Genomic DNA, 576,716 nt, shown 5'->3' with positions numbered 1-576,716 from the left:
CTACAATATTCAGATTACACAAGCACGGAATAAGAGTGCGAGCTTTGTTACCGTATTTTAGCTTACCTGTGACTGCAGCTCAGCTTGGTACGTACTAATTTTACTATTGTTAATTGTTCAGAATCATTTAATTCAAGATCAAAGTTAAATATCTTATTTCTAAATTGCGTAGATTCAAGTAGCTTTTGAAACGATTGTTGAGGTAGTCCAAGACTAACTGTATTTTACTGAATTTCGATGTGCTTCAGAAAGAAAGCTCACTATTAACTTCAGTCACTAAATTAACTTTCGATTTTCCGGTTTTATTAATTCTTTTGCTAAATTAAGTCAGGGTGTAGCGAAATTTATTACTTCTGACAAACTTTCAGTTTTCACACTACACGTGTCAACCTTCAGTTGCCACGCTTCTAGTGTTAATTATATGTGTAATAACCTCTCTTTTTCAGTTACTATAGTAATTGTCCTTAGGACTGGCGACCGTGATTTCCCCCAAATCTCAAATACCTAATTACCGCTAGTTAATTGTTAATGTAACGGCTGCACATTTACTTTCTTTATTAACTTTACCCCTTTTCAAAATTAATTTCCACCAGTTTCATTAGCACATTTCCTTTCATTAAGATGTAACCCTTTCCTCCCTCTTTACCGACTGGTTAACTTCGGTGACGATTGCTTTTCCCAAATTTCCATTAGGTACACGCGGTTTAATTTTTCACTGTCATTAAGGTCGATAAGTGAGGGGGGAGGTTACACCCTGACTTAATTTAGCAAAAGAATTAATAAAACCGGAAAATCGAAAGTTAATTTAGTGACTGAAGTTAATAGTGAGCTTTCTTTCTGAAGCACATCGAAATTCAGTAACATACAGTTAGTCTTGGACTACCTCAACAATCATTTCAAAAGCTACTTGAATCTACGCAATTTAGAAATAAGAGATTTAACTTTGATCTTGAATTAAATGATTCTGAACAATTAACAATAGTAAAATGTAGTACGTACCAAGCTGAGCTGCAGTCACAGGTAAGCTAAAATACGGTAACAAAGCTCGCACTCTAAATTTGTGCTCGTGTAACCTAAATATTGTAGCCAGCTACTGACCTTTGAAATTAAAGCAGTGAAATCTAATTATATTATTTTAATGCTGGCGTTTGAATTTCAACGACACTCGGGTTCATTTCGGAAAAGGAAGGGACCCTGCTTGGCAATGCAATTGGGACAATGAGCAACAAAGGTTCATGCTAAGTTGCTGTAATTTTGCGAGGCAAATGGAACAATTTGAAAAGCTGAGGTCTGCCATACAGTTCTGAAACTTTACGTGCTTTTAGTCTTCCTTATTGGTTGATTGAAGGTTTGAAGCCGTCGATCGAGGAGGTGGCGACAGTCACTCATTGTCGGCCGTCGCTGTTGCAGAAGCTGGATGTTGGCGCGCCTTCTTCTCGACACGGTCACCAGGCGAAACGGGCTCTTGATGTGCGCCAGCTAATGCTTCCCGTCCGCGACACCATGTCAGAAACTATCATCGCGAGTCGAGCGCAATTACATGCTGCCAAACCCCGAAAGCGCGGCAACTCGCGGGAGCGTCCCACAACACCTGCTCCACTCGCTACTCCCGCCAGACCCTGACTGCTCAGCCCGCGCTCCACGCGGCAGAGTTAACACTCCCAAAGATCCTACACACTTTGATTCTTCACACGACCCATCGATGTAATCGTTCGATAGCAGTTTTCCCTAGGCAAGACCCAGCGTAAAAATACAAATAATATTTACGAAATAAACCAATTATACATCGACATAAGTGCATAAATATATATATACAAACAGTAAAACAATTACAATATATAAAGAGACAGAAATGTCATATCTTGAGATAACAAAACAAGAAAAAAAATAATAGTACAATAGATGAAAATAGGAGGATATGCATTTCCGGCGTTACACGTGCCCCACATTGTCTGAGGATGTTCGTGTAACGTAAACAGACTCAGAAAATGTCCCAAAAAAGAAACAGCGGAAATGCATATGCTCAAAACATCAACAAAAGTTAGCATTCGTCTAATTAACCATAAATCAATTTTTAGACCATAATAATTGAGTGGAGACACTCCTAATCGTATTCCACTCTGTCATCTTGCACAAAATAAAACAGGTTGACAACATATTAAAATTCATAGAAAACATAGAAAATGGTTTAGCTATTCTAAAATTGTCAAAATTCCCAACAGTATCAAGAAATGGAATACTATTTACAAAATTAATCAGAGTACATGGTCATAAAAACAGGTAGATCAAAATACGCAAATTAATAATTAATTACATAGAATACACATTTTTACATAACCCTTTCATAATTAATATTCTCGTCATGGAAGTCCATTAAACGCTAAACAAGAAAATAACACACATCAGATCGAAAAAACCATAAATATTGACAGTAGAATTCTTTCAGCTGTCCAGGAAGAAAAACAATTCCGCCTTCCGTACTCGCAAGTACAAAGAATGCCGACAGCGGCCCAAGAGCCAACAGCGGCACAAGAGCCGACAGCGGCTCGCCTCGCCAGTATTGTTGCGCCCGCGTGTGCGGCACGCTTGATCTCACTCGCCCTTGTGACGGCGTTTCCAGAACGTCCGTTTCACTGAATTCTTTAGGAAAAACTCACTCCCGAGTAATCTCAAGGAGTCCATAAACACTATCACAGTGGATAACTCAACACTGTCCATCATCACACACATGTACTAGCCTGAAACTTAAAGCAGCGTCTAAGTACATCGGCAATGACTAGTAAATCTCATATTTATGAAATCTTACAGTTATTTACAAAATCATATTTACATTCCTTAATCTACTGTGACTCAGCTGAAAACTTAAACTAGCAGCTTGGACTTTTCAGTTGATTAGATCATGATTAAATTGATTAAAATTAAATTGATTAATCAAAATTAATTACTTATTAATTACAACTTCTTTAATGACCTTGGTCAGTCAAAAGCATGGCAATCTAGCAAACCTTAAATCTTACACTCTATATTTACATATTGTACAAATTACCCATTGTGTGGTATTAATCGATCCTAGGTTGGTACAATTTCAAGTCTACAATATTCCGTAAGCATTTGTGTGAGGCATACCAATGACTTTATATGGTCCATTATAAACAAACTTAAATTTAGAGTTTTCATGGTCTATCTCGCTCGATTTCTCATGAGCTTTTACAAGTACTAAGTCTCCGATTGCAAACTTAGCAAAACGCGCTTTAGCGTCATGACGACGTATGCGAGCATCGGCTTTTAGCTTCATTACTTCTCGCAAACGATCTTTTTTCACACCAATACTAATGTTAATCCGTGGAGGGAATTTGATTATCTCTTCCAATTCACTTTCTACACTTTTGTCAATGCCGAAATTCCTCATGGTATGGCAGTTCAAACTCATTCCTACGTCAATGTCATCCGGCCAGTTAACAATGTGTATAGGGTGGTATTGCCTATGCACACCGTCTCCTGCCTCGTCAAAACCAACTACCATTGTTTTATCTAGTGACATACATGTCAAAGTTTTGCTTTCGCAGTTAATCACTGCACGGTACTTTAATAGCATATCTAACCCGATAATTACTTCCGTAGTTAAGTCTGGCACGACGACAAACTCTTGTTCAAATCGTGCCCCACATATCTCGAAGTTGACAAAAATCTGTTTTGTGACCGGTTTACTGGCCTTCCCAGTAGCACCGATAATTTTCACTCCTGTTACTGGCATAACTACGATGCCAGGTCTGTCTTTCAGTAACTCAAATATTTTCCCAGATACAGCACTCAATTCTGCACCGGTGTCAATCAACACGTTTAGTTGTAGGTCGTGCATATTAACGGACACTACTATCTGTCTACACTTGTCCTCGACTGTTTCTTTATTTTCCCACAGTAAATCCTCGTCTGTATCCAGGTCATTCCAGAAAAAACCATCCGGCTTTGATCCTAAATCCGATTTATCTGGCGGCTTTTTCAGCCTCTGTTTACATACAGTTTTAATTTTAACACGTTTGTCCTGAGGCTTAGTCTGTAGCTTCGCCTCCAATACCGAAACCTTTTCCTGTAACTCGTCAACTAGTGAGTGTTGCTTTGCTATCAATTCATTAATTGTCACCTTCGTTGATTCCACTTTGGTCAGATTGATCTCATCTGCCAATCTACCTGGAGGAATGTGCCCAGTAGCATCTGAAATTACTTCCTCTGGATCTGCGCAACCCACACTGCTGCCGTCTGACTGTATAATGTCAGCTCCAACCTCATACAAGCTGTAATCTATGTGCTTTTCTACCAATCGTGTCCGGCTATCACTAAAATTTTCGTAATCTTTCTCCTTAATACTCTCGCAATGTTTAAACTGGAGGTTTGCGTCGGATGGGTCGGCTACTTCTACCACTATAACTTTCGGTAAAGTCTGCCGGTTAGGGCCAGAACTTTCCGTTACTACTTCAACATCTAACTCCTGCGGGACGAAACACGACGAATCTTGCTCGTGCTCCCCATTAACATCAACTATTTCTAGTAAAGTCTGCCGGTTAGGGCCAGAACTTTCCATCACTTCACAAATACTATCTTCCTGTGGGACGAGACGCGGCAAATCCTGCCCGCGCTCCCTATAAACACTCCTCCCGTACAGGCCCCTATAATCTCTTAGTTCGTCGTATAAGCGACCGAACTGCCTTAACCAGACCTCATCCCTCTCTGCATCCCCTCGCTCGATGACGGACGTTTTATCGGACATCTGATCTTCTCTCAACAATTGCGAATCATTCTTAAACTCAATCTCCAGTTCCGCTGTGGGTATTACAGCTGCCACTTTATAATCGATTTCCGGAACACTACTTAAATTGTTCTCACTGACAGTGAATGTATTTTCTGCTGCCATGTATACAGCTGATTTACTACTTGTGGGCGCACTCCTTTCTCCTAACACTGGCACACACTCCCGCCGTTGATTATTCCACACGGAATTTTCATAATGACGATACCTGGGTTTTCTCCTGTTATTGGGCCGCCAAAATTTCTCCACGCCCGCTCGGCCCCTCACCGGCGCGGCTAATGGTTTCCCTGTCTCGTCCCAGCAGATACGCTCCCCGGATGCTGCTGAGGCGGCTGATCACACCCTCTGGCGTTATTACTATTCTGTGAAGCCCGTATCACGTTAGTATGATACTGGTTTCTGTCATTCCTGTTATCATTTGCATTGTACCGATTGTTATTACGGCCCGAACCATTATTGTTATTGCTGCGGTATGCATTATTCCCATGGTTATCGTTGTTATGGTTGGGGTGGTACCCGTTGTTGTTACCACGGTCTCTACCACTGTCGCGATTATTGCGCCAATTGTCCTCGTCCTCAACTCTTTCCAGGAAATCATTGATTGTCCTGTAATTGCTTCCTACGTAGCGTTTTGTATCATCTGGAAGCTTCTTGTAGAGTTCCCAGACTATTTCGGATTCCGTGCGGCGATCACGCAAATATTCCAACTTGCGGATCCAGCCCTCACAAAACTCCCTCATCGAACTTTGCTCTGACCAGTATTCAGCCAGAAACAAATTTTTAAACTCGTCAAAAGTCAGGTTCGTAATGTCGAGGTTTAAGCCCCAACGCTTGGCATCACCAGCCAGCACATCAATAACCGCATTAATTTTTCTCTCATTAGTCCATGATCTGGGTAAAACTCTTTCACAATTTTTAATGAAATCCGTCGCGTGTATACCGCCTTTTTTCAAGGGGTCGAACCGCTCCTCTTTCGTCAACAATTCCGAACTATGTGCACAGATTGTTACATAGCTCTGTTTTTCATCAAGTTTCTTTTCTAATTCCGAAACTCTCGTAATTACTTGGCAAGTGGTTGTCGCAAGCGTTTCCACTTCCCTCTTTTTCTCTTCGCAGGTATTAGCCTGCTCCCTCACTTTAGTGTCTACTTCGGACACTAAAGCCTTTAAAGTTTCCACCTTCTGTTGATCCTCTTTTTTCACTAATTGAATTTGTTCCGTCACCTTATTCTCGATGATCGGAGCAAGTGCTTCTCCTACAATTTTCTCGATTCTGCTAATTTCGGAATCAAAACGAGTATTTATGCTCGCAATTTCCGCCTGAACGCCTATCATTTCCTGTTTAAGATTACCGATTTCGGTATTAATTACAACAATATCTTCTTTGATTTTATCAACTTTTGTATTAACAACTCCAACATTGTTGTTAACAACATTAATAGCTTTGTTCTGATTGTCTAGCTTTCGTTCAATCTTTTCAGACTGAGCTTCTTGCTTGGCAGACAGAGCTATAATTTCTGCCGATTGACTCTTGATTTCATTAATCAAAACATTCAATAAATCAGTTAAATTCCCGGAGACTACCGGTTTTACTTCCGTAGCTGGTTCCTCTATACATGTTCCCCCGTATTCATCATCAAGGGGTACAGATTTGATTTTCGCTTCCGATTCCGAAACATTTTCTAAAGTTTGGAATTCCATTTCTGCTCTTTGTTGCGTTTCGGCGGTCGCGTCTTTCATGCTAGCCGCCTGCCCCTGAACAATGGGAACCACCGTGCGCGTTTCCCACTGTTCGACCGATTGTTCCGTATCCAAGTCTACCAAATTTTGGTAATTGTTGCCTTCACTCATTTTAATAATTTTCAATATAAATGCCAAATCTCAAATCTAATTAGGATTCCTCACACTAATATTCTCGCTCACGTATCGACCATTTCGTAACCAGTACTTTGTTACGAGATTTGTACAATGCAAAATTCGTGTCCAGAACAACCTCAAATTTGAAGATTGTCCTGTCACCAGGTCGCCACGTGTAACCTCCCCCTCACTTACCGACCTTAATGACAGTGAAAAATGAAACCGCGTGTACCTAATGGGAGTTTTGGAAAAGCAATCGTCACCGAAGTTAACCTGTCGGTAAAGAGGGAGGAAAGGGTTACATCTAAATGAAAGGAAATGTGCTAATGAAACTGGTGGAAAATAATTTTGAAAAGGGGTAAAGTTAATAAAGAAGGTAAATGTGCAGCCGTTACGTTAACAATTAACTAGCGGTAATTAGGTATTTGAGATTTGGGGAAATCACGGTCGCCAGTCCTAAGGACAATTACTATAGTAACTGAAAAAGAAAGGTTATTACACATATAATTAGCACTAGAAGCGTGGCAATTGAAGGTTGACACGTGTAGTGTGAAAACTGAAAGTTTGTCAGAAGTAATAAATTTCGCTACACCCTGACTTAATTTAGCAAAAGAATTAATAAAACCGGAAAATCGAAAGTTAATTTAGTGACTGAAGTTAATAGTGAGCTTTCTTTCTGAAGCACATCGAAATTCAGTAACATACAGTTAGTCTTGGACTACCTCAACAATCATTTCAAAAGCTACTTGAATCTACGCAATTTAGAAATAAGAGATTTAACTTTGATCTTGAATTAAATGATTCTGAACAATTAACAATAGTAAAATGTAGTACGTACCAAGCTGAGCTGCAGTCACAGGTAAGCTAAAATACGGTAACAAAGCTCGCACTCTAAATTTGTGCTCGTGTAACCTAAATATTGTAGCCAGCTACTGAACTTTGAAATTAAAGCAGTGAAATCTAATTATATTATTTTAATGCTGGCGTTTGAATTTCAAGATTGGTGGCCTTGTTCTCCGAGTAGTGCGTAGTCTTGATACCCAGAATTTATAATGTGTGCGCAATTCATATTCAGTGCAATGGCCACGTGTTGGTCAAAGCCGTTGGGTAAGAAAGAAAATGTGGTATTGGCAGAGCGTAGTGAACAATCACAGTTGTGTAAATTACTAATAGTCAGATGTGCGTTAACCGTTTCCGTTGCGTAATATTCAAACAGGTGAATAATATGTAACTTAATTGTGAGTACTAGAGCTCATGTTACTCGATAAATAAGAATGAATCCACTCGCTTGGCAGACCACTCATCTTGCAGGCCTGACTGCTTGATGCCACAGTATGAGCAAGGCATGTGGTAGCCTCTCAATATTACTTGCAGGAAAACTTTCAAAAGATGCATTGTTTACTGTTTGATACGCCTAATCTGAGGATCAGTCCTGCCTCACAAAAAGAGTGGAGATGAAGACTGACAGCCACGTGAAGAAAAGTACCTTATCTCGGGGGACTATCAAAAGTCTTCATTATTATTGTGCTGTTCTTCCTAGTTTACGTGGCCATCCGAAGATCTTCTTATGCCCACTGTGAGATCATTTACCAAACATCTGAACTGACGAACCTACTTAGATATATGTTGACTTCCACATACATTTTATTCCATGATCGATATCATCGAAGCATTTAAGGTACGGAGAATGTTCTGTGAAGCATTCCAAACATCGAAAGGACTTAGACAGTGCTGCAATATGTCACCGACCCTGTTTCAAATATACATGCCGTAAATATTGGAACGGTGACATTAATCTTGTAAAGGTACGAGGATTCCTTTCTAACATGGTACTATCTACTCATTATTATTTACCGATGACCAAGTACTGATAGCACAAAGTAGAGAGGATGTCAAATTCATGATAAATAACTTAATGGAAGCATCTGAACGAGACGGGCTCGGAATAACCATGAGTAAAACAGTGGTAGTTTATGGAGATGGAAGGGATGTAGTACTGACGCAAGGAACTATTAAAACAGTTAAGCAGTTTAAATACTCAAGGCCAACTATCCATTCCTCGGGAAACTACAAAACAGGTGCGGAAACCAGGATCCAGCAACCAAGAGGAGCAATTAAAATTCTAAATGGAGTTCTTTGGGGCCGGGCAATATCAAAAGAAAGAAAGAAGAAGATCCTGAAAACAGTAGTGGAAAGTATACTGAAGTGCGGTGCTGAAGTATTGACCCTCGGGGAGTGGCAGAGAAGCAGAATACAAGCAGCAGGGATGGATGGAATAAGGAAGGAGGCGAGGATATCCAGAACCAACATAGAAGAAATGAGGAAATTTGGAAGGTAATGGATATGGAACAACCAGTCATGAAAAGAACTGAGAACAGAGCTGTTCACTTGTATGGCCGTGCACGGCGAAAGAATCAAGGACGATGGCCAAAAGCACTCCTGGAATGGTCGTCGACAGGAAGGAGGAAGCGTGAATGGCGAGTTTAACATGGTGAGTGGGAAGAATTGCAAGGATGATAAATGGAGATCTGAAAGAGGAATACTGCTATGATCCTGCAAGTTGGCGAATGGAAATACTGGAGAACTGCTGAAGAGTGGAGAAGCTCTGAAAGTAAACCAAAATACAGTACTACGAGCAAACCGAAGAAGTTTTGATGGGAAGCCCTTTCTCACCTCTTAGTGTCAATTTGTTTACGGATGACCTCGAGGAATGTGCCTCGGTGTCGGTGGCTTTGAAACCTGCGTGTTATTCCATATGTAGACAATAGAAAATGTGTGTGAATCCCTAAGGGATCAAACTCCGGAAGTCATCGGTCCCTAGGCTTACACACTATTTAAACTAACTTACGCTAAGGACAACAGACACACCCATGCTCGAGGGAGGAGTCGAACGTTCGGCGGGAGGGGCCGCGCAATCTGTGACATGGCGCCTCAAACCGCGTGGCCACTCTGCGCGGCTGTAGACAATCTTTCTGTCGTTTGGCCAAATAAAAAAAAAAAAATGGAAATGTCGTGTGGCTAGGGCCTCCCGTCGGGTAGACCGTTTGCCTGGTGCAGGTCTTTCGATTTGACGCCACTTCGGGGACCTGCGCGTCGAGTTTGGCCAAATGACGGTATGAACATGAACAACGTTTTAGAGCATCTAAATTCAGCCAACCTCAATATTTTCTTCACAACCGAGGTTGGAAAGGATGGCGGTGATGATAATACCGAGTTGGCTCCGTGGTCTACGGCATTTCTACATTAGGCAGAGGGCATTTCAAACAGGACTTACCGATCTGGCGGAAATATGAAGTGAATGTGTTAGTCGACCACCTTCTAAGATTATGGTCTTTATAGGTCCAATAATTGGTGATCTTGGTTCTACCTTATTCCTTGCGGCTGTTGCTTCTCATATATTGGTCAGATTATCAGGAATGTGGCATTCATTTCCAGCTATTGGGGCAGTGTTGTTAAGGAAGCAGTTAAAATAAAATAAGAAAGTAACTTTATAAATAGAGATGCAGGTTTTTGTTTAAATTTTGCGTGGAAAACTGAAGGACTTAGTTAATGCTACCTCACCCGTTGATAATCAGTTTTCACTATCTATAACTTCTGACGATGGTGACTTTTGGTTGCGTGATGGCACTAATGTTTACAGTGGTGTGTTTCATACCTTTCTGGAATCGCCATACAAACAGAGGTTTAATTTTCCAGTGCTTACTTGCTGCAGTACTGCCTTGAAAATGGCAAGGTATGCTCCCGTTGTAATATCGGCGTTTGTCTATGATGTTATCCGTCTGCCTTCCCGTAAGTTATTTGAGGAGTTAATGTTCATTGCAAAGTGCTGAGAGAAGTCATATTTAGTTTAATATTTAACTTCACTCATGAACGCTCTGAGCTGAATGAATTGTAGAACCCACGTGTTACACTTTAAAGTCCATACAGACGGCAACAGATTGTGTGACTTAAACGTACTACAAAGGGAGTTGTATACTGTCTTTGGCAGGTTCTAGTCACACGCTTTCTAACCCAAGCAGGTGGAAAGGCGGCAGATGCTATTGGTCACCAGCTAGTCGCTTTGCGACGAAACGGGCAAGTAACGGTTAGATACTGCAAGGTGGCGAGGCGCTTCTAAATCATTTTGAAAGGGGTTCCAAAGGGTCATTGTCTCCATAAACGATCCACATGATCGCACGCTTTCAAATCCCAAGAGTGGAAGGTAGCCACTGTGTATTAGATACCTGGGCTACTGTTGACGCATTTGTTAAGCACCGCGGAAGAGACAGCCGCCAGTGGTTCAGTCTGCCTACAATCGCTTTCAGCAGATCGATTGTGTATGCTGCTGGCTCTGGTCGAGACTGAACACGCATTTTACTTTAAGAACAGCGTTAGACTGGCTGCGCACCCCCCCCCCCCCCCCTCAAACTGTCTTCTCTAATCAAAACGTGAATGGTATTACCATCAGCGAAATGTGGAGAAGAATTATATACTGAAATTCCATGACAAAATTTGCACATGGTAATGAAATGATCCAAGTTACGTAAGTTTTATGAGAGATGACACATAGTAAACATGTAGTGTTTGATGTCATTAAAATCAGCATTTAAGTATGATTTAAAGCGTAACTAATGTTTAATTATAGTATTAGGATGGTCAATTGGTTACATAACTTTGTATCTTAATGCACGACACTGTCAGGAAATGTGATGTCAGCCAGTCGTAGACGAACTGAGGCGTATGGACGGTATATTAAAAGTTGAGCTGGTATCTGATGTTGAGGAGACGTGAAATTCAGTCTGGAACTCCAGAGAGCATTGACATTTCAGTTTATGATTGTTGGTGGACTTCGGTTTGGAGCGTCACGAAGTCCAGACGTTTCAGTGACTATTCCATTTCGGTTGTATCCGAGGACTTCAATCTTGGACTCGAAAGAGTGCACATGGTGTTTAATCTCTATTTCCATTCGAGTGACCTAGAGATTTCAATCCGGGATTCGAGGTTTCAGACGTATCAGTTTATAAAGAGTCGTCTCTCCTGATCTGTATTGATTCCGAACCATGCTTTTATCGAAAGTATACCACGATTACAAATGTGTATTTGAACTGTTAGACCTTCGAGCATTTATGGGATTTATCTCGTCTTGGAATACTTATGTTAGTAGCATTATCTTAGAGCAGTAAACTCGCGCGGGAATTGTGGTCAAGCTTAGGAAGAGTTACAACAGTTTTTCGCCTCTTAGTGTGTATGGTAAACTGGCTACCGCGGTGTGACAATGACAGCTAGTGTCATTGATCAGCTTATGCTATCAAATAACCAAGAGTAATTTAAACAAGATTTTTCGTCACCCAGTTTCAGAGGTAAAATCCAACTCATGCTACTTAAATTTAATTAGAACATAATTATCAGGTCTGCTAGGCGACTACGAACTTTAGTTTAACATAAAGGGAACTGTTTTTGAGCAGTGTGTGTTTAGTTTCTAGACAATACCTGACGAGCCAAATTTCAGATAAAATCCAATCATAAATTTAAGTTCCCCTCCCTAGGATAAATTGTAGTACTCAATCGGGAGTCGTAGCTTGTAATGGGGGCTCTGCTACGAAGACACGTGGATGGTAGTTTGGAGTGCTCTGAGGACAGTACAAAAGAATTTAGTAAGACAGTAAACGACGATCGACGTCCGAGACATCGCAACGATTCTGGTAAGATGATAGCTGCTCGAGACATCCCAAATCTCCAGTCATCAAGTTTTCAGCACGAGACAAAGAGTCTACGCAGTTATCGCTACGAGAATCTATTCAGGGTACTAATTGGCGGTCTAGGAAACGTCGCGCCTCACGGACCTATCGCCGTGACCTCTACAGCGTGTGAGTCCTATGGGTTGCATCGGCGAACACCGCAGGCGACCTCGGGAATACTAAACAGAGCTAAGTACATGCAGCCAGTGCAATTTTTGTGTATTGTCAGATTCTATTGCCAGCTGTGGCAGAGCAGATTAAAAATCGGTAAGTGACTGTGGATTAGATCAGGAAGCTAGCGATCCGGCAAGCCCTCCGTCGGCTGTAGATGTTCCAATAAAAACCAGTCCATGGGAGCTCATTTGAATTAAATTGTGAGAGTCAGGGGTCACAATTTTAAGTTTGGGGATCGAGAATTAGAAGCACTATGAACACGATATTCGATGGACTGGAAGCTAGATTTGCAGCCTAAGAACGCGAAATTCGACGGACTGGTAGCTAGATTTGCAGAGACTGAAAAGAAGTTTTCTGACCAGATGGTCGTAGTCAAAGAGAATTTGAGGGATGGTACGACGAAAACAGGTTGCAGTGCGACAACGGAAAGGAAGTCCTTTTGTATTCGGCGGTTTTGGGACAGTGAGATTTCACCCAACTAGCGTACTCTACTAACTAGATGGGCTACAAATGCCTATCCCAGTATACTGATATATTTTCAACCTAGATCCTTTAAAAAGGAGTGCCTCTAAGAGGTGGAAGATGTTTTAGAAGCGAGCCAGGAACAATAATTTCACTGGGCTCACCCCTTCCGCAAAATGCAAATGACTGGTTTATAGGCTGCACTCAAGGCACAGGCACGCCGTAGAGTGTCTTTTCATGCCGGGTGTCAGGGGCATTACCCACAGAAAAGGACACCTAGCGTCGTTTGAAAGTGTCAGTGAACATTTTCCGTAACAAAAGTTCTTCCCCATGACATGACGTATCAACCCTAGATAGGCATAAAAACATATGGAAAGACGGGTAACATATACTGATCAGCCAGAACATATGACCATCTCCCTAATATCGGGTAGGTCCGCCTTTCGTACAGATAACAGCAAGACATGTATTCGATCGGCTTCAGATCTGGCGAGTTGTGGTGGTGGTGGTAGGGGAGGGGGGGAGGAGGAGGGGGCGGTCGGGGGGGGGGGGGGTGCAGCACATCAATTGAAACTCACCATTGTGTCCGTTAAACCACTCCATCACACTCTTGGCTTTGTTGGTTGGCGCATTACATGGTGCATTACTTTGCTGAAAAATGCCACTGCCGTCGGGAAACATGAATGCCATGAAGGGGTGTACGTGGTCTGCAACAAGTGTACGATACTCCTTGGCCGTCGCAGTGCCTTGCAAGAGCTCTCCTGGACCCATGGGTGCCCACGTGAATATTCCCAAGAGCATAGTGGAGCCGCCACCAGCTTGTTCCTATCCCGCAGCACAGGTGTCACGGAGCTGTTTGCCTAGAAGACAACGGATTCGCGCCCTGCCATCGCGCATGATAAAGAAGGTTTCGACACTTGTTGAAGACACTCACCATAGCACTTCTCTAGCACCCGATAAGTCTTGTAGTTTCCGAAATGCTCGTGCCGAGCCTCCGGGCTACAACTAAGGGCCCTCAGTGAGACTCAGATACATCGCGTTCCTTGCCCATTCTACACACGGACAGCACGCTCACTAATAATACATGCACCGTGCGTGTGTCTGACTAGCAGTCATTCCTAGGCAGGCCTCGACAGGTTTATATCGATAGTTGATCGGTGGTCTTAATGTTCTGGCTGATCAGTGTACGATATACACAAGATAAAGAGACAAATGCTCGTATTAAAAGAGGGGTAAGGCAGATATGCAGCATTCGTGCTTTATTGTCCACCCTGTACATCGCAGTAGTAACGACATAATTAAAAGGAAAGTACGGAAAAGTGATTAAAATTCAGGGCCAAAGGATAAGGTGTACTTACGACTTCTGTCCTCATAGAAAGTGATGAGTAATTACTGGGCCTATTGAAGGAAATAAACACTTATTGAGCACAGAAAATGGGTTGAGAGTAAACCAAAGGAAGATGAAAGGTATGAGAAGCATCCCAAATGAAATTAGACGGTCCACTCACATTAGTGTGACTACCGCCTGCCTTCGACGTAAACGTGCAATAACCAAACGTCAGGTAGCAGCACTAGCAGCGGATGAATTTCCAACTTGGCTAGTTTCGTAAACCTTTCACCTGGCGCCATGCTTAAAGAATGCCGTGCATGGCTGCTATACCAAACTGGCGTCGAGGTAACTGTGGTGCAAAACGGGCCTAGGTAACAAGGGCGAACGACGACTGCGGAGATGTATAAAGACGAATGGCCGTGCAACTGTTCAGCAAATGTCCGACCAGATGAACTAAGGGGCTACCAACGGTGCCTCGTTAACAACCGTTCAGCGAACTTTGAGTGTATTAGCCTCCACACCACCTCCCTGGTTCATGCACCCATGCCGACTACTGTTCAGCGGCGGTGATGGGTGGAATTTTTACACAAAAACCGCAACTGGACGTCCACTGAGTGTGAGTGGTGACAACTGGCCATCTCAAAAGACTCACGTTTTATGCTCCAGCCGACAGATGGCCATTGGCGTATGCGATGTGAAACGCTGAAAGCAAGAAGGAGGAAATTTTGCGTTCTGGGAAATTTTGTGGCATTGCCTGGGTGATCCCGTCATTCTGGAAGACGAAGTGGATCAACACAAATATGCTTCTACCTCGTAAGTAGGCTGTTTGTTTTCTTATTGGCAACGTTACGTAGCGCTCTGTATGAAAATCACTGGCTGTGCCGTGTGCAGTCTGTGGCTGGTTTGCATTGTTGACTGCCATTCTAGTGTTGGGCAGCTGGATGTTAACAGCGCGTAGCGTTGCGCAATTGGAGGTGAGCCGCCAGCAGTGGTGGATGTGGGGAGAGAGATGGCGGAGTTTTGAAATTTGTAAGACTGGATGTCATGAACTGCTATATATATTATGACTATTAAGGTAAATACATTGTTTGTTCTCTACTAAAATCTTTCATTTGCTAACTATGCCTATCAGTAGTTAGTGCCTTCCGTAGTTTGAATCTTTTATTTAGCTGGCAGTAGTGGCGCTCGCTGTATTGCAGTAGTTCGAGTAACGAAGATTTTTGTGAGGTAAGTGATTTGTGAAAGATATAGGTTAATGTTAGTCGGGGCCATTCTTTTGTAGGGATTATTGAAAGTCAGATTGCGTTGCGCTAAAAAAATATCGTGTGTCAGTTTAAGCACAGTCTTGTATAAATTTTTCTAAGGGTACGTTTCAACCTTTGGGGAAGATGACCATCCCTACATGCATCCTCTTTCTTCCCGGCATGGTAGGATCTATCAGCAGGACAATGCAATGTGTCACACAGCTCGCAGTGTACGTGGGTGGTTGGAAGAGCACTGAGATAGGTTTACCATGCTACCATGACCACCAATTCCACGGAACTAAACCCAATCGAGTACCTATGGGACCACCTCTATCGGACGGTTCGCGCTATGGATACTCATCCGTGAAACCTAGCCCTGACCACAGAACTGGAGTTGGCATGGCTCTACTTCCTTGTCGGCGCGTTCCAGACCCTCAGTGACTCTCTTCCTGCTCGTCCGCACCGCAAACGTTGGTTGTTCAGGCCATAAGAATGCGTGTTGTCTGTTCCATCGGACCTTCATTGAGGATGCACATTTAGGTTCTACAACCTGTGTGAATCTAAAAGTAGCCACCAAGAGGACAACGACGGGGACGGCGTATAGGTAGAATCGCTTGGGTGTGTGTGTCACCGGGGGATGTGGCGAGATAACCCACACATTTGGGATGAACACTGTGGCGCACTAGTTAAACAGGAGATCCCGGGTTCGAGCCCCGATCGGGTATGCATTTTCAGCCAACGCCGCTGATTCTGCACGAAGTCCCGATTCAGCTGATATCAATAGTTCCTTTCCTTTCCTTTCCTTCCCTTTCCTTCCCTTTCCTTTCCTCTTCAGTTTACATAGTAGTTATTCAGACTTTCGGCTGGCGATCTCATTAATGATTGGCGACCGCATATTATCAGAAGTGGACGAATTCTGTAACATTGAAACAAAAGTAAAGCCTGGCAGACAAAACAAAGAAGACAAAAGAAGAAGATTAAGAAAGTAAATGAGAGCATTCTCCTCTAGAAGATGTATGAAAAATTGGCCTGAATCTGAGGACTAAATTTCCGTGATGGCTCTTTGCAGTCTGGAGCACATCATTACACGGCAGTGAATCACGCATAACGGGAAAGCGATCCATGACGCAGCCATAAGGTCGTTTCTTAATTACGTGTCGATGTTGATCGCCCTTCGAGAATCTGTGAAATCGGGCCCTACCTCTTCACTTGAATCTTCTTTCGTAAAGAAGAACAGTGAGTGATAGGGCCGAGTAGAGTCCTGACATGACACCTGGCCATAGAGAATGTTAAACACCCCAAAAAAATCTCAGTAGAAAGGGGGAGGGCATGAAATTGCAGGACATCTGGACCCCAGTGCTGAAGATGATATGTACGAGTCTTGCACCACGGCACGATAGCGGACGACAGACACAAACAGTCGCTGTTTGGATCCGGGTTTTCAAAGCATGTGACGTCACCCCACTGGCGGGAGCACAAGCAAACAGATTTTTTGTTGCGATCTGTAGCAAGTTTGGGTGTGGATATCACATTCAAAGAAGCTACGATCCCCCTTGAAAATGTCATCCGCAGGTGGGAACGAAATGTTGGTTCTTAATGGAAAATCAATCCGAGCACGGCATAATAGCCCAGAATATTTTATAAACTGTCCCCACCATAATGTCAGTAACCTTAGGCCTTGTCTTGTCTTGCAGAAAATTAGAAAATGCATGTTCAACATCGTAAGTCGATCATTTAGTCTACTACATTTTAAAGTATTTATGAGGTGATGACTAAATATTTCCTCTTTGTTAGTTTCCTTGGAGAGGGCTAAATGGTTGTGTACAACATACCACATGCAAAATATTATTGTACGCAAGAGTGACAGATATAGGTATTCGGAACACTCGCATGGGTTCCACAGCAGACACTGAGAGCCTAGTCCTTAAAAACGCGAAGCGGAATGTAAGGACATACGTGGAAAAGTCGCGAGTTGGTTTGATACGTTTTTCGTGTTCGTACACGGATTCTGAAGTACAGAGGACACGCAATGTATTCACTTGACTCGAATGTACGTTCTTGGTAAACGTCTGTCATTCCAAAAACCACACACATATGCATTACATTCTCTTATTTTCGCAGTTCGTTTTTAATTTCCTTTCTAATAGCTGTTGGTTATGTTTCACAGCACAGGCCTTAGTATAATTTGAATTCTGTAGGAAAAGAAAAAGCCGTTCCCTGTCCTACATTTGAAAAAGTACGAGGGTTGACTGAAAAGTAATGCCTCCACCTTCATAACTCTTCAGCAGTTGGCAGCATTGGTATGTGGCAGGTACTGGCTTGTTCCGTAACCTCTTCTCTACAGCTCCAGTTGGCGGGAAGCCTTAGGATTGTACGGTTGTATTGTTACAGTGTAAAGTATGAAACCTTGCGCAGACGGTTGGTCAATGCGATTTGAGCAACGTAGACTCATTGAATTCTCGACAGCAGAAGGTGTCACTCCAAAGCAGATTAATTAGGGAATGAAAGTAGTTTGTGGTGATAGAGTTGGCGTGAGTACTGTGCGTCGTTGGGCGAGTAAGTTTAAGGAACTTGAGGCGGGAACATCCGGCCTGCGTGACAAACAAAGAGTTGGACGTCCTGTGACAGCAACCACCGAGTTTTACAAGCAAATTGTTGAGAGATTGATTCAGGATGATCGTCGTATCATTCAGAGAGAAACTGCAAGCACAACCGGCATTTCACAAGAGCGTGTAGATCACATGTTTTCCTGCAGCAAGACAATGCCAAACCACACACTTCACGTGCCACCACAACAACTTCTGAGACTGAATCTCACTACCGTATGGCATCCTTCATACAGTCCAGATTTAGCACTGTCTGACTTCCATCTGTTCCCGATAGTGGAAGTCGCTCTGCGGAGACATCATTATGCTTCTGATGAAGACATTGAGAGAAGTGTGAGACTGTAGTTGCGGGAATAGTGTTGACTTCTTCCGTGACGGCTTCAGGAAACTTGTTCTTCGTTGGCATAGATTTATCCAATTGGCTGGTGATCATGTGGAAAAGTCATTATTGGTAATTCAAGATCACATTCTAAGGATTAATTCTGCGTTTGATTTATTAAAATATAAACATCCAAGCTCAATTAACGAAGGTGGAGGCACTACTTTTCACTCAAACCTCGCAATAATAACATCGAAAAATCGCATTAAAAATCATATTTACTCTTATCAAATTATTGTTTAGAAGTAGCTGATTGGCCAATACATGTATTGGTTTCATGTTAACAATTCACGTTGCTGCATTAACCTTAATAATACAATCTACAACGCTTGTGTTCTTTGAAAATTCTTATTGTTTGGTAAAGTCTCATTCTATTCAATGGAGTCCTATGTCTATACTGGGACACAACTTGAAGCACACATTTCTTTTTTTTTTTTTTTTTTGTAAATCCTGTGCTCCATGAGTTTGACGCCTCTTTCAGTTGGATCACTTGTAACTTTCAGTTTTAAACCTAGGTGTAGAGCATCAAATACTTCTTTCTCTTGATGTAACTACGAAGAATCATTTTTAATCGGCTTTTCACTCAGATCAAATGTTTAAAGATGCTGTTTATTAGAAACGAATAGTTCACTCCCATTATTTTTGATTTCCAAGATTTTATTTAGTTTATATGTCGGTCTGGTTGTTCTGCTTCACGGTTCATTGCACTGACCATTTCCATTCTTGATTCGTAAGACTAATTACGATCAAGTGGAGCCATTCTCTACTTGCGGTCGTAATTCAGCTTCATCACAGAAAAAATATTTTCAAACAATAATGAGCTTTTGCAATCAACCTCACACGATGTGACAGATATACTCAATGTGCTGGTGCTTCAATTTAAAAACTTCATTACAACCCTCTCTAGGTTGCTGTACCTTGAATAGAATCGACGATTCGAGATATACGTACTTCATCCGAATCCAATTTTTTCTTACCCTCTCCATGCTTAGTCTCAGTTTGGAATTCGACAGTACATTCCAGGTGGAGCATTTTTAATTTCCATCAAGATTGATATCCACTGTATATTATTTCCTCAAAGATGCTTACGTTAATGATTTCATATATCTGATGACCTGAACTTAGATACCACAGGACACTTTCTGAAAAGCTTTCCACAATAAGTCTTCACTTTCTGCACAGCTAGTGTGACACTACTAGACATAGTTTATTTTTCAACCCACAAGATGTACAAGAAAACTATAAGCATATCTTTCACAAAGCACAATTTACTTCCAGTTATTTGTTATGAATTTTAATCATAACGATACGTATTAGGTAACTAGTAAATGAAGAAGGAGTACGTGTGAATAATAGTTAATGATGAAATGTATAAAGTAAGGTGCGAATGATGCTCATAGGAAGATAAAATAATAAGAAATAGGAAAGAGGACAATAAGAGAAAAAGTATAGAGTGTTCTAGGTGACAGAGGATTGAATAGAATTCGTTAAAAGGTGTGTGTAACGGGATAACATGTTTTATTGGATTAGCAAACAATGTGGGAAGTGATGAATAATATAAAGGTGTGCATCATTAAACACTGAAAGTGTGTTAGTTATAATGGATCTGGAAAAGATTCACAGCAATAGTAAATTTCAACTGAATAGAAACTGGTGTATCCAAATTAGGCAGGGATTTGTAAATTTGCCCATAAATAGAAGTATTTGCCGCTAACTGCATTCGGAAGAAATAATCTGAGGCGTAGAGGGTGTGTAATTTTGTTTTTGAAATACAAATGTGCAAATCTTATTTCTTCGAGTTTGCAAGGCCGTTTAAGGGAGATAATACAGTATGTCATAGTGCAATGAGTGATAATGTATTCCTACTTAAAATATTTTCTGTAAATTTGTCTACAACGTGATAACTGCGGATTAGCAAGGAACGGGGTGCAAACAAAAAAGAGTTATGTTAGGCTGTAAATAGAATTTGAATTTGTAGAAGTCTGTAAATTTCAGTCCATTGTGTAGGCTAGTAACAGTGAATAGGTTGAGAGACTACTTGTATCATAACAAAGTAACAAGCTAAATACCACAACACTTGCAGCTAAATGTCTGAATTGTTCTTTCACATATAGTTTCATGTTATTTGTTTTATAGGTAGAATAATTTACGAATTTAAGAGAAATGGAAGGATCGTTCTTGTGCCTGTTTGCTGTAATGATAATTTGTACGTAAATTTGTATATGCTCAAATGATGACAGCAGTATTTTAAGTTATGTTATAAATGAACAACAACAACATACATTTGTGTTTGAGACATTTTATATTGAGATGTTCGGGAGAACACCACGTGATCAATAGAGGCCACAATTACTACACTGTAGAACTATGTAGATTTTCCCCCCTGTTTCCTGTGCTTTCCTTTTATTTTTCTCTTGATACATTCACCGAGTTATTTCGGGATGACCTTTGTAAATTATTTCTTTGTAAGACTATATTTTGATGTTGCATGTTTTCACACTTGTTGAAATTTTATTTAAATTAAGTTTCCGTAAACAGAGTAATGCGATGTTCTAATTCCGTACGAAACTGTAAATCGACGTACTGGAAATTTTTGGAAGTGTAATGTGAAGCGAGATGAGAAGCCGTCTAGAACCATACCGATAGGTCGACAGAGAAAAGCATGAACAAAGAATCTGGAGCGAGGAGAACAACAAGGTGATTGCAGTACCGCATATGTGCTGGTGTGTACTGTGTCTGTGGTTGAGGAAAGTAATTGTTGGGACGGTGTTTTTATGATTTCGGTATGAATCGCGGACGAGGAATTTATAGCCACACGTGTCGCGTTGATTATTAGCCGGAACGGCTACTCGGCACATTAAGCCTAAATACGATGACGTACACACCACAAAGCTGCGTGAACGCAGTAAATTGCACTATTTCGTTTGTAGACTCACGGATTGTTCGGTATATACCGCGGACTGTGAAATTAAACTAAAATATCGTAACGTATTTCCGTCTCATGAACTGATATCAAGAAGTTTAATCTTGAATGTACGGCGTACCAATCGCCGTACGATTGAAGTGGCAACGATGGCTTTTGTGTACGGTATTGATTTTTTTATGTTTACACCAGACTCTTTATTCGATTTACAAATAACTTAATGTGCATATAGCGGACTGTTGTCCTGTGAAATGCGCGAACTGTGATCGAACAGAAACCCATAAATCTGAAACTGTGACTAACATCAACTAACAGGCACTATGACGACGGGATACGTCACGAATTAACTGAATTACGATAATTCTATGAACATCGCGTGTTCGTCCTACATTCCAAACGGGCGACTACGGGCTGGAGAAATGGCAGGACTGCACGGTCAAGAATTATTGACGACGCTGACCTCGCCAACTCGCCGACTGTGATAGGTAAGTTTAGCTTGAGACTGAAAAACACTGATAAAAAACTTTAGCTTTATTTAGCTTTAGCCACTGCTGTAAAGACTTTTTGCAAAAGCAGTGGTAGTTTCTCTTTGTCACTGAGTTTATGTGGCTGCAAGTTATCACATTGAACTAGATTTCTTTATAACCTTCACAACCATAAATAAAACTTGTTTAGTTCATTAAATCATTTTTATTATAGACGTTATAGTTCTAAAAACCCATTAACTTCCGACATTGTGCTTATTTCAGCAAATAACTTACTAATGAGACCAAAGTTATTCAGACTTTACTTTTCATCCTCTTTTTAATCATTTATGCAAATTTATTTGTGCTATTTGCATTTTATTGTTTTTGAGTTCGTGTTAATTCTCTAGTGGTTCATTGTCCTGTGTAGATCAAATACGAGTGCTATGTAATGTCTGCCATTACGTGAGCGGACCGTAGCCCACAGAGACTTGTTTAGCGCGTTTGGTGAATTATTTTCTTAGGGTAAACCATTATGATGATGACGGATGTGTGAATATTCATCATGTTATGGTTTTAAGCCTTTCCTACGTACGTGAATGTAACATTCAGGTAATCCTGGGAAAAGATAAATATTCTTAGCTTCAGTTACCTCAGAACATACGATCGTGAGAAAGTAGGGAAAACATGTCGTGGTTCCTACACTTGTATTAGATAAACACGGTCATTTCTAGTTTGATTAATATTCGAGAAAGGTCTTATTGCGTCACATGATCTCTGCGGTTTCCTCGGTGTGACTGATGAATGGTGTGTTGCCATGTGCTCAGCCTAGATGTTATCTGCACAGTATTTCGGCAGCATACCGAATCGTCTTCCTCAGGTTCTTAGAGCACTTAACCAAGGCGTCAATTGTGAGATCTAATACGTCATAATAAAAGTACCACAGAGTCATCTGCGGTACAAGGAAACTAATTCTGTCAGCGACACGGTTAACACACTAGTCCGAACTTCATTATGGACTACAGTAAGAACACTTTTGAGCTTTTCTCTGACATTTCCTACACCGAGGCGGTTGTGATTGTTTCAAATAGAACCGAGTGAAATATGGTGACTTTTTTCAGTAAGTTAGGTTACCATGTAAGTATCTTAGAACCCGAGCGTTTGTATAATCCCGACTGTAAGGGCCTCCTAAGACACATAAGGAACGCATTCCTCTGAGATGTGTTGTTTAGCTCACCTACTAAATATCAGCTGGCAAAACGCAAAAATCTGAAACGGATTCGCGTCCAATGTGTGGGAACTGTGAACATCCCTTTCGCAAACACTACTCACTTTGTACAGCACCTCAGTCAATTATGGGTCTGGGACACGGATATTATAGTTAGTTTCGATTGAGTATCTCTCTTTACGAGGGTACTATTTTCTGAATCCTTGGAACTAATCGCAGTAAGATTCGACGATTGTTTCGCTGAACTTTTTAGGCACTTTTTACCATAAATTTATTTCGTGGCAGGGCTATTTTTGAAAGAGTTTGAAGCAAAAGCAACAATTTCCGCGAAGTTCAAACCCACGTATTTCTATCGATACGTGGACGTGATGTTTGTGATGCGGCCAAATGGAACGAAAATGCTTGAAGAGTTCTTGGAATATTTAAGCTCTGTCTATTATAACATTCACAGTGCATCTCCAAAACGCGCACCAGATACTTTTCCTCGATACGTTAATTACGAGAAGACCGGGCGGATCCGTTAGCCAGTGTGTTTATAGAAAACACACGATAACTGATCTCTGTTTCTACGCCTCGAGCGGTCACCATCCGCCGAGAAGAAATTAATTGCTAAAGATTCTGGTGCATACAGTTCGAACACTTTCAGACAAGATTTACAACACCAACTAGCACTGTTCCCAGAGAATGTGCACTCAGGTCGTCTAATTGAGCGTATTTTGTAGTCCGAATTAACGTTGCCTCAGAAAGAGGTTCAGACTAAAGTAGAGAGCAAGAAGCCAAAAATCGCTTACTTACATTACGCAGGCTTCAAATCGGAGAAACATGATATCCGTAATGTGGAAGGATAATCTGTGTCTTTACTCTGAAACTTTTGATAAGCCTACCGGCAGAAGTTTTCTTCCACTGCCTTTAATCTAATCGACTAGCATAGTGTCGAACAGCTTGTATCCGGAGTGCGTTGACAACATAGATCACGGAAACGAGTAAAGTATTCATGCGAAATTATAAAAACATCGCTAGGGCAAATTATTCTCGTCCTAAACAGCTATTTCAGTCGCGCCGTAGTCACCCCTTCAATCAAGCATAACACAACAGGGTCCTGTGGTTTAGGTTGCCTGCTTGCAGGTGATGGCCTGTCGTCTACCAGCATTTATAAACAATATCAGCCCACCTGGAAATGTAACAGATTTTTTATGATAACAGATAGTGCTAAGACAGGTTTAGATTAGGTTATCCTTCAAGAAGACGAGGGAGAATGGGAGACTAGATGAAAGATGCTCACGAAGGAAGGCTAGAAGTATTATGTGACGGAAGAGGAGGTACTCATTATTCTGTGGGAACTTAACAAAGTTCAGATATTTTCCGTGTGGAAGGAATCCATGGTTTTTGATGTTGGGGATGGTGATGTATGGGAGATTACAGGTACACTGCCGGCAGCAATTTCAATGCACTATGATCTGCGTGCCTTGGATGAAGAATTTTGTGGCCCTTTCACTGTTGTTTGCACTGACGGGTCTAATTGCAGATAAGGACAACGACTTACAAGGCGATCAATACAGTATATACTAAATGAAACGCATCCGATTTGAAAATTTTATTTGACAATCTCTGAGGAACATTGTAAAAGAGCAAGGCCACAACCCCACGTTGAGAGGAATAGAAGAGAAGATGAGATACAGAGAGCAGGTTCCTACACATCAGATCTACCTCCTAAAGAAAGGCATATTATTTTGCTGTCGGTGTGTAGAGGGATCGCAGTGCCCGTTATACATCACAGAAGTAATCATAAATAATTTAATACCGTATAAACGTATGAGCCAAGCAGACAACACAGCAAGGAAATGGTATGTGAAATTGCAAGTGACTTGCTACTATAAGATCATGGAGAGGAGAACCCGAAGGGTATTAGCGGTCCTGCCAGAAAACCAACAATGACCTGGAACCAAGTTCATCTGTTATATTAATGTATCACACAGATTACGGAAACTGGCAGCTACTGATTTAATGGGACTCCTACCAAATACGAGAAGGGGCTACAATTAAACACTGAAGCACCAAAGAAACTGGATGGGCATGCTTATTCAAATATAGAGATATGTAAACAGGCAAAATACGGCGCTGCGGACGGCAACGCCTATACAAGACAACAAGTGTCTGGAGCAGTTGTCAGATCGGTTACTGCCGCTATAACGATTAGTTATCAAGATTTAAGTGAGCTTGAACGTGGTGTTGTCGTCGGTACACGAGCGATGGGACCCAGCATATCTGAAAAGCAATGAAGTGGGGATTTTCCCTTACGACCATTCTAGGAGTGTACCGTGAATATCAAATATCCGACATCGCGCAAAAAGATCCTGCACAAACAAGATCAACCACGACTGTAGAGAATTATTAAGCGTGAGAGAAGTGCAACACTTCAGCAAATTGCTGCAGATTTCAATGCTGGGCTATCAACAAGTATCAGCACGCAAACCATCTAAAGAAACATCATCGATATGGGCTTTCGGAGTCGATGGCCCACTCGTGTACCCTTGATGACTGTACGACGTGAAGCTTTACGCCTCGCCTGACCCCATCAAAACCGACACTGGGCTGTTGATGACCGGAAATATGTTGCCTACTCGCACGACCCTCGTTTCAAATTGTATAGAGCGGATGGACGTTTACAGGTATGGAGACAACTTCATGAATCCATGGACCCTGTATGTCAGCAGGGACTGTTCAAGCTGGTGGAGGCTCTGTAATGGTGTTGGACATGTGTAGTTGGAGTGATATGGGACCTCCGATACGTCTATATAGGACTTTGATGTGTGACACGTGCATAAGCACCCTGTCTGGTCACTTTTTTTCCCCTCACCAGTTCAGTTCTGAGCTGCTATTCTCCCACTTGGGATATCCCCCAACCTCCCACACTTCCCCTCCCCTACCTCACCTGAAAATTAGTAGAAAAAGACTCCGTCGGTGCAAATTACTGGACTGGGTGGATCTCTTGGCACAAAATGGGTCATATATTCTCTCTTTATTTGGGCGGAGAAAAACAGCACTTCCTTAAGATGTCACAACTGAGATATAAAAAAATGGTAGGAAACAGTGGGTCTCTTAAAACACTCATAACCATCTTAAGATAACCCTCCTCCATAGTAAAACATATTTTCAGTGTTCCAGAATCAGAAATATACATTTTGGAAATCAAGTAGTTAAATTCGCAACAGAAATAGGTCAACAGATTGTAGTGCAATACGTCGGCTGGGGTGGATGCAATTAAGTCGGAACTCATCAAATACAGTGGAATGTCAGGTCTTAAATGGCTACACAGGATAATTGAAATGGCCTGGGAGTCGGGACAGGTTCCATCAGACTGGACGAAAGCAGTAATCACACCAATCTTTAAACATGGAAACAGAAAAGCTTGTAACAACTACATAGGTATCTCTTTAATCAGCGTTGTGGCTAAAATCTTCTCAGGTATTATTGAAAGGAAAGTCCGAGTATTAGTTGAGGACACATTGGATGAAAATCAGTGTAGGTTTAGGCCTCTTAGAGGCTGTCAGAACCAGATCTTTAGCTTACAGCAAATAATGGAGACGTGTTACGAGTGGGACAGGGAATTGTATCTATGCTTTATAGATCTAAAAAAGGCATATGCCCAAATTCCTAGGAGGACGTTATTGTCTGTTCTACGAGATTATGGAATAGGAGGCAAACTTTTGTGAGCAATTAAAGGTCTTTACATAGACAGTCAGGCAGCAGCTAGAGTTGACGGTAAATTGAGTTCATGGTTCAGAGTAGTTTCAGCGGTAAGACAAGGCTGCAACCTGTCTCCACTGTTGTTCATATTATTTATGGATCATATGTTGAAAACAATAGGCTGGCTGGGTGAAATTAAGATATGTGAACGCAAAATAAGCAGTCTCGCATATGCGGATGACTTAGTTGTGATGGCAGATTCGATTGAAAGTTTGCAGAGTAATATTTCAGAGCTAGATCAGAAATGTAAGGACTATGGTGTCAAGATTAGCATCTCCAAAACGAAAATAATGTCAGTGGGAAAGAGATATAAACGGATTGAGTGACAAATAGGAGGAACAAAGTTAGAACAGGTAGGCGGTTTCAAGTACTTAGGATGCATATTCTCACAGGATGGCAACATACTGAAAGAACTGGAAGCGAGGTGTAGCAAAGCTAATGCAGTGAGCGCTCAGCTACGATCTACTCTCTTCAGCAAGAAGGAAGTCAGTACCAGCACTAAGTTATCTGTGCACCATTCAATCTTTCGACCAACTTTGTTGTATGGGAGCGAAAGCTGGGTGGATTCAGGTTACCTTATAAATAAGGTTGAGGTTACGGATATGAAAGTAGCTAGGATGATTGCAGGTGCTAGTAGATGGGAACAATGGCAGGAGGGTGTCCACAATGAGGAAATCAAAGAAAAACAGGGAATGAACTCTATAGATGTAGCAGTCAGGGCGAACAGTCTTAGATGGTGGGGTCATGTTACACGCATGGGAGAAGCAAGGTTACTCAAGAGGCTCATGGGTTCAGCAGTAGAGGGTAGGAGGAGTCGGGGTAGACCAAGGAGAAGGTACCTGGATTCGGTTAAGAATGATTTTGAAGTAATAGGCTTAACATTAGAAGAGGCACCAATGTTAGCACTGAATAGGGGATCATGGAGGAATTTTATAATGGGGACTATGCTCCAGACTGAACGCTGAAAGGCATAGTCAGTCTTAAATGATGATGATGATGATGATGATGATGATGACAGAAGTAGGTTGTAGTGCTAAACATATCTGAGGTCTAGTATGTACTGACGTCTGGGAAAACAAGCACCTTTCCACACGACAACATGTCCACTAAACACATGGGGCTAAACAAAAAGGAAAAATAAGGAAAAACCACACTCAGAATCGTTAAGCGTGCACTGTCAACTGAGCGCAGGAATGCTGGAAGCCATGGCCGCATGGGCGCAGCAGAGTGCTGGCGACCCTTACCTGCGTCAGCCACACAAGCGGTTGCGCAACCATCTCCTGACATCCACACGCCAGCCGTACCAGATGCACATAGGCTGGGAACACTGTCACCCTGACCGCTCAACTGTCAATCGATCAATTTACATGTGCGAATAATCGGCCAGTGCTACCACTCACCATATTGAATCTTGTCAAATTCTCTTGTAAGAATCGGACAATACACACAACATACATATCTGCTTCTGTCGCCACTCAAGCAGCATACTGGTTAGTTCACTATTCACCCTCCAGATGGCACTGTGAACATATCGGGAGGACTTGTCCTCATTGCTGTGGGCAAGATCCGAGTAGCTGGAGCCTTTCTTTGTAACTAAGCAGTCAGCACAGGCTAAGGCAAGTCTTCAGGTCCGTCTTCTAGCCGACCCTGCAGCTGGCTGCAGAACACTGCTAGACCAACAGGTGTAGCTTGGATGTATAATTCTAGCTGAAATTCTACTCTCGACATAGGCTGTCCCCAGTTTATAAAATCTTTTCACACAATTCCAGACAGAAATTTTGACGTCCATATCTCTCACGCGAAATGTAAATTCTTCCCTTATGTATGAGTTATTTCCGAAGACACAAGAAGTCAGACCAAATATGCGTTTTCACGTCACTATAGTACCATTACCTGTTGCGAAAATCCTTTACAACAGTGTGGGATAGGCTATATTTCCTCTAAATATTCTTTCATCAGGGATCAGCTAAAAAATCTGTTCTTACTAGCTTAATATCTTTTATGTTCTTCATCACAGAACTAGAACATTAAACTCATTTTTGGCTCACGACGGAGTGCTAAGAGCATACTCTTCTGCGTCACAGGATTTCTTCTCACTTTTGAACTCTCTTAAGGTAGCTGCATGCTTCATTACCTATATAATCTCTTAAGATGGGCAAACAGCAGTAGAGTGGAGTTGTAAATATTAGTTTAATATTACATGCCACTTTATAAGTTCCGTAATGAAGCTGATTTTATTATAATGCCTATCGCTCCCTGTGTAGGTGGGAGACTGAAATTTCGCTGACAGATCTCACCACAACAAAAAATGCTTGATTACCACCCCAACTTACAAATCATGTTCGTTGTAACCCTGCTCTCGCTTCCACACTCCCGATGGCACGTCATTGACATCAAATTGATTGACTAATTAATTAAATCGATCATGAGAATCACAGCCATATGATACTTTTGCCTTGCAGATCAGCCATGTAACATCAACAGGTGTGCGCTCGCAGGATTTGTAGACAGTGATTATGTAGTGTTGAGCTGTCAAATCGACGTATGTATCGTTTTAACCACAAATGGGTCTATGTGCGTTGTTGTCAGGATTGCAACTGACAATAGCAAAGTCATACAGGAAATTAAGACTGTATAGTGAGGTACGAAGATGGGGCTCTTCAAATTAAGTGGAGGAAGCTGTGCAGAAAACTGACACATACAGGGTGAAGCGAAATTCGAGCACTCGTGCTCCGCAGCGCGATTCCTCACATGCCAGCGATAGAAAAAAAAAAGTCTCTCTCAAAATTTCGTCCGGCGAGTGGCAATCTGGCAACACTGTAACCACATCTATTCTAACTACCTCTGTCAGCACATATCGGTTGTGCTGTGCAGTTGGTGCAGTGGGCAGAGTTTTGGGTTAGCATGCAGGAGGTCGATGGTTTGATCCTGTATAGGGCATATGTTTTTTATATGCTAAATTTAGTCCAGGTGGTACGGTATTCGGCATCTTAATCGTCAGCAGTGATTGCAGCGGGTCCTCTAGAAAACATTTGCACTTACATACTACAATCGTAAAAATGGCAGATTGATCAGCTTTGAAAGAAGCCCTTTCCACATCGTGGGCGTGAATTTATTCGCGCCACTTCATCTACTAGACGCGAAACCTGACTTCTTTGCACCCTCCTCCAATGGTCCCATGGATCTTTGGTGTGACGCCATAAGCGAGTGACTGCGTGTGAGATCGCTCTCTAAGTTTTCATATATTTTTAGGTTTCAGATTCATATTTTAACGGTTTTTATGATAATATTTACTATATAAGTGACGTATTAGTGGTTTCTTCATTCAACTCTGCCTTTCTTGTGTTGTGACCTGATATTTGTGAGTGTTTCGTATCGAGCAACTTAACCTCTTGCCTGTGTTTACATTCCGCGCTGACCAGTTGCAGCTGTAGCGGCGCATCAAAAGCTAAGTACTAATTAATTGTTTGTGTATAGTGGTTTATTTAGGAACTTTAGTAGTCTTCAACCGGTGTTCTTGGTGTTTTCTGGTGAAACAATTTCAGAAGAACCTTTTGGGAACTGTTTTCAGCTGCGTTACTGTGTCATTAGACGTTTGATTCTCTTTCTGTATTAGTCTTTTGTTATATCCACATTTGTTGTTTATTAATACTGTTAATAATAGTAGTTACTTCCCTTGTAGAGTAAGTTTGTGATTATTGTAGTCAGGTTTTAAACATCTTCTTATTGTAGTAGCGGAACTTAGAAAAAGTAAAATTTTACCATGAGTGAGAAGTGTGGGCTTTGCCGTAGGTTCGTGAGTAGTGGATTGCGGTGTGAGACTTGTTCGAAGTATTTTCACTGGGGGGGGGGAATGCAGTGGGGAAGCCAGTGGGCATTCTGGTGAGATCCTCTCCTGGAACTGCAGGTTATGTAGCAAGAGTAAGTTGATAGAGAAGCAGGAGCGTAAGATCTGTGCCCTTCAGGTGCAGTTGAAAAACGCACAGGAGGGGCTAGACAGGATGAGGAGGGAGAAGGGGGTTGGGGAATGGGAGCTGGCTGTTGGCAAGAGATCTGCTAGGAGAAGAAGATTTTCAGATAGTTTTACTATTGGTGTTTACAATAGATATGACCAACTGTCAGAGTCTAGTGGAGAGAAATCTCTAGTAGCTGTAGATCTAGAAAGTATGCAGCAGACCTCAGTAGTTTAGAACAGTTGCAAAGTCGAAGAGGAAGAAGAAGGTTCTGCTGTTAGGTAGTTCTCATGGCAGAGGTGTAGGCCAGCAGTTGCAGGAAGTGCTTGGGAGTGAGTACCAGGTCACCAGCATTGTGAAGCCTAATGCAGGGTTGGCTCAGGTGACTGTTAACATAGGGGGGTTACGTAGGGATTTTACTAAAGAGAATCAGGTAGTGATTGTGGGTGGGGCTGGTAATAGTACTGATAGGGATGGGGAGTATAACATAGATGGTGACCTGGAAAAGATAGCCACTCAGACTGGCAACACGAATGTGCATTTCGTGGAACTGTTTCAGCGTCACGATCGGCCTCATCTTAATACAGCCGTCAGGCGTAATAACATGAGACTTGGGGGTGCGCTGATGACAGAAAGCATGGGTCACATTTCAGTGGTGTCGGTGGAGTCTATCAGCAGGACGGATTTCACTAGACGTGGCCTGCACCTCAACAGCTATGGGAAGGGAACGTTGGCAAAGCTTATAGGTGACAGCATAGTTGGGGTTGGTGAGATCACTCATGAGAAAATTCCTGCAGTAGTGGGTGTTAGAGCTGCACCTTTTTTAGATTGAAGTCAGCTGATAGGTGTTCCTGCCTGAGGGAAGTCTGTCTAACAAGGGAATCACTTTTGACAAAGCTTAGGTATCCGAGTAATGAGGGAATTAGTACATTTCATCAAAATATACAAGGTATTAGAGATAAAGTTAGTGAACTGCTTATAGATGTTGACTCTGAAATTATTGGTATATCTGAACACTTCTTAAAGAAGGAGATAATTCAGAGGCTTCCTTTACCAGGATACAGGTTTGCTGGCAGCTTTTCGAGGAGCTCTTTGCGGTGTGTGGGAGTAGCCATGTATGTGAAAAACGGCATCCCATTTGAGTCAATTGATGTTTCAAAGTACTGCACTGGAAAGGTGTTTGAATGTTGTGCAGGTGTGGTTAAATATAACGGAGCTAAACAGAAGTTGTTATTTATAGATCCCCAGACTCCGATTTCACAACATTTTTGCTAAAGCTAGAGGAGGTTCTTTATAGGAAATACAAAAAGTTAGTTATATGTGGTGACTTCAATATTAATTGTATAAGTGATTGTACAAGGAAGAGGATGCTGGTAGACCTCTTTAATTCATATAATCTTATGCAAACCGTATTCTTTCCAACGAGAGTGCAAGGGAACAGTAGAACAACTATAGACAACATTTTTGTTCATTCCTCATTACTAGAAGGGCATTCTGTTAGCAAAAAGGTGAATGGCCTTTCAGATCGTGATGCACAAATTTTAACTTTAAAAGATTTTTGTGCTGTAACACGTGTTAAATATAGTCATCAGCTGTTCAGGAAAGCTGATCCAGTTGCTGTAGAGACCTTTGTAAACCTTATCAAGGAACAAGAGTGGCAAGATGTTTTTAGCGCTGATACAGTAGATGATAAATATAATCCTTTTCTCAAGACTTTTCTCATGCTCTTTGAAAGTTGCTTTCCGTTAGAACGTTTAAAACAGGGCACTAGCACAAACAGGCAGCCTGGGTGGCTGACTAGAGGGATAAGAATATCTTGTAGAACAAAGTGGCAATTATATCAAAACGTTAGAAACAGTCAAAATCTAAATGCAGCAGTCCATTACAAACAGTACTGTAAGGTGCTTAAAAATGTTATTAGGAAGGCGAAAAGTATGTGGTATGCAGATAGAATAGCTAAGTCTCAGTATAAAATTAAAACCATATGGTCAGTCGTAAAGGAAGTTGCTGGTCTGCAGAGACAGGTCGAGGATATAGAATCAGTGCGTAGTGGGAATGTCTGTGTTACTGATAAGTCGCATATACGTACAGTATTTAATAATCACTTTCTGAATACAGTAGGTGAACTAAATAGAAACCTAGTCCCAACAGGGAATCATATAGCGCTCTTAGAAAAAAGTGTTCCGAGACTGTTACCTGAAATGCTCCTCCATGATTCTGACAAGAGGGAGATTGAGTTAATAATTAAATCACTAAAAACCAAGATCTCTCATGGATATGACGGGGTATCTAGCAGAATACTGAAGTATTGTTCTATGTATGTTAGCCCAGTACTCAGCCATATCTGTAACTTTCCTGACCGATTAAAGTACTCGGTAGTGATGCCACTTTATAAAAAGGGAGACATTGATAATGTTGACAATTTTAGACCTATTTCTATGCCATCGGTGTTTGCTAAACTTATCGAGAAGGTTGTATATACAAGGTTACTGGAGCATTTAAATTCACATAAATTGCTGTCAAATGTTCAGTTTGGTTTTAGAAATGGTTTAACAACTGAAAATGCTAATTTCTCTTTTCTCTGTGAGGTTTTGGACGGATTAAATAAAAGGTTGCGAACGCTAGGTGTTTTCTTTGATTTAACGAAGGCTTTTGACTGTGTTGACCACAAAATATTACTGCAGAAGTTGAACCATTATGGAGTAAGGGGAGTAGCTTACAATTGGTTCGCCTCTTACTTTAAGCACAGAAAGCAGAGGGTAATTCTCCGCAATATTGAGAGTGGTAGTGATGTTCAGTCCCAATGGGGCACTGTTAAGTGGGGCGTTCCCCAAGGGTCGGTGCTGGGGCCACTGCTGTTTCTTATTTATATAAATGATATGCCTTCTATTATTACAGGTGATTCAAAAATATTTCTGTTTGCTGATGACACCAGCTTTATAGTGAAGGATCTTGTGTGTAATATTGAAACAGTAACAAATAATGTAGTTCATGAAATAAGTTTGTGGCTTGTGGAAAATAATTTGATGCTAAATCACAGTAAGACTCAGTTTTTACAGTTTCTAACTCACAGTTCAACAAGAGCCGATATTTTGATCAGACAGAATGGGCATATTATAAGCGAGACGGAACAGTTAAAGTTCCTAGGCGTTCGGATAGATAGTAAGCTGTTGTGGAAAGCCCATGTCCAGGATCTTGTTCAGAAACTAAATGATGCTTTATTTACCATTAGAACAGTATCTGAAGTACGTGACACTTCAACACGAAAAGTAGTCTACTTCGCATATTTTCATACGCTTATGTCGTATGGTATTATTTTTTGGGGTAATTCTTCTGATTCAAAATGGGTGTTTTTGGCTCAAAAACGGGCTGTTCGAGCTATATGTGGTGTAAGTTCGAGAACCTCTTGTCGACCCCTATTCAAAAATCTGGGAATTCTGACATTGCCCTCACAGTATATATTTTCTATAATGTCGTTTGTTGTTAGCAATATTAGCCTATTCCCAAGAGTTAGCAGCTTTCACTCAGTTAATACTAGGCAGAAATCAAATCTGCATGTAGAATGCACTTCCTTGACTCTTGTGCAGAAAGGAGTGCAGTATTCTGCTGCATCCATTTTCAATAAGCTACCACAAGAACTCAAAAATCTTAGCAGTAGCCCAAACTCTTTTAAGTTTAAACTGAAGAGTTTCCTCATGACTCACTCCTTCTATTCTGTCGAGAAGCTACTGGAAGAGCTAAAAAATTAAGCAAATTCCAGTGTTACATTGTTGATTTTCTTCATTTAAACTTACGACTTGTCACCTGAATATGATTTTTTTAATATTTCATTTTATGTGTTTCTAATATCGTGTTATAATTTCATGTATTGACTCGTTCCATGACCATGGAGACTTCTCCTCAATTTGGTCCCACGGAACAATAAATAAATCAGTAGCAACTATTATTCTTGCCTCGTTCAGGTCCATTACATCTCGTTAGGGCCTTACGTTAGCTGTAGGACTAGCAACGTGCATTGCGAATGATGTCCAAACTCGGTTACTAATTGTATATGTTATCACAATGGTCCCACTAATTATGGCTTTCAACATTGAGTCTGGTAACGACATGCTGTTTAGTACGTATCTCAATGCATTATTATTAATATTATTATTGTTAATGTTACTGTGGATGCAGCTTAGCTGTGAAGGATCCTGAGAAGTATGATCTACATCTACATCCATACTCCGCAAGCCACCTGACGGTGTGTGGCGGAGGGTACCTTGAGTACCTCTATCGGTTCTCCCTTCTATTCCAGTCTCGTATTGTTCGTGGAAAGAAGGATTGTCGGTATGCCTCTGTGTGGGCTCTAATCTCTCTGATTTTATCTTCATGGTCTCTTCGCAAGATATACGTAGGAGGGAGCAATATACTGCTTGACTCCTCGGTGAAGGTATGTTCTCAAAACTTCAACAAAAGCCCGTACCGAGCTACTGAGCGTCTCTCCTGCACAGTCTTCCATTGGAATTTACCTCCGTAACGCTTTCGCGATTACTAAATGATCCTGTAACGAAGCGCGGTGCTCTGCGTTGAATCTTCTCTATCTCTTCTATCAACCCTATCTGGTACGGATCCCACACTGCTGAGCAGTATTCAAGCAATGGGAGAACAAGCGTACTGTAACCTACTTCCTTTGTTTTCGGATTGTATTTCTTTAGGATTCTTCCAATGAATCTCAGTCTGGCATCTGTCTTACCGACGATCAACTTTATATGATCATTCCATTTTAAATCCCAGAAAATTTATGGAATTAACTGCTTCCAGTTGCTGACCTGCTATATTGTGGCTGAATGATATGGGATCTTTCTTTCTATGTATTCGCAGCACATTACACTTGTCTACATTGAGATTCAATTGCCATTCCCTGCACCATGCGTCAATTCTCTGCAGATCCTCCTGCATTTCAGTTCAATTTTCCACTGTTACAACCACTCGATATACCACAGCATCATCCGCAAAAAGTATCAGTGAACTTCCGATGTCATCCACAAGGTCATTTACGTATATTGTGAATAGCAACGGTCCTACGACACTCCCCTGCGGCACACCTGAAATCACTCTTACTTCGGCAGAGTTCTCTCCATTGAGAATGACATGCTGCGTTCTGTTATCTAGGAACTCTTCAATCCAATCACATAATTGGTCTGATAGTCCATATGCTCTTACTTTGTTCATTAAACGACTGTGGGGAACTGTATCGAACGCTTTGCAGAAGTAAAGAAACACGGCATCTACCTGGGAAACCGTGTCTATGGCCCTCTCAGTCTCGTGGACGAATAGCGCGAGCTGGGTTTCACACGATCGTCTTTTTCGAAACCCATGCTGATTCCTACGGAGTAAATTTCTAGTCTCCAGAAAATTCATTATACTCGAACATAATACGTGTTCCAAAATTCTACAACTGATCGACGTTAGAGATATAGGTCTATAGTTCTGCACATCTGTTCGACGTCCCTTCTTGAAAACGGGGATGACCTGTGCCCTTTTCCAATCCTTTGGAACGCTACGCTCTTCTAGAGACCTACGGTACACCGCTACAAGAAGTGGGGCAAGTTCCTTCGCGTACTCTGTGTAAAATCGAACTGATATCCCATCAGGTCCAGCGGCCTTTCCTCTTTTGAGCAATTCTAATTGTTTCTCTATCCCTCTGTCGTCTATTTCTATATCTACCATTTTGTCATCTGTGCGACAATCTAGAGAAGGAACTACAGTGCAGTCTTCCTCTGTGAAACAGCTTTGGAAAAAGACATTTAGTATTTCGGCCTTCAGTCTGTCATCCTCTGTTTCAGTATCATTTTGGTCACAGAGTGTCTGGACATTTTATTTTGATCCACCTACCGCTTTGACATCAGACCAAAATTTCTTAGGATTTCCTGCCAAGTCAGTACATAGAAATTTGCTTTCGAATTCATTGAACGCCTCTCGCATAGCCCTCTTCATACTACATTTCGCTTCGCGTAGTTTTTGTTTGTCTGCGAGGCTTTGGCTACGTTTATGTTTGCTGTGAAGTTCCCTTTGCTTCCGCAGCTGTTTTCTAACTCGGTTGTTGTACTACGGTGGCTCTTTTCCATCTCTTACGGTCTTGCTTGGCACATACTCATCTAATGCATATTGTACGATGGTTATGAACTTTGTCCACTGATCCTCAACACTATCTGTACTTGAGGCAAAACTTTTGTGCTGGGCCGTCAGGTACTCTGAAATCTGCTTTTCGTCACTTTAGCTAAACAGAAAAATCTTCCAAACTTTTTTAATATTTCTATTTACGGCTGAAATCATCGATGCAGTAACCGCTTTATGATCGCTAATTACCTGTTCTGCGTTAACTGTTTCAAATAGTTCGGATCTGTTTGTCACCAGAAAGTCTAATATATTATCACCACGAGTCGGTTCTCTGTTTAACTGAACTATAACATGGAACTATAACATGGTGGGGAAATCTACTCGAAATATTTTAGAAATTATCCTTCACGTGCTCAGCCACAACAGCTGCTAAGCCAAGGGGCCTATACAGGGTGTTACAAAAAGGTACGGCCTAACTTTCAGGAAACATTCCTCACACGCAAAGAAATTATGTTACGTGGACATGTGTGAGGAAACGCTTACTTTCCATGTTAGAGCTCATTTTATTACTTCTCTTCAAATCACATTAATCATGGAATGGAAACACACAGCAACAGAACGTACCAGCGTGACTTCAAACACTTTGTTACAGGATATGTTCAAAATGTCCTCCGTTAGCGACGATACATGCATCCACCCTCCGTCGCATGGAATCCCTGATGCGCTGATGCAGCCCTGGAGAATCCGTCCACAATACGAGCACCAAGAGTCTCTACATTTGGTACAGGGGTTGCGTAGACTAGAGCTTTCAAATGCCCCCATAAATGAAAGTCAATAGGGTTGAGGTCAGGAGAGCGTGGAGGCCATGGAATTGCTCTGCCTCTACCAATTCATCGGTCACCGAATCTGTTGTTGAGAAGCGTACGAACACTTGAACTGAAATGTGCAGGAGCTCCATCGTGCATGAACCACATGTTGTGTCGTACTTGTAAAGGCACATGTTCTAGCAGCAAAGAGAACATTTGCACTGAAATGAGGCTTGACACATTGTTGGATGAACCATTCGCAGAAGTGTACCCGTCGAGGCCAATCAGCTGCTGATAGTGCCTGCACACGCTGCACATGGTACGGAAATAACTGGTTCTCCCATAGCACTCTCCATACAGTGGTCAACGTTACCTTGTACAGCACCAACTTCACTGACGCTGACATTAGGATTATCGTCAACTGCACGAAGAATTGCCTCGTCCATTGCAGGTGTCCTCGTCGTTCTAGGTCTTCCCCAGTCGCGAGTCATAGGTTGGAATGTTCCATGCTCCCTAAGACGCCGATCAATTGGTTCGAACGTCTTCCTGTCGGGACACCTTTGTTCTGGAAATCTGTCTTCGATACAAACGTACTGCGCCACGGCTATTGCCCCGTGCTAATCCATACATCAAATGGGCATCTGCCAACTCTGCATTTGCAACCATTGCACTTACTGCAAAACCACGTTCGTGATGAACTCTAACCTGTTGATGCTACGTACTGATGTGCTTGATGCTAGTAGTGTAGAGCAATGAGTCGCATGTCAACACAAGCACCGAAGTCAACATTACCTTCCTCCAATTGGGCCAACTGGCGGTGAATCGAGGAAGTACAGTACATACTGACGAAACTGAAATGAGCTCTAACATGGAAATTAAGCGTTTCCCGAGGCATGTCCACATAACATCTTTTCTTTATTTGTGTGTGAGGAATGTTTCCTGAAAGTTTGGCCGAACGTTTTTGTAACACCCTGTAGAGACATCCAATTAGCATGTCTGAGCCTGTTTTAACCGTGACCTTCACCCAAATTGTTTCACATTTCGGATCTCCGTCAATTTCCTTCGATACTATTGCAAAAAATGGTTCAAATGGCTCTGAGCACTATGGGACTTAACAGCTATGGTCATCAGTCCTCTAGAACTTAGAACTACTTAAACCTAACTAACCTAAGGACATCACACAACACCCAGTCATGACGAGGCAGAGAAAATCTCTGACCCCGCCGAGAATCGAACCCGGGAACCCAGGCGCTGGAAGCGAGAACGCTACCGCACGACCACGAGCTGCGGACATACTATTGCACTTCTTATCGCTATAAACACGCCTCCCCCTTCATTGTCCAGCCAGTCTCTGCGGTATACATTCCAATCTGAGTTTAGAATGTCATCACTGTTTACATCTGGTTTCAGTCAACTGTCTGTCCCTAGTACTATGTGGGCATTGTGACCGTTTATTAATGAGAGCAGTTCTGGGACCTGTCGATAGACGCTCCTGCAGTTTTCTATCAGCACATTAATATTGTTATTCCCTGTTGCATTTTGCCTACTCCTACCTTGCCGCGTCTCAGGAGGCGTCTTGTCGGGCCTAGGGAGGGAATTCTCTGCGGGTTGCGCAGTGTACAGCATCTAAGGACAACATATTCTGTTATTATTGTCACTGGTTGATAATGTGCGACATCTGAGCGCTCATATTACATGTAATGTAAATGACAAGCAGATGTTGTGTTGTTGTTCTGTGCTATCATCTTTAGCATCTCGAAACTGATATTGTTTTTGAAGTTATGCTGCGCTATGACAGGACATTTGTTTCAGCTGTCTGTTTATTATTTGCCTAATCAAATATTTGTTATGTTCAGCGTTACAAAATGTTGTAAATTTATGATACATATAACATAAGAAATGGTATATATTACAGTATGAAATGTCAGAATGAAATTTGCAAATAAAAAACTGCGCCTTAACAAGGATCGAACCCTCGACCTCATGAATGCTAACCCAAAACTCTATTCACTGCACCATCTATACAGAACAATTCCAATCTGCTGACAGAGGCAGTGCCCATACATGTGGTTACAGTGTTGCCAGATTACTACTCTTTACCGTCCTTTTTCTGCGGGATGTACTCGCCGGACGGAATTTTGAGAGAGAATTTTTTTTTTTTTTTTTTAATCGCTGGCATGTGAGCAGTCGTGCTGCGAAGCCCGAGTGCACTAATTTCGCTTCATCCTGTTTGTCGAGGAGCAGTTGAGGGCTAAGAACGACATGTTCTATCTCAGCATTCACGTCTTCGACAACAACAGTGTTAGTGCACCAATAGTCATTGCACTTGGTGTTGTCACATTGAAATTAACTGCTCGAGAGTCATCATAGGACTATTTCTAAGTCAAGGAAGTGCCATGGACACACTTGATCTGGAGAAAGTGGTATGTTTTGCAGTGGAGCGAGAGTAGTTCTGTGGTATTGTTTTGCTTGAGATGTTGGGAGCATTGAGATCCAGATGTGATGTTAGTGATTTCAGTCGCTCAATCACTCTACAGTCAAAGAAAGTTCATTGAAAAATGATAGTATACCTACTCCAGCAAGTTTTACATGCAATAAATGTGGACTTCAAAGTGTACAAAAAACAGTTATTAGCGAAATACTGTCTCATAGATTCCAAACGTCAGCCAGTGTTATGTAAGTACAGTGATGCTGTGCATGATAGTCCCTCCCACCATAAACAAATGTTCCATTACAACTAGTGTCTTCCATGCCATATATGTGCATATGGATACCATCCTGGTTACTAAATATAATCTGCCTACAATGAAGATAAAGCCCATCACGCGAAGCAATGGAATCAGATGTCTGTAACATAGTTACCAAATGTTTTTCACACCTATTTCAGTAAAGTAATACTGTGTGTGGTATTCCATTCCACCACTAACAAATGTGCTACTAAAACTTCAGTCTTCCATACCATATGTGTGCATATAGGTCCCCTTCTGATTTGGAAATGTAATTTGCTCAGGAAGAAAAAAAATATCCAGTAATTCAGAGCTGCAATGGAATGAGATCCAAGTAACTTAATGTCCAAACGTCTGTCAGGAGTATTTAAATACAGTGATGCTATTTATTACATCGTTAACAAATTTTCCTTTAAAACTAGAGCCTTCAATTTCATTTATTTATTTATTTATTTATTTTTTTTTATTTTTTTTTTTTTATTTTTTTTTTTTTTTTTTTTTTTTTTTGTCGTCTGTCTACTGATTGGTTTGATGCGGCCCGCCACGAATTCCTTTCCTGTGCTAACCTCTTCATCTCAGAGTGGCACTAGCAACCTACGTCCTCAATTATTTGCTTGACGTATTCCAATCTCTGTCTTCCTCTACAGTTTTTGCCCTCTACAGCTCCCTCTAGTACCATGGAAGTCATTCCCTCATGTCTTAGCATATGTCCTATCATCCTGTCCCTTCTCCTTATCAGTGTTTTCCACGTATTCCTTTCCTCTCCGATTCTGCGTAGAACCTCCTCATTCCTTATCTTATCAGTCCACCTAATTTTCAACATTCGTCTATAGCACCACATCTCAAATGCTTCTATTCTCTTCTGTTCCGGTTTTCCCACAGTCCATGTTTCACTACCATACAATGCTGTACTCCAGACGTACATCCTCAGAAATTTCTTCCTCAAATTAAGGCCGGTATTTGATATTAGTAGACTTCTCTTAGGCAGAAATGCCTTTTTTGCCATAGCGAATCTGCTTTTGATGTCCTCCTTGCTCCGTCCGTCACTGGTTATTTTACTGCCTAGGTAGCAGAATTCCTTAACTTCACTGACTTCGTGACCATCAATCCTGATGTTAAGTTTCTCGCTGTTCTCATTTCTACTACTTCTCAATTTCATATACACGTATATAAACTCCATTCTTATTTCGAAACGTAATTTAATAGGAAAAAATAAATAACAGCCAGTAAAACTATCGTGCATTGCAATCAGATCGGTGTAACATAGGTCCCAAACGACTGTCAGAGCTATTTAAGAACAGTAACGCTGTGTAGGGTACTCCCTTCCACAATTAACGAATGTTCCATTACAAATGCAGTCTTCCACGCCATTACATACTGATTTCTGAAATCAATTTCTGTATCACTGGCATTTAGGGAGGGTTAAACTCGAACAGTCCATTTCCTCAGTGTTAAATAACAGCTTAAAAATCGAGTTATTTTTAGCACAGGGATCTGCCTATCAATTCCTGCAGAAGCGGGAAGCGCCTGTGACACAGTCACTGCCAGAAAGGTAAATTTCTGATGAGATGGTGACTACATGTTTGAAATGCTAAGAAAATAAGAATAAGCTATAGGGCAAAACAATTCGAAATTGGTATCTACTGCAATATTCCAGACAGCTAATCTATCAGAATACCAATTTTAGTGTCAGCCATTTCCAACCTATCTGCCTTGTGCACGGATCTTTAGATACATTCCTGTGACCATTATCAAGGATTTTTCTATCGCATTCCTACAGAAGTAGGAACAATGTTTGACGCACTCGCTGCCAGGAAGGTGGCTTTCTGATGTGGTGGTGAAGAGATGTATGAAATTCTAAGAAACTAAGCATAAAGTATAGGAAAAGAATTGTAGGAACTGGAAGCTACTTTGATATTCCAGACAGTTGCTCCAACAAAACAGTAGTTTTTAACACCCCCCATTTCCAACTTATATTGTCTTTACGTGCTTTCTTGCTGTTTTTACCCAGTATTCCTACTGCCATCATATTCTTATCCCCACATAGGAGACATTGTTTCTCAGCACTGACAGAGATGAACTTGGGAAATTTACCAAGCAGGCAGCCGCTTACGCCACCACATTCACTTGAAAGTTTCATCAGTTGGACTCCTCCTTCTGCCAAGAAGTTCAAGGCTGCTAGACGCTATAGAGGAGAAAAAGCAGCCATGAAAAATCACAGACATGTATATATACTGAATAAACGGACCCCTCTCTCTCTCTCTCTCTCTCTCTCTCTCTCTCTCTCACACACACACACACACACATACACATGGTGTCTATGGCAGGGAGCAATGGAGGGACCGTCCCTGCTCTGATTTCTTCTGTCTTCGAAAATAACTCATATAAAAGGGCAGAAACTAAATTTTGGATGAGAAATTAAGGTTTTTTGGACAACAACACCCCTGTCTCAGATTAGCTGAAGTGAATTTTTAAACTGGGGAGAGTCCATATTGAAGGTGGAACCGCAGTTGGAACTATAAAACCAAGCCATGCCTGCTTGTTTCACAGTGTGTGGCAGCTACCTACAGAGATGGCCACTGGGGCTTGGCTGACTGGAAGCCGCAGCTTAGCCTGTGCCTGCTGGTTAGTCACAAAGAGAGGCTCCAGTTAGTCAGTTCTTGCCTGCAGCCATGGGGACAAGTCCTGGTGGCAGCGTTTGTGGAGCCCTCTGAGCGGATGAATAGTGAATTAACCAGTATGCTGGCTGAGCGGTCACGGAAATTGACATGTGTGTTGTGTGCATTCTGTCATTTTCACTAAATTTTGAGAAAATTAAATGTGGAGAGAGTTTGCACTGATCAAATATTCCTCCAAGTAAATTGATCTATTGATGGGCGGCCAGTCACAGTGCAGTATTCCCAGCCTCTGAGCAATTGATATGGCTGGCATGTGGATGCCAGGAGAGGGATGCACAACTCCCATTGTAGTGGACATGGAAGTGGGTGTGGGTCTCTAATCCTTTCCCTTCTTGCACAGCCATGGCTCCTGGCACTTGCACCCAGTGGATGGCCCACACTTTGCGCTCGCAAATGTAGTTTAGTTTTTGCCAGATATATTTAGTGGACACATTGAGGTGGAGGAGGCTGCTTGTGTTCTCGAACGTTGGTGCATACAAGATTTCGGATATATTTACCAGTATGATATATTTATGGCGTAAATTCAATTACTTGATCTACAAGATGAATGTGTGTGAGTCACAAATGTTGAAAATATTTTTAATTACGATGCAGCATCATTGTAAAGTGGAGTGAGTGTTTTAAGCGTTCTATTTGGAGTACACCTGGCTCAGCTTTTTTCCCTACTTTGTATCCTGTAAATTATTAAACAATTAATTTGATAGACTAGTGCAAATTGATTATTTCCAGCCTTTTTTGATACCTCAATTGTGACATCCAAATAACGAGAGCCATAGCTCACCGTTTCCAACCAATTTAATTAATTTACTTAATCAAATTTTACATTGTTAAATTAAAATAAATAAACAATTTATTGCTAGAATTTACTGCCCATTTCGTGTCATGAGAATGTCCAAGTTTTGCAGCTCACCAGGACTGAGTCTTTTTTTGTTAATTTCCAGATGGGGAATGGGAGGTATAAAGTGGGGAAGGGAGGTTAGGAGCCATGTGTCCCACAAACTGATTAAATAAAGAACATTCAAATTGGATTGAAGAATATATTATTAGGTGAACAGTCACTGATTTGAATTTCATAAGATCACTCCATGCCAAGAGCTCAGTAGAGACTGAGATTTTTACTGCAAATTTCCAGATGGGTGTGGGATGGCTGGAAGTTGGATAGGGGTGGGAGGAGCTTTGTTCCCTGCAAACTAATTAAAACGAGGATATGCAGAGTGAATTTCAGTTAACATTGATTTGTATTTTGTGTTGTGAGACCCTTCCACATCAACAGCTCAGCACAGACTGAGCCTATTTCCCGCCAATTTCCCAGTGGGGAGGGAAGGGAGAGATGTTGTAGGTTAGGGAAAGGCTGTTGAATTTTCCAGGAAGGGGAAAAGTGGCTCAGAACTGAAGTGGGTAGGGTAAGAAACAACACTGTCCATTTTCCCATAGGGATGGTGGAGGAGGGGGAGATGTTCTGGGTTCTCACAGGGACAGATTATCCCCAGAGGGTGATAAATCAAACTCCAGAGGATCAAAAACCACTTAGCAGAGCAATACGTAAAGGGTAGGGGTAGGGATGGTTTAATTGATCAATTTAATTAATTAGGATATCAATTTGATATCACAAAGACAGAACCCCCTTTGCCCCACTACTAACCTTAATGTTACTGCACAGAGCAGCAACCAAGACAGTGATGGACACATTCCAGAGAATATCCCTGAATCAAATTGTCCGAGTACCAGTCCCAATCAAAGGGCTGCAGTTCATGCAAAAGTTAGTCTCGCCACAATAGGACACTTAAGAAAGGAACGCGAAAATAAGCCGCATGGGTTACTGGAATCGCCACGAAAGAAAACTAATACTTTCGGGAGGAAACCCATCGTTATAGACAATTTCACAAAGTCGGTCATACGACAAACGATGGAGGACTTTTACATAAACCAAAAACTAGTGCCGACATTACGGCAATTACTTACTGCTTGACAGAAAGATGTTTTACACAAGACACTGCGTGAAATGGGATTTACCTGGAAAATATCTGTAAGTAAACGAAAGATTCTGGTAGAGAGAACGGATATAATTGACTGGAGATGTAACTACCTGATCCAAGTGAGGAAATTAAGGGAGTTAGGCAGAAAATTCTTTTATATTGAGAAACTTGAGTGGAAAACAACATTACTTACAGAAAATGTTGGCAGAGCTCTGGCGAAGATATCATTATGGACAATGTTAGCTGATGCAATAGGATTAGATTGGTCAATATTGGATCAAAAGATGGGTTATTACCCAACGCACAGTTGATTTATAAACCGAGATGTGCAACAGGAGACTGCCATGGGCAAATGAACGACGAAAATTTATCAGATTGGATATCGACTAAAGTAATTCTGAATCTGGCACCGAGCTGTGTTATTGTTATGGACAACGCTTAACATTGCAGCAAGGAGCATAACAAAGCTCCAACTAAGTCTTCGAATAAGAGGGAAATGATTGCTTTGTTATTAAAAAATAAGGTGGAAGCTGATTAGTCAATGAGAAAAACAAAATTATTTGATTTAATTAAACAACATAAGCTGGAGGAAACAGTATTTGAAATCAATAAAATACTTGAAACTCATGGAAACATTGTGCTGCGACTTGCACCATACAACTGAGACTTAAATTCAATTGAAATGCCGTGGGCTAAAAACTCAAAAATTTCGTTAGAGGAAGAAATATTCTTTGAGATATTTACATGACGAAGTTGCTACACTCGGTGAAAGACAGTATGTAGCCATTTTCTGAGCTCACATTCGAAACTAAATTTTACAGTAAAATAGCACATACAAACACATGTCCCAATTGTTACAGGTTTTGAAACGATAACTCAAGATGACTGGAGTGCATACTGCCTCCAAGTGGAGAAACTTGAAAGACAGTACTGGTTTAAGGATGGAATTATTGGAGACGTGATTATCTCTAAAATACGAAGTCGTTAACAGGCAATGAATAATTTCTTAAAAAATACGTTGTGAGTCCTTTCAAGCGTGACTCTGCTCATACACTATAAAGTTTCCTTTCATAGAAACGTACTACATGGTAATAAAAGTGTTAAACCGTTTTCCAAGATAAATACAGCCAAATGTGGTCCAATGCAATAAATACCTTTATCACTAGTTGTAAAACATCAGTAATAATATAAGAACTTCATGGTAAATTTAATTAACTCTTCGCTAGTAGAATGTGACTCAATACCCAAAATCTTTGATGCATATGGAACAGCAGCATTTCAATGTATTCTGTCACTGAATCTCTGTTAATGTTCACCTGATTCTAAGACATATTGCTTAAAACATGTGCGCAATAGCTACTCTAAACACTGCTGACATTTCCTTCGAAACATTTACACCGATTCAGGACTTCCATGTAAACAGCTTGACATACGAGATGCGTTCACATATTACTTTTAATTTTTGGCAAGAACTTTATTTGTTAATCTACAGCAGTGTTATCCTCTTCGAAATATTCCCCTTTGCAAACTATAACCTTATGCAAGTGCTTTTTTACAATTCCCAAAACATTTTATGAACTTTTTCCTTGGGATAATTTATGGGACTCTTAACTATACATTTTGAATCTCATCAATGCTTGTAAAACCGATGTCCTTTAAGGCGTGCTTTGAAATGTCTATACCACTTGTATGCCCTTGGTGTACTCAGACTCACCAAAAGCAATATAAAACATTTCTAAAAATTTTATAAACTTTATTCCATTCTTATAACAAAATTTAATACAGATTCTCTAATCTATTTTTATACAAAAAAAATAAATAATCGTTGCTGCTACCAGAATACATAAACCTTTTTGACAACTGACAACAGAGTAAGTACCCAATATACATAACATTGTACAGATACTATTCAGACTTGTTTACGAAGACAGGCAAAATCAGTAATACAACACACGAAATTATAAATTTCTGGTTACATTTTAAGCGTTCTTCGTATTACAAGAATTGATAAGTTTCAATGCAGTCCTTCAAAGGAAACTTCTTAACTTTTAGTAGAAACACAAAGTAGGAACAAACCTTATATTCTATAGATGGGATTCGTTTTACGAATAGCAATAGAACATACATTGACATGAACAGGCATTCCGTTCTGTGTTTGTAGCAGAATCCTGACTTCTGTTCTTATGTTAATATTACTTACTCTATAATGTTGTGTTTCGGAAGAAGCCTGTAGAAGCGCCCTGTGACGTAGCAGGGAGGGCAGAGTGGGGACTCGCTCGCGCGCTCTTCAGTTTACCGACAGACTATATCAGACAGACAAAAGGCGGTGTGTCATAAGATCTTTCTGCTATATTATGGGCCACCGAAGATCCGGCGGATAATACATGCCAAATTCGCTGCCGTAGAGACCATAAAGACAGTGAGATACGGGACCTGTGGGGGATGAACAGAGTGACATCATGAGCCAAACACAGGCATAAGTGGAAGCTGATAAATGCTCGAAAGATGACGTGAAGAATGAGAAGACTAACCATATGATACAATATCTCTTCGTAAATCAAATAAAATATGTGTCAGATCGTAGGGAGACTGACTTGAATCGAAAGGGTGTACATGGTACGTAAGATAAAGAACCACTAAGAGGAATACTGTGGCTGAATAGAGAAGGAATAATCGTATTAAATAGGAAGGCACACTGTTGTAAGTACTCATGGAACTGGTCTGACGCTTTGCGAAGCCGGAAAAGAGGAGTAACAGTTGTGTAGTAAGGAGTAAGTGATGACGAGTGTCAACACTGTTGGACCGTAAGAACCTGATAAATGTAGGTAAATGCAGACTCACTTCTAGAGTATGTGTAGTGAGTTACTGAGATTAAAAGAGAGGAAGCGTACATGTATAGTGCGACCATAGTAATCATACACTGACAAGCCAAAATAATTATGACCACCTTCTGAAAATGGTGTTGTTCCAGTGCTGGAACGCCATTCAGCTGTGATTCTGGATGCCATGGATTCGACGGTACTTATGAGGTTTCCAGAGGTTTGAGGCACCCAATGCCCACACACAGGTCACACACATCCTGTAATTTACGGACGGTTGGTTCGTAGACACGGAGCTGGCACCCGCCAGCATCCCAGTTCGGTTTCATCGGATTCAGACAAGCGGAATTTGATGGCCAAGACATCAACATGAATTCACTGACACGCTCTTCAAACCACAGTAGTGCGATTCTAACCTTGTGACACGGAGAGTTATCCTGGTGGAAGATGCTATATTACGGACCACTGAAGATCCGACGGATAATACATGCCAAACTCGTGGACGTAGAAACCATAAAGACAGGGAGATACGGGATGTAAACACTTCATCAGCAATGTGAAACCTCTGAGGGAGTATCGTTAGAATAGGAGACGACCTTTGGGGGATGAACAGAGTGACATCATGAGCCAAACACAGGCAATCATATACAACCGCTCGCTCACCGATAGATCTGTACCTGCAGATTGGAAAATTGCGCAGGTTGCACCAGTGTTTAAGAAGGGTAGTAGGAGTAATCCATCGAACTACAGACCTATATCATTGACGTCGGTTTGCAGTAGAGTTTTGGAGCATATACTGTATTCAAACATTATGAATCACCTCGAAGGGAACGATCTATTAATACGTAATCAGCATGGTTGCAGAAAACATCGTTCTTGTGCAAGCAGCTAGCTCTTTATTCGCACGAAGTAATGGCCGCTATCGACAGGGGATCTCAAGTTGATTCCGTATTTCTAGATTTCCGGAAAGCTTTTGACACCGTTCCTCACAAGCGACTTCTAATCAAGCTGCGGGCCTAAGGGGTATCGTCTCAGTTGTGCGACTGGATTCGTGATTTCCTGTCAGGAAGGTCACAGTTCGTAGTAACAGACGGCAAATCATCGAGTAAAACTGAAGTGATATCAGGTGTTCCCCAGGGAGGCGTCCTGGGACCTCTGCTGTTCGTGATTTATATAAATGACCTGGGTGACAATCTAAGCAGTTCTCTTAGGTTGTTCGCAGATGATGCTGTAATTTACCATCTAGTAAGGTCATCCGGAGACCAGTATCAGTTGCAAATCGATTTAGAAAAGATTCCTGTATGGCGTGGCAGGTCGGAGTTGACGCTAATAACGAAAAGTGTGAGGTGATCCACATGAGTTCCAAAAGAAATCCGTTGGAATTCGATTACTCGATAAATAGTACAATTCTCAAGGCTGTCAATTCAACTAAATACCTGGGTGTAAAAATTACGAACAACTTCAGTTGGAAAGACCACATAGATAATATTATGGCGAAGGCGAGACAAAGGTTGCGTTTCATTGGCAGGACACTTAGAAGATGCAACAAGTCCACTAAAGAGACAGCTTACACTACACTCGTTCGTCCTCTGTTAGAATATTGCGGCGCGGTGTGGGATCCTTACCAGGTGGGATTGACGGAGGACATCGAAAGGGTGCAAAAAAGGGCAGCTCGTTTTGTATTATCACGTAATAGGGGAGAGAGTGTGGCAGATAAGATACGCGAGTTGGGATGGAAGGCATTAAAGCAAAGACGTTTTTCGTCGCGGCGAGATCTATTTACGAAGTTTCAGTCACCAACTTCCTCTTGCGAATGCGAAAATGTTTTGTTGAGTCCAACCTACATAGGTAGGAATGATCATGAAAATGAAATAAGAGAAATCAGAGCTCGAACAGAAAGGTTAGGTGTTAGTTTTTCCCGCGCGCTGTTCGGGAGTGGAATGGTAGGGAGATAGTATGATTGTGGTTCGATGAACCCTCTGCCAAGCACTTAAATGTGAATTGCAGAGTAATCATGTTGAAGTAGAAGTAGAAGATGCTATGGCTGTTGTGGAAGACATCAAGCATGAGGAGTTAAAGGGTTAAAGGTGGTCCCTAATAATGTTCAACTCGCCCACTGCTGTCATGATGCCTTCTATTACTACCGCAGTTTCCACAGTAGCCCAGGTGACTGTCCCCCATAACCTAATATTGCTCCAAACAGCCTTAGACCGTGGAGCGTTCCATCTTGCGAGCAGTCTTTTGCCTGGGTGAAGCAGTATCTGGACAAGACCAACGACCTAGTTTAACAGTGAACAGGGTCCATCAGACCAGCAAACACGAATCCATCGATCGGCGGAACAATCTCGATGATCCTGTGCACACTGTAATCGTAACTGCAGGGCCGGCCGGAGTGGCCGAGCGGTTCTAGGCGCTACAGTCTGGAACCACGCGACCGCTAAGGTCGCAGGTTCGAATACTGATTCGGGCATGGATGTGTGTGCTGTCCTTAGGTTAGTTAGGCTTAAGTAGTTCTAGGTTCTAGGGGACTGATGACCTCAGCAGTTAAATCCCGTAGTTCTCAGAGCCATTTGAACCATTTTTTGTAACTGCAGTTGTTGTGTCAACATGGGAACAAGTAAGGGCCCTCTGTTTTGGAACACCCGGTCCAACACTGTGCGATGAACGGTGCGCTCCAAAACACTTGTTCGAATCCTGCCTCGGGCATGGATGTGTGTGATGTCCTTAGGTTAGTTAGGTTTAAGTAGTTCTAAGTTCTAGGGGACTGATGACCTCAGATGTTAAGTCCCATAGTGCTCAGAGCCATTTGAACCATTTGAACCAAAACACTTGTGCCTGCGCGAGCGCTGCACTCTGTCGTCAATTCTGCCACAAATCGCCGCCTATCCTGCTTTAGAGAGAGAAAGAGAGAGAGAGAGAGAGAGAGAGAGAGAGAGAGAGAAAGAGAGAGCAAGCCTTTGATCTCTACGGTCTATAATGAGGTATGGACGTCGAACTTCTTGTCACCTACTCGTGGTTTCAGCGTTCTTCAGCCACTTTCCACGGTTGCTCACGACAGTAGCACGCGAACAGCCGACCAGCTTCGCCGTTTCCGAGATGCTCGCTCCCAGGCCCTGGGCCACAACAATCTGCCTTTTGCCATATCCGCTTAAGTCGGCGGATTTCCGCATTTGTCGTCGGATTTCCGCATTTGCGTCATTTATCGTTGCTAGGACGATTCCCCGTTGGTCTCTGCGCCTCTCAATAATTCTCTTTTCGCAAGTGCCCTCAGCGTGCCGTGAAGTATACATCCTGGCGGCGGGCATTGGTTCAAATGGCTCTGAGCACTGTGCGACTTAACTTCTGAGGTCATCAGTCGCCTAGAACTTAGAAATAATTAAACCTAACTAACCTAAGGACATCACACACATCCATGCCCGAGGCAGGACTCGAACCTCCGACTGTAGCGGGCGCTCGGCTCCAGACTGTACCGCCTAGAACCGCACGGCCACTCCGGCTGGCGCGGGCATTGGTGATAATGTTTGTCTCACCAGTGTATGAGGTAGGGGAGAGATGCTCGTCTGAAAAGTAGGCGAGGGAAATGCAAGATGAGTGTTCATAAATGGACGTCCGGATAAAAGGAATGGAGGCTGGATCTGTTAAAAACGTGATTGTTTGTTCGGTTATATGAGTAGGATAACCCTGTATGCATTGACCAGGAAAAAAGGAGCAGAGAAGGATGGGGGAGCCTGAGACACTACTCCAGAATTCACCGATGGCCACAAAGATATTTAAAGAGGACTTCCATAAACCACCCCACTGGGAGTACTTTCCATTATATGGCTAAACACTAAATCACAGGAGGAACTCTCACAATCCCGGGACGTCGACACTGAAAGAAGGAGGAGGCCTATTAAACATATGTGGGATAGACGTGAAAGAATGGGGTAGATGACGTGAAAGTGTAATGGAGGGGTGATGCGAGTGACTAGTGAAAGAGGAAAGGGAAAGCTTGACAAGGAAGGGTAGTTTTATCAGGTGACGGTAGAATATTGTCATAGAGTTACTACTAGTAGGAATAATAACAAAAAGTAGATAAAGACTGGACCACAACATTATGTGCATGAGAAGGGCATTGCATACAAATCAATATGATGTGATACTAACGCATGACCTAAGAAAACGTAATTAAACTACTAACATGTAACTCAAGAGTATATGAGATGTATGAATGAATGCAGATACATATTAAATTGCAAATGGTAGTGTAGGTAGCACAAAGAACAGGGATGGGAAAATAGCAATTCACCTGCGGCCCACTAAAGGTTGCTGTGTGGTCAGCCAAGACGTTCAGAAACATCCGCCTTGAACCGAGATTCCCGTTCTGTGCTCAACCGAAGTTTTCTACCAGGACGGCCATATCATTACCTATACACAGTGTAGATACTAATCACGCAAACCAAGTTGACATTCGGCGCGGCGGCTGACGGTAGCTACCAGAAAGATATTTCCCTTTTACGATCGCTGCCGACAGCCAGGGCGTCGAATGTCCATTTATGCATGTACAACTATACAAACTGTTTTTTTCAGTTCATCTGGTTTATACTTCGTCTGTGCAATAGTAAATATATAAATCTCCAACTTTATTGAAACTATAACCGCTCTGAAAAAACCTAAAAACAGTCATAAATGTCGTGTTTTTAATGAAGAATGGAGAAACACATATTTCTTCGTTAACGCAGAGAGTGAAACTGTGCTGACTGTGTCATCAAAACGGTAGCAGTATACAAGGAGTATAATCTAAAAAGGTATTACGAAACAAAATGTAGGAAATTTGGTTGCAGACTCTCCAAGAACAGCACAAAACAAAAGCTGCGGTTTTTGTGAAAAGACTGAAGAAGCAACAACAATTATTTACAAAGTAATTAATGCTTCAAAACAGTATATCGTATAATCTAACTAAACGCAAGAAGCCCTTTTGCCGATGGAGATTTTATTGAGCAGTGTGGCAGAATGTGCAGGCATATTGTGCCATGGCGTCAGAAGCAAATTTGAAAACACTTCATTGTCAAGCAGTACTATTGTTAGGGAAGAAAGGACTCAAAGATGAGCTCACAGAACAGCTGAATACTGCTAGCAAAGTTTTTGTTAGGTTTTCTTTGGCAACAGGCGAGAGGACAAATGCAGAAGACACTGTACAACTGCTTATCTTTATCCATGAAATTAATGGAAATTTCGTCATTACAGAAGAGTTACTTGGACTAAAGTAATTAAAGACAGAACAACTGGTCGCGTCTTGTTAGATTGTGCTGTGAATTGTGTGGAGAAAAGTGACTTGTCCTGGAAGAAAACGGCAAGCATTACAACAGATAGGGTCAGATCGTTATGTGGAAAAGTGTAGGTACGGTTAATACACCGGCACCAATATTCTGTCTTCTGACTACATTTTGCGTCAGGAGAGCGTTTGTAAAGCTGCGCAGCAGCTGGTAGAGGTGCGGTGCACGGTGCACGCAATCTGAGCAAGGGTGCTTCATCATCGGCAGTTCAAATGGATGTGGAGGCAGAGAGGGAAGACCTAATTTACTACAACAGCGTAAGTTTGTTGAGGCTTAGTAAAGTATTAAAAGGGTCTGGGCATAGCAGAATGAAATCCTCTTATTTATAGACACGAAGGAGGTATACACTCCTGGAAATTGAAATAAGAACACCGTGAATTCATTGTCCCAGGAAGGGGAAACTTTATTGGCACATTCCTGGGGTCAGATACATCACACGATCACACTGACAGAACCACAGGCACATAGACACAGGCAACAGAGCATGCACAATGTCGGCACTAGTACAGTGTATATCCACCTTTCGCAGCAATGCAGGCTGCTATTCTCCCATGGAGACAATCGTAGAGATGCTGGATGTAGTCCTGTGGAACGGCTTGCCATGCCATTTCCACCTGGCGCCTCAGTTGGACCAGCGTTCGTGCTGGACGTGCAGACCGCGTGAGACGACGCTTCATCCAGTCCCAAACATGCTCAATGGGGGACAGATCCGGAGATCTTGCTGGCCAGGGTAGTTGACTTACACCTTCTAGAGCACGTTGGGTGGCACGGGATACATGCGGACGTGCATTGTCCTGTTGGAACAGAAAGTTCCCTTGCCGGTCTAGGAATGGTAGAACGATGGGTTCGATGACGGTTTGGATGTACCGTGCACTATTCAGTGTCCCCTCGACGATCACCAGTGGTGTACGGCCAGTGTAGGAGATCGCTCCCCACACCATGATGCCGGGTGTTGGCCCTGTGTGCCTCGGTCGTATGCAGTCCTGATTGTGGCGCTCACCTGCACGGCGCCAAACACGCATACGACCATCATTGGCACCAAGGCAGAAGCGACTCTCATCGCTGAAGACGACACGTCTCCATTCGTCCCTGCATTCACGCCTGTCGCGACACCACTGGAGGCGGGCTGCACGATGTTGGGGCGTGAGCGGAAGACGGCCTAACGGTGTGCGGGACCGTAGTCCAGCTTCATGGAGAGGGTTGCGAATGGTCCTCGCCGATACCCCAGGAGCAACTGTGTCCCTAATTTGCTGGGAAGTGGCGGTGCGGTCCCCTACGGCACTGCGTAGGATCCTACGGTCTTGGCGGGCATCCGTGCGTCGCTGCGGTCCGGTCCCAGGTCGACGGGCACGTGCACCTTCCGCCGACCACTGGCCACAACATCGATGTACTGTGGAGACCTCACGCCCCACGTGTTGAGCAATTCGGCGGTACGTCCACCCGGCCTCCCGCATGCCCACTATACGCCCTCGCTCAAACTCCGTCAACTGCACATACGGTTCACGTCCACGCTGTCGCGGCATGCTACCAGTGTTAAAGACTGCGATGGAGCTCCGTATGCCACGGCAAACTGGCTGACACTGACGGCGGCGGTGCACAAATGCTGCGCAGCTAGCGCCATTCGACGGCCAACACCGCGGTTCCTGGTGTGTCCGCTGTGCCGTGCGTGTGATCATTGCTTGTACAGCCCTCTCGCAGTGTCCGGAGCAAGTATGGTGGGTGTGACACACCGGCGTCAATGTGTTCTTTTTTCCATTTCCAGGAGTGTATAATTATTTCGTGGGACATGGAGGTATGAGATAATGTTTCTAGCCTGAATGAATTGAATGTGGCATTGCAGGCAAGTAGTTGTTTGCATTTGAAAAGTTGAAGCTTGTAAAATCTATCAAAGCAAAACTTGGTCAAGTGGCAAGGCATGCAGGTGGAGAAATTTTTTTTCATTTCCTTTCTTAATGAAACAGAAAATGCCTGAAAGTGTTTATGATAAGGTTATAATCGTTTCAGTGTTTGAACGAGTAGGTGGCAAAAGGATTTGAGGACTGTAAGAAAACTGAGACTAAATTCAATTTGTTCTCTCATCCCATCACCGCTGATGTTGGCACAGTAGCGGAGAAGCTACAGCATGAACTTAATGACATGTAGTCGCCGGCCGTGGTGGCCAAGCGGTTAAAGGCGCTACAGTCTGGAACCCCGTGGCCACTACGGTCGCAGGTTCGAATCCTGCCTCGGGCATGGATGTGTGTGATGTCCTTAGGTTAGTTAGGTTTAAGTAGTTCTAAGTTCTAGGGGACTGATGACCTTAGAAGTTAAGTCCCATAGTACTCAGAGCCATGTGAACCATGTGACATGCAGTCAAATCACACGGTGAAAGATATGTTTAATGCTTTGACATTTCTGGACTTTTACAAATGTTCGTTTGCTGAATAATTTCCATGCATGAAGAAGTTTTCTGGAAATATATTCCTTGTATTTGGCTCTACGTACATTCATGAGCAATGTTTTTCTTGCTTGAAGATCAACATAAGCAAATATCTAAGCTGCTTGACTGACATTATCTATCAGGCTGTGATGAATATCGCAACAAGGAATCTAACGCCTGATTTCAAAAAAATTGTTGAATAGTATGGTACGATGTATTTGTCTCATTAAACAGATTCAAAAATTAAATAAGCTTCCAGCTATAAATAATATGAAATAAATATATAACTGTTAACATTTACTTTATATATATTTATTGACTTTTATGGTACTATGTACACATTTCCTGAAATGCTAAATTAACTAACGAATTCAATCTTTTTAAAAGGTGCATCTCTCCGCTAGTGACCATTTCACAAAGTGGAACCCGAGCCAGAATAATTGTCCATCTCAGACATAGAGAATTGTGTAAAAACTAGCCTTTTAACGGCATACACTCTAGGTACTATTTAGATTTAGTAAGATGATTGTGTTGATAATGAGCATTAAAACTACATGAAATTGATAATGAGCATTAAAACTACATGAAAGCGTATTATAATACTAATTAATATAGTTTTTGTAAAATGAAATCATATAAATGTAACATAATTGTGTAAGTTTCCGTGGCTAGAGTCAGATGACATAAAAGTTTTCTGAGTACTGTAACCCGACTTAATGTAAATAATGATACTGCAGAAAGCAACCTTTTGGCCACTATTAAGGTGCGTCTACACATGTGCGCCTTGCGTCTAGTCGCCGTGCGGCTGCAGCCTGCTTCCACAACACGCATAACAGGCACCCATGGTAGTGCATGGCCCGTCCTCAACATGTGAGTGCGAGTGACTCCATTTACACCTGTGTTCACACTGGTGCGCCTTTACCTCCGTGTGGGACAAGCTACAGCCGCAAGGCGCGCATGTGTAAACGCACCTTTACAGTGGTCGTCTTCGAGATCCAGAAGGAATGTGGGCTACGAGGGCAGATAATATCTTAGAAAGCTGACCAAAAAAACACTGCGAGCTGGGACTGTATATAATAGTGTGAGTTACTCACCCAGGCAATGCGGGAAGAACATAACTTACTTTTTCTTTCGTATCCCACAGCCGCGAAATCGCGTCGCGGGGATTAAACGTATTGTCATTGGTATATGGGTCGTGACGCACCTTTCGTCCCACTTTTTGAACTGGTGAGTACTGGCAGCAAAGCGGGAGACTGCACAGAATTAGGAACAGGCGCGAAATAACAGGGAAAGGCGCGGTTCGTGGATGTAAAAGAAAGGCTGTCAGCACTCTTGAGTTTAGGGTTTCAGGTTTCGCTTCGAGAGCTAGGAACGATGAACGGTAGCAGTACCGGGTGCAGCCAACTGCAGGGGGTGGCTCATGACAGTACCAATGACGTGTGTCGCTTTGGATCGGAGGAGATTCTCTCTGGTTTCGGGAGGCTAGCGGAAATGGTAAAGACTTCCAGTCTTGCTTGCGAGATTAAGGCGGAGCTCACCACCTGCAGTATCGTCGATAGATCCGACTGTGATCCTTCGGTGTAGAGCCGAGTGAAGGGTCTGAACCAGAGGCTCAGCCGGTTCTGTGACCGTGTATACTGCAGATTCCTTGACTTGCTCCATGTAGCGGGACTGTGTGGAAGGAACTGGGCGGTTTTTCAGGTTAGAGGGTCTCTGGAAACCACAGAAAGGGGGTCCATCTAAAAGGCGGCTGGTTAAACAAAGTAAGGTAGTTGTAGATAGATCGGTATTGCAGTTATAAATTGTCGTAGCTGTGTTGGAAAGGAAGCAGAGCTCCAAGCCCTAATAGAAAGCACAGAAGCTCAGATAGTTATAGATACGGAAAGCTGACTAAAGCTGGAAAATATGTTCAGCCGAAATTTTTGCAAACGACTTAACAGTGTTCAGAAAGGATAGATTAAATACAGTTGGTGGAGAAGTATTTATTGCTGTCAGAAGTAGTTTACCTTGTAGCGAAATTGAAATAGATATTTCCTGCGAAATAGTATGGGTAGAGGCTATACTTCACAATCGGAATAAACTGTTAATTGGATCGTTTTACCGACCCTCCAACTCATACTGCACTCCATCCGTTTAGCAACAGTTCAAAGAACACTTGAGTCTCATTTCAAATAGGTACTCCAATCACACAATTATAGTCGGTGGTCGATATGCTGGAAAAATTATACGTTTAAAGCCTGCGGCAGGCATAAAACGTTATGCGAAACTACACCTAATGCTTTCTCAGAAAATAATTTTGAACAATTAGTACACGAGCCCACTCGAAACTTAAATGGTTGCGAAAGCATACTTGACCTCAACTACAAGGCACTTGCTACTAGGTTGAATACCGTAACACCCTCAACAATCAGAAGGAAACGCGAAGTACATCTACTTAAAAAAGCTGATGAAAATGCTCTTACCGCCTTTTTAAGAGACAATCTCCACGACCTCCGTTCTGATCATGTAAACGTTGAAAAGATGTGGAATGATTCCAAAGAGATAGTATCGACGGCAATTGTGAGATATATATCACATAATTGATGGTACTAAGTACATAAGTGCATAAGTGATGGTACTGATTCCCCATGGTACACAAAACGGGTCAGATCGCTGTTGCAGAAGCAACGAAAAAAGCATGCCAAATTTAAAAGAACGCAAAATCCCCAAGATTGGTAAAGTTTTGCAGAAGTTCGAAAGATAGCACGTACTTCAGTTCAGGTTGCTTATAATAATTTACACAACGAAAATCTGTCTCAGAATCTGGCAGAAAACCCAAAGAGATTCTGGTCATACATAAAGCACACCAGTGGCTAGACGCAATCAATACCTTCACTACGCGATAACAACGGTGAAGTCACTGATGACAGTGCCACAAAAAACGAGTTATTAAACACTGCTTCCAGAAACTCTTTCACCAAAGAAGACGAAGTAAATACTCCTAAATTCCAATCAAGAACAACTGCCAAGATGAAAAACATAGAAGTAGATATCCTCGGTGTAAGAAAGCAGCTTAAATCACTTAATAAAGGCAAGGTCTCCTGTCCAGACTGTATACCAGTCAGGTTCCTCTCAGAGCATGGCGATAAAATAGCTCCATATTTAGCAATTATTTACAACCACTGGCTCACAGAAAGATACATACCCAAAGACTGGAAAATTGCTCAGGTCACACCAATACGCAAAAATGGAAGTAGGGGTAACCCGCTGAATTACAGGCCCATATCACTAACGTCTATTTGCAGCAGGGTTTTCGAACATACACTGTGTTCAAACATTATGAATTACCTCGAACGAAACGATTTATTGACACATAGCACGGATTCAGAAAATATCGTCTTGTGAAACACAATTAGCTCTTTTCTCTCATGAAGTAATGAGTGCTACCGACAGGTGATGTCAAATTGATTCCATATTTTCAGATTTCCAGAAGTCTTTCGACACCGTTCATCACTGGCGTCTTCTAACCACCTACGTGCATATGGAATATCGTCTCAGTTGTGCGACTGGTTTCGTGATTTCATGACAGAGAGGTCACAGTTCGTAGTAATAGACGGAAAGTCATCGAGTAAAACAGAGGTAATATCCGACGTTCCCGAAGGAAGTGTTATAGGCCCTCAATTGTTCCTGATCAATATTAACGACATAGGAGACAATCTGAATAGCCCTCTTAGACTTTGCAAATGATGCTGTCATTTAACGTCTTGCAAAGTCATCAGAAGACCAAAGTCCGCAGCTCGTGGTCGTGCGGTAGCGTTCTCGCTTCCCACGCCCGGGTTACCGGGTTCGATTCCCGGCGGGGTCAGGGATTTTCTCTGCCTCGTGATGACTGGGTGTTGTGTGATGTCCTTAGGTTAGTTAGGTTTAAGTAGTTCTAAGTTCTAGGGGACTGATGACCATAGATGTTAAGTCCCATAGTGCTCAGAGCCATTTGAACCAGATGACCAAAACGAGTTATAAAATGATTTAGATAAGATATCTGTGTGTTGCGAAAAGTGACAATTGACCCTGGATAAAGAAAAGAGTGAATTTATATTCATATGAGTACTAAAAGAAATCCGCTAAATTTCGACTACGCGATAAGTCACACAAAACTGAAGGCTGTAAAATTCAACTAAATACTTAAGGATTACAATTACAAATAACCTAAATTGGAACGAATACATAGATAATGTTGTGGGTAGAGCCAACCAAAGACTACTATTCATTGGCAGAATACTTAGAAGGTGCAACAGGTCCACTAAAGAGACTGCTTACACCACGCTTGTCCGCCTTATTCTGGAGTACTGTTGTGAGGTGTGGAATCCGCATCAGGTTGGACTGACGGATGACATCGAATAAGTTCAAAGAAGGGCAGCTCGTTTTGTACTATCGCGAAATAGATGAGATATTGCGACAGATATGGTACGTGAATTGGAGTAGCAATCATTAAAACAAAGGTGTTTTTCGTTGCGAAGGGATCTTCTCATGAAACTTCAATCACCAGTTTTCTCCTCCGATTGCGAAAACATCTATATAGGGAGAAATGATCGTCACAATAAAATAAGAGAAAACAGGGTTCGCACAGAAAAATTTGTGTGCTCGTTTCTCCCGAGTGCCGTTCGAGAGTGGACCGGTAGAGAGAAAGCTTGAAGGTAGTTCATTGAACCATCTGCCAGGCTCTTTATTGTGAATAGCAGAGTAATCATAGGCGTAGATTATTCGTGCAGGGACAGCGAGTAGCGTGTTGCGAGATTAACATTCAGGACTAAGAAACACATATCTGACGGCAGTGGCCTTGGGCCACCACGAGATCCATGACTCTACGGCATAGGACGCAGCTCATGGCAAGAACACATTGCAGCGTCATAGATAGGTTGGATAGGCGGTGCGAAGCAGCGACCTATATTCTGGTCGTTCTTCCCCAATTACAACATTATCTTCATTCACTGTCGGTTCAACGCCTTGCTACTATACCTTGCCTATCATTCAGCTTACAGTGTCTCCTTAACATGTTTATCCGTTTCCAACACGTAATGATGAATATTTATGTGAACTTTTGTCTAGTACTTTACATCGATTGTGAACCAAATTGTTAACCGCTTCAAACTATTACGTAATTGCCGGAATAAATTCTAGATCTTGTAACGGATGACTTTGAATACGTACATGTTTGTTCCTCGTTAATAGTAAAGAGTAATGAAAGAGTTAAAGAGACTACACTCAGGGTACATTGCACGAGGTCGTTAGTATCCAATAACGTTATCGAAATATCCACTGCACGATTTTATTAATTATCATTGTACCCTGAGGATAGATCTGAATCTGGCAACCCGTTGTAACATCATAGATTAAGGGTCGACCTGCGACAGCAATTGCACAACTTTCGTACGGGCCGCTAGACGCCGCCGCGAGCGCTATGAGTGCACTGCGCGCGTGTTGCGTATGGGCCGCGAGGCGCCGCCACGAGCACAACCGTATATAAGTGCCGACGAATTTCGGCCAGCTCTCATTTGGTTGGCATCTCATTTTTGCCTATTCTATTATCTGCTTACTTGCTTAGCTCTTATTCGTTTATGGCTCATCTTATTGTGCTCTCTTTCAGCCATTCTGATTGTTTTGATTTACTCCCAATTGAGAAGTGCTCATTTTGCCATTTCACTTTTGCATATTTCTCATTTTGCTAATAATATGCTCCTTAGCTTTTTACAGTTGAATTAACATAGTCTCATGTACTGTTTGTTGATTTCTACCTGTTCATATGCTGATATTCTTTAAATACTATAATAATTATCGGAAGCATTTCTTCCCTTAAACTTGTGTAAACTATCCTCGATGTAGGATTTGTTGTGTGACACAGGTGTAAGGTTTTGAATATAAACTATATCGAAACTGTGCTTTAAAAGGAATTTATTTTTTAGTTATTACTACATCAGATGACAATTTTGTAATATGAGGGAGAAATTTGAAGGACGAACCCATGGATATAGTCTTAAGTGATCCCCTTTAAAAATAAAAATTTGTGTGACACTAAAAGACGTCACACTGTAGGCATCGAAAATTTATATATATAAAGTTATACGTCACACTGTCTAGGATAGATGTTTATCAATGGGTGGGGTCTCGCAACGTAACTACAGATATAAAAAAGGTTAAACATTACGGAACAATTTTTGATAGCAGTACCGACCAAATGAGTCAAATAATTACATCCTTCCATATAGAAAATAATATTGTGCAAGTTCGAGAAACCTTCTTTTTTATGTCGGGAAGAATGCAGAGGGAATGTCAAAAGATGTACAAAAGGAGGTGGAACAAAATGGGCTGGATATTGCGTTGTGCTGGTCTCATGATTATGACAACGCCGCGTCAGTGTCAGGTTTACATGGAGGAGCACAACAAAAAATTCTAGAGGTCAATCCACAAGCTCTATTCAGTCAATGTGCTAATCATTCTCCTGACATCCTTGTGGATTTCATGCATTCTCATGAGTTCCCTCTAACATCACATATTCGAGAAGTTATATACACTCTTCTCGCCTCCTGAATGTAAATGGGAATTGCATTGCAGTAAACATTTGAAACTATTGTCTTTCACTAGCTGGAGTGTTCATTACAATTAACTGAAAGCCATAAACCAAAAGTGCAAACAATTGTGAGCATTTTGGGAGATACGCAAAATCCATCCACTGAAAATCTTGATACTATATCTGCAGCAAGCTCTCTCCTTTCAGCGACGTTATTTTACCTTTTTGACCTACATCAACTTTCGGTGCACGATACTGGATGAAGAACATTGTCTCTAACAATATGTATACTCTCCAAACACGACTTTCCGTAAAATAATTGCCAAATTCAAAACTTAATATGAGTTTTTGGTGTCAGAATGAACTACAATAATTGCAGATAATGCTGTTAATTTTGGCACTAAAAATGCAGTAATATGGACTTCAACATTGATCAACCAGCACGAAGGGGGGTACATAAAACAATCCCAGGTGAACTAGCTCATGACGCTGGATCATCGATTCAAGAAGAAGTTCGTCGTTCAAAGTTTGAATGCGTAGCTTCATTTGTACAGGAATTGTCACAACAATACACGACCCTGAATAAAATCAATAAAATGTTCAAAATTCTTGAAACAGAAATTATGCTTGATGCCTCCAGTGACGCTCTGGCTGTAGCACAGGAGAATGTGATATTAATTTATGATGAGTTTAATAAGGAGCAGATGCTGGAAGAAATAAAAATGTGCCGTAGACATCTCCGTGCGTCCGATACGAGTGTGGACGTTGCTGCTGGACGGACAACCCAAGAAATCCTTACATTTATAATTAAGTGGGGCTTCAGTGAATCATTAGTCTGTATATCACTTGTAATCCAACACTTCTTGGTGATTTGTGTCTCAGTCGCTACAAGCGAAAGACATTTTCTATAACTGAAACTAATAAAAATTATCTTAGCTCTACGATGAAACAAGAACGACAACCCAATATGTCAACTACTCTCTCGTACTAAGATTAGGAAAGTAACTAATATTATAATTACAGAATTTCTGTAATTCCCATATTCTATTCTTTATTATTTCTTTGCACTCAACCTGACGGTTCCTGTGCTAAAAGTTGATTCGTATTCTGCGTTTCTCATCCATATCTTTAAGTATGTTTTTTACAATAATTAGAGCGCAGAGTAAGGGCATCATAGATGCTTGATTTTTATTTTTTGGCAGTCATCTTGTCATTTCATATTCTTGGGAGTGCCGCCACCATAGCACTAGAACTGTTTGCGTGTCGGACGTGTTTAGGCTCTAATGTCCGTTAACACTACGAACAGTAGCCGCGTAGCCAAGTTGGTACCCGCGCGTTTGCATTTAGTACGTAGATTTCCGCTTCCTGCTTTGTGCTCATATTAACTTATTCTGTTTAATGCTTCTACAGAGCAGTTATTACGACCTGTGTCGGGTATGTCGCTCGATGGTACTTATTTATTAAAATTTGACTAGTAAAATCTGCTTCATTTGGTTTTTATCTTTTTTATAGGTTATTTAAATTATGTGAGTGCAAGGGTATTAACGAAGTTATTATGTTACAGGCAACATTTAGAATCAAGGGCGCCAGTACGACGGTTTGTAAAGGGTAGGGGGGCTACACCTAGGAGTATGAACCATTTTTAATATTTTGGAAGGTGAATGGCGGCTTGTAAGTTGCCATAAAGAAGTTTCACTTACGATCACCTTTTAAAATATTTTCTTGGAAGAAAAACTTCGAACTACACTGTATTTTTTTTTTCCTTTCGCTAAGAGCTAGGGGTGGGAGCGGTGCGTTTCCTTTTCGGATCCGGCTGTGGGCACCATTGCTTAGAATCATTATCATAAATGGTTAGTAAATCTATGATGCGGTGTCATTTCTATGCCCTGTCAGTCCTGTTTGATGGGCTTGTTGGTAATCATCGTTGAGTATATTTGTTGATTGATTTGTATAGCTAGCCAGCTGATTGAATCGATATGTCTTATTAGAGGATGAGACAAATAAAAGAGGCCCGTATGAGTGGCTACTATTGGATGTGGATGTATGCATATAACCACATCCCGTGACATCATGGAAACAGTCTGGTCACTTGTTTACTGAGAAGCTTAATGGTGTCAATGTGCCAGCAAAGACTGCCTTGAAACGCTTAGCTCGAAAATGTCGTCAGAAAGGATCTGTTTTGCACAAATCAGCAAATATTCCGAGATGTGCCCCCACACCAGAAAATGTGTCTACAGTTCACTATAAAATGCTCCAGAGTCCTACCAAATCCACCCGATGCCTGTTGCCAAAGACCGGCATCTCACGTCGATCATCAGACAAATCTACTCCACCTGGACCTGCACATGCATCCCTATCGAGGTCTTGTTTACGCATTAAAACCAGCAGATGCTCCTCAGCGCCTTCACTTTTGCGAGAGGCTTTTCAATGAGATAACAATGAATGGCTTGGACATGGATCTGTTATTTACGTCTGGTGAAGCCTCCTGATTACACCTGAGTGGTTACGTCAACTTACAGAGTCACAGATTTTGTGCAGTGGAGAATCCGCATGACTTCCACGAAACAGCATTGCATGATCAGAAGGTTGGAGATTAGTGTACAGTGTCTGCACGCCGCATTATTGCTCCCATTTTCTTTCATCAGACGCTGACTTTGGCGCGTTACATTGCCGACATGTTGAACCGATTTGTGACAGCATTAACGGAGGAGGAAAAGACCTACAGTTACTTCCAACAGAATAAAGCAACTGCCCATACAGCTGGCCGAACCTTGGAGCACATATACACAATCTTCACACCTGACAGAGTAGTTAGCCTGATCAGTCAATGGCTCTGAGCACTATGGGACTTAACATCTGAGGTCATCAGTCCCCCCATGGTCAGTCAGATAGGTCGTGTCCTCGGTTAGCTACCCAGGTCAGCTGATCCATCAGTAAGCGATTACTTTGTGTGGAGAGCACTAAAATCTAAGGTGTATCGCAATAACTCTTGTACTCTTCAAGACCTGCTGCAGAACATTTCTGATGAGGCTGCAGCAATGCCAGCACTCCAGCATCGATCCGCCTTCAGCAACTTTCTGACAAGGGTCTAAAAATGTCAAGCGATGAATAGTGGTCACTTTCAACATCTCCTATAGTCAGATTAGTACTGTAATTCCTTTCCTCTGCTGTGTTTGTTTGTACTCTGGAACTCTTATTGCCAGGCCAATTTCATTTGTCCCACACTGTATAATTTTGAGAGTACTTGATATACTTTATCTATTTTGAGTAAGTTGGTATTTGTGTAGTGAATTTGACTACATTTATCTTTTCTTTTAGTTTTTGGTTTAAGCTTTCTGGCGTTCTCATGTTTAATGTTACTTGTAATCCGTCTTGATTGCAAAATATTTATTCACATGATCGGTTTAGGTTTCTCTAGAACCATCTTCAGATCTACAATTTTGGTTACAGGAGTAACACGTCCACACTCAGCAACATTCACATGATGCTGAGTGTGGAGGGGTTACTCATGTAACCGAAATTGCAGATCTGAAGAGGGTTCTAGAGGAACCTAAACCGATCATGTGAATAAATATTTTGCAATCAAGACGGATTGTAAGTACCATTGCATAATAAAGTGATTGCCGTATCTCTGCAGACATTATGTCTGTTTTTGCAAAGTTCTCATATTTGGTACCCTAACTTGCTCGCCGTTGAAGATTTAGCTTAATATTTTACTTGTTAATTGACTAGAGGCTCCTGCTAGCGAGGACCATGCAATTCTTTAATTAAATTGTTACGAAAAGTCTCGCCTTCACCAAGTCTAATTCTGTTGTCTGGGTTTCATGAATTTCACTATTCAAAAAATGGTTCAAATGGCTCTAAACACTATGGGACTTAACATCTGAGGTCATCAGTCCCCTAGAACCCAGAACTACTTAAACCTAACTAACTCCTAAGGACATCACACACGTCCATGCCCGAGGCAGGATTCTAGCCTGCGACCGTAGCAGCAACGCGGTTCCGGACTGAAGCGCCTAAAACTACGCAGCCACAGCAGCCGGCATTGTCATTATTCACGCTTCTTAAATAGTTCTCCAGCATTTCATTTTGCTTCTAAAATCTTGCATTCAAACTGGCCTCTTTTGATGTAAAGATTTTATATTTGGGGTTCGTCATGGTTAATCCATTATAACAATGGCGATAAAACTGTGAATTATGCAAATGCGTAATCTGAGGAGTGGTGGGTCATACGTACATCCAGGGAATCTATGTTGGAAGCATTTCATTTTAATCTCGTCGTGCACGTTAGTTCTGATGCCTAGTACTTTACAATTCAAGTCAAAACCGCAAATCAGAAAAATGTTAATCATTTCCGTTAGGAGGCACAGATAGTTCTTAAATGTTGGTTGCCTCATCTCACTTGTTTAAGTTACGTATTTGGAGGTTAATAAGGTCATCAAACGGTATTGCCATTTATTGGATTGCCACTCATGTGCATATTCAAGGGTTAAGAGTACGGTAACGCGTTTTCTTCTTAATATGTAACATTAAGTAATTGTTCTTACCTACATATGCCTCTGAATGTCTCACTCGTTACCTGTATAGCATTTGTATTCCTTTCCACTTACTGTATCGTGATGTAATACAGTTTGTAGTTTTATATCCTCTATATTTCCTAGCCTACCCCCCCCCCCCCCCAACCCCCCCCCCCCCCCCCCCCCCATGAACCATAGACCTTGCCGTTGGTGGGGAGCCTTGCGTGCCTCAGCGATGCAGATAGTCGTACCGTAGGTGCAACCACCACGGAGGGATATCTGTTGAGAGGCCTGACAAACGTGTGGTTCCTGAAGAGGGGCAGCAGTCTTTTCACAATTGCAGGGGCAACCGTCTCGATGATTGACTGATCTGCCCTTGTAACGCTAACCAAAATGGCCTTGCTGTACTGGTACTGCGAGCGGCCGAAAGCAAGGGGAAACTAAAGCATTAATTTTTCCCGAGGGCATGGAGTTTTACTGTATGGTTAAATGATGATGAGGTCCTCTTGGGTAAAATATTCCGGAGGTAAAATAGTCCCCCATTCGGATCTCCGGGAGCGGACTACTCAGGAGAACGTTGTACTCAGGAGAAGGAAAACTAACGTTCTGCGGATCGGAGGGTGGAATGTCAGATCCCTTAATCTGGCAGGTAGGTTAGAAAATTTAAAAAGGGAAATGTATAGGTTAAAGATAGATGTAATTGGAATTAGTGATGTTCGGTGGTGGGAGGAACAAGATTCCTGGTCAAGTGAATACGGGGTTATAAATACAACATCAAGAAGGGGTAATGCAGGAGTAGGTTTAATAATGGATTTAAAAAAATAGGAGTGAGGGTAAACCACTACAAACAGCGTAGTCATCGCATCATTGTGGCCAATATAGACTCGAAGCCGACGCCTACCACAGTAGTACAAGTTTATATGCCAACTAGCTCCGCAGATGACGAAGAGATTGATGAAATATATGATGAGATAAAAGAAATTATTCAGGTACTGAAGGGAGATGAAAATTTAACAGTCATTGGTGACTGGAATTCGATGGTAGGAAAAGGAAGAGAAGGAAACGTAGTAGGTGAATATGGAAAGCGGCTAAGGAATGAAAGAGGAAGCCGCCTGGTAGAATTTTGCACAGAGCATAACTCAATCATAGCTAACACTTGGTTCAAGAATCATGAAAGAAAGTTGTACACATAGAAGAGGCCTGGAGATACTAGAAGGATTCAGATAGATTATACACTCCTGGAAATTGAAATAAGAACACCGTGAATTCATTGTCCCAGGAAGGGGAAACTTTATTGACACATTCCTGGGGTCAGATACATCACATGATCACACTGACAGAACCACAGGCACATAGACACAGGCAACAGAGCATGCACAATGTCGGCACTAGTACAGTGTATATCCACCTTTCGCAGCAATGCAGGCTGCTATTCTCCCATGGAGACGATCGTAGAGATGCTGGATGTAGTCCTGTGGAACGGCTTGCCATGCCATTTCCACCTGGCGCCTCAGTTGGACCAGCGTTCGTGCTGGACGTGCAGACCGCGTGAGACGACGCTTCATCCAGTCCCAAACATGCTCAATGGGGGACAGATCCGGAGATCTTGCTGGCCAGGGTAGTTGACTTACACCTTCTAGAGCACGTTGGGTGGCACGGGATACATGCGGACCAGCATTGTCCTGTTGGAACAGCAAGTTCCCTTGCCGGTCTAGGAATGGTAGAACGATGGGTTCGATGACGGTTTGGATGTACCGTGCACTATTCAGTGTACCCTCGACGATCACCAGTGGTGTACGGCCAGTGTAGGACATCGCTCCCCACACCATGATGCCGGGTGTTGGCCCTGTGTGCCTCAGTCGTATGCAGCCCTGATTGTGGCGCTCACCTGCACGGCGCCAAACACGCATACGACCATCATTGGCACCAAGGCAGAAGCGACTCTCATCGCTGAAGACGACACGTCTCCATTCGTCCCTCCATTCACGCCTGTCGCGACACCACTGGAGGCGGGCTGCACGATGTTGGGACGTGAGCGGAAGACGGCCTAACGGCGTGCGGGACCGTAGCCCAGCTTCATGGAGACGGTTGCGAATTGTCCTCGCCGATACCCCAGGAGCAACAGCGTCCCTAATTTGCTGGGAAGTGGCGGTGCGGTCCCCTACGGCACTGCGTAGGATCCTACGGTCTTGGCGTGCATCCGTGCGTCGCTGCGGTCCGGTCCCAGGTCGACGGGCACGTGCACCTTCCGCCGACCACTGGCGACAACATCGATGTACTGTGGAGACCTCACGCCCCACGTGTTGAGCAATTCGGCGGTACGTCCACCCGGCCTCCCGCATGCCCACTATACGCCCTCGCTCAAAGTCCGTCAACTGCACATACGGTTCACGTCCACGCTGTCGCGGCATGCTACCAGTGTTAAAGACTGCGATGGAGCTCCGTATCCCACGGCAAATTGGCTGACACTGACGGCGGCGGTGCACAAATGCTGCGCAGCTAGCGCCATTCGACGGCCAACACCGCGGTTCCTGGTTTGTCCGCTGTGCCGTGCGTGTGATCATTGCTTGTACAGCCCTCTCGCAGTGTCCGGAGCAAGTATGGTAGGTCCGACACACTGGTGTCAATGTGTTCTTTTTTCCATATCCAGGAGTGTATAATGGTAAGAGAGATTTAGGAACCAGGTTTTAAATTGTAAGACATTTCCAGGGGCAGACGTGGACTCTGACCACTATCTATTGGTTATGAACTGTAGATTAAAACTGAAGAAATTGCAAGAATTGGGGAATTTAAGGAGATGGGACCTGGATAAACTGCAGAAACCAGAGGGCGTAGAGAGTTTTAGGCAGAGCATTAGGCCACGATTGACTAGAATGGGGGAAAGAAATACAGTAGAAGATGAATGGGTAGCTATGAGAGATGAAATAGTGAAGGCAACAGAGGATCAAGTAGGTAAAAGGACGAGGGCTAGGATAAATCCTTGGGCAACAGAAGATATATTGCATTTAATTGATGAAAGGAGAAAAGGAATACAAACGTCTTAAAAATGAGATCGACAGGAAGTGCAAAATGGCGATGCAGGGATGGCTAGAGGACAAATTTAAGGATTTAGAGGCATATATCAGTAGGGGTAAGGTAGATACTACCTACAGGAAAATTAAAGATACCTTTGGAGGAAAGAGAACCACTTGTATGAATATCAAGAGCTCAGATGGAAACCCAGTTCTAAGCAAAGAAGGGAAAGCAGAAAGGTGGAAGGAGTAAATATAGAGCCCATACAAGGGCGATGTACTTGAGGACAACATATTGGAAGTGGAAGAGGATGTAGATGAAGATGAAATGGGAGATATGATACTGCGTGAAGAGGTTGACAGATCTCTGAAAGACCTAAGTTGAAGCAAGACCCCTGGAATAGGCAACATTCCATCAGAACTACTGATAGCCTTGGGGGAGCCAGCCCTGACAAAGCTCTGCCATCTGGTGAGCAAGATGTATGAGACAAGCGAAATACCCTCAGACTAAGGAAAGACAAACCTACGTTGCTATCATTTGTAGACTTAGAAAAAGCTTTTGACAATGTTGACTGGAATACTCTCTTTTAAATTCTGAAGGTGTCAGGGGTTAAATACAGGGAGCGAAAGGCTATTTCCAACTTATACAGAAACCAAATGGCAGTTATAAGAGTCGAGGGACATGAAAGGGAGCAGTGGTTGGGAAGGGAGTGAGACACGGTTGTAGCGTATGCCCGATATTATTCAATCTGCTTATTGAGCAAGCAGTGAAAGAAACAAAAGAAAAATTCCGAGTAGGACTTAAAATCCATGGAGAAGAAATCAAAGCTTTGAGCTTCGCCGATGACTTTGTAATTCTTTGAGAGACAGCAAAGGACCAGCAAGAGCAGTAGAACGGAATGGACAGTGACTTGAAAGGAGGATGTAAGATGAACATCAACAAAAGCAAAACGAGGATAATGGAATGTAGCCGAATTAAATCGGGTGATGCTGAGGGAATTAGATTAGGAAATGTGTTGTTGTTGTTGTCTTCAGTCCTGAGACTGGTTTGATGCAGCTCTCCATGCTACTCTATCCTGTGCAAGCTTCTTCATCTCCCAGTACTTTCAGCAACCTACATCCTTCTGAATCTGCTTAGTGTATTCATCTCTTGGTCTCCCTCTACGATTTTTACCTTCCACGCTGCCCTCCAATGCTAAATTTGTGATCCCTTGATGCCTGAGAACATGTCCTACCAACCGGTCCCCCCTTCTTGTCAAGTTGTGCCACAAACTCCTCCTCTCCCCAATTCTATTCAATACTTCCACATTAGTTATATGACCTACCCATCTAATCTTCAGCATTCTTCTGTAGCCCCACATTTCGAAAGCTTCTATTTTCTTCTTGTCTCAACTATTTATCGTCCATGTTTCACTTCCATACATGGCTACACTCCACACAAATATTTTCGGAACGACTTCCTGACACTTAAATCTATACTCGATGTTAACAAATTTCTCTTCTTCAGAAACGTTTTCCTTGCCATTGCCAGTCTACATTTTATATCCTCTCTACTTCGACCATCATCAGTTATTTTGCTCCCCAAATAGGAAAACCCCTTTACTAATGTAAGTGTCTCATTTCCTAATACAATTCCGTCAGCATCACCAGACTTAATTCGACTACATTCCATTGTCTTCGTTTTGCTTTTGTTGATGTTCATCTTATACCCTCCTTTCAAGACACTGTCCATTCCGTTCAACTGCTCTTCCAAGTCCTTTGCTGTCTCTGAAGGAATTACAATGTCATTGGCGAACCTCAACGTTTTTATTTCTTCTCCATGGGCTTTAATATCTACTCCGAAATTTTCTTTTGTTTCCTTCACTGCTTGCCCAATATACAGATTGAATAACATCGGGGACAGACTACAACCCTGTCTCACTCCCTTCCCAACCGCTGGTTCCCTTTCATGCCCCTCGACTCTTATAACTGCCATCTGGTTTCTGTACAAATTGCAAATAGCCTTTCGCTCCCTGTATTTTACCCCTGCCACCTTTAGAATTTGGAAGAAAGTATTCCAGTCAACATTGTCAAAAGCTTTCTCTAAATCTACAAATGCTAGAAATGTAGGTTTGCCTTTCCGTAATCTATTTTCTAAGGTAAATCGTAGGGTCAGTATTGCCTCACGTGTTCCAACATTTCTGCGGAATCCAAACTGATCTTCGCCGAGGTCGGCTTCTACCAGTTTTTCCATTCGTCTGTAAAGATTTCGCGTTAGTATTTTGCAGCTCTGACTTATTAAACTGATAGTTCGGTAATTTTCACATCTGTCAACACCTGCTTTGTTTGGGATTGGAATTATTATATTCTTCTTGAAGTCTGAGGGAATTTTGCCTGTCTCATACATCTTGCTCACCACATGGTAGAGTTTTGTCAGGACTGGCTCTCCCAAGGCCGTCAGTAGTTCCAACGGAATGTTGTCTACTCCCGGGGCCTTGTTTCGACTCAGGTCTTTCAGTGCTCTGTCAAACTCTTCACGCAGTATCTCATCTCCCATTTCGTCTTCATCTACATCCTCTTCCATTTCCATAATATTGTCCTCAAGTACATCGCCCTTGTATAGACCCTCTATATACTCCTTCCACCTTTCTGCTTTCCCTTCTTTGCTTAGAACTGGGTTTCCATCCGAGCTCTTGATATTCATACTGGTGGCTCTCTTTTCTCCAAAGGTCTCTTTAATTTTCCTGTAGGTAGTATGTTACCCCTAGTGAGATAAGCCTCTACATCCTTACATTTGTCCTCAAGCCATCTCTGCTTAGCCATTTTGCACTTCCTGTCGATCTCAATTTTGAGACGCTTGTATTCCTTTTTGCCTGCTTCATTTACTGCGTTTTTATATTTTCTCCTTTCATCAATTAAATTCAATATTTCTTCTGTTACCCAAGGATTTCTACTAGTCCTGGTCGTTTTACCTACTTGATCCTCTGCTGCCTTCACTACTTCATCCCTCAGAGCTACCCATTCTTCTTCTATTGTATTTCTTTCCCCCATTCCTGTCAATTGTTCCCTTATGCTCTCCCTGAAACTCGGTACAGCCTCTGGTTTAGTCAGTTTATCCAGGTCCCATCTCCTTAAATTAGGAAATGAGAAAGTAGTAAATGAGTGTTGCTATTTTGGGAGCAAAATAACTGATGATGGTCGAAGTAGAGAATATACAAAATGTAGACTGGCAATGGCAAGGAAAGCTTTTCTGAAGAAGAGAAATTTGTTAACATCGAGTATAGATTTAAGTGTCAGGAAGTCGTTTCTCAATGTATTTGTATGGAGTGTAGCCATGTATGAATGTGAAACATGGTCGATAAATAGTTTAGACAAGAAGTGAATAGAAGCTTTCGAAATGTGGTGCTACAGAAGAATGCTGAAGAATAGATTGGTAGATCGCAAAACTAGTGAGGAGGTATCGAATAGAACTGGGGGGAAGAGAAATTTGTGGTTCAACTTGACTAGAGGAAGGGTTCGCTTCTTAGGACATGTTCTGGGGCATCAAGGGATCACAAATTTAGTATTGGAGGGCAGTGTAGAAGGTGAAAATCGTAGAGGGAGACGAAGAGATGAATACATTGAGCAGATTCAGAAGGATGTAGGTCGCAGTAGGTACTGGGAGATGAAGAAGATTGCACAGGATAGAGTAGCATGGAGAGCAGCATCAAACCAGTCTCTGGACTAAATACCACAACAACAACCACATGTTTTCTAGCCCCAGTAACTTATCAATTCCACAACACATTCCCTCCCTTTTCTCCTCTATTACAAGGGAAAATAATATTTAGAAGCAACCTGGACAATTGGTGTGTCTGTTCCGTTTACCTCGACTATAGGAATTTGGAACGAAACATAAGGTCTAAATATTGCTGTCATTTTTGCAGCTATCATTAAGTCTGAAAATGAAACATTTTGTAGCCGATAATACACTAATTTTTGGAATACACTGTTATAGCTTTAGATGGCAGAAGCTATTAAACGTTCTGCATTTCACAGGTTTAGATACTGTTTATCTGAAAGTCTATGTGTCTGATGTGAGTGCAGTTTTTCCACCAAAGTAGTAAAAGTAGTGGGAAAACTGTAAGGAAGTAAAACTAAAGTCGATAAGTTTCTAGCCTCTCTTCTTTTTCTTAGCCTGGTGTCATATTCATCTTTCTAATTTTATAAACCATTGCGAACTGTGTAATCTACGTGAAGCCACAGATTTTGTTGCTGGATCACCTCAGAACATGCGGGGTTCATCGTCTCACGCAACGATACAGCTTTTGTTATAGTATTCACTATATCACTGTTTGCGTAACTGGCAGCGACTTGACCAATACGATGACGGCAGGATACTCAGGACGAGGAGAAGTGTTGATGATGTGTGTGCTGAGCAATGTCGTATACTAGGAGGTAGATCAGTTCGGCAGTTGCCGGTGTCGGCGCCACTAAGCAATTCCTAAGTGTGCTGTAATGTGTTGGCGCTCAGTTGCGGCGGGTGTCGAGTGTAAACCTGAGACTCCATGAATATGGATGTGCGGGGGAGCGAGCGGCTGATAGCCATCCAGGGAGGCTGGCGCTCGGTGCCTCAAGACCGAGCTGCTTGTCTAACAGAGGTCGGCTAATCGAGGGGTACGTGATCGTGCGTACGAGCTGCCCATTACACGTGTAACGTAGCTCCACGTTAATTATTACTACTTTAACGGACCGTCAATACGACAGCAGCTTTAAAGATTTTCCTAAGGCGATTTAAAGAACACTATTACGAAGATGATTCAAATGAAGACCTTAAAAGAGCAATACAGTTCCTAAAAGTTATACTATCAATTTAGCATTTGACAGCAGGAGCTATAGCACATGGAGTCGTATCTGTAGATCTAGCCATTTTTTCATTACACTTCGCAGGTGTCTCATCAATTTTTGGTGCAGTAAACCATACTACAACTGCAATTAATATATGATCAGAAAGTATAACTTTAGTTCAAACACCCTTATTTGTTGGGTCTGTAGCCATCACGGCCCTTCTTCTGCTTCTTTCACTTCCACGTTATCCTTGTCGTTCGAAAAATTACCAACAGCTGCAGCTTTTTTGCACCACAAAATAGGAAACTGTCAGTTCAAATGTGGCCTCCCCATCGCCGATGTGCACCGCTCTGGGACAACAGTGCGTGAGTAGTGAAAGTATGTCACAGGATGAAGGTACACTATATTCGTCAACGTCCCTGCAGAAAGTGTACAAGCGGTACAGAAAGTTTAAAACAGTCGTATTTTTGTGGTAGACGCAGCGTGCCCTGGCCACGCACATTGAATAGTGACTAACGAAACCACTGCCCCAGGGGAAGAGCTTGTGAAGGACAAAACAGCCACTACTTTTGACATTAGATTTGGTTCAGCTCACACCATTGTCTATTGTTGACTACTGAATTGAGAGATTATACCGCCGATGCCTGTGAGGGACTTCTGCAAAGTTTGCAGGTCGAAGGTAATGGATTTCTTGCGAAAACTGTTATAGAAGATGAAACCTTAGTGCACTGTCACGAACTTGATTCCAAAAGTTCAACTTGGAATGAGGCAATAGCTTTTCGAAAACGAAAATTATAAGAAAGAAACGGACTCAATCGTCGGGAGGAAAAACCACTATCACTGACTTTGGGTGGAAAAGAGGGTGATTTTAAAGCATTACATGTAGAGGGAATTAACAGAGTCCAGTAATTCATACAAAAATCTGCGACCAAATCACCTTCGCTCGGGAAGCAGCAATGAACGACGGGAACATATGACTGCAGACGTTTAGTCGCAATGCGATGATTTTCGGCCCTATACTTCCCGTTCAACTGTACGAACAATACAGAATATGAAATCTGAATCCGTCGAACGCCCACCTTGCTAACTAGTCTGTCCAAAGCGACTTCCATTTGCTAGGGGCGGTTCAAAGACGCACTGGGAGGCAAATATTTCAGAAACGACGAAGACGTGAGAACCGAGATACATGAGTGGTAACATTCACAACCAAAATAATTCTTCTCGCGAGATAACCACCCACCTTCGAAGCGGTTGAATGCTTTCGTTACACGTCATAAGGACTGCATCGTAAAACGATATGTCCGTAATTTTTTTTGTGTTAGGGGAGAGTATTATACCTCGGAACATTTTTTAGACTTCTGCCTCTGGTCAACCCTGTAACAGATGTTTAATATATTCTCTTATTCCATTTTTAAATAATAACATTATCTTTTATGTGCTGAAGCCTTTTCCTGAAATTATAAAAATTACTCCGAGAAATTACTGTTTTCATAAAAGTGAACACACGTGCTAACGCACAGCATGCTCATGTACACGGTCCAGTCACATTAGTGTGCCCATCGCCATCGTCTATGTTCAAAGTCAAATTGCAATAATATTTCTCAGACGGAAGGTGGTAGCACTAGCAGTGGTGGGCATGTAAAAGGTCATCGTAATGCGGAAACAAAGTGATTCATTCATTTGACGTCTAAAAGGGCATGCTCGTTGGCTTTTGGGCCAAGGATGCAAGCATTTCCAAAATGGCTAAGTCTGCAACTGTGTGGTTAAAGTTTACTGTGGTTTAAGTTTACCGTTCATGGCAAAATGGCGCTATCTAAAAGCAGCCCTGAGGCAGCTGTGTTGCACCCTGAACATCAGATGACAGTGATGAACGACAGCTGCGGAGATGCGTGCGGGTGAATAGACGTGCAACTATTCACGAACTGACCGCCCAGATGTACCAAGGGACCACCAACAGTGTCTCCTGAATGGCCGTTCAGTGACCTTTGTTGCGTATGGCCATCGGATAGATGATCTTTGGCGTGTACGGCGTGTAACGTCTGAATTGAAACACTCTACAAGCATGAGGGAGCGTTATGGTCTGGGCCATGTTTCCAAGGCGTTCTCTATGTCATATCATTCCGGAAGCCGCAATGGATCAACTCAAGTATGCATCTACCCTCGTGGTCATATCCACCCCATTATGCAGTTCGTTTCTCCTCTGCACGATGGTATCTACGAGCAGGACAATGCAACGTGTAACACAGCTGGCAGTGTACGTGCGTGATTCGAAAAGCATCAGGGTGGGTTTGCAGCACTCCTCTCGAACCATCTCGATCGGCTGTTCGCCCCTGGATCCTCGACAGAGAAACTTAAAACGACTGGACACGTCGTTGGAGTCGGTATGGCCCGATATCCCAGTCGGCACCTTCAAGAACCCTATTGATTCTCTTCCTATGCGTCTGCGTACCGAAAGGCGGTTTATCACGCTTTTGACAGGTGGTAACATTAATGTGATTGGATCATGTACAACTAGTTTTAAAAACTGAAGAATTAACACCATATTCCACATAGCCTTCATGTAGTACTTCAACGGAGAGAACCAGAAATATTTACAAATGCTCCTCGAAACATAAACTCACGTCTAACAACAACGAAAACTGAAGAAAACGGCGAAAAATGCTTATAGTGGTCTCCAGTGAGCATTCCTTCATGTGTCTCTTAAATTGGCTGGTTCAAATGGCTCTGAGCACTATGGGACTCAACATCTGAGGTCATAAGTCCCCTAGAACTTAGAACTACTTAAACCTAATTAACCTAAGGACACCACACACATCCATGCCCCAGGCAGGATTCGAACGGGTGACCGTAGCGGTCACGCGGTTCCAGACTGAAGCGCCTAGAACCGCACGGCCACACTGGCCGTCTGTCTCTTAAATTAATCACTTACCGAATGAAACCCCTCGTTTGTTCCTACGTAGTCCTACACTACCCTCGCCCTTCTCCCACTCAATAATAATAAATAAATAAATTTTTTTATTTGAATCACTATTGTATTATTCTGTCAGTGCCAGATATTATTGAACTCCATGTCCGATATTCAGGTAACGGTTGCTTATGGAGGATGCAGCGATCCACAAATAGTTTTTAAAAGGCTTCATTTTACAGCCATGACCGGTTTCTGGCCATTACGTCAATCCTCAGATGCTTACCGTGTCAGCAGTATGTCGTCTGCTCCCGTTCATCATAAGACTATTAAATACATAGCAACCTATCATATGCTGCATGTATGACATGTAGAAAAATGTAGAAAAATATGCTGACGTCCATGAAATTGCAAACATAAGAGGCTTCTGAGTTTCGTTGACTGTTTAAGGAACAACATGAGGTAATAAATCACGTAAAGTTCCGTTTAAATTTTGAATGTGTTCTTTCCGAAGAGACTTGAGCCCATGCTGCAGCAAACTGAGAAGGAAGAGCAGGAGAAGATGAAGGCTGTTACAGACTACTCAACAACTTATCTTGGGTCTAAAGTATCAAAATACTTCGGTGGTCTCGGTGATACAGTATTTGGCTTATGGTTTGACCATGGAAGGCACTACTAGGTGATTCCATAGTAACGTTTCACAATGATACTGTGTCTGTAAAGGTAACGCTTTCACTGCCAGCGATGGATTGATGAAATTGCTAACGCGAAAAAACGTATCATTCGAACACTACACGCCTGATGACCTTGAAGAATATGCAACTACTTTGAAGGAAAAGAAAGCAGTATTTCACCGCAATGATTGAAATACGAATAAACCTAAGTCAGACAGCAGCAAAAAGTACAACAGCATCAATAAGCCGGTATGGCAGCCGTTAAGGAAAGTACATAGTAATTCGACGTCAAAGTCACCAGGCAGCAGCAGCAGCAAAGGAGGAATGGGCTTTGTTAAAAAATATACAGCAAAATCTGTCGAGTATGACTGGATTAACGACCTCAGAGATTTAATCGATAGGCTCATTTTGATTCACGGTGAAGAGAATCCAGGAAATAATAGTTATCATAACGAAAAAGTAGGTATAACGAAAACGCTTACTAGTAAATGTTACGACTTTATAGTGAACAGTCCAAAGGGAATTCCGTATTTGATTAGATTTGCGAATAATCTCCGTTACACATTCTGGAAGTAAAAAAAGCATCATAAAGGCCTAGTCAATTGGGCATTAAATAATCTGCCAATGCACGAGATGCATCTGCTTGGCATGAGATTTTGTGGACGTTTTACTAAACTAGAAGGAAGATTTGCACGTGGAGATGTAGGAATTAATCCTTTAGATGAAGATTGCAAGAGGCATGGCATTTCATAGAGAGATCATAAAGATCTGGAGTACAGGCATCAAGCAGATAAAGAATTGTAGAAGGCGGCAAAGGAGGGAATTTTCAGCAATGATGCATCGCTAGGCGAAAGATTAGCTTCTACTACTGTTATGGGGATAATGTATGGAAAGATAATATTAGGCATGGGTTTAACGATAATGGATGGAATTTATAATTTTTTCTTTCCTGTTAATAAATGAAGGGATTTAGTATTGATTTTAATGTATCATCTAGCGGCAAGCCAAGAGCCAAAGTTATTAAGCTAAAGCTCTCCAACGACGAACTAAAAAGTCACGGTTTACTTGATAATTTTCTTACTGAAACACAGATGAAACAGAAATCCAGTAAAGTTAAGAAAGGCATTAGTTTACTCCTAACTATCTATTCCTGTTGTGAAAAAGTTGCTTGAATATATTCAGCAAAATTAAGGTTCAGGTCTGAGCAAACCCGAAGGCAGCTTCTTGCCGTTGATTCAAGCTGCATTAGGCGCAATTTGATAGTTGGCAAGTGATGCTGCAGCAATTACGAGCGTTGTCCGTAAAAAAACAGAAGCAAGGTGCTGAATTGGCAGACCAGAAGAGACATAACCAGAAATGGAGAAAAGAAAAGAGGGGACAAGTTTGCCTCTGAAATCATGTCTTAAAAAAAAAGTAGTCAAAGAAATGATGCAAAAGTATAGCCATCCGCTAACAAGCTTTGATGTAGAAAAATTAGTAAAGCAACTGATAACTGCAAATTTTAAAGGCGTTTTTATGATCGATGAACTACCGCAAAAAGCAGCAAAAGTTGAAGCAGGAATTTTCAACCTAGACATGTCTGTTCACGTAGACACTCACTGGATATGTTACTTAAAGAGCGCCAGTGAAAGATTTGTGTTTGACTCGTTTGGTGGCGATATTCCAGAAGCGTTAGTGAACTATCTAGGCCGAGCCGACTTGTTTTACAACGAAGAGATGGTTCAAAATATTGATCAGTTTATATGTGGCCACCTATGTTTGCTAGCCTTGAAGCTTGTAACCTTCCAACAGAAAAAATATAATAATAGTATATAACATTCGCGTTTAGTGTAACCTCCCAACAGAGAAATTCCAAAACCTCCCAACAGAAAAATTCCTAAACCTCCCAACAGTAAAAATTATAATTATATAATTCACATTCAGTGTAACTGCCCAACAGATAAATTCCGTAACCTATCAATAATACAATGTGACTAATCTCTCAATAAAATTGTGGCTCACTTACATAACCTTTCATTAATTAACTGACTGTGAATTTAAACTGGTAAATTTTGGACGTCAGCAGTGCTGCGTCATAGCCCTGAAACTGCAGTCTCCCAACAGTTTATTATTCCGTAACCTACTAATAATAAAATGTGACTAATCTCCTAACACAAATTGTGGCTCACTTATAACCTTTCAATAATTTACTATGAATTTAAACTGGTAAATTTTAGACGTCAGCAGTGCTGCGTCATGGCCCTGAAAATGCATTCTGAATAAATTGAAAATTCTTATAACAATAAGGTCACCGGATAACGCATATATATCTGCTCCTATAAGAAATTTTTCTGGCACAGCTCAGTGCAATGCTGGGCGATAGATTTGTCATGTATAAAAGGAATCAACTGATTTTTGTTTACAATAATCGGGATGGCCATGGATTGGAGAAAATTCTTTAACTTGAGCTGAATGATTGTCAAAAGTTACTTTTATGATAAAGATTATTATTAAGAGATTTTTTTAAAACATTTACATGGGACTTGATGTAACAATACTACATATGTGCGATTTTGGTTTCACCTTATACTACAATGCTCAGGGACCGCCATCGCTCCCCCACGACCAGCCCAGCCAACTCCATACACACGACACTAGCTACTACTTACTCCTACTGCCACACAGTTCCTACTGCATACAAAACTGCTCTCTAGTCTGAGATTCTCTTACAGCTTACTTATCGCAGGCAGCCCGTGAGCAATCCATCGAAATTACATCTGCTCGAGTGCGCTAGCAGCAAATTCCTTAATCATGAACCTCTTACATAACCCTACACTGGGGGGAGGCAAAAATTTGGCAACGATGTTGAGTCAATTGGACTTGCGATTACTAACAAATTTTTCTATAATCTATTTAGTTACTAAGTCTACAGTCACAGAGTATATACATATATATATATAACATTATTGATAAATAATACAGGTACAGGATGTGTTAAGAAATGAAATAGAGTGCACACGCACTGAGTACAGAACATATTAAGAAATTACAAAGTGTATACGCAATGAGTACAAAATATATTAACAAATGACATAAAGTGCACACGCACTGTATAAGACTTTACCATTTTTACATGAACTGATCACATTAAGAGATGAAATAAAGTGCATAGACACTATAAAAGTCTTTAGCAATTTATAAGAACTAGGAAAGGATTGGGAAGGATAGCATCATGGTTGTAGCACAGTGAGTTGCACATAGCTGCACTAAAAGTCCATATCTTTCAACAGATGCACAACACCAAGTGAGACAATCTGAAGTTCTCTTCCCTGAAGTGTTCATCAGTGTAGCCAAGACACTGAAATCTTGTATTAATATCGTTGTTGTTGTTGTTGTTGTTGTGGTCTTCAGTTCTGAGACTGGTTTGATGCAGCTCTCCATGCTACTCTATCCTGTGCAAGCTTCTTCATCTCCCAGTACCTACTGCAACCTACATCCTTCTGAATCTGCTTAGTGTATTCATCTCTTGGTCTCCCTCTACGATTTTTACCCTCCACGCTGCCCTCCAATGCTAAATTTGTGATCCCTTGATGCCTCAAAACATGTCCTACCAACCGATCCCTTCTTCTAGTCAAGTTGTGCCACAAACTTCTCTTCTCCCCAATCCTATTCAATAACTCCTCATTAGTTACGTGATCTACCCACCCTATCTTCAGCATTCTTCTGTAGCACCACATTTCGAAAGTTTCGATTCTCTTCTTGTCCAAACGGGTTATCGTCCATGTTTCACTTCCATACATGGCTACACTCCGTACAAATACTTTCAGAAACGACTTCCTGACACTTAAATCTATACTCGATGTTAACAAATTTCTCTTCTTCAGAAACGATTTCCTTGCCATTGCCAGTCTACATTTTATATCCTCTCTACTTCGACCATCATCAGTTATTTTACTCCTTAAATAGCATAACTCCTTTACTACTTTCAGTGTCTCATTTCCTAATCTAATCCCCTCAGCATCACCCGATTTAATTTGACCACATTCCATTATCCTCGTTTTGCTTTTGTTGATGTTCATCTTATATCCTCCATTCAAGACACTGTGCATTCCGTTCAACTGCTCTTCCAAGTCCTTTTCTGTCTCTGACAGAATTACAATGTCATCGGCGAACCTCATAGTTTTTACTTCTTCTCCATGAATTTTAATACCTACTCCAAATTTTTCTTTTGTTTCCTTTACTGCTTGCTCAATATACAGATTGAATAACATCTGGGAGAGGCTACCACCCTGTCTCACTCCTTTCCCAACTACTGCTTCCCTTTCATGCCCCTCGACTCTTATAACTGCCATCTGGTTTATGTACAAATTGTAAATAGCCTTTCGCTCCCTGTATTTGACCCCTGCCACCTTCAGAATTTGAAAGAGAGTATTCCAGTTAACATTGTCAAAAGCTTTCTCTAAGTCTACAAATGCTAGGAATGTAGGTTTGCCTTTTCTTAATCTTTCTTCTAAGATAAGTCGTAAGGTTAGTATTGCCTCACGTGTTCCAACTTTTCTACGGAATCCAAACTGATCTTCCCCGAGGTCCGCTTCTACCAGTTTTTCCATTCGTCTGTAAAGAATTCGCGTTAGTATTTTGCAGCTGTGACTTATTAAACTGATAGTTCGGTAATTTTCACATCTGTTGACACCTGCTTTCTTTGGGATTGGAATTATTATATTCTTCTTGAAGTCTGTGGTTATTTCGCCTGTCTCATACATCTTGCTCACCAGATGGTAGAGTTTTGTCATTAATGTCGTATGTTATCACTTTGTTAGTACATTAGGTACACCAAACAGTAGGACCACAATGACATCTCCATCGTTCACGGTGGTGGATAGCTTGATATGTCAACACCACATTCTTGTAGAATCCATACTCTTATGTCAACGTAGAATGAGTGCACAAACCAAATATAGTACAGTTATTGCAGTAATTGCTGGTAATTAGGTCAGAAGGTGAAGGATACATTAAGTCTTATGCTAGTCATCATTCAGAATTACACTTGTGTATCAACCGATCTGTATAATTATTGGCACACATAGGCCATTTACTAAATAAACATTTATGTACTAGGTATGGAATATTATAGAACATTATTCATAAGTCATCTTACTACAGTAATTATTGGCACCATAAGTCAACTTACTAAACATTTATGTAGAATGTATGGAGTATTACCGAACATTATTCATAAGTCATCTTATTACAGTAATTATTGGCCTAGTATTTACGCATAAGTCATCCCATTACAGTAATCATTGGCATAGCATTTATATAGTATTACAAAACGTCATTCATAACTCATCTCATTACAGTAATTATGGGCATCATGTCATCTCATTACAGTAATCATTGGCATTCAGTTATGCATAATTCATTTCATTACAATTGCTGGTAATTAGGTCAGAAGGTGAAGGATACATTAAGTCTTATGCTAGTCATCATTCAGAATTACACTTGTGTATCAACCGATCTGTATAATTATTGGCACACATAGGCCATTTACTAAATAAACATTTATGTACTAGGTATGGAATATTATAGAACATTATTCATAAGTCATCTTACTACAGTAATTATTGGCACCATAAGTCAACTTACTAAACATTTATGTAGAATGTATGGAGTATTACCGAACATTATTCATAAGTCATCTTATTACAGTAATTATTGGCCTAGTATTTACGCATAAGTCATCCCATTACAGTAATCATTGGCATAGCATTTATATAGTATTACAAAACGTCATTCATAACTCATCTCATTACAGTAATTATGGGCATCATGTCATCTCATTACAGTAATCATTGGCATTCAGTTATGCATAATTCATTTCATTACAGTAATCATCAGTATTATTCAGAAGTCATCGTTCAAAACAAGAGTTATTGCATGTACACTCCTGGAAGTGGAAAAAAGAACACATTGACACCGGTGTGTCAGACCCACCATACTTGCTCCGGACACTGCGAGAGGGCTGTACAAGCAATGATCACACGCACGGCACAGCGGACACACCAGGAACCGCGGTGTTGGCCGTCGAGTGGCGCTAGCTGCGCAGCATTTGTGCACCGCCGCCGTCAGTGTCAGCCAGTTTGCCGTGGCATACGGAGCTCCATCGCAGTCTTTAACACTGGTAGCATGCCGCGACAGCGTGGACGTGAACCGTATGTGCAGTTGACGGACTTTGAGCGAGGGCGTATAGTGGGCATGCGGGAGGCCGAGTGGACGTACCGCCGAATTGCTCAACACGTGGGGCGTGAGGTCTCCACAGTACATCGATGTTGTCGCCAGTGGTCGGCGGAAGGTGCACGTGCCCGTCGACCTGGGACCAGACCGCAGCGACGCACGGGTGCACGCCAAGACCGTAGGATCCTACGCAGTGCCGTAGGGGACCGCACCGCCACTTCCCAGCAAATTAGGGACACTGTTGCTCCTGGGGTATCGGCGAGGACCATTCGCAACCGTCTCCATGAAGCTGGGCTACGGTCCCGCACACCGTTAGGCCGTCTTCCGCTCACGCCCCAACATCGTGCAGCCCGCCTCCAGTGGTGTCGCGACAGGCGTGAATGGAGGGACGAATGGAGACGTGTCGTCTTCAGCGATGAGAGTCGCTTCTGCCTTGGTGCCAATGATGGTCGTATGCGTGTTTGGCGCCGTGCAGGTGAGCGCCACAATCAGGACTGCATACGACCGAGGCACACAGGGCCAACACCCGGCATCATGGTATGGGGAGCGATCTCCTACACTGGCCGTACACCACTGGTGATCGTCGAGGGGACACTGAATAGTGCACGGTACATCCAAACCGTCATCGAACCCATCGTTCTACCATTCCTAGACCGGCAAGGGAACTTGCTGTTCCAACAGGACAATGCGCGTCCGCATGTATCCCGTGCCACCCAACGTGCTCTAGAAGGTGTAAGTCAACTACCTGGCCAGCAAGATCTCCGTATCTGTCCCCCATTGAGCATGTTTGGGACTGGATGAAGCGTCGTCTCACGCGGTCTGCACGTCCAGCACGAACGCTTGTCCAACTGAGGCGCCAGGTGGAAATGGCATGGCAAGCCGTTCCACAGGACTACATCCAGCATCTCTACGATCGTCTCCATGGGAGAATAGCAGCCTTCATTGCTGCGAAAGGTGGATATACACTGTACTAGTGCCGACATTGTGCGTGCTCTGTTGCCTGTGTCTATGTGCCTGTGGTTCTGTCAGTGTGATCATGTGATGTATCTGACCCCAGGAATTTGTCAATAAAGTTTCCCCTTCCTGGGACAATGAATTCGCGGTGTTGTTATTTCAATTTACCAGGAGTGTAGCATCAAGCTGCTAGTGTTTATATATGATATCATGCAACTGACATAAGACATATTTAAAATGTAAGACATTGTATCTATTACTCAAGGTCTGTAGTTCAATAATTCATAGACATAAGTGAATCAATACATCAGAAAAATTTGCATTATATTTAGGACTAGAAATATATCTTAAACTGGTGGCATTATTTAGTTGTACACAGGTAATAGTTGGGACTGGTAATAAAAAAAAAGTGCTAGCAATGCAGTCCATTGGGATCGATAATCAATTGCTGGGGCATGAAAATATTTGTTTTTGACTTACTGCTGGAAATAAGGATTATTAACGTCATTCGTCATGAGTCAGCTGTATCAGGTTATGAAACAAGTAGAGTATATGTGATCACATTCATGAATGATACACACAACTGGGTACAAAAAAATGCAAGTACTAAAACAGGTTTAGTAACTAACTGCTTAAAGCATATTAATATCATGAAAAGCTTCCCCTGGAAAATTACAAAATGGATTATTGACCTGAAAGAAAAAAATGTATATTACGCTGCAATGTAGTAAACTTCGAATTAACAGGTAATGAAATGTGTAATTAATATGTATGTACTCTAGCTGTCTTTCCTAAAACTTTTAGTCATTATACTATGCGACATAAGACATACTGTCAAAAGGAACTGCAACAAATACTTAAATAACTACATAGCATTTCTTAACTAATAGAAAATATATAAACTTCATCATTATCATCATCTGCAAAGAAAAACTTCGTTATTCATATTATCAAATTCTTCACATATGTATTCATTATCATTCATTACTTCATACAGTATACAGTTTCTTACTTCTAGCATATTTCATCACTAAAATTAACATATGTAGTTCTGTCTGAGAGCTTGCATCAATCGCCTCGTATTCTGAAAGAAAAATAACTAGTTAAGACTGCTATTATACAATGTGTATAGTATATTCTTGTTAATGCTTGTTAATTTTTATCCATTTACTCTTCATGAACTAGTTAAGACTGCTATTATACAATGTGTATAGTATATTCTCGTTAATGCTTGTTAATTTTTATCCATTTACTATTCATGACAAGGTATTGCATTTCATTTCGATGGTAAAATTTCCATTTCATAGTAAACCACTGTGGTTGTATAATTTAATTCTTTTACATGATATTGCTTTCTGAAAATTACGAATATGGATTAATATTTTGCATCAAAATCATATACCCTTTAAATAAAAACTTATTTCTAGTGATATAACTAAGCATACAGCATAGCATGACAGAAAACGTATTAAGTCAAAAACACAGTTTTCAAGTGCGAAAATGTACACAGTATCATAATGTAGTAGCAAAAAATGTAGAATAGTCACGATAATGAGATATCATAGGGCATAAATGTCAAAGTCAACTGGTGTTTCTTACATCTTAAAGATTCCATAGTGCATACAGAGAAAAATTCTACTTTCGATAGGAAAACAATCATACAGACACAAAAAATAGAAAATGTGCACGGTCTGATACATAACGACAAGAAAAGCGACCTGCTAACCTTACCTTGTCGGCCATTTGCCAAGATAAAATAAGATCATCATCAGTAAGTAGTCACATAGATATAATCGCGTAAGTGGTCATATAAATATCAAGAAATGGTATTACAGTGTGATAAATCATAAAGTATGCTCATTCAATAAAGGGTTTAATATTGGTAATATGGTGATTGCCCTTGCTTTTTCTGGTCTGAGATTCTCTTACAGCTTACATATCACAGCCAGCGCGTGAGCAATCCATCGATATCACATCTGCTCGAGTGCGCTAGCAACAAATTCCTTAATTATGGACCTCTTACCAGCTGTTTACAGAGGGGTGGTAGTTTGATAAAATTCTCGGTATAATAAATGGATATATTTGGGAACAAGACAAAGCAAGATGAAGATGACTTGATTAAGCAACTAGAATTGACTGCTAGTAAAGTTGACTTGGGGGAATCAGCTTCAAAAATCAAGCAATTTTATAAGCACTAAAATCAACTGCTTGTAAAGCTGACTTGTGAGATTTAACTTAGAAAATCGAAGGTGAGGCTGTACAATTTCGAAAGGAATTAAACAGAGTTTTTAAAATAACGAAAGGTTATATTGAATTCAAAGGTAACAGATGTAAATGTACAAGACGCTATAGACGGCCATGATGTAGTTACCGAAAGATATCTAGAAAAGCAATCAAATAATCTTGTTACCAAGCCTTAATACACAAGTATTCTCACAGTATTGAATAATTATGTGAGCAAAGCTGACCTTACTGAATACTACAGCAAAAAAGACTTTGAGAAATTTTTCGATGATTATATGAGTAAAGAGATAAATAACAAGAAAGGCAGGATTGATGCGCTAGAGAGGAAGATGCAAAGTTAATTATAAATGAATGATGACGAGAAAAATTTGGTGCTTGAGGTGCAAAATTTTACAGCTACCGTTCACCCTCAGACAGCTATTACAAAAAATGGTCGAGCCAGAATCGAGGGCAATTGTGCAGAATGCAAGGGTAAGAAGAGCAAGTTTGTAAAAAAAAAAAGGTGAAGTGTTAGACTGTGAATATTCGAGAAGAAATTAGGAACGAGCTGCTCAAACCAGTGAGAAAGAACTTCCCAAGAAAAGATGTTATAGCATTTGGTATAGACGATTCGTGGCAAGCAGACTTGGGTGAGCTGAAATCTGGTAACCTAATGAACACATCCAAAATCAATAAAAATTTGCGTTATTTGTTGGCTGTGATAGACGTGTTTTCAAAATTTCCTGTTAAAGATTAATCTGGTGAAAACGTTACTAGCGCTTTCAAACGTGTATTGGCAGAAAGGAAGCCGAAAAAGTTGTAGACAGATAACGGTAAAGAATTCTACAACATCTCTTTAGAGAGATGATGAAGCATGAAAACATAAATCACTACTCTACGTTTTCAGAGATTAAGGCGTCAGTCGTCGAACGGTTTAACAGAACACTCAAGGAAAAAATGTGGAAATGGTTTGCACGTCAAGGTAATAACAGGCGGCTCGACCTACTGCCAAAGTTGATATACAATTACAACAATAGTGTGCGTAGCTCAATAGGCATGAAACCTGTAGATGTAACTGATTCGCTACAGCAAAAAATGTTTGAACTCAGAGGTGAATCACCCAAGTACGCGCCAGGTGATAAAGTGAGAATCAGCAAAATGAAGGGCTTGTTCGAGAAAGGTTGTACAGCAAATTGGTCTACTGAATTATTTGAAGTCACTGATGTCAGCAACACAAATTCTACATATAAGCTGAAGGATATGAGTGGTAGCGAAATTAAAGGAAGCTTCTATGAGCAGGAATTACAGTAGACGAAACACCCAAACGTTTATCTCGTGGAAAAAGTGTTCAAAAAGAAAGATGATAAAGTTGATGTGAAGTGGCTAGGTCTTGATAACCCACACAATAGCAAGGGGGAATAAAATCGGTGTAATTTTTTAATGGATCTTGTACCATTAAAATCTGAAAAACGGTTTAATTTTATCTCTCTATTTGCCTGAATGCCCTTTCCGAGTCATATCGATAGTTATGAGGACAAAATCCTTGTTCGAAGATTTACTGCAAAATTCTCTAAAGTCGTTCCACTTCAAATCTCCACAAATTCGTCGTAGATGTTCTTTAAATTTGTTTCATCTTGCCTAAAAATGTTCAGCAAATTAAAGTTATCTCTCAGCAACTGCTTGGGAATATTTGAGTACGATTGCGCTAGATAGAAGCAGTAAATGTTCTTATGCCGTCCTCTGGTAAAGTATTCTCTGCCTATATCTTGATTTTCAAGAATGAAATCCTCAAAAACAACAATGGATTTATCTTTGCATTCATGTAGTGGAGTAATTTCATCAGTGGTGCTAATAAAAGTAGTAATTTTTTCTTTGTGTTTATCTTCACTTCCATAAATTCTAGAGGAAACATATAGGTGGTTAATTTATTTACAGTTCAACAATCCTGTAGCTAAGATATAATTGTCAATCATTAACATTGTTTTCCATCGTCACTTGGGCCTATTGTTGCACATCGAATAGAATTAGGCGAAAGTTCACCATGTTCCTTTTTCAGTTTCTTTTCACGAATTCTGATTTTTGCCTCCAATTGAGTCGTCATTTATTATTATAAATGAATACAGTTTTTGAACTCAGTGGTAAGTCTTCGATCTTAGAAAAAAGATTGAACGTACCTATACGAAGTGTGTTAACAAAAGTAGGACTCATTGGTTTTCACTCGACATTTTTAACTCCAATTGTTACATGTGAAAGCAACAGACGGTACTTTGAGAAAAACCGTGTCATTAACACTTTGACTATTCCCATAGGCCAACACAGTCTAGATAATTTAGAGAACTATAGACAGAGTCAACAGCCATTCAATGCTGATAATTTCAAGATTAAGCCAAATACAGAGCACACGCCATAAGCTGTATTTTGATAGAGAGCTCAGTATCGGGCGGATGTGTTTTACGGAGAATCAAAGTGTGGAGCTCGCAATAAACGCTGTTGCAGCACAGCTGCCGAAAACGATTCCTTTCGATAAAATCGAAGTCCATTTTAATTTAGCAGACCTCATGTTTGTAAAGGACTCTGATCATTTTCATAGGTAAACGAACATTATCGCCTCATTTAAGCCAAATCTCTTTGAACTAGGTGGTCATTTGAACTTTGGCAGTCCTATCATATATGAACCAAGCTATCCGTTATTTTTCCCAGAGCATGATAAAGTTTAAAATCTGCAAGTCACTATGAGGGATTTATAACGGATGCAAACCATTTTGTGATAGATTTTGGTGGTGCGAATGTAACTGTGCTTCTAGCAATGCTGTAATAAAGATGAACAAGATGGAAAGTTGACGGTGGCAGTCTTTCCCTCTAAACGAGAAGACTAAAAATAATTTGAAGTTGCCAAACAAAGATGTAGAAATAGACGTCAGAGTTGGTGATGGCTGGTTTAATAATAACGCGACACATTAAGACGGTTCAGATTACACTTCCTATGAAGCCAAATCAAGTGTGAAACCAGTTGACAATTTTCCAAGTCAAGTATGGAGTGCAGCAATTGTCAAGAAAAGAGGACAGATTATCTACAGGCTAGACCATCCAGGTGTTTCTTCAACAGTTTTGTATCACCTAACGTCTTCTCTGGACGATGACACAAGATTCGAGGGAAATTTCATTATCAACGGGAAGTTGGAAAGAAAAGAGAATGAAGTACTTTACCCGCTTAAAATGGCTGGCCGCTTTTTAAGGATGATAGAGAAATCACGTGGGAGGAGGATTTAACGGTAACGTTGTAGGAAGTCCATATACTGGCGACGCTTCATGTTGTTGTTGTTGTTGTGGTCTTCAGTCCAGAGACTGGTTTGATGCAGCTCTCCATGCTACTCTATCCCGTGCAAGCTTCTTCATCTCTCAGTACTTATTGCAACCTACATCCTTCTGAATCTGCTTAGTGTATTCATCTCTTGGTCACCCTCTACGATTTTTACCCTCCACGCTGCCCTCCAATGCTAAATTGATCCCTTGATGCCTCAGAACATGTCCTACCAACCGGTCCCTACTTCCTGCCAAGTTGTGCCACAAACTCCTCCTCTCCCCAATTCTATTCAATACCTCCTCATTAGTTATGTGATCTACCCATCTAATCTTCAGCATTCTTCTGTAGTACCACATTTCGAGAGCTTCTATTCCCTTCTTGTCCAAACTATTTGTCGTCCATGTTTCACTTCCATACATGGCTACACTCCATACAAATACTTTCAGATACGACTTCCTGACACTTAAATCTATACTCGATGTTAACAATTTCTCTTCTTCAGAAACGCTTTCCTTGCCATTGCCAGCCTACATTTTATATCCCCTCTACTTCGACCATCATCAGTTATTTTGCTCCCCAAATAGCAAAACTCCTTTACTATTTTAAGTGTCTCATCTCCTAATATAATTCCCTCAGCATCACCAGACATAATTCGACTACATTCCATTATCCTCGTTTTGCTTTTGTTGATGTTCATCTTATATCCTCCTTTCAAGACACTGTCCATTCCGTTCAACTGCTCTTTCAAGTCCTTTGCTGTCTCTGACAGAATTACAGTGAATCGGCGAACCTGAACGTTTTTATTTCTTCTCCATGCACTTTAATACCTACAACGAATTTTTCTTTTGTTTCCCTTACTTCTTGCTCAATTTACAGATTGAATAACATCGGGGACAGGCTACAACCCTGTCTCACTTCCTTCCCAACTGCTGCTTCCCTTTCATGCCCCTCGTCGCTTATAACTGCCATCTGGTTTCTGTACAAATTGTAAATAGCCTTTCGCTCCCTGTATTTTACCCCTGCCACCTTTAGAATTTGGAAGAGAGTATTCCAGTCAACATTGTCAAAAGCTTTCTCTAAATCTACAAATGCTAGGAATGTAGGTTTGCCTTTCCTTAATCTATTTTCTAAGATAAGTCGTGGTGTCAGTATTGCTTCACGTGTTCCAACATTTCTACGGAATCCAACTGATCTTCCCCGAGGTCTGCTTCTACCAGTTTTTCCATTCGTCTGCTAAGAATTCGCGTTAGTATTTTGCAGCTCTGACTCATTAAACTGATAGTTCAGTAATTTTCACATCTGTCAACACCTGCTTTCTTTGGGATAGGAATTATTATATTCTTCTTGAAGTCTGAGGGAATTTCGCCTGTCTCATATATCATGCTCACCACATGGTAGAGTTTTGTCAGAGTTGGCTCTCCCAAGGCCGTCAGTAGTTCCAATGGAATGTTGTCTACTCCCGGGGCCTTGTTTCGACTCAGGTCTTTCAGTGCTCTGTCAAACTCTTCACGCAGTATTGTATCTCCCATTTCATCTTCATCTACATCGTCATCCATTTCCATAATATTGTCTTCAAGTACATTGCCCTTGTCTAGACCCTCTATATACTCCTTCCATCTTTCTGCTTTCCCTTCTTTGCATAGAACTGGGTTTCCATCTGAGCTCTTGATATTCATACTAGTGGCTCTCTTTTCTCCTAAGGTCTCTTTAATTTACCTGTAGGCAGTATCTATCTTACCCCTAGTGAGATAAGCCTCTACATCCTTACATTTGTCCTCTAGCCATCCCTGCTTACCCATTTTGCACTTCCTGTCGATCTCACTTTTGAGACGATTGTATTCCTTTTTGCCTGCTTGATTTACTGCATTTTTATATTTTCTCCTTTCGTCAATTAAATTCAATATTTCTTGTGTTACCCAAGGATTTCTACTAGCCCTCGTCTTTTTACCTACTTGATCCTCTGCTGCTTTCACTACTACATCCCTCAGAGCTACCAATTCTTCTTCTACCGTATTTCCTTCCCCCATTCATGTCAATTGTTCCCTTACGCTCTCCCTGAAACTCTGTACAACATCTGGTTCTTTCAGTTTATGCAGGTCCCATCTCCTTAAATTCCCACCTTTTTGCAGTTTCTTCAGTTTTAATCTACAGTTCATAACCAATAGATTGTGGTCAGAGTCCACATCTGCCCCTGGAAATGTTTTACACTTTAAAGCCTGGTTCTTAAATCTCTGTCTTACAATTATATAATCTATCTGATACCTTGTAGTATTTCCAGGATTCTTCCATGTATACAACCTTCTTTTATGATTCTTGTACCAAGTGTTAGCTATGATTAAGTTATGCTCTGTGCAAAATTCTACCAGACGGCTTCCTCTTTCACTTCTCTCCCCCAATCCGTATTGATCCACTATGTTTCCTTCTCTCCATTCTCCTACTCTCGAATTCCAGTCACCCATGACCATTAAATTATCGTCTCCCTTCACTACCTGAATAATTTCTTTCATTTCATCATACATTTCATCAATTTCTTCATCATCTGCAGAGCTAGTTGGCATATAAATTTGTACTACTGTGGTAGGCATGGGCTCCGTAACTATCTTGGCCATAATAATGCGTTCACTGTGCTATTTGTAGTAGCTTACCCGCACTCCTATTTCTTATTCATTATTAAACCTACTCCTGCATTACCCCTATTTGATTTTGTATTTACAACCCTGTATTCACTTGACCAAAAGTCTTGTTCCTCCTGCCACCGAACTTCACTAATTCCCACTATATCTAGCTTCAACCTATCCATTTCCCTTTTTAAATTTTCTAACTTACCTGCCCGATTAAGGGATCTGACATTCCACGCACCGATCCGTAGAACTCCAGTTTTATTTCTCCTGATAACGACGTCCTTTTGAGGAGTCCCCGCCCGGAGATCGGAATGGGGGACTATTTTACCTCCGGAATATTTTACTCAAGAGGACGCCATCATCATTTAACCATAAACTAATGCTGCATGCCCTCGGGAAAAATTACGGCTGTAGTTTCCCCTTGCTTTCAGCCGTTCGCAGTACCAGCACAGGAAGGCCGTTTTGGTTAGTATTGCAAGGCCACATCAGTCAATCATCCAGACAGTTGCACCTGCAACTACTGAAAAGGCTGCTGCCCCTCTTCAGGAACCACACGTTTGTCTGGCCTCTCAACAGATACCCCTCCGATGTGGTTGCACCTACGGTACGGCCATCTGTATCGCTGAGGCACACAAGCCTCCCCAACAACGGCAAGGTCCATGGTTCATCGGGGTAGGACGCTTCATATAGATGGTTTTAAAAGAAGGATGATGGATTTGACATTTGCAGATTCTCGGCCGCACCATGGTTAAGTGTCAATTACGAATATGGAAATTCGAGTGCCTGTTGTGAAGTACGAACCGAACTATGAAATGGAATTGAGAGAAAGATGCTTAAGTAGCCTAAAATACCTATTTCATTTTTTGACCAACAAACGCAGGAAATAGGGCGAATCAGAGGCAAAAGATATTTTGAACTTACCTAACAAACTACTATAATTCTATGGAGTTTCACATGTAGTATTTCAAACCAGCAGAAATAGAATCCAAGATGAAGACAAAAAGTGCTCTCAAAAAGCGGCCGTAGAAAAAGTGGCAGCCAAAAAGTGCTCGCCATCTTTTCGTAAAAAATATGCGGGTTTGTCGTCAAACGCCGCACTTACTTTAAGTCGCCAAGATTTCGCAAAAAACGGCCGCCAAAAAGTGACTGCCATCTTTTGGCCGAGAAGATACGGGTTCAAAAAGGCATCGCCCTTACGGAAAGTCGGCAACATTTCCCAGAATAGTGCTCACCGAAACGTGTCCGCCAAAAAGTGCCGGCCAAAAAGTGCTCACCATCTTTTGACCAAAAAGATGCGGCTTTGTCCTCATCCACCGCCCTTCCTTCAAACCGCCAAGATTTCGCAAAAAAGTGAGCGCAACAAAGTGGCTGCAGCTTTTCGCGCAAAAAGATACGGTTTTAAGGAGGCTGTAACTTTTGCGCAAAATGTTGGGTGTTTTGTCCTATACCATCGCATATACTACTAATATCAGCAAGTACAGTCCTCTTCGTGGAAATTACATTCTTCATTTAAGACGTCTTCATTCAAATACTGTCGATGTACATTACTGTGGAGAGAGTAGCATCCATCATCTCAAGGCGAGTAAAGCAAACGTGTTTGGCTTACTTCACTGTTACTACATCGCCATGACGACCACAATACAATATTTCATACATCTGTACCTCAGTATGGCTTATCCACGCCACACGGACAACTACTGCTGATGGACATCACCGTGGAAACCGTGGAGTCCAGCCTCTCCTAGTCCACCATGACGACCACTGGACGACATTCTCTCTCTTTCTGGCTTACGTTAAGTTATGCCCACCGTGTCAGCAATGTAGGTAGTATTTTCATACTTTTTCGATGTTATACCAGTATCATCTAATTGTTACTTACATTTTATATTTTATTAGTGGTTTATTCCGTTTTAAGCTTACTGCAGTTACATCTTAAACTTACTGCAATTAGACTATTTTACAACAGACGTGTTTCGGTTTTATTTACAAAGCATCTTCTGTGGTCATTCTGGAAAAATGGATACATAAAATGACTGAATACTTTGGTCTTATAGTTGAAGACTGTATTTTCTTATGAAGTTGGCGCGAAATTTACTTACAATGCTTTCCGTCTCTTTTTCAGATATTCTGCAAACCACTGCTTTTCCCTTCGTTTTTAACGGAAGCTGAACTCGAAGGAAATTTTGTTTGACATTCAATCTTGGCAATTTTTCACATGTTTTGATACCACTCTTCTCACACTATGTTGGCGGTATTTCTTCCTCACCTCACATCATAAAATTTCACAGCAGATTTAATTTAATTTGTGTTAAGTTCCTATAGGGCCAAATTGCTGAGGTCATCGGTCCCTTGGCTTACATACTACTTAATCTAACTTAAACTAACTTATGCTAAGGAGAACACACACATTCATGCCCGATCACAACCGCAGCAGAACTGTGGTTTCATGTGTTTCGCGCTCATCACGGTGTTCATGTTTATTGATTTGTTTCTGTGTAGTTTGTGAGCGTCGCCAACCTGTTTGTGTGTGGTGTGCGTGTGTGTGTGTGTTTGTGTTCCGCAGCGATGTGAGTGGTGTGGGGGCCGACGGGGGAGGAGGGAAATAGTAGTTCGAGCTTGACGGCCACGGGAGAGTCAGTGATTATAAGAAAAGCAACAGGCAGAAGATGGTGGTGATGAAGGGAAACTGAGCGATGTGGTGGCTGGTACTGAGTGGCTGACATATTTAGAGATGAGGTCTTATGTCTACATTTAATATTATACTGAGTAGTTTCTTAGTTTAAAAAGTGTGGAGTTCGCCAAGTTAGTAATATTATTTATGAGCTTTTTTCGTTTCCCGTTATTGTTATCTAAATTTGAGACCGATGTGGTAAATAGCCATACTAACAAACATCTTACTGTTAAACACCTTTACTTCTAAAACTGTAGAACATTCCTGGATTCTCTTTTATTGTTTTACTTGTAACGCACACGTGTCATTATATTCAGTTACATTCCACATGAATAAGCGTGGCTTAGCCTTTGTAACTATCACACCTCTGTTCTTCACTCACTAGGCCTTTACTCAGCATTGGATATCACCTCTATGCCCACTACTGTAGCCGCAAATGTCAGATACATTCAAACTCATTTTCCACATTTTACTATTTTGTGCCGTTATTAGCTATTATTTTTTGCCTTATGATCCCTTTTACCTACAACAGCTGTCTGATGAAGGTCTACTAACCGAGAGCGCTATCAACAGTGAATAAATGCGATTGAGATTGTTCTTTACAGTCAAATAAATTGGTGGACCAGATGTCAACTTACACGATTCGTGTAAATACTCATTGTCAGCATGAGCAGCAGCATACGAAATAATTTACACGTGATCTTACTGTATTTGTTGCTGGTAAGCCTTTCGGGATGTGAGGTCGTGGTCCAACAAACTTTACCATTCCTGACGTTTCGTCTAGGACTGTGTTGGACATCTGCAGAGGCGCTAGCGATTCTGCAGAGCTACTGTCCATATGTCGCTAAGTTTCATTGCCTCCTCTTTTCTATTAAAATAATCTGATGCTTATAAATTTCAATGGCTTCTCTACATAGTCGTGGATAATAATTTGACGTTGTAGATAAAATTGACTATGCAGAGAAGCCATTGAAATCTATAATCATCAGGATAATTTTAATAGAAACGAAGAGGCAATGAACCTTGCGACATATGGACAGTAGCTCTGCAGAATCGCTAGTATATTTTATCTTTGACAAGACGACAATCGATAGTTTTATCTTTGACAAGGATATTCTCTGCTCATCACGTGTTACTTCGACCACGCCCCCTTTCCTGCAGTATATATGTCGCTCTCGGACGTCCGACCAGTCAGTCGGCAAGATTCAGCGCAGGAGCGTCTCTGAAGATATCCAGCACAGTTCTAGACGAAACGTCATGGACGGAAAAGTTTCTTGGACCACGACCTCACATCCCGAAGGGTATGGTTCAAATGGCTCTGAGCACTATGGGACTCAACTGCTGAGCTCATTAGTCCCCTAGAACTTACAACTAGTTAAACCTAACTAACCTAAGGACATCACAAACATCCATGCCCGAGGCAGGATTCGAACCTGTGACCGTAGCGGTCTTGCGGTTCCAGACTGCAGCGCCTTTAACCGCACGGCCACTTCGGCCGGCCCCGAAGGGTATACCAGCAGCTTTGTCATCCGGTCGTGAAAGCCGTCTTACTATATTTGTATTCTCAGTAATACCGAACAAACGTGACTGAAGTGTGGCTTCTTTGGAACATACTTATTTTGACTTGTTAGTTATGTCACACTGGATGAAGACCATTTGGTTAGATGCTTTCTCTTGGTTGAAGATTAATAAACCAGATTAATAGAAGTTGTCATTTGTTGCAGAAGATGCTTGTCAACAACAGTTACTAATTTTCTGTGGCAATTAATTTCAGGCAGGTTTCGGGCGATAGGCACACGGTTTCACCCTCTGCCGGGCGTGACCTGTTTGCAAGTTGTCTCCCTCCGATAGATCCGATTGTCTGGAAACTAAATGAACTGTAGTATTTCGAAAAAAAGGATTGGTAGCTTACAAGATGTTAGACAGTGTTTTCTCAATTACTTCGCAAAACTGCACGTCGCTATCACCGGTAATGTATGCAGAGTTTTAGCAGTCGATAATCGGTAGTTCAAAGTCACCAGCTAGTTCTACCGTATGCTTTCGAGATATTGCTCTACGACTCTTCGACCAAAGTTTCCAAACCTGATAGTCGTTAGAAACTGACATCTATCAACAATTTACTCTTTACTTTACAAAGGTGAGTCCCCATCAGCAGAGTCTCAAACGACCAACCCCTGTAGACATATTTATCTTCATAAATAAGAAAAGCTGTATAAGAAAACGAAACTGTGAGTAATGTTTGTTTAGCCGGCCGAAGTGGCCGTGCGGTTAAAGGCGCTGCAGTCTGGAACCGCAAGACCGCTACGGTCGCAGGTTCGAATCCTGGCTCGGGCATGGATGTTTGTGATGTCCTTAGGTTGGTTAGGTTTAACTAGTTCTAAGTTCTAGGGGACTAATGACCTCAGCAGTTGAGTCCCATAGTGCTCAAAAAAAAAAAAAAAAAAAAAAAAAAAATGTTTGTTTACTAACGTTCATCATGGCTCTCATACCTGGGCGCTGCGGAGGGGAGGTGGTAATCCACGCCACTGCTCCCTAGCTCTCAGAGAAAGGAAAAGGTAAAACGCATCAGGTATTTCTCTTTCAAGAAAATGATTTAAAAGTGGGTATTACTCAGGTTTTTAATAGGATCGGATTCGAAACTTTTTCACGGCTACTTACAAGTCGTCATTCGTCTTCCTAAATATTAAAAATGCTCCAGGCCCTCAGATCTAGCCCCTTCCCTCCTCCTGTTACAATCTATTGTACGGGCTCTCTTGACGGTGAATATACAAAGATAACAGGAGTTCGACGCGATGAAGTATTTTGCTGTTTCAGGGTTGCCACCTTCAACCCAGTTCGAAACAATACAGGTCCATACTGAAAAAAGCATGTTATCTGTGTCAAAGCGTTTTTTAGCTACTCTCATAGTTATCGTAGGAAGACTGTGTAAGCTTCTCCTTCTCTTTGAACTCCGGATAGTATGCAAATTTTTATTGTGGAACATGAGAGATGGGTGGCAATAGCTCACTTTGCGCAACGTAATAATAAACGAACATTTGACTGAATTCTGTGGAGGTACTAACTAGTAATATCCTCATAGCGTGACCTTTACCAGATGTATGTAACTAATAAATAGTTAAGATACGTTCCGTGAGTATGCTTGGATCGGTCGGTTCGTCTAATCTTTCTATTTAGAAATATTTAATTTAAAGACATAACGAATTCACGTCGTACATAAAGTGATGAACAGCATCTCCAGCTGATAAGTCACCTTCCGGCGTGAGAAGCACGCAAAGAAATAATGGAAGTGTACTGCTGATTGCAGCTTTGAGAAACGTGTACACTGACTGTATTATTTAGTTAGGGAGATTTGTATCTCGAATGATGGCAGGAGATCTACCATAACAGTACGCATGCACAAACGTAACCCAATGCACATACTCTATCGAAAATATATCAGCACCGTTGTACAGAGAGAACAGATCAAGACTAAACCACGTAAAACTGAATTATTGACAGTACGAATTAATTTAATGGATAATTCTGGACGTCTTGATAGTTCGGCGCAGAAAACATATTTGCAAGGCATTTGCGATTTAGCGTAAGCGGACGAAGTTGCAGCTGTGACGGAAGATTTTCAACCGTCACCTCAACTAAAAAATGTTTAAATGTGTGTGAAATCTTATTGGACTTAACTGCTAAGGTTATCACTTAAATATAACAATTTTTGGCCAATGTGTGGTGCGTCGTTTTCCTGGTGATAGAGTCTATTAAGTAATTAACTATGTGTCTGTCGATGTTTTAATTAAGAGTAATCAAAAATCTGTTTTGAAGGAAACTAGTTACCAGAATGGAGGTAGCTTGATGTCATGCTTCGACTGAAGTACATCACTTACGTGAAAAGACGTTTCTATAAAAGGCTCAAAACCAGGATGAAATTTGCTCTCCTACGAAGCTTTCCAAGATTAGTTTGTGGCAGCTATCACCCACAAAACGTATTACTTCACTGCAAGAAAGAGGTGATCCTGACTTTCAGTATACATTATTAAACCTGGGGATATTTTCTAAAAGCCGAACCAAGTACGAAAACTTGAACTGCGTTAAGAAAGCTAATAAAGTAAACACAAGTAAAAGGGTCGATATGGAAAGAGATAGTTGGTTTGAAGCAATTTTATGTAGCGGCCGAAAGTGTCTTTGTTGTTACGTAAGAACCAAATTTTATTACGTAGAATTTAAATTTAGATAATCATGAACGAAGAAGTTTTGATTTAAAACAATAGGTTTGGATTTATAAAAAGGGCGGGGACTTCGATAGAATTATATCACAGTACCAATCCTGCTACTACTTGTCACTTTGAGCGCTAGTGCGCAGTCGGCTCCCAGGCTATTGTCGAAGAGACCACTGCTGGCGCGACCTTGCCGCTTGTCCGCTTAATTCGTGATATCAGCTCTCCGTGCCCTATTGCCCCCCCCCCCCTTCCCTACCCCCCTACCCCCCACCCCCTACTGAAAGCAGACACGTCTGAGTGGTGGGGATAGCTGGCTGCACAACTCGCCGCATCCTCTCCCACTCAACAGTGGTCAGCTGCAGTCCGCTAGAGGCGCTACGGCGAGCACAAGGTCCTTCTACGATCAGGTACTTGCGCTGCGCGCAGCGTAGGCCTACACAGACTGACTATCGAAAGTTCGGTACACTTTAAGCCACCGACACGCGGATCGTGCTTTCGAAAGTCAAAGTTGAGCATGCCGAGTTCATCGTACTGCTGAACTATCAAAAACGATGCAGCTACTGGACACGGTACGTGTGCCTCTCGTGGTATAGGCGATCGCAGTGCGCTTCAGAGGCAGTTAATTGTAACTGACTGGCAAATCACATTATTTTAAAAAATGAATAGGCGTAAAATTCCTACGTTAGCTCCATTGAAACGGCATGTCCTGCTAGACAATCAGGAAAGGAGCTGACGCTGTCTCCAGTTGTAAAGCGGCTCGTCAAGTACATTGACCTGTTGCCCGAGAATACAACCTGGAATATTTTCAGTTAAGGAAACTCGGCGGGAAAAAGGACGAGGAACTCTGAATAATAACAGAGACCGAACAACGAAGTACCACTGGAAACTACTGTCGAATTCTACGAGGCACTAACGCACTGACGATGTTGTGCAATCCTGCATGTACTCTGTGCAGCTAAGTGCCACTAGAAACGAAGTCCCGTCCCGATATGATGATGATGTTTGGTTTGTAAGGCTCTCAAATGAGCAGTCATCGGCACCCGTACAAAGTCCCAATTTATTCACAGTCCAATTTTTATACAGTCAAATATAGCCACTGTCACGAATGATGATGATGATGAAATGATGAGGACAACACAAACAGCCATACCCCGGGCAGAGAAAATCCCCCAATCCGGCCGGGAATCGAACCCGACCCGTCCCGGGAGCACAGTAACGCAAGTTCAGCGTCTGAGGCAGACTGAGATCGGAATCGGAATCCCCAGCAGCGCCGGCGATGCCGCTTATATAGGCTCGCATGACGCGCGTCGAACATGATCGCGCGATGACCTCCTGATCTCGGCCCTTTCCAGAAGCTTCTGTACTACTGCTCACGAAGTCGACACTACCTTTATCACAAAAACGCAGTTCCTCCTGCTTCCTAGCATACTTCACTGGCACACCATGTGCAACATTATACCATTAGCTATGCACTCTCAATACTTCACGCTATTCATTCGTGAAACATACGCGACGAAACATATTTCCACCCTTGTCCATATATTAGATGTTATTCCGTCCGTAGGACACAAATAAAAATTTCAATATTCATGAATGCGGTATAAGAGAAAAACGAAAGCAATGGTCCGTCTTGTCCAGTCAATAAGAACATCGATTGATAAAGGTTCCATTACAAGTAGCGAAGTGTAAATTTGTAGTAGTTCCTCATATGAGATAAAAATTAGTTCATCATTCTCACATTTTTGCAAAATCCTAACGTCATTCTCATATGTTCACTGTTCCTATTCAGTAAAAGAGTCTTTATAACGTGTGAAATACAAAAGTTGGAACAAGAAAGTGTAAGTTATCTTATTGTAATTAATGCAAGCTTTCTTCTGCTGTAATATATATATATGTGTGTGTGTGTGTGTGGGTGGGTGGGTGGGTGGGTGGAGAAAATGGCTCTGAGCACTATGGTACTTAACGTCTGAGGTCGGCAGTCCCCTAGAACTTAGAACTACTTAAACCTAACTAACCCAAGGACATCAGACACATCCACGCCCGAGGCAGGATTCGAACCTGTGAGCGTAGTAGTCGCGCGATTCCGGACTGAAGCGCCTAGAACCGCTCGGCCACCATGGCCGGCATATATGGAGACAGTGGGATGCGAACCAGCAACACATAATTTATTATACTATTAAACTGTGTCACTTCTTACGTTACACCTACCACAGATGAAGTAGAACTATACTTTCTATCTCACCCCCGCCTGAAAGCTTTAATCGCTCTTAACTGATATTTAATTTCAACTAATTGTATCAAGAACAATACGGTTTTGATGGATCCTCAATATTCGGTTGCCTTTCACAGTATGCAAGTTACAGTTTCTCGTCGTTTTATTAGAACAAATCGTACAATTAACGACGGCTTTTCAAAAGACCCACAATCTGCTGGTGCCTAGAAGCAGCATAGGTACACATAAGCTTCAGTTGAAACAAAATAGCGTCTCGCGAGTCTGTGCTGAAGAGAGATGGCGTCATCTGAAGTAAGTGGCCTTCTTCATCTCATTTACCTGTTTTAACCGCACATCCAAAATGTCTGACATGCTAGGTACTGCCCTGCGCGTTCGGAGAACCTCCCCAGTGTGCTTTTTCAACGCTATGACGTCATGAGTCGAAACGCTCAACGTTCAAAGGCACGGTCTGTCTCCGACGGCTTCAACTACGTGCGAGTGATAAACAGGGAGTAGTGCAGTACTTCTACACACAAACTAGGGGGTCCATTAAACATCACGTGGTGGAGAGTTCGAAAAAAATGGCTCTGAGCACTATGGGACTCAACATCTTAGGTCATAAGTCCCCTAGAACTTAGAACTACTTAAACCTAACTAACCTAAGGACATCACACACACCCATGCCCGAGGCAGGATTCGAACCTGCGACCGTAGCAGTCCCGCGGTTCCGGACTGCAGCGCCAGAACCGCTAGACCACCGCGGCCGGCGTGGAGAGTTCGTTATTACCAGTATCATCGATGTCCTATTCTTTTCCTTCGACCTTCCGATCGCGGAAAAAGAGACTATCTATATGGCTCTGCATGTCCCAACCTCTCTTATTATGGTCACATGACCTCTGCGTGAGATGTACGACGTTCGCAGTAGAATGATCGTACTTTTTTTTACTGATATTTCCCTTAATCACATAGACAATAAATGCAGCAATAGTTAAAACTGTTCATAAATTACCTAAAACTTAGGATTATACACTGACGGAAAAAATAGCAACACCAAAAAATAATGAATGTAGAGTAATGAAATTTCGGGAATACGTTTCCCTAGGTAACATACTTAAGTGATCAGCACTACAAAATCACAGGCTGAAGTAAGCGCGAGATAAGCCATTGGAATTGTTGTGCTAGTACAATGCATTAATAATCAGTGTAACCACCAGAATGTTGAATACATGCACTCAAACGTGCATGCATGGTGTAGTACAGTTGCCGGATATCGTTTTGTGGGATGGAGTTTCATGTCGGTTGCACTTGGTCGGTCAATGCAGGGACGGTTAATGCTGTTTGGGGACGACGATGGAGTTGTCACCCGATGCCGTCCCATATGTGCTCGAATGAAGACAGATCTCTTGATCGAACAGGTCAAGACAACATGTCGACACTCTACATAGATCGTTGGGCTACAAAAGCGGTATGTAGGCGAGCTTTATGCAAGGTGCATAGGATAACCACGATAGTCGTACAAAATCTCACCCCAGACCATAATTTCCAGATGGTCCAGTGTGACTTGCACGCAGACAGGTTGGTTGCAGTCTCTCAACTGCCCTGCTGTCTTACGAACTTTCACTCCAGACCGTAACTCCAGGTGTAGGTCCAGTGTATCCAACAGGCAGACAGGTTGGCTGCAGGCCCTCAACTGCGCTAACAACATACGACTATCATTTGTCTAGCACACAGACAGGTTTGTTACGAGCTCTCAACTAACCTATACCTAACCGAAACACGACCCTGACTAGCGCCGAGGCAGAACCAGATTTCATCACCAAACATAACAGACTTCCACCCTGCCCGCAAATGAGTTCGCGCTTGATACCACTGAAGTCGCAAATGGCGATGGTTTAGGGTCAATGGAATGCACGCTACAGGCCGTCTGGCTCGTAGCTGTCCTCGTAGTAAACGATGTGTAGCATTTCGTTGTGTCACTTTGATGCCAACTGATGCTGAAACTGCTGCTGTAGATGCAGTACGATGCTTCACAGCCGTATGCTGAGTACAATGTTCATCCCTCTCGCTAATGCCACGTGGTCGTCCGGAGCCCAGTCTTCTAGCGATCGTACAGCCTGCTTCCCGTAGTCTTATTACACAACCTCTTTCAAATGCAGTGAACTGTTGATAATGACGTCTTTGTTACCTCAAAGGCATTCCTAATATCGACACACAACTACGTATCTCAAAAGTGACTAACGCTCACCTCCAGTACTACGTGTATTTAAAGCAAACCTAATTTGCATTTTCGTAATGGCGCTATTAGCGCCACTCTTGCGCGGCTGGCGAGAAATGCGAACAGACCTCATCTTTCAGAAACACGTCTACCAACATTCATTTAGGTCGCACAGCCCATTCTCGGTGTTGCAATTTCTTCCGTCACTTTAGTAATCAGCACGGTGGATAGATCAATCAGTTTAATTGAATCAGTTATTATGAAAATGTCATGAGTCCAATTCTTCACAAATTCAGATTTCAGTTCTTTTGCAGTCTTCATCTGTAGAAGCATGCATCTGTGTCGAGAACGTCATGAGTTTCTGCCTTTAAAGCCAAGCAAATCGTTGCCAAAAATTTTAGTTGGTATGAAAACGTCATGAGTCTAGGACTCATGACGTTTTCATACTACATCTTCTCATTAGTATTATGTAATATCTTTTTAAATCACCGGAAGTAACCTACGGTTTATGTCATTACATTAACAACAATCAAATTTTACCAATACCGATTTCATGGTCTATTGTTGGCACCACATTGTAATACACTCCTGGAAATTGAAATAAGAACACCGTGAATTCATTGTCCCAGGAAGGGGAAACTTTATTGACACATTCCTGGGGTCAGATACATCACATGATCACACTGACAGAACCACAGGCACATAGACACAGGCAACAGAGCATGCACAATGTCGGCACTAGTACAGTGTATATCCACATTTCGCAGCAATGCAGGTTGCTATTCTCCCATGGAGACGATCGTAGAGATGCTGGATGTAGTCCTGTGGAACGGCTTGCCATGCCAATTCCACCTGGCGCCTCAGTTGGACCAGCGTTCGTGCTGGACGTGCAGACCGCGTGAGACGACGCTTCATCCAGTCCCAAACATGCTCAATGGGGGACAGATCCGGAGATCTTGCTGGCCAAGGTAGTTGACGTACACCTTCTAGAGCACGTTGGGTGGCACGGGATACATGCGGACGTGCATTGTCCTGTTGGAACAGCAAGTTCCCTTGCCGGTCTAGGATTGGTAGAACGATGGGTTCGATGACGGTTTGGATGTACCGTGCACTATTCAGTGTCCCCTCGATGATCACCAGTGGTGTACGGCCAGTGTAGGAGATCGCTCCCCACACCATGATGCCGGGTGTTGGCCCTGTGTGCCTCGGTCGTATGCAGTCCTGATTGTGGCGCTCACCTGCACGGCGCCAAACACGCATACGACCATCATTGGCACCAAGGCAGAGGCGACTCTCATCGCTGAAGACGACACGTCTCCATTCGTCCCTCCATTCACGCCTGTCGCGACACCACTGGAGGCGGGCTGCACGATGTTGGGGCGTGAGCGGAAGACGGCCTAACGGTGTGCGGGACCGTAGCCCAGCTTCATGGAGACGGTTGCGAATGGTCCTCGCCGATACCCCAGGAGCAACAGAGTCCCTAATTTGCTGGGAATTGGCGGTGCGGTCCCCTACGGCACTGCGTAGGATCCTACGGTGTTGGCGTGCATCTGTGCGTCGCTGCGGTCCGGTCCCAGGTCGACGGGCACGTGCACCTTCCGCCGACCACTGGCGACAACATCGATGTACTGTGGAGACCTCACGCCCCACGTGTTGAGCAATTCGGCGGTACGTCCACCCGGCCTCCCGCATGCCCACTATACGCCCTCGCTCAAAGTCCGTCAACTGCACATACGGCTCACGTCCACGCTGTCGCGGCATGCTACCAGTGTTAAAGACAGCGATGGAGCTCCGTATGCCACGGCAAACTGGCTGACAGTGACGGCGGCGGTGCACAAATGCTGCGCAGCTAGCGCCATTCGACGGCCAACACCGCGGTTCCTGGTGTGTCCGCTGTGCCGTGCGTGTGATCATTGCTTGTACAGCCCTCTCGCAGTGTCCGGAGCAAGTATGGTGGGTCTGACACACCCGTGTCAATGTGTTCTTTTTTCCATTTCCAGGAGTGTACAAACCTTGTGCGATTGTTGTCTAATCTTTCAATAGTAGTGACAATTTCATCAGAAAAAAGAGCATGGACTCAAGTGAATAACAGCCATAACCCCATAACAAGACGAAAAGCATACAGCATTCTGATAAATTCAAACCCATCATAATAAAGAAGGATAGATTATGAGGAGAAGCGTACATTAACTACAAAGGACAAAAAAATACTGCAAGTGGTATGTTTGAAAAATCTTTCAATGTTTTCCTATGTGGGGGCACTCTTTCCTACGTTGTGATAGGGTGTTTGGGCGTATAGTAAGAAAGTTACGACAAAACAAAGGAAGTTACGACAAGCTGATAGAGTTTACACTGTGAAAGAATATATTGTACTTACTCTTCATTCTGCGAATAAAAAGAATTCATTCATTGTCAACTACCTTGAGGATAACAAGAACTATAAGGACAGGTGGCCAGATCTTTCTAAATGCAATTCCCAGAATTTAGAAACAATGGGAAAAAACAATTCAATGAAAGTCAACGTCAGTGTTTCACAGAACAATATGTTTGAGTATGATAGCCACAACCCAGGGGTATTAGTAGCCCGGTCATTCATTGATGGACTGACACAAATCTCTTTCAGACTTTTAAAACCCCTAGGAAATGTCAGACTGCGAACAACCTTAGCACACGGAGTGAAATGTCCTATAACCAAAGTTAAGATAAACGATACAAAAATAAACTGTAACAGTACCTCCCAGAGGATCACAAAACCTTTGTATTGGTTTATTCACTTGGCCTACAACAGCTGAAGAAGATTAAAATGTATGAAACCTACAGAAAATGTTGCAACAATGCTTATCTGTAATGATTATGTTAAAATGCTATTTGTAATTTGTGTTTATTAATTAAGTCTCAAAATTCTTTAGCTGTACTATTATTAATTTTAATTTGGTTCAAAAAAGTCATGAGTCCAAGATAAAAAAAATTAATTTGGAGAAGTGAAAACAAAAATTGATGATTTGAAGATGTAGATTTAATGGTTTACAGGTACACCAGAGTATAAAAGTCCAAGTACTTCATATCTTCTACCATTGAAGTATAAAAAAGCTTTCTTTGAATATCTCAAAATCATCTTTTATGGATTTAATGGTCTTTTCATAATAACCGATTCAATTATAGTCATTACTTCATTGGCTACAAATCTATTTTTAAAATGGTTGCGTTTGAAGCATCATATTCAAAGCACTCTGAGACTTCATTTTTAATAAAACTTCTTAATTTAAAAAAGTGTACAAAGATATCGTTGCTTGAATCTTCACATACAAATTTAAGTTTCAATTTAAAAAAAAAAGAAAATTGCAAAGGTACAGCGCATTATTCGAAAGACTGGTCTTTCTTCATGTGATAACTTGAACCAACAGAACTATAGTACACAGTTGAAATTTATATTTCACTTCCTTTTAAGATTCGGCTGTCAAAGTGTGCTTATTTACATCCAATTGGCAGAGTAAGGAGGTAACACTTGTAGGTGGAGGAAAACTTCTTGCAACCACTTTCTTGTACAGTACTTCTCATACTTCTCTGTGCACGCCAGTTTTAAATGATTCATATCGGCATTCGACGGTTTGTTTCTGTTCACAGCTTCCAGAAAGTAGTATTTTGAATCTGTGCACATGTGCATTGTAACATCTGTGTACCAGCATCACACGAATGACAGACGTTACACAAGGTTCAAGAATACTTTGTTTCACATAGACGGACCAGAATCGAGGAGAGATGCCAGTATGTATAGGCGAAAGTGTTTGGCTACCTTTCTGCAGTATCACAGAAGGAACATGCCGCTTCTAGTAGCGCTATTACACGACCTTCTTCAAATGCAGTGAGGTTTTGACAGTGGCATCTTTGACGCCTTTAAAGCATTCTTGACTAACACCAACTTACCACTTCCAATCTCAAAGTTACTGGGTGACAACTGTTGGTCTCAACGTTACAGGGTGACAATTGTTGAACTATATGAAACAAAATCGTCATAATTTCTGAACGGTTTGCGTTAGGACTTTCAAACTGCACAGTTGGCCGCTGGGCCGATGGGAATTCCATGGTCTGATTTAGTGACAAAGTCCCCTTTCATTTGGATGGATTCCTCAATAAGCATTTGGTGAACTGAGAATCAGAATTTCGCGATCGAAAAATCTCTTCACCCTCAACAGGTGACTGTGTGCTGTTACAATGTCCAGTCAGGGAATAATCGATGCGATATTCCTTGATGGTACAGTGACTGCCAAACGGTAGTTGAAGGTGATTCGATTCCTATCATCCAAGGTGACCCTGATTTCGACAAGATGTGGTTCTTGCAAGACGAATCTCGACCCGATCGAAGCAGGAAAGTGTTAGATATCGTGGAGGAGCACTTCGGGGACCGCATTCTGGCTCTGCAGTAGGTAGAGGCCATTTGCATGGGCGTCGATTGGCCGCCATATTCTCCGGATCTGAACACTTGCGACTCCTTTTTGTGGGGCTATATCAGGGTCAAGGTGTATAGGAATAACCCCAAAATCATTGCTGAGCTGAAAACAGGCAATCAGGAGATCATCGACAGCATCGAAGTTGCTACATTCCAGCGGGTCATGCAGAACTTCGCTATTCGTCTGCGCACACATCATCGGCAAAGATGGCAGGCATATCGCACATAAGTAAATCCGAAAATCTGAAGTGACTCTTACATGTTAAATGAAGTGTTTGTGTACGCCGTAGTTTTGTAGGTAATTAACGTTTTTTTCATATAGTTCAATAATTGTTACCCTGTAACTATGTTCAAGACATCTACAGCCGACATTTAAAGCAAACTTTATTTCCATCTTCATATAATGATGTAGGTTGAAGAAATGAATTAAAGTTTATGCGACAGCCGGGACTTGAACCCAGGTCTCATTGTTTACTAGGCAGGAATGCTGACAGTTACACCACCTCAGCACTGTGGGTAACATTGCTCCAAGGTCTACCTAAGTCCAGTGCCCTCTCCAACAAAAAACTTCAATTCATATCTCTGGCCTACTTTTCCCTTCTCAGATCGTCACTATTCCCGAAGCTCTCCAGCACTGGAATAGCACTCCAGCATAATGGGGAAATCCTGTACCTCAGGTGTAGGTGATCTTATATATCTTATAATTAAATTTTCCTCGAGACATTTGAGTCATCTACAATAATGATGGAAGCTGAAGAAATGAATTAAAATTTATGCCAAGGCCTGGACTTTAACCCGTGTCTCCTTGCTTACTAGGCAGTAGTGTTGATCATGTCTGCTGGAGATATGAAGGTTGTCATGGCACTGGACTTCGTAAACCGTGCAGCAGTGTCAGCCATAGTGCTGCAGTGGTGTGAGACTCAGTATTCCTGACTAGTCAGCAAAGAAGTGTGGCTTCAAGTCCCGGCTGTGGCACAAATTTTAAATCATTTCTTCAGCTCCCATCATTATTTTATATAAAATGAGACTCAAAATGTCTCAAGGGAAATTTAGTATAAAATCTGTAAGATGCATCCTCATAGTTGTGCTATTCTTAGGCCACTGGCGCGATGTTTTAAAAGACTTCATCTTTCAGCTGTAAATATATGCCTACCAACTTTCAGTTACGTCGCACAGCTCCAGCTTAGTGTTGCGATTTTTCTCCCACAGTGCAGATATTATCTTCCATTAGTTCATCTTTAAAGAGAGCTTTCATTCCATCAGGCGGAAATTTTGTGTAGTTTCCGTAGTTCCTAGCAATCGTCCAAATACTTTCATCTTACTGAGAAACTAGCAGCCGGTCGCTGTGGCCGAGCGGTTCTAGGCGCTTCAGTCCGGAACCGCCCTGCTGCTGCTGTCGCAGGTTCGAATCCTGCGTCGGGCATGGATGTGTGTGATGTCCTTAGGTTAGTTAGGTGTAAGTAGTTCTAAGTCTAGGGGACTGATGACCTTAGATGTTAAGTCCCATTGTGCTTGGAGCCATTTGAACCATCTGAAGACAGTAGCATCGTTAGCGAACAACCTAATAGTAAAAATATTTTACATATATCGGTCTGCCTTGGGGCAAACGCGAAGTTTATTTCGTTTCCGCTGAATGTAGCGGGTTGCATCAATCAGTAATTCATCGATCAAATAACCTACCTGTGAAAATAACAAGTAGCGTCGTACATCGTCTACCAGTTGCAGTGTTGAACGCCTTTCGGTAGCAAGACAAGGCGGAATGTTAGTGTTCTTCTGCATTTACTATATGAAACGTGTTACATGTTTATCCGCAAAGCGAATTTTGTTCCGTAAAACTCGTTTACTTTTTGAGAGGAGATTTATTTCGTCGGAGAATGTCATTACGTTTGAGCTTAAGTTATACTATAGCATTATCAACTAGATTTAAATCAACATCTACATCGGTACTCTGCAAAACATTGTGTGGATGGCAGAGGGTACTACCCATTGTACCACTTATTAGGACTTCTTTTTCCCATTCACGTTTTGGTTTCGGGATAAATTATAGTTTAAACGCATCTGTGCGTGCCATTTCCTGCGAGAGCGATACATAGCGGGCTGAAGCATATTCCTAGATTCATTGCTTAAATCTGGATACGGAAATCTTGGGATAGTTCACCCCCGTCTTCAAGTGTCTGGTACTTCAGTTTCTTCAGTATTTCGCTCATATTCTTCTATGAGTGACAAAAAACCTCTGACAGTTCGTCCTGTTCCAGTTAGTATATTTCAAATATCTCCCTTTAGCTCCGTTAGGTAAGGATCCAACACACTTGAGTAACAGCGGCACTCTAGGAGGGATCGCACGAGTATTTTGTAATCTGCCTCCTTGTATGCTGACTGCATTTTCCTGATGATTTACTTACGACTGAAACTTTATGGACATTCAATTTCATGTCCCTACAAACTGCTACACCCGGTTATTTGTATGAGTTCACTGATACCAACTGTTATTCATTGATTAGAAGTCACGGGATATTACCTATTTTCGTTTTGTGAACTGCACAATTCAAACACTAAAGAGTTCGTTACCAGTCTTTGTACCTCATTGAAATCTCATAAAGATTCAACTGAATATATTCGAAGACACTACTTCACTATGGATAAACGCATCATATGCGAAATGTCCGAGGTTGCTGTTAATATTGTCTGCAAGATCATTGCTAAATAGCATGAATAGCAAGGGTACTAACACAATTCCCTGGGACACATTTGAAGTTACTTGTACATGTATCGATGTCTCTCCATCGAAGATAACATGCTTCATCCTCCCTACGAAGAAATACCTAATCCAGTCACAAATTTCACTTAACCAGTGATATAACTCTGTAAATATGTGTATTAGTTCTCACTTCGCACTACTCCAAAATTGTTCATTTAACAATCTTCGTATATTCTGTACCAAATCTTAAAGTAGAGTATTATTTTGGTTGTGAGGACATCGAACGGAAGATTTTAATTTGTCGGGAAGGTTGTAAGAAAGTGTTTTACATTTCTAAAGTAAATCGCGCTGATGATTTTAGATTACTGCGCCAGTTTTAGGACTTGTTAGACTTGACACAGATATTGAACGAATTAACAGAGGCACTGCTGGTCTAGTGAAATTCCTGTGGGAACTTAAATGAGGAGCTTTGGATGAAAGGTGACTTAGTCCTCACGAAACCTTGTTGAATGAATTAATAGATCTTGAATTCGATGAATACAGTGTGTTACCTCTGTTTCAGCATCCGTTTGACGTCTTTTACTGTACAGCCACTGTGTCATACTTACATACGATTTCAGACATGGGAAGGACATCATTTGCAGAGTAGACCGATTTATCTAACGACGCTGGCCACAGTATGCTTGTATTTACACAGATGGCCTGCAGCCCCTCTAATGGCACCTGTCCAATGATTGCACTTCCACCTGAAACCTCTATCTACACAGCGGAGCTACTGCCGTAGGAAGGCCACATGTTAACGCATACAGACATTTAAGCTTTTACGCATATCCGACAAAAATATTAACAAATATATTCCGGATTTATTAGAGGCCATCACAGAAGTGAAGAAAAATGACACAGACGTCCATTTTCCATGGATAAAGGGACAACATCATGGAATTTTCCATAATGAAATAGCAAAGATGAGCGCTACAGATGGCGAATTCCGTCTAACACCAATCTCTGATATTGATTAAAAATCTACGATCAAGAAAACCGCTTACCATGACTGGAACCGTGAATGATATGTATCACAGTGTATCACTGAACAGTGTTTTCCACTGACCCCAAACCATCACCATTTGCGATTTCAGCCGTATCAAACAAGAGCTCATTGGAGGCAGGGAGGAGGTCTTGTTGTGTTTTCTGATGAAAGCTGGTTCTCTCTCGGTGCCCGTGATGACCACTTTCAGGTTAGAAGCAGGCCAGCTGAGGGCCTGCAACCAATCGGTCTGCGTTCTAGACACACTGGAACTACACTCCTAATTATGATCCGGGATGCGATGTCTTTTGACAACAGGAGCACTCTCGTGGTTTTCCCACGCATTCTGATTGCAAACTTGTACATCGAACTGGTGATTCGATCTGTTGTGCTGCCATTGATGAACGCCAAAGCAGAGGGTAATTCCCACCAGGATAAAATTCGCCCACATACCGCTGTTGTAACCCAATATACTCTACACATTGTCTTCATGTTGTCTTGGCCTTGCTAAATCATCAGATCTATCTCCAGTGGAGCTCATGTGGAACAACTTCGTAAGACAACTCCAGCGTCAGGCTCAATCAGCATTAACTGTCCCTGTATTAACGTACCAAGTGCAACAGCCATGGAACTCCATCCAACAAACTGACGTACAACACGTTTCCAACACAGTGCACTCATGTTTGGATGTTTACATTCAACATTTTGGCGGTTATATCAGTTCTTAATACACCAGCATTTCACATTTGCAATGGCGTATCTCGCGCTAACGTTAATATATGGTCTTGTATTCTTAATCACTTAAATATGTTGCCTAGACAAATATATTCCCGAAATTTCATTACTCTACATTAATTACTTTTTGCTGCTGTAATTTTTTTCGTCAGACTATGCAGTGTGGATTATGTTAGCACGTTATACACTTTGGACAACGAATACCTTCTCTATGTAAATCAGAATGATTTCCCAAATCAGAGATGTTGTCAAACTCAGCTCGTTCTGTTCGTCCATGACATCAGTACCGCTGTAGACATTGGCGCCCAGCTGGCTTCAGTGTTTTTTGACTTCTGTAAGGTTCTCGAAACTGTTCCACACTGTCGTTCAGTGAACATCATACGAACTTACCAAGTAAAGGGTCAGATTTTTAACTGGGTTCATGGCATCCTATCGGGTGAGACGAAACCGTCAGATGTAAAGGTAACATCCATCATATCCATCGGCCGATATATCGCGTTGTTATAGTGCCTGACGAAAAGTTAAGCACCAAGCAGACAAGCGGAAACAAATGGAATTTCTCGTATTGGAGGTTATGAGATATTATTTCGGTGGTTACAAAATCGAATCAAATTAGAAAGAACTTGACGGCATGAGTCATATTATAAGTATGACGTTGCATCCCCTCTGACCCGGATGCATGCACTTATTCGGTTGGGAAGGTTACAAAAAGGCCGTTGTATCGTCTCCTGGGCTGGCCCACGGTTGCTGTAAGCGATCATTGATATCCTGGATACTGGCACTAGGACAGAGCTGACTTCCGAGTTAGTCCCACAAATGTTCTGACGAGGATAGATCTCGAGATTTTGTTGGCCACTAGATTACCTCAGCATCACGCAGATGATAGATACATGGAACATATGTGGAAGAGCATTGGCCTGTTGAAACATGCCACCGCGAAACTGTAGCATAGGAGATAAAACATGAGACAAGTACGTCCGTGATTTACGGTTGTGCCGTCAGAGTTGCCTCCATCGCAACCAGCCCAATGGCTCCCTACAACACGACGCCAGGAGCAACACTGCTGTACCACTAAAAACCACTGGAACAATGATACCTCTGCCCATCTCGCCGCCATAATCGGCGACTGTGGTCCTCTGGGGTTGTGCAGAACAGCGACTCATCGCTGAACACAATTCGATGCCATTCATTCACGGTCATCGTACCACTGCAAACGCAACCGTCTGTGTGGAGGTGTTAATTGTCAACAGGAGTCCACCCATGAGACAGTGGTTGCCCAGTTCGTCTGCTGCGAGGGTCTGACCAATGGTGTGGAATGACACAGAATGTTTCAAGGAGTCCATTACTTTTTCTCGGTTGCAGGCATGAATGTGGACGGGTGATGATGTACTTGGTGTGAAATATGGCGAATCACCCTTGAAGTAGACATTATCGACCAGGAGGTAAGTGACAAGTACACCTGCGCTCACTTTCCCACGCAGTTCATATATTGGGTCACTGTCACATCCAGATGTCCCAAAAATCTAGGTCTGAACGACTCTTTCAACCGGCCAAATGAAGGCCCACGATGTGATCAAGCTCTGGCATGTTGTAATAACGCTGTCTCACCTGAGTACTCGGTATCTCCGTGTCCATCAGTGATAACTCAACATCCGACGCTTTTACGTCCCTTATATACCCTGCCACGCTGTTCATGGACGTTGTTGTCTGTAGGAAAGTTGCAGCACTAGGTGTGTTTAGCCAAATCCACGAATCTGTGCAGAGTAATGACGGTGAGTGCAGGGTCTGACAGAAGATTCTGAACGTAATTAAAGGTAACGCATTGCACAAAATTTGACGATGGAATCCAATACTATACGACAATACTGTCAGTGAATCAACAGAAACGTAACAACCGTAAAATATCAAGTGGTAGCTCTCCAAAACACCTAAGTAGAAAGAATATAAAAAACTTTCTTTACGAGAATCGTAAGTCATCCACGAGAGAGGTGGCTGAAAAACCACTCCTACGACCGCTTCTTGGTCATTGTCCGCACACTTAGTAAGTGGTATTAATAAAATAATAAAGAGCCAATGAAAAGCAGCCCTCTTCTCCACAGTATCGTTTAATAAGTGTGAGAGCGTTACAGAAACGCTCAACGAATTACAGTGCCACTGTTACAAGAGAGACGTTGCACATCTCGGAGAAGCTTACTGTTAAAATTTCGAGAGCGTACGTTCCAAGCAGAGGAGTCGGAACATACGACTTCCTCTCACATACGTCTCGCGAAGTGACCACGGTGGGAAAATCAGAGAAACTGGAGTTCATATGAAGTCTTACCGGCAGTCTTTCTTTCTATGCACCATTTGCAAATGGAACAGGAATGGGGGATATGATACTGGTACCAGAAGTACACTGGAAGTTGTCCTGCAGTGTACAGTTGTTGATGTAGATGAACATGCATTTAGTTTGTATTCCGTAATTCCATATTTCGTTAGATCTACATCTAGGATGTATTGTGTATGCCAACGCGCCTGATGAAAAATAAATGAAGCTCTCAGTGCGTCACGATACATCCAATTAAACTCTAACATTTGTAGAAAGTGGCTGGTACCAGTAAATAAAGATAATTATTTCATAATTGTTATGGTATGTACATTTAAGCCTTCGGCACGCAGGATGCGGCAGCTAACGTTGACAAGCAGGCAGATGGATATCCATCATCACGTGACATAGCGTCGTGGACACATGCCACGAGCTGGTTAACGTGATTTTATGCTCTCAGTGCCCTCCAGCGGCAGTTGCATTTGTTTGGCACGCACACCATACAGTTTATTCACGAAAATGGACGCGCGGAGAATTCCTATTTTATTTCTATTAAAACGTTCATTCTTTGATCATATGATAGTGATGTTGTTCCGTCTGTGGTATACATACAGTGAACAGCCAGAACTTTATGACCACCGATCTATTATCGATGTAAGCCCCTATATGCGATAGGAGCGTCACCTGGTCAGGATTGATTGCTAGTCAGACGCACGCTTGGTGCATGTAATATCAGTGAGTGTGCGATCTATCTTTGTTGTGATAGCCCAGAGGCTCTGCACGAGGATTTCCGAAACTGCACGACTTCTCGGATGTTCGGGGAGTGCTGTAGTGAGCGTCATGTGGCGAATCCAAAGTGAAAACACGTTCAGAGATCATGGGGGTTAGGTGACCACTCCTCGTTACAGATGTTGAGGCGCCTTGCCATGGTTCGCGCGGCTCTCCCCGTTGGAGGTTCTAGTCCTCCCTTGGGCGTGGATGTGTGTGTGTTGTCCTTAGCGTAAGTTAGTTTAAGTTAGATCAAGTAGTGTGTAAGCCTAGGAACCGATGACCTGAGCACTTTGGTCCCATAGGAACTTACCACCACCACCACCGCCGCAGACTGGTAAAACAGATCGGGCGGCAAATTGTGGTGTAACTGACATCACACTTTAATGCTGCACATGTGCCTGAACACATAGTTCGCCGAACATGCTAACAATGGGCCTGTGCAGCCGACGATCCATGCATGTGCTGATGTTAACACCAGGCTCACCCTCGGTTCCGTACTGTGGCGCCTCAGCCAACTACGCTACACATAAATTCTGCTGCTAGAGACTTTGTATTTCATGTTACAGTTTTCCGGAGACTTTAATAGGGGAAATGTTATTGAAATTTAATTATAACAAATCTTTAAACGGATAACACGCTTTCATAAATCTCCAATGGGTCGTTGATTTAAAACAGCTTATTCTCAACACGCGAGTTAAAACGCGAAAATAAATAAATACAGAACTTCTTCGACCGCCAATATGATACTTCCCGTCATTTTGTTACAACAGATCGTGCCAATAACGATTCGTTCTCTTGACCTTCAATGTCTTTGCCCTTAGAGATAGCATATATTCGTAGGTTGTAATGTAGAACATAAGATCCATCGGATATGAGCTTCTACTGAACACCCCAAATAAAGCATGGCGTCTCAATTTCTGCTTTCGACTTAGAGAACGTTCTAGTTCACGTTGTATATTGCTGAACTATCGCAGAACTTATTTTGTGTTTCAAGTGAGGAAACGACTCCTCAACGTGAAATAGCAGGAAATGACTTCACAGAATTCGTACAGCACCACGTAAACATTAGCTCAAATGTTGTTTGTAGCAACGGTCTTAGTCACTGCCTGTAAAAGAAAGGAGAAACCTCTGGCGTCAGACTGGCCATTATGGACTGACCGACCCCCGTGCCGTCCTCTGCGAAGACATCATTTGGCTGACATGCAGAGTGGCGCCGAGTGGGCACAGCGCTTTCCAGGCCGTACATCTAATTGAATTAGCTCTTTAATAAGCATCACGAGGTTAACTGGTCTCCATTCCAGGTCTCTCACCAAAAAAACGTACCTGGCAATACCGGTAATCGAACACAGGTCCTCCGAATGTCAGTCAGCCACGCTGATCACACTGCTACGGAAGCTGACACTGCCTCCACAATTCATTGCTAATCAGTTGTATGTCTGACAGTAGCCACATTGCTTGTTGCTAGTAAAACTGCGACAGCGCTCTTCGAAGCCACAGCTTCATAATCAGGGCTTCACCTGTTACGTGAGGGCCTTCATTGCGATGTCAATAAGCCAGAATTGGGTATCTGTGTATTTTGCTCATTTTTTTTTTTTTTTGCATGCGATATCCCAACCGCCACCTGTTGTACACAGTGTTACACAAGGGGCGATCAATAAGTAAAGAAGCTAATTTTTTCTGAAAGCAAATTGGTTTCATTCAGGATTCCCAAACCTCATATTATTTCCCACTCTTTTAGCTGCAAAGCCCTATTTTTCAACATAGCCGCCGTTCAGTGCGACATCGTTACGCCACCTTACTCGGAGAGCCTGTATGCCCGCGTGATATCACTCTGCGGGTCGATGTCGGAGCAAACGTCTTGTTGCCTCAATAAGCTCCCCATTATCCACGTACTGCTTCTCGTAGGGTGCATCCTTCATTGAGGCAAACAGATGGAAGTCAGAAGGTGCGAGTTCCGGGCTGTAGGGTGGCTGAGGAAGAACAGCCCAGTGAAGTTTTGTGGGCTTCTCTCGGGTGCGCAAACTTATATGAGGCCTTGCGTTGTCCTACAGAGGAAGAAGTTCGTTTGCTGAGAGCAGCACAGTGCAATTGAGGGAGGACATCAAAGAGAATAACCGCTGCAGAGTCCCAGAAGACCGTCGCCATGACTTGACCGGCTGAGGGTGTGGCTTTGAATGTTTTTTCGGGGAAGGAAGAGGTAGCGTGGCACCACTCGATGGATTGCCGTTTTGGTGAATCCACGTTTCAAAGCCTGTGGCGATGTTTGAGAAAACACTGTCTCGATCAGTCTCGTAACGCGCAAGCAGTTCCACACACATGGTTCCGCTTTATGGTACGAGATGCGCTTGGAAAGTCAGTGCAAAGTCCGAGAGATGGCACAACCGGCGCGTATCGAAGTCATGTTTAGTTATTAGCATCTTTGGAAAGAATTCACACTAAGTTTCAGCCACATTGGTCTATTTCTTAGTGTTTGGCATTCGTGTAAATCAAGGAAGTCGAGCGATTGCCAAAAAACGGACGAAAATTAATTTCGTGTGCTGATTACTTTATGAAAGGCAAGACGCCTCAGGAGACTAAAGAGAAGCTTGATGAACATTACGGTGACTCTGCACTTTCGATTAGAACAGTTTATAAGTGGTTTAAAAATTTTTGGAGTGGCCATATGGGCACAAGTGATGCTCAACGTTCTGGACGCCCTGGGGAGGTTACGATTCAAGAAATCATTGATAAAATCCATGATATGGTGATGGATGACCGAAGAGTTAAGGTGCGTGAGATTGCTAGTGCTGTGGGGATCCCGAATGAACGGGTACATAATATTTTGCATAAACGTTTGGACATAAGAAACCTATCCGCAAGATGGGTTCCGCGATTGCTCACGCTTGAACAAAATTGGAATCGTGTGAAGTGTTGCAATGATGGTTTGCAGCTGTTCAGAGAGAATCTGTATGACTTTAAGCACCGTTTCGTCACTGTGGATGAATCATGGATACATTACTATACTCCTGAGACCAAACAACAATCTAAACAATGGGTTACCAAGGGACACTCTGCACTAAAAAATGCGAAGACCATTCCTTCGGACGGAAAAGTTGTGGCGGCTGTCTTTTGGGATTCGCAAGGGGTAATCCTCATCGACTATCTGGGAAAAGCTAAAACTATTAGGCTTGCAAATTATTCGTCGTTATTGGACCGCTTGAAAACCGAGCTGCAAGAAAACCTCCGGCGATTGGACGGCAATAAAGTCCTTTCCCATCACGACAATGCACCAGCACACACCTCAGCAGTTGTGGTCGCTAATTTAGTGGAAATATGATTCCAGCTCGTTTCACATCCCCCCTGTTCTCCAGACTTGGCTCCTTCGAACTATTATTTGTTCCCCAATTTGAAGAAATGGCTGGTGGAACAAAGATTTTATTCAAACGAGGAGGTGATTGCAGCAAGTAACAGCTATTTTGCAGACTTGGACAATTCCTATTATTCGGAAGGGGTCAATAAATTAGAACAGCATTGGACGAAGTGTGTAAGTCTAAAAGGAGACTATGTCGAAAAATAAAAAAGGTTTACCCCAAATATGAAGTAGTTTTTATTTTTGCACGGACTTTTCAAACGCCTCTCGTATTCTGTTAAGTGGCGAGGAACCGAGCGGGCATACATCTTCGAGTACCCGAACTGGTGGACGAGTATATCGGGACTAAGAAAGGAGGCGTCCAGTTGTGGAGAGAGGTATTTCAGTGTGATCGGTCGATCACCTCTACTGAATGTGTCCGCTCGTTCCAACACTGTAGAGCGTGTGCTACCAAACGCCACATGGTACATCGGAAACGTTTGCTGACCTTGTTGCGAAAACAAGAGACGCCTCGCCCAACAACTCAGTGGTTTTGTTCACTGTCAGGTTTCCTTAGACGTTCTGTAAGCGCCTTTGAGTATCTGCTATGTTCTGATTTTCTGAACTCAATGACAGCTCTCTGCTTGCAAAGCACCTCCGTTACAGACGCCATTTTGAAGGCTACGTATAGTGCCGCGATCTACTGGTACTTATGAAACTATAGAGGCTGAGGCGAGAGAATTTCACGATGTCCCATAACAAATTCCCCGTTTTTCAAAGAAAACTATCTGAGAAAAAATGTGCTCTATCACTTACGGTACGCCCTTCCTCTGAACATACACAAAGTATCTTTGAAAGGTAGAATTTACTTCATTTGAGCTGTCTTATACAGCAGAAATCAGCGGAATTCTCAGATATACCTTTGTGATATGTTCACATTGCAGTGAAGGTCGTCACATAACTGAAGCCCTGCTGATGAAGCTGTGACTTCGAAATGTACATTGTCAAACTAAAAACGATACTGAAAAGATAGTACACGAATTTTATTATAAAGTCTTCCAGAGTTTTCTATTTACTTCATGAAGAAGTTTTCCACGAGAGAGCAATTTTGTCAGAAACTGTGCTGAAGTACTGTATTACAGAAGTGGCTGCTAAAAACCCGGAATGTACCCACGAGACGGAGTCTGCCGCTGTTTGCTGTTTCAGCCACGTTTTGCTCGTACAGCAGGCAGACCTACCCCCGCAACTCCTAAAAAGCTTCCGCCACTGACAGCTGCTTCTTTTTGAGACCGCCAGAGCGCTTTCAAACAGCGAGTCAAGAGAGACGCCACAGCGACACACAGAAATGAGGAATTCGTTATCGGGTTGTTTACTCTGCGAGATGGGCTCCTGCCTGAGGAAACGCGGCCACGAGGATTCCGCAGTCATGTGCCGCCAGAAATGGACAAAACCATCGCAGCGATGAGTCATTGAAAAACCCTCGTCGTCACCCAAACGTTCACACTTGGTTTCTTTCGTAATAAATAGCTTATGTCAGACAAATACCAGTATCATCGTGGACAGTGGACACTGGAAAGCAGTTATTGTCTCGCACAAAACATAAACTGTACAGCTGGGCAGGAATGCAGTCCGTCTCCATCGCCATTCTGCATCATCCGCATCCACATTCCAGGAGCAGTCTTCTTGCATTCGAATTTTGCTATTCCATTCGCGAATGATTTATGGGAAGATTATACAGGGGGAGTCACAAACTATGTTCACCAAGAATAACTCCGAAAGTGTGATAGGAGCTGAAAAGTTTGTAGGACAAAGGTTGCAAGGGACTACGGGGGCCATAATATGACGCTTGTTTTTTGTTGCTAGGTGGTGTCGCTTCAGAGATATGAAGGTCAACTTTGGTTTTTTAAACGGGATGCTATAGTTTGCTACTTATTTTCTGATAGCGGCTATCGAGACGAATCCAGTGATGTGTTACAGTAAGGTCTTTGAAGGGCAACGGAGGTCATAAAGGTGGCATGAACGTTTATTTACAGAAGGTGTTCGAAGTGATGGCCATTGGTATCAATGCAGAGCTGCATTCTTCTTATCATGGATTGACTGGTATCTCTTATCACATCGGCACTTATCGAAGCACATGCTCTGGCAATTCTCTCTCGCATATCTTCAGGTGTAGTTGGAACGTCTTTATAAATAATGTCTTTTACGAATGGCCACAAGAAAAACTCCAGAGGCGTCAAGTCTGGCGAACGAGCCGGCCACGAACATCTCCTCCGCGTCCAACCCGATGATTTGGGAATGTGCCGGACACCCATCGTGTTGATACCATATTCTGTTCCTTGTTCCTAAAGGTATTTCTTCCAATAACAGACATAATCGTGTAGGAATGAGATGTACTTCCAGCCATTAAGATTTCCTTCAATGAAATAGGGGCCTATAATTCTGTCCTACAGGTTCGCATACCATACATTCACCGACCACGGTTTTTGGTGCGCAACTTGCCGCAGCGAACATGGATTTGCAGTTGCCCAATAACGCATGTTATGCAAATTAAAACTTCCATGGTACGTGAATGTAGCCTCGTCAGTAAATAAAATCAAATTAACAAGTGTGTCATACCTCTGAATCTCAAGTTGAGCCCATAAGCAGAATTCAATGCTACACATAAAATCCGTACCAGTTAATTCTTGGTGTAGATTGATATAGTAAGGATGATATTTATGGTGATGCAGAACACGAACAACACTACTCTGGCTCATGCCAGATTCTCTTGCGATTTGGCGCGAACTAATACAAGGATCTCGAGCCACAGTGGCAACTTTCCTCTGCCGAATGTGTTTCCGATGCGTTGAAGATCTAGTTATTCTCGATTAATCATACACATCTTTAAATGTACGACGTGTAGGGTGAGTACGTTGAGGATATCTTTCAGCGTGTAAGTCTCTAACTCTAACTGAATTTCGTTGGCATTCTCCGTAAATGAGAAGCATATCGACTTGTTCTTCGAAGGAATACATCATCCACATTCCCTTGAGTCGACCATACTAGTCTTACCGTTCCTATTAGTGTTGTATTGCGAAACCGTCGAATGGTGTTTACATGTCAATGGCACGTTAGATGGATACCCCGTATTCGGCAAACATTTACTATTTGCACAATATACGAGAGAGAATTGTCAGAGCATATGCTTCGATAAGTGCCGCAGTGATAAGGAATACCACTCACTCCATGATAAGAAGATTGCATCACTGCACTGATACCAATTCTCATCACTTCGAACACCTTCTGTAAATGGACGTCCGTGACACCTTTGTGACCTTCGTTGACCCTCAAAGACCTTACTTCTACACATCATTGGATTCACCTCGATGGCCGCTGTCAGAAAATAAGTGTCAAACTATAGCATCCCATTTAAAAACAAAACAAAGTTGACCTTCATATCTCTGACGCAATCCCATACAGCAACAAAAAACCAACGTCATAATGTGTCCCCCCGTTGTCCCATGGTACATTTGTCCCATACGCTTTTCAGCTACTATCATACTTTCGGAGTTATTCTAGGTGGCAATAGTTAGTGACTTACCTTGTATATCACTAAGCTTCGTTATGAGCTTAAATTTCCCCTAGTGTCCGTCGTGGTCATGAGGTGTGCGTGGGAGGAAGTAATTACTTCCCGAATAACACCTTCCCGACTCATCTAGAAAGACAAGCTCTCGAAATTTTAATAATAAATCTGTCTGTGATTCACATCTCCTGTGTAGTAACGCCAGCCACTGTAGTGTGTTGTGAGTCTATGTAAGTCATTCCGTCTTTTTAAACGATACAGGGACGAAACGCATCGTTCTTCGTTGGGTCATCTCTACCGCTACCATTAATCCAACAAAATAATGCTACCGTAATGAGAACAAATTCAAGAATTACACGAGTACTTTTTAAGCAACTCCTTTAGTGGAGGAATTATATTTCCTATGGATTCTACCACTGAATCTCAGCGTGTCACCTGCTATTCTCACGAACTGTCCCATGCTGTCATTCAACAAATAATCAAATACGTATGTCCAGTCATTTTATTCCACATATTTTGAAGGTGAAGGGAGAGAGAGGGAGAAGGAAGAGAAGGGATGACTGATGTCAGCTGCATCATCTATTTACATTCAGCACGTTAGATTTATTTACGTTCCGAGTGAACCAGTTCCTGCACAAATATTCGATTCTCTGTGGGTCTTTTTGCATGTCGTTATAGCCTACTGGCGTTACAGATTCCTGTGTTCAACAGCGTCGTTCGCAAACAGCGTCAACCATTAGACGCTTAATGTGCATCGTGAACAACAACGCCCCCCCCCCCCCTCCCAATAATACACTGTCCAGTCGCATTAATATTGCCACCTCCCAAAAGCGTGAAAAACGCTCTTTTGCGAAGCGGACTGCTGAGAGACGAGCAGGAAGGGACTAAGTGATGTCCTGGAAGGTGTCGACAGGGACGTGGAGCCGACAGAAGTGCTGTGAGCAGCTGTGCTAGAGTTCTCGTTTGAGGGTCCATGACGCCAACAGCCCGATCGAAGTGGTCCCACAGAATCCCCAGGAAGTTTAGTGTCCAGGAGAGTATGGCAAACGCATCCTGGTGCTCTTCTAAACACGGACGTACACTGCGAGCTGTGTGACGCATTGCATTGTCCTGCTGGTAGATAGTGCCAAGGAAAGCCAAACTGCGTGTAGTGGTGGACATGATCCCGCAGGAATAGATGCATACTGCACCTTCCCGAATACGAGACCATCCAGGGAATGCCACGCGAAAACATTTCCCAGACCAAAACGCTCCCTTGATTGCTGCAGGGTGTTTTCTTTCAGACGTTTCACGCCGTATACCCCAATAGCCATCTATCCAATGAAACATAAATGGTGATTCATCTCAAAAAGCCACCTGTCGCCACTCAGTGGACATCCAAGAGCAACATTCGCTGAACGGTCGTTGAGGACACACTGTTCATAGCCCCATTGATCCTCTGGCCGGTCAGTTGCTCAACAGCTGCAAGTCTGTTTGCCCGTACACATCGTTCACCCCTGTTATCTATTGCCCGTGGTGCAGCGCAGTTGCCTTTATGCCAGCTTTGGATAGCCCCATTTTGCCATATACGGAATACTTTGACCACGGTGGCACACGGTTTGTTTATAAACATAGCCATTTCGGAAATGCTTCAACACCTTGCCCGGAAATCGAGGATCGTGCCCTTTTCGACCTCAGATGAATCGGTCTGTTTTCGCATTGTGACAATGACTGCACTGTTTTCCACATCCCCACTACACGCTTAATACAGGGTGTTACAAAAAGGTACAGCCAAACTTTCAGGAAACATTCCTCACACACAAAGAAATAAAATATGTTATGTGGACATGTGACCGGAAACGCTTACTTTGCATGTTAGAGCTCATTTTATTACTTCTCTTCAAATCACATTAATCATGGAATGGAAACACACAGCAACGGAACGTACCAGCGTGACTTCAAACACTTTGTTACAGGATATGTGCAAAATGTCCTCCGTTAGCGAGGATACATGCATCCACCCTCCGTCGCATGGAATCCCTGATGCGCTGATGCAACCCTGGAGAATGGCGTATTGTATCACAGCCGTTCACAATACGAGCACGAAGAGTCTCTACATTTGGTACCGGGGTTGCGTAGACAATAGCTTTCAAATGCCCCCATAAATGAAAGTCTAAGAGGGTTGAGGTCAGGAGAGCGTGGAGGCCATGGAATTGGTCCGCCTCTACCAATCCATCGATCACCGAATCTGTTGTTGAGAAACGTACGAACACTTTGACTGAAATGTGCAGGAGCTCCATCGTGCATGAACCACATGTTGTGTCGTACTTGTAAAGGCACATGTTATAGCAGCACAGTTAGAGTATCCCGTATGAAACCAAGAGAACGTGCTCCATTGAGCGTAGGAGGAAGAACATGGGGCCCAATCAAGACATCACCAACAATGCCTGCCCAAACGTTCACAGAAAATCTGTGTTGATGACGTTATTGCACAATTGCGTGCGGATTCTCGTCAGCCCACACATGTTGATTGTGAAAATTTACAATTTGATCACGTTGGAATGAAGCTTCATCCGTAAAGAGAACATTTGCACTGAAATGAGGATTGACACATTGTTGGATGAACCATTCGCAGAAGTGTATCCGTGGAGGCCAATCAGCTGCTGACAGTGCCTGCACACGCTGCACATGGTACGGAAACAACTGGTTCTCCCGTAGCACTCTCCATACAGTGACGTGACCAACGTTACCTTGTACAGCAGCAACTTCTCTGACGCTGACATTAGGGTTATCGTCAACTGCACGAAGAATTGCCTCTTCCATTGCAGGTGTCCTCGTCGTTCTAGGCCTTCCGCAGTCGCGAGTCATAGGCTGGAATGTTCTGTGCTCCCTAAGACGCCGATCAATTGCTTCGAACGCCTTCCTGCCGGATACCTTCGTTCTGGAAATCTGTCTCGATACAAACGTACCGCGCCACGGCTATTGCCCCGTGCTAATCCATACATCAAATGGGCATCTACCATCTCCGCATTTGTAAACATTGCACTGACTGCAAAACCACGTTCGTGATGAACACTAGCCTGTTGTGCTTGATGCTAGTACTGTAGAGCAATGAGTCGCATGTCAACACAAGCACCGAAGTCAACATTACCTTCCTTCAATTGGGCCAACTGGCGGTGAATCGAGGAAGTACAGTACATCCTGACGAAACTAAAATGAGCTCTAACATGGAAATTAAGCGTTTCCGGACACATGTCCACATAACATCTTTTCTTTATTTGTGTTGAGGAATGTTTCCCGAAAGTTTGGCCGTACCTTTTTGTAACATCCTGTATACCCTTCACTGCTAGTAATCAATAGTCATTCTTACGGTGCAACGTTGACATCTAAATTTTGTAAAATTTAACACCTTCTTCTTTGTTTTAAATTATTACAGAGTTTATAAATCTCAACAGCCTCTCTCTACATGCGCGCATGATTATGCTATGTTTTCGTTATGACGCTCGTCTCACCGAATTTTATTTCATGTTCACCCTTTTGGTAAACATGTTCCGGGCCGGCCGAAGTGGCCGTGCGGTTAAAGGCGCTGCAGTCTGGAACCGCAAGACCGCTACGGTCGCAGGTTCGAATCCTGCCTCGGGCATGGATGTTTGTGATGTCCTTAGGTTAGTTAGGTTTAACTAGTTCTAAGTTCTAGGGGAATAATGACCTCAGCAGTTGAGTCCCATAGTGCTCAGAGCCATTTGAACCATTTTTTGAAACATGTTCCGCTACGTCCGCTATACGGTGCCTTCCTGATACATCCCAACAGCATTAGTCCGAAAATCCAATATCCCAGAAATGGAGAACTATGGGCAACTGAATTTTCTGGATGTTTCTGTCACCAAGCAAGGGGACAGGATGTTGGGCCATGGATGCATAGGGTGAATGTAAATGACGCGCATACTGACCGTGACCTTAATAACGTTTTTAACCGTAATTCGAGACAAAAAAAGAGAGGTTCGATAAAAGCCTTGGTAGAGAAGGCGTACAAAATTTGTGAACCGACTTATTTAAAAGATGAGATTGAACATTACAATAAGTGACATTTCAAATGTTATGGGACAACTAATTTTGTCACATAAATCGTTGAGTAATCCTTAGACACAATTAAATATTTGAGACAGTATATGGATTTATAAAGTTGTACTGCAATTGGAAACAAGTTCTTTGCCGTCTAAAAGGTTTACCCAACACATGCTGAACGTCGTTCAGCGTTCAACGGTGAGTGGTATCGCATCAATTTTATGTAATACTAAACAGTTACAAGAAAACGTGATTAACGGCGGCATACACACTACGGAAATCCTAACATTAACAGCGAATCACAAGTAATATCATTGTTCACATTACTCATCAACAGATACTTGTACACAAAGCTGTACTTAAAATGACATGGTCAACGTCTTCGTTCTGGATCCGGATGCAAACCCAGAACGTAAAGCCATTGTTACCCAAGAAAAGCTTTGTGTCTTATCGAGACTCGATCACTAGGCAGATGGAGACGTCAAATATTGACGTTTGCATCAGTATCAGTTATCAATTATCAACTTGAACGTAAATGACGATAATGTTTGTACGAAACCAGGAACCCTAACAAGACAATTACCTTCTTGGTTATTAACCTCGAAAGTCGTTGTATATTGTTGCATTGTCAAGGAACAAAGGATGCACATGTTTAAAATTGAAATGCCATCATGTAATGCTGGTGACAAGGAAGCGAACCCAGCACCTAATCGCATGGTTGAATAAGTACGTAAAATCAGAATGTAGATATCACAGTTTGTCACCAGTAGTGAGGTTGGAACCTTAAATGTCGACTGAAGTTATATTGCCTGACCGGGATTCGAATCCGGAGCCTACCGCGGTCGTTGTCTAACCATGAACAGACGAAAAATTTACAATGTTGGTCCATCATTTGCGAGATGTGCGCACGTTTAACTAGAAATAAGGCGACGAAAACGTCTATGCTGACTGAGAGTCGAACGCCGCACGCATGGATATGAAGACACGTTAATAATCAAATTCCTATTCTGTAGTAGCTAGGAGTAGCATCTTTAGTTGCAAACCTTAAGGCCTTTCTCATCCCTAGTAACGTGTAGCCTAATATCTGCGATATCATGGTGTTAATTTACAAGTGGATTGGCTGCTGTAAAGAGCAATGTTCTCTTCTAGTCGTGTATCATTGAGATGTAAATGAAGTGCCTCAGCAGAAAGTAATTTCCGTCGTGCAGCACGTATTGGTTCAAATGGCTCTGAGCACTATGGGACTTAACATCTGAGGTCATCAGTCCCCTAGAAAACCTAAGGACATCACACACATCCATGCCTGAGGCAGGATTCAAACATGCGACCGTAGCGGTCGCGCGGTTCCAGACTGAAGTGCCTAGAACCGCTCGGCCACCCCGGCGGGCTACTTTTACATTCCGCTTAGTTGTCGTGGTTGAATACACGTTTTCTTAAGGCTACATCTAATGCAGAGCGCTTACAAGAAAGAATAGTTTCCTGCGTCATGCTATTGTTAGCTAGTTGAAATATTTTGTGGTAGATATGTTTAAAATTATTGTATTTTTGAACCTATTGTTCGTCAAATATTTGAATGAATCGTCAACTGTAGGTGTGCCTGCACATGTTATAGCATAAAAGGTGTAGCTGCGATAGTTTCTACTACAGACTTCGTTAGGTTAGGTGTAACTTTTGATCCTTCAAGGGGTGATCGTGCCATGCGGCCCGGGTCTGAATTAGCCGCGGCTCGCGAGCTACGGGCCAGCCAGGCTGGTCGAGGCGAGACGGAAGTGAGCGAGCTGGAGTTGGCGTTGGTGGGCCAACAGCCCGGGACGAGCCAGCACGGCTGCGCCCCACGCCTCTGCCTCTGCCGCTCCGTTTGACGTAAATATGTTTACCTCCTCTCCTGGCATCAGTGTAAGAGCGGCAAGCAGAAATACACATCAGGCAGTCTGTCGTAATGGCTCACTTGGAGAGGTCTATTCGAGATAAAGTCGTCGCTCTCATTGACGAGGGAGGATGTTCCATCGGAGAAGCTGGTAGACGGTATGGCGTACCACATACCACTGCAGCGAGATGGTGGAGGATCTGCCTTCAAAGAGGCGCCACCAACAGGGCTCCCGGCTCAGGCAGGAAGAGAGTGAGCTCACAGCAGGAAGACAGGGACCTAGTGTCTAGGAGCAGAGAAAATCCCTTTCTGAACGCGAAGCAGTTGCGGCGAGAGACCAACTTCCCCGGCTCCAGTGACGCGATTCGCCGAAGGTTGAGGGACGATGGACTGCATGCACGACGATCCGCCGTGAAACAACAGCTCAGCGAAGACAACGTTTCATACCGGCTAGCATTTGCGGAGCTCCATCTGAGGGCGTCGTGGGACAACGTCATTTTCAGTGATGAGGTGTTTTCCACCAGTAACGACGGTCCACGAATCGTTTACAGGCCGCAAGGGAATCGCCATCGCCGCGAATATATAATCACGACGAGAAGAAGTGGCCGGATATCTGTTACCTGCTGGGGTTGGATTTCTGCGAGAGGACCGGGAATTCTTCACAGGATAGAAGGAACTCTGGGCAGCGTGCAGTATGCCCACATATTGGAAAATATGAGGCTTCCGTCAGTGCGAATGCTGTACGCAAAAGGGGACGTCGCATTGCAAGGGGACCATTCTCCCATTCACAAGTCTGTATTTGCTCAGCAGCGGCTCTCCACGATTGGAGTCAACGCCATGGACCGGCCGCCACGGGCTGATATGAACCCCATGGAAAACGTGTGGGCTGAGGTCGCCAGAACATTAACAGAGAACTGGCCACGAAACCAACCAACTACTGCGGACGCTCTTTGAGACTGCGTCCTGGAAGCCTGGGAGGAAGTTGCTTCTTCCAGCTGTTACGTCCGACGGCTTATACATTCTATTCCAAAACGCATGTTGGAAGTACAAAATAATGAAGGATTCTGGATAAAATATTAGAGTCCTTAAAATGTTTTGTTATGTCTTATTTTTCGCCATTTTTTCTCATTGGGAGCTAGTGGAAGATCGCGTGGCAACATAAAAAATAAAATATGGGTTAGTTTTCCTTTGAGTTGCCTTTTTAATTCAAGTGGGTTTCTTTTGAATATACAGTTTGTTAAATATTCTATTTTGATTTCATTTATACCCTGTCTAGATACTTACAAGCTAATCAGCGTAGATGGACTCTGTCACACTAGTTTTTGATATTTCAAATACATCTCTCTCTTCCCCTCCATCCATGAATACACCCTCCATCCTCCACACAATACGCAAACGATTTCATATTATGTTTACTCGTTGTTAATATCTCCTCTACTCTCTCTCACACTCTATGACACTATCGTCACAAGTGCCCTTCTATTCCATTCCCCCAAAACTTTATAAACAAATCTAGCGGTTTCCATTGACGCTACATTTTCTCTTTTAATTGCTGCTGTCTTTACTCTCTATCATTCCTCTCAACACCTATGAAACCGTATTCTTTGATCTCCCCTTCCCTATAACCCATTCTTCGTTCTGAAAACAGTCCTTGCTTATCTCTCGGTCCTAAAATAAAACGAACTGTGACACACATCTAAGTAAGCAATACTTTGCAAGCATTTCACACTTACATTTTGCACTTCTGTCCATTCCCAGATCCCGCCCTCCTTCCTGTTACCCGTCGCTTGACATCTGCATCTACATCTAAATGAATACTCTGCAATTCATAATTATATGCTTGGCAGGGGGTTCTGTGGTCTGGTGGATTAATCTAGTATTGGTGTGTAAAACGTGTAGGTTCACATCTCACGTCCGGCGTAGATTTTTAACACACACAAGTAACTCTCCTTCACCCCTAGTAACGCCAAGTGCAGAACGCCAGTAAGCTCCGTAGTTCAATATCCGCAGTAAAGATAACATCTCTTCGCTGCCGACTGGGGCAGAGCGGCATTCGTTTCAGCTGTGACAGTTGGAGAAACCCCGGAAGACAGAGACTCTGTCACCAGCAAGCCGTCGTAAACTAGAAAACGTATTTCATTTAATGGACCAATGGTCATGTAATTTCACAGGGCTCTTACTTTATTTGAAACTGAGATGATGAAAATTGTGGTACTGGACTGGGATTCGAATTCGATTTCACTGTGTTCCCCAAGATTGCAAACTCTTCTGCGCCTCCTCGAAAGGCATCTATCTGGCTTCGAATCCTGATCAGCACAAAATATTCATTATTTCATTTCAAGCCCTAGCATGTGCACTCCGAACTACTAGTGAAAAATAGTGGCATTTTCGACGTCTCTTCGTGCGTTGTCAGCTGTAACTTGTTCGTTTCAACTCACAGCTGCATGATGAGCTTTTTATCACAACATTACAAGATCAAAAGTTTCCTTACATCTTTCAAAGTTTAAACATTCCTCTCCATCCTACTGGCGAAAACGGATTTCGGTTTGACGTTGTGTTCGATGTGATCACCAACGACGATATGTTGTGGATTCAACTTCTAGCCAGCAGAGTATTTTCCATCACATCATTGAAAGTACAAACATGCCACTCCTGGCTATTACTGGAAATGAACTTGATAGTTCATGTGTCTTCATGACCACGTGTGCGGGGTTTGAATTCCATTCAGCACAGAACTTTTCGTCGCCTGTTGTCTAGCTAAACATGCGCACATCTCGCTACTAGTGAACCATCAATAGCTATTTATCGTCTGTTCCTGGCTAGAAAACGACGGCGCTAGATGCTAGGTTCGAATCCCAGTAAGGCAAAAAGAATTCTATCGTCATTTAAGCCTCACATCTCGCTATTGGTGAAAATATTTGATATTTAACTTCTGATTTTACGTACTTCGTTAACAATCCGATTAGGTGCTGGGTTCGCATCCCTGTCACAAGCTTTAGATGATGTCATTTCGATTTTAGACATACCTTGTTCCTTGTGAATGACACGATATTAAACGTCGTTGGGGGTAGTTCCCAGCAAGGTAACTGTTATGACAGGATTCCCAGCACAGTACAAACATTTTCGTCATTTATTTTCAGGATCTGCATTGATTACTGATACTGGTGCAAACGTCTATACTTCACGTCTCTTTATGCCTAGTGAACGGGTCTCAATAAGGCACAAACAAAGCTTAGCTTAGTTACCAATGGCTATAGGTGCTGGGTTTGAATCCAGGTCCAGAACGACGACGTTGGTCTTGTCATAATTAACGTTCGAATTTGTGTACACGTAGCTGTTGATGTGTTATGAGAACAATGATATTATTGGTGATTTGCTGTTAATGTTGAGATTTCCGTAGAGTGCTTGTTGCCGTTAATCGCGTTTTTTTACTGGTTCGTCCAATATCCAGTTTCCAGACCACTCGCCGTTGAGCGACGTTCAGCATGTTGATGGAAAACCTTTTCGAGAGCGAAAAACTTTTTTTCCAATCGCTGTACAGCTTTTTAGCCCCATATATTGTCTCAAGTATTTAATTTTGACTAAGGATTACTGTACTATATATGTAAAATAATCCGTTTTCTCATAACTTTTGGAATGTCACTTGTTGTAATTAAGTTTAGTTTATGAGTGTTATTGGGTGTCTCATCACTAAGAACGTGTTTTCTAATATGTTTTATATGACGATATTAGTTGACGATTAGACTGACTGGCATGAAGAACTTTGGTCTCTAGTAGTCTCTTGCGGTACCCATTGTGTGTAGTCAAATGACTGTACCCCACAGGGCTTTGGTGTTTAGAAAAATGGTTGAAATGGCTCTGAGCACTATGGGACTCAACTTCTGAGGTCATTAGTCTCCTAGAACTTAGAACTAGTGAAACCTAACTAACCTAAGGACATCACACAAATCCATGCCCGAGGCAGGATTCGAACCTGCGACCGTAGTGGTCTCGCAGTTCCAGACTGCAGTGCCTAGAATCGCACGGCCACTTCGGCCGGCGGTTTTTAGAGGACCTACTACACAGCTACGTTATGTTGGTTGTATTCGGAACTGACCCACTTTTTTTGCTGTCAATTGTACGTTCACAGAAGACGGGAAGGTGTTAAATTAGACAAAATTTGTATGTCAGTGTTGCACCGTAAGAGTAACGATCGATTACTTTCAATCAAGAAAGTTCGCATTACCAGAGATAATCTCGTAGCCAACGTTCGGTGATGGATTGTGGTGCCCTCTACACTGCCTATATATTCGGCGCTCCCTCGAGTTCTGGTTGCAGTGCAAGCTTGCTACTCTCCTTTAGAATCTCGACTTAAAAAAATGGCAAGATAATGTTAATCAGAACACAGGGAGAAGTTGTGATCTAAGTGACAATAGATTTATTCATCCTTAACATCACAAGACAGCAAAAATGACTTAAGAGATTGGAATAATAGAGAATTGTGAAGGTGGTTCAATGGACCCTCTGCCAGGCACTTAAATGTGATTTGCAGAGTATCCATGTAGATGTAGATGTAGACTAAAGAAGCGTCACACAAACATTTTTATTTGACAAACGCTTTCACTAACGTGGGGTCTATGGCGAACAAAGTGATCAGCTGGGGATCGACACACGAAACTAACTGGAACACTAATTGCTTTATCTGACTTCATACACGTGAGTACGGCTTATGGCACAAAAACTAGGCCACCATCAACCATCTATATTCTACTGTTCCAAAGAAAGAAAAATATGGATCGAAATAACAAGGTGCTGAGAAACATATATTGGATCCCTACGCCATAGCAGCGAATACTTTACCCTTCTGCTGGTCGGGGTGCCACACCACAATGCGTTCGGTGACTGAAGTCATGGACGGCCGCAATCTGTTATTAATTGCGGCTCCCTAAAAATGCAAGTACGCGGTCTCGCGTTTGGGTAATTCGGAACGCAGGAACTTCCCTATGAGCCTGTGGAGCCCTGATGGGTTCCAGTGTGCGGTTGGACCCGTTTCCTGGTCTGCCAAACCAATTTGATTCCGTGCCACGACTATGCGTGACAGAATATGTCAAATGTTTGCACGGCCGATTCAAGACCAATAAGTACAGCCAAGCATCACTCACATCACAGGCTCTAAGTGGCACACTACCAAAGGACACAAGTATCTCCATTCAGGTAGAGACCTGCAGTTCCTTACTAGCGAAGTGATCTTCTGTTTCCGTCTGCTTTCCTCCTCTGCTCAGTAGCAAAAGCCTATTTACATCTTAGACTTCCCCCATTTTAGCACAAGCCAATCACGAGCTGGAGCATGGCATTAGAAGCTCCAAGAGCGCCCATTGCTCTGCATACACCGATTTGACCAATCAGAGACTTTAAAGTTAATTAGGAGACATGGATAAAAGATTCAGCTTCGTGGCCCTCTTTCCCATGCACTTACGCCATGTCTTTTGCTAACAACATGACCAGGGTGGAACCACACCCCTCCATAGAAAGCTTGTTATCTCCCTGTTGCGTCCATTTCGAAGTTTCCAAAGAATGGCCATAAACTCTATAAAAGCCTCGTGCTTTCAAAAATATGTTTTGTAACAGTGTCTGGACATCTGGGCGCCAGTGACGTGTCCCACAGAAATGTGCAGAATGCTCACAGTTGTCTTGTAGGCTTCCTGCCTAACAAGGGCCCATCCTCTACTTTATTGCTGGTCTACAATGCGCTGGCCATTGCAGCTTCTTGGCGCTAGTCAGTCTACCTGGACATAGATGTCGACCGACTGGCGCCGACCAACGTGTCTGCACAATGAGACTGCAGAACTCTGCCATCCGGAAATGTTTCCAGCAGAAAAAATGCGCTTCCCTCGGCCCACCGTCTCTGTGCTTTTACTGCAGTCGTTTAAATCGTCGCCCTATTCCTTTGAGTGCACGTAAAGCTTACCGTTATTCCTTCCTTAGAGCACGCAAGCAAAAGCATTAACTAGTCCCCACCATTTCATCATGATTTATGAAGTCAAATTGCAATAAAGATCATATTCCCTAAGAACATGAAGCAGCGTAACACTGAATCAGAGAGTGCACTGCATCTCTCAGCAGTTCGCCGCTTTATATATGAAAATGTTTCCTGCAGTCGTAGATGAAACGTTAGAGTAAAATTAAATGCATGAACCACAGCCTGTCATATCAGAAATTTTTAGTGAAACCCCTGAGCTTGCTTTGTTGTATCACGAACTGAAAAGTTCCGGTGACGTCAGGCACACCCTGTAGCCATCATGTTGTAACGAGAAATTATGTTAAAACAGTAACATACACCGAAAAGCCACTCAACTGCGAAACATAAAATCACAGTAAAAAGTTTATTTGTTAGTTTATTATTACAGTTTGCAATACCATCTGGAATATTTCAAGGTGTATGCCACTGTTCTGAGACTGTAACGAGCAACGACATCTGTTAGTATCAAAAGGAATTGTTCATATAAATATGGCCATTTCAGTCTGAACCCTTTAGTATTTATTCCTCTCAGTCACGAAATTAAAACAACAATGAAAGTCCAATGAAGCTTTGTGCAGATGTTAGTGCAGCCAGTGGTGACAGCTCTGTGTACAAAGTTCCACGCACTGTAGACCCTCAAATGAAATAAAATTTTTAATCGTGGTTATTCCTGTTATACAATGTACGCACATTACCTAAAACTTCTTTATTTTCTGTACATTTAGGTGTCATAATTTTAATGATCATATGTGTTAATTGATGAAAACTTAAACACAGAGACACGTATTAGTGAACTTCTAAAACAGTTAAGTAGAGCTAGTTTTGCCCTTCCCATAATTGCTAATCTTGTAAGCAAACGTACCAACCATCTGACATATTTTCCGTATTTCCACTCAATAGTGTCCTACGAAATCACTTATTGACTGCAAAAAAGCGAACAGTAAGAAAAATATGGGGTTTTGACCTACGTACATCGAGTAGGTAACTTTTCAAGGAGCTAGGCATTTTAACTGCGCCGTCATATATAATCAACCACTATCTCAGAAGAACGGTAATGATCACACAAAGAGGGAGAAAGGCATGAGCTAGCTTCGAGTTTTGTGTCGGGCCTCGTTGTGCCCGACATATTGCAGCAACTCGTCGTTGCATAAACTCAACAACCCGTTAAAAGCAGAAATATTGAGAGCCGCGCGGGATTAGCCGAGCGGTCTCTGGCGCTGCAGTCATGGACTGTGCAGCTGGTCCCGACGGACGTTCGAATCCTCCCTCGGGCATGGGTGTGTGTGTTTGTCCTTAGGGTAATTTAGGTTAAGTAGTGTGTAAGATTAGGGACTGATGACCTTAGCAGTTAAGTCCCATAAGATTTCACACACGTTTGAACATTTTTTTTTTTAACAGAAATATTGAGCCATGGTGCCCCTATAGCCATCAATAATTGGGAAAGTGTTGCCAGTGCAGGATTTTTTGCGCGGATTGTACTCTCGACTATGTCCCGTAAATGTTCCATGGGATTCAGTTGGGCGATCTGGGTGGTCAAATCATTCGCTCGGCCTGTCTAGAAAGCTCTTCAAACCAGTCACTAACAACTGTGGTCTAGTGACATGTGGCGTTGTCGTCCACAAAAATCAGATCGTTGTTTGGGAACATGAGGACCATGAATGGCTGCAAATGATCTCCAACAAACCGAACATAACCATTTCCAGTTAATGATAGGTGCAGTTGGACAAGAGGACCAAGTCCAAGCCATAAAGACGCAGCCTATGCCATTATGGAGCCACCACCAGCTTGCACAGTGTCTTGTTTACAACTTCGGCCCATGGATTCGTGGGGTCTGCGGCACACTCTAACCCTACCATAAGCTCCTACCAACTCAGATCGGGACTCATCTGACCAGGCCATGGTTTTCCAGTCCTCTAACGTCCAACCGATATGTTCACCAGCCCGGGAGAGGCGCTGAAGGCGATGTCGTGCTGTTGGCTTTCGTGTCGGTCGTCTGCTGCCATAGCCCATTAACGCCAAATTTTGCCACACTGTCGTAACGGATACGTTAGTCGTACTTCCCACATTGATTTCAGTGGTTGTCTGACGCAGTGTTGACCCACTGGACCCGGCATTCGGGAGGGGAACGGTTCAAGCCCGCATCCGGCCATCCTGATTTAGGTTTCCCGTGATTTCCCTAAATCGCTTCATGCAAATGCCAGGATGGTTCCTTTGAAAGGGCGTGGCCGATTTCTTTCCCCCATCCTTCCCTAATCTGATGACCTCGCTGTTTAGTTCCCTCCCCCAAAACAACCATCTACGCAAAAGCCTTTGCTCTCGCTCATTAAGTACGGCCGTCAGTCACTGCGTTGCCCATGGTGAGAAGTATTGCCTAAAATTTGGGATTCTCTGCACACTCTTGACACTGTGGATCTCGGAACGTTGAATTCTCTAATCCGAAATGGAACGTCGCACGAGTCTAGCTGCGACTATCATTCCTCGTTCAAAGTTTCTTAATTCCTGTCATAACCACATCGGAAACCTTTTCACATGAAACGCTGTCCCAATACTTTAAGTACAATACTACAGCGAAAACCGACCTTTATTACCCGTTGCTAAAGCTGTTAGTGCCTCAGAAAGGAGCTCCATACGCAGCACAAAAATATTTTGTTCGTTTGACGAGTAATATAGCATGTCCGTCAGATAGCGAAACAAGTTTTAAATATAATTTAAAAATTTAAATTATTATCTCCTGGACACTACTTCATAAATTTTAACGTTAATGATGTATACACATCCTGTAAACTCGCTCCACATCATTTCTATAAAGGAGTTGTTCAAATGACCTACGGAATATGTAACTAATTAACCGTATAAAGGACTGTCTCTCTCCGTCTGTAGTCTCTTTCTCTTGGCATTGTTGCAAAGGGTGTGTGTTGACCTTCTTATAGTTCTTAAATATATTCCTAGTTCAGCATAGGTAGAGTACTGTGCACGCAGCCAGTGCGTCACTTGGCAGGCCCCCACCATGGCCGGCGCCGTCCTCGCCGTGGCCGGATGCTCCGCCAGCTGTCACTGCCGCCTCCTGCCAGTGCTGCCCCCAGCCGCCTTCGCCGCCGGCAGGTGGCTGTCCACCGTCGCAGCCCCCACAGAGGTGCCGCCCCGCTCTCCGTCTCAAGAATGGCTAAGCGCGAGGCCCTTCGAGGAGATACCCGGCCCGAAAAAGCTGCCCATCGTCGGTGGCCTCTTGAACTTCCTCCCCAAGTTTGGTAAGTTTTGTTTTGTTTTAAGACACAAAGACAACAAGGTCATACGCTAAGGTGACCACATTTTCTAGACTCAAATTCGGGACATAAACATATTTCCTAGGCCCAAATCCGGGACACATTAAAAATTTTGCAAAATATGCTATATTTATTTATTTATTCATTATATGAGAAGAAGGTTTCAATTAAATGTAATAAATACAAAATATCATTTAAATTTGTTACAAAGAAAAGCACATTTAAATTTTATTAATACCTTCTAAGATGAATGAGTGTGATCAGGGTAACTGTATTTATCTGTGCTGTGAATTTTCTTTATCAAATGTGTATTTTTCAACAACACATGAAGAAACTCGACACAAGTTTCATCATAATTTATTCCACTTACTAACATTGTTTTCATGGTTTCTACAGCCAACTGTGTTTTCTCACTTGTCCACATGTGTTGCACACCACTTTTCCTTTTGAGTCCGAAGAACTAATGTCACTGATAAATGGAAATTCTTTATGCAATTGTTCATTGAAGGAGCACTTGCGCTTCTTTGAACTCATTCTTGCGAAGAAGTATTGTTATTGTTATTGACTAGGAAAAACAACTAAAGTTATCAAACGTAATATACCATAACACGACGTAACACAAAATTCAATCTGATATAATATGGCGCACACCGTTTCTAGAGACCAGCATACACTGCGTTGGCGACGCCAAAGTCAACGAGAGCGTATATTATTGTTCGTCTGATCGACTTACTTTCTATTCCGTCTGCATGTTTGCTATAAAACCTCCTCTGCCTCTTCCATGGCTATCAGATAATATGCAGATTTCTTCCTTCTTCTGTTCGAGTTACGGTTAGAACCGTTTCGACCGCGCGAATGCGTTCGAGTAAGACTTTTTGCCAGTTGCCGTGGTCTCTGACTGCCCATTAACTGTTCGAGCTGCGGCCAACACGTGTTTGCACAGTAGAAACAGTTTGATAACGGTTTCGACAATTTGTCGTACCCTCTTGTCAAATAATTTCCCACCGTAACTAAAACTAATAATAAAATATACCGATACAGGTGAAATGAATGTCTAATTCGGGAGGCTGAGCGCAATGAGTACAAAAGTGGTGAAGGAGCACCGCTTAACAAATGGCGATGGCTAAAAATATCTCCTTAAGGCGAGAGGGCCGAGAGGTGGTCTTCTAAGTCTCCGGGAGAGGCGTAATAACCCAGAGCTTGTTCCCATGAAGAGAGGACCAGTTGTGATGCCAAAGTGACACCACCTGCTGACAGACGGCAACACAGAGATCATCGGAGGGAATGTAAAAAATAGTGGTCTGAGATATGAGTATTGTATCCTTGGCAGCAGCGTCAGCAACCCCGTTTCCTGTCAAACCGACCTGACACGGGACCCACATAAACATCACAGTGGCTCCATCGGGAGTTAGCAAGTGACAGCTTTCCTGGAAGCCCATAGCGAAAAACGTCAGTGCTAATGACGGAGGCACACCCGACAATACGGTCAGTCTGATAATCATCAGTATACACAAAGGTACTATCACGAACTTCCGTGCGAAGGTCTTGAAACTGAGGGGATAGAGCGAGGCTAGTTCGGTAAGTGCAGCCACTGCCAACACCTCTCGTAAGCGACTCAGCTATCGGGACTCAAGCTCCTTGAAAAAGGGACATTCTTTAGGCATTCTGCTGCTGAAGATGCGAAATTCTGCGATTCCAGCATGCACGCTTTCTCGTGTGGTCAATGTGAATCAGTGAGTTGTTCTGCCGACGGAGGCAGATAGAAATCTGAGGTACATGAATATCAGTGATTATTAAAATTGAAATAAATGTCTACGATAGACAAGCAGTGGATACGAAATGAGGAGACGAATATTAAACACAGAATTCAGATAAAAAGAAGGGAACTCTGAGTTATTAAGCAAGTTGCGTTAGAGTATGAAGCTGTTCGACTGGTAAGAGTAACAGTCACACGCCAATGATAAGAAACGTTAATTGTCTTTTTCGATGTCTCATCTAAACTCTAGTAGTGGAGAAATTTCCAGGCTGACTATCAGCAGCGTGCAACTAGCGACGACAGCAGTTGTGAACTGGAACTAGTTAGAGTTGAATTTTTATATAATAATCAGGGACTAAAATTACGTGGTCCATGTTAGTTACTGAATATATAACATTTCCACACCGCCATTTATTAAGGTGCAATTAATAATAATCAAAGTGTGCTAAAAAAAGTCGAAACAGGAAGATGACACTGGTTCACTGTAAAAGTTCACAGCTATAAAACTTCCCCTGTTTACTTGTATGTGAGTTTGTTTCTAATTAAATTTGAGTTTGCTAATAACAGTTGAAATGTAGGTCGAAGACAGAGTAGAAACTTATACAGACGTCTATAAGACAAATCACATCTTTCGAACACGCGAAAGGGAAGGCGACTATTCCACCGCGACAGCTCTGGTTTGAGTCACAGCAATATCCTCGTTATGATGTAATACCTGCACTTAATTCATGAGACGTTTTGACAGCACCTTCATCTGTTGTCAGTTTCACCATTGCGTCAGCGATTGCAGGGAAGGAGGGCACTAAACACGTAATCTATTGTCCTCTGTAACCACAAGAAATGACCAGTCTACCACCGAGGCTTCTGAAGTGCGGTTTATAGTTAGTGTGAAGCTTTTGCTAGCAACAAAACGATGTGGTGCAACACAAACATGTATTCAACTTTTTAGCCACCAGACAAACAGTGATCTTAAAAGTTTTTTATCCTAGATTTAAGATTCCTACACATACGTTGCATAGTACAGGTACGGTGTTTTATAATTATAGGTACAAAGGGGTGACAACAGGACAATGAAATCCTAATCCTAATAAAAGTAGGGCTGGAAGCCAGAGGTTTCCCGATCCGGCCCCGTTTCCTACCTGGCAGTCTTGATGGTCGTTTGTAGCTTCATTTTCTGTAACACTTGGTAATACACTATTTGAATAATATTCCTTATGGTGCAACGATGCGTATATGTAACATGCGCAACGGTCCACTGACGAACTTTCATTGGACTGTTCGGGAATATGTAGCACGAATCTTCTACAACAAGCATATCGGTCGTGGCATATCAATTCTATGGCCTCCCAGATCGCCGTTTTCAACCTGTCACATTTCGTGTGAGGATCTATTTAAAAGCTTTCCTGTATTCTAGCCCATTTAGCAGTGAAGCTGAACTGTGGAAACTCATTGTGGATAGTATCAGCGCATTCGGAAGGCACCTGCTGTTTCTGATTTCAACAGCACGCCACAACGAATTAGCGGGTAGCGCGCCACACTTACGCAGGTTCGTGTTGCTATGCAATCGAGTCTGCGTTTAACAGGTGAGTATACTGATCAATGTACTGTAATTAAATCATAGGGGCCGGCCGCAGTGGCCATGCGGTTCTAGGCGCTACAGTCTGGAGCCGCGCGACCGCTACGGTCGCAGGTTCGAATCCTGCCTCGGGCATGGATGTGTGTGATGTCCTTAGGTTAGTTAGGTTTAAGTAGTTCTAAGTTCTAGGGAACTGATGACCAAAGAAGTTAAGTCCCATAGTGCTCAGAGCCATTTCAACCATTTGAAATCATAGGGGTTGGTAAGTGGGTCAGTTTATTAATTATGATAATACAGCCGGCCGTGGTGGCCGAGGGGTTCTAGGCGCTTCAGCCCCGAACCGCGCGACTGCTACGGAGGCAGGTTCGAATCCTGCCTCGGGCATGGGTGTGTGTGATATCCTTAGGTTAGTTAGTTTTAAGTAGTTCTAAGTTCTAGGGGACTTATGACATCAGATGTCAAGTCACATAGCGCTCAGAGCCATTTGAACCAATGATAACACAATGTTACGTCTTCAATTAGTCTAAAATCTTCTGTTGTACCATGTCCATTCATCCATAGATACACGCCATCTCTTGGACCCACTTTTCTGCTGTCGCCGTAGACAAGGTTAATGGCATATCGCTAGTATAACAGACAACTCCGACAAATGAAATTTTTTATACACTATAACATCTCTTTCGCTAAAACCCTCAAGAAATACATCTCAATACAGCCACAGTAGTACATCTGTTACCACGGCCAAATTACCAGTACTATCAATACTGAAAGACATCCTGCAAAAAGAACTACACAAGGACCACCAAGAAGATTGGTTCGGGCAGTTCCTTTGTAAGTTTTATTGTTTATTCTCGAAGAGCTAAATGTCAAATCCAACACTCTCGATCACTGGAGTTGAGGGTTGTTCTTCGTTATCTTCCTCGTCGTCATCCTGACTGGTCAATAGTTCAGCATCAAAAAAATGGTTCAAATGGCTCTGAGCACTATGCGACTCAACTGCTGAGGTCATCAGTCGCCTAGAACTTAGAACTAATTAAACCTAACTAACCTAAGGACATCACACACATCCACGCCCGAGGCAGGATTCGAACCTGCGACCGTAGCGGTCACGCGGTTCCAGACTGAAGCGCCTTTAACCGCACGGCCACACCGGCCGGCTAGTTCAGCATCGGTGAGAACATTATGGACACCGATGTCATCGGGAACGTAAATAAAAACCTTAAAGATTAGTTCGCTACAACTCGATAGAAGTTCCCTCCGTGAGTCTGGTGAGACTGAACTTGTTAATTCTCGTTATTTTGTTGGTTGCTGCTCGTTCTCTCTTTGCATTACAAACTCCCGCTTTTCAGGCATGGTTATAGGCTGTCAAAATTGCTATGTTCACCTTCTCACCTCCCTCAGTGCTACCCAGCGCAACTAAAACAATTACCCAGCGGTAGAGAGTTTTAAAATTTCGTGTTATGCCCTGGTCCAATTGTTGCAATGTTGATGTTCTGCGTGAGAAAAAATTAACTTTCTTCCTGCAGTGAGTGTTTTCAGATTCTGACATCCGTCCATGTTGCAGGCTAGGGCAGTGTTGCTCAGTTTTCCTCCGTCACACTTGCCGAAAATTCTTCAAACGAGAGAGACTGAGCTAAAGCCCTGGCTTTTTTCCTCCAACATCAAAGCACTCACGGAACGTTCTGACCTCTACGCCAATGTTTCCACTTGAGAAAGCACCCTTCAAGACAGGGAAATCCACCCTGACGTGATGTTCTACTTCCTGTGCCTGAGACACTCCCGGTGAAATCGTCCTTATTTTTTAAAATCATCGACAGTATAAATGGTTAAACGGCGTACTGGTGACGAACATCGTTTGTCGAAAGTCCACTCTCCATAGCTTCAGTAAAAACCTTGTTCCTCATAGCACTCACAATGTTTAAAAGTGTCGAGAAATTAGGCCGGTGTTCAACACAGTATGAATGCAGACTGCAGACTGGATGGAACATAGGTCACAGAAAAAAAACTATGGACGGTCCGAGACTGTACTAGCAATGTCAAAGGTAAGGTGACTTCAATTGAAATCGCAGAAATAGATAACTTCATATTACAGAGAATTGTGAGAGCGCGACTTCAAATTAAAAAGTGTTGGCGAGATGCCCTCGACACTACAACTTGAGATTACCTAGAGGGCTTGAACACTTCGATATTTTCCAATTTATCGAGTATTTTTCAAGGGGCTGAGTTTCAAATTATTGAGTGTCAAAAGTATTGAGCGTCGACTATATATAAGGTGCAGTTAAATTAAAATTGAACATCCGCCATACCTCACCATTGAATGGTTCCATTCAAAAGTAATCGCCACACAGTTTCTAACTTCTGGCCGAGACTACGTCTGTAGAGTGAAACATGGCGAAGGTTCGGTTATCATTTGGATAGCCATACCGTGGTACCCCATGGGCAACGTGGTGCCTATGCAGGGTCGATTTACTGCCAACGATTTCATGACCATGTTGACTGATCAGGTCTGTCCCAGAGTACAGTGTTAGTTCCCCAAAGCTGATGCCGCGTTGCAGGATAACAGGGCCCCTGTCTGCACAGCTCACACTGGCCATGACTGATTTTGTGATTACGACGATTAGCTGTCACATCTCTCCTGGGCACCACGGTCATCAGATCTCAATATTATCAAAATTTTGTGATCTATTTTGGAAAGGAGAGTGCGTAAATGCTGTACACTTCCATCAGCATTACCTTAATTTGCCACTATATTACAGGAAGAATGGCATCAGAATCCATTGAAAACCATACATGATCAGTATTTATCCATTCCGACTGCAAGCTGTTTTGAAGTCCAACCGTTTTCCTACACCGTATTTCGAACGGTAATATGTTGTGCTTTTGGTGTTTCCATTTTTGTCCATGCCCTGTATCTCTTCTGCTGCAAGCTCTTTGCTTTCCATATTTTGAGATATCATAGTATGTACCAAAGCAAGATAAAAATTTTCAATAAACATGGACCCTAAAATACATACCTCAAGGGCTTTGAGCCCTTGTTGAACTTCGCTGTTGTTGGAACACGTCTCTTTTAATGAACAAGTTCAAAAATGTTTCAAATGACTCTAAGCACTACGGGCCTTAACATCTGGGGTCATCAGTCCCATAGACTTGGAACTACCTAAACCTAACGAACCATAGGACATCACACACATCCATGCGCGAGGCAGGATTCGAACCTGCGCGGTTCCGGACTGAAGTGCCTAGAACCGCTCGGCCACAGGGGCCGGCTAGTGAACAAGTGCTCGTAAGACTTAACGTACACATTTTAAACCCCAAGTTTTATTGGGCATTTTATTCAGTTCCATACTACCACCTCAGAATATAGAATACTTTTATTTCAACACTCTGTATATACACAAAAGTCTCTCCTAATATTAATATTTTAGCTTGCAGTCGTAAGGCGCATTTTCTCTGGTTTTCTTAGTAGATATTTCCAAACTCATTTTTGCAGTGTGTAGATGGAATCGACCGAGAGAGCTACTGATCAACATGTGTCTCATACGACTCATACGAGATCCAGTTTCAACGGAAACCGTCGGTTGGTTACTGGTTACGAACGACATCATTTTAAAAGCGGAATTTTGCGTGCCCGGTCGATTGAGTGGTCCCAAATTAGTCTAGCTCGATATTCGGTTTAGCGATATCTGCTAGCAGGAACGGTAAAAGACGAAGAATAACCAGTACTTCAGCACCGACTTAGTAGCACTGCTGCATGGCGGTAGCACCCGGTACGGGGCAAGTTAAGGACCGCAGCTGGAGTACTCTTTACGCTTCGTGTTTTAAAGCCCCTGTTAAATGTAAATGTCGTGTGACTGGGGCCTCCCGTCGGGTAGACCGTTCGCCGGGTGCAAGACTTCCGATTTGACGCCACTTCGGTGACTTGCGCGTCGATGGGGATGAAATGATGAAGATTAGGACACCACAACACCCAGTCCCTGAGCGGAGAAAATCTCCGACCCAGCCGGGAATCGAGTCCAGGCCCTTAGGATTGACATCCTGTCGCGCTGACCACTCAGATACCGGGGGCGGACACAGCCCCTCTTAATAAATATAGATAAAACGAATTTGGGACCGTTTTATCCAATGGGCTCATAAACGTCTGCTTCAAAAACCATTTTTTTTTCATGGGAAACAAACCGAAGCTGTACGTTGATGCTAGGATGACTCCAGCTATATATTACAATAACCAAATTTCAAATATATACCGAAAAATCAGAGAAAATGTGCTTAAGGGGGAAACCAGACTGCGCTAAGGTTGGCCCGCTAGATGGCGCTGCCGTAGGTCAAACGGATATCAACAGCGCTTTTCTAAATAGGAACCCCCATTTTTTATTACATATTCGTGTATTACGTAAAGAAATATGAATGTTTTAGTTGGACCACTTTTTTCGCTTTGTGTTAGATGGCGCTTAATAATCACTAACGTATGACTCAGAATTTTAAACGAATAGTTGGTAACAGGTAGGTTTTTTAAATTAAAATACAGAACGTAGGTACGTTTGATCATTATATTTCGGTTGTTCCAATGTGATACATATACTTTTGTGAACTTATCATTTCTGAGAACGCATGCTGTTACAGCGTGATTGCCTGTAAATACGACATTAATGCAATAAATGCTCAAAATGATGTCCGTCAACCTCAATGCATTTGGCAATACGTGTAACGACATTCCTCTCAACAGCGAGTAGTTCGCCTTCTGTAATGTTGGCACAGGCATTCACAATGCGCTGACGCATGTTGTCAGGCGTTGTCGGTGGATCACGATAGCAAATATCCTTCAACTTTCCCCACAGAAAGAAATCCGGAGACGTCAGATCCGGTGAACGTGAAGGCCATGGTATGGTGCTTCGACGACCAATCCACCTGTCACGAAATATGCTATTCAATACCGCTTCAACCGCACGCGAGGTATGTGCCGGACATCCAACATTTTGGAAGTACATCGCCATTCTGTCACGCAGTGAAACATCTTGTAGTAACATCGGTAGAGCACTACGTAGGAAATCAACATACGTTGCACCATTTAGACTGCCATCGATAAAATGGGGGCCAATTATCCTTCCTCCCATAATGCCACACCATACATTAACCTGCCAAGGTCGACTTGTCGCAGCCATCGTGGATTTTCCCTTGCCCAATAATGCATATTATGCCGGTTTACGTTACCGCTGTTGCTGAATGACGCTTCGTCCTTTAAATAGAACGCGTGCAAAAAATTCTGTCATCGTCCCGTAATTTCTCTTGTGTCCAGTGGCAGAACTGTACACTACGTTGAAAGTTGTCGCCATGCAATTCCTGGTGCATAGAAATATGGTACGGGTGAAATCGATGTTGATGTAGCATTCTCAACACCGACGTTTTTGAGATTCCCGATTCTCGCGCAATTTGTCTGCTATGATGTGCGGATTAGCCGCGACAGCAGCTAAACCATCTACTTGGGCATCATAATTTGTTGCAGGTCGTGGTTGACGTTTCACATGTGGCTGAACAATTCCTGTTTCCTTAAATAACGTAACTATTCGGCGAACGGCCCGAACACTTGGATGATGTCGTCCAGGATACCGAGCAGCATAGATAGCACACGCCCGTTGGGCATTTTGTTCACAATAGCCATACATAAACACGATATAGACCTTGTCCGCAATTGGTAAACTGTCCATTTTAACACGGGTAGTGTATCACGAAGCAAATACCGTCCGCACTGGCGGAATGTTACGTGATACCACGTACTTACACGTTTGTGAATATTACAGCGCCATCTATCACAAAGCGAAAAAAGTGGTCCAACTAAAACATTCATATTTCTTTACATACTACACGAATGTGTAACGAAAAACTCGGGGTTCCTATTTTTAAAAAACGCAGTTGATATCCGTTTGCCCAATGGCAGCGCCATCTAGCGGGCCAACTATAGCGCCATCTGATTTTCCCCCTTCAAGGTAGACGAGTTTCGTTCTTTGTAGCTTTTTCGTTTGACGCTTATTTCATGACATATTTGGCCCGGTCACTATCAATAGACCACCCCATATATATATATATATATATATATATATATATATATATATATATATATAATATATGTGTGTGTGTGTATGACATAGTTACGTAATTCAAGTAGAATGTGTAATTGAGGTACAGCGTCTCTTAAGAATGAAAACGAGTATGTTTTTTTACGCCTGAAAATGATTGTGTGTATCATGTTATGATTAAATACAGTTTTATTATTTTTTGTCATTAGCTCTAACAAAATATCTTCTTAACATGTAACGAGTTGAAGAGAAAATAAAAATTATGTTCGAAAAGTCTTCCAAATAATAAACAAAATCTTTACTCACAATCATTATCATAGAAAATTTTAACGGAAATCATCGGTTTCGGCAGGCAATGGCCGTCTTCAAATATACAGAAAAGTAGCTCTTCATTCATGTAAAAAGGAAAGAGTGTTAACTTTACAGAAATTTCGTAAACTATGCTTATTAAGTGAAGCAGTTTGTAGATAACTGTGTAGCATTCATAATTTAATCGTTCTGCACTTGTCTTTTTTACGAGTGGAGAACGGTTGTTGTTGATGAACCTGTTTGATATAGAGAATTGTCTAGTAGATGTTTTATTTGTATCAATGCTGATCAGTAAAGGAATTTTTCTAACTAGAACTACTTTTTCCACTTACAGGTGAAACGGCAAAAAAAGATTCTATTGAAGTAGTTCAGGCGATCAGGGACTACTACGGAGACATAGTGAAATTGGATGGTTTTCCTGGAAAACCGACAGTGGTGATGTTGTTTAATGCAGATGATATCGAGAAAGTAAGTATACAGATTACACTTATCATAGCTGTCACAATTAAATGATTCTGCTTTTTCCCAAAAGTCAAGTGTCCTTCAAACTTAATTCGTACTGTCAGTCAGCTGGTCTTCGTTGAAAATACCTTATATAAATATAAAGCTACTACTTTTTAAAGCTACGCGAAGTGCATCTCACGGCCTGGGCTTTGAAATATCCCGTTTAGAAATTTAAGCGAGTCATTGTGGCATCAGTCTTACACTCAGAAGAGGAGTATGGGCTATTTTTTGAAACTTACCACGGATTAAAACTGTGTACTGAACTCGGACCGAAACCCAATCTTTCCTCTAGCAATCATGATAGATTTTCACCTATCAAGACATGTCTTCCATGCTGCTCTCAAGGCTCCAGTCAACATATACATCAATAATAGGCACATCACTTCACAGAGGGTACTACTGGTGCATCATTCCCCCTCTTCCTCTTCAATTCGTGAATGTAGTGTGGGAGGAACTACTGTTGATAACCTCCCATACCAGCTCTAGTTTATCTGATTTTTCAGTCGTGGTAATTTCATGAGATGTGTGTACCACAGAAATCTACTGTATCCTTTAGGGAAGGACGGGTAATATACAGTATTACTGAAATCAAAACTGAACAACGTGATAAGAAGAACACGAGAGACGTGGTCGGACTGAAAAGTAAGTAAGGCAGGCATTAGACGGTCTTGGGTAGTTAAGCCATGTCTCCTGGCTCCTAGCTCTGATGCCAACAGCTTCTTTGATCAGTCATAGCGGCTAGAGGCTTCCGATATAAGAAGTCATCTTAAGTCTGTCAAAAGCCTTCTTAAAATACGACGAAGAATCTTATAGACGCTGAGTGAACCCTTTCGTCATTGAGGAGACAAGTTTTCCCTAAACGTGGAGCAAACAGCGAAGGTAATCATCAAAAGTAAGCTCCAAGCAATAGACACCAATGAATTAAAAGACAGGCAAAGTGAATCCACAGGACACGCGGAACTCTAACAAAAAATTGTGATGATCAATTTCAGAAGTAACTTAGATCTCTGGGTGGAGCTTGCTCCCTTTGGGCATATCAGGAGGACGAAGAATAAAGCTGTCATTCTGAGCATCGGTACATCTAAAGCTATGTGGAAACTGGAGAATCTAAACGGAGTGGTACATAGGGAAACTTGATATAGGTTACTGAGTCGATGAGAGAATGACCACACTTTCTCCTTTCTTTAGTAAATTGCTCTACATCATTTAATGAATTTACATTAGAAGCTCTGAAAAGCGGTAGGTCAGTGAATGGTGTATCAGATGTTCGTATCGGAATAAGTAGTAAGTAAGGAAATAGGGCGGGTTACTAACAAGGAAACCAGCGACGAAACTATTCATCTGAGGATTGAAACTAAGGCAATGGAAAAGACCATTGTAGATGTTTATATGTCCAGATGATGAGAAAATGGAGAAAAAACAGTGGAAATAAAAAAATTGATAAAATATATTGATATGGAGAAAGAAGTGCAAATCTGACAGTCCCAGGAGATTGGGGCGCTATTATAGGGGAGACAATGCAAGTTAAATGACTTATTGAGCATTGTACATCAATTACCAGGTAATACTGATAGAAATGATACAAAATATCCAAGGACGAGCGGCGCGCTTCGTCACGGGATCCTTTAGTCGGTGCAAGAGCGTTACTGAGATGCTCAACAAACTTCATAGGTAACCGTTATAAGAGGGGTGATGTGTATCACGGAAAGGTTTACTATTGAAATTTCGAGGGAGGACTTTCCTAGAAGAGTCGGATAACATATTAATTCCTCTCACAAACATATCGCCTAATGACCACGACGAGAAAATTCGGAAAATTAGGTCCATTACAGAGGCTTACCGATGACCATCCTTCCCAAGCGCCATTCGCGAGTGAAACAAGGTACAGGGATCAATTAGTGGTATCAGAGCCAGCCTTTGTGACACACAATCAGGTGGATTGCAGAGTGTGATGTAGAAGTAGATGTAAGTTTACTAGAAAATATGCCTTAATGGGAAGGAAGTGACAGGGTGGGAGACTTCCAGCGTTCTGTATTGGTTCCAAGTGATAGTAGCGAATGCTCTCATCTGAAGAGAGGAAGAGATACGATGCACTCACTAGTAGGGGAAAAATGTGGCGGAATGGGGTTCTTAATTTTCAACACTCATTTTGCGGTTCAAAAACTAGTAAGTCGTTATTAAATTTGTTCAGACCTATTCAGAATAGTATTATTTTTATATAATCACACCATACCAATGCTTAATTATACAACTTTACATTTTTATTGAGAAAATTATAAAACGGCAATGTGCTCTGCTTTGCTAGATGGGTTGGGCAAAAATGTGGAATAATATTTCACATACAAAATTAGCCATAAATGAAAATCTAACGGTTTACATATATTTCACATATAAACACGTATTTACAAGTGGCTTATAAAATATAAGATTTTATGCTTCACATAAAACATCGTCCTCACCACTTTCGACTCCCCCCCCCCCCTCCCCCTCCTCACGGATTGTGAGCCTACGTGAAGCATACGCTACATTTTATCAAACTCTCTTCAGAGCCGTCAAGACAATAAGACATTCATTGGCTTCTTCTAATATACCGCTATTATTGAATGAAGACAGCTTCCGTAGTTTTGATGGTGTTTTCGAGCATGTCTTCTCTTCCTGCGTATTTTTAATGCAGTTTTTCCTTAACTCAGACTTTCCTGGATTCCTTGGACTAATTCAAGTCACCCTTTTGCAGACTTATGTTTGTTTGGTTTGGATCTGTTTCCCATTTTTTCAGTCTCTGCGTTATTAGCTCCACCTCAAAAGGAGAAGAGGTCAAAATAAGTGTTTTGGCTCTTTTCTTTGACACTATTTTGGTTTTCTGTCTTACTTTTGGTGTCGTTAATTGGCACATGAACTGGAAATGTGGAGGTTAGGTTCTGGAGACATTGATATTCGTCAAGGAAACATGTTCGATGATTGTGTTGTAGGAGTAGCCTATGATAGAACCTCCAATCTTGCTGTGCTAGACGAGTATGGCGGCCTTGTTTAAGTTTTCTTGGTAGTTCGCAGTGGCTGTTGATGGTATGAAATAATCTACTCTAAAGACGCTCCTTTTAATAAACAAGTTTCCAGATTTTCGAAAACCTTTAACAGCAAGTGACATCATTGAATACTGCGAAGTGCCGGCCGGAGTGGCCGAGCGGTTCTAGGCGCTACGGTCGCAGGTTCGAATCCTGCCTCGGGCATGGATGTGTGCGTTGTCCTTAGGTTAGTAGGTTTAAGTACTTCTAAGTTCTAGGAGACTGATAACCTCAGAAGTTAAGTCCCATAGTACTCAGAGCCATTTGAATCATTTTTGAATACTGCGAATATGCACTGTCAAACAAGGCCGCAGTTTGGAATAATGTGCTCGCTTTTCCAGGACTGATCTCAGCCATTTAAGAAATTCGTCGTCATAGTATTTGCTAAAAGGTTTCATGTAGGCTAAGCCCAATGGCTGGAGCCTGTGAGAGATGTGTGGTGGCTAACAGAGAAGTAAGGGCCCATTATCCCTTGCTACACTAGTTAATTCCTAACTTCTTGTGTGAGTCAAATTTCTGTCTACCATGAGCAGAACTGAATTTCATTTATTCACCCGGGTCGACGATGCAAAATGTTGAACCATTCTAAAGCTAGCCCTTTCTTTAGTCATCCACCCTGTTTCGTGAACTACTGATACCGTACAAGGTGGAGACTAGTCTGGAATTTCTGTCTTATCAGTTCCCTAGGGAAAATTAACATTGCGTGGACGTACACGCCACATGCAGTAAAGCATATCTTCACTGTCACAGTGTCATCTCCGTCAGCCTAGGTGACAGTCTGCACCACAAAAAGAGTCCCTGATATTCCAGTGGCATCGTTATTAAATATGTTATCCCTTATAAGATTGCACTCATGTATAACACTACGCAGCAAGTCAAAAATCTGTCAAGTGTTAGTTTATTAAGTCCAGTAGCTTCTGGCTTTTGTAAACTTTTTGACGCCGCCTGAAAAGTCCTCTCACACGTTCTAATCATGCTTTTCTATCGTTGTCAGATAGATGAAGCAAATGGTTAGCATCAGCCAGTTCATTGTCTGAATGTCGAAATTTATTAATTCTCAGTACAAAAAGTTCAGTTTCACTTTAGGCAATGTATGACTAATTGAACTTCTTGTTGCAAAGTAAAGGTACAATTCTATCGGCCAATACCTTTTAACACGATAGTCTTTGTTTTCAAGCTTTTGCTTGATAAGTCGCTCTAATGCGATTTGCGGGATGTTCAACCGAGGTGTCGTATCTGTATAGCCCATTCGTCCAGTTTTTACAGTGTCTACATTTCTTCCATGGATATAATGAATTAACTTTGGTTCGATGAGATAAAAATGAAGAACATATGATGTATGTTTTACTGCATTACATGTGTATTCGTTTTGCCACCAAGTGAATCACACCATAACATCGGCGGAATTTAACTTGGCGATTCATTAACAGGGACTTTCAAAAGTCCGTATTTCTCTTCACTAAAGAAAGAGAATTAGCCAACATAATGCATTTATAGCCACCTTTGACAAACAATATAAATCGTACCCCAATACACGATGTGAAAGCCGAAAAGTCATGCTACAAATGTGGATGTTCACTACAAGCCTAAAATCAAAGTAAATCATTTTTCTTTCTTTTTTGTGAGTACTGTCTTGTGATAAGTTTGATGTGGCCCGCCAACCTTTTCATCTCAGAGTAACATTTGCGTTATTCGTTAAATATATTTTTGTCAATTCTTTCCACGTTTTTCTCTCCTCGCCGTACCTGCAGAGAACTTCTTCATTCTTTATTTTATCATTCAAACTAATTTTCAGCCTCCTTCTACAGAACCACACCTCAAACGCCTCGATTATTTTCTTTTCCTGTCTGACGGTAGAGTGCCCCTGCTGGATAGTGCTATGAACTGGAAGAGGAAAGGTTCAACACTGAGATTAGGTCGGCTTTTGTTGGAGGGATTGTTGATACTCCCTCGTCACCTTCCGGGAATTCCTTACCTTCAACATGGGCTCACCATCCTTGTTCAGATCCGTTCCCAATAATACTAAAATTCCAGCAAAAGAAAGAATATCCACGGACATCCTGAAATTAGTTCCTGTCCTAGTCATCCTCCTGGCAGACAAAGGCTACACCACTGTCGTAATGAGTCACAGTCACTATCTGACAGAAGGCCTCCACCAACTGCCTGACCACCTACGAGCTCGGCTATAGTGATCCCATCACAGAAGACCAGCATAATCTTCGATGCATGAAAAATACATAGGCCATTTGCAGAACATCTCCCCCATCTCCCTCAGTATCCTATCACCACCTTGCACACTCACCTTCCACACGCTCTCCAAAATCCACAGATCCAATGATCACTGATGCCTCGTTGTAGCTGGTTGTTTTTCTCCCACTGAAAGAATTTCCACTCTTGTTGACCAACACCTGCAACAAGTTATCTGAAACCTAGCCTCCTAAACCTTAGATAATAACGCCTTTCTCCACCATCCCAGGCTCTTAATCGCCTGGATCCCTACTCATTACTATTGAAGGAACCTACCTATACACCAGTATCCCTCATGCCAATGGACTTGCAGCAATCGAACTGAGACGCCCTGCTCAACCCGCAGGACAGGACAGGTAGTTTAAATTGTGGAAAGTGGCCAAAGTAAGCGGCTGTCAGTTACACTCGAACATACAATTTTATTTATTTGACCAAACATTACAAGAGCCAAGAAAATTAAAAGAAAAACAGACAGCATTAATTTTTGGAACTTAATAACCGTCGGAATACGCCATACAATCTCATGCCTTAACGGCAAGACCACCTTAATTTAAAATCGGCTGAAAGCCAATAACTTAAAACTCAAACAAAATCATAAATTTAAAAGGCAGAAAGCCTTACCGTAAATCAATTTCTTCAATTAGGCTGAAGGCCCAAACGATCTGACACCTTAAGAGCAAAACAACTTTAATTCAAATTCAGATGAAGGCCCATCACTTAAGACTCAACAAATTAAATTTTTAAAAAGGTCAAAGGCCTTACTTAAAACAGATCTTTAAATTGGGCTGAAGGCCCAAACAATTTTACGTCTTTAGGGCAAAACAACCTTAATTTAAAATCGGCTAGAAGTCGTACAAATACAAACAACAAGAACAAATAAGAAAAGGCAGTACACCCAACGGCGTTCAGAAGTTTCCGAGGGTCGGCCTGGGATTAAAACACTAATGCTCGCTTAGGTGAGACGGACAGTCGGCCCAATCATTCTCGATCCGACGACAATCCAACCAACAGACAGTCAACGGACCGACCAACAAGATAACTTCCGCTCCACCCCGACCAGCACGCAACAGGGAGTTCAATGGAAAAACGTAGAAGGTATTGCCGCCAAAAACCAATTATACATTGAGCTATCAAGTACACACTGTGCTGTACAGCGACAGCACGATGAGGAAAATACACTGCCTGAATTTACGTCAATGGCCAGGGCAGGTAACCTGAACGTTAACGGCCAGAAGGCAGAACACTTCGCTGGTGCACTTCATTTCAAAATAACCAAGTACAGTTAAACTCCACTGGAGGAAGGCTAAAATTTGCCAACTTGAAAACACACGTTGTTGCTTGCTGGAATGTCGCAACAGCCGACAACGAAATCCAAACTACACAATGCGAACAGTCATGACTTGCTGGTAGATTATGTCAAAACTCAACTTTCGTGTCAAGAATCAGTGAGCCACAGACCTCGTAGCAATGGGAAGAGCCCTACACACTCCGACCGCGCGTAGAGGCCGCCAGTGGCCCCGACTAAACTACGCGCCGTGGAGATTTTGTCACTGCTCCACGCCAACTGACCAACTCCCAGGCATGGAAGTAGTGAAAGGACCAAATATACGCCGGCCGATGAGACGACCAACCGAAAGACCAACCAACAGTAGTCCCACTCCAATCTCCCTTTGTTGGACAGTTCATGTGGGTCGCCAGCGACCGGTGAGCACTGGCTGTCCGCACCTCACCGGCGTTCCGTTCTCGACTTCACTGCTGCTGCATCCCGACTGCACTGCTGGTCCATCTCCAACTGACTAGTCAGACACACGACGACCCGGAAATACTATCGGTCGCTCCAGAGAGCGATACGTGCTGCTGCTGCCGCTCACAGGCAAGTAAGGCAGGACGTTCGTCAGCACTACAGTAATAGAAGATGACAAACAATAAATGGCACGAACACGAGCTGTGCACGCCTCATGAACATTACCTTTGTCAACATCTTTTACATTGCAGACCCACCACTCATTTGCTATAACGTCTTTTAAATTCGAAACAGAACACTCATTCCTTATATAATTTACCAATCCTGGCTTACAACAACTTTTTCTTTGAAGAGAAGATACGCAAACTAATCCGTGGCACAGCCGTCAATATCCACATGCCACCATCCTACGCCAGTCTGTTTATGGATCATCTAGAGGAAAACGTTCTTGGCCTCCCTAACTCCCAACTTCTTGTGTGGTTTAGGTTGATTGACTGATGAAATCTTCATGATCTGGACTCTGGCTCAAGGCACCCAATCCTCATTCCTCTGCAGTCTCAATATCTTCTCTCCTATCTGCTTCACATGGTCCTCCTCTACCAAATACGCTGCTCTCCAGGACTTGACCTAGACCTGATGGGTGGCTCCATAAATGCCTCCATCCACGTTAATCCTACTTACCAACAGCACCTGCATTTCGACAACTGCCATCCCTACCAGCCAAAAAATCCCTCCAAAACAAATTAGCCATGGAGAGATGACGTATCTGCAGTGAAACGAATTTCCTTGCCAAGTATGCCTAAGGTCTCACGAAGGCCTTCACAGACAGGCAGTACCCCCATACCTAGTCCACAAACAGATTTCGAGTGAGATATGCTCATACGTCACGAATCCTCCCGCTAACGCCAAGAATTCAATAATTAAATACAAATGTGGGCCAATCTCGTCACCAAATATCACCCTGGACAGAACCAATTAGGCTGTATACACTGTCAAGACTTCTTCTCTCATAGTGCCTTGAAATGATGGACACCCTACCAAAGTTCTTTTCAACCCCTCCTAAAGTGTTGTTCCGCCATTTACCCAATAATACAACATCCTATTTCATCAGTATGTCACTCCCTCTCTCAACTCCTTGCCACAGGAGCCATTCGTTGGGGTAGACCAAGGTGCAAGATCTGGCCAGTCCACCCACCCAGCGCTTCCTGCTTCAGTTCTGTCACAGGCTTACCCCACCCAATCAGAGGCCAGGCTTCTGTTAAATCAGCCATGTCATACACGAACTGTACTGCAAACACTGTACAGCTCTCAAATAGAATGAATGGCCGCCGCCAAACTGATGCCAAGAACAGTTTTATCAATCAGGTGGTACAACATACAGCTGAGCACATCGCATTCAGTTTCAACGGATACTTCTCAATTCAGGCAATCTGGATCCTTCCCTCCACCACCAGCTTCTCTGATGTATGCAGATGGGAGTTATCCTGAGAACAACTCATCCGCTCTCCAAATTGTCCTGGCCTCAGTCTCCGATGGCCCACTGTCCCACACCCTTCAGCCAACTGTTCGCTCCCTCCTCTGTTCTGTCACTCCCTGCCAATTCACGTTCCCACATCACTTTCAGAGTGCACTGCTCCCCACCGGTTCTGACAACCGTGAATCACATGACTAGCTCATGTGACTGCCACCCCTCCATCTCTGCATTCCTACATGCAAACCCTCCAAGCCACTAGGCACTAGCCACTAAGACCCAGTACCTTTCCCTGGCTTCTACCTTCCCACCCCCCTCTCTACCCACCCCACCTGACACAACAACCACCATAAGCTAGTCCACTTGCTGAAAGTCATACACCACTGGCACTGCTCGTTCAGCCAGCACCGTACAGGCGCATAGGCGTGGTTGTGTGTATGTGTGTGTGTGTGTGTGTGTATGTGTGTGTTTTACTCTAATTTGAAAAAGGATCTGCATTTACATACATATCCACAATCCACTGTATGCTGGAGGGCGATGGCGGAGGCCACTACGTAGCATTTCCTTTCCTGTTCCACTCTCAAACAGAGCGAATCACTTGCTGAATCAGCAAGTGGTGTAGACGGAATTCTTCAGAATTACTTACCTCGTGCAAAACGCATGTCCTGTTGTGGGGCAACCGGCTATGGTTTTGGGACAAGTTATACTGTCCCAGAGGCAAGATGATCAGTTTCCCCACAACATTCAAAAATTGTGTACAATATTTCTACAGCTGCCTCATCTACTATGCTGCCTCAGCATTAATTTCAGCTGACATGTTTGCAAGCAATATTAATAAACTACACAAAATTTTCCCACGTGTGTCTCACCTGCATCATTACAATCCATTAATCCGTAAATTTCTTTTTTCTAATAAATAAACTATAGTAAATTTTAACTCTCTCTTGACATGTGTGCAAGCAATATCAATAAACTTCACACAATTTTCCCACGTGTGTCTCACCTGCATCATTATAATCCGTTAATCCGTAAATTTCTTTTCTCTACTAAATAAACTATAGTAAATTTTAACTCTCTCTCTCTCTCTCTCTCTCTCTCTCTCTCTCTCTCTCTCTCTCTCTCTCTCTCTCTCTCTCCCAACTGGCTGACTCCTCAGTACCTGGTTTATAAATTGCAGTAAATTTCCTCTCTTTTACTCGCACTCATGTTCAGTTTAAGGAGGAAACAACATTAAAACATATTACAAAGGAAATGAAATGAATGCAGTTTTATCCATTAGCTGATACTTCCCTAAGTAGCCGGAAACCTCAGTAGCTGACAATCCCAGTTGCAGACATCATCTCCCTGATATATACGCCAGTAAAATTACTCTCTCGAACTCCCTCTCATGCTCACTTTAATGAGGCAACAATATCATATTTTACAGCAAATGAAACGAATACAGTTTTTCTCTGTAGTTGACTTCACTCGGTAGGTTACATCCCCACACACCCAGCAGCTGAGAACTCCAGTAGCTGAAGTTTCCCAGTTGGTTGACACACGATGTAGCTGACATCTCCTCAGTAGCTAAAATTGTCTCACTGGTTTATACATGACACTAAAACTCCTATCTGTAATGCTTATTTCAAGGAGGGAAGAACATTAGAACATAGTACAGGGGGAGTAAAAGGAATACAGTTTTCCCTTCTAAACGACACCCCAACAGCTAACATCATCTCTCTGATTTATATCAACAGTAAAATTCCTCTCTCTATAACGTTTACTGTAAGTAAGCAACAACATAATATATTTCAGAGATAATGAAAGGAACATAGTTGTCTCCTGTAGCTGACATCCCCACAAGTCCAGCAGTTGATACCCCAGTAGCTGATGTCTCACCAGTGGCTGGCACCTGCAGTATTTGACGGTTCTCCAGCAGCTGATACCCCTCTGATTTAGCCGGGACGTCCACTGGAGCGGTATTTGTCTGACTTAGAGGTTGTCCGAGGGACTGTACAACTACGACTGACCAATGGAGCTCGTCAACTGTAGCCGAGTAACAGTAGAGACACGGCTGGCAACCAAAAGGCGTGAGGCATGTGAGTCCAAGACTCACCTGGTGAGACCATTCGTACTGTCAAAACTTCGGTCACTGCGAAATGCTTTCAACAGGGGTCTTTCTAAGAATAATGACAATGGAAGTTGCAGCAAACTGGTGATTAAATTGATGAGTCTGATAATCTGGACATTGTAGTCGAATGTATATGCTGGCTACACAACGTCACATTTCACACGAAGGGTTGAGACAAATATCTGCATTCATTTGTCATCTAACACAATCGACATAACCTTCTCTCGGCGGCAGTTGTTGTGTCAGTGCCGCGTAAACCACACGAGATAAATTTGTGACATTATTTCGCTCAGGGGAAGTGCATGGATGAAAGTAGTTTGTGTACTTTAGAAAATACTAGTTACATAGGGTGAATGTATGGTTGTAGGTGCTCTTCTCATTTTGATTTTAAATAGAGTCTCTAGAATTTTTGAAACAGCCTTACTGAATGGAGTGCTTTGAATCTGACTTTGATGTACAAAGAGAGCAGAGAATTCAGGAGAAAAATACAACAAAATATGCTTTTTCCAAGATCGACACTTTTTCTGTCACCAAGCCACACTAACATGGTATGACAGACGTTGGAAAGACGGGATTATAGAACTGTGGAGTATTTTAGTTTCTTCTCAATTCTGTTTTTAAATACAGTTTCCAGAATTTTCTAAACAGTCTTTTTGATTGTACGTTGTGCACCACTTATCACATATTCAATATAGGATGGCACAGTATTATATTTTTGCTACATTATGTTTAGTGTTTTCTTTTAGCTTCCACACTCATGTCCTCTGCAACTTCCAACCATAGTTTCCTCTGTAGGCCGCAGTGGTGATATCTCTAAACTCGCTGTTCGAAGGGTGGCGTGTTCTCCTTCAAAAAACTTCTAAGCTTCTTTTCGTCCATCGTTGCTAGTTACGTGCGAAACTTACCCACACACAAGCGACGACAGCCACTCGCCTGCAACAGCTACATCCGGTCAATCCCTTTTCACTACGATCCGCCGGCCGGTGTGGCCGTGCGGTTCTAAGCGCGTCAGTTTGGAACCGCGTGACCGCTACGGTCGCAGGTTCGAATTCTGCCTCGGGCATGGAAGTGTGTGATGTCCTTAGGTTAGTTAGGTTTAAGTAGTTCTGAGTTCTAGGGGACTGATGACCTCAGTAGTTAAGTCTCATAGTGCTCAGAGCCACTACGATCCGACCGTCAGCAGTGGACGCGTTCCTACGCCGCTATATGTCTTGTCATTAATTGGCCGCGTGCTGTCGTACAAGGCCGTCCAACTAATCGGACGAATACGGTTCCAGTGGACGCTCAGCCTTATATACACAGTAAAATTCCTCTCTCTACGTCTCTGTAATGCCGACTTTTATGAGGCAACAATATTATGATATACCTTAGATGGAATGAGAGGAAAACAGTTTTCACTGCTAGCTGAAACTAATGGCTAAATGACAACGCAGCAGCAAATACCAGCAGTGGCTGAAATCTCCCCTGAGCTAACATCTTCCCAGTAACTGGCACCACCTCTCTGTTTTATGCACTACAGTAAATTTCCTGTCCCATTGCAATCCTTACTTTAATGTGTCAACATCAACAATACATTACTGAGGGATTGAAAGGAATAGAGTCTTCCCCAGCAGCTGACACCACCCCTAGTAACTGGCATTCCCTATAGCTCACATCATATCTCTATTTTAAACAGCTCTCTAAATTAAACGGCTTCGTCTCGGTCTCTTCTCCCTCTAATTCTTATTTTAATGAGAGAAAAGCTTCATAATAAATTATGGAACAATGAAAGAAATACTAGATTCCCCAATAGCCGACCTCCCCCCCCCCCTTCCCCCCCCCCTCACGTATCTGAGATACACCGGAGTAAATTTCATTTCTTTCAGTAATGTTCACTTTAATGAGGCAAAAATGTAATCATATTGAACACAAGAAATGGAACGAATACAGTTTTCCCAAAGTGCTCCACTGCGTAACAGTAAAAAGTGACCACTTTTTTAACAACCTGGATGTAGCTAACACCCTACTTTGGTATCACTTTAATATCTCACAGATTTTGACATCGGAAGTGTTTCTGATGTCATTAGACGTTAGAATAACATTCTTTATGTTGGTAATTCTTGACGACAGGCGCAAATTAGATCATCAGCAGTGCCCGTAAGTGTTCTGTAATGTCACAAAACCAACAAATATGTATGTAGGAGACTTTACAAATAACCAACTAGGCTCATGCACTAACATTTCATTTATCTCAGTAGTGCGAATAAGTCAGGAGCGTGTATTTTAATAAACTAACCTGACAATGTGCAAGTGTAAATGTTAAATCTGGATGTCAATTGCGCTTCGAAATTGTGGTCCTCAACAAATGCTGATAGAGGTGTAATTTATGTCAATAGTATTAATATGCAAGTCATGCTATTTTTCATGTACAGGTACGTCTTAAGCAGTTGAAGAAGAATTCTAGGGTTTGTTGTTATTGTGGTCTTCAGTCCGAAGACTGGTTTGATGCAGCTCTGCATGCTACCCTATCCTGTGTAAGCCCCTTCGTATCCGAGTAACTACTACAACCTACATTCTTCTGAAACTGCTGCTGACTGAATTCATCTCTTGGTCTCCCTCTATGATTCCCCCCCCCCCCCCCCCCTACGTTTTCCTCTACTACCAAACTGATGATACCTTGATATCTCAGAATGTGTCCTACCAACCAATCTCTTCTTATAGCTACGTTGTGCCACACATTTCTTTTCTCCCAGTTCTGTTCAGTACCTTCTCATTATTTACCTGATCTACCCATCTAGTCTTTATTCACTGTCTAGTCGAAAGGTTTTTTGTGCAGTGGACATGGCTCCAGGAGTAAGAGGACCAGACCCATTTAAGGATACAATACAATACGCTTTTTACTTCCTTTATTTACCACAACACAATAACACAACTCACAGGTATCAGCACAGGCAGCACCCGGTAAACTTTGTTCAAACAAAATGTAAGAATAAAATGAAAAACTAAAAATGACAGTATATTGAAATTATAACTCGGAGCCGCCGGCGACTAGCCCGTGAAATATAACACACAATAATTAAAAGCGTAAATTCGTACGAAAAATAGAATATTTACATATGAATGCCTCAATGTAAAACAAAATCACTCTTGTAACGTGAACAAATGGGAACGGCTAGTGAAGTTATACTTCAACATAATTTAAACTCCATGTCAAAATAAAAACTCAGTTCCGTAAGAAAATTAATTATCGCAAGGATATAACCAATTCCATGTCAAGGGGACTAAGTATGACCGATTTCACAGCACTTAAACAAACTTATCTTCGAGAAAAATAGAAAAATCAAAATCTTTCAAACAGCTATTAAAGGTTGTCTGCTCTGCAGCCTTATGTGTCCTGCGAAATCAGTACCCTCTACTTCCTGTTACTTAAAATAGCTTGATTTACAACTAAAATGTTTTTTTCTCAGGGAAGGCGCTTTCTCAACAACATTGAGTCATAGCCCCTTGAGAGAGCATGCGTCTAAAGGCATCAATACCTAAGGCAGCCTCCGACACGACACAGACAAAGAAGTTGCACTGTACAGAACAAGGGAAACCCAAAATATGACTCTTGTGAAGTCGTCATCCTTTTTCTCACCAAAAATCTAAGGTAGCAAATATTAAATTAACTGATCAGAGGAACCAACTGTTTCGGTAAATACCACATAGCTCATACTGTGGCTCATATAGACCGACTTTCAGACAAGGAAGTTAATTTAATTATGAGTCAGTTTCTACTTTTCCTCTTCAAATAACCATAGCGCAAGTGGGCAACATATCAGTATTTCACCACAGAATTCATGTTATAGAAACACTGGGCGATTAACAGGCCTAACTAACCTAAGTAACACCAAATACCAGTAACGTGCAGCAAATAGATTTGAAATTTACAGAGTATAGAACGACACCTCCTGGGCTAAATGTAGTTTAAGAATCACTAACTGAACTACTGGAGCTTTGAGTTTTTCACTGGCTTCATGTTAAAACATGTTAAATGTTACGTGCCTAGCACGACCACAGAATACTTATTTTAAAGGCACAAGGAACTGATTTAAATATGCATAGCAGCATTGAAGGGGCAGCACTCGGGCACTGCTGAGCCAGAAAGTAAGGCTGTGCAGTCACAACATGGCATCGTTTCCAACAGAAAAATATCTGCCAACAACTTGGTATTTCGGACCACAGAACGTACAACGGCGAACCCGCTACGAAGGACGCCATCTGTAACAGCAGCATGAAAGTTGGAGTTACTGCGTCATGCCGCAGGACAGGACACAGCCACACACAAGCCTAAAAGCCCAAGGACAGCAACGGCTTCCATGGTGGATGCTGACAACCCTAGCTCAGCTACGCCAACGTGGCTTCACCGCAACGACCCACTCAGCGGTGTTACTCCCTCCAAAGTCGCTGAAAACCGACCTCCTAGCCCTTCTGAGCCCGCTCCTTTTAAGCACCGCGTGGCCATTCACACCACAGTAAAGCACGCTAAGGCGAAGAGCCAACACACGGCTGGCGACAGAGATAAAGAGATGGCGCCACTGCTCAGTACTGGGTGCAGAATACGGAATGAGAGTAAACTGAAGAAACACGATAGTAATGAGACGTAGCACAAATGAGAATAGCGAGAAACAACATCAAAATCGGTGATCACATAATAGACGAAGTTAAGAAATTCTTTTGCATTGGAAGCAAAATAACCCATGACAGATGAAGTGAGGAGGAAATAAAAGACAGACTAGCACAGGCAAAAAGGACATTCCTCGCCGAGAGACGTCTTCTAGTATCAGATATAGGCCTTAATTTGAGGAATTTCTGATAATGTACATTTGGAGCACGGCGTTGTATGGTAGTGAATTATAAATTGTAGGAAAAGTGGAACAGAGGAGAATCGAAGCATCTGAAATGTAATGCTAGAGAAGAATGTTGAAAATTTTTGGATAGATAACGTAATAAATGAGGAGTATCTGCGAAGAATCGGCGAAGACAAGGATGTATGGAATGTACTGTCAAGATAAACGGATATGTTAAGACATCAGATAACAACTTCCGTGGTACTAGTGGGAGCTCTAGAGAGTAAAATCTGCAGGGGAAGACGGGGACTGGAATACCAACAACAGGTAAGTGAGTGCATATGTTGGAAGTGCTACTCTCAGATGAATTGATTAGCACAAAGAGGAATTCGTGGGGGACACATAAACTAGGCAGGTGACTCATGACTCAAAAGGGAATTAAATTATGGTAGTAGTGCCAAATGTGCTTTGTGCTTGATGTCTTCCATTTTATGAGAAGTAATACAAATTTATTTTGCTGTGAAGTTTGAATTTTCGTTAGTGGTCAGAGATATGTAATTATACCTAGATATTATGACAAGCATTCTGTGGTGTACATGTGGGCGCTATTCTGTCACTCTGCGCAACGGATTAATCTGAGATGTATCCTTTACCCTGTGATTCCTGCAAGATGCAATTTCCACCCCCACACTACTACAGAAGTCAGACTGACGCTCCTAACGTTCTAAAGAGAAATGTCTGAAAAACTTTCAGCAATAAATACCTTCTGGAGTCGTCCGCTGTAAGAAAATTATACAAAAAATTCACAAAATTTCTTACGTAACTAGTGGGATACTTGGCTACTGGAGTAGTGCTAGTTAGTGTAAGAAAAACATGAAACTAACGAAAGTTATTTTTTTTTTTGCAAAAATTCTGAGAAATCACAATTGCACTTTTAGTTATGGACTGCACAAGTTATTTCCGGGTTCTTTTCAGAATGTGAAGTTACCTCTTAAGGATAGGATTCGCTAGCGAAATTTCTATACAAAGTTTAAGATTGTTATTGACTTGGCAGAATGGCTGAGAGCCGCACCTACTCAATTTGAATAATTATCCATTAGAATGTTGCTAGGTACGGTCGAGGCTGTTGCATGTGAAATGGATGAAGTGTACTGTTGTGGAGGAAATATGGGGCTCGCAAGAGCTGTAGCACACAATACCGTAAGCTGTGATGACTGCTTTCTGCGCCGCTCACTGCTGATAAATAAGATAACTCTCGTACTGTCTGGATTGACCTTTGCCAATAAAACTCTCCCTACACCTTGATGAAGTCAACGACAGCTATCAAGGACTCCTATTCTCCCCTAGTCCAACTATTGGCGTGGTACACTGGTCAGATAACCAGTCCACCACGATGGCACTCAAAAATTCGCTCGCAGGCGTTTAACTATAACTCTGTCTGATCACACCACACAATAAGTGTGGCGGCCAACACAGTGAACAACGATTAATCGCAAGGACTCAATATAGAGTCGCACTTTGATTTGCTCTCAACAGAGGTGCTCTCCCAGTGAAGTACTGAGGAGAGACTTCTTCCTCGCTCTTTAAGTACACGTACGAGCGCACACGCTCTCGTTACGTGTTCTCACTCCAAGAGCGACAACATAATGGCCCCTCTCCATGCCAGACGTGAAGGGGTACATCTTTCGGTCTCTTCCATTACTCCTTCATCTCAAGGCGTTATGAATGTCGTCTACCAATCAGCATTGCTCTTCTAAAATGGGAGAATGACATTTCGTTTAAGGCGACCAATCCGGAAATCTGTAGCATCGGCATTTGTCGTTTGCTGTCTCCCTGTGAAAACCTTTGAAACTGTGTGCAATGTTTGTAAAGAATGTGTAGGCTGGGTGCTCCCACACAATGTAGCGGAATTTGCTTTTAAGCTGAACACAGAGTTGTTCTCCCTTTCACTCAGGCAAACGCTGTCTGCTCTACGGGCGGTTGCTGGCCGACATAGGTAGGTTGACTCGTCCTTTGAAGGGACCGGCCTCCTGGCGTGTGGTTTACCTCTCCCAAACTAAAAGCTTTTGTGACCGTCGTGTCTTGAATGTGTGTGTGTATGCCAGCCTAGAGTATTTCAACCTTGGTGCGCACTTGCGATTTATTTGTTATTTGCATATCATTTACATGAATTCCCAACACTGACTTTATCTTATCGAGTTTGGGTTGGAATGAAGAGTCTTGATGTGCGGAATATGATTGTGAGGGAGGAATATGTAAGCAATGAATGTCAGGAGACCACGATGTCTTACATACTTCCCTCCTTCTGACTAAATTTTTGTCTGGGGTTTGTCAATGCCGAGGAAACCATTGACAAAGTCAAGCAAAAATTGTTCTTTTAGATTAGCCAATAAACTTAACAATTTTTCTAGTGACTTCTTTATAGCTGTTGTTTCAATTTTTTAATTCTACAATTTATGTTTTGTTGTTAGGCAAATACAGACTTTACAAAGGTTGTTATTCTTTGTTGTTGCCAGTATGTGTCTCTGTTTTTCCTTTTCATTTCCAAAAATTGTTTTTACTATATTAATTTTTCTAAACTTGTTAGTGTACAGTGTATTATGTTTTAGTGTGGTTATATCTTTTCTTTAGTTAAGCTTCGCGTGAATGTTCGCAAAAGCTCTGTTGTGTGACATGTAGTAACACAGCATAATATGGTAAATTTTAGAACCAGAAAATCTATTGAACTGATAATTTCACTTTCTGTACTGATAGGGATAAACCATAAATACATAACACTACACTATAATGTTTACTACAAAACTTCGTACTGTCTATTGATCTGATTACAATTGGGCATAGGTTACCCTAGAAATAGCACTTTCGAATCACACACACAATGTCAATTTTGATAAAGGTAAAACACTGATAAATTTTGGTTTTTTATATTGACTTTAACTTTGCTGATCAAATCAGTCTAGAACACTTCAGAATTCAAATGAATAAAAGAGAGGGCGGGGGGGGGGGGGGGGGGGGGGGGGGGACCCTGAAACTGTTATGATCACTGTATTAAAAAATTCGATTACTGAAATCATTATGTGCTCAAGATTTGCAATATATTAGTTACTACTCTTTTCATTTTATTTCCTGCTCATACCTTTATATCTGTCTCGAAACGATTAAACTTCACTACTAAATCAATATCAAAATTATCTTCCAATTTTGTCAGACCTTTGTAATTCGTCTATTAGTTCATTAACAAAAAAGTTCTTTAAACATCATTCTAACATAGCTAGGTCTGCAGGTAATTATTATTAACATAAACTTTAATTCTTCATTTCGGGACACTAGGATTGCACAACATTTGGAAAGGACCTTGGCTAGGTTAGTTGTGAGGATAATTAAATGATAGGACAGTTCTGGTAAAATTTAAGTTGTTATTGAGCAGTATGGAACAAAAGTAGCACTGGTCCACACGAATACAGTACTAAAAGTTTCAACCCGTTCGTATCGATGCGGCGGTTGGCGGGCGGCGAGATGGCGAGGCACGGAGCACACATACGGGGTGCGGCTAGAAAAAAACCGGACTGATGCTGGAAAAAACATTTATTTACAATTATTTACAATTTCATGTTATCTCCTTCAATGTACTCTCCTCCTCGGTCTCTACACCGCTCCATACGAATGTTCCACTGTTCATAGCAATGCTGCAGATCATTTTCGGTAAGTTCATACATTACTTCCGTCGCTTTTTCTTTTACTGCTTCAACAGTCTCAAATCAAGTTCCTTTCAAAACTGACTTGACTTTAGGGAAAAGAAGAAAGTCACAGGGGCCAAATCAGGTGAGTAGGGTGGATGATCTAAGATGGGAATGTTGTGTTTTGCCAAAAACGTCTTCACTGACAACGCACTGTGAGCTGGGGCATTGTCTTGGTGAAGGATCCATGACTTTTTTCTCCACAAATCGTTCCGTTTTCTCCGTACTCGCTCACGTAGGGTAGCCAGGACGCTAATGTAGTAATGCTGATTCACTGTTTGTCCCTCTGGTACCCAATCAATGTGCACAATCCCTTTGATGTCAAAAAAAAACAATCATCATTGCCTTGAATTTCAATTTTGACATTCGTGCTTTTTTTGTCGTGGAGAACCAGGAGTTTTCCAATGCATCGTTTGGCGTTTAGTTTCGGGATCGTAAGTAAAAAACCACGATTCATCGCAAGTAATAACATTTTGTAAGAAGGTGGGATCACTTTCAATGTTTTCCAGGATGTCAGAACAAATCATTCTTCGGCGTTCCTTCTGTTCAATTGTGAGACACTTTGGAACCATTTTTGAACACACTTTGTTCATGTTGAAACTTTCATGAAGAATCTGCCTAACACTTTCCTTGTCAACTCCTGTTAACTCAGACACTGCTCTGATTGTTAAACGGCGATCTTGTCGAACAAGTTTACCGATTTTTTCAATGTTTGCATCAGTTTTTGCTGACAATGGTCTGCCAGTGCGAGTGTCATCACTGGTGTCTTCGCGGCCGTCTTTAAATCGTTTAAACCACTCAAACACTTGTGTTCGCGATAAACAATCATCGCCGTACACTTGTTGTAACATTACAAACGTTTCACTTGCAGATTTTCCTAGTTTGAAACAAAATTTGTTGTTAACACGCTGTTCTTTCTGTACACTCAACATTTTCCGACGCACAGACAAAACGTCAACTACTTAAAACAGACGCCACGGGCAGACTGAGTGCAGGAGGCAGATGAAACTCGAGCAGTAGGCGGAGCGAGAGTCACGTGACAGGCCACGCGACTTTCAGCCTTATTGCATTCGTTTTATTGTTTCACCAGTACTAGTCCGGTTTTTTTCTAGCCACACCTCGTACAACCACAGCAATGGCTCTTGATGTATCGGCACTTTACTTCTTCATGGCGTCGCAATAGTTTTCCATTTAGTGCCTATGGAGTTTAGCCATGCTGTATAGGCGTCGGAACGGCATATCCGAGGCTCAATGAAACTACGTCTTCCAGGAGAGCCTCCTCGATCCAGAACGTGTTGCTCAGACCAATGCCCAACTCCGACTACTACTGCTGAGCCCGTTATGCCGTGCAGCGCCCGTGCGCATTTTCCCGCGCTCGCCTGCCATCCACCTTTTACCGCTCCCCTTCAGACAGGGTATTCACCCGAGGTTTTGCATTCTACGTATTCTAACACATTGCCTACGTATGGACCAGACGCACAGTTACAATTTTAAACAACTTACAACAGTCTCAACATTTGTTACATTTCAATTCTATTACAATATTGCTTGACATTTGACATAAACATTAATATTCACATTGAAATTTGTTTACAGTTTCCTTAACATAATGGCATGAAACAAAAAAGAATTGAAATCAGAACATCGATTACACTAATTTATCGAAGAATCAGATGGAAAAAAAAATTACTTATATGTACAATAGTACAGCGTTGTTTTTGTTACACGTTATTGACTTGGCAGAATGGCTGAGAGCCACACCTATTCAACTTGAATAATTATTCGTTAGAATGTTGCTAGGTATGGTCGAGGCTGTCGCGTGTGAAATGCATGAAGTGTACTGTTGTGGAGGAAATATGGGGCTCGCAAGAGCTGTAGCACACAATACCGTAAGCTGCGATGACTGCTGTCGGCGCTGCACGCTGCTGACAAATACGATAACTCTCGTTCTGTCTGGATTGACCTTTGCCAATCAAACTCTCCCTACGCCTTGATGAAGTCAAGGACTCCTATCAAGGACTCCTATTCTCCCCTAGTCTAACTATTGGCGTGGTACACCGGTCAGATAACCAGTCCACCGCGATGGCACTCAAAAATTCGCTCGCAGGCGTTTAATTATAACTCTGTCCGTTCACACCGCATAATAAGTGTAACGGCCAACACAGTGAACAACACTTAATCACAAGGACTCAATATAGAGTTGCACTCCGATTCGCTCTCGACAGAGGTGCTCTCCCCGTGAAGTACTGAGGAGAGGCTAGTTCCTCGCCCTTTGAGTACACGTATGAGCGCACACGCTATCGTTACGTGTGCTCGCTCCAACAGCGACAACGGAACGGCCCCTCGCCACACCAGACGTGAAGGGGTATATCTTTCGGTCTCTTCCATTACTCTTTTAGCTCAAGGCGTCAGGAATATCGTCTGACAATCAGCATTGCTCTTCTAAAACGGGAGAATAACGTTTCGTTTAAGGCGACCAATCCGGAAATCTGTAGCTTCGGCGTTTGTCGTTTGCTGTCTCCCTGTGAAAACCTCTGAAACTGCGTGCTATGTTTGTAAAGAATGCGTTGGCTGGGCGCTCCCACACAATGTAGCGGAATTTGCTTTTGAGCCAGAGACAGGGTTGTTCTCCTTTTCACGTGGGCAAACGCTGTCTGCTCTACGGGCAGTCACCGACCGACGTAGATAGGTTGACTTGTCTTCCCAAGGGACCGGCCTCCTGGCATGTGGTTTGCCTCTCCCAAACTAAAAGCTTTTGTGACCGTCGTGCCTTGAATGTGTGTGTGTACGCCAGCCTCGAGAATTTCAACCCTGGTGCGCACTTGCGATATATTTGTTATTTGCATATCGTTTACATGAATTCATACAACACTGACTTTATCTTATCTAGTTTGGGTTCGAATGAAGCGCCTTGATGTGTGGAATATGTGCGGAACACGTAAGCATGAATGTCAGGAGACCATGACGTCTTACAGCTCGTTGGATCTGTTTTGTACTCGGAATAATTATTTATTGTTATGAATAATTTTCTTGTCATAGCGAAGTTGTATTTTCTAGATATCGGTTTTTTATCTCCATGTTTTTGTAGTGTCGTCTTTGACCAAGGTTCATGTCTGTCTTGTTTCAGCACTTTCCTTGGTTATGTTGTGATGACTGTAAATGCAGCCCAATTTCCCCTAGTGTATAAAAAAAAATTTCTTCGGATCACCGTCTTCATTCCTTCATAAGATCGTGCAGCTGGTTTTTTAACTTCTGGCTATGATGTCTGTGTTTTTTTCTCTACATTACATAGCTTGATTAGACGTTGGTGTTATGCAGTAGTTGGTTATAAGAAATATAGTTTCAGTGAGTCGTAGCACACAGTTTCGATTGGTGAAAACTGCCGCATTCCTTGAAAGGCCATTTTATGCTTAACCCACAGTACATTTAGGTCAAATGAAAATAAAAAGCAATACTAGGCTGCTAATAACACTGATTCTATTTTATAGTGTGGATCACGAAACATTATCTTCGTCAACCCCAAGCTGATACTTGCTAACATGAATCATTACAGAAAATCCTGTAAGAACGATAGATGAAATCTGTTTGTACTATGAACCATCAATAACGTATTCTCACATTGAAATGACATCAACTTTTATCTACAAGTGGAGATACCATTGTAATAGTTGAGAAGAAACAGACACATTCAATTTGAGAGTGCACTGTATCTACACCAATTATAGGACTACGTAATGGATACCTAATTGATTGACTGTTAATATAGTATAACAGAGATGTTTACATACAGGGGTTAAAATTTTTAAAATATGAAACAATGAAATTCCAGTAGTTTGCAGTAGTTGCATTTATTGAAGTTGGTTAGAGATTCTCACAACCAGTTTCGCAACTTTAAAGTTGCACCTAGAGACTCTCACAACCAGTTTCGGAACTTTAAAGTTGCACCTTTTGGCATACATACTGCAGTGTCATATGGTATAAGGAGTTATAACAGAACGTCGCAGAGTAACATATGACATGGTTTAGCAAAGTTCTCAGCTTTCTTCTGTTGGTAGAACCATCGTCAATGACGGTTGTCCTGTCTGTGTTAAAACCAGGATGAATTGTCATCATTTGACTGATTAAAATATGTTCCTGTGGGCCTATGACAAGCAACGGACGGTGCCCCTCGTAAATGTTATCTGGGAAAATACAAGGTCCGGAAGCCGACACGCTTATATGTATTTGCCACCAACAAACAGTAATTCTAGCGGCTGACAACACAAGCTACGAGATGTGCACAGTATTTTGCCGGAGCGTGTCCGGTGTCGATTGCATGATCTTCAAGAAGGCCATTGGTGCAAGCACGTTAAAAGCAACGATTATTGCATCCATTTTAAAAGGAGAGTAGTGACTGACGTAAGGGCAGCAACCATCGTGCTTATCGCGAATCTCATGGGCAACCAGTAGCCCCTCCTCCTTATTTACAAAAAAGATAAAAGGTGCACGGAAGTACTGTCTTGTATCTCGTACATTGTTCTCTTACAGGAGTTTAGGTTTCGGGAAATATGTCACCACGATGGGCTCACTAGGAGTGTCTGTTAGTAAGGGTGCCCATTCATGGGGGCAAAAAATATAGTGCAGTCAAATGATTTTCTATAAAAATGATTTAAAAGTCAGTATTGCGGTGGTTTTCAACATGGTTTGAACTGGAACTTAATTATGGTTACTTACAAGTCGCATTTCGTCTTCCAAAGCATAAAAAATTCTTCATACCCCCGGTGTGCCCCCACCCCCAAAAACAATCGTATGGGCGCTCGTGTCTGTTGGGAATGTGCAACTGAACTTCTCAGACATTGTTTATACGTTTGCAGTCTTTCTTAGGTGTTAAGGAGGCTTATGGTAACATTGAAATTTCTATATGATGCCAAAACCTGTGTATTCTGGTTATACACCTAACATAGTCACCTAGTTACCGCTTTTTCTCCGCCACATTATCATAAATTTAAGTACGACAGACGGACCACTAATTTCGAAAATCATCTGTAATGGTTTACCGCAAGTGACAGACCACTACTTGTAACACACATGCCAGAGAGATCTGTAAACCATTATGCTTTCCTGTCACCTTTCTAGAGCAGGCGGAAAAACTCTGTCACGTACACTACGTGACAAAAGCGCGAAGCACCTACAAGGGGAAGCATAAATGTGAGACTTGACGGGTTGAGAGGGTATGTGATGTTATTTCAGTGATTACATAACCGAGTCAAACTTACAAAGAACTTGAGAGTAGGAGCGCAGCTGTCAGTATGACGTTGTGCCGCTTCTGTCCTGGATGCACCACTCATATGATTGGCAAGGATGTCACAAATCAGTCATATCCTCTCCTGAGGCAAGCTGACAAAGAACTGTTGTAAACGGTGCTTTACATCCTGGACACTGACACTAGGACAATTGACATCTGACCTACTTGCACACAAGCTATATCGGCGGTGGATCTGGCGATCTTGGGGAGTAATTCTACGTTATGCAGACGTCATAGGGTCACGTGCCACGTCTGCACGAGCCTTGTCCTGTTGAAATATTGCAACACTTCACTGTCGCATGAGAGGTAATAAAAGAGGACGCAGGACGCCGCGGCGTAACGTGGGCGTTTGAGTTCTCTCAATCACTGACAGTAGTCACGGGAAGTCATATCTGATGGATCCCCCCCTTATGACTCCAGCAGTAACCGTACTGTGCCTCTCGAAAACATCGGAAGAAAGGGATCTAAACCCCCCTCCCCTCCCTCTCCCCGGGGTCACCATACTCCATACTCGCCGACGATAGTCCTCCGGGATAGTGGAAAGACCGCTATTCACGGTTGAACGCTATATGGTGTCATTCATGAGCAGCTATGCTTCGCCGTTACAGCACCAGTTCAAACGTAGCCACCTGTGTTGTGTTAACGTCAGCCTAGGCAACGGAGGGTAATTCCCTTGTCTGGCTGCTGCTGGTCTCCGACGAATGATGCGGGACGACATAGAACGTTGCAGAAAGTTCAGTACTTGTCCTGGATTGCAGGTTTAGATGGTTCTGGCTCTGAGCACTATGGGACCCAACATCTGAGGTCATCAGTCCCCTATAACTTAGAACTACTCAAACCTAACCAACCTAAGGACATCACACACATCCATGCCCGAGGCAGGATTCGAACCTGCGACCGCAGCAGTCGCGTGGTTCCGGACTGAGGCGCCCAGAACCGCTCGGCCACCGCTGCCGGCAGGTTTAGATGAAAACCACACTTGTGAATCACAGTTTCCTTCATTCATACACGATATCTTGCAACCCATAGATGCACCTGAAAAGGTAGGTTGCGTCTCTCTAAATCCACGAAAGGTGTTTGGCGCAAACGCGTCTGACGCATACGTGTGATTAGTTCGATGTACGTTTAACTAATAGAACCCAGTACTTCAGATTGGATCGAGAATTCTGAACATAAACGAAAGTTGCTTATGGTGTTCCTAAACGAAATGTAATAGGAACTCAGGTGTTGACAATACGCGTAAAAGATAGGATTAGAAGCACAGTGGGGTAGGATTTCATCACCATTGGAGGATCGTAGGGGAATTCTGGGCCTCAGGGAACATTTCCGTTTAGCCCAATGAAAGGCAGCTGTATTTTAAGGAGGAAAAACGCAATGTAAGGCCCCTGCACTGCACTGGGGCGTGCCGCGTGATTAGGCCATGGGTGATGAGGTGAGCGTGTGAATGTTTACGGGATATGTATGTACCCATGGTAGTTGCGCCTCTCACTATCATTTCATAGATATTATACTTTATTACAATGGTTGTGGATTTTATTCCGCCGCTAGCCACAAATCGAGCAACGCTAGATTTACGGCGGTTGGGTGGAAACACACACCGTGATCAGTCGCCCTGATGGCGGGGTTCGAGGACAACCACCGAAATCAGACATTCGAAGGATTTGGGGACTAATCACAATCAACCCCGCAAGAACAGAAAACTACGTTACCATACAAGTAGCTTATTCGCCAGAAATATCAATGTCTAGCCATATCATTCGTGCTCTAGAATCACATTTTCAATACTCAAGTAACGTTTCATGGTCAGTATCAATCTTTAGAAGACAAAGGTTTACAACAAAATGGAAATAAGCGTATGGCATCATAGGCCGGGAGGCCTCAATCTGGAAAGGTCGGCCGCCAAGTGCAAGTCTTTTTTCAGTCGTCGCCACATTGAGCGACTTGCGCGCCGATGACGATGATGAAGTGATGATGTGGACAACACAACACCCAGCCCACGAGCAGAGAAAATCTCCAACCCGGCCGGGAATCGAACCCGGGCCCGCTTGCATGGGAGGCGAGCACGTTACCATCCAACTAAGCAAGCGTACAAAGGTTTGCAGTTACATCTTAAATGAAATGTACAAGCCAATGCATCGGTTCTTAATTGCAAAAACAGACACATTTCATATTTGTCAATTACGGAGCTAACTATCGCGAATGGGAGACAATGGTTTGAGTAAACCGTACGTATTTTTTGTATAGATTCCCAATAAAAAATAAACATTGCCGGGGGTGGGGGCGGGGGGGTGACGTGCGATTACCGTTTGAAAATACAAAGTTGACCCGGTCCACGCACAATGGGAGGGCAGTAGGTGGCTGTTGTAGTACAGAAAACTATCTCATTTATCGTACGATGCGACGATGCGTCGCTTTCGAGACATTTGGCTGACTGAAGTGAAAACAAGTAACTATATAAGCGGAGTAGAGGAGAATGAACAATCATTCCATTGATTATACGGGCCGCAAATGCGTAACTTCCACTATGGGCAGATTGCTATGGCCCGGCGTTCGGAAACGAGAATCTAGTAAACGGCGAACCTGCTTGCCTGTTAACGTTCTATTATCGTGAGCATCTTATGGAAAGTAGTTGCTGTGGAACCGCGAGTAGGTGACAAGTTTCAGCACCTCGAAGCGTCGTCGCTGAAGGTGGAGTTCTGTGGTGTTCCCGGCCTGTAAAGCAGGAAAGGCGGCGATCGTACCTCAGAGTACAATGCTGGTGAAAGAACGAGTGTTAAAACAGCGCACCGTTCAGCGCACATTTTTTAATATGGAACTCCGCAGCAGCCAACGCCTACGAGTTCAAACGTTGAACCAACGACATAGTCAGTTACGATTGCAGCGGGCATAGGACCGCTGGGTAGGATCTTATATCAATGGAAATGGATCGCCTAGTCGTAAGAATCACGTGTTCTATCACAACTGCTCGATGGCCGTGTCCGGATGCTCCATCATTCAGACAGCCTTTTGCTCGAAACGTGCATCACTCCACGAACACAAGCCAGAGGAAGCAGCACTGTGCTACGCGGGAGATACTTCTGGGTTTTCATTTGAATTGTTATTAGTCATTGGAGGCATCATGACAGTTGCGAACCACGTTAACATTATTGCAGACCATCTGCAGCCCTTCATGTTCGTTGATTTCTTCACGGTGTGTAACAGTCTGTGATACAAGAAACGTCTTACGGTGATCGAAGAGAATAATAGTGGTTCAAATGGCTCTGAGCCCTATGGGACTTAACATCTGTGGTTATCAGTCCCCTAGAACTTAGAACTACTTAAACCTAACTAACCTAAGGACATCACACACATACATGCCAGAGGCAGGATTCGAACCTGCGACCGTAGCAGTCGCGCGGTTCCTGACTGAGCGCCTAGAACCGCTAGACCACCGCGGCCGGCCAGAATAATAGTGAACTCTTGATGTACGTCATGGCGACCTAAGACTGAGGGCCCATTGGAACGGTATCCGTCCGACGAGTTGGACGTCCGTATACGACCGCAAGCGACCGAGTACTCCCAAGGCTTATAGTGCCATATACAGGCGTCCACTGCAAACATACGGCCGTACACGGACGACTGACTGACGGATGTCAGTAAAGTTGCACTGTCCCGAAGTAATCGTTGCAGGCGACTGCTTGTTGTTCCTTGTGTCTGTGTAAGTTTAGCACTTCATTACCAGCTTTGTGCGTAGAGAAGGTGCTAAGTGTTGTGAATGAGAGCAGGTCACCCTTGGAATAGCAAGATAAGAGAGACCACCATCGCGATTTACAGACGAAGCTGTGGTTGAAAGTTGCAGAAGACATGAGTGTGCAAGTAAGGGCAATGGTAATCATAAGATAGCAGAAAATATAATACTGTGTGTCCCGATTTATTGAACATACGGTACGTTATGCACAGCCTACAGTGAATAAGACTCTTTAAGATATTCTAGAAATTTTATTTAAAAGCACACTGAGAATTATATAGGACTTTCCACAGTCCCGTAATTCCACCTTGTCTACGTCTGTCAGATCGATTTAGTGCGGCTTGGCGACGGAAACAGTACGGAAAAGATACATTTTGTTATATTTTTCTGTAGAATTCTCTGCTCTCTTCGTACATCACAGATCGATTGCAAGCTCTCCATTCAGTAAAACTGTTTAAAATATTGTGGAAGGTTATTTAAAATCAAAATTGGGAAAAACATCTTCAATCAAACGTTCACCCTATGTAACTAGTATTCTCTGAAGTCAAAATTATAGACATGGGTGAAGAAGCAACTGTTGAAAATCTTCAGCATAAATAATAACAGCCAAACAGTTGCAGGATAAAGATTTATTGAAATCCTTGACCACGATTTCGGTATATCTAAGCATACCTTCATCAGAAGCAAAAATACACTACAATCACATCCTACAGTGGAGGTGCATAAAACGATCGTCGTCAGGCTAAGTACTAATAGTATGCCGTGTTCGCATCGACCATCTCTTCATAAACATGCTGTACAGATGGAGATGATATTTTAACTTTCACTACTGACGACGATTGTTTTATGTACCTTCACTGCAGGATGTGATTGTAGTGTATCTTTGCTTCTGATGAAGGTATATTTAGATATACCGAAACCGTAGTCAAGGCTTTCAGTAAATCTTTATCCTGCAACTGTTTGGCTGTTATTATTTACCGTGAAGATTCTCTGAAGTACTCAAACCGTTTTCATTCATGTACTTACCCTGAGCAAAATATCATAAATTTGACTAGAATGGATTACACAGCAGTGACACTGCGATTCTCGCCGAGAGATGCATAACTTCTTGTCGACTGTGTCAGATGGCAAGTAATGCAGTTCTTTGTCAATTGCGATGTTGTGAAACAAGTATATACATTTGAGTATAATTGCTACATTATCAGGCTTATCAGATTCAGCACTATTTTGTTGCAGTTTCCATTATTCCAAACTCAAATTCAATCACTTGTCGTATCTTAGAAAGACATACGTTGAAAGTAGTTTGCATTGGTCCAAGTTTTGACGCTGGTAATGATCTGGTCAGGTAAGTCCTCAGTTCAATTTCCTCGCGTCTATTGGTTGTTGGCCGAATGACGGATGTTACTCATCTGAAGTGGACGAACTTCATCGATCGACGGTAGTCGTATGACCTTACGGACAACGTGTTAGTCCGACGAATACGACCCCAGTGGAAGTCCAGGCAACCGTCTGAACTGAACCGAACGGAACACATCTAGGAAGCTATTGGGCACCAGTGCTGCGTCTACAAACCGCTGGCCCATAATTTACGGGAACTGCGTGACATGTGCATAGATTCATGGTGACACGTACCTCCGGAAACGACAAAGGACTAGTCGGGTACACGACATGCAGAACTGCTACTGTACTGCGTGCCAAACATACACCAACACGCTGTAAAGTCAGCAATCATGTTTCGGCTTACCAGTGTGTACAGGGTGTATCATAATTAATAGCGTAAAAGCAAACACTTCTAAGTACACGAGCCGGCAGGTGTAGTCGAGTGGTTCTAGGCGCTTCAGTCTGGAACCGCTAGACCACTACGGTCGCTGGTTCGAATCCTGCCTCTGGCATGGATGTGTGTGATGACCATGGGTTAGTTAGGTTTAAATAGTTCGAAGTTGTAGGGGACTGAAGACCTCAGATGTTAAGTCCCATAGTGCTCAGAGCCATTTGAACCATTTGTTAAGTACACGACAGTATACTGTTTGCATCACAAGAATAAATCAGATGTAAACATTACATCATGTATTCTGCCGCGTTTGCTTGAATCTCATTGGATTCGTTCCACATGGAGCGGTAATCAAGCTCTGTCCATTACACTCAAATACAATCATCAGAATACGATGTATGCTGTGTTACACGCACATAGATTAAGCGATAATGCTGGACAACTGCAGTACCAGTGCATTGAAATTGCACAGCACTGGCCGGCCAGCTGGTCCACCTAATCTGCAATGATGTGAGCAGTTGCAGTTCATACGAAAACAGAGACGACCAGTGAAACAATATAGCTTTGAATGACATTTAATTTTTAAGGAGAATGAAATAATATTCGGCAGAACTCCGTAACCGCACGTGGCGAGACGGGAAGCATAAAATTATCTCATTCTCACCTAACATAGTACTCTAATTACAAATAAGGGTGATGAATATTCCTAATTTAAACACAGGGTGATTTTTCTGAGCGAGCTATGTGTGATGCAAAAGAATACTGGAGGTACGTCACTGTACTGCTGAATACTGAAACCACTGAAGGTATTAATTACAGTCGGTCGCCTGGTAATCTCTTAGCGCCTTCCTTATCACAGTCCTAGAAATGCGTTTCAGTTCTGGAATTGTCATCTACTACGTTTACAACGAGTCGATGAACAATAGAATCCGCGAAGCCACGGGGGCCCCCGCATTTTCTCCTTTTATTTTCTGACGTGCCGTTCTCCATCCCTCCAGCGTTCTGCAGTGACATGTACGTCTGGTAGCTTAACAGACTTCTTATTTCCCTCGGCAAATCTCTTAAGTTGGCTCCAGATCCGTTCTGTTGGGTTCATATTGTAATAGTACAATGGCAAATGTAAAAATTCAGCATTTATATGGCGTGCTCGATGCTGCGAAAACGATTGTTTCTCATGTTTCTACGACACTTATCACCGTTGTACATGTCAGGCTACGATTGCGCTATAAAACAATGGACATAGTCCAAATAAAGAGTATTTGACTTATCAGTTTTTCCTAAAAATATAAACTGTCAGGTGTTCTTAATTTTAGCAACCTTTATTAATAATCTTTCATAAAATATTGATAATTAAGGATTTGTACTGGAAATGAAAACAGTTTCGCGTGCAGTATGTAATTAGAAACAAAAATGTGTCTATTATTAAAAAAAATTATGAATTTTATATTGCAAGATGTTGTTGTTGTTGTGGTCTTCAGTCCTGAGACTGGTTTCATGCAGCTCTCCATGCTACTCTATCCTGTGCAAGCTTCTTCATCTCCCAGTACCTACTGCAGCCTACACTGCTTAGTGTATTCATCTCTTGGTCTCCCTCTACGATTTTTACCCTCCACGCTGCCCTCCAATGCTAAATTTGTGATCCCTTGATGCCTCAAAACATGTCCTACCAACCGGTCCCTTCTTTCTGTCACGTTGTGCCACAAACTCCTGTTCTCCCCAATTCTATTCAATACCTCCTCATTAGTTATGTGATCTACCCATCTAATCTTCAGCATTCTTCTGTAGCACCACATTTCGAAAGCTTCTATTCTCTTCTTGTCCAAACTATTTATCGTCCATGTTACACTACCATACACGGCTACACTCCAAACAAATACTTTCATAAACGACTTCCTGACACTTAAATCAATACTCGATGTTAACAAATTTCTCTTCTTCTGAAACGCTTTCCTTCCCATTGCCAGTCTACATTTTATATCCTCTCTACTTCGACCATCATTTTACTCCCCAAATAGCAAAACTCCTTTACTACTTTATGTGTCTCATTTCCTAATCTAATTCCCTCAGCATCACCCGATTTAATTTGACTACATTCCATTATCCTCGTTTTGCGAGATGTAGGTATTCCAAATTGAACGAAAAAAAGGATGACCCAGGCGAGACTTGAACCAGCGATCAATGAACTGCGCCAGTACGCTACCGATTCCGCTATACATCCAATATGTAAATGGGTCTCAGCTGTATTAAATACAGTTCCTCGGTAAACTTCAGAGCCGATTTTTGATGTAAAGTCATGAAAAACATTAAGAACAACCTGTTTCTCGGCACTCTTGAATCGTGTTCCACATGCATTTTGCTCTACGGAACAAGAAGCAGCCTCAGCCATTTTCATACTGTGTATTGACAGCGCGACGGTCAGAGTACAAGAGTACAGAGACTGTGACTGTACACGACTTGTGAAATAAAAACTACATAGCTAAAGTTGATTAAGAAACAGGTTGATGGTTGTTAATACATTAGAATATTTTAAAGTTTCGTTTGACGTAACTTAGTAATAATACGTCTAATACACTAGTAGAACCTAATTCTAAGAGCGTAACAACGCCAGTGTACGTGTTTTGCGGCTTCTCACCAATTATAGCGTTTCTTTGTTTACATCAGGTTTACTCTTATGATGAACAGCGTATAAGAGTAAAAATAGCTCAGTAAACACAGTTCCGCAAACGAACCGTTGACGAGATGATTGTTGCTCTGTGGTTACCAGCCACCAGTGATTCGATTCTATGTAAACGCTATCCCAGAAGGTCGTTCTGTTCATTTTTTGGTGCTGTAAGACCATCACCTGGTAAGTAAACACACGTTCAGTAAGAAAGGTAGCTGATGTAGAGACTTGGGCACAGCACGCGGATTGGTGCCTAGATGACCAGGGTTTAAGTCACAGTCGCTTTTGTCGCTTTTCGCTACCCGAGATCGAAGAATGACACGAATTTTAAAATAGATTTCGCAAAACTGTGACAACGTTGTGCCACAGAAACAAACTTTTTTTCCACCCACCTTTCTTTCCGCCTCCAAGAGGAGAGAGCGGGTGCGTGTAGAACTTCGTTCTTTTGAGCATTGCGAAAGCTGGCACTGGTGCAGGAGAATCCCAATTAGGCTACAAACACAAAGAAGCCATAACCATCTGTCATGAAAACAAACGAACTGCCGCCTTCCGCCCCAGAAAGCAACAACAATCACACACAGAACCAAACAACTGAGACTGAAAACACAACAAAGTTAGGGGTATGAACACGCCTTAACAGCGTGTCACTCAGGCAAACGATATGCGCTTTCCCTCCCAGCTAGTTGACCTCATTATTGATTGGGTATCCGTGGTAATACACTTACTCTCATCAAATGCACACTGCGTGTGACTGTACATTTTAAGAAGTGATTGATGAATTTGTTTTAAGCAAAAAAAAAATAAAATGGAACGAAGTCCTAGTCCTAGTGAAAGTAAAAACGGACATAAAAAGGAACAAAATCTGGTACTACAATAGACGTACCAAATAAACAATTGGTGGAAATGTTATATGAATGGTGCAAAGTGCATTAAACTGGAGAAATTCAATCATTTGCGTGTAGTATGAATTCGAAAAGCATTAAAAGTTACAGAAGAAATACTTAATGAGCCAAGGAAAAAATTTGTTAAGACTTTTGCCATTCACTTGCTCTCATTGGGACATGCGGTAAATTCAATCTGTAAATTGGAATTCCTTGGTACCTGTGCTGGGAAAAGATAACTGCTAAAAAATTTAAACTGCTTATCATTTCTGACAGTATTTTGTTTTACTAAAGATGTGGTGTTTCTTGTTAATAAATTCTATCTGAATTTTCAAAAGTCAATTTATATTTTGACTGCATGCAAATTTCCATGAACTATGCCCTAGAAGAGCTCTAGGACCCTAAATTGAAACATGGTCCAAATGACAGTCCTTTTATTGATAAAGCACCTCCAGAATTTCAAGAAGTTACAGCTTCGTGGAAGCACAATACAACATTCGTTGCAGCATAGAAGAGATATTAAATACGCGACCTGCAAATCTTAGGTATCTTGCTTATAAATATAAACGGGTGATTAGCAGATTTAGATAAGACAGGAGAATTTAAAATACTGTATCCTTAATACTATAAAAATGATGACCACTGTGGCAATGAGCAAGTCATAGATATGTATACACACCAATGGCGGATATCGAAAAACCTCAAGGAGGGGGAGCTAAAGATATATTGAGCTACCTTTCCTTTTACTGTAATAAAAAATAATGAAGTCACACGGAAAATTTAAGAAAGTTTTACTTAAACTGATTATATACATCTACAAGACAATGCCATTTTATGATATAAAAAAGTTACATTTGTGATTCTCTTCCTTAAATGATGAATTCTGTGCGCCTATTCTTCTTCGCAAATTGGTTAACTACATCTTCAATAGGACAATCAATGTTAGGGTGAGTGTTTAACAGAGCTGAGCCATTAAGTCGATCCTCCTTCACTGTAGACCTCAGCCATGTCTTTGTATGCCGCAGTGATAAAAAACTTTTTACTACTGTAGTAGTCGATGCAGGTAGACAAGCAAATATTTTGTACAGCATGTGCAAACTATGATAGTCAGATCTACGACCAACAGACAACGTTTACATAACAAAAACATGATCATTAAGGGCGTGCTACATAGGAAAGTACAGTTACTCTATAACTCGTTTCAGTCGATTCGACTGACGAAAGAAACGAACGAATAGCGTACAGGCTGAATAGCGGGGGCGGTGCGGGTGGCAATGCGGACAGCCCTGCAGTGAGGGGGGAGGGGGGGCATTATTTAAGTAGCCACTGAACAGTAGATGCAATGGAATGAATTTCGAAGAGCTAATAGAGTTCATTTGTGTTAATAAGATGACTTAAGAATTTCCTCTTATGGATTTGATTATAGAGTACGCCGCTATCATTCCCCAGAAAACACTTGACTGTGAGTGTCGCTTTAGTTGCATGAACAATATAAAAACAGAAATCAGAAATAGTCTTCCTGTGGAAAGAGTAAACTGATGATTAATACTGATGGGCCATCTCAAAATTATTTTGATTTCGAAAAGGCTTCTGTGTGGGGTATGCATAAAAACCGACGTATTCTAAAGTGATACAATGTAATTCCAAATATGCAAATCTATACTGACAGTTTCTGTAGTCTAGAAGTGATATGGAACGTGTAGATCTAGAGGTGTAAAAGTTAATAGAAAAAAATAATAACATATAATTTAGCAGATTACTGTTAGGTTCAATTCAGTATGCATGTATTTCACTTTTAGAACCCTCATTAATAGTATATTTTACAAAAATTTCTACTCCCAGAATTTTTCACAAACTTCATATTTGCACAAATGTAAATTTTGATTACTTAATTATCTAGGTTAAGGCCTTGGATGTAATCACACCATCACGAGTGAATCCTCCTTCCTCTGCCAATAAAATGTTATTGTCAAAATTGTCAAACATAGGGTTGCCTATAGCTTTTTGCTGCATCCACTGACAGAACATTGGTCTAGGATCAAAGTCAGGCTGCCTAATACACTGAACTCGCTGAAGGTTTTACGCGTACAGTGCACTGCGATGCATTATTCATTCCAGGAACTTGTGTGGCAAGTCCCCTCGTCCAATTCTTGGAGTGTTCGATTATTTCCAGTATCTCATCTTCAAGTACACGTGTAATTCGTACGGGCCCATCCGTTCTGACAGCATGTTGAAAGCTCCCAATTTCTGGGAGGCGGTGACGTAAGCTTGTAAACGTTAGACATTCGAGTAGATTTCGGGCACATTAAGCTTCGTGATACAATCATGCAACCTTCCGTGCGTAGCCGTTAGCCCTAGCACACATGAAATGTATATCCACATACCCCTCGTTATTGTAACGTTCCATGCTACCATGAACGCTCGTGCAGCTTGACGCTCCACAAACAACTGACATGAGAGGCACCCTGACTGTGAACTGTACCATTGTATCGATTCCATTTGCAAATACACGTCTCGAATATGTAAACGAAGACCATACCAAGAACCAGCATCACGCCAATAGTGGCTAGTAACCTAAAAGTCGCAAGTATCTTGCAAGTACTTCATTTGCAGATCTTGGTTTACTGAGCCATTTTTGCTGCGTGTTTTGCGTACTTTCAGCTGTATGCATTTACGTCATTATTTATGATAACACGGAGTATACAGGTGTGAGTTTGTACGTACTTGTATTGGTGAAGTTCAGCCCAGTATTCATGTATGGCTCTCTAATGATTAATCGTTTCCTTGGTTTCTGCATTATAACGCTCCATCACTACGAAAATATTAATTTGTTAACATTCCAGATGACGCATTAGTGTTCATATAGAATGCTCACAATCGTACAATACAGTCGCACAGTCGTGAGTCTAAATGAGAGTTGTCTGTTGTGTTAGGCATTCGGCAACGAAGGTCAGTTTCCAATGAGGTCCGGCAACGATTCAACCATGTACTACCGGAAACACGTGAGGCCCGACTGGTTCCGCGGCCGCTACGGCCTCGTCGCCACGTAAGTACCACTTCATGTTCACAAAGTACCAGGCTAACATGCTTTTACATATAAGGAAACAAAATTCCGTTATCACTCACAAATCATAGTTTTTACTAAAAATAATTAATAATTAACACCACTTGCAGCTTGGTTCCTACGGATTAAAGTACTGGCCTTGCGCTTCTTCGAGGAGTGACATATATGGTCAGAGATAAGGCACACGCGAGCATGGTGTAGTGACAGTGATGATGATGTAGGCACGAGGGCTGACGTAATTATGCCATTGCTTCACATACGGGTCACAGGCGTAGTACGTCACATTACTGGTTACCACTAGGATAGACCCCGTAGCGAATGAAGTTTAACACGACGATTTCCGCACAGGCGGAGTAGTTATTACAACAGTGTTGATGATACACGGGGCAATGAAACCCCGAAGCACAAATGTTTGTTCTTAGTGCGTTTGCATGTTTTTATAAGTGCAACTTAAGGTTTAGTTTCCGTAAATAGTAAAATGGAAATGAGCCTCTGGCATCGTTGGCCGGAAGGCCCCATTCGGGGAAGCTCGGTAGCCAAGTGGAAGTCTTATTTCATTCGACGCCACTTAGGGCGACTTGTGCGCCGGTGATGAGGGTGAAATGATGACGAGGGCAACACAACACCCAGTCCACCAGCGGAGGAAATCTACAACCCGGCCGGGAATCGAAGCAGGTGTCGCTTGCACGGGAGGCAAGCACCTTACCACCAACCTAAGCAGACTGACTCCGTAAATATCATTTTAGATAAACAAGGTACGTACAGCTATACAATGGCTGAATTCTAACAGTGTTAAACCGATAACGTTATACATTTTTTATAGTTGCGTTCCCCAAAAGTACATTGGGAGTTGGACAAGAAACTGTTCGCTACAATAAGGATAGTGATTTTATGAGTGGATATGTTGGTTGACCAAACAGCGCTTCTCATCGTATAATCACGCACCCCAAATTGATTTGCGGGTAGTAGTGTCTTCTTTTTTTGGTTATTTCTTAAACTGATTAATAACACGCACATTGAAAAGATCACTGAAATGTAAGCACTCCGTACCCACCCATCTATTTATAACACTTGGACATCTCATTGATCGCCCACTCAATGTCACCACTGTCTTTATCACGCGTTCTGGAACGCCAGGATTAAATGGATTTTAACTACTGTCTGCAGATGACACGAAAATGTTCATACACGAACGTCGTACACAGTGACCTGATTTTTTGAATTTCTTTTCCTAACTTTTTAGGTTTATTAATTTTAATTTTATTTTATCAGTTTCTAGTTAAGGGTATATACACACATCAAAAAAAGTTTTACATCACCCCGGTTCCCAGAACTCCTAACGATAGACGCTGACTGTGCTTGCTGTATCACAAACACAGTCCCTTTGACTGTTCAGAGCTGTCACTAAACCAGCCCAAAGATGCAAACAACCATGCATGAGCAGCACCTATCAGACGGAGAGGGTCCGACAGCCGATCATTTCCAGTCATTTCACCACGAAGGAGGTACACGGCTCGTGTTATCTGTAATTCAACCATGCCTAGACAGTCAACACCGCGGTTTGGGCAAGGAAGGGCTCTCAACAAGGTAAGTGTTCAGATGTCTCAGAGTGAACCAAAGCGATCTCGCTCGGACATGGCGGAGATACAGAGAGACAGGATTTGTCGATGACATGCCTCGCTCAGGCCGCCCAAGAGCTACTCCTGCTGTGGATGACCGCTACCTACGGATTATGGCTCGGAAGAACCCTGACAGCAACGTCACGTGTTGAATAATGTTTTTCGTACATCCACAGAACACCGTGTTACGACTCAAACTGTGCTCAATAGGCTGAATGATGTGCAGCTTCACTCTCGACGTCCATGGCGAGGTCCATCTTTGCAACCACGACACAATGCAGCGCGCTACAGATGGGCCCAACAACATGCCGAATGGACCGCTCAGGACTGGCACCACGTTCTCTTCACCGATGAGTGTCGCGCATGCCTTCAACCAGACAATCGTCGGATGCGTGTTTGGAGCAACCCGGTCAGGCTGACCGCCTCAGACACACTGTCCAGCGAGTGCAGCAGGGTGAAGGTACCCTGGTGTTATTGGGGTGGCATTATGGGGGGCCGACATACGCCGCTGGTGTTCCGCTTAATAGGTCAGGAGTCCACTACACACCGGAGGCGGCTAGACGGGTAGCAGGGGCTGTGTGGAAGGGACTGGGCGGCTTTTTAGGTTAGAGGGTCTGAGGGAACGACAGAAGGGGCGTCCGTCGGAAAGTGGGCAGGTAAACACAGTAAGGAAGTTGTAGAAACGATTGGTATTGTAAATTGTCGTAGCTGTGTTGGGAAAGAACCAGAGCTCCAAGCCCTAATAGAATGCATTGAAGCTGAAATAGCAGTAGGTACAGAGAGCTGGTTAAAGCCGGAAATAAGTTCAGCCGAAATTTTTTCAAACGATCTAACAGTGTTCTGAAAGGATAGATTAAATACAGTTGGTGGTGGAGTATTTATTACTGTCAGAGGTAGTTTGCCTTGTAGCGAAATTGAAGTAGATAGTTCATGTGAAATACACTCCTGGAAATGGAAAAAAGAACACATTGACACCGGTGTGTCAGACCCACCATACTTGCTCCGGACACTGCGAGAGGGCTGTACAAGCAATGATCACACGCACGGCACAGTGGACACACCAGGAACTGCGGTGTTGGCCGTCGAATGGCGCTAGCTGCGCAGCATTTGTGCACCGCCGCCGTCAGTGTCAGCCAGTTTGCCGTGCCATACGGAGCTCCATTGCAGTCTTTAACACTGGTAGCATGCCGCGACAGCGTGAACGTGAACCGTATGTGCAGTTGACGGACTTTGAGCGAGGGCGTATAGTGGGCATGCGGGAGGCCGGGTGGACGTACCGCCGAATTGCTCAACACGTGGGGCGTGAGGTCTCCACAGTACATCAATGTTGTCGCCAGTGGTCGGCGGAAGGTGCACGTGCCCATCAACCTGGGACCGGACCGCAGCGACGCACGGATGCACGCCAAGACCGTAGGATCCTACGCAGTGCCGTAGGGGACCACACTGCCACTTCCCAGCAAATTAGGGACACTGTTGCTCCTGGGGTATCGGCGAGGACCATTCGCAACCGTCTCCATGAAGCTGGGCTACGGTCCCGCACACCGTTAAGCCGTCTTCCGCTGACGCCCCAACATCGTGCAGCCCGCCTCCAGTGGTGTCGCGACAGGCGTGAATGGAGGGACGAATGGAGACGTGTCGTCTTCAGCGATGAGAGTCGCTTCTGCCATGGTGCCAATGATGGTCGTATGCGTGTTTGGCGCCGTGCAGGTGAGCGCCACAATCAGGACTGCATACGACCGAGGCACACAGGGCCAACACCCGGCATCATGGTGTGGGGAGCGATCTCCTACACTGGCCGTACACCACTGGTGATCGTCGAGGGGACACTGAATAGTGCATGGTACATCCAAACCGTCATCGAACCCATCGTTCTACCATTCCTAGACCGGCAAGGGAACTTACTGTTCCAACAGGACAATGCACGTCCGCATGTATCCCGTGCCACCCAACGTGCTCTAGAAGGTGTAAGTCAACTACCCTGGCCAGCAAGATCTCCAGATCTGTCCCCCATTGAGCATGTTTGGGACTGGATGAAGCGTCGTCTCACGTTGTCTGCACGTCCAGCACGAACGCTGGTCCAACTGAGGCGCCAGGTGGAAATGGCATGGCAAGCCGTTCCACAGGACTACATCCAGCATCTCTACGATCGTCTCCATGGGAGAATAGCAGCCTGCATTGCTGCGAAAGGTGGATATACACTGTACTAGTGCCGACATTGTGCATGCTCTGTTGCCTGTGTCTATGTACCTGTGGTTCTGTCAGTGTGATCATGTGATGTATCTGACCCCAGGAATGTGTCAATAAAGTTTCCCCTTCCTGGGACAATGAATTCACGGTGTTCTTATTTCAATTTCCAGGAGTGTAGTATGGGTAGAGGTTATACCTGACAATCGGACAAAAACTATTAACTGGATGTTTTACCGACCCCCCCCCCCCCCCCCCCGACTCAGAAGACATAGTTGCTGAACAGTTCAAAGAAAACTTGAGTCTCATTTCAAATAAGTACCCCGCTCATATAATTGTAGTCGGTGGTGACTTCAATCTACCCTCGATATGCTGGAAAAATTATACGAGTACTTTTAAAGCCGGCGGGAGGCATAAAACATCATCCGAAATTGTACTGAATGCTTTCTCAGAAAATTATTTTCAACAATTAGCGTAAATGGTTGCGAAAGCATACTTGACCTTTTAGCAACAAATAATCCTGGACAAATAATGAGTGTTGGGACGAATACAGGGATTAGCGACCACAATGCAGTTGCTGCTAGGCTGAGTACCGTAACACCTACAACCATCAAAAAGAAACGCAAAGTGTATCTATTTGAAAAAGCTGATAAAAATGCTCTTAACGCCTTTTTAAGAGACAGTCTTCACTCCTTCCGATCTGATTATGTAAGTGTAGAAAAGTTGTGGAATGTTTTCAAAGAGATAGTATCAACAGTAATTGAGAGATATATACCACATAATCTAATAAGTGGTGGTACTGATCCCCCATGGCACACAAAACGAATCAGATCGTTATTGCAGCAGCAACGAAAAAGGTATGCCAAATTTAAAAGAACGCAAAATCTCCAAGATTGGCAAAGTTTTCCGGAAGTTCGAAATATGGCGCGTACTTCAATGCGAGATGCTTTTAATAATTTCCACAACGAAATTCTGTCTCGAAATCTGGCAGAAAATCCAAAGAGATTCTGGCAATACATAAAGCACACCAGTGGCAAGACACATCAATGCCCTCACTGCTCGACAACAACGGTGAAGTCACTGATGACAGTGGCACTAAAGCAGAGTTATTAAACACGGTTTTCCGAAACTCCTTCACCATAGAAGACGAAGTAAATATTCCCGAATTCCAATCAGGAACAACTGCCAAGATGAGAAACATAGAAGTAGATATCCTTGGTGTAACAAAGCAACTTAAACCACTTAATACGGACAAGGTCTCCGGTCCAGGTTGTATACCAGTCATGTTCCTCTCAGAGTATGCTGATAAAATAGCTCCATATTTAGCAATTATATGCAACCAATCGCTCACAGAAATATACGTACCTAAAGACTGGAAAATTGCTCAAGTCACACCAATACCCAAAAAGGGAAGTAGGGGTAATCCGCAGAATTACAGACCTATGTCACTAACGTCGATTTGCAGTAGGGCTTTGTAACATATACTGTATTCGAACATTATGAAGTACCTCGAAGAAAACGATTTATTGACATTTAGTCAGCACGGATTCAGAAAATATCGTTCTTGTGAAACACAACTAGTTCTTTATACTCATGAAGTAATAAGTGCTATCGACAGGGCATGTCAAATTGATTCCATATTTTTCGATTTCCAGAAGGTTTTCGACACCGTTCCTCACAAGCGTCTTCTAATCAAACTGCGTGCTTGCGGAGTATCGCCTCAGTTGTGCGACTGGATTCGTGATTTCCTGTCAGAAAGGTCAAAGTTCGTAGTAATAGACGAAACGTCGTCGATTAAACAGAAGTAATATTCGGCGTTCCCCAAGGAAGTTTTATAGGCCCTCTATTGATCCTGATCTATATTAACGACATAGGAGATAATCTGTGTAGACGTCTTTGACTGTTTGCAGGTGGTGCTGTCATTTACGGTCTTATAAAGTCATCAGATGATCAAAACGACTTGCAAAATGATTTAGATAAGATATCTGTATGGTGCGAAAAGTGGTAATTGACCCGGAATAAGGAAAAGTGTGAAGTTATTCACATAGGTACTAAAAGAAATCAGATAAATTTCGATTACGCGATAAGTCACACAAATCTGAAGGCTGTAAATTCAACTAAATACTTAGGGATTACAATTACACATAACCTGCATTGGAACGATCACATAGATAATATTGTGGGTAGAGCAAACCACAAACTGCGATTCACTGGCAGAACGCTTAAAGGTGCAACAGGTCTACTAAAGAGACTGCTTACACTACGCTTGTCCGTCCTATTCTGGAGTATTGCTGTGCGGTGTGGGATCCGCATCAGGTGGGACTGATGGATGACATCGAAAAAGTACAAAGAAGAGCAGCTCGTTTTGTAATATCGCGAAATAGGGGAGATTGTGTCACAGACATGATACGTGAATTGGATTGGCAATCATTAAAACTAAGGCGTTTTTCGTTGTGACGGGATCTTCTTATGAAATTTCAATCACCAGTTTTCTCCTCCGACTGCGAAAACATTCTGTTGGCACCCAGCTAAATAGGGCGAAATGATCGTCACGATAAAATAAGAAAAATCAGGGCTCGCACGGAAAAAATTAAGTGCTCGTTTTTCCTTCGTGCCGTTCGAGAGTGGAATGGTAGAGAGACAGCATGAAGGTGGTTCATTGAAGCCTCTGCCAGGCATTTTATTGTGAGTAGCAGAGTAATCACGTAGATGTAGATGTGGTCATGGAAAGCGCCATAACGGCTGCACGATACGTGAATGCCATCCTCCGACCGATAGTGCATCCATATCGGCAGCATAGTGGCGACGCATTCGTCTTCATGGACGACAATTCGTGCCCCATCTCGCACATCTTGTGAATGACTTCCTTCAGGATAAGGAAATCGCTCGACTATAGTGGCCAGTATGCTCTCCAGACATGAACCCTATCGAACATGCCCAGGATAGATTGAAAAGGGCTGTTTATGGACGACATGACCCACCAACCACTCTGAGGGATCTACGCCGATTAGCCGTTGGGGAGTGGGACAATCTGGACAACAGTGTCTTGATGAACTTGTGGATAGTATGCCACGACGAATATAGGCATGCATCAATGCAAGAGGACGTGCTACTGGATATTAGAGGTACCAGTGTGTACAGCAATCTGGACTACCACCTCTGAAGGTCTCGCTGTATAGTGCTACAACATGAAATTTGTGGTTTCCATGAGCAATAAAAAGGGCAGAAATGATGTTTATGTTTATCTCTATTCCAATTTTCTGTACAGGTTCCGGAACTCTCGGAACTGAGGTGATGCAAAACTTTTTTGATGTCTGTAGATTTTCGCATGCAGGTTACATATAATGGGCTCTTCCAATTTAATTGCTGGATTAGGTGCCGAAAATAATGGATGAGAATCTCACAGTGAATAAAATGGTAAGTACTAAGACGTAGCAGCCGCGCGGGATCTGAGGCGTCTTGTCATGGTCCTCGAGGCTTTTCCCGTAGGAGGCTCGAGTCCTCTCTCGGGCATGGGCGTGTGTGTTGTCCTTAGTGTAAGATTAAGTAGTGAGTAAGCTTAGGGACCGATGACCTCAGCAGTTTGGTCCCATAAGAATTAACCACAAATTAAAAACCCGTAGCACAATGTTTCGCATGAGAGGGCTATATAGTGGATATCATTTGAGTGTAATCAGCAATTAGACGTATATGCCAAGCTACCAAAACTGTTATATCAGGACGTTTGAGTCTGAAACAATGTTTCGTATGAGAGCATTTAAGTGCATCTGTAGCTGGATTAGAATGCCTAATTAGTAACTTGTTAAAGTGTCAGGATTTGCGAGGAAGCGAAAACAGTAGGCACCCATTGAGGTGATGTAGTTAAACATTTTATAAGAGGCATGATGATTTACTTCAGTAAAAAGTGGTTGAAGGCAGTCCTAGAGAAGCCGCCGAAACTGAACGGGCAGCTGCCCAAGAGAGCAGGAGAGGAGAGCGTCTATCCGTGTCGGAAGCCGCCAGCACAAGTGGGCGGACGGCGTGTCCGCTCCCGGAGGCTGGCCGCGGATCCACCCCCACCTCCTCCAAACCTCCCTATTGGACAGCCAAATTGTAGACGCGCGGCTCGGTAGCGTTACCTCGTGAGCAACACGTGAGTTTAGTTGCTCATGGTTGAACACGTGAGTTTCGAAGTGGTTCTGTCCGGTATAACGCAACGTGACTTACGAACTGAAACTAGCCGCAAGACAGAAGGCATTGGCGAACATCAATTGAAATACAAAAAATTAAATTTTTGTAATATTACATTCATTTAGAAGCAGTCCCCACTGTACAATATTATTTCACTGCATCATGTGCGTATGTGACAGGTGGTTTGATCATAGGGGCACAATATGACAAACGTTGCTGATGTAGCATGCATGACCAGTAATGCTAAATTGTTTGGAATTACGCAAAATGCTTCAGAATCTGTATTTCAATATTTGTTCTCTGTAAGTTACAACAGGACTCGCATGAACTGATACGCACTTTGAGTACAGGACAAGGCAATTTCAATGTGGTCACGCATGACATTATGTACGAGGGCAGTTCAATAAGTAATGCAACACATTTTTTTCAGAAACAGGGGTTGTTTTATTCAGCATTGAAATACACCAGGTTATTCCCCAATCTTTTAGCTACACAACACTATTTTTCAACGTAATCTCCATTCAATGCTACGGCCTTACGTCACCTTGAAATGAGGGCCTGTATGCCTGCACGGTACCATTCCACTGGTCGATGTCGGAGCCAACGTCGTACTGCATCAATAACTTCTTCATCATCCGCGTAGTGCCTCCCACGGATTGCGTCCTTCATTGGGCCAAACATATGGAAATCCGACGGTGCGAGATCGGGACTGTAAGGTGCATGAGGAAGAACAGTCCACTGAAGTTTTGTGAGCTCCTCTCGGGTGCGAAGACTTGTGTGAGGTCTTGCGTTGTCATGAAGAAGGAGAAGTTCGTTCAGATTTTTGTGCCTACGAACACGCTGAAGTCGTTTCTTCAATTTCTGAAGAGTAGCACAATACACTTCAGAGTTGATCGTTTGACCATGGGGAAGGACATCGAACAGAATAACCCCTTCAGCGTCCCAGAAGACTGTAACCATGACTTTACCGGCTGAGGGTATGGCTTTAAACTTTTTCTTGGTAGGGGAGTGGGTGTGGCGCCACTCCATTGATTGCCGTTTTGTTTCAGGTTCGAAGTGATGAACCCATGTTTCATCGCCTGTAACAATCTTTGACAAGAAATTGTCACCCTCAGCCACATGACGAGCAAGCAATTCCGCACAGATGGTTCTCCTTTGCTCTTTATGGTGTTCGGTTAGACAAGGAGGGACCCAGCGGGAACAAACCTTTGAATATCCCAACTGGTGAACAATTGTGACAGCACTACCAAAAGAGATGTCAAGTTGAGCACTGAGTTGTTTGATGGTGATCCGTCGATCATCTCGAACGACTGTGTTCGCACGCTCCGCCATTGCAGGAGTCACAGCTGTGCACGGCCGGCCCGCACGCGGGAGATCAGACAGTCTTGCTTGACCTTGCGGCGATGATGACACACGCTTTGCCCAACGACTCACTGTGCTTTTGTCCACTGCCAGATCACCGTAGACGTTCTGCAAGCGCCTATGAGTATCTGAGATGCCCTGGTTTTCCGCCAAAAGAAACTCTATCACTGCCCGTTGTTTGCAACGCACATCCGTTACAGACGCCATTTTAACAGCTCCGTACAGCGCTGCCACCTGTCAGAAGTCAATGAAACTATACGAGACGAAGCGGGAATGTTTGAAAATATTCCACAAGAAATTTCCGGTTTTTTCAACCAAAATTGGCCGAGAAAAAAAAAGTGTTGCATTACTTATTGGACTGCCCTCGTAGTAATGACTCTGTTTTAGTTGGTCTGTGTAACTGATCTTTACAAAACTATTGCCTAAACAAACGATACGTACCGTTTTAAATGTTTTATGTATGTAAACTATATGTATGTAATGAAGTAATAAACGTGATTTCTTTCATCGTACTTTATATTAAATGTGACTGTTTAATAAAAGCGCTTTTATTACTGCTATTTTAATTCGATGTGACCGTTGGCCGTGGACGCGCAGTTGTACATCAAATGCTTGTCTTATGTTCAAATATGTAGCGGGTACACGCGACACTGGTATTTATATTTGTGTAACAGTTGTACAATTTGTTGTCGTCATTCACTGTATTGATATCAGATTTAATAAAGGTGATTAGACGCAACCCCATTTTAAAAGGCGACACGCCCACTGGCTGCGGACGTGCGCTTGTAAGTGAGGCGCGACGCTAGCACCACCGAAGGTTTGCTGCTGCTGTTGGCTCTGTTGACATCCAGTTTGATTATGACTTGGTAAGAGGCAGGTGTGGATTGCGTTCATTCTGAAAACATCTACAGAACATGTCTTGCCACTCAGTTCAAAAAAATGGTTCAAATGGCTCTGAGCACTATGGGACTTAACATCTATGTTCATCAGTCCCCTAGAACTTAGAACTACTTAAACCTAACTAACCTAAGGACATCACACACATCCACGCCCGAGGCAGGATTCGAACCTGCGACCGTAGCAGTCGCGCGGCTCCGGACTCAGCGCCTAGAACCGCTAGACCACCGCGGCCGGCTTGCCACTCAGTGTTTATTATTAATATCAGCAATGTCAGTACAGATATGTTTGTAGTCAGATAATTAATTTCTGTTCCATTTGAATTTTTTTTTTTTTTTTTTTTTGTATTCACTGTTCACAGAGGACTGTGTACTGTTTTTTTTAGCCCCAGTAGGCAAGGCTTGAAAACAAAATGTTGAAACTGAAGTAGAAAGTCTTGCCGTGTGCAGAAGGAGGGGGGAAAGATGGTTGCCATTAAGGGCAACAAAACGGCGCGTAGAATGTCGTTGGCTTACTGCTGTAGTGTAATCGTGCCACAGAGGAAAGAAGTGCCATCCGAGATCAGCACTACGGGTTATCGGGTCATCGGGTCATATGGCGGACGATATTCAGGATAATCCGGGGCGTCTCCAGACTTGTCTTCGGTGGTCAGTGGGGTTCAGTACGAAGCGGTATCACTGACCGACAATTCTACTCCAATAAATTAGATTCCAGGCCGATGACGTGTCTCGAGACGCCCGCACAGCAGTGTGATACCAAATTGACTGTCTCCCGCCGTACAGCCCCGACAGCCAGGAGTGAGGGGCTGGGGAGCCATTTGTTTTCTAGCCAGGAGCCCTTTGGTTGCCACCTGTGGCACCCTTACAGCACAGCGGTACGCCGAGGATATTCTACGACCCGTTTCATTGCTCTTCCCGGCAAACCATACTGGGCTTACATTTCGGCAAAATAATTGCCGCCCGCACACGGCTAGAGTTTCTATTGATTGTTTTCGTACCTGTCAAACCGTCTCTTGGCTAGCAAAGTCGATGGATGCCTCCCCAGTTGAGAACGTTTGTAGAATTATGGGCAGCACTCTCCAACCAGCTGGTGATTTTGACGATATTACGCACGAATTGGACAGAATTTGGCACGGTATCCGCCAGGAGAACACCTAACAACTCTGTCAATCAATCCCAAGCCGAATAACCGCTTGCATAACGGCCATAGGTGGACCAACGCGTTTTTGACTTGTTCAGAAGCTCTTTCCCTTGAATAAATTTGAATGAATTTCACATTTTCACGTTTACCGCCTTTCGTGCCATTTGGATAATTCCTACGTTATGCGCTGTCTTTTATTTTTGTCTCAGCACAAAGAACCTAGCTATGGTATTTGTGTGATTCCATGGCCACACGATGTTAATCGTGACCGAAAACAATTTTTAACTGGTACGGACTGTAGACGAATGTCGCCTTTTGGCAATAAAAGTCGCTTTCAACACCAACAGGAATTTTTACTGCTAGCGAATACAGATCTATTTCAACCAGTTTGGAGGCGAACAATGCTTAGAGAACTGCATGCTGTACTGTCTGGAGTCGATTATATACCAAAATGCCACTGCTGACAGCGTAATATAAAGGTGCACAAACTGGACATGTATTGTGTCACCCGACGAATCGCAATTTTGCATTTTTTCCAGCTGATGCGAGGCGTCCTTGCCTCAAAGAGGCGTTTAATCGGCAATGTATGGAGTGTGTAGTTCGGGCTGGATACTGTTCCGCTGTTTTGGTGATGGTTTTTGTGTAGTAACTTGGTTCGACTTACCCAGATCACCATTAACATGAACCAGGACTTTTATTTCATCATCCTCAGATATTAGGTGTTGCCCATTATTCTATGTATTCACGGTGACTTTTATGGACACTTCCAACTTACGAGATAGCTCCAGCCATGTTTAGAGATCTGGACGCATGCGTTCCTGGTTTGTCGATCATTCAGGCACCCAGTCACAACTCGACTGGCCGCCTAAATGACCGGTTTTAATTCCCTAGGAAGCGTCTGTGACTATTAAGATCAGCGGATGAAACGCAGCAGTTAATGTATACAGTATGGAATCTCTGCGGGATCTAATCATGAACAACTGGCTTCAACTGGATATGGCACATCCGAAGACACTTGCGAACTCTCTTCCTCATAGAATACTAGTCAACGTCAGACGGTTTTAACTGCTTTTGCGTAATGTCTCCTACATGTGCCCACTCTTTCGTCCAGTTTGTTACGCACCTGGAGATGGGATATCGGGGTTTAAAATTCACCGTACCTTTTAATATAAAAAAAGCAGTTTTTTCGACGGAAGGAGAATGTTTTCCTTTTTCCTTTGGGTTTTACGAATATAATTCTCTCCCTACTAAAACAATAGCTCACTGTTTTTTCTGTGTACGATACCCACCAGCTACTCATGTTCAGAGGAAACAGAGCACATTGAACAACTAGAGATAGGACGTTCACATTCACAGGACTTGTACATTAGTATGTTCTGCAGAAATAGTTAGCATTCCAGTCAACTAACTTCAACATGTGTCCTGATGCCTATTAGGCACAGAGTCCGCCATGGGCGCTGATACCTAGTTCCATGTGTGATGGCATCGACGGGTATAAACCGTGAATGACGTCCTGTGGTATAGCCATCTATGCTGCATTCACCCATGTTCATCTGTGCTGATAGGCGCTGGATCACAGCGCTGCACCCGTCGTTACGCAATATTCCACAGACTGGCGACAAGTTTGGTGATCTGGTAGGCCAGGGCAAATGGCTTACGTCCTGTGATACCAAGGAGGCATGTGTTTGTGCAGCGACATTGTCTAGCTGATAAATAGCGTCTCGGGCGTTGTGCGGGAAGGAAATGGCTGCGGGTCAGATGATGTCATTCACCTAGGTCACACTGGTCACAATGCCCTGGACACGTAGCAACTGTGATTTGTGGTTGTACCTTACAGCACCCCACAACATAAGGCCTTGAGCTGGCGCTGTACTTCGTAGGTCTTGTGCGAATGCTATCGCTGTGATGCCGCTCTCCACAAAACACGACCATAATTTTCAAACAAACAACCTGGATTCGTCCGGAAACGCTATCTGATGCCATTCTCGTCCCCCAATCATTTCTGCAGAACATACTAATATACATGTCCTGTTAATATGAACGTCCTATCTTCAGTCGATCAAGGTGTTCTGCTTTTTCTGAACATGGGTGTACTTATACCATGAGGTCTGTGTGTACACTCTGTTAATTATGACCTTTTTTACATCTCGAATTGGATAACTGGTTTTTCCTTAAACATGTCCACATACCGATAACCCAAAAGAATATTGCTGCAGATATGTGGTGTTTGTGAAAATGATTTATTTCGACATTAGTTTTCTTGACATATAGCGACACTCTTACCTACTGCGAAAAACAGTCTCCAGTCTCTTTGTTGATCTAACCTGGTGCCCTAATTTCTTTCTGAGTATTTTAACCTGTCAACATCTTGTGATTGAGGTTCTTTGTGAGATGGTCTGTTGCATCAAAATGTTAAAAGTACTCTCTGCTTAACCCGAAATTCGGAGGCTAGCGCATCTGCTCAACATTTGCTCCTAGCATCTGAACTCTTGGCCCATCCACAGGCGTAATTTTACCTTTTTTTAGTGACTGTAGCACTGAATACAAGAGTATATGTAAGGGAAGTGCTCCCGAGATACAATAAAGTCAGTAAAGTCTGTGGAACTCAACATATTAACGAGCTTTTGTAGAGTGAAGACATTCGTTCGTCGTATCACTAGGAGAAGGACGGTGGCAAGCTGGTCGTCCCATCCGCCTTTCATCATCAGGAAATATCCCCTTTACTCAATTTCTTAGCAGACTGAGTAGGTCTGGGCCCGTCTTGGAAGCAATTTAACGAGGAAAATCCCCGCTCCGACCTGGGATTGAACCCGAGACCTCCAAGGAGAGAGTTTAACGCTTCACCTACTAGACCATCGCGGCCTATGAGAACTACAAATAATTTTCATTTCTATCTACTGGATCTGTCATTGTCAGTGAAACGAATGAAGTACACAGCTATGAAAATCTACTCATCTAAATATCTGGCATGAAGCAGACGTATTTTTAAATGTGGGTTAAAATATTTTCTCTTTAATAATTTCCACCCCCACAGCTAAGTGGTCAGCCCGTGTGAATGCCATGCTCTGTGCGTGGGTTCGTTTCGCGGCTGTAACGCAGATTTTCTCCGCTCGGGGGCATGGTGTTCTATTGTCCTCATCATCGTTTCATCAATATCGAGGCGCAAGTCCCCCAGAGCTGTGTCACCTATAAAGATTTGCAACTCGGTGGCCGCACTTCCCCAGCTGGTGACTCCTGGACATCAATGCCATACGATCATAATCATCATCATCATTAACAATTTTTGTATTATAAAGGACTTCTTGGACAGAAATTAGTGTTTACATACTACAATATATACATATTTGTATTTCAGAAGCCACCAGACAAAGTGTGGACTAAGCTACACAATGTGTCAGTTTTGTATTCTCCCATTCCCGCTCCATTTAGAGATTATACGACGAACTCAAGAGGATCGTTTAGCACCCTGTGTATGAACCCGAATATCTGTATTTTAGTCATCTGTACCCTAGGTGCATGTATGAGAAAACAGCTGGTTTCTTCACCTGAACGTGTGTTCTTAGAAATATTCCCCGTGATGCACAGCAGTTCCATTGTAACCTGTGTGTGTGTGTGTGTGTGTGTGTGTGTGTGTGTGTCACAGCTCCTTGAGAGTTTTCGTGACACTCTCACGGTTAACCAAAACCGTGACGTATCGTGCGGCTCTAATTTAAATCTGTTCTAGTTCTTTTGTAAATCGTAGTTGCTAAGGGTACCACACTTACGGACAGTGCTCGACAGCTGACAGAGCAGTATCTCTCAAATGAGAATTTTAGCTCTGCCCGCCGCTTTGGACGAGCGGTTCTAAGCGCTTCAGTCCGGAACCACGCGGCTGCTGCGGTCGCAGGTCCGAATTCTGCCTCGCGCAGGGATGTGGGTGATGTCCTCAGGTTAGTTAGGTTTAAGTAGTTCTAAGTCTAGGGGATTGATGACCTCAGATGTTAAGCCCCATAGTGCTTAGAGCCATTTTTGAATTTTAGTTCCTTTCAAGTATTCTACTGAATCAGAGACTGACATCTGCCTTCGTCGCGGCTACATTTATTTGGTCGTTCCAACTTAACTGTATGCAGGTGGAAACTCCGAGATACTTGCAGGTCATGATTGATTGTGTTTCCAGTGGCCGATGGCGTGTTCAAGCGAATTGTGAACTTTTAGTGTTTTTACGATCAGTACGTCACACGTACTTATGAATAGCACAGTTTTCTGCAGCCAAGATTATTTGGTATTTTTGTTCTATTTAACCATCGCTTCCCTCACTCCTGTTACTGTTAGGTCTTCATAATCTTTATTTTACTATTTGCTGTTTTCGTGTCACATTGCGGGGGTTACATGAGGGATTGATATTTCTCTCTCGAGTGCCGTCTCACACAGTAATCCAAATGTATGAAATTAAAAAATTATCTAGATGGACAAAGAAGAGGTTACTCAGTGCATAAATAAGAAGTTCAATAGATGAGAAAATCTTTTATTGGAAACAGGTTTCCACATTGGAGAAGTTACCTTTATTGAGGGAGAAAAGTTTTGAATAGCAGGACATTAAGCAAAAAAGATAAGAGACACGCACTGCCTTTTAAATATTGTTTTATGTGTTTATATTCAAATATTTTCTCGGTAGTATGAAATTTCGAAATGTTTGAGTACACTTTTCCTGTTCTTTCAGTTCTCAAGAGTATAGAGCATTTGCAATACGAATGTCCACCGTGAATTTAACTTTTGGCCATTAACAGACTATATATTATTATTGCTAGTTCCTTCATTCTGTTACCACTTTTAGACATTATTTAGAGTGGCAGTACCTCATAAAATCATTTTCGCCGTTCAGGTAGCCAACTAACAGTAGACAATATTCACAATACACTCACGTTTCGAGCCGACGTGTAGAAAGAAACCACCACTTGGAAGAGGCTAATCTCAGTATAGGAATAAAATCCCAGGGGCTATGTGGTAGAACCCTTTGCTACGAGTAGTCGACGGAGCGGTCTCGTCCTCACTTCGCGGGTCACTCCACATATCCGTTGGCAACGCCTTGAAAGACCAACGCCGGAAGGAACGCGCTCTCCAGCAGCCACAATATCGTTACCTACCACGGCGCGAGTATCGCAGCGTGTGCGGTTGTTGGACACGCGTTACGAGAATTGACCATGGAACGATTACAATGCTCATAGATGTCGAACATCTTTGGATAAACCAATGTGCATGTACTAACATGCTGTTGGCAGCTATTGGTAAAAAATGTAATAAATGCATGTCACTGTGAACTAGTTATGGATACCTACTGAGACATGAAAATAGCTGTTGTAAAAGGATTTTGAAAGGCAGAGCCGGCCGCTGTGGCCGAGCGGTTCTAGGCGCTTCAGTCCGGAAACGAGCTGCTGCTACGGTCGCAGGTTCGAATCCTGCCTCGGGCATGGATGTGTGTGATCTCCTTAGGTTAGTTAGGTTTATGTAGTTCTAAGTTCTAGGGGACTGACGCCTCAGATGTTAAGTCCCACAGTGCTCAGAGCCATTTGAACCATTTTTGAAGTTATAATTTTCATCTCAACAACCAGCAGACCTCCAACTCAGGAGGCAACACAACAAGTCCTCACATCAACAGTCATGTTCAGTCACACACATAAACACAGACACGCACACAATAAAAACTCAGGAAATAGTTAAATACAGAGGAATAGCTGGTGACGATGCCTCTCAATCATGAATGACAGTGAGCTCTTGTCAATAGAAAGTGTTCAATCCAGTAGCATATTTGTTCGGATATTTGGTATTCGTGTACTTTGTGTTGGAAGTGATGCATCGAAAGCTTTCTCGAAGTCAAGAAACACTGCATCACCCTGATATCAGGTCTCTACTTGCTTTTTGGACCATGCGATGATATAGTTTGCTTGGTTGCTTATGCCGTTGCTTATGCCGTTTCCAAACGCTGTTGTTGTGCTGTGCTTGCGAGTGCAGGTTCTTAACATGCGGAATCCAGTGGATGGTTCATATGGTTCGAATGGCTCTGAGCACTATGGGACTTAACTTCTGAGGTCATCAGTCCCCTAGAACTTAGAACTACTTAAACCTAACTAACCTAAGGACATCACACACATCCATGCCCGAGGCAGGATTCGGACCTGCGACCGCAGCGGTCGCGAGGTTCCAGACTGTAGCGCCTAGAACCACTCGGCCACTCCGGCCGGTGCAGTGGACCGAGAACTGCTTTGTACAGCTCGAACACAATTAACCGCCACCTGTATCTTCACCTCTATACCATATCGCACAACGGATACACCGAACACTCCACACGTAACATTTGCAACATCAACAGAAATTAATGAAAGCATCAACAGCAGCATCATGTTCCCAACTCGGATTAAACAAAGCTAAGTAAAAATACATTGTTCACACAGCAGCTATAATATATATTTCTAATCTACTTTAGCTTATTATTTGGGCTAATCTAATTGTTCTGCAAAAGGGAAAACCAACGAACGGTTCAAATGGCTCTGAGCACTATGGGACTTACCTTCTGTGGTTATGTCCCCTAGAACTTAGAACTACTTAAACCTAACTAACCTAAGGACATCATACACATCCATGCCCGGGGCAGGATTCGAACCTGCGACCGTAGCAGTCGCGCGGTTCCAGACTGTAGCGCCTAGAACCGATCGTCCACCCCGGCCGGCGGAAAACCAACACCGATGGAGTCCGACAACTGATACACATCACACCCATGTTGTGCATTACTAGGCTCTTACTATCAGGTCATTTCATAAGTGTCGACGAAAAAATATTGCGAATCCGCCGCTCACGGGTGCTGCTTTCGGTCTTAAAGTGTCAGCGAACGAAGTACTATCGCCATCTTACACTTACAGCATTCTTTTTATAGCATAGCTATGTTCTCTTCAAAAAGTGAAATTTGTCACTATTTCCTTCTGCAGTCAGGAAGAAGAGTGGTACGACTTTCGGCGCAAAGTGAACCAGGCAATGTTGCAGCCGAGGTCCGCCAAGCTCTACGTGGGGCCCATAGACCAGGTGGCCGAAGACTTCGTCAACAGGTGAGTGATGGGGCTTCCATAGGCCTGAGCGGCTAGCGTCAGTATGAAGTCTGACTACTTGCTATTGCAGTAATTTTGATTCTCGTAACCGACACAGTACAAGCTCCCTTTTTATTTAAATTTTTGTATTTGACCCAGACACCATCCAACCAGTAAGTAATTTGATTATTACAACAAAAAAGTGTTAGTACTTTCATAGTATACAGGCTGTATCACCTAAAGTTTGCACCGCAAATATTTCGGAAATGGAAAGTGCTATTGACAAGTAATTTTCACAGAATGGATTGGTAGTCGGGGTCTCGTGTTGTCACCCAATAAACATATTGTAATAATGCTAGGAAATTGTATTTTTTGTGCAAACATACACCTTTTTAAATGGAACAGTACCTACTGACATTAACAAACTAAAAGAAGCTAAATTAAAATGTCAGTGATGTTTGTTTTAGAATTCTAGTGCGAGTTGTTTATGAGAAACCGAGTTTTCAAAAGTTTCCACACTGACATTTGCATGTGCGCTTCGCCTGCGTGGTTGCTAGGTACGTTGTTATTGTGTTTGCCTACAGTGTGCTTGTATGTTCCTTGAGTGCACTGCGACTTGCTAGTCAGTTAATGTGTAACAGTGCAAGCAGCAAGTCGTGAATGGACGATAGCATTAACCAATGCAGAAACAGCCAACATGCTCGTGGTGTACGGAGAGTGTAGGAAGAATGCAGTTAGTTCTTGTACACTTCAACCATTTCGACAATTATTTATCAACCTCTTCATTGATTTATGTGAAAGTTATAGTGTTACACCTAGACAACGTAACGGAAGAAAACAAGTAACGACAGAAGAGGGGTAAATTAATGTTCTTGCTGCTGTTACAGTTGATCCGAACGTTAGCTCATGCACAATCGAACGACGAAGTGGCATGTGTGAGGCAAGTATCCTATACATTCTCCATCGGTTCATCCCTTTCACATCTCACTCCATGAAAAGCTGCGTGGAATCGATTATGAGAATCGTGTTAACTTCTGTACATGGGTATTAAGACAGGGTACTCAAGATGTATCATTTACCTTGTTTACTGATGGAGACACTTTACCAATCACATGGCCAGGTAAACCGCCGCACAAGCACCACTAATGCCGCCCCCCCTCTATAGAAAAACATTTTAGTGCTAGAGTATATATACATTAAATTAGAAATTTCGCATTCAGCTTTCGGAGAATACATTCGTATAAAAACTAGGTCTCTATAATGGGACGGAAATTCATAAATTACAAACTTTTTTAACAGAGGGTAATTTTTCATTTTCTTGCTTGAGGTCCTTCCCTGGCAGAGGCGCACATTCACAACTTGCCTGCACCTGCTGCCATCAACAAGTCAGACACGATTCGCGACTTCAAAGACAGAACCGACAAACCACAGGACGTTGAGTAAGAGAAGACAGAGGGAAAGACTTCCCACTAAAAAAAAGAAAAGAAAAAGTAATAGGACGACTTTTTTGAAAGATTTCGTAATGCCTTCAGCTGCCATTCTCTTCATTTCATTTGCGATTGTACAATTTCGACCTTGCGCTATTTTCAAGTATCTAAAACGGAATCATTATACAATCGATACATTAGTGATACTTAAGTCCGATGTAGGAACAAGTCATATCTGCAGATACACTAGGCGCATTATAACTTACTTTATGGATGGTTTTTTAGTAGTAAATTATGCCATGTATGTCATTTCTCCTGTGACTCCACGTTATCCTCATAAAATAAACCCAAGTTCTTTTACCCTATTTTAGGAGAGCGTTATTTTTGAACAGTTGTTGCAAAGGTCTTATATATAATGTCACTAGTATTAAGTACGTTAAAAATGAGCCTTACACAGTGTATAAAGTAATTGTACCTAGCAGCGATGTAAAGAAACGATTATTATAAAAAGTTTTATTTTTATTATTCTAACTGAACCATTTGTTAAATCAAACGACTTATAAATTCTGTTGTTATTCTTATTGCAATGTTTCGCATCTCTAGAACTTTATTTTTGAATAGTTGTTCCAAAGCTCTTATATATAATCTTACTAGTGTTACGTACATTAAAACATGGGCCTTATACAGAGTATAAAGTAATTGTATCTAGCAGTGATGTAAACAAATTATTATTATAAAACATTTTATTTTTATAATTCTAACTGAACGATTTGTTATATCAAAAGACTTATATATTCTGTTGTTATACTTATTGAACCCCCATGAACCATGGACCTTGCCGTTGGTGGGGAGGCTTGCGTGCCTCAGCGATACAGATGGCCGTACCGTAGGTGCAACCACAACGGAGGGGTATCTGTTGAGAGGTCAGACAAACATGTGGTTCCTGAAGAGGGGCAGCAGCCTTTTCAGTAGTTGCAGGGGCAACAGTCTGGATGATTGACTGATCTGGCCTTGTAACATTAACCAAAACGGCCTTACTGTGCTGGTACTGCGAACGGCTGAAAGCAAGGGGAAACTACAGCCGTAATTTTTCCCGAGGAAATGCAGCTTTACTGTATGATTAAATGATGATGGCGTCCTCTTGGGTGAAATATTCCGGAGGTAAAATAGTCCCCCATTCGGATCTCCGGGTGGGGACTACTCAAGAGGACCTCGTTATCAGGAAAAAGAAAGCTGGCGTTCTATGGATCGGAGCGTGGAATGTCAGATCCCTTAATCGGGCAGGTAGGTTAGAAAATTTAAAAGGGAAATGGATAGGTTAAAGTTAGATATAGTGGGAATTAGTGAAGTTCAGTGGCAGGAGGAACAAGACTTTTGGTCAGGTGATTACAGGGTTATAAATACAAAATCAAATAGGGGTAATGCAGGAGTAGGTTTAATAATGAATAAAAAAATAGCGGTGCGGGTTAGCTACTACAAACAGCATAGTGAACGCATTATTGTGGCCAAGATAGACACAAAGCCCATGCCTACTACAGTAGTACAAGTTCATATGCCAACTAGCTCTGCAGATGATGAAGAAATAGATGAAATGTATGACGAGATAAAAGAAATTATTCAAGTAGTGAAGGGAGACGAAAATTTAATAGTCATGGGTGACTGGATTTCGTCAGTAGGAAAAGGGAGAGAAGGAAACATAGTAGGTGAATATGGATTGGGGGGAAGAAATGAAAGAGGAAGCCGCCTTGAAGAATTTTGCACAGAGCATTACTTAATCATAGCTAACACTTGGTTCAAGAATCATAAAAGAAGGTTGTATACCTGGAAGAATCCTGTAGATACTAAAAGGTATCAGATAGATTATATAAAGGTAAGACAGAGATTTAGGAACCAGGTTTTAAATTGTAAGACATTTCCAGGTGCAGATGTGGATTCTGACCACAATCTATTGGTTATGAGCTGCAGATTGATACTGAAGAAACTGCAAAAAGGTGGGAATTTAAGGAGATGGGACCTGGATACACTGAAAGAACCAGAGGTTGTAGAGAGTTTCAGGGAGAGCATAAGGGAACAATTGACAGGAATGGGGGAAAGAAATACAGTAGAAGAAGAATTGGTAGCTCTGAGGGATTAAGTAGTGAAGGCAGCAGAGGAGCAAGTAGGTAAAAAGACGAGGGCTAATAGAAATCCTTGGGTAACAGAATAAATATTGAATTTAATTGATGAAAGGAGAAAATATAAAAATGCAGTAAATGAAGCAGCCAAAAAGGAATAAAAACGTCTCAAAAATGAGATCGACAGGAAGTGCAAAATGGCTAAGCAGGGATGGCTAGAGGACAAATGTAAGGATGTAGAGGATTATCTCACTAGGGGTAAGATAGATACTGCCTACAGGAAAATTAAAGAGACCTTTGGAGAGAAGAGAACCACTTGTATGAATATCAAGAGCTCAGAGGGCAACCCAGTTCTAAGCAAAGAAGGGAAGGCAGAAAGGTGGAAGGAGTATATAGAGGGTTTATACAAGGGCGATGTGCTTGAGGACAATATTATGGAAATGGAAGAGGATGTAGATGAAGACGAAATGGGAGATAAGATACTGCGTGAAGAGTTTGACAGAGCACTGAAAGACCTGAGTCGAAACAAGGCCCCGGGAGTAGACAACATTCCAATAGAACTACTGATAGCCTTGGGAGAGCCAGTCATGACAAAACTCTACCATCTGGTGAGCAAGATGCATGAGACAGGCGAAATACCATCACACTTCAAGAAGAATATAATAATTCCAATCCCAAAGAAAGCAGGTGTTGACAGATGTGAAAATTACCGAACTATCAGTTTAATAAGTCACAGCTGCAAAATACTAACGCGAATTCTTTACAGACGAATGGAAAAACTGGTAGAAGCCGACCTCGGGGAAGATTAGTTTGGATTCCGTAGAAATGTTGGAACACGTGAGGCAATACTGACCTTACGACTTGTCTTAGAAGAAAGATTAAGGAAAGGCAAACCTACGTTTCTAGCATTTGTAGACTTAGAGAAAGCTTTTGACAATGTTAACTGGAATACTCTCTTTCAAATTCTGAAGGTGGCAGGGGTAAAATACAGGGAGCGTAAGGCTATTTACAATTTGTACAGAAACCAGATGGCAGTAATAAGAGTCGAGGGGCATGTAAGGGAAGCAGTGGTTGGGAAGGGAGTGAGACAGGGTTGTAGCCTCTCCCCGATGTTATTCAATCTGTATATTGAGCAAGCAGCAAAGGAAACAAAAGAAAAATTCGGAGTAGGTATTAAAATTCATGGAGAAGAAGTAAAAACTTTGAGGTTCGCCGATGACATTGTAATTCTGTCAGAGACAGCAATGGACTTGGAAGAGCAGTTGAACGGAATGGATAGTGTCTCGAAAGGAGGATATAAGATGAACATCAACAAAAGCAAAACGAGGATAATGGAATGTAGTCAAATTAAATCGGGTGATGCTGAGGGAATTAGATTAGGAAATGAGACACTTAAAGTAGTAAAGGAGTTTTGCTATTTAGGGAGCAGAATAACTGATGATGGTCGAAATAGAGAGGATATAAAATGTAGACTGGCAATGGCAAGGAAATCGTCGAGTATAGATTTAATTGTCAGGAAGCCGTTTCTGAAAGTATTTGTATGGAGTGTAGCCATGTATGGAAGTGAAACATGGACGATAACTAGTTTGGACAAGAAGAGAATAGAAGCTTTCGAAATGTGGTGCTACAGAAGAATGCTGAAGATAAGGTGGGTAGATCACGTAACTAATGAGGAGGTATTGAATAGGATTGGGGAGAAGAGAAGTTTGTGGCACAACTTGACGAGAAGAAGGGACCGGTTGGTAGGACATGTTCTGAGGCATCAAGGGATCACAAATTTAGCATTGGAGGGCAGCGTGGAGGGTAAAAATCGTAGAGGGAGACCAAGAGATGAATACACTAAGCAGATTCAGAAGAATGTAGGCTGCAGTAGGTACTGGGAGATGAAGAAGCTTGCACAGGATAGAGTAGCATGGAGAGCTGCATCAAACCAGCCTCAGGACTGAAGACCACATCAACAACAACAACATTCTTATTGAAATGTTTCGCATATCTAGAACATTAAAAAGGGGGATGAAGACAATTTGTATTTCGGTGGTGTGAGATAGAGGATAGAGATTGTAACAAGCTGGACCCCACCCCCACCCCCCTACCCGAAAAGGAACCACGATCAGCGCCTGTACTAAAGAGGCGTTGTGCATCACGGAGAAGTTTTCTGTTAAAATTTCGAGAGAGTAAATTACAAGATCGGGAGGGCAGCATACTACCTCCTCGCATATTCTTCTCCCTGACTGACCACGACGAGGAAAGCAGAGAACTTAGAACTGGTTCAATAGGTTACAAACTCTGACGCTTACAACGTATAATGCGCAATGAATCAGGATAGATGTTTTATAAGAGCAGGACACGAAGAACACTCCACTATGTGCCGTAAGATTTAGTGTATAGAGTAGACGGACGTGTTGCCGTATTTGCAAATGCAAAATAAATTCTGTGCTGGTGTTAACATTTCAAGTGTTCATATATTTATTCTTTTGTGCAGTGGTACCTTGATTCGTGTTCCCGTAGTCTTTCCCGGCAGCATGTGCGAATAAAATGTTCTCGGTTTACAAGCAGCGTCAGTCCAAATAAAATACTAGATCTTTCGACTGCTATCTCCGTCGCCGTCCTCAGGAGTAAAAGCCACTGATTGCCTGGGCTGGTACAGTTTTCCGCGTACATAGGCAGGATTCCAGCCTGTGGCATCAGAGAGGGCCGAAACGACGCTTGCGCGGAAGGTGCCCAAGCTCACAATAGGTCCGGCCCGCCGGAGGACCGACGCCCTCGAGAACGAGCTTTGCAACGAACTTATGACGTCACAGTAATCGGCTTGTCCACCGTGTTTCGCGAGTGCTCAGCCTCTTGTATGGTCCAAGGGAAATCTGTATGTAATTGAAAATGTACCCAGTAAAGGTCTTACCTTTGTCTTGTGCTATCGTGATCATGCATTTAAACACGCAGTCAAGAATTATTGAACTCGTTGAAATAGTTACGGGTTACCCGCCGGAGACAGCCGTTTGCACTCGTAAAACGTGCAGCTTCACGTGCTGCGAAGTACGCGCCAAGGCGTGTCTTTCTCGTGAGCCTTGACACGTGATCGAGTGACGTCAATTGGGGCGAGGGGCCGGCGCCACGTTTGAAACCGCCCCCCTACAAGCTGTAACATCCGTATTTCCATTCTTTCGATATCCAGTGCCCATTTTCACACCCTACTAAGTGCGTACCTCTAGACTGTTGCTGCTTAGTCTGATCTCAATTGCCTCCTTTATACTGGAATCCCAATATGTTGATCCATGAGCCAAGAGCCTCCCGTTTTCAGACTATATTTTGCGCTCTTTTTCTAGTAAATGTTGACCTGTGGCCGATTTGACAACACCCTTTGCTTCATATGTCGCTTGTGCTCTGTACAGCGCTCTGCAGCTGTCTGAATACCTTGACTTATACGAGGTGCTACAGTAAAGTAATGAGACTGATTTTCCTTGCAAGATGTGGCACCCCTGCAGGCTTGCATAAGCACTATATCTATGACCTTCGTCTATATGTTGCTTCTAGTCCAAGCAGCACATCGATGCAACTACTCAGTCGTTAGTTGTGCTGTAATAAGTTAACACGTGTTTGTGTCTCTCGTCACGGAAATGGAACGACATAATATTGCGCAACGGTATGCCATTTCTTTTTGAGTCAAATTGGGTGAAAACGCGACGAAAACTTACGGTAACCTTCAGAAGGCTTTAGGAGCGGAGGTCACATCAAGAGCTGAAGTTTTCCATTGGCATAAAATGTTTAGTGAAGCCAGAACGAATGTTGAAGATGAAGAATGCAGTGGACGACCATGAATCTCACGGACGGATGTCAACTTGGCCAGGGTGCGTGAACTCGTACGATCTGATCGAAGATTATCTATGAAAAATGATTGGAGGAGAACCGAACATCAATCGAGAAATGGTTCGTCTAATAATAACTGAAGATCTTGGTATGAGAAAGATTTGTGCAAAAATGGTCCCCAAAAATTTCGCACCACAACAGCGAGAAACACGGAAAAATGCGGCAGCCGATCTATTAGCGCAAACGGAAATCAATCCAAAATTGTTGAGGCGTGTAATCACTGGTGATGAAAGTTGGTTTTTATCAGTACGATCCAGAGAAAAAACACCGTTGTTCGCAACGGTGCTCAAAGGGATCACCCAGACCAAAAAAATGCTCTCATGTCAAAGTCAAAAGTGAAATGCATGCTTGTGTGCTTCTTTGATTCCAAGGGAATCGTTCATAAAGAGTGGGTGCCTCGTGGACAAACAGTTAACCAACATTACTAAAAAGAAATTTTATAAAGACTTCATAAAAGAGTTCTTCGCGTCCGTGTCAACATTGCTGATAATTTGATTCTGCATCACGATAATGCGCTATTCCATACTGCTCTGTAAGTAGCCTCAAAACAAATTTCATTACTACCACAGCCAGCTTATTCACCAGATACCGCTCCATGCGACTTTTGTTCTATTTCCAAGAGTCATAACGGCCGCCAAGGGACACCGTTTTCAAACAGCACAAGATGTCCAAAAAGCTGTGACGAGGGTCTTGGAGGATATTACAGAAGATGAGTTCCAGAAATGTTACCATCAATGGCAGAAGCGCTGGAAAAAATGTGTGCAATTTGAAGGGAACTACTTTCAAGGAGACAACACTAAACTTGACTAAAACGGTAAGCAAAATTTTTTTTCACATCAGTCTCATTAATTTATTGTCGCACCTAGTATTGTTGCTGCCACAAACGCAAGGATCACTATGCACACTGGGCACCTGAAGAGCTCTGTTAGAGAGCAGCATAACTCGTGAACACGCTACCGCACATAGTAAAGATGATATCTGACGACGACCTCTCACATTCTGAATTGCAGCATTGGAAACACGTGTTCAGAGAGAATACTTATAGCGAGCGATACCTTCAAAGCACTTTAAGATGTCATCGACGGAGTACAGCTTGTCAATCGGCTGAAGAGGCCAAGCCGGCTGCTTTTCTACGAACTGTGAGCCATCAGCAGCAAATTAGGACATGGGCTGCAGAGACACGGACCGAGACCACTGTTGTGGCCCGTCCCCGTGATAGGAGGTATGCCGCGCCCTGTTGAAGACGAGATAGCTCTTCGTATACCCTGCGTCGCTTGCGAATGCGGCAACATTTATATACGTCAATCTATTCGCTCAGCTCCAAAGCGTTGCGCATGACCCCAAGCGACTGTTAAACAAAGGAGTTGGCCAAGTTGGCCATAGATGGGCGTTGTCTGGAAAACGGGCACAAAATGCAGTTTGAAAACACGAGGGTCTTGGTTCGTGGATCAACATATTGGGATTCCGGTAGAAAGGAGGCTACTGAGATCAGAATAAATAGCAACAATATTCACAGGGACCAGCAGCGCTCACTTAGAATACATGGGGCGGTTGTTGGATACCGACAGAAAGCAAAGACGGATGCCTGACGCTTGTAGCGAAGCGGTAGTGGCAGTTTCAAATGTGCCACTTCACTCGGTTTCGCGGCGGACCAGAGCTGCTAAGAGCTGCCCAACTCGCGCTCTACAAACACGTCCTTCTCTTATTCTAGCCAGAGGCTGCACTCGTGCCTACATAAGCAGGAAGCCTTACCGGCACCGGTGGTCAGTGGTTTTTACTCGTAACGGCGTTAGCGGTGATAGCCAACGAAGGCTGGAGTATTTTATTCGAAATGGCGGGGCCTGAAAACCGAGAAAATTTTTTTCAATATTTTGGTTGACGCTAGTCATTTGTTGCTAGATGACCGCTTGATAAGCAGACCACCGCTTAGCAGTAAACAGATTTTAGTGAAGCAAGTCGCAAATCGTTTGCAGTTCATTTTTAAAAATTACTACAGGACCGCTCTCAAGGCAATAGTTACCATCTCCACCGGCAGGAACTGAAATTTTCCGTGACGTCAGCCCTGTAGAATTAAGGGAGGTCATCACTATATACGAGCCACAGATCAATCTCAGCAGTTCCTGACGATGAAAGTGACTAATACCTTCGAGTACTTAAGTTTCTACTCAAAATAGACGGGGCTTGTTCACTGAGAAAACCTTATACCTGGATTCCGTTGCTGAAAACTCCGAAGTCGGTTCTTAGCACGTATTACGACGTCTATAAAATTCTATAAAATAAGTCTATAAACCTGATTACTGATTGTACATAAACAGTAACAGACTAATACCAATTAATTACTGTTTCACAGAATGGTGCAGCTGAGAGACGAAAAGCAGCAGATGCCAGACGATTTCCAAAATGAACTCTGCAAGTGGTCCCTTGAGTGTAAGTAGTTTCTGAAACACAAATATTCCAGACCTTCCCGTCCAATTGGCAACTTTTCATGAGACAGCTTCAAACCACATCATTCTATACATTTCACATAGATTACTCGATCTTATTTTTCGGCTGTATCAATGAAGGTAAAACATGTGGTAAATTTTCATTGACGCAACGCAACTTATAAGTTTACTTAGGCAGCAGTTGTGAGACGTTGTTACTCGATGTGCGTCCTACCGAGACGGCGAGAACACATCAATTAAAAGAGTTTTGCATTCTCAGTTTTGGTGGGTGCAGCTCAGTTACAACCGTGCGGCGAGATATTTGTTGAGATTACGACACTGTACCTCTTACAGTAGCAGGGGCGTACGGATCTTGCATTTCACCACGGCCTAACAGGTCACCTGATCTCACGCTATGCGTGCGTTCTTTTTCTTATGAGATTGGGGGGGGGGGGGAGGCGGAGGAGAGAGTGAGGTTCCCCTTCCAAAAACTTTGGTTGAAGTGCGACACCACACAGCACCAGCGGTAGCTGCAGCGATTTCAGTAACTCCCGAGAGGATCGCAAAAATCTGAGACAAGTTTCACTGACTTCTGTACGTTTGTATAGTGGGAACACAATTTCTTTTATGAATGGTAAGCGAATACCTTGATCCTAAAACACCCTCTAATGCTTCAGAGCACTCTGCCACGGTATTTCTTCCCACTTTCCTATCACCTTTCAGTTAGTTCAGGGATATGCTGCGATGTACTGAAATCGTTGAGATCAAAGCGCTCATTGTGCGTTGCGTTCCTTGCGAGGAGGTCCGCGCACCCTGTATATCTGGACTGTTGGTAGCTGACGGTGCACTTGCCAAGTCAGATAAGATCAAGATGTCATTCAACAAATAGACTGGTGATATTTCGGTGGACTGTCATCTGGCCATCTTTTGGGTGACTGGTAAGGTTTTTGGGTACGAAAACAGACAGAGTAGATATAGATGAAAAAATGATACTTCATTATTAACTGTGTGACTAGAATTCAGAGGCTGCTAAATCTGTAGTATGGTTAGGACGTTACGGTAACTTCTACTGCAGATCCGCCCCCTTTTCGAGATGCAGTGCATTTTTGGCTATAATCGCAATGTCGTGTTGGAAGATGATACTTCTACAATCCAAGCCTCTTTGTTTTTCGTGAACTTAATCCAGAAGACTTGCGTAAGCTTCCGCAGACATTGCCTCCATGAATCAAGAGCATTAATGGGAAGCAACATCTTACTTTCAAGGCATAATGTTATTTTGCAAAAACAGACATAATGTCTTACGAGATAACAACAATCAGTGATTTTATAATGTTACTTAAAATCCGTCTTGATTGCAAATTTTTTTATTATTCATATGACCGGTTTCGGTTCATTCAGAACCATCTTCAGATCTGATATTTCAGTTACAGGAGTAACCCGTCCAAATCCAGCAACTTTCACATGTCATGTGGAAATATTTAGAGCTGTGGTTACTATCTATGTGTCTGAATAGATGTTACTCTGCAGAGCAGTGACACACATTAAACCCTAATTTGCTTCAATCATTTATTTTCGTTCCTAATCAACCCTAGTTGGGAATGATTATCTCCTAGAGTGTCACTGATAGTTACTCATCACGTAAGAATACAATCACACGCAAAATATCATGTAAAAATTAATTACAGAACAAATACAAACAAAGTAAGCCGCTTCAGCACTTGTGCAGAAAATAAAATGTAAAATACTCATCACTACACGCATTTACTCGTACTTGCGACGCCACTTTAAAGCGCTGTAAGTTACGCAACGCAGTGACATTTTAGAACACGAAACACAAAAGCTAAGAGGAAAGAAAGAAAGAAACACACACATTCACACATTCGTGTCAGGACGAACGTACATCTGTTAAGTCACAACGATCACACAAACTGAAGTACATGGCACAGCAATTTCAACGAACAATGTCAACTACCTATGTCCAAAGAAATGTCCAAAAACAGTTCGTAATTCAAATAAAACCTGTCCATATTTATTGCAACGTCTTTCTGTTTAATATGTGGATCGATTCAGAGCCAATAAACAAGTGGACAGATCTTTAGTAAGTGGCTTTAAACAAATACGTACGGAGTAGGCTTACAATATTTTTTGGGCCCATCCCAGGACATATTTCCGTATCATTCTGGGTCTAGCCAGGAATTATCTTTGAAATCACATAAAATTCTTAAAAGAGTACTTAAACGTTAATCTATTTATTCAGTTGTATGTTTCACATGATTTTTATAAAAGACAGTTTGTTTGTCTTAATTACATAATACAGTTCACAACAAGAAATTTCTGAATTAATTTTAACATTTAGCGAATTTTGGACACTAGATAGTGAAAGCCTACTCTTTCCTGCAGACCAAATGCTCCAATACCTGAGAAAACTCACTCAACTTGAGTAGAGATCTCAAGCGAAGGCGTCGCAAACTGAACCATTGTAGGAATATTGCAACATGAAATATCAGCCTTTTGAGACATCTTAAAAATTTTCTTCTTCGTGCTTTACCGCTGCTGTTGATATCTCGAAGTGTCGGGTGTTCCGCCGGGTACCAGTGTTGGACGCACCGACCACAAGGATATCCAGAAGTGCACCCGACTTTCAAGGCATAATGTTGTAGCAGCTATGGGTGATAAATCAAAGGAACGGATAGATTAGTCAACGATCGACACATTGTGCAAGGCAATGGAAATGTTAAATTCAGTGTGTGTTCTTGCATTATCCTCTTTGGAACTGTAATTAAGAGGTGTTATGACAAAACGATTTATCATTATTTCACAATTCTGGCAAACATTCAAACTCCCTTCAGTAATCACCAAATCAGCCGAATGCAGTAACTCCCGACACCACGATTCCATCAGATGGAGAAGTATCAGTCTCGAGAACAGCAACTTCTTGTGACCTTTCACAACGTCGTCTATGGAAACGCCAGGACCCAAACTGAGACTCATCGCTAAAAACCACGCAATGGCACTCAGCGTCATAGTTCACTGTGACCCTATACCATATTGTCTACGGTACGAGGTCGGTGGGAAGCGGAAAATGGCATAATGAGATCTCAGAGAAGCTTTCAGTCATTTGTTCCCTTTGATTCGTGTTGACACACTGCCTGTAACCTCTGGGAGGGTTTTATTTGTTTTCTTCCGTCTATTTATAAGAGTGAGTCGACAAATATAACATCTTTTGGGGTGTAATCCTTCTGAAAGCAACCAACTCTACATTCCTTGCAACTCTGTTGTCCGGAGTCAACCTCGCTAGTACTCGTTCTACAGTCATTACGATACAGCCAACATTCTGTGCGCTCTGTCGGTATGATGTTCCCGTCTTCCGCGTGCCAATGACAACAATTTTCTCAAAGTTAGAAACATGCCGATAAGCTGCACTTGCACGTTCTTTAGGATTACTACGTTGCGATATTCACCTGAACCATTATTTTTTTGTATGTCCATGCTTTTGCCTGGAGGTCTTGGGGATCACGGCCTTTCACTACCAACTACCTAGAGAAACTTTCTTGCAACTCCAATCAGTTTGCAGTTGATGATTGGCGTGTTGGCATCACGGTTACAGATAGTCTGCGTAAACCAGTTATGTTGGCCACTGATGCAGCGTATATATGGTCCATGATAACCCCTCCAGCATCAAGTAAGGAGCACTGAAGCGGCGAAACTGATAGCTACGCAATAAATAAGATCATAAGGATGGCTGTAGGCGCTTCATTTTCTTACAGTAACCATTATGTACTCTCACTGTTCTTCATCTGCATGGATGCCTTTTCATGTGCCGAAGATGCTGAAAGTAAGCTAGTATAAGCAACAAATACTGATCACGGCAAACATGGTGTATATTATACTTTGTTTGATAAAAATGTTCATGTTTTAACCTTTACCTTTCCGTCGGTGTATTAATTGCTTACAAAGCTTTTCGGACAAATACTCTATCTTTGATTCAACATTCTTATGATATACAACTTGTAAGATTACAGTTATTAAATAGAAAGATTTACGCAGCAGACTTTGAAGTCAGCGCATCCACAGCATGGACGTATCATTCTGAAAAGACAAGACCGCTTTAGATGTAAGTCCTTTATTTACAGGTACGGATGGTTTCACAGCATTTTAGCTTCATCATCAAAATGAGATCTGTACCAAGTGATAGGCAAAGACTGATGTAAGCAAGAAAATATAACTAAATTGAAAATGAATATACTCACAAAATCAAGTCATGTACCGATCGAGAGAAGAGAATGGCATGACCAAGCGTTTATCGTTGGCAAATTTTTAGATAAATAGCGGACGTCAAGTATAAAATAACACCTAACGCCCCCGTGATACCTAGAAAGGACGAAAGCTACTAAAAGGATTTCGTAATAGGACAGTGTCAGGTAGGAAAAATTAGCATAAAATCCGCCCACCATGAGTAACAGTATCTGGTGAGGTAGCGCGGTCCCCGTATGCCGAAACTGTGATCACATCATTGACCGTAAATAATCATCTACGGTATAATGTGAAATTTGAGCAGCTACTGCTCCCTCATTTGCCTAAAATGGATTGAAAAACATACTGGAAAAGACGCAGTTATTCAATCTTGAATTGCAGTAATCCCCAAAATATTCAGTATAAAACTATTTAAGAGCTTAGCACGAGACTGGCATGAAGTGAAACGGGGCTGAATATCGTGTCGTACATGAACAGTTCAATTGGCAGAAAGTAACATTGCGAAACCAGATGTCAAGAGGCTGAAGAAGGCAAAAAGGCATTATTCTTAAAAATTCCTTGCAGGGTGATATACAACACACCATAAAACTTAAAAATGCAAATCAGGATACGTGAGGCAAGCATGAGTATCACAGAATACCTTACCTTGGCAGAATTTCCGAACACTTCGGTAGACGACTGCACCCCAGTAACATCAAACCAGCTTACCTTATTCTCACAAGCGTGGTCCAGGTGTGGAAGCCAAGATTAAAACAACTCTCCTACATTGTAACTGGCGCCATGGCTGTCCAATGAGACATACCGACGAGAAGGGTAGAAGTTTTGAAGTAAAATCCAAAGAGAACCATAATGTGGGCAATTAGAAATCGCCCTTAAGTTCGCACCTGACAACACACTCATACTGTTAGTAGCAATGAGTTTTTCGTCCTTTTTACTGAATTTTAAATCAAGCACGATTTCTGTAAACCGCATCACGTTAGTCTAGATCCTGGCTTTTATTAAGTCTTTTTGTAAATTATCATTGTATGTCATATTTAAGAACTTTTAATTCCTGCTGTCTTGAATCTACTTTGGAACCATGCTTTGCTTTTCGGTGGAGAACTTTGGCACCAATAACAGTTTTTACGAACTCACATTCGTTTTAATACATCGTAATTCATTCTCCAGCCTTCCCATCAGCTCAGGTACTATTCTATTTGTTCAGTTATCTGCGGGTGCGCATGTGCCCTCCACATTAAACTTCTCTCCAAGTCTCTATCTGGCATTTTCGCAGTTGCGGTTTGACGCACTGCCTATTAGTACACCATCAAGCATGCGCTTGCTGTGGGTAAGTTCAGCCTCCTGTCATCTGGCTTCTCAGTGCGTTGCTTTCTGCAGATTGAGCTGTTTAGGTAAGAAACGATATTCAGCCCCATTTCATTTCATGTCAGTTTCGTACTAAGCTTTAAAATAATTTGTACTAGTCTTTCTGAGGAACTGACTGACTGGGCCTCTATCAGTATGTTTTTGAATCCATCTCAGGCAGATGAGGCACCGATAGTTGTTAAAATTTCAGATTATCCCGTAGATGATCATTTACGGTCTGTGCTACGATCGTTGTTTCGGTATATGGGGACCCCACTTGGTCACCAGATACTGTTACTCATTGTGAGTGGGATTTATTAGTATGTTACCTACGTGGCAGTCTCTCATTAGGAATTGCTTTGATCAGCTTTGTCCTCTATAGGTATCAACGGAGCGTTTCATTTTATTTTGTGTCTGACATCCGCTACTTAGTGAAAGAACTGTTGACGGTGACAGCTGGATCATTCCATTCTCTTATCTCTATGACTTGGTTTTGTACGGTCATCCTTTATACACTTTTCATTCTAGATATGTTTTCTTGCCTTATATGAGTCTTTGTCTATCACTCTGTACAGATTGCACCTGATGATGTAGCTAAAACGCTGTGAAACTGGTCATGGAGATAAATAAAGGACTTAACAGGAAAACTAGTCTTATCTTTTCAAAATGAAATATTGAAATTAAACTATTTCGGAATGCCGCTAAATTATTAGTTATGCTGAGGCCAGTGTCAGTAGTAACTGAAGCCACTGAAATCTCCACATTACTAATCGAAACTCGCGGCCCCGGATATCCTCGGCGAAAGAAGAGCACCGGCAGTTAATGTGGTTTTAGCGCCGTTGAGTCTGTCTTCTATAGCAAACTATCACACAAAGTGAATTTATGTGCATCTCAAGCCAATGCCTCATTTACCGTCATTGTAGAAGACTTATATTTAGATTCATGTCAATTCGGTACCTCCGCAGGTGAAGGCTGGCAATAGTGCAGTCAGCGTTCGCAGTACGAACTGTAGCAGATGATTTTATACCCAGTATGTAAAAAGTCTGGCGACGGCAGAAAGTGCGGTAGCGATGTGATGCCATCACTGTGTTGTGACGCTGGTCCTCCTCCACTGTGCAGCTGTGTCGTTGGTGGCTCTGGATTCACGCCTAGGCTGTCTAGAGCCCAACCTACCGGCGGATTCCGAGCCCCAGAAGATGATCGACGCGGTCCAGTTCATCTTGGACGCCACATTCAAGCTGGAGTTCCGGCTGTCGCCCTGGAAATTCATCAGCACGCCTACGTGGCGGCGTTACGTCAAGGCCCTCGACTTCTTCTACGTGTGAGTGCATCTCTACTGTGAGGCCATCAATACTTTTAAAAAATTATCATCAACTGTGCTGACAAAATTGCCGCTGAACAATACATGTAATTCACAAACTTAATTTCTTGACAAACGTGGAACTCCCACTCATTTATTTACATTTATGTTGAAACTGTAATGGCAACTTTGAGATATTCACCCCACACTAGAAATTAATTATCTGGTGACAGAGGTTTTAATAAATTCTGGTATGTGTCTCAACGAGTAAGTATCGGACTGCAAAATAGAAAATCTAGTATCCTGGAAGGCAAAGGTCCTGAGTTTGAGTCTCGGTCCGGCACACAGTTTTAATCTGCCAGGAAGTTGCGTCTGGTATCCTATAATCATGTGGTCCTTAATCAGACCTTCCACCTCCGGAAATTACTTGCGATAGTGAAAAACGCCAAGTTTCAGTGTGGTTCAGAGCCCATGATATGACAGCTCAAAGTTCAAGACAAGACAATGTCATACCAGTTACAATTGTGGCGCTGAAACCAAACACCAGGTTGACGACAGCCTTAAGTTTCTTTATTAATTTTAAACATTTGTACATGAGTGCAATTCTTAAAATTAATCTCAAAAGGAAGTATTGGAAGCACCAGATAAAAGAATGTCATGAAGAACATAAAAATTACTTTTGTTTCCTGAAAATACTTTTTCCAACAACTGCTAGAATGGTTACAGTTACACTTCTGAAATAATTAACATCTATCCCTGAGAACAAAGTATTAAAAAATGAAACAATAATATGTCAGTTTCATCAATAATAAAATCAGGGTCACTTTCCAGGTTGCTGATTATTACTTCGAAAAAATGGAACACTGACAAATAGTTATACAGATAGGTTTATTGATAGATGGGATCTCCAATGTTAGGCGGGTTAGTGCGGCACCTGTTGGACATGGCTGTCAAGTAGGGGAAGAAAGCCAATGTGCACTCCATATGCATTCCGAGTGGAGTCATTCAGACGTGGATCGGGTCCTTCTGGATGACATGAAGAGAACCGGGTGCAGTCAACTGCAGATGGTGTCACACGTCGGTACCAATGATGTGTGTCGCTTTTGATCCGAAGAGATTGTCTCTCATTTCGAGCGGCTATCAGAAGTCGTAAAGGCTGCCAGTCTGTCAGTGGAGCTCACCATTTGCCGCTTAGTCGACAAAACCGATTGAGGCCCTCTGTTACGAAGCCGAGTGGAGCGTCGAATCAGAGGTTCAGACGGTTCTGCGACCGTGTAGGCTGCAGATTCCTTGATTTGGGCCATAGGGTGGCTGGGTTTCGTGTTCCGCTAAATAGGTCAGGAGTCCTCTACACGCAGGAGGTGGCTGTCCGGGTAGCAGGGGTTGTGTGACGTGGACTGGGTGGTTTCATAGGTTGCGGGGTCTCTGAGAAACATAAAAACAGCTTCAGTTCAAACTATGCATGTCGAACACAGGAAGAAAGTAAATCCAGGGACCATGGATAGAGTAGTTGTAAATTTCGCAGCTGTGTTGGGAAGATACCAGAGTTCCAAGTGCTAATAGAAAGCACTGAAAGGTGGCTCAAGCCAGAGATAAGACCAGTCGAAATTTTTGCGAAAGACCAAAATGTGTTAAGAAAAGATAGGTTAAACACGGTTGGCGACGGCGTATTTGTTACAATTAAAAGTAGTTTATCTTGTAGCGAAACAGAAGTAGATAGTTCCGGTGAGTTAATACGAGTAGAGGTCATTTTTGGCAAACGGAATAAAATAATAATTGGATCCTTTCACCGATCTTCCAACTCAGACTGTACAATTGCTGAAAGGTTCAAACAAAACCTGAGTCAAATTTCAAACTCGCACCCGACACATACAGTTACTCTTGGTGGTGATTGTCATGTTTAAATCCGGAGTTACGTGTAAAACGTTGTCCGAAATTGCGCTAAACGAATTCTCTGAAAATTATCTCTAGCAGTTTGTTCATGGGCCCACTCGAATAGTAAACGGTTCTGTAAACACACTTGACCTCTTAGCAACAAATGATCCTGAGCTAATAACGAGCATCAAAACGGATACAAGGATTAGTAAAGCCAAGGATGTCGTAGCGAGACTGAACATTGTAACTCTCAAATCCTCCAAAAATATAAGAAAAATATATCTATTCAGAAGAGCAGGTAAAAATTCGCTTGATGTCTTCCTGAGAGGCAATCTCCACTCCTTCCAAATTAATAACAGAAGTGCAGATCAGATGTGGCTTGAATTCAGAGACAGGTTTATACCAAATAAATTAACAAACAATTAAACAATGTAGATGATCCCCCTTAGTACACAAAACAGGTCAGAACACTGTTGTACAAACAGCGAAAAAAGCATGCCAAATTTAAACGATCGGAACATCTCCAAGATTGGTGATCTTTTACAGAAACTCGAAATTTATCATGGATTTCAATGCGAGATGCTTATAATAGCTTCCACAACGAAACTTTGTCTCGAAACCTGGCAGAAAATCCAAAGGGATTCTGGTCGTATGTAAAGTATGTCAGCGGCATGACACAATCACTGTAGTGAAATTGCGTTCTGCGTGATAGGAATGGAAATATCTCTCGATGACAGTGCTGCTAAAGCAGAGCTACTGAACAGAGTCTATCCAAATTGCTTCAGCAAAGAAAACGACGTAAACATTCCAGAATCCGAATCAAGTACAACTGCCAACATGAGTAACTTAGAAGTAGATATCTTCGAAACAGTGAAGCAACATAAATCACTTAATCAAAGCAAGGCCTCCGGTCCAGACTGTATATCAGGTTCCTTTCAGCGTATGGTGATGCAATAGCTCCATACTTAACGACAACAGCTCGCTCGACGAGAGATCCGTATCCAAAAACTAGAAAAACTAGAAAGCTGCATAGGCCGCACCAACGTTCAAGAAAGGCAGTAGGCGTAATCCATTAGATTACGTGTCAGTATCATTAACGTCGATATGCAGCAGGATTTTGGAACTTATATTGTGTTCAAAGATTATGAATTACCTCGAAGAGAACGGTCAATTGACACACAGTCAACACGGATTTAGAAAACATCGCTGTTGTGAAACGCAAGTAGCTCTTTACTCACAGTGGTATTGACAAGGGATTTCAAATTGATTCTGTATTTCTAGATTTGCAGAAGGCTTTTGACAATGTACCTTACAAGCGGCTTGCAGTGAAATTGCGTTCTTATGAAAAATCGTCTCAATAATGTGACTGGATTCATGATTTCCAGTCAGAGAGGTCACAGTTCGTAGTAATTGACGGGAAGTCCTAGAGTAATCTATGGTGTTCCCCAAGGTAGTGTTATGGGCCCTCTGCTGCTCCCTATCCATATAAACGATTTAGTAGAGAGTCTGAGCAACCGTCTTAGGTTGTTTGTAGATGATTGTGTCGTTTATCGCCTATTAAAGTCATCTCTACGGTGCGATAATTGTCAATTGACTCTGAATAATGAAAAGAGTGAGGTCATCCACATGAGTGTCAAAAGGAATCTACTAAACGTCGATTAAAAGATAAATCATTCACATCTGAGGGCCGTAAATTGAACTAAATACCTAGGAAATACATTTACGAATAGCTGAATTGGAAAGAACACATAGAAATTATTCTGGGGAAGGCGAATCGGAGACCACGTTACTGGCAGAAGATGCAACAGATATACTAAAGAGAATCTGCATTATGTTTGTCCGTCCTATCTTGGAGCCCTGCTGCATGGTGTGGGATCCTTACTCCTTACCAGATAGGATTAACCGAGGAGGTCAACAAATTTCAAGGAAGAGCAGCACGTTTTACTATCGAGAAATACGGGAGAGATTGCCGCAATAATTGGGGCGAACGTCATTGAAACAGAGGCCTTTTTCCTTGCCGCCGGATCTCACGAAATTTCAGTCACCATCTTTATTCTCGAAATTCGAAAACATTTTGTAGGCGCCGACATCATAAAATAAGAGAAACCAGAGCTCGCATCATTGTGAAGGTGGTTAGATGAACACTTAGATGTGAATTGTAGAGTATCAACGTAGATTCAGATGAGTACAGGTGGGGATCAGTCATTAGGCAGCGCCGTCTTGGTGCGGGAGTCGTCAGCAAGCATTATAGAATGCAGCGGCTGCTGTGAGCGAGGCTCCAGTCTCGGCAAGCATCTGTCAACTGTGACTGACAAATGACTGCTCAGATCGGAAGTACCGAGCGACAGTCCATCATACGCGGAAGGGAACATCAGACATACCATTAAAGTGCCTGATGGTTCCAACGAAACTCAAGATGACAGAGAGAAAGCTGAAATGCTGGATTCGGTCAACTGGAATTGTTTCACACACACTACGAATATCTAGACCTTGAGATAGGTGATCGCTGACTCGACAATGAACTAAAACCGCTTAATACTAGTAAAGAATCTTTGCCGGAGATACGTGTAAGATTCTACACCATGTGACGTAAGATAGTGGAGAAACAAAGGGTACCAAGTGATAAGAAAAAAAGCACAGGTCTTTCCCGCTTACTAAAAGGACCGACGGGAAGATGCACATAATTACCGGTCAGCATCGCTGATGTCAAGACAGCGTTTTTAAAGTACGGAAATCTCGTCTTTAAAAATTAGTTTGGGTTCATCAAACAAATCTTGTGGAACTCAGCTTGCTCTGTTCGTCCAAGAGATGAAGATCGATGAAGAAAACTATTCGACCAGGTGGGTATCGTGTTTCTTGACTTTCAGAAGTCGTTCGATAGAGTTCCGCAGTGTCACTTAAAGAACGAAAAATGAGCTTATCGAGTACTAAAATTACCAAATTTTTGACTGTATCCAATGTTTTCTAATACACAGAGCTCGACATGTCATTCGTAAAGCAACTAAATCGATAGATGTGAAGCTATCTCGGGAATACGTCAAAGAAATCTTATAATGCCTTTATCATTTACGAGGATGCTATGTGGGTGGAGGATGAAATTTGTAATAATATAGTTGCCTGGTTGTTGCCGTCTGTAAAGTTCAGTCACTAATCCATTTTGTGGTTGAAGTTTACTTTTCGTCCGTGTTTGTTTTAAAATATTTTATTATCGGAACAGGCTTCTGTCCGACAATAGTAATGCTGCACCAAAATTTGTGTGGGTGTTAAAAAAGTATTTGTGTTTGCTCAAGGGAGAACCCCATTTTTAGAATTAAATATATCATCATTAAAGTGGAGTTCATCAACTAGCTAAAACAGTCAAAATCATTTCACCGCATGCAAAACACTTCAATTGTGTCGGATTTAGCACGGTCGGGATTACGCATAGAACACAGTATTATATGGTAAAGAAGTAAATGGAAACTGAAGCTGGGATGAAATGATACTTGCACTGCAGAGAAGTTTGCGTCCTCTGGAGCTGAATATTTATCAAAAGTGGATGTCAGGCTGCATGTGGCTGGGTGACTCAATTCTGCTAAGCTTTAAAAGCTGTAACCGATCATTAACACCCAATATCAAACTTCGCCAAATCACAAAAATTATACGTGATGTTGTACGCTGGAAATGGACAAGAGTATAAACAGTAGACCAAGGTACTCACAAGCAATGCTAAACTATTGAAATCTTTCAGGACATCGATGAGACATATAAACGCCGCCATGGACCGCATCAAGGCAAAGGGCGAGAACTGCACGGGCGAGTCGAGCGTGCTGGAAAGACTGTTGCTGCAGAACGATGACCCTGGAGTCGCATGCGTCATGGCACTGGACATGATGTTCGCCGGCGTCGACACGGTGGGTGGTTGGTGTGCATGTGTGCGTGATTGCTAGTTGTAATTTATGTGAGTCAGGATAGGGGTGTGAGCGTGGAGAGGATATCAAGTACAGGTGCCGTCCAAAGGCTTTGTCTCCTGACACCGAAAATTGGTGGGCTCGTTCATACTTACTCCCATCTCGATGCTATTCTCTTTATGGTTCAAATGGCTCTGAGCACTATGAGGTCATCAGTCCCCTAGAACCTAGAACTACTCAAACCTAACTAACCTAAGGACATCACACACATCCTTGCCCCAGGCAGGATTCAAACCTGCGACCGTAGCGGTCGCGCGGTTCCAGACTGAAGCGCCTATAACCGCTCGGCCACTGTGGCCGGCAGTCTCTTTATGTTCTCGTATTTTATGCCAGCTTGACTCGCTCGTCGTCTCTGGCTTCTTCCCTCCACCACTCCTTTCGGTCAGAGTAGTTAACAGAGAAAGAGAGTTACAAAATTCGAAAAGGGAAATGCAAAGGCTCATTATAGATGTAATTGAGATCAGTGAAATGGAAAGAAGACAGGGATTTCTGGTCAGACGAATATACCTTAATTTCAACAACAGTAGAAAGTGGTATAACTGTGGTAGGATTCATTAAGAAAGTGAGCTCCTGTGAACACTTCAGTGATAGGGTTGTTATTAGATTCGACAGCAAACAAACACCAACAACGATAGTTCAGGTATATAAGCCGACGTCGTAATCAGCAGCTGAAGTGCTAAAGTATATGAAGATACTGAACTGGTAATTAAGTATGTAAAGGGGAATGAAAATCAAATAGTCATGGAGGAGGAACGAGATTGCAGGGGAAGGAATAAAAGAAAGAGTTACTGGAGAATATGGCTTCGCAGTAGGAATGAGAGAGTAGAAAGACTAACCGAATTCACTTGGTAATAGCGAATACTCTGCTCAAGAATCCCAAGAGTAGGAGGCGCACTTGGCAGTGAACGAGAAACACGGGGAGGTTCCAGCTAGATTGCATAATTGACCAACAGAGATTCCGAAAACAGATATTGGGTTGTAAGGGGTACCGAAATGCGTATATAGACACAGATCACAATTTATTAATGATGAAGAGTAGACAGAAGTTAAGACAATCGTCCGAAAGAATCAGTATGGAAGGAAATGGGATGCTGTTGCACAGAGGAGTGACGAGACGCATTTGCAGTTCGATAATGATGTAGACATCGCGATAAGTAACACCTGACTAAGTAACTCATGTAAAGAGGAGTGGACATCTCCAAAAAGAGCAATAACAGATGTTGGACAGACAGTAATGGGTACAAGGAACGTAACTTCGAAGAAACCTTGGGTAGCAGATGAAATACTTCAATTAATAGACGAAAGAAGGAAGTACAGAAATGTTCAGGGAAACACACGGAATACGGAAATATATACACGGTGTTACAAAAAGGTGCGGCCAAACTTTCAGGAAACATGCCTCACACACAAATAAAGAAAAGATGTTATGTGGACATGTGTCCGGAAACGCTTAATTTCCATGTTAGAGCTCATTTTAGTGTCGTCAGTATGTACTGTACTTCCTCGATTCATCGCCAGTTGGCCCAATTGAAGGAAGGTAATGTTGACTTCGGTGCTTGTGTTGACATGCGACTCATTGCTCTACAGTACTAGCATCAAGCACATCAGTACGTAGCATCAACAGGTCAGTGTTCATCACGAACGTGGTTTTGCAGTCAGTGCAATGTTTACAAATGCGGAGTTGGCAGATGCCCATTTGATGTATGGATAGCAAGGGGCAATAGCCGTGGTGCGGTACGTTTGTATCGAGACAGATTTCCAGAACGAAGGTGTCCCGACAGGAAGATGTTCGAAGCAATTGATCGGCGTCTTAGGGAACACGGAACATTCCAGCCTATGACTCGCGACTGGGGAAGACCTAGAACGACGAGGACACCTGCAATGGACGAGGCAATTCTTCGTGCAGCTGACAATATCCCTAATGTCAGCGTCAGAGATGTTGCTGCTGTACAAGGTAACGTTGACCACGTCACTGTATGGAGAGTGCTACGGGAGAAACAGTTGTTTCTGTACCATGTGCAGCGTGTGCAGGCACTACCAGCAGCTGATTGGCCTCCACTGATACACTTCTGCGAATGGTTCATCCAACAATGTGTCAATCCTCATTTCAGTGCAAATTTTCTCTTTACGGATGAGGCTTCATTCCAACATGATCAAATTGTAAATTTTCACAATCAATATGTGTGAATTCGCACGAAATTGTGCAATCACCTCATCAACACAGATTTTCTGTGAACGTTTGGGCAGGCATTGTTGGTGACGTCTTGATTGGGCCTCATGTTATTTCTCCTACGCTCAATGGAGCACGTTATCATGATTTCATACGGGATATTCTACCTGTGCTGCTAGAACATGTGCCTTTACAAATACGACACAACATGTGGTTCATGCACGATGGAGCTCCTGCACATTTCAGTCGAAGTGTTCGTACGCTTCTCAACAACAGATTCGGTGACCGATGAATTGGTAGAGGCGGAGCAATTCCATGGCCTCCACGCTCTCCTGACCTCAACCCTCTTGACTTTCATTTATGGGGGCATTTGAAAGCTCTAGTCTACGCAACCCCTGTACCAAATGTAGAGACTCTTGGTGCTCGTATTGTGGACGGCTGTGATACAATACGCCATTCTCCAGGGCTGCATCAGCTCATCAGGGATTCCATGCGACGGAGGGTGGATGCATGTATCCTCGCTAACGGAGGACATTTTGAACATTTCCTGCAACAAAGTGTTTGAAGTCACGCTGGTACGTTCTGTTGCTGTGTGTTTCCATTCCATAATTATTGTGATCTGAAGAGAAGTAATAATATGAGGTCTAACATGGAAAGGAAGCGTTCCCGGACACATGTCCACATAACATACTGTATTTTTTTTCTTTGTGTGTGAGGAATGTTTCCTGAAAGTTTGGCCGTACCTTTTTTGTAACACCCTGTATATATAAGAAACCAGCTAGAACTTAATGACTACCAACCTAATAGCCGGTGTGTCCACCTTTGACACCGATAACAGCTGCGACGGGTCGCGCCATGGAAGCAGTGAGGCCTTGGTAGGTCGGTAGAGGGCGCTGGCACCTTATCTGTACACACAACTCACCTAATTCCCGGAAATTCCGAGGAGGGGGACAATGAGCTCTGACGCCACGTTAAATCACATCCCAGATGTGTTCCACCTGGTTCAGCCTGGCGAGATGAGGGCCCAGAATATCAATTGGAACTCGCCACTGTGTTCCTCAAACCACTCCATCACACTCCTGGAATTGTGACATGGCGCATTATTGTTGAATAATGTCACTTCTGGGAAACATGATCTTCATGAAGGGATGAAAATGGTCTGCAACCCGTCTACGATACTGATTGGCTGCCAAGGTGCCTTGCACGAGCTCCACTGTACCCATGGATGCCCCAGTGAATGTTCCCCAGAGGTCCGCATCTCGTGGTCGTGCGGGAGAGTTCTCGCTTCCCACGCCCGGGTTCCCGGGTTCGATTCCCGGCGGGGTCAGGGATTTTCTCTGCCTCGTGATGACTGCGTGTTGTGTGCTGTCCTTAGGTTAGTTAGGTTTAAGTAGTTCTAAGTTCTAGGGGACTGATCACCATAGATGTTAAGTCCTATAGTGTTCAGAGCCATTTGAACTATTTGTTCCCCAGAGCATAACGGAGCCACCGCCAGCTTGTTTCCGTCACACAGTACAGGTGTTCCCCTGGAAGACGATGGATTCGAGTCCTCACATCGACTTTATGAAGAAGGTATCTGTATTGATCAGATCATTTAAATCCGCCAACGTTCATTGTCGACGGTCAGTCGTAGTTCCAGCTGTTGTGGTGTTAACATCGGCACACGCATGGGTCGTCGGCTGCTGGGTCCTATCGTTAGGAGTGTTCAGACACACTTTTACTCTGCCCAGCATTAAAGTCTGATATTGGTTCCGCCACAGTTCGCCGTCTGTCCTGTTTTACCAGTTTGCCCAGCTTACGACGTCCGACACCTGTAATGAAGTGTGGCCGCCCAGACCATGACATCTGGACGTGGTTTCGCCTTGGTTTCACCGTGTGTTAAAGACGCTCACCACAGTACTTCTCGAATACCCGACAAGTCGTATAGTTTCCGAATTGCTCGTGTTGAGCCTCCGGGCCATCACAATTTGCACTCGGTCAAACACACAAGACAAGTGCATGACGTTGGGATTTGCTTCAAACCTTGTACACCTTTAGCAGGCCATTAAAACAACGTAGTGTGCAAGTAGCAAGGTGCACTACTCTGACAATGCCGAGAAACTCGCAAGAGAAGTTTTGCGCGTCTATTGTGTAACTGATGTATCGGTGCATAGCTGCCGGATGGTAGAGTTCATGTTGGTTAAACATCCCGCTTCGTAAGATGAACGTGTATGAGGTTACGGTTCGGCTCCTGCTCGAACCTTGATTTTTGAAGTATAAGTGTAAATTCTTTGATATTCAAAACATTTGTACTTGTACTAATCCTTGTTACTACATTAGCAAAACCTCACCGGAAGGCAGGTTAACTGCCAATAGTACCTGCATCTGTGTCTGCAGCTCGACCGGCCGCTGTGGCCGAGCCGTTCTAGGCGCTTCAGTCCGGAACTGCGCTGCTGCTACGGTCGCAGGTTCGAATCCGGCCTCGGGCATGGATGTATGTGATGTTCTTAGGTTAGTAAGGTTTAAGTAGTACTAAGTTTAGGGGACTGATGACCTCAGATGTTACGTCTCACACTGCTTAGAGCCATTTGCACCATCTGAATCTGGAGTTCTAAGCGTCGAGGTGCAAAATAGTTTCGGGTACCTTACCAGATTGCTTGTGTAAAGGATTTCCCAAAATCGCGACAGGCATACGCTTTCAGGGAATCTATGCGTTTCTTCATTTACTTGTCGATTATTATAAATGTGTATGTTCTAATGATTAAATTTAATTAAAACAGTAAGCAGTCAAATAACATGAAATTCATTAAAAGTTATGCAAGTACACATGGTTTTTCTAATTTATATTATCTATCAAATGTCATATAAATTAAAATATATGACCAGTCGATGAAAACAATGCAGATTAATAATTAAGTTAGAGCAGGAGTCTAACTGCCGCTTCATAAGCGTTTGTCTTATGAAGCTGGAACGCTAACCACATTTTTTGTTTTCGTTACTGATCGTTGTGTTTGGACGTTGCGGACATTACATGACATCCATTACAATTCATTAGTTGATCCTTCCACTCAGTTATTTATTGCAGAGGCCAACCAGCTCTGACTGAACTCGCTAAGCTACCGTGCCGGCATCACTTGACCACCAAGAACTCTTACAACTGTCACCTACACACAGACACATCAGTACATAATGGACGGGTGATACTTCTCGTGTGATTTCCTCAGAATTTCCAGAGTAGTGCACACTACTACGTGCACAGTAAGTTGTTTAAATGGCATACTAAGGGTGTATAAAGTCTGAAGTAAATCTATGATCTCTGCGTCGTGGCCTCCCATTGTCAGATAGATTGCGCGCCTTCCCCGTTCTACACACGGACAGACCGTGCTTGTGCCTGACTAGTAGTAGTTCTTCTCCAGGTGACACTGCTATCTCATGGATGGGTGTATATCGGTGGTCATAATGTTCTGGACCATCAGTGTATAAATATATGTAAATTTCTTAGAAATGAAATAAATAGGAAATTCTGGACAGCCGAGGCGAAATGGCTACATGAAAGGTGTGGTTCAAATGGTTCAAATGGCTCTGAGCACTATGGGACTAAACATCTGAGGTCATCAGTCCCCTAGAACTTAGAACTACTTAAACCTAACTAACCTAGGGGCATCACACACATCCATGCCCGAGGCAGGATTCGAACCTGCGACCGTAGCAGTCGCGCGGTTCCAGACTGAAGCGCGTAGAACCGCTCGGCCACAACGGCCGGCAAAGGTGTGAAGAAATTGAAAAAGGAATGGTCATTACGTGGGAGTGACTCAGCATATAAAAAAGCCAAACAGCCGTTGGTGAAATTAGAAGCAAGGGTGGTAACATGTAATGCGCAAGGGGGATTCTACGGTTAAAAGAAGAAACAAGAGCAGAGAGTGGGAAGAAAACGGCGAAGGTCTCTATGATTGGGAGGACTTGTCTGATGTGTTAGGAGAAGAAATTGGAGTCGATAGCGATGACATAGACGATCCTGTATTTGAGTCAAAATTTAAATATTTTCAACATTGCAGCCCAGACAGCAATTGTGATAATCTAATGTATAAGAAATTATTAGCCTCGATTGTGGTAATGAAACGAACCTTTACCTAGGTTTAAGCCCAAGTAATTCAGCCTTCTTCAGAAGATAAACCTGATTCTATAACATGTCGACGAGGTAATGGTCTAGAAATAAAACTAAAACAGCCTGAATAGGCCTATTCAGGCTGTTTTAGTTTTATTTCTAGACCATGCCCTCGTAGACATCTTCTGAAGAAGGCTCAATTACTTGGACTGCAACCTAGGTAAAGGTTGGTTTCATTACCGCAATCGAGGCTGATGGTTTCTTATATATTCAAAACTTAAAACTGCTCCGTAAGACTCTATCAAATAAGGCAGAAGACAGACGTCGCGTGGACTTCCCTGTATCCTCGCGGCTCACAAAAGGTTGAGTACCATTCCACCGGAAACCCAACGCCTAATGTGTTAAGTGTTTGAGAGATCTCAAGTACCTGCTGACCTTGATATCCGATGAACACGTACTGTACTGAGATGGACTGGGAGAGGATGGAAATAATTTCGTGTTGCATTACCTTGTTTAAAACAATGTCACGCATGACACTAAATAGACCATAGACACGGGCGTTAAGACACGGGTGTTAAGTGTTTGAGAGATCTCAAGTACCTGCTGACCTTGATATCCGATGAACACGTACTGTACTGAGATGGACTGGGAGAGGATGGAAATAATTTCGTGTTGCATTACCTTGTTTAAAACAATGTCACGCATGACACTAAATAGACCATAGACACGGGCGTTACCAGGTTGAGAATGTAATAGTCTGCTGCACCGATTACACAGTGTTGCGTGCTCTGTGGCAGTCTACACGATGACGTCACGCGCTGAGCTAATAGAATAATAAATAATGCTCTCAGAAAATGTACGCTCTCCTCGGCTGCTCTACGCGCGAATACGTTCATCGTGATGCTGGACGCCAAATCGCAATTCGCCTGAAAGAGAGACTCCTGTGCCCAGTGTTGTCATTTAGTAGACCACTTTCGATGTGCCTGTCTTCGCTGCATCATCAAGTGAAACCATAGCAGTGCCACTACGATTTTGAAACATACGCTGCGGTGACATAAGTCGTGCGACAGCGACATGCATATACACATACGACAGTAGTATCCCATACACAACGTATAAAAATGCAGTGCATTGGTAGAGCTGTTATTTGTACTCAAGTGGTTCATATCGAAAGGTTTCTGACATGATTATGGGCGCACGACGGGAATTACCAGACTCTGAATGCGGAATGGTAGGTGTAGCTAGACACATGAGACATTCCACTTCTGAAATCCGTAGAGAATTCAATATTCCGAGATTTGCAGTGCCTTGAATACCAATTTGAAACATTTTCTCACACCACTGACAACACAGTGGCCGACAGCCTTCACTTAATGATGGAGATCAGCGGCGTTTGCGTAGAGTTGTGAGTCCTAACAGACAAGCGACGGTGCGTGAAATAGCCGCAGAAATCAATGTGGGACGTACGACGAACGTATCCCTTAGGACGTTAATGGACTATGGCGTTAGACGACCGACACGAGTGCCTTTGCTAACAGCACAACAACTGCAGCGCCTCTTTTTTACTCGTGACCATATTGGTTGGACGCTAGACTACTAGAAAACCGTAGCCTGGTCACATGAGTCCCAATATCAGTTGCTAAGAGCTTAAGGTAGGATTCAAGTGTGGTGCAGAAAGCACGAAGCCATGGAACCAAGTTCTCAACAAAGAACTGTGCAAGCTGGTGGTGGCTCCACAATGGTGTGGGCTGTGTTCACATGGAATATACTGGACCCTCTAGTCAAACTGGACCCATCATTGACCGATAATGGTTATGTTCGGCTACTTGGAGACCCGTTCAACGATGGAACTTTTTGGACGAGACTGTACCATGTCACCGGGCCACAATTTTTCGCGACTGGTTTGAAGAACATTTTGGACAATTCAAGCAAATTACTTGGCCACCGAGATCGCCCTACATGAAGCCCACTGAACATTTATGGGGCGTAATCGGAAGGTCAGTTCCTGCTTAAAATCCTGCACCAGCAACATATTCGCAATTATGGACACCTATAGAGGCAGGATGCCTCAGTAGTTCTGGAGGTCACTTCAAGGAGTTGTCCAGTCCGTGACACGCCGAGCTGCTGCACTCCACTGGGCAAAAGAAGGTCCGACACGATGTTAGGAGGTATCCCATGACTTCTGTTACCGCATGGTATATCGCTAACACTACGCTTCTCTGCTTCTTTTGGAGTACTGCTGCGTGGTAAGGGATACTGGTATTACTAGTACGGGATACTGGTATTGCCATACGAGGTAGAATTGACAGAAAGCATTGCAGAAGTTCAGAAAGAGAGTGGCTCGTTTCATATTATCGCGGAATAAGCTAGAAACTGTGAGACCTGAGTTTCTCCTGGCGTATACAACTTTCAAATAACTTCCGGGAATTCAGCCAGCTAACACTTTCAGCGACCGCCGATATTTCGGCGGGAGAACACCCCGCCATTTTCAAGCCAATCTGCCTTTAAAATGGCGGGGTGTTCTCCCGCCGAAATTTCAGCGATCGCTGAAAGCGTTACCTGGCTGAATTCCCGGAAATTATTTGAAAGGGAGAAACTGTCTCAGAGACGATATGCAATTTGAGGCGCCAGTCATTCTGATGCTGACGCTGAAAAGACGAACCTGTCCTTTGCTCCTTCCCAACCACTGCTTCCCTTTCATGTCCATCGACTCTTATAACTGCCATCTGGTTTCTGTATAATTTGTAAATAGCATTTTGCTCCCTGTGTTTTACCCCTGCCACCCTCAGAATTTGAAAGAGAGTGTTCCAGTTTACATTGTCAAAAGCTTTCTCTAAGTCTACAAATGCTTGAAACGTAGGTTTGTCTTTCCTTAATCTAGCACCTAATCTAGCCGTAGGGTCAATTTTGCCTCACGTGTTCCAATATTTCTACGGAATCCAAACTTATCTCCCCCGAGGTCGGCTTCTACCAGTTTTTCCATTCGTCTGTAAAGAATTCGCGTTAGTATTTTGCACCCGTGACTTATTAAACTGATTGTTCAGTAATTTTCACATCTGTCAGCACCTGCTTTCTTTGGGATTGGAATTATTATGTTCTTCTTGAAGTCTGCGGGTATTTCGCCTCTCTCATACATCTTGCTCATCAGATGGCAGAGTTTTGTCATGACTGGCTCTCCCAAGGCTGTCAGTGGATCTAATGGAATGTTGTCTACTCCCGGGGCCTTGTTCCGACTTAGGTGTTTCACTGCTCTATCAAACTCTTCACGCAGTATCATATCTCCCATTTCATATTCATCTACATCCTCTTCCATTTCCATAATATTGTCCTCAAGTACATCACCCTTGTATAGACCTTCTGTATACTCCTTCCACCTTTCTGCTTTCCCTTCTTTGCTTAGAACTGGGTTTCCATCTGAGCTCTTGATATTCATCCAAGTGGTTCTCTTTTCTCCAAAGGTCTCTAATTTTCCTGTAGGCACTATCTATCTTACCCCTAGTGATATAAGCCTCTACATCCTTACATTTGTCCTATAGCCATCCCTGTTTAGCCATTTTGCTCATCCTGACGATCTCATTTTTGAGACGTTTGTATTCCTTTTTGCCTGTTTCTTTTACTGCATTTTTATATTTCCTCCTTTCATTAATTAAATTCAATATTTCTTCCGTTACCCAAGGACTTCTACTAGCCGTTGTCTTTTTACCTACTTGATCCTCTGCTGCCTTCACTACTTCGTCTCTCAAAGCTACCAATTCTTCTTCTACTGTATTTCTTTCCCCCATTCCTGTCAATTGTTCCCGCATGCTCTCCCTGAAACTCTGTGCAACCTCTGGTTTAGTCAGTTTATCCATGTCCCATCTCCTTAAATTCCCACCTTTTTGCAGTTTCTTCAGTTTTAATCTACAGTTCATAACCAACAGATTGTGGTCAGATTCCACATCTGCCCCTGGAAATGTCTTATTATTTAAAACCTGGTTCCTAAATCTCTGTCTTACCATTATATAATCTATCTGAAACCTGTCAGTATCTCCAGGCTTGTTCCACGTATACAATCTTCTTTTATGATTCTTGAACCAAGTGTTAGCTATGATTAAGTTGTGCTCTGTGCAAAATTCTACCAGGTGGCTTCCTCTTTCATTTCTTAGCCCCAGTCCATATTCACCTACTACATTTCCGTCTCTCCGTTTTCCTACTACCGAATTCCAGTCACCCATGACTATTAAATTTTCGTTTCCCTTCACTATCTGAATAATTTCTTTTATTTCATGATACATTTCTTCAATTTCTTCGTCATCTGCAGAGCTGGTTGGCATATCAACTTGTGCTACTGTAGTAGGTGTGGGCTTAGTGTCTATCTTGGCCACAATAAGACGTTCACTATGCTGTTTGCAGTAGCTTACCCGCCCTCCAATTTTTTTATTCATTATTAAACCGATTCCTGTATTACCCCTATTTGATTTTGTATTTATAACTCTGTATTCGCCTGACCAAATGTCTTGTTCCTCCTGACACCGAACTTCACTAATTCCCACTATATCTAACTTTAACCTACCCATTTCCCTTTTTAAATTTTCTAACCTACCTGCCCGATTAAGGGATCTGACATTCCACGCTCCGATCCGTAGAACGCCAGCTTTCTTTTTCCTGATAACGAGGTCCTCTTGGGTAGTCCCCAACCGGAGATCCGAATGGGGGACTATTTTACCTCCGGAATATTTTACCCAAGAGGATGCCATCATTATTTAACCATACAGTAAAGCTGCATGCCCTCGGGAAAAATTACGGCTGAAGTTTCCCCTTGCTTTTAGCCGTTCGCAGTACCAGCACACCAAGGCCGTTTGTTAGTGTTACAAGGCCAGGTCAGTCAATCATCCAGACTGTTGCCCTGAAACTACTGAAAAGGCTGCTGCCCCTCTTCAGGAACCACACGTTTGTCAGGCCTCTCAACAGATACCCCTCCGTTGTGGTGGCACCTACGGTACGGCTATCTATATCGCTGAGGCACGCAAGCCTCCACCAACGGGAAGGTCCATGGTTCTTGGGGAGGTGATGGGGGTTAATAAAACTTAATCCCTCAGCAGGTCAGGCCAACGCGTGGTTGTCCTGTGGAGCTAGTCATTAATACAAAAAGGTTTTTCATTGCTGCAAGATTTTTTCACGAAGTTACAATCAGCAACTTTCTCCTCCGAATGTGATGATACTTTGTTGATTGCAACTTGCCTAAAATTAGAGAAATTAGACCTAAAACAGATAGATTTAAGTGTTAATTTGCACCACATACTATTCAAGAGTGTAACAATCGAGAAATAGTGATTGGTAATATGAGCAGCATTTCAAACACAGAGCAGACGTGTAGATTTAGATGTTGATGTAGGTATAGATGTAGAAGTTCGCCGTTCTTACAGTCTGTGGCGCTACAGACTAGGTCGCACTGTCGTTTTGTCGCAGCACTGCGGTGCTGCGACTTTGATTGCCTGCATTATGTGAACAGTGATAGAAGCTAACAGTCGCAGCATGAATTAGATTTGATATGTGGGACATCCGCTACCGAGAGGTATGATTAATTATGTTCCAGTTGTACTAAAGATTTATTCAACGGGTTTCGGGATATTAAAATCTCACCATCAGGTGTATAAAAGTTTAATATACGAAGGAGAGGAGTGAAAAACCAGAGGATGAGGCAATGGAACAAGGCGGTCCACGTTTTGTATTTCGTCGTGTGTAGTATGAGGTCAGGCCGCTCAGTGCAAGTCCTCCAAATCACTGTAGCGTGATCGGAGCTGGAAAAATAGAGGAGAGGGCCTAATAATCATACTTAACTAAACATGGACCGTCCGGGCGGGTGGGACAAAGGAGAAGAAACAAAAAACACTGTACTTAACATCGCCCACCGTTGGGCAGCCGCAGTGTGTGAATGCCAACCATGACTGAATGGGGTGACAACACGCAAGTCTGGATGTGCGGTGCGTCTCAGTGCCAGTGGTGTACAGGCAAGTAAACGGACATCGCTATTAGCGAAGATGTGGAAAATCGGGACTCACTGGTACAAACGCTTACAATACTGTATTTGAAAGAACAATAGAATATAAGCTAGCTGTGGCAGGCCGTTAGGGTAAATAATCCTCAGACCTGTAACAATACATTACGTTTCTGGCAACAAGGCAGTGGTCCATGGGCACAATGAATAAACAAAGCATAGGAAACAGGAGAAACAGTCTTAAAAATTACTATCAGAATTTGTACAATGTAGGGCGTTCAGCGTTTTCAACTTGTTTTGTCAATTAGCTGTTCACGTAGCTGTAATCACTTTTTAGATCTTTAATGTTCTTTTATTCTATTTTAAGTCACCTGAGCGCATAATGTATCATTCACATGACGATTTACATAGCATGGTCTATGTTACCATTATTTTTCACCACTGTTTTTACTGTTACTTTGCTCATTCATTTTGCCAATGTACCATTGCCTTGTCACATGTAATTACACTACAGGCCATGAAAATTGCTACACCAAGAAGAAATGCAGGTGATAAACGGGTATTCATTGGACATATATATTATACTAGAACTGACATGTGATTACATTGTCACGCAATTTGAGTGCATAGATCCTGACAAACCAGTGCCCAGAACAACCACCTCTGGCCGTAATAACGGCCTTGATACGCCTGGGCATTGAGTCAAACGGAGCTTGGATGGCGTGTACAGGTACAGCTGCCCATGCAGCTTCAACACGATACCACAGTTCATCAAGAGTAGTGACTGGCATATTGGGACGAGCCAGTTGCTCGACCACCATTGACCAGGCGTTTTCAATTGGTGAGAGATCTGGAGAATGTGCTGGCCAGGGCAGCAATCGAACATTTTCTGTATCCAGAAAGCCCTGCAACATTCGGTCGTGCATTATCCTGCTGAAATGTAGGGTTTCGCAGAGATCGAATGAAGGGTAGTGTCATGGGTCGTAACACATCTGAAATGTGACGTCCACTGTTCAAAGTCCCGTCAGTGCGAACAAGAGGTCTGACATGTAACCAATGGCACTCCATACCATCACGCCGGATGATACGCCAGTATGGCGATGACGAATACACGCTTCCAATGTGCGCTCCAATGTGCGATGTCGCCAAACACGGATGCGACCATCATGAGGCTGTAAACAGAACCTGGATTCATCCGAAAAAATGACGTTTTGCAATTCGTGCACACAGGTTTGTCGTTGAGTACACTATCGCAGGCTCTCCTGTCTGTGATGCAGCGTCAAGGGTAACCATAGCCATGGTCTCCGAGCTGATAGTCCATGCTGCTGCAAACGTCGTCGAACTGTTCACGCAGATGGTTTTTGCCTTGCAAACGTCCCCATCTGTTGACTCAGGGATCGAGACGTCGATGCACGATCCGTTACAGCCATGCGGATAAGATGCCTGTCATCTCGACTGCTAGTGATATGACGCCGTTGGGATCCAGCACGGCGTTCCGTATTACCCTCCTGAACCCACCGACTCCATATTCAGCTAACAGTCATTGGATCTCGACTAACGCGAGCAGCAATGTCACGATACGATCAATCGCAATCGCGATAGGCTACAATCCTCCTTACACGAGGCATCACAACAACGTTTCACCAGGCAACGCCGGTCAACTGCTGTTTGTGTATGAGAAATTGGTTGGAAACTTTCCTCATGTCAGCACGTTGTAGGTGTCGCCACCGGCGCCAACGTTTTGTGAATGCTCTGAAAAGCTAATCATTTGCATATCACAGCATCTTCTTCCTGTCGGTTAAATTTCGCGTCTGTAGCACGTCATCTTCGTGGTGTAGCAATTTTAATGGCCAATAGTGTACGTGTCACAGCTATCTAGCTTGATGATCTGCCACTGCTGGACTATTCTATTATCCTTTTAAATGAAGTATTGTAAGCACTTGGACGAATCAGCTCAGATTTACCTAATCTTAGCTAATAACGACGTTAAGTTTTCTTGCTTGTACATCGTTGGTGTCTGCGCCGGACAGCGCATCCATACCTCTGGTGTGGCCTTCCACTCAATCGTGGCTGGCGTTCGTACCGTGAAGCTGCCCGACGACGGATACGGTGAGCACAGTGTTGGGTTTTGGTTTCTTTTTCTTTCGCCTTACCCGTGCGCACGTCACATTTTTATGTCCGTTCGATGATTAGCCCCTCTCCTCTTTTTTTCCTAATCCCGCCTACGATGCAGTCATTTGGAGTCCTTGCAATGATCAACCCAATCGCATATTGTGCATGAACAAGTACTACAAGAGAGTCGACTTGTTTCATTAGTCTCCTCTTCTGCTTCTTTAGATACGTTGTATTACATTTCTTCTCTCTTTTTCTTTTTATGCCACAGTTTAGTACACCTGAAGATGGGATTTCAGCAATCTGAAAGCAGTCGTGGATGGAATAAATCATTAGTACTCCTGCAACTGAAGGGGGTCTCTCTAAATTAATTAGTCTCAGAATGCTTTAGCGAGCAGTAATTTCCTCTGCTAGTGTTTGGTCTGGAGTTCTCACGTCTTGATACTCTTCCAGACTTCCAACGCGGCGGCGGCCTGCCTGTACTACCTGTCCAAGAACCCGGAGGCGCAGCAGCGCCTGTTTGAGGAGGTGTACGCCCAGCTGCCAGAGTCGCAGAGTCAGCCGCTGACGGCCAGCAAGCTGGAGGAGTGCCGCTACCTCAGGGCGTGCTTCAGGGAGGCCATGAGGTGCGTGCCCAGCATTAGTGTCCTCACCACAAAAAGCTGTGTACGGCTAACACTGTCACTGGAAAGATGCAATCTGGCGCAGTATCTTCAAGTGAACATGTCAAGTGGCATCACCATCGCTACACAGTCAGCCTGAATACAGAACTACTGTTTACATCAATAATTTTATCCGGCTCACATTTCCTAGATTACAGTTATTATAACGAGACAAACGAAACTTTGGCAAGTGGACTATTAAGCTGGAACTCTTCAAATGATTTTATTACGAGGCATTCGACTATTGTGTAGCTGCACGGTTAGCGTGACAGCTCTGTTGTGTTACGAGTGTCAAATTCAAAATTTCTCACCTAACTTTTGGATCATAAAGTACCACAAAAAAACGGCCTCGAAAATGATCAGGAATTCTAGAAATTAGATGTGAAAGCAACTTTGAGTTTGTCCCAAGGGATTTTTATAGGACCATAACCTTTCATACTATATACAGGGTGTTACAAAAAGGTACGGCCAAACTTTCAGGAAACATTCCTCACACACAAAGAAAGAAAATACGTTATGTGGACATGTGTCCGGAAACGCTTGCTTTCCATGTTAGAGCTCATTTTATTACTTCTCTTCAAATCACAATAATTATGGAATGGAAACACACAGCAACAGAACGTACCAGCGTGACTTCAAACACTTTGTTACAGGAAATGTTCAAACTGTCCTCCGTTTGCGAGGGTACATGCATCCAACCTCCGTCGCATGGAATCCCTGATGCGCTGATGCAGCCCTGGAGAATGGCGTATTGTATCACAGCCGTCCTTAATACGAGCACGAAGAGTCTCTACATTTGGTACCGGGGTTGAGTAGACAAGAGCTTTCAAATTCCCCCATAAATGAAAATCAAGAGGGTTGAGATCAAGAGAGCGTGGAGGCCATGGGATTGGTCCGCCTCTTCCAATCCATCGGTCACCGAATCTGTTGTTGAGAATCGTACGAACACTTGGGCTGAAATGTGCAGGAGCTCCATCGTGCATGAACCACATGTTGTGTCGTACTTGTAAAGGCACATGTTCTAGCAGCACAGGTAGAGTATCCCGTATGAAATGATGATAACGTGCTCCATTGAGCGTAGTGGAAGAACGAAACTAAAATGAGCTATAACATGGAAATTAAGCGTTTCCGGACACATGTCCACATAACATCTTTTCTTTATTTGTGTGTGAGGAATGTTTCCTGAAAGTTTGGCCGTACCTTTTTGTAACACCCTGTATACAGAGGGGTCCAAAAAAATGTACCCACGGTTTAAAAGTCCATAACTGGCAAACTAATTGACGGAGTTGTCTCATCTTTGGTAGTGTAATAGTTTGTAGTTCCGGCAATCGCCAGACAAGCGTTGTATTCGGCTGTTTTGTTTTGTCAGATGACAGTCGCCAGATAGTCAGCGATTTGTTCTTAGTTGCACCTGGTCACTCGAGTAAACATGGCTGGCGCAAGCCTTACCTTCGATGAAAGGAAGTCAGTTTTAAAGCGGAATTTTAAGTACGAAAACATTAATGAGGTTCAACGGCAATGGCGAAATGAGTATCAAATAAAGCCACCGACACATTTAACGATTCCAGTCCACCTAACTCCCGTCGTGTGTTACAATAATTCACTCGCTCACCACAAGAAGTCTGTGAGACAGTGTGCCCGTGATACTGGAGTCAGTTGCTAAAGTGTTCGGCGAATTTTGAAGACAGCAAAGTGGAAGTGATACATCCCACGATTTCTACACGCAATGAACGAGGACGACCCAGATCGTAGAATGGACTACTGCGAGTGGTTTATTAACATGGTGCGCAACGATGAAGAGTTTGCAGAGATGATTGTATGGTCTGATGAGGCATAGATCAAACTCAGTGGTACAGTAAATCGCCACAATTGCATCTACTTGGCAGCGGAAAATCCGAAAGTCCACGTAGACATAGCCGTGAACTTGCCAAGAGTAAATGTGTAGTGTGGGTTGTTTTACCGTGGCTTCATTGGACCTTTCTTCTTTGACGGCACAGTTACCGGTGAGGTGTACCATCAGAAGCTTCAGACATCCATTTCACCTGCCATCCGAGACTTTTATGGAGACGGAAGAGTTTACTTTCAACAAGATGGTACCCCAGTCCACTACCAAAATCGTGTTAGGGCGTATCTCGACGAAAATCTACCAGGAAGATGGATAGGTCGTAGAGGTGCTGTGGAGTATCCACCACGTTCCCCAGACCTAACTCCTCTGGACTTTTACATGTGGGGAACACTAAAGGACGTCGTTTATCTACAAAAGCCAGGCACATTAGATGAACGTCGAGAATACATCGTACATTCATGTGCGAACATCCAACTGAACACGTTGCAGTCAGTAGTTCGTGCTGCAGTTCGGCGGTATCGTTTGTGTGTGGATGTTATTGGTGACCATTTCGAACACCTACAGTGATATCTTTAAGTTGGCCTTTAAGCTACACTTCACCAAAAATGAGACAACTCCGTCGATTAGTTTGCAAGTTATGGACTTTTAAACAGTGGATACATTCTTTGGAGCCCTCTGTATACAGGGTGAGTCACCTTACATTACCGCTGGATATATTTCGTAAACCTCATCAAATACGTACGAATCGATTCCACAGACCGAACGTGAGGAGAGGGGCTAGTGTAACTGGTTAATACAAATCATAAAAAAATGCATGGAAGTATGTTTTTTAACACAAATCTACGGTTTGTTAAATGGAACCCCGTTAGTTTTGTTAGCACATCTGAACATATAAACAGCCTGCGGCGACATTACACCAGATGTACTGCGGCGTGTACGGCATTCATTACGCCAGAGATTGCAATTGTCTCTTCTGTACCTAAGGTCCATCACCGTTCCATTTGGATCCCTACGTAATTCGGTGCTCTCCGATACACACGATCGAACAGCGGAGGAGTGGTACTCAAGCGTCAACTTTAGGTTACAATATCTCCGGATGTAATTAACATTTTACAATGCAATAAACGGCACTGATTACGTATTTGTTTTATTTTCAGATGTGCTAACAAAACTAAAGGGGTTCGATTTAAAAAAACGTAGGTTTGTGTTAAAAAATATACTTCCGTGCATTTTTTTTTTTTTTTTTTTGTCTTGTATTAACCAGTTGCAGTAGCCCCTCTCCTCACGTTCGGTCTGTGGAATCGATTCGTCAGTATTTGATGTGGTTTACGAAATATATCCAGCGGTAACGTTAGGTGACTCACCCTGTGTATGATCTAGCCGATAGCGTCGCAAGTTTCAAAAGATTTTTCGCGGGTAATAGTGTTGTGTAGACAGACGTGGCAACGCTAGAAAACTGTAGCTGAATGCTGGAAGACGTGCAGTGGACCAATGCTTGGGGCAGGGAGTGGTAATTGATCCTCAACATAAATTTACCTTTTGTGAAGACATAGGAAGTGCCTTTGTTGAATGAATACACGATAGAACAATGTAAGAGTATCTGCACAGAGCCATTTCAAATAGGATAAACACATAAAATTAGTCGCATTAAGGTAGATTCCACACTGCTCCTTTGGAAGAATCCTCAGGAATTGTAGTATATCCAAATAAGAAGTAGCTTACAAAACACTCGTTCGACCAATACCTAAATACTGTTCGTAGTCAGCATGGGATCCGTACCAAAAATAAAGAAGATCCAAAGAAGTGCAACATGTTTCGTTCCGGGTTCATTTTGTAAGTGCGAAAACTATAATGGGTGACACTCCAAGACAGGCGTTCTGCGCCACGGTATTGTCTATTGTTTAAATTCCGAGAACGGGACGGTCCTAGAAGAGTAAACCAATATATTGCTTCCTTCTACGTGTATCCTGTGAAAAGACCATGAAGATAAATTCGGAGAGATTCGAGCGCTCACGGAGGCTTATCAGGAATCGTTCTTCCCGCGAACCACACGCGGCTGAATTAGGAAAAGAGGGAACTAACACTGGTGCACAAAGTACCATCCACCACTCATCGTAAAGTAGCTTGTGGGAGATAGATGTAGCTGCTTGCCAACCTGCATAGTCTTCCGGTCTGACGAGATGTAGAAAGCATTCCACCGAAGTAGACTCTCATTCACACACTGTGTGGACCTGTTGTCGACAACAAATCATACATTGGAGTCCACTGGCAGAGACGACAAACCACAGGAAGTTGAGGAAGGCAAGCCACACGGAGTAAATCCCTCCTTCTACCAAGAAAAAACTAACAAAGACTGAGCTCCGCATCATAGCCAAAAACGGCTGAAGGAAACACACTTTAGTATAGTAATTATACGCAACTTGTATTCACAATCGTAATTCTAAGCTGAACACTGGTAATGAAGAGAGCACACTTGGTTTTTTTCGCATATAGTGTAAATTGTGATGTCAAAGTTGTGGGCGTTTGTTACTCTTACATTTTTAACATCAGTTACGTGACACAGGTATTTTTAAAATTGCGGACTAAATTTTTAGCATGGTGTTTTTCTTCTAACTGCAGTTTCTTGGAAGTTGTAACGAAACCGATTGTTAAGATATTAAACTGCTGAATTTTGACCTTGAATTAGCCTAGATGTTTAAAGCAGAACTACGATTACGTTACATTTAGTCACATTGGATCCGGAAAGAATTCGTTCCGATACCATACTAACTGTGAAAGTCTCATTCCCAATTAGTAAACAAAACCCCTCTATATATAAATTACGAAAAGCCCTTGAATCCGTACATGTGATAGAAATGCACGAGGGTGTACTCAAAAGTGACTCCGCCGAATTTTTAATATGAAAACTTTTGAAGCTTTTTCAAATAAAATCATTATTAACATTCGACATCTTCATGCTTAATTTCTCCACATTTATTTCTTAACACAGTCAACCCGGGGGCGTGCACATTTTTCCCGTCAAGAAACCAGTTCTTTGATACCGCCCCTGAATAATATTTGACTTTGTTGACGAAGCCACAACCTCACTTCTACTTGTACTGCTTCATCACTGTCAAAGCGAAATCCTAGAAGGTGTGCTTTAAGTTATGCAAACAGACGATAATCGGATGTGGCCATGCCGGGACTGTTTAGAGGATGATCGATGACAGTTAACCGAAGGCATCGCATTGTTGCAGATGTAGTAGCTAGCGCTCATGTGTGGTCTGGCTCTGTCAGGCTGCAAAACACGGTGCTGCACGTCAGGAGGAACGCTTGGAATTCGAAGCTTGATTACAGCAAGCTGTTTCTTACGCACCGACATAGCTACATAACACGTCGCCATGTTACACGCTACAATTAAGAACCTGCTAGCGGCAGAAGGCTGCAAATATGCAGGCATGAAGAATATAGACGTAGAATGTTTATAATGTTTGTTTTATTTACAAAACCTTAAGAATTTTCGAATGAAAAATTCGGACTCATTAATTTTCAGTATGTCCTTGTGTGTGGTGGGTCGTTATAAATAGAGGCAGCTGCTCATATTTGTCCACCGTCTGTACTAATTGTCGTATAGCAAGGAAAGTCGGTAGATATTCTAGCGCGTTAATGTGAAACCGATTTACGGCGGAAAAAAATAGTTCCAGTTTTGGCCGCCCGGTGCAATTCTGGCGCCGTGAATGCAAGAAAGATGTGTGTAAATGTTTCCGTATGTAATGTATTAGTAACTGTACATGGACAGAAAAGGTCAAGCAAGTGCGAAAGGCATAATGCTGATTTTATTATTAACCTCCGCTTACACAATGTGTTCGATGTGAGCACCGGAGACATAGACAAGATACTGCATACGTGAAACGACGTGATCAATAACGACTCCCAGCAGTCCCGATGGAATCTGCGCAACATGTACTTGTATACTGACCTTCAGATCATGTACAGACCCAACGTCTCCCTGGTAAACGCCTTCTTTTAGATATTTCCAGGGCCAAAAGTCACATGGATGCAAATAGGTAACGTTGGAGGCCAAGGATCTGGAAGCCTCTGGAGATAACACGCTCGTGGAAGGTTACATGAAGCAGATCTTTCATTTGCGAGTGACATGAGGTGTTGCCCAACGTGCATGAAAACAGCGTTTAGCATACGGCTGTGATCTTAGAAAACAGGAATCACATGCGGTACAAGGAGGTGTCGGTAACCTGCAGATGTCACGGTGCACCTGACAGCCCCTCCGAGCGTATTCCCTTCGAAAAAGAACAGATCGAGAATAAGAGTCCTTTGAATATACACCACAAAGTGACATACAGGGAGTGAAAAGGCTCTTTGTGCACAACGCGCTGTTTAGTAGTACCCCAAATTGGGTAGTTATGTGTCTTCACTGCACCCTGTAGCGTAAAATGTGCCTCTTCACTCCGTAGAATGTTGCTCGCCCACATGTCATCAACTTCGATCCGTGCCAGAGACCGAAGAGCAAATTCAGAAAGTTGTTGCTGATCATGAGGTTTCAGCTGCTTCACCGTCTGCATCTTGTATTGGTACCACTATAAAATACACCGCGAAACTTTCCATACTGTTTATCATGGTCTGGAAAGTTCTCGTGACACTGCACTAGCATTTGCGCTACACAGGGAACGTGTTGAGTGGTCAGTAAAAGGAACAGCAACCTCGCCTCTCTGAGATAGGACGCTTTCCTCTTCCAGGTGCCACACCACGCTCACCCATGTTTCCGAATTCCATTGTCATCTTCTTTAAGTCATTATGTGACATCGGGCTTCTCCTTAGACCTTTCAGTCGGCGATAGTCTCTCAGTGAAGCACTGTAACTGCTGCCGTTCACGTAAAACACTTTCGCTAACAGCGCACGGTCTCCCTTCTTGATAGCCATACTGGTCACTCACATTATGGCATGTTACACAACAGCGTGGATGTCCAAACAGTTTACAGAGCCAAATTTGCACCTTGCGGCCACAGTTGGAACTAATGTTTTTCCAGCTTATATCGGTTCCACATTTTGAGATTAGCACGTTTACCAAGTTTCGCTGCCATACGATAATTATAGCCCACATTGGACCTCCGTGAGTAGCTGAACTGTAATTATAACCACCCAGAATGTGTATGTGTATGTATGTATGTTTGTATGTGTGTATGTGTGTACGTACGTTCCGCATCTCCTTCTTAATCACTTGACCGATTTCAATCAAATTTGGTACATATATCACTTACTGCCTACAAAGAATCGCCGTGTAGTTAAGAACCGCCTATCTGTCAAAGGAGTGGGCGTGCTGGGAGAGAAAGAAGTCTACTTCTACATATGCATCTACATGGATACTTTGCAAATCACACTTCAGTGCCTGGCAGACGTTTCATTGAGCCACCTTCCCATCAATTCACTATTATTCCGCTCTCTAACAGCGCGAGAGAAAAATGATCACCTATATCTTCCCGTGCGAGCCCTGGTTTCCATTATTTTATTGTTATTATCGTTTTTCCCTCTGTAGGTCGGCATAAACAAAATATTTTCGCATTCGGAGGAGAAAGTTGGTGAATGAAATTTTGTGAGAAGATTTCGCCACAGGGCTTTTGTTTTAATGATGTCCACATCGAACCCTGTATCAGGTCCGTGACAATCTCTCCCTTTATTTCTCGATAATGCGAAACATGCTGCTCTTCTTTGAGTATTCTCAATTTACTTCGTTACCCCACCTAGTAAAGATCCTACACCGCCCAGCAGTACTCCAGAAGAGAACGGAGAAGCGTAATGTATACTTTCTTTAGAATATCTGTTGCATCTTCTAAGTGTTCTGCCAATGAAACGTGGTCTTTGATTCGCCTTCCCCATAGCATTTTCTATATGTTCTTTCCAACTAAGTTGTTCGTAATTATTATTCATAGGTATTTAATTGAATTTACGGCCTTTAAATTTGACTGATTTATCGTGTAACTGAAGTTTCCTTTTAGCACACATGTAGATGACCTCAAACTTTTCATTATCTATGATCAACTGCCAATTTTCGCAACATGCCGATATCTTATCTAAATAATTTTTTAATTTATTTTGATCTTCTGATGACTTTACTAGATGATAAATGGCAGCATCATCTGCAAACAACCTAAGTGGGTTTCTCAGATTTTCTCCCAAATCGTTTATATAGATAAGGAACAGCAGAGGACCTGAACACTATCTTGGAGTACCCCGGGAATCACTTCTCCTTTACTCAGTGACTTACCGTCAACCACTACCAACTGTGACCTCTGTGACAGGAAATCACGAGTCCAGTCACATATTTGAGACGATATTCCATAAGCACGCAGTTTGCTTACAAGCCGCTTGTGAGGTACGGTGTCAAAAGCTTTCTGGAAATCTAGAAATACGGAAACAATTTGAAATCTCTTGTCAGTAACACTCAACACTTCGTGTGAGTAAAGAGCTAGTTGCGTTTTACAAGAACGCTATTTTATAAATCCGTGTTGAGTGTGTGACAATAGAGGGGGAGCTTCCAGGTAATTCATACTGTTCGAACACAATACATATTCAATAATCCTGCTACTTATCAGTGTTATTGATGTGGGTTTCTAATTTAGTGGTCAACTCCTATTACCTCTCTTGAATACTGGTGTGACTTGTGCACTTTTGTCTTTGAATACGGATCTTCCGTCGAGCGAGCGGTTGTATACGGTTGTTCAGTATGCCTCCTCTGAAAGGAACATAATTGGTATACAGTCTGAACCAGAACAACTGCTTTTATTAACTGAATTAAATTGCTTCACTGAGGATATTTATTTCTAAGTTACTCATGTTGGCAGCTGTTTTTGATTCGAATTCTGAAATATTTACGTCGTCTTTTTTGGTAAAGGAATTTCGAAAGTCTGTGTTCATTAACTCTGCTTTCGCAGCACTGTCCTCGATAGTATTTTCATTGTTATCACGCGGAAAAGGCAATTATTGTGGCATACTTCACGTACGACCAGAATCTCTTTGGATTTTCCACGAAGTTTCGATACGGAACTTCACTGTGTAAACTATTATAAGCATCTCACATTGAAGTCCGCGCTAAATTTCGACCGTCTGTAAAAGATCGCGATTCTTGGGGATTCTGCGTTCATTTAAACTTGGCATGTTTGTTTCGTTGTTTCTGCTACAGTGTTCTGACCTTTCTTTTGTACCACGGGGGATCAGATCCGTTGTTTGCTAATTTATTTGCTATAAACTTCTAAATTGGTGTCGATATTATTTCTTTTAATTCAAGACACATCTGTTTAATTTGAAAGGAGTAGAGATTGTATCTCAGGAAGGCGTCAAGCGAATTTTTATCTGCTTTTTTGAATAGATATATTTTTGGTTTATTTTTGTAGGATTTGGGAGTTACTGTATTGAGTCCCGCTACCACAACCCTGCGTTCAGACCCTCCACTCGACTCTGTACAAGAGGTCCGGAATCTGTCCTGTTCACTATGCTGCAAATAGTGAGCTCTGATTTTGTCTCCTAATCAAGACTGGCAGCCTTTACCACTTCTAATAGCTGCTCGAAACCAAAGAGAATATCTTCCTGTCCAAGCGACACGTATCACTGGTACCGACGTAAGCAGCCATCTGCAAAGTTGGCTGCACCGTCTTCTCTTCAGGGCATCCGAAAGAACCCATTCCTAGTCTGGAATGACTCCAGTATATACAGCTCAGAACACGGATATGCCAGACTTGATTCATCTAGTACTGAGCGACTTTTAACAAAATTTACACAGAATTTCAAACCTTTACGAAACTTTTTCTCTCTGACAGCCCTCACAAAATGATGAAACGAAAAAATTTAATCGCTTGCTACGTTTCCACTTTTTATGCAGTAAAATTGCCACATCAGGCATGACGTTTTAATTTATTAATTCTCTGGCATCGGGCGCCACGATGGGTGAACTCCCGTCAAAGGAGATGGACTTATTAGCCGTTAGGGGGCGCCGCGGCCGCGCGCCGCTGGGTACGACGGCCATAGCGTTCCATGAGGCCAGAAACTACTAAAACTTCTAACAGGCCGCATCTGGGGTCCACATCCTTCTACCATTATCCTCACCTATAAATCCCTCATCGGCCCCATCCTAAACTACGCCAACGTTGCTTGGATCTAGTCCCTTGAAATCCCGGAAAGACAAACACTCTGCCTCGCCATCCGCATCCACACTGCTTCTACAACTCATCTTGTACCAACTCATCCGCTTCCCACTCTTCCTCTCTTCCCAGATCCGATACATTAATCGCATAACCAGTAACAGCACCCAGTTTCCCACCCAATAATAACCAATACAGGTATCCTGCTGCTCATCACTGCATCTTCATTTAATTTTCATCTTTTTACATATTTTAAACATCTTTTAAATGCAGTTTCTGTAATCTTTGGCTGTAAAGCTGGTTTTATCCGCTGTCAGCCCGCCCCCTTTGTGAGGAATTGAAATAACAATACAGAAAAAAGTAAGGCAAAGCCAGTCAGTTCGAACTTGATATTTTCCGATCTATCTTCGCTTACCAGGACTGCTTTATAATTGCCTTTCTTGTCTCCCGTTACTCTCTTCGCTCATGTCTGGGATTTTTCTCTCTACTGCTCTTGGCCTTGTTGTCACCATTGCGGCGACGTCTTTGCAAAGCGCCTCGTTGTCGTCTAGGTTGTTTGTCCTGATCTGTTGTCATGTCTGCAGTCTATCTGTCACATTTCATTCACCTACCATTACTTAGGGTTACTTTTCCGCATAGACTCTCCAGCCTGGCAGCTTCCTCAGTTCCTCCATTTACTCCGCAGCTTCGACGTGTGCACCGATATTGAGCCACCCGCGGATATACCTAGTCCTTTACTACTAATTGCATTCGCGACACGTTCTGAATACAGTATTGACTGCAGACAGTATTGACATATACCAGTGAATATACCTGCAAAATTATGTCAGTGTTGACACACAGTTCAGAAGACATGACGTTATAAACATTGAACTAGGTGAAAATAACATTGCAGGACGAAATTCACTGAATATACAGATATGTGTGAAATATGTCAACATCTGCATATGCGGTCTAAGCCGTGGGCAAAGGCACCTCCTTAATCCGTGGATCATTTTTAACAAGACTTGGTACACATCTGGAAAGGAAAACATTGGGGTTAAGAACCAGGAAACTTCCAATGTGATGGCAGTGATATCGTGGATAGAGAAGGGGGAGGAGGAGCTTCATAGACAGCGAGGGGGAAGGACATATGTAGGGTGAGAGGAGGAAATAGAAAGAGGAAAGAGGGAAGAGGAGGAGATAGACAGGAAAGGAAAGAGGAGGAGGTAGCAGTGACTGGAGAGATTAGAAGATGTACAGAGAGATGGACTGGAGATGTTAGTGTAGGAGGAGATAGATAGGAGACAAGGAGGTGAGCTTTCCGGTCGTTGTGGCCGAGCGGTTCTAGGCGCTTCAGTCTGGAACCGCGCGACCGCTACGGTCACAGGTTCCAATCCTGCCTCGGCATAGATGTGTGTGATGTCCTTAGGTTAGTTAGGTTTAAGTAGCTTTAAGTTCTAGGGGACTGATGACCTCAGATGTTAAGTCCCATAGTGATCAGAGCCATTTGAACCATTTTTTTGAGGTTAGCTTAGAGGGGGCAGAGGAGCAGATGGATAAAAAAAGAAAAGAAGAGGGGGAGGAAGAGATCCAGAGTTGGCAGAGGAGATGAACACACAGGGCGGGGGAGGATTGGAAAGAGAGGGGGAGGAGCAAATGGATAGGGAAAGGGAACAGGAGGACATCGAGAGAGAGACTGAGGAGAGAAGCAGATGGATAGAGAACGCAAAGAGGAGGATATAACTATGTAGGCTACCACGGCCAGAGTCAGTCGACATAAAACTTTTCTGGGTATTGTACTGTGTCATAATGTATAAAACTACTGGTGCTGGAGATAAACCAACGTTTTGGTCACGGTTGCAGCGGCCTTCTTCTGGGTCTAGAACCAAAAAAAGGCCACTGCAACCGTGACCAAAACGTTGGTTTATCTCCAACAGCAGTAGTTCTATACATTATGACGTGGTACCATACCCAGAAAACTTTTATGACAAAAGAGGAGGATATGGACAGAGAGAGGGGCAGGAGGTAATGGACAGAGGGAGAAGAAGAGATGGACAACGAGAGAGAGGAGGAGGAGTAGATTCACTTGGAGGAGAAGGTAGAGAGGGAGGAGGAAATAGAGGTGTAAGGATCAGATAGATAGAGGAGGGAAGAACAAAAGGATAGAGAAACGAAAGAGCAGGTGAGGACAGAGACAAGAGGAGAAAGAGATGGACAGAGCTAGGGGGTGGAGGAGATGCAAAGACAGAGGAGGAGGAGAAAATGGACAGGGAAGGGAAAGTGGAGGAGGTTGAAAAAGAGAGGTGAGAAGTAGGTGCATAGATAGAGAAAAGAGGATGGATGGATAGGAAGAAGGGGGAGAGATGGAGAGGAGGAAATGGATACGAGGTGGTTAAGAAGGAGTTGTACAAAGAGAGAGAGGAAGAGAAGATGGACAAAGGGCGAAGGATCAGATGGACAGAAGAATGAGGCAGGAGGACATGGATAAAGAGGGAAGGAAAAGGAAATGAGCAGAGAGTGGGGAAGGTGGAGATGTATTAATAGAAGATTAGAATAAATACGCCGGGTACTCAGCTATGAAATTATAAAACAAAAAGTCTGAACAAATCATATTATCCGATGATAACCCAGAAAATAAGTAATCTCACTTACGACTTCGGGAATTTTGCAATAGGACGAATCTTAAAACGTAACTTAAGTTTCTGTCATCGTCCAGTTATCAGATTTAAAATTCCACTTTATTTAGGAGTAGATTTTGTACCAATGAGAAATAATCTACTTTACTGTGGCTTGTCGGAGCCAAAATGGTGGGTACCACAGCTCGCCCACATTTTACCAGACAACACAAAGATACTGCCACGTAAAATTATCAAACAACATCACTGAACACACATTACCAAAATTTTAGTACGGTTTTGTATAATAACGGCATACAAGTGCAAGAAAAAGACATATTCAACACACAGTGGTGTTAGGGAAATTATTGGCTAACAATGAAAACATAGACACTTGAATTTAGTTACTATGCTGCTATATTTACTGAAAAATCAGAGGAAGTAAAATTATATTATAAATTATTTGAACTACGTTCTGAATCTTCCCGGGGAGAGAGTTTTATGGCCTTGCGAAAATACTGTGTAATATTACTTATCTGTGCTTGATCAATAATACCGTTCGAGAGCAGTGAAGGATCCGTACATTTCTCATAACATTTTATGATGTTAATGGCGTTACCGAGTGTTACATTTTCCCGCTCTGATATTGCACCATGATACTGGCCGTCAATAGTATGAGAACACGGTTTACGAATCCACTAGTTAACAACTTTAAACTTTTTCTGCATATGGTTTGTAAATAGGTGGATTTACCTAATTTTGGGGTGCTGAATACAATGGTAAAATCAGTTTTTGTCTATAACGGCACATTTCCTAGACACACAGCAGAATAAAAAATGGTAATAGCGAAAATAGACACAATTAAGTCAAACAAAGATACGCATTCAGAACGTTTGAAATCAATAATATTTTGCATGCGTATATGGCCATGATGCCAATAGAATGTCCAAATTAGTTCGTGATATTTTTACCTTTAGTCGTCTTTGGCTTTTGAAAAATTCGACGACGGAGCTCTTCTTTTGTTTGCCGTTTCATCACTCTCCCTAACAAGATCCCAGCAGTAGTCACCCATTATCGAAAGGTTCCAATGACCTTGGTAACTATGTCGTCGTGAAAGCGTCACCATGCTCATCGTTTACGGCTCCCAAATTTTCCGGGAAGAAATCAAGGTAAGAATGTAAAAAGTGAATTTTAAGCGATATACTATACCCTATGTTCTGATAGTTATCCAACAGATCATTAACAATGGTAACATAGTTTTTGTCTTTCCTGTTACCTAATATCTGTGATTTTGTTATCAAAGGTTGTATCTTTCAGCAGTTTTTCTTATACCCTCTTTCAGCTTTGCCTCACTTAATTCGGGAAACTTTTATTTTAGTGATTAAAGGCCCAGCCTTCTTTATCCAGAGCTTTTACAATGTTCTTGATAACGCCCAACTTGATATGAAGGGGAGGCAAAATGATATTATCGGGCTCAAGCCATGGGGTATTGTTCACATTTTCGTTTCTAGGAACATATGACATCCTTATAGGCCATACTTTGACTGCATAGTCGTCCTTGGTGTCACGGCTGTCACAAAGGCACAAATAGCAGCAGTATTTCGTGAGTCCAGGCTGTAAACCTGTAAGGAGTGCAACAACTTTTAAATCGCAGCAAAGTTGCCACTCATGATCCTTATATTTGATTGACTCTAGCGGTAAAGCTATGGTTTTATAAGTTTCTTTCATGTCTACTGCGTAAACCAAAGGTTCCGTTGGAAATTATGCAGTAGTACTGCTTCCAAGCTGGGTTTACTGGAGTCAATAAATAGTCGCCACTCCTGTGGATTATGTTGTGCTCCTAGCTGCATCATCACACCATTGACAGCTCTACATACACACACTGAATTCGGCATATCGAAACGCTGAGCGAAGAAAGCACCCCTTGATTGAAACAGCAAATTTTTGTCCCTGGAGCTTGAAGATTTTATTGTTGCAGTCTCGACCCGAAGAGTTCAGCTTGCTGTTTCGAAAGTTTTAGTCCGCGAACCAAATAGTTCTATTCCTTTTGATTAAAGAGCTGAGGCCAAGTGTCATGATATTGATGGCATTACTCTTCTACATGTTCACTACTTTCTGGCTCACTTGACATGATCTCTGGTTCCGTGGTTTTCAAGTTACAGACAGGAACAGGCAATCCCTCATCACCGGGCACAGGCAAGTGCACTGAAGATACACTTGGATTCTTTATTTTATGTCTAGTTTTGCTTGAATGTCCCTAAATACACTACTCGCCATTAAAATTGCTACACTACGAATATGACGTGCTACACACGCGAAATTTAACCGACAGGAAGAAGATGCTGTGATATGCAAATGATTAGCTTTTCAGAGCATTCACACAAGGCTGGTATCGGTGACGACACCTATAACGTGCTGACATGAGGAAAGTTTCCAAACGATTTCTCATACACAAACAGCAGTTGACCGGCGTTGCCTGGTGAAACGTTGTTGTGATGCCTCGTGTAAAGAGGACAAATGCGTACCATCACGTTTCCGACTTTGATAAAGGTCGGATTGTAGCCTATCGCGATTGCGTTTTATCGTATCGCGACATTGTTGCTCGCGTTGATCGAGATCTAATGACTGTTAGCAGAATATGGAATCGGTGGGTTCAGGAGGGTAATACGGAACGCCGTGCTGGATCCCAACGGCCTCCTATCACCAGCAGTCAAGATGACAGGTATCTTATCCGCATGAATGTAACGGATCGTGCAGCCACGTCTCGATCCCTGAGTCAAGAGATGGGGACGTTTGAAAGACAACAACCATCTGCACGAACAGTTAGACGACGTTTGCAAGCAGCATGGACTATCTGCTCGGAGACCATGGCTGCGGTTACCGTTGACGCTGTATCACAGACAGGAGCGCCTACGATGGTATACTCAACGACGAACCTGGGTGCACGAATGGCAAAACGTCATTATCTCGGACGAATCCAGGTTCTGTTTACAGCTTCATGACGATCGCATCCGTGTTTGGTGACATCGCGTTGAACGCACATTGGAAGCGTGTATTCGTCATCGCCATACTGGCGTATCACCCAGCTTGATGGTATGGGCTGCCATTTGGTTACATGTCTCAGTCACCTCTTGTTCACACTGACGGCACTTTGAACAGTGGACGCTACATTTCAGATGTGTTACGACCCGTGGCTCTACCTTTCATTCGATCCATTCGAAACGCTACATTTCAGCAGGATAATGCACAACCGCATATTGCAGGTCCTGTACGGGCGTTTCTGGATACAGAAAATGTTCGACTGCTGCCCTGGCCAGCACATTCTGCAGATCTCTCACCAATTGAAAACGTCTGGTCAATGGTGGCTGAGCAACTGGCTCGTCACAATACGCCAGTCACTACTCTTGATGAACTGTGGTATCGTGTTGAAGCTACATGGGCAGCTGTACCTGTACACGCCATCCAGGCTCTGTTTGACTCAATGCCCAGACGTATCAAGGCCGTTATTACGGCCAGAGGTGGTTGTTCTGGTTACTGATTTCTCAGGATCTATGCACCAAAAGTGCGTGACAATGTAATCACAAGTCAGTTCTAGTATAGTATATTTGTCCAATGAATAACCGTTTATCATCTGCATTTCTTCTTGGTGTAGCAATTTTAATGGCCAGTAGTGTACTTGTAAGACAGAAGTAACAGTCTAAATAATGGTCATTAGGCTCGCACCACGCCATCAGAACAGCGAATGGCAGGTCTCAGCGTTTTCCTTTCAAGCACTCGGTTAAGGTTGTGGTACAGTTTATGCAGTCAATATGAGGTGCAAAATATTTATGTTGATCGCCAACAGGAAAATCAAAATACAATTTCTATACCTTCTTAACCAAATCATTGATCGGTTTTTCTAGGGCATTTTGAGTGAATTTCCCACACACATAAGAAAAGATATCGAGATGGTTTGGGCTGCAGTGAGATTTACTAGTTGCCATTTTTCTTAGTGTAAGTTTTAAACACAAAACATTTGCACTATCTTTCACAGGAAACACTCACTGAGGATCTCTTTAACACCACTGTATTACCACACCAACCATTTACTGATGATTTGTAGATCTTCTAGCTCTCTTCTGAAAATCAAAAAACAGTTCAAAATCAAAACAGAAGAACAGCACAAAGCGAAATAATGAATACGAAAAATAAAAAAACCCTTAAAAACGCAAAGGTATATTCGGATTCTATACACCACATCCCAAATGCAAAATGGTTGTTGACTAGTGTTATTGGCTCACACTGGCGAGCTTTCAGCATTCCTTCAATAATTACCAAATTAGTACTCATGTCGTACGTAATACCCCCCCACACCATGATACCAGGAGTTGGAGAAAGATGGGCCTCCATAACCGTTGTTTTCAGTGATTATCCCCCATATCATCTATGGACCGGTTGGTATTAAACTTAACCGCCACGCAAGTCTCGTCGATCTGTTCACTCCTGTTCCTGCTCGAAGTACATCTGTTGCCATCCGTCTATACGTCGTACATAGTCGAACAATCGTCTTGTGGCGTACTCTTCCTGGAAGGAACTACGCCTCTTCTTCTTGCTACACTGTTGTCCCGAGACCATGCTTTCATCACTCTTTCCAGTATCACTGACAAATGTCTGTGCAACCAATCAGTTTGTTGTTTGTCGTACCAGTGATACGACCTTTCTCAGCGTCCGAAACATGGGGATTAGTTGCACTTGCACGTTCTCTTGTTACGCTGTCTGCAATCTCCATTTGGCAAACCTCTAGTAAGTGAACAGCGCAGAGTTGTGACTGGGAATTTGGACTGAAGGGAGAGGTGCGCTAGGGTGATCCACGTAGTTGTGGAAAGCTGCAGTGCCAGTGTCGTGTTGCTGTTAGTAAGAGACCCAGGTTAGAATCCCTGGCTTTGGTACAAATTTTCATTTGCGGCTTCAGTCTGCATAAATACAGACTTGAAAAGGTCTCATGATCCAAAATAGTTTAACTTCTAGCAATGGTAAACACACCAAATAACCATCATGTGCCTGCAACATTCTTTATTCCTAAAATGGGCTTCTTTTTCCGTAATGTAAACACTGAACGTATGCTCCCATAAGGACGAAATTTTGCTGATCAGATTGGTAGCGTTCCTTGCATCAGTGATTGCATCTGAGAGCCACACACATCTGGCAAATTACACGAGTGCTTGCTGTGTCTTGCACTGTTGTGATACACTGCCTTGTTTACGTTCCAGGCTGAAGCCCATCGCGCCGTTCAACGTTCGGCGGTGCGTGGTTGACAACCTGGTGCTGAGTGGCTACCGCATCGCCAAAGGGGTAAGTGTGTGCCAACTGGTGTCCCATACAGGTTATTGCTCAATGAGCAGAAGAGTGCACAGTCCACATTGAAGAGTCAAATTCATTTTCCCGAAGTATTTCTATGAAGTTAGACGATTTAAAACTGACATGGTTCTGTTTCTAACCTTTACGTAGTGGCTGCTTTTGTTAGCTGCGCAGTCCGCAGCCCGTGGTCGTGCGGTAGCGTTCTCGCTTCCCGCGCCCGGGTTCCCGGGCTCGATTCCCGGCGGGGTCAGGGATTTTCTCTGCCTCGTGATGACTGGGTGTTGTGTGATGTTCTTAGGTTAGTTAGGTTTAAGTAGTTCTACGTTCTAGGGGACTGATGACCATAGCTGTTAAGTCCCATAGTGCTCACAAGGGAACCTCGCTATCGTACCCCCCTCAGATTTAGTTATAAGTTGGCACAGTGGGTAGGTCTTGAAAAACTGAACACAGATCAATCGAGAAAGCAGGAAGAAGTTGTGTAGAATTATGAAAAAAATTAGTAAAATATACAAACTGAGTAGTCCATGTGAAAGATAGGCAACATCAAGGAAAATGCGAGGTGAGGAGCGCCGTGGTCCCGTGGTTAGCGTGAGTAGCTGCGGAACGAGAGGTTCTTGGTTCATGTCTTCCCTCGGCTGAAAATTTTACTTTCTTTATTTTCGCAAAGTTATGATCTGTCCGTTCGTTCATTGACGTCTCTGTTCACTGTGATAAGTTTAGTGTCTGTGTTTTGCGACCGCACCGCAAAACCGTGCGATTAGTAGACGAAAGGACGTGCCTCTCCAATGGGAACCGAAAACATTCGATCGCAACCGATTCCTCCGATTCCTCCACACGAAAAGACATCTGATATATTCTATACGACACTGGTGACGGCATGTGCATCACATGACAGGAATATGTTGTCGACCCACCTAACTTGTACACGTAGCGAATGGGTAAAAAGATTCTTCTACCTTGCCCGATTTAGGTTTTCTTTTGGATGTGATAATCACTCCCAAAAAAGTGTTGAAAACATAAGAGTTTGTCACATAAACTGAAAGTAAAAAATTAAAATTATCGCTGGAGGGAATACTTGAACCTAGGACCTTTCGTTCCGTAGCTGCTCTCGCTAACCACGAGACCACGGCGCTCCTTGACTCTCATAGTCATTTATGTGGCCTATCACTGGATGGACTACTCAGTTTGTGTATTTTACTAATTTTTTTCATAGTTCCACACAACTTCTTCCTGTTTTCTCGATTGATCTGTGTTCAGTTTTTCAAGGCCTATCCACTGTGCCAACTTATAACTAAATCTGAGGGGGGTGCGATGGGGAGGTTCCCTTGTCAGAGCCATTTGAACCATTTTTTTTGTTAGCTGCGCACACAAGAAAACTTATGCATTGACCCTCGTGTTACATTAGTCATTTTAATTATTACTAGGCTCCACGCTGAAGTATTTCAGTAACTGTCAGAGCTACACGGAGGAAAAGAGGTTAATAGGGAGCTACATACCCGTGCTTTAAAAAAAATATATATTATTAGCTTCCGTTTTCCATGAAACACATAAATCAAATAATTGCCCTTTACATCACAGAGCCCTTGATCCGATTGGAAGATTATCGGTGGATTAATTATTCCACATGAAGCTCTGAATGCTGATACATGCACCTCGTGTTAGAGTCACTGGCGACAGGAGAAGATGGGAGTTTCTCGTACGTAATGTCAGTAGGTAAGTTTCGTTGTTCACTCACTTGGTAGGGTCTGTTGGTACTTCGTAAAGCTGTTGGGCAGTGCGTCGGTAGCCAGTCAGCACCTCGACACTCCATGTATGGCCATGAGTCATTGAATGTGAGTGATGTATATATCCCTCTCAGAAGACTGCTCACATCATCATTGAGCGACATCGAACGGATAATAATCAGGCCTACCTAACTATTTGGTCTCCCATCGTCTGTGCCTTCTGAGACACCAGTTTTTGTCCAATTTAAGCCATTGGTCACAAGTAATATGCGCTTTCGCCAGTGATGGAAACTGTTTCGGCTACTTCAGCCCTTCTCTGAAACTACCGGTGATTTCGTTTAGTCTTCACTGTTCGTCGTTTTTCATCTGAGTGATTAAAAATAATGCTATACGGTTTCTAACGGCTCCCATGCGTCATGTCTTTTATAATCCAGCGAAAATCGAGACTCTACGTAGACGTGCACTGTCTCTAAATATCCTTAGCCCAAGCGTTGCGTACGCGACACTAGTGCACCAGCTGTATGGTGAAGTAATATAAATGACACCCACATGTTATTCACGCCTTAATTATTATGCAGGTGAAACTTTCGGCTATATTTTAACGCATCTCGGCCACAACATACAACCCAATAAGTTCGAAGAATCTTTTTGTGTTCGTAACGAGATATTTTTCTACAATTAATATGTTTTTACTGTTGACGTGTTTGGGTTTTTACTATTCCCTTCCGAATAAGTAGTTTTTATAAACGTTGAAACCAAGGTGAAGCGGTTTAAATAAATTTTTAAATAAATCTTTCTATTTTGCAGGTGATTGGCTCTTTCTTATTTCTTCTTACGTTCTTTCTTAGCTGCCAAGTAAGTTGTCAGGTAGACTAAAACAAGATACTAAACAAGCATATTGACATTCTCTTGTACAATAAATATAGCTGTTTGAATTTTTTTCCTTCTTTAGGGTTCCATATCTCTATTATAATAATAGAGGTCTTATGGGATCATTATGTTATCCGCCCGTCCGTCTTTCTGCCCGTCAAGATCCCTTTTTGGCAGGAACGAATAGACGTATCAAGTTGGAACATACTGAGACTTATGGCCCCATGGTGGTGTAAAAAACGTAAAGTTACACGTCATTTCAATGAAAAGATCAAAATTATGTTATTTATGTTATTTTGATACACGCAAACCCACTTTTTAAACCCTACAGGATATTTCCCATTGACCTAAAATCAGGAAATTGGGCAATAAGCAACGCTTCACAGTACAAGGCAGGAAGAAAATACGAAAAATTTGTAATTATACCACACGAAAGTAAAATATTTTTCGGAGGACTCTGTCTCTCCGTCTGTAAAAACTTAATAATTATCATTCTCGAAAGTCTTGGTATTCTCGGCACCGATATCTTGCCAGTATTGATATCGACAACAGGCAAAAATCGTCCAGATTCTCGATGGCTGGGATGAATGTTCCACTGTGGTCTGCGTTTTAACTATGCTGTTGCCCCATCCTGAATCCTGATTAAAAATTACTAGAGTGCTACCTCCACATCAAGTCTGTTAAAAGAAACGCAGGAAAGATCTCAGCCACTTCAGGCGTTGGCACTTCACTGAACAGAATATTCCCAAAATAAACTTGTTACAGCAGTCTGTAGAAACTCAAGCAAGCTCTACTCCTAAGAATGTTAGCGATAGTTGTCGAAAATGTGTAATTTATTTACTATAAAATGTTTACGTACAAGAGAATGGTTTAACAATGGGTTGTAAACCAGCTGGGAAAATGGTGGACCTCTTCTTGTAAGATTATGAAACAGCTTTTTCTTAAAGAAAAATGTTAAGTACAGTCAGAAACTACGTGTATGTAAACATATTAAGTTTTTACAGACGGAGAGACAGAGTCCTCCGAAAAATATTTTACTTTCGTGTGGTATAATTACAAATTAACAATTTTTCGTATTTTCTTCCTGCCTTGTACTGTGAAGCGTTGCTTATTGCCCAATTTCCTGATTTTAGGTCAATGGGAAATATCCTGTAGGGTTTGAAAAGTGGGTTTGCGTGTATCAAAATAACATAAATAACATAATTTTGATCTTTTCATTGAAATGACGTGTAACTTTACGTTTTTTACACCACGAAGAGGCCAAAGCCTCAGTATGTGACAAACATTCCAACTTGACACGTCTATTCGTTCCTGACAAAAAGGGATCTTGACGGGCAGACAGACGGACGGGCGGATAAGATAATGATCCCATAAGACCTAGATACCGGCTCCCAGGTTGATGCCATATTTTTCGACTTTCGAAAGGCGTTCGACTCAGTTCCGCACTGTCGCTTGCTGCAAAAAGTGCGCGTAAGGTCCATCCGGTGATTTATGCGGTTGGATAGAAAGTTTTGTAACAGACAGAAAGCAGTATTTCGTCCTGAATGGGGTGACTTCAACAGAAACAAGCGTAACTTCAGGTGTGCCCGAGGGCAGCGTAATAGGTCCGCTGCTTTTTACGATTTACGTAAACTATCTGGTTGATGGTATTGACAGCGGCATTAGACTGTTTGCCGATGATGCTGTTGTCTACAGGAAAGTAGTATCACACGAAAGTTGTGACCACATCAATGAGGATTTTCAGAAAATAAACGTGGTGCAATGACTGGCAGTTATCTCTCAATATTAGTAAGTGTAGCCTACTGCATTTAACAAGGCGAAAATCCCCATTAATGTACGAGTACAAAGTAAATGCCTAGTCTTTGGAAGTGGTACCATCCACCAAGAACATGGGTGCGACTCTTCGAAATGATCTCACATGTAATGATCAGATTACGTAAGTAGTGGGCAAGTCGAACTCTATTAGTAGAATATTGAAGCGATGCAGTTCTTCAGAAATGGAAATAGATTACAATACGTTAGTTCGTCCAGTCTTAGAGTATTGTTCGTCTGTATGGGCCCTTAAGTTGGATCTGATCCAAGAGATTGAGAAGGTCCAAAGAAGAGCGGCAAGATTCGTGACTGGTACATTTTACCATCGCGAGAGCGTTACAAATCTCATAGAAAGTTTGAAATTGGACACACTTGGAAATAGACGACGCGCCAAACGGAAGGGGTTGCTCACTAAATTCCGAAATCTGATCTTCGCCGAGGATGAGAACATATATTATTACCACCAACTTTCAAACCGCATAATGATCACCATTCAAAGATGGAAATAGAGCTCGTACTGAGGCGTTCAGACAGTCGTTTTTCCCTCGCTCGATCTACGAGTGGAACAGAGGGGGAATATGACCGGCGCAAATTGTGCCCTCCACCACACACCGATTGGTGGCTAGTGGAGTATATATGTAGATGTAGATGTAGAATCTATGACCTCATATCATTTTCTTTCAGTATGGTGATCATACCTGTGTATGTAGTTGGTTCAATATGTATTCTGCATTCAGAGGAGGAAGTTGATGACTGAAATTTCGTGAGAAGTTCTTGGCGCAACGAAAAACTCCTTTGTTTTAGCGGTTACCACTCCAACTCGCTTACCATATCCATACCACTCCCTTTGTTGTTTCACAATAATATAAAACGATCTGTCGTTGTTTGGGCTTTTTCGGTGTAATCTGTTAATTCTATCTGGTAAGGTGGCAAGATGCATAAGAGTATAGTATTTACGGTAGAGCAAGAAGGATTTTTGAATTTATTTGAGGACAGAAGAATAACAAACGATTAGATTACAAGTATACAGGAAACCCACGTTCAGAGGTTCTGTTGTAAGTTTTCTAATGTGTAGGTTTTCTATGATGGCACTCAGATGTAACTTTTCAGCTTTGTCAGTGTCAAAGTGGAATTCTTCGAATGAAGATTAATAGTTTGACATCTTAGCAAAATATTTAAACTTTAATCTGACTGTGTACGTAGTGCAACTTTATGCTCTCTTGTTGATGTATGAAACTATTACTTCGGTGCGTGTGAAGCTTTTGCGTTTGAAGTACCTACGTGCATTATTACGAACATTACATGCAATCATGTACAAAACACATCTAACCTATCACGTGCAATAACTAAATTACTGAGTAAACTTTATACGTGATCTCAGTACTTACATTTCCAGTGAAAAACAATTACACAATCTTTATGCTAAACAACTTCAGAATGTGAAAGTAACCTGTATGGATAGCCACTGTTCCCCTACGTGCTCAACACACCATTCAGTTCTGGCGCTAATAATCACGTTGACTTACCTCTGCAACAAAGGATGAACAGCTATGCCTTGCAACTGTTGTCTGATGTAAATCAGGCTGCTTTATCATCCTTTCAAATAACTTTCTCATGTGCAATACAAGATACTGCGCAAGCTTAACATGCAGTTAGTAGTCAGATCTCGCGATCTGTAATGAGAGCCCAAAATATTTCTCTCTTAAATCTCTTGAATAGAAATTGGGATGCGGAGGCTTAATGTCTAATAATTAAAAAAAACGAATTCCGCTTCAGGTTTGTGTTTTAATCAGCGAAATTAAAAAGGTTTGAACAAGACTGCATTACAGAGCTCTTTAAGTTAATAGTTTTGGCCAAACTTAGAACATCCGTACAATTCACTCTTCAAACAAAATTTACATTCATTATTTAAAGATGAAAAGAGGTAAAGAGTGATGTATTCCTTCCCTTAGTTCATGCATTTACGAGGTAATGAGACAAAGGCATCGTTATTGTCAATAAATGCAAGTTACGAAAATTCACAAAACTGAAAATGTTCCAAAACGCGACCTCGCCCGTTCTGCAATTAGAGCAAGCGACTGGATATTACCTTCTTTAATAGCTTCCAGGTTACAGCAACAGCATTCCGAAACTAGACCTCCACACGCCTGCTTCTGACAACGCACAACCAAGACCCCCCTCTCCCTCAACTGTGTACTTGACAACAACATAAACTTTGAAATCCAGAGTGTCTCCTTTGTGCATGTTCTCAGGAAAAGTGTTTGCTGTGGCCGATGTCTTGCCACCTCCGTAAACACAATATAGCATACCATTCCGGTAAGCCCCAACAACAAGAAATGAAAATACATAGACAAATAGCGACAGGAAACAGTTTTGACACTGATTTAATAGATAGTGTCGATATAGCGGTAGCTTATACAAACCAAAAAAGTTAGATAAATCCGAAGAAATGTAGATCATATTGGTGAATTACTTCACATAAACTGGCGAGAGTATTCAACAACGGATTGGTTAAAATTACTTTCAGGATGGACAACATACTGGAGCAGAGGCGGAAGAATATGATTGGTACTGGTGAGAACTGGTTGGAGAAAGTGGGAGCTTATGAATGACGAGGTATGTGGGCCAAACGGAAAGAAATTTTACAGTAAGATTTAAAGAGCGTAACGTAAAGAGAATGATTCATCGGCGGTGGCAAAGCACCTAAGAAAGGAAAAGCATTTGTTGGGAAGCATCACAGACAGCGTGAAGATATTGAATTTTGAAGGAAAAGGGTGGTTGCTGTCAAATACAGAGGAAATAGCGATGTCTTGCGCTCTAAGAAACGAACGCGTCAAAGCGTTAAATGAAAAGATAGAAGGGTCCTAGGAACATTTCTGGGCTCATTTTTGAGATGTCCTCGTTGAGAAGCAGCCACCAACCTGATCTAATTAGTGGTCGTAAAGTGTCAATATTTTCTGTTGATTATTCTGTATGGATGCTAACATTGCAACATTGGTGTAATTTTGGGTTTTATTATTTTCTAGGACTTGGCATATAAACGTCCAAGACGTTGTAGACAGTAGCATTGTTTGGAACTGGGATGTATACGTTGTGTCACAGCACAATCTTTAGTAAATGAGCTTAGTTGCCTTTAGTTAACAACCATACTTCGTGAGAGTGTTATCAGTCAACAAGAGATGTTCAGCACAGTATTTTATATGTTTGACGATGCTTGTTTGCTGATGAGATCTCTGTTTTTGATAGTGCGTAAGGGCATGTTAACTTTAAAGTATGTAAGAGATTCATACGATTTAAATGGTTGTCAGTATGTATGTTAATCCAACGTAATGACTTTTCTTTTCTTACATAGCTTGATACTGAGATACTGAAGTCACGAAAACTGTTGCAGTAAATAGGTCACACATTTAAAACAGCTGGTGAATAACATTCAAGTACTGATTCATTATACTGTTGTACTGCGGTTTCACGACAGAAAATCAAGTCAGTACGGATTTAAGTTGAAAATAATGCTGTTCCTGTTACACACAGTTTCAACAACTATCGTACCTCTTACTGGCAGTGCTGCTAACATTTCGAATTATCGGAAATATTTTCAGTATCATCCATTTCACTTCAGCTACATTTCTAAGCCCAAAATTAAAATATCGCCACAGTACAGCAGCTACGTTCTTACTAGGTACGGCACTGCTCGTGGATAAATATCTTTTCAGAAAACAATCGGTACAATTACCTTTCAAAATTTTTCTTCGGATTTAACGTTCTATTCACTTAGTCCGATGCGCACTTCCCTAAATGACCAGCTAATGATCATTCATTCATCACAACATATTACTCAGAATTCGCATTATAATTTACTTCCATGTGTAATAATTTTTTTTCTAATTGCACTGGAAAACTACACTCCTGGAAATGGAAAAAAGAACACATTGACACCGGTGTGTCAGACCCACCATACTTGCTCCGGACACTGCGAGAGGGCTGTACAAGCAATGATCACACGCACGGCACAGCGGACACACCAGGAACCGCGGTGTTGGCCGTCGAATGGCGCTAGCTGTGCAGCATTTGTGCACCGCCGCCGTCAGTGTCAGCCAGTTTGCCGTGGCATACGGAGCTCCATCGCAGTCTTTAACACTGGTAGCATGCCGCGACAGCGTGGACGTGAACCGTATGTGCAGTTGACGGACTTTGAGCGAGGGCGTATAGTGGGCATGCGGGAGGCCGGGTGGACGTACCGCCGAATTGCTCAACACGTGGGGCGTGAGGTCTCCACAGTACATCGATGTTGTCGCCAGTGGTCGGCGGTAGGTGCACGTGCCCGTCGACCTGGGACCGGACCGTAGCGACGCACGGATGCACGCCAAGACCGTAGGATCCTACGCAGTGCCGTAGGGGACCGCACCGCCACTTCCCAGCAAATTAGGGACACTGTTGCTCCTGGGGTATCGGCGAGGACCATTCGCAACCGTCTCCATGAAGCTGGGCTACGGTCCCGCACACTGTTAGGCCGTCTTCCGCTCACGCCCCAACATCGTGCAGCCCGCCTCCAGTGGTGTCGCGACAGGCGTGAATGGAGGGACGAATGGAGACGTGTCGTCTTCAGCGATGAGAGTCGCTTCTGCCTTGGTGCCAATGATGGTCGTATGCGTGTTTGGCGCCGTGCAGGTGAGCGCCACAATCAGGACTGCATACGACCGAGGCACACAGGGCCAACACCCGGCATCATGGTGTGGGGAGCGATCTCCTACACTGGCCGTACACCACTGGTGATCGTCGAGGGGACACTGAATAGTGCACGGTCCATCCAAACCGTCATCGAACCCATCGTTCTACCATTCCTAGACCGGCAAGGGAACTTGCTGTTCCAACAGGACAATGCACGTCCGCATGTATCCCGTGCCACCCAACGTGCTCTAGAAGGTGTAAGTCAACTACCCTGGCCAGCAAGATCTCCGGATCTGTCCCCCATTGAGCATGTTTGGGACTGGATGAAGCGTCGTCTCACGCGGTCTGCACGTCCAGCACGAACGCTGGTCCAACTGAGGCGCCAGGTGGAAATGGCATGGCAAGCCGTTCCACAGGATTACATCCAGCATCGTCTCCATGGGAGAATAGCAGCCTGCATTGCTGCGAAAGGTGGATATACACTGTAATAGTGCCGACATTGTCCATGCTCTGTTGCCTGTGTCTATGTGCCTGTGGTTCTGTCAGTGTGATCATGTGATGTATCTGACCCCAGGAATGTGTCAATAAAGTTTCCCCTTCCTGGGACAATGAATTCACGGTGTTTTTATTTCAATTTCCAGGAGTGTATATGCTAAATCCGAGCATGACCGAGATTTGAGCTGCACAGATAAAGGGGGAGCCTCCATGCAATTTTACGCCAAGCGAAAATCTTCCCTACAACAGTTACCTGACAGCTACAAAGAAACTCTAAATCAACCGCACTACGACGATGCCTTCTTGTAAAGGACTGTAGAGAAGCAAAAGAACAGCGTTAGCAAAGGACCACTGAAACGAAAAGTCTGTCATGTAGCCCTCGTTGCAACTAGCTGCACTGAACTATACAATCTCTCCCTTGCATATTTCTGCATTCAGCTGTTCCTCGCTCTGGTGTCTACGAGCGTACTCCCCTTTACACTCTTTTCCTTTCGCTCTTGCAAACCTTGCAACATTATGATGAAATTTACATACGTATTAATACTCGGCACACATAGTATCACAATGAACATAATCCAACAGAAAATGAGATAATCTGTCTCCAAATAAATCTTTATGTAAGGTGATGCGTCACTTTTGTTCTGTGACGTCTCTGTATTCATTCTGGAACGTCACAACATGGACTGTTTCCGGTATTGTTTCAGAAACCACAGGTTTCAAACAGGTATTGCTTCGAAACTACAAACGATAGAAACACAATCCCAGCCTTACTGGAAAGAGAAAAGTGCTCATTTTTATGCATTCAACGTGAACACCATGTGTTACAAGACAAATATCAAAACGGTGGTTCATTTCCTGCCATACATGGAGCAGTTAGTCTCTCGTTATCGGATTCACAGCTTCAAAAATGCGAAGTCGCAGACTTGCAAGAATGTCAGGCGTAGGGAGGGGGGAATAAAAACGCGGTCTTTTTCGTAACCCCACAGATAAAAGTCACAAGGGGTGAGTCCAGGGCGATTTTAATTATATGCGATCTCCCAAGGACCAAAGGCGTCACCATTCACTATGTCCAGCACTCAGCACTGTCATTGGCGAGCTCAGTTTGATAGACACCTGAGACGTTATCCTTACTGGTACACCGGGTTTCACGCACTTGTATTAATATTTGTCTAGCAGAATTGATAGGATGTATACCTCCCACTCTCTCAGTGATGCGGTCTTGGCAACGGAGTTGCTGCCAGCACCATCTACTGACCCCACTCATTGGTGGTTGGACTGTGCCAATCCGAGTCTTCGATGCACCTTGAAGTCGTTTAGTGGGGCAGCTGCGACGTGGAGGCGCAGCACTACAGAGTTCTACTACGCTATCCTCAGGGAGTGTTCTGTTATGCCCCTATCACCAGACCGCCAGATGACTGTCAATAGAACAAAGCGAAGATTGTGACATGGACAAGTCAACATCTGGAAAGTACCATCATTCGTACACGTCCAACGGTCGGGATCGCCCACGAACGCCATGTCCCATATAGTCAAGGAACGAAGCGCATGGCGTTGATCCATGAGGTAACGACAGAAAATGTCATCCATCAGATCACGCAAAGAGACATAAGCAGTGCTTGCTTTAAGAATTATTCTCACCTGCACGCGGAGATTAATCCAGAGATCATTGTTACTCTGGCTGGCTTGACGCGCGCCCCGGTAACTCTGGAACTCCAAGAGGAACTGCTGAAACGGATGACAGAAGAAGAAATTTTGGATGCCATAGCAAGTGTGGCAGCCAATAAGAATCTGAACTGGATAGGTTACACTTGGAGTCTTATGGGACGTTCTAGGGGCTGTTGGTACCTTACTGGACTACCTGTCAAGAGCTCATGACGCCAGAGGTGCATCTTGTGGCTGCCTTCGTGGAATATGTTATCATCCTAATCCATAAACCTCGCGGAGGGTCATGTATTACGGACTACCAAACATTGTTGAATTGTGATACGAAAATCTTTTCCAACATCTCATGTCGTACCAATGGATCAGGTACCGATGAGTGGGACGCATAATACCCAGGCCGCCTGTGCCGCTACAGGGACTTGATAGCTCTCGCTAAGATGCTTTGTGTACCGGGAGCTCTGGCTACGATAGACTTTAGTCAATCATTTGATCGCGTCAATCAAATGTGTTTAACTGTTGTTTTCAAGAAAATGCATTAGCGGGGTGTTTACGTCGACATAGTGCTCCATCTTCTACGTGGCGCTACATCGAAAGTGCTTGTCAACGGTAGCATGTTGAGCACCTTTCAGATTCGCCGTTCTGTTAGACAGAAATGACCCTTATCGTTATTGTACGCTTTAGCATTATAATCTTGGTTGCGTTTTCTGCTACGCCGTCTCATGGGAATCTCTCCTGGTGGCACCGCTTCTAGGTACACAGCTTATGCAGATGATCTGATGAAGATGATGCCCGCAGAACTATGGATTAGTTAGCCACTTATGGTGATGCTTTGGTGAGCAGTGTAAATGTATACAAATTGGTGGCCTTGAATATTGCCACTCGGATGACACTTAACAAGCGCCGAGCCACTCAGACTGTGCAACAACATCCGCTGTCTTTGTATCGCCTTCGCGGACAACATCTCACGCACGACGACTACTAATTATCGAAGCCTCTTGCAAAATATCCGTGCTGGACTTCTGGATCACTGTCTCCGCGCTTTGGACCCTCATCAACGGACCGAATTTATTAATGTGTATCAGGCATCACGAATCCCGCTTGTAGCGCAAACGCTACCGATGCCTTAACACACAGCTCGGTGCCTCATGGTGGCATTCGTTTCATTTGTCAGCGCTAGAATGATATTTAAGGTTGAGTCCCTCACTCTTCATAAGAATGCGGCGGACTTGGCCTTGTCAATGTTCATGATCGAGCAATGTCTTTATACTGTGGAATGCACCTCAAGCTTTGGCGAAGATGCGCGACCAGCCTCACTGGCTTACTGATGCAGACCGTCTTCCATTGACCCTCCGCTGGCGCTTGCCGAAATAACTGTGCCATTTTCCTGCTTTGGGAGGTTCTATCTGCATTAGGGCTTATAGCTACTTATAGGACGTTCTCCCTGTCTCTAGCTCAACGGATAATGACTACCATCGCAACCTACTTAGCTGCCGGTCACCTAATGACGTGGAATTGACATATCTTACCGTGCATTGCAAGGTAGTATGAAGCACTGTCAATGCGGTAACGCTACATTCAGACGTGCGTTCGACCTATCACGTGACGGTGCACAGAAAACAGATTAGTTGAGAGAGACTCCGTAAGATCCATTTTGCCGATTCGCCTTATGTGTAAACTGCAACGTTCAGGATACAGACGAACACCGGCTATATTGTGGGCCGGCGAAAGGGATATAGTTATGTGTATGTAAAATCTTAGCCCTCTTTTTACAGACGTTGCCGATTACGTCGATTTACACACTCTACTTTACACCGACGCTGTTTATCATCCGAGGACGAAAAACAACATTGTCGTGGGCATCAGAGGCCACACGATTCATTATTTGTTTGGAGGTGGTGGCATAGGACTCATGGATTTTGGGAACTATTTAAACGATCGTCATCGTGCTGTTGGGGGGAACCCTAAGTATCGTCAATACTTTTCAAACTTCTCGTGGAGCATCTTCCACGATCCACCCCATACTTAGTTCATGCAGGGCACGAGATAAATTTGATGCATTCACACGTAGGAGATTTAACAAACCATGGTACCTACACATTACGAGAAGATATGCCATTAAGATGGGGCAGCGGCGTCCATGGCGTGTCGACGCTGCTTATGCGTGTTTCAGAAGACTTACTTCGTGCTCTCATTCTTTTTTTTCATGCAAGAACTGCATAACGCTTCTTCTTTTAGAGTCGTTGATCAGATATCAAAATGTCCTCGGTCCTGGCTTCGAACCACGCCACTGGTTAAATTCTGAATAAAAATCATCAGCAATGGCTGCCGAAGACTTCCGGAAATGATCTCACCCTCATTCAGCCAACGGTCTGAGGCTCAATATAGATACAGTGGAGACCAGTGAAGTGAAGAGACTAGTTATGAAGAAACGGTGCTTTTGAAGTTCTCTGCGGCTGTAGATACTGCGACAGTGAATATCTTATTAGGTACTTCAGTTTAAGAGAAAAAGACATATCTAAAAAGGGCAGTATCAGTAGTAGGTGAGAAAAAAGGTACGTACACGGAAGGTAACTGAAGAAACCATTGATATTGGAAGAAATTAGTTAATCGACGAAAGAGGGAAGTCCAATACTGATCAGGGAAATTCAGGAATACGGAAACACAAGTCACTCAAGAATGAAATAAACAGGAAGTGAAAGAAAGATAAGGCGGAAAAGCAAAGTGAAAAATATGGAGAGTTCGAAAAAGAAATGATTGTGGGAAGGACTGACTCATCATATAGAAAAATCAAAACAACCTTCCGCGTAATTAAAATCAAGGGCTTTAAGGTTATGAAATCAATGAGGTCCACTTGTAAACATAAGGGTGAGGGAGAATAGATGGAAGTAGTACACTGAGGGGTCTCTGTGAGGGGGAGGACTTATTTCATAGATCTGACGAGATAGAAAAAGAAAACGGCAGTCGATAGGGAAGAGAGATGGGATTCAGTATGAGAATAAGAATTTAGAAGAGCTGTGCAAGGCCTACAATCAGATAACGTAGAAGGGATAGATAACATTCCATCGGCATTTCTAAAATCATCGGGGAAAGTGGCAACAAAGCGATTATTCATTCTGGAGTCTAGAACGTATGAGACTGGCGATGTACCATGAGATTTTCAGAAAAACGTCATCCACAGAATTCCTAAATTAGCAACAGCCGATAACAAACAGAATTATCGCACACTGAGCTTAACAGGTAATGCATCCGTACTGCTGACAAGAATGATATGCAGAAGAATGGAAAAGACAATTGACAGTCTCTTAGATGACAATCAGTTCGGCTTTAGGAAAGGCAAAGGCACCAAAGAAGCAGTTCTGGCAGTGCGGTTGATAATGAAAGCAAGACTGAAGAAAACTCCAACATTCATAGGACTTGTCGACCTGGAAAAAGCATTTGACTGTGTAAAATGGTAAAAGATGTCGAAATTCCGAGAAAAATAGGAGTAAGCTATAGTGAGAGTTGGGTAATATAAGATATGTACAAGAGCCAAGTGGGAGTAATAAGAGTAGACGACCAAGAACGAAGTGCACGGATTCAAAAGGGTATAAGACAGGGATGTAGCCTTTCACCCCTACTGTTTGATCTGTACGTCGAAGAAGGAATGATGGAAATAAAACTAAGGTTCAAAAGTGGATTTAAAATTCAAGGCGAAAGGATATCAGTGCTAAGATTCGCTGATGACATTGTTATCCTCAGTAAAAGTGAAGAAAAGTTACTCGATCTGTTGAATGGAGTGAACAGTCTAATAAGTACAGGATATGGATCGAGAGAAAATCGAAGAAAGACAAGAGAAATGAGAAGTACCTGAAATTAGAACAACTAGAAACTTTGGTCATCACAAAGTATAAGAATCTGAGGAATTCTGCTAGCAAGGCAGCAAGATAATGGGTGACGGATGGAGCAATGGGGACATAAAAAGCTGACTAGTACTGGCAAAATGGGCATTCCTGGTCAAGAGAAGTCTACTACTGTCAAATCATAGGCCTTAATTTGAGGAATTAATTTCAAAGTACGTTCATTTGGAGCTCAGCGTTGTATGTTAGTGAGACATGGACTGTGGGAAACCGGAACAGAAGATGTGAGATTTGGTGCTGCAGAAGAATGTTCAGAATGAGGAAGTTCTCCACAGAACTCTTGAGGAAAGGAATATACAGAAGACACTGACAAGAAGAATTAACAGGATGGCAGGAGATGTGTTAAGACATCAGGGAATAACTCCCATGGTACTAGAGGGAGCTGAAGAGTTTAAAAACTGTTTATGAAGACAGAGATTGGAATACATTCAGCATGTAATTGAGGCGATAGGTTGCAACTGCAACTCTGAGATGAAAATATTGGCAGTTTGCTGTATTCACACTCGACATCTTGCAAATGGTAGGTGCAGCTTAACAGATGGATTCTGTCTTCCTAGATTTGCAAAAGACGTTCAGCAAGGTACAGCTTCGTCCATGTATAACTGTGATACGAACGTCTTGATACACCTGCCATTCGCTGGATGAAAGCGTGTCGAATTCAGCTCAGCAAATTAATGGTGTAAAATGAGACGGAAATGTAAAATTAGCTGAATGGAAGACAGTTTTGTTTGACGGAATCTAACAAAGTGCGGGATATCCGTCAAATAATGCGCATGCAAGACACTAGAAACCTTATAAACAGAACATGAGAGGAAGCAGACACGAATGTAGAGACGCGCAGATAGATTCTTGAGTGGTCAGTGCAATCCATGCGAAACTGTAACGGAGGTCTGAGGTGTAACAGACAGGTTTCAATTAAAGCTACATGTTCTACCTTGATCTTTCAATCCGACGAATGATGTCCAAAAAGAAGGGAAAAAAAAGAATTTTCTTGTTAGTTCAATATATGTTTCCAACACACCTTCTATGCGTGTAATTTTTGGTATTATTTGCTCGTGTATTGCGTGCTGAGGTGGCGGACAGGCATATTGACGGTGCGTTGCGCACATGATGCTGCGAGCGATTCCTCCATGCTGCTGATGTTTCGCTTAGGAGATACGCTGCGGTTCATGGAACCCCCAGGAGTTTGGAGACGGTGCAACTGATGTCTCAGGGAAGTGTCTGTCGCTGTTTGACAGCTGTTGCGTAACTGCTAATGCTGTATAGCTCGAGTTGTAAGCACCTGTTGAATGCAATGTATAGGGAGTTTAATACGAGTATATTGCGTTGGTACCTAAGTTCGTAGAGTTTTCTTAATAAGTTTAATAAACACAACAGATACACATAACTGAGACTTTAATCATCAATAATATGTTCTCCTTTACTATTTGCAACAGTTTTCCAACGCTAGGATAACTTTTCAATTACGCGAATGTAGAAGTCACGTGGTTTTGAGGCGAACAACTCGTCGAACCATGTTCGGACCGCAATGTCATCCAGATAGGAAGTGTCCTGAAGGTTGTTCGATAAAGAGCGGAAAGAGTGCAACTCTGAAGGCGCAAGATCCGGTGAATAAGGTGAGTGCGAAATGGCTTCCCTACCCAGCTCCCGTGTAGTGATCATAGTGAGTCTAGCAGAATGCGAGCGGCAGTTATCGTGGATTAGCACCACTTCACGTAGTCATCTTGGTTGCTGTTCATAGACTGCGGCTGCAAGACGTCTTAGTTGTTAACAATAAATATCTGTAGTGATGATTATTCCTCGGGGAAGCAATTCGTAGTACACCACACCGTCGCTGCTTTACCAGACAGGTAATATTGTCTTTAGTGGATGCGTGCAGGTCATTGCATGTGGAGTTGCTGATTTGTTTGGGATCAACAATTCCTTTATTTTCCTTACGTTAGCACAAAGACCATTTCTCGTGACCAGTAACGAATAGGACTGGTCGGTGCTGTTCACGACCCTGCTGATGAACAAGCAGAGACGCTCATAAGGCAACCCGCTGTTTTTTGTGATTTTAGCTTAGGGCATGCGGTACCCACACACCTGATTTTTGAACCTTCCCCATTGTACGGAATTGTCGTACGAGGGTAGGATGATTGCAATTCATTACATCTGCTAGTTCTCGAGTACAAAGACATGGGTCTTTCTGGACGTACTCTGTTCATGGCCCTATCCCCGTACACGGCGTAAATGTTTGTGTCTGCCTCCGCTGCTGTCACCCCTTTATTGAACTCTAACATAAGAATATAAGAATATGTCGGAAACGTTCGGATTTCTTCACTTGGCATTCTAGTTTCTAGGGTTCACAGTTCCACTACCTATCTACAAATGACAAGCTGACAATATGTAAACTCAAACAGCAACGTTGAACTATAAATTAAAAATTACAGTCGATAAATAAATCCATAGCAACAGGATTACCAACTTTCAAAAGAGAGATTCTACGAATTTATGCAGCAGCTTAATACGTATTGCAAAGAAGGAAATTTCAATAGCATTCAGTAATAGCTGGCTTTCTAAGTAACTCTTCAGGCTGAACCAGCCATCGCAATTGAGGAAAAGGAGTCTTGGAGCTAAGACAGCAGGGCAATGGTTACTTCTCCAACTGGTTTGAAGTGAAAGAAGGTGAAATTGATAATCCACGGCGACCCCCGTGAACTATACAAGCAAAAGACCGCAGAGACATAAGGCACATTCACATGCTCGGGCGAATTAAGTGAGAAACTTCGGAAGATAAATTCCATTATTGTAGAGAAAACTTGCTATGTAAATTTACAGAACAGTCCTCGTATCATGGCCCTGGGTTAGTGCAGGAAGATAACAATAGTGGTACAAAGGGTCCTGCGGCCCACAACGCCCAGTGGCTTGCAGAGTGTGCAAGTAAGTTTAGGCGTGAAATAAATGAAACATCTAGTTTTCTTTCAATTTCAACATCTCTAAAATTGGTATTGTCCGTGTAGGATCAAAAGGTATGCACATTATTTCCGCTACAAAGTGAGGTCTGAATGATTCTACATCTACAAAGCGTGGAAAAAATTGGAAATTTATGGTAAGATCTTGTGGGACCTAACTGCTGAGATCCTCGGTCCCTAACCTTACACACTACTTAATCTAATGTAAACTATCTTACGCTACAGAAAACACACACACCAACGCCCGAGGTAGGGGTCGAACCTCCGACGGGAGGAGCCGCGTGAACCGTGACAGGACGCAATAGACCGCGCCGTGCGCGACAAAAATGTGCAGCAATCCACAGAAGAGGACGAAACGAAATGAAACTTCATCGGATAAGAGGATATGTGAAATCATTACAGTAATTAAAAAAGCTAGTCAAATTTACGATGACTGAACCGGCTTGTCACTATGACGTTGCATCAGCCCTGGCCTGGATGCATGCACTAAATCGATTGGGAAGGGTGCCATGACGCTGCTGTATGCTCTCCGAAGACAACAACTGACTCACAATTGTAGTAACTGGTGCTTGATGTGCAAGATACTGGCACTGGGACGGACTTGACGTCCAAGCACGACCCACACGTGAACTGTTGGAGACAGATTTCGGGATCTTGCCGTTCACTGGAGTATCTCAATTTCACGCAGATAGTTCATGGTGACACGTACCATGTGTCTTGTAACAAACTGGCCCCGCGATACAGTCACGTAAGAGGTAACATATTGTGATGCAGGATGTACGTGATGTACCGTGGTGGCACCGGACTCCTCTCAATCGCTACCTGCTGTGCTGTGAAGTCAAACACGATGGTGCCTCACACCATGACGCTAGAAGTAACATCGCCTTGCAGCTGCAAAACATGGGAAGAATGAAATCTGTCTCCAGGTGATCGTCATTCTCACCAACGATGGTCACCCGGGGTCACCCTCTGCCAGGCATTTAGGTGCGATTTGCAGAGCAAGCATGCAGATGTAGCGTAAAACTGGAATTCATCGCTGAACGCAATGTGACGCCATTCATCAGCGGTCCCTGGCTCCCGGTCACGACAAACTATACAAAAGCCGTCTGAGATATCAACCATCGAAGATAACTACATAGGTCGTAACTTTCCTACATCATATACAATGAAATAATCTACGGTAACATATGGAAATTACGTGTCTTCTTGTCGTCGCTATGACGGAATTCACCTAACTACATCATGTGAAAGTACCACAGAGAGTACTACACTGAAGTGCCAAAGAAACTGGTATAGGCAGGCGTATTCAAATACAGAGATGTGTATGTTGTTGTTGTTGTGGTCTTCAGTCCTGAGACTGGTTTGATGCAGCTCTCCATGCTACTCTATCCTGTGCAAGCTTTTTCACCTCCCAGTACCTACTGCAACCTACATCCTTCTGAATCTGCTTAGTGTATTCATCTCTTGGTCTCCCTCTACGATTTTTACCCTCCACGCTCCCCTCCAATACTAAATTGGTGATCCCTTGATGCCTCAGAACATGTCCTACCAACCGATCCCTTCTTCTGGTCAAGTTGTGCCACAAACTTCTCTTCTCCCCAATCCTATTCAATACTTCCTCATTAGTTATGTGATCTACCCATCTAACCTTCAACACTCTTCTGTAGCACCACATTTCGAAAGCTTCTATTCTCTTCTTGTCCAAACTATTTATCGTCCATGTTTCACTTCCATACATGGCTACACTCCATACGAATACTTTCAGAAATGACTTCCTGACACTTAAATCAATACTGGATGTTAACAAATTTCTCTTCTTCAGAAACGCTTTCCTTGCCATTGCCAGCCTACATTTTATATCCTCTCTACTTCGACCATCATCAGTTATTTTGCTCCCCAAATAGCAAAACTCCTTTACTACTTTAAGTGCCTCATTTCCTAATCTAATTCCCTCAGCATCACCCGACTTAATTAGACTACATTCCATTATCCTTGTTTTGCTTTTGTTGATGTTCATCTTATATCCTCCTTTCAAGACACTGTCCATTCCATTCAACTGCTCTTCCAAGTCCTTTGCTGTCTCTGAGAGAATTACAATGTCATCGGCGAACCTCAAAGTTTTTATTTCTACTCCATGAATTTTAATACCTACTCCGAATTTTTCTTTTGTTTCCTTTACTGCTTGCTCAATATACAGATTGAACAACATCGGGGAGAGGCTACAACCCTGTCTTACTCCCTTCCCAACCACTGCTTCCCTTTCATGTCCATCGACTCTTATAACTGCCATCTGGTTTCTGTACAAATTGTAAATAGCCTTTCGCTCCCTGTATTTTACCCCTGCCATCTTTAGAATTTGAAAGAGAGTATTCCAGTCAACATTGTCAAAAGCTTTCTCTAAGTCTACAAATGCTAGAAACGTAGGTTTGCCTTTCCTTAATCTTTCTTCTAAGATAAGTCGTAAGGTCAGTATTGCCTCACGTGTTCCAGTGCTTCTACGGAATCCAAACTGATCTTCCCCGAGGTTGGCTTCTACTAGTTTTTCCATTCGTCTGTAAAGAATTCGTGTTAGTATTTTGCAGCTGTGACTTATTAAGCTGATAGTTCGGTAATTTTCACATCTGTCAACACCTGCTTTCTTTGGGATTGGAATTATTATATTCTTCTTGAAGTCTGTGGGTATTTCGCCTGTTTCATACATCTTGCTCACCAGATGGTAGAGTTTTGTCAGGACTGGCTCTCCCACGGCCGTCAGTAGTTCCAATCGAATATTGTCTGCTCCGGGGGCCTTGTTTCGACTCAGGTCTTTCAGTGCTCTGTCAAACTCTTCACGCAGTATCATATCTCCCATTTCATCTTCATCTACATCCTCTTCCATTTCCATAATATTGTCCTCAAGTACATCGCCCTGGTATAGACCCTCTATATACTCCTTCCACCTTTCTGCTTTCCCTTCTTTGCTTAGAACTGGATTTCCATCTGAGCTCTTGATATTCATACAAGTCGTTCTCTTATCTCCAAAGGTCTCTTTAATTTTCCTGTAGGCGGTATCTATGTTACCCCTAGTGAGATAGGCCTCTACATCCTTACATTTGTCCTCTAGCCATCCCTGCTTAGCCATTTTGCACTTCCTGTCGATCTCATTTTTGAGACGTTTGTATTCCTTTTTGCCTGTTTGTGTATATAGGCAGAATACGGCGCTGCGGTCGGTAACGCCTATCTAAGAGAACAAATGTCTGGCGCAGTCGTTAGATCGGTTACTGCTGCTACAATGGCAAATTATCAAGATTTAAATCACTTTAAACGTGGTGTTATAGTCGGCGCACGAGCGATGGGACACAGCATCTCCGAGGTAGCGATGAAGTGAAGATTTTCCCGTTCGACCGTTTCATGAGTGTACCGTGAATATCAAGAACCCGGTAAAACTTCAAATCTCTGACATCGCTGAGGCCGGAAGAAGATCCTGCAAGAACGGAACGAACGACGACTGAAGAGACTCGTTCAACGTTACAGAATTGCACTCCTGCGATAACAGCTGCGGATTTCAATGCTGGGCCATCAACAAGTGTCTGCGTGCAAACCATTCAACGAAACATCATCGCTACCGGCTTTCGGAGCCGAGAGCCTACTGGTGAACCCTTGATGACTGCACGACACAAAGCTTTACGCCTCGCCTGGGCCCGTCAACACCGTCATTGGACTGTTTATGACTGGAAACATGTTGTCTGGTCAGACGAGTACCGTTTCAAATTGTATCGAGTGCATGAAGGTGTCCGGGTATGGAGAACACCTCATGAATCCATGGATCCTGCATATCAGCATAGGAGGGTTCAAGCTGGTGGAGGTTCTGTAATGGTGTGGGGTGTGTGCAGGTGGAGTGATATGGGACGCCTGGTACGACTCTGACAGGCGACACGTACGTAAGCATCCTGTGTGATTACCTGCATCCATTCATGTCTATTGTGCGTTCCGACGTACTTGGGCAAACCCAGAAGAACAATGCGACACCCCACACATCCGGAATTGCTGCATAGTAACTCTAGGAACACTCGTCTGAGTTTAAACACGTCCGCTGGTCACCAAACACCCCAGGCATGAACATTATTGAGCATATCTCGGATGCCTTGCAACGTGCTGTTCAAAAGAGATCTCCTCCCCCTCGTACTCTTACGGATTTGTGGGCAGCCCTGTAGGATTCATGGCGTCATTTCACTCCAGCACTACTTCAAACATTAGTCGAGCCCATGCCGCGTCGTGTTGCAGCACTTCTGCGTGCTCGCTTGGGCCCTACGCGACATTAGGCAGGTCTACCAGTTTTTTTTTCTCTTCAGTGTAGTGTGACTGTTAAATAATGAGAGTTACGACACAGAAAGTCGTTGGAATCGCGCATATTCAAATCTGACGCGACATGAAAACCGTGAAACATTTATCCAACAACGTCGCCACTGAAGCGTCCGTGCTCACACAATCTTCAATCGGCTTAAGTATTCGATCTTTTACGGTCTGTAAAATATCTACATGTATATGACTGTTCTTCAGTAACACCTCTTTGGCACAGGACTCATTGAAACACTTCTATACTAGTAATGTACCATTCCATCAGCACATGGGAAAACGAATACCTAAATGTTTCCAAGCGAGGGGCAATGAAAAACGCCTGTGCTTCTATGATTGCCACTCCAGCTCGCGTGTCACAGTGACACGGCAGTCATCTGTTGTTGTTTGGAGATAAAAGTTTGTCGCGGATCGCACTACTCTGTACCAGAACTGGTTCAAAAGTTTTAAATTATTTAGTAACTTGCACTTGTTGCAGATTTGTTTATTTACTATCTTTTTATATAAAATTCGTATAAGTCGTATCAGTGTCTCGGGTGATTCATCTCAACTCATTTTTCAGTTGCCGTACTGTAGTTTGTCGTACTAATTTACATTTACGTGTAATCAACACAAAGATGGATAAAGCGCGGTCATCTGTTGTTGTTTGGAGAGAAAAGGGAAGAAAAACAAGGGCGGACGCACGGTCGTTGAGGCCGGCGGGGGAGACGGCGGCGAGCAAGTGATCAGCGGCAGATCGCTCTCCGTGGACGTGTCAGTTTCAAGCGGCTGGCGGTTACGTGACGCCATGAGGGTTTATCCCGTTCCTGCACAAGGCTTTAAGACCGCGCTTTATCCACGTTTGTGTTGATTACACGTGAATGTAAGTTAGTACGACAAACTACAGTACGGCAACTGAAAAATGAGTTGAGATGAATCAGCCGAGACACTGATACGACTTATACGAATTTTACATAAAAAGATAATAAATAAACAAACCTGCAACAAGTGCGAGTTACTAAATAATTTAAAACTTTTGAACCAGTTCTGGTACAGAGTAGAGCAAGTGCTCATTATAAAATTCTCACCTAAACTCAGTAACTAACATAATTGTATAATTTGCAACGTTAATATTTGATTCGTAAAACGCCAATTTTATTAATTTGTTGCTAATAATTAATTAAAATAAATAATACAAGACAGGTACACAAATAGCAAGGCGGTGCGTGATAGCGTGTGTCGTTACACACATTTCAACATGTTTAGTTTGTGATATTTGTAATTATTATGATATGTTGTCCTTGTTTATTAATAATTTTTGCATAGTTTTGCCCAAATTTGTTTAACCTATGTATATACATAAATCCTCATTAGTGCATCAGAAAGAGCGCTTCAAATTCATATGGAAAGTGGTGCCTCATAAAGAAGTGCAATGTTATTTAGTGGCACAAATATACAAAAACTATTTTCACACTCTGCAAAGACAATCGCAAAAATATTCAAACATTAATTCTGAGCCAACTATTGCAGCTACAAATTTGTGTAATGTGTGTGTTTTGATGAAAATTTGAGTGCGCATGTAATGGTACAAACAGAATTAAGATTTATCTTCTTTGTAAAAACTTATGCAAAGAAGTGGTGGTCAATGGAAAGCAGTTACGTGACGTGGCTTGGGGCATTTCGGATCGAAAGTATTTTAGCAGAACTGACACAAAGCTCCAGCGCCGCCGTCACCCCCCGTCCACCTTCTCCAGTTTGCCGATGACACCGCCTTCCTTGCCCTTGCCCCCACCCTGCAGCGCTCCCAACACCTTCTCCAATCCCATCTTGACTGGTTCACCGCTTGGTGCAACCAGTGGTTGCTCAAGGTCAATCCCTCCAAAACCCAGGCGATCATTGTAGGCAAAACCACCCCTTCCTTCCGCCTCCTTGATTTCTATCTCACCATCTATGGCCGTCCTATCGCCCTCACCCCCACCCTTAAGTACCTTGTTGTCACCCTCGACCGTCGCCTCTCCTGGACCCCCCATCTCCGGACAATCCAAGCCAAGGCATGCTCCCGACTCCATCTCCTCAAGCTCCTCTCCGGCCGTACATTGGGTCTGGACCCCTCCACCATCCTCCACACCTATAAATCCCTCATCCGCCCTATCCTTTGTTACGCCCATCCGGCCTGGATCTCCGCCCCCCCCCCCCCCCTACCTTTTATAAATCCCTTCAAATCCTTGAACGCCATGCTCTCCGCCTCACCTATCACATCTGTCTCCCCTCCCCCATGCGGATCCTATACGATCTCATTCCGTTCCCCCACCTCCTCCTTTTCCTTGAAAGGATACGGATCCTGTACAACTTCCGCAAACTCGATCCTCCTCACCCGCTTGTGTCGCCCATCCTATCCCACCCCCGCCTGCTGCCGCGCCTGTGTTCCCACGTCCCACCCGGTCTCATCACTCCACCCTCCTTACCCTCTCCCAAGGTGGCTTCCTGATGATGTCCTCCTCCCCTCCATCTACCCCTTGTATCATCTTTGATCCTCCCCCCCCCCACTTCCTGCGTCCTTTCCTTTAGGCACCCTCCCTCCCTTTCCTTTTCCCCCCATCCCCCTTCCTCCACCCCTTCCCCCGGGCTTCCCCTCCCCCTTCCTCCCTTCCCCTTATCTCCCCTGCCCGTGGCATCTCTGCTCTCCCCTCTCCCTCTCCCACCCACCCTCCTCCTCTCTTGGCAGGTCCCCAGACTCGTACACACTCGGTGGACTTTCGCGCGCCGGAATTCATCGCCATCAGTGTCTCGTGTGTGTGCCTTCGTTTTGTGTTTAGTGTTCTTTCGCCGTCACGCCACCACTGTTCACGTGTGCCGTCGCAGTCATCCGTGTTATGTGCGCCGTGTCAACAAGTGTTAGTGTTTTTTCTCGTCCAGCGTGAACAGCTTCATGTTTATTGCTTTTTGTATCTACATTTTTGCCCGCCGTTTTTATTGTATTGTCTGTGCCACCTATATGTCATATTATTGTACCACTAAAGGCTGAAGAGCAGCGTAACATGCTGCTGATAGCCCGCCTTGTATGAGGTGATTAAAATTATAATAAAGAAAAAAAAAAAAAGCTCCAGGTCCGAGTTCGGCGCGCCTTTGCTGACGCCGGACCCGTGTTGCTCGACGCGACACTTTGGTGACAGTTTTGCGGTTCCAGAAGTGTTGAACTTAGCCGAATTTCACGTGTGAGTGCAAACGGAATATGATTAGGACTTGAGATATTTTCAGTGAGGAACACAGTAGTGACTTGTGTCTTTCGCGCGTTGTGTATTTGGTTGAAATGGCTCTACGCACTATGGGACTTAACATCTGAGGTCATCAGTCCCCTAGAACTTAGAACTACTTAAACCTAACTATGGTAAGTACATTACACACATCCACGCCCGAGGCAGGATTGGATCCAGCGACCGTTGCGGTCGCGCGGTTCCAGACTGAAGCGCCTACAACCGCTCGGCCACACCGGCCGGCTGTGTATTTGGTGACCGTTTTTGTAAGCAAACGGCACTTTGCTGCAAGAATCGTAGCTGTGGGACTCTGTTTCCATTCGAGTGTCGTCACACTTAGCCGCCGAAACGCTGATGTGGGACACTTTATTTTTGATGATTCTAAACTACGTTTTGGGGTGTAAACGGGACTTAATTTCTGATACGGTCAGATTGGACTATTATTTTACCACATTTAGGTGACTGATTCTGAAGCAGTGCCACTGCACTTCAACTGTGCTTAAACCAGTCTGGACGAATATTTTTTGTCATCCGACACTAACGAATTCGCACTAATGTCAAGTGAACTTTAAACCCTCGGGATTAGGCCGTGTTTTATGGAACTGATCAATTTGCTAAATTTCAATCGATGTTGTTCAGCATTCAAGACCTTCAATTAAAATTTGTAGCGTGTTCATCATGGCTTTTAGGGGTCAAACCAATAAATAAACCGGCACCTAACTGTTTGGAAGATACCACCAGTGAACTTTATTTAGTTATGAGTAAAAGCTTGTGCATTTCAAGGAACTTAACACACACCTTCGATTCGTCATTCCACTTCAGCCTCTTAGAGTGCACCCTAGTTAACATTTGTACTTGTCCGTCAGCAGCATCGAGAGTATTTTATTTTTGCACGATAACAGGTGTTAAGCACACGTGACTGGCGACAGGAAGGATAGGAGATCATCCCCGAGCTAGACAACGAGAGCCAGCCCCATTCCCATTCCGCCGACCGTCGGAGTTGTGGGCTCCTCCGGGGTTTAAGCATTTGCATCCCCATTCCCATTCCGCCGACCGTCGCAACTCTCTGCCCTATTTCACAATAATACAAAACGTGCTGTCCTTCATTGAACGTTTCCTATGTTCTCCGTTAATCCTATCTCGTAAGTATCCTATATCGCACAGCAACATTCTGGCAGAGGACGAACAAGTGTAATGTAGGCAATGTACTTAAAGTATTTGGTGCATCTTGTAAGTGATCTGCCAGTAAAACGCCTACCCCACATCGTCTTTTATGTGATGGAAAAGAAGTATGTTGTTCGTAATGGTAATCCCTAGATATTTATTTGAATCTACGACCTTTAAAACTGTATAATGTATCGTGTTACTGAAATTTAGCGGAATTATTTTAGTATGTTACTCAAGTTGAAACAGTCAACTTTATTTTATTGTTTAAGAGCAATAGCTACTTTTTGCACCATGCAGCTATCTTCTCTAAATCACTTTGCAGTTCGTTTTGATCGTCTGATGACTTTTCAAGATGATAAACACAGGTATCATCTGCAGACAAAGTAAGAGGCCTGCAGACAATTTCTCCTAAACCATTTATGTAAGACTATTAACAGCAGATGGTCGGTAATGCTCCACTGGAGAACCCCAAATATCGATTATCGCTAGACGACCTCCCGTCAGTCAGAACTAACGGTGTGCGGCCTCTCTAACAGGAATTCACTTCTCTGTTCGCGACACCGGACAATATTACACAGGCCAGCAATTTGATTACAGGCTGCTAGAAAGGAAGTGTGTCAAACTTTATCTGGAAATCTAAACTTATGAGATCAACTTGAGATCTCCTTTCGGTAGCACTCATTAATTTGTGTGAATAAAGACATTACACAGGAAATATTTTGCCGTAAACCGTGCTGGTTATTTGCCATTGGATCGCCTTCGCCGGCCGTTGTGGCCGAGAGGTTCTAGGCGCTACAGTCGGGAACCACGCGACCGCTACGGTCACCGGTTCGAATCCTGCCTCGAGCATGGATGTGTGTGATGTCCTTAGGTTAGTGAGGTTTTAGTAGTTCTAAGTTCTAGGGGACTGATGACCTCAGAAGTTAAATCCCATAGTGCTCAGAGCCATTTGAACCATTTTTTTGATCGCCTTCTTCAAGGTACAGTCTAAGACTAAATTTAAAAAAAATACACACTACGACGGAATTACTGAAATACGACGGAAATCGATAGACTTGATGTAATTTACAGATAAACAAATGATTACAGTTTCAGAAAAATTCGATGATTTATTCAAAAAAGAGCTTTACAAGTTCATTAGTTTAATAAGACATTGTTCTACTTTTGGCCCTTACGCAAGCAGTCTTCGTCTTGACACTGATTTATAGAATTGTTGGATGTACTGCCGAGGGATATCGTGCCAAATATTGTCCAATTGGCGCGTTATATTGTCAGACTCCCGAGCTAGTTGTAGGGGCATGCTGCGGATGAAAACTAAATGGTCGTAGTGGGAAATGAATTGGCTCTCTAGATCCTCACTCCTTGGATTGTATGGCGGGTGACAGTCATGTTCGTATTCCACTGCTGTCCGGGGCGTCTCCAGAAACGGTTTCGCTGGTTATCGGGGCTCATTTCGAAGTGGGATTCATCTCTGAAACAATTCTGCTTCAGCCAATGAGATTCCAGGTCGAACGTGGTCGAGAACACTGCAAAGGGGTTTGATGGTATACAGAGGTAAATGGTGGTTCCCGCAAGGGGTGCCGTGGGCTCAGCCCTCTTTCTAGGAGCCGCTGTGGTCACTGAAGTACCAGTTGCACTCCGGATCGATGCTCATCATGAACCCAGGACTCTGAGTGTCTCTCTGACGATTGATCAGTCTTCGAGTTTTGTCGTCGCTGTAGATCGACCTCGTTCTTCTTAGCGCTGTGTTCGGTCATGGTTCACTCATTTCTGCGAACAGCGTCGGATCGTGTCATCGTTCGTATTCAAATGTCGAGTGATTCGCCGATTACTCCAACCGGCTTCATTAAGCTTAAATGCTGACATTTGCGTATATTGTTCACGCGCCAGTCTGTGAGGCATAGCGACTATCCATCTGAATAAACGGAATAAAATTCGTAAAGACTTTATGTCCTGGTCTTCATATGTCCCTTTCCCTCCCAGAAAAACGGTGAAACGGCGCTTCAGCGTTACACGTTTCCCCATTGGCCGCCTAATTTTACAATTTTGCATTTTGCGTCAATATTTACACTACTGGCCATTAAAATGGCTACAACACGAAGATGACGTGCTACAGACGCGAAATTTAACCGACAGGAAGAAGATACTGTGATATGCAAATGATTAGCTCTTCAGAGCATTCACACAAGGTTGGCGCCGGTGGCAACACCTACAACGTCCTGACATGAGGAAAGTTTCCAACCGATTTCTCATACACAAACAGCAGTTGACCGGTGTTGCCTGGTGAAACATTATTGTGATACCTCGTGTAAGGATGACAAATGCGTACCATCACGTTTCCGACTTTGATAAAGGTCGGATTGTAGCCTATCGCGATTGCGGTTTATCGTATCGCGATATTACTGCTCGCGTTGGTCGAGATCCAATGACTGTTAGCAGAATATGGAATCGGTGGGTTCAAGAGGGTTATACGGAACGCCATGCTCGATCCCAACGGCGTCGTATCAATAGCAGTCGAGATGACAGGCATGTTATCCGCATGGGTGTAACGGATCGTGCAGTCACGCCTCGATCCCTGAGTCAACAGATGGGGCCGTTTGCAAGACAACAACCATCTGCACGAACAGTTCGACGACATTTGCAGCAGCATGGACTATCAGCTCGGAGGCCATGGCTGCTGTTACCCTTGACGCTGCATCATAGGCAGGAGCGCCTGCGATGGTGTACTCAACGACGAACCTGGGTGCACGAATAGCAAAACGTAATTTTTTCGGATGAATTCAGGTTCTGTTTACAGCATCATGATGGTTGCATCCGTGTTTGGCGACATCGCGGTAAACGCACATTGGAAGCGAGTATTCGTCATCGCCATACTGGCGTATCACCTGGCGTGATGGTATGGGATGACATTGGTTACACGTCTCGGTCACCTCTTGTACGCATTGACGGCACTTTGAACAGTGGACGTTACATTTCAGATGTGTTTCGACCCGTGGCTCTACCCTTCATTCGATCCCTGCGAAACCCTACATTTCAGCAGGACAATGCACGACCAAATGTTGCTTGTCGTGTACGGGTCTTTCTGGATACACAAAATGTGCGACTGCTGCCCTGGCCAGCACATTCTCCAGATTTGTCACCAATGGTCAATGGTGGCCAAGCAACTGGCTCGTCACAATACTCCAGTCACTACTCTTGATGAACTGTGGTATCGTGTTGAAGCTGCATGAGCAGCTGTACCTGTACACGCCATCCAAGCTCTATTTGACTCAATGCCCAGGCGTATAAAGGCCGTTATTACGGCCAGAGGTGGTTGTGCTGGTTACTGGTTTCTCAGGATCTATGCACCGAAATTGCGTGAAAATATAATCACATGTCAGTTCTAGTATAATATATTTGTCGAATGAATACCCGTTTACAATCTGCATTTCATCTTGGTGTAGCAATTTTAATGGCCAGTAGTGTATTTCTATTATTTCATCAGCATACTCTGAAAAGAGACGACTTGCGCAAAGGCAATGTCTGATATCCTGGAGAATGGTCCGATAATGAGTACCGCGATAAGGCAGCGCCTCTGAGATCGTACTGAGCTGTGCGTGTATGCCGGCAGGTGGACCTGATGATGGGCCACGCACGGTTGTCGCTATCGGAGCAGTACTTCCCTCAGGCGGACCAGTTCCGCCCCGAGCGCTGGCTGAAGGGCCCGGACGGCCGGTCGGAGGCGCAGGACGCGCACCCCTTCGCCTCGATGCCCTTCGGCTTCGGCCCCCGGATGTGCATCGGCAGGCGCTTCGCAGAGCTGGAGGTCTACACGCTGGTGGCCAGGGTACGTATCTGTCGCAGCGTAGCAGCTGGCACTGTCTGGGGTGGACTACGTTCACTGTTAAGATTGTCACAAGCCTCCGGTGGAACATGAAAAAAGTCCATATGTGGCTATTTTTCAATAGACTCTACCGTTGTATCATAAAAACAGAGTGTTTCAGTGAAGTGTCGAACCAAGTCCGTAGTTAAAGTTTCATCCAGCAGATCTACATCTACATTCCATGCTCAACATACCACAGGGTACGTCCCATTGTAACAGTTATGAGGTTTATTCCGTTCCATTCATGTATGGAGCACGGGAAGAATGATTATTCAAATAGCTCTGTGTTTGCTGCACTTAATCTAATCTTGTACTCACGATTCCTCTTGGAGCGATTAGAGATTATAGTATATTCCTAGAGTTACCGTTTAAAACCGATTCTTGAAATTTCGTAAGTAGCGATGCTCGGAATACTCTACGTTTGTCTTCAAGAAACTGCTATTTTAGTTCTTTCAAGATATCTGTGACACTCTCCCACGCGTCAAACAAACCTGTGACAATCCGCCTTGTCTTTCCCTGTATATGCTTAATACCCCCGGCTAGTCGTATTTGGTACAGTACAGGTCCCAAACACTTGAAAAATATTGTAGGATGAGTGGCACGAGTGATTTGTAAGCAAACTCCCTTGTAAAGTGGTTGTATTTCCGTAGTGTTCTGCCAACAAATCTAAGTGTCCTACCTGAGTTACTCACAGCTTAGCCTATATTATAGATCCATTTAACGTTCCTATAAAGTGTTACTCCGGGGTTTTTGTATGACTTTACAGAAGTGTTCTGAACTATAATCCCTGACTGAAAATAGAATCTGAAGACTTGAAGTTCCAAGACTCTAGGCATTCGTTCTTGCCTCTTGCGGCTTGCTTTGGTAAAATCGAAGCAGGCTAGCAAAAAAAAAAAAAAAAAAAAAAAAAGAACACCACCTTTACTTGCTTGGCAATTCAATCAGTATGATAAACTCAGCGAAGAGGAATAAACCTAATTTCACAGAACTTTCTTAGCACAAAAACTTTGGAAAACTCCATAACTAACAGGAAAGGGAACACACAAGGAGAACCTCTCAATTGGTATCATGTGCTGACTGAAGTTTGAAAAAGCTAAAGGACTAAGTTGCGAGAAGCAATCAGCTAACTTTGTGCTTCCTGTCGAGATATTATTCTGCAGAAAAAGGGGTTGGTTCAAATGGCTCTGAGCGCTATGGGACTTAACAGCGGAGGTCGTCAGTCCCCTAGAACTTAGAACTACTTAAACCTAACTAACCTAAGGACATCACACTCATCCATGCCCGAGGCAGGATTCGAACCTGCGACCGTAGCGGTCGCGCGGTTCCAGACTGTAGCGCCTAGAACCGCTCGACCACTCCGGCCGGGAAAAAGGTGGGTGGGAAGGCACCTGTAGACACGATCCAACAAATATCAACATGCAATAGTGACAATTGTAAAACTATTAGAGGCTTTAAAAGCGCAGCTACTACGAAAACCGAGTACTTTGAAGGCCTGTAAGTTAATATAGTGGGAAAAAGATTTGTATATCTTATAATACGGTATTAATAACAAATCGTATGTCAAATATTTTACTGGATGTTTCATACGAGTAGTGAGGCAATAATTGCTTTCAATGAGTGGACATAATAAAGCAAAACGGTCCTTTTAAGCCTTATCAGACATACATAAAGCTTGATCTATTAAATCAAGTGGTTTATCTTTTTAGTCCTTCCTCTCAAAATATTATTTAACAGACTTTTTAATCGCGAACACTCCCCATGTGCAAATTACCTACTAAATAGTCTCGGGAGCTTCAGGAGGCTGTTCACGATGACACTGTTATTTCTAGAGAAATCACAACGCTAGAAAATTGCTTTGAAGTCCAGAAAGACCAGTAGAGGATCGACGCTTGGTGTATGGACTGGCAGTTGACCTTCAGCAAAAACAAATTGAAACGTCTCCTTTGAAAAATTATGAATGACTGTGCTAGGAAACCTCTAACGTTATTTGATTTCCAAACAGCTGAGCAAAACTGAACGTACTCAGACATTTCTCTCTTTACTTATTCTGATCATCACTAAACTGACACACAATATTTTTAAACCAAAGCAATCTGACTTTCAATAATCCCTACAAAAGAATGGTCCTGACTAACAATAACCTATACCTTTCATGAATCACTTACCTCACAAAAACCTTCGTTACTCGAACTACTGCAATACAGCGAGCGCCAATACTGCCAGCTAAATAAAAGATTCAAACTACTGAAGACACTAACTACTTATAGGGAAAGGTAGAAAATGAAAGATTTTGATAGAGAACTAACAATATATTTACCTTAATAATGTACAAAAGTCATATATATATATATATATATATATATATATATATATATATATATATATATATATATGTGTGTGTGTGTGTGTGTGTGTGTGTGTGTGTGTGGGTGTGTGTGTGTGTGTGTGTGTGTGTGTGTGTGTGTGTCAATTCATGACATCCATCGTTACAAACTTCCTTTTTCTGGCGGACACACGTCCAGATCGTCCGATTACAGTAACCTTTCAAAACTTTGGCATTTCTCTCTCCACATCCACCACTGCTGGCGGCTCACCTCCAACAGCCCAACGCCACGCGCTGTTCACATCCAACTGCCCAACACTACAATAGCGAATATTCCAACAATGTCAAGCAGCCACAGACTTCACACAGCACACTCAGCGATTTTCATACAGAGCACTACGTGGCGTTACCAACATAAAAACCTAAACAGCCTACTTACAATATGTCACGGATTGACCACAAATACGTTGAGAGGCTCGTCGTCGCGCGGCGAAGTGGGTCCTTTCTACAAACGATTCAGTCCAAAAGAAGAGCAGCGAGTTCCGCCATAAGTTCGGTTAGTGAGCGTAAAACGTCAGAGGCTCGGGCTCCATGACAGTTGCTCAACATTTGAATGTCTTTTCGCCCGTATACATTGCAGTCGTCGTTCACCCTTGTCAACTAAGAGCTGTGGCGCATCACAGTTGCTTCGGCGCCACTTTTAAATAGCGCCATTTTGTCATCCATAGTACACTTTAACCACCGCATCAAGCGAACAGTCTACAAAGTCAGCCATTTCAAAAATGTTTCCACCCTTGCCATTTTGAACGTCAGATAAATTCTTCCGTTTCCGTATTACGACAGCATTATTCTCTGCGTCCCCCCGACACGCTTTATGTACCCTTCACTGCAAGTGTTGCCATCTGCCGTCTGAGAATGAGTGTCGGACACTGACTTCGACGAAGGTGGTGGTCAAATTAATGTGACTGGATCGTCTATTAAAACAAGTTTCATTAGTTCGCAGATTAGGTGCAAAAAAATGTTCTAATGTGTGTGAAATCTTATGGGACTTAACTGCTAAGGTCATCAATCCCTAAGTTTACACACTGCTTAACCTAAATTATCCTAAGGACAAACACACACACCCATGCCCGAGGGAGGACTCGAACCTCCGCCGGGACCAGCCGTAGGCGCAAAACGATTAGATAATATGTACATAAGATTTGGTTAAAAGGGCATCCGTAACTGATCAACATGACAGAGCCTGGTAATTAACTGCTCCAGTTGTAAAGAGTTTTACTGGTTGAAAATCACTACTGTTGTTGGGCGATTATAAGCCCGAGAATAGTATCTCGGCTTCACATGCGGCTTTCACTTGCCCGAAGCCTTGTGTTCAGTCTATTGCTACCATGCGCTTGACGTTTTTTGTTCACCTGAATGTGGGCCTACAATCGGCCGAAACCGGTCGTGATTTTTGACCAATAAAACTATTTACGACCGTTTCCTGGTTCGTCATTTATTTTATTGTCTTGCATTTGCCGCCGGCCGGGGTAGCCGAGCGGTTCTTGGCGCTACAGTCTGGAACCGCGCGACCTCTACGGTCGCAGGTTAGAATCCTGCTTCGGGCATGGATGTGTGTGATGTCCTTAGGTTAGTTAGGTTTAAGTAGTTCTAAGTTGTAGGGGACTGATGACCTTAGAAGTTAAGTCCCATAGCGCTCACAGCCATTTGAATCTTGCATTTGCCTGTCAGATATGTTTGCATGTACAGCAAGCTCCTGTTATACAGGTTAACGCAAATCCGCACAGGAAACCGGAAACTACTATTTACTGTTCATACGAAACATATTAGACCTCACGTTCGAAACCCTAGTGCATTACTTGCGCGTTGGAAATTATCGATTTTTAGTTTCTAGGGCAGACGAATGGACAGAGGTAATTGGCGACGAATATGCCTCAAGGATGGACACCTCGCATATATCTGAAGATAAAATCGGACACAACGGAAAAAAAATTTCAGGGATGTGCGACAAAGAGATAAACTCCGACTGGCGTTATCTTCCGGAAGTAAAATATGAGTCATCTGCGTAATAGTGCATTTTAAGTTAAAATACTTATTATAACCATGAAACTATATTTCAGGTTTCTCTTTTATTATTCCAAAGATCGCCAACCTTCTGCATCCGGGTCATCGGGAGTTTGATGTAGTTATAACATCTTGTTTTGAGAATTGAAATACTATTTTTTTTTTCATGGACGCGAATCTCAACTTGCTGAAGAACTTGATAATTTTAAAAGTTTTTTAACCACATCTGATTCACTAAATCATGAACTACAGAGTAACATCGTATTCAACTAAGTAATACACCTTCAGTTCTGCCTTAGAGTTTTTCAATGCGCAAACTGCTTTAAAACGCTGATTTGGAGTTAACTATGACAACATTTCCCCTAGTATGACCCTCATCACATGATCAGCCTAAGGATCTATAGATTCAAAATACGGCCTTGTTAGATGTAACCTACAACACCCTTCTTGTAATAAATGTAATGTAAAATACTTGGAACGCCTGGTTAGATGTAAGAGAGGGTCTGATCTTCATAATTGACCAAGATAAACAAATAATATTTGAAGAAAAGTTCTGCTTCCGTGCAGGAGCCATTCTATGGGGATACTGCCAGAAGTGGAGCTGTAAGAGCATGGTGCCTGCGTAGCACGCTCGTCTTAGGCACACAGCTCACCAAAGTGTACAGGGTGATTAGAAGCCTGAGAAGCTTGTAAGGGCGTTTCAGGGAAGGTTGTGCTGAAGAATAATTGCTAAGAAAAAAAATTCGATACCTTGCATCGTTTCCGAGTTAATTAGCATAGACATTAACCAGTTAGGTGTTTGACGCGCAAATCCAAGCGACACACCAGAAACGGTGTCGCCAAACGTGTTCTTCGTTTGGTTTTCCTAAAACCAATCGGGAGAACGATACAAAAATTGTGCATGAGACCGTAGTAAGAATCGAAATCAATCAAAAGACTGAGCAGCCTCGTGTGTTATCATCTACGCTGTGAGAACAACTCACAGTAATTGTATCTGGCAGGCCCCTTAAGTCAGCGCGCGCAAAGGCCTTATTGGCTAACCTCGATGCTAATTAACTCGGAAACGTCACAACATATCAAATTTTTGTCTTCACAAATCTTTCTCGGTATAAGCTACTCTGAAATACCACCACAATGTTCTCTGACTGTTTGTGACCAACCTGTATAATGAACTCTTGTCTGGCGTTGATCTAGCAGCAGTATTTAAGTAGTGGATGGCAGTACTCATTCCTATGACTCAGCAACGAAAATCAATTAAAATCTACAGACTCTTAGCTTCGTTTAATGCTGCTTTCAAGTTTTCCACACGGGCATTCAACATTCAACTCAGAAGAGTACCCATAATATTCTATGTGGCTACAAGATCAGTGCAGTTCGCTTTTGGTCAAAATTATATGCGTAGTACAGCTAATGAGATCTGACATTCGTGTCTGCGACTTCACTAGATTTTCAAGAAAGCATATGGTACAGTTAAGCTTTCACATGTCATAGAGTCTTTGAATGTCCTGCTTTTCCAACTGTGCCGAGGTACATTCAGGGCACTCACACTTACATTGAGATTAATCAGACCGTGATTACACATGAGCCAATCCGAAACGTTTTGAGTCAAATTTGCTCCGTCTCAGAAAATTTGTATTCGATCGAAGCGGAGCTACTAGACAGACGAAATTACTATCATCTACTCTAGTTCTGATGTGGTTATCGCCCGTTGGCACTAGTCAGTCAGTCAGCAGCCACCGACCAAGACAGAGCAACCGATTTTGTGACATTTTACGAGTGCCTAACGGGGAGACGATTATATAGTTTCATCTGTATGCTTTGGAAGATTAGTTTTTGAATTTCTGTGGTTTAATTTGATATCTACTAGAAACAGTTATCGCGTTTTCGTTTCTGTCGTTGAGTAAACGATTTTGTGACATTTTACAAGTTACTAACCATTAGAAAATTACTTAGTCTCAGCTGAGCGCTTTGGTAGTTTAGTTTTGGAATTTTCACGTGTTAATCTGTTTTATTACACACAGTCCTTGCGTTTTCGTCAGAATCTACAGTAGTGTTTCGTAGCGCGTGTTGATAGTCCTTTGTTTGTCTGTGTAGTTTAGTCTTCAGTATGGACAGGCACTGTGATTTCTGAATACGGAGGCGAGATCAGTAAAGGACACTTCGCTCTTGGTTGCATGCTGTGCCAGCTATGGTTACACAACCTGAGGCTGCAGTGGATGGGCATCACTGCTGTGGACTGGCTGGCGGGTTCAACGGACGTCCAGCATGATCCATGAGTCCACCAATCGACTCACGCCGGTGGCCATCCCATTCACTGTTAGCATTGAGGTTACCCCTCACCCCTGATCGACTAGAAGGTCGCCTAGGGATGTGGCAGTCCGTGAAAGACTTCCCAGAGGAAAGGGGGGGGGGGGGGCAATCTGTATGACAGTTCCGGGTGCTATCTGTGGGTGACAATGTCCCTCAGACAGAAGCAATCACTTGTTCTGTTTCAGGGGAAACCTCTCAGCCTCGAAGATCTGGGAAATCACAAAGGGTGGGATTATTGGTGATTGGGATGTCTTAGGCACGTTTTGGGGTCCCTAAAGGACATGACTGACAAGGAGGTGAAGAAAGCCAACGTGCAATTCTTGTACGTACCAGGTAAAGTCATTCCAGACGTGGAAAGGGTCTTTCTGGATGCAATGAAAAGCACAGGATACAGCCAGCTGCCGATGGTGGCTCGTGTTGGTATCTGTGATGTGTGTCGCCTTGGACCAGAAGAGATTTTCTCTAGATTCGAGCGGCTCTTAGAAGTGGTAAAGTTTGGCAGTCTTGCTTGCGACATGAAAACTCAACTCACAATTTGTAGCACAGTAGACAGGACCGATTGGGAATCTCTGATACAGAGCTGAGTGGAGAGTCTGAATCAGAGGCTCAGTCGGTTATGTAGGCTGCAGATTCCTCGACTTGTGCAATGGAGTGGCGAGGTTTTGGGTTCCTGGAAATTGCTCAGGAGCCCATTAGACGCAGGAGGCGGCTACATGTGTAGCGGATGCTGTGGGGGATGGACTGGGCGGCTTTTTAGGTTAGAGGGCCTCGGGGAAATGGCTGCAGGTCGACCACAGGAAGATCCTAGGTCTAGGAACCATAGGTATCAGTGTTGTGAGCTGTCATAGTTGTATTGGGAAAGTACCGAAGGAAATTTGGTAATTTGTGGTAAGGTCTTATAGGACCAAACATCTGAGGTCATCGGTCACTAAGCTTATACACTATTTAATCTAACTCAAACTAACTTACACTAAGGACGACACACACACCCATGTCCGAGAGAGGACTCGTACCTCCGACGGGGGGAGCCGGGCGGACTGTGACAAGACGCCTGAGACGGAACGGCTACCCCGTGCGGTAAAGTACCGAAGTTCTAAGCCATAATACACTCCTGGAAATTGAAATAAGAACACCGTGAATTCATTGTCCCAGGAAGGGGAAACTTTATTGACACATTCCTGGGGTCAGATACATCACATGATCACACTGACAGAACCACAGGCACATAGACACAGGCAACAGAGCATGCACAATGTCGGCACTAGTACAGTGTATATCCACCTTTCGCAGCAATGCAGGCTGCTATTCTCCCATGGAGACGATCGTAGAGATGCTGGATGTAGTCCTGTGGAACGGCTTGCCATGCCATTTCCACCTGGCGCCTCAGTTGGACCAGCGTTCGTGCTGGACGTGCAGACCGCGTGAGACGACGCTTCATCCAGTCCCAAACATGCTCAATGGGGGACAGATCCGGAGATCTTGCTGGCCAGGGTAGTTGACGTACACCTTCTAGAGCACGTTGGGTGGTACGGAATACATGCGGACGTGCATTGTCCTGTTGGAACAGCAAGTTCCCTTGCCGGTCTAGGAATGGTGGAACGATGGGTTCGATGATGGTTTGGATGTACCGTGCACTATTCAGTGTCCCCTCGACGATCACCAGTAGTGTACGGCCAGTGTAGGAGATCGCTCCCCACACCATGATGCCGAGTGTTGGCCCTGTGTGCCTCGGTCGTATGCAGTTCTGATTGTGGCGCTCACCTGCACGGCGCCAAACACGCATACGACCATCATTGGCACCAAGGCAGAAGCGACTCTCTTCGCTGAAGACGACACGTCTCCTTTCGTCCCTCCATTCACGCCTGTCGCGACACCACTGGAGGCGGGCTGCACGATGTTGGGGCGTGAGCGGAAGACGGCCTAACGGTGTGCGGGACCGTAGCCCAGCTTCATGGAGACGGTTGCGAATGGTCCTCGCCGATACCCCAGGAGCAACAGTGTCCCTAATTTGCTGGGAAGTGGCGGTGCGGTCCCCTACGGCACTGCGTAGGATCCTACGGTCTTGGCGTGCATCCGTGCGTCGCTGCGGTCCGGTCTCAGGTCGACGGGCACGTGCACCTTCCGCCGACCACTGGCGACAACATCGATGTACTGTGGAGACCTCACGCCCCACGTGTTGAGCAATTCGGCGGTACGTCCACCCGGCCTCCCGCATGCCCACTATACGCCCTCGCTCAAAGTCCGTCAACTGCACATACGGTTCACGTCCACGCTGTCGCGGCATGCTACCAGTGTTAAAGACTGCGATGGAGCTCCGTATGCCACGGCAAAGTGGCTGACACTGACGGCGGCGGTGCACAAATGCTGCGCAGCTAGCGCCATTCGACGGCCAACACCGCGGTTCCTGGTGTGTCCGCTGTGCCGTGCGTGTGATCATTGCTTGTACAGCCCTCTCGCAGTGTCCGGAGCAAGTATGGTGGGTCTGACACACCGGTGTCAATGTGTTCTTTTTTCCATTTCCAGGAGTGTAGAAGGCACTGATATTCAAATCGTTATAGGCACTGAAAGCGGGCTGAAGCTGGAAATAAGTTCAGACGAAATTTTTGCGTACGATCTATCCGAGTTCAGAAAGGATAGGCGAAACACAGGTGGTAATGGCGTTTTTGTTGCCGTTAGACGTAGTTTATCTTCTTGCGAAATTGAAGTAGAGAGTTCCTGTTAGTTGGTATGGGTAGAGGTCATTCTTGGCCACCAGAATAATATAATCATTGGACCCTTTTACCGACCTCCCAACACGGATGATACAATCGCTGAAAAGTTCAAAGAACTCTTAAGTCTAATTTCAAACAAATACCCGAATCTTATAATTATAGTTAGTGATGATTTTAATTTACCCTCGGTGTGCCGGCGAAAATACTTGTTTAATTCCGAAGGTATGCATATAACATCAACCGAAATTGTGCTGAACTCATTATCTGGAAATTATTCCGAGCAGTTAGTTCATGAGTCCATGTGAATAGTAAACGGTTGAGAAAACAAGCTTCATCTCTTAGCAACAAATAAGCCTCAGCTACTAACGAGCATCAAATATACGAAAAATATATCTATTCAATTTATCTTATAAAAATTCGATTGACGCCTTCCTGAGAGACAATCTCCACTTCTCCAACGTTAACAATGTAAGTGTAGACATGATGTGGCTTAAATTCAAGTAAATAATATCAACAGCGATTGAGAGATTTAAGCCCAATAAATTAACAAACAACGGGGTTGATCCTCCTCGGTACACAAAACACCTCCTACCACTGTAACAGACCCTGCGTAAAAAGCAAACCAAATTGAACGAGCGCAAGACTCCCATGATTGGCGATCTTTAACAGACGCTCGAAACTTAGTGTGGACTCCAATGTGAGATGCTTGTAGTAGTTACCACAACGAAACTTTGTCTCGGTACCTGGCAGAAACTCAAAAGATATTCTGGTCGTCTGTATAGTATGCTCTCGGCAAGGAACAATCAATGTCTTCTCTGCGCGATAGCAATGTAAATACTACCGGTGACAGTGATGAAAATGCGGAGTTATTAAACACAGCCTTCTGAAATTCCTTCATCAAAGAAGACGAAGAAAATATTCCAGAATTACAATCGAAAACAGCTGCTAGCATGCTTAACTTATTAGATATCGTCGCAGCAGTGAAGCAACTTAAATCACTTAAAACAGCAAGTCTTCCGGTCCCGTATAACAATTAGGTTCCTTTCAGTGTATACTGATACAACAGCTCCCAGCTCCCTATTTAACAATTATATATAACCGCTCATTCGAAGAAAGATCCGTATGTGAAGACTGGAAAGTTGCTTAGGTCACACCAGTATTCATGAAAGGCAATAGGAATAATCCACCAAATTACAGGCCCACATCATTAACGTCGATATGCAGCAGGAATTTGGAACCTATATTGTGTTCAAACATTACCTCGAAGAGAACGGTCTATTGACACACAGCCAACACGAATTTAGAAAACATTGTTCTTGTGAAACACAACTAGTTCTTTGCTTACACGAAATGTTGTGTGTTATCGACATAGAATTTCAAATTGATTCCGTATTTCTAGACTTCCACAAAGCTTTTGACACCGCACCTCACAAGCGGCTTGTAATCAAACTGCATGGTTATCAAATAACGTCTCTGCTATGTGAATGGACTCACGATTTCCTGACTGTTCGAGAGTATGTACAGGTCGGAGGCCCTATACCGAGCACGGATAAATCAGTAGTAAATCGGCCGGAAATCCTGTCTAACTAACAAATCTTGAGTAAAAGGGGAGGAACGACGGTGGTAATTGGGTTTATGGATCGTAGTAAATCCTAGAGGTATGGAATCCACAACTGGGACAAAAAATGTTGCGCTACCCATTCGACCTTAAGATCGAAAAATATGAGTCCTCCACAGGCTGAAAAAGGAGTTCTTCATCAATAGGTAGATATTTACTACACTCGAGTATAATGCTGCGGTCTTCCCATTATCCAGATACCTAGCGAGGGGAACCGTTGGTCGTAGCACTGCGGCGTATTTTGCGTAACGTTTCTATGATAACATTTTTTGTCACCGCTACATCTCTGAACAATGGTGGGCTGGGATACACGCCCCGAGCGTGCATTGGAAGAGATCTACCTAAGAAGAAGCTATAACGTATTATAAAGCACAGAACGTCCAGAAACTAACCAACTGCTGAAGATGCTTCGTCCCCGTTGCTTAACTTCGTCTATCGACTTGAGCTTAACAATTGTTGGTATAGAACACGTATACTACTTCTAGGGCTCGAGTCCCGGTCTGGCACACAGTTCTAATCTGCCAGGAAATACCAGCGCACATTCCGCTACAGAGTGAAGATCAATACTGGAAATGGGTCGTATAGGAAAATAAATACTTCTTTCCCAAAGTCTTAAACTTATAAACACTCCACGGAACAACCCACTCCACATCCAGTACTGCACAGACGGCGGACACGGAATTGGCCACGCAACTGGGAGAATGTGCGTAACAAACCATTGCTCACTGCTGTCCACTCCAGTTGGTGGGAAGTGGTCACAGACGCATTTCCTACTAAGGATAAAAATCTGGAGCTCTGCATAGCGATGCTCCCAAATTGTAAATATATCATGTAGCGGCATCCTTACCCCACCGTTGTACTGGTACCTAGCGATACAAGTTCTAGAATGCTACCCAGTCAGCTCCAAACATAAAACCTACACATAGATGCTTAAGCATTGTATTACTTACCCATATTAATTACCCACAATAACTGGACACACAGAGGCAGAGGATTACAGATACTGCATGCCTGATTAGCACTGGAACCTGCAAACCTGACTTGATTACAGCTACAAGATATCATACCAGAACTTTTTAATAAATACCTTTTAATATTAGAAGAAGAGGATGTTCTTAGCTGTGTTTAGATCACTGTAGGTTATTCGTCAGTATTGTTGCCACTTATTTTTACTTTTATCTTATTTTTCCTACGATTTGTCATTTTTCCTAATAATTAATTCAGTTCACTGTGCCCAACGAACTATATTACCTTTGTGTTCCTCGGAGGAATTGGCGCTTAATTTTAACAGGTTTCACATTTAAAAGGACGAGATTCATAAGCTTACACATAAAGTAAGACTTCTTCTTTGGCATTCGAAGTAGTCAAGAAATAAGCAAAATTCAATAAATCTTTTTGAGCATAATGCTGAAATGCGCGATTTTGGCGATTTTAAGATTGTATAAAAAAGGGGGAAACTTAAATCGAAAAGACAGTTCCCTTCTAAAGACAAGTTTCCGCTTTCGAGACCCACTCCGGCACAGAGAGTTAACCTGACTGAAAGTTTCAACACAGTACACACTCCGATGCAGAGTTAAATAATGAGTATGCGAATCATGCATACCATCCACTAGTCACCGATGCACTTGTGTTAAATGAACACTGACGGCCCTGCTACACTGTTCTCCTTTTTTACTGATATCAAAAGAAACCCTCAGAGACCGGGCTATGAACGTTTTAAAAACATTTGTATATTGGGCCAGCTTTTAAATGACTATTCGTTTAATGTACCGAAAGTTTGAAGATTACTTTGAATCCAGCAAGAAAACTATGCCCCTCTACAAAACTAGGCTACACAAATGTCTTCTAAATTTTATACAAGACAGCACAGTAGAACATGTTGCTTCTTCGCGACAACCTAAACTAAACTTTTGTTTAACAAGGAATAGTATAAACATCAGTGTCCGTAAGCCGAACTGCCCATCAGATTCGACACTCATTCGGACAGTAAACAGTTGCAGGTACTTTCTGGGAGAACTCGGCCGTTGTACACAATTACGTGACACGACTAGGAAGGACGCAGTGAAGTCTGCATGTCGTGTGGTTTCAGGCCTGGCTGAAGCGTTCTGGAGGCCTCAGCCATAGTTTGCAAATAGCGGTCGCAGGAAGGTCGCCGTCTGAACTCTGGCCCGAGCCAAGTGGCTGTGATTGGTTAATCACAGCGGCATGAGCCGCATCTGTGGGATGCTTTGCAGGGTGCGTGAAGTGTATATTGAAGCGTCTGCAGTATCTTTTTCCTCTGTCACCCTATAACAAACGTTCACAACACATTTCGTACTTTTATCACGATTAGAACTGAGTAGTTTACTGTTGTAAGCAGAATGACTGATGTGAAATTTCCACTTAGTGTAACGAAAAGCAGTTCTCAATAAATGTGATGTAGAACACACAACAAAAAGAAATATTTCGATAATATCTTATTACAAGATTAGTGGAGTACGTCATACCATTTGGACGTTATACTACTGTATAGATACTATATTAAGAAACGAAAACATAGAATTTTCAATGTCTGTCAAAAAAGTGAAGCATCCGCAAGTGGTGGAGCACACGAAACAAAACTTCACCGATTATAAAATAGAGTCAAATACAAAAATAGCTTGGGAGTACGACCCTACTTATTAGTATGACGTTGCGCCGTCTCTAGCCTTGATGCATCCACTGGTTCGTTTGGAAAATTTGGCACAAAACTACTGTGTACCCTCCTGAGGTAAGACGACCCACAGGTTCAAAATGGTCCTTGATTTGATGGACACTAGCGCTGGAACGAAGGTAACGTCCGAAGTGGTCCAACACACGGGCTCGTAGGGACACATCTGGATAACCAGCAAGGGGAATACCTCAGTATCACGCAGACAGTTCACAGAAGCGTGCCATGTGTAGAAGAGCACTGTCAGCTTCCAAAATGGCATCATTGTGTCGTCACATAGTAAGTACCACACGAGGACAAAGGATGTCTGTGACACGGTGTGTGCCGCCAGTGTTCCCTCGATTAGTATCAGCTGTGACTTGAGGTAATAACCACTGGCTTCCTCACAGTGATACGAGGAGCAACACCGCTGTGCCTCTCCAAAACACTTTAAGAATGGAACCTCGCTGACGATGGTGATCTAGAACAGAGCAGAGCCGCAGTTCACCGCCGAACACAGTGAGAATCCATTCATCAGCAGCCCAGGTTCCCAGCCACGGTAAGGGTGCCCAGGGGCAAGGGGCCCGCGGCCTGCCGTGGCTCTCAGGGAAAAGAAAAGAAAAAGTGAACTAGTCAGGTGTTTTTCTTTCAACAAAATAATTTAAAATTCAGTACTAGGCCGGTTTTTAACAGGGTCAGAACAGAAACTTCTTTATGGTTACGTACAAGTCGCCATTTGTCTTCCAGAATACTAAAAGGCACTTCCTACCCCACTCCCCCTCGGTATGCCCTTCCCCTCCCCTCTACAAACTTTCGTATCGGCGCTCTGAGTGAGAGATTTCAGGCCACTCTCACTTTTGATATAGTCTCATACTGCTTAATGTTCTTAAGGAAGATGATCTTTATTACTTGGTTGCTATACTTGATATGATCTGACTTCATTCATATGATGAAATGCTTGGCAGTAGTTCATGCTCTTGCTTGTGTGCTCTAGTGGAGGAATAGCAGTAAGCTTTACCTGCGTTCGAAGGAAGAGGGTGCGGAGTTAACTGACTGCAGTATAAGCGTATGGCGGCTGAGGGCCGAGGAGAGCGTTTTTTTCTGTGGAGCCTGAGTGAAAACGTTTGCAGACTGCCATGTCCCTCGGTCTCATTGTGCAGACACATTGGGTGGCGCCGGTCGGTCTGCGGCCATGTCGAGGTAGGCTGACTAGCACCGAGCAGTCGCTGGAGCTGTCAGCAGAGCATTGATGACCGGCAATAAAGCAGAGGATGGGCCCTTGTTAGGTTGAAAGACGATGAGACTGCTGTGAGTTTCTGCGAATTTCTGTGGGACAGGGCAGAGGTGCCCAGGCCCCCCTACTCTGCTACAAAAGATATTTGTGAAGGCATGAGGCTTTTAGCGACTTTATGGCCATTCTTTGGAAAGTTCGAAATGTATGCAATAGGGGAGATAAATATCTTTTTATGGAGGGCTGTGTTCCATCCAGGTCATACGTTTAGTAAAGTGTGCGAAAGAGGCCGCAAAGCTCAATCTTTTTTTCCTTCCTCCCAATTAATTTTTAAAGTTTTTTGGTCAGTCAAGTCTGTGAATGCAGAGCAAGGAGCGGTCTCTCAGCTTCGAATGCCGTGCTCCAGCTCGTGATTGGCTTGTGTTAAAGTGGCTTTACCTAAATGGTCGCCGGCCGAAGTGGCCGTGCGGTACTAGGCGCTACAGTCTGGAACCGCGCGAGACCGCTACGGTCGCAGGTTCGAATCCTGCCTCGGGCATGGATGAGTGTGATGTCCTTAGGTTAGTCAGGTTTAACTAGTTCTAAGTTCTATGGGACTAATGACCTCATAAGTTGAGTCCCATAGTGCTCAGAGCCATTTGAAACATTTTGAACCTAAATGGTGAGACTTGTGTCCTTTGCTAGTGTGCCACTTAGAGCCCGTGCCAGTCACCATCTGAACTATCAGAGGTACTGCATCTTGCATCATGCACACAATAAGTGACGAGTGGGTGTACTTATTTATTTTGTGTCAGCTGTCTAAACATTTGACATATTCCATCATAACTAGCCATGTCACGGAGTCAAATTGGTTTGGCATACCAGCAAATGGGTCCACCAGCACACTGGAATTCATTGGGGTTTCAGAGGCTTATAGGGAGGTACCTGCATTCTGAATCAGCCGAACGCGAGACCGCATATTTGCATACTTCCGGACGCGCGCTTTTAATAACATTTATCGCTGTCCGTGAGTCCAGTCGGCGACCGCGTCGTGCTGTGCCGGTCTCACCTGCAGACGGGTAAAGTATTCGCTGCTACGGCGTAGGGCTCCAATATATACAACAGTACTTCTCAGCACCCTGTTTTTTGGAACCATATTTTTCTTAATGGAATAGTAGAGTGTAGATGCTTGATAATAGCTTAGTTTTGGGCCATACCACGGAGTCACATTTATGAAGTCAGATACAGCGATTAGTTCTGGTTAGTGTGGTGTGTTGATCCCCAGCTGATCACTTCGTTAACCATAGACCCTATATTATTGAAAATAAAAATGTTTAAGTGGCGTTTCTTTAGCCATCTTTTGTGATATGATGTTAAGAATGAATAAATCTACTGTTATTTAGACCACAACTCCTCCCAGTGTTCTGATTAACATTACCTTCTCCACTGTTATTAAAGTCTTGATTGCAATAGAAAGAGCAGAAGTTTGCACGGATCACATCACGACACACCAACCTACGCGTGGTAGAATAATTCCCTAGCCCGGCGGCTGCTAGTGTCAAACCAATTGTGTGGAATGACCCAGAAAGTTTCAGAGTGTCCATTACTTGTTCTCAGATGGGTAACAGATGTGGAAGGGTTACAGTGCACTTGGTTCTCAACACGACGATACTCCCTTTGGTGGTCAGGTGTGCTAAAATAGAACGTTGACAACGTGTATGGCTACCCTCACGGTCCTGTGAAGTTCAGTATCGAGCCACTGTCACATCCAAGTACCTACAGATATGGATATTGGGCGATTCGACCTGTAGGCCAAATGAAGACCCACAAGAAGGCCTATTTCAAACTCAGTCAGGTGCTGATAACGGTGTCTCACACTTATACGCAGCATCTTCGAGTCCTCCGGAGTAATCGCTCAACATCTGAAGTCGTTCATGGCGCTTATATAACGTACCAGACCTGGTAACAAAACTACAAATGAACAGCTATAGAGAACTCTGGTTGCCGTTCTACAAGTCACAGAGAACTGCAACCTTAATCATTTTATAATCTTTATCAGTAAATACCAGGGTGCCCAGAAAGTAACGCACAGCATTTTCTTCTTCAATAATTCTTTGTTAAACATAATGAGGATTACAGGCATGAAATAATGGTGTTTTATCTACACGCCCTATTTTTCCACATAATCTCCATCCCGTTCTGTGGCCTTCCTCCAGCACGAAACAAGGGCGTGTATGCCCTGTCGGTACCAATCCTTGTCCTGGTGGCGGGGCCTGTGCTTCACTGTGTGAATCATCTCCTCCTCGTCCTCAAAATGTCTTCCACGAATGACGAATGACAACATCAGCTCGTTGCAACTTGTCAGGTTTGACAGCTGTGGACATTCCCCGATCGCCGCAAATCGTGGAGCTCCTTCGACCTGCCTTCTAATAACCTCACCCTCCGTGCCCAGCGACCAACTGTACGTCTGTCGAAGACTTAACACAATATTCCCCACAGTTTCTTTCTCTGCAGTGAGAAATTCAATGACGGAACGTTGCTTGTAACGTACGTCACCTACAGACTCCATTTTGAAACTGTCGTGCAGCTTCACTATTTGTCGGAAGTGACAGAAACTTGGCGCGCTTACTCAGGAGACTTCAAATAATACAAACGTACCGTTTCGCATTCATAGCGTTGTTTTCGGCTGAGAAAAAAAGTGTGACGCATTACTTTCTGGGCAACACTCATATCCATAGCCATACGATATTTAAAGAAAAGCATTTTTTTTTTTTACCATCAGATGTACATACTTAAATTTATTTTTGACCGGTGTCGGTTATTTCGGTCATCATCATTGGAATTCTGAACAACCAGAAAAAAATGTGTGTTGGATACACGGGCGAAAATATTGAAAATATAGGAACTGTGCCTCTATACATCAACACTATAGACAATAGATATAAAATTATATATCTCTTGGATCGAATAAGGCATGTTCCTTACGGAAAATACGTAAGCATACCAGGTATAACGATGAAAAACTGTCGTACGAAAATAACCATAATTTATCAATATCATGAAGCACACAGGCAGATTGCATATCCAACACTGATAGTTGACACGTGAATGACATCTCAGGCCTACGTAACCTCAGGTACCAAAGAGTACCATAGCAAAGAGTAAAGACTTGTAACACAGTCGTTGGATAAGTCAGAGGGAACATTTAGTAACAAGACTCGTTTAGTGTTTTCGCTGTGGGGTTAGCATTAACAAAGATGTTCATTAAGTTTTGGAAACAGATGAAAATCTGATGGTACCAAGTGGGGATTGTGTGTAGGATCACTGAGCATAGTGAAGCCTAGGCGTCGGATTTTTGCACCTGTTGCAGGCTCGTGTTTGGTCAGGCATTATATTGCTGAAAGAGTGGTTCTCCATGTGCGAATGAAGTTTTCTGGTGTTAGAAGCTCGATTACAGCACGCTGTTTCTCATGCGCCGACATACAATGAGGTGACAAAGGTCCTGGGGCACCTCCTAATATCGAGTCGGACCTCCTTTTGCACATCATAGTGCAGCAATTCGATGTGGTGTGGACTCAACAAGTCGTTGGAAGTCCCTTGCAGTAATATTGTGCCACGATGCACCTATAGCCGTCCACAATTGTCCCATAAATGATCGACTGGATTCATGTCGGGTGATCTGGACGGCCAAATCATTGCTCGAATTGTCCAGAATGTTCTGACATGGCGTATTGTCGTCCATAAAATTGTATCGTTGTTTGGGAACGCGAAGACCATAAAAGGCTGCAAATGTTCTGCAAGCAACGGAAAATAACCATTTCCAGACAATAATCGGATGAGTTCGACCAGAGGACCCAGTTTGTTCCTTGTAAACACAACCCATACCCTTATGGAGCCACCACAGGCTTGCACAGTATCATGTCGACAACTTGGGTCCATGGCTTCGTGGGGTCTGCGCCACACTCGAACCCTACCATCAGCTCTTACCAACGCAGATCGGAACCATCCGACCAGGGCACGGTTTTCCAGTCACCTAGCGTCAAACCGATATGGCCATCAGCCCAGGAGACGCGGTGCAGTCGATGTGGTGGTGTTAGCAAAGGTATTCCCATCGGCCGTCTGCTGCCATAGCCCATCAACGCCAATTCACCGCACTGTCCTAAAAGATACGTTCGTCGTACGTCCCACATTGATTTCTGCGGTGCTGCTTGTCTGTTAGCACCGGAAACTATAAGCAAAAATGGCTGCACACAGTCGTTAAGTGAAGGCCGTCGGCAACTGCGTTGTCCTTGGTGAGAGGTAATGCCTGAAATTTGGTATCCTCGGCACACTCTTGATACTGTAAACCTCGGAATATTGAATTCCCTACAGATTTCCGAAATCGTGTGCCCCACGCCTCTAGCTCCAATCACCATCCCGCGTTCAGCATCGGTTGATGCCTGACGTGCTACCACAATCACTTCGGCAACCAGTTCAAGTGAATCACTTGAGTACGAATGACTGTCCCGTCAGTGCACTACCCTTTAATACCTTGTGTATGTGGTACTACCGCCATCTGTATACGTCCACATCGCAATCCCATGACTTTTTCACCTCAGCGTAATTGTTACAGGCCACCACGTTACACGCCACAATTCGGAGCCCTCTAGCGAGAGAGGGCTGCAAATATGTAGACATGAAGAATAATGACGTAGAATGACCATAACGTTTGTTTGATATATGAAATTTAAAAACCCATCAACAGTTTCTACATAAAAATTTCTGGAGGGATTACTTTTCAGCACGCTCTCTTATTTCTGCATGCCGGTGAGTGGCCAAAAAAGTATAATTTTACAGAACATTAGGAACGTGTTTCCTTTTAAATATTGCTGATATGTTCTGACAAGCGGCGACAGAAAATATTTGTCTTCTTTTTATATTAATTTGTTTGTTATTTCACCTTTATCTTTATTTGTGTTATATATAAATTCCCCTTATTTATCTGTTCACATTTCGCGCTTTCCCTTTTTCTCCTTCTTCTCTACTTCTGAATAACGTTTCCACCAGTTAGAATTCAGTATAGATTTTTTTCGCCTGATGTGAGTCGCATTTTCAGATACAGACATACAAATAAGCAGTATGATAAAAATCGAGTATCACGTTCTACGGGCTATGGCCAACGTAGTGACATCGTTTTTGTTATCATGCAGTTATCAAAATAAGGTTTAAATACCTGTTGTTCTCAACTTTGTGATGCAACTGGAAGGTTTACTTCCTTTGCCGACAACGAAGGATGGAAAACACAGTAAGGAGTTGATAAATATTACCTTCCTCCTTGTTGTGGTCTTTAGTTGAAAGAGTTGTTGGACGCAGTTCTCTGTGCAACTGTAACCTGTACAAGCTTCATTTCTGCGCAACTTCTGCAGCTTCAACCATTTTACCCTGCTTACTGTATTCAAATCATGGATTCCCTCTGCAATTTTAAGCCTCCCGCCACTACCCTCCGCCACCAAATTGATGACTAATTGATGTCTCAAGCTATGTCGAATCAACCGATTCCTTTACTCAAGTTTTGCCACAAGTTTCTGTCTCCTCCAGTTCGAATCAATGCAGCCTGGTTAGTTATTCGAACCATTCATCTAATTTTCAAAATTCTTCTGTAGTACCACATTCCAAAGCTTCTATTCCCTTATTTTCTGAACGCCCTGTAGTCCATGTCTCACTACTGCACAAGCACCCTACATGCAAATGTTTTCAGGAAGACTTCCTAACGCTTAAATTTATCAACAACATAGGACCGTGGGTCCACCCTTATGCAAAACACGTTTTGTTTTATTTGTTTGTTCCCAAACTAGTTTCAGTGAAAATATCGCCATCATCGCTAGGTTCTTTGGTTCTAAAACATGTAAAAATAGTTATAAACACTATATAACATTATTACATGTGTACAAATATTGTGTTCTATGAAGAGTTTCATAATACCATATTTACTTTAAGCCACAGCTTGGCATTTTAGTTTGGTCACTGTTTCGGCGTATTTTCTGTGTTTTTGTTGTCGTTTCTTCAGCATAGAGTATGTCATCTGTGGCTGCTAGTAAGCAAATATGGAAACGTGAGCTTACGCTGAAGAGTCAAAGAAACTGGTACACCTGCCTAATATCGTGCAGGGCCCTGCGAACAAGCAGATGTGCCGGAATACGACGTGACATGGATTATACTAAGTCTGAACTAGTGCTGGAGCGAACTGACACCATGAATCCTCAGGGCTGTCCGTAAATCAGCAAGAGTACGAGGGGGTGGACATGTCTTCTGAACAGCATGTTGAAAGGTATCCCAGACATGCACAATAATGGTCTTGTCTGGGAAGTTTTGTGGCCAGCGGAAGTGTTTAAAATCAGAAGAGTGTTGCTGGAACCACTCTGCAGCAATTCTGAACGTGTGGTGTGTAGCATTGTCCTGCTGAAAATATCCAAGTCCGTCGGAATGCGCAATGAACATGATTGGATGCAAGTGATCTAAAAGATCAAGTGTGCAATATCACTGCAACTGCACATGCCCCACACCATTACAGAGACTCCACCAGCTTGAATAGTCCCCTGCTGGCATGCAGGGTCTATAGATTCATGAGGTTGTCTCCATACCCATACACGTCCATGAACTCGATACAATTTGAAACGAAACTCGTCCGACCAAGCAATGTGTTTCCAGTCATCAATAGTCCAATGTCAGTGTTGACAGGATCAAGGCAGGCATAAAGCTTTGCACTGTGCATCTCATCAAGAGTGCACGAGTGGGGCTTCAGCTCTGCAATCATATGTCAGAGATGTTTCGTTGAATGGCTTGCATGCTGACAATTGAAATCTGCAGCAATTTGCAGAATGGTTGCACTTCTGTCATGTTGAACGATTCTCTTCAGTCATCATTGGTCCCGTTCTTGCAGGAACTTTTTCCGGCCAGAGGGATGTAAGATATTTGATGTTTTGCTGGATTCTTGATATTCACAATACATTCGTGAAATGGGTGTACAGGAAAATCCCCACTTCATCTCTACCTCAGATATGCTGTGTCCCATTGCCCATGTGCCAGCTATAACACTATGTTCAAACTGACTTAAATCTTAATGACATGCCATTGTAGCAGCAATAACCAATCTAATAACTGTGCCAGACACTTGCTGTCATATACAGGTATTGCTGACCACAGCACCATATTCTGCCTCTTTTTTTTTTCTTTATTGCCATTTCACTCCCCAAAAAGGGGCGGGCTGGCAGCGGCACAATACGCCACTCTTCAGCCAAGAGAGATACAGCGAAAACATAGGCTAATGAGAAAATAACACATAACATGGAATGGTATATAATGATGAATTAACAAGAACAAAAAGAGATGAGTAGAAATGGTAGATTCAAAAACAACATAGACTAGAGCCGACACACATGAGGAGAATGAACACTGAGTCAACACAAAAACAAAGAACCACCACAGTGGGAACACAAATGAATGATGCTGGCGACATGCTGGTGCTGGTGGAACATAGCACTGCACACGGCACTGGAGTAACACTGACATCACAATGAAAATGTTAAAAATCACTGCCCCGAAGGGGACCTACCACCGGGTGAAGGGAAGGGAGCCCAAAAGGGGGAGAGAGATGGTAGGGGGAGTGGGGGCAGTGGAATGGAGAAGGAAAGGACCTGGAAGCTTGGGGGTCAGCGGTGAAAAGGAAAAAGAAAGTGTTCAGCAGGGGAAAAGGAGGAAGAAGGGAGAGAGGGAGCCCTGAGGAGCGGTGGAGAAGCAGGGATTAGATCTGGTACGAGGGGTAGATGGAAGGCACGAGGACATCATCTGGGAGGGGGAGTTGGCGGAAGCCAGCTTGGGAGAGGGTAAGGAGCATGTGGAGATGGAGACCAGGCAGGATACTGTGGTACAGGCACAGAAGCGGGCTTGGATGGGAGAGCATGGGGGAAACCAATAGATGGGGGGGATGGGATAGGAATCATATTCTTTCTAGGAACAGGAGTAGATGGGGAAAGGGAATCAGATCACCTACCTCTTTACATATCTCCATATTTGAATACGCATACCTATACCAGTTTGTTTGGCGCTTCAGCATATAAACGCCGAGTTGTACTATTGGGATTGTGGTAGTGTGGGTAGAGTTTTGGTGTGCATGTTACGTAGTCCTTCACGTACTCAGGTTCGTTGGTAGGCTTGCAGCTGCTTTTAAACACAGAAAACGATACTACTGAAACTTGTTCGTAATCTAACACATTATGCCATCTAGGTGTTCGCATGTGTCGCGAGAATGTATCACATGTTGCGAGTAGGTTTCGGATATTGCAGCAGGGATTCTGACGACTTCTGTTTCTTATTTATGTCTCTATGCGTGATGGGTGAGTGGTGTGTGTGTGTGTGTGTGTGTGTGTTGCAAATTTGATAATACAGGCTGCTGTTATAAACAGATATAAAATAGTTGTAAATGTTGTCATTTAGGGTGTACTCAGGTTGTTTACCTTGATGTTTACACATTTGGAGTGGATGGCTCATTTTCTGCGTTTAGATTGGATGTGTAAGATGCTGATACTTGAGTTATGAAGATGGTGTTTTCTTTCCTGCAGTTGGGTGGCTATTGCTGATGTGTAGCAGTTTTTGTGTTTCAGTGCTGTGATTTGTTCCTTGGTCCTGTTATCAAATGATCTCCCTGTCTGGCCTATGTAGAAACTGTCACAGTCCAAACATTAAATTCTGAATACACGTGTACCACGGCGTGGGCTGCTTCTGTTACTGTTATGAGGCAGCTCCTGCCAAATCTTGTTGACAGTGATGAAAGACTTACTTATGCCTTGTGTTTGAAGGCACTGGAAATCTGGTATGAAATACTACCCAGAAGTGGTATTGTTTGGAAGATCTTATTTTATGTTTGTATTTTTGTGCTGTGATTGTTTCGCCATCATTGAGTGTTACAGGGTGTCTACTATGGAGTTGTTATAGCCATTTGCAGTAGCTTTTTGTTTTATTATTTTAATTCCTTGTTTACAATTACCTTCAAAGAGTGGTAGTTGGATTGCTCTGTTTATCATAAGTTAGAGTGCTGCTTTTTGTGAACTATGAGGTGATAAAAGACTTGTGGATGACAGGTGTGTGTTGTTGTAGGTTTCTGATGAATTTGAAATCGTATCTGTTATTCATTAGTCTAATGATCAGGTCTAGAAATCTTTTCTGCCACTGATTAAAATGATTATGTCACCTATATATATATATGTAATAGTAGATAATATTTCTGAGGGTGTCATAGTTGTAATTCGGAAAATTTGTCTTACAAGTTGTTTGTGAATATTCCAGCTAACGGTCCAAAAAGTTTGACGACATTGCTAGGCCATCTTTTTGTCTGTAGTGCTTATTGTCGAATTTGAGATAAATGTGTGACAGTTTGGATTTTAAAAAGCCCATTAGTTCAATAATGTGACTGGAAGAGACTTTTTAATATTTCTCTTAGGTTGGAGTCAGTTGTCTGTATTGTGGGATCTATTGGTAAAGATTAAGAAATGTTTTCTATGCCAAATGAGGTAACTGTGGCACCACCAAGAACTTTTATGATTTTGACATGTTTTGTAAATTCTACTGTATTTCTAAGTGGTGCATTATTATTAAATGTATATGTTAATTTAAGAATTCTGAAGAGTTTTTGTTGAGTTTGAATGTTGGACTGTTTCCACAATTCACTATAGGCAATGTAGGCAATGTTTCTTGCTTCTTGGATGGTGACCAAAAACTTTATGTTATTTAGATGGCTTTACTGTCTTTTTGTATTCTGGCAGTTGGAGCTTTACGTATTCCTCTTATGTTGTTAGGTAGGAAGAAGTCTCAAGTTTTCCTCTATGTATGTTGCTCTGTTTGGCACCACATCTACATGTCCCTTGTCATTTCTTACAGTTATTGCGTTATCTGTACTCAGTTTAATTCTGATTTTACATTTGAGCACTTATCCCCTTCCCCGTGTGCTATGAATGGTTTTGCGGCGTCCTTCTCAATAATTTCATAAATTTTTTAGCAGGCTACTATTCTGTCCTTTTGCTTGTCAAAGACAATGGCTGAAATCTGTGTGATGAGTTTCTCTCACCCATTTTGGTCCAGTGAACTGTGAATTTTGTGTTTCACTCCTTAAACCTGTAATGCCTCTTCTACTGCAGTGAATGTAGATGTTGTTTAGGAAGGGTGTGTGAAAGGTATGCCGGCCGCGGTGGTCTCGCCGTTCTAGGCGCGCAGTCCGGAACTGCGCGACTACTACGGTCGCAGGTTCGATTCCTGCCTCGTGAATGGATGTGTGTGATGTCCCTTAGGTTAGTTAGGTTTAACTAGTTCTAATTTCTAGGGGACTGATGACCTAAGATGTTAAGTCCCATAGTTCTCAGAGCCATTTGAACCATTTTTTTGTAAAAGGTTTGTTTCTTTCAGTGGTTTTCGTTCAGTTTGGGAGGTAACTCATTTGAAGAGGTTTGCTAATTTTTTCTTCCTGTACTTAGCTTCCTTACCCGCACAATGTATTCGGTGTAACTTTTGACATTTTCAACAATGGAGTCATATTCTAGTTAATGAACCAACTTTCCTAACAGTAACTGTGCATTATAAAACTGTGCACTGAATTTTTCTTACTATGAAGTTCTTTCAGATCATTTTTCCTCCATAGTTTTCACGCCTTTTCCAAAGTTTTCTTTGCAGTTGTTGTGTCTTCTTTGGCATCAGTGTTGACGTAACGTGGAATGATTTTACCCCTGTGGAAATTTCTGTTGAATTGAACGCGCTGTATCTTCAGTGGAAGCTTTTCTATGGTGTTTATGTATTCTAAAAGAGCCTTGATTGCCTGACTAAGCAGATTAACTTTCCACAACGCGTTTCAAGGCTTAAACCTTCTACATCAGGTGTATTTACATATTTGTATTACTAAGTTTTGTGTGTGTTGTGTTACGACTTTACGGTAGTCTGTGGCACGGTCTTGCAGAAAAAGAAAACTGTTTCAGGACATGATTCTGATAATGTCTTTGAGTGAAAACTGAACTTTAATATGTATGTGAAAATGTAAAAAAGCTAAAATAGAATGCAGGCTCTTTTCACCGTCTACCCAGTCAGGCAGTCAACCCTGTGCTCGTATACCTTTCTCTAGTTTTGCCAACTTTCGCGACATGTTCTAACCATCGTCTTCTTTGGTATGTGGTGGCTGAGGACGTTTCATTTTTCGTTTTATTGTTTTCGTCGGTGTCTGTGCCTGCAGATGGTAGACATTGGGATATGAAGAATAATTTACGTGGGGGAAAATTGCTAACATTAACGTTTTGTCTATTTTCCTTTAACAAGGAAGAAAAGTGGTACAGGCGGATAGATGAATTACAGTTTATTACGTCTCTGCTCTAGTTTCAGTACACCGAGAGAAACTTTGTGGGCTGTGGCGGCAAGAACGTTTAGAACGAAAGCCGTTTCCCATCTTCACAGTTCCACTTGCGGTCAGTGTGTGGAAACAAGTTGCTGAGTCTCCGTATCAGGTGAAAATTCTGTGATTAAATTGTTGTGCTCGTTTCGTGATACAAATGTAGGGGCTGGTAACATGCTTTCTGTCTAGTATTAGAAGTACGCTCTCGGAATGGCTCTGAGCACTATGGGACTTAACATCTATGGTCATCAGTCCCCTAGAACTTAGAATTACTTAAACCTAACAAACCTAAGGACATCACACAACACCCAGTCATCACGAGGCAGAGAAAATCCCTGACCCCGCCGGGAATCGAACCCGGGAACCCGGGCGTGGGAAGCGAGAACGCTACCGCACGACCACGAGCTGCGGACCGCTCTCGGAATTACTAACGGTAAAACCGCTCAGCGATGTGCAGTGTCTGCTAGTTGGATGACCACATCCGTGACGCCCCTGCACTAAACAAATCCGTGACGAAGTAGGCCACTCTTCTATGGATCTTCTATGCCCTCAGTTAATGTCCAGTTTTGTGTTCCGTTTTATATAAATGTTCTGAGTTTTTTTCTTGACACCCGTCTCACTATGTTACTGAACGGGCGCTGAAGACCTTGCTGTCGTGCGCCCAAAAAACCCCTCTACTACTACTACTACTACTACTACTGAAACGTCCACTTTGAACAATTATACAGGACTGTGCTTAACCTGACACACAATATTTTTAGCGCAACGCAATCTGACTTTCAAAATTCCCTACTAAAGAATGGCCCTGACAAACATTAAACTATACCTTTCACAAATCACTTACCTCACAAAAATCTTCGCTGCTCAAGCTACTGCAATACAGCGAGCGCCACTACTGCCAGCTAAATAAAAGATTCAAACTACTGAAGGCACTAACTACTGATAGGGGTAGTTAGCAAATGAAAGATATTAATAGAGAGCAAACAATGTATTTACCTTAATATCATCACAAGTCATAATATATATATCAGTTCATGACAAATTACAAACCTCCGCCATCTCTCTCCCCACATCCACCACTGCTGGCGGCTCACCTCCAACTGCCCAACGCTACGCGCTGTTCACAGCCAGCTGCCTAACACTACAATGGCGAGTATTACAACAATGCAAAGCAGCCACAGACTGCACACAGCACAGCCAGTGATTTTCATACAGAGGTGGCGTTACCAATAAAAAAACCTAAACAGCCTACTTACGTAGAGAAAACATAAACAGCCTACTTACATAGAGAAAACATAAACAGCCTACTTACATAGAGAAAACATAAACAGCCTACTTACATAGAGAAAACATAAACAGCCTACTTACATAGAGAAAACATAAACAGCCTACTTACATAGCCCCCATGCTCCCCACAAAAATTTTTACAAATTGGGTTGGGCAGTGGCCAATACAGATTTGAAAAAAATTTTTCATAATTACAATAACAAAGAAATCAAATGCACACACTTATTGATACAATGTTGGTCAAAAGCTAAAATTTTCTCACAGTCTATAAAGACAGTCCTGATTCATCCATTACGGTAAAATATAGTGTTTTTCTCAAAGTCTGAGCAGTAGAAGAAAATGCACACGGAAGTAGTGGATTTCCATGCAGTCTTGAAGAAGTAGTGTTGTCCTTCCAATGGAAAGACAGTGCTGACTCTCGACATGCAGACAGGTAATGGGCCACAACAGAGCAAACCCACAGCAGAGTCAGTCGAAATTTTGAAGAGTATTGGTAGGTAGGTCATCACAGAGCAGACCCACTGTAGTCCTGGTAGAGATTACGGTATTGGTGAGCCACCAGAGGTGCAGACCCACTGCAGTCCTTGTAGAAATAATGGCATGGTGGGTCATCATAGATGCAGACCCACTGTAGTCCTTGTAGAGATAATGGTACTGGTGGGTCACCAAAGGTGCAGACCCACTGTAGTCCTTGTAGAGATTATGGTATTGGTGGATCATCAAAGATGTAGACCCACTGTAGTCCTTGAAGAGATGGCCAGCAGCCATCTGTTGTGACTGTGCTGGTGCACAATCACCACTGAAGAGTCTTGCGGACAATATAGCAAGTCCATAAACCACCACTTGTGCACTCACAACGTTTTTGGAATTGTCCTTAGAACCAGCAATGCTGTTATCCAGTCCCTTGCTGAATTATTAACACACGTGCAAACACTATCAGTCCCTACTTCTCACATATTGTCCATATACTATGACCAACAGAAACGTGTGCAGTGAAATGTAACTTAATTTGAAGAACTAGTGTCTGTACAATTATAAATTTACAACATGAAAATACAATTACAAAGGTACAAAATACATCATTAAAGAACATAATAATACAGATAACATTTGTAGTACAGGCTTTACAAAAGAATAGAAATAAACATATACATCAGTGGAATTATGACATGAGTACATACATAAAAGATCACAATAACTTTTGAAACATCACCTTCACATGTGAGCATTTAAACAGAATGAATAATGTCTAACATCTTTACAAAGTAAATAACATATTATTAATGCCAATTATATTCGAGGATAACAGTATTCCTCATCATAGTGAATGTAGCTTAATATTAAAAGAAGAAGAAAATTCTATGAAATTACACAGAGACAGGAAGAAAACAAATACACAAGGGTACACACACACATAGTGGGATAACACCAATAGGAAAGGACAGGGTTCGTTTTCAGTGTAACATTTGGTACTGCAGTCCAACCCAAAACTTCATATATCTTTCCTCTTATTTCATCCTTTGTTTCCACCAAAAAAAATTCTAACTAAGCATGCTTTCTGTGTTTATATGTTCACACATTTCTTACCTCATTTTTATTTTCCATTATCTTACCTCATCATTTATTTCCAAGAAAATCCTACCTAAACCTGTTTTCTCAATGCATTTCTTCCAATTCATCGCAACTCATTCTCTTAGAGGCTACCCCCTCTTAAGCTAACTTAAATTTACTGAGCTCAGATGCTAAACTAAGGGACGAGGCAATGCAGCATCACATAACAAATCAACACAAACAGCAATGCAAAAAATGCAAATTGGCAAAGCTAGCAGCATAAATGAGCAAAAGTCAAATTCAATAACACTATGCCTGGCAAACAGCAGCAACTTATATCTAAACATGACATAGCTCAAGCAGAAAAAATAGTGCACTAAAGATAACAATGCAGATAAGGGAAATGTATATTCACATCTTAATGTCTATGTAATTAAAGTGGTGCACCACAACAACTTATTGTAAAAGAAATATTACCATGTACTTGAAAAGAAAATTATGTGTTACTGTTACTAGTTCCTTCTTATTGTTCTTTCCTTTCCAAGTGCTCCTTTTTTAAAGAATGTGGATCATAAAATAATTATTTAATAGATCTGTTGACAGAAAGTGTTATGAAACGTCCCCTTTGAACAATTTTACGGGACTGTGCTTAACCTGACACACAATATTTTTAGCGCAACGCAATCTGACTTTCAAAATTCCCTACTAAAGAATGGCCCTGACAAACATTAAACTATACCTTTCACAAATCACTTACCTCACAAAAATCTTCGCTGCTCAAGCTACTGCAATACAGCGAGCGCCACTACTGCCAGCTAAATAAAAGATTCAAACTACTGAAGGCACTAACTACTGATAGGGGTAGTTAGCAAATGAAAGATATTAATAGAGAGCAAACAATGTATTTACCTTAATATCATCACAAGTCATAATATATATATCAGTTCATGACAAATTACAAACCTCCGCCATCTCTCTCCCCACATCCACCACTGCTGGCGGCTCACCTCCAACTGCCCAACGCTACGCGCTGTTCACAGCCAGCTGCCTAACACTACAATGGCGAGTATTACAACAATGCAAAGCAGCCACAGACTGCACACAGCACAGCCAGTGATTTTCATACAGAGGTGGCGTTACCAATAAAAAAACCTAAACAGCCTACTTACGTAGAGAAAACATAAACAGCCTACTTACATAGAGAAAACATAAACAGCCTACTTACATAGAGAAAACATAAACAGCCTACTTACATAGAGAAAACATAAACAGCCTACTTACATAGAGAAAACATAAACAGCCTACTTACACTACTACTACTAATTCTAAATGATAAAGTAACCAGACTAATGAGGTACACTCAAGAAATTGTTCGACGATATTTTGCAATCGAGTTCTGTCGTGGAAATTTAGTCGGAAATCTTGTTTTGCTTAGGTGCTCGGGGTGTAGACACCTAGATATGATACTGCTACTTTCCAGATGTTCATCATCTGGTCAAATGTATCCAGACACAACTTAATAGGCATTAACATGCGTCCATCCTTCGCAACTACCATTTCTTTAAGGTCATCAGTCTTCTGATTGGTTTGATGCGGTAAGCCACGAACCACTCTCAGTGCCTATCTCTTCATGTCAGAGTAGAGAGTAGCACTGCAACATACATCCTCAATTATTTGCTGGATGTATTCCTGCATCTGTCTTCTTCTATAGTCTTTGCCCTTTATAGCTCCCTCTAGTGCCACAGAAGTCATTCACTGATATCTTAACAGATGTCCTATCATCCTCTCCCTTCTCCTTGTTAGTGTTTTCCACAAATTCCTTTCCTCTCCGATTCTGCGCAGAACTTCCTGATTCCTTACCTTATCAGTCCACCTAATTTTCAACGTTCGTCTGTAGCACCACATCTCAAATGCTTCGATTTTCTTCTGTTCTAGCTTTCCCACAGCCATGTCTCATTATCATACAATGTTGTGCTCGAGACATACATTCGCAGAAATTTCTTCCTCAAATTAAGGCCCACGTTTGATAATAGTAGACCTCTCGTGGCAATGAATGCCCTTTTTGCCAGTGCTAGTCTGCTTTTGATATCGTCCTTGCTCCGTCCATCATAGGTTATTTTTGGATATTTTGCTGGCTAGGTAACAATACCTTAACATCATCTACTTCGTGACCACCAATCCTCATGTTAAGTTTCTCGTTGCTATGATTTCTGCTACTTCTCATTACTTTCGTCTTCCTTTGATTTGCTCTCAATCCATATTCTGTACTCATTAGATTGTTCATTCCATAGAGCATATCATATAGTTCTTCTTCAATTTCACTCAGAAAAGCAATGTCATCAGCGAATCCTATAATCCTTTCAGCTTGGATTTTAATTCCATTTCTGAACTTTCTTTTACTTCCACCATTGCTTCTTCGATGTAAACACTGAACAGTAGGGGGAAAGACTGCATCTCTGTCTTACACCCTCTTTAATCCGAGCCCTTCGTCCTTGGTCGTCCACTCTTATTATTCCCCCTTGGCTCTTGTACGTATTGTATATTACCCGTCTCTCCCTATAGCTTACCCCAATTTTTCCCAGAATTTCGAAAATCTTGCACCATTTTGTATTGTCGAACACTTATTCCAGGTCGATAAATCCTATGAACTTGTCTTGATTTTTCTTTAGTCTTGCTTCCATTATCAACTGCAAAGTCAGAATTGCCTCTCGGATACCTTTACCTTTTCTAAAGCCAAACTGATCGTTATTTAGCACATCCTCAATTTTCTTTTCCATTCTTCTGTATATTATCCTTGTGAGCAACTTGGGTGTATGAACTGTAAAGCTGATTGTGCCATAATTCTCGCACTTGTCCGCTCTTGCAATCTTCGGAATTGTCTGGATCATATTTTTCCTAGAGTCAGATGGTATGTCACCAAATTCATACATTCTACACACCAATGAGAATAATCGCTTTGTTGCCACTTCCCCCAATGATGTTTGAAATTCTGATGGAATGTTATTAACCCCTCCAGCCTTATTTGATCATAAGTCCTTCAAAGCTCTTTAAAATTCCGATTCTTATACAGGATCCCATATCTCTTCTAAATCTACTCCTGTTTCATTTTCTATCACATCAAACAAATCTTCCCAATGTACTTTCCAACTATCCGCCCATTCCTCTGCATTTAAGAATTGAATTCCCAATGCACTCTTTATGCTACCGCCCTGATCTTAATGTCACCGAAGGTAGTTTTGACTTTCCTATATTTTTTCTTTCCAATTTCTGTGATCGTCCTTTTTAGATATGTCCATTTCTCTTAAACTGTACTGCCCACTGGGCTGTTCCTTATTGACGTATCTATAGCCTTACTACTTCCGTTTTCCACTTCTTCGCGTATAGTTTCTTGCTGACTAATCTACTGAACTTCAGCCTACTCTTCATCACTACTACACTGTGATCTGCTACTGAGCACGCCTTGCAGTCCAGTATCTGATTTCGGAATCTCTGTTTGGCCGTGGTGTAATCTGTATGAAATCTTCCAGTATCACCCGGCCTTTTCCAAATATACTTCCTCCTCTTGTGATTCTTGAGATGAATATATGCTATTACTAGCTGAAATTTATGACAGAAAAATCAGTCTTTCCTCTCTCTCTTTCCATGTCCCAATCCCATCATCATCAGCATCATCATCATTTAAGACTGATTATGCCTTTCAGCGTTCAGTCTGGAGCATAGCCCCCTTATAAAATTCCTCCATGATCCCCTGTTCAGTGCTAACACTGGTGCCTCTTCTGATGTTACACCTATTACTTCAAAATCATTCTTAACCGAATCCAGGTACCTTCTCCTCGGTCTGCCCCGACTCCTCCTACCCTCTGTTGCTGAACCCATGAGTCTCTTGGGTAACCTTGCTTCTCCCATGCGTGTAACATGACCCCACCGTCTAAGCCTGTTCGCCCTGACTGCTGCATCTATAGAGTTCATTCCCAGTTTTTCTTTGATTTCCTCATTGTGGACACCCTCCTGCCATTGTTCGCATCTACTAGTACCTGCAATCATCCTAGCTACTTTCATATCCGTAACCTCAACTTTGTTGATAAGGTAACCTGAATCCACCCAGCTTTCGCTCCCATACAACAAAGTTGGTCGAAAGATTGAACGGTGCACAGATAACTTAGTCTTGGTACTGACTTCCTTCTTGCAAAAGAGAGTAGATCGTAGCTGAGCGCTCACTGCATTAGCTTTGCTACACCTCGCTTCCAGTTCTTTCACTATGTTGCCATCCTGTGAGAATATGCATCCTAAGTACTTGAAACCATCCACCTGTTCTAACTTTGTTCCTCCTATTTGGCACTCAATCCGTTTATATTTCTTTCCCACTGACATTACTTTCGTTTTTGAGATGCTAATCTTCATACCATAGTCCTTACATTTCTGATCTAGCTCTGAAATATTACTTTACAAATTTTCAATCGAATCTGCCATCACAACTAAGTCATCCGCATATGCAAGACTGCTTATTTTGTGTTCACATATCTTAATCTCACCCAGCCAGCCTATTGTTTTCAACATATGATCCATAAATAATATGAACAACAGTGGAGACAGGTTGCAGCCTTGTCTTACCCCTGAAACTACTCTGAACCATGAACTCAATTTACCGTCAACTGCAACTGCTGCCTGACTATCCATGTAAAGACCTTTAATTGCTTGCAAAAGTTTGCCTCCTATTCCATAATCTCGTAGAACAGACAATAACTTCCTCCTTGGAACCCGGTCATATGCATTTTCTAGATCTATAAAGCATAGATACTATTCCCTGTTCCACTCATAACACTTCTCCATTATTTGCCGTAAGCTTAAGATCTGGTCCTGACAACCTGTAAGAGGCCTAAACCCACACTGATTTTCATCCAATTGGTCCTCAACTAATACTCGCACTTTCCTTTCAACAATACCTGAGAAGATTTTACCCACAACGCTGATTAATGAGATACCTCTGTAGTTGTTACAATCTTTTCTGTTTCCATGTTTAAAGATTGGTGTGATTACTGCTTTTGTCCAGTCTGATGGAACCTGTCCCGACTCCCAGGCCATTTCAATTATCCTGTGTAGCCATTTAAGACCTGACATTCCACTGTATTTGATTAGTTCCGACTTAATTTCATCCACCCCAGCTGCTTTATTGCACTGCAATCTATTGACCATTTTCTCCACTTCCTCAAATGTGATCCTATTTCCATCATCATTCCTTTCCCATTCTACCTCGAAATCTGAAACATTGCTGATCGTATTTTCACCTACATTGAGCAACTCTTCAAAATATTCCCTCCATCTGCCCAAGGCATCCACAGGATTCACCAGCAGTTTTCCTGACCTGTCCAAAATACTTGTCATTTCCTTCTTACCTCCCTTTCGAAGACTGCTAATTATACTCCAGAATGGTTTTCCAGCAGCTTGACCCACAGTCTCCAACCTGTTTCCAAAGTCTTCCCAAGATTTCTTCTTGGATGCTGCAATTATCTGTTTGGCTTTGTTTCTTTCTTCAACATAACTTTCTCTGTCTACCTGAGTTTTAGTATGTAGCCATTCTTGATACGCCTTCTTTTTCCTTTTACAGGCTGCCTTGACTGTGTCATTCCACCAAGCTGTTTGCTTCATCCTACTTTTACACACTACTGTTCCAAGACATTCTTTAGCCACTTCTAGTACTGTGTCCCTGTACCTTGTCCATTCCTTTTCCAATGACTGTAATTGACTACATTCAACTAACTGGTACCTTTCGGAGATCGCTGTTATGTACTTGTGTCTGATTTCCTTATCCTGAAGTTTCTCCACTCTTATCCTCCTACATATGGACCTGACCTCTTGCACTTTCGGCCTCACAATCCCAATTTCACTGCAGATTAAATAATGATCAGTGTCATCAAAGAATCCCCTGAATACACGTGTGTCCCTCACCGCCACCCAGAATTCCTAATCTGTTATTATATAGTCAATGACAGATCTGGTTCCCCTGCCTTCCCAAGTATACCGGTGAATATTCTTATGTTTAAAAAAGGAGTTTGTGATTACTAAGCCCATACTGGCACAGAAATCCAAGAGTTGTTTCCCGTTCCTGTTGGCCTCCATATCCTCTCCAAATTTACCCATAACCTTTTCATACCCTTCTGTTCGATTTCCAATCCTGGCATTAAAATCACCCATGAGCAGAACACTGTCCTTGTCCTTTACTCTAACAACTACATCACTGAGTGCCTCATAAAAACTATCCATCTTATCTTGATCTGTCCCTTGCTAGACACTGTCAAATCTATCCACATCAGTCGTTCGTTTACATACCTTATTGCAACTACGCTGGGTTCCATTTCTTTCCTGATGTAAAGCCCTACACCCCATTGTGATATTCCTGCTTTGACTCCTGCCAGGTAGACCTTGTATTCTCCTACTTCCTCTTCTTTCTCACCCCTTAACCGAATGTCACTAACAGCTAAAACGTCCAGCCCCATCTTACTTGCAGCCTCTGCCAGCTCTACTTTCTTCCCAGAGTAGCCCCCATTGATATTAATAGCTCCCCATCTCATTACCATTTGTTTGCCAAGTCGTATCTTAGGAGTCCCTGGTTTGTCAGTTAGAGGTGGGACCCCGTCACCTCCAAAGGTCCGAGGCATTTTGCTCTGATTGTTGCCAGCATCATATTTAAAGTACCAGGGAAGCAGGTTGCTAGCCTTACTTGCCCTGAGTCCCATTGAGTTTTACCTCTAACGGTTGAGGGACTAACCGGTGGATTTGGTAGCCTTTGCCGTATGAGCACAAAGGTGACCACGACTCAGAATATGTCCGAGATGCTCAGCCTTATTCCAAAGTAAATGGTATTCCGACTGTCGGGACCACTTACTTGGCCACTCATACGTTGCCCGTGGTTCATGAACTAGGACATGACTACAGGAACCCACACCATGAACCACTAATCCCATGTTCTCCTGAAATGTTTTCTTCTACCTCTTCCCATACAACTGCATTCCAGTCCCCCACGACTATTAGATTTTCGTCTCGCTTTACTTACTGTATTGCCCTTTTAGTATTCTCATATACCTTCTCTATCTCTTCATGTCCAGCTTGCGACTTCGGCATGTATTCGTGAACTATCGTTGTCGGTGTTGGTTTGCTGTCGATTCTGATAAGAACAATCCTATCACTAAATTGTTCACAGTAACACAGTTTCTGCCATACCTTCCTGCCCTTAACGAAGCCTACTCCCGTTATACCATTTTTTGCTGCTGTTGATTTTATCCTACACTCATCTGACCAGAAATCCTTGTCCTCTGTCATTATTTGATATTTAATATGAAAATTCTAGCAAAAAAGGCCTTGCTTTTGCATTGAAAACAAGTGGCCGGCATTTTGTGAGCAGGTAGTTTCGACTACGCTGTAGAAGTTTCTCTGGGAAGCCCTTACATATCCTCCACGCAATCCCGATCTCTTCTCATGCGATTTCCAAATTTTTGGAGCCCTGAAGAAAGATATTCGTGGACGTCAATTTGCTTCTGACAATCATCGTTCCGCAAACAGCCGCAAATATTTTTCCGTGAAGACATTGAACTTCTTATCTCAAAAAGAGAAAAATTTATTAACAGTTATGGAGATCACCTTTGAAATAATAAACAGTTTACTTACTTTTCGATCTGTTTCATTTCCATTTGGCTGCCCCTTATACAACTTATTTTTACATTTTTTTTCTGGAGACTTCCTGATTCGTGACATTTATTGGTGAATTCCATATTAAATATAGTATCCGGATACTTTTGATCAGATTTCGTCACCACTAATAATTTCGTGTAGCTCAGTGGTCAGGTGAAAGCCTTTCAATTGGACGCCACTTCTGTGACTTGAGTGTCTCTAATCTACCTCAGTTATCCTACCGGAGAAAAGGGTACTAACAGTTTAACGTGAAATCTTTCTTACGGCGGGAATCCAGAGCATCACCGAAATTCGTAGGCGCTTGCACTGTGTCTACGGAGACCTGGCAGTGAACAAAAGCACGCTAAGTCGTAGGGCGAGGCGTCTGTCTCTATCGCAACAAGGTCACGCAAACTTATGCTCTCTCCCGCGTGCCGGCAGGATGCACACAGCTGTATTTCATACAATGTTTCAACGTTGGGACACTCTCATTTGTGGTGATCAACGGTTCACAACAGTACTGACACATTCGACCACCAGTTGGGGTACTAAAAAATGTGTGCCCACTCGGTTCCTCACCGCCTAACAAAGAGCATAAGAGCGACGAAGGACCATCTGAGCGGAAATGCTTGCGCGGTACGAGGCTGATTGTGACAATTTTTTGTCTAACATCGTCGCATGCGATGAAACATAGGTTTATCAAAAATGGTTCAAATGGCTGTAAGCACTATGGGACTTAACATCTGAGGTCATCAGTCCCCTAGACTTAGACCTACTTAAACCTAAATAACCTATGGACATCACACACATGCATGTCCGAGACAGGATTCGAACCTGCGACCATAGCAGCAGCGCGGTTCCTGACTGAAGCGCCTAGAACCGCTCGGCCACAGGGGCCGGCACAGGTTTATCACTTCGAACCGTACGCAAAACGGCAATCGATGGAGTAATGCCACACTACCTCTCCTTCAAAGAAAAAGTTCAGAGCGGAGCTCTCCACCGGTAAAGTCATGGTGACGGTCTTTTAGGACTCTCAATGGGCTATTTTGTTTAATGTCCTCCGTCATGCTGCGATGATCAACTCTAAAGTGTTCTGTGCTACCGTCAGGAGCTCGAAGGAATGACTTCAGCGTGTTCGTCGCCACAAAAGTGCAAACGAACTTCTCCTTCTCCATGACTGCGCAAGGCCTCACGCAAGTCAGCGCACCAGAGAGATCACAAAATTTCATCGAACTGGCCTTCCTCATCCACCGCAGGAGAGACCAGATCTCTCACCCTCCGCCTTCTGTCTGCGTAGTCCAATGCATGATGCACTCTGCGGGAAGCAGTATGTGTATGACGGGCGGGTTATTGATGTAGCAGGACGTCTGCTCCGACATCGACCAGTAGACTGGTAACATGTGCCCATACAGGTCTTTCCAGTAAGGTGGTGTAAAGCAATCGCACTGAACGGAAATTACGTTGAGAAATAGGGTTTTGATGCCAAAAGAATGGGGAATAATATCGTGTATTGGAATCCTGAATAAAACCAAGTTGTGTTGAGAAAAACGTGTGTTGCACTACTTACTGAACGCCTCCCCTGATGTTTCGTGACCAATATATAACAGTTATTGCGGTAACCTAGAAATTACTTTGAAATCTCCACATCATTATTCAAATTTCTTCATATTCTTTCATTTGCTCCTCTTTCTTGCAGAACTGAAGGCGTGTCACCTGAAAACGGTCTCTTTGTTCACAGATTATCCGACGCTTCCGTGTGGAGTTACACAATGATGTTGCGTGGAGGACTGCCCTAATACATCAAGCCGCTTCGCCACTCAAGTTCAAAGTCATCGACAGGAACGTCTGATTCTCCTGTTGTGTTTCCTCTCTATTCCCACGGATAAAGTGTATTTCGGACCCCTGAACCATGTGTCAAATGTAACTGCAATAGGCTAATTAATTGCTTTTGAGAGACAAGTGTTTCGCTCTAATTCGCTTTAAGTTTTGACGAATGACACATATACACAAATATTGTTCGTTTTTATAAGCATTGATATACATCTCCTCATTATTTCACTTTCTATCAAACGACGGAGAAACAGGCAGAAACTATCTAGATATTTCTTAATATCTTATTTGTTTTTAAGTTCCAACCCTGTGACTAAAGAAAAGTCTGTTTGTTTGACTGCGTCCTTTATTTTTGAACCATTCTCAGTACATATTTCCTTCACTGTATCTATGTATGTAATAAATACAGGACGAAACAGCTCTAAACATGTTTCTAACTACAATTCTCGTTGTTAGTTTTTTACAGTTGAGTAAAAATGTATATTTTACCACAGAAGTTACTCAAGACTCTGAGGTTTTTTTGCTTCGTTTTAGATTTTGTGTAATCCTTTCTGCGCATCTCTGCCGCGCTACAACTGTAGTTAATTTTCTTTATGAGTCCTGGTTCTCCTAATCTGAACATTTGCTTGCACATTTGATTATACAAACTTCAAGTTCCCAGTGTGTGTTGTGACATGGTGGCCGTAGACAGTCCATTTTTCTTTATATATGGGGTATATCTTAATTAATGGCGTAAACGCATACATTTGAAAGGTCACTATACTCGACGCAAAAAAGTCTCAGTAAACATAGGGGCGAAAATGCATGCCTTAAGAGCTACGAGCAATTTTTCATCTTCGATACTGAGAAACAAATCTCTTCTACTGCAAGTTTTTTGCTTTCCATATTTTGGGAAGTGGTAGTATGGAAGAAAATAAGAAAAAAAATTGTCAGCAAACATGTGCTCTAAACCGCATACCTTAAAGGTTATGAGCACATGAACATTAGAAGAGTTGTGTTTCGAAGTATCAAAACAACTTTCGCTCATCGTGTCCATCATACGATGCCGTTTGTCGACGGTAAGTATTGCTTCCCATCACAAGCAAAATGGTTGTCAAACCGGAATTCCACAAGCCTATTGGACAGAACGGTCGCAAGTTTTTCTAAAACGCAACACTTTGAGAATCCTGGTACTTCGATGGAATACCTTACCTATTTTGAAGGTAAATAATTTTTTTATTAAAAAATAATAAAAATTCGTTTGCTCAGTGAATACTTCAATTTTAAATCATAACTAATAACACAGAAATCGTTACAACGTCGAAAACCAATGTTCCTCGGAAATCTGGGAAAACCTAGTCTAGTGGGACATTCGTTTTATCGACATGTATTAAGAGGAATAATAGCCAGTATTCCAGCAACTATTGACAGTAACCTGGCAAGCGTTGACTGCTGCCACCAAGCAGCAGTGCTGCTCAGTCGCTGCTGGTGTATTGTCCCTCTTGATGTGCTGTATATCGATAAAATTAATGTCGTGCTAGACTAATATGGAACCGCTCCACCAAATGGATAGGTAAAATTCCGTTTTAAAAATCACTTTGTTCACAACGGGAAACAGACGCTTTCCAACGACATAGAACACCTGATGAACAGTATTTGTTGGGTTGACTCCAGCTACACATTGCAAAAATTAAATTTCAAATATCTGCCGAAACACCAGAGAAATTGCGCCTGACACTCTTAGGAGAGATACCCTGTGCAGTATATGCAGTGTTAACCAGAACCCCATTGACAAACCTTTGCATGTGGCAATATGGAGAAAAATAAGAAAAAATATCTAATAAACGTAGTCTTCTTTCCATACCTTAAGAGATATGAGCACTTGTTTATCGTCGATACTGTGAAACATCTCTTGTACTGCAAGCTCTTTCCTTTCCATATTTCATGGGAGGTGGTGAAGAACAAAATAAAAGAAAATACTTCAACAAAGATGTTTTTTCTGTCACTTTGTTCTGGAATTTCTTCCTGTCATCCTCATATATAGTTGACAACGAACTACGGACTGTGGATCGACCGAAGACATAAAAAATGCTACCCAGTTGTGTTTGTTAATCTTGTCAACAGCAGCATACCGGGCTAAAGGCAAGCTGGATAAGCTCATGTGTAAAGAAATAAACTGTGCTTTGGAAAGCATACGTGAGTAGTGTAAATTTGTCACTCTGCACAAGACTAGATGCTATGACTACTGTTGATGCTCCCAATATTAGTCGTACAGCAGTATGGAACAGACTGTCCCTGAAATTTCGTCCCCCCCCCCCACCCCCCCCCCCCCCCCTCAGATTAGCTATCGTCTCAGAACTACCTTACACTAAAAAAGAAGCAGACTACTGCTGTACAATGCCGTTCTTTTGGTATAATAATTTTCTTGTATCACGGTAGTTCGATAGCAGCGTCACTGTATTCCGCCGACACGGGTCATAACTACGGCATGGCAGCCAACCCACGTGGATGCTATTGCTGGGTCTATAGCTCCTTTGCCGTTAACATAAAAAGCTACCTAGACGGTTCACGTAACTAAGAAGCTGATGCAGTATATGAACAGCAGCCAGGAAATAGGACACTGTTCCATACCGATGAAAACTTGAACCAGAAGATACGTATTACTCAGCTGCTCAAACAACCAACTTCAGAAGCTTCCACTACTAGTCTTGCATATTTAAGTCAACATTAAGTATTGTATGACACGTAAGAAACTAAGGTGCCAAAACGACTTTTTGTACAGTGCCAAAGACGATCCACGTAGAACGAAACTAGTGGCACATACCAATGAAAATTGTGCAGCAGCTAGAGATTCAAATGGTTCAAATGGCTCTGAGCACTATGGGACTTAACATCTGAGGTCATCAGTCCCCTAGACTCATAACTACTTAAACCTAACTAACCTAAGGACATCACACACATCCATGTCCGAGGCGGGATTAGAACCTGCGACTGTAGCAGCAGCACGGTTCCGGACTGAAGCGCCTAGAACCGCTCGACCACAACGGCCGGCAGCGAGAGGTGTATATACGAAATAGTATCAAAAGTATCCGGACACTGCTGTGTAATGCGGAACTGACCATTAAATGTCACGATAAGCGCTCTAGCCAGAATAAATTAAAACCACTCCACTTAACAAATACCGCTGGGACACAGGTACAGCAACCGTAATGTATCTCTAGAACAGAAAAAAAAACAGTCTTGGTTGCACAAGATAGGTTTACTTGAACTTCACATGTGGCGCTTTCGCGTTTTAGGCATCATCAGACAATTTGGAGGAATTAGAAACTGGCATAAATATAAATTATTATTAAAAACAATAGTACATGAATAAATTGAGAATAACAAAAGGAAGACATGCACCGATGGGAGCACTGGGCCACATTTGTGCTTCAGGGAGTGGTCAGGGGTATAAAGTTCAACTCAAAATACTGTACCATAACTGAACTTACCGATAGAAAGTATTTCTAATCGTTACCAATGTGCCAAGCAGAGTTAAGAATTCCAAAGAACTGGAGGGTAACAGCCAGACATCCACAATATATCACCAATACAATTTTTTCTACCCGTAACCGAAACGTCTAATGTGATTCAGAGCCCCAAAGAAATGTCAGGTAACAGTCAGATTGCCACTGGCATAACATCATATAGAAGCAATACGTAAAAAGGTAATGGCAATAGGAAACAAAGCTGCTGCAGCGTACAAGGGGTACCTAACTTACGCAAACTGGTTTATTCAGTTAGCAGGAAAATCTCACGAATGCAAAATACAGGCATATAATGGATAGGCTAATACACCTTTGGCTAATGACTGGGCAGTAATGAGAATAAAGGGACAGTTAAAATATTAACTAAAATTATGAAGCAACACTAGACCGGAAAACAAACTATAACGATGCTAACTCGCCCATGAAGAAACCGTCCCATGAACACAAATAATATTTTTCTTTTAACAATTTACTTCATAAACCAGAAGACGGCCTTGCAATGGCCATTGCCCCTCCGATTTATTGGCCGATGCGTTTATCAGTCACGTTCAAACTGAATATTTTAAACGAAAATCCCCATTAGTGAAAAAATCATCCTGTACAATAGATATGTGAATGATGTTTTGATTCTTTCCAAAGCTACTCGTGAACAGATTGAGTCACAGAGGAGTTTAATCGGTTGCGTCTTAAGTTAATGTTCACCCGTGAAATAATTGACCAATATAGAATCTTACATTATGTTGACCTCTATCTACGGCTGAATGACGGTAAAGTTGCTTTCGATATTTGCAGAAAGCCTTCTACTAGTGTGTCAACACTCCACTCATCCTCTAATCACCCGAGTCCCTATGAATTCAACTATTTTAGAGCTGTTATAACACGGATGAACTCCCTCTCTCTGAGGGCGATATAAATAAAGAATTAGACAGTCTTAGCATTGTAGCACATAAAAATGGTTGCAGCCCATCTCTGGTGAACAGTTTGTGCTGAAAGAAAAAACCTTATAGTCTTCACTATTAATTGTTCGCTTACATCCGCGGTGTACGACATCACACGTTTGGCTATCCAATCCCTTGGGTCGTTTTCATACAGTTTGGCTAAGCCATTTCGGCATACTAACGTCCAAGTTGATTTTTCGAAGGGCTCTCCCATGGAATAAACGCTCACCCATAACGAGCAACCCATTTATTCTCTAAGTCAGGTGTCTATAAAATTACGTGTAGTGGATGTTCCTCCTAGCATATCGGTCAGACAGGGAGATCTTTCGCTGTTAGGTTTGGCGGGCGTCTATTAATAAATAAAGGTCAGGTGAAAAAATTTTCCCTCTTTAAGCAGCACCTCAAATCTCCTTGTCATCGGCCCACTGATCTAGGAAACCTTAAAATTCTTCACGTGACTAACACAGACTTCCTTTTGTTATTCTTAATTTACTCATTTATTATTGCCTTTAATAGCAATTTACGTGGCAACGGCCTTGCCGCAGTGGATACACCGGTTCCCGTCAGATCACAGAAGTTAAGCGCTGTCGGGCGTTGCCGGCACTTGTGTAAGTAGGCTGTTTAGGTTTTTATGTTGGTAACGCCACGTAGCGCTCTGTATGAAAACCACTGACTGTGCTGTGTGCAGTCTGTGTCTGCTTGGCATTGTTGGAATATTCGCTTGTGTAGTGTTGGGCAGTTCGATGTGAACAGTGCGTAGCGTTGCGCAGTTGGAGGTGAGCCGCCAGCAGTGGTAAATGTGGAGAGAGAGATGCAAGAGTTTTGAGAGATTACTATAAGCGGACGATCTGGACGTGTGTCTGCCAGAAAAAGGAAATTTGTAAAGATGGATGTCATGAAATGATAGATATATATATATACAGGAAGAGTCACCTAACGTTACCGCTGGATATATTTCGTAAGCCACATCAAGTACTGACGAATCGATTCCACAGACCGAACTTGAGGAGAGGGGCTTGTGTAATTGGTTAATACAAACCATAAAAAAATGCACGGAAGCATGTTTTTTAACACAAACCTACGTTTTTTTAAATGGCACCCTGTTACTTTTGTTAGCACATCTGAACATATAAACAAATACGTAATCAGTGCCGTTTGTTGCATTGTAAAATGTTAATTACATCCGGAGATATTGTAAACTAAAGTTGACGCTTGTGTACCACTCCTCCGCTGTTCGATCGTGTGTATCGAAGAGCACTTAATTACGTTGGGATCCAAAGGGAACGGTGATGGACCTTAGGTACAGAAGAGACTGGAACAGCACATTACGTCCACATGCTAACACCTTTATATTAGTCTTTTCACTGACGCACATGTACATTACCATGAGGGGTGAGGTAAACGTACACACGTGGTTTCTGTTTTCAATTACGAAGTGGAATAGAGTGTGTTCCGCAATTAACACTAGGCTGACCCATGACAGGATGTTCGACGGGCGTTTCATAGGACGTGGAGGACGCATAAATTGGCCAGCCCGTTCTCCTGATCTTACACCTCTGGACTTCTTTCTGTGGGGTACGTTACAGGAGGATGTGTACCGTGATGTGCCTACAACCCCAGAGGATATGAAACAACGTATTGTGGCAGCCTGCGGCGACATTACACCAGATGTACTGCGGCGTGTACGACATTCATTACGCCAGTGATTGAAATTGTGTGCAGCAAATGATGGCCACCTCATTGAACATATATTGGCCTGACATGTCGGGACACACTCTATTCCACTCCCTAATTGAAAACGGAAACCACGTGTGTACGTGTACCTGACCCCTCATGGTAATGTACATGTGCGCCAGTGAAAAAAACCAATAAAAAGGTGTTGGTATGTGGACGTAATGTGCTGTTCCAGTCTCTTCTGTACCTAAGGTCCATCACCGTTCCCTTTGGATCCCTAAGTAATTCGGTGCTCTCCGATACACACGATCGAACAGCGGAGGGGTGGTACTCAAGCGTCAACTTTAGGTTACAATATCTCCGGATGTAATTAACATTTTACAATGCAACAAACGGCACTGATTACGTATTTGTTTATATGTTCAGATGTGCTGACAAAACTAACGGGGTTCCATTTAAAAAACGTAGGTTTGTGTTAAAAAACATATTTCCGTGCATTTTTGTATGGTTTGTATTAACCAGTTACACTAGCCCCTCTCCTCACGTTCGGTCTGTGGAATCGATTCGTCAGTATTTGATGTGGTTTACGAAATATATCCAGCGGTAACGTTAGGTGACTCACCCTGTATATGATGACTTTTGAACATTATTAAGGTAAATACATTGTTTGTTCTCTATAAAAATTTTTCATTTGCTATCAATGTCTATTAGAAGTTAGTGCCTTCAGTAGTTAGAATCTTTTGTTTGGTGACAGTATTGGCGCTCGCTGTATTGCAGTAAACGGAGATTTATGTGAGGTAAGTGATTCATGAAAGGTATACGTTATTGTTAGTCAGTGCCATTCTTTTGTAGGAATTATTGAAAGTCAGATTGCGTTGCGCTAAAAAAAATATTGTGTGTCAGTTTAGCGATCATCAGAATAAGTGAAGAGGGAAGTGTCAGAGTATGTTCAGTTCTGCTCAGCTGTTTGAAAATCAAATAACTTTAGAGATTTATCAGCACAGTCATTCATAATTTTTCTAAGGGGACGTTACACTTGGATGGGTGACCATTCGGGCTGCCATGCGCTGTTGCCATTTTTAGGGGTGTACTCCACCTCGTGATGCTAACTGAGGGGCTACTCGACCGAATAGTAGCGGCTTCAGTCAAAGAAAACCATCGTATCGGCCGGGAGAACGGTGTGCTGACCACACGCCCCTCCTATCCACATCCTTAGCTGAGGATGACACGGCGGTCGGATGGTCCCGTTTGCCACTTGAGACCTGAGGACGGAGTGCTTAGTGCTTAATAGCAATTTATAATGATACCAGCTCGTAATTCCTCCAGGTTGTCTGATGATGCCTAGAATAGGTGAAACCCGCCACATGTGAAGAGTAAATAAACTTATTTTGTGCAACCAAAACTGTTTTTTCTGTTCTCTCCAGAATAACAGGAGGCACGGGAATTGCGTTGTCAATACAGAAGCGGTAACAGCAGAATGGCTCGGTCACGAGCGCTCGGTGACTTAGAACGTGGACTGATCATTGGATGTCACCTTAGTAACTAATCCATCAGGCACATTTCAACAATTCTAAAGCTGCCCAAGTGGATAACGCGAAGGAACAACCACATCCAAACCTAGACCAAGCAGATCTCGTGTACGCACGGGTATGGATTGTGCGCATTGTGGAGCGTGGTTTAAAAAATTTTGGATAAAAACAGCGAAAGTTGCTACTTGCGAGTTCCAAAGTTTAAAAGAATGCGGTAGAGTTGTAGAGGTGCTCCTCAAAAGAAACAGTCTTTGGTATTCGCTACTGAGGGCAACGCATCCTGTTACAAAGCAGCCTCTGGGAGGCAATGCTTTGTGGACGACAACATTCCTGAAAGATACTGGCGTGCCCAGAGTCCCGACCTGAACCCAACGCAATACGTATGGGATGATTTAGAATGTTAACTTTCCTCAATACCCCAGCTTCCATCATCAGTACCCGAATGTGTCCCATGCAGAAATCAAGCTGCCATAAAGGCGAAGGGGATGGGGGAGGCACACCCCATGTTTTATCCACTAATAGTTGTTCGGATATTGGATCAGACAGTGCAAACATATCTATCGTTAAACACACTACAGCTGTGGAGTAGGATCACGGAAAAATAACTTACGCTGAGGTGACAAAAGTTCATGGAATAGTATACACGTATACAGATTGCGCTAGTATCACGTAAACAAATTTTAAAAGGGAGTGTATTTGCAGACCTGTCATTTGTACTCAGACAGTTCATGTGAAAAGGTTTCCTACGTGATTATGGCAGCAAGACGCGAATGAAAAGTCTTTCAAAGCGGAATGGTAGTTGGAGCTAGATGGGAAATTACATTTCGCAAATCGTTCGGGAATTTCGAGATCCACAGTGTCAAGAGAGTGCCGAGAACACTACATTTGTGGCATTATCTCTCGTCACGGACAACGCATTGGCCGACAGTCTTCATTTAACGACCTAGAGTAGAGGAGTTTCCTAGAGTTGTCATTGCTAACAGACAAGCACCATTGCGTGAAATAACCGCACAAATCAGTGTGGTACATGTGACGAATTTATCCGGTAGGACACTGCGCCGAAATTGGTGTTAATGCGCTATGCCTGCAGGCGACCGCTCCTCTCCTTGACTTGTGACTATATCGGTTGGATCTTAGACGACTGGAAAACAGTGGCCAGGTCAGATGAATCCCGATTTCAGTTGGTAAGAGACAATGGTAGAGTTCGAGCGTGGCCCAGATCCCACGAAGCCATGGACCCAAGTTGTCAACATAAAATGGATTGGGTCCTCTGGGCCAACTGAACAGATCACAGACTGGAAATGGCTATGTTCGGCTACTTGGATACCACTTGTGCCATTCATGGACTTCATGTTCCCAAACAATGATTGACCTCTTATGGATGCCAACGCCTCATGCCACCAGGCCACAATTGTTCGCGATTGGTTTGAAGAACATCCAGATCACCCGATACGAGTCCCTTCGAACTTCTGTGGAACATAATGGAGAGGTCAGATCCTGCATGTGCCACACTTTCGCGACCGTGAACAGGTATAGAAGGAGAATGGTTCATTGTTTCCGCAGGATTTCTAACGACTTGTTGCTGCATTACACAGCACAAAAGGAGGTCCTACACGTTGTCAGTGTACTACTGAAACCGTTAGACGCTTTGAAGGCAGTTTAATGTTGTTGTTTTGGTTTGGACTTGAGTTGGAACACGGATCTGACGTAGCTCCCCACGCCAGTTCATCCTATCAGAGCCTGTTCATATGTGAACAGCTACCGCAGCGGTCACCCGTTTGAACCCGGTTGCTGAAATCGAGCTTTGGTGTTCCTCATTATTGTATGTCATATTTACCTGTCTGATTCGTGTTGCATGCAGAAATTACACCATGTACATCGATTGTTATTGTGTTAATAAAATTGTTGACTGAAGCTAATACGTAATTTAAGTTTTAGCAAGCCCCTTGAGATCGAAAGACAACTAACGACTCCAAAGCCATCGGCAGCACCAGCCGTTTGCTCTAGGTTTTATATGGCCGTTTAAAGGCCCCCTCAGGATTTTCTGTGCGTTATAGACTTCAGCTATTCGCATACACGTGGCTCCTGAATCTTTCCTGCTGATGTCTACTGTTCATCTTACGAGAACGGTAAGTCACTGTCTCGGAATTTTATTATCTATAGGAATCCAGTAAAGACCTTTCTTCGGTCATCAGCCATCATTTCGCCTGCCTATGTGTCTCACTAATTTACATTTTTTATTACTGAAGCCACAATTATGTCTTCCATTCTAGACCATTCCCGAATTATTTGCTTCCTCTTCGTAATTATTCCCACCATCAACTTTCCATTGCTCGCTGAGTAGTCATCAGTTTTCGAATGATTTTCGCATGAAATTTGCATATCTAATTGCCAACAGTCAAACGCGATAACACACACCGCGTGTAAATTTTGTTTCCAGACAGAATAGAAACTTAGTCCCAAAAAACTATTTAGATTATAATTAGCACTCGAAGCCATTTTTACTCTCCTCTTACTTTCTTTTTGTTTCCATCCAACCGTTGTCTTCGTCTGTCGTAAACACTAAAATATATCAGCTGCTTCTAAGGCTTCATGTTAATCGGGAGTCTTTTGCTTTCGTGGTGATCGAACGATTCATTTCCATTCTTCACTACTCCGAGCTTGTTCTCCGTCTCTAATGGTCTCGATGTCGACAGGACTGTAAATACTGTTGTGGTTGGCAGGAGAGCCAACACCGTGTTACTAGAGGAGGCCGAAAGGCACGCGGTTTAGCTCACGCAGGCTGGCGTGAGGTCTGGAACAGGACAAGGAAATGAGACTTTAGAAAAACGGACGTAGCTGGTGGAATACTTAACTTTAATCCATTAATGATGAACGTCGGTCTGGACGGTACATGATTCACAATATTAATAGTAACTGATAATGGCGCCTTGCTAGGTCGTAGCTAATGACTTAGCTGAAGGCTATGCTAAACTATCGTCTCGGCAAATGAGAGCGTATTTTGTCAATGAACCATCGCTAGCAAAGTCGGCTGTACAACTGGGGCGAGTGCTGGGAAGTCTCTCTAGACCTGCCGTGTGGCGGCGCTCGGTCTGCAATCACTGATAGTGGCGACACGCGGGTCCGACGTATACTAACGGACCGCGGCCGATTTAAAGGCTACCACCTAGCAAGTGTAGTGTCTGGCGGTGACACCACATTCCTCCTCCGCAAATCGACGTACGGTTGTGGTGTAAGGCTTCCTCCCGCCATGGGGAGGACCCCATGTTGACGTATACGACGAGGTGGGGAGCCTAACCAACAGGCGAGGCTGTGCCACCCGCACCCTGCCATTCGGACCGCGGGGAGCTAGGAAACACCTGAAAACCTGCTCCAGGGTGCACGCCAACATGCAGTGTATGCGCCCGCAGAGAGACAGTAGGGGCCGAAGGGTCGACCTCCATCGGGCCGGGGCACCCGACGGGCGAAGACGACATATGGTCCGGAGCGGGCAAGAGTTCCATGTCGGAGGACAACTGGTCACGGGAAGCGATCGGCGGCGCGTGACCCAGAGAGGCGCCCGGCGGTTGCAGCGATGCGTCCACTGCGGGTGTCGCCGGCGGGAGAACAGGCGGCGGCGGCGGTGGCGGCGGCGCGTCGCCATGGGACAAAATGGAAGGCAGCGTCGGTAACACCTGGGGCTGAGGCGAGCCAGTAGATGGGTCCCCAGGGCGCTGACCGGACGGCACCGTCGCTGAAAGCAGACGGCGAGCGGCAGATCCCGTGCGACGACAGAGGCGCAGCTGGTTGAGATGCTGGCGCACATCAGAGGTCGCCAAAACCAGATACATAGCGCGTCCGAGGCAGCGAAGAATGCGCCCTTGGAGCCAACGCCGTGAACCTCGGTAGTGGCGGTAGTAGACGACGTCGCCTGGGGCCAAATCAGGTGCCTGCCGCTGCACAGGAACCTGATGCGGCGGATGTAGCAAAGACATCAAGGTTCGATGAGGGCGACCGTGGAGCAACTCAGCTGGCGAGCGACCATCTCGGGGCTGAGAGCGATACGAGGACAAAAAGAGCAATAATGCGTCCTCCCGAGAATGCGACTCTTTCAACTTCAACATCTGTGACTTGAAAGTCCTGACCAATTGTTCAGCGGCACCGTTTGACTGTGGCGAAAACGGCGCGACGTCAGATGTTGAATACCATTGGCCTCGCAGAATGACTGAAATTCTGTAGACATGAATTGTGGGCCATTGTCGGAAACAATAGTCTGTGGAAGACCTTCAATGCAAAAGATAGCAGATAACGCTTCGATGGTGGAAGATGACGTCGTGGAAGACATCCGGACAACAAAAGGAAAATTACTGAATGAATCTACCACAACCAACCATCGACCATTACAGAATGGACCAGCAAAATCGATGTGTAAGCGTTTCCAAGGGGAAGTGGCTTTTGGCCATGCAAAGAATTTCCGTGGTGGTGCTGATTGTTGTTCGGCACGCACCATGCAAGAAGAGCATATATTTGTAATCGTGGCATCGATTCCGAACCAAGTCCAGTGCTGACGAGCAAGTTGTTTCGTTCTCACTATACCCCAATGTAACTGGTGGAGAAGCTGTAAGACAGAGGACTGTAACGAACGCGGTACCACGGCCCCAACAGCAAAACACCACGTCGTACAAAAAGTCTCTCCTGGTGAGCAAAAACTCGGCGAACCAACAGATCCCCGATCTGTGACTTTGACAAGGGCCATTGCGTAGCAACAAAACGCAGAACGGTAGCAAGGACAGGGTCGGCAGCTTTGGCTGTAGCTACACGACGAAAATCAATCGGAAACGATTCGACCACGTCATCAGTTTCCGCATCAATGAACATTTAAGCAAGTTCGGATGAATCGAATGCTCTATCCTCAGCAACAGGCAAACGGGACAACGCATCGGCGTTTCCGTGCTTAGCAGTGGACAGATACAAGATATCGTAGGGGTACTGCGAACGGAAAATAGACCAGCGAATGAATTTCTGCGCTGTACGTGGAGGTACAGGCTTGTTCGGATGAAAAAGCGATGTCAAAGATTTGATGCCTGTGATTATGGTAAAGGAACGACCACACAAGAAGTCATGAAACTTTGTAACACCAAATACGAGAGCCAATGCTTCTTTCTCGATCTGTGAATAGTTTCTTTGCGCAGACGAGAGCAATTTGGACGCAAAGGCAATAGGGCGATCGTGCGAGCCATCTTTGTGCGCAAGCACAGCACCGATCCCGAAATCTGATGCATCCACCATCAACAAATGGGGCTTCTGGGGATCGAATGGCGTAAGGCAAGTATTGGAAAGCAACGCCGATTTCAGCTGGCGAAAGGCGCGTTCGCATTCCGTCGTTCAGACGAACGGAACACCTTTACGGCGTAAGCGATGAAGCGGAGCTGAAATGGAAGAGGCGTGTGGAACATATCGGTGGTAATAGTAGATTTTTCCCAGCACACTCTGTAGCTGCTTCAAATTCTGCGGCGAAAGCAAGTCGTGTATGGCACTGAGGTGCTCGGAACTGCGATGTATGCCTTGGGCATTGAGTACATGTCCCAGGTATGGCAAGTGACGAACAAAAAACACACATTTGTCCTTCCATAAGCGAAGACCATTTTGCCGCAAGACCTGAAATAATGTTCTGAGATTGGCTAAATGTTCTTCTTCCGTCTTTCCGGAGATCACAATATTGTCCAGACAGATTGCTGCAGTAGGGACCGACGCACAAAAAGTTTGTAGATATTGCTGAAACAATGCAGGGGCGGATGCACACCCGAATGCCAGTCGTTTGAATTGATACAACCCAAGATGCGTGTTAACCACCAAAACACGCTGGGATTCTTCGTCCACCGGTATTTGCAAGTACGCATCTGCGAGGTCCAACTTCGAAAAATATTTACCCGGGCACAGTTTGTCAAAAAGATCTTCCGGGTGGGGTAAAGGAAAAGTTGCAATCACTAGTTGTTGATTCACTGTTGCCTTGAAGTCCACACAAAGTCTCAATTTTCCGGAAGGTTTTGGCAAAATTACTAAGTGTGATGCCCAGAGAAAAGCCCGCACATGTTCAATTACACTTTGAAATTCCAAATCGTGTAATGTTTTTGCGACCTCATCACGCAATTTGTGGGGAACACTGCGCGCTCTGAAAAATTTTGGTTGCGCGTTTACTTTCAGTTCCAAATGTGCTTTATAGTTCTTAGCGCAACTGAGGCCTGGTGCAAAAATGTCTGCATATTCTTCACGTAGACGAGAAACACTGTCTGAAGGCACAGTCTCGTTCACTGATAGGACCTGATTTACTATAGACAAGTTAAACAACTGAAATAAATCGAAACCAAACAAGTTCACTGCAGAAGAACGAAGGACGTAAAATGACACAAGTTTTGTTTGTCCTCTGTATGTTGCAAGAAGGCTGCACTGTCCTAACACAGGGATCTCTTGACCTGAATAGGCACGCAATGGAGGTGTGCCCAGCAGTTTGTACGTGTCTTGATTGATCAGTGAAACTGCAGCCTCGGTATCAAGCTGGAATGGTATCACTTTGCCGTTAATGTCCAAGTCCACAAAAAGTTTGTTGTCCTGCTGACGACAAGAGCGACTGTCTCGTGCAACGTGAACTGACACTGGTACGAAATCACTTGCGACTTGACGGGAGTTCCGGCGTTTTAGACGACACTATTTGTGGGACGAACACAGTCACTCTTAAAGAGAGTGGCACTGGGCAGAGTGGAATGAACTACATGAATTTCCATGGGCAAAGTTTCGCGAGCCCGAGTATCCTTGGCTCGATTCCGATTCCGGCGCGAAGCAAAAGGCCTGGAATGGTTTTGAGCTTTCGATCTGAGCTTTTTCTGGCAAACGCTTTGAACATGTCCTTTTTTATTACAGTAAAAGCAAATAGCATGGAGTGACGGGCAATTCTCACGCGAATGTCTAGTAGCACACCGCGGGCATGATTTGCGCACTGCATTTGCTTGCTGGCGCGGTACACGTGGCTGAGAGCCTGGCGGCAGCAGTGCGGCTGGGCGCGAGGGCTGTTTACTGCTCCGTGCAGTTCGCCCGGAGGGGCCGGTTAACCTGACACACGGCTGGCAAAGTTTCAAAGGATTCCTGAGCAAAGTCAAGTGTGTCCTGCCGATCCAATATGTCCATCACTTGTTGAAGGGAGGGACTGACTAGTTTCAAAATCTGTTCCCTTATACAAACATCAGAAACGTTCCGTGCAATTGCATCAAGTACCATAGTGTCCGAATCAGGGAGTCCACATTGACACTCAAAAGCACAATCCCTAGTAAGGCCTTGCAACGTTGCAACCCACTCCAGATTAGTCTGATCTGCCGTACGTTTTGAATGAAAGAAGTTATACCTTTTCACAATTACACTTACTGATTATTTGAAATATGCATCTGTTGTTGTTGTTGTTGTGGTCTTCAGTCCTGAGACTGGTTTGATGCAGCTCTCCATGCTACTCTATCCTGTGCAAGCTTTTTCATCTCCCAGTACCTATTGCAACCTACATCCTTCTGAATCTGCTTAGTGTATTCATCTCTTGGTCTCCCTCTACGATTTTTACCCTCCACGCTGCCCTCCAATACTAAATTGGTGATCCCTTGATGCCTCAGAACATGTCCTACCAACCGATCCCTTCTTCTGGTCAAGTTGTGCCACAAACTTCTCTTCTCCCCAATCCTATTCAATACTTCCTCATTAGTTATGTGATCTACCCATCTAATCTTCAGCATTCTTCTGTAGCACCACATTTCGAAAGCTTCTATTCTCTTCTTGTCCAAACTATTTATCGTCCATGTTTCACTTCCATACATGGCTACACTCCATACAAATACTTTCAGAAATGACTTCCTGACACTTAAATCAATACTGGATGTTAACAAATTTCTCTTCTTCAGAAACGCTTTCCTTGCCATTGCCAGCCTACATTTTATATCCTCTCTACTTCGACCATCATCAGTTATTTTGCTCCCCAAATAGCAAAACTCCTTTACTACTTTAAGTGGCTCATTTCCTAATCTAATTCCCTCAGCATCACCCGACTTAATTAGACTACATTCCATTATCCTTGTTTTGCTTTTGTTGATGTTCATCTTATATCCTCCTTTCAAGACACTGTCCATTCCATTCAACTGCTCTTCCAAGTCCTTTGCTGTCTCTGACAGAATTACAATGTCATCGGCGAACCTCAAAGTTTTTATTTCTTCTCCATGAATTTTAATACCTACCCCGAATTTTTCTTTTGTTTCCTTTACTGCTTGCTCAATATACAGATTGAACAACATTGGGGAGAGGCTACAACCCTGTCTTACTCCCTTCCCAACCACTGCTTCCCTTTCATGTCCCTCGACTCTTATAACTGCCATCTGGTTTCTGTACAAATTGTAAATAGCCTTTCGCTCCCTGTATTTTACCCCTGTCACCTTCAGAATTTGAAAGAGAGTATTCCAGTCAACATTGTCAAAAGCTTTCTCTAAGTCTACAAATGCTAGAAACGTAGGTTTGCCTTTCCTTAATCTTTCTTCTAAGATAAGTCGTAAGGTCAGTATTGCCTCACGTGTTCCAGTGTTTCTACGGAATCCAAACTGATCTTCCCCGAGGTTGGCTTCTACTAGTTTTTCAATATGCATCTAATGCAGACAAAATTTCTTCATTGGACAGAGTTGCTACGTCACGTCGGGGAAATAATTTGACTATCAGACAGTATGTTTATACGCCGACTGAAGATAAGAGACAAGGCTGCCACTCGTTACCTTGAATTCTGTAGGCGGAAAGATGGAATCCAAATTGGCGTGACCACTCCGTCCAGCTTTCCAGTGCAGCATCAAAAGGTCGAAAAGTTGGTGCAACAGCGTGTCGTGGCTGCGTTAGCGGTGGAGCGGCGGCTGCCGCATCGTTTTGCATTGCACATTGACCCTTGGATGAGCTGCCCAAGGGCATCCAGTAATGTCTGCTTCTGCTGATTCTGTAAGCGATAAAATTCGGACAGTGCAACTGGAGATTGTGGCGAAGCCATTACACAAGTAAATCAGGGCACTTTAGAGAAGAACGCGGTATCCCATCCTCGTCGCCAATGTTGTGATTGGCAGGAGAGCCAACACCGTGTTACTAGAGGAGGCCGAAAGGCACGCGTTTTAGCTCACGCAGGCTGGCGTGAGGTCTGGAACAGGACAAGGAAATTAGACTTTAGAAAAACGGACGTAGCTGGTGGAATACTTAACTTTAATCCAGTAATGATGAATGTCGGTCTGGACGGTACATGATTCACAATATCAATAGTAACTGATAATGGCGCCTTGCTAGGTCGTAGCAAATGACGTAGCTGAAGGCTATGCTAAACTATCGTCTCGGCAAATGAGAACGTAAGTAGGCAGTGAACCATCGCTAGCAAAGTCGGCTGTACAACTGGGGCGAGTGCTAGGAAGTCTCTCTAGACCTGCCGTGTGGCGGCGCTCGGTCTGCAATCACTGATAGCGGTGACACGCGGGTCCTACGTATACTAACGGACCGCGGCCGACTTAAAGGCTACCACCTAGCAAGTGTGGTGTCTGGCGGTGACACCACAAATACCTTGCCGAGGCGTTACAGTAGATTTTCAAGCGTACGTTCAAATTTTCTGTACTACATTCTTCCAATCGTTTATCGTCACTAGAGGCTAACAAAGCGAAGATGGTTCTGATTTTTTCCTGATGCTGAGTAATTAATAGACGCATTCTCAACTTGTCATCAGTTGAAGTAAATCTTTGTTGAAATAGTTACGACTAATACTACCTGCTAACAAGTAAGTGTGTCAAGTTAGGCTAGTGTATGAACCCTTAATCAATGTGTAGGCTGATGTCAGTTTGTCTCATGTTACTGTTCTACCTCCTGCACTTTGTCATGTAGCTTATTCTCTTAATAGTTTGCACAACGAAACTGTCTCGAAATATGACAGGAAACCCAAAGACATTCTGGTCGTATGTAAAGTACTCAAGCGGCACGATGCAATTCATCCCTTCACTTCGCGGCAACAATGGCAATATCACTGATGACAGAGACACTAAAGCAGAGTTACTAAACACGGTTTCCCGAAACTCCTTCACCAAATAATATAATGTAAGTATTCCAGTACTCGAATCAAGTTCTCAATTGCCAACTTGAGTAACTCAGAAACAGATGTGCTCCGTGTAGCGATGCAGCTTAATCACTTAATAATGGCAAGGCTTCCAGTCCAGAGTGTATATCCATCAGGTTCCTTTCAGAGTACGCTGACACAATAAATCCATATATATATACATATACATATACAACCGCTCCCACGTCGAAATATTCGTATTTAAAGACTGGGAAGTTTCACAAGCTACACCAATATCCGAGAAAGGAACAGGAGTAATCCGCTGAATTATAGACCCATATCACCAACGTCGATATCCGGTCGGATTTTGGAACATATACTGTGTTCGAACACTATGAATTTCCTGGAAGAAAAAGATTTATTGGCAAATAGTCATCACGGATCCAGAAGATATGGCCCTTCTAAAAAAACTAGCTCTTTATTGTCACGAAGCACCGAGTGCTATCGACGTGTAATGTCAAACTGATTCCATATATTTAGATTTCTAGAAGGCTCTTGACAACGTTCCTCGCAAGCGACTAATAATCAAATTGCGTGCGTATGGAGTGTAACCTCAGTTGTGTGACTGCATTCGTGAGTTCCTGTCAGAAAGGGCCCAGTTCGCAGTAACTGGCGGAAATTCATCTACGAAAACAGTACTAATATCTAGCGTTTCTTTAAGGAAGTTTTACAGGCCCTCTGCTGTTTCTCATCTGCTTAAACGTCATCGGTGACAGTCCGAGTAACAGACTGATGATGATGATTATGATATTTACCGTCTTGTAAAGTCATCAGACGATCAAAACAAATTGAAAAATGGTTTAGACAAGTTATCTATATGGTACTGACTCTACATAATGACGTGGTCCACATGAGTAGGAAAATAAATTCGTTAAATTTCAGTTACACGATAAATCACACAAATTTAAAGGCTGTCAGTTCGACTAAATACCTAGGAACTACATTACGCCGGCCGTAGTGGCCGAGCGGTTCTAGGAGCTACAGTCTGGAACCGCGCGACCGCTACGGTCGCAGATTAGAATCCTGCCTCGGGCATGGATGTGTGTGATGTCCTTAGGTTAATTAGGTTTAAGTAGGGGACTGGGGACTGATGACCTCAGATGTTACGTCCCATAGTGCTCAGAGCCATTTGAACCATTTTTGTACTACATTACAAATAAATTAAATTGGAACGATCACATAGTTAATGTTGCAGGGAAGGCAAACCAAAGACTGTGATTTATTGGCGGAACAGAAGATAGTTGTTCAGGACTGTTGCTGAGCGGTGTGGAATCCGCATCAGATGATGGTGATGGAGGACGTCGAAAAATTTCACAGAAGGCCAGTTCGTTTTGTATTAACGCGTACCAGCGGAGAGAGTGCTACGGGCATGATATGTGAGTTAGGGTGGCAATAATTAGAACAAAAGCGTTTTTCGTTGCGGCAGGATCTTCTCGTGAAAACTCCAAAACCAGATTTCTCCCCCGACTGTGAAAATATTCTGTTGGCGCCCACCTACATAGAGAGAAATGATCATAATGAAAAAATAAGAGAAATCAGAGCTCGCACAGAAGGATTTAAGTGCTAGATTTTCCCACGCGCCGTTCGAGAGTGGAACGGCAGAAAGATAGATTGAAGGTGGTTCGATGAACCTTCTTCCAGGCACGTAATTATGAATTGCAGAGTAATCATGTAGATGCAGCTTACCATAGCAAAACGCAAATTTAGCCACAAGCGTTGTTATGCATGCAGTATTAAGGTGCAATAGAATGTTGCACATACCATTTTCACTCTTTCAGTTAAATGTGAAATTTATGAGGGGTAGTTTTTATGTGTATTCCCTTGATAAACGGAGACTTTTGCCTGAATTTTTGTGCTGGCTTACACAGCATGTGGGGACAGTCGTTACGTCTGACGTGTTGTTGAGGCAGCGTCAGTCTCACCGCCGCATGCAGTTTCTCGTTACGCTTGGCCTGTTCACAACACAAAGTCACGAGGGGCACTAACGAGTTTCCACATTACACAACAACGCTCGAATAACATTGACTCTCATTGGCCAGCAGCATACAATAGTGACTTTAGTCAAAAACACACTGACGCATCGGTACGGCATTTTTGTCAGTCCCATCGTCATTACCGATCGGAAACCTAATCCTAAATGACAGAACTGAATATTTCTGAGATTCTTGTCTTACACGTAAATGGATTGCTTTATTCAAACACGATATCTTGTTATCAGTAAGTACTTGTCAACGGGTAGACTCGCTTTTCCTAGATTTCAGAAAGGCGCTCGACATTACCACGTCGGTGACTACTAACCAACACACAATCATATGGAGCAGCATCTTCACAAATCCGAGACTGGTTCGTACACTCTATGCGCGTGTAGCGCCGATGACCTGTTACAGTAGGAGCTGTCCGAATGGAGAGGCCTGTTGGGGTGTATCAATGTAGATGACATAACCATGTTGTCTTCTAGACGACCGAATAGCGAACTAATACTTAGTACGTGTTGGATAGCTTTTGTGATCGTGTGAAGGTTTGAGAAGATTGAATATGGAGGTGCGTTTGCACTGGACCATTATTCCCTCCTATGTCAATTGTTCAGTTGACTGCTTCTGCAGCCGGCCATTGTGGCCGAGGTGTTCTAGGTTCTTTAGTCCGGAACCGTACTATTGCTACGGTCGCAGGTTCGCATCCTGCCTCGGGCATGTATGTGTGTGATGTCCTTAGGTTAGTTAGGTTTAAGTAGTTCTAAGTTCTAGGAGACTGATGACCTCAGAAGATAAGTCCCAGAGTGATCAGAGACATTTGAACCAGAACGTCCGCTCTTAAAATTCTGCCATCTCTCTCCCCACATCCACCACTGCTGGCGGCTCACCTCCAACTGCGCAACGCCACGCGCTGTTCACATCCAACTGCCCAACACTACAATAGCAAATATTCCAACAATGGAAACCAGCCACAGACTGCACACAGTACAGTCAGTGATTTTCATACAGAGCGCTACGTGGCGTTACCAACATAAAAACCTAAGCAGCCTACTTACACGCTTAAACAATTTTTGAACATGTGGTACAACAAAACCAACATTTGTTATAACTGCACAGCCCATTAGCGTTAATCCAACTTAGCATTTCGCAAATTACAAGATCATTACACATTTCTCTACTGACAGGACACCAGAAAGACAATATTCACGCATTCGGAGACGTTTTACACTTACTAGAGATTGAGTAGTAATACGTTCAGTACAGGAATAATGATTTTTCACACAAAAACTACTATTACCAGGACAGAAACAATGCGGTCAGACAGGGTCATTTAATGACAACAGATGAAACCATTTTGGCAACGTCAGACGATGTCAGAACCAAACTTATAACAATTAGAACTTCAATGGATCATATCAAAACTGTTACCAGCAGAGTTATAATTTTCATCTCAACAACTAGCGGACCTTCAACTCAGGAGGCAACACAACAAGTCCTCACATCAACAGTCATGTTCACAGTCACACACATAAACACAGGCACACACATAATAATAATTCGGAAAATAGTTAAGTACAGAGGAATAGCAATTTACATAATCACAGACAACAACCATACCATCAGAACTCACACGACAACCGACAACACTATCAGAATCAAAGTAACAGTTCTGGGAACAGGATAACGAAAACTGGAGAAGAAACTTCAAAATATCCAACAAAATTTCTCTTTAAATGGACCAGACAGCAGTTTCCATCCACAACAGCATTGTCTGAATAATCCTAAACAACAAAGAACATCAAAGAAAGTTAACAAACACAAATCAATACTAGATTTCAACAATTCTTGCATCCCGCTATACTAAACGACGCTCATATTTCCTTAAACGTCGAACAAAGCTTGTCGAGAGTGGACCAGGACATAAGCAGACTACATTTCTTAACCTCAAACAAAAATAAGCATTGCTACTCGACACAGTTAAATAACACAGACTTGTCTTAAGCAAATAAAGATGATGAATCCTCAAAAAACTTTTTAGAGGTAATACAGACTAAGACAGACCCTTGCACAGCCACATCTGACCACGACAAACAACAATTACAGCAGATGCTTAAAACCCATGCTCAACATTCCGGGAACCATCAGCGAATTTCCTTAAGAATTTCAAGTGAAACCGCACAATACTTTTGTAGGAAGACATTACACTATTTCATTCATTTATGGAGATAAAGTACAACAGGATATTCATCTATGCTTCAGCAAGGCATCACTGAAACAGTAGTTAGCCATTACAACAGTCCATTACACATCGTACCGAAGAAAGACGTGTCTCTCATACGTGTTCTGGATTCGAGATAAATAAGTGAGATCATTGTATGAGATCATTGTATCAGAAACAGACACACCACACACCTTAGACGAATTGTTATAGAAATTTCATGGCGTGACCGTATTTTCCACTCTCGATTTGAAGTCTCGTTTTTGGCAAATTGAGCTGCATCCAAACTGACGCTAATGCTCAGCGTTTCTTTGCTTTTTGGCAAATTGGGCTGCATCCAACCTGTCGAAAATGCTCAGTGTTTCTTTGCTTTGGAATGTATTACCAATTTTGCAATGTCCTTTTCGGCTTGAATATTTACTCAGCAGCATTTATCAGAGGATTAAACTAATTTATCTGAAGACTTAAAGTACGGCATCAATACGTATGTCGATAAAATACTCACTGCAGCACAATAGCTCTTTAAACTCACTGTTAGAAATGTTTTCAAAATATGGGATTACTGTTACTCTGAATAAACCAGTAATTGGATAGAATTCAACTAAATGTTTAGGATATACGATTTCAGCTTCTGGGATTAAACACATTCGGACAAGCTTCAGGCCATTCGACATATTGTTACTCCAACAACTAAACGCCGAGTGAGATCTTTTCTTATCCTCATAAATTTATTTCGTCGCTTTATTCATTACAAGGCTCTTGACACTCCACGGTTATGTCAGCTTAGTGGTAAAAATACAGACTGGTGCTGGGACGAACAAGCTCACAAAGAATTTGACACTTTAAAACAGGCTTTGCTAGTTGCACCATTACTTTAACATCCCTATATTTCTCACGACTTTTGTTTGGCTATTGAAAGTTCAAAGACGGAAATTGGAGTATATCTATACCAAGAGATTGAAGAAAATGGGGTTATTCTTCAAAAAACTATCGCATTTGCAAGTCGCTTATTATCGCCTTCTGAACGTAATTATTCCATCACTGAACTCGAGGGATTTACAATAATTGGGGCTTTCACTAAATTTCAACATTTCTTATATGGAAGACACACTAAAGTTTACACAGACCACCGAGCCTAGCAATTTCTCATGACACCCAAACGTTCTCATGATCGATTAATAAGATGAGCAGTACACTCTTGGTGTAGAAAATGTTGTAACACATACTTTATCACGATCTATTGGAGGAACACAAACTGGTTCATCTACTGATTTTTATCAATCCAGTTTCAGCTTACTGCTCATAAACAAGTGGCATTAGAAAATTACGTTTCATCAGCTTTAAGAGACATTGCAACAGAACAAGATATGGGAAAACATTAAACCACAGTGTCGTGAGAAAACCAACTCTTCAGTTAGACTCCTGTACATCGTAAAAAACAACATTCTTTTCAAATGTCTGAAACCTGGGTACATGGCTTATTTCTATTCCAGAAGATTTAGTTAGAAAACATACATGGTACATTCATTTAAGATACGCTCAGTATGGAGCACGAAAATATTTTTACATACTTCGACAAACTTCTTACAATTTCAGTATGGAAAAGCGGATTAGACGAGTTCTAGCGAAATGCAAATTATGTCAAAAGGTTGAAACATCAACTACTTCATTCTCTGTTCAGTTCTACCTTATAATTTCTGCAAAACTACGTCACTTAGCAGCCATTGACGGTTGTATGGACCTGTTACGACTAATAGACAAGGTTATTCGCACATTTTTGTAGCTTTAGAGTTTGAAACACGCACGTTTGAAATATGACTGAAATTATGTAACTGACAGTAGTCTAAGACACAACTTTTAGAATGGGAATGGCTTGTGAACGCGTATTTTATCTCGTCCCTTATGCACTTTACCCTGTATTGAGCTTTTCTGACTGCAAGAATGTAAATTTAATTTAGCTGCGAGAATGTAAACTGTCAATAACTTCAAACCAAACCAAAACTGAATGAATTTACGTAATACGGAAACTGAATCTGATGCAATAGTATTGATTTCAAATTGACCCTCGTAATAAAACAAAACTTGACAAATTTGAAAATAATGGTCCCTATGCTTAATGAATACTACTCCTGAAATAATAAAATTTCTTACATTTATATGCGCAATGGTAACGCTCTTCGCACTGCTCTCTGTTAGTACTTTAAATTGTATAGTCAGCAAAACAGCTATTGTGCAAGGCTGTTGCTTAGCAAACATTTTAATGAAATCGAATATGACTGAGAAAAATATTTTATAAAAAATGAAATGGATCTGGGAACTCGCATTGACTTGTGGTAAGTAACAATATGGCACTAACTTTAAGACATGTATTTTGATTCCTTGAAAATTAATAATATTTACAATTAACACACTCAACAAAATGATTGTACATTAACAACGAGCTTTACAAAATCGTTATATGTGAGTGCTATACATTGTCTCAGTCATCATTTCTGAATACATGCATTGCATTAGTAACAAAACAACTTTCTTTACCTTAATTATTTCCAACTTTTGTGAGACTCCCTTTACAATTAGCAAATATCATATCATCTTGCAAATAAAAAATCATTACTGCCCTTATATAGTAAGTATGTATCCAGCACACATCAGATACAACACGTCTTTACTCTTAAGAGTCCTCCATACATCACTCGATCTGAAGTTATTCTAGTACATTACCCATAGCACCTTGAATCACCGATCGCTGTTGAGCAGCTATGCTACTACACAGTCGATACTACATTTGACCATCTCTGGTTCAATTTAATATTTTCTAACAAAACTTTAAACAATTTACCCTGTGTGTATTTCTTTGAAGGTCACTTAAAAACTCTTTTCGTTCACACCAGTGAGGAAAGCAACTGTAAAAACTTTCTCAGCGGCATTTGTTAAGAACTTCTTGGGAGAAGTGGGGTATGTTGATAAAGCTATCTCTGACAATGGACCACAATTTAGATCAAGCTCTTGGGTTGGTACTTTGAACAATAGAAAGATTAAGCCAAATTTTACATACCACTATCGTGGGTGATTCAATCCAACAGAAAGAATCAGAAAGTAGATGGGGGAACTAAGCAGACTTTACTGTCAAAAAACGAAACAAAAAAAACCACAGAATGGGACAAATACAGCAACATTTTTCAGGATATTGTTAATTCTTTACCAAACGATATTACGTTACTTTCTCCTTATTTAGTGTTCAAAAGTAACATACCACCAGACGTATTTAGAGAAGTTGTACCAATTCCTAAGCAACGATGCCTACGACATAGCCAAATAGTAGACATTGGACTAGCAAACATCAAGGAAGCAGCAGAGAAGAGAAAACGACTTCAAAAGACAAAACACAGAGACAGAAATTTCTGGGTAGGTGAAAAGTCTTGGTTCCTTCACACCGAATATCACACAAACGTAAACTCTCCACCAAATTCATCTTAAGTTACCGCGATCCTTACTGCATTCGTAGAATTTGTCGTCCCAACGTATTTGAAGTGGAATCGTTACGGACTAAACGCAGCCATGGCATACGCCTAATTTCCACTTTTTATGCTGTCTAAACACATTGCTGGAGAGAGAATGCAGCCACAACGAGCATTTTCCTATGGCATTATTGGACATTTGTACACATTCAGAATAAGACAAACTTTTATTTGAACCTGTATATATGCACCTTATCATTTATCTTGTTAGATGTAAGTGGACGCCTTCGGAGCAGATTTTGAATTTTTTAATGATGCAAAGTGAACAATTCTACTTCTGCTTCACATGCATGTGTTGATACAATTTGCTTTACTGTTGCGGATTATATTTCACGCATTATGCGATTTATTTTTAGAGATATGACTAGGTGAACCAAATAAAATGAAATGAAGGTGAAACAAGTGATGAACACATTAAAAAATGGTTTCACAGCTACGAGAAATAGCTAATAATTTTTCTTGCAGAGAGACAGTGCTATACAGTGGAATTTACAAGTAAAGGTAAATAAGGTTGGACGATTGGGCAGATGAGGCAACATTTCTTCGAAGGAGTTGTAAAATGTTGGAAGAATTCTCTGTTTTCACTAAGAACTACTGAGTCGAATTATGGCAAAGGCAACATTTCTGGGCTAAATCATGAAATGTTTTAGGTACATTTATATTGGTTTGAAGATGAATCATGACGTATTGGAGGAATTTTAGTGGTGGCTATGGAAAAGGCAGAGTAATACGGGAAGATTTCAGTTAAATTACATCATAGTCAGACAGAGATTCCGAAATCAGATAATAGATTGTAAGGCGTACCAAGGAGAAAATATAGACTCATATCACAACGTAGTAGTGATGAAGAGTAGGCAGAAGCTTAAGAGATTAGTTAGAAAGAATCAATAGGCAAAGGAGTGGTATACGGAAGCACTAAGGAACTACGTGATACGCTTGAAGTTCTCTAAGGATATGGATACAGCAATAAAGAATAGCTCAGTGGGCAGTACAGTTGAAGAAGAATGGTCATCTGTAAAAAGGACAATCACAGAAATTGAAAAAAACATAGGTAGAAAGCAATACTTCAGTTGATCGATGAAAGAAGGAAGCACAAAAATGTTCAGGGAAATTCAGGAATGCAGAAATACAAGTCGCTGAGGAATGAAATCAATAGGAAGTACAGGGAAGCTAAGACGAAATGGCTGCATCAAAAATGTGAAGAAATCCAAAAGAATTGGTTGTCGGTAGGAGTGACTCAGCATACAGAAAGTCAAAACAATCTTCGGTGTAATTAGAAGCAAGACTGCAACGGGAATTCCACAAATGCAGAGGAGAGAACAAATAGGTGGAAAAAGTACATTGAAGGTCTCCATGAAAGGGGAAGATTTGTCTAATATGCTAGAAGAGGGAACAGCAGTCGATTTAGAAGAGGTAGGGGATCCAGTATTAGAATCAGAATTTAAGAGAGCTTTGGAGGACTTAAGATCAAATAAGGCAGAAAGGGTAGATAACATTTCATCAGAATTTCTAAAATCATTGGAGAAAGTGGCAACAAAACGGCTATGCACGTTAGTGTGTAGAACGTGTGAGTCTGGTGACATACCACCTGACTTTTGGAAAAAAATCATCCACAAAATTCCGAAGACTGCAAGAGCTGAGAAGTGCGAGAACACCGCACAGACAGATTAATAGCTAGTGCATACAAGTTGCTGACAAGAATAATATACAGAAGAATGGAAAAAAATAATGATTTGTTAGATGACGAACAGTTTTTGATTTAGGGAAGATAAAGGCATCATAGAGACAATTCTAAAGTTGCGGCTGATAATGGAAGAAAGACTATAGAAAAAAGCAAGACACGTTCATAGTATTTGTTGACCTGGAAAAAGCGTTCGACAGCGTAATATAGTGCAACATGTTAGAAATTCTGTGAAAAATGGGGTTAGTTACAGGGAGAGACGGGTAATATATAGTATGTACTAGAGCTTAGGCGTAATAATAAGAGTGCACGACCAAGAGCGAAGTGCTCGGATTAAAAAGGGTGTAAGATAGGGATGTATTCTTACGCCCCTACTGTTCAATCTATATATCGAAGAATGGAAATAAAAGAAATGTTCAGGAGCGATATTAAAATTCAAGAGTATATCGAAGAAAGACGAAAGTAATGAGTAGTAGCAGAAATGAGAACAGCGAAAAACTTAACATCAGGACTGATGGTCACTATGGATTACTTAGGCAGCAAATAACCAGTAACGGATGGAACAAGAACAGCAAAAGCAGACTAGCACTGGCTAAGAGGGCATTTCTGGCCAAGAGAAGTCTACTAGTATCAAACATGGGCCATAATTTGAGGAATAAATTTCAGAGAATGTACATGTGGGGCACAGCATTGTATGGTATTGAAACGTTGACTGCGGGAAACCGGAATCGAAGAGAATCGAAGCATTTGAGGTGTGAACGAATGTTGAAAATTAGGTAGACTGAGGTAAGGAATGATGAGGTTTTGGGCAGAATCGGAGAGGAAAGAGTATGCGGAAAACGTTGAGAAGGATAAGAGACAGAATGATGGGACATCTGTTAAGACATCAGGGAATGGCTTCCATGGTGCCAGAGGGAGCTGTAGAGGGCAAAAACTGTAGAGGAAGACACTTACTGGAATATATCTAGCAAATAGTTGAGGACGTAAGTTGCAAGTGCTACTCTGAGGCGAAGAGGTTGCCTCAGAAGAGGAATTCGTGACGGTCCGCTTCAAACCAGTCAGAAGATGAAGGCTTGAAAAAAAAAAAAAAAAAAAAAAAGATTATATGAGGTTACGCAGATTTGATTTTGATACAGTTAAGTGGCCTTATGTGATATGTTTTAAGTGATGTATTGCTGATTTATTGGAAGATGCGAATATTGTTAAGGAACTTGTGGATTGCATACTTTACAATTTTTCAGCTTTATTAATTATTTGCCTGTAACTGGGATTTCGTATGCATTGAGAAAACATTTGTTTATGAGATTGTGAAAAGGATACTACATTTAATTTGTCATGATGTTCTAAACGATTTTTTTGCCTATAGGTAACTCTTTGTTCATTCTGGTTATGACGGATTCTACCTGTGTTCATGTTCCTAATTTTACAGTTATTTTGTGAGCAGGTCAACACCACTTCGTTTCACATGATTTCGGCTTATTCCATGATGTACATTAACTCTTTGTTGTTTTCACTCTACCTGACATATATTTGGAGTACATTAAGCAGATACCTCTTAAACAATACGTATCCTTGTGGGCACAAATTTAAGTTGTATTTGACAGAATGACTCGGCAGTAACATATTTCTTTCCAAAGGCATAAACGGCATAACAAATTGAACTCTTTCTCTTTTTTTTCATCCAATTTCACAGACTTAAGGCGAGCTCGTAAAATTCTGCAGAAAGTAGCATTTTGTAGATGCAATTGTTGTAGATGTGTTCCACAGTATGTTGGATAGTTTTAAGCAGGAAAATATTAATTCATGACTCTATAAGACAGATACATTCTTTTGTAACTGAGATCTGTCATACGGTTTTTCATTACGGTTTTATGTATGTCAGTGCCTATGTACTGAGAATATTTTGTTTTACTGATAAGGAATGAGCTTACTCATATTTTTACTGCATGTTTCATATGAGATTATGTTACCTGTTTAGCATTAGAGTTTGTAAAACTCTGACTAAGCATTATTGACTGATTCTGCAATGTTTATGTTTGCCCACGTATGAAATGTGTTACAGTAGTTAGCTGTACACAATTCTTTGATTGACATATGATTAATATTTACGCTTGGACATTTGCACTTTGATAGGATTAAGCAAAAAATGTGCGATTTAAAACAGAGACAGCATAGCTGTCATCAACTGCACTGAAAAAATACGTTCGTCAGAAGATTTTAACTTCGTTAACGAATTTTACGGATTAACCTTTTTCAGCTTCATATCTCACTCTGCGAAATTCTGGCCGGAAGGCCTAAGGGTTGTGATATGGAGCTGTGGATAATTTCATGGGCATTTCTCTACTATCTGGACGTCATGAAAGCGTAATCGCATTTGTCCTGTTGCAAATTATAAGCGCACAGCGTCATCAGAGATCCTGTGTCGCTTGGAGGCTTTTCTGGACGATCTCTGCTTTGCAAGATGTGCGGGAGATGAGGCGCACTGTCAATCGTGAGATAAGAAAAACAGTAGTCGGCATTGGTGTGTCATGAGTAGTACTGTGCCACTGTACGGCACAGGCCGAGTGGTACGGTTGCAGCTATATTCTGAGAAAGTAGATCATTTTGATTAACTGATTAATGATTGGAGATTAAGATATAGATTGAAGCATTTTGAGAAGAATATTTTACTATGATTATTTTAGTGGAAGAGGATTTAATTTACGGTAAGTGGTTTCAGATTTTTTACGTTATTGCAGCAGTTTGTAGTTAAGCATTCTTGGTTCAGACATCCTGCGACTTGAGTACAGGGAAAGATGAGCAGCCATGCACAATTTTCAATTTGAATTTGGAAGTAGGAATAAGTGTTGAATATTTAATGTCACTTTTACGAGATGCATTTTTGAAAAGATCTCATTTGATGTTGAAGACTACTTCCGTTTGTCCACTCAAGAACTGAAATTTTGTTTTGTGCGTTAATGCTTTTGAAGCAAAGAAGGAGGAAATTTTTCAATATAGAACTTTTCTGATCAGAAAACTAATTGTTGACATTACTGTTTATCCCATCTAATCGTCTGCATCCAAGGTCCCGGCCAAAATATGAGTTATAGTTTTTATTTATTCAGATCTGTTATAAACCAAGTATGATTTGCCCCTTTTTTTCAAGAAAAAAGAAAGAAAAGAAAAGAGAGCACATTGCACCAGGTGAATCTCTGTTGTTAGTGGTAGCTCAGTAAATGCAACGTGTTTTCAAAACAAGAGCAGTATCATGGTGTTTCCACTGTGTAACATGTAAGCCAAAATTAAATAATTAAAAAAAATAAAACTGAGTTTTTCCAGGACCAATTTATCAGTTTATAAGTTTAATGATTCACAGTGTTGAATCAGACAGTATTCTTGCCAGTACGAATGTACCAGATAGGCACTGTCAAATTACTTTCTCACAGTCAGATTTTGCAGCTTATTCTTGTGGTCGAATTCTTAATTTAAAGGCGCTCTGGCAGCTTAAGACACTAAGCTATCTGTTGATGGACGACGTTGAAGCCATTATTAGTACACCCACTATCGCCCAGGTGGCATATGGCATCGTTGGATGGAAATCGCCTTTGCAGGTGTACAATCCTTTTCCTGCAGTGTATTAACTGAATTTGCTTTTTAAAAATAAGATCTGTAGGCCACGGCATACGCATAGACCACGTAACGTAAAAACAGCTGTAAAATATTATGAATAATTTCTGGAGTACCGTACGTCCGTTGTGCGTCAAAATAATATATTTCTGCAGAGCAGCGACGCACACTAACTTCATTCGCAACGTTCCAAAGACCTGCAGTTCGTAACAATTACGGACTGATAGTGTGCAGGAATAATTTACAGGCAATATTATGCAACGCAATCTATACGTATAGTCCACACCATTCCTCCCCACTTCCTCCCCCCCCCCCCACACACACACATACATAAGAGTAGCGCTGAAGTACCGGGGGTGCCACAGGAAATCTTTCATGGGCAAGAATTAACAGTGCAACCAAGTCGTCGAACGTAGTCACAACGCAGTGTATCCCAGCAACGTTGTCGAAGTCACTAAGATCTGAGCACCAGTTCCAAGAAACAGAAAACAGTAATGAAACAGTACTCATACACTACTTGCCATTAAAATTGCTGCACCAAGAAGAAATAAAGATCATAAACGGGTATTCATTGGACAAATATATTATACTAGAACTGACATGTGATTACATTTTCACGCAATTTGGGTGCATAGATCCTGAGAAATCAGTACCCAGAACAACCACCTCTGGCCGTAATAACGGCCTTGATACACCTGGCCATTGAGTCAAACAGAGCCTGGATAGCATGTACAGGTACAGATGCCCATGCAGCTTCAGCACGATACCACAGTAGTGACTGGCGTATTGTAACGAGCCAGTTACTCAGTCACTATTGACCAGACGTTTACAATTGCTGAGAGATCAGGAGAATGTGCTGGCCAGGGCAGCAGTCGAACATTTTCTGTATCCAGAAAGGCCCATACAGGACCTGCAACATGCGGTCGTGCATTATCCTGCTGAAATGTATGGTTTCGTAGGGATCGAATGAAGGGTAGCGCCACGCGTAGTAACACATTTGAAATGTAACGTCCACTGCTCAAAGTGCCGTCAATGCGAACTAGAGGTGACCGAGACGTGTGACCAATGGCACCCCATACCATCACGCCAGGTGATACGCCAGTATGGCGATGACGAATACACGCTTCCAATGTGCGTTCACAGCGATGTGGACAAACACGGATGTGACCATCATGATGCTGTAAACAGAACGTGGATTCATCTGAAAAAATGACGTTTTGCCATCCGTGCACCCAGGTTCGTCGTTGAGTACGCCATCGCAGGCGCTCCTGTCTGTGATGCAGCGTCAAGGGTAACCGCAGCCATGGTCTCCGAGCTGATAGGCCATGCTGCTGCAAACGTCGTCGAACTGTTCGTGCAGATGGTTGTTGTCTTGCAAACGTTCCCAACTGTTGACTTAGGGATCGAGACGTGGCTGCACGATCCGTTACACCCTAGCGGGTAAGATGTCTGTCATCTCGACTGCTAGTGATACGAGGCCGTTGGAATCCAGCACGGCGTTCCGTATTACCCTCCTGAACCCACCGATTCCATATTCTGCTAACAGTCATTGGATCTCGACCAACACGAGCAGCGTTATCAGAGGCGGAAACATGATGGTACACGTTTCTCCTCCTTAACACGAGGCATCACAACAAAGTTTCACCAGGCAACGCCTGTCAACTGCTGTTTGTGTATGAGAAATCGGTTGGAAACTTTCCTCATGTCAGCACGTTGTAGGTGTCGCCACCGGCGCAAACCTTGTGTGAATGCTCTGAAAAGCTAATCATTTGCATATCACAGCATCTTCTTCCTGTCGGTTACATTTCGCGTCTGTAGCACGTCATCTTCGTGGTGTAGCAGTTTCAATGGCCAGTAGTGTATAATCCAAGACACTTACCAGTAAACGTGTTAATTTCATGTAATGCCTGTTACAAAATTTCACCGCAGTATCTTCAAAATTGTGGATTTGGTGCGTCTATTAAGTAGTATGAGTTTTTCATGACCGTGCCCCCTTTAAGTTGTTACAACCGTCAATAATGTGATTTGTTATAAGACTGAGGGAACTTTGTATGGGCGTATGTCTGTGAAAGTGTTCAAATATTGTCGTTCTGATAGGAGCTGCAACAATCAAACAATCACACCTAACAGCTCAGTGGTTTATAGGAGGGGCCCAGCCGGGTGTAGTGGGAGGTGCAAATGGGCAGAGGTAAGACTAACAGTCGTATGGTTGACGGCGCAAACTGGAATCTCGTCATGGTAATGCCGCGCCTCCTTACTGTTCCCAGGACAATGGTTAGATAAACATATAAACTTCTCAGTCATTTCATTAAAAAAACTAAAATTACATATGAGAAACAACTTCAAAAAGTGCTATAAAATCATTCCTGAAGAGATGTTTTCTTTTTAACTCGCGAATTAGATCTACATCTGTTCCGACTGCTACCAATAGGGTAGTACTTGGAGTGATCTATGACTGTGGGGCATGTGATTACCATGTCAACAGTACCTACAACCGTTATTCCCCGTAGAAGAATTCTCCTTCTTTATTCGAGCAGCTCGTCAGCTAGCCCCACGAGGCTTAGTGGAGTCCGTTCCAAACCTCCCTACCTCAGGAAAAAATCTCAGGAGACAGAGGGAATCGAAGGCCTATTATTCGGCACCAATCGGAGCTACGCTAGAAATTTGGCTGTGTCTAGTTATTAAATTCATTGACAAATTATACGACACTTCTGAAGTTACTTTGTACTGAATAGTACTGAGCAGCAGTTTGAATACCATTGGTAGCTGAATCGTTACTGTGCACGTACATATATTCACATTATTGTGTTTTCTAACAGCTATACGCGTGTACATAAATCACAAATACCCACGCTGATATCAAAAAAACACTACTGGCCATTAAAATTGCTACACCACGAAGATTACGTGCTACAGACGCGAAATGTAACCGACAGGAAGAAGATGCTGTGATATGCAAATGATTAGCTTTTCAGAGGATTCACACAAGGTTTGCGCCGGTGGCGACACCTACAACGTGCTGACATGAGGAAAGCTTCCAACCGATTTGTCATACACAAACAGCAGTTGACCGGCGTTGCCTGGTGAAACGTTGTTGTGATGCCTCGTGTAAGGAGGAGAAATGCGTACTATCACGTTTCCGACTTTGATAAAGGTCGGATTGTAGCCTATCGCGATTGCGTTTTATCGTATCGCGACATTGTTGCTCGCGTTGATCGAGATCTAATGACTGTTAGCAGAATATGGAATCGGTGGGTTCAGGAGGGTAATACGGAACGCCGTGCTGGATCCCAACGGCCTCGTATCAATAGCAGTCGAGATGACAGGCATCTTATCCGCATGGCTGTAACGGATATTGCAGCCACGTCTCGATCTCTGAGTCAACAGATGGGGACGTTTGCAAGATAACAACCATCTGCACGAACAGTTCGACGACGTTTGCAGCAACATGGATTATCAGCTCGGAGACCATGGCTACGGTTACCCTTGACGCTGCATCACAGACAGGAGCGCCTGCGATGGTGTACTAACGACGAACCTGGGTGCACGGATGGCAAAACGTCATTTGTTCGGATGAATCCTAGTTCTGTTTACAGCAGCATGATGGTCGCATCCGTGTTTGGCGACATCGCGGTAAACGCAAATTGGAAGCGTGTATTCGTCATCGCCATACTGTCGTATCACCTGGCGTGATGGTATGGGGTGCCATTGGGTACACGTCTCGGTCATCTCTTGTTCGCATTGACGGCACTGTGAGCAGTGGACGTTACGTTTCAGATGTGTTTTGACCCATGGCTCTACCCTTCATTCGATCCCTGCGAAACCCTACACTTCAGCAGGTTAACGCACGACCGCATATTGCAGGTCCTGTACGGGCCTTTCTGGATACAGAAAATGTTAGACTGCTGCTCTAACCGGTACATTCTCCAGATCTCCTACCAATTGAAAACGTTTGGTCAGTGGTGGCCGAGCAACTGGCTCGTCACAATACGCCAGTCACTACTCTTGATGAACTGTGGTATCGTGTTGAAGCTGCATGTACACGCCATCCAAGCTCTGTTTGACTCAATGCCCTGACGTATCAAGGCAGTTATTACGGCCAGAGGTGGTTGTTTTGGGTACTGATTTCTCAGGATCTATGCACCCAAATTGCGTGAAAATGTAAACACATGTCAGTTCTAGTATAATATATTTGTCCAATGAATACCAGTTTATCATCTGCATTTCATCTTGGTGTAGCAATTTAAAGGCCAGTAGTGTATATGTGAAGCTGTGCCTCCCGTAGTTCCGAGGCGCCACCGCCGCCCCTCTGTCCTGAAATAGCGCCGCCAGAGGCCAGGAGGCCAGGTCAGTTCGAGGTCGGATCCCTGTGCCTGCACGCCAACGCTCTCGAAACTGTGTCAACAAGCGCCTATAACTTTTATATTCTAGTCACTATAGTGAAGTCACAGTATGGCCATTCTGAAAGTGTATCAATTCGCTACTCAGTGTTCGAGACTCATTTAGTGTGTTCTGAAGGGCAAGTCCACGTGCGCTGTTTGATAGCTGTGCCCGAGGAATGAAATGTTGTGTTGCAATTAGTAAAGAATTACTAATTCAGAGCCTTCCACTTAATTCCATTATTACTAGCAACCTTAGTGTCCAAGAAGCCAAACACAACAATTAAAGTAATCCTCTCTTGCAACAGTGCTATTTTTCCGTTTGTGTGTTGTTATATTGAGTGTCCACGAGGTCTTTTCCAGATGTGTCTTTGATGAAAGCCATACGACTGCAGGGACAAAGTACTGAACAATTCTTACGAGAACTGAAAGGAATTGTGGCAGCAACAAAAAAACTCACCAAAGGTTCAAGCACCTAAATTCAGACTTTATTGGACAAAGCGAAGACTGGGCTAACTATGCTGCGCAGTTAACTACGCATTTCAAAGCCTACCGCATAGCAGGTTGTTACGCCTGCCACAGACGGCCCTTGCCAGGCAGACTACACTCAAGACACCCCTGTGTACCATATAACATACACAAGCACTTGCAGGTGCAACCAAGAGGAAAACAATTCTTCAAAAATAAACAGAACTTGCTAGAGACTAATGCGAACCTTTTTCTGCAGAGGTCGCGTCACAGACACAGGGAAAGTTGGAGTACTCCGCCGACCTCCGCCGGCTTTATAAGGCCAGCGCAGCAGCAGTACAGCCAGTTCGTCGGCGAGCTAGAACCAGCTCCGACGGACCTCACCGACGCTGTTGATGAATAGTCGTCTACTTGTTATTCATTTTCTTTGTGTGTATATAGTGATTGTTCGAGAAGTGTAGTTCAGTTTCAATAAACGACATTATACTGAGTGTTCTACAATACTGAGCATTCTTCACAGGAAACCAAAAATTGTGCGAGTGATGGGCATCTCAATATACGAGGCCTGTTCGGAAAGTAAGGTCCGATCGGTCGTAAAATGAAAACCACTGTGAAAATCAAAAACATTTTATTTGCAAGTTAGCTACACCTTTCAGCTGCTTCTCCACATAGTCGCCGCTCCGACACCCCCAATAGAAGCAAGCCGCCTGTGCTTCCTGCCAATTCTCTACGCTGGTCTACAGCTCGTTGTCCGTGCCAGAACAGACAGCGGTTGATGCGAGCGGAAATGAAACTCAGGGAGAGTGAGGTACAGGCTCTACTGTGGGTGATCGAACACTTCCCATCCAAAACGCTGCAGGAGCATCCTCATTGCCCCTTCAGAGTGCGGCCGAGAAGTGTCATGCAGAAGGAAACGCATGACAGTTATGTTATGTGGACTGCATTATATCAGGTGCAATCTCATACCAGGCCCTCATACTTGACGGGAGACACTATTGTCTAAGTATCTTTATGTACGCTCAGAACTGAAAATAGCGACGTGACGCGATCGGTAGGCATAATACAAACTGCCCAATACATCTGTGCAAAGGTTCGTGCGATTTGCACTGTAGTTTCCATTTCGCACCCCGTCGAACCTTACTTTCTGTATAGCCCTCGTAGATATGCCGAGGTCCAGCGCTTTATCCAGAGAGCTGCCCGAGACCTTGTGGCGGGAAAATATTCCACCGTGGGGTAAAGAAAGGACTCTGGGTCAATAAAATGCGGCGCCACTCGCAGAAAACACGCGAACATTTGTCGCCCCAATAACCATACATCCGCAACGGCTACACAATTGTAGCGGTGATGATCATCGTCGACACTTTGACAGACGGCGCAGAGGGAGAGTCCGCCAGTCCTATCACATGGAGCCGCTGATTAGTTGGGTACTTCCCACAGGTCGCAAAATACCAAGCCGACCTGATACGTTCCGGAAAGAAACTATGATGAATGTGCAGCCAAATCAAATCAACCGTAACAATTGGAACTTGAGTTCTAAGACGTAGCAGGCGACACTACGCAATAAAAGAATGTAGAATTCCTTTGCCCGTTGCCGGCAGCTTCGTGGGAGTTCGGCGTGAGCATAACTGAATTTCACAATTAACGCCATGATGTGTGCAAAGGCGAACTTTATGCTAGCGACAGGGACTGATAAGGAATGGGACACAGGCACAAGAACGGCAAGTAAATGACGCGTAATGGAGGCCCCGACACTGGTCCGTTGTTTATACATCGAGGCCGTGAAAAAACGCAGCCGCATGATAGCGTACGTTCGTAAGACCAAGCTCTTTTGCACCTATGGGGGTGATCCAAAATAGCGGAGACGTTGTGTGACGGTATGTCACATAAATCGACATTTGAAGAAAGGGAAAATAAGTTTTTTGTTATGAGACTTGTTAATTGTAAATTATTTCAAGACTATGTACGTGTGCGCGATGTATAACAAATAGTAAAGATCGTAAGTTGATATTATCAAAACACAAACATCGATGTAAGTAACAAAACACATTTTTTTTTTTGGTATAATCTCTGGGTAACATAGGCCATGAAGATCAGAGACAATGCTTTGATTGAACGAGCTCTCCTGTTTTTGTTTCGTGTAGCGGTAGGCCGCCATTGTAGCGCTGGGTAATATTTAATGTAAGTTTGGTTGTAATTTAGTAAAATATGCTCATATTTTTTATTAGAAAGTGTGTATTATTGACTTAGTTGTCACCTCTCATGATCGCAACCATTAATTAAGATTAACAAGATTTTTACAGAACTTCTTAGTCCAGGGAGCTCATCTCCCCTAGCAGGATTTAATCGGCCATTACGCTGACAATTCATGTTATTAAATGTAAATGCTAGAGACTTCCCAATTTTGGTCTTTCATTAATTTCAAAGTTAAAAAGCGTAGTAATAAATTTCAGTTACTAAAATCCACAGCACTGAATGAGTTCAGTATGTTTCAATTTGGCCGCCTAATGGCCGATGAGATTCTCTCTAGTTTTGCCTTGCAAATAATGAACAAGAAATATTGAAAATCATTACATTCCGCAATATCTCAGTTAATTTTTGTGTAGTTTGGTACATAAATAAACAATAGCCCCTGAGACCCATATTAATAATTACAGTTTGCGTAAGAATATGCATATTTTCTTTTCTAAAAAGCAGCGCTCACGCAAACTATTTATGAGAAGGCGATGAGTCGCGCGTTGTTTTTAAAAATATTATATCGTACCTACTTCGGGGCAGCCGATGTCCGTACGAGTGTTATCGCGGTATAAGTTAATTAAAAGTCTCATGCTAGCCCACAATATTTAAAGCCACCCCAACCAAAATCATATAATATATAATTATAAAAATAAAAATATATAATTATTCCAGGATAAGTGGTCACACACACACATGCATATACACTTATACCGTGATAGTTGGACACCGGGTAGGGGCGCCAGATCTACAGGAGGTGGCCCGCGACCATAGACAGCACCACGGTTTGCGCACATTCATCACAAATCCAGCCGCCCTTCCATGAGCCGAAATTGTGTCGGAGAACAGTGCGACATAGTTCCGAGGAAAAACCAGCAGCAGTGATCTGTGTAGTCGCGAAATCGGAAGGTGTAACCGCGTTAGCAGAATCCAGGCAAGAGCGCCGTCAGCAGGCCTACGAGCGTCACCAGCGCCACTGCATAAACGTACATGAATAGGGGATGGACAAACGAACGAGAGCTGCTAGAGAACTACCGAATGACACTAATGAACTTGACAGGGAAGCTCATCCGCTCTACAGGGCGCACCCTGTCAAACGCGTTATCAAAATCTACGGCTACGATTGCCGCACGAAGTCTACACGCCTCTGCCAGCGCAATCACGTCATGACAATCTCCTGTGGCTGTCTGGACGTTAACTGTGCCACCTGGTGTCGTTCGGTCGGCGGAGAGGACACGTGGTAAGAGGGGTCTGCAGCACGTTGCCTGCACAAAAATCTGGCAATCAGTGTTAAATAAGGTGATAGGGCAACAGTGGACCGTCGTAATTCCACGTGTCGGTTTGTAGAAGGGAACGATAATGCCCCCCACAAAATTTCGCGCAATCGTAGCTGCAGACGTGATCAGTTCATTTTGCATCTCCGTCCTTCGTGTAAACTACAAAACGTACGATAAAATTCAGTAGGGAACCCACCGATGTCTGTCGACTTGCACAGTACACCCCTGAAGACAGCGGCAGTGACTTCCTTGAAGGTGAAAGATTCCATTAACGTAACCGCTCCTCGGTTGTGAGGATACGTGGAATGTCCACGACGACGGTATCGTATTCCAGGACGGCCCCATCATCGGCACGGTAGACTCGACGATTATGTTCGACAAAGCTATCAACTATGGCCACGAAGCTGGTAACCTGCTTTGCACCGTCATCGACGAGTTCGGTGACTCGGTTTTGTTTGCGGTGTTTGCAACCGTGCACAATATGATGCGTGGAGGCATTCTGCAGCCACGCCAAATCAGGTTTGCGGGCATACAACGCAGCCCCCTGAAGTTTCCGGCGAGTATTCGCTACTATCTTCGCCTTAACCATGCTGCATTAAGTTTGCACTTCGGTGAAAGATGGCCCGCCATCAAAGTGGTGGAGGGCGTTGAAGTAGAAGTCTGCAGTGTGCGTGTGCCAAGCGGCCACCTCCGTGCCGTAAGTGACGAATGTGCGAGGGAGCATCAGTCTGGTACATTCCAGCCACAAGCCCACCACTGAAGCGTAGGATCGGAGACGCTGTTCGCACCTTGTGCACGTCTCAGTGAATCGCTGGAAAAGATCAGGGTCCCACAGATGCAGAGTGTTAAGACCCGATAGTGCCGTATTCCTCAAAACCTCCTGGTGGAGAAGAAGCAGTGTACACATGTACGCACAGTGGTTAGTGAACACCAAAGGCCACAGCTCTACATCCAGCACTGCATCAATCAGTCCATGGGAAACATAAATGTGGCCTAACCGACTTTTCGAATGGCTAGATCACGAACAAGGAGACGCAACTCCAGGCACGTTGTAAAATTCGGGTATTCATCCTTTTCAAAAAATGATTTTCGTTTCGGCCTAAGTAAGCGGGACAGTCTCCTCCGTATATAATCGTGCCCTTTCAAGCCGACGCCCCGTACCAGGAGGTGCATAGACATAATGACACGTGTGGAGCAGATCATACCCCTGGCAGACAGGAGATGCATGATGTCGTCAGTCACCTCCACTCCATGACAAGGTGAACCCCATGTGAGGCGTTGAAGCGATATACTGATATCCGTGATAGCACTGCTGAATGCACAAACTTGTAACAGTGCAATGTTTAGTTGCAAAGTTCATATCATTTATTTTTGGAGAGGTGGATCTTGCTGTGCGCCCCACATGGATGAAGGGCTACAGGTTACTGCTGTAAAAATACGGGGACAGCCCGCGGCGCCCATCGCACAGCGCATACGTTGACGTTTGCCGGTCGCCAACCCCAGCGGCGCAGGCTCCAGAACGGGATCTGATGTTTCTTCAGAGTCCTAGCTTCACGACAGTGGTGACTTTATCGCCTTGGTATCCATATGTTCAACGCCTGCCGGCGCCGCCTGATCGGCTGGTATCGTTCCTTCTTCGGTAGGGTCTTCAGCGGCAGGAACATTCCGCTCCAAGGATGCGAGAGCCATTGAGGGTCACCGTTCCACAGACGCACTGACGACGCTGTCATCCACGTTCTCAGACGGTTTGGTCAACAGACAGTATGTCATTTGGACAGGGAGAAGAGTCCCGTTCCGACATCTTAGGCGCCTCATTTTGCTTCGTTCAGGGGAGCGTTGTTTACTTAATCGTCCTTCCGTGTCCGAAGAGGGGAAGGAGTCACACCGGTCAGAAAGGAAGGCCACCGTCGGGACAACCAGAGAGTCGACCGACCAAGGAATCACATCGGGCATCAGCGTCGGCTACGTCCACCGAAACTGAGAACGTGGGTTCAGTCATATCGTCAGTCACCCCCTCCATTGCTGGTTCAGAGACGATCGGAACTATCCATCAGGTAATCATATGATTCCGAGAGCCATCGGGGGGCTGGTGGCGACTTAAGTTCCGTCACACATTTGATCGGAAGTATCGTAGACGACGAAAGAGGTACCGTTCTTCCGGTCGGTGGTAGTATTATCCATCGCTGCAGACATTCAGATCTGACGTGTCCCTCTTTTCCACACCCAGAACAAGTACGCAACCATCCGTCGTAAGGCCACACATCCGCTGGTATTCAGATAACACTGAATATGGCTGCCCGAACAGTGGTAATCTGAACCCATGGTATATGAGTTAGAGGACCCAGCGTTCTGCCTTATCGGCGTGTACAAAGAAGTATGCCCGAAAGCCGCTGCAGGTACCTCTAATGGTACTTCGAACATGAGAATAGTTCTAGTGCCTAATCCCGTGTGTTGGACATAGAGCGCTCCGATTTTACAGTCAACGTCTGGTAGCGTCTGAAACCCGCTCGCACGCAGCGTCATTGATCATTTTGACGCAAACGGTGTTACTGAGAATAGAGAGACGGATACTCAGTAGTTCAGATGGTGAGATTTTCGTCACCTCATGGAGGAAACGTTCCACATCTAAGGCTTTCGGACGTGCATATTCCCGACAAAAATTGTCGATTTTCTGAACTTATTCACCATGATCGCTGTGCAGGAAGCCTGTGTGCACGCTAAGTGCAATGTAAACAAACACGGGCGTACACGCTCTGGATGTGGAAGAATGGCACGTCCTCTCCGGGCGGCCGCTGAAGCCATACTGTACCATTGAGACATCCGGACACAGTGGTCATCGCAACTACAGGGGCTTCCCTAGAATGCCTCCCGTCATAATTAAGACGAGGACGGCCAGGCATTTCAGTGCAGATGGGCACCATCCTCTCTTACGGGAATCGGTGAAATGCTACGAGTAATGAGGATGATGGGCAAGAGAAATTACATTCGTAATACGTGATAAGGTGAGAATTTGGGTCTAACGGGAGACGTTCAAGGGTAGGCCGTGTTTGGGCGATGAGAATTGCGTCAAGATGGCTCAGTGATCACAGCGTCTGCCTAGTAAACGGGAGAACCGGGCTCGAATCTTGGTCTGACCCAAACCGACAACTTTCTGCATTGATTTAAATTAATACCCGCTCGCAAACAATTTTTACAATTCCTTTGGGTCTTAATTCATAATGGCTGCTAGGTCACAAAGGTGTCTGTTCGTTCGGACATGTCCGAAAGAACGGATACCACATATACAGTTTGTTATTGTTTCTAAGATACGGAACAGAGTCACAGATGATCTATAAAACTATAGTTTATATATATCACGGCCTTCTCGACGTATCCCGCGCAAATGTGGCTCAAAGTTGTTGTGACCTCGCCAATGGACGCTACCGGAGCCGGCACGCTGAGAAAAGATTCCGACTGGTGTCATGGGCGCCGGTGCTCTACAACCCACGGTCGTGTTAAGCCTCGTTTACGCCAGAGTGATTGGAAGCGAATACAAGCGAAGGAAAATTCACAGACAGTTCGCCAGTGTTCACTAAAACTCGTTTGTAATTGTCAGCAAGCGTTTACACTGAAGCGAAGGGAAGAGAACGCGAGATAATGAGCAGAGTCCATACTGCTGCGGTATCGTTTTTTGGCGCTAATAACCGGCACACAGCATACAACGGTACATAATTAGAGCCAAACATTGATATTCGAAGAAGATAATTTTTATGACAAACGCTGTGTTTTTGATGAGGTAAGCAAATTGGCTTTGGAAAAGAAGAATTTAGGCATCTGAAATACATTCACAGTTGCGAATATGAACAACCATCACTTGTATAAGTGAACGACCACAGTGAAAATTTGTGTCGGACCGGGATTCCAACCCGGATTTCTCGCTTTAAGGGAGTGGTCGCCTTAGGCAATTTCGTTATCCTTGCAAGATTCAGGGCCAAACCGAAACTCCCATCTTCCGTCATCTTCCTTCACACACGCATAATGTCCGAAGGAACATTGCATCGTATTTCTTAACAACAGAGGTACTGCAATATCTTAGGAATTTAGGTATCTGAACTTGTACGTTATCATCATCATAATCTCTTTCAAGGATTAGGTGTTGTAGTCATCTGTTCCGGTCTCTATCATTCATCCACCCAACTCTTACGGGTTTACCTAGTTCACTCTTCCGAGTCGCCTGATAATTCATCATTTCTTCCCAGTCTGTTTTCTGTCGTTCTGTCATCATGATCTATCATTTTATTCCCTTCTGTCTTGTCTTTAATTGAAAAGATTTTTAAAACTGATCTTATTATTTCCTTCCTTAGTTTACTCATTTTATTACAGCCTCCTAAACATCTCATTAAATTCATCTCTGCTGTTAGTCTGCTAGTATACGTGATTTTTTTTTTTTTTTTACTGTCTATGATTCGGACTCATATACGTAGGTCCAGCCAAAACTTAATAAAATTTCATTTACGCTAAGTTTCTTGTTTTTCTTCCTGAAGTTCTTCCACTTGTTCCACAGATATCTTGCTATTTATTGACCTTAGTCTCAGTCTCTTTACCATAGTTGAAATTGATATCACATCCTAGATAATGGAAGTGGGACACTTGTTCTAAAAATTTCTCATTTATTAATATCTTCGATCTGATTAGATTCTTATTTTCAAATATAGTTAATCTTGACACCTTCTCCAAAAATGCTATAAACATATGCTCTTTCGGATTATAAAGATTGAGTATAGTATTTAAAAGATATGATGATTACAAAATGTTAAAAATTAGTATAATTTTAATTATAGGTTTATTTTGTGCAATATAAACAAATTTTACACTATTATGACCCAACAATCTCAACAATGATCTAAGCTCTGGTCCTCAATGATCCATTCCGCAATAGAGTTTTATTTAGTGTACAAACTGTCAACCATGGGAAAAATTAGAATAGAGTTTTCACTTTAATTCCACAATTTTGGCAGTGGTACATAACGTGACCATTACAGACATGTTTGTTACTCTTTGAACACTTCATTATGTCTTGTCACAATTTAATAGGCAGAATTTGCATTTGGCGCATTTGCAGTTTTGGTTTCCGTCGCTGCAGTTTGGTGTTGATAGACAGCCTCTTTGTATAATTCTAACAGTGGCGGCCGATTATTCATTTCGTGGCAGCATTTTTCTGGCTTCTATGTAAGGAAGAACTAGAAATCTTCCCAGTTCATCGAGAAATATTCTTCTCTTGTAAAGAATATTTTTTAGAGCGTGGCTTTATTTCTCTCCATCCTTTTAGTCTGGCCCCTTCAATCCCACAAACCAACCAACCACCTCTCAATACCACAAAAGCATCATAGTCAGACGTACCACTAATATTATTGATGACGATCTTTGACCAGCAATTTGTTTTCCTCTTGTATGCATAGGTGCCAATAACTTGATCCAGTGTGTCAACTGCTCCGTTACTTGCAGTATAGTCCAATATCCATTTTCTTTCTTGTCTCCCCTGTTGATCTTTTCTTCACTGTTGCGCAGTGTGCTCATCAGGACAACTTGTTTGTTCCTCCTTGGAAAGTAAGATACAACACTGACATCCTTCGTAAAAAAAAAAAAAAAAAAAAAAAAAAAAAAAAAAAAAAAATCTTTGTTTGTTATACACTATGCGATCAAAAGTGACCGGACACCTGGCTGAAAGTGACATACAAGTTCGTGGCACCCTCTATCGGTAATTCTGGAATTCAGTATGGTGTTGGCCCACCCTTAGCCTTGATGACAGCTTCTGCTCTCGCAGGCATACGTTCAATCAGGTGCTGGAAGCTTTCTTAGAGGAATGGCAGCTCATTCTTCACGAACTGCTGCACTGAGGAGAGGTATCGATGTCGGTCGGTGAGGCCTGACACAAAGTCGGCGTTCCAAAACATCCCAAAGGTGTTCTATAGGATTCAGGTTACACCTCTGTGCAGGACAGTCCACTACAGGGATCTTATTGTCGTGCAAACACTCCGCCACAAGCCGTGCATTGTGAACAGGCGCTCGATCGTGTTGAAAGATGCAATCGCCGTCCCCGAATTGCTCTTCAACAGTGGTAAGCTAAAAGGTGCTTAAAACATCAATATAGGCCAGTGCTGTGATAGTGCCACGCAAAACAATAAGGAGTGGAAGCCCCCTCCATGAAGAACACGACCACACCATAATACCACCGCCTCCGAATTTAACTTTTGGCACTACACAGGCTGTCAGATGACGTTAACCGGGCATTTGCCATACCCACACGCTGCCATTGTATCGACACATTGTGTGCCGTGATTGGTCACTCCACACTATGTTTCTTCACTGTTCAATCGTCCAATGTTTACGCTTCTTACACCAAGTGAGGCGTCGTTTGGCATTTACTAGCGTGATATGTGGCTTATGAGCAGCCCCTTGACCATGAAATCCAAGTTTTCTCACCTCCCGCCTAACTGTCATAGTATTTGCAGTGGATCCTGATGCAGTTTTGAATTCTTGTGTGATGGTCTAGATGGATGTCTGCCTATTACACATTACGACCCTCTTCAACTGTCGGCGGTCTCTGTCAGTCAACAGACGAGGTCGGCCTGTATACTTTTGTGCTGTACGTGTCCCTTCACTTTTCCACTTCACTATCACACCGGAAACTGTGGACCTAGGGATGTTTAGGAGTGTTAAAATTTCGCGTACAGACGTATGACACAAGTGACACTCAATCAGCTGACCACGTTGGATGTCCGTGAGTTCCTCAGAGCGCCCTGTTCTCCTCTCTCAAGATGTCTACTGACTATTGAGGTCGCTGATATGGAGTACCTGGCAGTAGGTGGCAGCACAATGCACCTCAAATGAAAAACGTAAGTTCTTGGAGGTGTCTGGACACTTTTGATCACGTAGTGTATTATTAATGACTTTAGGTTAACTTTTTTCTCACCGACCCTTGCATTGTAAGATGTCTATTGAGAAGTCCTTAGCCTAATGCGTATGATGTGAAGAAACTGTCATATGTGATATTTTGTTGTTTTAGGTCATGGCAGATCTATGACAACCCTCATGTCTTAATTTTTCTCAGGTACTTGTCTAGGTAATTTTCCTCTATCGATTTGTTTCTACAAAACATAAGAAGTAGCGCTGTCACACAATGATCATATTTTTATCTCATATTTTGGAGGTTTGCTCGGAGTATGTTGTTCGAATGTACGACGTCCTCGGAAAGCCAACAGGTGTTCATCCACAGTTACGTCTGTTCCAGGATTATATAGCTCTGAAAAGTTTGACTCACTCATTCCACAGAGCTCTTGTCATTTGCTCTTCGTGCTCTTGGATCAGACTTGTCATCAAAACGTAACACACGTGAGATGCAACAAAACCGTTTCAGGAACATTACGGCAGGAAAAATGGCTCTCTCTGTTTCTGGATCTGACAGACTATGTTAATTAGTGTAACAGTATTAATGCCATCTAGGCCAGCAGTTTTTCTATTTTTTTACACATTCAAGGCTATTTTTAATTATTTTATGTCTATTTGGTCTACAGAGTTATTATCAGTTCTTATACAATATGTTTTCCGTTGATTTTCTGTTATCATGCTAATGTTTGCAGTATCTTTGTCCGTTTTTTCATGTGTTTCATAAGTTTAATCGCTACATTCCGTCTTCCGTGAATATTATGTTCGACATTAGCAATGAATATTTCCTAGGATTCGCTATTGTTTCTTTTTATTAGACTGTTTCTTTTCTTTATTTTCTGCTTATATATTTCCCAGGCTCCATTTGTTCGTGTTTGTAAATAGGCGTTATAAGCATTTTTAAAATGTTGTTAGCTATTTCTGTATTTCAAGTTTTCTGACCTCTTTTCCGGTTTGATGCTTTACTTTTCCCTAGAACCTGATTAGCTATATTCAATATTCCTGTTTTTAATCTTTCAACTACAATACTGTCTTCAGTTTCAACCATTTGGAATTCTCGTATGAATCGTTGTTGACAAGTTCAAAATGGCTCTGAGCACTATGGGACCTAACTTCTGAGGTCATCAGTCCCCTAGAACGTAGAACTACTTAAACCTAACGAACCTAAGGTCATCACACACATCCATGCCCGAGGCAGGATTAGAACCTGCGTTGACAAGTTCCTTTTGCTTTCCCTGTCGAAGCTGAACTTCATATTTCAAGTTTTGGCTTTAGATTTTGTGCGTAAGCGTGAAATGCGTGGCGGTAGTGAACTTAACGCTGAATAGCATCTCTCGCTTTCCTTTGTATTCAACCAACACTTTACACATATGCGGTTGATGCTTTCCGCTGGTTTCTCATTACAGCTGAGGAGGACATTTAAAACCAAAACACTAATGAGTGACGCGAATGTAATCTGAAGGAAAGCTACTATTTACACTAGCAACTGAAGACATTTCTCTTAGTAGTTGTTTAGTATTTCAGTAGTTTCTGCGTACATTATATCACACTTCCTGGGATCTGCAGTGGCATATACCAAACAGTTCAGTGATTTTATTGAAGTACATACCAGGAAGATAATGTAAATAAAAAATGGAAATGAGCGTATGGCATCGTTAGCTGGGAGGCCAAATTTGGGGAAGTTCAGCCGCCAAGTGCAAGCCTTATTTCAGTTGACGCCACATTGGGCAACTTGCGTGCCGGTGATGCGGGTGAAATGATGGTGACGACAACACCCAGTCCTCGCACGGAGGAAATCTCCAACCCGGGCCCACTTGCATGGGAGGTGAGCACGTTACCACCCAGCTAAACAGGCGAACATAATGTAAATAACATCTAATTAAAGAAATGTGAACTGTATATGCGACCTATCAATTATGCTACTTGAGAAAATCTTCTGTAGTATGTTAGAAGGCAGATACCGTGATCCTAGATAAAACATTTTTATTTATCATAAAATATCTCTAGCATAACAGTGGAACAGCAGCCAAGTAATTAGAGCTATCAAGAAAGTAAGTAAAGCCAATGATCGGGTCTTTCGTATATTCGTAGTATTAACCAGCAAACGTTCAAACAAATTTATTGTGCTCTTCGTATTTAATAAAAAGGAATGCAGTTGTTTCTAATTGTAATCCCTAAGTATTTAGTTGAATTTACAGCCTTCAGATTGTAATCGAAATTTAGCGGATTTCTTTTAGTACGCATGTGAATAACTTCACCCTTTTCTTTATTCAGGGTCAATTGTCACTTTTCGCACCATACAGATATCTTCTCTAAATCATTTTGTAATTCGTTTTGGTCATGTGATGACTTTATAAGACGGTAAAAGAGAGCATCATCTGCAAACAATCTAAGACGGCTACTGAGATTGTCTCCCATGTTGTTAACATAGATCAGGAACAACAGATGGCATACAACACTTCCTTGGGGAACGCCGGGTATTATTTCTGTTTTACTTGATGACTTTCCGTCTACTACTATGATTGTGAGCTTTCTGACAGAAAATCATGATTCCAGTCGCACAACTGAGGCCCCCAGACCGCAGAAGTACCTATGGTACTTTTATTCTTAGATTAACAGCTCTAAATCTCCTCGTTCCACTCCATCGCTCGCGCAATACGTGTCAGCAACAAAAGCAGACAAGATAGAGCACGAAAGCTTTTAATGTCGCTAGCACAGAATCCAAGAGGGCGCGAACTTGTTTTGACAGTTCGCTAAAAGACCGACAACTAATGGAACCCTAGTGAACACGAAGGGGGTGTGTAGGTGGAGGGGGGAGGGGGGAAGGCGCTAAATGATATGTCACTTGTGGTGAAAAATGGTCTCCCGGTCCTGGTAACACGACGAATTTTAGTTTCAGCTAGAGGAGCTCCTAAAATGCATCGCATCATAATTTGTTTTGAAGTTCTTAAGCATCATGAAAACTTTTTACGACAACACAGAACGTTTGGAGAAAATTTGAAACTGTAAAGAAACTTTCTAATCATACGGTCGAAATCTCCACAGAGTGCGACTTACAATTCGTGTCATTGGACTACACACGCACGAAAAAAAAAAAAAAAAAAGCTATGCACTCAACATGCGCTACGTGGGAAGAATTTCTTCTGATCCGCGACAAATACGAAACGGCTTGCGTTTTTGTCTATTTTAATATGTCCTCTGAAAAGCTAACATCATAAAGTCGGCCAGATGGTATGTAGCACCTGCTCTTACATATACAGTATGAAATGGACTTATTGGCAAACAGGAGGGAGATACAGACAGAACTGAAGCTGTGAGTGTGCATCCGGAATCATTTATGGATACCCTAACCGAGTGACCAGCAAACTGATTAGTCAACAGAGTCCAGTATCAACTACATAACGGCTGAAATTTCTTCTGAGAGCCAAATATTTCAGACGTTAACTACATAGGTCAGTACACGGTTTTAACTTAATTAGGGTCCTAATGAGCTGACCTTTTCTGAAACTGTTTGAAATCTGAGCTCGTTCCCATCCAAACTCGTTTCGTGGCTCAGAACCCGCGGTTTTCCGTCCTCTGCCCCAACCATTAAGAAAACTGCTGCGAAAAGCAAGATTCCTTTTTCGAGTAACTGTGGAATCAAAAGTTTAAATCTCTAAACAAAATTTGCATACATAATTAGTTTAGTTTAAAGCTCTTGTGAAAGTTTACACATTGTAACTTTCCTTATAATAATGAAATAAGAAACTTTATCATTGCGTTGAATATAGTCTGAACTGTGGAATGGATGCAGAACTCGAATTGCCGCTTTGAGTGTTGTAAGCGCAAGTGGTGTGCTTACTCTGTGTTATTGTTAGCAAAACTTTACACGAATCGATTGGGCAATGCAGCTTCCAATACCAATAACGAAATACAGTGATTGCAAAAACACATTCAGCCACTTAGGCACTGAATCATGTGGCCCTGTTCACATAACAAATAAATTGTCTTACCTCTTATGCAGCAACGGAGCAATGCGATATGTTCTGGTCTCTCATAAAAAATATGAATATGCTAGCAGTGTGCAATGCTGGCCATGATACTTGAGATGCAAACGAAATTTATTTTACTGATAAACGAGAACATTTAAGAAAATTCAACTTCTTTAAACAAATTATGACCTGGACTAGGAGGCGGTACAGATTATGGTGAATTACCAACACTCAGTTTTTTTTTTACCAAAATTATATTGCAAGTTAAGTTTGTCCTTTCAAAAATATCTGACAATTGCAATTACCTTATTCACAATTGGTCAAAACAGTGAGATTTAAACAGCAAGTATTATCTAACTTCATTAATCCAACATAAATGCAAATCATCAAATTACACATAGCTCTGTTAACAAATCTTAAAAGCATTACAAAAACGAAATATGTAACTAATCTTTTTCTCAAAACAGTTTACGTACATTCTGGGACTACTCAACAATTCGAATTCATCAGTCAACTTATCTTCACTAACGCGCTGGAAAAAACGAAATAAACTACTGGCGATTAAGATTGCTACACCACGATCATGACGAGCTACAGACGCGAAATTTAACCGACAGGAAGAAGATGCTGTGATATGCAAATGTTTAGCTTTTCAGAGCATTTACACAAGGTCGGCGCCGGTGCCGACACCTACAACGTGCTGACATGAAGAAAGTTTCCAATCGATAACTCATACACAAACAGCAGTTGACCGGCGTTGCCTGGTGAAACGTTGTTGTGATGCCTCGTGTAAGGAGGAGAAATACGTACCATCACGTTTCCGACTTCGATAAAGGTCGGATTCTAGCCTATCGCGATTGCGGTTTATCGTATCGCGACATTGCTGCTCGCGTTGGTCGAGATCCAATGACTGTTAGCAGAATATGGAATCGGGGTAGCAGTCGAGATGACAGGCATCTTATCTCCATGGCTGTAACGGATCGTGCAGCCACGTCTCGATCCCTGAGTCAACAGATTGGGACGTTTGCAAGACAACAACCATCTGCACGAACAGTTCGACAACGTTTGCAGCTTCATAGACTATCAGCAAAGAAGTGGGATACGGAAGTACTAAGGAATGACGAGATACGTTTGAAGTTCTCTAACGCTATAGATACAGCAATAAGGAATAGCGCAGTAGGCAGTACAGTTGAAGAGGAATGGACATCTCTAAAAAGGGCCATCACAATAGTTGGGAAGGAAAACATAGGTACAAAGAAGGTAGCTGCGAAGAAACCATGGGTAACAGAAGAAATACTTCAGTTGCCTGATGAAAGGAGGAAGTACAAACATGTTCCGGGAAAATCAGGAATACAGAAGTAAAAGTCGCTGAAGAATGAAATAAATAGGAAGTGCAGGGAAGCTAAGGCGACATGGCTGCAGGGAAAATGTGAAGGCATCGAAAAAGATATGAATGTCGGAAGGACAGACTCAGCATACAGGAAAGTCAAAACAACCTTTGGTGACATTAAAAGCAACGGTGGCAACATTAAGAGTGCAACGGGAATTCCACTGTTAAATGCAGAGGAGAGAGCAGATAGGTGGAAAGAATACATTGAAAGCCTCTATGAGGGTGAACATTTGTCTGATGTGATAGAAGAAGAAACAGGAGTCGATTTAGAAGAGATAGGGGATCCAGTATTAGAATCGGAATTTAAAAGATCTTTGGAGGACTTACGGTCAAATAAGGCAGAAGGGATAGATAACATTCCATCAGAATTTCTAAAATCATTGGGGGAAGTGGCAACAAAACGACTATTCACGTTGGTGTGTAGAATATATGAGTCTGGCGATATACCATCTGACTTTCGGAAAAGCATCATCCGCACAATTCCGAAAACGGCAAGAGCTGACAAGTGCGAGAATTATCGCACAATCAGCCTAACAGCTCATGCATCGAAGCTGCTTACAAGAATAATATACAGAATAATGGAAAAGAAAATTGAGAATGCGCTAGGTGACGATCAGTTTGGCTTTAGGAAAAGTAAAGGGACGAGAGAGGCAATTCTGACGTTACGGCTAATAATGGAAGCAAGGCTAAAGAAAAATCAAGACACTTTCATAGGATCTGTCGACCTGGAAAAAGCGTTCGACAGTATAAAATGGTGCAAGCTGTTCGAGATTCTGAAAAAAAGTAGGGGTAAGCTATAGGGAGAGACGGGTCATATACAATATGTACAACAACCAAGAGGGAATAATAAGAGTGGACGATCAAGAACGAAGTGCTCGTATTAAGAAGGGTGTAAGACAAGGCTGTAGCCTTTCGCCCCTACTCTTCAATCTGTACATCGAGGAAGCAATGATGGAAATAAAAGAAAGGTTCAGGAGTGGAATTAAAATACAAGGTGAAAGGATATCAATGATACGATTTGCAGATGACATTGCTATCCTGAGTGAAAGTGAAGAAGAATTAGATGGTCTGCTGAACGGAATGAACAGTCTAACGAGTACACAGTACGGTTTGAGAGTAAATCGGAGAAAGACGAAGGTAATGAGAAGTAGTAGAAATGAGAACAGTGAGAAACTTAACATCAGGATTGATGGTCACGAAGTCAATGAAGTTAAGGAATTCTGGTACCTAGGCAGTAAAATAGCCAATGACGGACGGAGCAAGGAGGACATCAAAAGCAGACTCGCTATGGCAAAAAAGGCATTTCTGGCCAAGAGAAGTCTACTAATATCAAATACCGGCCTTAATTTGAGGAAGAAATTTCTGAGGATGTACGTCTGGAGTACAGCATTGTTTGGTAGTGAAACATGGACTGTGGGAAAACCGGAACAGAAGAGAATCGAAGCATTTGAGATGTGGTGCTATCAGACTATCAGCTCGGAGACCATGGCTACAGTTACCCTTGACGCTGCATCACAGACAGGAGCGCCTACGATGGTGTACTCAACGACGAACCTGGGTGCACGAATGGCGAAACGTCAGTTTTCGTATGAATCCAGGTTCTGTTTACAGCATCGTGATGGTCGCATCCGTGTTTGGCGACACCGCGGTGCACGCACATTGGAAGCGTGTATTCGTCATCGCCATACTGACGTATCACCCGGCGTGATGGTACGAGGTGCCATTGGGTACACGTCTCGGTCACCTCTTGTTCGCATTGACGGCACTTTGAACAGTGGACGTTATATTTCAGGCGTGTTATAACCCCTGGCTCTACCCTTCATTCGATCCCTGCGAAACCCTACATTTCAGCAGGATAATGCACGACCGCATGTTGCAGGTCCTTCACGGGCCGTTCTGGATACAGAAAATGTTCGACTGCTACCCTGGGCAGCACATTCTCCAGATCTCTCACCAATTGAAAATGTCTGGTTAATGGTGGCCGAGCAACTGGCTCGTCACAATACGCCAGTCGCTACTCTTGATGAACTGTGGTATCATGTTGAAGCTGCATGGGCAGCTGTACCTGTACACGCCATCCAAGCTCTGTTTGACTCAATGCCCAGGCGTATCAAGGCCGTTATTACGGCCAGAGGTGGTTGTTCTGGGTACTGATTTCTCAGGATGTATGCATCCAAATTGCGTGAAAATGTAATCACATGTCAGTTCTAGTATAATATATTTGCCCAATGAATACCCGTTTATCATCTGCATTTCTTCTTGATGTAGCAATTTTAATGGGCAGTAGTGTAAATAATTAGTTAAATCATTACCTTATTTGCCTGGAGACGTCTGCTTCCATGTTCAACAATATTAACATACCTACATTAATCTAATCTTGGTGGCTTCACACTGCACACCACAGAAACTGCCTACTCCATCGCCTTTCCCTCACAGACAGATACCTACAACTGCATGTCAAGCGCACTCTTACTCCAACACTTGGGCTCTGCGGTCGCGCACAGTCAGCGATCCACGTTATCGAGCCTATCAGAACATTCATCATTTATAGTAAACTAGTTTCCTTTTAATTTATTAGTATTCTTATCTTATTCTGGTGTCACATACAAGTGTGCCCCAGTATACTCCTTTAACAACACTCCATCGGGGTTTAACAAATTTGACACACATTTGGACCTACCTCGTACAACAAATGTTTGGTAAATTATCTAACTCTTTAACGTTATTAAACTCGAAAGAATTGATAGTGCTCATATGCACTACTATAAATCATAATCTAATTATAATCTGAGTAAATTGTCTCGTAAACAAGATTGTTGGCAGATAAATCATGTAACGCAAAATAAGCATACAATCCTAATCGTCAAGATAACGGTATAGGATTGGGCAAGGTAAACGACGAGTCTTGGCTGAAGCCTATGAGCATGTTGAAGTGACTGCCGGTAATACCTTCCAAGTGCTAATACAAGAGACAAAGAGGATTTCGAAAAATTGAGCTATTTCTTGGAAGAAATTGGTCTACTTGAATGTTTAACAGTACATCGATGTCGAGGTCTTTAGAGAAGACCGGTGTCACATCTGTACAAGAGTAAGCAACAAAATTTGTTTCGGCCTCGGAAAAAATCATAGGCGACAAGTGATTAAGAGACATCCGAAATCTGGTTATAAACTCCATTAATTTGCCTCAAATGGTACACTATAGTACACACAGAGATGATATCCCTACCTGTTTCTCAATTTTAATTTTAAAACACTATTACCTCATAGGAACTTCAGCATTTTGCTTATTGTCGTCCAACTACTTTGACTAATGAAGAAATAATGGTACAAAATTTTCTCCTTGCAGTCAAAAATGCACTGCCAACAAAAATTTATGAAATTTAAAGTAAATCCATTGTGATCCGTATGAATGGACGAACTTTTTTTTATCGCTAATTTTCAAGATCCGCTCCGCTCCGTTGACAGAACGTTTATTATAACTATACAGGTTTTCCTCAATTTGCATTCTGATTAATGTTCTCCGTCTACCTTACTTTCGTTTCAAAGGAGCGTTCAAAATACACATATAAACATGCTGAAAGCAGGGGGAAACTACAGCCGTAATTTTTCCCGAGGGCATGCAGCTTCAATGTATGATTAAATGGTGATGGCGTCCTCTTGGGTAAAATATTCCCGAGGTAAAATAGTCCCCCATTCGGATCTCCGGGCGGGGACTACTCAAGAGGACGTCGTTATCAGGAGAAAGAAAACTGGCGTTCTGCGGATCGGAGCGTAAATTGTCAGATCCCTTAATCAGGCAGGTAGGTTAGAAATTGGATGGTGAAGTTCGGTGGCAGGAGGAACAAGACTTCTTGTCAGGTGAATACAGGGTTATAAATACAAAATCAAATTGGGGGTAATGCAGGAGTAGGTTTAATAATGAATAAAAAAATAAGAGTGCGGGTAAGCTACTACAAACAGCATAGTGAACGCATTATTGTGGCCAAGATAGACACGAAGCCCACACCTATTACAATAGTGCAAGTTTATATGCCAACTAGCTCTGCAGATGATGAAGAAATTGATGAAATGTATGATGAGATAAAAGAAATTATTCAGGTAGTGAAGGGAGACGAAAATTTAATAGTCATGGGTGACTGGAATTCGAGAGTAGGAAAAGGGAGAGAAGGAACCATAGTAGGTGAATATGGACTGGGGTAAAAAAATGAAAGAGGAAGCCCTCTGGTAGAATTTTGCACAGAGCATAACTTAATCATAGCTAACACTTGGTTCAAGAATCATAAAAGAAGATTGTATACATGGAAGAATCCTGGAGATACTAGAAGGTATCAGATAGATTGTATAATGGTAAGACAGAGATTTAGGAACCAGGTATTAAATTGTAAGACATTTCCATGGGCAGATGTGGACTCTGACCACAATCTATTGGTTATGAGCTGTAGATCAAAACTGAGGAAACCGCAAAAACGTGGGAATGTAAGGAGATGGGATCTGGACAAACTGATTAAACCAGAGGTTGTACAGAGTTTCAGGGAGAGCATAAGGGAACAATTATCACAAATGGGGGAAAGAAATGTAGTAGAAGAAGAATGGGTAGCTCTGAGGGATGAAGTAGTGAAGGCAGCAGAGGATGAAGTAGGTAAAAAGACGAGGGCTAGTAGAAATCCTTGGGTAACAAAAGAAATATTGATTTTCATTGATGAAAGGATAAAATATAAAAATGCAGTAAATGAAGCAGGCAAAAAGGAATACAAACGTCTCAAAAACGAGATCGACAGGAAGTGCAAAATGGCTAAGCAGGGATGGCTAGAGGACAAATTTAAGGATGTAGAGGCTTATCTCACTAGGGGTAAGATAAATACTGCCTACAGGAAAACTAAAGAGACCTTTGGAGAAAAGAGAACCACTTGTATGATTATAAAGAGCTCAGATGGAAACCCAGTACTAAGCAAAGAATGGAAAGCAGAAAGGTGGGAGGAGTATATAGAGGGTCTATACAAGGGCGATGTACTTGAGGACAATATTCTGGAAATGGAAGAGAATGTAGAAGAATACGAAATGGGAGATACAATACTGCGAGAAGAGTTTGACAGAGCACTGAAAGACCGCCGGCCGGTGTGGCCAAGCGGTTCTAGGCGCTTCAGTCTGAAACCGCGCGGCCGCTACGGTCGCAGGTTCGAATCCTGCCTCGGGCATGGATGTGTGTGATGTCCTTATGTTAGTTATAATTAAGTAGTTCTAAGTTCTAGGGGACTGATGACCTCAGATGTTAAGTCCCATAGTGCTCAGAGCCATTTGAACAATTTGAACCAACTGAAAGACCTGAGTCGAAACAAGGCCCTTGGAGTAGACAACATTCCATTAGAACTACTGACGGCCTTGGGAGAGCCAGTCCTGACAAAACTCTACCATCTGGTGAGCAAGATGTATGAGGCAGGTGAAATACCCTCAGACTTCAAGAAGAATATAGTAATTCCAATCCCAAAGAAATCAGGTGTTGACAGATGTGAAAATTACCGAATAATCAGTTTAATAAGTCACAGCTGCAAAATACTAACGCGAATTCGTTACAGACGAATGGAAAAACTAGTAGGAGCCAACCTTGGAGAAGATCAGTTTGGATTCCGTAGGAATATTGGAACACGTGAGGCAATACTGACCTTACGACTTATCTTAGAAGAAAGGTTAAGGAAAGGCAAACCTACGTTTCTAGCATTTGTAGACTTAGAGAAAGCTTTTGACAATGTTGAATGGAATACTCTCAGATTCTAAAGGTGGCAGGGGTAAAATACAGGGAGCGAAAGGCTATTTACAATTTCTACAGAAACCAGATGGCATTTATAAGAGTCGAGGGACATGAAAGGGAAGCAGCGGTTGGGAAGGGGTGAGACAGGGTTGTAGTCTCTCCCCGATGTTATTCAATCTGTATATTGAGCAAGCAGTAAAGGAAACAAAAGAAAAATTCGGAGTAGGTATTAAAATCCATGGGGAAGAAAAAGAACATTGAGGTTCGCCGATGACATTGTAATTCTGTCACAGACAGCAAAGGACTTGGAAGAGCTGTTGAATGAAATGGACAGTGTCTTGAAAGGAGGATATAAGATGAACATCAACAAAAGCAAAACGAGGATAATGGAATGTAGTCGAATCAAGTGAGGTGATGCTTAGGAAATGAGACACTTAAAGTAGTAAAGGAGTTTTGCTATTTGGGGAGCAAAATAACTGATGATGATCGAAGTAGAGGGGATATAAAATGTAGACTGGCAATGGTGAGAAAAGCGTTTCAGAAGAAGAGAAATTAGCTAACATTGAGTACAGATTTAAGTGTCCGAAAGTCGTTTCTGAAAGTATTTGTATGGAGTGTAGCCATGTATGGAAGTGAAACATGGACGATAAATGGTTTGGACAAGAAGAGAATAGATGCTTTCGAAATGTGGTGCTACAGAAGAATGCTGAAGATTAGATGAGTAGATCACATAACTAATGAGGAGGTATTGAATAGAATTGGGGAGAAGAGGAGTTTGTGGCACAACTTGACAAGAAGAAGAGACCGGTTGGTAGGACATGTTCTGAGGCATCAAGTGATCACAAATTTAGCATTGGAGGGCACTGTGGAGGGTAAAAATCATAGAGGGAGACCAAGAGATGAACACACTAAACAGATTCAGAAGGACGTAGTCTGCAGTACGTACTGGGAGATGAAGAAGCTTGCACAGGATAGAGTAGCATGGAGAGTTGCATCAAACCAGTCTCAGGACTGAAGACTACAACAACAAATTATAAACACTGCTGTAGAATTTTCGTAATTTCAAATAGATTTTGCCAAAGTACACTTGACATACTGCACGCCGTAAACAAGCTTGTTAGAGATTTGCAAAGGATGTATCATTAGCTACAAGGTGTCGTTTACCACTGAGGGAAGAACCTCTCGGTCCGTAAAACTCCAGCTGAGATTGGTTGCCTGTCGTTCGGATTATATATCTTCATGTTATCTCAGTGGACTTTATAATGTTATATTATGATCTCCTAATTCTGTTGATGTAAAAAAATTCCGTCTAATATTGTTGAAGATGAAAAACTTGAAAACCTAGTCCATGTGGAGAATACTGGCTTTTTTCACAGGGTTGAAGTAATTTTGCTCAATAAGCTGTTCTTTCTGTATCAGGCTGCTACATCATCCCAAATCATTATGGGTGTTCTTGTTTTGTTAACAGTTTCATTGATTTCTTCGTTTTCCAAAGGAGTTACCCATTATTTTACTCTTTTAGGAGGGAAGTTGTATTTTAGAATTTTGTGAAGAGGGGCAGGCAACTGGATGAGGACACGTTCTTGTGTCTTACGAGAGGACTCAACTTTGCACCAACTTCTAAATCCGCACCTATCACGGATGTCATCAGTGCAGTGGAACAGGAGCTGCACGACTTTTACCTGAAGCACCTGAAGAAGTGCGTCGCGGACGCTGTCGTACTCTCATGCAAACTAAATCTGTGTCATTGTACATCTTTATCAGTGAGAGAACGACCATCGGGAGCTACGAGGAGATCCAGATATAGTAGCCTTACCAGCCGACAAAGATAACGCAAGTCTGATCTTATCTCATCAGGATTACATTGAGAAAATGCAGAGCTTGCTAGAAGACAGCGCATATTGGAAAATCAACACTGATCCTACTAAGAGAGTGGAGAGGAAGACCATGGCTCTTCTCAAATAATCCGGCTTACCAGACGATGTTGCGAAGAAACTACGACCGAGAGTATATGTTCCACCTATAATTTACGGATTCCCGAAGGTACACAAAGAGGGAGTGCGCTTACGCCCGATTGTCAACAACATTGCCGTTCCGACGTACTCACTTGCAAAATACCTGAAAGATATACTTAGCCCTTACGTCGGAAAATCGCATTCACAGCTCACAAGATTTTGTCGGTCGTCTTAACAACTTCAGTCTTCGTCATTCGGACATTCTTGCGAGTCTCTAATCTGTTTCTCTCTTCACGAGGGTTCCTTTGCAGGAATCCTTGGAACTTAATGGTCAGAAATTTGACATAGAGACGACCAACATTTTTGGCCCGTCTGACGTTGACATACTTTCTCTTCGACGGTGGATACTACGAGCAGACGGAGGAAATTACCACAGTGGCTCCACTTTCACGAGTCGTCACCAACTCGTTAATGGAACATTTCGAGGAGAAATCACTGGATTCAGCGCAGTGAAAACCTATCTGTCTCTTCCGCTATGTTTACGACATAGCGTAAGAGTCCTTTCTCATATGGCCACATGGTAGAGACAAGCTGAATAGTTTCCTCATACATTTCAGTTCCATACACCACAACCTCAAGTCGAAGTGGATGGAGTGCTCCCCTTTCTGTATGTCCCTGTTAAAAGAAGAGCAAACGGCACATTGGGCCACAGGGTGTACCGCAAGAAGACGTACGCCGACCTTTACTTGCACACAAACAGTTGACACCATCCAGCGCAGAGGAACCGCGTCCTCAGAACATTGGTTCACAGGGCCCGTACCCCGTCTGACAGTGAGAGCCTTAACCAAGAACTTGAATATGTGATGTCGATTTTCCGGGAAAATGGCTACACAGAGAAGCAAATTCGGAAATCTCTACGTTCCATCCCGACTGTACAGTCGGAGGAAGCAGAAGAGGAACCTCAGCAGGATGGGGCCATAGCATTTATTCCGTTCTGTGACGCTTTATCGGGAACGATAGGGCGAATTCTTCAAACACATCAAGTGAACACCGTCTCCCGCTCACCAATTAAGACACAGGCACTGCTTGGTGATGTCAAGGACGATCTAGGTCTACGGAAATCCGGAGTCTACCAGAACCGCTGCGAATGTAGCATGACTTACATAGGTCAAACGTATGTATTACTGAAGACCATTGCTAAGAACATCCATGGCACACCAGACTGCAGCAACCTAACAAGTCGTAGGTTGCTGAACATTGAGTCTCGGAATTACACAGAATTACCAGATCAAGGTTCTGACACGGACGTCCAAATACTGGGGCTGTATCATTAAAGAATCTATCGAGGTTCGAGTACGGTTAAATCCTTAGTAAGGCTCGGGAACCAGCTTTGAATCTGATTAAACGGAGAACGGAGATATCCCACCACGAACTCACTTCGACAACATGCAGAGATACTAAGAAGACGCCGCCGGGCGCGGACCGCATTGGATCACCTGTAGGGGGAGGGGGGGGGGGGGGAGGGAGGAGATAGAGACCCGGAGCCGGCGCCTCGGTGGTCAGTTCGTCAGCGCACCTGATGATGGCAACGTGGTCACATGCAGAAATACTGTGCTCGTTGGAGATTAGCACACGGCTGAACAATTTTGTCAATAAATACGCCGGGGGAAATTGAAGAATCACATCCTTGTACATACTGTATTACCATTTCAGTATCCACATATACTTTATCTCTTCATCTTCAGCCTGTGTCTTAACCACGTATACCTGGTCTATCGTTGTCGGTGTTGGTTTGCTATCGATTCTGAAAAGAACCACCCTGTCACCGATCTGTTCGCAGTGATACATTCTCTGCCCTTCCTTGCTATTCATAACGAATCCTACTGTCGATATACAATTTTCTGTTGCTGTTGATAATACCCTATACTCATCTGACCAGGAATCCTTCACCTCAGTGATCCTTATTGTATCTAGATTGAGCCTTGGCACTTCTCTTTTCAGATTTTCTAGCTTCCCTACCCGTTCAAGTTTCTGACATTCCACGCCCCGACTCGTAGAACGTTATTCTTCCGTTGGTTATTCAGTATTTGTCTCATGGTCAACTCCCTCTTGGTCATCCCCTTTCATAATCCGAATGGGGGACTGTTCTGGAATCTTTTGCCAATGGAGAGATCATCATCACACTGTTTCAATTACAGGCCACATGTCCTATGGAAATACATTGTGTGTCTTTAAAGCAGTGGTTTCGATTGCTTTCTGCATCCTCATGCCGTTGATCATTGTTGACTCTTCCGCCTTTAAGGGCAGTTTCCCACACCGAGGTCAAGAGAGTGTCCCAAACCTCTGACCACTCCTCCGACAACTCTTCCGCCCTCTTTGACAACGCCGCTGGCTGAATGAAGGTGTCTTCGTTGAAGGATTAATCAAATTTAAGTGATGGCTGGCTTCGAACCTCAGGGCCGAGAACGTTATGATTACTAATCATCCGAAGGTGGATCGGATGGCGGGAGGGGCGGAGGGGGAGGGGGTGAGGGTGGTAGGTCGCGGATCGGGATGCGATCGTCAATTGTCGGTGCTTCTCATGTTGATTGTTCTCAGTGCAAATGTGTCTTCGCTGGACCGCAGGTAGCAGTGCCTAGGTGATCACGGACTTCGAAAGGAATTTCTCAGGTGTCAAGTACGAAAGGAATGTCACCACCCCATGCTTGTGGGCACCTGTGCGTGGTTTGACAGCTGCTGGTGGACTTCTGGGAGCGTGTGTGGTAGCCTTCTATGCGACCTAGTGGACAGGGGGTGACGGGAGGGCCTGCACGTTTCTGTTGCATTATTTTGCGAGCATGTCTGCATGCTGTGCTATGCATTATTTGGACAGTTTACGAGTACTGAGCGTGTCTACAATCAGTGTACTGCTTCATTTAGGAGGAGTTTGCATGTCTGTACCGAAATTATTTCAGTAATTTAGGAGTTGTTTGGGTGTCTGCAGAGCATTATTTAGGAGTAGTTTACAGGTCTGTGGGCTGTGTGGCATGACCCCGAGCATGTCAGTGTGTGTGTTCTGGATCAGTGTGATAAATATACTATCTTTCAAAATCCATTCCTAAATAAATTGTTTCAAAATAAATAACGCACACTCCTTCCTTACTTTCTCCAACAGCCCAGCACAGCACCATTTTTTCCCTCCACACCACCATGTTGGATTATGTTACAGGAGGGATGACAGCACCCTATGGTGGCAGTACTGTGTACTAGGTCAGTTGATCTCATGGCGGAGACACTGCCTGCAAAATAAAGACTTATATCCAGCACAGACAGAGTCCTTTTCCCACCATTTCCCCCACCCTGGACCATCATCTAGGATTACGTCACAGAACAGATGACGGCGCTCTCTGGTGGTGATAGTATGTACTAGACCCGGACCTCGTGGTGAACACAGTTTCCCTCCATCTTGGATAACGGTACTTGCATCATCAGCTGATGTCATAGTGGCCATCTTGGATTATGTCTTGGATAAGAGCGCCCTCTGCCCATGGTACTGTGTACTAGGCCAGTTGGAGTCTGGACCCCATGGCGACCACGCTGTTTCCTGACATTTCCCCCACTGTCTTGGATTATGTCACAGGAGGGATGACAGCACCCTCTGGTGATGTGACTATGTACTGGGTCAGTTGGAGTCCAGACCCCTTGGTGACCACATTGGATCGTGGCAGTGCCTCTAATTTTTTAAATAAAATAGTGCATGCAAAATAATAAAGACTTACGTCCAATATGGAACCAGTCCTCTCCCCACCAATCCCTAGGAAGAGGTGGCGGTCGGATGACTTATGTTAGTGGAGGTAGACCAAGTGCCCTTTCTTCCCTGACACTTTCTTACATTGGTAGAGGTAGCCCAATTGACCTATCTTCCCTCCAAAATTCAAACTTCCCACCAATTCCTAGGAAGAGGTGGCGGTCAGGTGACTTAGGTTAGTGGATGTCTATTGATCTATTTTCCCACCATTTTCTTAGGTTGGTAAACTGTCTATTGTGTTGTCCTGAAGGAATTTGAACTACCCACCAATCCCTAGGACGAGGTGGCGGCTGTATGACTTAGTTTAGTGGAGGTTGTCCATGTAACCTATGTTCCTGCCATTTTCTTACGTTAGTAGAGGTAACCATGGTGTGATGCATTATCCTGATGGAATTTGAACTTCGCGCCGTTTTCTGTGGGAGGGGAGAGGAGGGGTTAGGTTAGTGGATGTAGCCCAATTGACCGATCTTCCCACCAAAATTCAAACTTCCCACCAAAATCAGCCATCTTGAATGACGTCATGGCCGCCAATTGGGAACATTTGGGGCACCCTATGGCGTAGAACTCTCCTGGGGTGTGGGTGACGTCATCACCACCCTCTTGGATGACTGTATCGTGACGTAACGTTTGGGACACCCTGTGATGTAGAACTCTCCTGGGCTGAGGGTGATGTCATCGCCACCATCTTGGATGATGTCATCATGAAAGAACTTTTGGGTCACCCTGTCGGGTAGAATTCTCCTAGGGTGAGAGTGACTTCATCGCTGTCATCTTGGATGACGTCATCATGACGGAGCTTTTGGGACTCCCAGTGGGGTAGAGCTCTCTTTGCCACAAAACTAATGAAGTTTTCATTTTGGAAGCTTTTTTGAACTGATATAGAGATCGCTCCCCTTCCGAAAAGTCAGGAAATTATAGAAATGAATAAATGCAGGAAAATGAAGGAATATGAAATTATGAAAAACTGAAAGTATTATGTGAAACCTAGCAGAGGGGCAGTTTTAAACTGTGGATGGTAATTTAAGATTAAATCAGGACTGTGGTCTTGCTGTTTCTCGATGTCCAGCGTTTCTAACAGGTTGAGTTTTAAGGCCTCTGCTTTTTAAGTAAAGGACATGGGACTGTGGCTGGTTACTGCGGCCTTATCTCAGCACGTCCTCAGAAAATTTGGAGTCATAATGTATGTATGCATTGAAATGGGGACCTAGAAACGATGGATAGGCTTCGTCCCTGCTGTAGCCCTCAATGGTTCACAACCGTACAACAGGCTATGACAGTCCACTCACCCCACCGCCACCCACACCAAACCTTGGGTTATTGTGCGGTTCGACCTCCAGTGGAACGACATCGCGTGCAGAGCCTCTCCTGCGTTCATGATCAAATCAAGTTGGACTCTAAACAACAGGAAAACCAAGGCCATGGCAGACAATTCCCGGTTTCAGCTGGTAACAGCTGATGGTAGGGCTGGAGTTTGGCGTAGACGCCATGAATACATGGACCCAAGTTATCAACGAGATACTGTGTCAGTTGGTGGTGGCTCCATAATTGAATCGTCAGTTGTTGAAACCAAATAAGTCATTTTTTACAATTTTCATGAGAAACAAAAAACTTAATACTACCGTATGTACTATTGCTACATAACAGGAATTATTTAGAACTGAAAGTGACTTCATTCTGCTTTTATTGAGAGAGAAATAATTAACTCAGAGTAGATCATTTCGATATTTAATGATTTCAAAGGTTTTTAACGTTTTGATTTCAACAATTTACAAATGTATTTTTTGCTTTTTTAGGATTTAATTGTATGAATACTTCATAATGCATTAGCATGGCCTGACAAAACAGAACAAACTGAATTGTTTTAACAGCAATAATGTTCTTCATAGAATGATCTCTTTGCAGCAGGCACATATTCAATGACTTTCTTCACATCTTCCATCTTCTTTCTGGAAATAGGTACTGGGTATGATGGGTAGGCCATTGGAATGCTGTCCGTTAATCGTGGAATGATGGGATCATGTCTTTTTCTTAAGTGAAAAGTATGTGTTACTAATCCATCGACATATGGAAGGCCAACCACCTCTCCTGCCTCAAGGTATTGCATTTCTTTGAAGCTACTCGAAGCGAAGAAGATTTTTTTTATTGCGTTGTTCTGTCACTGTCTCACACGGAACAACACTTTTTCTAAAATATTTTGCCCACCAGGTGTCGAAATCTAGTATTTCCTCTCCATTACTGCTTACTACCAGTTCCATGTATTCATAAGGGGTCTATATGCAGTCGTAGATTTTTATTTCCTTCTTATACTGTCCAAAGTCGCGATCACACGGGAGGAATGAGTGGCCTCTCTCTCTCGAAATTTGAGTATTATGCTCTTGAGTATTCCTGCTTGAACCATGCCCACACACATTCATATAAAGGTGTGATTTTTGTTCTGGCCGACACAGCCATCAGAAAACAAAAGGAGATCAGTCATGTTTTTACTGAGAAAGGTTTCTATGTAATCATAAACGAAATATGCCACATCGTTTGCACTTTTCTTTCCTAAGCCTTCATGGTACAAGTTCACAGTGGAGAGTTCAGTTTTCAAATCATGTATGCTGAAACAGTACACCCCACACTTGGCGCAGATTGAATATCTGTTGGATCAGGTTATGTGGAAGTGGAAAGTTTTGCATATAATCAAAAACTATGGCTGTGGAGTCATAGCATTTCATTCTGCACCTGAAAGGAAATTAGTAATGTAAGATTGACATTGCTGGTAATATTGATACTATTTTCGTCTATACAGTTTCCTACGGTTGTTCCAAGTAAAATAGATATTTACCTCCAAGATTCTCTAACTGCTTTCCCTGGAACATAATCTCCTCTGTCTCGATAAGGCAGTCCTTTAGTACGAGCTGTCTTTACCGTATTCCTATCACAATCTGCACTACTATTCTTCCTTTTTGGAGCCATAGTAACACAACCATCCACCGCTCAATGAACATTAACTGTGAATCTTAGTGCCACAACAGAGGAAATGGATAATTTTATCAATAATGTGTAGTACTGGAGGAAAACAGATTCTGCGCGGGAACGAGCAGCACTGTTGAAACGAAATACGAGGGGCGTTTGAAAAGTCTGTGCGAAGCCCGAGAGATGGAACTACCAGCGTGTATCGAGGTTATGTTTAGTTAGTAGCATCTTTGGAAAGAAAGCACACCAAGTTTCAGCCAGATTGGTCTATTTTTTTGTGTTTGGCATTAGTGTGAATCAAGGAAGTCGAGTGATTGTCAAAATACGGACGAGAAAGAATTTCGTGTGGTGATTAAACATTACTTTATGAAAGGCAAAACACCTTAGGAGACTAAAGAGAAGGTTGCTAAACATTACGGTGGCTCTGCACCATCGTTTAGAACCGTTTATAAGTGGTTTCAATATTTTTGGAGTGGCCCATGGGCACAAGTGATGCTGATGTTCTGGACGCCCTGTGGAGGTTACGACTCCAGAAACCATTGATAAAATCCATGATATAGTGATGGATGACAGAAGAGTGAGATTGCTAGTTCCATAGGCATCTCTAATTAACGGGTACATAATATTTTGCATGAACATTTGTACATGAGAAAGCTATCCGCAAGATGGATTTCGCGATTGCTCACGGTTGACCAAAAACGGAGTCGTGTGAGGTGTTGCAAGGATGGTTTGCAGCTGTTCAGGAAGAAGCGCCGTTTCGTCAGTGTGGATGAAATATGGATACACTACTATACTCCTGAGACCAAAGAACAATCCAAACAATTGGTTACCAAGGGAGAATCTGCACCAAAAGAGGCGAAGACCATTCCTTCGGCCAGAAAGGTTATGGCGACTGTCTTTCGGGATTCGCAAGGGATAATCCTCATCGACTATCTGGAAAAGGGGAAGACTACTACAGGTGCATATTATTCATCGTTATTGGACCTTTTGAAAACCGAGCTGCAAGAAAAACGCCGGCGAATGGACCGCAAAAAAGCCTTTTTCCATCACGACAATGCACTAGCACACAGCTCAGCAGTTGTGGTCGCAAAATTCATGGAAATAGGATTCCAGCTCGTTTCACATCCCCGCTATTCTCCAGACCTGGCTCCCTTGGACTACTATTTGTTCCCCAATTCAAAGAAATGGCTGGCGGGACAAAGATTTTATTCAAACGAGGAGGTGATTGCAGCAACTAATAGCTATTTTGCAGACTTGGTCAATTCCTATTATTCGGAAGGGATCAACAAATTAGAACAGCGTTGGACGAAGTGTATAAGTCTAAAAGGAGACTACGTCGAAAAATAAAAAATATTTACCCCAAACACGTAAGTAGTTTTTATTTTCGCACGGACTTTTCAAACGCCCCTCGTAAGTCAGTGACTTGTTTGGTTTCAACAACAAACAGCGTAAAGTGCATCACCTTTTCACCATTTGCACGAGCATGAAGTGTTTCATTTCAACACCAAACGATAGGCTATTCTCTTAAATGTACTATTCAGTGAAAAAACTACAACTGAAAATTTTGACTCATTTGGTTTCAACAGTTTACGATTCAATTGTGTGGGCTGTGTTTACATGGAATGGAATGGGTCCTCCGATCCAGCTGAACCATCTGAGATCATGGACTTCATGTTCCCAAACACGATGGAATTTTTATGGATGGCAATGCGTAATGTCACTGAGCCACAGTTGTTAGCGATTGGTTTGAAGAACATTCTGGACAGTTCGACGGAATGATATGGACACCCAGGTCGCTCCACATGAATCCCATCTAACATTTAAAGGACATAATCGAGAGGTCAGTTCGTCCACAAAATCCTGCATCGACGACACTTTCTCGGTTAAAGACATGTGTCAATATTTTTGCACAGAACTTCCTACAACTTGTTGAGACCACGCCATTGGATTTGCTCCACCACATCGGGCAAAAGGAGGTCTGACACAATATTAGGAGGCACTCGATGACTTCCGTCGCCTCAGTGTATTTCATTGAGTTAAGCTTCATATTTGAAGGGTCTCATTTATCATAGAGCACGTGGTACGAATATAAGCTCCTTCAAAGCATCTGCAAATTCATGATCTGTCGAAAACGTGTAATTCTATCTACGATTTTTTATAATAAAAGGATAGGAAATGACATATGGGTAAGCAAAAGCTTCCTGCATTTGACATTTCTCGTGTTATAACTCGTGCGATACTAAAATATACCGTTCCAATGCTACGGCACAATGATCATCTATCAAAAGCATCTATCTTTTTTGGTAGAATTTTCTTACTAAATATCAAATAATGACAGAAGACGAGGATTTCTGGTCAGATGAGTATAGGGTAATATCAACAGCAGTAGAAAATGGTACACAGGGAGTAGGTTTCGTTATGAATAGGAAGGTAGGGCAGAGAATGAGTTACTTTGAACAGTTCAGCGATAGGATTGTTCTTATCAGAATCGACAGCAAACCAAAACAGACAACGATAGTTCAGGTATACATGCCGACGTCGCAAGCTGAAGATCAAGAGATAGAGAAGATATACAAGGATATTGCAAGAGTAATACAGTACGTAAAGGGAGATGAAAATCTAATAGTCATGGGGGACAGGGATGCAGTTGTAAGGGAGAAGTAGAAGAAGAGGTTACAGGATAAAATGGGCTTGGGACAAGGAATGAAAGAGGAGAAAGAGTAATTGAGTTCTGTAATAAATTTCAGCTACTAATAGCGAATACTCTGTTCAAGAACCCCCTGAGGAGGAGGTATACTTGGAAAAGGGCTGGGTGATACGGGAAGATTTCACTTAGATTACATCATGGTCAGACAGACATTCCGAAATCAGATTCTGGATTGTAGGGCGTACCCAGCAGCAGATACAGGCTCAGATAACTATGTAGTAGTGATGGAGAGTAGGTATAAGTTTAAGAGATTAGTCAGGAAGAATCAATACGCAAGAAAGTGGGATACGGAAGTACTAAACAATGACGGAATACACTTGAAGTTCTCTAACACTATAGATAAAGCAATGAGGTATAGCTCAGTAGGTAGTACAGTTGGAGAGAAATGGACAACTTTAGAAAGGGCCTTCACAGAAGTTGGAAAGAAAAACATAAGTACAAAGATGGTAACTGCGAAGAAATCACAGGTAACAGAAGAAATACTTCAGTTGGTCGATGAAACGAGGAAGTACAAAAATGTTCAGGGAATTTCAGGAATACGTAAACACAAGTCGCTGAGGGATGAAATAAATAGGAAGTGCAGGGAAGCTAAGATGAAATGGCTACATGGAAAATGTGAAGAAATAGGAAAAGAAATGATCGTCGGGAGGACAGACTCAGCATACAGGAAAGTCAAAACAACGGGAATTCCACTGTTAAATGCATAGGGAAGAGCGGATAGGTGGACAGAATACATTGAAAGCATATGTGAGAGGGAAGATGTGCTGATGTGATAGAAGAAGAAAGAGGAGTCGACTTAGAAGAGGTTGCAAGTGCTACCTTGAGACGAAGAGGTTAGCACAGGAGGCGAATTCGTGGCGGGCCGCATCAAACCAGTAAGAAGATTGATGTCCAAAAAAAAAAAAAAAAAAAAAAAAGTGAGAGTTGTAGATACAGTCTTTATACAGTGTATATCTTATAGAAAGCCTCGACTGCTATGTGGAATCTGTAGAAGAGTTGATAGCGACGTGCATTGTGAGCTGTGCAGTGATACGTTGCAGGTTCGTATCCATGTCCCGCGAAATACACTCCTGGAAATTGAAATAAGAACACCATGAATTCATTGTCCCAGGAAGGGGAAACTTTATTGACACATTCCTGAGGTCAGATACATCACATGATCACACTGACAGAACCACAGGCACATAGACACAGGCAACAGAGCATGCACAATGTCGGCACTAGTACAGTGTATATCCACCTTTCGCAGCAATGCAGGCTGCTATTCTCCCATGGAGACGATCGTAGAGATGCTGGATGTAGTCCTGTGGAACGGCTTGCCATGCCATTTCCACCTGGCGCCACAGTTGGACCAGCGTTCGTGCTGGACGTGCAGACCGCGTGAGACGACGCTTCATCCAGTCCCAAACATGCTCAATGGGGGACAGATCCGGAGATCTTGCTGGCCAGGGTAGTTGACTTACACCTTCTAGAGCACGTTGGGTGGCACGGGATACATGCGGACGTGCATTGTCCTGTTGGAACAGCAAGTTCCCTTGCCGGTCTAGGAGTGGTAGAACGATGGGTTCGATGACGGTTTGGATGTACCGTGCACTATTCAGTGTCCCCTCGACGATCACCAGTTATGTACGGCCAGTGTAGGAGATCGCTCCCCACACCATGATGCCGGGTGTTGGCCCTGTGTGCCTCGGTCGTATGCAGTCCTGATTGTGGCACTCACCTGCACGGCGCCAAACACGCATACGACCATCATTGGCACCAAGGCAGAAGCGACTCTCATCGCTGAAGACGACACGTCTCCATTCGTCCCTCCATTCACGCCTGTCGCGACACCACTGGAGGCGGGCTGCACGATGTTGGGGCGTGAGCGGAAGACGGCCTAACGGTGTGCGGGACCGTAGCCCAGCTTCATGGAGACGGTTGCGAATGGTCCTCGGCGATACCCCAGGAGCAACAGTGTCCCTAATTTGCTGGGAAGTGGCGGTGCGGTCCCCTACGGCACTGCGTAGGATCCTACGGTCTTGGCGTGCATCAGTGCGTCGCTGCGGTCCGGTCCCAGGTCGACGGGCACGTGCACCTTCCGCCGACCACTGGCGACAACATCGATGTACTGTGGAGACCTCACGCCCCACGTGTTGAGCAGTTCGGCGGTACGTCCACCCGGCCTCCCGCTTGCCCACTATACGCCCTCGCTCAAAGTCCGTCAACTGCACATACGGTTCACGTCCACGCTGTCGCGCCATGCTACCAGTGTTAAAGACTGCGATGGAGCTCCGCATGCCACGACAAACTGGCTGACACTGACGGCGGCGGTGCACAAATGCTGCGCAGCTAGCGCCATTCGACGGCCAACACCGCGGTTCCTGGTGTGTCCGCTGTGCCGTGCGTGTGATCATTGCTTGTACAGCCCTCTCGCACTGTCCGGAGCAAGTATGGTGGGTCTGACACACCGGTGTCAATGTGTTCTTTTTTCCATTTCCAGGAGTGTATCTTGTTTCTTTCACTTTGTGTTTTCTACAAGATTCTGGGTCTTTACTGTTCATTTAACAGAAGTATTATCTCAAGAGTTGATGTTATTTGTATTAACAATGTACTTGCTTCAATTCTTGTCGCATGAACCAACGTGTGGAACATTACGCCAGTGGCTAGAAATCAAAACGCGTCAGAAAGTAAACACAAGTTGCAATCTGGAAGCTTTTGCTAGTATGAAACTTTCTGTAAAATATGTATACTTGTCTCAGGGTTAATGAACTGGCTCATGTTTGTAGCTTGCCGGTAAAATATCTTTTCTAATGATGGTGAGCAGCCTTAAAAAAAATCGCAAACTGCCACTAGGCAATATATCTTAATTACATTCGTTTTAAAACCGAAATCGGATGAAAATTCAGCTGAGTTAAAGGAAACTTCTACTATGTAAATCAGATCGTTTTACAGCATTATGTAGTGTTCTTCTACCAGCCGTCCGCTGTTCAAGCCATTTACGAGTCAAAAATCTTCGCAATTTTCTCCGCTCATCTTCGACAATCGCCAACAGAATTAATTCAGCTATTTTAAGCTCGTTCATTTTCGTAAAGAGACTGTGTGGTTTGCGAGCCAAATAAAGCCAAAAACTGCCGCTGGAGAGCGGAAATCACGTTAGCCAGCTCTTTCTGTGTGCCGCCTGTGCTGTGTCTCGTGAGGTCGGATGTCCCGTCAGCGTCCACGACAACGTTAGCTGTCTCGTCCCGTGTGCTTTAGTCTACCCCGTCGTTTAGTCGCTGTGTTCCTCTTTCACAGCAGGCAGTTCGTTAGCAGTGTGACGGCGCCTTGCTCCTGGTCACCTTAGCTCCTGGTCACCTTAGCTGTTCGTCGTGCGCTCAGTGTTTGTGACCTCCCACGCGGTGCATTGTCAACAGGCGGCTCCGGTGCTAGCGCACCGACCTCGGCAGCAGCCGCTCGCTGTGACGTCACGCTGGTGGCAACAGCAGAGCGACGCTCGTAAGTGGGGATGGGCGGCTGTAGTAACACAGCCTAGCTGGCGTCCTATCCGGTCAGCCAGTCGCCAGCTGGCGTGCGTCAGCAGTAGACGCCGTTGTGTCAGTGTCTGAACAAGAGAGGCAAGAGCGAACCACCCCTTCAGCCGGCCAAGGTAATTTTTTTTAAAACTTCAATATATCAGTGTCATATGGATCTGGATGAGGTGAGCGACTACGTCACGAATTTTAAAAACAAAACAAAGTGCTGCTTCCGTCATGCATAATAACGATACTTGCTTTAGCACGACGTGTTTCAGCAGCAAGCTATTACCAGTTGCAGATCTGTTAATGAGACACTATTGTGTATGACTTAATACCTCACAGGTGCGATGTTTGTTGTTGATGTTGTTGTTGATGTTTTGTGTGCCAGCACGCTGTACCGATCTCCCACTCATTGAAGACAACTTGTCATTGGGTTTTCAAGAAATTGGCTCGCCACCACTTTCAAACCATTAAAATTCATGAACTCTGTCATACAGCTGAAGTAACATGGAATAACGTACTCGTACCTGACATACAAGCTCAGTTCGACTAGAGGCACCGATGTGTTGCTACTGGAGTTGGAAGCACTATGCACTGAATTTAGCTCTATGTACATGCTCAGATCGTCTATAAATGTAATCAAATAATTCTTCCTACTATACTGTGTGTGCACAGTTAATGAAACTTGGTTATTTGCTATTCCTTTTTGTGTTGCAAATTGAATGGCTAGCAGAGTAGTTGTTTCGGCACTGACAAGGGTTGCTGGAAACTCCCTGAGCCTTGAGTCCGAGACTATCCTTACACGGTTGCAAGAAATCGTCTGTCTCATTGGGAGCTCGGGAAAGAAATATTCGTCTGTCTTGTTAGCAGGTCGGAAAAGAACAAATCGTCTGTCTTACTGGGAGGTCAGAAGAAAGATCTTATAATTTGTCTGCCCAGGATCCGACCCATCGGGCTTCTTTTGTTCTATTGTCGAGCACAGCTTAATCAGTAAACATGATTTTATATTTGAGGAAACGAAAATATTGCCAATATTATGTGCAATTTATTAAGCCATAAGAGGTTTCATGCATACGAACATCCTCAGTTGACAAAGTAGCAGAAATTTGCCGATGTCATGACGTAAACTAACAGTCTTGGTGGTTCTCCTACAGTTCATTTTCATTATCTGCGGAAGAATGACTTAAAAATCTTGTCCCACGCGGCAATCTTTGGGGGCACCGTCATCAAAGACGCCGTATACATCAGGATGTGCAACAGCAACTTTAACAGACTGCAGTAGCAACTGCAGGCGCCGTCGCGTGTGGAAGCAGAATTTCAGTATTAGCCTACTACCTGACCACAGCACTATTGCGCTTCGCATTGTGGGACACATGCGTTGAAGTTACGATAAAAGAGCACATTGGTGACTAAGGAAGACACATTACACAGTGAATGCTTTTAGGGCAGTTGTGCATACAGGATGTTCAGTGATTCCCGTTACAGATTTCTAGGGCTTGTAGGGTGAGTGCATAATATTTTGAATACCGTTTCCATTCTGAGGCGGTTTCAATTCAATTCTGCTTGAGGAACTGAATTTGGCGTGACGCAATACAGTTATTACGTAACAACTCGAAAGGAAACACAACAAAACATGCATTTATCACTCCTGTAGAGACAGAGGATGATCTACTGGCACGAGTTCTGACCGCTGCACTAGAAATTGAAAATACTTCAGGTGGGATGGAGAGTGTGCACCAGAACAAGATCTGTAGGTTCAGTGCCTGTAACAACGCTCGTGGTCGCCACATCGAGCCTCTGTCGTAATGCATTAGTACTGTTCTGTACACACAGTGTGCTGGGTTCATTTTTGTTTTGAAATAATGTAAACTCGAAAAAAACAACAAAGAGATCTGCTTATATGATAAATGGATGTTTCTTTATGTTTCCTTTCGAATTGTTACCTAACAATTGTACTGCGTCAGACCTTATTCTATTTCTCAAGCAGAAACGGATGAATCAAACATCTGAACCGAAACAGTCGGAGAACGGAAATTGTACGTTTCCGGACATTGGTTCCTGTTCAAAACATTATGTGCTAACTCCTCTCTACAAATCCTAGAAGTTCGTTACGGAAATTTCCGAACATCTTGTATGGCATCAAGTAGTTCAGCATGTCTTCGTGAAATAGCACGATAATAGCTCACGATAAAACGACCGAAGCGCCCTCCCTCCCAAGGGCAATGAAATGTTGTTCGAATAATACACAGAAACTCGACGTCTTGTTTACGCTCCATATAGTGCCACTCGCATGGCAGACGTAGACGCGACATCAGGCAGCGTAACAACAGTCATTTGCTTCTGACCAAAACGACTGAGGTTACTGCCGAAAGCTGGAGCTTATATTCTAATCTGACGCGGCAACAATTTTGTACAAGGATTCCATTGCAAATAACTTCGTTCCATCGGGTAGCCGCACTGCTGTTAACCGCTGACAGACTGACATATCTTAACGAGTGTCAGAGCTCAGTAAACAGGCGAGTCGACGTCAGGCGCGTATCAAGCGCGTATCAGCTGCTCGTGGAGATAAAATGAGTTGCTGTCGGGCAATTACTTTGCGAGATGATGTTTGAAACAAGTTGCAAATAAACCACACAGGACCTAAGCATTGCTGTCTTTGACACACCATGATTCAATAAAGTCGCCGCAGTGACAAGTTTAGAAAGTTCAACAGAAAAACTTTAGCGTAGTGGCAATATGTATGAGACCGGCGAAGTACCCTCATATTTCAAGAAGAATATAACAATTCCAATCCCAAAGGATGCAGGTGTTGACAGATGTGAAAATTACCGAACCATCAGTTTAATAAGTCACGGCTGAAAAATATTAACACAAATTCTGTACAGACGAATGGAAAAACTGGTAGAAGCCGACCTCGAGTAAGATCAGTTTGGATTCCGTAGAAATGTTGGAACACGTGACGCAAAACTGACCCTACGACTCATCTTAGAAGATAGACTAAGGAAAGGCAAATCTACGTTGTTATCATTTGTAGACTAAGAGAAAGCTTTTGACAATGTTGACTGGAATACTCTCTTTCAAATTCTGAAGGTGACAGGGGTCAAATACAGGGAACGAAAGGCTATTTACAATTTGTACAGAAACCAGATGGCAGTTATAAGAGTCGAGGAACATGAAAGGGAAGCAGTGGTTGGGAAGGCAGTGAAACAGGGTAATAGCCTATCCCCGATGTAATTCAATCTGTATATTGAGCAAGCAGTAAAGGAAACAAAAGAAAAATTTGGAACAGGAATTAAAATCCATGCAGAAGAAATAAAAACTATGAGGTTCGTCGATGATACTGTAATTCTGTCAGAAACAGCAAAGAACCTGAAAGAGTAGTTGAATGGAATGGACATTATCTTCATAGGATGATACAAGATGAACATCAACAAAAACAAAACGAGGTAATGGAATGTAGTCGAATTAAATCAGATGATGCTGAGGGAATCAGATTAGGAAATGAGACACTTAAAGTAGTAAAGGAGTTTTACTATTTGGGGAGCCAAATAACTGATGATTGTCGAAGCAGAGAGGATATAAAATGTAGACTGGCAATGGCAAGGAAAGCGTTCTGAAGAAGAGAAATTTGTTAACATCAAGTATAGATGTAAGTACAGGAATTTCTGTATTTCTGAACGTATTTGTATGGAGTGTGGCCATATATGGAAGTGAAACGTGGACGATAATTAGTTTGGACAAGAAGAGAATAGAAGCTTTCGAAATGTGGTGCTACAGAAGAATGCTGAATATTAGATGGGTACATCACATAACTAATGAGGAGGTATTGAGTAGAATTGAAGAGAAGAGAAATTTGTGGCACAACTTGACTAGAAGAAGGGATCGGTTGGCAGGACATGTTCTCAGGCATCAAGGGATCACCAATTTAGTATTGGAGAGCAACGTGGAGGGTAGAAATTGTAGAGGGAGACCAAGAGATGAAGATACTAAGCAGATTCAGAAGGACGTAGGTTGAAGTAGGAACTGGGAGATGAAGCTTGCTCAGAATAGAGTAGCATGGAGAGCTGCATCAAACCAGTCTCTGGACTGAAGACCACGACAACAACAACAATACAAATGTAAGCGCCCTTATCCCCCTCACTGTGTTGTGACTGTCCCTACGACATGGCAGAGGTATTCTTCGAAAACCGGTTCTCTATCTTTACCCACACTGCTTCAGGAAAACAACTTCCTCTTTATTCCAAAGATTCTCATTTTCGTTCCACGGGCATTAGTATACCACTTTCGTATAGACTATATCGACCCGCACATCTATAAATTATTTCGATATCCATTGTCATGCCTAAAGATAAGGACTCTAAAAGCCGAAGAATTTTCCAGAATTTGCAAATTGATGAAGCACAGCAAGCAGTCATCCTTTCCTTTCAAGCTTTATTAAAACAAATCTAGAATTCGGCTAGCAACTAGACATTATCAATACAGTATTTGAGAGTTTTAATACATGCCAGTCTCCTGTTGCTCGGGATCCTGTCACAGTTCATTCAAGACTACTCTAGGTAACATTTCGAAGGAACTGCCAGATATCTGCAACTTTCTGCCATGATATTTTGTCGAATAGTCCTCTGGCCATCTTCAGGTGAATACGGATGACCATGCTCTGAGCTCACGTGTTTAAGGGGAGCTGTAACGCCCTATCCCGACATGTTAAATTTAGTGACTTGGCTTCCCTGTATTTGAGAAACTACTGTAACTATTGACATGAAACTGTTGCAGGACATTAAACTGTATATTCTGAGTTTACCGAACTGTGATAATTGCATTTCAGCCCCTGCTTTCCGAAATTCAACTTTTTAATTACTCGGTTAAAATTTTGTGTACTTTTTTGTATGTTATCCTAAACAATTTTAATTATACATAACATCATGTTCTTCTTTCAGCTCAGTAGACTCAGGATATGTATGTTATTACTCTCTGAAAATTTTAATGCTGAACTCGAAGTGGATTCTGAGATTTAGGGTAAAATGCAACAGAAAATGTAAATTTTCAGGATCGGCTTCTAAAGTTTCAAAAGACTGTAACTCACTTAATATATGCTTAATTTTTTTTTATTTTTAGTCACTCAGAAGCGCCCTGCACCATACTGTATATCATCCTCTTGATCTTTTTCCAAGTTTTTTTCTTGTTTTCTTCTTTCTGGCCTCCTTAGTAGCGAATTGTGCTGCATACTCTGCTTTATCAATGTGAACCTTGTCCTTCCGCCAAGTTCTCTGATGCAGTTTGCTCCAGGATTAATTCCCATATGCTGTAGCACTTTCACCCTACCAATGCTGCAATCATTATAAGCAGTAACAGCATCACTGACCCTCTACTTTAGTGTCTTCATTCCAACACAAACATTTTTTGGTAAGCGAGTCCATATAAGATTACTGAACGACGCATCGGGATTTTGAGTCTGACCTTGCAGACACTTCTTCAGTAATTCAGGATTTGCCAGGTCTGCGTAAATAGGTTTCATGACATCCTTGACTGCTACTGGGATGGAATGTTTATGGCTGTATGAACTGTTTGAGCTCTGGGCATTGCGGTAATTGCACCATGAATCAGGTCCAAGAGGGCAAAGGTGGTGTACAGGTTTTTCATCAGTTGACAATCTGTGGAGGACGGTAGCCAATACTGTCTGCTTCTTTTTCAAAAAATCCTTAATATTATTTCTAATGGCCATCCCATAATATTGCTGTAGTTCATCTAGCATTTTGTCTGTCAGCCTGCCTCTTATGGTTTTACCATCAGAAAGTTTCTTGTCTCTCCAACTTTGTTTCAGCTTCCCCAACCTGGTGCCCATCCTCTTCTGGAGATGACATTTATAACACAGCAATCCACAGCCTTCTAAATCAAAAATTAGCGATTTTATTAGATCTTGAAGTAATTCACGTAAAAATAAAATACTCCCCGTGTGAGTTTATAAGTGATGTATATACGCACACCAAAAAAAGTTCCGAGAGTTCCGCAACCTGTACAGAAAATTGGAATAGAGATCAACATATGATTTCCGCGCTTTTTATTGCTCATGAAAACCACACATTGCATGTTGTACCACCATACAGCCAGACCTTCAGAGGTGGTGGTACAGATTGCTGTACACACCGGTACCTCTAATACCCAGTAATGCGCAGTAGCACGTCCTCTTGCACTGATGCATGCCTGTATTCGTCGTGGCATACCATCCACAAGTTCATCAAGGCACTGTTGGTCCAGATTGTCCCACTCCTCAACGGCGATTCGGAGTAGATCCCTCAGAGTCGTAGGTGGGTCACGTCGTCCATAAACAAACCTTTTCAATCTGTCCCAGGCACGTTCGATAGGGTTCATGTCTGGAGAGTGTGCTGTCCACTCTAGTCGAGCGATGTCATTATCCTGAAGGAACTCATTCACAAGATGTGCACGATGTGGGCGCGAAGTGTTGTCCGTGAAAACGAATGCCTCGCCAATATGCTGCCGATATGGTTGCACTATCAGTCGGAGTCAGTCGGAGGATGGCATTTACGTAGCGTACAGCAGTCACGGCGTCTTCCATGACCACTAGTGGTGAACGTCGGCCCCACATAATGCCACCCCCAAAACAACAGGGAACCTCCACCTTGCTGCACTCGCTGGAGAGTGTGTCTAAGGCGTTCAGCCTGACCGGGTTGCCTCCAAACTGGTCGCCGACGATTGTCTGGTTGAAGGGATATGCGACACTCATCGGTGAAGAGAACGTGATGCCACTCCCGATCAGTCCACTCAACACCTTGTTGGGGCCATCTGTACCGCGCTGCATGGTGTCGTGGTTGCGAAGATGGACCTAGCCATAGACGTCGGGAGTGAAGTTGCGCTTCATGCAGCCTATTGCGCACAGTTTGCGTCGTAGCATGTCGCCTTGTGGCTGCACGAAAAGCATTATTCAACATGGTGGCGTTGCTGTCAGGGTTCCTTCGAGCCATAAGCCGTAGGTAGCGGCCATCCACTTCAGTAGTAACCCTTGGGCGCCCTGAGCGAGGCATGTCATCGACACTACCTATCTTTGTGTATCTCCTCCATGTCAGAACAACATCGGTTTCGTTCACTCCGAGACGCCTGGACAGTTCCCTTGTTGAGAGCCCTTCCTGGCACAATGCGGAAGCTATCGAACCGCGATATTTACCGTCCAGGCATGGTTGAACTACAGACAACACGAGCCGTGTACCTCCTTCCTGGTGGGATGACTGGAACTGATCGGCTGTCGGACCCTTTCCGTCTAATAGGCGCTGCTCATGCATGGTTGTTTACATCTTTGGGCGTGTTTAATGACATCTTTGAACAGTCGAAGGGACTGTGCCTGTGATGCAATATCTATAGTCTGGAGTTCTAGGAACTGGGATGACGCAAAACTTTTTTTGAGGTCTGTATATCATTTTATTCAGAAAATTGCAAATTTTATGACGAGATAAAAATCTGTAAATGTGGAAAATTTTTTTCCGTTCCAACTCCCCTGAAGACCCCCGACACATGAGTGCTGTATTCAACTGCGCATGCGGTATTTGTGCGCATGCGCTTCTTCTGCGAGTCTGTGTTCTGCACCACGCGCTCTCTCTGGTGAAACCTCGTCGCATAGAATGTCTTCGCACAACAATAACGCAGAACGACGCCGGATACACAGAGCACGAAGTTATTACATGACAGAATTCCATGCAGAGTTTAACTGGAAGCGGCCGACTCGATTAAAAAGGGACTCAGCCAGTCGTATTTCCACTGTTTCATTGACGATTGGAGCTGCAATAATTTTCCGTATGGGCCACAATTTTTGTTTAACTGCTTTTCATCCGATGACAGTGGAAATACAATGTTCAGCGATAGTGGACTTATCGCCTTGGAGGGGACGAGTACGCTATTGACGTTCTACAGTGTGATCCTGTGCGCCTCATTTGCCCTACACGAGAACTGCCGCATTCGCACGGAATCCTGTAGACACCTGCCTTGCGCCATCTGCCCGTCTTTGTCAGAGCCCAGAAGCACCCAGATTTTGGAACAGGATGAAAGATTATTTTGAAAATTTGTGGTAAGGTCTGATGGGACCAAACCGCTGAGGTCATAGGTGCCGAAGCTTACGCACTGCTTAATCTAACTTACACTAACTTACGCTAAGGACAACACACACACCTATGCCCGAGGGAGGACTCGAACCTCCGACGGGGGGAAGCGGCGCGGACCGCGACAAGACGCCCTAGACCGCGCGGCTACCCCGCGTGGCAATGAAAGATTATTTAAAGACTGTATCTTCTTTATATTCCACCTATTTTTACTGAAACATCCCTAATGTGTGTTAGAAAAGCAGTCATTTGTAAGGCCTCATCTTCCTCTTTGTTCTGTCGTTTATATGTCGATAGCACTCATTGTACCAATATTCATTGCTCAATCGGCATCCGGCTGCGTTGCTGAAGGTCTTCAGAACGCCCGTCGTTTGTGCCGAACGGTAGTTGGGAACTACAGTTCCGTGAGAGTGGGCTTTTGAAAAACCGATTGCCCAAGTGTGCCATCACTCTCTCTTTGCACCAGGTCGCCTAAAAACGGAAAGCAGTCTCTTTCTCCATAACCATAGTACATTTTATATTTTCATGTGTGGAATTCAGATTTTGGAGGAACTGTCGCAGACTGTCAAAACGATGAGGCCAAACTGTAGAAGTGTCATAATCGTATCGTCCAAATACTGTTGCTTTTAAAATAGACGAAGCGAGTGCTCGCTCCTAAAAATCTTCCATAAAAAGATTGGCCACCCGGGAGACAAAAGACTCTTCATGGCGGCACCTTCAGATTGTTCAAAACACTCGTTGTTAGATGAAAACTACGTCGAGGAGAGGATGTGCTAAAACAACGCTGTAAATGTCGGCCTCAGACCCACAGTCGATGAAATGTAGTGAGTCCAGGAGATGCACATTTGTAAAAAGTGAAACGACTCAAAGCTGACCAACAGGTCGTTGCTATCCAGGTTAGTAACTGAAATCTGCTGATAAAATAACTGGAATTTCTTATATGATATAGACACTTGCCTACTATTGATTTAAGTAAAGATGCAAAGTATTTTGCCAAATCATACGGGGCTGCTCCACTAATGCTTAGTCGGACGTAAACGCACGCCTTCTTTGTGATTTTTGGCAGTCCACACAGCCTAGGTGGAACTGAATTATATGGTCACAATCTCTTAATGATCTCCTTTGGTAGGGTATTATTAGATAAAAACTCCGCCATTTTTCACATCACTCGGTTAGTCAATACGTCGAGTCACACAATAAGACAACGAACTTACTGATATCGCTCTCCCGTGGCATGAGCACAGTGGTGTTACATTTACCCAATTTGAGTACTATCGTAACCGCATCGAGTGCTCTTAAGTTACGGAGAGCTGCCCTCAGCATTGACGAAATGTTGTTCTTCGGTGGTGTCGCTCTCGTCAACACACGGAAAGACTTCCGATTCCTCAGCTAAGTCTGCTGCAAGGCGGCGCGCAGCCTCTTCGCTGGAACTGTCGGAATCCGCTAGTGGTGGTGAAATATGCATAGGAGCAAAATTAAGACCTCTTGCCAACACAGGTACAGTCCCAAATTATTTTCAGCCTCTTTTACTGAAACATCCCTAATATATAGTAGATAAGCAATAGTCATTTATAAGTCGTCATCCCCTTTGTTGTTCTGTCGTTGTACGTCGGTAGCACTCGTTGTACTTGCCATGACGAATATTCACGCTCAGTAACACATTATGCAGGAATTTGGGTTTAAAATAAAAACAGCTGATGGTTCAGATATGCATTTTATGCATTACTTAACGGCTGATGGCTGTCATCTTCCAAAAAATGTTTTAAACAAATACGGTCGCCACAGCTATAGTTTCTCCCGTCAAATTAATAATGGATCGTAGGAGCTGCCTGAGGCCTCCGGGTCGAAAGTCGGTCAGCCTTTGCAGTCTGCCTTGTCGAAACCTTGTTGTGGATCTATTTCTGTTTGGACCATGTCGCAACATCCACCCAGTTCCAAGGTAACGAGGATAGACATGGTGCCACTTCTAGACGCAGATAGTACATGTCCTTCTATAGAACTGATCACTCTAGTGTTCTGTAAGCGATTTCTTTTTCAAGGTCGCTACACTTCCGCGGAACGTGTTCAGTACATCCAAAGCTTCCATTAGCCTTACCAAATGTAGATTTTAGCTGTTCTGTCCCGTTTCATATGCCTTGTTATTACTAACCCGAAATATTTATGCTGTATGAGCTCCAGATGTACATAATTAATCTTGTAATGAACTTCTGCCGTATTCTTTGTCTTTGTCATAGACATTAACTTGCATTTATTCACATTTGAAGACAGTTGCCGCGCATGAGAGAGTGTGGGAATTCTGCTTTTCCTTATGACCGTCCAACAATAACGCTTCACTCAGCAGCATCTTCTGATAGCGCTGCTATCTGATAAATCGTTTAAGTTTATTACTCTTCCTTGGAAAACACCTGACATTACTTTCGCTTAAGTTGATAAGCCCTGGTCGACTACAGCTTGCTGGGTTCTATTAGCGAAAAATTAGTCAAGGGCATGCCTCATTTGTGAAGCTACTCAGTACAACCATATCATCTACATTTACATTCATACTAAATTACCGGATGGTAATTCCAATTGTACCACATATTACGCCTTATTTCCGTCTCATCTGAGTATGGAACGTGGGAAGAATGATTGCTTGTACGTCTTCGTGCGTTTTGCTATTATTCTTGTCTTACAAGGTAAATTCCTACAAGGACATGTAGGCTATTGTACTATATTTCTAATTCTTCACTTAAAGCTTGTTCTTGGAACACTCGCAGAATAGTTGGTTTTTCAGTATCTGTGACTCTCCCATGGACGAAAGAAACTTGTGTGTCCCACACACACTTGAGCAGTTTTCTAGAATGGGTGAGACGAATGCTTTGTAAGCAATATCCTTTGTAGACCGATTGTACTTCCCTGTCGTTGTCGGCTGAAGAGTCCGTAGACATGTTTGATGCAGCTCTCACTGCTAGTCTATCCTTTGTAAGCCTCTTCATCTCTGAATAACAACTGCAACGAGCATCCTTCGGAATCTGCTTACTGTATTCACGTCTCGGTCTCGCTCTACTATTTTTAACCTCCACACTTCCCATCAATTCTAAATTGGCGATCTCTTGATGTCTCAGAATGTGTCGTATCAACCGATCCCTTCTTTTAGTCAAGTTGTGCCACATATTTCTTTTCTCCCCAGTTCACTTCAATATCTTCTCATTAGTTACATGATTTACTACCTAATCTTCAGCATTCTTATTGCTACATTCCAGAGAAATACCTTCAGAGAAGACCTTCCAACACGTATATTCGAACAAATTTATTTTCTTCGGAAATGGTTTTAGTACTATTGCCAATCTACATTTTATATCCTCTCTGCTTCGGCTATCATCAGTCATTTTGCTGCCCAAATAGCAAAACTCATCCACTGCTTTAAGTGTTGTTGCCAAATCTAATTCCCTCGGCATCGCCCGATTTAATTCGAGTACATTCCATTATCCTTGTTTTGCTCTTTTTGATGTTCATCTTATATGCTCCTTTGAAGACACTGTCCGTTCAGTTGAGCAGCTCCTTTGCTGTCTCTAACAGAATGACAATGTCATCGGCAAACATCTATGGTTTTATTTCTTCTCCCTGGACCTTAATTCCTGCTACTAACTTTTGTTTGTTTCCTTTACTGCTTGCTCATTGTACGGATAGAATGACATCGGGGATAACCCTGTCTCATTCCCTTCCCAACCGCTGTTTCTCTTTCATGCCCCTCGACTCTTACGACTGCAGTCTGTTTTCTGTACCAGTTGTAAACAGCCTTTCGCTCCTTATATTTTACCCCTGCTGCCTTCAGATTTCAAAGAGAGTGTTACAATAACATTGTCAAAAGCCTCCTCCAATTCTACAAATGCTATAAACGTTGGTTTGCCTTTCCCTAACCTATCTTCTAAGATAAGGCGTAGTGTTAGAATCGCCTCGCGTTTCTGCATGTTTCCGGAATCAAAATCGATTTCTCTCGAGGTCGGTTTCTACCAGTTTCTCCATTCTTCTGTAAAGAATTCGTGTTAGTGCTTTGCAAACATGATTTATTAAACTAATAGCTCTGTCAGCAACTGCTTTCTTTGGAATTAGTATTATTACGTTACTCTTGAAGTTTGAGGGTATTTCGCCTGCCTCATACATCTTGCATATCAGCTGGAAGAGTTTTGTCATGACTGGTTCTCCTAAATCCCTATTACCCTAACAATAAAGTGAATGCCACATGCTTTATCTGCGACCGGGCCTATGTGATCGTATTATTTCATATCCCTACATATTGTTACAGAGAGGTATTTGTACGAGTTGACTAATTCCATTTGTGACCTACTGATATTGTTGTCACACGATACTATGTTTCTTACTTTACATTTCTGAATATTTAATTCACATTGCCACATTTTACACCACTTTTCAATGTTTTGAAGAGAGTGCTTCATTACAGACAGCTGAGCCACATGCGAAAACCGTGAGGTTACTATTAACTTCTTTTCTACTTTCTCTGCAATTACTTATTCTGCACCATGCATGAGATCGAAGAATGACATATTTTAATTTTTTTGGTACAGGTTTCTGGTGCACTATCTGTTTATTTACTCGTAGTGATTCAAGTTACACGATAAGCTCCTTTCGGCGTTTTGCGATGATCCTGGTAAAATTATTTTCGACAGCTTCTTCGACTTGATCACACAAATTAAAGTACTTACAAATAAAGTGATCGTAACACACCAAGACGATAAGCGACATTTATGTTCCAAGATGCAATATGGACCTCACATACCAAAGGTGTAGGCGTGATAATGGCAAAATGGCTAGACGAATTCGTCCAGTAACTTATATCACTATTAGTAAGTAATTAAATAGTGCCGCAGAAACCTGTATCAAAATACAAAACGGAGCGAGGTGGGGCAGTGGTTAGCACACTGGACTGGCATTCGGGAGGACGATGGTTTAATCCCGCGTCCGGCCATCCTGATTAAGGTTTTCCGTTATTTCGCTAAGCCGGTCGGTGTGACCGAGCGGTTCTAGGCGCTTCAGTCTGGAACCGCGCGACCGCTACGGACGCAGGCTCGAATCCTGCCTTGGGCATGGATGTGTGTGATGTTCTTAGGTTTGTTAGGTTTAAGTAGTTCTAAGTTCTAGCGGGCTGATGACCTTAGATGTTAAGTCCCATAGTGCTCAGAGCCATTTGAACCATTTGATTTACCTAAATCGGTTCAGGAAAATGCCGGGATGGTTTCTATGAAAGGGCACGGCTGACTACCTTTCCTAATCCGATGAGACCGATGATCTCGCTGTGTGGTCTCCTTCACCAAATCATCCCAACCTAATCAAAATACAAAGAGTTATTATTAATGCTGTATTTCATGTTGTTACTGTACAAAATGAGAAACAAACGTCTCAATTCACTTCCCCTGACCACACCTGAAGCTACGTCTGTATCTGTCAGCTACTCTCCGCCTAAGTAGGGTTTTTAAGTGTCCGGCTTTACCCGGACGCGTCCGGTTTATTACGGCCGTGTCCGGGCAAATATATAGGGAGATTTTTCCCATCGTGTACAAACTCTAGGTTCGATGAGACGATACGGCACATTAAAGGTCTAAAGAACTTACGTCCGGAATTGCATGGTTCCCATGCTAGAGACCGTTTATTCAGTCATAAACTGTTTCGAAGACCGCGGTCTAATACAGGCTGTATCACGCAGCCACAGTTACAGTATGTGTTGACAATGGTTTCCATGTGCCTTAACATACGCGTGTAAGCGTCGTGATTTGTTCTGTCTCACACATTCACATTGGCCAGGCTGCATCCAAACAGAGTTAAAGGCAGCATGAATACGCTGCTCCAGTGTCTCCACATCTGGAATGTTCTCTGCATATACGACACTTTTGAAATGACTCCATAAACAAGAAATCGCACTGTTTGAGATCCCGTGAACGAGCAGGCCGTGCAACTGGACTCACTCGTCCGATCCATCGACCAGGGAAGACACGACTGAGATACATCCGGACGTTAACGGCGAATTAGGCTCGAGCACCATCATCGGGCAGCCACATAAACCTTCGAATCATCAATGTCACTGCTTTCAGAAGGGGAGGCAAAGTCACCCACAAGAAACGCAGATAGTCTCGACGTAATAGGCGACGTGGAAGGAAGACTGGTCCAAAAATACTATCGCCAGTTATCCCGACCCACACATTCCGGCTGCACCGATGCTGATGAATCGGTGTCACCATACTGTGGGGATTCTGCATACTGCCCCACAGATGACGGTTATGAAAGCTGAAGATACCACTCCGCGTTACGGTGGTCTCATCTGTGATGGTGATGGATGACACAAATCCTGGAGTCGTGGTTGTCTGGTGAAGAAACCAATGACAAAACTGCTCCCGATGTGGAAAGCCTGTCGCTAGTAAGCCCTGCACACGCTATAAGTGATAAGGGTGGTAACAATTGTCACGGAGAATGTTCCACACGGTCGTCTAGCTTACCCTGTACTGGCGGGCCAACTGCCTGGTGCTGGCGCGGCGGTCGCCTTCCACAGTGTTAATCAAATTTTCCTCGAAGTCTGGTGTCCGAACATTTCGGGTACGTCCTTCATGATTTCCTGCTTCCTGAAGCGACCCTGTCTCAGACAAACGGCGAAGCACTGTTGCAAACATGTAAGTCCGGCTGTCCGGCTTTTGTTAGGCTTTTTGAGATTAAGTAAAGAATGCACAACTAAGACCCCTTCCAAGCTAATGACGAATCGGGAGATACACTGTAAGGATATATAGATATATCAACAAGTGTTATTGTAAAAAAAAAAAAAACATGACTGTAATTTCTTTGAACACTAGCAAAACTTCACGAGATTCATCGAACAACAGAATATGACTTTAAAATTTTTGTTCATATAGCAGATCATATCATAATAAAAAAGTTTATTTGGGATTATTGAAATTCGTAGAATATTACTTTGAAATTTGAGGTCGAAACGTCAACGTCGAAAGGGTGTCACCTTTGATAAATTTCGAATGGACAAAGGAACGCAATCAACTGCAGAATGACAAAGTCACAAAGATGATGTTGGTGTGTAATGTAAAATTACTCTGTCGGAAGTTCGAGGAAATAGTTTACAAGAAAAATATCGTTCTTTATAACGTAGGTTCAAGTGAGAAATGTGAATACTTAACTACATATTATTCTTTTTTCTTTGTAAATCTAAGTGAAATAATCAAAGTTGCTGAATGACTTGTAGTTTTCCATCGCATAAGAGTATTTGTTTGTTTTTTTGAGGTAATGAAGGACTTATTTACTTTGACATCAAGTTATATATTGCCTTTGATCGACAGTCCTGTCGCAAATTGGTAGATAAAATCTTCCGCACTCGCTGTTAAAATGTCTTTATTAAAATGTTGTTAACGGTTTCACATTAGTGGAGATGAATCTTCAGGTAATCTGTACAAGACATTAAAACATAGAATTGCAATGGCTCGAAAATAAATGTCTACTACCGTAAAGCGCCTTATATCAATGAGAGCTGTGCACTCATAGTCTTTTTAAACAGTCGTGGCGCAGCAAAGTGATTGCTTGGAGCCAAGTCTCATCGTTCATCGTCAAGATTGAAACATACAGCACGCTAAAAGCAGTAGTCCGTGATTAAACTGTTCGGAACCCACGGAGCGCCTGTAAGTGATAAGAAGGCGAATAAACCTATATAAATTCCTGACTATCGTATAATTATTCGAACAAACTAAAAACACGACATTAACATGTCTTAACTTGGTCAGGTAGGTATAACAGAGCTTGAACGTCTTGACATGTCGTACATGGTGTAAACAGCGTAGAAATGTGTACGGCACTAGCGTAAACCGTACTGACGCGTCGGTGTTAGGAGCCTCGTTTCCAAGGTGGAGCTAGCGGAAGTCTCGACCCGAAATGATGCTATCTATGACAAAAAAGTTTTCTGTTGGCTCTACAGTGGATCTAACTTACGTGCTGTTATGTGTTATATGGTCATTAGTAATTTTTCTTTTTTCGAGACATTCGTAGTTCAAAAGACAAAAAACTTTAAAATACAAGATATTATAATTCTGAAAAGTCTAGCTAACAACACGAAATTTTTATTGCAATATTCCTCTGTTTTAGAACAGGCAAGGGTATAGCCTATGCGTAGCATTGCGGAGCACATAAAGAAGTTTCTTTTCCCTATTCTGTCTATGGCATGGTAAGACATTCAAGCTCTGTTGTGCCTATCTGGCGAAGTTAAGACATGTAAATGTAGTGTTTATGATGAATTTGCATAATTAAACGACAGTCGGAAATTTAAGTAGGTTTATCTGGTTTCCTATCAGTAATAAGTGCTCCGCGGTCCCAGTCAGTTGGGCGACGGTGTTTAGCGTGCTATGGTTTCTGTCCTGCCGGTGAACGATGGGGCTTGATTCTAAGTTGTCATTTTGCACATTGCCGCGCCTGAACTGTTTATACATGGCACTTTATCGTAGTACACATCTATTTTCAAGGCGTTGTAATTTTGTGATGTTTTAATTTCATGTACAGATCACATGAGGAAGCATCTCTGTTGATGCGAAATCGATACTGACTTCTTAATAAAAATATTTGAAGAACAAGTGTGGAAGATTTTATCTACCGATTCACGACAATATTGTCGATCAAAGACAATAATACATATACAACAACGTTAGATTTTGAAGAGAAAAAAATTGTAGTTGAGACTCTGATTTTTTGTAACATTCTTTTTCAACATTCTCTGCCTTGGCTGCAACTCGCCTCGTTGCAGGACTGTGGCATACTTTGGCGACGATGGCGCATGGTGCTGGCACTTAACGATTCCGCCTTGAAAATAATGTTTCTAGCTCCGTAATACATCTGTTGGACGTAACGATGTGATTCCCGTAGTGTGGCAGCGGTTGTCTGGAGCTTGATGTCGTGGGACTGCAGTTCCAGAGTGTGCTCAGTTAGAAACACGTGGCACCGACGCATTTTAGGGAACATCTGTCGTTCCAGATTCCTACCAAGTGGCGCCTGCGAAACATTTTCACTTAATTGAGCGACACTACACAGTTCATAGCTTATCCACATCAAAGCTCAGTCCTCGAAACGTTCTGACCTGATATCGCGCACACGCATTTTTTGCAGCGGCAACCCACTGATTTGCTCCCGTTGCACACACGAAAACATTCTTAGTACATACAGGAATGAAAACATAGCACACAGTTAATAGTTGTTGTTGTTGTTGTTGTTGCTGTTGGGGTCTTCAGTCCAAAGACTCGTTTGATGCAGCTCTCCATGCTACTGTATCCTGTGCAAACCTCTTCATCTCTCAGTACCTACCACAACCTACATCCTTCTGAATCTGCTTAGTGTATTCTTCTCTTGGTCTCCCTCTTCGATTTTTACCCTCCGCGCTCCCCTCCAATACTAAATTGGTGATCCCTTGATGAGTCAGAATATGTCCTACCAACCGATCTCTTCTTCTACTCAAGTTGCGCCAGAAACTCCTCTTCTCCCCAATTCTATTCAATACCTCCTCATTGGTTATTTGATCTACCCATCTAATCTTCAGCATTCTTCTGTAGCACCACGTTTCGAAAGCTTCTATTCTCTTTTTGTCTAAACTATTTATTGTCCACGTTTCTCTTTCATACATGGCTACACTCCGTACAAATACTTTCAGAAACGACTTCCTGACACTTAAATCTATACTCGATGTAAACAAATTTCTCTTCTTCAGAAACGCTTTCCTTGCCATTGCCAGTCTACATTTTATATCCTCTCTACTTCGACCATCATCAGTTATTTTGCTCCCCAAATAGCAAAACTCCTTGACTACTTTAAGCGTCTCATTTCCTAATCTAATTCCCGCACCATCACCCGACTTAATTCGACTACATTCCATTATCCTCGTTTTGGTTTTGTTGATGTTCATCTTATATCCTCCTTTCAAGACACTGTCCATTCCATTCAACTGCTCTTCCAAGTCCTCGGCGAACCTTAAAGTTTTTATTTCTTCCCCATGGATTTTAATTCCTGCTCCGAATTTTTCTTTTGTTTCCTTTACTGCTTGCTCAGTGTACAGATTGAATAGCATCGGGAAGAGGCTACAACCCGGTCTCACTCCCTTCCCAACCACTGCTTCCCTTTCATGTCCCTCGACTCATATAACTGCCATCTGGGCTCTGTACAAATTGTAAATAACCTTTCGCTCCCTGTATTTTACCCCTGCTACCTTCAGAATTTGAAAGATAGTATTCCAGTCAACAGTGTCAAAAGCTTTCTCTTAGTCTACAAATGCTAGAAACGAGTTAATAGTTAATTCATTGTTAATGACTGCTCTGCCGTAGTTCACGCTCATGCGGGGGATACATTAATTTGTGAGTCTCATCCGTTCTTCACACACGAAAGGCAACGTACCAGGCATTGCTCCACGTTAACAATCGATATCTTCCTTCCTCATCGCTACTCTTCGATTCTTCAGTTGGGATAGTTCTCTTCCAACAAGCAAATAAGGGGCGATCGAAAAGTGTCCATTCGAGGGCGTTACTGCAATATGTGGACAAGCAATTAGTGTGATGTTATTTTCTTCCCGACGTGCGTGCAGTAAATGGGGAAACGTGAACTATGGGGATGTTGTTACCAAATGTGTTCAAACAGGACCAACACGTTGTTATTTTATTGGCTTCCGAAGGATACACAGTGTTGGACACCCATCAAAGAACGAAGAATATATATGGGGCAGCATGTCTCACATGTAAGGCAAAACGTGCGGGAAAACTGCTGCTTCGTGATAACAACGCACGTGCCAATATCTCAACTATCTCAACATAAAAGTTGCGCCAACTTCTAAGGCAGACTCTGTAGCACACGGCCTATAGTCCCGATCTCTCCTCTTGCGATTACCACATCTTCAGCCCCTTAAAAAAGGCAGTGAGGAGTCGAAGATTGCTGTCGGACCAGAATGTGCAGCAGGCAATTACGGTCTTCTTCACGCAGTAGGACACGGTCCTTGACGAAACGGTACTTTCAACCTCGTGCGTCGGTAGATGATGGGCCTCATTACTCACAGCGATTTTGCCTAATTGCCATACCGATTCTGGACCAGACGGGCTATGAACGGAAACTTTTTGATCACCCCATTATACTACACATAGAGACACAGCAAAACATGTATGGTCATATAGTTGTATTTGTAAAATTTGAATGTAATGAGATTTATAACTACACTACTGGCCATTAAAATTGCTGCAGCAAGAAGAAATGCAGATGATAAACGGGTATTCATTGGACAATTATATTATACTAGGACTGACAGGTGATTACATTTTCACGCAATTTGGGTGCAGAGATACCAAGAAATCAGTACCCAGAACAACCACCTCTGGCCGTAATAAGGGCGTTGATACGCCTGGGGATTGAGTCAAACACAGCTTGGATGGCCCATGCAGCTTCAACACGATACCACAGTTCATCAAGAGTAGTGACTGGCGTATTGTGACGAGCCAACTGCTCGGCCACCATTGACCAGACGTTTACAATTGGTGAGAGATCTGGAGAATCTGCTGGCCAGGGCATCAGTCGAACATTTTCTTTATCCAGAAAGGCCCGTACAGGACCTGCAACATGCGGTCGTGCATTATCGTGCTGACATGTAGGGTTTCGCTGGGATCGAAAGAAGGGTAGAGCCACGGGTCGTAACACATCTGAAATGTAAAGTGCTAACTATGCGAACAAGAGGTGACCGAGACGTGTAACCAACGGCACCTCATACCATCACGCCGGGTGATACGCAAGTATGGCGATGACGAATACACGCTTCCAATGTGCGTTCCCCGCGACGTCGCCAAACACGGATGCGACCATCAGGAGGCCTGTCATCTCGACTGCTAGTGATTCGATGTCGTCGGGATCCAGCACGGCGTTCCGTATTACCCTCCTTAACCCATCGGTTCCATATTCTGCTAACAGTCATTGGATCTCGACCAACGCTAGCAGCAATGTCGCGACACGATAAACCGCAATCGCGATGGGCTGCAATCCACCTTTATCAAAGTCGGAAACGTGATGGTACGCATTTCTCATCCTTACACGAGGCATCACAACAACGTTTCACCAGGCAACGCCGGTCAACTGCTGTTTGTGTATGAGAAATCGGTTGGAAACTTTCCTCATGTCAGCACGTTGTAGGTGTCGCCACCGGCGCCAACCTTGTGTGAACGCTCTGAAAAGCTAATCATTTGCATGTCACAGCTTCTTCTTCCTGTCGGTTAAATATCGCGTCTGTAGCACGTCATCTTCGTGGTGTAGCAATTTTAATGGCCAGTAGTGTAAATACGATGCATAAAATAAAATAATGAAAAGAGAATAAATTTTTATATGGGCTCCATAGAGCTCCACAACTACAACATTTCACATGTAAATCTCGATGCTAGACTTAGAGAAATTCAGGCGTTTGAAGAATTTTTTTTCTTTTTCAATGTTTACGGCACAGTCTTCTGACTTTTCTGATGTGGCCGCCACGAATTCGACTCTTGTGCCTTCTGCGGAATAGATGTTAAATGTAGGTTGTTCAAAATGGTTCAAATGGCTCTGAGCACTGGGACTCAACTTCTGAGGTCATCAGTCCCCTAGAACTTAGAACTACTTGAACCTATCTAACTTAAGGACATCACACACATCCATGCCCGAGGCACGATTCGAACCTGCATCCGTAGCGGTCTCGCGGCTCCAGACTGTAGCGTCTAGAACCCCACGGCCACTCCGGCCGGCAAAATGTAAGTGTGGAAGCCTCCTAAGATACGTGGTGTCGGGGAGAGCTGTTGAAGTGCTACGTGGCAACGACGCACGGATAGGCAATGCGTGCAGGCGTAATGGAGGGAACGGAAAAAAGATAATAAAAGGTGTAGTCCCGCGGCGAGACCCGCCTGTGGGGGCTGGGGCAGCACTTAAAAGTGGTCGGGCAGCTCGGGACGTGGATGTGTGCAACCGTGTAGGAGGTGATGAAGAAGGACCGTGACCTCGTGAGCGCACGGAGGAAAGAAGGCAGTCGGCCGTCGAGACACACATGCTACTAGCGTCACGTCCTAACACCTGGCTCCCAACGTGGAAGTGGTATGTACAAGCACAACGCAATGATTCAGCGTACCTGACCTAGCGCAATGATTCAGCCAGCGTACCTGACCCAGCTTCCGCAAGTTCCTCACTGTCCGCTGTTGAACAAAATACGGGCTTGTGGCATACCAGACCAGCTTTGAGACCGCCTTGACAAGTTCCTAGCAAATAGAATATAATGTGTCATGCCGAACGAAGATAAATCTTTAGTCGTAAAAGTAATTTCGGACGTACTCCCTTTACTGTCTACCGTATACAGTGCCTTTCAGAAGGAATAGTAAATGTTTTGGGAGATGGTTGTGTAGCTGAATAACATTTTATAGCTTACAAAGATACAGCTGTTAGAAAGTAAACCAAACAAGTGCTCACAGTGTAAGTAGGCTGTTTAGGTTTTTATGTTAGTAACGCCACGTAGCGCTCTGTATGAAAATCACTGACTCTGCTGTGTGCAGTCTGTGACTGCTTGGCATTGTTGCAATATTCGCTATTGTAGCGTTGGGCAGTTGGATGTGAACAGCGGTAGCGTTGTGCAGTTGGATGTGGGGAGGGAGATGGCAGAATATTAAGAGCGGACGATCTGGACGTGTGTCCGACGGAAAGAGTAAATTTCTAAGACTGGATGTCATGAACTGATATGTATATTTTATGAGTTTTGAACACTATTAAAGTAAATACATTGTTCGTTCTCTATCGATATCTTTCATTTGCTAACTATGCCTATCAGTAGCTAGTCCCTTCAGTAGTTAGAATCTTTTATTTAGCTGGCAGTATTGGCGCTCGCTGCATTGCAGTAGTTCGAGTAACGAAGATTTTTGTGAGCTAAGTGATTCATGAAAGGTATAGGTTATTGTTAGTCAGGGCCATTCTTTTGTAGAGATTATTGAAAGTCAGATTGCGTTGCGCTAAAAATATTGTGTGTCAGTTTAGTGTTGATCAGAATAAGTAAAGATCGAAATATCTGAGTACGTTCAGTTCTGCTCAGCAGTTTGAAAATCAAATAATGTAATAGGTTTATCAGCACAGTAATTTATAAATTTTTCCAAGGGGATGTTTCAACACAAGGTGTTAGTCAAACGCGAATGATTAACCTAAAAGCTGATTTTCATAAAGTTCGCCTCCGAGTTCGCTGTACTTTCGGACTCTTTTGACAACACCATGTGTAACTTGTGATCTCGTCTTTGCTTTCTGTAATGAGGGCAGCACTATGAGTAATCCGAAGATCAATACTTTTCTTTGTGGAATTTGCCTCTCAACCGTCCTCACGGGCAAAAATCTAAAGGATTAAATTATGGAGACCTTGTGGCAAGGAAAAGTGACCACTTCTACCTATCTATCTTTTGGGTAATGTTAGGTTTAGACAATGTGTCACCTGCCGACTAGAATTTGTAGGGACTGTGTCACGCTGGAAGAACGTACTCGTTCCTAGGGCCTAAGGAACCTCTTTCATTATTGCTGGAAGATCGTTTTAGAGAATATACAGATATACAATAACAGTTGGAAAGGTCAGTTACGTTAGAACATTACAAGCGGTCTGGTTTGCCTCCTTCCATTTATGCTAAATTTAACTGTCCCTCGTCACGACTGACGAGAGGTAGGACACTTTAGTTGCACCTGCTTAAAGTCTCATTTATGGTGGAAAAGTACAAGTCTTGGAATGCTATTTGGCCTCGGGAAATTTAGAAGTGTTGAACTACGCGGCCGGCCGGTGTGGCCGAGCGGTTCTAGGCGCTACAGTCCGAAACCGCGCGACTGCTACGGTCGCAGGTTCGAATCCTGCCTCGGGCATGGATATGTGTGATGTCCTTAGGTTAGTTAGGTTTAAGTAGTTTTAAGTTCTAGGGGACTGATGACCTCAGATGTTAACTCCCATAGCGCTCAGAGCCATTTGAACTACTCTCTGATTCGCACGTCGCCAGCAGATGTCAGACGAGAATTTCTGGGACAAACTAGAGGGGAAGGTGTGCACTCATTGGCCCATGTCTTGCGACATACTGGTGTGGGGATTTGTTAAACGTGACATTCACAGGCTATTGGTGAAAACGAGTAGCCGGCCGCGGTGGCCGTGCGGTTCTGGCGCTGGAGTCCGGAACCGCGGGACTGCTACGGTCGCAGGTTCGAATCCTGCCTCGGGCATGGGTGTGTGTGATGTCCTTAGGTTAGTTAGGTTTAAGTAGTTCTAAATTCTAGGGGACTTATGACCTAAGATGTTGAGTCCCATTGTGCTCAGAGCCATTTGAAAACGAGTAACATTTTTCCTGGTTGGCGTTTGCGGCCAGATTAACGCAAATTGCAGAATCGGAAGTTGGTGGAAGAAAAAAGGACATTCTTGATTTTATAGAGACAGGTCACTAGTTCGAGACATCATGACACTTGGAGGCATCCGGATCCTAACGGGCGAGATCCCGATTCTCCACTACAACCATAGTCCTCCGACTTACTGTCACAGCAGATTGGTGAGAGTATATAACAGCATGGCTCACTAGATGGGGCTTAATGTTTAGATAGAAAGTGTACTATTGCCACAGCTCCGCTAAAAACCCGGTTCATGCCTTACCATCGTTTGATGTTGTATTCAATAGACCACTGGGTTTTCTAAACTAATCGTTGGGTTGTACTGGATTAATAATTTAATGTGCAGCTAGGATACATTAGGCGCAACCAACTATCTTCTTAGTTGTCGTCATCATTTAATCTAGTTTTACGTAGGATGTTGATGCCAGTACTTTACAATTGTTCAGTACGATAAACAATTGGTTTATGTCTCATTTGCGGTTTTATTTGAAGGAGCACATAGTTTTATTCTGTTGAGTGAACGGAGAGTTATATAGTAGGATTACTGCAGTTTCCCATGTTTCGATTCCATGTTAGGGCAGTTCAAGATAGCGAATCCGTTGCGTACTTTACAGTTACCTTACAGCCTTAAGGGGAGTATGATGGAGCCTGGGTAGGTCCATTACTCTTATTGGTTTCACAGCCGCACTCACTGAGGGATACTGATATGTAAACTCATCCACAACTACACAACCTGAACTTCAAAACAAAAATAGCTAATGAGAAATAAACCACAGCAGCTGAAGTACGAAGACGCGAAATGCGAACTAATCTATAGAACCAGCTCAATCTGTGTAAGGGATAAAAGTTGGACACATGAGGCATATTTTTATACAAATTAATTTTTGTGACGAACTTATAAAATATTCTTTATTCCTCTTGAGACACCCTATTATAAACGACAGTGAAGTTGGAAAATTCTTGAGGCCCTTTACAGATGTTTTTGTCGCAAATAGAACACTCGCAACGCTAGGAAATTGTAACGAAACCCAGGATGAGTTGCAGAGGATGTACACTTGGTATAGGAATTGGTAGTTAAACTTCCTCATAAACAAATGTAACGTACTGCGCAATAATGTGCGGAAATCCCTGCTACTGTATGATTCTCATCAGTGGAAACACCGACATCAATTACACATGTGGGAGCTTTAGAACAGAACGATTTAAAGTCGAAAGACCACGTAAAATTAATAGTAGAAATAACACATGCTAGGCTGAGTTTCATTGGAAGAGACCTCAGGATCTGTAGTCCACTTATGAATGACGTAATTTACGCTGCCCTCTTTCGACCAGTACGTGAATATTGGTCGACACACCGGTAGGAGTACGAGATGGAATTGATAAAGGTAACAGAGAAGACACAAAATATAGGACACGTGTCGTCGCAAGCTCCTTTTCTAAGCTGCGAAAGCGTCACAGAGATGTTGATGAAGCTCCAGAGACAAGACACAGCAAATGAGGTGTTCTGCATGAAGGTGCGGTTTACTGTTAAAGTTCCGAGACCGTACGGTCCTATAAGAGGCAACTATTCTGTGTGCTGTTTCTTCCTACTTATATCTCACAGAAAGACCATGAAGGTAAAATTATACAGATTTGAACCCACACGGTAACCGTTATTTCCGCGCACCATTCGTGACTGGAGCAGGGGAGTAGGGGGAGGGGGGGGGTCGAGGAAAAACAGTGTTATGTGGTCTACCCATATAATCTTCAGCATTCTTCTGTAGCACAACATTTCGAAAGCTTCTATTTTCTTCTTGTCCAAACTATTTATTGTCCATGTTTCACTTTCATACATGGCTACACTCCATACAAATACTTTCAGAAACGACTTCCTGACACTTAAATCTATACTCGATGTTATCAAATTTCACTTCTTCAGAAACGCTTTCCTTGCCATTGCCAGTCTACATTTTATATCCTCACTACTTCGACCATCATCAGTTATTTTGCTCCCCAAAGAGCAAAACTCCTTTACTACTTTAGGTGTCTCATTTCCTAATCTAATTCCCTCAGCACCACCCGACTTAATTTGACCACATTCCATTATCCTCGTTTTGCTTTTGCCGATGTTCATCTTATATCCTCATTTGAAGGCACTGTCCATTCCGTTCAATTGCTCTTCCAAGTCCTTTGCTGTCTCTGACAGAATTACAATGTCATCGGCGAACCTCAAAGTTTTTATTTCTTCTCCATGGATTCTAATACCTACTCCGAATTTTTCTTTTGTTTCCTTTACTGCTTGCTCAATATACAGATTGAATAACATCGGGGACAAGCTACAACCCTGTCTCACTCCCTTCCCAACCACTGCTTCCCTTTTATGCCCCTCGACTCTTATGACTGCCATCTGGTTTCTGTACAAAAAATGGTTCAAATGGCTCTGAGCACTATGGGACTCAACTGCTGTGGTCATAAGTCCCCTAGAACTTAGAACTACTTAAACCTAACTAACCTAAGGACAGCACACAACACCCAGCCATCACGAGGCAGAGAAAATCCCTGACCCCGCCGGGAATCGAACCCGGGAACCCGGGCGTGGGAAGCGAGAACGCTACCGCACGACCACGAGATGCGGGCAAGGTTTCTGTACAAATTGTAAATAGCCTTTCGCTCCCTGTATTTTACCCCTGCCACCCTCAGAATTTGAAAGAGAGTATTACAGTCAACATTGTCAAAAGCGTTCTCTAAGTCTACAAATGCCAGAAACGTAGGTTTGTTTTCCTTAATCTATATCCTAAGATAAGTCGTAGGGTCAGTATTGCCTCACGTGTTCCAACATTTCTGCGGAAAAAAAACTGATCTTCCCCGAGGTCGACTTCTACCAGTCTTTCCATTCGTCTGCAAAAAATTCGCGTTAGTATTTTGCAGCTGTGACTTATTAAACTGATAGTTCGGTAATATTCACATCTGTCAACACCTGCTTTCTTTGGGATTGGAATTATTATAGAGTTTTGTCAGGACTGGCTCTCCCAAGGCCGTCAGTAGTTCCAATGGAAAGTTGTCTACTCCCGGGGCCTTGTTTCGACTCAGGCCTTTCAGTGCTCTGTCAAACTCTTCACGCAATATCGTATCTCCCATTTCATCTTCATATACATCCTCTTCCATTTCCATAATATTGTCCTCAAGTACATCGCCCTTGTATAGACCCTCTATATACTCCTTCCACCTTCCAGCTTTCCCTTCTTTGCTAAGAACTGGGTTTCCATCTGAGCTCTTGATATTCATACAAGTGGCTCTCTTTTCTCCAAAGGTCTCTTTAATTTTCCTGTAGGCAGTATCTATCTTACCCCTAGTGAGATAAGCCTCTACATCCTTACATTTGTCCTCTAGCCATCGCTGCTTAGCCATTTTGCACTTTCTGTCGATCTCATTTTTGAGACGTTTGTATTCCTTTTTGCCTGCTTCATTTACTGCGTTTTTATGTTTTCTCCTTTCATCAATTAAATTCAATATTTCTTCTGTTACCCAAGGGTTTCTACTAGCCCTCGTCTTTTTACCTACTTGATGCTTTGCTGCCTTCACTACTTCATCCTTCAGAGCTACCCATTCTTCTTCTACTGTATTTCTTTCTCCCATTCCTGTCAATTGTTCCCTTATACTCTCCCTGTAACTCTGTACAAACTCTGGTTTAGTCAGTTTATCCAGGTCCCATCTCCTTAAATTCCCACCTTTTTGCAGTTTCTTCAGTTTTAATCTACAGTTCATAACCAATAGATTGTGGCCAGAGGCCACATCTGCCCCTGGAAATGTCTTACAATTTAAAACCTGGTTCCTAATTCTCTGCCTTACCATTATATAATTTATCTGATACCTTCTAGTATCTCCAGGATTATTCCATGTATACAACCTTCTTTTATGATTCTTGAACCAAGTGTTAGCTATGATTAAGTTATGCTCTGTGCAAAATTCTACCAGACGGCTTCCTCTTTCATTTCTCTCCCCCAATCCATATTCACCCACTATGTTTCCCTCTCTCCCTTTTCCTACTCTCGAATTGCAGTCACCCATGACTATTAAATTTTCATCTCCCTTCACAACCTGAATAATTTCTTTTATCTCATCATACATTTCATTAATTTCTTCATCATCTACAGAGCTAGTTGGCAGATAAACTTGTACTAGTGTGGTAGGCATGGGCTTTGTGTCTATCTTGGGCACAATAATGCATTAACTATGCTGTTTGTAGTAGCTTACCCGCACTCCTATTTTTTTTATTCTACTCCTGCATTACCCCTATTTGATTTTTTTTTTGTAACCCTGTATTCACCTGACTTAATTCTTGTTCCTCCTGCCGCCGAACTTCACTAATTCCCACTATATCCAGCTTTAACCAATCCATTTCCCTTTTCAAATTTTGTAACCTACCTGCCCGATTAAGGGATCTGACATTCCACGCTCCGATCCGTAGAACGCCAGTTTTCTTTCTCCTGATAACGACGTCCTCTTGAATACTCCCCGTGCGGTTAAAGGCGCTGCAGTCTGGAACCGCAAGACCGCTACGGTCGCAGGTTCGAATCCTGCCTCGGGCATGGATGTTTGTGTTGTCCTTAGGTTTAACTAGTTCTAAGTTCTAGGGGACTAATGACCTCAGCAGTTGAGTCCCATAGTGCTCAGAGCCATTTGAACCATTTTTTTTGAATAGTCCCCGCCCGGAGATCCGAATGGGGGGACTATTTTACCTCCTGAATGTTTTACGCAAGGGGACGCCATTATCATTTAACCATACAGTAAAGCTGCATGCCCTCGGGAAAAATTACGGCTGTAGTTTCCCCTTAGTTTCAGCCGTTCGCAGTACCAGCATAGCAAGGCCGTTTTGGTTAGTGTTACAAGGCCAGATCAGTCAATCATCCGGACTGTTGCCCCTGCAACTACTGGAAAGGCTGCTGCCCCTCTTCAGGAACAACACGTTTGTCTGGCCTCTCAACAAATACCCCTCCGTTGTGGTTGCACCTACGGTACGGCCATCTGTATCGATGAGGTACGCAAGTCTCCCCACCAACGACAACGTCCATGGTTCATGGGGGGGGGGGGGGGGGGGGGGAATTATATAGATGTCAATAATTCCACTACCCAAACATTACCAAATCAACCATCCTCATTTTACAATGTATGCCCTACCAACACAGAGTCTCCACTAAGAGACACTTCTTTATCCATACACTTCTCTATCCACTCGCTAACTGCTAGTCCGTCCAACTACAGAATCTCTTGCCGAAGGCGCAGAGCGCTGTCACCGATATTAAAACAGTCTATAACACTGTCAACATACAAACAGGCTACTTGGAAGCTCAGCTGGTGACAATTTCAGTTAAGTGACTGAATGTAGAGATATGGCAGCCCATTATTACTCTTCAGCCGAAACCACAGAGGGAAGTCGACGTTCTAAGTCACCCCAGAGATGTTCCAATGGGTACAGATCCGGAGTCTGGGCAGGCCACTCCATTTCAGGAATATCATTATCCACGAACGGTTTCCTCGCAGATGTTGCTTTATGACAGGGTGCATTTCCATTCTGATACAGTCATCGTCTCGGAACTACCTCGCAGCGCGGCTTTAGCCGAGCGGTCTCAGGCACTGCAGTCATGGACTGTGCGGCTGGTCCTGGCGGAGGTACGAGTCCTCCCTCGGGCATGGGTGTGTGTTTGTTTGTCTTTAGGACAATTTAGGTTAAGTAGTGTGTAAACTTAGGGACTGATGACCTTAGCAGTTAAGTCCCATAAGATTTCACACACATTTGAACATTTTTTGAACTACCTCGACTGTACACAGTATGCAATTCTGTACAGTGTGTTCATATTATTGTGCATTCAGCGATTTCTTAAGCACAAAAAGGAGACCAGTCCCTAACCACGAACAACATCCCCATAAAATAACACCACCTTTTCCGTAATTCACGGTTGGCATCACACATAGTGGCAGGTAACGTTCCCCAGGCATCCACCAAACTGAAATCCTGCTATTGGATTGCCACAGGATATAGCACAATCCATGACTCCAAATCACTCCACTGGCGTCGGTCCTTATGCCACCCCAGTTGACAACAGCACAGACTGCAGAGACGTGTGGATTATGATGAGCTGCTCGACTATTGTGCCGCATTATTGTTAACTCCCTATGCAAAATTGTTGTGCTATTTGGAATGCTGGTAGGGCTTTGGAACTCACGAGTGTTCCGCTGATACCCTGCGAGGTTTAACTTTACCCTTCGAAATGCTCTTCGGCCCCTCGTCACTACATTAGCTCTGCTTGGTCGTGGTAGCTGTTATTATTCTCTGGTAGCTCCCCTCCAGTCACACCACAGTAGCTTTAGATGTGCTAAAATGCACCTGATAGAATTGTTACTCGGGCGACATTCAATGACACGTCCACGTTCGAAGTCAATGAGTTTTCCTGACCAACCAGTTCTATTGAAACTGTTTCTCTAGTGACAACAGAATACTAAAAACCTATTTATATATCTGTGGGTACGCCTCAGGTTATACCACTTGATTAATTGCGCATTACATAGTGCTATGCGCATACTTTCGATTAGATAATGGAAGTGATATGGACTTGGATCGAAATACTTTATTCCCATGTTGCTTTTTTTTAAACTCTTAATAGTTATACCAAGGCCCGTCCGACGAACCGGAAATGAGCTTTTGAAATAAACTCTGATTCATCTGAAGATGTGCTTTTACCACTGCGACGAAACATGTATTCCATAACGGAGAATGTCCTCATTCGAGTTTCATAAACATGCTCCGTGTCAAACGTACAAGAAGAGGTAGTCCATTTCCCTGACCTCCTAACCTAAATCCACTAGGCTAATTCACTGGGGAATTTGAAAGTTCTCAGGTTTCGAATCCCAGTACACTGCACTGAGAGCCGTCATGGACATTTTGTGGAAAGCCGGGAAGCCAAACGAAATGCTGTGAGGTAATGTAGGTCCACCTATTATGCAGATCAATGTTCGTTCTAATGCAGAGACGTGTTTCGGTATCGTTGTGCCATCACCAGTTGGTACCGTCACTCAGTTCTTACTTTTTGTATTTCTGCAACAGACGAACACTCAGATGCGCAAAGAGTCTACGAAAACAATAATTATGGCAAGCTTTATAATAATGTAAGGGACATTTCACAGAACCTAATACGTTATGAAGTAAGTACTGAATAAATTTAGCAACTAATAGTGGCACGAAAGTGGTGAAATATGTATGTGCATTAAAACGAACAATTGTCTGCATGACAGACGGACCTAGACTGTTCGATTTGGTCTGAAAACCGAAAGATTTAATATTACAGGGATACATCAGCGAATGAGAACCCCTTGTTTTTTTATTGAATATGCGGATTCTACGCAAAAAATTCTCACGATTTACTGAAACCATTGTTTTCCATTCGCGGTAGATGTCGCTCTAATCTACAAATATAAACTGTCTGTTTTTGCAATTAAAAACCGACGCATTTGGTTCTACATTTCATGTACGATGTGAATGTAAACATTTGTGTTATTACGGTTGATATTTATATTCGCAATCTACTTTAGTGTTGCAAATTAGATTGTTCAGTAGCAAATGGTTAGCCGTTTCAGTGTCCGGTTAGAAACTACGTTTAGCGTGACCCAGGAACAATGACATGCACGTAATAATTTTCTGTTGGCATTGGAATGCTCGAGTACCCTCACCTCTCTGTATTGGAGTGCTTTATTTCGGTGAGTTTCCTTGCCTCTCACCATTGAGGTGCTTGATTCCCGGGCAGGAACGCCAGCCACTGTCACTTCACGGGCGTTTCACCTCACTACTGTAGCTGTGCTTTCTATTCTACCGTTAGCCGCGTAGCGGCCAGCATGAGGTATTCGATGGCTAGACGGAAACACACACCGAAATCGGACCCCGTAGGAAACAGAAATTTATGCTTCCGTACAAGTAAGGTAGGAGACGAGGTACTGGCAGAACTAAAGCTGTGAGGAGGGGGCGTCAGTCGTGCTTGGGTAGCTCAGTCGGTAGAGCACTTTAAAGGCAAAGGTCCCGAGTTCGGGTCTCGGTCTAGCACACAGTTTTAATCTGCCAGGAAGTTTCATACCAGCGCACACTGCGCTGCAAAGTGAAAATGTCATTCCGTACCATACAAGTAATTTACTTGTCAGAAATGTCAGCCTCTACCCATATTATTTGCACGGTATGATTACATTTGCAACACTAAAGTAAATATCGAATTCAAATATCAGTCGATAGAACACGAAGTTTTACATTTACATTGTAAATGAAATGTAGAATCAAATGCGTCAGTTTTTAATTGCAGAAATAGGCACACTTGATAGCTGTCTAGCACAACCCCATATACCGTGAATGGGAGTCAGTGGTGTGAGTAAACCGTATATATTTTTTGGCGTAGAATCCGAATATGCAATAAAAATGGGGGGGGGGGGGGTCCCATTTGAAAGGAGATGCTTGGTAGGTGGACAGTCATAGCACTGACTGACGTCCCCATCACTAATATTAAATTTTCACATGGAACATTTTTTTTTTCGTGCTATTTGTCGTTTTGGAGATTTTAGTTGTCTCAGGTTATCAGCACTCTGTATACTGGGTATCCTAAGAAAAATACCAACATACTTTGCGGACGGGTTCCTTACACCAAAACAAGAAAAAATCTCTTCCAAACAAGAGCTCCAAAGCGTATACCTTGTAAGAAGGATGTTTAGGTTTTTATGTTGGTAACGCCACGTAGCGCTCTGTATGAAAATCACTGACTGTGCTGTGTGAAGTCTGTGGCTGGTTTGCATTGTTGGAATATTTGCTATTTTAGTGTTGGGCAGTTGATGTGAAAAGCGTGTAGCGTTGCACAGTTGGAGGTGAGCCGCCAGCAGTGGTGGATGTGGGGAGAGAGATGGCGGAATTTTGAGAGCGGATGATCTGGACGTGTGTCCATCAGAAAGAGGAAATTTGTAAGACTGGATGGCATGAACTGATATATATATATTATGACTTCTGAACACTATTAAAGTAAATACATTTTTCGTTCACTATCAAAATCTTTCATTTGCTAAGTATGCCTATCAGTAGTTAGCGCCTTCAGTAGTTAGAATCTTTTATTTAGCTGCCAGTATTGGCGCTCGCTGTATTGCAGTAATTCGAGTAACGAAGATTTTTGTGAGGTAAGTGGTTCATGAAAGGTATAGGTTATTGTTAGTCACGGCCATTCTTTTGTAGGGATTATTGAAAGTCAGATTGCGTTGGGCTAAAAATATTTTGTGTCATTTTAGCGATAATCAGAATAAGTAAAGAGAGAAATGTCTGAGTACGTTCAGTTCTGCTCATCTGTTTGAAAATCAAATAACGTAAGAGGTTTTTATCAGCACAGTCATTTATAATTTTTTTAAGGGGACGTTTCAACCTTAGGAAAAATGAGCAGTTGTTCACCTTCGATACCATGAAACACATCTGTTACACTGCAAACTGTTTGCTTTTTGTATTTTGGGAGCAGCTAAAATGGACTAAAACAAGAAAAAAAGTCCATTAAAGACGGCTCTAAAATACATACCTTAAGACCTATGACCACTTGTTCAGTGAAGAGATGTGTTTCGCACTAGCGAAGATTAACAAGTGCTGATAGTTCTTAAAGCATGAAATTTAGACCCCGTGTTTACTAGGTTTTTTCCTTCTTGTATTGGTCAATATTTACTCCTCCCAAAAGGTGGAAAACAAACACCTAGCACTAGAAGAAAATGAACAAGTGCTCATACCTCTTAAGGCATGCGTTTTAGAGCCAACGGTTAGCAGATATTTTATACTTACTTGTGTATAAAGAATCTGTCTATAAGCGTATATATACTGGATGCCTCGCATAAGGGTCGTCAAGGTGTTGTTTCAGCAGATATTTGACATTTAGTTTTTGGATTTTGTAGCTGAAGTCAGCCTTAATAGATACTCTCATGGCGCCTTTCATGCGACGCCCACTGTCGACGGAAAGCGTCTGTTTGTTTCCCGTTACAAACAAATTTATTTCTAAATGTTGTGCATACATTCGATAGAGCGGCCTGAAACTAGTTAAGTGCAGTATCTGATTTAAGAGTGACAGTAAAACTCTAAGAACAACCAGCACTCGACCAGCGACAGGACTGCGCTCGCCTGCCACTGCCAAGCATGCCAAGCTACTGAGTCTCTGGTGGACTGCCGTTTATTCTTCGTGTTTCACTGTCTCTGCCAATACACATCGATAAAACGAATATTGGACACGTTGAATTTCTACTTAAAAATATCTTTGTTTGTAATAGGAAACAAATCGACGCTTTTTGTCGCATGAAAGACGTGACGAGCAATAATTGTCCGGACTGACTGCAGTTATCCAATGCAAAATATCTTCCGAAACACCAGAGTGAATGCACCTGACAATTCTCAGAAAAGACACCCTATATACACACAGGGTGTGGCCGAGCGCTTCTAGGCGCTTCAGTTCGGAACCGCGCTGATGCTGCGGTCGCAGCTTCGAATCCTGCCTCGGGCATGGATGTGTGTGCTGCCCTTAGGTTAGTTAGGTTTAAGAAGTTCTAAGTCTATGGGACTGATGACCTCAGATGATAAGTCCCATAGTGCTTAGAGCCATTTGAACCTTTTTTTAAAAAAAAAAATACCGTTACAAACATCTAGGAGTTGTAGAAGAGACAGAGTACAGGGCTATTACAAATGATTGAAGCGATTTCATAAATTCACTGTAGCTCCATTCATTGACATATGGTCACGACACACTACAGATACGTAGAAAAACTCATAAAGTTTTGTTCGGCTGAAGCCGCACTTCAGGTTTCTGCCGCCAGAGCGCTCGAGAGCGCAGTGAGTCAAAATGGCGACAGGAGCCGAGAAAGCGTGTCGTGCTTGAAATGCACTCACATCAGTCAATCATAACAGTGCAACGACACTTCAGGACGAAGTTCAACAAAGATCCACCAACTGCTAACTCCATTCGGCGATGGCATGCGCAGTTTAAAGCTACTGGATGCCTCTGTAAGGGGAAATCAACGGGTCGGCCTGCAGTGAGCGAAGAAACGGTTGAACGCGTGCGGGCAAGTTTCACGCGTAGCCCGCGGAAGTCGACGAATAAAGCAAGCAGGGAGCTAAACGTACCACAGCCGACGGTTTGGAAAATCTTACGGAAAAGGCTAAAGCAGAAGCCTTACCGTTTACAATTGCTACAAGCCCTGACACCCGATGACAAAGTCAAACGCTTTGAATTTGCGGCGCGGTTGCAACAGCTCATGGAAGAGGATGCGTTCAGTGCGAAACTTGTTTTCAGTGATGAAGCAACATTTTTTCTTAATGGTGAAGTGAACAGACACAATGTGCGAATCTGAGCGGTAGAGAATCCTCACGCATTCGTGCAGCAGATTCGCAATTCACCATAAGTTAACGTGTTTTGTACAATCTAACGGTTTAAAGTTTACGGCCCCTTTTTCTTCTGCGAAAGAAACGTTACAGGACACGTGTATCTGGACATGCTGGAAAATTGGCTCATGCCACAACTGGAGACCGACAGCGCCGACTTCATCTTTCAACAGGATGGTGCTCCACCGCACTTCCATCATGATGTTCGGCATTTCTTAAACAGGAGATTGGAAACCCGATGGATCGGTCGTGGTGGAGATCATGATCAGCAATTCATGCCATGGCCTCCATGCTCTCCCGACTTAACCCCATGCGATTTCTTTCTGTGGGGTTATGTGAAAGATTCAGTGTTTAAACCTCCTCTACCAAGCAACGTTCCAGAACTGCGAGCTCGTATCAACGATGCTTTCAAACTCATTGATGGGGACATGCTGCGCCGAGTGTGGGAGGAACTTGATTACCGGCTTGATGTCTGCCGAATCACTAAAGGGGCACATATCGAACATTTGTGAATGCCTAAAAAAACTTTTTGAGTTTTTGTATGTGTGTGCAAAGTATTGTGAAAATATCTCAAATAATAAAGTTATTGTAGAGCTGTGAAATCGCTTCAGTCATTTGTAATAACCCTGTAGACAATGTTTTGAATCGGAACCCATGCTCGGAAACGTACTGTTTCCCCGCTATAGCCGTATGAAAACAAGTTTGCTACATAGATATCCAGCAGTGTAGTTCAAACAAATAGCTCTGAGCACTATGCGACTTAACTTATGAGGTCATCAGTCGCCTAGAACTTAGAACTAATTAAACCTAACTAACCTAAGGACATCACACACGTCCATGCCCGAGGCAGGATTCGAACCTGCGACCGTAGCGGTCGCTCGACTCCAGACTGTAGCGCCTAGAACCGCACGGCCACGCCGGCCGGCAGCAGTGTAGTCATGGTGTGTGTACGTGTGTGTGTGGGGCGGGGGGGGGGGGGGGTTCTCTCATCGGATTGGCTGACCTTATTGATGTTTGTGCTACCCCTCTGACTTGGTTCGAACGTCATTCAGGTGTCTGTGTGTGTTAGAGCAGCATGGTTGAATAGACGTTGACTTTTCCCTCTAGGGTCGAATGAAGAGTTTGACATATGAAGCTCGTGTAGAGAGGGAAGAAGATATGGGAGTACGAATTGTGGTCGCTGCAGGACAGACTGCAGAAACACGAGGTGTGGTAGAGCATATCTACCACAACATCATTCGTAGGTATAACGTGTGCACCGAACTTTGTGGTCTTCTCATCGAACCTTACTTGTAGTGGATCCGAATGCTAATCCTCCTTTGAAAAGTACAAAAATGGTTTAAGTTTAACTGCAAACAACAGTGTTTGTGAAAGTGATTAAATTTCCGTTTTGTTTCTTCGGTTATTAATGACTGGAATTGCAAGACAGGTGAAGTACTAAATTATTTGTGAAAGTGGTAGCGTTACGAAAAAGTTTTAAATTGGTTGTAGCTTAGAAACGATACGTCTCCAGACATGGGTTCGAAACAAGGGTTCCATGATATATAATATGCAGAAATTCTACCTAAAATATTTTGTATTTGGTCTGTATTTTCTGGTGATTGTACTAGACAGTAAACGATGGAATGACGAGTCCCTTTTAGTTGCATTTAGAGGAAACGGAGATTTCTCCTTAATGAAAGCCACCAGTGTACACACGCAGATAGAGCCCGAATAGACAACGCTATTGGGTCAGAATGCTCTCTTGACCTCGCAACGACAGGAATAAGTGGCGCAAGAGCTGAATCAGAGTTTCAAGGTACCAGCTTGCGCTGTAGCACAAGCAGCTCCGTGTGAATCAACACTCGCAAGACATTCGAACCAACACTGAAAACAAGACGCTGTACGTAAGCAAAGTGCCCTCAGCTATTATCCTTTCGACCAAAATAAACACAAATGGGAAATTAACGACGCGTCTTAATGCACCTCATGAAAGATGTTCCTACTCCGGACGCAAATACGTGACGTTTCCATCGTAAAAGCCTTGTCTGACAAACCTGAAAGCAAGATTTCTAATAACGACTTCTACAGACGGCATGAAGTGAGCGGCTTGCTCACAAAGATAATTTTTTTTTATATAGAGGGTGAATATTAATTGAACATTAATACAACCGAGAGAATGCAGGGATGGATTTCTGACTCAAAATGCAGGAAAAAAGGTCCTATGAACATCTGTCTGGAAAAGTATCGTTGCCACGATAGATGGCGCTGACGAATGAAAGTTCCTCTGACCACGTGCAGCATATTCCGCGTGTATTTCACATGAAATAGCGTACTGTCAGCAGCAGAATGGTCCGGTGTTCATGTCGGGAACAATCCGAAATGATGTTTCTGTATGGCCAAGCAGACAAATCGAAACAGCACAGCTAATTTATAGAGTGAAGGTCGAATGCATCATTTAATTAAGCCTCCTCCAGCACCATGGTGCGCTACTGTGGTGCTCGGAACTGATTGTATACCAGGAGTGCAGACATGCACCTGCAAACAAACAGAATTTTAATGAATTTTGAAAGGAGTCTGCTGGGGCACATTTGTATGTGGCAGCCAAATATGATTTTATAAACGGTGTATGTCTTTGATAGGCTTAATATCGCTATGTGAGACCGCAGACCCAGAGATACTGCTTCTGGCATATGTTGGAGTAAGAGAGCGCTGGGTGCATAGTTGTAAGTAGCTGTCTGTGAGGGGAAGACGTAGGAGCAGGCAGTTTTTGTCGTGTACTGTGTGAAGCAACCAAGCGTTACATTAATGTAGATATGTCAATATTGTTGAACTTGAAAGCAGAAGTCTTCATGCATGCAAGGTAAAGATGTTAAATAATTATGATTTTTGTTTTTGCCAGAGCGTTAGTATAGATGGGTTGGCTGACAATTTGTAATTGTTGAGTAACCCCAGAATGAACGTAAACGGTTTTGTTAAAAAAGTTAGTTAGATATTTCACTTTTGTAATGCATCTAAGATTTGTTAACAGAGTTATTGTGTAATTTGATGATCTGCATTTATGATGGATTAGTGAACCAGCTGTGAGTAATGTAACTTCAATTGTCAGATGTTTTGGAAAAGCCAAACTTAACTTGCAATATAATTTTTACTAAAAAAACTCAATGTTAGTTATTCGCCATAATCAGTACCGACTCCCTGTCCAGGTCATATAGTTTTCAAAGAATTTGGATGTTTCTTAAATGTTCTCGCTTATCAGCCAAATCAAAAACAAAAAATGGTTCAAATGGCTCTGAGCACTATGGGGCTTAACATCTGAGGTCATCAGTCCCCTAGAGCTTAGAACTACTTAAACCTAACTAACCTAAGGACGACACAAACATCCATGCCCGAGGCAGTATTCGAACCTGCGACCGTAGCTTTCACGCGCTTCCAGACTGAAGCTCCTAGAACCGCTCGGCCACTCTGGTCGGCTCATCCAAAACAATTTCACGTTCATTTTAAAGTATTACCGCCAACATGGCACACCGCTGAGTCTGTAGCTAGCATGTTTTTGTTTTTCGTGAGAGACCAGAATACATCGCGTTACTCCGTTGCTGCTTTGGAGGTAAGACAAGGTGCACGTGCCCGTCGACCTGGGACCGGACCGCAGCGACGCACGGATGCACGCCAAGACCGTAGGATCCTACGCAGTGCCGTAGGGGACCGCACCGCCACTTCCCAGCAAATTAGGGACACTGTTGCTCCTGGGGTATCGGCGAGGACCATTCGCAACCGTCTCCATGAAGCTGGGCTACGGTCCCGCAAACCGTTAGGCCGTCTTCCGCTCACGCCCCAACATCGTGCAGCCCGCCTCCAGCGGTGTCGCGACAGGCGTGAATGGAGGGACGAATGGAGACGTGTCGTTTTCAGCGATTCAGCGATGAGAGTCGCTTCTGCCTTGGTGCCAATGATGGTCGTATGCGTGTTTGGCGCCGTGCAGGTGAGCGCCACAATCAGGACTGCATACGACCGAGGCACACAGGGCCAACACCCGGCATCATGGTGTGGGAGCGATCTCCTACACTGGCCGTACACCACTGGTGATCGTCGAGGGGACACTGAATAGTGCACGGTACATCCAAACCGTCATCGAACCCATCGTTCTACCATTCCTAGACCGGCAAGGGAACTTGCTGTTCCAACAGGACAATGCACGTCCGCATGTATCCCGTGCCACCCAACGTGCTCTAGAAGATGTAAGTCAACTACCCTGGCCAGCAAGCTCTCCGGATCTGTCCCCCATTGAGCATGTTTGGGACTGGATGAAGCGTCGTCTCACGCGGTCTGCACGTCCAGCACGAACGCTGGTCCAACTGAGGCGCCAGGTGGAAATAGCATGGCAAGCCGTTCCACAGGACTACATCCAGCATCTCTACGATCGTCTCCATGGGAGAATAGCAGCCTGCATTGCTGCGAAAGGTGGATATACACTGTACTAGTGCCGACATTGTGCATGCTCTGTTGCCTGTGTCTATGTGCCTGTGGTTCTGTCAGTGTGATCATGTGATGTATCTGACCCCAGGAATGTGTCAATAAAGTTTCCCCTTCCTGGGACAATGAATTCACGGTGTTCTTATTTCAATTTCCAGGAGTGTGTTTATTGGCTGTAGGCTACATCGACTATATTTATAGAAATATTTACAGATGAACATTTTAATCTAAATATTAAATTGAATAACGTAATTATCACAACTGACAACAACGTTATGCAGAATACATTGTACAATGAAAGTATAAATAATTACTTCGCCTGATTAAATACACTGTGGGGACAAAGTCGTGGCATAGCGATATGCACATTTAGAGACGGAGGTAGTATCGCGCACAGAAAGTTTAAAAGGATAATTCATTGGCCGAGCCGTTCTTTGTACTCAGACGTTTCATGAGAAAAGGATTCAGACCTTATTAGGGCCGCCCGACAGGAATTAACAGACTTTGAACGCGGAATGGTAGTTAGAGGCAGACACATAGAACATTCCATTTCGGAAACCGTCAGATAATTCAGTACTTTAAGATCCACAGTGTAAAGAGTGTGCCGACGATACCACATTTCAGGCATCACCACTCACCACGAACAACACAATGGCCCAGGGCCTTCACTTAACAACCAAGAGCAGCGACGTTAGCGTAGACCTGTCAGCGCGAACAGGCACAGTTGTACGGAAGCCAAATAGTGCACACCGAATAAGACATTACCGACAACGCCCACTAACACGCATTACAACTACAACGGTCAGACATTACCTCCCTCCTTAAACACGTGCGGTCGCCTAGCAACAACATGTGGGTACAGCACAATTAACAGACGCAGAAACGAAAATTCTTCCGTCCCTGCCAATGTGCGACATAATAAGCCAAAGATAGTTTAGGATCAGTGATGACGTAGACGACATATGTTGACTACCACGTAGCAAGACAGTTAAAACACAATATGTTCCAGAGGGTGGTCTTATTTTGCCTTGATATACAAAGAAATTCAGGGGTGGTAGTCTCTTTGGCAGTAACTGTAAATCACAAATGGTGATTCACTATGAAATAGGTTACATATCCAAAACACTCGTATCGGTAAGTTTTGTTTGCGTCCGAAAATTCTCAGAAATATCCTCACTTAATTATAAAATTAAATTAGAGAACGATTGTTTTGAACGATGATAGGTCTACTGTTCTCAAAAATTTTAAAAGAGCACCATTATGTTTAAGCCTACAGTTGACGATAACAGTACGATTTATCTCGGCATTCACGAATTTTACGAAATTAACAATGTATATTTACATCTGCACCTGCATCTACATGGATATTCTGCAGATCACACGTAAGTACCTGGCAGAGGATTCATCGAACCACCTTCACAATAATTCTCTATTATTCCACTGTCGAACAGCTCGCGGAAAAAACGAACACCTATATCTTTCCGCTCGAGGTCTGATTTCCCTTGTTTTATTGTGTTTGTTTCTCTCTTTATATATCAGCGTCAACAAAATATTTTCGCTTTCAGAGGAGAACGCTGTTGATTGTAATTTCGTGAGAAGATTCTGCCTCGATGAAAACGCAGTTGTTTTAAAGGTGTCCATTCCAAATCCTATATCATATCTGAGACACTCACTCCCCTAATTCGCGCTAATACTAAACGTGCTGCTCTTCGTTGAACATTCTCGATCTATCCCGTTAATCCTATCTAGTAAGGAACCCAACCCGCGCAGCAGTACTCCAAAAGAGGACGGACAAGCATAGTGTAAGCAGTCTTTTTCTAAGTGTTATGCCAATAAAACGCAGTCTTTGGTTTGTCTTCCAATGTTCAAATGTGTGGGAATTCCTAAGGGACCAAACTGCTTAGGTCATCGGTCCCTAGAATCACTTATGCTAAGAACAACACACACACACACACATACACACACACACATCCATGCCCGAGGGAGGACTCGAACCTCTGGCGGGAGGGACCGGCTTTTCCTTCCCCGCAACATTTCCTTCGTGTTCTTTTCAATTTAAATTATTCTTGATTGTAATTCCTAGCTATTTAGTTGAATTTATGACCTTTAGATTAGACTGATTTACCGTGTAAACGGGTATTGATACAATCAATGAAAGATTATGCAGAAGCGATAGAAACAGTAAAATATGCCAATCTAGAACTTCAAATCGGCACACGAATTTTGTACATGCGGTCTTGCAGACAGGAAAATTCCGAAGTCGGCTTCTATATACGTAAATAAATGTGTGTATTTCTTGGATTTTTCACTTAGCTATTTCTGTGAACACTTCTACACCGAAGAAAATGCAGTCCACCTACGAAGGAAGTAGCCTACAAAACTGTCGCTCGACCGACACTCAAATATTGCTCATTAGTCAGGGACCTGTACCAGATACGATTTATAGAGGAACAGAGTAGATCCAAAGAAGAGCAGCGCATTTCATTTCAGGCATCCACGCACGTCTGATCGAACATTGCATCGTGCTTTTGAACAACTGAGGCACTGCAGTACCGTGTTTATCTGCCGAAACCGGGCAAGCGACTTTCAATTAAAATGTGTCCCATGAATGGGAATATACGTAATGGATGTTCGATTGGGTTGTTTGGGGAAGGAGACCAGACAGCGAGGTCATCGGTCTCATCGGATTAGGGAAGGACGGGGAAGGAAGTCGACAGTGCCCTTTCAAAGGAACCATCACGGCATTTGCCTGGAGCGATTTACGGAACTCACGGAAACCTAAATCAGGATGGCCGGACGTCCATTGTGCTAATGGATGTACGGATACAGGTTGTTGACACGTGATTGACGATATATGGAAGTCTGGGTCTAGCGGTGAAGCGTTCTCAGATAGCCTAATGGGAACGCGCCCGCTTGCGATAAGCGAGAAATCTGGGTTCGAATCCCGGTCAGTCAGAAATTAAAATTGTCGTTGTTACGTTACAAAGGTGATGGTTGTTCGTATTCGCAACTGCCAATACATTTCATGTATTTCATAACGGCTGTAGCTGCCCCTCTGCCGAAGGAACACTGCATCACACTCCTTAACAATAGCGGCACTGCAGTATCGTATCGTATCCACTTTTTTATGTTTCTGTGGCTTACCTAAAGGAGCTTAAGGCGAATGTCGCGATTTTTCCTTTGCGAGTGACTCGAATGATTTCCTTCTTCATTCTTCTCCAGTCTACCTCTACATGCAGACCTTGCAAACCACTGTGAAGTGGATGGAAGAGGGTACTTCCCATGGTAACTACACTCCTGGAAATTGAAATAAGAACACCGTGAATTCATTGTCCCAGGAAGGGGAAACTTTATTGACACATTCCTGGGGTCAGATACATCACATGATCACACTGACAGAACCACAGGCACATAGACACAGGCAACAGAGCATGCACAATGTCGGCACTAGTACAGTGTATATCCACCTTTCGCAGCAATGCAGGCTGCTATTCTCCCATGGAGACGATCGTAGAGATGCTGGATGTAGTCCTGTGGAACGGCTTGCCATGCCATTTCCACCTGGCGCCTCAGTTGGACCAGCGTTCGTGCTGGACTTGCAGACCGCGTGAAACGACGCTTCATCCAGTCCCAAACATGCTCAATGGGGGACAGATCCGGAGATCTTGCTGGCCAGGGTAGTTGACTTACACCTTCTAGAGCACGTTTGGTGGCACGGGATACATGCGGACGTGCATTGTCCTGTTGGAACAGCAAGTTCCCTTGCCGGTCTAGGAATGGTAGAACGATGGGTTCGATGACGGTTTGGATGTACCGCGCACTATTCAGTGTCCCCTCGACGATCACCAGTGGTGTACGGCCAGTGTAGGAGATCGCTCCCCACACCATGATGCCGGGTGTTGGCCCTGTGTGCCTCGGTCGTATGCAGTCCTGATTGTGGCGCTCACCTGCACGGCGCCAAACACTCATACGACCATCATTGGCACCAAGGCAGAAGCGACTCTCATCGCTGAAGACGACACGTCTCCATTCGTCCCTCCATTCACGCCTGTCGCGACACCACTGGAGGCGGGCTGCACGATGTTGGGGCGTGAGCGGAAGACGGCCTAACGGTGTGCGGGACCGTAGCCCAGCTTCATGGAGACGGTTGCGAATGGTCCTCGCCGATACCCCAGGAGCAACAGTGTCCCTAATTTGCTGGGAAGTGGCGGTGCGGTCCCCTACGGCACTGCGTAGGATCCTACGGTCTTGGCGTGCATCCGTGCGTCGCTACGGTCCGGTCCCAGGTCGACGGGCACGTGCACCTTCCGCCAACCACTGGCGACAACATCGATGTACTGTGGAGACCTCACGCCCCACGTGTTGAGCAATTCGGTGGTACGTCCACCCGGCCTCCCGCATGCCCACTATACGCCCTCGCTCAAAGTCCGTCAACTGCACATACGGTTCACGTCCACGCTGTCGCGGCATGCTACCAGTGTTAAAGACTGCGATGGAGCTCCGTATGCCACGGCAAACTGGCTGACACTGACGGCGGCGGTGCACAAATGCTGCGCAGCTAGCGCCATTCGACGTCCAACACCGCAGTTCCTGGTGTGTCCGCTGTGCCGTGCGTGTGATCATTGCTTGTACAACCCTCTCGCAGTGTCCGGAGTAAGTATGGTGGGTCTGACACACCGGTGTCAATGTGTTCTTTTTTCCATTTCCAGGAGTGTATTATCGCCGGTTTCTCCCGTCCCCTTCACATACGGAGCCTGGGAAGAATCAATGCTTAAATTCCTGTGCGCTTGTTGCAATCAGCCTAATTGTATCATCTCGATGCTTATGGGAGCGATACTTAATGGTTGTAATGTATTTGTAGATCGTTCTAGAAATTTTCTAAGCAGATTTTTACGGGATAGTTTGTTTCTGTCTTCAAGCGTCTGCCGTTTTCTTTCAGCATCTTGCTGAAACTCTCCCATGGGTCGAAAAAACTTATGGCCATTCGTGCTGCCGTTCTCTGTATCCGTTCAATATCCCTATTAGTCCTGTTTTTTACGGGTCCCAATCACCTGAACAATACTACCGGACGATTCGCACGAGTCTTTTGTATGCAGTCTCCTTTGTAGACTGATTTTATTTGCCTAGTATTGTACCAATGAATCGCAGTCTGCTACCTACTTTACCTGCAACTGAGAGTATGTTATTGTTCCATTTCATATCTCTGCACACTATTACACCAAGTATTTGTAAGAGTTGACCGATTGCAACGGTGACTATAGTCATACGGCGTTACATGTTTTTTCGTTTTGCGGAGTGCATAGTGTTACATTTTTCAACATTTAAATCATGTTGCCAATCTTTCCACCACTTTGAACATTATCAAGATCTGACTGAATATTTGCACAAATTCTTTCAGATGGTACTTTATTATTGATAACTTCATCGTCTACGAAAAGTCTGAGGGCTGTCTGCCTGCAAGATCAAAATACACAATATGTACAGCAAGGGTCCCAACACACTTCGCTGAGATTACTTCTATAACTGCCGACGACTCTCCATTCAAGACGACTGGCAGCATCCTTCCTATCAAAAAATCTTAAATACAATCACAGATTTTCGATACCCCGTACGATCATATTTTTGATAATAGGCGTTGATATGACATTGAGTCACATGCCCTTTGAAAATCCTATCCGAGGTTGTATTCCATATCCATGGACCGCGACGACGATGGAGCGTTAAGCCAGTGCTGTTGTAATCAGAACCTACCCAAAAAGTATGCCATTTATAAAAAAAAACATTTTAAAAACTCACCAAAAAACAATGAACTATAACTATATTTAATTACGAAAATTTACTTAACGTACAAATTGTTACACACTTAGCCTTACACAAATTAAAAACGTCTATTATATTTTTTTGCGAACAATTATTTACTGTCGCAAGAATCTGTTTTACTAATATTGTTTTTTAACTTGTCTTTCAATACAAGAAATACTTTTGAAATAATAACCTTTGCATTTTCAGAAAAAAACACCTCTAACTTGATGTAGAAACATGTAAGTAGACTGTTTAGGTTTTTATGTTGGTAACGCCATACAGCGCTCTGTATGAAAATCACTGACTGTGCTGTGTGCAGCCTGTGGCTGGTTTGCGTTGTTGGAATTTGCTATTGTAGTGTTGGGCAGTTGGCTGTTAACAGCGCATAGCGTTGCGCAGCAGTGTTGCCAATTTAGCGACTTATCTGGCGACTTTTGGAATACTGACGACTTTTGAAGTACAAATCAAAACTATTTTGGGCCAGTATTTTCATTATCAAAACTAAGATTTTAACTATAGAATGGGTACTACACTGACTTTGTTCTAGATTTACTAAGTTAAATTAAGCTCTTAGCAGATCATGTAGCATTGTTCAGCATTTAGTAAACCTGAATGCAGGAATTGCCTTCAGAGTAAGAAAACCTTGACTATAGAACAATTCATTATTCATTACTCCCTAGCCTGTTATTGTCGATAGCGTACCGATCTATAATTCTTCAATTGTTGAACAACCTTTATTTTTGGAATTGACAAAAAACATACGTAATATTAAGTATAATAAAATAATAAAATACATTTCTGTCCAGCAACCTCTAATTTTTCGAAATGTTAACTCGCAGTCAAATGCACAGTCGTAGCGCAAGAACAATTCGGTATGGGTATCTCTGACATTACGTTTTAAACAATGAACAATAGGACTGATATCAAGTTACCGAGTGAGTAGATTGTTTCATGACCTCTAGTTCGCCTGAATTTTAATGTATTTTCAGTGATTATAAATTGGTGAAACTTATGTTGTGGTGGCTTACATAATGGATTAACCGCAGAAGAAGAACCAGTACGCTCAAAAGTATCGGGATGCGTGGGAAGCAGAACCTGAATTCAATTGGTGGCTGAAACCAGCCGTTGGAGACTTATCCAAGGCAAGATGTCAAGTATGTGCAACAGAGTTTTATGCTAAATTGTGTGATATTAGAAAGCATTCGAAAACTATTAAGCATAATCAAAAAATTGATTAAAAAAAAACACAAACCACCTTACCTGTGAAAATTGTCCCGAAAACTACAGTTAGAATAGCAAGCAAAGCGGAAGGCGCCCTTTCTTTATTTATTGATGAACATTGTTCTATTTAAGCTGTAGATGATTTAGGAATACTGTGCAAGAAAGTGTTTTCCGGTGATGAGGGCGCTAAAAGCATGCAATTATATCGTACAAAGTGCACAAATATTATAACTGAAGTTTTGGCTCCCTATTTTACACAATCATTGGTTGAAGATATAGGTAACCAAAAATACAGTGTACTAATAGATGAATACGCAGATGTATCAATATCTAAAATGCTAGGTACCGTTATACGGTACTGTAGTGTAAACAACCAAACCATTAGATCAGCATTTCTCAAAATTGCTGTAGTAGAAACTGCAGATGCAAGAAATCTGGCTGCTGTTCTTGTGAATTCTTTGAAAGATCTCAAACTTCCAATCGCTAATACGGTAGGGATTGGCACAGATAATGCTTCTGCAATGGTTGGAATAAACAATGGGCTTTTCGAACAACTCAAGATAGAATATGGTTTGAAGAATTTGGTATTGATCCGTTGCATTTGTCACTCTCTTCAGCTTGCAGTTTCGCACACCTCAGTGAATACCATACCTAGAAACATAGAGTTTCTTGTGCGGGAAACCTACAATTGGTTCTCCATTTCACCCAAAAGACAAGAGGAATATAAAAATGTTTGTGAGACAGTAAATTGTGGAAAACAGCCACTAAAAATTTTGAAGGTCTGTCCAACACGTTGGCTCTCAATTGAACCAGCAATACGAAGAATTCTGGAGCAGTGGGAAGAACTAAAGCTACATTTTTCACTTGCCATGGTTCAAGACAATTGTTACACTGCCGATCTTTTGTACAAGATGTACTGTGAGGACTCAAATCATCTTTACATGTTTTACCTCAAACATGCTTTAAAAAACGTACAAATAGCAATAAAAGCTTTTGAAGGAGAAGACAATGACCCCACTAAATTACTAGATACACTTGTATTTCTCATGCAGTCACTCAGACAAAACACAATTTTTCCAACTGTTGATTTGTTGACAACACCAGTTCCAAGCGAATGTATGTACGCAAATCCGAACCTTGCCTTTATGTTTGAACAGAAACAGAGTCAAGTCTGCCGGTCGGGGCGGCCGAGCGGTTCTAGGCGCTACAGTCCGGGACCGCGCAACCGTTATGGTCGCAGGTTCGAATCCTGCCTCGGGCATGGATGTGTGTGATGTCCTTAGGTTAGTTAGGTTCAAATAGTTCTAAGTTCTAGGGGACTGATGACCTCAGAAGTTAAGTCCCATAGTGCTCAGAGCCATTCTTTAGAGACAAGTCTGTCTGAAGAAAATAAAGTTTATTTGAAGAAGAGATGCATTCAGTTTAGTCTGAAACTCATAAAAGAAATTCAACAAAGACTGCCAAGCAACGTTACAATCCTGAAAAAAATGTCAATGCTGAATGTTGAAGAAACACTAAAAGTGAATAAAAATATTGCTGTACCGGATGTAGCCAAAGAATTGGGTTTTAGTGGAGATTTCATAGATGGTATGCTGCAAGAATGGCATAATATCAACTTCATTAAGTGGAATAACACTACTAACATTGTTCGATTTTGGAGCGAGGTTTTGCAGTATAAAAATGCCACAGGGGAGAATGCTTTTTCTTTGATTTCACAGCTAGCAATGACTGTTCTATGCCTACCGCATTCAAATGCAGAAGTGGAAAGAGAATTCAGTTCTATGAACATTATAAAAACCAAACAACTTAACAGATTATCGTTAAACACAATTAATGTTTTGATCATATTGAGAGACCAGCTGAAGAAACAAAATGCAGATTGAGCATCTTATGACATACCGTCAGACGTATTGGAGCTTATTGGAACGAACAAAAGTTACTCTTTTGCGACAAAACCAGTCGAACTGCAACATCATCTTTAGAGCGACGTTCAACCCTCTACATCAACTACAGTTCTCTCAGAGCATGAAACAGAAGAGTTATTCGATCTTCTGAGTGACGCCGATGAATAGCTCACATACCAGTATCTATATATTTTGTAACCTAATTTGAGTTCTTGCTTTCTTTTGTTACAAATATAGTTGTATATTTCTAGTATATTTGACTACTGTGATTGGAACAACAATTTATGTGTTGCATCAATTACGATAACATGTTTCATTAAACGTTAGCGTATTTTATATGTATGTTGTTGCAAATACGACAGAATAGCAATTACGTATGAGACAATTTTTATTAATATTTTATAACCCCCCCCCCCCCCGCCCGCTCCCACTGGCTTATTGCACCATTCACAGCACGAAATTTCCGGTACACCCCTAGTAAAATCAGTTTTAGCGACTTTCTAGCGACTTTTGATATTGAATCTAGCGACTCGGGTTTTTTAGAGTTGGCAACACTGTTGCGCAGTTGGAGGTGAGCCGCCAGCAGTGGTGGATGTGGGGAGATTTGTAAGACTGGATGTCATGAACTGATATATATATATATGTAATGTCTTTTGATCACTATTAAGGTAAATACATTGTTTGGTCTTTATCAAAATCTTTCATTTGCTAACTATGCCTATCAGTAGTTAGTGACTTCAGTAGTTAGAATCTTTTATTTAGCTGGCAGTATTGGCGCTCACTGTATTGCAGTAGTTCGAGTAATGAAGATTTTTGTGAGGTAAGTGATTCATGAAAAGTATAGATTATTATTAGTCAGGGACATTCTTTTGTAGGGATTTTTGAAAGTCAGATTGCGTTGCGCTAAAAATATTGCGTGTCAGTTTAAGCACAGTCATCTATAATTTTTCTAAGGGGACGTTTCAAACATAATGACTGCAAAGTACTATTTACTCCTTTCTGGAAACATGCTGGAATTTATAGATCTTCACTAATTTCTCGGGTCTTCTCTCTGTAGTAAACTTCTTCTTAATTTTGACCAAACAAGCTCGCACGTGGCGAATATTCTCTCGATGAATGCAATGCTGGAAGCGCAAGAAAGCACTAATAAAGTAGTTGTAAGAATAAGTTAGTGTTTTGCGTAAATTAATCATAGGCAGGGGCGGTGGCAAAGGGGGGGGGGGCTATGTGGGCTATAGCCCCTACCCCACCCCCCCAATGGAGTATCATATTACACTGGATAAAATGACTTCATAAATCTGCGAATATGTTACTCCAACGGCTTCAATCATTTTTTTTATGTAACTATGTAGCAGTATAGGTTGCAATGTATTTTAAGAAGAAAATAAGAGTGGCAAATAGCTTACTATCTAAACCAATAAATATCATTTAACTTTAAATGGGGGGGGGGGGCATCTTATTATTTATTAGTACACGTTTTTTACCCTGAAGTCCAAAACAGTTACCAAAAACTACTTTAATAAACACCAAATTTTACCAATTTGTCGGTGGAGGACCCTAACTCTCCTTTTGTTAAGCGATATTCCATTCCCCCAAACCCCGTTACCACCCCACCCCCCATTAGCCCCTCCCCCCCTTGACCAACTTCTAGAATCGCCTCTGATCATAGGGATTTGAAATGAACTATTTAGTCGTCAATGCGAAGAAAAAAAGTAATGTTATCTGTCAGTGTGCGGACATAAGTACCAACAAGCGTTTTTCATTTATTTATTTTTGATGATCGTGTTCTGACTGGTTTGATGCGGCGCGCCTCGAATTTCTCTTCTGCGTCAACCTCTTCATCTCACAGTAGCTCTTGTACCCGACGCCTTTAGTTATTCGTTTGACATATTCCAGTCTACCCCTACAGTTTTAACCGTCTACCGTTCCCTCAAGTTCCGCGGTAGTTATCCCCTCAAATCTAAACACATGTCCCTTCATTCTGCGCCTTTTATTGTCAGTGTCTTTCACATACTTCTTTCGTCGGTGATTGTGCTGAGAAACTCTACATTTCTGATCAGTCAACCTAATTTTTAGCATCTATCGACGGTACAACATCTCAGACGCTTCGATTCTTCTTATAATTCAATCTGCTCTTCATGGTTACTGTATTGTGTTCTCAGACTATGTATGCTTTTGAGTACGCCTTACAACCTAATACCTAATTTCTGATTCTCTCTATGACCACGACATAATCAAGCCGGAATATAGGCTTTATTATAAAATCAGCATGAATCAACTAAACAATTTATCAGCAGTTCGTGGTAGATGTACACAATATCTTTATGACCAGAACGCATCAATGCACATACGCCTCCTCCTCTCCCACATTTGTCCAAACACTCTCCCTGAAGAATGGGAACGAATCACAGAGGATGACCTCCGTAGACGTGTAAGGAGCATGCCAAGTATGTGCCAGGCAGTGAGAAACGTTTAGGGAGGGCATACGAGACATTGATGAGTGATTGTTTCCACTTTGTTTCCGATACCTGGCGGTTTATGTAAACTATCAAGTTTGTAATGACGTGTTTTGCTGTGTACGTAATTTGTGAAATAAAAAAGTATAATTTAGTAATATACCCAATCCTCAATTATTGCTCAGTGGAGTACGGCCGACGCCAAAAGACCATTGCCCTAATTTTTTGAACACCAAATTTCGTAAACCGTAAAGCAATAGTGGTAACAATACGAAGCTGGAATCATTTGTGCTGTACGAATTTCCCAGAAATACGCAGCGTGAGCTTCTGTGGTTAAAGTTCCGCTAACGTGGCCACCAATATCTGTGGGAGTGTCGTCAGCAGTTGGGCGGCTTTGTCGCTGGGCTAGCATACTTGTGAAATTATGCGCATGCAGTTCGCCACGCGGCGCGGACCCTTTGCAAAGTCGTTACGGAGCGCCCGCTAGATGGAAACCGCAGGAATCTGATAATTACCCACCGATATATATGTATGAGCAGTATTTCACAACTCCGGCTCTGATTAATCTACGGTAAGAAATATGTGCCTTGCGCGCGATCTCTTGTTCCTTTTTTTCTACATTACCTATTGAAGTGCTGTGTGGGTCGTCCTCGTTTCAAGAAAGGTTACATCGGAGTTTCAGAATTGGGGGTATCGATCTAGAGACCTAGCAGCAGCTCGCAAACTGTATGCAAAGCATACCGAAACTTGGTTTAAGAAGTTCGATGCCTTGTATCAAAAAGTAAATATGGCTGCTTAGTTCAGTGACCGTTTATAAATTAAATAAGCCCTCGGACTGAAATTGTAAGTCTTTTGGCCGGGTTTCAACATTTCTATGAATGCCTTCATCAGAAATTAAATATTCAAATTGGTCTATAACATAAGCAAAAATTTATGGGAATTTTTTTTATATTAAACTACAAGTACTGACTAACAGTATAAGAAATAGTACTTACGTGTCACGTATAAGATAGATATCAAGTCGGAAAGGCTTTTGTCACAGACATTTTAAAAAGAATACATGAAAGGCGAGCCACTATGGGCTGCTCATACCTATAAACCCACAGGTAGCAACAGACTGAGGCGCCCGCGTTAGAAACTGCGGGCAGGTGAACATTACACCAAGTGTGCCATCTAGTAGTGGTAAATATAAGTAGGCTACTTAACTTTTAAAATATAGATTGCTGAATGAAAAATGAACAGTGTCTAGTACATGAACTAACACGCAAAGTTTTATTTCACAACAGCAGACATGGTAACGTTTTGTTCATGTAAAAACACAGGAATACAGTTTGAAGACTGAAAACTGATTAACAGTACAAAGGAAGCAGTACATACAAGTCACGTATAAAATAAATATTAAGCGAAAAAGCTATGGTCACCATTTTAAAGTAGAATGCGTGGAAAGCAAGTCACTATGGCCGATAACATACACTCCTGGAAATTGAAATAAGAACACCGTGAATTCATTGTCCCAGGAAGGGGAAACTTTATTGACACATTCCTGGGGTCAGATACATCACATGATCACACTGACAGAACCACAGGCACATAGACACAGGCAACAGAGCATGCACAATGTCGGCACTAGTACAGTGTATATCCACCTTTCGCAGCAATGCAGGCTGCTATTCTCCCATGGAGACGATCGTAGAGATGCTGAATGTAGTCCTGTGGAACGGCTTGCCATGCCATTTCCACCTGGCGCCTCAGTTGGACCAGCGTTCGTGCTGGACGTGCAGACCGCGTGAGACGACGCTTCATCCAGTCCCAAACATGCTCAATGGGGGACAGATCCGGAGATCTTGCTGGCCAGGGTAGTTGACTTACACCTTCTAGAGCACGTTGCGTGGCACGGGATACATGCGGACGTGCATTGTCCTGTTGGAACAGCAAGTTCCCTTGCCGGTCTAGGAATGGTAGAACGATGGGTTCGATGACGGTTTGGATGTACCGTGCACTATTCAGTGTCCCCTCGACGATCACCAGTGGTGTACGGCCAGTGTAGGAGATCGCTCCCACACCATGATGCCGGGTGTTGGCCCTGTGTGCCTCGGTCGTCTGCAGTCCTGATTGTGGCGCTCACCTGCACGGCGCCAAACACGCATACGACCATCATTGGCACCAAGGCAGAAGCGACTCTCATCGCTGAAGACGACACGTCTCCGTTCGTCCCTCCATTCACGCCTGTCGCGACACCACTGGAGGCGGGCTGCACGATGTTGGGGCGTGAGCGGAAGACGGCCTAACGGTGTGCGGGACCGTAGCCCAGCTTCATGGAGACGGTTGCGAATGGTCCTCGCCGATACCCCAGGAGCAACAGTGTCCCTAATTTGCTGGGAAGTGGCGGTGCGGTCCCCTACGGCACTGCGTAGGATCCTACGGTCTTGGCGTGCATCCGTGCGTCGCTGCGGTCCGGTCCCAGGTCGACGGGCACGTGCACCTTCCACCGACCACTGGCGACAACATCGATGTACTGTGGAGACCTCACGCCCCATGTGTTGAGCAATTCGGCGGTACGTCCACCCGGCCTCCCGCATGCCCACTATACGCCCTCGCTCAAAGTCCGTCAACTGCACATACGGTTCACGTCCACGCTGTCGCGGCATGCTACCAGTGTTAAAGACTGCGATGGAGCTCCGCATGCCACGGCAAACTGGCTGATACTGACGGCGGCGGTGCACAAATGCTGCGCAGCTAGCGCCATTCGACGGCCAACACCGCGGTTCCTGGTGTGTCCGCTGTGCCGTGCGTGTGATCACTGCTTGTACAGCCCTCTCGCAGTGTCCGGAGCAAGTATGGTGGGTCTGACACACCGGTGTCAATGTGTTCTTTTTTCCATTTCCAGGAGTGTATGTCGACCTACAGGTAGCATCAGACTGAGGCGCCCGCATTGAAACTGCGAGCAGGTGAACACTGCATCGAGAGTGCCATCTAGTAGCCCGGCTGCTTAACGTTCAAATAAAGACAGACGAATATTATGATAAACATTATTCAGTACATGATGTAAAAGACAGTGTTTTGTTTAACAGCAGCAGATAAAGTAGCATTTTGTCTACATCAGAGCTCAGAAGTACAGTTTAAAGTATGAAAACGCCATTATAGGAAATATAAAAAGGGCTGAATGACACAGCCTGTAGAAAACTATATAAGGGAAATACAGCCAATATATACCATTTAATAAACGAAAAATTATAATTTGACTTAGATGGAAAAAAATGTCGGTAACTGCACGAGGGAACCCGAAATTTAATAAAGTAATGGCTTCATACCCGTTGTAGAGGTTTTAATACGCGACTGCAGCTGCTCATTGAGAATGAGGCTATCATTTCGAGAAAGATGTTTAAATATTTCTAATTCTTCAAGAATATTAAATCTACGCTATTTCTTCTCAGTGTGCAAACTGTTGATATCGTTAACAGCTTTAGGCGCATGACCTGTAATCAGAAGGTCGTCGGCAAAAGACGAATTTTGCGTGCTAGTGCCACTTTTTCTCAAAAGATCTTCTTTATATCTGGTTGTAAAGGCACGTCGTGCTTGTCCTATGTAGTAAGAAGAGCAGGTGTCGCAGAAGATCTTATAGACTCCAGAACTTTCCAACGGGGAAGTGTCGATTTGAAATTATGAATGAAGCTTTTTCTTTAATTATTCTGCAGATGACGAAGAAATTGATGAAATGTATGATGAGATAAAAGAAATTAATCAGATAGTGAAGGGGACGAAAATTTAATAGTCATCGATGACTGGAATTCGATAGTAGGGAAAGGAAGAGAAGGAAACATGGTAGGTGAATATGGATTGGGGGTAAGAAATGAAAGAGGATGCCGCCTGGTAGAATTTTGCATGGAGCATAACTTAATCATACCTAAAACTTGGTTCAAGAATCACGAAAGAAGGCTGTATACATGGAAGAACCCTGGAGGTACTAGAAGGTATCAGATAGATTATATAATGGTAAGACAGCGATTTAGGAACCAGGTCTTACATTGTAAGACATTTCCAGGGGCAGATGTGGGCTCTGACCGCAATCTATTGGGGAGATGGGACCTGGATAAACAGACTAAACCAGAGGTTGTACAGAGTTTCAGGGAGAGCATAAGGGAACAACTGACAGGAAAGGAGGAAAGAAATACAGTAGAAGAAGAATGGGTAGCTTTGAGGGATTAAATAGTGAAGGCAGCAGAGGATCAAATAGGTAAAAAGACGAGGGCTAGTAGAAACCCTTGGGTAACAGAAGAAATATTGAATTTAATTGATGAAAGGAGAAAATATAAAAATGCAGTAAAAGAAGCAGGCAAAAAGGAATACAAACGTCTCAAGAAAGAGATCGACAGGAAGTGCAAAATGGCTAAGCAGGGATAGCTAGAGGACAAATGTAAGGATGTAGAGGCTTATCTCACTAGGGGCAAAGTCGATACGGCCTACAGGAAAACTAAAGAGACCTTTGGAGAAAAGAGAACCACTTGTATGAATATCAAGAGCTCGGATGGAAACCCAGTTCTCAGCAAAGAAGGGAAAGCAGAAAGGTGGAAGGAGCATATAGAGGGTCTATACAAGGGCGATGTACTTCAGGACAATATTAGGGAAATGGAAGAGGATGTAGGTGAAGATGAAATGGGAGATATGATACTGCGTGAAGTGTTTGACACAGCATCGAAGAACCTACGTCGAAACAAGGCCCCGGGAGGAGACAACATTCCATTAGAACTACTGACAGCCTTGGGAGAGCCAGCCATGACAACTCTCTACCATCAGACTAGCAAGATATATGAGAGAGATGAAATAACCTCGGAGTTCAAGAAGAATATAATAATTCGAGTTCCAAAGAAACCAGGTGTTGACTGATGTGAAAATTACCGAACTATCAGTTTAATAACTCACGGCTGCAAAATACCAACGCGAATTCTTTATAGACGAGTGGAAAAACTGGTAGAAGCCGACCTTGGGAGAGATCAGTTTGGATTCCGTAGAAATACTGGTACACGTGAGGCAATACTGACCCTACGACTTACTTTAGAAGATAGATTAAAGAAAGGCAAACCTACGTTTATAGCATTTGTAGACTTAGAGAAAGCTTTTCACAATGTTGTTGTTACTGTGGTCTTCAGTCCTGAAACTGGTTTGATGCAGCTCTCCATGCTACTCTATCCTGTGCAACCTTCTTCATCTCCCAGTACCTACTGCAGCATGCATCCTTCTGAATCTGCTTAATGTATTCATCTCTTGGTCTCCCTCTACGATTTTTACCCTCCACGCTGCCCTCCAGTACTAAATTGGTGATCCCTCGATGTCTCAGAACATGTCCTACCAACCGATCCCTTCTTCTACTTAAGTTATGCCACAAGCTCCACTACTCCCCAATTCTATTCAATACCTCCTCATTAGTTATGTGATCTACCCATCTAATCTTCAGCATTCTTCTGTAGCACCACATTTCGAAAGCTTCTATTCTCTTCTTGTCTAAACTATTTATTGTCCACGTTTCACTTCCATACATGGCTACACTCCATACAAATACTTTCAGAAACGACTTCCTGACATTTAAATCTATACTCGATGTTAACAAATTTTTCTTCTTCAGAAACGCTTTCCTTGCCATTGCCAGTCTACATTTTATATCCTCTCTACTTCGACCATCATCAGTTATTTTGCTCCCCAAATAGCAAAAATCCTTTACTACTTTAAGTGTCTCATTTCCTAATCTAATTTCCTCAGCATCACCCGACTTAATTAGACTACATTCCATTATCCTCATTTTGCTTTTGTTGATGTTCATCTTATACCCTCCTATCAAGACACTGTCCATTCCGTTCAACTGCTCTTCCAAGTCCTTTGCCGTCTATGACAGAATTACAATGTCATCCGCGAACCTCAAAGTTTTTATTTCTTCTCCATGGGTTTTAATACCTACTCCGAACTTTTCTTTTGTTTCCTTTATTGCTTGCTCAATATACAGATTAAATAACATCGGGGATAGGCTACAATCCTGTCTCACTCCCTTCCCAACCACTGCTTCCCTTTCATACCCCTCGACTCTAATAACTGCCATCTGCTTTCTGTACAAATTGTAAATAGCCTCTCGCTCCCTGTATTTTACCCCTGCCACCTTCAGAATTTGAAAGAGAGTATTCCAATCAACATTGTCAAAAGCTTTCTCTAAGTCTACAAATGCTAGAAACGTAAGTTTGCCTTTACTTAATCTTTCTTCTAAGGTAAGTCGTAGGGTCAGTATTGCCTCACGTGTTCCAACATTTCTACGGAATCCAAACTGATCTTCCCCGAGGTCGGGTTCTATCAGTTTTTCCATTCGTCTGTAAAGAATTCGCGTTAGTATTTTGTAGCTGTGACTTATTAAACTGATTGTTCGGTAATTTTCACATCTGTCAACACCTGCTTTCTTTGGGATTGGAATTATTGTATTCTTCTTGAAGTCTGAGGGTATTTCGCCTGTCTCATACATCTTGCTCACCAGATGGTAGAGTTTTGTCAGGACTGGCTCTCCCAAGGCTGTCAGTAGTTCTAATGGAATGTTGTCTACTCCGGGGCCTTGTTTCCACTCAGGTCTTTCAGTGCTCTGTCAAACTCTTTACGCAGTATCATGTCTCCCAATTCATCTTCATCTACCTCCTCTTCCATTTCCATAATATTGTCCTCAAGTACATCGCCCTTGTATAGGCCCTCTACATACTCCTTCCTCCTTTCTGCTTTCCCTTCTTTGCTTAGAACTGGGTTTCCATCAAAGCTCTTGATATTCATGCAAGTGGTTCTCCTTTCTCCAAAGGTCTCTTTAATTTTCCTGTAGGCAGTATCTATCTTACCTCTAGTGAGATAAGCCTCTACATCCTTACATTTGTCCTCTAGCCATCCCTGCTTAGCCATTTTGCACTTCCTGCCGATCTCATTTTTGAGACGTTTGTATTCCTTTTTGCCTGCTTCATTTACTGCATTTTTATATTTTCTCCTTTCATAAATTAAATTCAATATTTCTTCTGTTACCCAAGGGTTTCTACTAGCCCTCGTCTTTTTACCTATTTCATCCTCAGCTGCCTTCACTATTTCATCCCTCAAAGCTACCCATTCTTCTTCTACTGTATTTCTTTCCCCCAGTCCTGTCAATTGTTCCCTTATGCTCTCCCTGAAACTCTGTACAACCTCTGGTTTAGTCAGTTTATCCAGGTCCCATCTCCTTAAATTCCCACCGTTTTGCAGTTTCTTCAGTTTTAATCTACAGTTCATAACCAATAGATTGTGGTCAGAGTCCACATCTGCACCTGGAAATGTCTTACAATTTAAAACATGGTTCCTAAATCTCTGTCTTACCATTATATAATCTATCTGATTCCTTTTAGTATCTCCAGGGTTCTTCCATGTATACAACCTTCTTTCGTGATTCTTGAACCAAGTGTTGGCTTAGCCCCAATCCATATTCACCTACTATGTTTCCTTCTCTCCCTTTACCTACTGACGAATTCCAGTCACCCTTGACTATAAAATTTTCGTCTCCGTTCTGTACCTGAATAATTTCTTTTATCTCATCATATATTACATCAATTTCTTCATCATCTGCGGAGCTAGTTGGCATATAAATTTGTACTACTGTAGTAAGCGTGGGCTTCGTGTCTATCTTGGCCACAATAATGCGTTCACTATGCTGTTTGTAGTAGGTTACCCGTACTCCTATTTTTATATTCATTGTTAAACCTACACCTGCATTACCCCTAATTGATTTTGTATTTATAGCCCTGTATTCGACTGACCAAAAGTCTTGTTCCTCCTGCCACCGAACTTCACAAATTTCCACTATATCTAACTTCAGCCTATCCATTTCCCTTCTTAAATTTTCTAACCTGCCTGCCCGATTAAGGGATCTGACAAAGTTGACTGGAATACTCTCTATCAAATTCTGAAGGTGACAGGGGTAAAATACAGGGAGCGAAACACTGTTTACAATTTGTACAGAAACCAGAAGGCAGTTATAAGAGTCGAGGGGCATGAAAGGGAAGCAGTGGTTGGAGAGGGAGTGAGACAGGGTTTTAGCCTAACCCGGTTGTTATTTAATCTGTATATTGAGCAAACAGTAAAGGAAATAAAAGAAAAATTCTGAGTAGGTATTAAAATCCATGGAGAAGAAATAAAAACTTTGAGGTTTGTCGATGGCATTGTAATTCTGTCAGAGACAGCAAAGGACTAGGAAGAGCAGTTGAACGGAATGGACAGTGTCTTGAAAGGAGGATATAAGATGAACATCAACGAAAGCAAAACGAGGATAATGGAATGTAGTAGAATTAAGTCGGGTGATGCTGAGGGAATTAGATTAGGAAATGAGACACTTAAAGTAGTAAAGGAGTTTTGCTATTTGGGAAGCAAAATAAATGATGATGGTCGAAGTAGAGAGGATATAAAATGTAGACTGGGAATGGCAAGGAAAGCGTTTCTGACGGAGAGAAATTTGTTAGCATCGAGTGTAGATTTAAGTGTAAGGAAGTCGTTTGTGAAAATATTTGTATGGAGTGTAGCCATGTATGCAAGTGAAACATGGACAATAAATAGTTTGGATAAGAAGAGAATAGAAACTTTCGAAATGTGGTGCTACAGAAGAATGCTGAAGATTAGATGGGTAGATCACATAACTAATGAGGCGGTATTGAATATAATTGCGGAGACGAGGAGTTTGTGGCACAACTTGATTAGAAGAAGGGATCGGTTGGTAAGACATGTTCTGAGGCATCAAGGAATCACCAATTTAGTATTGTACGGCAGCGTGGAGGGTATAAATCGTAGAGGGAGACCAAGAGATGAATACACTAAGGAGATTCAGAAGAATGTAGGTTACAATAGGTACTGGGAGTTGAAGAAGCTTGCACAGGACTGAGTAGCATTGAGAGGTGCATCACACCAGTCTCAGGACTGACGACCATAACAACAACATTGGTAAAAAAGGCAACGTTACAGTCGTATTTATTACAAAGAAGGCGCTGGATCTCATAAGAGCTGGGTCCCAAGAAAGGAATGGAAATTTCTTTTGGGTTAGTTTCAATGAAGTGCCGAGCACAGTAACTCTTTTAACAGTTTTCTTTTTAAGGATGTCATCCACTATGCTTCGTTATTGTCGTTATTAACTGCTATCGTTCTGATTAAATTAACTTTATCACTGAATTTTTCTTTTGAGAGTGGAATAGAAGTAGCTCAGTGAATAGCAGTGTGAAAGAAAGAGATTATTGATGCACGGAAGACTCAGGGACGATCTGATCAGTGTATGTTTCTTTACGAAAAGTATTGAATGAGATTTTATTTGCTTCTACTGCAGGCGTCAAGTCAAGAGAGTTTAATTGGCGGGCCTCGTTTTCGAGTTCTATGGTGAAAGATATTTGCTCATGAAATTCGTTCGAGAGATCGAAAATACGGTCAATGTCATTAGCAGGTCCTTTGTAGATGACTAAAATATCATCAACATATCTGAAATGAGAATGCCTTGTGCAGTAGCTGAAAAACAGTAGAAAAACTTTTCTGCCAGACGGTTGATGAAACTACACTACTGGACATTAAAATTGCTACACCACGAAGATGATGTGCTACAGACGCGGAATTTAACCGACAGGAAGAAGATGCTGTGATATGCAAATGATTAGCTTTTCAGAGCATTCATACAAGGTTGGCGCCGGTGGCGACACCTACAACGTGCTGACATGAGGAAAGTTTCCAACCGATTTCTCATACACAAACATCAGCTGACCGGCGTTGCCTGGTGAAACGTTGTTGTGATGCCTCGTGTAAGGAGGAGAAATGCGTACCAACACGTTCCCGACTTTGATAAAGGTCGGATTGTAGCCCATCGCGATTGCAGTTTATCGTATCGCGATATTGCTGCTAGCGTTGGTCGAGGTCCAGTCACTGTCAGCAGAATATGGAATTGGTGGGTTCAGAAGGGTAATACGGAACGCCGTGCTGGATCCCAACGGCCTCGTATCACTAGCAGTCGAGATGACAGGCATCTTACCCGCATGGCTGTAACGGATCGTGCAGCCTCGTCTTGATCCCCGAGTCAACATATGGTGACGTCTGCAATACAACAACCATCTGCACGAACAGTTCGACGACGTTTGCAGGAGCACGGACTATCAGCTCAGAGACAATGGCTGTGGTTACCCTTGACGCTGCATCACAGACAGGAGCGCCTGCGATGGTGTACTCAACGACGAACCTGGGTGCACGAATGGCAAAACGTCATTTTTTCGGATGAATCCAGGTTCTGTTTACAGCATCATGATCGTCGCATCCGCGTTTGGCGACGTCGTGGTGAACGCACGTTGGAAGCGTGCATTCGTCATCGCCATACTGGCGTATCACCCGGCGTGATGATATGGGGTGCCATTGGTTACACGTCTCGGTCACCTCTTGTTCGCATTGACGGCACTTTGAACAGTGGACTTTACATTTCAGATGTGTTACGACCCGTGGCTCTACCCTTCATTCGATCCCAGCGTCACCGTACATTTCAGCAGGATAATGCACGACCGCATGTTGCAGAGCCTATACGGACCTTTCTGGATACAGAAAATGTTCGACTGCTGCCCATGCCAGCACATTCTCCAGATCTCTCACCAGCTGAAAACGTCTGGTCAATGGTGGCCGAGCAACTGGCTCGTCACAATACGCCAGTCACTACTCTTGATGAACTGTGGCATCGTGTTGAAGCTGCATGGGCAACTGTACCTGTACACACCATCCAAGCTCTGTTGGACTCAAAGCCCAGGCGTATCAAGACCGTTACTACGGCCAAAGGTGGTTGTTCTGGGTACTGATTTCTCAGGATCTATGCACCCAAATTACGTGAAAATGTAATCACATGTCAGTTCTAGTATAATATATTTGTCCAATGAATACCCGTTTATCCACTGCATATAGTGCATATACTGATGAGAGTTTACACGGTATTGCAATGGCTCTGTTGTTCAGAAAAACGATGCAATGTTCCATAGGACATGATGGAACATTGCATCGTTCTTCTGAACAACAGAGCCATTGCAATACCGTGCAAACTCTCATTAGTCACAACATAATCATCCCTGAAACACACGCACAATAGATTCCAAGCTCTATAAATTTAAGTTCACAGATGCCTAAAATTTCTTTGAAAACAATGTAGACGTGCATATACTAATACAGAAACAATGCGAAATACCTTAAGAAGACCTTTAGCGCCTTCATAAAACCTGGGATAAAAATAAAAGCAAAGAATGTGAATAAAAGCACATAACTTCGTCATAAGGTTAGTAATTAATTGCCAGACAATATTAATAATAACCTGAGATTTATGCAGGTGATGCATTAATCTATAATGAATATAATCTGGAAACAATCTGCAGATATCAAATAGGATCTAAAAAGATACTGAAGAGGTGAAATGATAGGCACTTTGTTTTAAATGTACAAAAATGTAAAGTGGGGCTCTTGACAAAACGCGGAAGAATAGCTTCCTATAACAACATTTTTAACAACTCACGTTTGCAATATTTCAGATCATTCAAATACCTCGGTTGAACAGCTAGTGTGGATATAAAATGGAACGATCACATAAGCGCAGTCGGAGGTAAAGGGGGTGGCGTACTTGGGTCGGTGGTACGGTATTGAGGAAAATTCAGTCTGTCCACAAAGAAGTTTGCTCAAAAACACTTGTGTGTCCCATTGCTGAAGTGTGTAAACCATACCGAATAGGATTCAATTCAAAGAAGGGCAGCCCGAATGGTCATAGCTTTGAGTGACTCACGGAAAATCGTGACAGAAATTGTAAGTAGGCTGTTTAGGTTTTTATGTTGGTAACGCCACGTAGCGCTCTATATGAAAATCACTGACTGTGCTGTGTGAAGTCTGTGCCCGGTTTGCATTGTTGGAATATTTGCTATTGTAGTGTTGGGCAGTTGGATGTGAACAGCGCGTAGCGTTGCGCAGTTGGAGGTGAGCCGCCAACAGTGGTGGATGTGGGGAAAGAGATTGCAGGATTTTGAGAGCGGACTATCTGGACGTGTGTCCATCAGAAAGAGTAAATTTGTAATATTAGATGCCATGAACCGCTATATATATTATGACTTTTGAACACTATTAAGGTGAATACATTGTTTGTTCTCTATCAAAATCTTTCATTTGCTAACTATGTCTATCAGTAGTTAGTGCCTTCAGTAGTTAAAATCCTTTATTTAGCTGCCAGTATTGGCGCTCGCTGTATTGCAGTAGTTCCAGTAACGAAGATTTTTGTGAGATAAGTGATTTGTGAAAGGTATAGGTTATGTTAGTCAGGGCCATTCTTTTGTAGGGATTTTTGAAAGTCAGATTAAGTTGCGCTAAAAATATTGCGTGTCGGTTTAGTGTTGATCAGAATAAGTAAAGAGAGAAATATCTGAGTACGTTCAGTTCTGCTCAGCTGTTTGAAAATCAAATAACGTAAGAGGTTTATCAGCACAGTAATTCATTAATTTTTCAGAGTGGATGTTTCAAAATCTTGAAATGCCAGAACTGACAGACGCTTGAAGACGTACACAAGTTATTCCGCGAAATTTTGAGGACCATTATTCAGTAATGAATCTAGAGACTTAGAAGGAACGGAAAAAAATATGGAAACACCACAAACACATCCCATCACCCCTTGCCAATACGGTGTAAGAAAATTGTTGGGATTCAAGGCAGCAACCACTCGCCTCGAAATCGATAAATACAGATCTTGTGTCATTTTCAACGGAACCTTATACTATCCCTCTTGCAAAATAGTGACAAGGGCAGCTAATGATGATGGAGGTGGATAGCGATCTCGCATACTTTTCTCCAAAGTAAACCACAAAGGCTCAATAATGTTGAGATCTCGTGACTTTGGTGGCCTGGGTAGACACGCCAAATCATTCTCGTTTCATGAAACCAGTCCCGAACGATGTGAGCTGTGTAAACAATGGTCCTGTCGTCTCCGAACGCAGCATCACCAATGGGGAACAAACATTGTGCCCTGCATGCAATGGACCTGATCGACCAAAGTGGTCACATAATCCTTGGCGGTAATCTGAACCCGCAGAATGTCCGCTGGGCCCGTGAAATACCACTGTATGGCTACCCAAACCATCACCGAGCACCCGCCGTGTTTCACTCCTGGTACTTCATCTCGGCCAGAAGCTGGAAACGGTGTGAAACAAGGCTGACCTGACCACATATCATTTTTCCATTCCTCCATAGTCCAGGTATTGCAGTTTCGACACTTCGTGTCCTCATACAAGCGTTTGCTTCATTGATGATTGGGTTTGGACTTGCAGCTAGCCCTGCAATTTCCTGCATCTGGAGTACCTTCGTGTTGTTTTGATGCTGACACGGGTGGAGAGTGCAGCATTCGGCTTTGCAGCGACTTTTACAACTGTCTTCCTCTTATTTTTCGTTACAATCTTTTTCAGTGACTGTCCGTCACTATCACTCAACACACAGATTCGTCCACGTTGTGACTTAGCAGACGATATTTTTCCGCTTTCCCTGTATGCAGTACAGATTTTCGATACGTTGCCACTTGAAACACCAGACATTTCGGCAAATGTTGGTTACAGAAGCATCGGCCATACAAGCACCTACATTTTGTCCACCTTCGAATGCACTTAGTTTCTATACAATGCTCTCACAACTACATATAACGCTATTTTTTCCGTAATACACAAGGATACCTACAGATCTCTTATCAACACACCAGGGGACGCCATGTCGCTGTATTTGCCACATTCACTAGGGATCAACATTAACCACATCAAATATTGAATCAATGTAAATAATAAACAATAAAGGGCTTTTGTACCCATGGTAGGCATTCTTCTGGTGCACCCACATCCATCTCTGGTAGATCACTCACGCAAACCACGCCAATCAGACATCCAATATATGTGGTGACCAGTTAGGTCTAAAATGGAGTGACAACTGTGTGCTGAACACCTTACTTTTAGCCATGTGTTTTGCATTGCTATAGAACAATTCAGACGTGACAGTAGCACTGTGGCAATTAATTTGAGGGACCATAGTCATTTTTTTGGTGTCAAGTGAAAGTTGATCATTAACTGCACTCTTCCAATAAGTGACAGCTATAGATCAATAATTGAAACTACATATTTGTTTGTATCAACTATCACTGTTCACCGGCTTAGCATAGTATTTTAGTGAACTTGTGTGTAGTTCATTTATTGGCTTGGTCATATAGGAATTTTTGCATAACCTCATTTAAACCGAAATTAGCATGTTAATTTCATTCACACATATTTTGTACTGTTATTGAACAATTTAGACTTGCCAATAGTATTGTTGCAGTTAATTGGTGAGACCACAGCCATGTTTCAGGCATCAGATTTGACCGTTATTTTCGATGTGGAAATAATACATGACTATTCATGTAAAGATTTTGTGTGTGTGTGTGTGTGTGTGTGTGTGTGTGTGTGTGTGTGTGTGTGTGTGTGTGTGCGTGCTTATGTATCTTTAGTAAATACTTTAGTAAATAATACAGATAATCTTGGTGCGGCAATGTGTAATTTTGTTTTACAGCAAGTTTGGTACAGAGATCGAGCTAAGCTCATTGACAAGTGCTACTTACTCTATAAATTAGAGCGCTAGTATAATTACACCAGTACTGTCAGTATCACCCATACCCAGGTGAGATGTCACCTGCAGACACTACGGAGGAAAGGAAAGATGAAGAAGAATGGTAAGTTAGAGAAGAACACGTGAAGATCGCAATCAAAGGATTCAGACACTTTAAAGCCCCAGAGGATGACAGAATACCATCAGAATTAATCAAGGAGGGAGGTGAGAGCTCACACTTAGAGATGTATAAACTGATCCAGTTGATATGGGAGAGGAGACACTGCCAGAAGAATGGAAATTGGCTATAATATGATCAATATACAAGAAGTGAAGCGAAATGGAATGTGGCAACTGCAGAGGAATCAGCTTGTTGAATGTAACGTATAAGGTATTGTCCATCATTATCCTCAGAAAATTGCAACCGTTCATAGAGAACAACATACAGGAATACCAAGCTGGCTTTCGACCAAACCTATCGACAATAGATCACATTTTTACACTAAGACAGTTGTTTGAAAAACACTGGGAATATGATAGAGATATCTACTGCATGTTCGTCGATTTTCAATGTGCACATGATAGCATCAACAGGAATAGCCTATACAATGCAATGCGTGACTTCAGAATCCCTGAGAAGCTAGTGAGAATGATGGAAGTTGTATGGAAGGGTCAAAGGCAGCACTACGTTTCCGAGGAGCCACATCAGAAACATCCGAGATTGAGACAGGCCTCAGATAAGGGGATGCGCTCTCGTGTGTTCTGTTCAGTGTCATCGGAGAGAAAGTGATAAAAGAGTGTGGGCAACAGGAGTGGGCTGGAGTTCAGATGGACGGTAACTTTAATTGTCTCGCACATACAAGTACTATTAAGTAAATCAAAGAATAAGTTGAAAGGAATGTACCAGAAAATGGACAGTTATGCACAGAAGGTAAGGCTCAAAGTGAATCAAGACAAAACAGAGTTCAGGCAATTAGGAAGAAGACAAGAACAGGAAGAATTTCTTGAGATAGATGGCAAGAGGTTCAATAGAGTACACCAGTTCAAATACTTGGAATGTTGGTTTACCATGGACAACAACATAAAAATGGACATCAAGGAAAGAATAGCAGTAGGAACAAAATGCATGCATTCCCTCAGAGAGACTCTCAGCTCTAAATCGATTCAGTGAACACTAAGACGAAAATCTACAACACAGTGTTATGCCCTGCAGTAATGTACCGTACAGAAACATGGAGTATGACTAAGCGAGAAAAGGAAAAGCTATTAATATTTGAAACAAAAGTAATGAGAAAGATATGGGGACCAGTTTCAGATAATGGAGAATGGAGGAGGAGGAAAAACGATTAAATCTACCTTTTGATGCGACAATAAACTATCCTACAGAAGACAAAGAGCAAAATAATACAATGGGTGGGCCATGTAGCCCGTATGCTAGATGAAAGACAGGCGAAGATGGCACTAGAGGGGAAACAAAACACCAAACGCCCCATTGGACGACCAAGGCAGCGCTGGATGGACGACCTGGCTAAGGACCTAGCAGCACTAGAGACTGAAGACACCTGGAGGAACCGGGCAGTTTGTGGAGCAGCGCGTGGTCTGCAGGGCCTGTGGTCGCTGGATATCTGTCTATCTATTGTCAGTATCCTTAAGAATTATGTATAAATTATTTAATAGTTTTTAACGTGACAGAAAATTCACATCATTTGTATTGTTCTGAAAATGGCCAATATGGCGGCTATATAACAATTCGGCTGTTTCATTGTAATAGCCAATGAAATATCTGGCGGGCTGTGATTGGTTGTTTCCTTCTAATGGGTAGTATGATACCACACTGAATAATGATAATGATTTGAATTAGGGGGCGTAGCTTGTGACGCGATGGGTAGGGTACACACCTGTGCACTTGGCAATACAAATGTAAACAATGTGCGGCAAGTATACTGGGCAGCCAAATGCAAACCGTGTAGCCACCACAACAGGAACATGGAATGGTTCCATTCAAAAGTAATCACTATAAGAAACTTACTGGTAAATTAAAACTGAGTGCCAGACCGACACTCGAACTCGGGACGTTTGTCTTTTGTGGGGCAAGTGCCTACCAACAGAGCTAGCCAAGCACACTTCATGACCCGTCCTCAAACCTTTACTTCCACCAGTACCTTGTGTCCTACTTTCTAAACTTCACAGAAGTTCTCCTGAGAAACTTGTGGGACTAGCCCTTTTTGAAGAAAGCACATTGTGGAGACATGGCTTAGCCATTTGCTCGCGAAAGGCAAAGGTCCTCAGCTCAAGTCTCCGTCCAAGACACAGTTTTAATCTGCCACGAAGTTTCACATCAGCACCCACTCGGCTGCAGAGTGAGAATCTCATTCTAATCATTACACACGTTGGCACATTTATCACACTGTGGGACGAGGCGATTAATTCCTGTTTTTCTTAGAAAGCGATCGGACACTGACGGGTCCACAGCAGCACCCATTCTTGTACTTCCATGTTTCTATGTCCGACTGAAACCGACGTCCACGCATGTTTTCGTTCAGAACGCCAGAGTTTTCCAGTCAAATTACCGAAGCGTAGCCTTCATACAGTTCACAGTGTTGGGGAGGGCGTTATCGCGCAACAAGGTAATTCCGTCCGACAGCATTTAGACAGAATTTTGACAGCCCGAGGGCAATGGCGAACCAGCAGTGGAAATATTCATCTTCGCCAGTGAAATCTAAATATATTCACAATAGTTCCAGTAAGGTCATGGTGACCTTCTTTGACTGAAGGGCTCTCTGTTCGTCGAATTCCTCGAGCGTGGACCTACAATCAGTGCTCAGTGCTGTAAATATAGTTCGCAGAAAATGCGACTTGCCATAAAGTCAAAACGTGCAGGAGCGTTGTCAGACGAAATTATCCATTTTCATGATAACTCACGCCACCATACTGCCAAGCCGGCCCCTGTGGCCGAGCGGTTCTAGGCGCTTCAGTCCGGAACCGCGCTGCTGCTACGGTCGCAGGTTCGAATCCTGCCTCGGGTATGGATGTCCTTAGGTTAGTTAGGTTTAAGTAGTTCTAAGTCTAGGGGACTGATGACCTCAGACGTTAAGTCCCATAGTGCTCAGAGCCATTTGAACCACACTGTCAATCGGACGAAGGCTACACTACAGCGATTTGGTTGTGAAACGCTGCAGCATCCTCTGTACAGCCCAAATCTATCACCATGTGTTTTTCAATCTTTAGTGACCTGAAGAAAGAAATTCGTGGACGTCGGTGTCAGTCGGACAAGAATATCCTAGAGTGGGTGCGGCTGTGTATCTGTCAGTGGCCTACTGCGTTCCGCAAAACAGGAATTCATTTTTTCGTCTCCCAGTGGGATAAATATCGTAATGCGTGTGATGATTACTTTTGAGTGAAAACAGTCCATGGATCCACTGTGGCAAGTCTTCCGTTTTACTGTCCCGCTTAGTACATTGAAACTACGCTCAGGACTGTCATAAGTGCACGTGGCTACACGGCCGGAAAGAGTTTGTGCATCCAGTGTGTAGGAAAAACATATTTTTCGCAACCCACTCACACCTCTTGCAGCTCTGGAATCTATAGGCAATTATCATACTGCTGTCTAACGTTGAAAGTAGAACCAAATCTATCTCATTTGATCCAGAGATTTTCTGTAAACACTGTGTGAGTGATTTCTCGTTCGGAGAAGTCGTCGAGTAGCAATCTTTATACATTTAACTGTATTCGCCATATATGTAAGCACTGTTGGACACAGTAACCAAAGAGCCATATAAAACATAGAATTTATCTGTTTCCTTGTGGTAATATTATTTAGTTAATACGTTCCCAGAATGAGATTTTCACTTTGCAGCGGAGTGTGCGCTGATACGAAACTGTGTGCCGGACCGAGACTCGAACTTGGGACCTTTGCCTTTCGCGGGCAACTGCTCTACCATCTCAGCTACCCAAGCACGACTGACGCCCCGTCCTCACATCTTTACTTCTGCCAGTACCTCTTTCCTACCTTCCAAACCTTTACACAAGCTCTCCTGCTTTAGTTAAAACGTTGTTAACAGTAACATGAACCTCTTGTCAAGAGGTAATGCACGTACTATTGCAATTGTAAAAATGCGTACTGATAAACGCTGACCAAACATTTTATCTCTGTTCTAAATGGTGGTTCCTTTCACTAATAGCTAGAAAGGCTACTACATTGGAAGTCTTTAGCTACCAGATTGTTAAAACACGATAGTTCTAGTATTGATGCAAGTTTGATCTTTTGCGGCACCTATCACCTCTAACACAATTTTATTGCACAAATCAATCATTTGAGTTCAGTCTTTCCTCCTGTTGATGATACTATCTTAGGAAGAAAACGTTTCTTGTATGCAGATACACTTATCATTCACACTCTCTTTCTCAGTCGATCAAAACAAGAAAGACAGTAACTATAGTACTGTCGTACATCACAGTATAAACTGTATGAAATACTGACGATATGAGTTGTATTGTTATCATGCAGTACAATTATCAGTTCCAAATGTGGATGAACTACACATGCAGTTTTTATGAGCATTACGCTGTCTTATAAAAGTCTACCGTATGTCGCCCAGTCCGTTAATTGTGTGATTCCTGAAGGGAGTAAATATCTGCACGCAATCAGTTAGTTTATTTAATTGAGAACGTCTCATCAGGAAGTTTCATTAACTGTTTTTACTGTGTTCCTTATATCTGCTTTGTTGCACGTTATGACATCTTGAAGTTGGAGTAGTTTGCTGGTTTTAAAAATAAATCCCTAACTAAGCAGTCTGTTGTACTGTACTACTCGGATTTTAATATTGTGTTTCCTATTTGGATCAAACTTACTTTTATGATTCTAGCGAAATTGGTTTCGGTTTTAAACTTCATGGAGTTTGTTATTTATTACGATGCAACTGGTTTGTTGACATGGTCCTCTCTAGGTACGCAGTGGAGCTGCAAACACGTACCTTCATGCTGCGTCCGCCTTGGGAATCATCTCTCTGATGCTGCGATAGTCTCTGCGTCTTGTATTGCAAAATGAAAAATGGCGACCTTTCACAATGGGGGATTTCTTCTTGCTATATTGTGATTGATGACGTATGGAATACAGGATTTGTCCTGCCACATTGCAGCGAGGTCATGCCGTTCTGCAGCTCACGCCTCAGATTTCTGTAGCAACATGAAGTATCGAGATAGACGCAGGTGACGCACTATATATCTGTAAAGAAGAAGTACACTCCCGCTTCCGGTCTACTTTTCCGAAGCGGGCAGGTTTATTCAGTCTTCCGTCACAAACAGACTTGCGAATGACCCTCACAGTTTCGCTTGTAATGTTTTCCTGCTAATGCCTTCCTCCATTCTCCTATACCATAGGTTTGAGCGCCACGGTTTATAATCGAGCACCGTCCTGTGTCGTCCACACATTTTACCTTGTCCATCTACTAATTTGTTTTCTTCTTCCGTCTCAGTCCAAATCTGCCATTTAACTTATTATTATTGGTGTCCTTTTATAACGGAACGTTCCACCATTTTCTTGACTGAACCGCGTTTCCACAGTCTCCAAATAAACTCCGTTCTGCAGTCACGGACTGTGCGGCTGGTTCCGGCGGAGGTTCGACTCCTCCCTCGGGCATGGGTGTGTGTGTCTGTACTTAGGATAATTTAGGTTAAGTAGTGTGTAAGCTTAGGGACTGATGACCTTAGCAGGTAAGTCCCATAAGATTTTACACACATTTGAACATTTTTGAAACTCCGTTCAGCAAAAGATTTCTTAGCTGTTCTCCAGCTTGTCTTTCAAAACAGTTCACGGCTTGTATTTAATCTTGACTTGAAATCCCCGCAGAACGAGATTAAAGTTTCCTAAATTAGCGGACACTGTTTGGCTCCCACGTTCACATCCCATTACGGCTACCCACAGCCTCTTGTTCTAACGAACTTGTCTTCCGTTTCAGTAAAGTTCTACATATGTCATTAATGTGCCTGACTGGGCCATCGTATACTTTAAATAGAGGGGAGATAAGTTTGTTTCGCACATTACGTGCAATCATAACAGAAATTTTCACAAGACAGACAATATATAGGGTGTTACAAAAAGGTACGGCCAAACTTTCAGGAAACATTCCTCACACACAAATAAAGAAAAGATGTTATGTGGACATGTGTCCGGAAACGCTTAATTTCAATGATAGAGCTCATTTTAGTTTCGTCAGTATGTACTGTACTTCCTCGATTCACCGCCATGATTTCATACGGGATACTCTACCTGTGCTGCTAGAACATGTGCCTTTACAAGTGCGACACAACATGTGGTTCATGCACGATGGAGCTCCTGCACATTTCAGTCGAAGTGTTCGTATGCTTCTCAACAACAGATTCGGTGACCGATGGATTGGTAGAGGCGGACCAATTCCATGGCCTCCACGCTCTCCTGACCTCAACCCTCTTGGCTTTCATTTATGGGGGCATTTGAAAGCTCTTGTCTACGCAACCCCGGTACCAAACGTAGAGACTCTTCGTGCTCGTATTGTGGACGCCTGTGATACAATACGCCATTCTCCAGGGCTGCGTCAGCGCATCAGGGATTCCATGCGACGGAGGGTGGATGCATGTATCCTCGCTAACGGAGGACATTTTGAACATTTCCTGTAACAAAGTGTTTTAAGTCACGCTGGTAAGTTCTGTTGCTGTGCGTTTCCATTCCATGATTAATGTGATTTGAAGAGAAGTAATAAATGAGCTCTAACATGGAAAGTAAGCGTTTCCGGACACACATCCACATAACATATTTTCTTTCTTTGTGTGTGAGGGATGGATGTTTCCTGAAAGTTTGGCCGTACCTTTTTGTAACACCCTGTATAGGAGAAATTACACTTTGTTCCCAATTTTATGTGAGCAGATAAGTATTCTATACATGAAAATGAGAAAATAATAGAATAAGACTTTCAGATATAAGTTTAATGAAAACCAAATGTTCATAAAAATCCTTCACTATGCCTGGACTGATAATTAAACTCAGTCGGAAACCGTCTGTTATCTATGCAGAAGAATAACCCGAATGTTGCACATAAATTGTCACAAGCATAATACATAATATTTTAACATAATTTCAAATATGTTAATATAACTAAGAATTATGTCGTTTAAGGCAAAAGAAAAATATACTTAGAATATCTACGTAAAAAGAAAATTAACAATAATAATCTTAAAAATAGATGTCTATATACTACCATTCGGCCATCTGGCGTACAGGTATATGTTCATCATGAATCCAGAACGCACACGCTACTGATCTGTTACAGTACGCAATATTGATCGACAACAAAATCTGTAATTTATAATTCTCGACTACTCTACTACAACATTGCACTACACAGCACTGCACTACACAACGGTACACTATGCTACTGTACTTGGTATCAGAACCAAGCTGGGTTTCCCATTTGTCTGGGTACTTACCTCACGGCACGCTGAGGTACAACTCAGGATTCACAGAGGCTACGCTGGAAGATGGCCGTCAGGGTCTCAGGAAATCCTACCTGGTCCCCTCCGAGGCTCATCTCCTCACTGCTTCCGGAAGGTCGTTGTACGTGGATGTTCTGCAGTGACGCGTGTCGTTGTCATGACGTAAGGTCTGTTCTTCTGTGCCTTTCAGCCATGTGGGCTTGCAGTTCACAAGCTGATATTTTATCTGACAGCGAATTCAGCATATGCTACAGTTGCTCTTCCCTACTTGTATTACAGACTGTTGTATTACCAAAGGCGCTCTTGCCCTGGTCTGTAACATCTTGTCTAATGACACATACCCAGACAATGTGATCCGCGGTTCCGACTGCTCCATATCCACAAGTTTCTGGGGTGCTTTGTGTATTTTTAATAGGTATCCAGTATATGGACCACGTCTCGACAGCCGGAAGGAATTATGTCATTCATGTTCTTTCTTTTATGCTAGGAAGGAACTGGTAGATTCCCCCCATATTTCTGTCCTGTCCTAAATTTCCTGTCACTCTAGCAACGCGTGCCTTTTATTTGCTTATTCGATATATGGCTCTTGTGCTCAATATCTCCTTTTCTCTTTCATATTCACCCTTTCTGAGCCAATATTGTGCGCCACTCTCTCTTACCATTAGGTCTAGAGATTGTAAGCCTAACATCTGCAGCAGCGCCTCAGTCGGTGATGGTGTATATGCGCCCGTCAGGCGCAGGAGTTCAGTGCTCGCCGTAGAGCCTGTGCTGTCCTTACTTTCCTGTCTCCGTGAGCTGAAAAGCTCAAAAAAATGTGTGTGAAATCTTATGGGACTTAACTGTTAAGGACATCAGTCCCTAAGCTTACACACTACTTAACTTAAATTATCCTATGGACAAACACACACACCCATGCCCGAGAGAGGACTCGAACCTCCGCCTGGATCTTCCGCACAGTCCATGACTGCAGCGCCCTAGACCGCTCGGCTAATACCGCGCGGCTGAAAAGCTCAACTCATAGCCCACGATAGCGAGTAAGACTGCATTTTGGTACGTTATTATTGCACTTAGTGGGAGCTGAAAATTTCTTTGCTCATTTGTTGCTGTTGTGTTGCCGGCCTGTGCGGCCGAGCGGTTCTAGGCAATTTAGTCCGGAACCGCGCGACTGCTCCGGTCGCAGGTTCAAATCCTGCCTCGGGCATGGATGTGTGTGATGTCCTTAGGTTAGTTAGGTTTAAGTAGTTCTAAGTTCTAGGGGACTGATGACCTCAGATGTTAAGTCCCATAGTGCTCAGAGCCATTTGAACCTTTTTTTTTGTGTTTAGGAAATTTAATGCCTCTGTAACAGACGTTTTCTACATGTGCATGAAAGTTTTGCTTTGCGATGATGTTAATTCCAAGATACCTCAATACTTCTTTTCTTTTTAACTGGTTGGTCATGTATTCTGATTGTGGAGTTTATAACTCTTGATACAGTTCCCTTTAGTAACATCTAAACTGTTTTCTGTGCTGCTGTTGCTAATTAGTTTTCTACGTCTTTAAATTACCATTCTACTACTTTCCTCTAGTTTAGCCCTTGTATTGACAGATATTATCATTAACCCCACAGTGTGCTGGGCTCTAATGGCACTGCTCAGCGTCTCGATAACTGGCAACTGCTCACACTGTAACCGGTTGCAAGGGATCGAGCAAACCAGTAAATGTTTGCGACTGACCTCGGTTCCGGAAAATCGTGAAATTCGGCAGGTACTGAGAAAGCAATACTGACGATAATAACAAGGCTGCCTCGGAAGATTCTTCTGAAAGATTATTGGGTGGGATTTGTAGCTGCTTTACATGCAGCTACCCTCACTCAAATGGCAGCTATCATAATACACACAAGGTTCTTCATAAGCACGTCCAGGGTTCCAGAAGACTGCTACGCGAAAACTTCGGAGACATACAGAAAACAGATACTGGGGATAGAGATCGCTCCAAGTTTGTAACTTACATTATAGTTCCCCCTTATGGACACAGTTTGTGTGGAACAAACGTCAGTCCGATAGTCTTGCCGTACACATACTAACATGTCATGATCGATAGCACCAACCGCTTTAAGTATCCTTCCTCGTAACTCTTCCAAATTAACTCGCAGTGGATACAGGAACATATGATCATGACGTAACCCAATAAGAAGAAATCAAATTGAGTGACTGTGGGAGGCCACTGACGCAAAGAGAATCACGCTGAGAAGCACCTTCAGTGCAACGCCGAGGCAGTTCGACGGCTAGGCTATCACAAACGTCTGGAAGAAAGGCTGGTGGAGCAACCTCCTGTCTTGTAATTTTAGTATAAGGCGTCTGAAGCGTGACCAGGTAGACGATACGAGCAGCAGTTTTCTATGCAAGGAAAGATGATCCATTTAACTTGAATGCGGAACGTGGTCCACAATTGCCTTTCAGCCACCAGTGTGTCCAGCAGACTTTTCCTGCGCACTTGCAGCCTCTGGACCAGTGAGATGACCGGCGCCGCCCTCTCCGTGGCCAGACGCGCGTGCAGCGGCAGCCGCCGCCTCCTGTCGCTGCCGCCCCCAGCCGCCCCCGCCGCCACTCCTTTCTCTGGCAGGTGGCTGGCCACTGCCGCCGCCCCCGCAGAGGCGCCACCCAGCTCTCCGTCTCAAGAGTGGCTCAGCGCGAGGCCCTTCGAGGAGATGCCAGGCCCCAAGAAGCTGCCCATCATCGGCAACATCTGGAATTTCATCCCTAAGATCGGTAAGTGCCATCAGTGCTATTGTCCAACAGTCATTATCGAACATGTTCTGTGTTCAGGCATTGTGACGTTTCTGGAGAACGAAGGTGGGCTCTGTTTAGAGACCTTGCAAAGCGAAACTAGCTCTGTTCGCCAAAGCTGATGCCGTGTTCCTTGCCTTCCGGAAGGCTCCGATACAATTCTGCGCCCTCATTTAGTGAACAAAATACTTGCTTATCGAGTAGCAGACTTCCTAGCAGGCAGAGCTCAACACGTTATTTTTCATGAAACGATATCGACAGCTATAAAGCCTGTTGTACTGGCCTTCCTGTTGACTGTATACACGGGGTGTTTTCAAATTAGTTATACAAACGAAGACTTTAATTGTAAATAGAGTAAATAACGGACAGAAATGTTTGATATCGCAATGAACACAGTATCTTCAAGTTTTATTTCCGTCTCACACTGTTAGTTCCCGACGATCCTGGTAGCTAGATAGAGTGTGAGTGGGAGTGTGTTTGTGTGTGTGTGTGTGTGTGTGTGTGTGTGTGTGTGTGTTTGGAGCTTACGGGCGCTGAACGGCGAGGTTATTATCTCTGTTATACATATAAAAAGAAATGAATGTGGATGAAATGAATAAAATTGTTGTCATACAGTGGTGAGGAAACCAGCAAAATGACACTCATTCGCTTCTTACACGCCTTAAAGACAACGTAGAGAGTTGAATGGTGCCATATCTGGGATTAAAACGGCAGAAGAGCCAAAAGGAAGGTACAGGGAAATGTGACTGGCTGACCATTTACAGAAAAACGTTGGTGAGCCAGGCAGCTTGTTAATACGTGAAGAACATCTCTCTAAAATTTTGGGATACAATATACTACTACATACGTTACAGCGTTTACTGTTTCCAGTAATTTGTCGTCGATGGTGTAGTTGTTCGTTTCTTATGCATGTGCAATACTTTACATTTGTTTACGTTCATGGTCAACTGCCAGAGCCTGCACCATACACCAGTCCTCTGTAGGTCCTTCTGCAAGTCGTAAGTGCCTTCTGGCGTTGCTATCTTCATATAGACAACCACATCATCTCCGAGTAGTCTTTGGAACTTCTGATAGATTCTACTACATCATCTATATACAATGTAAATGGTAACGGTCCTATCACATGTCCTTGGGGTACTCTCGAAATTACGTTTAGATCTACTCGTTTCGTTCTACTAAGAGCTACTTGTTGAGTTCTATTTGCAAGTAGGTCTTGAATCCAGTCGCAAATCTGGCTCGATGATCGGTGAGCTCGTATTATTTCACTAAACTGCGGTGCCTGACGGAGTCAAGTCAAGGAACACGGCGTCTGAGTGCCGATGTCTATAGCGCTGTGAACCACGTAGAGGAACAGAGCGAGCTGAGTTTCGCCAAATCTCTGTTTGTGGAATCCATGGCGATTTCTATCAAGCATTCCCAGAATTCTACAACACATTGACGTCAGCGATATAGGCCTCTAACTACTCAAATCTGTCTTACCGACTTTCTTAAAAACGGGAGTGACCTGCTCTGTTCCCAGTGGCTAGGAACCCTTCCTTGCTCCAGCGAACAACTGCAGACTGGTGCTAGTTGTGGAGCAAGTTCTTTCACATAACCTCTGTAAAATATTAGAGACATGTCATCTGGTCGTGATGTCGTTCCACTATAAAGCTATTGTAGTTGTTTTCTTATTCCGTAATCATTTGTAACTGCCATTTCGAGGTTCGTACGGTGGTTGAAAGGAGGACCATATTACGAAATTCCGCAGTGAAAGAATTTCGAAATACCGAATTGAGTATTTCGGCCTTCTCTTTGTTTATTTTCAGTTTCGGTGCCATTATGGTCATTGAGTGACTGGATAGATAATTCCGAGCCGCTTACTGATTTTACGTGAGACCAAAAGCACTTAATTTTTTTTAGTCGGATCGGTTGACAAAATTTTACTGTCAAAGTCACTGAACGCTTCTCTCATTGCTCGCCATACGCTCATTTTCGGTTTGTCTAGCTTTTGTTTGTCAGCTAGGTCTTGACACCTGTTGAATCTGTAATGAAGCTTTCTTTGTTCACGTAGCCGTTCTCTAATACAGCTAATAAACCACAGTGTGTGTTTTCATGCCCTTGACACATTCCTCGGAAGGAATACTGAACGGCCGGCCTGAGTGGCCGTGCGGTTCTAGGCATTACAGTCTGGAGCCGAGCGACCGCTACGGTCGCCGGTTCGAATCCTGCCTCGGGCATGGATGTGTGTGATGTCCTTAGGTGAGTTATGTTTAATTAGTTCTAGGCGACTGATGACCTCAGACGTTAAGTCGCATAGTGCTCAGAGCCATTTGAACCATTTGAATACTGAGCGACGCCTTTGCATTTTTTTTTTTTATTTGTGCTGAACATCTTCGTCCTCAGCACTGAATATTCGATTTTGACCACTTGATTCTCTGCAATTTATATTCTGTATGCCGCATTACAGAGATGGCCAACTTCCAGACTCCATCTTTTGGGATTCTCCGTTCTTCAGTGCGACTAGTCCACCAGGTATGACGTTTCCGAGACGCTCCTTCCCAGACGCCGTGCCACAGTAATTTTCCCTTTGTCAAAGTCACTTACATAAGTGGAGTCCCACAGTTGCGGCTCTTATCGTACCCTCAATGATTCGCTATTCATCGTGTTCCGTAATTATACATGGTTCACTCCAATAATATTACTACCGCCTATGTTCTACATCAACGAAAAATAACCATTCACAGATGGCAGGTAGCAGCACTAGCAGTGGAGGGTATATAAAGCATGTCAGGAAGACGCCAAAAACCAGCGGAGCCGCTATAATGTGAAAACGGAGCGATTTATCTGACGTCAAAATGGGATCGATTACTAGTATTCGGGTCAAAGGTGAGAGCATTGCCGAGAGAGATAAGTTCGTAAACTGTTCGCGTGCCGCCGTAGTTATAGTACAGCATGCATGGCAAATTGGCGCGAGGCAAATGTGATTAACCACGGGTTATAGATGACAGGTGTGAACGACAGCCGCAGAGATGAGTACAGGAGAGGAGACATGCAGCTGTCGAGTGTCTCCTCAAGGATCGCTCAGCGAAAGTTGCTGTATATGGACCTCCGCAGCAGGTGCCTGGTTGCTGCACCAGTGCAGACTGGTGGTCAGAGGTGACGAAAGCTGAGATTTGCACGTCACTACTGCAACTGGGTTTCCAATCAGTGGTGACAGGTAGCCTTTTCAGATGTCAGATAGCCGTCGGCGTGTACGACGTGAAATGTCTGAAAACAAACACCCTGCAAAAACGTCACTGCGTGCATGCTGTAGGAGGGAACGTTTTGGTCTGGGGAATGTTTTAGTGGAATTCCCTTGGTGATCTCGTCATTCTGGAAGGCACAAGGGATCAATACAAGTATGCATCTGTCTCAGGGAACACGTCTGATTAGAAACCCGCACCTATTTACCCACGGCTGTGTGCCTCTGTTTTGCCATACACGCCACTTCACGTCACACACTCATTACACACTAAGTGGGCCCCTTCTGCCTGTGATTTGCGACATGCAAAACTGGTACATATACTGTTTCAGCAATTTGACGGCCCTGTGGCCTCTATTCTGCTTCGAAACTGTTGGTATGCGTAACTCACTCCAATGCGGCCCGCACCTGGCTGTATCTTGTGCTCAGAATATTGCACAAAACTAAATGTCCCTGTCCTAAACGGTGGTGCGGCTACAGATCAGACTGTTCGTGCCATAGATCTTCAACGGAGAAACTTAGGGCAGCTAGCCATGGCACTGGACTCGGCATGGCTGTCGCCACATTCCAGAACCTCACTGACTGCACGTTTCCCAGCCGTGTTCCCTGCAAAATGTGGTTATTCTGGCTTTTGACAGATGATCACATTAATGTGAGTGGAGAGTATATTATGTCTTTATCGTGACACGTGCCCACAACACCACCAAGCGGCATTCACTTTTCCGCTAGCACTTGGTCATAACGTTCTGCTTCACTGGCATACCGGTTTACACAAACAGTTAAGAAAAAATCCTTTTTCCAATAAACTGATTTTTACACTATCACATAAAGACACAATATAGTTTCCTGTAGTTTTTCGTTCCTTTTCTAGGGCTATGCACCCTAGTGCAAAGGTCTTTAACAAGTCTCCCGAAGGAATCGCTACCGATTAACAAAGAATTTCCAAATTCACCCTGTTACGCACTTCTTTTGGAAGTTACCTCATTCCATCCGTTACGCAGAGCAGGCGCCTGTTGTTGCACTTGTCGTAGAACTGAAACGGAACTATACTCCACGACGATTGAGGCCATTATTGACAGCATTCGGAGTTAGGAAGTACTACCTTATTAGAAACACTGTTCATTTCCTTACTTCTACGCAGACAAATAAGGGGGCAAACTTAAACTTGTCCACAAAAAGTGTGTTCAGCAGCTAGAACTGCAGCAGTTACAGCCGAATGGTACAGAGTACGATGAATCACATTTCCCTATAACAGTAACAAAAAACATTGCTTTTAGCCAGGCCTAATAATTTTACTACATCCTGTTGCAAGCCAGTACCGGTATCATTTAATTCGGTATCATTTGAAATAACCAGAATATTTTTTACGCAGAACACAGGCTTATATTAGCAATAACAACATTGCGGACATTCTGAAACTTCCACAGCGAAGAGGTTTCACTATCTACAGACAAATGTTCAAACAAGACAAAACAATGTACTGTTGTATGTGGTTACGTCTACTAGTCTGCCAGTAGGCGTTACCATGTGCAACAGTATACAATACTCTGACTCGTAGAATGGTAGAATTTCGTTGACTATTCAGTCTTTTAAAGAAAAGCAGTGCCTGGTGCTTGTAAGAACTTCATTAAATCCACACCCGATGTCAGGCTTTACATCACGCCATTTTCGAGTGGATTTCAAACCGCTACTCAAATCAAATGGCTCTCAACACTATGGGACTCTACATCTGACGTCATCAGTCCCCTAGAACTTAGAACTACTGAAACTTAACTAACCTAAGGACATCACACACATCCATGCCCGGGGCAGGATACGAACCTGCGACCGCAGCAGTCGCGCGGTTCCGGAGACTGAAGCGCCTAGAACCACTCGGCCACAGCGGCCGGCTGAAACCACAATTGATAATACATAATACTCGTATAAGTGATATACACACAGAGAGAAAAAATCTCAACACCTAGAAGAAGTTGTGCGACATAAATGAAAGCTGTTAAGCGTGTTTCCACTTCTGAAAGGTGATGCGTCTTCGAATTTCAGGCCAGTCGCATACTCTGGTAGCGCCACTCTGGTGATGTTTCCGTGATTTCCCTAAATCGCTCCAGGCAAATGCCGGTATGGTTCCTTTGAAAGGGCACGGGTGACTTCCATCCCCGCCCTTTCCTAATCCGATGAGACCGATGACCTCGCTGTCTGCTCTCCTTCCCCACACAACCCAACCAACCACTAAGAGGAAGCACATCAAGTTTGCCAGAACTCCTGAAGAGAGACGTTGACTGTGGATATTGTTCTCACAGGTCTTCCATCCTTATTCCGCCTTGCTTCCTTTACGTCTTTCTCTATAGCTTCCATGTATTTTTCTGAGAACGGAAACATGTTCCAGGTAGACTGCATTCTTTTTATTATCTATGCGATTGGCCAATTTCAACCTTTCACTAGTGGTAAGATAGATACTGCCTGCAGGAAAATTAAAGAGACCTTTCGATAAAAGAGAACAAACTGCATGAATATCAAGAGCTCAGATGGGAAACCAGTTAGAAGCAAGGAAGAGAAAGCAGAAAGATAGAAGGAGTATATAGAGGGTCTATACAAGGGCGATGTACTTGAAGGCAATATTATGGAAATGGAAGACGTAGATGAATATGAAATGGGAGATATGATACTGCGTGAAGAATTTGACAGAGCACTAAAAGACCTAAGTCAAAAAAAGGCACCGGGAGTAGATAACATTCCACTAGAACTACTGAAAGCCTTGTGAGAGCCAGCCATGACAAAACTCCACCATCAGGTGAGCAAGATGTATGAGAGAGGTACCCTCAGACTGCCAGAACAATACAATAATTCTAATTCCAAAGAAAGCAGGTGTCGACAAGTGCGTGCTTTAAATACATCCTGTGACGGCTGTGAGCGTTAGTTACCTTTGAGACTGGACGTGGTGAGTTGACGTTAGTCAAAAATACATTCTAGTCCACTAAGGCCCCCTTATCAACATCTCACTGAGTTTGAAGACACGGCCGGTGTGGCCGAGGGGCTCTAGGCGCTTCAGTCTGGAACCGCGCGACCGCTACGGTGGCAAGTCCGAATCCTGCCTCTGGCATGGATGTGAGTGATGTCCTTAGGTTACTTAGGTTTACATAGTTCTGAGTTATAGGAGACTCATGACCTCAGATCTCAAGTCCTACAGTGCTCAGAGCTACACTCCTGGAAATGGAAAAAAGAACACATTGACACCGGTGTGTCAGACCCACCATACCTGCTCCGGACACTGCGAGAGGGCTGTACAAGCAATGATCACACGCACGGCACAGCGGACACACCAGGAACCGCGGTGTTGGCCGTCGAATGGCGCTAGCTGCGCAGCGTTTGTGCACCGCCGCCGTCAGTGTCAGCCAGTTTGCCGTGGCATACGGAGCTCCATCGCAGTCTTTAACACTGGTAGCATGCCGCGACAGCGTGGACGTGAACCGTATGTGCAGTTGACGGACTTTGAGCGAGGGCGTATAGTGGGCATGCGGGAGGCCGGGTGGACGTACCGCCGAATTGCTCAACACGTGGGGCGTGAGGTCTCCACAGTACATCGATGTTGTCGCCAGTGGTCGGCGGAAGGTGCACGTGCCCGTCGACCTGGGACCGGACCGCAGCGACGCACGGATGCACGCCAAGACCGTAGGATCCTACGCAGTGCCGTAGGGGACCGCACCGCCACTTCCCAGCAAATTAGGGACACTGTTGCTCCTGGGGTATCGGCGAGGACCATTCGCAACCGTCTCCATGAAGCTGGGCTACGGTCCCGCACACCGTTAGGCCGTCTTCCGCTCACGCCCCAACATCGTGCAGCCCGCCTCCAGTGCAGTCGCGACAGGCGTGAATGGAGGGACGAATGGAGACGTGTCGTCTTCAGCGATGAGAGTCGCTTCTGCCTTGGTGCCAATGATGGTCGTATGCGTGTTTGGCGCCGTGCAGGTGAGCGCCACAATCAGGACTGCATACGACCGAGGCACACAGGGCCAACACCCGGCATCATGGTGTGGGGAGCGATCTCCTACACTGGCCGTACACCACTGATGATCGTCGAGGGGACACTGAATAGTGCACGGTACATCCAAACCGTCATCGAACCCATCGTTCTACCATTCCTAGACCGGCAAGGGAACTTGCTATTCCAACAGGACAATGCACGTCCGCAGGTATCCCGTGCCACCCAACGTGCTCTAGAAGGTGTAAGTCAACTACCCTGGCCAGCAAGATCTCCGGATCTGTCCCCCATTGAGCATGTTTGGGACTGGATGAAGCGTCGTCTCACGCGGTCTGCACGTCCAGCACGAACGCTGGTCCAACTGAGGCGCCAGGTGGAAATGGCATGGCAAGCCGTTCCACAGGACTACATCCAGCTTCTCTACGATCGTCTCCATGGGAGAATAGCAGCCTGCATTGCTGCGAAAGGTGGATATACACTGTACTAGTGCCGACATTGTGCATGCTCTGTTGCCTGTGTCTATGTGCCTGTGGTTCTGTCAGTGTGATCATGTGATGTATCTGACCCCAGGAATGTGTCAATGAAGTTTCCCCTTCCTGGGACAATGAATTCACGGTGTTCTTATTTCAATTTCCAGGAGTGTATTTGAACCATTTAAGTTTGAAGAGATCGTTCAATAGGGCTTCGAGAAGCTAGACGTTCCTTCCGCGATACTGCAGAAAGATTTTTCAGGACTTTGGCCTCTGTACGTGACTGCTGGCAGTGGCGGTCACGGGAATGCGAATTGTTACAAATCTGTTGCTTCAAAGAGAGGTTCGAGCCAGATGCCCTGTAGCGTGCATTCCACTGATCCAGCACCACCGCCATTTGTGACTTCAGTGGTGTCGAGTGAGAGCAGGGCAGACGTCTGTCGTGTTTACTGATGAATGCTGATTCTGCCTCTGTGGCAGTGATGGCCGTGGGTTGGTTAGAAGGAGACCTGCAAGCAAACTATCTGCATCCTAGACATACTGCACCTACACCTGGCGTGGTCTGGGGCGCAATTTCATGTGACAGCGGGAGGACTCTAGGGTTTATCCCACGCACACTGACTGTACGGCAATCTAGTGATTCGGCCTGTTGTGCTGCCATTCATGAACAACACTGCAATGCGTGTTTTCCATCACAATAACGCTCGCCCACATGCCTTTTTTCTAAACCGACATGCTCGACAGAGTGTCGACAAGTTGCCTTGTGGACAAGTTGCCTTGTTACCAATCGAGAACGTAGGGGACACCATCGAAAGGCAATTTCAGCGTCATCCACAACCAACATTAACAGTCCCTCTATTAACCGACCAAATGCAACAAGCATGGAACTCCATCCAGAAAACTGCCATCTCCCACCTGTGCAACACAGTGCATGCACGTCTGCATGCTTACATGGAACATTCTGGCTGTTACACTTATTATTAATGTACCAGCATTTCACATTTGCATTTGCTTATATCGCGCTTACATTAACCTGTGATCTGCAGTGTTAACCACTTAAATACGTTACATATACAAATGTATTTCCCAAAATTCCATTACCCTATATTAAATATTTTATGGTGTTGCATTTTTTTCCGTCAGTATATTTTACGTAATCGGAAGAAAGGATGAAAGATTAGTGCTTAACATTCTGTCAACATCGAACTCGTTAAAGAAGGTAGGTAACAGGTGAGAAACGAAGCTGTACAGACTAAGTGCAGAAGGAATATGTGACTTACATAGCGCTGTGCAGAAACAACATTAATTGATAAAAATGTTAAATCAGGTGGATTTTAGTTGTTATGCATCCAGTGACATCGTCAGAAAAAATATTATAAAAGATTATAAAAACTGTACCATTCGATACATTAAAAGTATTGGCATGTTTTAGCTTTACCAGGAGTTGTATTAGCACATGTTCTAATTTTCAAACAGATTGTTCCATAAACAAAAGGCTAAACGTGATTTAGTGTAATAAAACTGTAGAAAGGAAATGTGCGCATCTTTTTGGCCCGAAATTCACTTCTGGGGTGTTAGACCGCCTGGCGCAGGTCCGTTTATTTGGCATCAGTTCGACGACTTGCAGATCCATGATAACGAAATGATGTTCAGGACAATACACAAACCCAATCACGAGCGGAGAAAGTCCCTGATCCAGTCAGGAATCGAACCTGGGACCCCATTATATACAATTAACGACGCTAGCCACATTTCCACATCTGCTGACAATAATGGTGTAAAACAGGTTGCAGTGGAGGGGGTGTAGAAGTTGAGTATAAAATTACGTCATCTATGGCGCAAACGTTAAGACCCGTGGACCTGCAGAGGTGGTTAACATAGCTTGGACGCATCATGGATTGCTTACAAAAGCATGTGCACAAATCTACTGCTATTGTACCATACCAGTATATTATTGCTGTTGGCCTCCTGTGGGCTTTATACAAAACATGCGCTGACGTTACAGTGAACAAGTACAGTGAGTAAGAAAAACGCATCGCGCTGTAAATGGTTTCAAGACATCTATAGTCAAGTGGTTAGGCCTGTCTTCGTGGAATATGAGGATGGAAATTTATGATCAGCCGACCGAAGTGCCCGTAGTCATAGGAGCGATGATACTTTGGTCGGCTAGAGCTCATAGATACAGTTACACGTCTGCGGAATAGCTCTGAAGGAAGTTGTTGATGAAGTGGCGGCAGACGTCCAGAAACTGGTGTTTTTTAGAGTGTACTTGTCGCTCAGCGGCTTTTCCGTGTATCCAGAACCCAGTATGATGCCCCCGACCGGAAATGTTGGTCAAAGACAAGGATATCGTCAGGAGTGCCCCAGGAAAGTGTGATAGGACTGCTGTTATTTTCTATGTACATAAATGATCTGGTGGACATGGTGGGCAGCAACCTGCGGCTGTTTGTTGGCGATACTGCGCTGTACAAGAATGTATCGAAGTTGAGTGACTATAGGAATTGACAAGAAGACTTAGACGAAATTTATAGTTGGTATGATGAATGGCAGCTTGTCTAAATATAGAAAATGTAATTAATGCACATGAGTAGGAAAAACAAAATCGAAATGATCGGATACGGCTTAGTGGCGTCCTGCTTAACACAGTCGCTTCGTTTAAATATCTGGCCGTAAATCTGCAAAGCAATATGAAATCGAACGAGCATGTGAGAACTGTGTTAGGGAAGGCGAAATGGTTGACTCAGATTTACTGGGGTAACTTTGGAAAAGTGTGGTTCATTGGTAAAGGAGAGTGAATATAAGACGCTAGTGCAGCCTATTCTTGAGTACTGCTCGAGTGTTTGGGAACCGTACTAGGTCGGATTAAAGAAAGACATCGAAGCAATGCAAAAGCGGACTGCTAGAGTTATCACCGGTAAATTCGAACAACGCCAGTTGGGAATCCCCGTAGGATAACGTTCACTATTGAGAAAATTTAGAGAAGTGGCATTTGAAGCATACTGCAGAACAATTCTATTGCCGCTAACATACAGTTCGCGTAATGGCCACGAAAATGAGATATGAGAAATTTGGCCTCATACGGAGCCATACAGACAGTCGTTTTTCCGTCATTTTATTTGCCAGCGGAAAAGAACAGGAGAAAAAATGGTTCAAATGGCTCTAAACACTATGGGACTTAACATCTGAGGTCATCAGTCCCCTAGACATAGAACTACTTAAACCTAACTAACTTAAGGACATCACACACAACCATGCCCGAGGCGGGATACGAACCTGCGACCCGTAGCAACAGCGCGGTTCCGGACTGAAGCGCCTAGAACCGCTCGTCCACAGTAATGGTACAGTGTACCCTCCTTCACACACCGTACGGTGGCTTGCGGAGTATGTATCTTATGTAGGCGTAGATGTAGGTACATTTTTTCTGGTTGCCGTAAATTGTCATGTACATCCATTAAGTATCCCTTCTGCACTGTATGAAGATTTGTGAGGCTGTATTCGACACTGTGTACTACGAGACTATCTTAACCGAGGTGGGATGCGAAGGTGAATTTACTTCCTATGTTCCCTTATTTTTAATTCTATGTGTTAGTTGAATCGCGTTTTAAAGTTCTTTCGAATTTTTCGATGTAGCTAGCCTTCAAACAAAAGCAGTAAATTTTATACTAGTCACCGTTTTGTTATAAGTCTTGTGCTGTGTTAATGTCGTGTAATAAAAGACGGCGTGCCGGGGTGGCCGAGCGGTTCTAGGCGCTACAGTCTGGAACCGCGCGACCGCTACGGTCGCAGGTTCGAATCCTGCCTCGGGCATGGATGTGTGTGATGTCCTTAGGTTAGTTAGTTTGGAGTAGTTCTAAGTTCTAGGGGACTGATGACCTCAGAAATTGAGTCCCATAGTGCTTAGAGCCATTTGAACCATTTTTGAATAAAAGACGTAACACAGGGGTTGAAATTTATATGTGACGTGTATCTTACAGCTAACAAGACATCCAATATGTTTTAGATTAGACGCATTACGATAAGCATGTTATAAGTTACGTCTAACATCAAATACAAAATACGAACTACAGGAAGGTAGAATTCAGTTATCAGCGCTAGCAGCTGTTGACAGGAGAGAAAGACGAACGTAGCAACACATAATTACTGAAAGTAAGGGAAAAGAAATTGTGACTCAGAGAGTAAGGGAAACACAAAGGAGCATAACTGAGAGAAAATGTGAGCATTGCATTTACAGAACGAAATTTTCACTCTGCAGGAGAGTGTGCGCTGATATGAAACTTCGTGGAAGATTAAAACTGGACCGAGACTCGGGCTCGGTACGCCACACAGTTTTAACCTGCCAGGGAGATTCATATTGCGTTTACAGTTTGTCAGATGGAAAACTGGTCATAAACGTTAATTTTTGGGGAAAGGTGTTGAGGGTGATAGAAGGAAGTACTTATTGCGTGTCATGACAGGATTTTCTGCCCAATTGAGATGCTTTGCCCTGAAGATGGACGTTGCAACACGTCTGAGATGTCGATTTATTTGATTATTTTAGCTTTTTACGTATTTAACTAAGATGAGTAGACGGAGAAGGATTTTAATGACATATTTTAGAAATAATTAATAAATTTTATTTTACTGGCGTTTGGAGTAACTACAGTGCAGCTAGCATCATATCACGTTACAGTATCGATAATTCAGAATGAAAGAGGTAAAGAACTGTTAGAAAACCACAAACTAATTGTGTAGTGATACTTGTCGCTTATTTTCTGGCATTCTACGGTTCGGAGCGTGGAATGCCGGATCCCTTAGTCGGGCAGGTAGGTTAGAAAATTTAAAAAGGGAAATGGATAGGTTAAAGTTAGATGTAGTGGCAATTAGTGAAGTTCGGTGACAGGAGGAAAAAGATTTCTGGTTAGGGGTTATAAACACAAAATAAAATAGGGGTAATGCTGGAGTAGGTTTTATAATGAATAAAAAAAAACAGGAGCGCGGATAAGCTACTACGAAGAGCATAGTAAACGCATTATTATAGCCAAGATAGACACGAAGCCCACCACAGTAGTACAAATATATGCCAACTAACTGATGAAGAGATTGAAGAAAAGTATGATGCGATAAAAGAAATTGTATTCAGATAGTTAAGGCAGACGACAATTTACTAGCCATGGGGGACTGGAATTCTGTAGTAGGTGAAGGAAGAGAAGGAAAAGTAATAGGTGAATATGGAATGGCGGTAAGGAATGAAAGAGGAAGCCGGCTGGTAGAATTCTGTGCAGAGCATAACCTAATCATAGCTAACACTTAGTTTAATAATCATGAAAGAAGGGTGTATACTTGGAAGAGGTCTGGAGACACTGGAAGGTTTTAGATAGATTATACAATGGAAAGACAGATATTTAGGAACCAGGTTTTAAATTGTAGGACATTTCCAGGAGCAGATGTGGACTATGACCATAATTTATTATTTATGAACTGTAGATTAAAACTGAAGAAATTCCAAAAATGCAGGAATTTAAGGAGATGAGACCTGGGTAAACTGTAAGAACCAGAGGTTCTAGACAGTTTTAGAGTGAGCGTTTCGGAACGATTGCCAAGTAGAAGGGGCAGAGATACAGTAGAAGAAGAATAAGTGGCTTTGAGAGATGAAACAGTGAAGGCAGCTGAGGATCAAGTAGGTAAAAAGACGAGGGTTACTAGAAATCCTTGGGTAACAGAAGATATACTGAATTTAATTGATGAAAGCAGAAAATATAAAAATGCATTAATGAAGCTGCCGAAAAGGAAACAAACATCTAAAAAATGAGATCGACAGGAAGTGCAAAATGGCTAAGCAAGGATGGCTAAAGAATAAATGTAAGGGCATAGAGGCATATATCACTTGGGGTAAGATAGATACTGCCTGCAGGAAAATTAAAAGAGAGTTTCGAGAAAAGAGAACTAGTCCTAAACAAAGAAGGGAAAGGTCTTACTTTGTTATAAATCTATTAACGCGTACATCACACAGGTGTTGAACAGTTAGATCAATGCTGTAGTTCGGTTGGGTCTAAATTTGTTCTCGGTGAGCGCTAGCGAGATCACCGTAGAAAGAGATGTAACATCGAAACTAACCTACTCTTTCAGACTTCTCAGCTGGAGTGACTTTAATATGGAAATAAAATGGGTAATTGTAAATATGATGTTGACAAATGTCTACAATGGGCTTTAGTAGTAAGGGAAGCTGTATAGCCAAGTGGCAATTGTTTGCTCAGTATTTTTGGCAGTAGCTCGCAGACAGCAGCGTCCTTTGTGCGCCTTTGGAAATCCTTAAAGCCTGCCCGCAACTTAACTGTGTAAACTCTCATACTCTCAAATACCTCCTTTGGTAGGCATCTGGATGTCCGATGTGTGATAGTTATCGATAGTGCTTTGTTAGTGGAGGCCTTACCAACGCTCCGATAAGATGAAATTTTTAAATGTCACATTTGTTTAGGAAGTATATGACCCACACATAGTGTACTATCATAGATGAAGCTGTTATGACCATAGATTCTATTAATGAAGATTGTGATAAGTCGGAGCCGTATGGAAGTCTTAAGAGATAAATTAAGATGCCCTCAAACTTTGAAATCAGGACTGATTTGAATTATTTCGAAGGGTAAAGCCATCCCTGTAAGCAGGAGTATGGTGTCAGAAATTGATGTTACTACTGGATATCATTGTTGACAAGTTGTACGCGCCATGAATTTCACATTTACTACTTTCCCCCTGAAAATATGTTGTGTATGAAAAGGTGGTGGAAATTATGTTAACTGTACTCACTTCACGTAACTCTGAATCCATATTTTAACTACAAGTAGAAAGTCTGGTTGCTCTGAACACACTGTGTACCATAATTTTATTAGAACACTTCTTGACTAGCCTTACTGATTTGTTCACAGGAGAGATGTCGAATCAAGACTTGAATGAATTAAACGACTTCCTGTGGAAGCGGTACGGGGATTTGGTGAAACTAGACGGCATTCCTGGGCGGCCGACAGCTGTGCTCCTGTTTAACGCAAACGACATTGAGAAAGTAAGTCCTACAGACAGAAACCTGCACATTTTTGCTCACGTGGCTTGTGCGATATATTTCCGATAATTCTTAATTCTTGTTTCTTTGCTCACTGTTCTCACCAAGAATGGTGCGATAGTTAGTTATTTGTATGTTCGATCGATATTGATATAACTGCGATTTCTCGCTATGGTTTCGAACAAGCCTCTTGACTTGTAAATTTAATATAATTTCACAGTAAAACTATGTAGTAATTATGATGGCCATTTACGTAAATATTTTTTACACCAATATTAAGGCACCACGACTATTTTATTTACGGTATTCCATAATTAACTCTACGTGTAATCTCTGTCTGTCTGTCTGTCTCTCTCTCTCTCTCTCTCTCTCTCTCTCTCTCTCTCACACACACACACACACACACACACACACACGCACACATGCCCACAAACACACACACACACACGTTTGGAAATTCTTCTACAGAGAATTGTCAAGCAGGTATGATTTCAGTTTCTGTGCCATACTAGGGTTGGGTGACGGATGGTGTAACACTCGAGTGCAAGTCATCAAGTAATATTTTCATCGAATCTTGTGAAGTTCCAATTACACTAGCTGATAAAGTACCCAGAGAACATTTGTTTTCTCTTTCTTTAATATTTCTGATGTAGTCACTGACCAGAGTGTAATATGCAGTGTGTTTATTTCAACTTGAGACAACTGAATATCTCGAAAACGACGGATCGTTCGAAAAAAATGCTTTAGGCGAAAAGTTAATATTAATAAAGAGGAAATCTGTGGGCGAAACAACTGGCCCCTCCTAACCACTCTTCCTGCATGGGCGGGGCCTACGTTGTATTTTCAAATGTTTTTTCGTGTCGCCAAAAAATACATGCGGTTTACTTGACACATTGTTACCATCCGTGATAAGATGGCGACAAATATCAAGTCTGCCTGTTTCTGCAATTACGAACCGACGCATTTGATTCTACATTCCTTTTACGATGTGAAAGTAAACCTTTGTTTTCTAATGATTGATTTTTGTGTTCGAAATTTTCTTTAGTGTTGCAAATTTGATTATACAGTACAATATTGTGATTCGCCGCAATGTCTGGTTAGAAATTACGTGTAGCGTGATTCGAAAATAACGACATGGCTTTAACAGTTTTCTGTTCCCATCGGGGCGCCTTATGTCCCCTTGCCTCTCACAATTTGGGCACTTGATTACGGTGATTTCCCTCGCCTTTCACCTCAATTGTAATTCGCAATACTTTCAAGCTGTGTACATGCATTGAGCGTACGCATTAAGAAACGTGTTGAAATGGAAGGTTGTCAGTCTGAGCATTAATTGGGAGTTACAATTATGGCGAGAACCAAGGGGCCTCACTGAAATCAAACATCCCAAAGGTGAGAGGCAACTACATCAAGCAACTCGATGGAAACAGAAAACTAGTGACACACGAAACTGTGCGTCCCATGCACGTTGTTGTTCCTGGATCATGCTAAGCGTAGTTTCTAACCATACAGTGCAACAGCAAATAATTTTGTACTCTACCACCAAATTTTCAAAACTAAAATAAATTTCTAATATGAATATCAACCGTTAGAACACAAAGGTTAACATTTAAATCTAAAATTAAATACAGAGTCAAATACATTGCTTCTTTATTGCGAAAACAGGCACACTTGATATTTATCGCCATCTACCACGAATGGGAAACAATGGTAAGAGTAAACCGTATGTATTTTTTGGCGTAGAATCTGAATATGCGTTTAAAATAGGAGTTTCGATTCGAAAATACAAAAGTGACTCCGGCCACGTAGGGGGAGGGTTGGTTGGGCTGTGAACCGTTATAGCATAGACAGATTTACCTCTACATCTACATCCATACTCCGCAAGCCACCTGGCGGTGAGTGGCGGAGTGTACTTTGAGTACCTCTATCGGTTCTCCCTTCTATTCGAGTCTCGTATTGTTCGTGGAAAGAAAATTGTCTGTATGCCTCTGTGTGGGCTCTAATCTCTCTGATTTTATCCTCACGGTCTCTTCCCGAGATATACGTAGGAGGGAGCAATACACTGCTTGACTCCTCGGTGAAGGTATGTTCTCGAAAAAGCCTGTACCGAGCTAGTGAGCATCTCTCCTGCACAGTCTTCCACTGAAGTTTATCTATCATCTCCGTAACGCTTTCGCGATTACTAAATGATCCTGAAACGAAGCGCGCTGCTCTCCGTTGGATCTTCTCTGTCTCTTCTATCAACCCTATCTGGTACGGATCCCACACTGGTGAGCAATATTCAAGCAGTGGGCGAACAAGTGTACTGTAACCTACTTCCTTTGTTTTAGGATTGAATTTCCTTAGGATTCTTCCAATGAATCTCAGCCTGGCATCTGCTATACCGACGATCAACTTTATATGATCGTTCCATTTTAAATCACTCCTAATGCCTACTCCCAGATAATTTATGGAATAAACTGCTTTCAGTTGCTGACCTGCTATATTGTAGCTAAATGATAAAGTATCTTTCTTTCTATGTATTCGCAGAACATTACACTGGTCTACATTGAGATTCAACTGCCATTCCCTGCACCATGCGTCAATTCGCTGCAGATCCTCCTGCATTTCAGTACAATTTTCAATTGTTATAACCTCTCGATATACTACAGCATTATCCGCAAAAAGCCTCAGTGAACTTCCGATGTTATTCACAAGGTCATTTATGTATATTGCGAATAGCAACGGTCCTACGACACTCACCTGCGGCACACCTGAAATCACTCTTACTTCGGAAGACTTCTCTCCATTGAGAATGACATGCTGCGTTCTGTTATCTAGGAACTCTTCAATCCAATCACACAATTGGTCTGATAGTCCATATGCTCTTACTTTGTTCATTAAACGACTGTGGGGAACTGTAGTCGAACGCCTTGCGGAAGTCAAGAAACACGGCATCTACCTGGGAACCCGTGTCTATGGCCCTTTGAGTCTCGTGGACTTTTCACATGGAACATTTTTTTTGTACGATGTGTCGTTTTCGAGATATTTCGTTGTGTGTAAGTTAAAAGGAACGCCCTGTATACAATCGGGTGAAAATACAGTTCGGTTTCTGTTTCTTGGCTGTGATTACGCCCAAATTATCTCTTCAAAAATGGCTCTGAGCACTATGGGACTTAACTTCTGAGGTCATGAGTCCCCTTTATCTCTTCAGAAACGAAGTAGAGCACAGCATTAGAATGTTGCTTCATAAGGTAAAAATTTGAGTTCTGTATTTACACGCCCATTTCTCTCATTGCAACATACAGGATATTCAATTTATCTGAAGACACTGAAGTATCCCGAAAATACATCGAACCCAAACAAAGTCTGCTGTACCCACCGGTGTCTGAAAGGCAATAGTGGAACACGCTCCCGATTCAAGTTAACGTCTCCTGTCCTCCTCAAAAATGTATAGATCATTTTTCTTTGCACAGAAAACTGTGATTTGTTTCGTGTACCTGGTTTCGTGCAGATGGCTTATCCTACAATTACAGTAAGACAGGAGGGTGCTCCGCCAGCCTTTCTTTCAGACGTTCGTGATCATCTCAGTGTCGAACTGCCTCAGTACTGTATTGGGCGTGCTTCCCAGAGTGATAGTCGCAGATTTTTATGACAATCTAACACAACAGTAGCGATGCACAGTCTTATCTGTCGCACCCACTACGATAGCAGCGTGCCAATCGGTCAGCGAGTTACACTGTTGAGTTCGGCGGGATCTCGTGAAAGCGAATGCGAGTCTTAATTGTTTATATCGGTTTGTAGAATGGTTTCTACAAACGGAAGCATCTGTAGTGCAATAAATTGCAGCACCAATAAGAAGAAAACACAAAATTTGTCTTTTTTCAGGTTTCTTAAGAGAGGTATGAAACGGTACATTACAGGATACTTAATTATGATTATCTTGTAACGTACAGATATTTACTGAAGAATGTCGTTTTCTTTTAAGAACAAAATATGACTAGTAACCATACATCAGAAGACATCGTTTATCTGCTCAACAAAATGAAGTTTTCTTGTGTACACTTCCACTCTAATAAGCCAATGTGGAACGCAGGAAACTTGTGTGGAATGCAGTACCAACATTATTTAACGTATCAAATGAGTCACCACAGCTGTAACTGAAGGGAAAACCGCACAGACGTAATAGTAGAACGTCAAAAACAATAAAATTGTTTCCCCAATACGGAAGAAACTAATTCCACAATTATGAATGAAACACACACAACACTGGTGTAATATTCTACAATATTTATTATTTGTTACACAAACCGGTTTTCGGCAGTTACGCCATCATCAAGCATCTTCGTACCTGATGATAGCGTAAAGCCGAAAACTGATTCGTATAACAAATAATAAATATTGCAGAATATTACATCAGTGTTGTGTGTGTTTCATTCACAATATACAAAAGTATTCCACTATGAACCGAGGAGCAGTGAATCAGTGCAATCCACAATTGTTACCACTTCTGAGCCACAGACGGCATTAATCTTCAACACATTCGCTTTTGGTGTAAAAGTAATTTCATTTACAGAAATATTCGTGTGTTGGAAAGTTGAGTGAAGTGTAAGAATTTGCGGATAGTTAGACACCACACAAAATTGCTATGTGTCGAGAGACGTGTCTATCATAGTAAGAAGAGACAACAACAGAAATACATGTTTGTTATGCAACAAATATATGTTTATATTCTCTTGTTTTCAGTTTCTTTTTCTTTATTGAATTTCGATTCCCCGCTAAGGGGACGGGCTGGCAGCAGCTTAGTATGCCGCTCTTCAGCCTACAGAATTTGTTTTAAAAAGATGAAGATAATAAATAATAAAAATAGACGATAAAATCAGAGACTTAAATAGTAACATGGCGAAAAAATCGTGAAACTTTAAACACAGAACAAAGGCATGATGATTCTAATAAAATACATATGAAGCAGACAGGTAAAATAGTAGACAGACAATTAAAAACACGGCGACAGTCTGGTTTCTGCTCGCAAAAGACATAAAATTCACACCCAGTGACAGTATGGTTTCTGTTCGCAACTCTTTGGAAAGACGAGCAACACTGAACATTCACTGGAACACTGCACTAAAAAGTTGGCAAATATGACATACCACAGCCGAGTGCCGGCTGGGGGGAACTGGACAAATGATGGGAAAATAAAAAGGGGGAAAGGAGAGGAAAAGCGAAGGGGGGAGGGGGGAAAGGAGCCAATGGAGGATGAGGACCCATAAGAGGGGTGGGGGGTGCTGGGCAGACGCGACAGGGAGTAGGGAAGGCAGAGGAGGAGAATGGGAATACACCTGCGGGGGGGGGGGGAGAAGGGAGTTAGGGCGAGGTTAGGTGGGGAGAAAACAGGATGGAAGGGGGGGAAGAGGAAGCCCACGGAAAAGACAGAGGAAAGGAGGGGGGTGAGGGTCAGTGTTGATAGGAGAGATAGATGGAGGGAGAGAGGGCATCATCTGGGAGGGGGAGTTGATGGAAGCCACCTTTGGAAAGGAGGTGAAGGTTGTTGAGATGGAGGGAAGGGGGGACACAACAGTGAAGGCACGGCAGGGAGCGGCGACGGGAGGGGAGAGGAGCAACCAGGGGGTGAGAGGGTTCAAGGCGGCGGGAGGTGTAGAGTATGCAGATATGTTCGAGGAATAGGAGCAGATTGGGGAAAGGAATGAGGTCACAGAGGATCTGCATGGGGGACAGGTGGCATATACAGAATGCGAGGCAGAGTGCATGATGCTCAAGGATCTGGAGGGACGTATAGAATTTGGGGGGGGGGGGGGGCAGATATCCAGGCGGGACTGGCATAACAGAGGATGGGACGAATTAAGGATTTGTAGATGTGGAGGATGGTAGAGGGGTGCAACCCCTATGTCCAGCCAGAGAGGAGTTTGAGGAGTCGGAGGCGGTTATGGGCTTTGGATTGGACGGAGCTGAGATGAGGGATCCAGGTGAGGTGATGGTCAATGGTGAGGCCAAGGTAGGAGAGGGTGGGGGAGAGGCAGACAGGACGAGCGCAGACAGTAAGGGAGAAATCCAGGAGCCGGAAGGAGTGAGTGGTATGACTTACGACGATTGCCTGGATCTTAGAAGGATTGATTTTCAGGAGCCACTGGTTACACCATGCGGCAAAAAGTTTAAGGTGATTCTGGAGAAGGCATTGGGACTGTTGGAGGGTAGGAGCGAGGGCGAGGAATGTGGTGTCATTGGCTTACTACAATAGGTTTACTGGAGGGGGTTTGGGCACATCTGCTGTGTACAGGAGGTAGTGGAGAGGGGAGAAGACAGAGCCGTGGGGCACACTTGCAGAGGGGTAGAAGGTGTGTGAATTGGTATTATGGATTGTAACACAGAAGGGGTGGTGGGAGAGGAAGGAGACCATCAGACGGATGTAGTTGACAGGAAGGGTGTAGATTTGGAGTTTAAACAGGAGACCAGGATGCCAGACACGGTCATAGGCCTTTTCGAGGTCGAGGGAGACAAAAATGGCGGAGCGCCGGGAGTTAAGCTGGAGGGAGAGGAGATGAGTGAGGCGGAGGATTTGGTCATCGGCAGAGAAGGAAGGTCGAAAGCCATATTGGGTGTCGGGGAGGAGGTGGTTTTGGTGGAGGTGGGGATGGATGCGCCGGATAAGGATGGATTCCAAGAGCTTGCTGAACACCGATGTGAGACAGATAGGACAATAGGAAGAGGCATCATATGGAGGCTTGTTGGGTTTGGAGAACATCAGGATACGGGAGGTTTTCCACAGGTCAGGGTAGAAGCCAGTGGCAAGGATGACATTGTAGCTTCTGTAGGGAGGGTGAACTTGGAGTTGGAGTGGCTGCTTAGGACGGATATAGGGTCCCATATTGGTTTGATTTCTGTGGATGCTATTGATAGGTGGGACTACACTAGGCATGGCCTTCATCTCAATAGGAAAGGGAAGGGAAAACTGTCTGGGTTGATTGCAGAAAACTTGAGGGGGAACACTGTCGCAAGTGGCAAAATACCAGTGGTCACAGGTGTCAGAGGGATGCCTTTTTGGGATAGGGAAGGGGGATAGAAAACGAGTTTTAAGAGAGATTGGCAGACACACTCAGTTTGAGAAATCAGATGAACAGGAGTCAGATTTTAGCATAGAGCCTCCATTTAAACAATGTTTAACAGAACGTAATCAGAAATTGCCAGTTCATCTTCACCAAAGCAGTTATAATCCCATTAGTATGCAGTATCAGTTATCTTTATTACATCAGAACATTCCGAGACTCAGAAATAAAGTTGATGAACTACTCATTTGTATCGATGAAATGAATTCATCTAACCAAATTGACATAATCTGCCTCTCTGAACATCAAGTGACCACTGGTATAGATATCTTAGACATTTCAGGATTTAACCTAGCTTCCTACTTCTGCAGAGTAGATATGGATGGAGGAGGAGTTGCTACATTTATTAAAACAGCCATAAATTCAAGAACATTGACATCAATAAATTCTGTTCAGAGCAGCATCTAGAAGCATGTGCAACAGAAGTAGAGTTCCATAATAGATCCTATATAATAGTAACTATTTACCGAGCACCAGGGGGTGAGAGGGTTCAAGGCAGCGGGAGGTGTAGAGTATGCAGATATGTTCGAGGAATAGGAGCAGATTGGGGAAAGGAATGAGGTCACAGAGGATCTGCATGGGGGACAGGTGGCATACACAGAATGCGAGGCAGAGTGCATGATGCTCAAGGATCTGGAGGGACATATAGAATTTGGGGGGGGGGGGGCTGATATCCAGGCGGGACTGGCAAACTGCAGTTAATAATGTTGTCTTTCAATCTAACTCACACTGTAAACTTTCCAACTAGGATCACTAAATCCTCAAGGACAGCCATTGATAACATATTTATAGACAAATCGAAGGAACAAAATCAGATTATAAAACCTGTAATAAATGGACTATCAGATCATGACATGCAGCTCCTTGTTTTAGACGTAAATTCTAAGCATATTATCAAGACTGCTAAATCTGAGTACAGGAGAGTATTCAATCAACCAAAAATTGAGTGTTTTAGAAAACTGCTCAAAGATATGAACTGGAAAGATGTTTATAGTGCTCATGACATGAATGAAAAATATAACACATTCATGAACAATGTCAGTACCATGTTTGAAAACTGTTTTCCTCGAAAAGTTACTCAAATTAAACAGAAGTCTATAATAAAACCATGGATCACACAAGGAATAAAGATTTCCTGTAAGACAAAAAGGAAAATGTATCTGTCGACCAAGAATAGCTCCAATGCTGATGATTTAGCTAAATACAAGGAATACTGTAAAATATTTAAAAAAGTAGTTCAGACATCTAAACAAATGCACTATGAGAAGAAGATAGCAATGTCAGGGAACAAAATAAAAACAGTATGGGATATAGTGAAAGAGGAGACTGGTAGAACCAGAAAGGAACAGGAGCAAATAGCATTAAGGGTAGATGACACATTAGCAACCGATGGGCATAGTGTGGAAAATCTATTTAACAAGTACTTTATATCTGTTACTGATAGAATGGGATTGTCAGGATCAGTAAATAATGCCCTAGAATATCTGAAACTAGCCTTTACAAATAGCTTCAGGTACATGAATATGTCACTCACTTCACCAAAAGAAATCACTTCCATAATAAAATCTTTAAAAACAAAGCATTCTAGTGGTTACGACGAAATATCAACAAAGTTAATTAAGGCATGTTCTTGTGAGTTTAGTACAATTCTAAGTTACTTGTGTAACCAGTCAATTATAACTGGGACATTTCCTGACTGGCTGAAATATGCAGATGTTAAGCCTCTATTCAAGAAAGGGGATGAAGAGACGCCATCAAACTACACACCGATTTCATTTTTGCCAGCATTCTCAAAAATTTTAGAAAAAGTAATGTACAGGCAGCTTCTCAACCATCTGACCACAAATAACATATTATCAAGAACACAGTTTGGATTTCTGAAGGGTTCTGATATCGAAAAGGCTATTTACACCTACAGTGAAAATGTACTTAATTCATTAAATAACAAGTTACAAGCAGCAGGTATTTTCTGTGATTTGCCAAAGGCATTCGATTGTGTAAACCACAACATCCTTTTAAATAAATTAGAATTCTATGGTGTCATGGGCAGTGCTGCAAAATGGTTCAAGTCATACCTCGCTAACAGGAAACAAAGGGTGTCAGTGCAAGGGACTAGTGAATTAAGTCATCAGTCATCATCAGAATGGGAAGAAATTACATGTGGTGTCCCACAAGTATCCATCTTAGGGCCATTTCTTTTTCTTGTGTACATTAATGATCTCTCATCAGTTACACTGCCAGAAGCAGAGTTCGTTTTGTTTGCAGATGACACAAGTATTGCAATAAAAAGTATGTCGAGTGTAGTTCTAGAAAGATCTGCTAATCATATTTTCATGGATATTAATAAATGGTTTAAAGCCAACTCACTGACATTAAACTTCGAAAAGACTCACTATATCCAACTCAGAACCTGTAAGAGGTTTCCATCCAGCATATGCATAAAGTACGAAGAAGAGCAGATAGAAGAGGTTGACAGTCTTAAATTCCTGGTATTACAACTTGATAATAAATTCAGTTGGGATGAGCACACCACAGAACTACAGAAACGTCTTAACAAATCTGTATTTGCAATTCGAGTGTTAGCAGACACAGGCGACATAAAAGTGAAAAAGCTTGCATACTTTGTCTACTTTCATTCCATAATGACATATGGTATAATATTTTGGGGTAACTCTTCAAGTCAAACAAAAGTTTTCAGAGTCCAAAAGCGTGTAATACGTATTATTTGTGGAGTAAACTAACGGACGTCTTGTAGAAACCTCTTCAAAGAACTGGGTATACTAACTACTGGCTCTTAGTGTATTTACTCCTTAATGAAATTTGTCCTAAATAATATATCTCTTTTTCTAACAAACAGCTCAGTTCGTACATACAATACCAGGAACAAAAATGATCTGCACAAGGACTTAAAAGCACTTACTTTAGTTCGAAAAGGGGTCCACTACTCAGGAACACTCATCTTCAATAATTTGCCAGCAAACATAAAAAATTTAGTTACAAATAAAGATCAGTTTAAAAGGAGCCCGAAAGACTTACTAGTGGCTAACTCCTCCTACTCCATTAACGAATTTTTTAATAGAAACAAATGATGTATTGTATATATTCATGCTAATAGTATTGTTATTTCAGCCTTAAAAAAAAGGACATGTTCCACATCCACGAGGATATCCTCAACACGGATCTATGGAACGAAAAACTAATCTAATCTCATCAGGACTGAAAGGAAGGAGGGAGGGCAGTGTTTGAGGTGGCGGTAGGTAATGCGGTCGTGGCCAGGAGCAGTGTTGCATTTAGTGCGGAGTGTGAGGCTGATGTCCTGTGTAGTGATGGGAGTTTTAAGTTCAGATGGTGGTGTGTGGCCCAAGTACTGGAAGCTAAGAGCAAGGGGAGTGACAGAGGTATTCGCACGGTCCATGACGTCAGGGAAGAGGGAATAATCAAATTGGGGATCATCTGGTATGGAAAGGACATCAGAGAAGTGAGAAGAAAAGTGGGTGGCCTTACTGAGGTTGTCATGAAAGGGACGGTCATCAAGGAGGAGAGGGCACTGGGGTTGTTTTCAGCGGAGTAAGTTGCAGTTATACACATATTCGGAAGTATTTCTTCACGAGTAAACTATAACTTATGTGGCTAATCAGTGATATTCGGCTATATTTAGATTTATTTCACAATCAGTCATGTCTTATGATGTGACACAAACTCTTAGAGTCAAAAATATTTCGTAAATCAGGCAGAAAAATAATAAAAACAAACATTCCCCTTACGACACATATGACTACGCTTTCGCACCACTTGGAGCGCTAGTGTCGTTCCACAATTCAACCGGCAACAAATTTTGCAGTAGCGAGTGTGGTGACTGTATTTGCCTACGATTACATTTATCACCTTGAAAAACAAAAGTTAAGTAATTAATGCTTCTTTTATTTATGGGTGCATCTCAACTACACATTAAAATGCCCGCCTTAGTGTCGTTGCAGCCAAAACAAAATGGCGTAGCCAGTTAGTAAACTGAAGTATTGTGCGGTAATTCGTTTTCTGCTTTTGAACGGAGACAACGCTGCAGCAATCCCTGTGGAGTTCGTGATAGTGTACAACAACAACGCACCATCATCAGATGACATATGACGTGGTTATGTAGTGCTGATCACACAAGTCATCTCATTGGCATGTTGTTAAAACAAGTGGGCTGTTGGTATTAGACGCCAAACAGCGATGCAAAACATATATTCAGTATTCATGATATATTGATCGAAGGCTTCCTGCGCAACTTTACGTCGCACGTTCAAATGAATGACGAAGAACGAAGGGGCAATCCATCTCTGCGAAGAACCTAAGAGCGCAAGAAGCCCTGGTGTTCAAAGACCGGTGTATCACCACATTTTCTAAACGACTAATCATACCGATTCTATTTACTCACTTCCTATCTAACAGTACCAGGTTCAAATAAGATTGGTAGTACATGGAACGTAAATGAACCATAATATTACCAAAATAAAATTGAAGTAGAATGCCATCGCCAAGCATATCAAATTGTTCAAATGGCTCTGAGCACTATGGGACTTAACTTCTGAGGTCATCACTCCCCTAGATCTTAGAACTACTTAAACCTAACTAACCTAAGGAAATCACACACATCCATGCCCGAGGCAGGATTCGAACCCGCGACCGTAGCGGTCGCGCGTTTACAGGCTGTAGCGCCTAGAACCGCTCGGCCACTCCGGTCGGCGCCTATCAAAAGATAGGTTTGATCTTGGCAATCCGGACTTATCCTTGGTCTAGGCAGCCAATATCAAAAGTTATCAGCATTCGTATGTCAGTAATTTTATTAATTCTTCTTGATGTAATTAACAACCCGTGTGAGACACTAGGTGCCAGTCTTTTCATTCTGACCTTTATGTTCTATTGAAATAGTTTTTTTTTATTAGCATAATACGTTTATGAAAAGTAACTAGTGTGAGTTAATGCATTGATCTCCTACCACAGATTTGGTGGAAATAAGTCATGAAAGCTATCCTGCACAACACATATTATCTAAGTGTCAATAAAAGGTGGCACTGCCTGTCACAATGTGTTAGGAATAATAGGTATCATTCCTGGAAACTAAACTTAACTTAGAATCGTATATTGATAACTGACGGAAGACAAACTCACCACCAACGGATATGTAAATGATCAGAGGTTGAATTCTCTGTTACTACCAGACTTACTTGATGTTGTTCGTATTTAGTGTTGTTCGCAGGCCTGGTAGGACATGTAACGAGCGTGAACAGGGTTTTGTCCTTTGTGGTCACTGTGAAGGACACCGGGATGCTGCACATTCGAGTGAGAGAGCGTTGTCAGCCTCTGACAGCTCGAAAGGGGCTTCATTGTTGGCCTTAGTTGTGCAACAGTTCGAATCGTGCAATATCCAGAACTGTGGGTCATTCAGCTACGACAGTGGCCTACTGTTGGGCTGCGTGGAAATGAGAGGACATGCAAGCTTGTCACCAGGGCCCCATTCGACCGCATCTTACCACCACAAGAGAGGATAACTGCGATGTATATCAAACACATAGTAATCCTTCACATTTGGGCCTGCCATTCGAGAACAAGTAATAGAATCCCGACGACATTCTGTGTCATTCGGCACTATTACTCGAAAGCTAGCAGCAGCTTGGTTAGAAGATTATCGTCTCATTCTGGGATACCGTTAACACTACAAGACAAATGGCTGTGTTTGAAATGATTCCCAGACCGAGAAGCATGGGCTGCTGTTGAATGGCGTCGATTGTGTTCAGGAATGAATCTTGTTTCTCCACTACTTCGGATGATCATCGCCGGCGAGTATGGCGATGACCCAGATAGCAGTCCACTCTTCCAATGAATGGAGAGGAACAGCAGTGTTACTCTTCCCGTGATGGCGTGGGGAGCCATCGGGTATGACTCCTCACGACACATCACTATGTCGCGAACATCCTCTGTCGTCATATGTTACCTCTTACGCTACAGTATCGTGTTGCCATTTTTGAAAAGTACATATGGTACAGTACTCCATGAGCTACGTGCTTTATTTGGAGGTGGTTGTCTGCAAGATCCCCATATCTGTTCCCGATGCGTGAGACCAGCCTGGACGTTAATTTCGTCCCTGTGCCAGTATCCAGATTTCAGGAATCACATGTGGACTACATTGCCTCAGAAGAGGCTTCAGTCGGTTTATGACACCCTTCCCAGTCGAATCACTGCATGCATACAGGCGGAGGGGAGCGACGTCGTTCTACTTGGTAGAATCATACTGCCACGTTCTTTGAAAATGTAATTCAGTTTTGTAATCACTGAAATAACACCACGTAGCCTCTCAAACTGTGAAGTTTCTCTGCGTTCCGTCTCGCCTTCTGGGTGCTTCAATTTCTATGTGTATTACAAGCAGCTCGATTTTTGCGGAAAAGTTGTGTACGTTACCTTATATAGGACACTTTTTTTGTAGATTTAATTACGAAACTGGAGAATACAGAGTGTTTCAGGAGGACTAGTAAATGTTTTAAGAGGTAGCAGTATAGACGAACTTCAATAAAAATGCCTTATAACATGTATACAAGTTTGTCGAGTACAGATATACAGCTGAGTTCAATGCCTGTTCGTTTATTTTGGTACACCGGTTGCTATGGGCGTGTTTATCGCATATCAGCAGTAGAATGTTGATATTCACGTTGTGAAGTTTTGCTTTAGTTTACATTGAAGTTCTCATTGTGATTTACTGGCCAAGTCTACTGTACTGTAGCGTGTAAACAAGCCACATGAACTGACACATGCTGAATATGCCGTTGTGGTATTTGCGTATGGGTTTTTTAATGGAAACGCTGCTGCTGCTTGTAGAGAATACGGCATACGATTTCCTAATCGCAGACTACCAGATTCAAGTGTGTTTACTTGTGTGTCAATACGCTGCGTGACACTGGTACAGTGCCCAGTAGTCGTATTGCATCTGAATGAACAGACTGTGGATGAGGTAGAAGAAGTAGAAGTCGGTAGAACGTAGTCTTTCGGCAAGCACACGCAGAATTTCTGCACGTATCGGTGTTCCACATACAAGAGTATGGCGGACATTAAGTATGCATGGGTCCCATTCGTATCATTTACTGTCCCTTCAACACCTTCGAGAAGGAGATGAAGATAGATTGGAATTTTTGTTATTGGATACTTCAAAATCGCCAGGTAATCCCAGTTTTACTTTTCGCTGATGAAGCCACTTTCACTCCTAACGGCATCAATAACATTCGCAAGTCACATCAGTGGTCTGAAGTAAATGTGTAGTGTGGTTTGATAGACAATCAGTTGATTGTTGGGCCTATTGTGTTACCGCATTGTCTTAAAGAACCCCGTTATCTACAACTTCTTGAAAATGAGCTTCCAGCATTATTGGAAGAGATTCCTTTTGGTACAAGAATGCCAAAGTTCACCGCGCGTGAGGGGCTCGTGCACAGCTTAGTCGTTAGATGACACATCGTCTAAGCCTAATATTCCCCTGAAAATGGATCTGTGGAAATGTGAAAGTTTCTTGGCCACCAAGGTCCCCGGAACTTAGCTCTTTGGATTCTTGCACGTGGGGATGGTTGAAAGGCGAAGTGTACAAAAAAAAAAAAGTAACCTCAAGAGCCAATTTGATCGTTCGGATTATGAGTAGTGCAGCCCTCATAAAAGAACACAAACACGATCTCAGAAGAGCGACACCTGGTGAACATCCTCATTGCTTTGTTTTAAGTTTTTTTGGGTTACATGCTAACAGCCGTATCTCTGCACTCAATAGAAATTGAACACATATTACATGGAATTTTTTTTTTATAATTCGCCTATACTACCACCTCCTAAAATATTTACTGTTCCTTCTGAACACACTGTATTTGATCAGAAGAAAGTGATCAGTTATCGATAGTGGAAATAAGATAAATATCAATGTAAATGAAACAGTTACAATGAAGTGTAGTTGAATGAAGAATGATGATGCTGGGGGAAATGAGCTGTTGACAGTAGGACACTAGCTTTGGTATTTGGGCAACAAAACAACTGACCATGGCACTGGTAAAGTAGATGTAAATTGCAGACTAGAGAAGCAATCAAATGTTTCTGAAAAAGACAAGCATATAAAAATCGAATATAAACATAGGCTTTAGGACCTATTTCCTGCAAGTATTTATGGAAATGAAACGTTAAGGATAAGCAGTAGCTGCAAGAAGAGAATTGAATCTTTTGAATCATGGCATAACAAAATATTCCCGAAGTTTCAGTAAGTAGTTCGAATAACAAATGAAGGGGTACTCAACTGAATCGGGAGGAAAGGTAATTATGGTGCTTGTTGACTAAAAGAATGTATGAGTTGAGGGTTGCGTTGGCAGGCCACATTCTGCATAAAATTGTTGACGGAGAGCAAGACTTGAATACAGTAAGGTAGCACAAATGGATTGAGGTTGCAGCAGCTGAGCTGAGACGAAGAAACTGCTGACACAGGGGATGACTGGCTGGAGAGCTGCACCAAACAAGTCTTTGAACTGAAGACGCCAATACTCAACATTCTGAATAGTTTCTGATCTAAATTTGTGATGCAAAGACAGCAGTACTGTTCTCAGGAGCATTGCAAATCAGTGATTTATAATGGGGAACCTACTAAGTTTTTAAAATTTATTTTTAATGCTGTCAAGAAAACTCAGCGAATTTTTGGCCGATTTTATAGTTATCTGGTTGAATGTGCGACATTGCCCGATTACCAACGTGTCATAGTCTTACATGAGATGTCGAACATTAAAGAAGTCTGTCGACAGAGTGAGTCAAGCTTACTATGACGATTTAAGAGGATAAAAACAGTAACTAAATTATAAAGCACAGTAATTTACAAGAACGTATATCACAACATTAATTTAACACAGTGCTTCGTTGGTTACACTCCTCTTAATTTCCTCTGGACATGCACAAATAAATAAATTCGTGAGTTATTTCTGTATGTACCCCAAAGGGACTCTATACCTTCCACCGTCATCATGGTTGTCACCAGTGATCCTCCAACCTCAAAAACGAAAGATTTGACAATAATTTAATACAAATCCGATTTCTATACCGTTTCACCATCTTTCCAACACCATCCCGAGGCCCGGTAGTGTTTTTTTTCCCATATTGTTAATGATGTGTTTACTGACATTAGTTAAAATTTCCTCATGCATTTCAAAATTATACGGGATCTCTTACCCTATCTTAACCTCGCCCCCTTCCCAAACCCACCCCTAACGGTTAACTGTATGAGGACTGACAGAAATCAATAACGTCAAGTGCTATGTATTCGACATTAAATTTCATTCTGTTTCGAATAGTTCTACATGTCACAATCACACCTTGCTCCTAAGCGTGCTAGGGGTTTTTAAGCCACATACTGCACTTCTCCAGGGATTAAGTCATATACACTCCTGGAAATGGAAAATAGAACACATTGACACCGGTGTGTCAGACCGACCATACTTGCTCCGGACACTGCGAGAGGGCTGTACAAGCAATGATCACACGCACGGCACAGCGGACACACCAGGAACCGCGGTGTTGGCCGTCGAATGGCGCTAGCTGCGCAGCATTTGTGCACCGCCGCCGCCAGTGTCAGCCAGTTTGCCGTGGCATACGGAGCTCCATCGCAGTCTTTAACACTGGTAGCATGCCGCGACAGCGTGGACGTGAACCGTATGTGCAGCTGACGGACTTCGAGCGAGGGCGTATAGTGGGCATGCGGGAGGCCGGGTGGACGTACCGCCGAATTGCTCAACACGTGGGGCGTGAGGTCTCCACAGTACATCGATGTTGTCGCCAGTGGTCGGCGGAAGGTGCACGTGCCCGTCAACCTGGAACCGGACCGCAGCGACGCACGGATGCACGCCAAGACCGTAGAATCCTACGCAGTGCCGTAGGGGACCGCACCGCCACTTCCCAGCAAATTAGGGACACTGTTGCTCCTGGGGTATCGGCGAGGACCATTCGCAACCGTCTCCATGAAGCTGGGCTACGGTCCCGCACACCGTTAGGCCGTCTTCCGCTCACGCCCCAACATCGTGCAGCCCGCCTCCAGTGGTGTCGCGACAGGCGTGAATGGAGGGACGAATGGAGACGTGTCGTCTTCAGCGATGAGAGTCGCTTCTGCCTTGGTGCCAATGATGGTCGTATGCGTGTTTGGCGCCGTGCAGGTGAGCGCCACAATCAGGACTGCATACGACCGAGGCACACAGGGCCAACACCCGGCATCATGGTGTGGGGAGCGATCTCCTACACTGGCCGTACACCACTGGTGATCGTCGAGGGGACACTGAATAGTGCACGGTACATCCAAACCGTCATCGAACCCATCGTTCTACCATTCCTAGACCGGCAAGGGAACTTGCGGTTCCAACAGGACAATGCACGTCCGCATGTATCCCGTGCCACCCAACGTGCTCTAGAAGGTGTAAGTCAACTACCCTGGCCAGCAAGATCTCCGGATCTGTCCCCCATTGAGCATGTTTGGGACTGGATGAAGCGTCGTCTCACGCGGTCTGCACGTCCAGCACGAACGCTGGTCCAACTGAGACGCCAGGTGGAAATGGCATGGCAAGCCGTTCCACAGGACTACATCCAGCATCTCTACGATCGTCTCCATGGGAGAATAGCAGCCTGCATTGATGCGAAAGGTGGATATACACTGTACTAGTGCCGACATTGTGCATGCTCTGTTGCCTGTGTCTATGTGCCTGTGGTTCTGTCAGTGTGATCATGTGATGTATCTGACCCCAGGAATGTGTCAATAAAGTTTCCCCTTCCTGGGACAATGAATTCACGGTGTTCTTATTTCAATTTCCAGGAGTGTATGTACAAAATTCGGCTGAAATTTCAATTAGCGTTCGAAAGTTATGTGTGAACACCATTCCTGTCATTGGGGCCTGATGCAAATGATTAGCATTTGAGCGCAACATGACAAACTAGATAAAAATATTGCCTTCTGTATTCTGTACTGAAACTGAGGATTACGCTGCAGATTTCTCACTCAGATATCGCTGCTTAATGTTGATTGTTTGCGAGAAGATCGTGTTCTGCTCCGTGGAAGAAGCAGAAATGTCTACCGGCGAGTGCTGGGATTCGGCAGTGACAGCACCGTAACCGCCTGAGACGGCATTGCCCGCATTGGTCTGGATTCCACGACTGAAGTGCGAATATGGAGTCGACGGCTTGAGAGGGCCGTACCACATGCGTAATTTCAATGGCCCCACGTCACTAGCTTCCAAAAAGACAAACATATTGTGTGCTCGACCGCACAGGATCGTACGACGACGTCATGTACAATATCACTCGTCGATTTCAGTAACCCATGGCTGTTATCTGACGTTTCAAACATAAACAAAACCAAAACTTTATTTCTCGAAGAGGTGCCATTGAGGACCTAAAACGATCACTTCTGGTACGCTTAGTATGGTAGGACAGCAGCCGTTACATTTCTAGTGCGTTATGGCTGGTATGTGCTCTAGCTCGTAAGCGTCCCGCCGGCAGGAGTGGCCGAGCGGTTCTAGGCGCTTCAGTCTGGAGCCGCGCGGCCGCTACGGTCGAAGGTCGAATCCTGCCTCCGGCATGGATGTGTGTGATGTCCTTAGGTTAGTTATGTTTAAGTAGTTCTAAGTTCTAGGGGACTGATGACCTCAGGAGTTAAGTCCCATAGTGCTCAGAGCCATTTTTTTTGGAAGCGTCCCCTTCAAATAAAACGGACTGCTGAGAGATTGTCAAGCCAGCACTCACCAACCATTACTATTGACGAGCTATGGCACGCAGCTGAAGCAACGTGGAATGGCGCCATCCGCGCCCCGTCTGACTCGATACCCAGATATCATAGAATGACTACATAGGTGGCAGCGCCTTGTACTGTGTTTGTGCATAAGTTCGTAGAGTATGTCCATAAGTTTAAAGACAACAGATACACATAACAGAGACTTTACCCATCTCTGGAACCGCGTGACCGCTGCGGTCGCAGTTTCGGATCCTGCCTCGGGCATGGATGTGTGTGATGTCCTTAGGTCAGTTAGGTTTAAGTAGTTCTTAGTTCTAGGGGACTGATGAACTCAGAAGTTAAGTCCCATAGTGCTCAGAGCCATTTGAACTTTAGCCATCAATAGTATAGTATCCTTTACTATTTACGACAGTGTGCCAATGCTGAGATAACTTTTCGATTCCGCGACGATAGAAATCACGTGCTTCTGAGACGAAGAACTCGTCGAACCTTGTTCGTATCGCATTTTTATCCAGAAAGGAAGATCCTTGAAGGTTGCTGGATAGAGAGCAGAAAAGGTGAAAATCTGAGGACACACGATCAGGTGACTAACGTGGGTGCAAGTGATTTCCCAACCCAACACCTGTATAGTGTTTTTCATTAGTTTAGCAGAATGCGGGCTGGCGTTATGTGGAGTAGTATCACTTCACACAGTCTTCCTGGTCGTTGTTGTTGGATTGTGTTTGCTAGACACCTCAGTTGTTGACACTAAATGTCAGCAATGATGGTTGCACCTACATCAAACCGTCGTGTTTCCACCAGATGCATAACATTATCTTTTGTAGAAGTGCGCAAGTCTTTGTACGGGGAGTTGCTGCTTTGTTTGGGTTCGACCATTTCTTCCTTTTCCTTATGTTAGCATAAAGACACCACATCTCGTCACCAGTAGCGATACAGGATACGAATGGGCGGTGTTGTTCACGAGCCATTTGATGACGAGCAAGCAGAGATGCACATACGGCCACAAGTTGATTTTTGTGATTTTGGCCTACACCTTTGGGGTACCCATACACCCGATTTTTGAACGTTCCCCATTGCATGCAAATTAGCGCGACGGTGGAATGGTGAATTTCATCACACCTGCCAGTTCTCAAGCTTACAAGCTTGAGAAGTTACAGCTAGCTAATAGTATGTAAGCTCAAATAGCAATAGTGAACTACACATAAAAATGACAACCAATATGCAAAACAAAAACTCTAGGAGATTATGCAGCATCCTAATACTGAATACTGCATACAACAGAGACATCTAAGACTTTGTTTTCCTCCTTCTACGCTGTAAAAGTACAATAAGTAGAATTTCCTTATTTCCTTTCCTCGTGTTGTAATTTTAATGACAGTGTAGTTTCATTTTCTCTCGACACTGCCTCTGTTGCAGGCGTTCCGCAACGAGGGACCATGGCCGCACCGGAGTGGCCTGCAGAGCATGCTGTACTACCGGAAACACGTCAGGCCCGACTGGTTTCGGGACCGCTGCGGTGTCGCCGTCACGTGAGTACACCGCTAGTCCTGAGTACAAGCGAGGATGCCTCTCTCTCAGAAGGTATCGCATCGCACGTGTCAAAGACTGTCAGCAATTGTGTTCAGCGTTTCTTTCGTCACCTCTCGGTGCAACAATATAATTAAGAATGAAAAACGCAATACTGTTTATGTTCTAGGGGATTAATTTATTTAGTTAACAGGTTTTCCGCTTATATGACCATCATCAGACTTGATTTATCGTGGCCAAAGAAGTTACAATATTTGTGAATAACACTGGAAAGATGTTACTCGTTTAGATTGAAGCACGAACACACAGCAAATGCCAGTTTTTACAATGAACTGAACGCCCTTAGCTGCTTACAGGCGTTGACATACGTCAACGGGGACAGATGAAAATGTGTGCCTCGACCGGGACTCGAACCCGGGCTCTCCTGCTTACATGGCAGACGCTCTGTCCATCTGAGCCACCGAGGACACAGAGGATACCGCGACTGCAGGGATTTATCTCAGGCACGCCTCCCGCGAAACGCACATTCTCAACGTATTGTCCCGCACTACATTCGCAGTGCCCCCGCCCATTATACTCATTACTCGCGGCGCGTTGCCGATTCCCGTAAGAGTTCGGGCACTGTTTTTGCATTCGTACAGAAGAAGAAGATGGTCAAGTGGCCGGTGAGCCTTAACTGTATATATACTAAGTCCGAAAGAACAGATACCATCTCAGTATATATAATGCCATTTTTGACAGGGTAGTGGCGACGCAATTAAAAAGGTAAAAAAGTTGAACGGGAAGTGAATGTAGAGAAAGCAAACCAGAAAAAAACATTAACACAAATCTCCTAAAACGTTAACACTAATGTCAATGCCAAAATAACAATTTAAATTAATTCAACAATCTCAATGAAGTAAAATGAGTTCTTGATAAGAAAACTTATACTGTCCGTCTACTATTAAATATTTGCCTCCTTGTACTTTTCAAAATAAATCTTTATGTGTTATAAATATGCGTGCGTGGGAGAGAGAATTATACGCTATATCAAAACAAAAACCAAATTTACGTTATTATTCCTTATACTAACTGGGATTTAAATATTTGCTACCTTATTTTTAATGCTTTAGGCCCCGAATTAGTTTAATGAATAAAATTCTTAGTGAAAATACTTTTATCATTATGTAAGTACAGCCAAAGCATATTACAAAAATACTCAATAAGAAACTGAAAACTGACTGAATTATGTTACTGTCATTCACTAATGTGCTGAAAATGAGAATATATAATTCAGTTTATGTGAAACTGCGTGCCTGTCTCACCATTTAAAGAAATTTGGATCTGCCGCGTAATGGCGGCGTATTAGTTTGCACCAGCGATTTTATTTCTCGAAGCTGCAATCTTAAGTAAAATCTGAAAAACGTTTAAATGTTTGACATGGAGGGTGTCATTATTACATAAATAGCGACAAAGGTAATGCTTAATACGTCTATTATTCGTATTTCTGATGATATAAATTTATATACATCAACATAAGGAAAACTGTCTAATGTCGGCTACATCCAGAGAAGTTCATTAATGTTCGATATCGTTCATTATTTCATGAAGAAGACCTCAGAGTTGACTGCGCAATGTTCTATTCACAGACTTTAGGGCACATTGTTTATTACACCATGTATTTTTCACAGATATTACGGAACACTATTTACTCTTTGGTAGTTAATTAAAAATATTTTACATTTACTCCCACATAAACAGAGTATATCGCATTTTCATCGTAACAGAAAAATGTGTGTGAAATCTTATGGGACTCAATTGCTAAGCTCATCAGTCCCTAAGCTTACACACTACTTAACCGAAAGTATCCTAAGGACAAACACACACACCCATGCCCGATGGAGGACTCGAACCTCCGCCGAGACCAGCCGCACAGTCCATGACTACAGCGCCTGAGACCGCACGGCTAATCCCGTGCGGCTCCATCGTAACACATATTAATAAAAATAATCAGATGCCACATGTAATGTTCTTCGATGTGATACAATTAACATTTTACATTATTCAACATGTCCATCTATATGGGAACGCTATACACTAAAGAATACCTTGAAGATGTATTATGTGTGGAATGTGATACAAAGAGTAAGAGACAGAACTGACAATTGTAACAACGGATTGTCCAGTCACATTAACAAGACCACCGGTCAAAAGATTGAGTGACTACCTCTCGCAGCTCGAGACGTGCAGGAAGAGTCAGGGGTACCAACAGGGATGTAGAGCCATAACGACTCCATTTCCGCAGACAGTTGCGCTTGGTTTCTCGGTTAAGGATACGTGGCGCTAACAGCCCAATGGAGGTGCTCCCACAGACTCTCGACTCTAGCGCTAACACAAGAGCCAATGGGCACAGAAAGGTGATATGAGACATAAAATTAAGTCATAAGTCACAGTTCTACTATTGTCAATAGCGCAAGTAATAAGATAACAAAATACCTATAGTAAAACAACAATTTTTTTTTTTATTTTTATAAGCCACAGACGATGCCAAATACGTGTTAGTGAAACATTTGCAGCTTATGTAATAGTAAACTGTCAGTTACCAAAGAAAATTACATTTTTTTCGTCTGAAGAAGCAACTCTTGAAAGAATAGCTGCAAATATTACCAATATACACTATCTGAGGACACTAATACTGTGTGTGCCCATCCTTCACCTTTATGACAGCTTGATCTCTTCTGGAGACAGTTTCAGTTAGGTGTGTAAACGTCTGTGAAGGAAAGGAAGTCCACTTTTCTGCAACAGCCGAAACTGGAGAAGGGAGCAATGTTGGACACAGCGGTCTGGAGCGAAGTCAACGTTCTAACTTATCCCAAATGTGTTGCATGGGGTTTAGGACGGAACTTTGGCAGGGCAGTCTATTTCTGAAGTGTCGCCCATGTGTGTGTTGCAGCCAGGGGGAGGAGTGGTACAACTTCCGGCGCAAAGTCAACCAGCCCTTAATGCAGCCTAGATCCGCCAAGCTGTACGTGGGACCCATAGACCAGGTGGCCGAAGACTTCGTCAACAGGTAAGCCGTCATATAAGGCAATACACTGATTTCAACGTCACTCCGTCCTGTAAAAGTTGCAATAGTATCCGCATACGGCCCTTACCCTGTACACCTTCATCGAGTGCACCTTGCACAGAGAATAGTGCCCTTGTGAGATACAAGTCACCCCTGACCATTTCCTTTTACGTTGCACTTTAGGCATAGGAAAGCGGCAAACATTTTTCATCTATGGCGCAATCTGAAAATTCATAAGAGATCCACAGAAATGGCAAGACTTGAAATTCAGTTATACTACATCACATATACTATACGCTGAGTGCATAGAAATAAAACCGAACAGGGAAAGTAGACAAGCAATCATCCTGGATGAACCTGGCCCATTGGAAGCATTCAACACAGAGCAGAAAGAAAACACAGACTCTACAATGACAGGTCATAATTAATGAGCGACACGTTGTCACAAAAATGGAGTAGGTAATATTTTATTAACAACTGACACATTGATGGAGACAGTCCGCAAATGGAAGACAATAATAAGTAACATCAGGGCGTTGCATCTAGCTATAACTGTGGAAGGTTCTTTCTTAAACAGGCACGTTAAAATAGTAATACCGACGCCCTTATACTTTGAATGGTCGCTGAGGTAGTTAGTACGTGGGAAACTGAAAAGTTGTGTGAACGAAATGGACAGAGAAAGAGGAGTGAGGATGGAGGAGTGAAGAGGATATGGACAGAGAGAGACTGGAGAGTAGGTAGAGTAGTAGAGGGAGGATGTAGGAATACATGGACTCAGAGAGATGGAGGGAGGAGATGGTCAATGAGAGGGGGTAGGACTAGATGGATAGTCAGAGGAAGGAGGAGGGGAGAAAGAGATTTACATAGATAACGGGGAGATACGGGAAGATTTCAATTAGATTACATCGTGGTCAGACAGAGATTCCGAAATCAGATACTGGACTGTAAGGCGTACCCAGGAGCAGATATAGACTCAGATCACAATATAGTAGTGATGAAGAGTAGGCTGAAGTTCAAGACATTAGTCAGGAAGAATCAATACGCAAAGAAGTGGGATACGGAAGTACTAAGGAATGACAAGATACGTTTGAAGTTCTCTAACGCTATAGATACAGCAATAAGGAATAGCGCAGTAGGCAGTACAGTTGAAGAGGAATGGACATCTCTAAAAAGGGCCATCACAGAAGTTGGGAAGGAAAACATAGGTACAAAGAAGGTAGCTGCGAAGAAACCATGGGTAACAGAAGAAATACTTCAGTTGATTGATGAAGGGAGGAAGTACAAACATGTTCCGGGAAAATCAGGAATACAGAAATACAAGTCGCTGAGGAATGAAATAAATAGGAAAAGCAGGGAAGCTAAGACGAAATGGCTGCAGGAAAAATGTGAAGACATCCAAAAAGATATGACTGTCGGAATGACAGACTCAGCATACAGGAAAGTCAAAACAACCTTTGGTTACATTAAAAGCAACGGTGGTAACAAGAGTGCAACGGGAATTCCACTATTAAATGCAGAGGAGAGAGCAGATAGGTGGAAAGAATACATTGAAAGTCTCTATGAGGGTGAAGATGTGTCTGATGTGATAGAAGAAGAAACAGGAGTCGATTTAGAAGAGATAGGGGATCCAGTATTAGAATCGGAATTTAAAAGAGCTTTGGAGGACTTACGGTCAAATAAGGCAGAAGGGATAGATAACATTCCATCAGAATTTCTAAGATCATTGGGGGAAGTGGCAACAAAACGACTATTCACGTTGGTGTGTAGAATATATGAGTCTGGCGACATACCATCTGACTTTCGGAAAAGCATCATCCACACAATTCCGAAGACGGCAAGAGCTGGCAAGTGCGAGAATTATCGCACAATCAGCTTAACAGCTCATGCATCGAAGCTGCTTACAAGAATAATATACAGAAGAATGGAAAAGAAAATTGAGAATGCGCTAGGTGACGATCAGTTCCGCTTTAGGAAAAGTAAAGGGACGAGAGAGGCAATTCTGACGTTACGGCTAATAATGGAAGCAAGGCTAAAGAAAAATCAAGACACGTTCATAGGATTTGTCGACCTGGAAAAAGCGTTCGACAATATAAAATGGTGCAAGCTGTTCGAGATTCTGAAAAAAGTAGGAGTAAGCTATAGGGAGAGACGGGTCATATACAATATGTACAACAACCAAGAGGGAATAATACGAGTGGACGATCATGAACGAAGTGCTCGTATTAAGAAGGGTGTAAGACAAGGCTGTAGCCTTTCGCCCCTACTCTTCAATCTGTACATCGAGGAAGCAGTGATGGAAATAAAAGAAAGGTTCAGGAGTGGAATTAAAATACAAGGTGAAAGGATATCAATGATACGATTCGCTGATGACATTGCTATCCTGAGTGAAAGTGAAGAAGAATTAAATGATCTGCTGAACGGAATGAACAGTCTAATGAGTACACAGTATGGTTTGAGAGTAAATCGGAGGAAGACGAAGGTAATGAGAAGTAGTAGAAATGAAAACAGCGAGAAACTTAACATCAGGATTGATGGTCACGAAGTCAAAGAAGTTAAGGAATTCTGCTACCTAGGCAGTAAAATAACCAATGACGGACGGAGCAAGGAGGACATCAAAAGCAGACTCGCTATGGCAAAAAAGTCATTTCTGGCCAAGAGAAGTCTACTAATATCAAATACCGGCCTTAATTTGAGGAAGAAATTTCTGAGGATGTACGTCTGGAGTACAGCATTGTATGCTAGTGAAACATGGACTGTGGGAAAACCGGAACAGAAGAGAATTGAAGCATTTGAGATGTGGTGCTATAGACGAATGTTGAAAATTAGGTGGACTGATAAGGTAAGGAATGAGGAGGTTATATGCAGAATCGGAGAGGAAAGGAATATGTGGAAAACACTGATAAGGAGAAGGGACAGGATGATAGGACATCTGCTTAGACATGAGGGAATGACTTCCATGGTACTAGAGAGAGCTGTAGAGGGCAAAAACTGTAGAGGAAGACAGAGATTGGAATACGTCAAGCAAATAATTGAGGACGTAGGTTGCAAGTGCTACTCTGAGATGAAGAGGTTAGCACAGGAAAGGAATTTGTGGCGGGCCGCATCAAACCAGTCAGTAGACTGATGAACAAACAACAAAAAAAAAAAAAAACAGGGAGGAATAGATGATCAGAGAGAGCAAGAAGAGGAGTTTGACAGGGAGAGAGGGGGAGGAAATAGAGGAGGCGGAAGGCGATGGAACGAGAGAGTGGGAGGGTGAGAGGGACAGAGGAGGTAAGGAGGCGAGAAAGGAATGGACAAAGGGGGGGGGAAGATGTACAAATGAAGGGGGAAGGGTGGGGATGATGTGCAAATGAAGGGGGAAGGAGGAGAAGGACAGAGAGAGGGGGAGACGGTCATAGAAAGGGCGAAGGAGGAGATGGACAGAGGCAAGGGAGGTGAAGATGTGTGCAATGTGACATATTCATATGTGGGTGAAGCCACAGGGAAAAATCTGCGTATACTGTGTGTATAAAAACTCGATCGATTCCAAATCTAGTAGAATACTATTTATCATCTGGAAAGAAGTACTGTGGGGATAAGAAGCACCTAGCTCCTATTGGGGGAGGGAGAAGGATGAAAGCGACTGATGATGCCCAACATGTAGCCTGGCCTGCTCATTTTGACATGTTGTGTGGTAGTATCAAAATGCATTCCATGATATGTGTATGTATTTCGATACTACCCACCAAACATGTCAAAATGTGCAGGCCCTGATATGTGTATGCACATGGGCGTGTCTGAGCAGAGAGAAGGGGATGGAGAAGACGGATAGAGAGGAAAATGTGAAGATAGACGGAGAAATGGAGAAAGGAAAAATCGCTCAAAAGCGGAAAGGCCGCTGGACCTGATGGGATACCAGTTCTATTTTACACAGAGTACGCGAAGGAACTTGCCCCCCTTCTTGCAGCGGTGTACCGAAGGTCTCTAGAAGAGCGTAGCGTTCCAAAGGATTGGAAAAGGGCACAGGTCATCCCCGTTTTCAAGAAGGGACGTCGAACAGATGTGCAGAACCATAGACCTATATCTCTAACGTCGATCAGTTGTAGAATTTTGGAACACGTATTATGTTCGAGTATAATGACTTTCCTGGAGACTAGAAATCTACTCTGTAGGAATCAGCAGGGGTTTCGAAAAAGACGGTCGTGTGAAACCCAGATCGCGCTATTCGTCCACGAGACTCAGAGTGCCATAGACACGGGTTCACAGGTAGATGCCGTGTTTCTTGACCGCAAGCCGTTCGATACAGTTCCCCACAGTCGTTTAATGAACAAAGTAAGAGCATATGGACTATCAGACCAATTGTGTGATTGGATTGAGGAGTTCCTAGATAACAGAACGCAGCATGTCATTTTCAATGCAGAGAAGTCTTCCGAAGTAAGAGTGATTTCAGGTGTGCCACAGGGGAGTGTCATGGGACCGTTGCTGTTCACAATATACATAAATGACCTGGTGGATGACATCGGAAGTTCACTGAGGCTTTTTGCAGATGATGCTGTGGTATATCGAGAGGTTATAACAATTGAAAATTGTACTGAAATGCAGGAGGATCTGCAGCGAATTGACGCATGGTGCAAGGAATGGCAATTGAATCTCAATGTAGACAAGTGCAATGTGCTGCGAATACATAGAAAGATAGATCCCTTATCATTTAGCTACAAAATAGCATGTCAGCAACTGGAAGCAGTTAATTCCATAAATTGTCTGGGAGTACGCATTAGGAGTGATTTAAAATGGAATGATCATACAAACTTGATCGTCGGTAAAGCAGATGCCAGACTGAGATTCATTGGAAGAATCCTAAGGAAATGCAATCCGAAAACAAAAGAAGTAGGTTACAGTACATTGTTCGCCCACTGCTTGAATACTGCTGAGCGGTGTGGGATCCGTACCAGATAGAGTTGATAGAAGAGATAGAGAAGATCCAGCGGAGAGCAGCGCGCTTCGTTACAGGGTCATTTAGTAATCGCGAAAGCGTTACGGAGATGATAGATAAACTCCAGTGGAAGACTCTGCAGGAGAGACGCTCAGTAACTCGGTACGGGCTTTTGTTGAAGTTTCGAGAACATACCTTCACCGAAGAGTCCAGCAGTATATTGCTCCCTCCTACGTATATCTCGCGAAGAGACCATTAGGATAAAATCAGAGAGATTAGAGCCCACACAGAAGCATACAGACAATCCTTCTTTCCGCGAACAATACGAGACTGGAATAGAAGGGAGAACCGATAGAGGTACTCAGGGTACCCTCCGTCATACACCGTCAGGTGGCTTGCAGAGTATGCATGTCGATGTAGATAGATGTAGAAATGGAAAGAGAGAGAGAGGGAGGAGGAGATGGGCAGAAATATTTGGGGCGGGGGGGGGGGGGGGAGATGGAAAGACGTAGGTGATTGGGAAGATGAACATACGTGGGTGAAGAAGAAGACGGAAAGAAAGAGGGAGGAGAAGGAGATGGACAGAGAAAGGAGGAGAACTGTACAATATGTGTGCCGTACTCGTAAGTGGACGAAGCTGTGGATAAAAGTCTAGTATTGAGGTAAATGTCAAAATATTAGCCCAGTGCAAAGGTCAGAAACTAGTTTTTCGTGGAGAGAAATGCGAAGTTGCTCATTCTATGTAAGATAAAAGAATGGTATGTCTCGACTATTCTACTAATCGACCACAACTGGAGTCCGTTATCTTATACTTGTATTCGGGCATAACAATGAGCACAGTTCTGTAAGGGAACGACCAAAAACTCTTACTGTTGGTAAAGTTAATGGTAGGTTAAAATTCATTGGTAGAATACAGGGGGACTGGAGTCTGTTTGCAAAGAAGAATGCACAGATAACATTTGTGTGACGCATACTTGAATATTGCTAAAGCGTACGGGCCATATGTCAGGTCGCAGATATTGGGGACATGGAGCGTGTACAAAGTAGGAAGGCGCGAATAGTTTGACCAGCGAGAGAGAGGGAGTAACAGACATGTTGAAGAATTTTAAGTGGCATACAATCGAGGAAGCGTGCATCTTGCGATAACCTGTTCGAGAACCGTCCTTTAAGGGCGAAAAATACCAATATTCTTTAGCTGCCTATTTAAAACTCCGTCCAGGCGAAATTGAGCAGATATCATTTCGCATTGTGGCGTATCTGCAATCGTTGTTAGCACGATCCATCCATGAATGCTACATGAATGATCCTCAGTAAGGATGTTTAAAAAATATTCGCCCAATTTTAGACTACCTATTCTACGTGAATTGAGGTAAAATGTGGAGTGAACTATAATGAAGGTAAAGCCTGTGGCGTAAGCCTGTGACCAGGTTATTGGCCTGACTGCAGACAATTGCAGACTTTCTTCACTGGGCACTAGGAGTGGAAGGCTGGTGAGCCCACGGGCCGGCCGCCATTTGATAGCAAGCTGAGTGGACCTAGAGCTGCCTTGGAGGGAACAGGATAAAGAAAACTCCCCGCCCGTATCGTCACTGAACACGGGACCTCCAGGGGAGGAGTCTAGTACTCTACCTGTTACAACACCACTAAGAGTTATTGACGGATTAGAAACTTTTTATTCTCAAAAGAACCATCCGATTTGACAAAGGTGTATATTTTACTCGTCGGCACACACAACCCTGCGGGCACTTTCAACAGTATGTTTAGTGCAAAAGTTCTCCTTTGTCCTTCAAAAATATGCAATTTGCCCACCATATAAGACATGCAAAAGGTTTATGGGATAAAGATCTACTTTAGTTGCCAGTCATTTCTTAATTCATTCGACGACCGGTTTCGAATAATAAAGCTTCGTCTTCAGATGCCTACTAATAGTTGTGGGAACATAAATGTGTGGGCTGTAGGTTCAGTCAGTTCCTTGTCTCGTGCTGTCCAGGCATGCGCTGTGGCTCCTCGTCCAACACTCCCAGGCGTTTGAAGTGGCTGGTTCCCCCCCCCCCCCCCCCCCCCCCCTCTCCACCCTCGGCAGCTCCATTAATTCATTAATTATTTGGATGCATCTTAAGATGAAGCTTTGTGCTTCGAAACTGGTTGTGGACCTTTATTCTACTAATATGTTCCTCATTTTGTATGAGAACGGTAGTCTAACTCATCTTCTTTTGTTCAAATGTTCAAATGTGTGTGACATCTTATGGGACTTTTTTACTGCTAAGGTCATCAGTCCCTAATCTTAGACACTACTTAACCTAAATTATCCTAAGGACAAATACACACACCCATGCCCGAGGGAGGACTCGAACCTCCGCCGGGACCAGCAGCACAGTCCATGATTGCAGCGCCGTAGACCGCTCGGCTAATCCCGCGCGGCTATTCTTTTGTGAACGTGTCCGGAGTTACTGCCTTCACTGCTGTTGCTATGCTTCCAAAGTGTTAGAATGAGGGCACATAAATGGAGTCCTTGAGTTACCACAACATAAAAAGACATACTAAGAAATCCGAGGGATTTTGAGGCCAATGTGGCATTGCTGGTACCGTCCGCGAATGCTTCGAGCTATTAGATGTACTGTACTATACTCTCGACGAAAATCTCGTTGCACAGGTGTGACAGTTAAAAAACTGAATTGCACCTGTTGAAACGGAGAATGTATAATACTTTTCGTTCTCGTATTATCGCTATCACGACTCACTTTGCACATTGCGCAAGCGAATGATCTCTCTGCACCATGGAGTCGTTTAAAATTTACACCAACTTTCTACATTCAGTTGTGTAGAAGATGTCTTCTGTAATGGGACGTATTTTCTAAACATTTTGTACATGGTACTGCGAAATGTATGCGTAGATGTAGCTCAAATGAAATCATTCTGTAGTGCCCTCGGTTTTGCTGCCGGACCCTAATATCAACACGATTGTCCGCCATCATCAGGAGGAACGCTGCTACAGAATACCGCTGGAAACTGCCGGAAACCGTCTTCCTTTTTAGACCACCATACCATACAGGGTGCATGCGCGGGCAACCGAAGATGCTACAAGGCTTGTGACGCCACACCTAGCAGTACACCGACGTCAACTACACAGCATGAGTCATGTAAGACGTACACACCCCTTTTACTTCGTGAATGGTTGCAGATATCGAAACGAAGATTCCGGCAAATGATAGTGCGCAAATGATAGATACTTCACCTTTTTGTCAGACGATGTATATTTTTGTCTGGTACGTAATTATTTTGAAGCAGAGTAACTACATAATTCTGACCCAAATAATATCAATAAACTGAAGGGATTTCTTTCCCCACAGGATGGTTCTGCTCAGGGACGAAAACCTGGAGATGCCGGACAATTTCCTTAACGAGCTCTACAAGTGGGCCCTCGAATGTAAGTAACATAAACAATTTATCACTTAGACATTCCTCAAAGCAGTTGTGATTTATAAAGTTGAATACACGATTCTTAAAAGACTGGATGTCTAAGAAAGATAATTCTCATGTGTATTAAAGTCACCGAAATTGCTCCTCGTTATTCACATTCATTGTAAACTTTCCTTTTCAGACGTAGCAGGATCATTATAGAGACATAATGTAATTATGACCTATTCAGTTTGTGGCACCAATTACCATTATGTTTGTGGAAATACTTTTGTAAAATTAAAGATACCTGCAGTATGCATTCACCAAACTGACAATCAAGTAGCAGATGATGCAAAACTACTGCTATCTGGGCCGGCCGCGGTGGCCGTGCGGTTTCAGGCACTTCAGTCTGGAGCCGCGTGACTGCTACGATCGCAGGTTCGAATCCTGCCTCGGGCATGGATGTGTGTGATGTCCTTATGTTAGTTAGGTTTAAGTAGTTCTAAGTTCTAGGGGACTAATGACCTCAGATGTTGAGTCCCATAGTGCTCAGAGTCATTTTACTGCTATCTGGTTGCCATCGCTCCGCAAATCTCTTAGCGTAACATCTTCGTTCTGCTCTTCCACTGAATTTCCAAAGCTCATCAGTTGCATATGTTTGTGGTATGGCTGTTAGTGTCATGTTCGCAACGGTTTTGGCCCGCCTAAATTAAATTAGCCCTACATTGGAAACCAACAAATGGGAACAACATGTGGATTCGTTCCTCAGGCTACGACAGTACTCCATTTTAACTCAGTCAGTATCATTACTGCGAGTCCAATAGTAGGAAAAGTAGAAAAACTGAATACTGATATTTAAAAAGAACTCTCCAAGAAAAATATGCAAATTGAATATATAAATAGAACGCAAATGTTTACTCATTAACCTAAATTTAAGATTGGCAAAATGTCTATGATCTGACTCGAACTCGCTCCCCTATTTATCTGACGGAAACACTAAGTGGTAGATACTGATTAGCATCGAAGATAAGACAGCCACGATCCTGATTGGCACTGACAGTAAAGAGCTCTGCAAGTAAACAAATAGAACTTAACTCATTTACTGTTGAAGATTCCCTATCTGACGCACCGTGGTGCTGGGAAGAGCAGTTGTGCAGCACCAGTCTGCTTGGTGCTACCGTCAGTCGTGAGGACGAAGTGCAGTGCGTAGGTAAAAATTCTGACGTGACGCGAAACAGCGACTGCAAACTTCTAGGGACGAAGGGACTTCCGTACAATTCCGAACAGGAATCAAGAATTCTGCTTGCTCTCAACCAAGAGCAGAGACTTGACTGAAGTATACGGTAGTAAAGAAGCACTCTGTAATGCATCAGTCTCCACAAAGCACCACAGGTTCGTTTCTCTGCTCACAGAGAAACAAATGATGCCGTTCCTAGTGACGAAATCAGGACTTTCGAATCTAATGGTGAGACTGTTGACGGACGCCTTGCCAGCAGGGTCTCAAAACATTGTCCACCCGTCGCGCGCAGTGGCCAGTTTACAGCGATCCTTACCTCGTTAGCGTGAACTCTCCTTGCGGCTAATCACTGTGCCCGCTATAAACGGAATACCTACGACTCTGTGAGTCATGAAGTTATTAGCCAACTGCCTCCAATTCATGCTCGGTTCGGTAACAACTTCTAGAACAAATAGTGACCCTCCTCTATCTATAATTCAGCCAACCAGACACGTGAAAGTTTTGATTTTAGTAAAGGCGTGTAGCAAAGTGATAGTGTCTCCACTGTCCTATTCAGTACAGCCCTCCATAGTGTAGTAAATAAAATCAACAAAAGAGGCACCATATTTATGAAAACTATCCAGACGTGTCCATACGCTGATGACACTGTTATGCTAAACTTAAGTCCATCGAACAAGCCTTGGAAGGCCCAACGGTGCCGACCGGCCGCCGTGTCATCCTTAGCCCACAGGCCACACTGGATACGGATATGGAGGGGCATGTGGTCAGCACACCGCTCTCCCGGCCGTATATCAGTTTACGAGAACGGAGCCGCTACTTCTCAAACAAGTAGCTCCTCAGTTGACCTCACAAGGGCTAGAGTGCACCCCGCTTGCCAACAGCACTCGGCAGACTGGGTGGTCATCCATCCTAGTGCTAGCCCGCCCGAGAGCGCTTAACTTCGGTGATGTGACGGGAACCGGTGTTACCACTGCGTCAAGGTCGCTGGCGATGACACTGTTATAGGAGGAAGAAATATCAATGTAATCCAACAAACACACCAGGCAATGGAAACAGAAGCATTAAAAATTTGCCTCACAGTAAATGGAAACAAAACGTACGGTAACGTCACAATCTGAGGCCAGAAGAACCCCTAAAAACCTAAGCATCAAAAGGAAATGCTTCAAAGGTGTGTCCTCTATTAACTACTTGGAAGCCCTAATAACAAATGATAACAGTATTGGAAAGGCTATAAGGGCAAGAATAGAAGTAGGGATCAGAGATTACCTTGCAAATATGCAACTTTTCAAGGAAAACAAGGAAAACAAAACTACTAAAATATAACTCCCTATTCCGCCCTGTTATTACGTACGGGTGAGAGGTATGGACGTTGACAGAACGTGATATAAATGCGCTAAGAACCTATGAACGAAAATATTACACAAAATCTATGGTCCAGCAAGGGAAGAAGAAGGACGGGGAATACGCTACAACACGGAATTAAAAGTATTAGTACAAGGTAGGGACGTAGTAAAATTTGTGAAATCACAGCGAATACGATGATTAGGATACGTAGAGAGAACCGTAGTGGATAGACTTCTAAAGAAAGTGATGAAGAGTGTGTTCCATTCAGCTAGGCGAAAAGGGATACCTAGAAGAAGACTGACTGGCGACGTAGTAGTGGATCTCATGAGTACGGGAGTGTGGGGGTGGCAAAGAGTAGCAGAACAACAGAGAAACGCGGAGCAAAATAGTTGAAGAAGCCATTGCTCGCCCAGGGCTGTAGCGCTACCAAACATGAGAAGAAGAAGGTACTTTTCTGTGTCTTTTGGCAGGAATTGGCCTTTGCGTCTGGCATGAGAACTTCTGCAAACGTTAGCTCGCATATGTGGCAGGCATTCTTCGTGCAAAAAAAAAGGCTGGTGGTGGCGTTTGTAAGATACTTTCAGCATCGTCTCACCCCCGCCTCCTTAGCGACCGCAGGGCCGCCACAAGAAGACCCTTTCCACCTGCTTCAAGACGGATGCCACAGCGACGGCAGCAAACGCATGGCGTCCTCTTTTCAGAGCCATAAACTGCCCTGCCAGTAGCCCTTGATTCGTGTCGCTTCCGGAGACAGAAGTACCGCTTTCTCCTTACTGTCAGAGCCAGCACAAAATTACATTCATAGCACGCACGTCTACAAAAACTTTAGTATGAGACTATTCAGTGTCAACCGATAAATGACTGATAATTCGTTAACCCCACTTACAATGAGATCCCATACTAAGTAAACGAAATTGGAATTATCATAATTATTCATATACGGTGGCAAAATCTTGCAGCCTTACAAATTCAGTGAACCCAAGCGTAAGATACTTGTCAGCGGCCGGCCGGAGTGGCCGAGTGGTTCTAGGCGCTACAGTCTGGAACCGCGCGACTGCTACGGTCGCAGGTTCGAATCCTGCCTCGGGCATGGATGTGTGTGATGTCCTTAGGTTACTTAGGTTTAAGTAGTTGTAAGTTCTAGGGGACTGATGACCTCAGCAGTTAAGTCCCATAGTGCTCAGAGCCATTTGAACCATTTTTGAATTTGTCAGCCATCTCTTCAATAGTAAACGTATTCGTACTGCTGTCTATAACTGTTAACGTACAACTAACAGTGGCTGAAAAACAAACCCAATACATAACGGAGTTGTACTGAATGCAAGCTTGAAGGTGAAGAGTCAAGTGGTCATTACTGTTGTCAACAGCAAGTACTGTGAGTGTATGGAACAGGGTTGTCTCCAAACAAGACATCCAGTGCATACCGCCGACATCTACACTGCTGTAAAGAAGTTTATGTACGATATAGATGTCAAGACAATTGAAAGTAAGAAATCAAAACGAAATGTAATTACTGTGTAATGCACCACATGAAACAACGGGTATTGCATGCCGACACACTCACAAAATTTTCGTAGACAACATTAGAATTTTTTTCAGTGGAATTGAGCTTCACCCTAAAGCGGCGAATATATCACGTCTTCTTCGGTGAGTTGTTGACACAGATTCAAGTGTTTGTACTTTTCAGTACGGACACCTATATGGCATATGAAGTAACGAAGCTACTGTAGGTTCTCATACCTCCGTTGTATCATAGAAGTTTATTTTCTAATTATGCATATCTAAATGCATTTATCATGTTCATTTCAATATTGTCTTTCACGTTCTCTTGGCTAGGGCGACTATTGAAAATGGATTTTGGTCCAAAACATGCTCAATGCGAAAATAGATGTTTATATCAGACCCAGTCTATCGGCACACAGGAGTAGAGCTGTTGAGTATAAATGTGTCACCACGTGTTCCGTCTCGTCCTGCCGCACGTTTCCGTGCCCTGTGATTGGTGGCCTGGACAAAGTGGACGGACACAATGTCAAATGCTGACTCAGCATCCGGCTCCACTCCAACTGCAGCCAGGGACGCGTGCAACGAAAGTAATGCACTGCTCGTTGCTGTCCCATTTAGTGGTGTCACATAGTCGTTGAAAAGCAGAGTTACGTGTTGCATCGGGAGACTGTCTCGCTAGGGGTTCCAAATAACAGGTCAAGTCTGCTGGAATCTCATACACTGAAGAGCCAAAGAAATTGGTATACCTGCCCAATATCGTGAAGGGGCCCTGCAAGCACGCATAAGTGCCGCAACACTACGTGACATGGACTCGATTAATGTCTGAAAAAGTGTTGGAGGCAAGTAACATCATGAATCCTGCAACTGCGGCAGACACTTGTTGTCTCATATAGGTGTTGCCGACCGCAGCGCCGTTTTATGGCTGTTTACATATCTCTGTATGTGAATACGCGTGCCTCTACCAACTTCTTTGGCACTTCAGTGTACCGCGACGCTGGATAGGTGACACGGGACACCGAGACAGTGCCTCGCATTGTTAGCCTCCAAGATCAGAAGACATGATCCCATACGATTTTTTCTTGTGAGGATATGTGAAGAAAAGTGTGTTCATTACCACATTACCTCATGACGCAGAAGAAGTGAAGAAGGGAATAACAGTAGTCATAACTTCTGTACAATCAGATACTTAGTGTAAAGTATATGCCGAATCTAGCTATCGTCTCGATGTTGTTAGTGCTGCATTTGATGGATTCTAGAGAATTTGTAATAACATAGCTAACACTTTAAGATTTTTTGAGTATTTTGCAACTGATCCCACAACTGTATTATGTTTTTTTTTCAATAAATAAGAACTTTTGAAAAATCATTCTTTTTGAAATACCGTGTGTTTTTTACTTTAGTTTTGGGGCAGCTTTTAGTGTTTCCTCAACATGACAAACGCCCCTTTCAGAAAAATCTATTCCAGTGTCTTTGTTGTCATCACCAAACAGTTTTCCAAATTTCTAACATGTGTGCATGGGCCGTTGTCTGAAGAATATTGCTTGCTAAGAAAGACTTCATTACTAACTGAGTTTTTCACTCTACAGTGAAGTATACGCTGATATGAAACATCTTGGCAGATTAAAACTGTGCTGGACCGAGACTCGAACTCGTGACCTTTTCTTTCTGCGTGAAGTGCTCTGTCGACTGAGCTACCCGAGCACGACTCACGAGCCGTCCTCACAGCTATACTTACGCCATTAGCTCGTCTCCTATCTTCCAAACTCCACAGGAGTTTCGCAAGAGAACTTCTTTGACGTTTGGAAGATAGGAGATAATGTACTGGCGCAACTAAAGCTGTGACGACAGTTCGTGAATCGTGCTTGGGTAGCTTTGTCGGTAGAGCACTTGTTCGTATAAGGCAAACGACCCAAGTTCGCGACTCGGTTCGGCACACAGTTTTAATCTGCCAGGAAGTTTCGAACACCATTGTCACTAATCATTTAGTTAATACTATATTGTGGTGCTGGGAAACATGACGTTGACCAATATCCCGGTCCATGTGCAGCGGTGTCACTGGTGGCGCTGGACGCGCGCCTCGGTTGCCTGGAGCCGGATTTCCCTCCCGACTCTGAGCCGCAGAGGCTAATCGACACCGTGCAGGTCCTGTTCGACTCGATATACAAGCTGGAGTTCCGGCTGTCACCGTGGAAGGTCATCAGCACACCCACCTGGCGGCGCTTCGTCCGGGGGCTCGACTACTTCTACGAGTAAGTGCTCCACTGTCTTGTGATGGCTGCGGTTAGAGTAGTCGGATAAACAACGCTCGCCATGGACTGTATCACGGCTGGCGGACAATGTACACTGAAGCGACAAAAGTCGTGGGACACCCCCTAATACAGTGTCGGACCTCCTTGTGCCCAGCGAAGTACAGCATCTGAACGTGGCATGGGTTCAACAACTCGTAAATACACTGAAGAAATTTGGAGCCATGGTGCCTCTATAACTGTCTATAACCACGGGAGTGCTGCCGGTGCAGGATATTGTGCACGAACTGACCTCTAGATTATGTCCTACAAATTTTCGGTGGGATTCATGTCGGGCTGTCTGAGTGGTCGGATTATATGCTCGAACTGACCGGAATGTTCTGCAAACCAATCGTGGAAAACTGAACCCGGTGACACAGGACATTTTCATCCGTAAAATATCCATCGTTGTGCGGGAGCACGAGGTCCATCACTGACTGCAAAGGGTCTCCAACTAGCCGAACGTAACTATTTCCAGTCAATGATCCATGTAAACACAGCCCACCTTATTGCGGAGCCACCGCCAGCCTGAACAGTGTCTTACTAACTGAAACCGTGAGTCATCTGACCAGGTCACGGTTTCCCAGGCTTCTAGGGTCCAACCGATATGGTCATGAGCCCAGGACAGGTGCTGCAGGTGACGTGCTGTTAGCAAAGACACTCGCGTCAGTCGTCTGTTGCCATAGTACATTAACGTCCAATTTCGCCGCATTGTCCTAATGGATACGTTCGTTGTACGTCCCACATTGATATCTACAGTTATTTCACGCAGTATTGCTTGTCTGTAAGCCCTGACAACTCTATGCCAACGCCGCTGCTCCCGGTTGTTAAGCGAAGGCTGTCGGCCACTACATTGTGCTTCGTGAGAGGTAATGCCTGAAATTTGGTATTCTCGGTACATATTTGACACTGTGGATCTCGGAATGTTGAATTTCCAAACTATTTCCAAAATGAAGTGTCCTATGTCTGTAGCTGCAACTACAATTCCGCATTTAGAGTCTGTTCATTCCCATCGTGTTGCCATAATCTCGTCGGAAACTTTTCATGTGTATCACCTGAGTGCAAATGACAGTTCCACCAATACACTGCCCCTTTATCGTCTTGTGCACGTGAAACTAGCACCATCTCTATATGTGCATATCGCCATCCCATGGCTTCTGTCTCCTCACTGTATGAGGCTGTGGATGCCCGCCTTCTAATGTGAGACCTGCTTCACGAAATGCAACCATCAGTTTCTCCCTACAGCTCCTTCGAGAAGGCAACAGTAAAACCGTCTTTCGACTTCATTTCTTCCTAGATACCAGCTAAATCGCTCGGCCTTCTGGAGCCTAGGACTTCCATAAAGACCCCCTATATTCCTTGCTCCCTGTACAACTTTGAGCAATGAAAGCCCTCATCCCTTTCACTGCTGTGTCCTCTGCTATATAGAGTTATCATTAGAATCGACAGCGAACCAACACCGACGAGGATAATTCAGGTATACATGTCGACGTCGCAAGCCGAAGATGAAGAGATAGAGGAAGTATATGAGGATAATGAACCGGTAATTCAGTACGTAATAGTCATGGGTAATTGGAATGCTGTTGTAGGAGGAGGAGGATAATGTGGGCTTAGTACTAGGAATGACAGAAGAGAAAGACTAATCGAGTTCTGCCATAAACGTCAGCTACAAATAGCAAATACTCTGTTCAAGAATCTCAAGAAGATATCTAATTGGAAAAGACCGGGAGATACGAGAAGATTTCAGTTAGATTACGTCGTCGTCAGGCAGGGATTCCGAAATGAGATACTGGATTGTAAGACGTATCCGGGAGCAGATATATACTCAGATCATAGTTTAGTAGTGATGAAAAGGAGGCTGAAGTTTAACAGATTAGTCAAAAAAATCAATGCCCAAAGAAATGGGATAGAGAAGTACTATGGAAAGAGAAGATACGCCTGAATTTCTCTGAGGCTGTAGCCACTGAGACAGGGCACTTCAGTTGAAGAGGGATGGACATGATAAGATTTGTCGACCTGGGAAAAGCGCTCGACAATATTAATGGTGCAAGATGTTCGAAATTCTTAGAAAAATGGGGGTAAGCTATAGGGAAAGATGGGTAATATTCAATATGCACAAGAAACAAGAGGAAACGGTAAAAGTGGAAGACAAAGAGCGAAGTGCTCGAATTAGAAAGCGTGTAAAACAGAGGTATAGTCTTTCGTCCCTACTGCCCAATCTACACATCGAAGAAGAAATGAAGGAAATAAAAGAAAAGTTCAACAGTGGAATTAAAATTCAAGGCGAAAGGATATCGATGATAAGATTCGCTGATGGCATTGATATCCTCAGTGAAAGTAAAGAAGAATTACAGTATCTGCTGAATGGAATGAACGAGTACAGAATATGGACTGAGTGTAAACCGAAGAACGGCGAAAGTAATGAGAAGTAGCAAAAATGAGAGTAGCGAGAAACTTAACATCAGAATTGGTGATCACGAAGTAGATGAAGTTAAGGTATTCTGCAGCCAAGGTAGCAAAATAGCCCATGACGGTCGGAGCCAGGAGAGCATAAAAAGCAGACTAGCACAGGTACAAAAGAGGTAAACCTGGCCAAAAGAAGTCTAGTAATGTCAAGGCTTAATTTGAGGAAAAAATTTCTGAGAATGTACGTTTCGAGCACAGCATTGTGTGGCAATGAATCATAGGCTGTGGGAAAACCAGAAAAGAAGAGAATCGATGATTTTAAGATATGGTGTTACGGAAGAATTCTGATAATTGGGTGGACTGATAACGAAAGGAATGGGGAGGTTCTCCGGAGTATCGGCGAGGAAAGGAATATGTGGAAAACTTTGACACGAATGAGAGACAGAATGTTAGTACATCTTTTAAGGCATCACGGAATAACTTCCGTGATACTTGAGGGAGATGTAGAGAGTAAATACTGTAGAGGAAAACAGAGTTTGGAATACATCGAGCAAATAACTGAGGACGTAGGTTGCAGGCACTACCCTTGGATGAAGTATTCGTGGCGGGCCACGTCGAAGGTAATGAAAAAAAAAAGAAGTAAAGTGAAACTGAACTCTACCGACAAAATTTCGGAGGTTTCCCAAAAATGTTTTCTGAGTATAATACACTGAATTATTCTCTTATATCCGCTACCCTGGGAACTATCACAACAGTGAAAAATCCTTAAATATACAACAATGATAAGAGTGCAACTGTTATTCATGCAAGATTCTCAGACCAGTAACAGTGATTGTTTCTAGTGCACTTACAATCGCGAATATCACTATTTCTTCGTGAGTTGTGACACATCTCGCACGGCCAGTATCTTCCCGCAGGCAGAAGACAGTCGTGGCCTTCTACTGGGTCCCTGATCTCCTAAGAACCGATGGGAATGAGAAAGCTGACAGAGCACCGAAAGCAGCTGACCTGGAAAATATCACAGTTTGCCTTAAAAGCTACTGTTCACTAGTTGAAAAAGAGATTTTGGCTGAAAGGAAAAGACAGTGGCTGGAAGTGGCCAATAACTGTCAGTCTTAACCAGCTATTCGACCATGGTACACTTCCTTTCGAACTTCCAGAAGGGACGGAGTGGTCATCACTCTCCCTCCTATCAGACACTGCCCAATGACGGAACCAAATACCTTGCGGCATGAAGATCAAAGTGAATCCAGCGTTTGCGGCGTGACGGCACACGGTGCGCCGTGTTTCAGTGACGTGTGTTTCGTATGCTTGTAGGAGGGGTTTACCCTCAATTTTAGCCGATACGATACAATAGGAAGAAAATTGTCGACTCCTGCGCAATTTTACTGGACGATGGTGAAACCTTCCAGTCTCCTCTATATCTCTTTTGCTACGCAACCTTCCCTTCTACAGTAACCTATGAAACCTTCCCTTAGGATTTCTATCTCTTGCTTAATAATAAATCTTCCCTTTGAAATTAATTCTCTTTCTCAATTTTCGCATACAAATTTAAATGCTGCTTATTAAAAGTGATTTCCTGATTATTTCGACGAAACATAGAATGTGTCGTCGTCGTGGCCCTCAGTCGTTACCTGCAATAACTCAAAACTCTTCCTTACCTTTTTTACTGCTTGTGGATCGCCATCTGACTGCTACATCGAACTGCGACATGAATATAATTACTCTGATTTACTATACTCTATTAGCTGCTGGTGGGCTGTCATAGTTAGTGGATGTATTTATTACCAAAGCTGATGTTATTCTTTAATAGCAAAGCTGACGTTATCCATTAATTAATATGACTGAAGTTACGTAATTCGTAGTTAAACTTTTTCTTGACAGCAATAAAATTTTGCAAAGTTTTACTTTGATGGTTTTGGGATGGATTATAATCAGTAATGTAATATTGCTGGCAAAAATTAATTATATTATGAAAACGATTCTTCAAATATTTACTGTTGGTAATGAAATGTTTTTACAGACGTTCAAATGGGACTTACTTTTTACAATAATCTTACAAATAGCATTGCGCAAACATACCTTCAGTAATCTTGACTTCTCATAAAAATAATTCAATAATATTAGTTCACCTTATGGTAATAGTTAGCTGATGTCTCTGTATATCCGTTTATAATCTCTTGTAAATCATAGCTGGTGGCTGGCAGGCACACCGCTCCTCTCAACCTCTCGCTTCAGACCTGCTACCGACTCGCCTCACTTCTCGCTTACTACTGACTTCCTACAAACGCTAAAGTTGCGGTCTCTCCCGCCAGCAATGCTTTCTGGTGCAGACAATCCCTGCTACCAATACAAAATTTATCAGTGCGCGGTCTTTCCCGCTGTTTTCTTAAAATGTACCCGTACGCGGTCTCTCCCGCCCTTTTTAAAATTATATCAATGCGCGGTCCCTCCCGCCAACAATACTTTGGTGCAGACATTCCCTTCTACCACAATTACTTCAAAAATGGCATATATTAATTATTCCTAGTTAATCCTTTTAATAAATTATAAACATCTTTCATTAATTGTGATATGATAGTAGACAATAGAAATATGCACGTCTTACGATGGATGTAATGAATTTATGGTTGGTGGCACATTGTTTTACACTGAGGTGACAGAACTCGTGGAGTAGCTATATGCATATATACAGAAGGCGACAGTATCGGGTACACAGGGTATAAAAGCGCAGTGTGTTGGCGGAACTGTCATTTGTACACAGGTGATTGCTGTGAAGAGGTTTCCGGCGTGATTATGGCCGCACGACGGAAAAAAAAACAACATGCTTTTAATGTGGAATGGTAGGTGGAGCTAGACGTACGGGACATTCCGTTTTTGAAAACGGTAGGAAGCTCAGCATTCGTAAAGCCGCAGTGTCTGAGTGTCGAGAATACTAAATTTCAGACATTACGTCTCACCACGAACAACGCACTTCACGAACGAGAGCAATGACGTCTGCGAAGAGCTCCCAGTGCTAACAGACAAGCAACACTGCGCGAAATAAACGCAGAAATCAATGTGGAACGTACGACGAACGTATCCACTAGAGCAGTGCGGCGAAATTTGGCGTTAATGGGCTTAATGGGCTATGGCAGCTGACGACCGACGTGAGTACCTTTGCTAACAGTTCGAATTCGCCTACAGCGCCTCTCCTGGGCCTGTGGCTACGTGGGTTAGAGCCTAGACAACTGGGAAACTGTGCTCTGGTCAGATGAGTCCCGGTTTCAGTTGATGAGAGCTGATGGTAGGGTTCGAGAGTGACCCAGACTCCACGAAGCCAACGACCCAAGTTGTCAATAAAGCAATAGACAAACATTTGGTGGCTCTATAAGGGTGTGGGCTGAGCTTACATTTAATTGACTAAGTCCTCTCATCCGACAGAACTGATCATTGACTGGAAATGGTTATGTTCGGCTACTTGCAGACCATTTGCAGCCTTTCATAGACTTCATATAGACAAACAAGGCTTTCATGTCACTGGGCCACAATAGGCTAGAACCTGCGTTAAAAATGTGGTTTGGATTGTTCTTATTCTGATTGATTATAACAATTAAACAGCATTTGCCGGCCGGGGTGGCCGAGCGATTCTAGGCGCTACAGTCTGGAACCGCACGACCGCTACGGTCGCAGGTTCGAATCCTGCCTCGGGCATGGATGTTTGTTACGTCCTTAGGTTGGTTAGGTTTAAATAGTTCTAAGTTCTAGGGGAGTGATGACCTCAGAAGTCTCACAGTGCTCAGAGCCATTTGAACCATTTTTTTAAACAGCATTTACGGTCAATATTTTCACAAAATATCTGTTATTTTAATGCAATTAAAGCTTAAAAATCATTAACTATCAAGATCTGGTCACGTGATCGAAAACCCTCTGTTAGTGGCTGCTGGTCAGGTGACATCTCAGTCTAGGATTAAGACAAAGCTATACGTACGTTATAGGAGTGCTAGCCGCATTTACGAGGTTTTCGCTGACTTTTTCTGCAAACAGTTCATCTATTTAGTGACTGAAAACGCAATTTAAGCTTTCAAGTACCAATAGAAAGGAATTTTTTGAATGCTGATAGTGGAAGCGTTGCAGAAGATGATGCGTTTATGCGCCCCCATTTAGAGCGGCGATATGTGCAACGGCTTACATTCTTTTCCGTGCTCCGAGCAACATCATTAAACTCGCTCAAAACTAAGGAATTGTGAGCAAATGAGTCCGTACATTGTAACTAGGTTGTCATGAGCTACGATCCAAAGCACAATAAAGTTATTCTTGGAAAAACGTAGTGCAGGTTTCATATAGAACACATTCATCAGAAACGGATAGCGCATCTACCGGCAAAGGAAAAAGTCACGTGTTCGAATCCTGGAATAGTAATACATTTTTTAAAGTTTTGCACGAAGTACGAAAATACTGTTAGCAAGAACCGATTGTACTAGTTGTTTCGATTGTGGGATATATTATTTACAGTTTCACATTAGTCTTAGTAGGAGAAATGGACAACAGAAGACAAATGCATTTACTTTGAGAATGAACAATTCACTTTTTTTGGAAAGCATTGCTAGTCGTGAAGACAAACCATACACCCACAGTACAACGTGGTGCAGGACAATGAAGTAATGCAGAGAGATTTAAAGCTTGTGTAATATGAAGGTTACACAAACGTTGGCGTTTGAAGCAGACTTACTTCATTTTATGTAAGATGATGAAACAGCAAAAGTTTAAACAATAAGGATCCTAGCTGAACAGTAGGAATACAAAAATATTGTTTCTAATAAAGTAAAAAGTTTGTGGTCACATTGACTAGAAAATATCTTTTTGAACGTGATGTGTGTGAACAGAGCATGTAAACAATAAGGAAAACACAACAATACTCTTTTTTCTGATTGGTATGGTGAAATATTGTAATAGTGATTTGGTTTCCATATGAGAAAACTGTCGAGTCGTTTCACAAATCGGTTACAATGTCTCTCGGGGTAGATTCGAACTTGCGATCTATGGAGATTATCTTGTAAAATTCGACCGTCTTCAGTTCTAACAACTGAGCTACCGAATAATTAACGTGTAATTGGGTAAAACGACGGTTTTCACTTTTGTTGAATGACGCTATTCTTCGTTGTAACAGCGGGAGAGCATATTCGGAAGTAAATTAAGGTTTACTTCACACTGCAACACATTTTTAGTTACGTTAGTGAAGTTTTGCCTCGACGTGGTGGCAACTTGCCGATACAGTGCAACCACATTTTAACGCATCTTCTCATTCTCTGGAACACTCAAAAATGATGTAGTTTTATAGTAAGGTACTACACCCCATTTGTAACTCATTTTCCGAAACGTAAATTCCAAAACAAGACATCACTGTGGTTAGCATTATTACAGTAGGAGCAGCGAGCTAGCGAGGGACGTCAGAGGCCAACACATGACTCGGAAGGAGCGTTTTAGAGTGCTGTCAAATTATTTGAATTTCATTTCCGTTTTTATAGGTGAATACTGAAATTCAAGTGGAAGCAAAGCATGTTAGGAGCATGAAATGACACAATTAACCATTTAAAATAATTTTCAGAAAACAGACAAACACCCACTTCCTCGTGATTGATTGGAAGAAGATTCTGAACAGTTCGAGCGAATGATTTGGCCGCCAAGATCGCCCGACATGAATCCTGTCGATTATTTATGGGGCATATGTAGAGGTCGTGCACATAATCCTGCACCGGCAACACTTTCGCCATTATGGACGGAGAGGTAGCATGGTTCAGTATTTCTGCAGGTGATTTCCAACGACTTGTTGAGTCCGTGCCACGTCCAATTTCTGCACCACGGCGAACCAAAGGAGGTCCGAGATGATTTGCGGAAATATCCCATGACTTTTGTCACCTCAGTGTAGTCCCGCAACCAGCCATATCAAAACTATCCACTGCCTTATTAATATCATTAACTACGACAGAGGTATGAACGGAAATATTGGAGTTTTTATGTGGCATTTTATACTGCCTTTGCCCCAGTTATGTGGCCTTTTCAATTTAGCAACTAGGCGCACACCAGTACTACGATTTTGAGAAAGAGTGCAGACGAACACGCTGTTAAGCGCCTAACAAATTTGAATCCATCCATACATCCATCAATCCATTCATTATAAAACTGAAGGATCCGGTTTCTCCTTGGCACCCATGTACAGATGCAGAAGTACTGTGACGAGTAGCCGTCGCTCTGGGAACAGCTGGGCATAGCATAATTGTGTCGGTATTCAACAGCAGTCAGTGAGTCCATACAAGAAGAGCACATCGGCCGGCTCTTCATCAGCAAACCGACCGATACTACTGTCACCGTTAAAATACGACTAACAGTGTCGAAGTAATAGACCCGATACAAAGCGGAGCTGTACGGAAGAAGCTTGGTAGCGAAGAGTAAACTGTGCGTTTCAGTTGTCAGCAGCAGGTACCGTTAGTATATGGTTTTTCCAAACTAGACGTGCAGCATATGCAGTCTACAGTTGCGCTGGTGCACAGATATCTTCAGAGCAATATACACTCTTTAAAAAAAAGTGAAACGGTAATCAGTAGATGCGATGTGTAGAGACAAGCAAACGAATAAAATTTAAGAAGAAACTGGATGATTTATTCAAGAGAAAGAGCTTCACCAATTGAGCACTCAATAACGCGTTGATTCATCTCTGTCCCTTAAGCAAGCAGTTATTCGGCTTCCGTTGATTGACAGAGTTGTTGGATGTCCTCCTGAGGGATACCATGCCAAACTCTGTTTAACTGATGTCTTAGATTGTCAAAATCGCGAGCTGATTTGATGGCCCTGTCCATAATATTCCGTATATTCTCAATTCGAGAGAGATCCGGTGACACTACTGGCCAAGAACGTGTCTGGAAAGCACGAGGACAAACATTAGACACTCTCGTTGTGTGCGCGTGGACGTTATCTTTCTGAAATGTAAACCCAGCATGGCTTGCCATGAAGGGCAACAAAATGGGGCATAGAATATCGCCGATGTACCTCTGTTCTGTAAAGAATGCAGCGATGGACAGTCAGAGGGACACTGCTATGAAAATAAATCACACTCCAGACCACTACCACGCCTATGGTGGGCAACAATCAGGCTGGTATCCACCGGCTTTCTGGGACGTCACCAGACACGTATGTCACCTGAGATCTTTGAGCTCCGATGACCAGCGAGAACGTGTCTGGGGACGCCCCAACGGCAGTGGTGGATACCGTCCCGACTGTCGCCCTCCAAACGGTCCGACAGCCGGGAGTTATGATCTGGGATACCATTTCTTTTCATAGCAGGACCCCTTTGGTTGCGATCCGTGGTACTCTTACCGCACAGCAGAACGTCGAGGATATTCTGTGCCCCGTTTTGTTGCCCTTCATGACGAGCCATCCTGGGCATACATTCAGTAATATAATACCCACCAGTATACAGTGATATTTCCACTGCTTGTCTTCGTGGATGCCAACTCGTGCATTCGCTAGCAAGAACGCCAAATCTCTTCCAAGTTGAGAACATCTGAAGCATTATGTGCAGGACCTCCAAACCAGCTTGGCATTCTGACGATCTAAAACGCCTATTGGACAGGATTTGGAACTATTTCCCTTGGGAGGACATCAAACAATGTAAAGTTGAATAACTGTTTGCCTAAGAGTCAGTGGTGGACCAACGCATTAGTGATTTGCTCAATTTTTGAAGCTATTTCTCTTGAATAAATCATCCAATTTTTCTGAAACTTTATTCATTTGTCTCTCTGTACATGTACACCATATGTATCGATTTCCGACCCATCTGGATAATTACTTCGTGGTGCACCGGCGTTTTCTTTTTCTTTTGCCTTACAGTGTAGCTACAAAAATAAATGCAATAATAAATCAAATGAAATGCTATTGCTCTGTATTTCACCATCGGATACCTGGGGTGCCTAAACAAAGGTATTCAGTAAATGTTCCTGAAGAGCCATCGACATCTTGTCAGTAGAGTCCACGTTCACCCTATATACCTCTACAGTTTTACGTTTGCCGATGACAGTAATTTTATCAGGAACGATAAAGCGTTTGGATGAGCAGTTGAATGGAATAGACAGTGTCTTGAAAAGAGAGGCTAGGGGAGGAAGGAAAAGCTTTGCTCAAATGAGGATTATTAACATCTAAGATAAGTGTAACTGCAGCAGACCTTGTAGTCAGGACTATCACAGCCTGGATACATCATTTACGAGATAAGACTGCTTCAGCAGTACGTCCTTTATTTATAGGCACGACCAGCTTCTCAGCATTTTAGCTGCTTCATCACATGCCGTCTGTATAAATTAATAGACAAAATCTTATGTTTGGCATGAAAACGTAACTAAAATAAAAATATATACGGGGTGATCGAACTCAGAAAATCAAGACATGTTACGATCGATAAAAGAGAATGGGATGACACAGTGTTCATTGTCAGCAATTTTTAACTAAGCAGCGGGCGGCAAACAATAAAATAGCAGAAAATAACGTAGAACGCTCCCCTGATACCTATAAAGGACGAAAGCTAAAAAGAAGAAATTCCTGATAGAAAATTGTCGGATAGGTAAAATACTAAAAAGTTCAACTCACCATCAGTGGCAGTGTCTGGTGAAATAATGGGTTCCCATACGCTGGAAAAGTGGTCACATATATACCTATATGATCATCTTCGGGATTATGTAAAATTAAGCATCTCACGGTCCCTCATTTACCTAAAAAGGATTGAAAAATATACTTGTGAAATCATAAATTCTGGTTCATCCCCCCCCCTCCCCCCCAAAAAACAATATAAAACAATGGAGAACTTTAGCACTGTATATGTATCGATTTCTGACCAGCTTATATAACCCGTCGGTGGTGTCTTTCTTTTCTTTTTTTTAAAGGATGTATGTCTTATTTTTTTGAATGTACTGGGGGCGTGCATCCTTATAACGCACATGTTAAACATACACGTAGCACTTCCTAACAAAATGTCACTGACACCTTTCAGGACATCGATGAAATACATCAACGCCGCCATGGAACGCATCAAGGCCAAAGGCGAGAACTCCACTGGAGACCTCAGCGTGCTGGAGCGGCTGCTGCTCCAGAATGATGACCCTGTAGTCGCCTGCGTCATGGCGCTAGACATGATGTTCGCCGGCGTCGACACGGTGCGTCCCATGCGTGCAAGAGTGCCCGCATCTACATGTGTTATCGCACGCGCGCGCGAGCGTGCGTTCATGTATGTGTGTGTGTGTGTGTTTTTGAAACAGAGAGAGAGAGAGAGAGAGAGAGAGAGAGAGAGAGATAGAGAGAGAGAGAGAGTGGACATCTGAGTGTGTGAGGGTGGATGTGCCTAACTTTTAAGACAATGTGACTAATGAAAATACACTGCCTGACAACGAAAATTAAATACTTAAAATGGGAGGAGGTCACGAAATGTAACTTTACGTGTTGAGTGGGTATGTGACGTTATTTCAGTGATGGCAGAACCGTACTAAATTTGCAAGGATCGTAGCAGTATGAGCCCACTTATTAGTATGATGCTGCACCCCGTCTGTCTTGAATGTATGCATCGATTCGGTTTGGAGACGGTATCACAAAGACCCTCCTGAGGAAAGTGGTCCACACTTGTAACTCCTCCTTGATATCTGGATAATGGCCGTGTGACAGATTTGATGTCCCAGATGGTCCCACACCTGTTCTATTGGAACAGACAGACAGTTCATAGGAACACTTGCTCTGCTCTGCGTTGACGAGCACTGGCTGTTGAAAAATGGCATCACAACACTGTCACATGGCACGTAACACATGAGGATGCAACACGTCAGTGATATACCGTTGTGTTATTACAATTCCCTCAATCACTAACAGTCGTGACCTGATTTCCTGCAGCATGATGCTAGGAATAGCACCGTTGTACCTCTCCCCAGGCCACCTTGATACTCGTCGGAGATGGTCACCCAGGTTAGTGCAGAACCGCGATTCATCACTGAATGCAATGCGACGCCTTTCATCAGCATCCCATGCTTCTCGGTCTGGACACCATTTCAAACGCAGCCAATTGTGGAGTTAACGGCAAGCAATGTAGGCGACGGTTATACTCGAGTCGTGCTGCTGCTAGTGTCTGGCCACTGGTGCGGGGTAACACAGATTGTTGCAGTGAGTCCATTACTTTTCTTCTGATGGCAGTCGCAGATGCGAAGGGGTGAGGATGTGCTTGGTGCACTGTATGGTGATGCTCTCTTCCGGCGGTCAAACGTGGTAGACCAGAACTTTGATCACAAGTTCGCCTGTCCTCACTTTCCCATGCTGACGAACATCTGGCCATTGTCACGTACGAATGCCACTAAAATCTAGATGTAGCACGACTCGACCAGCCGGCCAGATAGAAACTTACATTGAGGCCCCTTTCAAAATCTGGGCCGGCCGCTGTGGCCGAGCGGTTATAGGTGCTTCAGTCCGGAAAAGCGCGGGTGGTAGGGTCGCAGGTTCGAATCCTGCATCGGGCATGGATGTGTGTGATGTCCTTAGGTTAGTTAGGTTTAAGTAGTTCTAAGTATAGGGGACTGATGACCTCAGATGTTAAGTCCCATAGTGCTTAGAGCCATTTGAACCATTTTTTCCAAAATCTGGAAGATGCCGATAGCGCTGTCTCATACGAATACACGGATCTCCGTGTCTTTGACAATGATCGCTCAACATCTGACGCTGTTCACTCCCATTATATGTCCTGGAAGGTCGGGTAACAACACTGAACACGAACAAAGCTACTGTTAGCCATTTTGTCAGAGAAAATTGCAGCTCTAATCATTTATGGACCCTCCTGTTATGTGTAACTGTATGTACACAGACATCCGACATCGTCTTCTGGGTGCTAACCCTTTTTTGTTTTTGTTTTTTTTTTTGTTTTTTTGCAGGCGGCGTATATGTCACACCGGTACTTGAAACCGGACTTCCTGCCTTCACGGGGAGTAACCGCGGCCGTTAGACTTCTGAGCACGCCTCCGGGCACGAACTAAACTTTCGTTGCCTGTGATTTTTCCACCTATGATTCCCAACGACTGCAAGAAGTTCTTGTTGTGGTTGGCAGGAGAGCCAACACCGTGTAACTAAAGGAGGCCGAAAGGCACGCATTTTAGCTTACGCAGGCTGGCGTGAGGTCTGGAACAGGACAAGGAAATTAGAATTTAGAAAAACGGACGTAGCTGGTGGAATACTTAACTTTAATCCATTAATGATGAACGTCGGTCTTGACGGTACATGATTCATAATATCAATTGTAACTGATAATGGCGCCTTGCTAGGTCGTAGCAATTGACGTAGCTGAAGGCTATGCTAAACTATCGTCTCGGCAAATGAGAGCGTATGTACACAGTGAACCATCGCTAGCAAAGTCGGCTGTACAACTGGGGCGAGTGCTAGGAAGTCTCTCTAGACCTTCCGTGTGGCGGCGCTCGGTCTGCAATCACTGATAGTGGCGACACGCGGGTCCGACGTATACTACCGAACCGCGGCCGATTTAAAGGCTACCACCTAGCAAGTGTGATATCTGGCGGTGACACCACAGTTCTTCTAAGGGCTATGTCAAAGAATCACTACCTGGAGGACGGATTGGGCTAAGGATGCCTTTACCCATGACTGTTTCTTAAAGCGGCACATCAAAGATATTGTGCATCATTAGCGTCTTACAACGCGACATGATTTGGAAACTGGAATTCGTAAAGCGGGACGCTCCCAGGTTCAGAGCCGATTCGGCATACTCAAAGTGCATAAAGGCGGGTACAATTGTCCATGGTAAAAGGCAGCAAGCATTTTGAACGCCCGTTACCGTAAGTTGAAACAGAGAAATTCGATATTTTCTAAATTCTCTAATTTATTGTAGGTGTTAGAACTAAGTTGAGTTAAAGTTCAAAGTTTTTCTCTCACTACAACATTCAAAAACATATCCCTTATCGTAGAAACTTCCTTTTTCTGTCTAAGTATTATTCAGATCGTCAACTACACCAAGATTAGTTTCTTTCACCGAAAGAGTACAAGATAAGATAATTCGTTACGTTCAGCAAAACGTTTCGTTTGAGCACTCATGTCAACGGCACCACTTTTTTGCCAAGTTTCCGTTTGTAATCATGAAGGTGACTGCGTTTTCTCCATTTTCCAGAAGCTTCCACGCTACGGAAGATTCACGACTCTACTGTATTCGCCATCATCAGTTTGCCTAAAACAGATTTTACATTAAAAAGATCCGAGGGAAAATGTCTGTGTGACAGGTCTGAAGCATCTTGCCTACGCACTAAACTAGACTCACTGAAGGAAACGAAGGAGTAGATGTGGCTGAAGTCAGTGAAGAGGCAACGATATTAAATTATACTTGGAACAGCAAGGACACTTGTTGGTTTGAAAGGTCTATGAAATAAAAAAAATGCACTTACCGTTGAATCCCTATTCTGCGTTTCATTCGGTTTTAAAATTAATTACTGCCCGTATTTTCACTACAGTAAATTACCTGAATTCCGAAGTTTGGGTCGATTCTTTCGACCAAAGCGATGAGTATGCATGTTATTGTCTGGCAATATTCGCCTACAAGTGTGCAAGGGTTCTTCGACGATTGTTGTGGAAAATTTATTTTTGACACCTTTACAAAAAAGTTACAAGATGCTAACTCGGGTGAGCACGCCAGTCGAGGAAGATCGGTCCTGAATGAATGAAGCACTCATGAACTACTCTAGGGGCGTTATGCCATTCTGTCACAGACCAACGATTTCTTTTGCCGGAGGTCATGAATTGCTTTCTCCAGTTCCCATAGCCTGGGTCCTTGATCTTCACCATTTGGTTCCCTTTCATCTTTCTGGTGTTATCAGTCTGAGAACCATATAACACTTCCGCGTAATACATTCAAACTTCCTTCTACTCTTCTGTGCGTAATGTCTACTTCCCACGTTTGTTCAACACTGTTTGTTTGCTTGTTTTCCTTACTTCTCCTCGTATTTAGGACTTTACTGTCTTTTACATTTCTTCCATTTGTCCATTCTTTACTGGTTCTTCTATTTCTCTACATTCTTTCTTCATCCTGCCCTTCTACTCTGGTCAGTTGACGTTCTTAGTTCATTCTTTTCTGTCCTGTCTTATCCCTTCTCCCGAATTGTCATTTTTCCAGTTTCTGCGTTCATCCATTCCATCGAACATATTTCCTGTTATCCACTCTTTCTTAGTTCTTATTCTTTTCACTACAATTGCAAAAATATGAAGAAAAGACGAATATTGCGTTGTTACGTTACAAATAGTAACGTTGTTTTTTTCAACGGGGTAAGTGTTAAATGATGTTTTCAAATAGAACTTCCTGCCTGCGCCAACATAGTTCTACCGCTGAGTAAGTCCTACAGTTTAACTTTTCCCATACGTCAATGAAAGGACACCTTGGAGTCCGCCATGTTTCAGTCCATGGTCTACTGCTATTTTCGCTGTATATCAATGATATGTAGTGGGGTGGCGATGGGAACCCCGATTAATTGTCAGGATGGCCATTTCGTAACCCTTTGAGACCCAGTGGTTTTTGCCTGAAGCCACCACTTTAATTCTTTTTTTTTTAAAGTATCAGTGCCTTCTGCATGAAAACACCAATGCTGCTGCAAGACAGAGACTTCTAATGGCACACTGAGGTACTTCTGCGAATGTAGTTCATTGTAGCAGTCACAGTGTTCAAAGGAAAGCAACAATCGGCGCGGAAACTGTGCTGTGTGATTGTAGAAGTCTGTGACATGCATTTTTTGCCGTATTTAGGAGATCACTGACAGTGAAAGCAAGTGTATTTATATTATTTTAACGTAAATTTGAGTTTGTACTACTGCTTTTATGGGTATTATAGAAATGAAACCAGTGTGGTAGTATGTAGCTGTGATACAAAATTCATTAAATTTTAGAATCATTTTCGCTTGTTATTTAGGAGTATAATTTGTTTTACGCTTTATGAGTTCAACGAAGTTTCGAGATGTGGGATTCTGTCTAGGAAAAATGCGAATTTTCTTTCAAGTACGGAATGATTGAGAGTTGTAAACTAAATGTCCCAGTTGCTCCAAAGTGAAACCATCTACTTCAGATTATAGATTATTTATCATTTAACGCTATATTCATTGCTTACTGTGATAATAAATATCGTTTCTTGAAAAATTTTACAATCATGTTCTAAAGTGCAACCGTCTCTTTAAATGAATTGGCTGTTTCCTTTTCGCCAATTTCTTCTTTTATTCGTTGCTCACTATGAAAATACATTCTTTATTTAAAAATCTCCTCGTCTAGCGGTTGAAGGCAGCGACTCGAAGACGTGCTCTGACTCTCACCAGCAGCGTATGCCTAGGCAAAGTATAAGGCGGCCATTTCCGATGCGACGGCGCCTGGTCAGAGAAGTAGCAGCCACAGTGGCCATGCGGACGCGGGACTTGCGTCAGGCTGCGTGTGCGCCAGCGAGCCACAGCTCTGGCAGTGCGTCAGGTGCTAAGGCGTGTTGGAACGCAGGCTTCGAACCCAAGACACCTTGGAGATGCCCAGGGACCGTATGAAGTTCGCAGCCTGGAGTCATCCGGTCTAGCAGCTAGCTGGTGAAACAGTTTGGTGTAGAGAAGGCTGGTGCTCTACAAGGAACCATGGACTGACATGGAGCACGTCTCGGCCTCTGTTGAAAAAGAGATACTGCTATATCTGAGCAGCGAGTGTTTATAGCAGATTTGCCCACTTTATTGTGACTGAGCCCTGCCTTTGATCACGTAGGGATCGAGGCAGTCCAGCGTGAGGCCACTGCATGAGGTAATACAGTTCGCCAACTGCGACTGACTGTTGTGTTGCACCATGACGCCTCACTATTATTCCGGCCCTGGCAACAGGATTTCAGTGGCAACTAGCTTGCCTCCCTCCGTCACGGTTTGTGAAGTCTGTTTGGATGTTGGCACAAGAGATATTTCATCTGTGCTTCACTCTAATGAGTATGACTTATACACTGACGACATCCAATTCACAAAAAAATTCTGTTCTCATGTGACGTTTCTTCAGTATCACGATGGACACACAACCGAGACGAGTCACAAACCAACGTCATATCTCACCGACAGTTGATCGGCGGATACTTTCTCGGAACAGTTCCTCAAGTGCTCATTGATGGTATGCAGTTACGCTATAAAAACAATAAAACATACCGGCAACTGGGGACAACAAAATGCTACAGCATGCAGGAAATCACCTTCTGTGATGTAATTCAAAAGCACACAAACAGTGAAAACTCCTGACGACCATAGTAGCTACCCGCGAACGGTTACAGAAGACGTGCTGTAAGTAACAATCTGTGGTTTTCTTCCATCGCGCCAGTCCTTCCTCCGTTAGGGTGGATCCGTTTTCTTCAACCGTTTTGAAGCCACATGTGCCCTCTGTACCCTTCCTCATACATCAGATACCTATCTGTAATCCCAGATCGGATATATCGGGCATTTTGCCTGTAGCTGTGAGTATCATTAAATCTTTCCTCATTACCTTCTTTTTTTGAGCCATACGACTCTGGAATAAACTACACACTGATTTATCCGAAATCACGTTGCATTCTAGGTGAGATTAAAGCTTTATCTGTTATCACCAGTGCAGCTCCCTCTAGCCATATCGAAATTGCGTTCCTTCCGCTGACCGACGAACCAGTATCTCTCTGTCATATTGTTTGGTCGTCTTTATGTAATTCTGTTTGTTTCTTTCTATCTTATCTGCTAAATGCATTCTATCATTTCTCACTCTTCCTCTGATCAACCAGCCTCTTCTCCATATCCTTATGTACTCTCGTCATACACTTCTGCTAACGAGAGTGACACTTCTTAAATTCCAGATATTCATTAGTGTATCTATTATCACATCATTATTATTATTATACTGTACTGCTCCTGTAGTCTTACTTACTCTCTTACTTACTCACTGGTCATACCGACTCGAGAGTCCATTACCACAGCAACATATTTTCGCCACCTGTCCCTGTCTTGGGCTATTTCCTTCCATTCACCTTCAATACCTAGGCTCCTTAAATCAGCCTTCACATTGTCCTCCCATCTACGCCTCGGTCTCCCCACAGGACGTTTTCCCTCTAAGTGCCCTACCAGTACCCTGCGCGCTGCCCTGGCCTCATCCATTCGAGCTACGTGACCCGCCCATCGCAGCCTACGTGATTTAATAATACTGATTATGTCAGGGTTTGAATAGAGTTCGTGAAGCTCTTCGTTATGCAGTTTTCGCCACTCTCCGCTAATGTCATCCTGTAGTCTGCATATTGTAATGTTGAATCACTAAGAATGTGTGGTTGGATGCAGTACAATGCCTTGCGTCTCTAATGATGACTAATGAAATAAATGAATAAATGAAAAGAAGTAAATAAATATAGGATGTCCCAGGAGAAATTGTCAATATTCAGGGATATGACAGAAACGGATCTGCCGTATTCGGAATGGTTTCTGAGCTAGAACACATTTAATGTAGATTTTTATTTATTTTCAGTATTATTCAGTATATTGTCAGATTTATACATGTGCAGCAGGAAATAAACATTGCTGCATGCGTTTTAAAAACTATCAGTTGAAAAGTAAGTATTTTTAGCGCATTCACCTCGTACACGTAACATTACAGCCGATGTCATCATCATCAGCAGCAGCAGTAGCAGCAGCAACAAGAATGAGTTGTGAAGTCTGCAAGGTCGGAGACGAGGTACTAGCGGAACTGAAATAGTGAGAACGGGTCCTGAGTCGTGCTTGGGTAGCTCAGTTGGTACAGCACTTGCCTGCGAAAGGTAAAGGTCCCCAGTTTGAGTCTCGGTCCGGCAAACAGTTTTAATCTGCCAGGAAGTTTCAACAACAATAACACTTTGCAGCCCCTGGCTTGGTCTGTTTCGAACATGAGCCTCGCACCTCGTCCTGTTTTCCCTCTGGTCCAGTCCTCGCCTATTTTTTCAACACTATCCTCCACGCCTTTCGGCCATCTGTCCCTTGCTGTACCTCGTAGCCGTTTCCTTCGCATCTATATTTCTTGCATTTTCTTGGGAATCCTATTGTTTTCCACTCTCTTTATGTACGCATACCAACTTAGACTTCATGTTTCTATTCTGCTTTGGAAGGTTTCATCTTTCAATATTTCCTTTACCATTTCATTCCTCATCCTATCTCTCCTTGTTCCTCCTAACCTACTTCTGAGGAACTTCATTTCACATGCCTGTGATCTGCTTATATCTCTTTTCGTCATTACCCATGTTTCAGATGCATAGGTCAGTTCTGGGATGTAGTAACTCCTATATATCACTTATTTGCATTTTTATGGGACGTCTTTGTTCCAAACCAGGTACATAATTCTTCTCAGGAACGCTTCTGCCTGTTCGCCACATTCACTGATGTCTTTCTCACTTCTTCCATTTTCCTCTATCACACCTCCCAAGTACCTGGCCCTTTCCACCTTCTTCAGTTGTTCATCTCCAATGAAGACAGTAACTGTTCTCGAAAGAACAGATATCATAGATGACCATGCAGCTTCTCTAGAATAAATGATAATTAATTGAAACCCTCAGCTGCATCTCGATGGGGACAACCGAAAAATGTGTGCCCCGACCAGGACTCGAACCCGGGATCTCCTGCTTACATGGCATCATGGTCATCAATGATATCTGTTATTTCGAGAACAGTCACTCTCTTCATCTATACAGTTAAAGCCTACCCAGACATTGACCTTCGTCTGTACGAATGCGCACAGGTTGCCCGAACTCTTACGGGAATCGTCTCCTAAGTGTGCGCGAGTAATGAATGGATGGGCAAATATGACCATGGACATTACTGTTGGTGGGGAGGCTTGCATGCCTCACCGATACAGATAGCCGTACCGTAGGTGCAACCACAACGGAGGGGTATCTGTTGAGAGGCCAGACAAACGTGTAGTTCCTGGAGAGGGGCAGCAGCCATTTCAGTTGTTGCAAGGGCAACAGTCTGGATGATTGACTGATCTGGCCTTGTAACAATAACCAAAACGGCCTTGCTGTGCTGGTACTGCGAACGGCTGAAAGCAAGGGGAAACTACAGCCGTAATTTTTCCCGAGGGCATGCAGCTTTACTGTATGATTAAATGATGATGGCGTCCTCTTGGGTAAAATATTCCGGAGGTAAAATAGTCCCCCATTCGGATCTCCGGGCGGGGACTACTCAAGAGGATGTCGTTATCAGGAGAAAGAAAACTGGCGTTCTACGGATCGGAGCGTGGAATGTCAGATCCTTTAATCGGGCAGATAGATTAGAAAATTTAAAAAGGGAAATGGATAGGTTAAAATTAGATATAGTGGGAATTAGTGAAGTTCGTTGGCAGGAGGAACAAGACTTCTGGTCAGGTGACCACAGGGTTATAAACACAAAATCAAATAGGGGTAAAGCAGGAGTAGCTTCAATAATGAATAGGAAAATAGGTATGCGGGTAAGCTACTACAAACAGCATAGTGAACGCATTATTGTGGCCAAGATAGATACGAAGCCCACACCTACTACAGTAGTACAAGTTTATATGCCAACTAGCTCTGCAGATGACGAAGAAATTGAAGAAATGTATGATGAAATAAAAGAAATTATTCAGATAGTAAAGGGAGACGAAAATTTAATAGTCATGGGTGACTGGAATTCGAAAAGGGAGAGAAGGAAACGTAGTAGGTGAATATGGATTGGGGCTAAGAAATGAAAGAGGAAGCCGCCTGGTAGAATTTTGCACAGAGCACAACATAATCATAGCTAACACTCGGTTTAAGAATCATGAAAGAAGGTTGTATACATGGAAGAACCCTGGAGATACTAAAAGGTATCAGATAGACTATATAATGGTAAGACAGAGATTTAGGAACCAGGTTTTAAATTGTAAGACATTTCCAGGGGCAGATGTGGACTCTGACCACAATCTATTAGTTATGACCTGTGGATTAAAACTGAAGAAACTGCAAAAAGCTGGGAATTTAAGGAGATGGGACCTGGATAAACTGAAAGAACCAGAGGTTGTGCAGAGTTTCAGGGAGAGTATAAGGGAACAATTGACAGGAATGGGGCAAAGAAATACAGTGGAAGAAGAATGGGTAGCTTTGAGGGATGAAGTAGTGAAGGCAGCAGAGGATCAAGTAGGTAAAAAGACGAGGGCTGGTAGAGATCCTTGGGTAACAGAAGAAATATTGAATTTAATTGATTAAAGGAAAAAATATAAAAATGCAGTAAATGAAGCAGGCAAAAAGGAATACAAGCGTCTCAAAAATGAGATCGACAGGAAGTGCAAAATGGCTACGAGGGATGGCTAGAGGACAAATGTAAGGATGTAGAGGCTTATCTCACTAGGGGTAAGATAGATACTGCCTACTGGAAAATTAAAGAGACCTTTGGAGATAAGAGAACGACTTGTATGAATATCAAGAGCTCAGATGGAAACCCAGTTCTAAGCAAAGAAGGGAAAGCAGAAAGGTGGAAGGAGTACATAGAGGGTCTATACGAGGGCGATGTACTTGAGGACAATATTATGGAAATGGAAGAGGATGTAGATGAAGATGAAATGGGAGATACGATACTGCGTGAAGAGTTTGACAGAGCACTGAAAGACCTGAGTCGAAACAAGGCCCCCGGAGTTGACAACATTCCATTGGAACTACTGACGGCCCTGGGAGAGCCAGTCCTGACAAAACTCTACCATCTGGTGAGCAAGATGTATGAAACAGGCGAAATACCCTCAGACTTCAAGAAGAATATAATAATTCCAATCCCAAAGAAAGCTCGTGATGACAGATGTGAAAATTACCGAACTGTCAGTTTAATAAGTCACAGCTGCAAAATACTAACACGAATTCTTTACAGACGAATGGAAAAACTAGTAAAGCCAACCTCGGGGAAGATCAGTTTCGATTCCGTAGAAACACTGGAACACGTGAGGCAATACTGACCTTACGACTTATATTAGAAGAAAGATTAAGGAAAGGCAAACCTACATTTCTAGCATTTGTAGACTTAGAGAAAGCTTTTGACAATCTTGACTGAAATACTCTCTTTTTGAAATTCTAGAGGTGGCAGGGGTAAAATACAGGGAGCGAAAGGCTATTTACAATTTGTACAGAAACCAGATGGCAGTTATAAGAGTCGAGGGACATGAAAGGGAAGCAGTGGTTGAGAAGGGAGTAAGACAGGGTTGTAGCCTCTCCCCGATGTTGTTCAATCTGTATATTGAGCAAGCAGTAAAGGAAACAAAAGAAAAATTCGGAGTAGGTATTAAAATCCATAGAGAAGAAATAAAAACTTTGAGGTTCGCCGATGACATTGTAATTCTGTCAGAGGCAGCAAAGGACTTGGAAGAGCAGTTGAATGGAATGGACAGTGTCTTGAAAGGAGGATATAAGATGAACATCAACAAAAGTAAAACGAGGATAATGGAATGTAGTCGAATTAAGTCGGGTGATGCTGAGGGAATTAGATTAGGAAATGAGACACTTAAAGTAGTAAAGGAGTTTTGCTATTTGGGGAGCAAAATAACTGATGATGGTCGAAGTAGAGAGGATATAAAATGTAGACTGGCAATGGCAAGGAATCGTTTCTGAAGAAGAGAAATTTGTTAACATCGAGTACAGATTTAAGTGTCAAGAAGTCATTTCTGAAAGTATTTGTATGGAGTGTAGCCATGTATGGAAGTGAAACATGGACGATAAATAGTTTGGACAAGAAGAGAATAGAAGCTTTCGAAATGTGGTGCTACACAAGAATGCTGAAGATTAGATGGGTAGATCACGTAACTAATGAGGAAGGACTGAACAGGATTGCGAAGAAGAGAAGTTTGTGGCACAACTTGACCAGAAGAAGGGATCGGTTGGTAGGACATGTTCTGAGGCATCAAGGGATGACCAATTTAGTATTGGAGGGCAGCGTGGAGGGTAGCAATCGTAGAGGGAGACCAAGAGATGAATACACTAAGCAGATTCAGAAGGATGTAGGTTGCAGTGGGTGCTGGGAGATGAAGAAGCTTGGACAGGATAGAGTAGCATGGAGAGCTGCATCAAACCAGTCTCGGGACTGAAGACCACAACAACAACATCGTACATTACGTATGTAGATTGTGGACAGTTGGGAATGTGGATCTCACGGGAAGCGTGCAAGGGATAAGTCTCTGCAGTCGCGCTATTCATCTGTGTCCTCGGTGGCTCAGATGAGTACAGCATCTGCCATATAAGCAGGAGATCCCGGGTTCGAGTCCCGGTCGGGGCACACATTTTCAGCTGTCCCCATCGAGTTATATCAACATCACGTGTCGGCAGCTGAGGGTTTCAATTAATTACCATTTATTATAGAGAAGCTGCACGGTCATCAATGGTATCTGTTCTTTCGAGAACAGTTACTGTCTTCATATACAGGGTGTTACTAAAAGCTACGGCCAAACTTTCAGTAAGCATTCCTCACACACAAAGAAAGAAAATATGTTATGTAGACATGTGTCCGGAAACGCTTACTTTCCATGTTAGAGCTCATTTTATTACTTCTCTTCAAATCACATTAATCATGGAATGGAAACACACAGAAACAGAACGTACCAGCGTGACTTCAAACACTTTGTTACAGGATGTTCAAAATGTCCTCTGTTAGCGAGGATACGTGCATAAATCCTCCGTCACATGGAATCCCTGATGCGCTGATGCAGCCCTGGAGAATGGCGTATTGTATCACAGCCGTCCACAATACGAGCACCAAGAGTCTCTACATTTGGTACCAGGGTTGAGGAGACATGAGCTTTTAAATGCCCCCATAAATGAAAGTCAAGAGCTTTGAGGTCAGAAGAGCGTGGAGGCCATGGAATTGGTCCGCCTCTACCAATCCATTGGTCACCGAATCTGTTGTTGCGAAGCGTACGAACACTTCGACTGAAATGTGCAGGAGTTCCATCGTGCACGAACCACATGTTGTGTCGTACTTGTAAAGGCACATGTTCTAGCAGCACAGGTAGAGTATCCCGTATGAAATCATGATAACGTGCTCCATTGAGCGTAGGTGGAAGAACATAGGTACCAATCAAGACATCACCAACAATGCCTGCCCAAACGTTCACAGAAAATCCGTGTTGATGACGTGATTGCACAATTGCGTGCGGATTCTCGTCAGCCCACACATGTTGATTGTGAAAATTTACAATTTGATCACGTTGAAATGAAGCCTCATCCGTAAAGAGAACATTTGCACTGAAATGAGGATTGACACATTGTTGGATGAACCATTCGCAGAAGTGTGCCCGTGGAGGCCAATCAGCTGTTGATAGTGCCTGCACACGCTGTACATGGTACGGAAACAACTAGTTCTCCCGTACCACTCTCCATACAGTGACGTGGTCAACGCTACCTTGTACAGCAGCAACTTCTCTGACGTTGACATTAGGGTTATCGTCAACTGCACGAAGAATTGCCTCGTCCACTGCAGGTGTCCTCGTCGTTCTAGGTCTTCCCCAGTTGCGAGTCATGGGCTGGAATGTTCCGTGCTCCCTAAGACGCCGATCAATTGCTTCGAACGTCTTCCTGTCGGGACACCTTCGTTCTGGAAATCTGTCTCGATACAAACGTACCGCGCCACAGCTATCTCCCCGTGCTAATCCATACATCAAATGGGCATCTGCCAACTCCGCATTTGTTAACATTGCACTGACTGCAAAACCACGTTCGTGATGAACACTAACCTGTTGATGCTACGTACTGATGTGCTTGATGCTAGTACTGTAGAGCAATGAGTCGCATATCAACACAAGCACCGAAGTCAACATTACCCTCCTTCAATTGGGCCAACTGACGGTGAATCTAGAAGTACAGTACGTACTGACGAAACTAAAATGAGCTCTAACATGGAAATTAAGCGTTTCCGGACACATGTCCACATAATATCTTTTCTTTATTTGTGTGTGAGGATTGTCTCCTGAAAGTTTGGCCGTACCTTTTTGTAACACCCTGTATAATGTCTTATTTGCCTCTGTATTCTTTTTCTTATATTCCTCCCTCTCTAATTCGGGAATTTCTCGTAACTGTTGTCTTAAGGCCTTGTTCATCCTTCCCACTACCTCCTTGATCTTTTCATTCCATCGTGGTGTCCCCTTTTACCGTTTCATGACAGTTGTCCTTCCGAAAACAGGTACTGCAGCTTCTATCACAACATTTTTAAACTGCCCCTATTCCTCTTCTCCTGTTCCTCATTCATCATTTGGTAACCTTTGCCTTACAGTTTCCTGCTATTATTCATTGACTTCCTTTCCCTTCAGATTCCATACTCTAATTCTCCTTTCCTGGTTCTCCGTCTTCTTCCATTCCTTCAAGATATTCATGCTGCTCACCAATAGCCGGTGTCACTACCCAGTGTCTCAGAGGTTAGTACCTTTATATCCGTTGCAGCTGTTGTACAGTTTACAATAAATATCGGAATATACCACTGTCAGCTTCAAAGCGCTTGTGAATTCCTGTGAGACCACGCTGTTTTCCTTGTCTTAGTGTCTTTACATGTTCTCCAACCAAGATTGGCATTTCGTTCGTACACTTCAGACTTCATTCAACCCCATGAATAAAAATCTAATGGCACCTGGTCTAGCGATTTTTGTGGCTAGTTTAGTTTTATCACCACGCCCAATCCAGTGATTAAGATACGTACAGTTGAGATGGAATGTGTGTGTGCAATTAGCCCAAAGACAAATCTATGTTAAATGAGTTCTATCTCAGAAAATACTTAGGAACAGGGCATATGCCCATATGAAGATTTTGCTTTAAACGAACGTTCCAGTCATATCTCTGAATACTGACCATTCGTCCTGAGACACCCTGTATACTGTTGTAATGGACAGGGACTTGCAGGGTGTGTACAGGTACACACCTGCTCCTCACTTTTTAGCATTTAGTCCCAGACATGTCAGACTGACAAGTGGATGAAACCTTCCAGACTTCCAACGCGGCCGTAGCCTGCCTGTACTACCTGTCCAAGAACCCGGAGGCCCAGCAGCGGCTGTTTGAGGAGGTGTACGGCCAGCTGCCAGAGTCGCAGAGTCAGCCGCTGACGGCCAGCAAGCTGGAGGAGTGCCGCTACCTCAGGGCGTGCTTCAGGGAGGCCATGAGGTGCGTGACCAGCACACTTTAGCTCTGCGGCATTGTCGGTATAATCAGCCCGGTTCTAAAAGAATGTGCAGCCGTATTGATATGTTATTTCGATGTCAGTCTTAACGCGTTGTTTTTTAACCATAGTCGTGAGATTTAATTATAATCTTTAAAAAAATCGAACCGCCCTTTCAAATACACAATACAAATTACCGCATGATACTCCATCTTACCAATCAGGTGCGTCATTTCTTTTTCTGTGGGACAGTGATCTCAATGTTTAACGGAGTTCACTGACACATACCTGGAAACAAACAGAAACTTAGTTAAGCGTCTTTACCTTCTCGACGTGGTAAAACTTTATGGCTACGCTCTTGCAGACAGAAACGCTGTGTGTGCTCGTCCAATCCATCTGGACATGCAGCATTGCCTGTGGCTCCCGTTGACTTGGAACTGTCCAGCAACTTTGATTGCCTAACCTGTCGGTCGCTCTGGGCAGCTACGAGTTGGGCCATGCCGACAATTCAGATTCATCCTTGATCTTCAATATTATACCAACTTATATTTAGTCATTTACTTAGTAGAACTGTCTCTTTGCTTTCCACTGACTGTATTTTGCGTTGTGCTACACGTAACATTGTCCTTAGATGTTATCATACAGATAATCTGTAACGAAACTGGTTGTACTACAAGAGACTTTCCAATAACTTTGCTTTGTTGCAGGTTGAAGCCCATAGCACCAGGCAACGCCCGACGGGTCCTCGTCGATGACTTTGTTTTGGGCGGCTACCGTATACCTAAAGGGGTAAACGAGCATTTGTTACTCCTAGCGTAGCTTAATGAAGACATAAGAAAGACAGTGAATTACTCTCTAAGTTACCAACTATTATTATTTAGCTACATGTATTTACTGGATGTTTGGGGGCTCTTCCGTATTGAGACACCACTTGCAGGGGAGCTGTCTGCCGTTTGTTGTACCTACTGCAGCCCGTGGAGTGTTTTAAATTTTATTTAACTCTTTTTTTTAATCATCATAATTCTGACGTTTGATACAACTTACTACGAATTCCTCTCCTGTGTCAACCTCTTCATCTCACCTTAGGGTTTGCACTTCCAAGCTCTTTCCCTACTCAGTTTACCCTCTACAGTTCCCTGTAGTGCCATGGAAGTTATTCCCTGACGTCTTTCTATATATCCTATCATCCCCTTACTTCTTCTTGTCAGTGATCTCAGTAAGTTCCTTTCTTCACCAGTCATTCGAAGAACCTCTTCGTTTATTACTTACAGTGACGTAGCGAAAAATATTTCGCCATAGCTCTCCTCCTTCTTCTTTCTTGATGATTCAGTAACATCTGCTATCCGCAGATTTCTCTCTTTGTTTTTATCGTTTCTTATTAGCATTATTAAGTTTCATATAGTTTCCGTGTTTTCCAGATTTGGGCCGGCCGAAGTGGCCGAGCGGTTCTAGGCGCTACAGTCTGGAACCGCGCGACCGCTACGGTCGCAGGTTCGAATCCTGCCTCGGGCATGGATGTGTGTGATGTCCTTAGGTTAGTTAGGTTTAAGTAGTTCTAAGTTCTAGGGGACTGATGGCCTCAGATGTTAAGTCCCATAATGCTTAGAGCCATTTGAAGAACATACTTTTTCCAGATTTGGAATTTTTAGTTTCATGTACCATGCACCATATACAGCAACAGGGTTTCCTACTGCATTCTTAAATGTTCCTCCAAGGTTGTTGCACTTACCTAAGTGAGCTCCATGCACTTCCCTCTCTAGTCTGGGGCGACACACAAGTATTTAAGCTACACAAAACTTTGAAAAACTGACAGGATTGCATGTGTCCCTAGATGTATCATAGTTACGATAAATTTACTGAAATTTGAGCCTACATTTCGGGATAAGATTCTGCAATGACTGACATAAGTTCTTTGAAGAATAACTAAAATTTTCAAGACTGAAGTCGTAAACGCTGTTTCCAATTCCATGCTGTCACAACAGATACAAGACTATTGTGCATGGAACACAGCACTCTTCAGATTCATACGGGAGTCATACTGACAGTAAGATCTGTACGGAAGCGGTAATCTTCTGTTAGGAAATCACGACGGAGTCAGCTTAACAACAGCCAAATTTTCACTCGTTATTCAACAGTTTCTTAAATTTGTAAAATTATTAGACAGTTCAGTCCTTAGTGTCTGTCTAGTATGAGTCTGAATAATATGCTATGTGGCGTTACGACTTATGGTACAAAAGAAAAGTTTCGTTTAATTAAAATAAATTATCAGAAATCTCACCCATATCGTATATCATTGTACATGTCCACTGTTGTGACTCACGATAATTTATGTAATACATTGGTAAAATTGCCAGAACCACCTTACACTCTGCTGAATAGCTGACAACACCTCAGTACCTGAGCTGTGTAGTACAAGTTCTGGCTCCACATCGCGGAAACACGGCCACTTATGTGTGGCTGATACCAGGTATGGCCAGTGAAAGTCATACACTATGATCTCGTATAGTAGTGTGAATCACCTATATGACAAATCATAAGTCGTAAATAAAATTTACGCCCACTGCGAAAATATGTTCTCCAAAATGCCAAATGAACTTTTATTAACTATATCTTTATATGTCTAAAGGATAGGCGTGAGATATTACTTTTCCGCCACAAGAACTAGCTGTTAATGTGGTGTATTTTCCATTCAGTCCACTGTTACGTAACATTATGATCACGCTCAGGCTATTCTTAAATTTTCATAAATCCAAGAATCGTTCCTCACGTTCACATATTATTTACTCCACACATATTCTGATTCCATGTAAACGGTTTGTTGTTATTTTTTGAGTATTACTCGTCTCTCTGTCAAAAACTATTAAAGATATTGCTTTGGAAAACTATTATAACTATGTGACTTAGTTATGTAATGTGCTATTAAACTCAGTTCATTAAAACAGAAGTAGAGCCATAAGTTGGCGTATGATTTACTCGGGAAACGCTATACCCGCACATTATGCGACCTGATGTAGCCATAGCAAGGGAACAGGCTTCGTGGCTACGTGTCCATGTAGCACCTGCACAGGCAAATGTTGAAATGTATGTGAATTCCTATGGGACTTAACTGTTAAGGTCATCAGTCCCTAAGCTTATACACACTACTTAACCTAAATTATCCTAAGGACAAACACACACACCCATGCCCGAGGGAGGACTCGAACCTCCGCCGGGACCAGCCACCTGCACAGGAAGTCAGTACTATTTATACAGGTTAAATACATGATACTACATCACAGAAACCAAGTGATTCTTAAGTTTTACGTGCAAAGAAATAAGAACTAAACAAAACTGTTCAGTATCATCAAATATTCAGACCAGTAAAAAATGGTTCAAATGGCTCTGAGCACTGTGGGACTTAACCTCTAAGGTCATCAGTCCCCTAGAATTACTTAAACCTAACTAACCTAAGGACATCACACACATCCATGCCCGAGGCAGGATTCGAACCTGCGACCGTAGCGGTCGCGCGGTTCCAGACTGTAGCGCCTAGAACCGCTCGGCCACCTCGGCCGGCAAAACCACTAAATTCATCAAAAATTCTGTTTCTAGAGACACTTGACAACACTACTCTAAACAGTTCCAAACGAGTACTAAACTTTTAAAAAAGAAATATTTTCTTTTCTAAATAATTAAGCCTGTTTATAAAGACAAGTTTTTTGAAGCCAAGTTCTTTTTCCTACCACCGTGGTGTTATGCATTCAAAGTACTACCTTTTTTAAAGTTTCTTCTTATTGCCAACAGTCTGTGAAACACCGGTTTCCGTCAAAGTTAAGAGCCGTCGGGCTTCTCTAGCACTTGAATGGGTAACTACGAATCTTCCGAGCTGTTGGCGATCGGGTTGCACTCTGTCCTTGTGAGGCAAATTGAGGAGATACTTGATTGAGAACTAGCGGCTCCGGTCACGAAAACTGACAATGACCGGAAGAGCGGTGTGCTTACCACAGAGCTCTCCATATTGGCATCCAGTAGCGCCTGTCAGCTGAGGATTACAAGGCGGTCGGTCGGTACCGTTTCGTCTCTCGAGGCCTGTTGGGACAAAGTTAATTAGTTTCTCCCAATTACCAAGTTACAGCGAAGTTAAGTTCTTCTTTCGTGAATGTTTAACTATGATGAGTATCTGAAACTTTTTCAATAGGATAGTTTAACTTTCAGTCCTGCCTTCGAAGAGGCACTTCGGTCTTTCTCGTTTACATACTTTTTTCCACCGTAATGCCATTCTGTTGTGTAGCAAATGTAACAGTTCGACTCTTTTTCACTAATCGTCCAGAACTTTTCCTGTAAATTCAATAATGCATAAGACTGCAATTCAGTTTTAGGTATATAAAATAAATGTCAGTAGGTATCTTCTCGCTAGTTTCATTTACAATTGTAAATTGAGACATTTTGACCACTGTACCTCTTTACCGTAGAAAATAAATTACAGAGTTTACTAGTCCTCTCAAGTGGCACACAAAGTTTGATTTACTACAAATATTTTATGCTGAAGGTGTGGATGTAGGAAAAGAAAGAAAAGAAAAAAAAATGACCAAAATAGGTTGCTAGTGGAAGTATTTTTACACTGAACTGAATCAAAATATCTGTGTTATATTTCACACAATTATATTCAAAATTTGAAAATTGGAAAACCATAAAAAAATGATCGTATGGCATTGTTGGCCGGGAGGCACCATTGGGGGAGTTCGGCCGCCGTATTGCAAGTCCTTTTTAGGTGACGCCACATCGGCGACTTTCAAGTCAATGATGATGAAAATGATGATGGACACACAACACCCAGTCCCCTGCCGGCAATCGAACCCGGGCACCCTGCGTGGTAGGCGGTAACGCTGCCGCTGCGCTACGGAGGCGGACTGGAAAACCAAACATTTACATGTACAGACTATGCCATCGATTGTCAGTTGTTGTTTCCCTTAATTTTCTTAACGGCCACATACATAGTATGTAGGCAACATTTCCTCCCAAACGTCTTAGTAAGCTTCCAGCTAAGACAAAAGTACACTGCTGGAAAAAAAAACATTAGCACACCTAGAAAGATGGCGTCGATTTTGATACGATGATGCCATACGCCACAAGGGGGATAACCAAATGTACCGATAATGGGTTCACCGGCGTCCACCAACCGATAGTGTAGTGGTATAACTACCAGAACGCCATTTGTGTCTACCCTTTAACAGGGAATGCCCACAGGCAGAGAGCTCAATGTGGTGCAGATGTGTGAACCAAGCAGGCAATCATGCCGCAGAAACGCACTAGTGCTTCCTGCAGCCAACTGAAGAGACTGAAAGGTGTCAAATTATGGCATTATGAGTGGCGGGATGGTTCTTTCGGAGAATAGCCACACAAGTTAGACGTACTGCCTCAGTTGTGCAACGATGCTGATATGAATGGTGACGTGAACGTTATTAAACCAGTAGACGAGGTTCTGGACGTTCACGCAGCACAGACGGCACCCAGGATCGTCGTATTGTAAGAGCAGTAGTGGCAGATCGTACAGCTACTGTAGCACAGATATGGCAGCTTGTGAGCCCAGAGGTGTCAGCACGAGCTGTTGCGAACCGGTTATAAGTAGTGGGACTATGGGTAAGCACAACTCTACTCCATCTTCCACTCAGACCACAGCACCGACGTCAACGGCTCGAGTCGTGCTGTCAGAGAATCGCTTGGAAGGTGGAGCGGCGAGCCGTGGTCTTCAGCGATGAAAGCAGATCGTAAGCCCTTACAACGCAGACCGTGAGGGCTGTCTCGTAGAGTGCATTCGTCCGGGTCACATTGGCCCTACCCAAGGCCTTATTGTCTGGGGTGCAATAAGCTACAACTCTAACACTTTTGGGTGTCTGGAGAGGACACTAAACAGCTCGCGGCACGTGCAGACTGATGTTAGACCCGTTCTTTTGCTATTGTTGCAGCAGGAAAGCGATGCGTTGCCCCAACAGGATAATACTCGCCCACCCACTGACCGTGAAACTCAACGTTCTCTGCAAGACGTGCGGCTACTTCCCTGGACACCACGATCTCCAGACTTGTCTCCGATCGAACAAGTGTGGTATATGACGGGACGAGAAGTGACTCGTCATCTAACAACTCTTACAGAACTATGCGAACGGGTCGAGCAGGCTTGGCACATCGTATAGAAGGACAGTATTCGTCATCTGTATAGTGAACTGGATGCCAGAGACAGCGCCTGCATTGCTGTCCGTGGAGGTTACACATATTGGTGTTTCAGCATGGGTCGTTACCTGGTACCTCAGAACCGCTTGTGCTATTGATCTGTAAATGTAAGCATTTCATGTGCTGCACATGCACTATTGTAACAATAAATCTTTAGTCAACTGGAGGCCTCTAAATGGGTGTACTAGTTTTTTTCCAGCAATGTGTATTATACAGGGTGATCCATTGATCGTGACCGGGCCAAATATCTCACGAAATTGTCTAGATTGAAGGGGGAAACCAGATGGCGCTATGGTTGGGCCGCTAGATGGCGCTGCCATAGGTCAAACGGATATCAACTGCGTTTACTTAAATAGGAACCCCCAATTTTTATTACATATTCGTGTAGTATGTAAAGAAATATGAATGTTTTAGTTTGATAACTTTTTTCGCTTTGTGATGGATGGCGCTGTAATAGTCACAAACATATGGCTCACAATTTTAGACGAATAGTTGGTAACAGGTAGGTTTTTTTAAATTAAAATACAGAACGTAGGTACGTTTGAACATTTTATTTCGGTTGTTCCAATGTGATACATGTACCTTTGTGAACTTATCATTTCTGAGAACGCACGCTGTTACAGCGTGATTACCTGTAAATTCCACATTAATGCAATAAATGCTCAAAATGATGTCCGTCAACCTCAGTGCATTTGGCAATACGTGTAACGACATACTCTCAATAGCGAGTAGTTCGCCTTCCGTAATGTTCGCACATGCATTGACAGTGCGCTGACGCATATTGTCAGGCGTTGTCGGTGGATCACGATAGCAAATATCCTTCAACTTTCCCCACAGAAAGAAATCCGGGGACGTCATATCCGGTGAACATGCGGGCCATGGTATGGTGCTTCGACGACCAACCCACCAGTCATGAAATATACTATTTAATACCGCTTCTACCGCACGCGAACTATGTGCCGGACATCCATCATGTTGGAAGTACATCGCCATTCTCTCATGCAGTGAAACATCTTGTACTAACATCTGTAGAACATTACGTAGGAAATCAGCACATATTGCACAATTCAGATTGCCATCGATAAAATGGGGGCCAATTATCCTTCCTCCCATAATTCCGCACCATACATTAACCCGCCGAAGTCGCTGATGTTCCACTTGTCGCAGCCATCGTGGATTTTCCGTTGCCCAATAGTGCATATTATGCGGTTTATGTTACCGCTGTTGGTGAATGACGCTTCGTCGCTAAACAGAACGCGTGCAAAAAATCTGTCATCGTCCCGTAATTTCTCTTGTGCCCAGTGGCAGAACTGTACACGACGTTCAAAGTCGTCGCCATGCAATTCCTGGTGCACAGAAATATGGTACGGGTGTAATCGATGTTGATGTAGCATTCTCAACACCGACGTTTTTGAGATTCCCGAGTCTCGCGCAATTTGTCTGCCACTGATGTGCGGATCAGCCGCGACAGCAGCTAAAACACCTACTTGGGCATCAGCATTTGTTGCAGGTTGTGGTAGGCGTTTCACATGTGGCTGAATACTTCTTGTTTCCTTAAATAACGTAAGTATCCGGCGAACGGTCCGGACACTTGGATTATGTCGTCCAGGATACCGAGCAGCATACATAGCACACGCCCGTTGGGCAATTTGATCACAATAGCCATACATCAACAGGATATCGACATTTTCCGCAACTGGTAAACGATCCATTTTAACACGGGTAATGTATCACGAAGCAAATACCGTCCGCACTGGCGAATGTTACGTGATACCACGTACTTATACGTTTGTGACTATTACAGCGCTATCTATCACGAAGCGAAATGAGTGGTCCAACTAAAAGATTTATATTTCTTTACGTACTAGACGAATATGTAATAAAAACTGGGGGTTCCTATTTTTAAAAAAACGCATTTGATATCCGTTTGACCTATGGCAGCGCCATCTAGCGGGCCAACCATAGCGCCATCTGGTTTCCCCCTTCAAGCTAGACGAGTTTCGTTCTTTGTAGTTTTTCGTTTGATGCTTATTTCGTGAGATATTTGGCCCGGTCACTATCAGTGTACCACCCTGTATATACAAACACAAAAACATTATTCACAAAAAATACACAGAGTTCTCTCTCATTCCTACTGTGACTCAAACAATTCGTGTCAGTAACGCAGAACATTCTTTTCCATCTGCATTCTCCTGGACCCCCACCTCATAATCCACTATCACGCAAGATTACTAATTTTATTTCTAACTACAACTTATTCTTTTCAATCAACGTTGCATGCTTTACTGGAATCTCTGGACACCCTTTAGAGCATACTCTTTGCAACCTGTCATACAAATATTATATAAGTCAGCTAAGAATATTTTTCTCGATATAGTTGTAGTCTAGAGGACAAAGAATAGTTTGATGCAGCTCTCCACGCAAGTCTGTACCGTGCAAGCCTCTTCATTTTCGAATAACTATTGCAACCTACATCCATCTCACCCCCACAGTTTCCTGCCTCCCTCCTCCCAGCTTCACCCCATTACAAAACTGACGATTCCTTGATGTATTAAGGTATGTCCTATCATCAACCGATAGTTTCTTTTAGTCAATTTGTGCCATAAATTTCTTTTTATCCAGTTCTATTCAGAACCTCCTTATTAGTTACTCGAAATGCTGATTTAATCTTCAGCATTCTGCTATAGCACCACACTTCAGAACTTTATTCTTATATGAACAGTTTATCAAGCATATTTCACTTCATACAAGGACATACTCCAGTCACATACCTTACAAAGGACTTTCTAACACTTACTTCTGCATACGCTGTTAGCAGATTTCTTTACGTCTGAAATGGTCTTCTTGTCATTGTTAGTCCACATTTTACATCCTCTCTACTTCAGCCATCATCGGTTATTTCACTGCCCAAATAACAAAATTTGTCTGCCACTTTTAGTGTCTCGTATGCCACTCTAATTCTTTCAGCGTCGCTCGATTTAATTCGACTACATTCCATTGTCCTTGTTTTGCTTTTGTTAACGTTAATTTTATGAATATATCCTCCTTTTAAGAATTGTTCATTCTATTCAATTGCTCTTCCAAGAATTCGCTGACAGAATTACGCTGACATCAGCAAACTTCAAAGCCTTTATTCCGTTTAATACCTTCTCCAAACTTTTCTTTAGTTTCCTTTCTTGCTACTCCATTTACAGACTGAATTACATCTGGGATAGGCTGCAATGATGTCTCACTTCCTTCCAATCACTGCCTCCCTTTCGTGCCCCTCGATTCTTATAACTGCGGTCTGATTTATATACAAGTTGATATAGCCTTTAGTTCCTTGTATCTTTTGCAAGAGACAACATTACTTGCGTCTGGTGACGCAAAAAATTTCTGCTAGAATAGAATGGATAAGAATCTTTGCAAAATAGCAGCAAATACAATTTTTTCATTTAACGAACTTCATTTAACGAGAAAAAATAGGCATTTCGTTTGACTGACCCTCGTATTTCATCCCTGCTACCTTCATAATTTTAAAGAGTGTATTCCAGTCAGCGTTGTCAAAAGCTGTCCCTAAATCCAGAATTGTTATAAGCATAGGTTTGCTTCTCTCCAACTTGTCTTCTAACATAGACCTTTGGGTTACTATTGCCTCACTTGGTCGTATATTTCTCTGTTTCACAACAGTGTCAGATAGACGTGTTGTCTTAATCCCCTGCTGTTCAGTTTGTACATCGAAGAAGCAACGACGAAAATAAAAGAAAGGTTCAGGAGTGGGTTAAAACTGAGAGTGAAGGAATATCAGTGATAAGATTCGATGATGACACTGCTATCCTCAGTAAAAATTAACAAAAATTACTGGAAATATTGAAAGGGATGAACGGTCTAATGAGAACACAATGTGTATTAACAGTAAACTGAATAAATGCAAAAGTAAGTAGGAGTAGCAGAAAAGAGATTAATGATGAACTTAACATAAAATTTGGGAACCACAGAGTAGCGTAAATTAAGGAATTCTGCTACCTTGGAAGTAGAACATCACATTATGGGAGGAAGCAAGTACGACATTCTCGTTGCTTTCGTCTTCATTCTAAAGACCGTTTTATATAGATATTCACCCTACCCTATCCTGAGCACGTCTCTTCATCTGCGAGTAACTACTGTAACCCATATCCTTCCGAACCTGTTTACTATATTCATCTCTCGGTCTCCCTCTACAATTTTTACCCCAATCACTTCCCTCCAATACTAAATTAGTGATCCCTTGATGTGTCCTATCAACCTAGCCCACCTTTTAGTCAAGTTATACAACTAATTTCTTTTTTCTCGCTAGTTCTGTTCAGTACCTCCTCATTGGTTACATGATCTACCCATGCAGTTTTCTGCTTTCTTCTGTAGCACCACATTTCAAAAGCGCCTATTCTTTTCCTGTCTGAACTCTTTGTCATCCACGTTTCGCTCCCATGCAATGCTACATATGAGACAAATACCTTCAGAAAGGACTTACAAACGCTTACATCTATATTCGATGTTAAAAAACTTATCTTCTTCAGAAACAGTTTTCTTGCCATTTCAGTCTACATTTTACATCCTCTACGCTTCAGTCATCATCAGTTATTTGACTGCCCAAATAGAAAAACTCATCTACTGCTTTTAGTGTCTCGTACCCTAATCTATTTCCCTCAGCATCTCCTCATTTAATTCTTCTACACCCTTGTTTTGCTTTTGTTAGTGTTAATTTCATACCTTTCTTTTGAGACACTGTCCGTTCGTTCAACTGCCCTTTGAAGGCCTTTGCTGTCTATGTCATCAGGAAATCTCAAAGCTTTTATTTCATCTCACTGACGTGTAGCTTCTTTTCCAAATTTTTCTTTGTTTTCCCATGCTACCTGCTCAATTCATAGAGTGAATAACATCGGGGATAGGGTAAAATCCTGTCTCCACTCCCTATTCAACCTCTGCTTTCTTTTCATGCCTCTTGACTCTTGTAACTGCCGTCTGATTTGTGTACAAGTTGATATAAACTTTCATTACGCCTACTATCTTCAAAATTTCAAAGTGTGTATTCCAGCTGATATTATCAAATCCTTTCTCCAAGTCTATAAACGCTTTCAACGTAGGTTTTCTATTCTTCAACCTATCTTCTAAGGTAAGTCATAAGATCTCTATTGCCTCACGTGTTCCTACATTTCTCGAGAATCCAAACTGATATTTCCGGAGTTCAGCTTCTATCAGTCTTTCCATTCTTTATATTTTGCAAGCATGACTTAATAAACTGATAATTAGGTAATATTCACATCTGTCAGTGCGTGCTTTCCCTGGTATTGGAATATTCTTCTTGAAGTCTGAAGGTACTTCGCCTTTCTCGTCTATTTCATATGTAAAAGCTACTCAATCATCTTCTACTGCATTCCTTTTCCTGTTTTCAGTTAATCATTGCCTTCGAAACTCTCAACAACTTTTGGTTCTTTTCACTTGTTCCATCTCCTTAATTTCCTACCTTTTTGTACTTACTCCAACTTCAATCTACAATTCATAACTAATAAGTTGTGGTCAGTGTCCATATCAGCCCCTGGAAATGTCTGACAGTGTAGAACCTGGTTCTGAAATCTCTGCCTTACCATTATACATGGTGAACATTAATACAACCGACGTACTGTAAGGACGGACTTCTGACTGGGAATGGAGGAAGAAAGATCCTATGAAAGTGTGTCTGGAAATGCATTATTATCACGGTAGTTCCTCTGATCAAGTGCCGTGTGTTGCAGGCTGTGTGATTGGCTCACCGTATTGTAAACAGCAGTGTGGTCCGGTATTCATGTCGGTAACAAGCCGAGGTGGTGTTTGTGTACGGCCAAGCAGATGGAAACGGTCGAGAGGCAGCACGGCTCTACCAAATCTGTGCGTTCACCAGATTTAGAGAACCTGGTTCTACAGGATAGAACCATGGCCTCCAAATCTGGTGTTCGCACAGACCGCCGCCTCCCTTCACCTGCGTCTGGCTGAGAGGAGCCACTATCACACAAATGAAATGTGGAAATGTTGTGTGGTGCGGTTTGTGTCTGTGAGAGTGCATGTTTTGGTGCAGCTGTACTGGCTCTATCGTTTCCATCTGCTCTACCGCGCACAAACATAATCTCGGGTTGTTCCCGACATGAATACCGTACCACCCTTCTGCTTACAGTACGCTGCGTCAATCACACAGCCTGCAGCACACAAGGAATACACAGCTCGTGGTCAGAGGAACTTTCATAAGTCAGCGACATCCACCGTAAGAATGATGCACATCCGGATACATGTCCACAGGAACTTTTTTCCTCCATTTCCAACTAGGAATCCGTCCCTGCAGTTTGTCGGTTTTACTAATGTTCACTCTGCATAATCAATCTGAAACCTACCAGTGCCTCCAGGTCTCTTCCACCTTCTTTTCTAATTCTTAAACCAAGTGTTAGCGATGATTTAAATTCATACTCCACTCAAAAAAAAAAAAAATCTCACTATATGGGTGATACTCTTCTGTCCCTACACTGAGATAGATATCACTCAGTCATTTAAAATACAGTACCCTGGACAGTTTCCGAAGCTTCTCATATAGGAGATCATACACATCATTGTGCAAAAATGCAGCATCCAGTGCAGGGTTTTATTCGTATCTACAACATCTAATATACTGATATCTGATAATTAACTGAAATCCTCAGCTACCGACAGCTGGTGTTGATATACCTCGAAGGGGACCCCTGAAAATGTGTGCCCCGACCGGAACTCGAACCCGGGATCTCCTGCTTACATGGCAGACGGTCTATCTGAGCCACCGAGGACACAGATCAATAGCGCTACCGCAGGGACTTATCCCTTGCATGCTTCTCGTGAGACCAACATTCCCTATTGCCCACAACCTACATACGTAATGTACCTAATAGATATTTGCCCATCCACTCATTACTCGAGCACACTAAGGTGACGATTCCCGTAAGAGTTCGGGCAACCTATGCGCATTCGTACAGGCGAAGGTCAGTGGCTGCGTAGCCTTTAACTATTTATTTGAAGATAGTAACAGTTCTCGAAAGAACAGATACCACTGATGACCGTGCAGCTTCTCTGGAATAAATGATAATTAATTGAAGCCCTCAGCTGCCGACAGGTTGTGTTAATATACCTCGAAGGGGACAGCTGAATTAATTATCATTTATTCCAGAGAAGCTGCACGGTCATCAGTGGTATCTGTTCTTTCCAGAACAGTTACTATCTTCAAAGAAATAATTAAAGTCTACCCAGGCATTGACCTTCGTCTGTGCAAGTGCGCACAGGTTGCCTGAACTCTTACGGGAATCGTCACCTTCGTGTGCGCGAGTAATGAGTGGATGGGCAAATATCTACTAGGTACATTACGTACGTAGGTTGTGGGCAGTTGGGAATGTGGGTCTCACGAGAAGCGTGCAAGGGATAAGCCCCTGCAGTCGCACTATTGATCTGTATCCTCGGTGGCTCAGATGGATAGAGCGTCTGCCATGTAAGCAGGAGATCTCGGTTTCGAGTTCCGGTCGGGACACACATTTTCAGGTGTCCCCTTCGAGGTATATCAACACCACTTGTGAGCAGCTAAGGGTTTCAGTTTATTATCATTTATTCTAAGAGAAGCAGCACGGTCATCAATGGTATTTGTTCTTTCGAGAACAGTTACTATCTTCATATAAATACTGATATCTGTTCACGGAAAGCAGTGTCAAGAGGGCCAGAAATACGCAAACTGTCATTTACTTTGCAACGTTATGGGATAGGACAGGGATCGAGGAAGGAACGTTGGTGACCAATGAATTTATTGATGCTGTTGGAAGATTCGTATTTTGGTAGCTGGTGACAGGATGAGGAATGTGGCAAGTGTTTGTGAGTCCTCCTGGATCCAGAAAATCGTGTGATCACATAGGTAACGGAGAAGGAACGTTGGTGGACGATCTCGTTGAAGGATTTATGAGAAGAGGATATTTGACGCTGCCTAGACAAAAGCAGATCTCACGCAACACGGCAGGCACTGCTCACTGTAGATGCACTTGACTTTTGTTGATACCAACATTATCGCTGTGATGTAACGGGTATTCCATCAGTATCTTTTTGGATTTCCAGGTGGACCTCGTCATGGGACACCCGCAGCTCTCGGTCTCGGAGCAGTACTTCCCTCAGGCGGACCAGTTCCGCCCCGAGCGCTGGCTGAAGGGCCCGGACGGCCGGTCGGAGGCGCAGGATGCGCACCCCTTCGCCTCGATGCCCTTCGGCTTCGGCCCCAGGATGTGCATCGGCAGGCGCTTCGCAGAGCTGGAGGTCTACACGCTGGTGGCCAGGGTACGTATCTGACGTGTATTGTGGCTGAAAGGAGATAGGAGGCCCGGGCACCTGCAGTGGGGAAAGAAGTGGTCGTTAGTTGTAGGTAATGCTAAAGACCCTCTTACGGAAATGGCATCATGTGAGGGAAATATACCCAGTGTACGTCCTGGCGTATATAGATCATCAGCGAAAGAGGCCATCACAGCGGCAGCTGAGAGCATAATTTGCAATCAGCTGTAGATCACCACTCATGTCAGCGTCAACAATGACGGTCGCGTCCCTTATGAACGTTTTCTCCAATCTTTGCGGAGATTGACAGCTAGCCTCTCTCATGCGGTTCCTACATAGCTGTCGATTTGCGGCAAGATCAGAGGCCTCTTGTCAATAACAGAGGCTTGGACAGTTCTGAAATGAAACCAGCTGTAAATTTCTGAACTTGCACTACACAGTGAAGTTTTACGAAATCGCCTTGGCTGTAACAGACGCCCATAAGGATAGCAGAGTAGCTGTGAAATGTTCGTATGGGGCAGGCCACGGTGGCCGAGCGGTTCTAGGCGCTTCAGTCCGGAACTACGCTGCTGCTACGGTCACAGGTTGGAATCCTGCCTCGGGCATGGATGTGTATGATGTCCTTAGGTTAGTTAAGTTTAAGTAATTCTAAGTCTAGGGGACAGATGACCTCAGATGTTAAGTCCCATAGTGCTTAGAGCCATTTAACCATTTTGTTCGTATGGGGCATTTAGGCTAAACAAAATTCCGAGAACTCCTGTAGAAAACAAAGCATCAGGTCAGGCAGTTAGTACAGTACTGTGGGTAGGAAATGTGGAGAATGATAATACTACAGTATTAGCTGTTGACTGCTACGCTATTCGCAGCAGAAAACAGTCATGCGTACGAGGGGTATGCAACCCATTTTTGCGACCATTTCCGGCTGTTAAAAATGCAGAATTTGCTGTGGGATATCGTGGAATATTCCTGCTTCTGCCCCTATAGTTTCATGAAGTCCCGGCGGCGCTGTACGTGGCCTTCAAAATGACTTTTTATATCAAATGCATTTCAGCCATGACTTGTTTATTGTCCTATTAACCATCTATCGGTTTCGGTTATCAACCATCATCCAGGATGCAGGGTACAACAGATTATTTAAAAACATCCCACATTCATTTGAAGCTGAGCGACATCGAAATTATCCACGACAGCGATGTGCTGCACCCTATATCCTGGATGATGGTTAATAACCGAAACCGGTAGATGACTAATGGGGCAATAAACAGCTGACGGTTAAAATGCATTTTAGAAAATACTTTACGACTGTTGAACCTCACCTCATGGAAACATTCAAAATAGTGTTTGTAACGGAGGTGAGCTCCAAGCAGAGAGCTGTCATTGAGTTTCTTTTGCTGGAAAACCAGAGGATCACAGATAATCAGAGTTACTTGCAGAATGTCTACGGAGACTTTCCAGTGAATAAAAGCACCTAGGTTGTTGGACGTTGCGTCTGTCATTATCACAACAAGGTCGCACATACCGGCTGATCTCCCGCACACAGCTGTGGCTCCTACGATATTGGAATGTGCGGACACTTTCATCCTGGGTGATCGACAGATCACAGGCAAACACTTCGCTGCTCACAGGCAATAACACACAGGTTCATCACTTCAAACCTGAATCAAAACGGGAGTCCATGGAGTTATCCTCTGAAGAAAAAATTCAAAGCCGCACCCTCAGCTGGTAATGTCATGACAAGAGTGGCTCACATGGCTCTGAGCACTATGGGACTTAACATCTGAGGTCATCAGTCCCCTAGAACTTAGAACTACTTAAGCCTAACTAACCTAAGGACATCACATACATCCATGCCCGAGGCAGGATTCTAACCTGTGACCGTAGCAGTCGCTCGGTTCCAGACTGAAGCGCCTAGAACTGCTCGGCCACAGCGGCCGGCCGTGACAAGGGTCTCCTGGGATTCAGAAAGGGTCACTCAATTTTATGTCCCCCACATGGTGCTAAAATCGACACTGAAGTGTGTTGTGCTCCCCTCGGAAAATTGAAGATACCATTTCAGCGTGTTCGTCACCACAAAAATTCAAACGAACTCCTCTTTCTGCATGGTAATGCAACGCCACACACGTCTGCGCACGAGAGAGGAGCTTACAAATCTTTGTTGGACCGATCTTCCTCATACATCCTATAGCCCGTATCTCGCACTTTCCGACATCCATCTGTCTGGCCCAATGAAGGAAGCACTCCGTAGGAAACAGTACGTCGATGATTGCGAGGATATTCATGCGACAAGACGTTGGCTCCGACATCGACCAGTAGGTGAAACAAGGCCGTCGCATTGAACGGAGATTATGTTGAAAAATACGACTTTGTAACCATCGAGTGGAGAATAATATGGAGTGTTGGTATCGTGAATAAAAGCAGTCTGTTTTTTTTTTTTTTTTTTTTTTTAAATGTGTAGGTTTGGTTATCGTACACACCTCGTAGCTTATAATGGAAAGTGATATGTACTTAAAATCTAAAGTAATGAATAAGGAAATGTTCGACGACGAGCAAGGGCCGCTAAACTCGCAGATACCATCTACCTTGACACCCTCTACCACACCCCGGACTCCTTTTCCTCTCCTCCACACACCAAGACAGAACTCAGAGTAAATGTTTTCTGTCCGCAGATAATCCGGCGCTTCCGCCTAGAATTCCACGGTGACATCAAGTGGAACACGGGCTTGATCCAGTACGCGGCATCCCCCCTCAAGTTCAAGGCCATAGACAGGGACCGCTGACGACCGAGCCGTCGATGGATACATCTCTACGGTGAATGATGCATGGTTGGTTGGAAGGTTGGACTCGCAGTGGTGTGCGACGGCTTCGAAAGCATGCTACGCCTTTCAGCTTGCAATATACGAAGCTGTCCGATTTTCTTAACAGCTCACCGCAGATATTTTTTCACTCTAGAATAATTATACAAAAATATCCATCATTATTTTACCTGATAAAGATAACTGTTAAATTAACTATATAATTCTTTTTAGCATTGCTAGAGGATTTCCATGTAGGACAAGGATAAGACGTTGCCAGAAGCCCAGTTTAGTGCAGTGCTTCACATGGTAACGGTTCTGGCACTGTACAAGAAGAATAACGAAGTATTTGGCAGTTCTCACATCACACGAGACGTGAGAGATAAGACGGACGTGGAGAGGAATGAGCTGAGTGACGCAGTGCCTTAGAATGTGACGTTGCGAAGTAGTCATGTGGGTCAAAGCCTCATCAGTTTCTGTCGGATTTGGGGAACGTGCTACGAAAAGTGAACGAATACGATCCGAGATTGCAGTTTTTCAGCCCAAGCGGCACCAAGCACAGCATTTAGTTTCTTTTTCTTTTTTGCTTTTCCATATATGGAAATAAGCTGATCCGCGGCTCCTAGAAAATGTTGGGGAAAGATTGGTTTTTCTTTTTTTTTTTTTCATCAATCTTCTCGCTGGGTCGATGACGCCCACCTTTGATTCCTCTCCTGTGCCAACCATTTCATCTCAGAGTACCACTTGCAACCTACATCCTCAGTTATTTGTTGGATGTATTGCAATTTCTGTCTTCCTACAATTTTTATCCTTTACATTTCCTTCTAGTACCATGGAGGTTACTCCCCGATGTCTTTAACGCAGGTCTTATAATCCCGTCCCTTCTTCTTGTAAGTGTTCTCCGTATTATCCTTTCTTCGCTGATTATGCGGAGAAACTCCTTATTCCTTATCTTATTGGTCCATATGATTTTCAACGTTCTTCTGTGGCATCACATATCAGACTCTTTGACTGTCTTCTTTCCGATTTCCCTACAGTCTATGATTCACTACCATGCAAATTAGCTTGCCAAACGTAAGTGCTCTGAAATTTCTTCCTCACATATGGACGAATGTTTGACATTAGCAAACTTCTCTTGTCCAGGAACGCCCTCTATACTGTGCTGATCTGCTTTTTATGTCCTCCCTGCTTCGTCTACCGGTGTGTTATTCTGTTTCCACGATAGCTTCTTCTGCTTCCTGGTCCCTAATTTTGGTGTTAAGTTTATCGCTGCTTTCATTTCTACTACTCCTCGTTACTTTCGTCTAGCTTCCATTCACTCTCACTCCGTAGACTGTACACATTAGACTCTTCAGTGCATTCGACGCGACCTTTAATTCTTCTTCACATTCACTAAGGATAACAATGTCATCAGGAAATCTTATCATTGATGTCCATTCTCCCTGAATTTTAATCCCACTATTTAACCTTTCTGTTATTTCCATCATTGCTTCTTTGATGAACAGATTGAACTGTAGGGGCGAAAGACTACATTACTGTCTTAAACACGTTTTAAACCGAACACTTCGTTCCTGCCTTCATGTTCTTATTGTTGTCCCTTGGTTCTTGTAAAGATCGTGTATTATCCGTCTTTCCCTGTATCCGACTCGTATTTTTTCTCAGAATATCATTTCACATTGACGAAAGCATTTCTGTGTCGACAGATCCCACGAAGGAGTCTTGATTTAAGCCTTGCTTCCATCACATTCACAACGTCAGAACTGCTTCCCTGATTCCCTTGCCTTTCCGAAAGCTAAACTTATTGGGAAATCTGACCATATCCAGATGTTCTGCTCAGTCTATATTTGTGTACTTCCCCGCTGGTATAGTGAAAATGACAAATTGGAGACGAAACTGGAAGTCATGAAGGCAAAACAGTAAGAAATATAAACGTTGTTGACGCTAGCGTACAAAGTGATTTCTCCTGTGGGCAATGTATGTTCGACGCCCACAGAGGAAGAAATCTTTAGCTCCCACAAATGTTTATAACATTGTCTGCTAGTTCAGATGATCGATGACATTTAGTCTAGCAAGAGAATATAGAAATCCCTTTCGGATCTGCTGGAACCAAAATGAAGTTACTGGGGATTTTTTCCTCGTTTTGTCGAGAATCGGTGATGAAGTTAACGCAGCTGCTTAACGCTTATCCGTTTCCGTAAGTAAATGGCGCGTGAGACGTAGCTGATAACTGACACTGTATTGCGTTGTAGTCGCAACTTCACTTCTCGTGTGATGGTTTCTGGGCGCTGACCACCTTCACTACAAGAGACGTCCGTCTTAGCTTGTAAATACAAAAGTCTTCTAATATTACATTATCCTATCAATGTTAACCTTACTAAATGCTGCTGTACTATGTACTGTGAAGATATTTATTATAGGTTAAAGCTCCTAATTAGTTTCAGGTAAGTGTTTTGCCTCTACTGATAATGTAAATACTTGTACCTTGTTGATTAAAACTCAACTGCCGGTCAGGTAACAGACAACATACCGTTCGTCAGTTCATCTGTTGGCAGTTATTCGCTATTAGTTTCACAGCGGCTACACTAATTATTTGTCTTTAAATGTTTGTAACACCTTAACTAAAACATGTACAAACTGACTTTAGGCAGCATGATTTTCCTACAGAATATTCATTTTCTTTATCTGTCACTTTTGTGGTTCTATCACATCTTTTCTTCTCCATAAGTGATATTCAACCTTTTCTTGCCATCATTTGTCATAAGCCCAGTGTTGACCACATACAAAATTGTAATTTCTCTCCTCCAAGCGAGTTTCACATCTATTTCTGAAAGATCACTAAATCATAGCATCTAATATTTTTGCTGTATTCATCAGTAGTCCGTACCAATTTGTCTTGTGAGAAAGACGAGAGCAATATCACGTATTATACGGTATACATTGTATTTTTGTTACCACACTGCCAGTGAATAAGAGTTATATCTGTTACCAATGTAAAAAAATGCTATTGAAACGTTGTAACATTATTTCATATTACTAAAAATAAAGAAATGTTTTAGCATGTCATAACATGATTTGTTTGTAACACCTTTTTTAGCATGTCATAACATGATTTGTCCCCCCCCCCCCCCCCCCCCCCCCATGAACCATGGACCTTGCCGCTGGTGGGGAGGCTTGCGTGCCTCAGCGATACAGATAGCCGTACCGTAGGTGCAACCACAACGGAGGGGTATCTGTTGAGAGGCCAGACAAACGTGTGGTTCCTGAAGAGGGGCAGCAGCCTTTTCAGTTGTTGCAAGGGCAACAGTCTGGATGATTGACTGATCTGGCCTTGTAACAATAACCAAAACGGCCTTGCTGTGCTGGTACTGCGAACGGCTGAAAGCAAGGGGAAACTACAGCCGTAATTTTTCCCGAGGGCATGCAGCTTTACTGTATGATCGCATGATGATGGCGTCCTCTTGGGTAAAATATTCCGGAGGTAAAATAGTCCCCCATTCGGATCTCCGGGCGGGGACTACTCAAGAGGATGTCGTTATCAGGAGAAAGAA

At 42.9% G+C, this 576,716-nt stretch overlaps 2 protein-coding genes, 1 non-coding gene and 1 pseudogene across 3 annotated transcripts; 3 read left to right on the top strand and 1 right to left on the bottom strand.

Annotated features, from left to right (window-relative positions):
• The first annotated feature begins 28,880 nt into the window (after positions 1 to 28,880).
• Positions 28,881 to 29,052, top strand: LOC124614495 (annotated as a pseudogene).
• Positions 29,053 to 100,739: 71,687 nt separating this feature from the next.
• LOC124612346 (probable cytochrome P450 301a1, mitochondrial) lies at positions 100,740 to 329,180 on the top strand. Its single transcript, XM_047140499.1, has 12 exons — positions 100,740 to 100,786; positions 138,584 to 138,833; positions 148,895 to 149,028; positions 185,502 to 185,614; positions 203,964 to 204,080; positions 213,815 to 213,891; positions 220,605 to 220,806; positions 226,391 to 226,553; positions 241,407 to 241,579; positions 259,437 to 259,518; positions 289,951 to 290,166; positions 328,752 to 329,180. Exons 2-12 carry the CDS (start codon positions 138,593 to 138,595, stop codon positions 328,860 to 328,862), a joined length of 1,629 nt encoding a protein of 542 aa, XP_046996455.1. The 5' UTR covers positions 100,740 to 100,786; positions 138,584 to 138,592; the 3' UTR covers positions 328,863 to 329,180.
• Positions 329,181 to 400,931: 71,751 nt separating this feature from the next.
• Positions 400,932 to 576,198, top strand: LOC124612344 (probable cytochrome P450 301a1, mitochondrial). Its single transcript, XM_047140498.1, has 12 exons — positions 400,932 to 401,040; positions 476,223 to 476,491; positions 491,078 to 491,211; positions 511,477 to 511,589; positions 514,520 to 514,636; positions 522,899 to 522,975; positions 529,079 to 529,280; positions 540,739 to 540,901; positions 555,689 to 555,861; positions 556,564 to 556,645; positions 570,170 to 570,385; positions 573,043 to 576,198. The coding sequence occupies exons 2-12, from the start codon at positions 476,239 to 476,241 to the stop codon at positions 573,151 to 573,153; spliced, it is 1,641 nt and encodes a 546-aa protein (XP_046996454.1). The 5' UTR covers positions 400,932 to 401,040; positions 476,223 to 476,238; the 3' UTR covers positions 573,154 to 576,198.
• Trnat-ugu lies at positions 511,981 to 512,054 on the bottom strand. The gene has a single exon. It is a non-coding gene; the product is annotated as a tRNA-Thr (tRNA).
• Positions 576,199 to 576,716: the final 518 nt, after the last annotated feature.

This window comes from Schistocerca americana, chromosome 4, assembly GCF_021461395.2.
Source record: "Schistocerca americana isolate TAMUIC-IGC-003095 chromosome 4, iqSchAmer2.1, whole genome shotgun sequence".
In the NCBI taxonomy this organism is placed as follows: Eukaryota; Metazoa; Arthropoda; class Insecta; order Orthoptera; family Acrididae; genus Schistocerca; species Schistocerca americana.
Note: the sequence above shows the minus strand (reverse complement) of the source record. Positions and strands in the feature narration are given on the sequence as shown.

Bases quoted from the DNA above. Each gene is read 5' to 3' on its own strand.
- LOC124612346 (XM_047140499.1), top strand. From the start codon at position 138,593: ATGGCCGGCGCCGTCCTCGCCGTGGCCGGATGCTCCGCCAGCTGTCAC. The intron at 220,807-226,390 runs GTGAGTGCATCT...GAAATCTTTCAG, and splicing joins GCCCTCGACTTCTTCTACGT to GACATCGATGAGACATATAA. The intron at 241,580-259,436 runs GTGCGTGCCCAG...TTTACGTTCCAG, and splicing joins TGCTTCAGGGAGGCCATGAG to GCTGAAGCCCATCGCGCCGT.
- LOC124612344 (XM_047140498.1), top strand. From the start codon at position 476,239: ATGACCGGCGCCGCCCTCTCCGTGGCCAGACGCGCGTGCAGCGGCAGC. The intron at 540,902-555,688 runs GTGCGTCCCATG...GAAACCTTCCAG, and splicing joins TGTTCGCCGGCGTCGACACG to ACTTCCAACGCGGCCGTAGC. The intron at 555,862-556,563 runs GTGCGTGACCAG...GCTTTGTTGCAG, and splicing joins TGCTTCAGGGAGGCCATGAG to GTTGAAGCCCATAGCACCAG.